The sequence below is a fragment of the Dicentrarchus labrax genome, unplaced genomic scaffold, assembly GCF_905237075.1.
Source record: "Dicentrarchus labrax unplaced genomic scaffold, dlabrax2021, whole genome shotgun sequence".
Classification (NCBI taxonomy): Eukaryota; Metazoa; Chordata; class Actinopteri; family Moronidae; genus Dicentrarchus; species Dicentrarchus labrax.
Genome location: NW_026136715.1, coordinates 21,044,273 through 21,620,988, shown reverse-complemented (window position 1 = coordinate 21,620,988; position 576,716 = coordinate 21,044,273). Strand labels below are relative to the sequence as shown.

General features: G+C 40.0%; 14 protein-coding genes and 3 long non-coding RNA genes across 34 annotated transcripts in view; 9 read left to right on the top strand and 8 right to left on the bottom strand.

Annotated features, from left to right (window-relative positions):
* nphp4 (nephronophthisis 4) overlaps window positions 1-109,412 on the bottom strand; it is a 156,701-nt gene extending 47,289 nt beyond the window's left edge. Inside the window, exons 1-15 of the mRNA XM_051424893.1 lie at window positions 109,370-109,412; window positions 109,099-109,278; window positions 108,285-108,422; window positions 86,958-87,127; window positions 86,475-86,539; window positions 74,799-74,948; window positions 71,864-72,000; window positions 56,302-56,486; window positions 52,060-52,195; window positions 28,056-28,274; window positions 27,302-27,455; window positions 22,697-22,746; window positions 11,761-11,898; window positions 2,908-3,065; window positions 262-453 (exon numbers count right to left, since the gene is read on the bottom strand). Coding sequence (XP_051280853.1) covers window positions 262-453; window positions 2,908-3,065; window positions 11,761-11,898; window positions 22,697-22,746; window positions 27,302-27,455; window positions 28,056-28,274; window positions 52,060-52,195; window positions 56,302-56,486; window positions 71,864-72,000; window positions 74,799-74,948; window positions 86,475-86,539; window positions 86,958-87,127; window positions 108,285-108,422; window positions 109,099-109,275 — 2,069 coding nt within the window. The 5' untranslated portion in view covers window positions 109,276-109,278; window positions 109,370-109,412. The remainder of the gene's footprint in view (window positions 1-261; window positions 454-2,907; window positions 3,066-11,760; window positions 11,899-22,696; window positions 22,747-27,301; window positions 27,456-28,055; window positions 28,275-52,059; window positions 52,196-56,301; window positions 56,487-71,863; window positions 72,001-74,798; window positions 74,949-86,474; window positions 86,540-86,957; window positions 87,128-108,284; window positions 108,423-109,098; window positions 109,279-109,369) is intronic.
* On the top strand, window positions 39,848-42,206 carry LOC127377208 (uncharacterized). 2 transcript variants are annotated; one of them, XR_007887652.1, is made up of 3 exons: window positions 39,848-40,176; window positions 40,768-41,042; window positions 41,940-42,206. It is a non-coding gene; the product is annotated as an uncharacterized LOC127377208 (long non-coding RNA). The 2 variants fall into 2 exon arrangements; XR_007887651.1 differs by lacking the exons at window positions 39,848-40,176; window positions 40,768-41,042 and adding an exon at window positions 41,057-41,423.
* A 1,259-nt stretch (window positions 109,413-110,671) lies between the features above and the next one.
* On the top strand, window positions 110,672-114,556 carry dffb (DNA fragmentation factor, beta polypeptide (caspase-activated DNase)). The gene is made up of 7 exons (XM_051424909.1): window positions 110,672-110,843; window positions 111,726-111,852; window positions 111,963-112,148; window positions 112,341-112,420; window positions 112,503-112,676; window positions 112,956-113,056; window positions 113,277-114,556. Exons 1-7 carry the CDS (start codon window positions 110,721-110,723, stop codon window positions 113,524-113,526), a joined length of 1,041 nt encoding a protein of 346 aa, XP_051280869.1. The 5' UTR covers window positions 110,672-110,720; the 3' UTR covers window positions 113,527-114,556.
* Window positions 113,767-121,438, bottom strand: cunh1orf174 (chromosome unknown C1orf174 homolog). The gene is made up of 4 exons (XM_051424917.1): window positions 121,142-121,438; window positions 116,178-116,249; window positions 115,722-116,093; window positions 113,767-115,537 (listed from the first exon to the last, which is right to left on the bottom strand). The coding sequence occupies exons 1-4, from the start codon at window positions 121,151-121,153 to the stop codon at window positions 115,397-115,399; spliced, it is 597 nt and encodes a 198-aa protein (XP_051280877.1). The 5' UTR covers window positions 121,154-121,438; the 3' UTR covers window positions 113,767-115,396.
* Window positions 121,439-123,372: 1,934 nt separating this feature from the next.
* b3gnt7l (UDP-GlcNAc:betaGal beta-1,3-N-acetylglucosaminyltransferase 7, like) lies at window positions 123,373-125,716 on the top strand. The gene has a single exon (XM_051424905.1). The coding sequence runs from the start codon at window positions 123,701-123,703 to the stop codon at window positions 124,934-124,936; it is 1,236 nt and encodes a 411-aa protein (XP_051280865.1). The 5' UTR covers window positions 123,373-123,700; the 3' UTR covers window positions 124,937-125,716.
* Window positions 125,717-125,822: 106 nt separating this feature from the next.
* On the bottom strand, window positions 125,823-160,319 carry cep104 (centrosomal protein 104). Of its 4 annotated transcripts, XM_051424894.1 has the most exons (23): window positions 160,242-160,319; window positions 158,934-159,060; window positions 158,631-158,804; window positions 157,921-158,059; window positions 156,696-156,758; window positions 153,705-153,781; window positions 153,079-153,247; window positions 149,302-149,457; window positions 148,945-149,172; window positions 147,960-148,175; window positions 147,178-147,345; window positions 146,165-146,338; window positions 141,847-142,023; window positions 138,945-139,139; window positions 137,754-137,849; window positions 137,411-137,495; window positions 136,840-136,893; window positions 136,524-136,596; window positions 136,240-136,348; window positions 135,989-136,127; window positions 133,780-133,847; window positions 131,484-131,571; window positions 125,823-128,046 (listed from the first exon to the last, which is right to left on the bottom strand). In XM_051424894.1, exons 2-23 carry the CDS (start codon window positions 159,044-159,046, stop codon window positions 127,910-127,912), a joined length of 2,898 nt encoding a protein of 965 aa, XP_051280854.1. In that variant the 5' UTR covers window positions 159,047-159,060; window positions 160,242-160,319; the 3' UTR covers window positions 125,823-127,909. The 4 variants fall into 4 exon arrangements, with proteins under 4 accessions (XP_051280854.1, XP_051280855.1, XP_051280856.1 ...); XM_051424895.1 differs by lacking the exon at window positions 136,840-136,893; XM_051424896.1 differs by lacking the exon at window positions 156,696-156,758.
* A 600-nt stretch (window positions 160,320-160,919) lies between these two features.
* lrrc47 (leucine rich repeat containing 47) lies at window positions 160,920-164,869 on the top strand. Its single transcript, XM_051424902.1, has 7 exons — window positions 160,920-161,523; window positions 161,978-162,433; window positions 162,524-162,640; window positions 162,822-162,937; window positions 163,371-163,473; window positions 163,707-163,796; window positions 164,133-164,869. The coding sequence occupies exons 1-7, from the start codon at window positions 160,954-160,956 to the stop codon at window positions 164,337-164,339; spliced, it is 1,659 nt and encodes a 552-aa protein (XP_051280862.1). The 5' UTR covers window positions 160,920-160,953; the 3' UTR covers window positions 164,340-164,869.
* A 7-nt stretch (window positions 164,870-164,876) lies between these two features.
* LOC127377258 (uncharacterized) lies at window positions 164,877-191,338 on the bottom strand. Its single transcript, XM_051424978.1, has 23 exons — window positions 190,858-191,338; window positions 187,480-187,614; window positions 187,006-187,137; window positions 186,665-186,802; window positions 185,685-185,843; window positions 180,602-180,650; window positions 173,711-173,742; window positions 173,274-173,306; window positions 173,136-173,195; window positions 172,654-172,789; window positions 170,450-170,559; window positions 169,976-170,020; window positions 169,730-169,862; window positions 169,500-169,603; window positions 168,317-168,475; window positions 167,039-167,071; window positions 166,896-166,958; window positions 166,305-166,440; window positions 165,948-166,057; window positions 165,806-165,850; window positions 165,503-165,635; window positions 165,186-165,289; window positions 164,877-165,052 (listed from the first exon to the last, which is right to left on the bottom strand). The coding sequence occupies exons 1-23, from the start codon at window positions 190,976-190,978 to the stop codon at window positions 165,012-165,014; spliced, it is 2,211 nt and encodes a 736-aa protein (XP_051280938.1). The 5' UTR covers window positions 190,979-191,338; the 3' UTR covers window positions 164,877-165,011.
* A 3,391-nt stretch (window positions 191,339-194,729) lies between these two features.
* LOC127377205 (uncharacterized) lies at window positions 194,730-202,574 on the top strand. The gene is made up of 2 exons (XR_007887648.1): window positions 194,730-195,281; window positions 202,235-202,574. It is a non-coding gene; the product is annotated as an uncharacterized LOC127377205 (long non-coding RNA).
* Window positions 201,913-206,107, bottom strand: LOC127377203 (L-rhamnose-binding lectin SML-like). 2 transcript variants are annotated; one of them, XM_051424914.1, is made up of 9 exons: window positions 205,957-206,107; window positions 205,711-205,743; window positions 205,509-205,568; window positions 205,147-205,282; window positions 204,465-204,574; window positions 204,132-204,176; window positions 203,900-204,032; window positions 203,679-203,782; window positions 201,913-202,354 (listed from the first exon to the last, which is right to left on the bottom strand). In XM_051424914.1, exons 1-9 carry the CDS (start codon window positions 205,979-205,981, stop codon window positions 202,281-202,283), a joined length of 720 nt encoding a protein of 239 aa, XP_051280874.1. In that variant the 5' UTR covers window positions 205,982-206,107; the 3' UTR covers window positions 201,913-202,280. The 2 variants fall into 2 exon arrangements, with proteins under 2 accessions (XP_051280874.1, XP_051280876.1); XM_051424916.1 differs by lacking the exon at window positions 201,913-202,354 and adding an exon at window positions 203,175-203,399 and having other exon boundaries at window positions 205,957-206,104.
* A 4,825-nt stretch (window positions 206,108-210,932) lies between these two features.
* Window positions 210,933-214,586, bottom strand: casp9 (caspase 9, apoptosis-related cysteine peptidase). Its single transcript, XM_051424904.1, has 10 exons — window positions 214,215-214,586; window positions 213,902-214,112; window positions 213,708-213,791; window positions 213,569-213,624; window positions 213,228-213,404; window positions 213,043-213,132; window positions 212,685-212,832; window positions 212,409-212,597; window positions 212,186-212,295; window positions 210,933-212,065 (listed from the first exon to the last, which is right to left on the bottom strand). Exons 1-10 carry the CDS (start codon window positions 214,344-214,346, stop codon window positions 211,955-211,957), a joined length of 1,308 nt encoding a protein of 435 aa, XP_051280864.1. The 5' UTR covers window positions 214,347-214,586; the 3' UTR covers window positions 210,933-211,954.
* On the top strand, window positions 214,005-221,452 carry dnajc16 (DnaJ (Hsp40) homolog, subfamily C, member 16). 3 transcript variants are annotated; one of them, XM_051424901.1, is made up of 15 exons: window positions 214,005-214,134; window positions 215,388-215,569; window positions 215,649-215,715; window positions 215,831-216,155; window positions 216,260-216,444; window positions 216,558-216,662; window positions 216,761-216,919; window positions 217,076-217,206; window positions 217,288-217,471; window positions 217,731-217,910; window positions 218,023-218,099; window positions 218,315-218,395; window positions 218,593-218,682; window positions 218,767-218,937; window positions 219,911-221,452. In XM_051424901.1, the coding sequence occupies exons 2-15, from the start codon at window positions 215,397-215,399 to the stop codon at window positions 220,356-220,358; spliced, it is 2,376 nt and encodes a 791-aa protein (XP_051280861.1). In that variant the 5' UTR covers window positions 214,005-214,134; window positions 215,388-215,396; the 3' UTR covers window positions 220,359-221,452. The 3 variants fall into 3 exon arrangements, with proteins under 3 accessions (XP_051280861.1, XP_051280860.1, XP_051280859.1); XM_051424900.1 differs by lacking the exon at window positions 214,005-214,134 and adding an exon at window positions 214,763-214,951; XM_051424899.1 differs by lacking the exon at window positions 214,005-214,134 and adding an exon at window positions 214,972-215,289.
* A 9,460-nt stretch (window positions 221,453-230,912) lies between these two features.
* Window positions 230,913-337,641, bottom strand: soga1 (suppressor of glucose, autophagy associated 1). Of its 2 annotated transcripts, none has more exons than XM_051424886.1 (24): window positions 336,386-337,641; window positions 331,657-331,758; window positions 331,210-331,332; window positions 310,646-310,795; window positions 269,261-269,323; window positions 265,031-265,198; window positions 264,284-264,437; window positions 263,266-263,839; window positions 262,414-262,714; window positions 260,778-261,011; window positions 258,098-258,235; window positions 252,942-253,064; window positions 252,084-252,314; window positions 251,577-251,693; window positions 251,313-251,480; window positions 244,940-245,092; window positions 244,529-244,645; window positions 241,219-241,283; window positions 240,859-241,006; window positions 239,545-240,147; window positions 239,062-239,329; window positions 238,677-238,895; window positions 237,340-237,725; window positions 230,913-237,090 (listed from the first exon to the last, which is right to left on the bottom strand). In XM_051424886.1, exons 1-24 carry the CDS (start codon window positions 337,361-337,363, stop codon window positions 236,947-236,949), a joined length of 5,727 nt encoding a protein of 1,908 aa, XP_051280846.1. In that variant the 5' UTR covers window positions 337,364-337,641; the 3' UTR covers window positions 230,913-236,946. The 2 variants fall into 2 exon arrangements, with proteins under 2 accessions (XP_051280846.1, XP_051280847.1); XM_051424887.1 differs by having other exon boundaries at window positions 258,098-258,232.
* On the top strand, window positions 337,217-341,212 carry LOC127377207 (uncharacterized). Its single transcript, XR_007887650.1, has 2 exons — window positions 337,217-337,318; window positions 337,640-341,212. It is a non-coding gene; the product is annotated as an uncharacterized LOC127377207 (long non-coding RNA).
* A 6,648-nt stretch (window positions 341,213-347,860) lies between these two features.
* Window positions 347,861-375,007, top strand: LOC127376797 (oxysterol-binding protein-related protein 2). 3 transcript variants are annotated; one of them, XM_051424065.1, is made up of 15 exons: window positions 347,867-347,948; window positions 352,083-352,159; window positions 360,558-360,927; window positions 363,892-364,018; window positions 365,381-365,456; window positions 365,946-366,080; window positions 366,357-366,454; window positions 366,570-366,752; window positions 366,875-366,982; window positions 368,450-368,539; window positions 368,846-368,966; window positions 369,570-369,695; window positions 369,945-370,068; window positions 370,448-370,538; window positions 370,677-375,007. In XM_051424065.1, exons 3-15 carry the CDS (start codon window positions 360,891-360,893, stop codon window positions 370,777-370,779), a joined length of 1,419 nt encoding a protein of 472 aa, XP_051280025.1. In that variant the 5' UTR covers window positions 347,867-347,948; window positions 352,083-352,159; window positions 360,558-360,890; the 3' UTR covers window positions 370,780-375,007. The 3 variants fall into 3 exon arrangements, with proteins under 3 accessions (XP_051280024.1, XP_051280025.1, XP_051280026.1); XM_051424064.1 differs by lacking the exon at window positions 352,083-352,159 and having other exon boundaries at window positions 347,861-347,948; XM_051424066.1 differs by lacking the exons at window positions 347,867-347,948; window positions 352,083-352,159 and adding an exon at window positions 354,819-354,953.
* A 676-nt stretch (window positions 375,008-375,683) lies between these two features.
* bsna (bassoon presynaptic cytomatrix protein a) lies at window positions 375,684-533,602 on the bottom strand. 8 transcript variants are annotated; one of them, XM_051424055.1, is made up of 17 exons: window positions 533,187-533,602; window positions 498,060-498,744; window positions 463,810-465,423; window positions 422,924-423,382; window positions 409,846-415,212; window positions 407,130-407,294; window positions 406,361-406,617; window positions 404,696-405,632; window positions 398,310-400,818; window positions 396,935-397,432; window positions 394,614-394,966; window positions 392,178-392,271; window positions 390,937-391,068; window positions 390,510-390,565; window positions 389,116-389,257; window positions 388,275-388,368; window positions 375,684-382,726 (listed from the first exon to the last, which is right to left on the bottom strand). In XM_051424055.1, exons 1-14 carry the CDS (start codon window positions 533,372-533,374, stop codon window positions 390,525-390,527), a joined length of 13,299 nt encoding a protein of 4,432 aa, XP_051280015.1. In that variant the 5' UTR covers window positions 533,375-533,602; the 3' UTR covers window positions 375,684-382,726; window positions 388,275-388,368; window positions 389,116-389,257; window positions 390,510-390,524. The 8 variants fall into 8 exon arrangements, with proteins under 8 accessions (XP_051280015.1, XP_051280016.1, XP_051280021.1 ...); XM_051424056.1 differs by having other exon boundaries at window positions 388,275-388,360; XM_051424061.1 differs by having other exon boundaries at window positions 396,935-397,495; window positions 399,150-400,818.
* Window positions 533,603-549,119: 15,517 nt separating this feature from the next.
* The window catches only part of LOC127377125 (helicase ARIP4), a 72,293-nt gene continuing 44,696 nt past the window's right edge, over window positions 549,120-576,716 (top strand). Inside the window, exons 1-2 of the mRNA XM_051424768.1 lie at window positions 549,120-549,285; window positions 568,276-568,432. Of these exons, the coding sequence (XP_051280728.1) occupies window positions 568,318-568,432 (115 nt within the window). The 5' untranslated portion in view covers window positions 549,120-549,285; window positions 568,276-568,317. The remainder of the gene's footprint in view (window positions 549,286-568,275; window positions 568,433-576,716) is intronic.

Here is a 576,716-nt window from a genome sequence, read left to right as displayed (position 1 = left end):
CAGAGCCTGACACTCAAGGCCACGCCCCCTAATGTCACTGTTCTTTGGAGTTCTCTAAAGAATTTTTTTAATTTGAGAGGAAGGGAGCTAGCAGAGCTGAAGGGTGTAGCTGCACTCTAAGGAGCATGTACTCACATATACTGTAAGCAATCACAGCATACAGGCTAAATCTATACTGATCTTTATGACAACAGCAAATACACTGTGCATTACATGAGCTGCTGCTATCCGTCATTAGCAACACAACACAGCAGGTCTCACCTGGTAAACGCCAGAAACTGCAACACCAGCAGGTTGCCCTGTAGAGGGTCAGTCTCTTCACGCTGGGGGTCAAAGGGCACGGGCTCTGTGGGGTCCAGGACTTCTGCCACCTGTCCACTACTGTCCACGATGTCAGGGAAGCCAGCGGAGTAGAGGTGGGCCAGTGAGCTCCTAGAGCTGACTGAGCTGGATCTGGAGGAGAAAACTTAAATTAGAGAAACATTCCAGAGTCATGACCGCACATCGATCATTCTGCAAGCTGAAGAGACTTCAGAGAATGCCGTGCACCGGCCTCCCTTGGGTGATTTGTGGTTGTAAATGAGGCAGAACAATTTTTGAGTGGATCTGAGTGGAATAATGTGGTGTTTTATCATTTCAGACCCAGCTCAGCATATCTTGGATCAGTTCCATTCTGACTCAAGATGTTTATCTTTAGGGAGATAACTTCAATTTACTCACTTCATCCTGTTAAGCTGAAACTGAATTTCAATACCTGGCTGGACTTAACAAAACCGCAGTGAAACAATGATTAGACAGCATGAGGATGTCAGCAATATCCGTCAAGCAGCGGCACCACGAGAACGGTTACAGGGGAGAGAGAACGGGTGCCAAAGCGCTCCCTCAGGAGTTTCAAGCATAATTGGCAGTTATCTCTAATCATGGTGGCCACCTGTTTTTCCACAACTATGGTAACATTCATACTTTATACTTTCAACGCTGACACCAAACACTCTGGGTATTATAAACACAGTGCACAGATGGCTGGCTAAAGTGCAAGCACAGGAAAATGAACGATAATGTTTGGGGCTTATCACAACAGTAACACTGCCGGTGTCCAGTTGGTAAACAGTTGAGCCCACAGTGTCGTATTTGTAAAAGAATGAAGCCTTGATCAAACTAATTAAGGCAATAACAGTGAAGAAGACAGCTGATTGGGTTTTCCTCTGCGGCTCTGTCAATTTCATGCTTTCCCTCTCTCTTCCCCATCGCTCAAAGTTATATCTTAATTTAGCCCCGGTGGATTAATATTCAAGCCATCATTTGTATTTCAAAAGGGACTCAATCAGATATGCAAAGCAACTTCAATTAAACTTCTTTAGACTTCATTGTTCTTCTCAGAGAAGTGGGTCATTCCATACTGAAAACAGTCAAAAAGATGTTTTGGCTCCGAGTGAAGATGCAGAGATGTTTCAGCCCACTGAACTGAACAGCATCGTGTCTGGATCCAAACTCTGGGATTGGGAAACTGTTTTGGTGCCAGCTGCTTATTTACAGACTCTCTGCACTAATGCAATGCCTTGTTTCCGAGTTACTGTGCCCATTATTTGCAGGATGTACTTTCTCATTCGATGTCCCACCTCAACAGACCTGGCTGCGATTATGATATCCTCTCCAAACTCTATTATTAGCTGCAAAGTAAACTGTGAGCTCAATTCATTGCATTCTGTAACTCTCAATCAACTTCAAAACCTCCTCCTTGCAGCTGGATATAATAATGAATTTTCACACTAACAAACAATGCTGAGACCATTACCCAAAGTGCGACGTAAAGGCTGACACAACGATTTCTTTAAATTGGCTCTGAGCTGAGTTATCCTACGCTTACTGACAACACCGCTATACCAAGCAGCGAGCACATGCTGCCAATTAGTGAGACAATCGATATTCCTCTGTAGACAGCAAGACAGTGTACTATGGTGGTAATGAAGGACTGTACTAGTGTTCACACTGAGATACCAGGCCAGATAAAACGGTAGCATGTTAAAAAGATCTTTAAAGTGGCTTCATTCAATAATGTCTCCTACCTCCTATGCTGCAATGAAGAGGTTATCCTCACCAGAAACTGTGGTGAGGTGCTCATCACAGAAAATACAACAAGGAGAAGAGGAATAAATATGTAACAAACTTGAGCGCCATGGTAATCCAGAGAGGCCAGGTGGGCAATCATACTAATGTCATATATCCGGAATACACTAGAACGACCTTTTCTTCACTCAAGTGCTGACCACCAAATTAATTCCATTAAAGTCAGTATACGGCTGCACATCATGAGTATCATTATACTGACAAGTGCTTACCGTTTCACAAATAACAGCTGGCCTCTTTATTGCGATTCATGTCACACAGCTGGTGTCAACAACAACATACGTGAAGAGGTATTCCCCTTCCCTCTCATAAAGGATCAGGGATTGCTTCAGGATTCAGAGAGCAGAATGGTCCTAGCTACTGGATTTAAGACCAGTTTATGCAAATAACTGACCTAGTAATGATGATTCGGGGGCAAAGAGGAAAGCATGAAAACGGATGTCACGAAATAACATGTTTAAGGAAATAATAATCCAGCATGTTTTATGAAGTCTGTCCTGTGTTACTCTTGGAGTAAAATACATTTATGAGAGCTGTATTACAATATAATATTCCTTTGGACATTTAGCTTCCCATTTCTTTTCAACTCTTTTAATGCAACTATCACTGAAAATCAAGTTACCTTGGGATATCCAACCATCTTTTTAACCTGATCATACAGTATTTCTTAATGGCGGTTTCAACAAAACTGTCATGGAGGCTTTTTGTAGAATAAAAACATTCAGATTTTCTCAAACAGATCATCGCCCACGCCTGAAGAACACAATAGACGGGGCTCACCTAGGCACATTCATCCCCAGCGTGATGACAGGGGCATGGACAGGGGTGAAGGGCAGCTCCTGAAGTTGGTCTCCTTCGTCTTGAGCTGAAGGCGACACATCCCCTTGTCGCTGAAGGTCCATTTCCAGGTGGGCGATGTTACTGACACCTGAGCAGGCCTGGACCAATGTGGGATGACACATACAAGAAATAATCAGCTGATAAATAAAGAGGTAATCTGAAAACTGCTATAGAAAACTCATTTTACTCAGGGTGGACAGTAGTAGTTAAAGTGTAAAAAGAGGTCAGGAAACCTCAAGTGAAGGTGTTTGCAGTTCAGGATGATGTTTCTGTTGACGGTGTGAGATGTACAGTGGCCGACAAGGGCAAACGCGCCGCAAACACGGGAATGACCAAAAAACCAAAAACACATAAAACAAATGCAACAGAAAAACGCAGCAAGAAAAAAATGCAGCAATCACAGAAACGAAGCAGAAGCACAAACTTACAAACCCACAGAACAAATGCCAAAGAAAAATGCTGCAAATACCAAAAACACACAAAACCCCAAAACAACTGCAAACTGCAAATTTGCTCCACAAAACGGAAGTGCGCATGGCCACTAGGGGGACCCGACCTGAGGGATGGACCAGTCCTGTGGGACCAGACCTGAAAGACATGAAGAAGAAGAAGAAGAAGAAGAAGAAGAAGAAGAAGAAGAAGAAAGTTGGCTAAATTTTGGAGAGGAGAGTGAAAAGGTATGTTTTCCTTTATGTCTTTTTTAAACACTTGGCCGTAATCTTTTATTATTTAATATTCTTCTATAATATTGTTGCGGGGTTTTGTGTGTGTTTGGTATTTGCAGCATTTTTCTTTGGCATTTGTTTTGTGGGTTTGTAAGTTTGTGCTTCTGCTTCGTTTCTGTGATTTCTGCATTTTTGTGTTGCTGCGTTTTTCTGTTGCATTTGTTTTGTGTTTGTGTGTTTTTGGTTTTGCATCATTCAGTGTTTGCAGCGTTTTGCCGTTTGTGGCCAATTGCCCTTGTCGGCCACCGTAGAGATGGACATAGTAAACTAAAAGCAACAAAAAAAGATTTACTGCAGAGAGGTCTCTTTCTTTTAAGTCTACACAAACCATTTAAAATCATGGTGCAGGATTTCTTCCTCACCTTCCTACTGTATAGCATATATTAAGGGGACAACCCTTTGAATCAGTATATCTGCAATAAAGAAGTTCATCATGATTTCTGTTACTTTACACCCACAGTCATTTTATTTCTGCCAGAAGTAGACTGGAAATAACAAGTTGATTTAATGTGTGGGACAACATGAAACAACTGCACTGTAGTTACAGGCAGAAAGGACTTCAGAACTTCACTAAACACTAAAAGGTGGCTGCTGGATGTATGGATGCAATGCACAGTGGCTATATGTGACAGGGGGCATAAAAAGCTTAACTGTGTGAATGCCTGATTCTGATTGCCCATTGTTAAGTAACATGGCATTAAATAGATGTGTTAATCATCATACAAACCTAAGTTTAGCCACTAGAATTCTCCTCTCAGTGGTATGCTCAGTGTGTCGGAGGATCGTCATAGCATTTTGCCAGGATGTGAGTCAGCGTTTAAAGCTGCAGGAGGCAACTTTTCTACATTATAATTTACTTGGAACCAACAACTGTAAATCAACATCTCTGGTAGCAAAAGATGAACAGGATGACGCATGAATCTCAGAAATGCTGCTATTCTTATTTGAATGCGTGGAAAACCAGGAGACGTCTGAGGCAGAAAGTGTGACTTTGTCTTATCAGTCACTCCCTACAAGCTGCCTTGTCAATTCTAAAATCATTATTTACAGTTGAGATTTCCTCCGGGATGTAACGTTTCTCTTGTGTGGAACTGTTTTACTACTGGATTTTATCTGTTTTCGTGTCCCTTTTTTATCCTCAAAGACCTCTATGACACACCTGTTTGTTAAAAATGCTCTATAAATAAACTTGACATAAAGACAATACATCACCAAGAGAAAGTGGTAAGGTGTGCCAATGCAATTGCTCAAGCTATCGAAGGGCAGAATATCTGGGATAGATTATAAAGAGATGAATCAGCTCAGATAGTATACCCTTAAGAACCAGGAATATAAGGTATGCTAGTCTCATTGGACTCATTGCATGCAGGACATTTTTAAAACTCCAGAGACCCGCTTTCACTCAATTTCTACCTAACATCTAAATCAGGCTTTTACATACAGCAGGAGCTTATGCCAGAATGCACATTACCGTGTTAAACTGCCCACTTCATTCTATAAAATTTGTAAGCAAATCCCATGAAAATACCAATACCAAAAATGGGTTAGTCCATCTGTCTACTTTTCCTTTTCCCTTCTCTACCTGTGGCCCCAAGGCCATTAGTTCCTAGTTAAGATGCAAATCTTTAAAAGTGGGTCAGACGTTCCTAGTTTTATTTCTAAAGAAAGCTCAGTTATTTCCCACAGCTGGTCGCTGTAGTTTTTGGAAAATGTTACTCAGGAGTAACTAGTGCATTTGTTGGGGACTATTAGTGAATTAATACACATTTTGTGCAAGTACTCACTGCAGCAGGACAATGTACAGTTGAAACCCAGTGTATGAAGTTTACATACACTCTATAAAAAGACACATACGCTTTTTTTTATCACTGTCTGACATGAAATGAGACAATCACTTTTCCTGTTTTAGGTCCGTTAGGATTACCAAAATTATTTCTATTTTCTAAATGCCAGAATAATGAGAGAAGGATTTTTTTTTAGACAATTTTTATTACTTCAGAGTCAGAAGTTTACATACACTAAGATTACTATGCCTTCAAACAATTTGGGAAAGCCCAGATGATGATGTCATGTCTTTGGAAGCTTCTGATAGGTTTATTGACAACATTTGAGTTAATTAGAGACACACCTGTGGATGTATTTTAAGGCACACCTGAAACACACTGCTTCATCAACATCATGGGAAAGTCAAAAGAAATCAGCCAAGATATCAGGAAGAGAATTGTGGACTTCTCAGGAGGAGACGGGTTCTGTGTCCCAGAGTTGAACGTGCTTTGGTCTGAAATGTGCATATCAACCCAAGAACAAAAGCAAAAGACCTTGTGAAGATGCTGGCTGAGCTGGTAAGAGTGTGTCATTATTCACAGTGAAACGAGTACTGTACCAACATGGGCTGAAAGGCCACTCTGCCAGGAAGAAGCCATTACTCCAAAAGAAACATAAAAAAGCCAGATTACAGTTTTCAAATGCACACAGGCACGTGCGAGCAAGGCGGCCTTGGCTCAGTTACACCAGTTCTGTCAGGAGGAATGGGCCAAAATTCCTGCCAACTATTGTAAGAAGCTTGTGGAAGGATATCCAAAACGTTTGACCCAAGTCATACAGTTTAAAGGCAACGGTACCAAATACTAATGAAATGTATGTAAACTTCTGACTTTCAAGAAAGTAAAAAAAACATTGTCTAAAAAATTCTCTCTCTCTCATTATTCTGGCAAATAGAAACAATTTTGGTAATCCCAATTGACCTAAAACAGGAAAAGTTTAATCTGATTTAATGTCAGACAGAGAGAAAAAAGAAAAAGTGTCTTTTTTTTATACAGTGTATGTAAACTTCTGGTTTCAACTGTATGTGGGATTGACTCCGAAGAAACTGGAGTGTGTGTTCATGGTAATAAAGGAGCATGTAACCCAGTGCAACAGTGTGGTTCACTGATGTGTCTTAATAGTTTTTAGACAACAGTGGAGCTCTATGGCACAGAGGATAGATGTGTCAGGCTTTGGACACACAGACAATACAAGGATCATCCCACTTTTGTTTTAGTCATGGGATTTGCTGACAAAAAGAAAAACATTATTTTGTATGTATTTGGTGGTTCATTTTACGGATCTGTAATTTCCTAGAGAGAACTATGTCATTTAGTACTAATTGTAGGATTCAGTTGCTATCAGTTTCAATGAATTAATTCAAACTGATAGCTAAGGGTTTAATCAGTGCACAGCAGATCAGTTGAACATTTAAATTTGTGACATTTGTCTACAGGCAGGAACACAGTTCAACAAATCTTGACAATAAAGTTTCCAACAACAAATTCAGACTGAATGAATATTTGCTTGGGTTTGGAAGTAGATTTTTTTTTTCATGGACATTCCAAATTAGTACCAAATTACTTCATTCTTTGCAGGAAAATGTCCACACATAACCTTTTTTGTTGTGTGAAGATTATGTATTTTTGTGTAACCCTAGAGTCACTTCCTGCTTACAGAATGAACACAACAGTGGTAACGTTTAATTTAAACCAAACTGCCGTCCTAAGTGATGAGTTAAAAGCCAAAAATGTATTGTTTATGTTTTGACTTTGAGGCAGTCTTTTATTCAATTTGCAATGCAGTTGCAGACATTTTTCTTCTTATTATCAATTTTTGCTTCTTTCTACTTCACAATATCAGTTATTTAGGAAAAGAACAAGAACTGTTAATGCCTGTGGATCAATTCAACATTTCGGATTTTTTTTGACAAACATTAATCCCCTCTTCATTGTCATTGACAGACACGTAGCTGGAGGGGCATTAGCACAGATAATTAGCTAAGGAGGGCTAATGGTGTCATTTTCCAGTCAAGTGTATTTTATTCTGGTCTTTGATACATGTGCATGGTTCAGTTGGCCTATCAGATGACATGCATGGCTGTGCATTATTGGCTTTTCCATCAAACATGCTGGTAATAACCTCGACCAAAGTCATTCTGCAACATACACATCCATGTTCCTCCTCTGATCAAACATCCTGCAACGTAATAACCTCAGAGGATGCAAAGGCATGGTGTAGACGCCTTAGCATGTTTAAAAGGCTCAAAGTAATAGCTTTATACTGTATCTGAACCTGCTGCCATCAAGCCTGTGCTGCGTGACGACATACGAGCAACAGCTTTTTATAGGTAGGTGTGTTCAGGTCATGGACAAGGACAAATGGAGGTTTAAACAATAAATTCTGCAAGCTGATTTGATGTCTCAATATATGCTAAGATAATCTGACAGAAACTCACTTACAGTATCATAACTGAAAACTAATGGCAGCCAGCGAACTAGAGATATAATGCATCATACTTATCCATGACTTTAATGTTGACGGTGTTTTTTCAATTTCCAACAGAGCATTGTACATTATCAGCAGCAGAGTATGAAACAAGCAACCGTAATCAAGAAACTGCCACCTGATTTAAGAGAAAATATTTAAAGCAGTGTCAAAAGTGTTGAAAGATGAGTTTATGGAAAGAAGAAATACAGCATTAATTTGTTTACTGAGGACAACTTGAATTCATAAGCAATGAAATACACCCATCCTCAAATCAATACACAGTATATACAGTTTTGTAGCTACAGGCTTACTTGCTAAATTGCAGTTTATGGAAGATGTTCCCAACCTGGGGGTCGACAAAGCTTCATGTGGGTCGCAATGCCTTCTTGATTTTAAGGGGTAAAAGAACAGTAGGCCAATATCTCAGCATTTTGTTTTCTGTGATTGTTTTGTTTTTTAATTGAAATTATTATTTAAGATATAAACTGAGTACAAACTACAAACTACACAGAGCTTCACTCTCTGATAAACAGTCTTGTCCTGCATTAGAAAATTATGCAATAGCAGAAGCCCATTAAGGATGTATGGCTGTTAAAAAACAAAAAAACAAAAACATTATACAGACAGAGAATAGTATAAAAAGTCGCTTAAATATCAGGAAAACTGATCTCTGATGCAATTTTCAAATTGCTCAAAATTCATACAAATCGCTCGTTTTACACAAACTCCATAAAATATGTCACTTAGTGAGGGGTCGTCAGTTTAGGCAATGCTAAAAAAGAGGTCCCTTAAAAAAAAGGTATGGGAACCACTGGTTTATGGTAACTAATACGAGCAAACTTAAGATACATATTATTTTAACTCAGATTACTGATTCAGTTTGTTTTATGACTTCCTCTATTAGCTGTTAATTTCTTGAGCTCCTGGGTTTATAATACCTATTATGTCCTAAAGGTCAAGTGTGTAACATTAAGGAGTATCTATTGGCAGAAATTAAATATAATATTCATAGATATGTCTTCATGATTGTATAATCACCTGGAAATTAGAATCGTTGTGTTTTCGTTACCTTAGAATATGTTTGTGAATATGTTGAATGTTTCTACAGTAGTACCATAGTTACTTCCACATGCTTGGAAAACAAGTTGTTCCTGGCTAACAGACAAGTAAATTGTTGAAATTTTAATCATCTGTTGGAATAAAACAGCCACGTGTGGGTTATTCCCACTAAATAAAACACACAAACCAATCTCATTTCACTTGTCATACTTCATGGCATAAAAAATGCACATTGCTTGAAATTCAACCAAAAATGCCAGTGATACATAGGAAATAGATAAGTTGTTCTGACAGTTCCACAGCACGACCTAGTCAGTCTTTCAAAACCAAATTCAATTGTGCCTTTTTTAGCCATATTGTGTGTCTGATTATATTGTTATCTCCAGTAAGCCTGATCCACGGTTCCTGGATTATTACTGCAATATGATTCATAGCTTAAGCTATATGGATTCTGAGCATGAAATATGGGAAAAAAACATTAAACCTACTGCTGTCTAGTTAGTATATGAGCAAAGTACGCCACAGCAAAATGCTGTGGTGTACAAGCAAATATCTAGACATCCCTGCACTAGCAGGCTCATGGACTTGAGAGGCCGAAGGCTGTTCAAATGCATCAGGTCTGCAAGGGGCCTCAAGCACACTTTCTGCTTACTTCCAGAGAGTCTATTCTATCATAGTAAAGAGAATGAAGAATGCAGGAAAAGCTCTCGATTTACTCGTCAATATACATTTCAAGCCTTGCCTATGGTCACAAGCTTTAGATGATAACCAATAGTATTAGATTGTGGTTGCAAGCAACAACATTTTTTTTTTCATCGCTGGGTGTCTGGGCTCACCCTTAGGAACACAGACAGACATTTTGAAGGAGTCTTGAGTAAAGTCGTTGCTCCTTTGAATCAAAAGGTGCCGGGTCGGGGCCTCTGAGAAAGATGGCCGCTGGACGCCTCACTGTGAAGGTATTTCAAGCACATCAAACTGGGACAAATATCTTTGGCAGACCAAGAAGACACTGGAGGGATTATGCATCTCATCTTGGAATATATCAGGAGGAGTTAGAGGAAGTGGAATACCTGTAGCTAGGCGTATGTTTTCAGAAAAGTGCTCAGAGATGGATTACAAGGTCAAGATATATCCACAGCATTGAATAATGTCTGAAGCCCTGTCTACTGAATTTTATCACCATCACAGTCCAGTGGCCTCACAGACCTGATGTGATGATAGTGAGCACAGTAGGTATGATCAAAATCCAGACTGCAAGTCCCCACATTTAGATTTACCTGAACAGGTAATTGACATGTTGGATGTTATGTTTTTCCCAAAGTTATCTGTTGTAAGTTCACAAATCCCTATACTTATCAAACAATAATTGCAGTTTTTTCTACATCAATACATAGTACATCATCACATAAGAAGGTGCAAACCTCTTTTTGATAAGCAGAAAAAGATTGAGTTAATCCCAGGATTACAGCATTATGATTTCTTCTCCATTCTGTGAGATTTTACCACTGTTACTATTGTGCAGTGTGCTGATTCCAAAATATATGCATCTTTGTGGGTGAACATGGTTTAAATTAGCAAAGACTGCCTGCTGATTCTCAGCAGCCCACACCTACAACTGGGGGTAACAGGTTTCTCTCACATCATTTCAGGAAATTATTCAGAGCTATTAAAATCAGCACAGTGTAGCTGACTTCCTCATTCCTGCTATCCCCTGGCTGCGATGATAGGACTTTGTTAAGATGCATAGAGCCTGTCAACCAGTCAGATATTTTCTCAGATATCATTTCCATTATCAGCCGCATGCTACTTCACTAGGATCTATGTGGCTTCAATTAGACAGAGCTGGGTTGAAACAGCATTTACTAAAGACTGTTCACACTGGGTTTGACCTCCTAAGAGTGCTGTGGTGATGTTTCCTAGAAATTAGAAAGCCTATTAAATTATTTAAAAATACTTTTAAAACTATGGTATTTCACCTACAGTAGGTCTGCAATTAAATACTACCACTGTGACCCCCACATAGGCCATGAATTCCGTTTCAGAATGGGAGTTGTTACCGAAAAGCTAAATGTGGGAAACAAAAACACTAAATTATTATTAAAAGTGGTCCTGAACAAGGCCAATGAAACATATTTTCCCAGAGGGCAAAACACAAGGTTATGCAGGATACTGGATACCTTAAGAAAATTGAAGTAGCCTTTGTAGAAAGATTTGAAAAGCTAAGTCAAAGAATAATGTTTCTTTTGATTATAAAGATGAAACGGAGTAGCTCCAGCACCTCCAGCAGCTCCAAAGACAAAGAGTGTGCAGGGCTGGAATTCAGTTTGGAGGTTGTATGTGTGCGTGTGTGTCTCTTTATGGGTATGAGGCTGAGAGCAGAGTGCAGTAAAGGTGAGTGTGTCTTTGAACTCTATTGAGTGACTGTCTGCATATCCTGGGGGATGTATAAAAGCTTACCATGTTGTGTATTGCTGTGCACATCGTGTGTAAAGAAATCTACGACACCCTTTTGTTAATGCTTGTGTATTTTCCTCAGCATGTACGTGTATGAGAACAAGACTGTGTGTGTGTGTGTGTGTGTGTGTGTGTGTGTGTGTGTGTGTGTGTGTGTATGTGTGTGTGTGTGTGTGTGTCTGTGTGTGTGTGTGTAGGTGTGTGTGAGAGTGAGAGTTTGTGTGTGAGAGAGAGAGAGAGTGTACGGGGGTGGAAATCTTACGACATGTGACAGCTGGTGGGCCGATGCCAACGGGGAAGGATGGAGCAGAGAAGGAAACGACTGTTGCCATGGCAACGCTGAGCTGGAGTGGCTGATGGTCGGGTAGCGTGAAGTAGCTGCCAGCTGAGACAGTGAGAGCTGCAAAGAAACAATGCAAATGATTCGCTGTTATTATTATGATTACGAACAACAGGGCTCAGGAATACACTTTCCGCCAGAGAGACACATGTGCCTTCTTAGACGACAAACACAGACCATTACACTGCTTTGGCACTCATAAGCCCTTCTCACTCCACCCACTTCTCCACCCACAATCTTTCAACACTGTCATCCCCCAGCAGGTCCAACCCAAAACTGTTTGCCTGCTCTCTTCTGGCTTCTGAGGACTTTTGACTGAAAACAAAAGAAAGTGTTGGGAATAATCTGAGTTGCTGCTGGTCCTTACAGTTGTCTCAAGGGTTATGAAAGGGTGGCAAAACAGACATAGCAATCACTACAGATAGTTAATAGGAAAATAATATCCAAAAACAGCTGGCCACAACAGGCCACTCCACTTTCACTCCACAGAAAATAAGATTAAGATTGTTCCAGCTTGAAGTGCAATGCTAGAGAAACTGGATGTAGAGTACAGGACATCTGTGTAACACATCAGGGACAGATGTACCATCACTTAGTAACCAGTTTAGTTTATCTCAACTACAGAGAGAACAAGACTTTTAAGACTATCGTCAAAGAAAACAGCATCAGTCTGCCCCAAAATGACTTTTTCAAGTGACTTGTGACGAAGGCCTGTAGCAGCCGTAGTAATTATGACAGGAGCAAAGGAAGAGGTCAGATGATGTTATTATAGTGAAAAGTTCAATTTACAGAGCTGGTCAGGGTGCATGGTTGGATCAATAAAACATCAGACTTAAACGTGGGAAACCACTGTTCTGTTCCTGTCTCAAACCAAAATTCCCAAATCTTTTTGCTTTTAAAGCATGACTTTGATTTTTAACCACATGTTAAAACATTAACATCGTAACCATGACAATCAAAGTCCCATAGCCTTAACGAAGTAGCCATTTTCCAAACCTTAATTTGTAACAGTTTTGGAAGGCATGGACAAACAATGTATTTTGTTGTTTAATATGGAGGACTTGTTGAGGCTTATATTAGAGACAGCATTTATTCAGATTTGTTCCGATTTTTTAAGTTCATTTACTTTGTATTTCATGGAGAAGCCTCCCTGTGTTCTGATCTGTTTCCATTTTAAGTAGCTGTTTATGGTGTTTGCCGTGTCCTCCATGTTAACCTGTTTAGATAAAATTGATATAATGTACATTTTCACTACTTCCATCATGCTCTAAGTTCCTCTTTTTAACTGAAACACTGTTCTCATTCAAAATTCTACTTTGCTGTTCCTCTTTTGATCTTTTGTTCTTTTGACTGCAGACGATTCACATTAAAAGCCTACCTCGAAAGGGAAGCATTATAGCGTTTGAGCTACTGGAAGGCTTGTAAGGTGAAACATCTGTGCAAGAAGTGTTTCATTGATGGTAGCTTAACAACAATTGAAAGAATGGCAGTAGAAGTAGAAGGGATTGGAATTAATTGAAATAAAACGGTTTCTTTTTTAAGGGGAAACTCGGAGCAGAGGAGTGGTGAGTATGACAGGACTGCTCTACTGATGGAATTACTGCTGTGGAAATGGATCATGCTGAGTCATTATAATGCAATTCCACCTGCCCTCAACAATTTTTACAGAGGCTTTAGTAATGACCGGCATAATATTTCAATACCAGCCATTACTTAGACCTGTATTTGAGAATTTACGATAGGAGCCTGCTGTCTACAACCCACACACATTACTTAAGCGCAGGAGCTTGTGGCACATTTACCCCCATTTTTAAGTATTAGGGCTAAAAAATGGTATGGTTTCAAACAAGAATATCAACAAATGAAGGTTATGGTTTACATATCTGAAGAGTATTGTTTGATGGACACCATAAGAGAGAAACAGCATTTGAATGCATTAAACATTAATTTCCACTGTTTAACATGGGAAACAAGTAAGTAAATTTGTAATATATATATTAAGTTCAGATTTTTTTTTCATTGTAGACATTGCAGAAATAAAATTAACTATGATTGTGCAACCACTTGGCTTTTTTATGTTAAGAACTGATGATGATAGTCAGCCATCCTGCTTTTCCAAAGAATGACAATATGCAACAAACATAAAGGTCAGCACAGGGCGCAGCGCTTTTGTCCAATCATCAATCACAGACATTCATTACTACTGAGTGCTAAGTGAGAGTTTTGGTAAAAACACTGCAAATGTTATTTCAATCCAGAATGCTTTGAAGTTAAAAAGTCAGGACTATTTACGTATATCCAGACACCTCGTAATGAATTATAACTTATCATGTTATGGCTTCAGAAAGCGAGCTCATGACTCAACGCTAGCTGTTAAAATGTGTCTGCCTAATGACCAGAATCACAAGTAAATTTTAATAAAAATGTCTCTCAACTTCCCTTTTTTCTGCTACTTATCTACTTTTTATTGGCAGAGGCAGCAAAGTAAGTAGAGGAGCTTAGGCGTCCTTTTCCTGGCTACCTCTAGATCCTCCTGGGGGATCCTGAGGCATTCCCAGCCTTGACAGGATATATTATACATCTGGCGTGAATCTGCTCCAAGGTTTCCTCCCAGATGGATGTCAACAGGGAGGTGTCTAGAAGATATCCTGATCAGATGCCCTAACCAAACCAACTGGCTCTTTATGCAAAAGAGCAGCAGTTCTGCTTTGTGTTCCTTCAGGATATCTGAGCTCTCCACTTTGTCCCTATATACCAAATCATAATCTTAACAGCCAAAAGCCCAATTCTCTCCTTTAATGTACTGTTAAGTAGCTTTAAGGTTGGAAAAATCATCTTATTCCACACTGTCTGACAGCATCATATACATTCTGTATCAGCTTGTTCCAAATCTCCATTGAAGATATATGATGTTTACTCCGGGTGAAATATTTAAGCAGAAGACTCCACGGTTTTGATGACTGCACTATTCCATCAAATGGAAATATTCTAGATGTCTTTTATGCACATTTACCCCTAAATTCACCCTGACAACTTGGTCTCCTTGGAAACGTTAGGATCTTGACTAGAATTAAAAAGTTTGTGGGTTTGAGAAATGTTTGGCTGCACAGCTTGTAATGACTAACCCCCCTGCAGGTCAGTGAGGTTGAAGAAGTAAAGCTGACCCTGATATTTGTATTACAATTTGCCACTCCTCAATAGGCAGAAAGAACACTAAACTGGCATATGCCATAAAATGTCAAAGTGAGTATGTTTATACCTTTCATTCCTCTGAAAATGTAGCACAGCAATACTGCTGTTGCCTCACAGTAAGAATGCCCTAGTCTCAGAGCCCACTAGGTTTGACTGGGGCCTTCCTGTGTGGAGTTTGCTTGTTCTCTTCTAATTTTTCTCGAGTTCCCTCTTACATAAACTCTTTATACTCCATATCTATATCTGACTTGAACAGTTTGTTTTTTATTTTAATGTCATGCCAAGCATCTGGTCCATCTCCCATAGGACTACAAGATCTGGCTATAGTGGAATCCATAGTAACTAAGTGAAGTCAGGCTGAACACAGCTGCTGTTCGCCCTCAACAACTTCTTACAGCTGCCTTTTAATTCTTTCTTTCGGTATTTAAACACTGACAAGATATCTTTTGGGTGGAGTATCCTTTTAAAAGGCCTGGTAAATGCTAAATGTCACTGGAATAGAGATTTTAAACCAAAGTGGTTTGACTCACTTACAGTACACATGGTTTTATAGTGGATATATTAATTTGAAACAATCGACAGTTTGCAGACTATGGTACTCTAGATGTAGGCGTGATACTAAAATGAGCTGTTTTGGCTGTTGTGATTGGTCAAAATGTCCTCACAATTCAAAATGTCCTAAAATGTCAAGACAAGTGGGCAGTCACAAGTCAGTCCTCACATGTATTGCTAAGCCGTATCACATTCTACACACAGACACACACACACACACGTATGTGATATCACATTGAGTCACCACGTTATGCACACAGAGGGTGTGAAAGACGCCACACTCACTCGCATGTGAGGATCTCTCTCTCTCTCTCTCGCTCACACACACACCACACACACACACACACACACACACACACACACACACACACACCAAGAGAATACACAGAGAAAGGCAATTAGTAGTGGCATTGCTGTGGCTGCCAATGTTCTGAACTCAGCCTGTTTGCCCTGACAGCCAAGCAGATCATCTGTTCACATTCTGGCTTTATGGGACCTGCATGTGTGTTTTTGTATGTGTGTGTGTGTGTGTGTGTGTGTGTGTGTGTGTGTGTGCATGTTTTTTTTGTGTGTGTGTGTATACGTACAATATGCAAATTTCACTTCTCTCCTTTCTGTGTGAGGTGTGTTCTAACCTGTGTTAATGACAAGGACCTTTGTGAATGTTTATTTGGGCATCTCTTGATGATCAGTATGTGTGTGTATGTGAGGGGGAGAGACTGTGACATGAGGTCAAGCTCATTCGGCGTCTCAAAGAACGAAAGTGAGACAATGGTGTGGTTTCAAAAGGGAGGAGGATTAAGAGTGAAAAAGATGGAGAGACAACTGGAATGAAATATTGAGAACAAGGGGTAGAGGACTCCAGCACACAAAGGAGGAAAATATTAGAGATGCGTGAGAAAAGGACCAAGTCAAAGTGTGAACAATGGGGGTTGGATGCAAGTTATGATGAGTGAGTACGCTCAGGATGGAGTGAAATGCTACAAGAAAGATATGATCAACTGGTAAGATTAATCTGCACTAAATGATAAGAAATAGCCAAGACAAAGAAAATTATTACAAATGGTGCAAGCAGGGATAATATAAACATGACAAACAACTATTGAAACATTTAAAGTGTGTCTGCAGGAGGTTGAAAATGAATGTTACTGTACCTGAAATTGAGTGGCTTGACAAGGCTACAAAAACCTGATTAAATAAGCCTATTCTAAAAATATGCTTAACGACAACAGAAGAACAGAAATAAATAAAATGTATTACATCAGAATATGCCGGTACCTGCTTACAGTATATCAATAACATTTTTGGGCTAGAGCTTCATAATATGAGGACATTGTGATTGGGATTAAAATTGCAATTATTTTGTATGAACTACCTTCAGGCCTGTATTTGTGGTCTAGGTAGTATTTCATGTAGGGAGATATGTTTTGTTCCAAATCACAAATCATTTGTTGGTATTTTTTTAACAGCAAAAAGATGTAACCCATGCTCTCTTGTTTTCAATTAAAAGAAAAAACTGTGTTTTTTAAATTTTTAAATAAGATTAAACGCCAATTTACAGCTGAGTAAGTTTGCCATTTACAGTCATCATTATTGCAGATTAAATCTGTCACAGCTTGTTAAGACACTGTTCATTATGTGAGTTATGATCAAAATCTTGGCTTCTGTGATTTAAAAGTGACACTTTTTTATTGCAATTTCAATGTCAACAAGATAATAGAAAGATATATGTAGACATTTTAGTGCTGTACTTTCACTTTTCCAATAAATTTATGTTGTCTAATTTTTTTAATTTTATTTAATAAATTTAGTTTTGGCTGAAGTTTTAATTTGTATAAAAATTTGCTGTCATTCTTGATACTACCACTCAATGGCACCAAAATATGACATACCCTATACTCGGTGCCTAAAAAAGACCAGTCTGTAGGATTCAGTGGTATCTAGCAGTGAAGTTGCAGACTGCAATCATTTGAATACAGCTCGGGATTCCAAGCATGTAGGAGAAATTACGGGGGCCCACGAAAAAAAAAAAAGCCTTCTCTAAAGCCAGGTTTGGTTTGTCAGTTCTAGGCTACTGTAGAAACATGGCGGGTCAACATGGCAGCCTCTGTGGAAGAGGACCCATTCCTTCTATAAAAACGGGTCATGCTAAAGTAATGAAAACACAACAATTTTCAGGTGATTACACTAATGAAAACATTACTGTAAATATTATATTCCATTTCTACCAATGGATCCTTCTAAATGTTACACACTGGACCTTTAAATATTAGTTGGCCTAAAAACAACCTCTCTGACACTGACAAAAACTAAACGTTATAAACTTCACAAAGGTAGAATGTAGGATTGTTAACATGTACTAATATATTAAAGTCATCACGTCCCTCTTAATGTTCGCATTTAAGATCAAAATGAATTGGATATTTTGCTTTTTCATATTACACAAACAGAAGTGCAATTACACCTTTTTATCCTGTGAAACCGTTATCTCAGTGTTCCAAACGATCTGGCAGCCTTCAAACGTAATACTATAGTTTCCATTCAGATTTTCCAAAACTAGACTACAAGGCCCCCACACTGGTATAAATATGCATAATATTCAGTTTACAGTTTATCTCATTTACAGCTAATGTGCCTTACCATCACAAATATCTGAGAAATGAGAGTTCAAGATGATCAATTATAAAAAATCCATCTCAACCAAACGAATGTTAAGCAGCAAATTGACGTTAGGTACTTTTCCTCCTGCAATAATTACTAGTGTAGCGTCACAAGGTTGAGCTGTAACCTCTAAGCTGTGATTATCATAAGACAAACACAAGCATTAACAGAAATCCATTGTAATTTCAGAGAAAACAATTTATGATTTGTTTAACACAAAAATCTATTTTTACTTAGCTCACATCGATATCACTTACCGTTTACTTTGTAGCATGAAAATGAGCTTGTGAGTGATCACTGTGTAGTGTTAAGGCAGAAGGATTCACAAACAGAAAGTACATACAGAGTCATACATCACTCAGAAATCTTGAATCCTATTCTGCTGAAAAAGCCATTTGATACAAGGATGAGGCACCAGCTACAACTATGTGAAAGAGAGCTGTAAAAATGAGGTCTGACTGAGCCACTACCAGCTGCCAATAAGCCCTCTGCCAGCAACAAACTGAAACATGGCCTCACCTCTAGCACATGGACTACAAGACCACCTGGGTCAATAGAACACGAGCACGACCCTGAAACATGACCGCAGCCTGATGCGAGAAATCATCATCAACACAGGCAAACAAACTCAGCTGCTCTCCCAAATGTTGGCTATAAATACCACAGGATCCTTAGCATTCTGCACCACGGCAAACCCAGAGTGTCAAGGATCAATAATTTATGCGAGCAAGAGAAAGTTGTCAGATCCAACAATGCCTACAGACAGAGCGGGAGCGTACGGCTTGTTTACAGAGCCATTTCAGAGAAGGATGCCATTGATTAATCAGGACTTGACAGTCATGTTGAGGAGGAAAGACATTTTTTGTTGAACAGGCAAAATCATTTTGGGATTGAAACAAGTGTATTTTTATAACAGTATCTTTGAAAGGGCAGGAGACAGGAGAGAGACTGTATTTGTGAATTTTGCTGCAACGCTAGAGTCGTGATGAATTGCAGGGTGACTGCCAACAGCAGTGGCATGGCTTCACACAGCGTTTTCTATTTCATTTCTTTATGCAGAACCCTGGACGGCCATCAGATAGATATCTATGCTGTGCAAACCGAGCAGGCATGGCACTAATGACTGCCCTTTTACCCCCTTATTTACTCATGAATATGTGTGTAAAGGAGAATCTGTGGGACATTATTTCCTTTGGCTACTTGGGAGTGGCGGAACAAACACAGGGCAACATTAGCATTCATTTATATTTGAATGTAAGTCAAATATTTACTCTCCTTTCCACTTTGGTTTGGACTCCACCAACTCCTGAGGAAAATATCTGGTTCTTAAGCTCCTGGATATTTGACCATCTACGCCAGCTAGTTGCTAACAACTTTGTCTGTCTGCAGCATATGGTGCCGGGTAGGTAGCGTACAGTGAGTTTACCAGAGCTATTTCATTACAAACAGCTGGCTGATGAGGAGTGGTATCCAAGACTGGAAAAACCAAGACAGTGAGTGACCAGAGGTTACTTATAAAAGAAAGACTATTAAACTTTTGAACAAAGAAATAGTCTCCTTAATGTTCACAAATTTTAAATAGAAACTACTGTGGAAATGGCAAAACATGTGGTGCATGTGCCTCTAGTCAGTCAGATCGTCTAATGATGATGTCTTTGAAATCAATGTGCTATTATGCTGTAATCTCCACTTATGGCCACACTGGCTGCTGTTCTGGAAAATTTCACATAAACAACTCATCAAAAGGTTTTTTCTATCTTACAATGTGTGCCTTACCTTTGGTGCAAAGTTAATTGCTCCTTTTGGGAAAATTGTGGATGAACTTTAACCCTTACAACTTGGAAATATGATATAAGCATCTACTAACTAGCAGTGGAAATACATGTTCATTAAAGACATAAAAACAAAAACACACAGTGGAAATAACACATTTTCCTTTCATTAATTCTGCCTATTTGATATACCAGATGTTTTTTCGAATTAAGAGTGGAAAAAAAGACTCCATACATGCAGAGTGGTATATCCAGTTAAGTACCACTGTCTTCTGGTGTCATCCCCTAAGAGCTGCCCAGTATGACCACAGTCGTCTCTTGTTACCCACTGGGGCTGCCCACTTGCAGGCTTCCACCGCCCTCGCTGCTTAATCAAAATGAAGGTCGATTTGTAGAGTTCATGGGTGCAGTGCTCCCACAGCTCCCAGCCCCTGTTGGTTCAATTTAAAATGAGTCGACAATACAGTCTCTGGCTCATTTTAGCCCAGAGAGCTAACACTGAAACAGAGCTGATCTCTCTCCTCCTACGCTCTGTGGCACTATGTTAGTGTGGTGAGTGTGTGTGTGTGTGTGTGTGTGTGTGTGTGTGTGTGTGTGTGTGTGTGTCCCTGGCCTCATCCTGAGAGAAAGCAGCATCCATCACAACTCCCAGTCTCCACTGGCACTTCCACTCAGGCTGAGGGATGATGGTAACGCCCCGTAGCTTAGCTCAGCCAGGACGAACAGACACACAAAACACACACAGCAGCACACACTGTTGGTATATGTTACATATGGTCGATGTGTGTTTGTCCATGTGTGGTATCTCACCAAGAATGGGATATGAGTCAGTCACTGTCGCCCACCTCAGATATGATGGATGGATGATTATGGTGCAGTTGCATTTATTATTGTAGAATTGATCAGTACTATATCAGATTCCTGTGGGAAGCCTCTAATATACACTGATGCTAATGTGACATTTAATCTGATTTGATGCAACTAGGCATGATTATCATCATCAGTATTACTTCTATTTCCCAGATTTCTGTGGTGATTTAAATGTTCTATGATTGACACAGAGATATTTTGTTTTCTTTCGCCAAGAATAACATTTCCAACAGACACACACCCACATACTTTCATTTTTCCTTTTTCAAAGCCAGCTGCATACATATTCAGTAACGCTCTGGCTGCAGGATATTTTCACAGACCCAATCTTTTTGGAATCTCATACAGGTAAGTCAAAAGATTAAAAGGAAAAACAACAACATAAAAAATACTTCTACTCATGCCTCTCTTTACTAATGCAGACTATGCCTCATAATCACATTGGTGTTGAGAGATCTGGGACAGATAATGCATTTTTTCTGACATTTTTAAAAATGTATAGGCTTGACCTGCAATTTCTGTAGACAAGCCAGACAGAGCATGACTGTGGGTTAGTCAAGATTTATGATCTTTGTCCAAAGAGCATGGAAGGGGAACTGCTAGAGGGGCTTCCTGGTTCTGCCATCCAGCAAGGAATCACTCCAGGTCAGTTGTTAACTAGAATCCATTTATATCGTTTTCCTTTGACAGGTACTGATCAGAGCCAGAATACTGGTTTATAATGTTTCTTCACAAAGACATATGTTTCCTCAAAAATCCTACTTTCTGTGTGCAGAATATGCAACATGTATGATTTTTCTTTCTGTTGCTGAACTTTGTACTGTAACAGTTCTGAGCATTCAGTAGCACCAGCTATTGAGAGCGGCTCTGGTAAGTGACATGCAAGAAACAATGTTAAAGCCTATCTATGTTTTTGCTCGGCAGCTCTACAAGACTCAACATTAACTTACGCTATTATGACCATAACTATAACATGTAAAAACACTAACTCATATGTGCAAGTAATGTTATGTTTGTAATATGATAATTAAAATAAGTTTCAGTTGCACTGGCACCAATGCTACTCAAAGATATAGCACTAGCTATCACTAATAGCTTGTTAACTGTATGAAGTTAATGCAACAAAGCGCACCATTATTTTCAGTGGTAACATGGAATACTTGTCATCATAGTAATAGATTATAAGATTGTGGTGTTTTTGCAACTTCAGCGTACAGGATTGCTATTATAACACAAACACAAAAATCTGCTGCCGTACCTTGGAAACACAACTATGCTGACTCAGCAAAGTCTCTTTTACCCAGATATGCTATTACTTGTGATGTGTAACCAGTCACATCGTCTTGTGGGTGGGACATTGAGCCAGAGCCCGACTACAGACATACTGTAAAAAAAAAGTTGCACATTTTTAAACTAACTTATCTTATTTTGCCCTGCCCAGCTTATAACACCGGACCAAAAATAAGACAGCGGCTAAACAGTCTGATATTTTTTGGACATCTAACCAGAGCAAAAAAGATGATAGTATGTCAAAATGATGTATTTTGGCCTAAGTGGTAAAAAAGCAAACAAACAAATCCATGAATGCAGCTTTAGATGACAGAGGATTAGAACAGGTGATCGTGCGTGGACCCACTGACAGCAGGATTTTATTCCTCTTGAAAGAAATCCAAGTTCAAAAGTCAGATTAAATTCCTGCGGTGTAGATTTGCTCTTATTGAGAAGGTAGGAACTTTTTGTCACAGCACTAGCTGTTTTAGGGCTTAGTGTTTAGTCGCCTGTACATTTGAGTAGGTGACAAGGTGTCTTACCCCGGGGCCTTGAGGAGATTCTGGAGAAGCTGGAGGAACGTATTTTTGACCTAGAAGACAAGGAAAACAAAAGCAGATAAAGAGAAAACACCTTGTAAAGTGTAAACAGTAACATTATGCATCCCTTTAATGTATTGGACTTGTTAATGTATTAATCTGCATATCGTTCAATGTTTAACAAGAGTAATTGACAACACTGTAAGTAATGTTGAGCGTACCTAGCAGCACTGTTATTTCTATAGTGTGGTTAGACTTTTACTGGAATATTAGCTTGTGAGAGGGAATGGAAGTGGACAGAAGTTTCGGATTGCTTTCTTGTGGATTGGATTTTCAGTCAGGTGGCATGCAGCAGTATAGAGAATAATACTGTGACGATGAGTACTGAATAACTTTGGCAAAGTAAATAACCAGAACTTCCAATCAGTAACAAATCTATCCAATTTCACACAGATCAGGAGGCAGAGTTAGATTTAGATGTCACGCTGAGTTTAAAGTCCAACAATACTTCCTGAGGTTTTTGGTTGGTAGCCATGGTAATACTGAAATGAAAGGCTTTCCAGCATCTCTTTGTCCTCCTCTCCCACTCTTTCTCGCTCTCTGTGCTGGGCTTGACTGGCCTTTTGGAAATTGCTTCAGTTGCCTGGGGTGTCTTACTGTAGCTCCCATCTGTTCAGACTACATGCACACAGAGTGGACACGGTGCAGGACTGGCTGGCTCTCTGTCACAAATACGTTCTGGCATCCCCCCCCCAAGCAGCCATTTTGTTTTTAGGGCTTTCAGTTTGCTCACTGTTTTACGTCTTGAGCCGTCGGAAAATGTGTTTCACCTCATTAGCTGGGCTGATTGGCCATTTATTCATGATCAATGAGAGGCCTTCTTGACAGCCGAGCAAACTAGCAGATGTACAAGAGGCAGATACAAGCACCTATATGTGCACAAGACACAGGGGGGAAATACATTTAAATATGTAAAGATGATGCATCATTAAAATTCATTAATGAGCATGTGCGTCAAAACAGCAAGATCGCCTCCATATTTTACTCCTCTCAGCTTATCATTAGAAGCAGAGAGTGATGTGTGATGGTCATGTAAACAAGGGATTCTGTAGCAAAATTATAGATTCATGAAAATGTATGGGCGAAAATTTCCACCCCTCTAACTGGAAGTCCTGTCTTATGTCCATCATGAATAACTCATCGGTTCATTCTGAGAATATGGGATAGGCAACGTGTCTTGTTTCTTTCTAACACAGTCAAAGGTTGTAAAAGGCAGTGAGCTCTTTCCACATTAATAAATATACATGCATCAAAGCCATGAATTACATATTTCAGATTGGCCATGAATTTCATATTCATCTAAATAAGCTATCTGCAATGGAAAGCAGCACACTTACGGGCAAGTCCATGCGCCCACACACACACACACACACACACACACACACACACACACACACACACACACACACACACACACACACACACACACACACACACACACACACACACACAATCTTGGGAAAACAAAGTCAAGGATGATTAAGGGGCTGAAATCAAAGAATGACAGAGATCCATGATATCATTCTCCTCTGAACACTGGCCCAAATCATTCGGGCTTCTTGGGCGATCCTCTGAGGACACTTGAGCACTGATTAAAATGTCATTAATAGACTTTGCCAAAAGCCTTCTTTACACACCCATGAAGTATGCCCTGATCAATGCTATTCTTCTCTCCCAAGATAAGTTAACAGCATCATTAGTGGGGGAATCAGCGAGTATACGACTGGGGTCCACTCGAGTTCTTTCTACTGTCACCGGGATTGAGAGGCTGTGTGTAGTGTTTACTACACTTTTAATCAATTCACTGACAGCCACAGAGCAAATCAGCAATGTAGGTTTCAATAAGAGATGCAGACAGTGGCACGTCATTTATCTTTGGCTGTGTGCAGGATGTGGAATATTTAATCAGAACTTTGTTTCAGTGGGAGGTCTCTTTAAAAGCTTGCGGTTCAGGAGTTATTTCTGGAGGGATATCATGGAACGGTCACACTTAATTGGGAACGACGGAATAAAAAAGCCTCTGTTAGAGAAATTCAGCAGCATACACTGATAACCCCCTTTAAAATCTGAAGAGGGAAAAAAAGCAGGTTTATTTTCACATTCTTAATCACTGCACTTATAGAAAGCAAAGAACAGCCAATATGCATGGTGACACAGTGGCTGATGTTTGATGCTACGGAAATGTTTTTTTTAAATTCACACTGAAGCTATTCTGCTGCAATAATCTCACTGATATGGAAAAACGGTGTATCATTTCCACTGGGAGTTATGTTATTGAGTTAGAGAAGGTATTTTGTTTAGAAATTTGCTGATTTTCCAGAACAGCAACACACAACGTTCATGGAAGTTTGGAGAATTGTGAGATAAAGCAGGATTATGACATTAGCTGGATAAATAAAACACAAAAGCCTTTCGACTTTGGATAAGGCTTCTTTTTAGTCCCAAATAGTTAAGATTTAGTCTAGACTTGTGTGCTGTAAGCTAAGTAATCATTCAAAATGTTAAAGGGCGGAAAACCCACTGTATTCCACCACTGGAATGCTGTTACATACATAAATTCTTATACACGAATCCATGGAGGTACCAGAAGTAAACACATTACTGCCATTACTGCGGTGGCGTCTCCCTACAGTATGAGTGAGTTTGTATGCCCTAAGAAGTGTACAATTTTCGACTTTTTCCTTTACTTTCTACATAGCATAATGAAATTGGGAGGAACCTGTGCAGTTATCAGCTGCTCCAAACCTCAACTTGAATGCGAAAAACAAAAGCCTTCACTTTTATGAAGAGTGCCCCTGTCTGAGACTTACATAGATTCCCTGGGCGTGCAGAGAACCAAGATGTTCGCATGAAATAATCTTGTATACCTGGTAAAAACATGAATTTGTTATTTTGTTATTTTTTTTTTTTACTAATATAAGTTGTCTATGATGACTAAATGCAACTCTTGGTTGATTATGCTAGCTAGCTAGTACAGTCATATTACACAGTACATCGTTTGAAATGTGGTGGAAGGTCAAGTGGTCAGTTTCTTTTTTGTCGTAAGAAGAATTTAATAACGCAAAGATTGCCATCCATATAAGATACCTTCATCAGTAACTGGAGGCCACTGTCTAACAATGTCAATCCAACTACCCATGCTACTGTCACTCAGCAGGCAGCAGCAGTCACAGAATCAATACGACTTGCCACCGCAGTAATGGCGGCAGCGTTAGATGGCAGAGCACATAAATCAATCACTGGATTCATGTATAAGGTTCATTTACAAGCCTTTTTTGAATGGAACAGACCGAAGTAAAGGTTATTTATGGGGGGTTATTCCCAAGGTTAAGAATGGCTGTAATAATGTTTGCTACTTCTATATTACATTAGAACCATATCTGAGAATACAAATTACTTTATGCTTTATGTGCCTAATCATTTGCTTTTCGCCAAGAGGCAGAAACAGAATTAGCTAAACAAAGGACTTAAAATAAGCAAAAGAGAAACAAATTAGCTATGGGCTGAGACCCATTCAATACATCTTGGAGCTTATATTTTTGAATAGATTCGGCTTTCCAATTGCTAGCTAAGTATTGGACTTAAAATAGAATAGAAATTTTGACCTCATGGTGGTGTTATATGATGAACCAGGGGATCACCAAAGTGATTATTCTGAGAGGGGGCATGAACGTGTGTACCACATTTCTTGGCAATCTATTCAACAGTTGTTTTATTTCAATCAAAACCACAAATGTCGACCTCGTGGTGGTACTAGAGTAAAAGTAAAGGATAAATTAAACTTTGACCTGCCGGTGGTGCTACAGAAAAGGTTAGAGGATAACCAAAGTAACTGTGATTCATCCCCTTGACACCCTCACTGATTTGTACCAAATGTCCTGCCGCTTGCATGGCTAAGAAACCTGAGCAGTCAGATGAACAGACAGGTTGTAAACAAACATCACTGAATAAACATAATAACACAAAAAATATCGGTATATGTATTTACCTTTAAAAGCACAATTTAGTCAGAATCCGAAGAGTGAGAATACTGGATGTGTGTGTTGTTGTCTATGTTCGGGCCAAAGTCCCCCTCTTAGAGCAGACATCAAGAGGCCCTAATGGACAGCCAACGTCTTCTCCTAGCACTTTGAGTTTATCCCTTTATTCCCCTCAGACCCCAATCATGAAGCATGCTAATCACGCGGAGAGCAGGTGGTGCAATTGAGATAACACTGCAGAGGTGGGCGCCGCATTATATGCAGAGGACAGACTAGTTTGATGCTTGTTGCTTAGAACTTTGGTTGATTACACCTGGGTGTTGCCGCACACTTGAGGTGCAACCACAAAACAATTTTCAGAAACAGACCCCCATTTTCTGGTCCAATACACAAACCTTTGTCGTTGAGAAAGAAAAAAATGTGGGTCCTTTTAAAGATGTGAGCAGTCAAGAGCTACTCGCCTCCTTTTTTGGATGAGAACTCTTCATATCAAATTATTGCTCCTATTCCATTCCAGGTAATTAAAATGTGCTTAAAAAGCCATTATGGATTATATGATGATATTTACCTTGTGAAGGTGATGAAGGAGATCTTCTCTGACGTGACACATCCTCCTGCTTTGTCCTCAGAGATGCCTTTGGGCTGGATGGCTTCCTTTCCAGACTGGATGACAGCCGAAAGGTTAGCTTATCCTTGGCCTCCAAGACCTTCGCGTAAGAACGCTTCAGACATTTCAGTAACACACACACACACACACACACACACACACACACACACACACACACACACACACACACACAAAGAAACAGATAAATAATAATAACAGTCTGAGAATAAACAGTTCAGATTCTGTATTGAAGAACACAACTGGAATGAATGAAATAGCAGACAGAAGGAGGTATATGGTGGTGATGTGTAGTTGTTTTAAAATACCTGAGCTGTGTGAAAATTCACAGCTAATGTGCAAAGAGTCATGACGACATTTGCACCCTTTGAACTTTTTGATACTGTCACTAAAAAGATGCACCTTGAATATGAAAGTGTGGTGTAAACTGTGATGATGATTTACAGTGCAGAGCTTTAAAGGCTGATGTAATCTGACCTTGTACAGGTACTGTATGTGTGACTACCAATGTCAAATATCTTGGTGCCCCTCATAATGCTAAAAAACAATTTAGATAATGTGAAAGTTTTTGTCTTCAGGGAAACATCTGTGTGAGTGCTGAAATGTGCTGAAATAAGCACCTTGTCTTAACACCTTTCAACACATTCTTTACATTTTTTTCCTTCGACAAAGACGCTCCTCTGTGCTGTTGTGTTACCTGAGCCGTGCCTGGAGCTGAGAGTGGCGCAGGGCTCTGAGTTTTGGCAGACATCTCTGTGCTGTAGACCATGACTCCGTGAGGGTTTGGCTTTGCACCTCCTTGCAGAACAAGCTGTATCTCTTCCCCCTTCCAGGCAGCTGGCTCTTGGAAGGGGCACCAAATCCCCCAGCGAACGCACTGCAAGAAGGCTGCTCGGGATGTGGAGGTGGCAGACAGCTGCGTGATGGAAAAAGACACATTAGAGGACATACAGACACTGATATGATTATGATTATTTTCATATATAGAAACAACCTTGATTAACCTTTTTGTGACTTCACAAAAACTTTACTCTTAACGTAAAGGTTGCTTTCAGCTCCTAGCCTTAATTCTGTTCCAGTATGTCGATGATGTTGGTCAGCCAGCCTTATTTTATGATTTTGTCAAAACAATCAATTTTTCATCCGTTTGCATGAGAAAGTATGGATTTAGGAGAACCTTTGCTTCGCAGAATTACCTGGTTAACTATTTACCTGTAGTATTAACCTAGCTAGGAGTAAGCAGGTAGTTATTAACCTTCATTATTATGTTGGGTTATAAGTTACTCTCTCTCTTTCTTACAATCATCATCTAACTTTTTGGTTTGTTTTTTCTTTTTGTTTTGCCTTCACAGCACCACACTCACATTCAACACTGACACCACCACTGATTTACGACCCCAGATTAATTTATTATGTTTATTATTCTTTTTGCTTAGTTTAAAATAAAATATTGTTTTAAATTACTTTGAATCCTGTCTGGTCTCACTCAACAAGCCGGGGCTGTGTCATACCAGGAACCCCGAAAATGCAAATGTTTCTCTTTTTGGGTTTGAGAAGTGTCTGGATGTTTAACATCCCTTTTGTTGCTATGACTTTAGGTCTTTACTGGAATTTATTATAAGTGTTGTCATGCACAAAACAAACTACAAACTTTTATTATTAGTATTTGATATTTAAAAGATTCAGCGGATTGAGCAATCACTTTTTCCATACCTTCCCCTTGAAACAGAAACACGGTTGGTCTAATAAAATCACTGTAGACAGTAGATTAGAATGGCTGCATTTCTAGGTTTTAGGCAGACATTGTACAGTTAAGGTTAAAGTGCAAAAAAACCCACAAAAAACCCTGATATAATACTGGTGTGCAACCCTAAATAATTAATTACAGCATTGCCATATTAACAAAATCACAAAGTCACTCAATCATTTGAATAATTTAGAAAGCAATATGAAAATAGGTCAACTTTATTACAAATCTTTGAACTACAGTGGGTTAACATACTACCACTGCTGACAATTCTATATGGTCAATACATTATAGGCCTAAATACCAGGTCACACATACAGTTTAGGAGCAGCTTTGTGATTTATAATCACTCTTATTGCACCTCTACTCAAGCCATCGCAGGGAAAGAAAAAAAAGGGAAAAAAAGCCTTTTGGTTTAAATCATCCACAGGGGATTTGGAGGTTTTGCTGAATCGATTAATAAACTGGTCAGCCACAGACTATTGTAATCAATCATAGGTAGGAGAGTACAGAATACAAAAGGAGCCTGCTTTTCAAGACAAAGTGGAGCATATAATGGTTCCCTCAATGCTTACAATTCCCCTGAGCACAGTTTTTACATGTAATACCATAATCCAATACTATAGATCATCACTCATATGAGTATCATCTTTATTGTAAATGTCATGCAGAGTCCACTGGGTGGTATTATGGTAAACAGGAACTGCATGCAGTCTTGAAGCAGATGTGGAGAAAATTACTTTGTAACACAGAGAGACCTTTGTAAAACCCTTAAAATGGATGTCCCAAGCAAAGTTATATGGTACGACAGTGTTTTCAAGCACTCGGCTTCCACATGATGGATTGTTCTGAAATGTATGTTTGTTGTTTTTTAACTCTGTCTCTACCCAGTTTTAGCAAGGAAAGCTGGGAGAAGGTCCTCAGTCTCCGAGCGAAGCGTTTAGTGACTGGCTTGTGAGTCTACCAGCCAACAGAAGTAGAACTTGTTTCACTCCAAACTCTGTTACAGCCGTCTGTTACAGAACCACCTGTTCTTTCAGGAGCGCAGCTGAGCAGCTGAAAGGACAGACGCCAGGAAAAAAAAGGCTTCACCAGGCTGAAAAATATCAAAAATTCAATGGACAAACAGATTTTCTGGTAAGCTCCATGAGGAGTACACGAGACGAAAACATTGTTTTATTTTGTTGACTTGTTTATTCTATTTCCCCCTGCCACCACAGCTCTATATGCCCACAGAAAGTGGACGGATCACTGTGATATACAGTAGTTCACCGGCAATGCTGTCGTTGTAGTTCCCCAGAGAGGAAAACTGGAGTGCTGCATGGCATTACATCGGGAAAACTACATTGGTGAAACAGCAAGGACCTTGGACATGAGACTGACAGAACACTATAAACAGACTACATCAGCTTTCTGTGAACATAAAATCAAAACCAGCCACAGCATCCACTGAGAAGAGGTCAAAGTCTTCAACAAGGAGTCAACAGACAGCTGGAGAAAGATCAGGGAGGCCATCCACATCCAAAGAGCATCTTTGAACAAATGGGTTACAATCTTCTCTGTGTGTATGACCAACTGTTATCATGTGATCAATATCCCATACTTAGGTCATGTGATAACAACTGAGCCACCTCCATGATAACTAAGCTAACTTCGTTCACTGAGGACAGTGAGTTGCAGTTAAAAGCTCCAGAAAAAGATATTTAGTGGTTCTCAGTGTATGTTTAAGTAGTTCACGTTCACAATTTTTTATTTATTTTTTTATTGCAAAATGTTTGATAGACTTTATGTTCTATGAATACCAATACTAAAAAGTGTTTTTGTGATGTTTTTATATGTTTTACTTAATAAACATTAGAGTTAAAGCTAGAACAGAGCTATAGAATATTATATCCCCCACTTCTTACCCTCAAGTGCGCATTAACTACTATTATGAAGTATCGGTCATCTCATTGGTATGAGGCCATGGGAGGTAATTAACAGTTTTGTACTGCCTGAAAAAAAAAAATAAATAAATAAAAAAAAAATATATATATATATATATATATATATATATATATATATATATAGTGTCTAGTATAATTGTGGTTTGGATTTTCAAACGTCTTTGGTTGAGATAAGGTAAAAAGAGTTGCCATGGTTAAAAGAAACCAATGTTGGCACAAAAACCTGAAATGAACTGCTGTATCTGGTGTTAAAGTCACATCCTTTGTCGACCCATCCACCCACCTCGTTCCCGTCCCTAAGCGGCCTCGCAGCCACTGCCTCTACCTCTGCCTTTACCTCTGACAGACGACAGTCATTATTCACACAGCCACAAGAGGTCCTTGTCAACTCAACAAATACATAGATCATTTTAGGCTGTTGAACAAGCAATGAAAAGGTGTATTTGTTTTTCGTGGGAGAGCAGTTTCAAAATGTCAGATTATTATGCATTATGCAAAGTAACCTGGCTATCCTGTTAGCTTGCTAACAAAGCCCAAAGTCAAGTGTTGAGATAGGTTAATGGAGCTGACATTTGGTACACTACAACTAATAGTGTACTGCAGCGAGGACTGAGAGTGCTAAAGGTGTAAAGGTTAAAGACATACCAGTCCCCTGTTTTACACTAACCTAACCAGAATATTCACTTTTTTCAAGTTCAAATCAACACATCTAAACCCAAAAATATTTTAAGCTTGCACTTCCCTTCAATTTTTTGGCCTAGTAATCTCTTAAGTCTCCAGAATGGCATTGGCCTTGCCTGTTCAATTTGTTCAACAGCTTTAAAGACTATATACATACAGACTGGTCAGTGATATACAGAATATCGCTGTTGCCTGGAACCAAACGGAGTACCTGGTCCTATCATTAAATGTCTGTTATGTACATCTAAGAAGACATCTTCAAAGCTTCACCCATTTCAAGCGGCCCCAGATGCAGATCAATACTCCATTCCTCTCAAGAGGTAGTTTGTTTCAGACAATAATTTTACTCCCAAGTAGCACAGACATTAACAGCTATTTCTTTGAATTGTAACTCCAGAAATATATGGCAGCCATAAAACAGACAGCAGTATATTCCCCCTTGAGGCATTGCCTGTTTTTCCATCTCATGGGGTTGAATTAATAAGATGCTTTATATGAAACATTCAATCAAACAAGTCTATTTTCAAAGTGATGATTTTGTAAAAATGATCCAACTAGAGAAAGATCATTTTATGGCACAGGGAGTAGCCAGCAAAAATTGTGAGGCAATTTATCTAATGTGTCTCTCTCTCTTTTTTTTTTTTTTAAAGCACTCTGTCTCTAACATGTCTGTGCTCCCACAGAACACGAGGGAAAGAACAAAATGAGTGTCTAGCACATGACCCAACACTCACTTCTTGTATTATTCAATGAATATATTCAGTTGCTGGGATGATTCGGGAGCAGAGATGCCGCCTGAGCTCTGAGAGAATGAGAGAGACAAAAGACCAATCAGGGGCCTCTTCCAAAGGGATGCCTACAGCCTAGGAAAAAGCTTTTATCTATCCGACACTCAATGCTTATCACACGGTTTCAGTCTTCCAATCATAGGAAACTAAGAATAACTCTATGTTCAAAATTGCACTGAGTAACTATGACAGAGGATAAAAAGGAAAAGAAAAACTGTGAGTCAAACAGACATCGAGACTTAAGATGTTTCACCATAACTACATATCTTCAGACATATGTGACGTGAACATCCAAGACTGGGAAATAAGTAATAACTTAATGGTCAAAATAAAGAAAAACTAGATTCTGCTATCACAACAATGGCACTAAAATATTCACAGCACAAAGTAAAAATTCCCTTTTAGAAGCAAAGCTGGTAGCGACATGAATCACTTTTAGGATTTCAGTGCAGTGGTTTTAAAGTGCTTCAGAACGAGGTGATCTACATATGAACTGCACAAAGCGCTGACAGCTTGGGCTGGCAAACAAAAGGATTGAAGGAATCTCAAAGAGACTCTTGTTGTTGTGGTTTGAGTAAACAAACATGGATAATAGTTTCATTTAAAGCCAGGCAGAAAATTCACATTATGCATGTAATCCTCGTACACAAACGGTCCACATTCGTTCGGAGGCATACATGAGCTTAAGAACAACAATGTGCAGTTTCTTGATTATATGACAGCGGAGATCAATGTTACATCAACATGCCGGTGTGGGCGGTTTAATGGCATTGTGGTAAGGACATGGTGCTGTAGGAGGTAGTTAGCTGATGTATGCATGTGCTGAATGCCTCCAGTAAGAAGAAAGTTACCTAGAGGGTCAGACGCATCGACTCATTCTGAGCACCACAGTAACTCAGTGAGTCTTAATCAATTGCAAAGCCTGCTGGTGACAGAAAAGAGACATCAAATCAATGACATAATATTTCAGTAGAAATAAAGTATGACTTTTTGCACTCGCACTGTTTTGAGCAGGAAACATTTAAATTAATCAGGGAATTTGCCATTTGAATTAAAAGTTGCTTTTAGAACTGTTTGCTGTGGTCATTATGTCGGACAAGGCAGGATGATCAATAGCCAATTTCCCCAAAGTGTGATTACACTGTTGATTTGAGTGTTAAAGGCTATATTTAAAATAAGAGTCATTAACTTTCGTACGGAGAGCAACCAAGCACTTGTTTCAATAGTGCAGTTTGGAGAAAAAACAGAAACGGTAGCCTGAGGCAAAAACAAGGAAGCAGCAAACTTTTTCATAAAGTTGTACTGAAAACAATAACAGGCGATGTCACTGCACACATAATTGCTCCAACTGGCAAAGCGTTTTCTAAGGGAAGAATCCATCAACCTTGTTTAGATGTATAAAATATAATGCTGCAGCATCTCCAGACAAATAAAAAGAAAGCAGTGTCTTTGTTTCAAACATACTACGGGGTGGAAACAAAGATCTAATGTCTGTAACCTGGGGCAAGAAAGGTAATCATCAAACTTGTGGGGGGACACTGTGGAGAAGTAAAAAAGTGGAAATTATCAAAAGGTTACAGCGAATTTTGCACATCAAAGAGAGCTGAGACCTCATTTTCCAGCAGACGAAAAGAACTGGAAGCAGAGACACAACCAGTCCAAATGAAAGGCCTCTTCGTATACATACAAGTAATTTTAGAAACAGCTACCAATTCAGAGCTGATATTGCTATGCTCATTAAAATGTTCCAAATATGTCCAGATATTAAAAAAATAAAATAAAAAAGTCAAGTTTGTGATAAGCTCAGATAAAGCAGCTTGCAGAGCATAGTTTTGGAGACTCTCAAAGAAAATGGCAAGACATTCAGCAAGTCAGGGCTTTCTGGAGTACAGCAGAAATTAATCCTAAATTAGGGGGATGTGAGCATTGATGGGAGACGGAGTCTGACAGTTATTACTATTACCTCAGTCTGTTGGGCTGTGCAAGTCATTATTTCAGCCAAGACCCTGTGACAGGCACCGGCCCACAGCTCCCGCTACTTATTCTCCACAATGAGATGCCCTGGAGGAAGTGAGGGAACATGCACCAAGATCATTAACTTAAGAGCACTAAACCACTCACATTTTCATCCATCTGCACATGTAGTGCAAATGAACCCAGCAGGCTACTGTGCTCTATTCAGCTCTCCAAGGCCAAATAGGGCTTGAGAAGAATTGCGCTCAGTCTTAGATCTAGCCTTCGTTGACAGCAAAACTTCAAGGAGATGTTCATGAAAGGCATGTTCACTGCTCAGGCCAATTTAATGCACATTTTTGATCAGCGGTTGGGTGCTCTTTTGCTAAAAAACCTGAGGACTAATACAGAAGATACACATAGCTAGGAGGGTGAAACCACAACAAATCATTGAATCTCTAATTCAGGATAAATACTTATTTCAATTTATTCTGCAACATTCTTCAAACAAGTCGTGCTGGAATATAGTCTTATTGAATGTTTTAAACCCACTGGCAGATTCTTTACTTGCTTTTAGGAAAAGGACCAAATAATTGCTCAGGATAGAGGTTTCTAGCCATGCTAGCAAGGTTTAATGGATTTTTATGCCGCTTGGTCAGCCCACCACTTTGGTTCAGAATGGAGTATCTTGACTAATGGATTGCCATGAAATGTGGTACAAATGTTCATGGATCCTGTGACTTTTCCTGTAGTGCCACCAGCAGGTTGACATTTCCAGTACAGAGTGAAATGCCATGAAATTTCACACAGACATCTGTTCCTTTCTCCTCAAGCACCATTATCAGGTCAAAATCGGAAGAGCTGTACTTTGTGTTCACTGCTGATAAGCAGGTCAAAAGATGTGAGTACGCTAAACACCTTAAACTAAGATCTTGAACAAAGGAAGCGCTACCTCCTAAACATGTTAACATGACAACCAGTACCGTTTTCCTTTTTTTCCTTTATTTCTCCACAACTGCTAAGGATCAAAAGCAAACTTCAACATTTATCCACTTTATAAATTGCTTTCTTTTAATAGGCATAACAGCCGCACAGTGTCACAAGAATGGCTAGACCCTTGAAGTCTTGTTTACTTTTTTACAGTGTAGAGAAAGGTACAACAAACTAAAAGAGAGCTTTAGACCTTTAGACATACACGTTATTAAAGTCTGGTTTGGGAAAACAGCATCAGTAGCTTCTTCATCAACAAGGGTGCATTTAACCGAGAACAGTAATATAAAGTACCACAGATGATTATCTCAGGTACTTGATGATTACCCTTAGATGAAAATTTAAATTACCTGAAGATAATGCTAATGCAAAAGATGACAAATCACTTGCTGCAAGTGAACGATATTAGGTGCACATGCAAGATTAGGCGCACACTATACAGCAATGACTGGCTTTTCCATAAAAATCCATCAACATAGCATCTTATCCATACAGACTCAAATTAACCTCGTGATATTTTCATCTTTCATGCATGAGTTTGTATAACACATCAAAGTTCTGTCAAACTCAAAGGCTGCAGGTATTTATCTGGTGGGCACGTGCGATCTGACTTGACATTTTGCAAACACATTAAGCAGCATCGGTAGCCAAGCATGTTTGGCTCCACCAGTTTAACGTGACATATATACAGTACTTTGTCAGAGAAAAATAAGAAGAAAGGTGAGTTACTAATGGAAGTAATACACATTCCTCTAAATGTGTATTCAACGTTATATATAAATGGGGTATTAAAGGTCTAAACTTAATGTTCAGGTATGTTGCCTTCAGATTTGAAATAAATCTGTTAAATAACACTATTTTCCAGGGACAAAGTGGATGGGCAAAAATGACTGCTGCATTACCAACATGCAAATGACAAAACTCTAATGACTTTGGGCACAGGAAGGAAAACAAATACACTAATGTTTTAGCCAAATGCCACTGTTGAGTTTCTAACAGTACACCATGAAGAAAGCATTACCACAATGATGGATACAACAATTCAACATTTTTGTCAGTTTATTATCCAAAAACTGGATTTTGTATCTGTATTACTGCAGTTGTAATTTGCATTGTGGAACAGTGGAAGGCTAAAACTGAATTTGCTGCAGCTGCTCGGGCCTCAAATGGCTCCAAAATACCACTGAGCACTTTACACAACTGCTGTTTTAAATGAAAATCATTCAAGTCTGGGCAGAAACTCCTATATATTTGAAGTAGGGCCTCTGTCTGAGGTGGCCATCCACATGGCAACCATTAGATGTGCAAACATCATTGCCACTGCCTCTCTGGCTGCTAGGGCGAGGCATGTCTGGAGAAGGATAGCACTGCTGGCAGGCACTGACAGGGTAAGACTCACTCTGGGCCTATCGCAGGGGGAGATTGATGCACTTCTCAGTGGGGGGAGAGCTGACATTCATTTTAATTAGGCGGGCAAAATATTGTCTCTGCGGCATGTAGCCTCCCTTGCCTTATCCTCAACTTCTCTTCTCATTGTGAGAAAGGAAAAGGGACCTCCAGGGAGGAATGACGTCCAGAATAGGCCACAAATCAGCTAAATATATCACATCCCAATCTCGATGATATTACTGTGCTTAAGATGTTTGATTAACATTTAATTAACATTTGTATGACATTTTAGATCAAAACCAAACAAGAATATAACTGGTTTCCTTGAGGATGAGGTCCACACCGATGGGAGGACTCAGTGTTCACATGTTATGTAATGTAAGTAGTCAAGGAAACTAAGACTAGGGGAGGGGTTGAGAAGTTGAGGGTATGGTGTCATTGTAAAGAGGGAATTTTAATGAGCATGTGATTGGGGAGAGTTTCACGAGATGCTTTTCATTCCACAAACATCATTAACTTCTGCAGGGACCCACAATAACCGTGCAAATAAACTGCACACAGAAACACACAAACAGCCACTTAAGGGAAGTCACAGTAAAAACACACAACAATCTATACAGCATGTACCTGTCGGTGAGCCAATTAAAATACAAACAAGAGTCTCTGTGGCACAGAGGAGAAGCGAACACCAAACACCTTTAATAAACCCAGCCGCTAGCCATGTCACTGCTTTCTGCTCCACATAGTGTTTATCTTCCATCCCCTGGCAGTGACATCTGAGACAGAGCAAGGAATAAATAGATAATCAAGAGAGTGGGATTTGTAATGTATCTTAACTAATGCAAAGCTTGTCTAATACCAAACACAACGCATGCTTGCATAACATTCTTCACAACTACTAAGCCATCGGTCGAGAGTCAATAATATGTATCTAGTGGATTCAATATTTACAGTAGATAATAACTGAAGGAGTAGTGGGGTTTTTTTTCAAATTCTAATCTAATTTTATCGGTTTACTCCTTCTAAATTAAACAGAGTGACTTCACCTGCTGCAAAGGTTCAGAGACAAGATGGAAACTGCAACCCTGACAGCCCAGCAGGCCTGTCAAGCTTTGGATTTCTCCACATGTTGACGCAGTGTGCATAGTGCTGTGGTGAGAGCGATACTCTCTATATGACGGGGTTGGATGGTGTTTGTTTTTTTAATCCTCTCCAAAACATCCCACAAAAATCGTGTGAAGAGCGGATTAACCAGTATGTTTTTCTGCTTAGCATGTCCAGCCTACTAGGTTAGTTACTACAGTAGTGCTCAGTGTTACTTTACCACTGAGCATTTCATACCACATTATTGTGAGGTTACAGGTTTCCCTACAGTGTGGGAGCCAGACTTGGATGCTACTATATCAGATTGTAGGCTTACAATAGCGCCCTGCCACTAAATGAAAGCATTAAAGTCAGCTAACTCATGAAGCTTAATTACCATGCAGTATGTTTTTGTCTACCACTGTCTAAAACAGTTGTTAAGAGGGCAGGGCAATGAATGAGTAAAAACAGAATCACATGTTACTGGCATGAACCATGTTGAGAAGGGTTGGAATAATCGGTGTGACTCAACTCCCCATAATGTACATTTCCACAGTACAAATTCATCAAAACAATAACAAGGTCTCATATTAGTCACCACTCTGCTTCTTTGAGTTTTAAATAAGGCTGATGGTATGAAGTTGAGTCACACAACGGTCCAAGCCACTATTTGTAAATCTAAGGAAAATAACAATATAAGCATCATTCATTAAAGGTTAACTGGAGTGCACAAAAATTACAATTACGAAAGGATTCCATTCGACATTGTATTTTTATCAGTTTCATTATAGGTCCAATAATAATGAGGGAATAATAGTCCAGTGATTTGCTTGATTTCAGATGGTGCCTTCCATGCATGCAGTCACTATTGGCTACGATTGCTTTCCAGCACTGATACAGTACACTGACACATGCCTGAACTTGATGCGTGCTATATGTAGCAGGATGTTCTCCGATGTTGGCAACTCTCTGTCTAGTCACACTTCAGAATGTGTGAAAATGCAGTGTCTCCATGCATCCAAGTATCCACTGAATTCTCATGAGACTCATGAGTTATATGGAATTATTCTCTGTCGCCACTGACAGCAGCTTAAATCAAACCAGACAGAAAATAAAACAACACTCATGAAAGCTGCCTAATTCTGTATAATGTCCTGGAGGTGACCACCACAACAAACAGCTTTAGCTTATTGATGATCGTGCTTTCTTTGAGCTGGAATGTTGCTTTATATAGCATATAAGAAATGGGCATGCTGCCAGATTCAGTCTTGCGTCTGCATATAACCAGATGAGAGCTCAGTAAAGGGCAAAACATTGAGTATGTTTAAAGGTCATGCATTAATGGTTAGGCTTCCTCAGACGCTCAGTAATCGATTGTGCCACTCACCAAGCCCAGTTAGGGTCAAAGGTGACACAACATGAACACACACACACACACACACACACACACACACACACACACACACACACACACACACACACACACACACACACACACACACACACACACACAGGACGCGGGTGAAACACTCATTACTGGTTTTGTGCTGGCCCAGTTACTCAAATGGAGAGCCCATTTCAGCACATGACACATATCACAACTGTCAACATCCTTTTTCAGCAAAACAAGTTTGCTGTAGTGTAACAGCTCAGGAGACTCGCCAATTACTGTTCCAAGGATGTGATTCGCATCTGACAGTCTCTCAGAAGCGTAACTGTGGTTAGTGAGAGGATCAAACCAAGTATCTCCTCTCTACATGTAGTATCTCTACCCTCCCTTCCCCTCTGTCTATCAGTCTATCTGCTTTGCTTCCATCCTTCTGAGACTGTGACCTATGAGCAGTCACTCATTCCCCGTGTCTGTGTTTTGGATGACTGCAGCTGTCACGCCTCCCGACAAATTGTTTCCTGGCAGAAGGACAAAGCAGTGAGGGCCAGCAGCGCCTCCTGCCTCTACTTCCCTTGGACCGGCCCCTCCATTAACGTTGAGCTAGTGCTTGTCAGCGGAAGAAGGCAGACAACAATAAGTCCTATCATCTTGCATTAAGCCGTATGCAACTATTACATGGCTCAGTTGATGAGCAAGCTGACGGTGGTTGAGGAGAGGCAGTGATCGGCGGGCAGGAGCAGGCCAGAGATGTCTCCGATGAAGTTACGGCTGGGATAAATTGGTGCTGACAGACCACAATTAGGAGAGCCGTCGTCGCCTGGCATCAGCTGTCTGACCTGAGTATTCACACAGTGAGTAAATCATGTACTGTGGAAGGCGTCCGCTTACACTTTTGAGTGGATAACTGAATGCATGATGTACTATGATGGATACCAGTTATTCACTTCTTAAAGGGGACATATTATGCAAAACCAACTTTTTAATTGTTTATGTACATTTGGGAATCTGGAGGGCCTATCAGCAGGCAAAGTGTGAAAATTCAGATGTTCAAAGTTTTTGACGTCATTTCGGCTCCATGTTGCCACCCGTCGCAGTTTACTTCCTGGTTGTGTAGCGGAGCTCCGCCATTGTTACAGAAAGAGCAAGCGAGCCCAGCCAGCAGCCTGCAGCCTGCCAGCCTAATGTCTGGGCAAAGGCTTCAGCAGACAAACTGTCCAGTCATTGGCTGCACAGCCCAACACAAAATGGAGTTTCATAACTAAGTTCGGGAACAGAGACCACGCCCCGAACTCTCCTCATTTCCGCTCAAAAAACCTACTTAAGCACACCTTTTCCGTTCACTCCCTCCTTGACTCATATTCTACATCCCTCCCTCCCTAACCCCATTTCTTCTTTTTTTTTAATCTTTCGTCATTGTCTCTCCTTTTCTTATCCAAACACAGGAACCACTGGGGCTCTTGAAGAGTTAAAGAGACGGCTCCCCCACTCAGCGTCTCAGCACCTCAGCACCCACTCTGTTCCATCCGACCAGTTCGACGAACTTCTCCCTCCATCGACCTACCTAACCAGTCTTCCTCCCTTTCTATCAATCCTCACCCATCCTTCCCATACCCCCTCATCCCTCGACCCCTTCTCCTCATCCCTCGACCCTTTATCCTCTCCACCCGTTAACCCTTTTCCTCCCACAGCAACGGTCTGTGGAGAGACAGCAGAGGAAGTAACTAAGTATTTTTAAGAATTTATTAGTGCTGTCAGTTTAATGCGTTATTAACGGCGTTAACGCAAACCCATTTTAACGGTGTCAATTTTTTATCGCAAGATTAACGCCTAGCACACTTTGTAGTTTTTTTCACATGCTGTTGCGACAACTAGTAATGTTAGAAAAACTACAACACCACACTGGATCTAGCTAGACCGGAAACAAAACAACTGGCACGCCACACACACTTGTTTAAGAGCAGCAGACATTATGTTTTGAGTGGATGGCGAGCGCGAGACGCCGAAATGGATGGATTCCTTGTTGTCTGAAAATGTCAACAGGCTTGTCTGTTTGAGTAACTGGCTCAAAGCAATGACGTAGTAGGCTTACCTTTTATAGGTAACCGTTACTGTTCATTCTTTCTGAAATAAGAGGCTGGGTTGTAGTGATGCGCGGGCCGACCCGTAAACTCGCGGGTTAGCTGCGGGCCGGGTCAAGAAATGTTAACTTTATTGGCGGGGTGGGTGGGGCGGGTCATTAAGGATTAAATATGTCTTACTTCTTAACAACACTGTTGGGTTGGCGGTTGTGCGGGGCGGGATAGAGCGGGTCAAATTATTAAATAAATGCGGGACCCGTGGGTTGGAAAAAACCCAGACCCGCGCATCACTACAGGAGGTAACGATAGAGCTACTGTGAGAGAGAAATAGTCAAACTGCAGGGATTCATTAGTTTAGTAATATTGTGTAACTACAACGCTCACTAGGCTGTTTTTTGCAGTCAAACACTTCTTTATTATTTTATTTTATAACTTAAGACTACTTTGAGCCACAATGAGCTGTTGTACTTGTATTATACTATACTGTATATTATATGCTGCCTTACAAGTAACACTGAATCTGCCTTGTTTTACAGGTGACCTGATGAAGCCCAGGTGTTCCTGGACCCATCAGAGGACAGAGACAGCTGCAGCATCAGGACAGTCTGGGTATCCAAAGGAAGACGCATCAAGATGAACACTGACAGCAGAGCTCCATTACCATCTCACACTTCAGTATACTAGAAACCATTTACCTTGATACATGATCTGTACAGTTTACATAAAAGTTATAGCTTTGTTACTTGCAACATGTGTAACTGGAATATGAATGAAACATAAATAAAGTGTTTTACTTTTAAGAAGACTTTCGGTCATTTTTAAATTCAGTACTAAGTGTGGTTTTATATAAATAACATGTTATTTCACAGAGGTTTTATGAAGATTTCCTGGATGTACAAGAGTTGAAAACCTGGTTTGTGTAACATCTATCAATATGAAAATGTGACATTTAAACCTGTAGTAAATGACTGTAAGCAACACAATACATTACTGTCACACATTCAAACTTTATTATGTTGGAAGATAAATGACATCACAATAAATAATATAAATGATAGAATATTCAGTATACACAGTATTTTTAATGGGGTTCAAACATAATTGCAGCTTTTACACATATCTGAAGGTTAACTTTGGTAATAATACTTTCAAATTAAAATATCAGACTATGAAATATGGATACAGAACAGTACAACTGGTTAATTAGCAGTTTTTAAACCACATAAACAAGTTACTTTGTTAGATGAGTAATTCCTTCAGTTATGTTGACATGTTGTACAGGATAAAGTATTGCAGGCATATAATATGTTTAACTTCACTGGGCTGTGTAGACTGTAGGTCACTGCTCACTGCTGTACCTGTAAAGACAGGCATAAAACACAGTGTTGGTTCTCATAGTTAAGGTATAAACACTAACATTATGTGATAGATAGAGGTTAATATATGTATATATATATCTATATATATATATATATATATATATATATATATATAGCAGTATTTACCTGAGGAACACGTCACAGAAAGCTGTAAGCCTGATTGTTGATGTTGTTCATTTCTCCGTGATTTCAGGTCTGGCTCCCGCTCTAATATGTCCGCTGGTGAAGTTTTTGGTTTAGAAGCAGTTATTGAATTAATATTGACGGTAGAAATGCAGCTAAACTTAATAGCAGTGAGGAGCTACCTGCTGAGGTGGAAGTGGGAGGGGCCGGAGCGTTATCCGTGTCATAATGCCAACCAATCAGAGCAGACTGGGCTTTTCGGGAGGGGGCCTTAAAGAGACGGGCTAAAACCGATCAATTCAGACAGAGGCTGAAAAGAGGCGCTCAGCTATAGGCAGCATGAGAAAAATAATGTCTTTTTGAACATTAAAACATCTAAACCTATTGTAGAAGAGCCACAAAATACAATTATGAACCTGAAAAGGGGCATAATATGTCTCCTTTAAAAAGATGAGTATGTCAAGGAGCTGAGAGAAGAGCGATTAAAACGGTCAAATTATTTTACAAGTATTTGCTCTATCGATGCTCTTGTGACTTAAATGAAGGGGGATAATTTCTGCACTGTTGGTATGGACAGGGACATATTGTAACACTGAAAGTCAACTATTATAGGGTTGGTTTACCCAAAATACAAAAAAAAAGTGTGTTCTTAACCTTGACATCTGCCTAACAACAGGTGGTTGTATGGGGGGGGGATTGTAACCCTTGTCTCTGTTTAAGGATGGTCTCTGGCATTGGATGTAGATGACCTTGATTTTTCTCCAGCTGTTCACCAACCAGTGGGGCCTGATACATAAAAATCTACGAAGGTTACTACACACAAAGATAGAAACATGCACATGCATTCTTTTCATCAGCCATGGTTGTGTTTCATATATCTCAATTACTGTGGAACTGGTTGCTCCCATAGTAGGACATGCCTTTAATCACCTGTTTGCATATCAGTACCTCTGCCTGCTCCTATAGTCTTCCAATGAAAAGGAACAGCAAATGGAAGGAGCCCATTTTCAACAATAGTGTCGCATTGTTCTTCCAGAGTTCTTCCAATACCAGAGCAACTGTAATTGCGCGACCATTACAAACAGCTGTGTCTATTTACAGCGTTATCATTATCTATCGCTTGTGTGTGCAAATCCTCTTTGGAGGTCATCAAATGCCAAACATCAGAAAGGCTGTAGGTGACTTAGATCAGAGTGTTAATATAAAAACAGAATTTACAGTGCTTCAAAATAAAGGATCAAATGAATGCTATATGACTAAAATAATCACACAAAAGAAATGAATGTACCTATAATGGATGATTTATAGATCACTGTGTGAGGTGAATGAAACTACTTTCTACTGAAGAAATACACCGATCAGACATAACATTATGAGCACTGACAGCTGAAGTGAATAACATTGATTATCTGGTTATCATGGCACCTGTCAGTGGGTGGGTTATATAAGGCAGCAAGGAAACATTTTGTCCTCAAGTTGATGTGTTAGAAGCAGGAAAAATGGGTAGCGTGAGGATTTGAGCAACTTTGACAAGGGCCAAATTATGATGGCTAGACGACTGGGTCAGAGTATCTCCAAACCTGCAGCTCTTGTGGGGTGTTCCCGGTCTGAAGTGGTCCAAGGAAGGAAAAGTGGTGGACCAGAGACAGGCTCATGGGGGGCCAAGGCTCATTGATGCATGTGGGGAGCGAAACCTGGTCCACATGGTCCGATCCAACAGACTGCTGAAAGGTTAATGCTGGTTCTGATAGAAAGGTGTCAGAACACACAGTGCATCACAGTTTGTTAGTATGGGGCTGCAGAACATTATGAACACCAGGGTCCACCAAGGATGTTAAAGCTGATCAGTGTAGTCCTTTATAAACCTATTGACAGTGTGAAATCAGAAATGCCATGTTTTTCCATTGCTGTGAGTACCAAAAAAATGGAAACAATTAAACTCCATTGTATTGGGCTGGAGGCTGAAATCTCAAGGCGTAATATCTGGACAAATAAAACCAAAACTATCTGCATGAATAGATTATAGACCTATTAGATCTACTATAGATCTTGGGTGTCCCGACCCTTTACATACACAGGAAGAACAGAGGGCTCTGTGCTCATTTGATAAATCCCTCATATGGATGGACTGAACTATCTGTATGTGTATAAGTCAAACTGTAATATATTATCATTTCCAATTAATTCCATGTTTCATACCATAAATCAATGCAGTACATAAACGAGCAATTACTGTAATAATATGCTAGAAGATGCAGGGAATTAAGGCTACCATCATCTTAATATTTTGGGGCGTTATAATCACTGAGCAAAGCAGTGAGCGGAGCAACTAATTGCAACTCTCGCACAGCCTTTCTTTTTCGTCTACAGCTTCTCTGGGTTTCTTCTTCAATGGGCAGCAGAGTAGTGTGGAAAAGTGTAGCCGGAGTGGACACGGGAGGGCAGAGTTCCCTTGTATGCAGCCCATCAAGGCATAAGCACTGAGAGGGATACTGGGTAATACAATGGAGCCCTTGATTGGGGGGGTAGAGACAGAGAATGCAAGAAGACAGGAAGTTGACATGATATATTTGGCTGAAAGAAAAGTTGATTATTTGAAGTTCATCGACCCCGGATGCCCTCTGAGAACAGCCTATCAGACAAATTCCCAGTTCCTCTCCTCTCCCCAGCCTCCTTAATTTAAATTGTTATCTCCATCCCTCTGACTGCTGCTAAGGAGCATGAAAGAAGTCCGCTCAAAGGCTCTGAGTGAGAGACAGAATGCGACAGAGAGACAAGACAGAAAGAGCAACCCAATCATAGCTAAAATCAAAAATACCAAAGAGGACAAATGACGACATAGCATGATCTTCTTTCTTCACAACAAAAGACAACGAGGGAAATGCAATTTTTTAAAAGGAGGCCATCCTCGTTCCTTGTCTTGCAGTGAGAAGCAGACTGGCTTTTAAACACGAGGATGAGGCATGTAGGCAGTCTCAGAGCACCGATTGCCTCTGGATTGCAGTTGTTATGTTTTAGGAGAGAAGGGATTCGACAAAATTGTTTTACTCTTTTCACCCACCTTAGCCCCCTCAGAATACATCAAAAGACATAATTCTATTTAATCAGAGGAAAGAACAACAATAAAGCAGGCAGCATGTTCCTGCCGTCCACACATCCAAGCACAGCCCTATAACAGAGGAGGCTCCCTAAAGTTGCACTACACAGCACCATCTAGTGGCAATGTTTAAAGTCAGAGGCAGCGCAGCATGAGAAATGATAGAAAACAGGAAATCTCACTAAGAGCATCAATGTATCCATAGGTCAGTTATGTGTGAATCCACACAGACAATAAGGCAGTGTTTTCTATTATCTCTAAATATATTTTTCAGATTTATCATATATAATATATGTGTATATGTACTATATGTATATTGCATTTTATGCAATTTTAGTTCCATTCATTGCAATTCTATTTTAAATGTCATTTTAACTTTAGTGCCACTTCAACTTCTTTCAGTGCTTCAACATCAGATACTTGAAAATATTCTTTAACTTCTTCAACTTCAGCTTTTAAGGCAGCGTCTTCCCATCTAGGATTTAGTGGCATCTAGCGGTGTAGTTGCTGATCGCAGCACCCTGGCCTCACCCATTTGAAGTGTGTAGGAGAAACTACGGTGGCTGCAAAACTTCCAAAAATGCAAAAGGCCCTATCTAGAACCAGTGTTTGGTTTTCAGGTGATTACACACTGATGAAAACATAACTATGATTATATTCCATTTCTGCCAATAGATCCTCCTAAATGTTACACACTGGACCTTGAAGACATTGAAACTATTTCAAATGTTTTAACTGCAAAATTTCAGCACGTAAATGTATTATTTTTTATAATTTTGTTAAATTATCTATTAAATGTATTCTTCGCCATCATATTGTTAAAAAAACTGCACTATTGGTTAAGTCTTTTTTTTGTATTATTATTATTTCTTTTATTTGAGCAGGGACAGTGCACAATAAAACATTAACCCTCCATATAACAAGGAGATGCATTGCACTGGGTTTTAGCAAGTTGCTATTTTCTACCCGTAGTCCCTGGGCAGGTAGATGGAACATACAATAAATTAAAAACAGTTCCTAACATATTTTATTGATGCACATATGCCATGTTTAGGTAAACTAGCCTAGGACATTGTGTATATGTGTATATGTATATGGCTCTGTTTGATTTATTGTATTCTCGTGATTTCAGTGTTAGTATTAGTCTACATCTTTGCAATTTGCATTAAAGGTGTAGTTCTTTTTTTTAGACTGCTGAACCTATTTTGTATCTTTATCTGGTCTGTTTTTTTGTGCTATGTAACACCTAATGTCCCTCTCTAGAATCAATACAGTGTTATCTTATCTCATCTTAACTTCTTTAATTCCACCTAACAATCCAGCCGTACAAAACAAATCGAGAGCATACAGACACGGCAGTCAATAGCCATTTTTAAAGTATTGACATGTTCTGTTTTTGACTGGATGGCCACTGACAGTACACAAGTTCAAAAGTCAAAGGTCAACGCCTCTGGTGCATTTACAAGAATATAACTGTAATGAAACTGCACTATATATATATTTTCTATTTAAAGCAACTTGGTTGATTTTTGCACGTTTAAGTAGCGGTACAGTTCCACATGGGCCTGAATGGTGCAATCAGACTCGAACCTTCACGTCTGTGGTTCACAAGTGGTGCGAAGTGCTGTGAAATGCTGTTGACAGTGTGCAGCTGCCTGCCCTGAAGGCACACCTCAGCTCAACACTGCTGTAACACCTCAAAAGCATCACATATCTGACAGCTGTGACACACTGTCCCATCAAGTCCTCCTTGGTAGCCTAAGATGCAGAGACTCAAGTTTTAGCACTCAGCTGATAATACAGAAGCCTTTTGCATCACACAGAGGGGGGTTGGTTGAGATTTAGGGTGTCATGGCTGCTGCTGTCTTCAGGAAGCAATATGTATCAAACCCTTATCAGTCAACACCCAAGACAGATCCGGCTCTGGATTAACACTCACAAATAACATATGCGCACATCAGGACATAAACACACGCACACTCCACTCCCACACACAGACAGAAATTACTCTCCCCCTGCTAAATATCTCTCACCTCATCAAACATTCATGCCAGAGAAGGCGAAAGTGGTGAAGTACAGTGAGGTAGGAGATCTTTTTTTTTGTCACCCACACAACAATTTTTGCCTAGCTATTCTGGGATGATGTAGACAGACATCAGTTGATGGTTTTATCAGGTTTATTAGAATGTCTCAACTTGAGGTAAGTTTTTTTCATTAAAAGCAAAGAAAGTTTATCACATTGGGAGCATGGATGTTCTCAATACAGTTCTCAGTGCAATCTGTCTTTTAGATTAGACCTGGTAGGCACGGAAGGAGAACTCATGAAGTGTCCAAAGAGGAAAGGGTTTATTCTGTGTTGATCATGAATGCACTCCTGACCTTGTTCCTTTTGAGTACATATCAGCCATTAGGACAAAAGTAGGAGGCTCTGTGCTCATTGTAAATTGTTCCCAATGTGTGCATGCAGTCATACGATTTTTAGCCACCTAGCAGCAGAGCTCTGGGGATTGCAATGTCAATTTCTCGGTCGGTCAGTCAGACTTTGGTGATCCACTGACATTTAATCTAGTGCAAAGAGCAAGTTGACATTTTGGTGTTTAAGTAAAACTGTTTGATGGACTGCCATACAATTTGGTTCATGCATCATTGTAGGCTGCAACACACAATTATTTTTAACATCAATTAATCTGTCGATTTGCTCAGAAATTATCAGAAAATGGTGAAAGCTCAAGATGACGTCATTAAACACATCTCCTTTCGTCCACCACCCAAAGATACTCAGTTTGCTGTCATTGAGGACTAAAGAAACCAGAAAATATTTGCATTTGATAATTCAGACATTTTTTTCTAAAAGAAATCAACAATTCATTGATTATCAATGCCTCTGGTGCATTTACAAGAATATAACTGTAATTAATCTGCACTAAGTTTAAAAAAAATAAATTAAATTTAAAAGGACCAAGGTGTAGGATTTAGTGGCATCTAGTGGGGAGATTGCAGGTTACAACCAACTAAATACTGCTGCCTTGTATAGGACAAACTATAGAGTCAAATAATAAATGCAAAAGGCCCTATCTAGAGCCAGTGTTCCGCTCTTCAATTCTGGGCTACTGTAGAAACATGGTGGTTCAACATGGCAGACTCTGTAGAAGAGGATCCTTTGCAGATAAAAACAGCTCATTCTAAGGTAACAAAAACACAACAATTCTTATTACATTCCATTTATGCCAATAGATCCTCCTAAATGTGACACACTGGACCTTAAATAGTTGACAACTAATGGACTGATCTTTACAGCTCTACCTCCGGGTCCTCCTCAGGATGAATTGGAATAATTTTAGTGATCTGACTTTTTATCTAGCACTGTCATCAGGTCAAAACATACATTGTTTGTAACCAAACAGATGCAAAATGAACGATATCTCAGCTGCTCACAGAGTCGCTAGCATGACTGTAGACTCTTAGTCTTATGTATTTTTTTCTGATTCCTTTTTTCTTAATCAAAGTAACAAACTATCATATAACATAGACATTTTAAGCATTTGAGCAAAATAAACCAGCACACCCCCAACAAGGACTTCTGTTGACTAGGTGTGTAGGAGATTGTTGGCAAAAACATTTGAAGCAATTTGAATAATTCTCTACATTTGTATGCTTCCCCGTATGCAGTGTTTACTGCCACTTTCAGATAACAGGCATATAGGTCCTTAGTTGTGAAAATTAGTCTTTGGTGATTATTCAGATCATGGTATGGTAACATAAGGATTTTTTCCTCCATAAAAGGATTGAACAGTGAAGCAGGGTTACATGGACACACTGCATATTGCAAAGAGGTTGAAGATTCTGAGCTACTCCTCACTTGAGCTGTCATATATTTCATACTCTGGAACAAGCTCTTCTGTAGAAACTGTTGTTTTTACCCTTAAAAATATCCATTATGTGTCAACAATAATTACTCTCATCCATGGGGGAATGTCCATTTACAACAGACTGATTGGCTGTCAAGTGGTTGCGGAGGTAAGAATGGGTGAATTAATACATAAATGCAAATGTACCATGGCGCTCCGATGACCAAGTGGCTGGTTGTTTTTCTGCGGCTTTTAATTGGTGATCTGGTGACCCCTGCTTGTATAAAGTACAACACACAGTAACACAATGAGAGCCCAGCCTTGGCATGCATTAAGTGTTGAAGGCTCACCCACACACATAATTACCACAGTCTTTCTGAGGTTTTCCATGCCATGGGCGGTTGTTAAGTGGTGCGGCTTGAATTTAGAAATGACTTCCCTGGGGATGTGTTGACTGTGCCGGGCTGTAACAGGTGCCAGCTACTGGTCTATGTAATTCATATGGACAGATGGGAGACATGACAGCACTTCAGATTAGGTTTCAATAAAATGACAACGTTTTATGGACAAAGGCTGCAGATCTGTTTGTGTTGAAATGTGACATGTCAACAGTGACAGCAGTATGGCTGCCAAAGCTTTTGACATGGCCCTGAAAGACCATTTATATCATCACATAGAGAATTTAAGTTGTGTTCTTCCAAAAAAATAAAATCTCAATGTGCTATGGACATGATATAACCTAAAACTCAATCTTCATCTTACCAACAATGATCAAATCAGCACTGAACAACAATGACTGACCATTATTCCATTTTGGTTCAAGCCAAATATCTTTCCATTACACCGACAAATCAACATAATGGGTCGGTCGACTTTCAGTGACAGGAAGACAAAGACAGTAATTACTGATTACTGTCAACTATTGCAGGCAGCTGCAAAGTGAAGAGGTATTATGTCTAAATTCTAGTCATTTTATGCAGATGGACTCCAACTGAAAGTTGACATGTCAAACAAAGAGACCTAAAAAAATCGTCCAGGTCAGAGTATTGAACCTCAGTGTCTTTTGAGTACTGATAAAGATTTATCTGCAAAACAGAGTCCTATAACTGTTAAGAACTGAGAATAGGCCTTTTTCACAGCAGCCATTTTGACATGAAATAGTACGGTAATCACAGGTGTTACCAATGATACTGATTAAGTAAAGATTTCCTAGTGAGCCAACATGCACAATAGCAGCACCATGACTCTGTTTGACCTGAATGGAACTGAACCTTAACAACTGGTAACACTTGTGTTTATGCTACCATTTCATCTCAAATTAGCTGCTGTGAAAAAGGTCTATTGGTATCGAATGTCTCCTTAGATTATTGTTTACGTATTCTTTGATCAGATATTTCCTAATTCAAATCATAACTTGTAACTATAGATTTTATCTAGACTTAAATGAAAAAACATTAAAAACTGACACATTTGAGAAGCTTTGCATATTTTGAAAAAAAAAAACCAAAAGGTTTTTACAGACAAGCATGTCTTTGTTTCGGAAGAATCAATTTTCTGTGTTGGTACTGAAACTTGAGTTTGAGTGGAGCCTGAAACTTACACAGACAGGTGCAGTAATATAAACATAACAAGAAAAGTCCACAGGAGTAGTATTTTAAATCAAAATAAAGTTAGGTATTGAAGACATAGCTTTTTGCTAAATTTTAAAGAGGGAGTCTGATAAGTTGTCTCAATGAAAGACCCAAAATGTAGGCACTGGTGAACCTCTGCATGACCAATTATGTGAATGAATAGTGAAGATAAGAATCAAGTGGGCAGCTTGGGTCAAATCATCATGACTGGATTTGTTTTTCTCACTATCATCCTTCTATCCCCACCTCTTTCAGTCTTGTCCATGTACAGAGGACTTATGGCCAAGGATGCCTTCAGTAATTTCCTCTGGGAGACACAGGCAAGAGATGGATGGAGTGATACTCCAAGGACAAGAGAGAGGTGGTGAGAGAACAAAGCCAGGATGAAGCGAGGGCAGTAGGGTATATGTGTCTGTGTGTGTGTGTGCAGGTGTCTTTAGAACTTCAGAGTTAGTGAAGAGGTCATTCTTTTTTTCATCAAAAGGTTGATTTCAGGCTAGGTCCTGGGTTGAGGTTTAACATTAGGTGAGGTTGAGGACTTAGTGTGTACTGTAGGTGTGTTCGTGCATCCCTCCTACCATTGTTTCTCGGCCAATTGGAGCAGAGAAGACAAACTCCAGCTGGAAGATGATTGCCAAAGCTGGATGATTGGACAGCCTGAGCTCCAAGCTGCTGCGAAGACCCAGCGTTTGAGGGAGGGATGATGTTAGGGAGCTGAGGAGCAAAAAGACACACAAACACATGTAGCGAAGGTGTGACGCGTGTGTTGAAAGACAGAGAGAGAGAGGCAAAGACAGATATGATGTGACACATGAAGATTACTTGTGACTTATGTGCTTTAAAGCCATTACTGAAGAAAACGACAATGCCTCGCTAAAATGCCGCTTATTTCTTTTAATACGATTTTATTTTTTATTAAAAGGAAAAGAAATCAATGTGCTGGAGGATTTACACTCGCTCACTAAATGTTCCCTGGCAAGCACTGGCCTCCTGTGTGAGCAGTGGAACAGCACTCTTGGTATTCGTCATTCACAGTTTGCATACACCATAGGCGGGAGCATACTGTGGAGCGCTGGCGTGTCACAAGGTGGGGCCGAGCGCCTTTTTCTTTTTTCGCTTCACGGACTCTCTGGAGAATGGAACAGGCGAGCACTTCAGATTCTTTTTTTTTCCTCTCTTTCTCTGCTGTCTGGAAGCACCAGGCATAACACAAGCAAGACAGACTGTCAGCTTTCACTGGCAGTGCCCAAAAAAACAGAAAACAGCAAACAAGCTAATTGCTCCCTACACTGGTGTTATCATACTAAAGCACTTTTACGCAAGCACTTTCTCCTTCAGAGAAAACAGCAAAGCATCCAAATAATGTTTGACATCATGTGGATGATGACAATTGTTGCTATACATATAATATAGCAATTGAGCACAGATTGATGGTTAGCTTGTGATTGTGTTGATTATGCATTTGCAATTATGCACACGTTCCCAATGCTTGTAAGACACACATATAATCATCCACATAATCATCACATCAGCTAGTGTCTCATTTGAAGTAGCAAACACAATACATTTTGATTCAGATACACACTGAAATAGGGGATCATCTCTCATTATGTGTGTCATCTGTGGAGATTTACATCATGTTTTTTGCCATTCTTGACTCAATTTAATGGACGATTCGAATATTAAACTCTTTTATAGTCTTATGAATCATTATATCGGCAAACTTACAGTGTGTGTGTGCACACAATTATGCTTCAATCAGTCATGTATTTTGCAGACAGTACTGGCAGCAAAAACATATTTCTTCACACCCCTTACAGTGGACACATTTAGTGCACAGAAAAGACAAAAAAATACGACTTTACAATATGAATATGGGAAATTTAAATTTCATTATTTTTCTCACAGCCCTAAATATCCCTAAATCTCAAACATTACTATGAGTCTGATACTCAATGAGAAAAAACACATCTTGCATCACAGCTACTCTTTAATGGTTTCTTGTGAGATTCTGTGAAGTGGTTTGGTAGTATTTTGCATATTATCTGTGGGGGAAAGGTGCTGTTGTGGCAGGATTTGCATATCCTTTCTTCATAACTTGCAGGAACAAAATGCTCAAGTTATAGGCATGATACACCTGCACAATGTCACTGAAATAGCTTTCTTTTTTTTTTTTAACCCAAAGCAGTTCTCCTCAATGGTTCACTGATGCTGTTGTTTACTTGCTGGTCAAAGGTTCAGTCGCTCACAACATTTATGCGAGAAAATACTTCCAGGGATTTAACGGGGTGCAATGGGGTATTTGTGACAGCTGGTGCTCCCAACGCACAATGAGCTACAAAACACAAAGTATCTGAAAGGATCTGTTTTTTTTGTTTGTTTTTTTGTTTACAGCCACTACTGATCCATTAACAAAGTGCAGTGACCAGCTCTGATCCTGAATCTGAAGACTGGAATTTGTGGATAGTTAAGTTTAAGTTGGTCTAAGCACAAACATGGAACTTTCTTTCATCCCTGGAATCAAAATTATATGTCCGGCTGTTGTACTGCACCTCTTCAGCTTTGTTCTACATCTCACATGCTAAAACCATTCAATCCAAGTGTTTTACTGCTGATTTAAGGCAGATGCTGGTGACCTTACATCAGCAGATCCACTTTGACAAGGTTAGCACTGAGTGTCATGGTGTCTCAATAAAAACCAGGGGCAAAGGCAGCAGGAGCCATATCTCCTTGATTGGTTATAAAGTGCTAACACGCGTTGGAACGGATTGAAAGGCTGTTTTATGGGGGTGGAAGCTTGTATGGCATGGAATAGTGTAAATTATGAGGCTGGGGTTGGGTCAGGACATGTAAGGCCCTATCAAGCATACAGTATTTGTTCTTTGAGCAAGGTCAATGGACTACTTCCACAGTCACATACAAAATATAAACATAATATATTACATAATAATATAATAAGATTAGGTTATATTCAAAATGTAACTGTGTTAACCTGCATCATTAATATCATTACTATTCTGTATATTACCAAATGTCAGTTGCCTTGAACCCTGCAGCAACCAATAAACTGTTAACATTATTATCATGTAGCTTTTTGGCCGTTTATGACAGATGACTGTAGGAACACTGACCTCATTAAGCAGATTGGATATCAGGCAGACATGACTGATTCACACTATAATTAAGGATTGATGTGTGTGGAATCAGTATTTGGACCCCCTTGAAAACAAGACATTACATTTCAAGGGGTTTATCCTGATATAATAAATTTGGTTTTGATTTGATTGGGGAGAAAACATCCGATATGTGTATCTCCAGATGATAGTAGAGAGTGACCGCAAATGTAGGAGAGAGAGGACAATCACCTGTGTCAAAGGAAAAGCACGAAAGTGCTCAAAAGTTTAATGTAGTGATATAGTGGTGGGCTGTGCCAGTTAGCAATACAAGTAAAAATAAAAATAAGGAATCAATCAGAGTACTTTGTGGCTTAGTAGCTTTTAGTAGTATGTGTTACTCAGATATTAGGTTGTTTCTGTTATCCAACTTACTGTAAAGGCACTCTGTAAATTAGTGGTCACTTATAAAACCCTTAAAAAAATGTTTAACAAACAACTCTGAATAGCCCCAACCAGGTTGAGATGTGGTTAATGTTTAGGTCATAGCAAGTGTGAACCAATTGTGACGTCACCCATTGGTTTATCGAGAACCTTGCGTTTGGCGTTTTGGCCGTCGCCATGACAGTAACACGGGTGCCAACAGAGGTGACGTACTGCAAGTTGAGTTATTGGCTGAGCAGTTTCAACTCTTTTACTCTATTTCACTCTAAATTGGACCATAATTTACTAAATGAACATCATAATGTATGGAAGAAGACTTAAAACTAGCGATTGAGACCATAAACTCATTAGCAAACTGTTTACTGAGCTCATAAATGAAGTGAGAAGTCGGCTCATTCTCCATTAGAGTGCTTGGAATCAGTGAGTTATTGCAGCCAATGGCGCTCCTCCTGCTGGCCTTTACATAGAATGCAGGTTTTAAGACACTTCCACAAATCCATTCCGACCCGGAATCTCTGTCCATTTCATATACTGTCAATGGGCCATTGCATATGACTCATATCATTTTCATACTCATCAAACCTTTTAGTGACCTCTGGTACCATGTATGCCAGCAGCTGTAGTCTCTATGTGTCTTCACTCACTTACTCAGGTTTTTCCTTTCATTTGTCACCCGCCTTTAGGTTTGTGTGTAAAATGAAAGCTCCTGAAAACAGGAGGGCTGTGTGTGGCATTTATAAACAGGGTCCTTTAGTCCATATCAAAGGACAACTATGTCCAACAATTAAACAACAAGAGTGTCTTTGCAATCCTCTCATATGGAAAAAGGGAATAAAATAACACCAGTGAATTATTATTGTTATCGAATCCACTGCATGTGATAAGGAAGGCAGAATGTGAAACACACCAAATATATACTGTAGATTTTGCAAAGTAGGAAAGTATGAAGCGAATGGACACCAGGGAAGAATAAGATACAAGTCTGCATGTTTAACTTTTTCCAGACATCTCCCAAATAATATAATGACATTTGCTTTTTCATAAATACAGTTTTTTGCTGACTTTACAGGATAAACTTTCAATCATTTGCCTCAGCAACAGGAGTGCCGAAAGAGGGTGATGAAATACAGTAAAAATAAGCACTCCTGAAAATATTTTGCACATCTGTGGATTTTGTCTGACAACAGAATTATGCTCCAGCGTCTCCTGTTACCTACAGTAACAGCTTCACTGTGGATATATATACATTTGTTTCCTCCTCACCTCTCCTTGACCAGGGTGCTCTGTTTGGAAGCACTGTCTGCTCGGCCTCTGGCCCCTGAGGCTATGGGCTCCAGAACCACCACTTGGGGCTTGTCGAGGAAACACCAGCCATTGTGGACCCCGACATGGAGCCTTCTTTCCTGGATGACAACCGTCCTCAGTGTACCCTCTGGTCCCGGCTGCTTCTGAGAATCAACGAGAAGAGCATTGGAATTAGGATTGTAGTACATAAAATTGAAATCTCAAGATACACATTATGCTACAAACAACATAGATAATGGCTTCTCCTCTATGGATCACTTATGAGGCAATTACAAGGACTCAAGGACACTACAAATTAAAAAGTGGCAGCCACTCAATACCTCTTACAAAATAAACAAATTGTGAAACACAAAGGTCCAAACACATGTGACCTTGTTGTGTGTACTATCATCATTAAAATCATTATAATAGTGCACATAACAAGGTCACACAACACTTAAGGGACATATAAAAGAGATGTAACACTGCCCAACCCCTGTACTGTACAGGGGTCCTATACAGCTGCTTGTGTTTAAACAACATTTAACCTTTCAGAAGCTCTTTAATTTTATATCAGCAATTGGTAAAATCACTGTTTGTAATGTGTTAAAAAAAAAAAGGTTTTCTTTATATTTCTCTACCAAAAACTATTGTTGAAGTCCTATATATCAAGTCAGCAATGGATAAATTGTACTCCCCAAGTTGATTTATGATATCTGGGAACACGACACATCTTTAAAAAGACGACTGACTGCAACAATCAGTGTTTTCTGTTTATCTATTTGTCTGATTGCTCGTGTTTCTGTGTACACAGACCTCAGCAATAAGTTTGGTGAGCACAATGTTATTATAAGTGATAGTAATGAAAGACAAGTTTAATGAACTGGAATTTTAGTTTAATAAAATAATTGTATGCCATATTTTAATGGACACCGTGGTTATTTTCTATTTCAAAAACTGTATGTGCTAATAAACAAATGTTTAAAAAACAAGTCAATGTGTCACCAGGTGCTGGTGGAGACTGTATTGCCACCCCATTGCTGCTGCCTCTAATAATGCACAGCTGACTGATGACTACTCAGTGATTGACAGTAAACTCTTCAACCCCAAAGTACAGAGCCACGCTGAGCTCTCCTCCCGTCCCACTCCCTCCCATTTGTTTCATTTCATTTCTTTTCCCTCGCTCCATCACATCTCTCACTCCCACTCTCCCTTTCTCTCCCTCTCCCTCTTGCTGCTTAAAACCTTCTCCATATCCACCCACACCTTCTCAATCAAATTAGCATATCAATTCAGCTTTGGGTTTTTCTTTTAAATCAGCAACAGCAGGAGCGGGAGCAGCCGGCCAGCCTTCCTGGCTACTGTACAGCCCACATACACCACAGCTCGCTGCGGCTCTCATATAACATCTCTGCATTGACGTGACTCCATCCCTCTCTCTGTCTGCCTGTTTACTATCTACCCTCCTCTTGTTATCATCGTTCATTCTCTCACTTACAAGCAGCGGCCGATATATGCTCAGCAGGGTACCATATTTTTCTTTTGGTGATAGGGATGGAAGATTGGGCTTCTGTTTATTACCTCAAGTGATTCCTTCCCTTCTCGGTTTCCTCTTAAAAATATCTCCTCTCGTCACAAGCGCCGTATCATATGGCAGGAAAGAGCTACGCTGGTACACGTTAGTACAATTCTGGCAATTTGAGAACAGAGGCAAGACAGGTAAAAGGAAAACCAAGTTGATATGATATGAAGTTTTTATAATGAATACCCACAAGGCCTTGTCTATTGGTCCACTGTGGCGTGTTTCGTTCAAGTTTACTTTTTATTCACCTATAAGAGGACGTGGTGACTCACTAATGCAATGCTCTATGTATAGCTTGTTTTGAAGCGTGTCAGCTCTCATTTGGCTTTGGGAGTGTTACATAACTGTCTTCCAGCTGGATCACATAGGCTAAGGCTCCATTCAATTAACGTTTGCCGTCTCAGTGCCAAGACTAAGATGTGCCCTCACAGAGGAGCGTACATCACACGTTTCAATCTGGGACTCAGCCGCATGCACCATGCATGCACTGTGACAAGCAGGATAATTGCTAATTACCAGTGAAAATGATGAAAAACAAACAACATACATCAAATTCCTGTGTGTGTGCACTATACAGTTATGGTGAGGTGCTGCAAGAAAAAAAAGAAGAAAAAAAGAAGACAACATCTATCTTGTTGACATATTATTGTGTTGAAAATAGACATAAACACAGTTTTAATGTCAGGCCATATTAAATGTATGTACTTATTTAATTACATTTTTTCAATTCAATTCAATTTTATTCGTATATTCATAACAGAAGTTATCCTCGACCAGCTGGGGGGGAGAGAGAGAGAGAGAGCGAGCAAGCAGAGGTAACGACAGAAGAACAGAGACAGAGACAAAGGTGCACAGCAACAACAGTAGCAACAACTACACTAATAGTAGTGACTAATGGTGATGATGATGATGAAAATGAAGAAGTAGATTATTTTACTTCTTTGTGTGACTGGATTCTCTTGTGAGGGTGCATATATATATATATATATGTAAAAGTCCTTAACTAATACTCAATAAGACTTTCAAATCATGTAGTAATTTAATCAGAATTCACTGTTGTATCTGTCCGTCAACGTCATGTTCTGTCAACAAATATTAAATATTGAACTTATTGTTGATTGAAGAAGTTTGAGTTGATCTCATCCACACTCGTCAACATTTTTATTTGGAATGGATTCTGGCTCCAGCACAGAAAAATGATATCCCCATCCTTAATTTCGACTACAAAGCTCTGATTGGATCAGTTGTTCCTTCATCCTCTTGTTGCTGTCACTTGGCCAGTCATCATTGTAAATGAGAATTGGTTCTCAAATTACTTATCTGGTCAAATCATGGAAAAACTAATACTAAAGGAAACCAAGGAAACAGCCGACAGTGAGCAAAACACCAGACGGTATTTGAGTTTGTGATAGGGCCGACTATCTGGCTTTTTGAGATAAGGAACATAACCAGGCCGATAAACAAAAAACGTCTTCAGACACCTTTCAGTGTGGCTGCTGCTGGAAGATGGTAGCACTCTCGTTTGTGAGTTTTGGGGAGGTGGTGAAAAAGCTGGTTGCAAGCTCTGTACTATATGCATCCTACTGTAAACATAAGCTTGAATTTCCTATAGAATGAAATAGAAGAGAATTAGATATGATTTCTCCTTGTTTTGATATCAGCCATTGGCCACCGTGCTCTCTAAATATTGGCATCACCCACTGAAAAACCCATATCAGTCGACCACTAATTTGAGTTAATCAAAAATTAGAGGTGTGTGTATGAAACCAGGCTACAAAACTATAATGGGATTAACACCATGCACCATAATACGTCGGCTTTGTTTGGACTACAAAGATACAGTTAATAAATTATTTCATAAATTATTTAGAATTCCGCTAGCATTACCATAGCCACCATAGCCACGTGCGCACCAGAGCCAATCACTGCAGAGCCCTAATGTGCAATGATTGAGATCCTGACCCACCAAACATCCTGGAAAGTGACAAAGTTACGTTTTTCACTCTAAATTACATAATTATACAAAATCACCAGCAGTAAACTGGACGCTGTCTGACTCCCTCACTCGCAAGACGGAGAATGTTTTCCGGTGGACAGTAAACTGATGTCTCGGTCCAGAGGGCTGGGGGTCGTGGTAATTTTTGATCACAAACACTCTGTGAGTTTTTCGCCGGTGACAGACGCTGTTTTTCGGGCAGAAATGTAACGGAAGAGTCGGTAGGACAGGCGGGAGGACTGACGCTTCTCCACGTACAGCTGTGGTATTTTTTTTCCTCATGTAAGTTTCCAAAGACAGTTACAGTTACTACGTTACTGTTGTTTGGACCTGTAACGTTGCTTTGTGGGACATTTCTCTGTATTAAGTTGAGTGAGAGACCTGGGCAGTTATCAGACTGTCTGACCGACACGCCCTCGCTCCGCGCCGTCGGCTTATCCGTTCACACTATTTTGGTTCAGATGTAGTTCACTTTGTTCTTTCAGAATTTGTATGCGCTGACCATGAGGTGTGGTACTTTCACATTAATGAAATGGGGTTCATCTCCCTACAGTGTCCTTGCTAAAAGACAAATTATATGAAAACACAATAGCTATCAATCTACACATTTCACAACAAACCTAAATGTCTCTGACGTCCCACCTTCAAACACAACCTCATTTGGCCATCCATGAAAAAGCTACTTAACCTCCCATTTTCTATAGCAATACATACTTCCTACGGGCACTGCACTAGTATATCTTAAAATCAACTGTTTGTTGCACCCCTTCATATGCATTTTGTGTTTTTCATTCAGCCTTTTATTTCTGCTTTTAACGTTTGTAACATAGATGCACCTTTCTGTGCATTTTTTTTCATAGTTATACATTAAAATACATGCATACATCTTTTTTCTTTTTACTCTTTACTACTTACGTATATAGTACATGTGCACAGTGCGTGTATTTATTCTACTATGTATACCAAGTATCTTGGACACAGAAATGTTCTCCAGGGTGAATACATCCCTATATCTTCACGTATCGTTGATCAAATCATTTTTGACAATGTGCATTTCATACAGCTGCTTTAAATAAGCTATGTATAGTCTTTGAACATTTTATTACATTGTCCTTAAATCAACCTATTCAACAAAAAAACGTGCTTTCGGCGAGTGGCAGCAAGCAGCACAAGCCTGACAAGATATCTGTAAATAATTGTTCTCAGTGACATCCAGATTATAATTATGATTGTGTCATTTCCTACACCGTCTGTCTGCTCTCGCCTTTTTCCTTCACTGCAGCCAGTGCTGGGGAAGATGACAGGGAAATGGCTTTGTCTCTTGTTGGACAGGTCTGCCATGAAGTGTTTCAGAGTGAAAATAAAAGAAAGACAGAGAGAAAGTTGTTTATAAGAGAACATCAGTTACAGTGCTGCCTCGGTTCTCTGCATCCCTCTTCTCACTCCCCTCCTCTGAGTTTCTCTTTCATTTATTTCGTCGCTCTTTTTCCTCACTCCGTCAGTTTCTCTCTCTCTCTCTCTCTCTCTCTCTCTCTCTCTCTCTCTCTCTCTCTCTCTCTCTCTCTCTACCTCTCTCTCTCTACCTCTCTTGCTCGCTATCCTCTTTCTTCTCCCTCTCGCCTCTGTCTGCTGCCGTCACAGATTTCTTCCTCCCTCGCCTGAAATATGAATATTTTAGAGCTAAGAAGCTTAAAGGGAACAATGAAATGGCCCCCAAGTTAAATTATACTCCATTTCCAGAGTCACAGAAGAGAGACTTTTCTGAGTGATGAGCGCACCGGTGGCACGTGGGTGCGTCTTTCTCTTTTTCACACACACACATAAGCTTGTTGTCTCCTGCTTTTATGTCATATTTGTGATATTCACACACAGCTCGCTTCAAGAATTGCTAAACCAGGCAGCGGCACTGTGACCGTTCAGCACGTTCCCTTCAGCGATCGTCATTGACACTTGACACCTGGGTTAGAAAAAGTGGAGGCAGTTTGTTTAGGAGCTTTGTTAACAGAGGAAACAAAGCAGTGTGTTGTAAGAGAAGAGTTTGTGTTGGTGTTTTTTTTGTCCCACAATTAGACTAGTCACCCCAGTGTGGGCCTTGTAAAAGGGAAACTAAACAGTCTGCTTAACCATCCATTTCCTGTTGGAAAAACAATCAACAAGAGAAAGTGCATTGAAGCCAGTGCATCCCTATTATCTGGGAGGATTACTGACATGGCTGTTAGTCTGCAGTTCATCAAGAGCAAGCCAAAGCTGACTTTATACCAATATGGCCTTGAGGGCTCAACAGAAAGGTTTCTTAAACCGCAAAACCCACATTTTAATGTGTCTGCAATCTCGGGGAAAAATGACCATATTTCTTTGAAATCTGTGTTGGGGATAAAGTGCTCACCAGCAAGTCATAGATAGCTCTGCTGGAAAAAACACATCTTATCTTGGAAAGAAAAACCCTAGAGAAGATACAGGCAATACATTTTTGTGGAGGATTGTAGTGCATAATACTTGCTGAAGAGGTTTGCATTTGACTCCAGTCCGTGTGAATTGTATGAACTCAGAAACACTTGTGTCTTTTTTTATTTTGCAGGGTGAGATTTTTTTCCTTCCCTCATTTGAATTTCAGTCCAAAATAAAATGACAACCAACTGGAGTACAGAAATGGAAGATTATTTCCTCACTTGAGTATTCACACCTAAAAATGGCAGTATTATTGTCAAATATGAACAACAAAAGATTCTTTTAGATTCAATTTACCAGTCCAACTTCTGGGAGAAGCAGTGGGAGACAGAGGGGTGAGGATGAAATATTAGTAAGCAAAATGGATTTAGTTGGGGACACTGTCATTTGAATAAAATGGAACTGCTGAAAAAGAAAGAAAGTCATTTAGAGCGAATTTAGAAATAATAGCAGTTGGAAGAGAAATGTAAAGCAGCCGGCAGCTGCCTCATTGTGCGAGTTTGAGGAAAATCAGTGTAGATTTTCAGAAGAGGATAAATTAGTTTCTGAAGGTTATTTCTTTGTGCTCAAAGGGCAGGAAATGAAGTGAAAGAGCAAGCTCACTTTAATAGCTCCAACTGGAAGACGCTCCAGACAGCAAATGGGTCTTGACCCTGTAATCACTGAGTAGGGATTTCATAAATGGCAGAGACGGGTCTTAGTAGCACTGATCAATAACAGGGTCAGAAGTCCCAATATTGGCTTCTGAAACCGGTCCCTACTACCAATATTGTAAAATCGGATGCCAATCCCATGCAACACCAAGGAGCTTCTTCAAACAGAAACAGGTGTTGAAATATTTTAGGGTTTGGACACTAGGCCGGACAAAACAATTTAAAGACAAACTGAACATTTGAAGTTGGATTATGGGACATTTTTCAGTATGTTTTTTAAAACATTTTCTAGACTAAACTTTAATTGATTCATCAAACAATGTTAAAAAGTTTGTGCCACATATCATGTGGCACAAACTTTGCTCACCTGGACAGTGGGTACGTGACACAACGTGTACAATTGCAATGACGGAAAATAGTGTGGGGGGGAGGGAATTTCCGAAGCTATTCTCACTTTGATTGGTGTTTACTCACTGATGCCCTAAAGCTGTGTACAAAATCACTCCCTATTTGCTACACTACTGTACATGTACTTTCTGCCATTTTTACTCTGTGTGAGATTTATGTAAATGCTCAAAAATCCCCAAAATAGAAGTCCATGCACTACTTTTAGCCAAAAATCCCACAATACAATGCTTCATGTGGCACTATACAGGGATTGAAAAAACATTTCAATGAAAATGGATTTGTCCGAAATCTAAATTCATTATTCAAAAAAATTATTTAAATTTAAATTTTGAACAAAATAAGTTGTCTATTGAAACCCATTCTAATAGATGCTTTACCAATTCTCTAAAGAAAAGAAAATAAACTCAAATAAGCATGGAGTCTTAACAAATTAAACTGCATGTGCCTGGACCGAACATGGATATCACAGCTATTACGTGTCATCATCGTCTCACTGAGAGGAAAAGGTCTTCATATTCATTTGAAAGAACAGCAAGAACCAAGCTTCCAAAGGAGAGTTCAGCTGAAATATATAATCAGCAAAATAACTTAAACGATTATGTGACTCATAGACTAATTACATCTTTTCTTACTTCTCTCTCTTATCTTGACAATATAATTAACAATGTTCCTTCTCATTTCTGATCACCCACATTATCTCACATTATATTTGATTATCTGTTTGCACCATCGTCTTCTATAGCTGCTTATTTGGGTGTGAGTGTGTTTATTTTATTGCACTTCTTTCTTTGGTTGAGCTTGCTTTATTGGTCTTAATGTCCCAAATAAACCCTTGTGTTCTGCTTGGAGTGCTGGACACTTTAGGTCCTCCTTAACAGCTCAGAAACACACTGAACTTAATTTCCCTAACTTCAGAAAGCATGCTCACACATAAAAAAACAATTTTTTTTTTTACTTGTTTCAGGAGTCCAGCAAAGAAAATTCAACATTAGTTTTTATGGTTGGGGTTCTGTGCATATCATAGATTCAGAGTTTACCTATTTTTGAAGTCTGTTATATCAGTCAATTGAGCCAAAACACAAGTTATGTCCCAGTCAGTGGAATTTGTTTCAGTACATTGTGGAAAAATGCATAGTAAACAGTGTCAGCTGCATTGCATATTAAATTTATATTGTACATGCATGTGAGCAATCAAAATACAGATGTTTGTTCATGGTTGTGACATATAAAACAGTAAACCTTTGCTTATTTGGTGTAGCAACAAGTCTTTACCAACTTTGCAAACCCAAATTGTGGGAAAGGTTATAACGTCAATACTGTTGCCTGTTAAAATGAGGCTTTTCCTTGCCACTGCCAACAAGTGCTTGGTGGGTCTCTGTAAATAATTGTATATGCCCAGAACTGACAAACCAAACAGGTTAGTTAGTCTACCGGCCACAGTAGTTTATTCTACATGCTTGGAAGCCTGAGCTGTATGCAAATGGTGATTGCAACCATTTGAACTTCACAGCTAGGTGCCACTGAATCCTACACACTAGTCCTTTAATGGTTAATTTAAGAATTATTACAGCTGCAGTATTGGGATCAAGGCAAACTCGAGAGAACACAAGAGTTGAAGTTGAAGTTGAAAGGTGATTCGTCACAGGCCAGTGTATGGACAGAGATGATCTTTGTCATGGTTTTTGACTGTACAGGAATTGCTAGTGTCTGTAAATATTTAATCCTGGTTAAATCTGACCACCTTTCAGTCACAAAAACAAAACAAGAACTGTCAATTGGCAAGTGTAGTGCTAATAGGCATAAAAGACTTGCTATAATAAAAGTTTAAAACATCTGGGTTTGACGCTTCATAGCTTTTTCAAAGTAGTTTTTTTTTTCTTTTCTGTATGCCGCCATTAAAAGCCATCATCTATTCGTCAGTAAGTTTTTGTGTCAGTACTTTGTGAATTCAATGTGTAGGCTGTGGTAAAAGGTAATAATAACTCTACAGATGGCAACTGTCATCTCAAGGGGTGTGTGTGAGTGTGTGAGAAAAAAGAGCAAGAGAGTGTGTGAGAGAGAGAAAGCAGGTAAAATTATGTCCCACATGAGTTTTGTATAAGCCAATTACCAAGTGAGTTACACAACTCTGGCATGTTTCTCTTACCTTTGAAAACGAGCAAACAAAAGAAAAACGCCTCTCTGAGTTTTTGGGATGATCACACATCTTTCACACAGTCATGGAGATGATGCTAGTTGGCTGTTAACTTGTCATATTCCATGTTCCATGTTTCAACCGATTGATAGCACAGCAGTCAGGACACTGACCTACACATGTGCGTGTGTGCGTGTATGTGTTGCTACCCACACAGTGGATGTTAGCTCCCCCATATTGAGGGTGAGTCATCCATGGCAAGAAACAGTGGCAGAATCATTAGCATGCCGCTCTCATCCTCCCACTCCCCTACTCCTTAACAGATTTTAACTGGCACAGCGCTTCCACCGATAAATCACTGTTGCCCTACTGCTGAAACACTTCCATAATTCACAACCAAAAATATTAAGGCAAACACACACTCATACTGCTGCCTTCCAATTTCCCTTCCTATTTCATACCACTTGTCCCTAAGCATAACATATCTCATGCCACTTTGATCGACTGCACATATTACACCACCATGAGCACATTATTGCCTCCACTTGGAGAGAAATCCCTAATGCTGGAACAGTCCATATGAGTACCAGCAGGACACACGGCTTCAGTATCTTAAAGGATGAGGTTGGTATTATCATATATATTTCTTATTGTCAATAAATTCCATGAAAAGACCAAAACAAACAATATGTCCATCTGTGAATACTTTCCGACTTCCTACTCTGTCTGCAGCACTCAGATCCAAGCCCATTTTATTCTTATTTAAGACTCTTTCAAACAGGTCACTAATATATAATTTAATTTGTAAAAAAGCTTTTCCTAAAACAGCTGGCCTCCAATAGTTATTAGCAAAAGTTACTCAAACAGGAAGAAATAGTGCATTTATTGGGGACTATTTTCAGCCAAGGATTAATGTGTATTACATACATATACATATACATTACCCACTGCTGCTGAGTATTTGGATGTTGCATGTGGAACTGACTCAAAATAAACTACAGTGTGTGTGTGTGTGTGTGTTTGTCTTCATGGTAATGAAGGAACATGTCACGCAGTGCAACATTGTGGCTCATTGATGTGTTTTTAATAGTTTTGGGAAAACACTGGAGCTCCATGGCACAGTGGAATAAGCTATAACAGGCTTTGGCTACACAAACAATACTTGTTATACGATCAATTCATGTTGGTTTTGGCCTCATCCTTAGCCTTAGTATCACTTATTTAACCTCAGAAAAATAGCTGCAAGACATAAAAATAGTGTGACACTGACGAGTTAATTAAGTTGACACTTTGGAACCTATCTATCTAAATCTGCTCACAAATCATCATGATTTCTTTCGAAAGCCACAGACATGAGACAGCACTATACAAACGATGATCAAAGATCCAGTCAAAGCATTTTTGTTTGGTCAGAAAAGGCCTGTATATCATTCAGAAGTCTCTGACAGTTTACCCAATTTGTTAGAAATGCTTTAGTTGCCTTTGTGCTTTGTTAGGCTAACTCCTCTATCAGTCCTTTTACGAGGATGCTCTCAACACCACTATAGGTAAGTTAACCACTGTAGTTAATCATGACTTTTAGATGTGACACATATCTGTTTCACACTGGATTATAAAGATCGAGTTACCTCTGTGCTCACCAAAATAGAAGGTAATAAAGGGGAATTTACACAGTGCAATTTACAAGCATGGCAAATTTACACAGATCATGATGATGATCTCTGCAAATATTAGGTCCCCAGAAAATATTAGTCCCACACAAGCAATGCTTTAATACAGAGAAGGCAATGATAGCATTCCTTTCTTCAACACTATATTAAACAGTGAGTATTAGGTGAGTAAGAGCAAAATTTATATTGTATTTGCAACTACAACGTCTGTATTGACAGTCCGTGGTGCAGAACTGATGGCACACAATCAAGTATGCTTAACTCTGGCATCTAAGTTTCTCTGTGTGGAATCAATATAGTTCATCTTGTCTAATTCTGTTGACAATCAAAAGGGCTGTGCCATAGGGACCAGATGAATTCCCAAACAGCTAATAGTTTTATTTGAGATGAGATGACAAAAACTTGCAACAGTTAAGATTGCACCAGTGATTGATGGCTCCTATCTCACAGTGTTCTTAAGTGTCTCCCGGAGGTCACTTAGTTCAGTTCGATCAGATTCTCCAAATACATTAATTCAACAGAGGAAAAAGGCTGTGCCTCTAAAACTTTTAAAGTTTATGAATCTACCTTTCCTGATTCAACCACTGTGCATTCTCTGTCTTGTCTGACTTATAGGGCCTATAACCGGTCGCAGTCTATTTCGTCTAATCATTGGATCGTCAATCATTACAAAGACCTGCATTTCATGAATATTTGATGTGAGCCAAGTGCATTAAACCCCACTCCTTTGCACTGCATCGGTTACAGTGGTTACAGGCCTAATTATGATAAGGAGAAGGCACTCTGCTTGCACATTTTGGAGGTGCAGCCAAACTCGGTGTCCTTAGAGAACAATGTGCGAGACGCCGTCTATTTCAGAAATGTTCAACCTCCTTATAGTATCAGATCCACAGGGGCAGTCGTACTTTGAGGGAGTTTTCTTCTTTTAGGACAAATGAAAAACTTCCTGGAGCTTTGTTGCCAGAGTCTTTCTCCATTCATTAAATCAGCCTACGGCGTTTTGTTCTGCCTGCGGCGTGGCATTGGTCCTCGTCTGATCCTTCTCCTCCTCTTGAGCGTCTTCTTTTCTCCCAAGTCTTTTGATCAGAAGCCAAGATGTTACATAATTTCTGACAAGATCTCAGGCCCTTTCATCAAGAGTGATAGATTTTTATTGAAGATGTAGGTGAACTGCTGCTACGGGTCATTTGAGGTGATGTAGCCTCTGGCTTCACTCAAACTTGGGGACGGCAGACATGTTCAAGCAACCCTGAAGATGAATAGGTTTTTTAACTGGAGGTCAGAGTGTTTGGAGAGGTTCAAGAGTACAGTTCAGATTAGCCTAGTGCTCCTTAAAGTGTCCTATGAAGCTGTGGAGAGCAGCTACAGTAGTTCACATGGAAAGCACATCAACTAGGCCACTGGCTGTATAATATATTGGAAAGTGGCCTGTAAAGAGAAGCTACACTGTGATAGTTTGTGGGGCTAAAAATAGCAATACTTATAGGGAGATTATGTGAGGAGCGTATGTCAGACCAGCAGCCAGTATAAAGGATTCGTCTCATGCTGCACTGTACATTCATCTGCCATTCCTCTTCATTTTAGTCACTCCATTTCTGCCTCGATACCAATTTAAGCACAGACACACTGGCATAATATGTCACTAACACACACACGCACATGCACACATTCACTCACACAATGGTAAAACGGAGTTGGCGGGTGAGGTGTCAGCATCACTTCAGAGACAGCTTGATGACAATCCAGCTGGAGTCACACTTTTAAAGGTCACACACAGATCACACACACTCTTTTTCTTTCTCTGTCTGTCTCTATAACACACACACATACACAAGCACACTTTAATTAAAAGCTGCAATCAAGCTGACTTCTGCATGTATTAACACCTCTCACAGACATGAGAATGTCGTCATACCACTGAAGTTATAAAAGTCTGGAACAGTTTACTAATCTACGCAATTTAGCCTGGTTGTGAAGACCTTCAAAGAACATTTCACAAAGGAGAAAACTGTGAACGCCAAAATGAGACAATGATTCACTAACCTCACTGTGGAAAAGTAAGACAAAGTTGTTGCTAACTTTCCATTGTTTGTATGTATTTAAACACAGTGTCATCTATTGTATATAATAAGCACAAGGGCTGCCACTAGCCCTGCCATTACTTATTTACCCAAGTGAATGTCCAGACAATTCAAATATCAAACATGTGGGTGAAAATTTCAACCACATTTAGCGTTCCATTTACCATCTAAATTCTAAACCTTGCTCATTGTCATAATGACCAAAATAATGAAAGACAATTACAAGAAAATTGCAGATACCTAGGTTCAAAAAGCCTTAGGTTCCTCGGGGGAGAGTTGGAGGTCACCAGGGCAAATGATGTCTGGTCCACTTTGCTAAGCCTAAAACTGTGGTGCAATATCTTCAAAATAATCCCAATGTGATTTTTCAGTCCATATTGTGCAGCCCTATACACTGTAGAGTAGTACTATGCAAAATCCTGGTCAAATAATAAAAAGTCCTTAGTCCAAGTATAGCAGCCCATAGAGGCTTTAATGGTAATTGTCCTGAGGGGGGTGCTGGTAGTGGGGTTTGTACCTTGGGAGTACAAAATGTGTCTCAGAAAATTTAATGGCAATCTGCCCATTAAATTAGGATTTTTCTGTGTGTCCATTTATTAATTAATGCATTCATTCCTCTCTCTCCCCTCCTTCTTTTTTTGGTCACATAATCTGCACTGGGCCCTTCCAGCTGGGACTCCCTGCACTGGTGCAGGGCAGTATAGAAAGTGAGGGAGGGCTGATTCTCCAGAAAGCCTCCCTTTAGACATTACTACATTTAAATAGGCTTGAAAGTCCCTAAAGAGCTGGCTCCCTCCTGAGGGTCTGTGGCCAGTTCTGGAAGGGAAGCAAAGTTGGACCCATGAAAGGTTAGCACCCTCCCATAAGGGTCTGAGGGTGGCCCAAAGCTGGGTCAAATTACACACTCAATAATATACTAAAGGGAACAGACGAAAAAGGAAAGAAAACGAAATCGGCTCCTAACCCCAGCACCCTCATTTTGTCCACTTTTTTGATTATACCCCTTTATGTGGTTATGTAAGCACTTTTATTCTGCTATTTTATTATTTATTTATTTATTTATTCAAAAGGTTCCCTGTGAAGTTTTAGAGCTCTAGTAGCACTATGGAGCAGTATTGTTTATTTAGAGGTCACAAATAGAGGTGCACACGGTGATGCGATACACAGTCCTGCCAATAATGTAACACAATTCTGCCGATCAACAAGTGGCAATAACAAGCCAAGATATGCATCAATGCCCCAGCAAAGTAAATATGGATATAAGCAATGCAACACTTCAAAATGGGCTTTGCAAATGTTTTAACCAGAATCAGAAATACTTTATGAGACTGGTATAAAAAAGTAGGCCAAATTATGTAAAATTATGGCTTTTTTTCATCAGTTTGCCTTTCAAATGTGGAAGAGCAGTTTGTGTGATTCTTCAGAGGTCATTTGGTATTGGTCATATTTTGTTTTGTACTTGTTCTTTAACACCTGTAATAAATAAATAGTTTTGAAATATGTTTGCATAAAAGAGTAGTCTATTTAATCTCAGGTCACAATGTCTGTGTTATTTCTGTTTTTAAAAGCGTGTACTGTGAATTCTAAATGGATTGCAATGATGACTGTAATGAGCTCAACCCCAAATTTGACATCACATGACCACAGTATTACAGCCCTAATAACTTATTTGGAGTACACACCTTTTTAAAAATAAATTACCACAATATTCACACTAGTATTTTTTTCACTCTACAGTGGCAAAGGCCTTTTAATGCTGATTGTTCACTCATGCATCAAAATAAGCACCTAAGCCCAAAACCACCTGCAGTTCCGTAAAACAAATGTTTAGGCAGTTATTCCATCTTAGGCACACTTACTATGAATTCACAAGGTAGAGGCACTAGTGCCTACCATTTGATCCACTTAATAAACTCTAAACACTCCCTCAATCCCCTGTGTTTGAGTTTGAGGATCTAGCACAGCAGTATCAAAGAGCAGTGGCAAAGAGATACAGAGTGACAGCGTTGTCATATCAATTCTCATCCGTACCAAAGACGCGTCTCACTTAGGCTGAAGTGAACAGATAGGGCCCGTGCAAAGCCACTGTACAAATAATTGCTAGTCCATAGTTGCACCTGTCAAATACGGTTAACCATCTGGGTTCCTGTAGACAAGAAAAAGGGAAGAGAATAGATACGCTCCATTTAGTTTGGGGTGTGATGTGCCTTAAATTGCAGTGGCAGCTGTAAAAGGGCTTGTGCTTGCACACTAAAGAAACAGAAAGTGAGATAAAGGAAAGCATGAGGCTGGAGAAAATAATCTTGGCAGAGGTGTGTCAAGGCCATCGTGGCCATCTTTAATTTGAGGAGTGTAGTGAACTGTTACCACAGTGGGAAATGTTATCAGAATTGTGTATGTATAAGGTGATGCGTTTTCCCTTGTTAGCAGACCATATACATTTAAAGGATGTAGGATGTACAAGGAAGAAGAGGCATGTTTGCTTTACGAGTGCGGTATACTTCGATATTTCCCTTCACCCTGTATCTGCAGTTGATACAGTTGTGTGTTATGGAAGCCTTGGCCTTACTGTGTTATGGCAGTCAGCATTGATCAGCTGCAGCAGCTGGCTCTCAAACTTCTCCAGGGACGGCTGGAGGGAGATGGTCAGTCTGTTCAGGGTGAAGGGCAGCATCTTGAGCAGCTGAGGCCTCAGCAGAGCATCTCCTGGTGACAGTACGAACATAGCATCAACATATCAACCATGCCATGACATTCACAAGATTATATCATATTTATAACACTTCTGGGTCTAAAATGAGATTTATCTTCCTCTGACTTGTTTTCACCTCAGCAAATTAGTTCTGTTGAGGTTGCTGTGGAGGGTAGACAACTGTAAACCACCATATATTGAAAAAATGGGTGAAATACATTGCAATTGATTCCTATATTTGTGACCCATTTGCAAAGTTCCCTGACATTCCCAAATTTATCATGGCATCCCAGAAGTTCTTGAAACCTACAAAAGGGAGGTCAAGTGGAAAATACATGGTTTGATACAGTATTATACCATACTGATTCTACTTATGTGTGTGCGTTATCTTAGAAACTGAATTTTCCATGTTACTTTATCAGTAGTGTCAACACAGTGCCTCTCTCTCTCTGTGTTTCTCTGCAGAGCATGTGCAATTGTCACTTTCCATACTAGACCATAAAGGAGGGGCCGAGTTAATCGATCACAGATACTTGTAGTGCTAGTGAGAGATGCTTTGCTGAAGCAATGGTGCAAAACACAATGTTAGCAAGTGCAAAAATATTTTTGGTTTATTATGAAACTGTGGCCAGCCACCAGAGTCATAGGTAATTAATGGGACACGCTGGGCAAAGCCAGTGCATGCATATGCAGCAGCTGGTAGCTCCTTCAAACTCCGCTTTTTGTCTTTTTTTTGAGCCTTATTACTGAAACACAGAAATAGCCTACAGTCATCAGAATAGGAGGCGAGGGGTTTGGATTAAAGAGTAGCTTTGATATGATCTACCCAGCCAGATTGGCTGGACTGGTCCATGGCAGATCACCCTAGGAGGAGAGGAAGAGATCAGGGATAGGAGCCCTGCTGGCCCAGCTCGGAGTTAAAGCTGCTCTTGGCTAATGTCTGGTCTGGGCGAAAAACTCTGGAAGCTGGAAATCAGAGACTAGTGTCCCCACATATTTTACAGGGACCTGCAATATTCCTAGAACTGTAGTGATATACGTAACTCTCGCTTTAACGACACCGATCTTTTACTGACCGACGTCTCCCACTTTCACTTTTGGCCAAGGTGGTGGTTCAGAGGTGTACTTGTTTGAACGGCTAATTTCATGAACTGTATGGAGAAATTTTCCCCTTTTTTGGCAGCAGATGTTTTCATAGTCAACAATCTCTTTGATTATGAATATATTTGATTAGAACTTTTCTAAGAAACAGTAGCTCCATCTAAATGACTGCTCCATTGATTTGTGGTAAGCTGCCTAATGTCAATCACTGGAATATTTATACCACAGAGAGAGATATCAGCGCTTGTGTCAAACAATCAAACAAAAACTGTTTCCATCTGGATACTTGGCGTAAATTGAATTAGAATAGATTGAAGAAAGCATCTCAGCCAATGGATGAAGCGGGAGAGCCTGTGAAGTCCACAATCACCCCTTTCAGACACAACAAAGAGCAAATAGCCAGCTTGATTGTAATCTCTTCAAGAGTAATGTAGCCATCAAGCGTTTCATTGCAGCCCTTGTCTCTGGAGCGCAGAGTTGGACTGTTCTGAATGTGGCGTGAATATCAAACTGGTGGCTGTGGTCTTAAAAGGCAGCTTAGGTCTCTGCTGCTCACAGCCCCAGAACATGAAGAGGATTAGCCAGCTACCATACCTCCCACTGACTCCCAATGATTATAGCTCTGCACTGTCAGACTTCATTACATTCCCCCTTAGAAACTTACTTTCTAAGTACTGCAGACATTTCAACTTCTGATGGAACTAAGTTTCTAGAAAAGGCCATTATTAACCACTATGATGAATGTCCTGTATGTTACTTTGACAGCTGGATAAAGGCAAGTGAGTAGTTGCTAAAATATCTTATGTAAGATTGCATCTGATATGTGTGTGATATGTGTAACCCATAGGTGTTGGGTTGAGACATGTCACATTTTGATTAATCTAGCTTGAATTTAGATAAGCTCTTTTTTCACTTCAACTTGTGATTAAACTGTTTTTGAGAGTTGAATAGGGACTAAACATAACCAAGAGTGTCTGTATAATATATGTAGTGTAAGAACCAAGGCAGCTACACTATTGATTACTGGATCTCATACCATTTTTTAATGAGCTGCACATATCTGCACAGTAAACACAGACTTCAGATATGAAGAGACACCCCACATATGTTTCCACCAACATTGATTTTTTTGGTCTCAAAGAAGCATATATTCAATAAATAAGTGAATACAAAGGACAACACACTGAACAACTGGTTGTCTGATTAGAATTCATAAGAAGAAGGCCCGAAATCCTGCGGAAACATGAAATCTGTGACTACCATAAACAGAAATGGACAGACATTAAATTAACTATAACAACTGCATAGAGAACTGGGGGTGAGTGAACTTAAGAGAGCAATAAACGTCAGAATAACGGGGCCACTATCTGATCAGAAGGCAAACAATTAGAATTTGTAGAAGTATGATTTTATCAACTTACCAAGAGTTTTCATCTTATACTTATCATTTAACCATCTATTTTTATTCCAGAGAAGATTAATGAGTATGTATGCTTTTTAACAACGACATACTGCTTCATATTCCTACAATTCCATATATTCCCATCTAGGAGTACCACAGCGCCACAACTCCCAGTTACTTCAGAGAAGGCCTTCCTCTGAAGTAACTGGGATTTAAGGATCTTAAATCGTCTTAAATAAGCACCTGTTACTGTAGGGGAGGATATTACTCATATTTTGACACACACCTTCCCAGTGATGTGAAGTTTACCTGTTGGAGAAGCTACAAGCCCGGGAACATTCTCATCTCCAGATACAAGGACATTCTCTGGAAGGAGGTGCATCATGGAAACCAGCACAGGGTGTTTTTTTAACGTGCAGTCCAAACATGCTCCATCAATAGTCTTCAGGAGACTGCTGTCTGCAAAGACATATAACAAATTTGTGTAGAATTGTTTTACATTTTTACATGCATTTCATGACAAACTCTGGTAAAACTCTGAATACAAATAAGTTAGATTTTCCACTCCACCATCATCCCAAACCCACCCAAAGAAACTTCATCCATCTCTTTGGTGCGTCAGAGTCTAATATTTCCCCAGGAGCAATGAGTCACCTGACAACATGACATCCACCACACAGACACTTCTATTTTTCAATATTCCATTTGGGAGTTGGTGACCTAGGTGCAATGTTCCATTACACTGCGAGCATCGTTTTCCAGGGCTAAACTGAAATGACAACCATTCAACTTGGAAAACGCGCTCCTCCAGAAAAGCACTGCAGCGTAGATGAGGCGCAAGGTGTGAGCAATGAGGTAGACATTGTCATCTTTCAAGGAGGTCATCCAATGACAAGCGACGACCCGCAATTCCTGCCATCAACACAAAGCACAGACCATTTGGAAGGTGAGCGAAGTGGTGTTTGATGCGCTGCATATGTTGGCTTCCTTCAAGCCTGAACAGCATCACAATCTTTCACTCTGACAGGGTTAATGATTGTACCTTTACCAGCATCAGTGACAATCAATACCGGAAGCTCCATTCACTCCCATAGGCTGTTTCAACAAGATGACAGTGAGCAATCTGTAGGTGAGTCATTATAGAAAGTGAAATGTTGGCGATGTCTCAGAGCATTTAAGTACTGGGATGTGTTGTGGCTCATAATTATCATGGTAAGAAAAGTGATAGGATGACGATAGTTTAGATAATAGCATGACAACAGTTTCAGGTATTCAAACTGAAACTTTGGATGGATTCATAACCTTTTCTACCTCATACACCTGTACAATTTAAAGCAATGTAATGCAATGGTTCTGCAATAAATACTACCTTTGTAAACCTTGTTATATTCCAACGTATTTGTGTTATGTTGTCTAACTAAACAGATATGGCAAGATAGTTCAAGTTTTTTCCACCACCGCTCATAACCACAGAAACCACAAAGAGGGAAACTATGTAGGAGCTAATATTACCGGTATCTGAGTTTTATAAATTATCAATACAACTCTTCATTAACAGTAAACAAACATACAAAGAAAAAAGCACACAAAGCAAACAAAAAGCTACAACCTGTCCTGCTCTATCACAGAACACTCAGGCTTAAGACTGATTTGGTGATAGATACGTAGATTGCTTGAAGGAGATGCAAGCAGCGTTAGAAGACACATGCAACAGAGGAATATTGTTCAAACTATCTTTATGGTTTCCAGACATGTAAGGAGGAGGTCACGACAGAAGGTTTAATTTTGCCACCACTGTTGGTAATTTTTTCCTAACCTCAATCAAGTAGTTTTAATTTCCTGAGCCTAGACAACCTTAAACATAGCGGTGGCAAATCCGAAAAATCTACATATCGATTATTTTGTAAAGTGAAATTAGTTTTGACAGTTTTAACAGTTTTGATAGGTGGTGTAAACAAGACCTGAACCAAAAAAAGATTGTTGCCCATTTCTGTTCATTCGTAGGTGTATGCTGAGGAAATAAATATAAATACTCAGTCTAAGCTTTCTGCCTACCACTAGACACATAATCAGATGTAGGAATCCGTGAATTGGGACATGCAGAGGATCATCTCCACATTCACCAAAGACAGCCACTATAGAAGCCCATCATCCTTCTGGCTTCACAAAACCAATAATTTCAAGCAGGACAATCGCCCTAAACACGCATCAAAGTGATGCCAGGTCTGTTTGAAGTCCAAGGAAGAGCAAGGATTGCAAGGCTTTCCCTCCCCTCCACAGTCACAATGCCTAAACCCCCAAACATGTTAGGGAAAATATGAAACGAGAAAAGATGAGACACACTTTAACATCACAAGACACTGTTGGGTCTTGTGAAAGGGGGCTGGAATAATGTGAATTTTCCATTTCTACAAACACTACAATCAATACCAGGGTTCAAGTTGTGATCAACATAAAACGATTGAAATGAACTCTGTTTTACTGCTAGTGTCAAATTGTACAATCTTGTCTTAGGAAAAAACCCAACAGATTTGTTTTGAAGTGTGTCATTATAACCATCAATGCTTTTTACACTACATTGGCTGACTATGTGCAAGTGCAGCCCAAAATGTATGGCAGCGCAACAGTTTTCCTCTCAATAAACTGTATTTATCAGCTTTTAAAACATCACTGCATTTATTCTAGTTCTGACTGCCTTCCAAACTTTGCCCAACAAAAAAAGTTACATAGAGTTCAGAAACAAAGTTACTTTTGGAAGGAAGAAATTGCTTCTCAGTTCAAAAAATTATTTAGGACATGAAGTACACTTCAAAACAAGTAAATCTATGACTAACATATTTATGTTACAATGTTATTTTTAGGAACCACAGAAGTAAAACATTTTTAATCTTTTTATCAAGAAAATAAAAGCAGCAAAATGACAAATGGATCGCTACGGAATCACATCAGTAGTGAGACTGAAAAGAAAATGATTTTATGTTACATTTATTTAAAATAAATTGTATCTTAGAGACTACTGGGAGAGGGATATTTCTGGTAATAAACGAGTTCTTTTTCAATCATATAAAACAAAAAAAAATATGGAAAGCGGATGAGTTCACAGGAAGTATGGGCAGAATGTCCATTTCTGCTGTAGACAGTTTCTCATCCATTTTCAGGACACAGCCAGTACCTTTATCTTTAAAGTCAATGAAAGGGGATTGAGAGTGAAAGAAGATGATGTAGTATATTGCCGTGTACTCTTCCTCTCCCTGTCCATGACTCAGCCAAACCCTCTACCGCTAACATATAACTTACTACAAAAAAAGTGCTTATGTCTAAAGCCAAAAAACAGAAGATGGAAAATGGTTTGAGGAAATCTCTGAGGTTTCAGCACAGCTTTATCTCTGTTATACAAACGATTTCACTGGTGAAAGCAGCATGGAAAAGGCGTTTTTACCATGAAACACTAAAAGTAGGATGGGTATGAAGGGAGAGAAAGGGAGGGAGAAATCAAACATAGAACTTTCTTGACACAGATGGTGCCCAGGTGTCTGCAACTTTTTCATCATTTATTTCTTGTTATTCATTATGCATCAAGCTTGGGTTTCAGTCAGATGCTGTGCATAGATTAGCAAACTACCCCAAAATGTCCTTACAGCAGTGGCGTGGTACCTCAGAGTCAGTTGAGCAGCAACTTGGCAAGAGATGTGAAACCAAGGAAGTGGGGGAAAAATAACCCAGAAAATGGCTCAGCATCAGACAAACAGAGGCAGTGGTTTTGGGAGATGGTTGAGTGGTAAAGAAGAAAGTAATAAAGATGAATACCGATGGGGTGATTGAGAGCAGGTTTTACTGACAACTTAGGTAAGAATGAAGGGATTTGAAGTGGTGACTTGCAAGATTCATTTGTTTTCTCTGCTTGGTACCAAGAAATTACTACTACATGCTTCTGCATGTCACTTCCCAGAGATCATCTGTCAAACAGTGAGGCCAATGTAATTACAATGTAATTTCTAGAACAATTTATTATTTGGGCTGAATTGATTGATTCATCAGTGAAGAAGAACCTGCCAAACATTCCCAGCTTCAACGTGAGTTTGCTGCTTTACTTTTTTTATACATAAATTAATAAATTGTTGGGTATGGTCAAACATATCAAGCAATCTGAAAAACGTGGTATGAGGGATTTTTGATAGAGATATTGATAGATATATGAGAAATACAGATATATGAGTTAATGTTTTATACACAATATATAGCTTAAACATGCATGTATTAAGAGCGACATTTACAGTTTTACATTTCTGGTGGGAAAAACATAAAATGGCATCTCTGTTTCTCAGTTATCTCAAACAAATATTTGGCTTTTTGTTTTACTGCCTTTACTTGTTTCTTATCAGTTGACATGCCGATAATAAAATATATCTGCAATAAGCTAATAACAATATATCAGCCAAGCCTGTTGTACTTTACAATTAACACCACCAAATGGCAATTAGGGGTAAACAATTTGTAGGTGGCTTAGATGAAGCCATGCTATAACAAGTGAGAAGGTGTTAATGCGAGACAGTCTGCAATGAGAATCATGACTACAATGACTCCAACTTGGAGGGTTACTGGTGTAAGGATAATTCCAGTCATTAAAATTGGGGTCTTTATTTCATAGCTTTGACCATCATTTGCATGAGTAACAATAACATTACATGCACCAAAGCAACCAAAACAGTTAAAACAGATTATCTAAACCACTTAATCTTGAGGTCAAACTGAGAATGAGCACACCCCAAATCCTTATTGCAAAGTCCTTTAGGTCAAAGTTGAACCAAGTAGTCTTTAGGCAATAACTTTGTTTTCTCTTCTAAATTAGTTTGCATAACCTGGGGGTTTGTTTTAAACCTTTCTGATTGCCTGACTGCTCAAGTTTCTTGACCTGCTGAATTTCTATTTACACTACAGTATATTCGGAGATCTTAACAATTAAATTGGTGAGAACATTTTCATCGTAAGAATAGGAACGTTGCCTCAAACTATGAAAACAAGGCCGAAGTTGTAGGAAACTGGAAGTATCCTGTCACAAAGTTAAACTTTCTGTTAATGTTGCCGTATTCCCTGCTTTCATTATCCATGAAAACACAAAAGAAGTGTTTAAACACTGTTGATATAGTTGCAAAGCAGAGTCGCCTTTTCACAATATGACCCTAAACATAAGCATGGGAAAGTGTTGCTTAAATTCATTATGTCTGGTGGAGGTTTGAAGTTCACCCAAACAGCAATAAAGCTTGGCGTAGGTGGTGAAAACAAACACTTATGTGGGATGCCTTAAGAGTTAGATATGCAGGTGAAAGCCCTTTGAAGGCACTAGCAAACCTCTTTATCTTAGCCACAGAGAGGCTTTTTGGTATATCAGTGACAAAATTTGTCATGGCACTACCTTTTTGTCCCCCTCACACAGACATACACAGAATAAATTGATGCATCGTGGTGTTGCTTCAAATTAAGATATGCTAATGTGAACACAATGTACCATCTGTTTGTCCTCTCATCACACTTAGAGGGCCCCAGAGCAGCCCTCCATCCTTCTCATTCCATTTTTTCTTCTCTCTACTTCCCCTTTTCTCCCAGTTGGTTGAGAAGTGAAGCTTAGATCAAGCCAATGAGCTTATTGCCTCCTTTCCTGCTTGTTTCCTCCTCCTTTTTTTGCCTCCCGTCCTTTAAGACTTTCAAAAGCCTGAAGGCAACTTCCTTTCGTCTCTCTATCTTCTCTCCTTTTCCCATTTCCTGCCTCTTGACCCTGACTCCAGTTCTTTTTTCCCTAGTTTCACTGATCCTTTATCGGTTTCAATTCAGACTGACTTGTCAGATTTATATTTCTGCATACATGTTTTCTCCACTGATCTTATACATTTTGTTCCAATTCGGTTAAAACTAAGTTCAACCTAAGGAGCAAGCTTGCTCTTATTTTCTGCTAGAAAGTAAAAATCCAAAAATCACCTAAACAGAGCCTTGAAAAGGCTGGTATTTTTTTGTTTTTAGTTGCACCACTTTGTATTCCTCTAATCAGCCCAGTGGTTGTATTTTTTCTGAAATCTAATCAAACCATCTAATTATATAATCTAGTGATATGAATTTAAAAACATGACTCATCATTATAATTAGAGTTATCAGAATGTATGCATCCCATCATCTTGCATTCCTCAAATTTCCACCAAGTCAGTCTTCTACTAGACAAACAGTTTCTACTTTCTTCCTTCCTTCTTCCTCTTCTTCATGTATCCATTTTTCTCTATCTAGTTCTATCCATTCATGAGCCTACCCCCAAGGGGGAAGTGTGTGTGTGTGTGTGTGTGTGTGTGTGTGTGTGTGTGTGTGTGTGTGTGTGTGTGTGTGTGTGTGTGTGTGTGTGATGTATGTATGTGTGTGTGTTACTCAGCCAGTGGCAGAGAGCCTGGCTAGGCAGTAGAACACAGAAACATGTAGTGTTTGGCAGGCATCTACAGCATATACCCCTGCCTGTCCATGCTAACACTCTGGCACCCAATTACACCCCCTGTACACACCACACTGCACTTGTATACAAAAACATGTACATACCCTGGCAGTGGCACTTCACTACAACATGTACATGTTTCCAAAAAGGTCTGTTGTCAAAGCTGGCATTATCATTCCAAACTATGCCTTTACGTGGAGATTTTTAACATACCTGTTTTAAAGTACAAGGTTGTTTTTTGTACATTTCTTCAGTCGGTCTCTTAATACTTTCCCTGTTCCCTACACTGTAGGGATGAGAATCTTTGGGAATCTCACAATTCGTTTTGAATCTAATTCCTGATGTCAAATTTGATTTAAAACCAATCCATATGCAGAAAAGGGGGCACTATTTTCTTACTCTTGTGTACTGTGTGCCAAACCTTCTTCTTCATCTAACATTGTGGTGAAGGTTTGTTTGACCCAACAGGAAAAGAAAATTGAATAAAAGAGTGCGTAGGAGTACACAGCTTTAGAAAAGTCTCCTGCCAGCGTGACAATAATGAAATGAAAGTGTAATTTACTGACCACAAACACTGGCTTAATGTCTAAGTTACTTTGAGTAGGAAGGAAAAGTGCTCTACTGTGCTGTTACTATTATGTATTATATTATTAACATCTCCAGCAGTAACACTAATTTAGTAACAGGGAAACCCATCGTTATCCACAATGCTGTACTGGTGCAGATCTTTTAAAATCAAAAGGACGGATTTTCATCACCTTACCAGAGTTGGCTAAAGTTTTGTAAAGTGAGCTCCAAGCCCCATTAGTCACAAACATATAGTTTAAAAAAGGCTCAGTAATTTCCTAAACAGCTGTGCACCATTAGTTCTAATGTTACTAAATAGTGTATTTGTTGGGAATGACTTTTAGCTGAGGTTAAATACATGTGTGAGTATTTCTGACACTTGAGTTGTGGGATCTAGTCAAAACAAACTACAGTGTGTGTTCATGGTAATGAAGGAAGAGAAGTTGTTACGCAACGACTCTATCGAACAGTGAAATAAGAAATATCAGACTTTTGCCACAAAGACAATACTTGTTAGTAGGATCAATTAATAGACCATTTTCATGGCAGCCATTTTGACATGAAATAATAGGGTAAACACAGGCTTCTGTTTCATTAAGTGCAGCAGAGCCTTTCCACTGAGCCAACATGCACAATGGCAGCACCCTGACTCTGGCTCTGACTTTCCTTCAGAGGCATTGGGAGGATTCCTGATGGCCTGGCCAGCTGACTGCTCTGTAGTTACTTAAACCACAAAATGAAATTGAATGGAACAGATACATTCACTCAGGACTGTAGACCATCAGCCCTTTTGCTTGCTTTTAACCTAATGGAATCTCTGCCTGTCATCACACACAACTGGCCTGACACACGTGTCTCATCAACACAACATTCAACCAGTCTGATGAAAAAATGGTCAAAGGTGGTGAAAGAGAGACGCATGAAGAAGAGAAAAGCCCCAGAAGAAATGCAGCTAAACATTCATTAGCAAAAATACAAGGTTAGTGTATAAAAAAAATAAAAACTTGCTGCCAGGGCCACACAAAATCATAATAACCATATATAAAAATGTCAAATTTTTGCTTTATGAACAAATGGTAAATGGACTGCACTTTTCTTCCTGAACGCACAGAGCACTTTAAAATTTGCCTTTTTATCAACGCAGGCATAAGAGCACTATCAGCAAAACAGTTACAATAAAAGTGATAGCATGTAGAGTAGCCTGGGTTGACATTCCAGGCTAAATTATTATCCCTGTCCAGTCCTGTTAAAGGCGGTGCTGGTTCACAAATCACAGGAATGTTTTGTTGATGTCCTTGTAAGCTCTTGAGTGCACCACAGACAGCTCAGGATCAGATGGTCAGTTATCCTGTAAGGCCTGTTGGTAACACACAATTGACCTGCAAAGGGCAACAGGTCAGATTTGGTTCTACCAGGTGAGCTACCAAGGCGGCCAGGAACGTATAAAACGTATAGAAATGTATTTTTTTTTAAACTGAAACTGGGCCCTAAGAGATGTCACAATTAATAGTCTATGGATTACCATGAGCTTCTGTACAGACATTTATGGTCACCAGAGGATTAATCCTAATAACTCTGGTAATCCCCTGAGTTTTCAAGAAACTATGTGGCCCACAATTTGCAGTGTAACTTTGATTGTTTCCTTAAATCTGAGTGACAATTGCAATAATTGAATCCACCGTCAGTATGGCGCATAACATATAACCACAATGTCCACAGTCCAGACCTGTCTGTCAGCCACTGTGTCACCAGGTACACACACAAGTACATTGATAGTAGTCTTTATGAGACGAACCGATTAAACACATATGCACAAATGCATCAAATGGATCTTTTGCTGCATGTTGTGATGCAGCAAACAATTCTCAGCGGAGTGTGAACACAAAAGACCACATTTTGCTTTGTGAACAGTATGCTGACCTACCTGTCTCCTGTGGATAGAATACAATTGCTGGCCTTGGAACGAAAGGCACCATTGTGTAAATGATAGGAATGAGATTTGTTTGCGCTTCTTAGACAACCATAACAGTATTTTTGATACAGTGTGTGTACACAGTATACATACACAGTGCTAAATACGTAATTGGTAGCACATAAAGGTTTAAGGCACTGAAGCAAGGGGACAAATGGTAGTTCACACTAGTCAATAGCCGGGCAGTCAATATGAGCCTCTTTCAACAAAATGCAAGCTTTTAACAATTAAAAAAATCCAAATCAAAGTTATTATGGCTAGGGATGTACAGTACATTCAACAAGAGGAAAAATCCAGATCTCATGTTTCTCACACAACCAAATCACAAAATAGAGCCACACAGAAGAGTCCTTCTGGCCTCAAGCCATACAGAGGAGGCTGCCTCAGGCAGGGCTGTGTAGATCATGTGTACACTAACATTTGCACTGCATAAAAAAAACACAGCCTCCATATTCAGTAAGACCAATGTGGGGACACAGTGGGGGTCCGAACGCAGGGGGCAGCCCACAATTTTATTCATTTATTTTTTATTTTTTAAAGCAGTTATCAACCAGAAGGTGGAACCTAGCTCAACTTGGGCTTCAATGCAATGCCGCCAACACAGTGCGTGGGCCAATTAAATATGGGCAAGCACAAATTCCTGGTGGATTACTTTGTAACATGAACAGAACTGACTATTGCAAATAAAGATTAATGACTGCCGCTGTGATAACTTTCCAAAATTTTAAAACCCTGTCTGAGACTGTTATACCCCTAAACACTATGTGTTGGGAAGCCAGGCTAATACATCCCAAACTGGACTTCCTGGTTCGTATTTTGTGTCCTTTCTAGTACCAGTAACAGCCCCAACGCACTCCCTTGTGTTTTGCACCGACGTTTTTTCATTTTCAGTCACATTCTCGGGGTGCCATTTGTCATTTCAAGGGGGGGGTATTTTATCAGTACTACCTATGTCAAGACAATCTGAACATCCGCCTAATTCATCGGTGCAGTTGAGTGGAAATGAAAAGAGGTGTGTTCTCTGTGACAAAAGGGCACAGTGTGCACCATCATCGCTCCAGTTGAGTGTGTGACTCTTGCTATCACTTTAATATGGCAGACATGTGGAAATGCATCGATTTATAGTTTTAATTCATTCACTTTAATTCAATTCAACTTTTAACCCCAACTTAATTTGCAACACACCAAGAAGTAATGAAGATATTATTCTTCTCTCCGGAGCTACAGTATTTTCAAAAACAAAGTCGGGGAAACTGAATAATGTGGAATTTGTAATGAATGAAGAATAAAAATAATGTCAGCCTCCAGGGTATGTTTTTTCATTATAATACTTTCACACAATCAGACATGAATGACCGTTATATGGAAATGTTCTTATTTCATTCCAGCACAAAACGGCTTCAGATACGTGTTTCACTCCGCAAATTCACCCTCAAAATTCTTCACATTAAGCAGTAGATACAGGGATATGTCCCTGTCACAGTGGATGAGAATAAAAGTGATATAAAGAAATGGAAAAGTGTTCTGACCATAAAAGAGCAACAGTGTGTGTAACAGTGTCAGCAATATGGCTCTTAAAACAAACTAGCAACGTTCCACTAAACAACAGGCATGTGGTTAATAATTCAGCCAGCATAAAAGGCCGTTTGACAGAAGGTTTTCTAATATTCATGTGACATGATAGCCAAGACAGGAACTCTGGCTCTCACTGGGTACGGTGTTATTCATACTGTGAGGCACTACAGTGTTTTGTAATTCATAGCTTTAGTATTTAGGCCAAGCAAGGACATATCTAGACCAACCCTGAGCTTCAGTAGCTAACTCAATAATTCAAGAAGATTTGTTCTCAACTGCTAACTGATGTTAGTCTAATATTCAGGGATAATCTATTCTATATATGTGTAATCTCCAAAACATCTCACACCTGAAGCTAGAAGAATAATAAATAAGTTATTCATTCCAGTAATAACCCACTGTATAGGCAAATGTAAGGTATTCTGGAGAGTGCAGGGGTATTTAAAATCACTTAGCTTTGGATACAACTTGCACATAGTCTCTTAAACAAAAATACAGCTAAAAAGACTAGAAAATTACCAAAAACTGGCCTTAAAAGAAAACATGGAGGATTTGATGATCAGTAATACCCTGGCCCCCTGGGAATACTTTCATTTCAAGTCAAATTCCGATTCTTTTAGACTGCTTTGTTAGACTGACGTTACATGGTAGTTTTCTGTGATGACACCTGGCAGGAAATTCAGATACTTGACAGAGAATCCATGTTTGTGTCATTTCATAATGTAGTAAATCCACAATCACTGCTTATTTTGTATCTTCTCACTAATTATGTTTTTCTGATCTTGTGTTTTCTTCTTTATATTTTATTGCCTGTTGCGATACACAGGGTAATCTCTTTTTGACTTTCCACAGGAATATAGTAGTAATTAGTTTTTTCCTCATAAGTTTTGTGCGGGGAGTTTTTAGAAAGGTTTTAGGATGGTGGAGCCAGTTGAGCTCTGTTAGATAAGTTAACTGTTTTGCTATTCGATCCACTTTACTTTACTTCACCATAGCATGTATCATTTTACCTTTTGAGTAGTTGTTACATCCATGCAGATTTATTCCCTGCCAGCCTTTATGGATTACAGTCTCCACAGGTTTCCCCTTCAGACTGTGTGAAGTGTAAGTGAATCATTGGTATATTACATTTGGGACAGCTAAGCTTGCTATAACATGCCAAAGAACAGAATTGAGAGGTTGCACTGCACCTTTTATTGTTTAAAGTGTCTTCATTTGTAGCTACAGATGGTGAGGTTGTCAAGGTTCTCACATCGAAAAACATAGCTTTACTGGCCTGAAAAGAACCCTGTTAAACCCCACATGTTCAGCTTTCCTGCTGCACTTCTCCAGGGACGAATACTTAAAGGGAACAAACTAAATAAATATTTGCAAAACATTGTATATAAAAAAAGGTCCTTACAATCAACAGTGTCCTTCAGCAGGGGGTGGAGGAGGCTTCGTGGTGATCCATGGTGTAGATTTAGCCTGGGAAAAAAAATTGAAAACAACCTGAATGACTTTAATCAATGGAGCTGCTACACATAACAAAAACGTGCCAACTGTGGTGCTAGCAACCTTTAATTCTAGTTTTTAAATCTAGTGTCACTCAACCATCTCCCTGACCATCCCCTCTAAAGCCTGACTGCTGACAACAGAGCAAATCCAAAACAGCGTGAAGTATAAGTTCTGCAAGCAAGCAGAAAAAAAGTAAATCACTACAGCTGAGCTACATTTTATAGCAGACGCTTAACAGGTATAAGTACACTAGACGAAACAAGCTGCCACTCCCTGGATGATATTCAAGAAGCAACCTCTTCACCACAACCATACCCGTCCTTCAACCATCTCCTCGTAGGAAACCTCATTAATGCCTGGATGGCGTAATTAAGAATGGGCTAATCACCTTCTGTCCCCTTCAGCAGGCTGAGAGCCTGTCCTGTTAGTAAAAAGCTCCAGGACAGTGAAGCCTCGCCCCAGGGCATGCTGGGCGCCGTCTGGCCTGGGTGTCAAGGACACCAGCTCCAGAACCACCAACGTGCTGGGCAACTGCAGAGACGTATGGAAGTACAGGACCTACAGAACCAAATAAAACATGAAGTGAAGAAAGACATTATCAATGCTACATCTCTGATTTGTTCAGAAAGCAGTTTGGATTTTATCTGATGCTAATTTCTGTGATCTAAACATTTTGTTAAATGAGACATGAACGTTGTATTATGCATCAAATTGTGGCATTTGTGGGTCATAGCAACCTTTAAACTAAGTTACACAGTACATATTTAAATATCATTATCACTTAAAACACATACCAACACTCCAACATCATACACTAAGATTACTCTCTAGCGTTTTGCATGTAGCCCATGTCTGCCCACATAAAGCAATACAAAGAATTTACCAAATATGAACTGGACTTACCTATTCAGGAAAATAAAACAAAAAATGTCAAATGAATTCATTTATCGATCATTTTATTTCATATTATTCACCCACTGTCACCTGGATCGGCACATTTCTGCAAACCCTGTCATACATCCCAAACTTCATTGTCACCTCACGGATCCAATAAGATTACATTTGGTTTGCTTAAGCCTCAAGACTGTGGGTGCTTTCACACCTGTGGTGTTGTGCATTTGGTCTGGACCAAGGGGAAAAAAATATACATTGTTGTATTTTAGTTCTGGTCCAGTTTGTGTTTACACTTGCGTTTTACAAACAAACCAAGTCATACAGACTTACAGTTAACTCATTGACTGGACAGTTTTGGCAACTGTCCTCCTGCATCATCAGCTCATCAAATTCTGGTGACTGGCAGCAGGTCATTCAGCACTTTAATGCTTCTAATGTGAATGATTTCTGGTGTCACAAAGAGCTCACAAAGAATGATGACAGACAGATGAAGGACGAAAAAGAGGTGTCTTGTATATAAATATTAGTGATGCACCGATGTGAAAAAACATACCGACAACCGATATTGATATTGCTGTTATGGCCGATATCGATATTTACCGATATCTCTGTATAGAAAACACATTTTTATGATAATCAAATAAAGAGCTATTTTCCAAAACGCATTTTTTTAACCATGCACCTAAAAGAAATATAGACAAGTGTATAAATATACATCTCTGGCAAATCATCAGGAAATTATTATTCAACATTTTATTCATGACACCAAATGAAATAAAATAACTGTTCATTCAATTATCTTTTTTACCCATTACAGGCCTATCACTGAATTTTAGACAAGACAGACTATTGAGACGCACCCATTACAGAATCTCATGACGGAGAAAAGACAGACAATTGAGATGCACCCATTGCCGTAGCGTTAGCAGCAGCTTTCTTCCGCTGCTTGTTAGCATTAACTAGTTTCTCATATTCTTTGTAGGCTTCGGGATGCTTGTTTTTTAAGTGGGTGATCAAATTGGTTGTATTGAACGATTTGACATGAACTCCACCCTCGCATCACCCGGCCCTCACAATCATTGCATACAGCATAGCGAGGATCTTCTTCAGACACTTTGTAGAACAACCCGACAGACAACATCGCTGCTCCCTCACCAAAGGCAAAGTCAAACAGACTTTTTTTGCCGCCTCCAACACCTGCTTCGGCACATTGTGTGACGTGTAAATTTATGCGCTCGTGCAAAAACAAACATCCCCGCCCCCACACTCACATCTAAGCCTACACACACGTCAAATACACAGGAATGATTCACATCGGCCCTATTTTGACATCGGAACGATACCGATGTGTAAAACAATGACGGCCGATATTATATCGGCGGCCGATATATCGTGCACCACTAATAAATATTCCAGGAGGTATTTCTGTGAGATCACTAAGTCATGAACTTTAAATGGAATTAATGAACTGCCGAAGTACATGGAGCAGGACCAGAGTCTGCTTGAAAATGAACCGAGAACCTCAATTTCAAGCGGTTCCTGGTCCGGTGGCATGGTCCGCACTGGAGTTCAATTGATAGCTTCCACACAAGGCCAAAAGATCCACAACGGGATAACGCACCAGCGTCTGTTTTAACTGGACCAAACAGTTTAGGTTTGAAAGCAACATAAAAGAAAGTGGAATTTTGCCTCAGTAAAAAATATTTGGCTATTTAATCATGTTATGTCTTGTTTCTTTGTATGCGCTCTTTAAAGTATAAAGTAAACATATGACAGAAAGAACTACAATCGAGAGGAGCTATTTGACATGTATTATAATATTGGCCAGTTTCAGCATGTTGAGAATCACTTCAGGTAAATTAATCTCCATACAGCAGGCCTCTAAAAGGAATGAGCCAAACATCCAGGGTTGACAAGAATACCTGACTGGTGAGGATGTGACAGCAGAAATTCAACAGTCAAGAGGCGGGTATGTGCTCCCCTGGTGAGGGGACTCTTTAGGATTATGTGGGGGGGGTTTGACCTCGCAATTTTTACGCAAGTTCAGAGAAAGACAGTCAAGCCTTTTGGGAGCCTGTTTATAGTCGGTGCCAGGTAGATGCAATTGTTTACCGACTCTGATGTGCCATTCAAAATGGAAATAATAGCCCACCTACAGCAGAGCCACACTGATTTACATGCACACAGGCCTGAATATGATAAAGAGACCCACAAATTCTCTGTGATCCATTGGTCCCCAAGCACAATAAAGCCTGTTATTTTCAAAACCATAAAGAAGAACATGACAGTGTTGGCAGAAAAAAAAAGTGGCTTAAGTAGACATGAGCTACCTTGAAATACAGAGTCAATTTCTCCCAGCCCACTGTGGCACTGTTCATCTTTAGACCCAGCTATCAGCCACCACAGAGGCGTATATTCAAATTCAAAACCTCGGAGGCATTCCTATTTCGGCCATATCAGTCTTTTATCTCTAGGCACGGTGAGTTTAAATTACCAAATACAAACACTACTGAATACAAATGGAAAACATGGGAGACAAAGACACTTGTCAAGCCATGGTTTGATGTACTTATTTGTTTGTTTGCTTGTTTTCTTATATTCATTGGACTTAGAGATTCACAAAGGAGCTAAAAAAATTGATGAGTCTGCTATGATGAAAGTGGTGGTGGTGGTGGTAGAGAATGGGATGAGTAACAATGACTGGTTATTGAACATAGATGCTCTGAAATTTTCTAAAATTTTAGAGAAAAGTACACATATTAGTATCTGATTTTTACTGTGCCATCTGACTCATTTCTCAATCATGGTAATAATGCACAGTACAACAAGTACTCAGCATTTATTCTGGGTTTGCTGAGCTAGAATTAAGACAGATATTCTAGCAGCAGCAAACATGGGCTGAGCTGAGAAAGTAAAAATATCCCCTATCCCAAGATGCACGTCATTCAGTATTCATGGACTGAAAACTTGACTTTCACTCAGTTTATTTATTTAATTCCCTACAACCGTAACTCTGAAATCAAAGCCTCATCTTTGAATGAACTTCTCTTGAACCTATCCCAAGCTGTACAAACAAGAGATTGGGAAGGGGGTCCATATTTTCTATCATGTTCACCCAATTTCCTCCCCCTGTAATAATGTGGAATTTGCATTGTGGTCAAAGACGTAGTCCCCAGCCTCAGAGCAATCCAAATGTGGACATTGTTTATGATGGATTTCCAATTCAAAGGTAGAATTCCTTTTTCATCTGCCTCACTGCTTTGATACACCTCCAAACTGATTCTGTTCCAATCTCAGGAAAAAATAAATAAATAACAATCTGTCCCCACAGAGCAAAAAATCTCCCACACTTAATTTGTAATCATTCAGATTTTCACAGGGTTTAGTGAATGCACAAGAAAAACAGCCATGGTTTTTCTCCACTGGTTGTGAATGTTTTGAAGAAAGCTTGACAAAGGATAAAATAATGTCAAGTGTTTTGAATAAACACTAAAGCTGATTTGTTCAGTTTTCCAGGGATGGTACAGCATGCTTTAGCTGCACCTGCTTATGCCTCACAAGGCCTTTTCATACCCTTTTCCAATACAAATTCACAGCTGGAGACTTCTCAGCTGACGAGTGCCGTTTAGATTCCGCTTCAGAGCAGGCCCAAGCCTGATGGTGCTTCGTCTTCAACCAACTGTATCGACTGAGTTGGTTGCCATAGTCAACGAACTGCCTCAAATGTGAAGTTATGCAAGTGGAAGGAAGACTGAAGGCATTATTATCTTCAGCTTCACATGGTTGTTAACTGCAATGTTTCTGTTCTTACTATTGATCTAATACAAAGAACCTCACTGTTCTCTCATCCACACAGCTTTGCCGTGATTTGTCATGTGTTGCTATGACAATTTCTTGTTCAACACTGCAGCTGTCACACAGGAAAAGCCTTCCAGTTTATGCCTTGTAAGTTAACACTAAATCCACTTTTTTATTATTATTTGGGGGGGGGGGCATTCTATGTCTGTATTCAACTGCCTGTCTTCATATTTGGTTAGATTCCATTTTAGTTTCTGGCTTGTAGACACAGTGTACTTCAATCCACAGTATATGTGGATTATTACAGTACATGCTATACATTTATTGATATTCATTGTGTATTGGTAAGTAATGCAAATAAGAAATGAATGTATTGTAACGTTTTGTACTAACAGAAAACTAGACAAGGCCTGTGCCAACAGATGAGAAAAAAATTGAGAAATTCTGAATTCAGATTTTTGTATACTTTTACACCATTAGCTATGGAAACATATTTGCTCTCACATTAAAATATTCAACACTGACACCTCTGTTTTCCAGAGCAAAGCTCCACATTTGTACTATTCAAGACAAACATAAAGCACTACACTTTTTCCCCAGAACTTTATGTTAAGGCAATGTTATGAGATCTTCCCAACACCACAGGAGCACTGGGAGATGTCATTGAGAAAACAGCTTGCATCGGCAGCAACGCCAGGCGCAGCATATGTTGGACCTAATGAGAGGTTATACTCCGCAGCGACTGTCAACAAAGCAGCAATCGATTCTCGCAGGGGTAAATATCCACCCTCCCACAACTTGAGTAAAGAGGGGCGAGCGGCAATGGGGTGACATTAAAACATCATCAGCACAGAGGCATGTAGCTTGAAGTCACTACCAACAACCAGCCTGTCTGCAGCTTCTGGAGGTTTTGCTGAGACCCCTTTGTGAGTGACAGAGAACTTAACTGTGACAGGAAAGAGAAAAATTCTAGCGTGAGAGAGAGAGCAATGTTGTGAGATGTAGAAAAGAGAGAGCGAGGGAGATAAAGAGAGAATATTGTGATGGCCACATTTTGTGATAAACTAAATGCACTGACATGTTGACTGGGTCCAGTGGACTGTCCACTGTCGAAACCCATTGACTGGACAGTTGCTGGATATTAGTATTGTACATGTACAGCTAAGCAAGTACAATACAGTCATTACACTGGATCCAATTGGATATACGGATATACATCTATATATATGTTCATGTACAGCTAAGCAAGTATATCAAATATGTAACAGCTTCATAGAGTCATATTACTGGCTGTTGGTGCTAAACAAGCAATTATGGACCTCTTATAGTCCTATCAGAGTGCAAAAGCTGAGGCTAATTCTTCCTGCTCTCTCTCGAGGTGGCCATTCAAATTCTCGACTTGTGGGCAACTAGGCAAGCACTGAAGGGGGGAATCACGGGCATTGCACAAAACAAAAGACGTTGCAAATGGGCACTGGTTTTGCATAGAGAGGTCCAGAGCAACTGGAGTGTAATTGACAGGGCCCTGTTGTTCGACCCCCAGAGGCTTCCCAAAAGAAAAGCAAACAGAGTATTTCCATTTAGCCAGCATGCTGGCTGGGAGGCTGGGAGCACTAGTGTCAGCTACCTGGGACTTAGATAATAGGCCAGCTCCACATGTCTGCATGCCTGTATTAACTATTCACATGTTGTGCATGTACCTGTATGAATGCATGTGATTGTGTGTGCATGTTCGTCTACGATAAATATAGGCTACCATCATGCAACATAGAAAAATAAGCACATGAATACACTATCTGGCTTTAATGCATTATATAAGTATACATATAACTGTGAGCTCTACTACATTTGTAGCATACCATGTGCCTACACCCTGGGACTTTGTTGTTAAAGGCAAAAACTCAAAGTCACAGCTCAGCTCATGAAGTCCTATGAAGCTAAGCTAAGCACATGCACTCAGGAAGATTCTTGGCTGTAATGCTTTGATACTAGTTTTGGCAGCATAGCCAACGCCTTGAGGTGGAGGGAAGAGAGAGGGGGAGAGGGAAAGAGAGAGGCACAGTAAGTCATTTGACAGGCACAGAACCAGCGGGTATCAGCATCACAAATCCTCTCGGTGTGAAATTCTATGACTGTCACCAGCATAGGAGAGATGAGAGATGGTGGTGTGGATGATAGAGAGGCAAAGCAAATGAGAGTGATGGAGGCTCCAGGCTTCCTTATGGTCAATAATGTCATTGGATCGCAGCTGGTTAGCTAGGACTGAGCATGCATATGTGTGAAAGTTGAATCAAATAGACTTTCACCAAGTTTCAACAAAATTGACCCAAACCAAACCCGTTCCAAAAAGACTGGAGGATAGTTAATCCCAAATACAGAGCAACACAGGCAGCCCCATCATGTGCCACCAATTAACAAACAGCCTAGCAATATATATAGGTCCCAATTAGTTTAAATTTGGACCCAGCCAAATTCAATACACAGAATCACTGCCACAATCTCCAATTTTTCCAGTGATTGAGATAGGTCTGCTGCTGTGTTCGACAGAGCTTTGTAAGTAGGATTAAGATTGGAAGCACCATTGTCCTGTGCCTGACCCAGAAAAATAGCAACAGATAAATTGCCACAAAAAATGGTGATGACAAGATAAAAAGAGCTGATTGGATTGACGCAGCCAAACTGCTTTCTTCGACCAACATGAAAGAAGGTAAACTAACTGCTCCATAGAGACAGCTTGTCAACTCAAAAAGACGTCAACGGGACAGACATGTCAGTCTCTACTGATTGGGTCAAAATAGCACCACCTCCCAAACAAAATGAAATGGAAATTAGTCTGATTATAGTGCCCAGTTAAGTCTCAATTTCCAGGAAGTAAGTGAATTTGTGAAGATCCCATTTTGGATTTATCATCTATGGTTTAATACACATTTTACTATATCTAAGGCACATAGATTCTCATTCACGTTATTAGCTATATTTATATGTCCACAGAAATGAGCTTACTTTATGCTAAGAAACATTTGTCTATAGTTGGTAAACTTGGATCTTAACATTACCATAATACACTCCTGAGCCTTTATGTACTGTATAAGAAGGGCCATTCTGTAGGATCAGAGATGTAGAAGTGAAGGAGGCAGCCAGGGACAACCTGATGCATGACAAGTGAAAAAAGAAGTGGCGGTGTAATGGAGCTAATTGAGAAGTTGAAGGTAGAAATGGTGTTCTTTTTTTTATCACCTGAGTGACTGGTGCGCAGAAAAAAGAGGTTTGGACGGCATTAATGGAGGCAGTGAATGCTGTGTCCCCTGAGGTGTTCAATGTGGCTGAAGTAAAAAAAAGTGGTTTGATATAAAAGTGTATGTCATAAGGACAAAACAGAGAAGGAAATAAAGAAAAAGAACAAGTGGACGACAGGGAAAAGCTGATTTATCAGCCAAAGATGAAAGGACTACAGCAATTACTGGAGAAACAGCCCAATTATGTGGAATCCCTCCAAGGAATGAGGGTGACAGTGATGCGATTCTATTCAGAAAGGACTTTCATCGAGAAATGATTCTCATTTTTCAAAAATCTCCATCTGAGGATATTTTAAATGACAGAATTTAAAACATTTAGAACTGACCAACCATTTATTCTCACTGTAGATTAGGATGTCTGGCCTATACAACTGAACCTCAATACCTTTGTGGTACAGACCAAAATGTGTCCATAGCTCCAAGAACTGAAAGGTTTCTGATATGAAGAAAAAAATGTATATGACAATCAGACCTAGTGGGTTGAGCCACTATTCAAACGTAAAGAAAAATAACATTATGCCAACCAATTAAGAAAATTTGTAGGTAGAAGAGTGCAACATAACAATCATCTTAGGTGAACATATTTAGTGGGCGGGGGTCCTTTACGTTTTTCTATGTAATTTCCCAGCATTTTGGACCATTATTATAACCATATCTGTGTACAAGAAGTTGGAAATGCTGGAGCAGATAATAAATAAAAAGTCTATCTTGCTACAGTGGCTCTATGTCCACTATCTTGCAACACTGACTCTATGACTAGTATCGTGGCTGACCATCTTGCTACACTGCAGCAGCATCAATTACTCATCAATGGCACATCAATGCCACACACTACTGTGCATTTAATTTACCTCTTGAGTCTCTTGCTTCCATTAGCTCACACAAAATTGACTCTAAATCACAAGCCACTCAGTGGCTTTGTAGCTTATAATTTTGGGTCCTCTCTCAATCAAGTCAAGCCAAGAAGCAACATTAAAGACAAGTCGAGGTCAAGTAGGAAAACTTTGTGACCGTTGCTGACCAGTAGAAAGTGTAAAATTCTGAAGCAGCAAAACCATGTTGAGTTTACATTAACAAACATTAACTACAACTCTAAGAACCTGGCTACCACTTAAGTTGCTTGATTGGTGACAGAGATTAGAGGGTAAAATTGACATTTTGGCCCCACGGTGGCACAAGAAAGCTCAGAGTGAGTGTCCAAAATGGAAAATGTTCACCATCTGACAATGTGACAGTGAAATGTTGACTGTTGGAAAATCTATTTCATGGCAATTTGTCTTTTAGAAATATTAACAGTAAAATACAGATAATATCATGGGTGATAATGCAATTAAAATGTTGGGGAATGGTCACCAGAATCTTCAGGTAACATCCTCTAAAGAATGTCCATAATAAATGTCATGCTAATCTGAGAGGTAGTTGTCCAAAGGGACAACTTTGGATCAAACTGATCATCCTCAGGTCCCACCACAAGTGCAGCAAAAGGTCACAAATCCATTGTGTATTTAAATCCAAAAGGCACTTGTCTGAAAACACATTGTAAACTGTCTCTCTAGATACAATATGGGAAAGACAGACACTGACAAAGATGGATAATGGCTCCAAACTGACTTGGGTATAATAGATGAAGTTCTAAACTGAGGGAATTTCAACTCTGAGTTACATGTGTCCTGACAGGTTATGTGCCCGGGATCATAGCCAAGGCTAGTCTGAAGCAGATGAGAAACTAACAAGCTGAAAGAACAGAAGCAGTGTAGTAACAGACATTTCCCTTATAGCGAACTTGCTTCAGTGACAGTTCAAACCTATTGCCAGCATCAACACCAACTCCAGTTTCCATAATACATGCCTGCACACGATGAAAACCTCATAATCAACACATAGCACTCCCATAACCTTTTCCCTGAGTCCCTGTTCCTCATTTTTTGTTTTCAGTGCCTCTGGTGTTCGCTGCCTTGTCCCTGACTCCAACAAAATCCAAAGATCCTGCATTCGACAACATCGCCAGCTTTGCCAACGACAGATCTCAGTGCTTGCTGGGTAAAGTCTTAGTTTGTCACCCAGGTTTTGTTCTCCTGACATTTTGTAAATCCTGTCTGAAATGCCTCACAGACAAACTGCGGGCACTGACTGTGAATGCTGGAGATGCATCACAATAAGGGAGGAATGCAGGAAATATACAATGATGAAAGGATTGGAGGAGCACTGCCAGACTTCAGATTCAAAAAGGTAAAGTTGGAATTGACATGTCAAAGCCTGGAACAACAAAGAACAAGACAGACAGAATCTCTTTCTTTCTCTGTCTCAGTGTCTCTCTTTCCCTCTCTCTACCCCACACACAGGCAATGAAGACCCCCAGGAGAGCTGATAACAGAATTATGGGGACGAGCTCACTCTGTGTGTGTTTGTGTGTGTGTGTGTGTGTGTGTGTGTGTGTGTGTGTGTGTGTGTGTTTGTGTGGAAGAAAAAAGGGAGTGACTGTAAGAGAAATGAGATAGGGATGGAGGAAGAAGACTCAAGTAAGAATCGAGTCAATATACACCACACACAGAAGAAATAAGTCCCACACATACACACACACCTAACACCTCCTCGAGGCTCTCATCTCTCCCTACTGCCACCTCGGCAGTAGCTCTTGTGGCCCTTGAATTCCCTCGATCACACACACACACACACACACACACACACACACACACACACACACACACACACACACACACACACACACACACACACACACACACACACACACACACACACACACACACACCCCGACAGTATATAGCTGTGTATTACGGGGTGTGCCACTCCAGTGTGTAAAGCTGTTAAGCAGCAGCTGCTCCGCTAGATGTTTGGTCCCCTTGGAACTGAAATATTGATCAGTTCTCAGGCAAGGCATCGGAGTCCGCTCCCCCACCATCCCCATGTATAATTGAAGTGTATATCTCTTAGTGTGGCATGCCAGTTGGGAGAAGGAATTAAGCCCCGAGGTAGGCTGAAGGCCTGTCTGTGCTGCCATAGCAGCTCCTTTGTCCATCAATCATATGGCTTTTCACACAGGCAGGTTTCATAGGCTCACTACATTTACTGTAGGAAGTGCCATGCCTTGTAAAAGAAAAAAGAGAATGGAAGACAGAACATAACAAGACTCAATATAGGTTCTTGTTTTACTGCTGGCCATTTATCTGAGCACTTAGCAGTTCAATGGAGGGGATACAAGATTCCTTTGGACCCTAGGGATAGTCATACAGGAGCACATTTCAACATGTTAAAGGACAAGGCTGGTGTTATGTTGTCAACAAATTTCATGAAGAGACCAAAATCAACAGTGGGTTACAATAGTTTGACTTTCCTACCCTGTCTGTCTGGTGGATACTGTGAGCCCTGAGCCCATGTGTTACTTCTGAAGAAGTTATTTTTAAGTTGCTTGATTGCTAAATAGGTGGGCACTAGTTGTTATACTAATACTAAATAGTCCATTAGTTGGGGACTATTTTCAGCTGCAGATTAATACACATGTTGCAGTAGTGAGCAGGACAATGTATGATAGACTCAAAATAAACTACAGCAGCCATATTCATGAAAGCGAAGGGACATTGTCACACAGTGTGGTTCATTGATGTGTTTTTAATAGTTTCTGGATAACAATGGAGCTCTGTGGCAAAATTAATTGTCCATAGTAAGAAAAATATAGAATTTTTTTTACAATTCTAGTTTCCTGTACTTCATATAAAAAGGTCTCAATCTAATCAAATTCATGTGGCAATGTACTCACGTTAATGGTAGAGATAAAATGAATGACGAATGAGAAATGTAGCACAAAATTCTGACAGAAGCTGAATGCTGAATACTTCCAAAGACTGATAATACTATCCCCACATCCAATCATACCGGTATGAAAAACACAATAATAGCACAGCAAATACAGCTGTGTATGATACACATTGCGCAGCAGAGCAGAAATTTGTATGCTGGTTCATATTAACATCACCGGCTGTTTAACACACAGCTCATGCAGGAATTGAAAAAACATTCTGTTTTAAATTTGACGGTTTACAGACAGATGCCATAATTACAGCTAGGCACTTTCAGACAGCCAACATTTTCAAACCAGGTGTGGTGCATAAATCTCAAATTAAACTGAGCACACACACAGTGAGGCAGCCCAGATTGCTCTCAATTTCTCTCTGTTGTGCATGAGTGTTTATGCCATGTCACCAACTTGAAAAACTCTATAGCCTTCCACATGCAAAGAACAGGCCTAATCGGGAAGTTATATAAATGTATAGCAACAGGTTGAAAAGCCCATAAGCTACAAAGTGTAAGCCATGAAGACGAAATAAAAGGTGATAATTGCACCATTACAGCAAAACACCACCCACACAGCTACACATCAATTTAGTTATCCTAATATCAGGTTAATTTAATAAAATAATAATGCACTGCCAAATTGATTAAAACAACCTGCTTAAAAGAAAAATGCCTAGTGTTTCAGGTTGTTTTCTAAATGATTGTGATAATGGCCTTCAGTACATTTTTAGGGATGACAATGACTCTTTCGGTACGCCAGTCTGTCCATCAGTCCACCACTTTGGTCCAGACTGAAATATCTCAACAGCTTTTAAATGTATTATCAAATGTATGGTCCCCAGAGGATAAATCTGTATGGTGGTGATCCTCTGACTTTTTCTCTAGCAAGGTTTAGCGAGGTTTACATTTGTGTTTTTTAGTGAAATAGCTCAACAACTATAGGATAAATTGCACTGAAATTTGGTACAGACTTTCATGTCCCCCTCCAGATAAACCATATTAGCTTTGGTGATCCCGACTTATCATCTAGGACCATCATGGGGTGTCCAATACTTTGGTGTTTGACTAAATACCTGCAATACTAATAACATCTCCATCAGCCTCATCTCTAACTAGGGTTTAGTGCCAATTACATACCTAATCACTAAACTAGGATGGTGAACATGTTAAAAATAAATAAATAAATACCTCCTGGACTTTTTTTACAGCAGCCATTTGACATGAAACAGTATGGTAAACACATGTGTTCCCAATGATACTAATAAAGCTTCCATTCCATTCAGGTCAAACAGAGACATGGTGCTGCTTTTGTGCATGTTGTACACTAAATGCAAAGGAACCTCAACTGTAATTATCGCTAACACCTGTGTTAAAATTTCATGATAAAATGGCCGCCGTGAGAGGCCAATTGCACCTCTGCTGAGGTCGATGTTGGGCAGAGATATGCTGGGAATGAGTCTCGTAACAGGTGCAGCTAGAGAGCGCGAGAGACGTCAATCAAGTGCTGAAAATAGGTCTAATCAGGAAAAGTGAAAACACCTGTGGGGGTGGATCACGAGGTGCTGGGCAATTAATATATCGCACATTTCCCCAACATCATTTCATACTGTAGCTATTCATTGTTTAAAATGGGATTACTGTTATGTTTTTCTATTATTAACACTTAACTACTTCTGGTGGCAGAGGGGATGGGCTGAATGCCATTCCAGAGCAGTCAGTGCCTCTATCTGTACACAAACACCATTCAATCAATTATTTAACAGTAGGGCTTTACAGAATGAACTGTTTCCCTACGTGTAGCCATCTGCTAATGATACGTTTGTAAGCATTGTGTCACCATATTGTGGGGTTGTTTATAATGTTATACCAAACCAGTTAAAATGTGTGGGCTAAAAGAGTAGGCTAACATCCACAAAGTGAATGAAAACCCAGCAAATGCTAAGCATGCATAACAGTGGCTGCACAAGGGTAACTGTTCGTTTCTTTCAGATAATGTCCCTCTTTTATTATTTATTGTACTAAAACATATTAAAAATAATTAAGCAGCACTAGTATAGATACAGAGATCAATAAAATTATATCTATACCTATCACTAGGTGACAGTGAGGAAGCACAACTAAACCCAACTAAATGCCATTAATTGGCATGTTAGTAGTACTATATATTCCAGCCCCAAAAATCTTTTTTTTTTACATTTAGTCACTTTCAGGACTCCATAACAAACATGTTCTATGTTTTTTTTAATGAAAAAAAACAAAACAATTATAACAAATATATTATATATTATATTTACTTACATTTTTGGGGGGGATCTTTTTGGCTATATTTCCACAGCTTTTCTCCACAAAGCAGATATCTGTATATGAATGCATCATATCGAGTTCAAGGGGTTAACACAGTGCTATGGTGTCCATAATCTAGAGGACAATCAGAGAAGCAGCATCATTTGCAAACCAGCAAAACTAAACAGACAGATAATTGAATCAGTGGGCCTCTTGCATAAGATGTTTGCTTGTATGCAGGACACCTACAAACGTACCAACAGGGAGGAACATCATTCGCTCTCTAATTGTTTATTCTTTTCTCGTGGAGTGAAATAAAGAGTAGACGTGAGAGTTAGATAATCTCACCTTTCCTCTAAACGCTGGAGAAAAGGGCAGAGCTTCTTCCTATGTGACAGCTGAATGGACACGCTTGAATAAATGTGAATCATGTGTGCAATCATACGTGATAGACTGCAAAACACTGTGTATATAGCACACAATAACAAATATACCCGAGTCAAAAGAGGAGGTTTTCTTCAGCTGAGCCAGCCTTTCTGGAGTGTACGTCTCCTTTTAGAGAGCAATGCAAAAATGGGAGAGGTGGAGGCTTTAACTGTAGCTTCGTTATAGCGCTGACAGCTTAAATTTGGAAACCCATCGTACGCTTTAAGGAAAAAACTTATGCTTTACAGGATGAATGTGACTACTGCCACACATTCATTACCCCAAGCCTAAGTTTGAACCATATGGGATTCTTCACTTTGAAACCAGTTTGCTCTTTAGAGAACAACTATTCAAGAAACAAAAGTGGAGGAACAGCATGACTGATGTTCAAATGTTTTCCCATCGGTGAAGCACTGTCTTCTGCTTTTTGGTGCTTTGAAGTCACGTAATAAGGCTGTGTGTGTTTGTGTGTATGGTGGTGAGAGGTATTCTTTTTATCACATTGTGGGGACCCAAGACATGACAGTCCACGGTGCTTTGCTCTGCTACTCCCTTTAGTTTAGGGTTAGCGGGTTAGAGGGTTAGCATAAGGGTTAGGGGTAAACATGTGGTTAAGGGTAGGAGAGGGGACAAAGGAATAAAGGGTAGAGATATAAAATATGCATGTCTGTGTGTGTGTGTGTGTGTGTGTGTGTGTGTGTGTGTGCTACTCCCACTTTATTCTGTGCAGTGCTACCTACGTCATCCCAAACAGCATTCGGAGACCTAAAACAACAGAGGTTGCACGGACAGGAACAAAACTTGGCCTTTTCTCCAAAGCCCAGCTGTCGGCCTGATGATGTTGCACATATGAGAAGAAACCACTGGCTCCCTGTGAAGGCAGGGAGTTCAAATGGAGTGATCACAGTGAGAGACAATGCAAAAAGATGCACATTTTTCTCTGCCTCCTCCAGTCTCTCAACTCCTCCATCTGCACTGTCCGTAGCACAACATTGCCCTCTGCTGCCCAAAGCTTTTGATGCTTTAGACTGAGTGTAGCAAGGGTTGCTACCAAGTAGAAAATATCCTAACAGCTGTCAAACAATCTGAGTCATGGTGTGAGAAAACCAGCAACCAGGGAGAAAGTGTGGGTGTAGTCTGGGTGATTTAGGACACACTTGACTTTGCACCACGATAAAAAGGTACACTAGTCCACAGGCTGTAGAATGACTTTGCTTCACAGGGGTATTTTTAAAAGCACATACGCAGAAGTCCATGACATGACAAAATGGCCTTGTTTTCCCTCTGTATCAAAAACCAGTCAAAATTAATGCACAATAATCTAAATTCCCCTTTGTGCATCCAAGCAAACTAAAGTTGTACATTTTCAGTTTGCTGCATCCCTTACATAAAAGCAGCTTTCACAAAATGTTAAAACCATTAAAGCATTGACAAACCTATCAAACCGTCCTCAAGTGTGCACTCTACTTTCAAAACAAAAGCGTAATAAGTCAGACTTGACAACTCAAAAACAGCCTAAAGTGGCAGACACAAAAAAGCAACCTACGTCGTCGCTGTCAAGACGTCTAGCCTCTGCTGGGGAAGAAAGAAATGCAGAGACAAAGCAAGAAAATAGATCTAGTAAGAGCTCTTGCTTTAATCACTTCGCATCTTTGCTTTTCACCCGATATTAAAACCAATCCATCATGGCTGACGGGGGGGGGGCCTTGCAATTTTCACTGAGCTTCTGTAACTCAGGAGAGGATACCCCCTCTGACATTATTTGGATATCAAACAGCAATTTGCCACTCATAAACACCAGCATGAATGCGAGTGCATCGGGCCAAATCCAATAAAAAAGCTGGTGCAGCTCTTGCGGCACGACACAGAGAGGGCCAGGCCCACTTTATCATCCTGATAGGATATGATGTGGTTTATATTATTACCCTGGATGGATAATGGGATTAGGACGCTTATTGGGATACCAAGTGGGTTTTTATACAGGCTATGACTATTATGGTGGATCAAAGTAAGGCCGTATACACTGTGAGAGATTGTTCGATCAAAAGAACATCAAGCAGAGGAAAGGACAGAAAACAGATGGTGACAAAACTGGAAATCAGAATGTGCCATAGCTGTGACTCATTGGTGTCTCTGTTAAAAGACTTATGCAACACTCTGCATTTATCAGCCAGCTACAGCTCACAGTATTATTTCCATTAAAAAGACTTTCACAAAACATCTTGTACAGCAGCTCACACTGTAAGCAGATCAGCCATCTTCAACATTGCAAGCTACAGAGGAGCTCAGCCGTGCTCTGACGCAATCATAAAACAGTGGGTGACTGGCCGCCAACCAGGATGTACAGAGACCTTCAGATATTTGATTGAGAGAGAACACAGATATCCAGCTGCTCCCCAGATATCTGTTAAGAAATAACAGGATGAGTTGGAAGAGATTGCGAACATGATGCTGGGAGTTGCTTGAAAATATCAAGAGATAAGACTACATAGAGGTACATTTTGTAGTTCACGACTGATGACCGTTTCATCAGAAACTCCTCTGGCAGGTAGACAGTTCGACTGCATCTTTCAACTGGTTCAAGGTTCGGGCCATGTGATAGCGGCAATGTTGAGCAAAGTGTTGAGTCTTGAGCAAGAGGAAAACCAAAAACTTTCCATCAGCAGGTCTGCTGTTCTGTGTTTAACCCAATCTTCCTGAAAGACACTCACTTCCAGGCTCAAAAACAGCTTTTAGCCCAAAGCTATCATTGAACTGAACTCTACAAAACACTGCCCCACCCCCAACATCATCCCAGCACTCCACACCACAGGACTGAGAACTATTTCCACACAATGACGTCTGTAAATGTCTGTATATAACATGTAACAATATCTCCGAGGCGCTGTAGTATTTCATAAAATGTACAATATGCCACTTCTTTTTGGGAGCTTTCCATTATTTTTGTTTATCTATAAGCAGGTGTGTGTATGTGGGTGGTGGGTGCATTTGAGGAATATTTAATGAAACCGTTTTTAGGAGCTGCACCCATATTATGTTGTACAATGACGATGCTTTTTTATTCTGGGTTCTGACCACGAAGGAGGTAAGATAATAGAGCAGATAAATTACTGCTGGACGTTGTCTTATCTCGAGCCTGAAGGGCAGATCCCCAAAAATGCCATAATGAAATTTAATTTATATATATGGAGTAAAAGCATTCCTTGTTCCCTTAGTCTTGTCCCCTTCCTGTTCCTGCACAGGTATAAAATGCTTGTTTCTAGCATGAAATTTATCCAATAATTCACCACAATAAGAGGCTGCAGTTGCAATTGCTCCAAATTACTTACCACAGAGAAAATGAGTATTGTTCCTCACTAAATTAACCGGCTCAAAAAGTTCCAATTATTCTAATGTGTCATTTAATAACTCTTCACTGTCATTTTAAAGCACTTTGTGTTGACTCCTTCAGAGGTCTCTGCCTTCATTTGTTAAATATAAGGAAAATGTGACATAATAACATCCTGTTATTGGTCGTGAGGGCTGTTCGGTTGCAACTTCAGTTGACTTCTTGCGCTTGTTTCCTGTTTCTTGAAGACCAAAAGAGCTCACTACTACCAGGTCCAGAAGTGCTCACTAGTTGTTTTATAGAGTAATTCATTACTGGGATGCTTTATAGGGTCGTTTTGCCCTGCTAAAGCAAGATTTATACCAGCACGACACATTAGAGTTCTCAGAATTCTGTTCTTAACCAACAGTGTTGTGCTGTGCATCTTTGGCTTGAGCCCTGCCAAAAACACACATTTTTATTTTTAATACTAGTGTGGTGCTACAGATTTGCTCAGGTAGAGCTCATCTCCTAACATCGGACTAGAAAAGCTCTGGTTGGTTGAAGCCATCAGTTTTAGCTTTACCTACTGTAGAGCAAACAAGCCACCAAAGAAGCATGAACATGACAGACTGGAGGAACAAAAGAAGGCCTTTCAAGTCGAATGGATACCATGACGATAATCTGATTTGTGGAATATTTCAATATCAGTGTTGTATATTTTGTCTTTTGTGTCTCAAGCCCTCCATAGCTACGAAATTCTCTTAAGCATTTTCAAGAAGTAATTGGAAATTTCATCATCAAAGCACATATTTCAAAGAGTATCACACAGTTTGACATCAAAAAATTGTTTCCTTGTTCACTTTATCTAATGATGATTACTGAACGGACTCAGAGTAAAGAAATTAAAAGTGCAGCAAAGTGAGACTGTAGACTTCTGCACAATGCAGCCCCATATTTGAATGAAACTGCCAGCTAACTTCATTCACACTGACTTACACAGTAAAGTACATTACACTTAAAATCCCAAGTCAATAAACCAGTAGTGTTTCTGCTTCTTCAGGGGAGCTCAACCGCAGCAGAAATATTACCACTCACGAAAGAGAGAAACACTACATGTAATTGCACCAAATTCTACCTCCCAACCAAACCAAAACGATTGTCTTAATGGTTGCAGTTATCTGTTTGCCTTGATAATGTAGACAATAAACACTGCTTTCAGCAATGCAATCTACATACAAACACTAACATGAAGCTGAAAGTGATGAGATGAGGGAACAAAACTAAAATCATCCCCACATCACAGAAAGAGCTGCGCTTCAGGCTCACAACAAGCAGCTGACTCCATTGTGATTTTGTCAGTGCATGGAGAAAATCAATGCAGATTTCAGATATTTTTTCAATTAATCAACTGATAAAATAGGCTATAAAATGTCAAACTAATTATGAACAATGTTTACCACAAGGTAGTTCAATGTGATGTCTTCAAATTAGGGTTTTGTCTGGCCAACAGTCCAAAATTAGTTTAATTTAAAGTGATAAAAGCAGCAAAGCCTTATTTCAGATGCAGTCTTTTTTACAGATACTGGATAATTGACTTAAAATTATTAACCAATAATCAAAACAGTAATTGATCAAATTTCTGTCAATTGAAACATTAATTAACCCACCAACCAATTCAGCATCACATGCGTAGCTCATCACTGATCAAGTATAAAAAGTTTCCAGTCTAGTTGATCATGCTACCTCATATACACCGTATACAAGCGTACTCATATAGACTTAAATTGCGAAGAAAGCTGAAAAGTGTAACACAAGCATCCTCTATGTAAAAAAAAAAGGTAAACAGATTAAAACAAACAAACTAACAGAAACGGCAATAACATTTAAAATCTAATATAAACTCCTAACTGTAATAAGACTGAACTCTAAACCCTGTCAACCTGGTCCTTGAGACCTTCACCACACGAGCATAAATGTGCTGAAAACTCTGTGTAAAATGTCTGTCCTGTAAAATGAACAAGTGGTACCGTGGTCGGGACCCTGCGTGGCTGCCTGCCTCAGTGTGCTGCAGTGTAATTCAGTCTAAAGCTAAATGCAGCTACAGTGAAAGGCTCCCCACAACTTAGTTGTGATGTTTAAGGTAATTGACAGATGCTGTTAAGCCAAATGGTCCATTATGAATTCACTGGGCTTCTCACAGGTTTTGTGTTTCTGCTGATACAAAACTGGCGCTGGTTCTTCGCAGGGCTGCTGAACCTGTCAAACGTGAGAGTTAAACCCATTATGACAGTGACAGCGAGATGGCAGAAGTGTTTGTTGTTGTTCGGTAGTGAGGACGAGCAGAGAACTAATGAGTTGAAACTGTGAACACATTAAAAGGAGGTAGAAATACTGCTATGGAAACCATTAGATATTGAATTCCTCTGCCCAGTACATGCAAACTGGAAATCAATCACATCTTTTCAATCACATCTGTTCAGTGGGAGCGAGAAAACTTAGAAGGATGATGATTGCCAGCATCTCACAATTAGTGACCACACAACAAGTTAAAGGCATGAACCAGATGGTTTTACCTGGTTCCTCAGCATATTACAAATGTAAAGCACTAGAGCACTTAGACCTCATTGAAAGGGATGGTCGCATTATACTGCCGTGCTAGGAATATTTGCTCTGTTTTCCAATTCACTGCTATTGAAGCTGGTGCGAAGGACGGATTCAAGCTTTGGTGCAAAAAGAAGTTTTTAACTGGTTATGAAATGGTGTCAAATTAATTCTGATGTCTCTACATGACATACATAAACAAATAAGGCCAACAGCAAGAAGACTAGCTATTTCAATGTAGTTATTCTTAATGCCTACACTAACGTTTTTGTCCACAGGGGGTGCTTGATTGACATCGGTCTGACTATCATATAAGTACTATTGCACTTGGTAGGCTCTCCCTAAAATATATCAGGGTGGATTGAGTCATTATGGGCAATTTTGCCAAACGGTGAGCAGGAATGCTGTATAGTAGTACTGGATGAATATTCTATCAATGTGATAACCTACATATATATTTTTTCAGGTATTTCCTTATCTGCATTAGTCAAAAATATTCACTCTCATTTCTGTATTAATCTCCTGTATATATCATCAGTGATAGATCACTGTCAACTAAATCTGATCAAACCCCACCCACACAGCCCTGATGAAGGAGTTTTCAAGTATTAAACTTCTGGATGTTATATTTCTCAACTTAAACTTTGTTATTGTGTCTTCATTACTGTCAATTTAAAGTTATGGAGAAATACATTTAAGCCAGGTTTTAAAGGCCTTTAAGAAGAAGTTCCTAAATTGCATAGTAGACATAATTGCATCGTTGTGTGATTAAGACCCATTTTAAATATATTAATCTCTTAACCTAGAAATCTAACTGGACTGGATAATCCCCTGTAATAACTGTCACAAGTTGTTACTTCACATTAAAATGTGCTCATCTTCAACTTGCAGGGTGGGAAAATGGACTGGATCATTTACAGTAAAACATGGGACTTGTTGGATGCAAGTGGAAACACTCATTGGCAATCAGGGAAGTTTGTAACTCGCTGTGTTTGGGCTGGCACCATCTCAAGAGCGTAGCAGAACACAGTCCAATCATCACTGCTACTTTAAAGCCTTGAGTGGTGGAGCTTCTGAGTTGCTTTTAATTCAATAATGGCTGTGCTAAATGAATGTTATTTATGCTTGAATGAGCATTGATTTTACCATATAATCATCAACCCACTGCGTATCAACACAACACGAGAGGGGTTTAAAATAGATTCTAAAAACCTAACAGCAGTAAGTTACAGCTGCATGACATCTCCAGTTGTCTGGCCTTACTTCCGTGGGGTGCAAGTGCATATTATAAATATACCTCATTGAAGGAGATCTTGGTGTTTTTCATCCTCTGAGGCCGGCTCTTCCATGTTTTCCCAAAGAAGTGCTGGTGCTTTCTATCAAACAGGGTCACTCGCAGCTGGTAGGTCACATTTTGGTCCCCATCTGATGTTTCCTGCCAGTGAAAACAGAAGACACCCATATGAGAGTTAATGCTCACCCTAAAAAAAAATGGATGTATGAGAAAGTAAAAAAAAAAAAAAAAAAACCTTCAAATCTTCCAATTTAACATTTACCCAACATCTCAGCAAACCTCCCCAAAGATCTTTGTACAATATCCAAACCTTAAATTCTGCATAGATGTAGCACAGCAGTTACCACAAGCATCTTTATTATCTCAGAGGTTTTAATAACAACCACTGCTTGCTGCCTCGGTGTGAGACCGTTATGGCTGGAAAGATTAACTGCACTAGTGTTTTGTGGATTATCTCTAAACCGAATTTACAAGAGCCCCAATAGCATGCGTACACTGGTATTCTGTACTGGTCAACGTACTGACTGATCAAATGCAATGTCACATTTAATTATAAAACTTTTTGGAGGGAGTTTCGCGAGTTCTCTTCAGACACACGGTGGCGTTTCATTAAGTAAAGTGATAGGGGTGAGATACTAATGGCCGTTATCATATTTTCGCTAATGACAGCCCAAAGACACAAGACTCTACTCCACAAATTAGCACAACATAAAGTTACACAGAATTTATGTGCGTTTGACCACCACCGCATATCTGCCATAAGCAGAACTGTTTCTACATCTCTACCAAGCATTTAGCGTTAGCTGTGAGCAGTCACCTGCGGGAGGTGCGGTGTGGTGAGCCGGCTGAGGCTGAGCTGGAAGCCCTGGGACTGGGTGAAGTGGCTTTCCACAGCCAGGCGAATAGTCTGGCTGGGCGGGGGTACCAACCGGCTTCTCTCAAACACTTCTCTCCAGCCGTCCGCCATGGCGGATACGTCTTCTGTTTTGACCATATCCTTTAGTTAATACAGAATGAGAGTGCCATTACAACAAATGTATAAATATAGCGCACAAACCGAGTTTTTAGTGTGATAATGATCTTTTCACCCGTTTAGATTTTCAAACCCGCGGCCGCCATATTGAAATCGGATTCTCCTACTAAGTGCAGAGGGGGTTATACCCGTACATCAAGGATTCCCTCAGGAGTATTCTCGAGTAATAAGAGTAATACAGGTAGTAGGAATTTAATGTACGAAGACGGTGCTCATGCAATTACACGTTTTACCCCTTCAGTAAACATCCAAACAGAAATCCGCAATTGTCTCGCAACCTCTTAACCTTTCATTTGGTATTTCCCATCGCGCTGCATCAGTTACTATGGTAATGTTCACGTTGCCATGCAGGGCTACAGTGCAGTGTACACTCTTCCATAAACTAAAAACGAAATTGTCAGGGCCTGTCATACTCCACATTTATTTAGTGCCATATGCAAATTATAATAAATATAACATTATTTAATGATTATAATAAATATGTTATGTTGTGTTTCATATTAGTAGTAGTCCTGGTAGTGTGTGACAGGAAACATAGTACATTACAAGCTCATTACAGTATATGGGAAAAAAGTTTGTGGCCCTTTTTATTGCAAATGTGAGATAATTTCTTGTGACTGGCTGCTAAAGTTTAGGAGCATAATGTTTAGACCTTGTTTGTCCTGATTCAGCTGATGGTCTGCCTTATCTGACTTCAGTGTGTCTGGGACAAGGGGGGTTCAATCACTTACTGTTTGACATGGCCGGCCTGGCTGCAACTGTATCCCTATTAGAGACAATATCCCAAAAATATCAGATACAGCCAAGGTAGGATGATACTTCAATGGAAGTAATGCTGTACAATGTTCAAAATAGACATTATAAATAATTCAGGAAAAGCCATTCAGACAGCCAAGAGGTTAAGTATGGTGAATTTAAAACGTTGAGCACATTAGGAAGAAGGCCACAACTTTGTCTTTATTGCTTTAGGTTCCTCTGGGTGCCAGATCTTATTTTTGACATGTCATGTAGTTCAGCACTTTCTTAAATGTAAACATCAGTTATCAATCTGCATTGACTCAAGTACCTGAGCCAATTTTGAGGTACCTGTACTTTTTACTAACTTCCCATTGACCAGCTACATCTGTTACCATATAATATAATACTTGTGTTGTATCATTATTATAGTAGATGGGCTTGATTGCAGAACTTTGACCAGTAATGGGGATTTTCTTTTTTAATGGTATAGCTATTTTAACTCAAGTAAAATACCTGAATACCTCCTCCATCATACTCAGAAGCTTCCTATCGAGCAAAGACAATACAGGAAGAGAAACACTGGAGGGCAGCAACACGCGACCGCTGCCTGTATCAGCCTCAGAGGAAGAAGAAGACGGAAGCGGTAGGTACAAACAGAAAACAGTGCAATGTTCGGACTCTTCGGGAAAAATAAAGCTGTTAAAATTAGGAACTGTGATCAGAACAGAAAGTACGGAGTTGCAGCAAAAGATGTGAAGGAGCTGCTTAAAAAAGGCTGCAAGATATTACAGGTGAGCCCGGATTTGTCTTCAGGTTTCTTTTCAACAAGTTATCGGTTCCGCTTTCTCTTCTTCGAGCCAAGGATATGTAAAAAAAAAAAAGAAAGAAAGAAAGAAAAAGTCAACACTGTTGGTAAACAAAAGGAACACAGCTGTTAGCTGCTACACAAGTTGTTGTTTCAGGGAGCTGCGGACACGTTATTTGAACTAGTTTAGGGTCATCTTCACCTAGAATAAGATTTGGGGAATCTCCAAACTGTTTATGTTCAGACGACTTTGAGCCACAAGAGACATGCTAACATGTTCCTGACACAGTTATCTGCATGTAAGATGAGACAAAAAACTTTATTTATACTCAGGAGCTCTGCAGACACACATATTGGAGACACAAGATACATTTAATCTGAACAGACTGTGTCATAGATAGGCCTGCAATGTGAGATCTCAAAGGAGTTGACAGAACTAGAAAGAAGAAATACATTTATCACTGTAGTATCACTGTAGTCTGTATAAGTTGTCTCCAGATTGTCTGCACATTCTGTAAAAACTGTAAGATATCTTTTAATAGGAATGTAGCTGACAGTAACACAAGCCTGTCCTCACTTCAGGGCAGCCTGTTCTTTTGTCCATGGATGGGTATCACAGGTCATAGTGTAACACAATGAGTGAGAGATAGTAAGTGTTAGTGAGCTTTCCCTTTTCAATATTGTGACAAAATCCATTTAAATAAATACATTCTACCCAAATAGGCTTTGTCTGACACAATTAAAATAAAATGAACATCTTTGGGGGGATAGAAAGAGAGAATATCTCTGTTCTACCTTTAACTTGAATGTGAACATCTTATATTATTATTCTCATAAGTGTATAATCTTATGTTGTCCTTATTTCCAGTTGCCGCTTTCTGGTGCACATGTTTGTTTGTATTCTGATGGGACAAAAGTGACGGAGGAATTCTTCCCGACTCTCCCGGACAACACTGAACTTGTTCTTCTCTCCAGAGATCAGACATGGAGCGGAGGTAGGTGAATCAACCTCAGACACAATTGGGGGGGGGAGAGACAAACTGTACGTTTAGAGCCACATAGTGTTGCTGTCTGACCCTTATAAACCCTGTGCTTCTGGTTTCAGTTGTGTGTGACATTGGTCAGTTACTGAGCCCAGGCCGGTACTCCGACGGCCTCATCGAAGCGGCAAAAGGGCTCCTGTCTGATGAGCAGTCTCCTAAGAGGCGTAAAATCCTGACTGACCTGCTGCTGAACCTGGAGGATAGATCTGAGCTGGAGAGCAGAGAGGAGGATGAAGACTGGTTCAAAGGTACAAAGTCCAGTGGAGACTCTGCAGCAACACTGACATTTTTCTGTGTTTGGTAACATTGGTCGTGAAGTGATTCATATTTTCTTCTGATTAGTATTAAATGAAAGCAGAAAGAACAAATAAAAAAGTGTCTGTGGACCATAAAAAAACACTTGAGGTTTAAGTTCGTTGTTAAGTGTGGTTTCGTTTCAGGTGTCGATGCTCGGTTCAAGACAAAGTCTGCATACATGAAGTACAACTGTGAAAGCAGGATACGAGGCTACGTGAAAGAGGTGGAACTCCTGATTCTATGAATGAAACTTCAGCCGTCTGGTATCATATCCTCACGGTTTGGTTTCCTGTCTCTGTCCGCAGGTCGATGATGCCACCAAAAGCATACAGAAGGCCAAAGTCAAGGCAGAGTTTCTGAAGGCGTCAAAGTGCCTGGTGGAGATGCTGAAGACTGCAAAGTACAATGGCTGCTACTTTGACAGGACTGAAAAGGAGCCAGATCGCCTCTGTACTCGGGAAGGATGGTTTACCTGCCAGGTATTAGCTGAATTATTAAGAAAATGTAATGCAGACTACATGACTTCCGCGCAGACTGGCATGCCCCAGACACATTTTTGAAATCTGAGACCAAAACCGACTGGCACTCTGGCATCTGCCTGTCACGAATCTCTCCAATTACAACCATTTTGTAATCACTACACCTCGTCTGAGGTCAGTTGTGTTACTTATGGACCCCAATGAAAACCAAAAAAATGTTTTGCAGTGTGATTTTGACCATTTTTACAGTTAAACTCTTCTTCTCTGCTGCCTCCTCAGGGATCATTTGACCAGGAAGTGTGCCAGTCTTTCCACTCCATCAACCCGTACGGCAGCAGAGAGAGCAGGATCATCTTCAGCACATGGAATCTAGACCACAGGTTGGACACTTAAGTGGAGTTAAAAAGCATTTCATTAGAAAAAGAAAAAAAAAAAAAACAAGCCCGACCACATGGTGGGGTAATTAAATACACTGTGAAGACATCAGCCTTTTGACCCCATTTCTTCCCGTTATTAAAATGCAGTCTGTACCTGCTGTATGAGCCTTACACAGCCTTTTCACTGCTGCGTTGAAACTTTTCTTCTTAATCTGGTGTGCAGGATTGAAAAGAAGAGGTCGGTCATTCCCGCTCTGGTGGAAGCTCTGCAGAAGCACAAGAGCGCCGACGTCAACCTGAACTACTTCTACCGCCTGCTGTTCACCAGGGAAAACCTGAAGCTGGTTCACATCGTGTGCCACAAGAAAGGAGCTCACAACCTGCTGTGTGACACCAAGAAGATTTTCAGACAAGCCAGTAACACAGACAAAGGAAAACAACAGGCCAAAGGGAAGAAGAGGCGCTTGGTGTGAATATTTTTAACTCTTACTTTTATGAAGATTTGTATTAATTTGTATGAACTGTGACCACATGGTGCATTATACTGATCAGTTCTGTGAATAATTATCTCAGGTCCACTTCCACAACAAGGTGACTGTCTTTTAACCTCACTTGTTGTTGGTTTTTTTTACGTATTTATGATGTTTCTAAACCAGCTTTTATACTTTTTGGCAGTTGTTTGTTAGGGACAAGCAATGACACTGGAACAAACCTTGAAATCATGAAAAACATTTATTTGTTCTTTGTGTTGGCACAATGATGTAAAAAGCATGAATAGATTACAATGACTGCTTGAGGCATTCACTCAGTCACAGAGTTGCATAGGAGAATATGAAAAGCATTTTTGCATAAATAAGGCAGTAAAAATATATAAAACATTTGACTGTGTGGTCAGAACAATCAATATATACAAAATACTACAAGATGGGAACAGCACTAGTGCAATTACTAGGTTTAAGGGTTTGTCAGTAACCTTAATGTTATTTTTTTTTATAATACAGCGTTCGTACATGATGTCATGTTTGCAAATATGAACCAATCCTGATCAGGGAAAATTATTAGCTGCATTGATATTTATTTTTGTACAGATGTGTTGTATGTTAAGCAGCTGCCAAAATAAATGAGCATATGTGAGCGTTCACACTGTGGGTGAAAGTGGCCTTTTTTGCTCTGATGTGACTCAGATCAGATTTTTTCATGACAGTGTGAACAGAGCAAATCACATGGAATCTTTTTTTTTTTTTTTTTTTGCAATGCGACCTCAATCTCAATCAGGATACATGTGACTTTGTTACTGTAGACAATTCAGGACTGTGACCTGTTCACGCTGGAATTTGATATGGGCCACATTTAAAAAATAATGACAGCTGCCAAAGAAAAATAATTGGAATAAAAAAATCGGAATTGAGCACTAAGGCTTGCAGTGTGAACGCAGGTTAGTGAACTATGGTTCTTTCATCCTAAAACACTGAATATGTGATATTAAAAGCTCTCATCATGAAACTGCTCTTTGGCGTGTGTACCCTCCTCCTTCACCACATTTATAGTCTGAAGCCAGCACATGATATCTATGAATATGCTGCTTTTATGTGACTTTTACACTGTACATTTTATAACTTGTCACTTGTAGATTTATTATTTTAATCCAGCAGTGTTTGCCATCTCTCATGGCTAATCTCAAGCTGCAAACTTGCTCTCAAATGATGAAGCACACTGTTATGTGGACTGATTTGTCTGAATAAAGTGCTGTGCCAACACACACTCCAGATACGACAAAACACAACTGAACTAGGGGTAGCGTGAGCAGATATTCAGCAATAAATAATTAAACAAGTGCTACTGTATGTATTCATCACAGGTGGCTATACGAACCCCATTAATGTAGCTACGCTAATTATCAAGTGAAAGATAATATTCAGGCATAAGGTCAAATGTTACGGGATGGAAACAATTTGGCATTTTTGTGCATTTGGACGGTCCTCAACAAGTTCAAAATCTAAAAATTCCAAGTTCGCCATCAAGAACTTGCTTTCAAACAGTTAAAGTCATGAATACCTGTGTAAAACTTATGTGATGCTCAAGGTTTTTTTTCAGCACACAGCGGGGTACTGAAAGCAGGATTAAGGCAAATACACCCTCATAATGTTGGCCTGTCTGTGAGCGATGGTCGGCTGACAGCTGCAGATTCAGCTTCACGCTGACCGTGCTCACATCGCAGTGACTGATGAGCATGGCCACACGTGGTATATTCGTTATGACTGATTAAACTTGATTAAATGCGTTTTTCCTAAGTGCTGAGTCCAACTTCGAGTTCACCACGGTTATGAGTTCAGTCACTCCTCATTAAGCGTCCCCTCTGCCGTCGTGCTGCATACTGCTGAGGCCCGCCTCCTCTTCATCGCTGTCCTCTCGTGCGTAGTAATGTCGTCTCCTGTTCTCCCTATGACCACGGGCAGAAGTCGCCGACGATCTTTGCGGAAAGTCCTGCAGAATAAAAAAAGTCGGTGTTGTGATTCATTCAGCATGGACGTCATCTTCACCAAAACAACACAAACTGTACACATTATTGCTCAAATGTAGCCTCAGAAATATCCCTGATATAACACACTTTACACTCCATAACACAGTCTGAGCTAATCAATCACGTGCAGTAGCCGTAATGCCTCACCTGCACAGTGTCCAGGTTTCCAAAGAACTGCTCCACAGGAAGAATCTGATTACTGTCGTCATCTGGGAAGATGTTTTTGCCGGTTTCTTCACACTCCATGTCCTCGGGCTCCTGTTTGTCCGAGGTGCCGTTCACTCTGCAGCCCTCCATATCCAGCCCCGTCCTCAGCTCGTTCTCTTTGCCCTCCTGTCCTTCGAGCTCTGGTGACGCCGAGCATCTCCTCCTGCCTGCAGACTGGTGGCATTCACAGCTGATGCGAGAGAGTCTCTCCAGGGGACCGTCTGCTTTACTGTAACCGCCGACCGCTGAACTGCTCTCTGCTGCCGAGTGCCTCTTCGGACTTCTCATACATCTCCTCCTTGTCGCAGAAGCCTGGTGACAGAATGTTAAAGACCGTGGTTAGGATGATACAGTTAAAGTGTGAACTTGTTCTCTCCTGTATTCAAGTTAACAAACCTTTCTGGAGCTTTTGACCTCAGCGCTGATCTTCCTCTTTCTGGGCTTCAAGCTGTCAAGTTGACCAGGCATCTGCAAAGCAACAGAATGAGGTTTGTTTAATCCCTTGAGGCAATGTTCTGTTATAGAAATGTGTTAATGATGGTTTCAGTCGACAGGGAGGCAGCTGTCATTATCCCAGCAGCTCCGGGGCTCCTGCTAAGACTATTTAAATGTTTTCACTGAGCTTCTCTAGCTTTAACAATATCACAAGCTGGGTAACTTTCCAAAACACAGGCATGTAAGAGTGGCTTAGCTTCATTTTATTGGGCTTTTTTTAATGCGAGCCAGGTTTAAAACCTCAATTTAAGAGCATCAGGATGTTGTAAAGATGTAAAGTCTATACCAGCGAACAGATAAAGCTGGCTATCTGAGGTACGTCTGTGAGCATTTGAAAAGGCTGCCTCAGATAATCACTATGTTGTTTGAGTTTAGCATGTTAATGATGTTATGCATGGTTTTAGTCAGCTCCCAGGAAACACAAAACAACAGCAGAAGACACATAAATCTGTTACACTGTAAAAGTGGATGTAGAAAAGAGGTGCTAGTTTAAGAGATCAGTGATTCGTTATTACATAAAAAGATGGCAGAAAAGCAGCCAGCTGACAGATGTGGCGTGTAGCATGACAGCGCAGATGGACAGTGGCCTGCAAGCTTTGCCTGATAACATCTTACATTAAGGATTGTTATTTTCAGCTTTAGGTGGTTTTCTGATGTGTTTACAATGTTGAGATGTTCTGTGTACATCTGAGACAAAGATGTATGGCTGTGTAGAAATGTTGATGCTTAATTTTTCTGTCCAACATTGATGACTGTGAAAGTCTGTGGGGTATTTTCATCCGGCAACGTCTCGATATTTGTGTCCTCCACTCACATATTGAGTGACAAATTACATTTTGGATTCAGATCACACAATGTTAAAGAGGAAACAGAAACACTTCACAATTTTATACATTGTTTAAACCATTGTTCACACTCTTTAAGAAATCATTTTCCAGGAGTTTTCTCTTGACAATACAGAACAGCTCTTGCTCACACACTGCCATATAATTTACCAGCAGACATAGTGTTGACACATTTATCTCCAGTTGTATTCCTCCCTTTATAATGATGCTGGGTTCATGTTGAAGTTTACTACAGTTTTTCTCTCACCGTGACATTAATTTGGCCACAGCCCATAAGTAACAGTTCAAAACAAGTAGAGTTTGTTTAAGAAAGTTTTCAGAAAATGTATCTTGTCGAAAGTGAAGGTGTTCGTTGAGACGTTAATTCTAGTGATGGCAGTGTGACACTGAAGCTTCGATACGTGCTTCGAACCCTGAACTACAACTCCATAGAACCACTGCTTCAAAGCTTGCTTTGGTCCGAAAAAAAATCACGTGACAAATGACGTCCGAAGCAGCAACTGTTTCGTTGCCTGAATGAATCAGCTGACTGGTTCGTGGTCCAATCAGGTGATTCACTGCCCCGATTCCGACAGGTGACAGGTTGAGACAGTTTTGACAGGTTGAAACAGTTTTGAATTTGAGCGCCATTAACACTTTATAAACGCTCTAAACAATGCACAATTTGTGGGTTGTTATCGTAGTTGGAGAGTTATTGCGTTTGTATTGATTCATTGCGTTTGTATTGATTCATTGCGTTTGTATTGATTCATTGCGTTTGTATTGATTCATTATGGAGCCAGCCAGGAAGAGAGGTCGTTCTAACATGTGGGAACACTTCAATTTGGTCGCTCCTGATAAGGTAGGTGTGCTGTTTAATATGTAAAGTAGTAAAAGTAAAGTTACATATACAACAGTAACTACCAGTACACTACTATAGCTATGGTCCATCTCAAGTTTATATTAAGTAGCAACACACTAAAATAATGTGTATGATTAGTGTAGCCATTAGGCTATAGCTGTATAGACATTTTTATTTACAAATTGCTTTCTCTACAGGTCCAATGGCAATACTTCCTCCATGATAAGGCACTTCACTGCCAAGCATGGAGCTGCTGTGAACCAGGGCAACACAAATCAAGGTATGTATTATATCATTATTAACTAGACACACTAACACAATATGATATGACTGTATTCCATGACTCATAGACCTGCTTCATAGAAATGCAATTTCACATAAATCCTTATTTTCTTTCTTTCTTTCTTTCTTTCTTTCTTTCTTTCTTTCTTTCTTAGTGGACCAAAAGCGAAAGCTAGATGAAGCTCTTGTCAATATGGTGGTGAAAGACTCGCAGCCTTTTTCCATCGTGGATGACTGTGGCTTCAAGGAGTTTGTGGCATTACTTGATCCCACATATAGTCTTCCATCCCGACGGGCTCTGAAGAACATGGTGGTTCAGAGGTATGAGGTGGAGAAAACAAAGGCCAAGGCTGTAATTCAGAGGGTAGAGGCTGTGAGCCTGACTGCGGATATGTGGACCTCCATTAATATGGACGCATATCTAGCAGTGACGTGCCATTATCTGGATGAGTCTGTGAAGCTGGCCACAGTGCTTTTGGGAGTGTTGCCTTTCCCTGAAGCCCATACAGCTGCCAACATTACTGCTGCAACGAGGTCTCTCATGGAAGAATGGAGCATTGAAGGCAAAGTAACATCAATTGCAGGACCTAACATGGTTGCCTCTGTCAGAAGCTTAAATTTAAGACATGCACTTTGCTTTGCTCATTCGCTTAATTTAGTGGTGAAGAAGTCTCTTGATGCGACTCCTGGCCTACAAGACCTTCGCACAAGGGCACGCAAAGTGGTCACACTTTTTAAAACCAGCACAACAGCAAGAGAAAAGCTCAAAGAAGTGCAGGAGCAGATGAACCGTCCTGTAATGAAGCTGATTCAGGAGGTGGACACACGCTGGAACAGCACCTTCCTAATGCTGCAACGTCTTTTTAAAGAGAGACAGTCAGTGGGGGCAGCTCTTGCAACGCTGAAAACAGATGTGAGACCTCTGTCCTCCGAGGAATATGAGACAGCTTCTGCATGCCTGCAATTGCTGGGCCCCTTTTACCAGGCAACAGTAGAGCTGTCAGAGGAGAAGAGGGTCTCAGGGTCAAAGGTCATCCCTATGATAAAGATGTTGATGCTGTACTTATATGACACAGTGGGAAACATAAGCCATGACACTGCAAAACAACTGGGACAGAACTTGGTGTCGGTGATGCTCAACAAATTTGACACAACAGAGAACCAAACTGCACTGAACCTGTCAACATTGCTGGACCCAAGATTTAAAACCCTAGGCTTTTACAACCAAGTACAAGCACAATCCTCAGTAAAACGCCTGACTGCACAGTGTTCCCAGGTAATAAGAGACACCCCTACTGAGGAACAGCCTTCCACATCAGATCAACCAGCAAATGTTGGAAATCCACCATCCACAGGTAATGTTATAATAGAGTAGTAAATAAGTATAAAGTAAATAAGTAGTTAAATTAGATAAAAATTGAAAGCTTTCAGTACTGATGACTGCCATCATGTTTGTCTTTCAGATATTAACCTTTGGGCAACTTTGGATAGAGATGCGTCTGAAGCCAGGAGGGCAAGGAATGCCACAGCTGATGCCACAGTAGAGGTGCAGCGGTACATGGTTGACCCACCACTGGAAAGATCTGAAGATCCACTAGATTACTGGTCCAAACATCGAAATGTGTACCCTCATTTGTATATATTGGCGAAACAATTTTTATGCACACCAGCATCAAGTGTTCCATGTGAGCGAGTATTCTCCAAATGTGGAGAAATCGTGAGCAAAAAAAGGAACCGGCTCAATCCAAAAACCGTTGAAAAAATAATGTACCTTAATAAAAATCTTTGACTGTTCCCAATCCCCTCCTGTCATAGTTACACAAGCACACCCCAACCTATTCAATATTTCCCCAGCATTCTCTCCTCAATAACATAATACACACATTCATCAATCTTTATTTGTAAATAGAACATGATATAGATAAGAATTTTCAAAGCAAATACACTTTAAATCCCTGGGTGATCAAAGCAAACATGCTTCAGAACAAGAGGTGTTTTCTACAAAAACACTGCTCGCTAGATGGGTGCGTGTGCGTGCATGCGAGTATGTAATTAAAAGCCTCATGTCCATCAACTAGCCTTCCTAATTTGACTGCAGCCTTGCACTTTGCCAGTAGAGGTCACTGTAACTGAAGCTTCAAGTAGTGAACCCATTTTTGAAACAATTGGCTCAAGTGGTTCAGTGCTTCACAAAAGCTTCATTTGCCCATCACTAGTTAATTCTACGTGCAACAAACACTTTTATTTTGTAGGAGATGAATTATGAACACAGTTAACATTGCTGTGCATGTAGGAGCTCTGAGTGAGGGGCTGAGATAAAACTACATTTTTCCAGGACAACATACATTATTTCCAGGATATTTGTTCACGTGTATCAATGTCCAGATGTTTCCATGACTGGAAACTACTCTCTAAATGTCCAAGATTTCCATGACGCGTGGGGACCCTGAATGTAACATCACACGACGACTCAGAAACCTCCAATAAATTAACTTTATTCCTTTAACGTTACATTTAACGTTAGTTCTAACCAGAATACGCAGAACTGAAGTTCGTACAATACATTTCCAGGCGCACAGTCGGTAAACAAGACATCATGGCGAGATAACTCAGGTCATGCATCATAAACAAACGAGTCACATGGCACAACAACGACTTCAGCGTCGTCTGAGGTTACAATGACACAAACTTGGATGTGATGGGAAACGTTAAGTTCTCACAGGAGTTAGTTGGGGTTAGTTATCAAAACCGCGTCTGATAATCGACCTCGATATATCAGCTACAACTTAGCTAATATAGTGCTAGCTGGAAAGCTATAAGCTGCCGCCGGCAACTCGTTCACAAGCATAGCAGCCGGTAACATATATATAATATATATAGTCTCGCTATACCCTTACCTTGTGCACCATTTGCCGGCGTAATGCTTCTGTATTTGAGCGACCCCGAGACTGAAGTTTCGACTCTCTTGTTGGTTGTTAGCTTTCAGAGCAGTCGAACTACCTAACCACAGTAATTGAACGATATGTGGAGTCGTATTTCCTGTTGCTGAGGTTCACGCAGAGGTCAGAGAGTCTCCGTCCATACTGCAGTGTTACCGTCTGCTCCAGCTGGCTCTGTGTTATATGTCTAAAGTTTCTGCTTGACTACTTTACGTAAATACATTATGTTGACATTTCTAAGACTTGATACACCCCCGCTATCCATCCTTACAAGATTTTCCATGGTTTTATTTTGAAGGCCAACTCGCCCGCTTCCGCTTTTCCGCCCTCTCACTCAATACTTGTACTGTTAGCTCATCATAAGGTGGACCTCCTTTCTACTCTGTGCTACATGTAAAGATATGTACACGATAAACCGTGTTTGTGTCGGTGTACATATGTGAGGAGACTGCTTTAGTTGACTCGGTTTACAGCGCTGGGTTTGGGTCGGTTTTGGTTTAAGTGGGTCATGTGAGGTGACTACTCGACAGGCAGGGTGGAAACAAAGTGTAACTCCAGAGACTGTCCACAAGAGGCTGCTAGAGGCTTTCTAAGTCCACCCTCTGTGCGGTAAATGCGTTTGGTGACATAATAACGACTTATTATTGGAGAATTGGTTCTTAAAAAACTGCGTCGTACTGTTTGACCACTTACTCCACTCCGATATCCAATATCTATTCCAATATCCACTCCAGTGACACCAAAATGCCATTTGATGGCATTATTTGGGGATATAAAGGACACTTGTAATGTTTAGTTTCTATGTTGTTGATGTAAAATTGCTGTTTCATTTTCTAATCACATACTGAGATAGAATAGTTGACCCTTGAAGTTGAAGTTTGTAGTTGCCCTTTAAATACCTGTTAACAGATTAGGTGAGAGAAGTCACATTTACTACCCAACAATACTACCCAGCTAAATCATTTGTTTTTCCTGTGTGAGTACATTTCTGAAACAACTGATCATCTGTTTTGTCCTTTTATCCACACTGGGAAGATTTTTTTTTTTTCTTAAAGGGACAGTGAAAGCAAATATTTTACAGGCTAATTCATCTTATTTTTAAATGGTCTTACTTGTAATTAAAATTAACTTTTGGGTAAAGTTTTCCAGTGCTTTATTTACTATATATTCAGTATGCCTTTGCTCTGCTCTCCGCTTGTTTTATTGTGCTCATCTATAGTATATTTAAAGTTGATAAAAGGTCATTGTTAAATTGTTTTTTATTATTTCCAAATAATCCCTGTTGTATTTTGTATGTGATTATTACCGGATGGGGCCAGATGTATAAGGATGTAGCTTCGCCTTTTCCCACAGAACTATTCCACCCTTCAGAGCAGTTTTCAAGAGACAGCGGAGGTTGAAACGATGAGGTGGACATACAAATAAAAGGGAGATGTAACCCCTAGAATAAAACATGGTTTATGGTTGTTATGTAGTTAGTCTACACAGGGTTCTGAAAAATGTTATTCAGAGGCGCATTTATCATGTTAATTTTTTTATTTATTTATGAGTGATGAATTTTAGCATTATTTCTGTTTACCTTAAGCCTTCCCTGTTAATGAAAATATCATTAACAAACATTTTCATTCACCCCTGAGCTGTGAAGCACTGTTTATGTCAGCATGAGCTCTGTAGAATAATCACTGATCATTGCTCTGATGTTCAGTAATGGTGATTGAGACTTCCCCAGGTTGATGGGTTGCAGGTACATGTGACAGATTATTGGTATGGGCGCGATGAATAACTCCAGCTGTGCGTAACGGTCGCGCGTAATGACAGCTCTGTTGGTCAACCTCGCTGAATAAACACAATCAGTTGTACCTTTTCTCATTGACAGGTCTACTGAGTGCTAATGATGAATGAGTAGTGGAGCTGGCACAAGTGTCTATATGCAAACGGATGATTGAGGGCGTATCTGTGTCCATAATTGTAAATGGAAAAGCAGTTGCACAATGATTGACATTTATAAATCAGACTCAGGCGTACGAACAGATGTATTAATCTGACGACGATTGAAATAATCATTATAAGTACAGAGAAAGAAAAGTTTTATTTATCTGTCCCTTTGTGAGTGTGAGGAATGGAAAACCTGCTGATCCCAGACCAGTGTGGCTCATTAGGGGGAGGAGATATTTAGAAGGAGGGGGGGGTTCTGAGAGAGGGAGAGAGAGGTCTCCTGCAGCAGGTCTCCAATCAGTTTGTGTAGAAACAGAGGACGGAGAAGAGGAAGCCCGGGGACATGCTGCGTATCCTTCATCATTCCCCCGCACCCAGAGGCGACGCATGACTCCTGAGTGCCGTCATGGGCAAAAGAGGCCCCGGGGCCAGTTCAGTGTCAGCGGTCTCACGTAGCCGAGGACGCGACCTCTGGTGTCCAAAAGAGCAGGGACGGCGGTGGTGGACTCCATCACAGTTGTGAAACACTATGAAGGCAAAAGGTACAGAGTGTGAGGGTCTCTGGGCGCCGCAGTGAGAGCCATGGATCACCTTTTCCGGAGGAAGCGGGTCGGTCTGCTGAAGCCCCTGCTGAGTCTGTCTCTAGTGTTCGCCTCTTTCCTCATGATCCACAAGCTGAAACTGGCAGAGAAGGACGGAGTGGGGGTTAAACACGCCAGGGAGACCGGCTGGTGCGGCTCGGAGTGTTTTTCATTCAAGAAGGGGGTCGTGAAAAATAGTTTGGGGAGCTCGGAGTCTCCGGCGCTAAGCAACGTTTTGGACGCGCATCGGGTCTCCAATGTGACCCCGGCTTCCTGGGACGCACAGGTTCTCAACTGCAGCGAGGACGCGTCGGTGAGGACCCAGGACTGGTTCCGGCGCCTGGACCCGAGATTTCACCAGTTCGTCCTGCACAGACACTGCAGGTACTTCCCCATGCTCATCAACCACCCGGAGAAATGCGCGGACGGAGAGGTGCACCTCCTCATGGTGGTCAAATCCGTTATCGAGCAGCACGACCGGCGGGAGGCGGTGCGCAAAACCTGGGGCAAAGAGCACACGGTGGATGGGAAGAAAATCAAAACTTTATTTCTTTTGGGGAGCCCGACGACCGGCAAAGACACCAAGAACCTCCAGAAACTGATCGAGTACGAGGACCGGATCTACGGGGACATCCTCCAGTGGGACTTTATGGACACTTTCTTCAACCTGACCCTGAAGGAGGTCAACTTTCTCAAGTGGTTTGACATCTACTGCTCCGGGGTGCAGTTCATATTCAAAGGAGATGATGATGTGTTTGTGAACACGCGCAACCTGCTGGAGCTCATCGGCTTCAAGGTGGACGAGCGCAAAGAAGCAGACCTGTTTGTGGGGGACACCATCTCCAAGGCGATCCCGATCCGAAACCGGCAGAGCAAATACTACATCCCCAAAGAGCTGTACGATAAGCCATATCCCCCTTACGTCGGAGGTGGGGGGTTTCTGATGTCCTCCCAGCTGGCCAGGAGGCTCTTCGTGGTCTCGGAGGACCTGGAGTTGTACCCGATTGACGACGTGTTTTTGGGGATGTGCCTGCAGAAGCTGCACTTGGCCCCTGAGTTGCACCCGGGCTTCAGGACCTTCGGCATCACCAGGCGCAGGGTGAGCCCCATGAACAGCGAGCCCTGCTTTTATAAAAACCTGATCGTGGTGCACAAGCTGAGCGCGCAGGAGCTGCTCAGGATGTGGAGCGTGGTGCACAACGCGGAACTGATATGCGCTCAGAAGACCTCCATATGATTGTTAATGAATCAATTCTCCTAAAGCCGAACTGGCAGCCGGGATACGTAGAAGACCATCATAGATCGTGATCTTTACTCAATCTGCTGATTTCTCATAGCAAACAGCTGTGATACAAAAATGTATGTTTTCATCAAAACTGTTTTTATTCAGTCAACATTTCAGTGTTCACTAATTTGAACTTTTTCTATATGTCAGATTAAAAAGGTTGGGTTTCCTCTCCACTAGTCCTCCTGATACTCCCTGTACTCATACTATTTTTTTCCATTTTGTGAAACCACTACCACACAACTCCACACTGTGCCAGAGTCCCAGGAAGGTTTGTAGGTTCCTGATTCTTGGTGCCATTTCAGCTTGGAGTTCATTAATGTTCATCTGTGATCAAGTGTTGATGTAAGATACATGGCTGTAATGGTTTTAGTGCGCGTTTGTGCAGGCATGAATAAGACTTGACTTGTTACATCCAGGTGTTCCTCTCAAACTGCTGATTTTATTGTCAATTTCTGATTTTAAGTTAATGATGTTGGACTCTCAGCACAAAACAAACAGCTGCCTTCATTGGGGAGTGATGACTTTGTAGGGTACTGACATTGTACAAATCAAATGATTTGATTTTTTGTAAGTTAATATATTATTTTATTCCACCTTTTATTTTTTAAGTGTTAGTTCATTTCTGTATAATTTCCAGAAGCAGGCCAAAAACTAAAGAAACTAAATGGCTGTAATACTGTAGATTTGTGTATGATAGTGTAAATAAAGTCTGTCGGCTTTGTAAATACAGACTTATGATCGGGACTTATGATTCATATCGATGTGTGCACACTTATTACTGGGGGAGGTTTGGAATAAGACTTTTTGATTGTCATGTGAAACCACACCTGCAATGTTGAGCTTCATGTAGCTTTATTTAAACAAATACAGAAAAAATAGCCATTTCATGCCAAAATTATTATTATTATTATTCAGAAAATACTGACTACTATGCACATAAAAAACACCATAAAATATCCACTGTTGCAATAGTCCTCAATACAGACGCATAATAAAGTCAACTTGACGTATTAGAAACCAAATATACTCTCTTATATACCAGCTATATGGATGTTGCTTCTCCACTGATACAACAGTTAGTGTTATCATACACATTAATGAAGAATTTGCCTTTCTAATGTTACAATTTGCCTCGGACGGAGTTTTAAGGATCTTTCAGTTCTTGGCTGCAGATGAATCACAGATATATTACAGTCAGCATCGTCATAACACTGTGTTGTACAAACAGAAGTAGCAACATTATATCGTTATCTATTCTTAAAGTTCTTAAAGAATGTGTGAAGTGCTTCAAAGTGTTTGCTGGGGTTAAAGTTATATTCAGCAGAAATCAAGTGGACTTGAAGAAAAACAGGCGCTACACAAATTCTACTGTATACAGTACATTAATCTCCATTTTATTTGAATAGTTCTGTTGGGTTAAAAGGTGTACGTTCTGTCACTAGTCTAGTAGAGCATATAAAACTGTGCTATCTACTCAAGATTGTCAGTAGGCAATAAGCAGGAAAATAAATTATGTCCATATTATACTGAAATATCAGCGCTAAAGCATCATCATCCCTTTGGCAAAGTGCTACTTCGTTCCCTCTATATAATCTATTTAAGACAAGAAATGAAAATGTAAACAGACAGCAAAGCTACACTCAGGTTGCCGACGGATTTAGTACTAAAGCTTCGTCTGCTGGAGGGTTGCCAAGTGAGGAAAAGACTTGTGCTTGTAACTAAAGCTCCTTCGTCCTCTCCTCTCTTCCCATTACGCCTCCTACGAGGAGTGTTGTTTGTCATCATCCTCTGATGAGATGTAGTGATTGATTACATATTTAATGATACTACACTGGTTATCCATGGGTTTTATGTATATCCTGGGTTTTACTGAAGGGTTGTGATGATTTGAAACAATACTGAAAGCCATTTTTTTTATGGAATAACTGTCAATTATTACCATCTTTTAATAAAATGTTCACATGTATAGCAGCGTTGGAGAGCTTGTGCAGCTTTAAAGAGAACCCTCACACATTTTTTACAGAAAAGGTTCATTTACTAGCCGGTGAGAACGGTTGTAGAATGTTTTCTGCGGCTCTGGAGGAGCTTTTTCAAGTCTGAGAAAATAACACTGAAGATGTCATAGTGATGTCATCAGGGTTACCTCAGCTTGGGCTCGGAAACAATCATTTATGAGAGAAAGCCTGCACTGTGTTGAATCTGTAAGATGTGGGTATTTACCAGACTCACAGGGTCTAACAAGAAGATGACATTAGCGACTAAAAGCCAGGATATGTCTTCCAGTGCGGCCTCCATTTTGACTGTTCTTTTAAAAATCTGTCTCTTTTGAGTCACTCAAACTTATGGAAGAACAATATTTTATCAATGGACGACCCCTTTAAAAACTGTCCCCACCACGGAGGCTCCAAACGGCAGTGAGCAATATGAAAAATACGCCTCAAACCTGGAAGGAGTAAAGTAAGGAGATCTCGACAGACAGCACACAGTGTGCTCATGTTCACTGGCCCGGCAGGTGTGTGACAGCAGAGGTTTAACATATAGACAAAAGAGGCAAGAGCTCTAATATTGGTCCAGCTGTCTCTATTCTGTGTGGACCTTCTGTCACTGACCATAACAGGACTAGAATGTAATTAGATTTAATACAGTGTCTCAATAAATGGATACAACACCACATTGTATTGCCAGTTTGTGCAGACGGGTATATTTTAGTCATTTTTTTATATGGCTTGAATGAAAAATCTGTATTGGCCTTTAAAATCTTATTGCAAATGTCAGTGAAAACATCTGAAACCTGTTCTCTGAAAGTGCTGTTATGCAGGAACGTGGGAGCGGGACATATGGGCGTGGGGTGGAATTACTACAGGGATGTTTGTTACTGTTGGGTTCCTCCTCCTGGTATCCACTGGGTGCTTAGAACCAGTTTCAGTGCTTTCCTGGTGTATATCCTTTGGCCAGAGGTGCCAGGGCTGGGATCCGACTGCCTCTGCCCATGGGTCTGGGTCTGGCTCTGGCCCCAACCGACCAGGACTGCTTCAGCTTGGCTCCACCAACAGCCCTGCCTGGACACACACACACACACACACACACACAATTACATTCTTACAGTAAATCTTTGTAAGAACTTTAACCCGAGGACACTCCTTGTGTACTATTTACCACTAAACAAAGCATTACCTGTGATATTAGTATAAACAGGGAGGTTTCACAATGTGGGCAGGGTGTGGTGATGTGGCGGCATCTACAGTCCTGCTCACCATTATTGGCACCCCTTCATTTTTTGCATAACCTCTACAATATCTTCAGAAATAAATAGAAATGTACCAAATTTATATCATCAGGACCTTTTAATTGGAGGTCCAAAGTAATTTAACAAAGAAAATTGTTTTTTCAACTTACATATTGTGATTTCAAAGAAGAAACAGAAAAAACAGCATGTGCAGCAATAATGGCACCCCTCTTCAATATTTGGTTGCACACCCGTTGGCAGTGATGACAGCCTCCAAACGTTTCTTGTAGCCATCTATAAGCTTCTTGCACTTCTCAGCTGGTATTTTCTACTAACTCTTTCTTTGCAAATTGTTCAAGCTTTTGAACTATTGCAGGTTTCTTTTCCCCAATGGCAGATTTCAGCTCATACCAAAGATTTTCAATCGGATTGAGATCAGGACTCATTGCTGGCCATTTTAAAACAGTCCATTTTTTCCTTTTCAACCATTCCTGCATGCTTTTGGATGTGTGCTTTGGGTCTTTGTCTTGCTGGAGGACCCATGATCTTCGACTCAAACCAAGTTTTCCTACACTGGGTAGGACATTTCGCTCTAAAATCTCTTGATAATTCTCTGATTTCATGATTCCTGTGATACGGTCAAGGCCTCCAGTACCAGATGCAGCAAAGCAGCCCCACAGCATTATGGATCCTCCACCATGCTTAACTGTTGGTAGGGTGTTCTTTTCCTTGTAGGCTTCATTGCACCGTCTGTAAACAAACTGTTGGTGTGCATTGCCAAAAAGCTCTATTTATTTAATCTGTCCACAGAACAGAAGGAATTGTGGTTTGTCCAGGTACTCTTTGGCAAAGATGAGTCGTTCCTTTTTATGTCTTTTCCTCAGCAATGGTGTCTTCCTTGGCCTTTGCCCATGAAGCCCTGTTTGGTTTAGTGTGCAGCGTATGATACTTGTTGAAACCATGACCCCAGACTGTTCCAGGTTGGCCTTCAGGTCTTTGGATGTTTGACGTGGTGTTTTGTCCACCATTCGCACCAACCTTCGAAGACTTCTCTCATCAATTTTTCTCTTCCCCCCCACGTCCAGGGAGGTTCTTGACAGTTCCATGCTTGGCAAACTTCTTAATAACATTATGCACTGTTCAAACAGGGATACCAAGGTCTTTGGAGATGGCCTTATACCCTTTGGAAGTCTTGTGTTTGCTTATTATCGCTCTTCTGATGTCCTCAGACAGCTCATTTGTCTTGTCTTGTGAAGGGGATAACGGATGGCTTTTTAAAACACGGAAGTCATCATTCATTGGCTAATTCATGTCACATGGGCACAGACAATTTATCACAGGTGATTCTCATTTGTGATTTACCACAGGTGAGTCACAATGTGTTTCCATACTGATTTACAGCAAAGGGTGCCAATACCAGTGACACAGCAAGCTTTAAGTTTTTCTATTTTGTCCTCCCATTGTTTATTGTTTTAAATTGTTGTTTATCATTTGCTCTTTTGTATCAAACACGAGTTCTCTATAGAACAGAAATGTTTCACTTGATTCATTTTTTTCAGAAGATATTCCACATTATATACTTAAACTTCATGGGTGCCAATAATGGTGAGCAGGACTGTATCAATATACAGTAAGCTACGTGTTCTGTCAGCCTATTAGTGGAATTAGAAAAATGTCAGATAGTTCACAGATTATTGACCTAATTAAAAGCAGGAAGCCTGTTATCTCTTAACCAAATAAATCAAGATACAGGATGTTTTCAGTTGCTTAGCACCTTTGATAAACTATTTCCTGGGGGAAAACCCTGAGAAGCATCCATTGGTGATCGATGGTCCCTTCAGAGTGTTAACTTGTGTAGTAAGGTAGCAAAGCACTCACAAGACGGATTGAATTGTTTGTAAAGTTTTCAGGGTCTGTATGTCAGTGGGGTCCTAATGATGCCTTGTGGCACTCCTGAAGTGAAGAACAGCAAGCAAGCAAACTTGTTTCAAGTTATAATCCTTAAGATTTCATTCCTGGTGGTTATTTGAGGTAACTGCTGTTGCGTTTTAATAACACAGCTTCCGGAGCTCATTTCAAAATGACACATATCAACCACTGGGGGCATCAAACACGCCTTGAGCTGTGACTCCTTCAGAAATGCAACAGAAGAAGAGGTTTACAGCCGTTCACAGCGCAGATGAACAAACCATACGCTGAGAGGCCTCATGGCACCATGTTGGTTTAATAAAGAGGACTACAGGAGACAGCCAACAATGCTGTGCAACAATGATACTCAGTTCATCAACTTTTGTAGTAGTAAGTACATGCTGTGAACCTCAGCTACATGGGCACACAACTCTACCAGTAACAATAAAAACTGCTATGTTTAGATGCAATTACAGAGTGCAAATACATTGATTAATTGTTGCTTGATGCCAACCATAAACAGTATCACAAATGTGGTGTAATATGATGACAACCTTAAGGATTATGACTTTAATATATCCAGCAGTGGTCCTCTAGTGTGAGTGAACTTCCAGTGAACTGCACATCCAGACTGGGACTGAATGCAGCGTCCTATGTCGACAAAGGACAGTTTGACAGCAGGAAATACGGTACCGAGGTGGGTATTTTTGCCAGTTTTGGGTTTTGGCAGCTAATGTTAGCTGCACAAGCAAACTAGCAAACAGGATCTAACATTACTGTTGGCGACACTTCACCATGTCCATCTGAAACTCTGTAAATCACCTCAGTACCACTGTCGTCAAACTGTCCTCTGTCTGTCTCTGAGGTTGTGTTCACAGGGAGGCTGCTGAGCACCGTTCGGTTGCACGGCAACAGCAGCTACAGCTTTCAGAGGGAAGATATCTTATAATATTTTCTCGATAAAATATGTTTCAGTTTCACCGAATCACTGATAAAGTTCTGTTTTTGTACAGTAGCGAGCCGTCCTGTTAGCTTGCTTGCTTACCAACTATTGAATCTTCATCTGAGGATGCAATCTTAAAGGGTAAAACATTTTCATTTCACCTGGACTTTAACAATCTGCTTACAACCACTACCATGATTGCGAAATATCGCTCAAAATGGATACACAAACACCCACTACACAAGGCTCCAAATTAAATCTGTCACTATTTTTATGTGCCTCATTCTCTGCTGAGGCAGGAAACCAGTAGTGGAAAAGCTGCAACATGAAATTTTTACCAACAAGCATGGACACTTTGTATAGCTCTCACAGTGAACGTTGGGGAGCTGGTGTAAGCAGAGGTAGTATGAATGCTTTACCTTGTGCCGGCTGGGTTCTCTGGGACACCGCAGTCCTGCGTGAGTTTTGTTTACAGCCCTCCCTGCCCATGAGGTGAGCCTTCCAGGCCTGGAACAGGGACAAAGTATCTCAGTTAGTCCATTCCTCTCCCAGGTACTCTCTCAATCAGGGTAACCACGGGTGACTGTAGGCCCAGTCAGGGCCCGTACGGCTGCCCTCCCTCCAACTAACACTGCAGTCTTTCATTGGGTCTATGCTCAGAGCTCTGGCAGCCAGAGTGTGACTTTCTGTGAGATTTTTTTTTTTCTTCATTAATTTTTAAGGGTGTGTGAGAGAGAGACTGCATGTTGTGAGTTTGAAGGAGAACAAAAATGAGTTACAACTAAAGGTTGAATAATGAGTTTCACTGCACATTTGGGCATAATCTCAGGATCTCTCATATTATTTGGACATTAAATGATTTGCAGGGAATAGAATGGTTAAAAGGTAATGCGTACCATGCTGTATAATCATTAATTATTTTGCCAAGACCAGCCACAGTGTTGACTTAACACTCTGATAAGCACGCTAACAAATGATAATAGGCATTTTTCACAGCAAATACTGCGTCATGGGAGGGAAAGGATCTTTCCAACTACAGGTGTCAGCTCCAGTATTGGGCATGCTGACATTGGAAATGGAACAGAGCCATCTTTAATGATATTAGTTACAACTGTGAGTCAAAATGTCTGCTGTGAAAGAGGCAGACTAAATTAAATAATGCGGGAAAATGCTGCTGCACTGCTCTGTATGGATTTAGACCTTTTAGCGTAATCTGGCCCCAACCTAATCAGTGATGTAACGACAGGTGTTTTCCATTAGCTGGCAATAAGAAAGCACCTGCTGAGACATCACTGATAGATGTAGACCTCTACGTCTTATAGTTTTGTTTATTCTAGCCCTTTCATATTTATTCCAAACCAACTGCTGCCACTTTTAGTATTACATTATTGTCATAAACTGTTTGGTATAAGTGGGCAAAAGAGAGTGGTGTAACAAAAAATTACTTATTATTATTATCATTACTACTTTTTTCTTATCAGATAGTTTACATGTTCCATCTGGATCAGCCAATCAGAAATCAGGAGCGACAGTATCAAATTCTGAGTTCTTGTATTCGAGTTCTGTCCAGGAGTTTCATTGCTGCGGGCTGGAACAGGCAGTGCGAGGACAGGAGCTGGTCAGACTGATTCTCGTAGCTCTTGTGGCTCCTTGAAAGACGACTTGCATGATTCATTAGACTCCACAATGACAGAAACGAAACGGAAGACAAATGCAAGGCGACACTGTTACATCTTTTAGTGGCCGGGGCAGAGAATCTTGTACATTGCATATACATTTTAAACTTCTCTATCACACCAAGAGTGGACTAAAGATTAGTAATGTATGAGCAGCTCCAAGGGTGCTGATTATGAGCACTGCTTACTTACGAGAGATCACTGAGGTTACATTTAGCAAATGCAAATGCTACTGTCTGAACTGGTCCGATTGTAAGAGAATGATTCATTTTTGTATTAGTATCAAAAGAACCCTAAACCACCCTAACTACAAAAAAAATTATATCAAAAATATATATTATACTATATATATATGTTTTATCTATAAACAGCTAATCAGGACATTTTGTCTTTACCTCTCCTTAACCTAGTAGGAATGTGAAGAATGTGATGGTATTCACTTCATCTGGAGACAAATGAAACAGCCCATTAAGAACAAAGGCTTCACCTGCTTTGAAGTCTTCAGAAGCCAACAATAGCGTGGTTTTACCTCAACACCTGTTTGCTCTTTAAGCCTAATATTAGAAGCTTTTTAGTTTCTGTGTTGATGTAAAAGAGGGAAAATAGAAAAGCACTCAGCGAGTGACGCTCAGGTCCAAGTTCTGTTAAAACCCTTATAGAACCGAGAGTTACCACATTCAGCTATTCTTTTTTTTCTCCTTCTCATAAAATGGAGTATTATATTATCTAGGAGCCAGCTCTGTACAAGTGACCTTGTTTTTCTTTTTTAGTTTAGAGAAAGAAAGAAACAAGTAGCATAATGTAGCATACCGCAACTGGTATGCACAAATTCTGCTTCAAAATTGACATTTTCCACCTAATGACGGGAGAGACAAACATGTTCCACTTCAGACGTTTCTGTCACTTGTGCCACATGCTGTACATCACCTTTCCTTTAATCGAGCACAGTCACAGAGTCACAGAGATGTCGGAGAAATGTGAGCGACACAGTTGGTACAGTTTAATCTCTTCTATGTGTAATGTGCATACAGAATCTCACCTCTTCTCCAGGCATGAAGTTGTTGTGACACAAAGGACAGTGGTTGGAGCCTTTACCCGATATGGGGGCTGAAATAGAAACATGACACCATTAAACCACCTGCACAATTACAGAAAAAGTCCCCCAACAACAAAAGAGAACCGCTTTAAATACAATACACCTTTGAAGAATGGGCTCATTAGGGTAAACACAATACATCCAAATTCACAATTCTAGTTTCTGTGGGGGTAAGAGACTTAAAATATATGGTAAAAGGCTCACTGGTGTCAATTATGTATGGAGACATATGGCTGGTGATAGAGATGTAGTGTAAGTCTTTGTTCAGGTTAGTACCTACAGTAACAGTATACTGGTATCCAACTGGACAAAAAACAAACAGAAGATCCTGTAAGAACAGCAGACCTCAGCTTTCAGACAGCATACTGGTAAGAGGCCTTGGTAGTTTACCAAAAATATACACAAGCACTATGGAAAAGTACTGACTTGATTTCCTTCCGTGAAACATACAGCATATTTGTTTTATTTTATTAAAGGTTTTACTGTGGCCACAGAAGCACTGTACCTGTCACTACTCAATAAACTGAGCATAATACATTAAAAGCTGCACTGGGTGCTTAATCAGTGTCGACCTATGATGTCCAGGCTGTGGAGAATCAAGTTAAAAACAAGGAAATACAAATACCCGAGCAGAAGTATGTTTATCTGCCCAAGGTTGGTGAATTAATGTTTCAGGAAATGTGTCTATGTGGAACAAATGTAATGGTTAATCTAAATGAGGATATTATGTTTTACGTGTCCTTTATGAGAGTGATGAGGTAAACGGTAAAAAAAGATCTAACATGTCCTGATGTAGATAAATGGAGGAAGCTTCCACCTTATCACACAGTCCACTTCTATCTAACTTTATAATTACTCTGCTCTACAAAAGAGAATACTTCCTTTGCATAAACTTGTTAGTTAGTTCACTGACCAGCCCCACAAGTAGTCACTTCACTATTCTTCATGGGATTCGTGGCCTTGAGCAATCCCCCAATTTAAGGACAATACAGCAGGACAAGGATCTTAACAATCATCGGTCATACAGCCAAAGTAACCAAATAGTTTTTTAGGCAAAACAGTGGAATCTTTTTAAATGGCCAAGTCAAGGACTTGACCTCAGTCCAACTGTGTTTCTTTTAAAGCAGACCACACTGAAGGCAAAACACCCCCTTAACAAGCAAGATGTGCAGCTGGCTGCAGTACAGACTTGAAAGAGCATCCCCAAGGAAGATACAGTTTCACCCAGTCATTTACTGTGAAATACCTACAACCAAATATTCAATATGATAAGCTTTATCTTTATTATGTTTATGCTAGATGATGTTGACTCATTCAATTAAATTATGTCCCATGAAATTGGGGAACTGTCTGTAAGAATTATGTAAACACCATCAAGTTACAACACTTTCATCTCATAGTTCTTGTTCCAGTTCACATATAATAAGCTAGAGCCAAACCAACAAAAACTGATCACAGGAGCATTGTCTGTGCTGTATCTGTTAATGTGACTGCATTGCATTTAGACTTAAATCCCAAACGCTGGATTGCTAAATGTTTCTAAATTCTCTTTTGGCAAATTGTGAAAGCAACAGTTATGGAAAACATGGATATGTAGAATTGCACATTTGCATAGATAAAGTAAGTGTTTGAGAGGAGTTTTTATCTATTTTATTTACTTAAAATTTGGACTAACTATGACACCACAGATTTTGGTACAAAAGATGACATGATGTCTTATGTAATGATTAAGGCTGCCTTGAGATATTGTAGTTAATATGTATATTCACAAAGCTGCAATACACTGCACCAGAGATTTCCTCCTTTGCCCAGCAAGGTGCAACAGTGAAGCAACATTTGTGGAATCTTCTTTTATTTACTTACTCTAACCCTAACCCTTTTGGTCATATTTAGCAGTTCTGGTTAAGTCATTTGTAATTCACATTGAAAATGAGTCAGTTTTCTGTCACTTTCACATCCTGGGTGTCACTGCACATGTGCAATGTCCACATGGGTCCTATATTTCATGTCATACCCCTATCTCTCTCCCCATTCTTCCTGTCTGTGTCTACACTGGCACCATCTAACAAAGACAAAAATTGCATGATTTTCATCACATAAATCATTTTCATTCATTTTCCAATGGCATTAAAGAGTGAGACTGAGAACTCACGGTTGCAGGCTGGATCCTGGACATGTTGAGTCAGATCTTCAGTGGCCACAGCCTCTGAGCAGCGTGGACACTGGCTGAACTTGGACCTGCTTTCACATTCACCCAGCAGGTGCTCTATGAGACTGGCTATCTCAACTACCTGTGAACAAAACATAGAGTCTTCGAGCTTCATTGCTTTATTAGGTGATTAAACAGCTGGGCAGATGTCTTACTAAAAATATGCCAACACTCTTGACAATATAACCGTGTACCTGTCTGCATTCATCGCAGCGTTTCAGCATAGGACAGTGTTTCCAGTAGTGAAGGTCCAATCCATCCTCCGTGAATGACTCATCCTTTTTACCGCAGAATATACACAGGCTGAAATATCAGATCAGGCTGCAGATCAGATTACATTCCTTCAAACTATTGGCCTGAGTAGTGGGGCACTAATCACATAAAAATAATACACAAAACAATTATTGAGTGTGTGAAAACTGCACAGAAAACACTAACCCTTTCTATTATTACAGTATTAGAGTTATGAGTCACTTACTTGTCCAGATAGTTGATGGATTGCTGGACGTCAATATTGTTGGTTACCTTGTTCTGGGGCACTTTTATGACTGCTGGAAATTAAGAAGACAGTGTTACTTGGCATGGCTGCACTAATTTGAGGCCACATTTCTGAGTCTCAACCAACTGAGATCCAGAACTCTATAACAGACAGAAATAAAAGGCCTTACAAAACTTCAACATGCTGTAAAGATGGAGCAGACCTATGCCACACTTGGCACTAAACTATCTACAAATCAAAATATTTCAGGAAGAAGGAATCAAAATTAAAGTTGTAATCAGCATAATGTTCTTACATTTTGTTGCCATGTTTGCTGTTACTTGGTTATTGATGTGCCGGATCTTTCTTTCTATAGGTTCATGGTAGAAATGACTGTTAGGGTCAGTGTCATGTCTTAGATACTGTTATATTGCCTTCAAATGGAGCTTTTGTTTCTGTTACTGACATGCTAACACAACTACCACACTGACAACAAAGTAGATGCTTTTTATGGTCAGTGATTTAGAGTTTTTTGCATTTTGATGTCATGTTGAAGACATAAAAAAAGAATGAGGACAAAAGTGACAAACTACCATGAGCTCTCACATTTGTCACAAGTCGTGACCTTGGAGCTATGTTCAGATTTTCCACTTGCATATGAACAGCTCACATTTGAAGGCGTGACCGCGTCAGTGCTAGTGCATCTCTTAAGACTATATCAGCACCATATTGGTGTATTGTGCCATAAAGCAATCTCCCTTTAAAGTAATCTATATCAGACCAGCTGGTGTACAGTACATAAGGATGTTTTAATATACTAAAAAATATATTTGGTGTGAGTAGGACCTGAGGTGCTTTTGTCTGCTTCTTTTTATTTAAACATGTACCTTTGCCAGCTTTTTGGGACTCTTTCTCAACTTTGGGAGCTTCTTTCTTGAGCATTTGTCCTTTGGAGCGTTCATCCCCCCTCTCCTTCACAAGCAAACAGAGAAGTGTAAATAGATGTCAGAAAGAAAACCAAAGAGAGATGCTATTAAACAGTGACTTCAGATATAGGTAGTTTCGGATAAATGGTGGAACTCCTCTTCTCAGGACTCTTAAGGAGATTTAAAGTACCAGTGTTATTATCTGACTTCCTAGAGAGTTAAAAGTCTGTGTGGAGTCATAACTAACAATTAGTAGCCATTACAAAAAGTGATGTAATCGCACTCTGGTGACAGCTCCACCTACTGTGATCTCTTTCAAGGCAGCCAGCTGCTCCTGAAGGGAGTGGATCTCCTCCTTTTCCTTTTGCCCATCCTGTTGACCACCTCCCTTCTTCAAAGTCTGGATGAAAAGTGACATGCCATCAGCTTCATAGCAGTTTTTCATTTTCCTGTTTGCTTTCCTATTTTTTCTCTGTCTTCAGTTAACAGAATTTAAGCATCGCAGATCTTCTTTGCTCACCACACCAGCTTATATTTCATTATTTTCTCCCTTTTAAAGTTGCAAGCCATACAGCTCTGCAGACTGTCAGGGCTGCAGTTACGTGGTGTGGTTGTTTTGGCAACGACGCACGCAGATGAGCGCATGATCAGACATTTTAGCAGTTGAGCTCTACTCAGCAGCATGGCCATTATGTCATGGGAAAGCTAGGTCTCTAATAATGCTAGTAAGAAATAAAGCTTGGTCACTGGGTGAGTCACAAACTTTACGGTAAAATGATATTGCACATTGCCAGCTTTGGAACACAAGCTGACTTGTTTACTGGCTGGATTTGTGGTTACACTAGTACACAACAACAAGGTTATCCTTTACAGTATTCTGTGTTGATCATACAGAAAATTCAGTCAGGTTTGTTGCTAGTGCAGTTTTACACAGTTCAGTTGACATGAAGGATTTGAAAGAAATTTAAGTTTTTTCTACATTATACCATGGATAGATACGCGCATGAATCCTGCGGTTTCTTAACCAAATGGGTAAAACACAGACAAAAGTGCCCATCCTGGCTTTGCCAAAAGAAACAGTGGAGCCAGTTAGCTTCCTCTGTAACATGAAACCCCACCTCCCACCTGTTACTCTACTAAAAAATAAAAAGACATGACGTCATGTAGTCTCAACTCTTGTGAGCTTGAGAGAGTGCTCCCATCTGCCATGTCTGACAGTTTCACTGTCCATCTACCAGATGCTCCTCGCTGAATACAATCTGTTTGAAATAAATGAACAGTTCAAACACACCCACTGTCCAGCAGTCTGATGCCAATAATTTCAACACAGGGAATGCACACACCCATATAAATGTTAGAAGTGTTAACATTTTAAGAAATGTTACATAGGAAAAGGAGTTTTCAGTTATTTCTAATATTCCTTATTTAAGTGAAGAAGATGTTAAGTAACAATGAGAGATTCATTTGCAGTGAAGAGCAAAGAAAAACTTCTTGCCTGAGTCTCCTTTCCGTCCATCTTGGCAAAGCCATCAAAGAGTGTTTTGTAGAGGAAGTTCTTCCGTGTGGTAGCATCGTTGGGTGGAAGGTAGCTGAGAACAGCAGCTCTGTGCTGCTGGTACATGGATAAGATAATGCGCACCGCCAGCTCTCGAACCGCTGATGCACTGTGCTCCAACGCCGCTGCACAGAACTGAAAGAGGAAAACAAGCTTTCTATTAACATTGTGAACATTAAGCAAGATTGACTTGATATTACTGTTCAATCATATGCATTTAGGCAAGTTTCAACTTGGCTCTGACCCACTGAACAGAGACAATTTCATTGAAAAAATATTGAAAGAAAATATGTTTGTTTTTGTTGACATGAAACGTATTTGGAACTACAAGTACAATTTAATTTTAAATGATAAATAATACAAAATGAAAAAAATGGCAAATCACCACCAGTACACGCACTTTGGGGTGTGGTCGGTTTTTGTCTATTACTTTATCAAAAATGTTTCATCTTTACTGTGTTTTTATATGTTATTCTAATGCCTTCCTTAGCCTTGTGTAAGGACATTTATTGCCTCTGTGTTTGAAAAGGTATTTTCAAAAAAATTGCCTCGTCTTTCTTGCTGTACGCTGGCTAAACAAGGCAGGCCACAGAACATATAAAGTGCCTGCTTTTTAACAGAAACAAGTTTTATGAAGCAATATTTGCTATATGTGCAATCTAGTTTCTCATTTTGTTTACATTGCTGAGAAAGTCCTTCAAACGAGTGCACATGATGATGTAAAAAGAGCCCAATATCCGACATAATGTCTGTGAAGAGAGTCGCGACATAATGGCGGTCACGCCAGTGGACAACATTACATTTAGAGGTAAACTGTGTACAAAGGCTGCCCATCCCTCAATCAACAGGCTCAGGAACAGTTTGCCATTATGCTCTGTTTTCTCTGCCGACCACTTCTCATCTTATTTACAGGAAATTCAATCACCCCAGTTTTTTACTCTGTCTCCCACCTCGGAGCAGATCACCCAGGTAACAGCAGAGGAAAAAGGAAAAATGTTCAAACCATGGCCAGGCTAACACTGTAGAGCTGTCAAGAGGGCTAGTCACATGAGCTGAAAGAGGCTGATAGCAGTACTGATTTAAGCTGTGAATTTTAAGGATTCATGTTTGTTATCAAGTTTCTTTAGTGTATTAAATTACTTACATTATATATAATACTTAGCTATAAACATATTAAAGATATGACCTGTGTACATTTTTATTTTTGTATTTGGAAAGGAAGTTTTAAATATAAAATCTGATGTTGAAGATTTATTGTAAGCTCCCCACCTACATCAACACCTTTAGTGGCACATGCTGATGCTAACATGTTTAGTGTATCCTTCTCCATGTAGTGCCTGATGGGCACCTTTTTCTCACAGGAATCAAGTAGACTTCTGTACTTTTTAATTAAAAGATATATTGCTTGGGGCCATGTAATAGTATCAAACAAGGTCTTTGTTAGCCTGGTTTCAGACATGCACAGTGAAAAAAATCAAGGACCCAAAACATGTTTTGGACCTAGGGAATATTTGTCCAGAGTGCAGATGGCTATTAAACCTCTGTTTCAGATGTTTGGTGGCTGATAAAGGCTTAAGGATATGCAAAGTTCCGGAAGTTTACAAGAAATGGTATTAGCTATAAGCCTGTAGGCAAACTAAAATCAAATCTGATTAGCACAGTGGCTTACTAGGTGTATCCACAGAACAACAGCACAAGGCAATTATTTCATAATCCATTCCTCCATAAAACAAAGTTTCCATTTTAAACCTGCCGTCTAGTACATGTTTCTCATCAAACTGTTTCATTTAACAGTCCGGAGGAAAGGCAAGCTGTGGAATAAAGCACAGTCCTCCTGTCACATCTCAATCAAGACTGGAAATGTTTTCCTAGCAAACATGGGAGGCAGCCAACACAAAGGGGACAGACGCTGAGCAAGCATGCACAAACATGCAAACACAGACTACCCAAAGCCACCTGTGTGGCTTTGGTTTCAGAAGGTAGAAAAACTCAGAGGACAAACCTAACAATTTGCTCTCACTGATAAAAGCTGTGTAAAGTCAGGAGGAGGGCTGAGTGGAGGGGGATGGGTGGAGGACCGCTCATAAACTAAAGAGGGGAGGACGGGATGGCTTATTGTCCCTGCCTGGCCTGGTCAACAGTTGGATGGTTTGCATGTAGATATTAGATCACTGCTGGAAACCAGAGCAGTGCAGGAGACGTAAAGTGGATGCCAATGGTGACAACATTGACTCAATTGACTGGAGCTTACTGAACGCCTGTGTGGGTGAACTGAATGACCACAGAAAGCCAGGGAGGGACTGGTCCCCTTTCAGTTAGTCTCACTGTAATTACTAAGTCAAATGTAGCAGAAAATCATCGTGATGGGTGCCATATTTTTAAAGTGGAATAATATAGGCATTATACTGAATGTATCTCTATACAGAACATGTGCTATCATGTTAAACAGGATATGTCGTAATTGCTATTTTCAGATTGGAGAGAATATGACCGGGGAGTTGACATTCAGTAGTTGTTGACAGCTTGGGCTTTAGTATAGAAATCTGTGATGTCCTGATTTTGACCTTCGATACCTACAGTGGCATCCTCAGAATATTTCTGACATGGAAGAAAAGCTTCAAAACCAAATTTAGACAGTGTGATCCAAAAAGTATGGAAGACGAGGAACGCTATGGTTGAAGTGTTGTTCTTGAGATAATGGATAATGGAAATTCTCTCATTATCCCAAAAGATTTTAAAAATAACAACTCGTCTAAAAAGATCATTGCAACCACGGCCACTCTCAGATTCCGTATCAGAGACTTAAAATAATTCAAATTATGATGCATGCATGATCCTTTACCCTCATGACATTGTCCAGGGTGAAGCCAGAGTTCTCTGTACCCAGTTCAGTAAGTAGCTTCTCGAGCAGCTCGGCCCGACTCTGAGCCAGACGAGAGGGGAAGTTGGATTTGAAGGGCTTCACCAGCTCACCGGGAATAACCTGCAGGGCCCGTACATCCTTCAAAACAGCAATTTCCTAAAACATGGACATGAGAAATAGACAATGACAATGACAATTGAAATTTACATTGTAAAAGTCGCGCCATGTCATTGTAGACTTACAGTACGTACCTTTAAATGATGTAATACGTGTACTACTAAGCCACTAAAAACACTCCTATGTGATGCTACACATGGTGATTTGTCATTCAACACAAGCATCTGTTAGAGAGACAAGTCATAACAGAGAATACAAGTGTGCAATTAAAGTGAGCCGGAAGAAAGCGCTAGGAAAAACTTCTCTCAGTTGTTTGCCATTTTAGCCTCATCAGGTGAGTGGAATGTATGTCGGAAATATGGGACAGACACATGTAAACATATAATTTGTCCTCAATGTACAAAGAGGCATTCAGTCATTGCTCTAACGGAGCTCTGAAAAGATCCAGAAGGGCCGGGCAATGATTTCAGAGGGCTGAGACACATGGTAACGGTTTGCACAGTTGTGGCCTGAGTTGAACTCATTGAAACAGAAACTACTGTAGCTCATAAAGACATCCTCCCAATCTTACTCAACAAACAAACTCCCATGCATGAGTACAGTGCAACAGATTCCACTAAGCAAATGTACATTACGTATCCAGTATATCACGGCAACGTGACATTTAAAGTTTTAAAATACATAAAATAACTTAAACACACTGCACACTCTATGTAATTGCAGTTAGTCAAATAGAGAGCACAGATGCGAGTGTGTGGAAGTTTGTTTCTGTATTTGCATGTAATTGTCCTTCCAACACCTAAAAAAGCCTCTAAGCCAGGTGAGTTGCTGACACTGAAGGAGAAAAAAAAACACTAACCAACCAAATCCAAGAGCTAGTGGCTAAGATGCAACAATGCCAAAACGGCATTGTTCATAGTTTAAATCCCGAAGGGGAATTTAAGCGCGCCCCCCCTCTCCCTCCACATTCTTGTCTGCCGCTCAAAGATATACTATAAATTAAAGCTAAGAATAATCTAAAGACAGGAATTTGCTCTGGGCAGTGCAAAGATATGTCCATGCACGTTGAAAATGTTTCAGCTTGAGCACCAAGGAGATTAAGGACAACTGGAGTTGTCACCCAAATGAGCTCAATCTACCTGGGGAGGCCCACAAGTCTCTCTTTCCATGTTTACAGGTTACATGCACTGTACCTTTTATTAAAAGACCACTGTGTAGGATTCAGTGACATCGCATCGCAGTGAAGTTGCAGACTGTAACCATTTGAATACAGCTCAGCCTTCCAAGCATGTAGAAGAAACTACGGTGACTGCAAAAAAAAGATCGAGAGCCAGTTTGGTTTGTCCATTCTTGGATACTGTAGAAACATGGCGGTTCAACATGGCGGCCTCCGTAGAAGAGGACCCGCTCCCTCTGTAGATAAAAATGGCTCATTCTAAGTAAGGAAAATACAATGATTCTTATTTTCAGGTGATTATACACTACTGAAAACATATTAATGAATGTTATTATTATTCCATTTCTGCCAATAGATACTCCTATATGTTATACACCGGACCTTTAAGTGGCTCATCTTTCTTGGAAGAATTATATAGTTTTGGAGAGATAAAGTAGTATATTCTGATAAAACCCCAAAATAAGGACACAAGGTATTTTCATTTTACAACGCAGGGTTGAAATTAACTTCAGTTTGTAGTTCCCTTCGCTAGTTGTTAAACAGAAAAAAAAAATTGTACAAAAATGATTTACAATGAAACTGATAATAAATTAATAACTTAAAAAAAATACTACTTTGCATGATGAAGTTCTGAGGATGAAGTACTTAATCTCACAGCTTGAAAGAGGAAGCCTTTAAGTCTAACGCGTTCTGTTAGAGAATGACAAAGAAAGTGCTTATCTCAGTGTAAAAACCTCCCTTCGCACATATGGGGTCTATAGGCTAGCCTAATAAAAGTACAAAGCATACAAAGGTAATCTTTTCCAGAAATGACCTTTGAAGGAAAGTTGGACTGAATTGTATACACGGTCATGCTGTTCTTTCTGTTTGCTTACTGTGGGGTGTGTAAATAAGGTGATTTTCTAGTCATCGTTTTGAATGCAGACTCGTGGGTGCTGGTCATAAGAGTGATTTGATTTGGAAGGAACAAAACGTGCCTTTATTTAACCGCAGCCGTAATCTGTGTTTACATGCACGTACAAACCCAGTTAAGCATACAAATCAGTTTGCCCTGCAGGTTGACTTATTGATAGTCACTGACTGTAATGTGTTGTATGTGCATTTATATACTGTGAATACAATTCATAGCTATGACACTGGTACTTCACTGACACCAATCTGTGTAATTGTTAAGGCACTTTTCCCATCATTGTATTGAAAGCATATGTAAATATCTTCATAGGTTTTCCAGCCTTTATCTATGTTCAAATGCACATAAGAAACGCAGAGTATAAATACATGTCAAAATAATCAGTTTCTCCTGCATGTAAATACTGTGGTTGCCGAGGAATTCAGTGAGTTTTATGTGTATATATCCTCTTTCAATACTAGTCATAGCACTTTTCAATATTACAGTACTGCCAGTAAGGCAGTTTGCTCAAACTTGTAAAATCAAGATCATTTTTGTAATTGCTTACATCAGGAATTCAGCCTCAGGACACAACAATATCTTTAGTAAACAGCACTCTTTGAAGGGAACAGGAAGCCAAAGGTATATCACACATTCAAAATCACCTAAAATTCAATGATGGTAAATCTCTGGCCCTCAATATGTATCAAGAATAAGACAGTGTTTCACTCTGAAAGATGAAATAACTTAGAAAAGCTCCTCCAAAGCCACAGAGGATACACAGTTAAACAGTGAAGTTACTGTTTTCATCAGTAAAAGTTAAACAGTTTGTCAAAGAAGATGAATTGCACAAATTATTTTGCCATTATGAATTAATCTCTCGTGCCCAAGGGCCATAAACAAACTGGCATAAGAACAAGTAGAGGAGTTCCCAAGACAAAACCCTCAGTTTTGATGAAATTGTGAACAAAAATGTAATACAGCTTACTTGGAAAAACTTCATAAGGAATTAATTGTGAAGTAATCAGTCAGCAGGTCTCAAAAAGCACATCAGTGTATTTTGAACACCAACTTTATATTAGAATATTTCCTTAATCTGCAGTATTTTCACTACAACAAAGAGTCTTTTATACAGAAATCCAAAATTTCAGACAATAGTCCTGTGACGCAGCCAATGTTGGGTAGTACTGCCCCAGGAGCAGGAGTGTTTACTCTGTACTAAAGAAAATCAGAAATCAAGTAGTATTGACATTATTGACATTATTTTTTTGAATTTCTGGAGCAGGAGCATGCTAAAAGCTCTGGTTTTGCTGGGGCTTTCTATGGCATATGGATAAGTGAGGTAGGACAATACTGGATCATTGTTCATCTTCTGTGAATGACTACTCTGTGAGCACACTGTAGTGGTTGTACTGTTATGTTTAATCTTTTTATACATGAATGGTGAGTGTCACTCCCAGAGAAAGCCAGTGTACTATAATTCTCACTCCTCTAAATCTAATATTGTAAATCCTCATTATTTAAAACTATTGTATGTATTTAAAGGTTTTTTTTATTGCTGCTAAGTTGATGTGTAATGTGTTTGGGCTTGCAGTCATGCTGTCTTTGTCAATGTCCCACTCTTGAGAGTTGCCTCATGGGATAGGGAGGTTACTAAAACTTGTTTGTGTTTATCAAAAGATGACAGGAATTCTACCCTGTTGGTATGTGTAGATATGTAATATCAAGAAAAGACCATAACTTCAATTAGACATATAATAAAAACAAGTGAGATAATGTGCACCTCGCACAACAAAAACAGCATCAGTAAATTTAACATTGCATGTTGACACTGTTTTTAATAAGGAATCTGCTGGCTTGCACAATAAGATGTTGTTCTGTGGAGTAAAAAAGGAGGAGAGAGAGAATTTCATGACAGACAAAAGCTTTCACAGAGCTCTACACAAGGGAAGACGGTCGAGGGATTGAAGGCAGATTGCAAAATCCTCTTCTCTTCAGTCAAAGCACAACTGCTAAGGATGCAGAGGGCAGGCAGACAAGAAGCAAATGGTTGATGGAAATCAACTGGTGCCACTGGTACCAGATAATCATGTCAGTCCAGTGTGTTACAGTACCTGTATAAAGCCAGTGGCTGTGGCCCGGAGGCGGCTGGCTGACTCTCCAGTCCTGGCCAGCAGGTTGGGCCAGGTCTGCTCCAGGCAGTGGGTCACTTCAGCCCGGCCCAGCCCCAGTCCTGGGATCAGCTGGCTCAGCAGTAGCCGCAGGAGCTTCAAGGAGGCGTGGAAAACCTAAGGAGGGAGCCAGTGGACATTTAGTGCCAAACTCAGTGGACTTTCCAAGAAAAGCTAACACTGGGGTGATGTCAATTAGCAGAGAGGCTAGACTTGGCAATGTTTAGTTTGAGTTGGTTAGAGTATGCAGATGGAGGGTGGCAGTGAGTAGCTATAATGTGTTTTTGTTTTTTTGTACTCGCTAGCAAGCCAACCAGACATATCAGACCGAAAAGCAAAGACGCCTGCTAACCTGCTTTTTTTTTACAGGTCATTTTAATTACCAGAGCATTGTCAATATTTGTGGAATTTTGTTTCTACTAAAAACATTTAGACCGGAATTACATATAACATACACCCAGGGCAGTCCCAGGATGTAATGCTTAGATCACCGAGTTCCCAGAGAAAGGTGTACTTAACATGAATACAACTGACATTTGTGGAGCAGCACACTAACCATCTTAATGGAGTATTCCGTGTATCAATGTAGCTAGGAAAATAAATCACTAGAATTATTGAGCCACTAGCCTTTTCATTACCATACAAGCCATAGATGACTGCCAGAGAGGGGTTACAAGGCCATCCTTGTCAAAACTGTTTTTTTAAGGAAGCCAGAACGGGAGAGAGAACTGGGGTTGCATTTGGTACAGGGGGAACATTGTTAAGAGTGTACATGTGAGAGTGTGTGAACTAACATGAACGTTATTTCTGTTTGCAACTGGAATCCAGAGAACATGATTAAAAGAAGACAAAGTAAACATATCCACCTTAATGAGGCTGCTTTACTGGCAGCAGTTTCTGTTCAGTTAACTTGGACATCCACACCAAGATCATTTTATTTAGAGGACATGACTCACAGATGACACTTTATCCAGGAGGGCCTTCTTGACCAGGAAGACTGCAGCTCTTATCGTGTTTTTTAGTTCCTCCCTGGGGGTAGTGGGTGAAAGCTCCAAAAGCTTCTTGTACACAGCCAGGAGAGCGTCTTCTCTGTAGGACCAGGTTTTAGAATATGCCCCAGCTACCTGGAAAAGAAGAGAGGACAATTAGCTAAGGGGTTGGGTTAGCACAAATATCACAGTTGTGTGGGTATTACAACAGATATGGATGGAGATTTGCAAATATGTTGTGTAATGTATATAGATCAAATATCTGCCAATGTTATATATAATGTGAAAAATGTCCTCTCTCAGCAGTTCCCAAGTTCTAGGGAGAGTGTTTTATCCCCATTTAGCAGATTACTTTTACTGATTTTCCAGCCCACAAATTCCACTCTCAGGGACCTATTTTCCAGCAGCTGCAGGCAATGGTTTTCATCAAAAAACTCAACCAAAAGAAACAGCACAATACCTGCCCAGCACCACACAGCAGACAGGAAGAAGTTACAACCTAGCCTCAAACATATCTTTGGCATTTCTGTATTGTCGTATCTTACTATTATATTACTTATCTGCTGACATACATGCCGATGCAAATGTATCTGGAGGAGCTAAAACAGGGCGATAGTACAAAGTACAGAATATTCTGAGGGGAGACCAAAAAGCAGTCCAGTAAAAGTACATATGTAGAAATAAAAACCCAAGACGCAGTAAAACCCTTGCTTAGCTAGCTATGTTTTTCCAGCGTTTTTTTTCCTTACCAGGCTTTCTCCGTAGACTTCTATTGGAAGACTAGCCTCTCTCTGGGCCTTCTCTGTCAGTGGCTCTGGCTCTCCGATCATTTCTGGACTGCGTGGAGTCCTTTGGGCATCAGGTCGGGGCGAGTGCTGCTCTGCAGGGCTCTGGACATCCTCAACAGGCACGTCTTTCCTCTGGAGGGTTGGCAGCGGCCTCTCATCATAAGGCACACTGGTAACCTGACAGGACAAGATAATAACATTGGTATTTGAACCCTGGAATATAATATGTACATACATATCCAACATACATTTGTTTTATTATATTTATAGGTGCTGCATAACACACAATATTATACATTTCCCAGCGATCCCTCAGTTCAAAGGCTCAAAGAAAACTAATCTATGCTTTCAAGCCAGAAAACGATGTCCACACTTTTGAAAAATTGATCACCTCTATCCTTGTTCTTTTCACTAACTTTCACCAGTATTTGATTACTCAATAGGTCGATCAGTCAACATCGCAATGACAATGAAAGTTTAACCCCATCTATACGAACGCAAGCTCCATCCAGTCAGCACTGTCTCCTGTACCCAAGTGCCAACTGGCACCCTGCTGCCTCGTACAAGGCTCAAAGCGCTGCCTTGAGGCCAGGTTGGCAGCCGCTGGAGTCAGCCAACTGTTGCACGCTTTTAATTAAATAGTGAAACCCAAACCTACAGTAGGGCTAGTCTCAGTAGGTGGTGAGTAAAGCATAAAAGCCCCTGCTGGTCATAATCTCCCTATGTTCCAACACTACAGAGGCTTAAGGCAGTAGATGTGTTCCCAAGGTGCTGCAGTGGTCTAGATAATTTTTTACAACAATACAGGAATTCATGAATGCAGAACAAGCAACAGGTACAGCTATCTACAATTAGATCACAGACCATCCATGCTCTTCAACAAATGAGTACTAGACAAGCTGTTATTGTTAAAGTGTCTGCAGGTGTTTGATAAAGTGGCACTTACGTCTATATTGGGTACAGCAGCAGGGGTGCACGATGTGTCAGTATGGCTGCTTGGTTTTGGCGCAACAGTTGCTGCGTCTGACTCTTGGTTCTGAGGAGCGTTTGGTTTTTTCTCCTTCCTGAACGTGTCTGTGGAAACAAGCAGCTTGGTGGGGACTGAACGGTGACCTGGAGAGGGCTGAAGTGAGGGAGGATCATAAGCTGGGGATGAATCTGCTGCCTTCATGATCTGGTGACATGATAAGAGGACATAGGTTTAGGCTCATCTTGTCTAACACCTTGGTCAGAAATATATCTTTTTTGTTATTTTTTTGTTACTACACAGGTAAAGCATCGCCGTCAGTGATTGGTGACTGACCATTTCCATGTCCAGCAGGTTGTGGACCTCCAGCTGCTGGTAGACGCTCCTCCTGTACTCCTCCATCAGCTCCTTCTTCTTCTTGGCCAGGTCGTAGTCTTCTTTTTCAATGGCACATCGCTTCTCCACATCATATCGAGCCAAACGCTCCCCAACCTGGAAGAGCCCGCGACAAAGAGAGGTTAAGACAGTCCTGTAGTCCCACAGTGAGCCTACACTGGATGGCCTCATGATGTGTGGATTCATGTCAGTTTATGCATTGATTAAAACTCTATTAGATGTTTACTATTTCTACCAAGCACTGCTGACAGTTTAAGCGATTATTGTCCACCATCTGTACTCATCTTGAAGATGAGAGAAGAGCTTCTGCTGTTATATCTACTGCATGTAGAAACATAAATCACTCTTCGGAAAGATAGAATCTGTACACTGTTTGGACTGTTTGGTCCTGGTCTTAAATACAATTCCATCTACTCTGGTCTAGTTCTTGGTGTGATGTTTTCTTAGAAGATCATTCAAGTTTATTACAATTTTGATCTTATTTTCATGCCTACTGGTATTAATAACATTGCACTCTCCAACTTAATTGCTGAGATCTGGGAATGCAGTGACATTACTAAAGAGGCCGGGGCAAGAAACATGAGCAGTCAGACAATCACACAGGTTCCAGAAAAACCCCAGGTTAGTCGAACTTACTTGGGAGAGAAAACAAAGGTGAACGTTAAAGTTACTACCCAATCTATGAGGTATAAACACCCACCACAGTTTACAGGTTGACTGGTTCAACTTTGACCTGCTGTACTTTATGCAGTTGGGCCGTTTTCCTGTGTAATGAGAGATTATTAACAACATTCCAGGTGCACTCACTTTCAGTTTTACCTCAGAATAAAGTGACTTAGTGACCGATAATGTGGCTAAATTGTCAGCTTGTATGCTTGTGTTTTTTTGTGGCCTCAGACCTCATTACACTGACCTCACTGTGCTTTCAGATCTCAGCAATTACTGTGGTGACAGCACAGTGTTATCATAACCAACAGAAACTTCCAAAAACTACATAAATAAGACCCAAGTTGTAATTAACCAGAATTATCCTTAAAACCTAACTGGAGCTGGTTTGGGGTTTGACACTGCTCTGCCCAATAATACAGCCCTGGTGCCCCATAACAGTAAGTGTGCCACATGGTGAATCATTAAGATTTACAGGCTGGAAATTTGACAACAACTTCCAGTAAGTCAAACACGTAATGTCTTTGTGAGGAAGTTCCATTAGGCTGAATCAAGTTGCTAACCAGGTGCCAAGCGACACAGTCTGAACATCAACGGCTAGTGATTCTTTATTCTCTTTTGGACAAAACCAAGTGGTGCTATAAACATGGTAGCTGTTTCTCCATTCATATTTAGGATCTCCAGCATGTAGTTATTTCTACTCGATAAGCCCCTCCGCTTCCTTCAAGCCGGAAGGCCAATTCTCTGTCTTCAGTCCTATTCTCTGTCTTCAGTCCTATTCTTTCTCTGTCATGTGTTTTCTGATATCGTGTAACATCAAAAACCACCCACTGACATCCTGAAGGTGCGATGACAAGGGATTTTCAGCATGACCACGTTTGCAACTGCTTTGTCCACAATGCTAATATGCCATGCTCACAAGATGCTAGTGTGTATGTGTGTTATCTAGTTACAGAAAGGCTTGCGGTTGGGAATGGGAGAGACACTACCGGAGGACAATCACCGCAGCTGTTGAGCTTATTAAGAATTCATGGTCAGCATGGTAACAATATATACAAAGGAGGTCAGTAACAGGAATCTGAACAATGTTTAACAACTACTGTTACAAACAGTGGTGAAATTGCAATGGATATCTGTTAAAAAAAGAAAACGAGCTACACAAAGTTGAGATTTGCAAGGAAGAAAAATGTATATTGGTAACAGTGGCAGTGGGCGGATGGTGATAGCTGGACCTGAATTATGTCCCTTAAATGTATGGCTTATTTTAGAAACACTACGTAAAGTATGAATATAACAGCCAGTTTCTGAAAGGAGTCCAGAACCGTAGTGGAAGATGTTTTCAGATCCTTTACTTAAGTAAAACATGGTCCCCACTCTTCTTAAGAAATCATTTTCCAGGATTTTTTCTGACAACACAGGACTGCACTCACTGACAGTCATATAATGTAAGGGTACGTCTACTATTAACGTGGAACTGCAGTTTTATTCCTCCTTGTTAAATGATGCAGGTTCACAATGAAGTGTCTCAGGTTCATTACAGGTAAGTGGTCAACACTCGCATCTGCTCGCTTTGGTGGTACACCTTGACAATTCTCACCACAGCTCATTTTTCTGCTGTAGTCTCAGTGGAGCTGAGCAACAGTCTCTTGTGAATTGACTACAGGTTACTAAAGTTTTAACCATAACACTGACTACTCTACGCTGAAAAGATCTCCACAGGTTTGTTACACTTCATGTATGTTAACCCGCTCTGAAGTGTCCTACCGACAGGATACACACCCAGGCTTACACAGACCATCTGAAAGAGGGGATAAAATAACATTTAAATTTTCCAGGACAAGGATATTTGGTCATTTTATTACATTTTCAAGTATTTCCATGACTTGAAAACTAGTCTCTAAATTTCCCAGGTTTTCCAGGGCGCGTGGGAACCCTGTAAGAGTTGCAATACCACAGTGTAAAAACTACCCCACCAGAAGTAAAGGCTCTGCAATCAAAATGTAAAAGTAGTGTCAGCTATATGTCCTTAATTCATCAAAAGTCCTCTTCAGTGTTTGTATTGATATTATATCAATATTATTATTATTATCTCTATTATTATATTTATATTGCATTATTATTATTGATATATTCATGTGTAAGAGAAGCATTTTAATATTGTAGCTGGCTGAGTAAACAGCTGTAAATCTTAATGTATCTTAATCTACAAAGTAACTATAACTGAGAAATGTAGTGGAGTAAAAAGGAAAATCTTCTGAAATGTAGTGGAGCAGAAAGTAAGTAGAAATTGTAAGAGTATTTGAGTAAATGTACTCTGTTACATTCCACCACTGGTACAGAATGAGGTTGAAATCTGGGAATAAAGATAAATATTTTTTTCCAAAATCTACTCCATTTAATCTATTCTACTGTAGAACTGTACATTCTTCCAGTACCCAGGGATATTTAGCATGGGTGTGCTAGTGTGTCTGTGTGTTGGCCGTACTTCGCGTTTGTACTGAAACAAAGACGCATTCTCCAAACCCCGTTAACATTGCAACTGTCGTGGCTAAATGCTGCAGTCCAACCTCAGATTATATTAATATAACTGGATCCACTGTTCAGCGGCAGCTCGTCCCTTTACTTTTCATGCAAAACTAACACTTTACAGTCCAGCAGTGTAGGAAAATGTTAAGTGTGAATGAAACAGAGTGCCAAATTTGCAAAACAAAATTTTTCAGGTAGAACTACAGCAGGTAGAGCTGGCCAGCTTAAGGGAGCATAAAAAAAAAAAAACGGGGGAAAACATCTAGTCTGGCACCTAACAATACATCTACCAACATCTGTAAAGCTCACTAATTAAAACGCTGTATTTGTTTTAATTGAGTACTTTTAAATCTTCTGTTGGCCCTATATATTTTTTTTCAGACTGTGATTCATTAAGACTCTTAAATGCTCTCACTGCAGAGAGAACACATCCTGGTATTTGTGGTGCATATTGCTCAAACATGAGCAAATATTTGGTGTCAGTGTATTGAAGCCACCCAGTCTGTCTCCCAGCAACCACAGCACCTTTTGCAGGTCTGCGATGGCCTGCTTCAGATTCTTGGCCTGCTCGTATTTCTCCTGCCGGACCATTTCCTGCTTCTTTTGGTCCAGGAGACGGATGATGTGTGCAACTTCGGGGTCCTGGTACATGTCGAAGGCCAGGTCGTCCAAGGGGGAGATGGATTCACATTTGCTGGGTGCAAGACAAGCACACAAAGAAACATTTGAAACATGAAATAAAGAGAAATATTAAAACACACTTGTTTTGTGAGGTCTGAGCTTGTTACACTATAGAAAACACAACAGCTGATTTAGTCCCTGAATTCATTAGAGATAATGCCAGTTTAAAATGTGTCATCATCCATTAAATGGGCTCAATATTGTGCAATTCCTGATGAAAGGGGGAAAAACACTGACTGACCCCCCAAGGAGTGAGACCCTGAGGTGAAACATCTCTTGGGGGTTGATATATTAAAAGAAAAAAACAATTTCGAAATGTGTTTTCCTCTTTTCATGGGCGGCCACCTGCATTGTCTTCAAATGCGAGTGACCTTGAATGCCTTATTGGTTGGCTTCCAGACGAAATGGCTTTGTTGAACAATGTTATTGTCACAAGACAAAGAAACCAGGGTTCAATGGCCTAGCCTCACCCCATGAAGGTCGTGTCCAAGGCTGCTTCCAGCTGGGTACTGTTGAGGTAGTGTTCGATCAGCTGCTCTCTGCTTGGCTGGGGGTAAACAGATGGACAAATTACACACACGTGCATATATACTCTTGTATTACTGTGCTCAGGAAGACCTGACCATTGTCTTCTAATCCCATTAGCTTTAAGGTGATCCTCAACTTCAACCCTCACCTTAAAACTGACCAAAACACTGCCAGAATGACTTCACCAAAACTCCCTGGCCCTTACAATTGTACACACACCCCAAAACCAATCGTTAATCAACACCTCCAAGGTAAAGCCAAATATGTAGACTTGTAATCCACTGCTCTCACCTGAAATGTGAAAAAGTGGCCAATCATTACGAGAACAGGACACTGTCTATTGATGACATCATTATTGCAGAACTTTATGAGCAACAGCATTCAATATGAAGCAGGACAAACTTCCTGGTAGAGCAGAGAACCACTTTCTGTTAGCCAGCAATAAGTAGGAACAAGGACAATATTGTACACTTTGATTATTATTATACAGCATGTAGTTATTCTCCTTGAAATGAGAAGCTAAATTACAGGCCCAATGTGTTTTGATGGATTGATATGTTACAAACCTATTTGAAAGTGTTAATGTTACACCATCTTTATTTGTCACTGACAGACAGAAATTCAGATAGTATTGGATTTAAATGTCTTGTCTCTTTCTGCCACCACCCCAATACAATAGAACTGATGGAATTTAGTTGGCACTGGTAATTGATTGTTTTCATTTTCAGTTAATCTGTTGATCATTTTCTGGATTAATCGATGAGTTGTTTGTCTCCATTAATTGTCAGAAAATGGTGAAAAATCTTGAGGCCCAATTGAAGTCCTCAAATGTCTTGTTTTGTCCGTAACCCAAGGATATTCAGTTTACTGTCATATAGGACTAAAGTAACAAGGAAATATTGTAAGCTAAAACCAGAGAATGCAGGCATTTTCTCTTAAAAAATGACTCACAAAGATTAATCAATTGTCAAAATGTTTGATGATTAATTAAATAGTTGACAACTAATTGGTTAATTGGCCAATTGTCCAATTGACTAGTTGTTACAGCTCTAACGAAACAGAATTTAAAAATTAGGTTTAAATTCTCAATTGAGAAACAATGTACCTTGTTGCTCTGGACAAATCCTCAGGTAGTGAACAGTTATCTGCTACTACTTTTCAACAAAGGAATAATCCCAATGAAAAAAGGTGACAGTGTGTTCTGTAAACTATTCAGAAGGACAGGGCATCTCCATGAAAGAGGCCGCTAGAAAACCCAGTGAAAGTCTGTCTGTGAGCAAAGAAAGCAGAAAAAAACAGTGGAGCTCAACAACCTATAATAAAACCAGAAAATAAATGTGTAAATAATAACAAAAACACGTCTGAGGATTATCTGTACAATTCAAGGGATCACAAATGACTTGTTTAATGAGAGTGGGAGAGCAGGAACACATTTTGACATGTCACAGTATGAAAAGCAAAGATGTAAACAATAAAATGAATGATGGCTGAGTGTAACTGCTTCAGTTTCAAGATCCTGGTATTGTGCATGCTTGCTCACTGTCAGACCGTCATGACTTACTGCGACACACAGAGTGTTAATACACATGTGCTGTTCCTATTACAAAAAGTCAAAATGTCTGCTGTGATTAATGCCTGTTACACTGCCATTTATGGTAGTAAAATGTAAATACCACAAAAATAAATAAAAAGTTAGAGCAGGCTCAAAAAAAGCTTGTGCTTTCTCAGCAGTGTAAAGTCCAGAGACATCTCAAAGACAGATCTCGCAAAACCTGGACAAACCCATGGCTGCTGCAGTAGCCATGGGTTTGAATCCAACCTGTGACCCTTTGCTGCGTGTCATCCCCTCTCTCTCCCCCCTTTCTTGTCACTCTTCAGCTGTCACTATTGATTAAAGACAATAAAAGCCTAAAAAAAATGTAAAAAACCCAAAACAATTTGAATGAACTGACGCTTGAATAATTCTCACTGTATCCACACCACAGTCTCCCTCCACAGGACAAACACAACTTCCACCCACGGAACACATATAAGAGAACAAGATCCAACCGACCCTCCAAGCAAGATCACCGCTGCGGTGGAGGTGCTCAGAGTCGGATTAATGGAGCAACAATGCACAGCCTGTTCATTGGAATCTGTGCGAGTGTGTGTCCATGTCTTTCCATGTCTCTGTGTCTGTGTGTGTTTTAAGGTGCTCCCTCTCTTCCAGGACCTGTCCATCTGCAGGACTATCTGATTACACTGGCAAACTAAAGGCCTCCTGTGTGATTACATACTGTCCCCCCTTTGTGTCTCATTACTACATTCCTGACACATATACACACACACCTACACACACACACTATTCGGGTTAACACGTGTGCATATAGACACACTTATACAGTATCTTTGGATCAGTGACTTTGTATAAATACTGCATATAACATCTATGCAATGTATCTATTACATAATATAGCTATGTAAGCCAGTATATCCTCTCCATGTCATTTTCTAATAATACAACACCATCAAATACTGCCTCAAAGGGTACAAATAAGTGAAATCAACAACTCTCTGACATAGTCTCAGCTAATTTTAAGCTTCACATTATTCAGGGCCATTGTACTCAATTTGCATTATATCATGTAGGTATTATTTTTGTGTACTCATATGGACAGGTAATAGAAATATATATATATATATATATATATATATATATATATATATGTAAACTGTATATGATATAAGATATGTGAGGAAGACTTTGACCTGCCAAAAGTTCAAACTGTCACAGTGCAACATCAGTGGATGGATGAGGAAATGTCAATCAGCCCTATTCTAAGTGACTGATGACAGAGCAATGTCTCACAAAATCACAGCGCAACATCGCCATCTACTGCTGTGCAGATGTAAGTTAAGTGATGGGTGACAGGTGAAGGAGAGTGCTCACTTACAATTGTGTTAAAAGCATTCCCATCCAAAGAATCTCCCAGAACATTAATGGCAACCAAAGAAACCTGAAATCACAAACAGATGGTTGGTGCGGTGGTTGAATGAAACATAACTGCGTGAGAAAATCAAAAATCAATGCATGTGATAAATGAGTGAGTGCTGGGTGGTAATAGCTGAACTATTTTACTGCAGTTTAATGCATAGAGCTGGTGATGTTCAATATCTGTATTTTCATCGTCAACAAATCATATGAAAAGACCAAAACTAACAACAAAGTAATGACTGTGTAGTCAAAGCTTAACTTTTTCCTCTGTGCCAGAGAGCTTCATTGTTGTCCAAAAATACCTAAATAAGCCACACTGTTGCACTAGGTGACACATTATTTTATTACCATGAACCCACACTTTATTCTTTATTCTGAGTTTATTCTGAGTCAATCCAACATAAACTTTCCTGTTACTGTAAATACTGAATAAAGCACCAAATGTGTATTCATCTTTGTCTGTAAGGAGTCCCTAACAAATCCACTATTTACTCCTGTTTGTTTAATGTGCCCAGCATTTTCAGAAAATTATTTTGCCTGATTAAAAATTAACCTATATATCTGTTACCTGTTTTTAAAGATTTAAATCTTCAGTAGGCACAAATGGAGCTTGGGGCAGAGTGTCATAGACAAGGGAGGGAAGTACTGAGAGATTTTCATGGTCTTTTCATGGGATTTGTAGGAAGAAAAAAATAAAGAATAAAATCAGTCTTATCCTAAAAAGAAGGTTTCAAAGACCTTGCTACCTGGAACTGAATTTGAAAACTCTAATTCAAGTTACAAATCTGTAAATAGAAACCTTTAAATGTTTAAAAAAAAGACCTGCACCTATTAAATCACATTCATTGCTGGTTATTTTAAAAGAAGCCACACAGTTTGAAGAACTATCTTCATGAGATATACTGTAATCCCTCTCAAATTACCCTAAAATTGTTCATTTTCAGCCACATTTACACTAGTCTTTAAAATGTAAACTTTAAATGATCTAAAAAACTAATGTTTAAAAGAACAGAAAACGCTGCATCTAGAACAGCTGTTAATGATCTGATGTCTTTTAAACAATGTAACCTAACTCGTCCACATAAACCAAGTGGCTCACAGTTTGGATCAATCTTCTGTACCAGGCAAAAGTTCTTGGTAGTGAAATGGTGGTGTAGGTGCGTCGCTCCAATCTAGCGGAGTACCTGATTGTAGTTATTGTAACGGTTGACATGGTTCCTGTGGAAGGTTATTCTCAGGTACGTTCCGATGGCGTCTACATGCACCGACTTCAGCTCCCGAGCTTTGAAGCCTGTCTTCTCGTTGTCCGACAAAGACACGTACCTGTGGTGAAAGTACAGTGTTGCTGACATACAGAAGACTAAAATGCATGATATACTGTACATTTTATTTATCTATATGGAGTGATTCATACTAGATGTTTCGTAGCAGTGAGCAGCACCTGTGCAGCACATGGGGACCTATTCCAGTTGTTAGTCAGTGCTTTGAGCAAGGGCAATGACATATCATTGCTAACGTGCACGTATTTTGGCCCGAGCACACTCCCCTCAGGGACCCTGCAACTTATGGCCTTAAGAACAGAAACCATCCCATCAACATCTGGTAAAATGCTAAAACTTCGACTATTGAATGCCCTTTGGAGATCCAATATGACTACCATAGAGCTTCCCTTCATGGTACGGTCAGTTAGACCCAAAATCAAAACCAGATCAAAGGAACAAAGCAGGGTGTCTAAGGAGCATCATTACCAGGTGCCTGTCCACACCAGATAAAAAACTGCTGACAGTACTGGTCACTTGAACACCTGAACAACAAAAACAACCTATGTTTATGTTTGTGCAGTTGTGTATAAAAAAAATGTCAAAACCAAGCCTGGCCGAGTCTGCAGTCTCACCCAAGTCTGCGAAGCTGCCCAGGGAACCCTGGGCTGCCGGTTTCAGGAAGGGTGTCTCCAATATGGAACTCCACCTTTGCTGGGATCAGGTACTGGTGGGCTAGCAGCTGCAGCTTCCTCACCCTACTTCTCTCCACCAGCTGGAGGGTGATGTGCTGAGGGTAGGAGCACAGCCTGCAGGAATATTTGATTCACACAACATTGAGTGTTTAAAGAAAACTGCCATTCATAAAATAATGATTTGCTTTTGCATAGCATAATGTTGCCATGAATGAAATGTGACATGCGTTTGTGTTAATGTACCTGCTGGATCTCCAGCCATTGACTGTGGGTGCATGGACCATGAGCTCCTTGGCACTGAAGTTGTCCTCATGACTTGAAGAGTTGACCACAATGAATCCTATCTTTCTGGGCATCCCTCTGATAGAAACTGATCACAAAGAACACATAGAAGACATTTTATTTTTCTCACATTTAATATTTGAAATAGCAGAAAGAAATTCAATTAGTGACTATGATAAATGTAAAGATGATGTTCAGGGTGATTCAACAATTTACTTATTTTACAGACCTGGACATAACGTGTCTATAAAGTACACCAAGTACATTCAGTGTGATATTTTCAGTCCAGTTTAATTACTTGTGATCAGATTGTTTCAGAATTAAATATAGCCAATTTTGGACTGCATTTTCTTTAAGCATTGCTCTTGTATGGGGGCTCCTATTCAACATTTGACAACTTTGACTTTTTTTTCTGAATTAAAAAATAGTCCTTACCTAAATAGTAGTTAATTCCTTAGTAGAAATAAATGTGTATATTTCTCAAGGTAAAGTAATTTAAAAAGAAGTATAGGTTAGGTATTACCACTAGTACTGAAAACTGCACCCAACCCAGAATAAACTCGAGAGGACTGCCAAAACACTTTGTCCATCTGTCCAGCTAAACCACTTACAACCCAACGCAATATTAATATAATAATACAGTCAGAACTGTTTAATGTCACTACACGTTTTGACCAAATGATGCTCAACAAACTTGTCAGCAATTAGGCAGTAATTACTAAAGAACAGAATAGGAACAACATATTTCATGAATTTAACAGAAACAGAATAACTTTCAGACTATTATTGTTCAGACTAAACAACCTTTGGCTATGTAGCAGTCAGTCTGGCCTTTATTCATCATTTATGTGTACTGAAGGTACGTCAGTAGCTGTAAGTACGGGTGCAAGAGGCTTAAAGATTTGCTGAGGGGTTTATCTCTGTCACATAAAACAGAAAAAATTAAAAGGCCAGTTTACAGCATGAAGTTTGGCGTGTGGTTCTCTTTAGGTAAAATAAACTATCCTCGATATGGCACCCCCCCCCTTGGGTAGGACAGTCATTCTTGCTGACTTGCACATGCTGCGCGGGGGGCATTAGCTAGCTAACTGTTAACTACTCAATCAGCCAACATGGCTAGTCTTACACTGGCTGTATTATAAAGGTATTTAGACCGGCTAAAATCCCACAAAGGTGCTGACAACTGTCATTCGTTATGTCCTACCTTCTGTTGTTATACATTTCAGAGTAAATATAAGTTTTCCTGCTTGTATTTCAAAGAAATCTTACCACAAACATCACCGTAATGTTGACAGCTCGTACTCCCATCGCATCTCCATAACCACCGCTGACAACAACCAGCGCGGACATGCGCAATGGCAGGAGTGTCGTCAGTCGCAATGGATTGTAGTCAATGTAGTTTTATACACTTGTAGCTCGTTTTTGACTTTAGCAGTTATTAGTTAAATCCAAATTTAACGGCTTTGGGTGTATTATGTATTCTGCCTAAGTCTTGAGACAAGTTAATATCGATAAACATTCAAAATACATTTTATAATGCGTTTCTAACTTCCTTCCGGTCATCGGGTGGAGCGGAGCATACGTCGACTTCAGGAAGTCAATCCTTTGGCTCCAAAATAAAAGCACGGTATAAAGCGGTAACATCAAACTCGTTAGCTCTTCTAATATTGCAGCATATATAATACTCGTGATATAAATGTTAGACTAAATAAATAAATAAAAAAATTACCACAAGTTAATAAGAGATGCACCGAGCTCACAATTCTTTAATACTTGAAGTTTTGAAAGAAATAATAATCCTTCTTAATACATGAGTTATTTAAGTCATGTTTTGATTATAATGATTCGGTATATTGACACAAAAATGCACATTTACCACGCAAAAATCCAAATGACCAGAATATTTCAATTTATTTTGAAATATTTAAACGGATATCGTGTACTTTATTGTCTCGGCTATTTTGACAAGAGTACTAGCAGCATGGATGACATGGAGAAATGGCCAGAAATAGAGAAAGCAGCGACAGGGAAGAGACGTGAACTGGTTTTACAGGGTCCAGCTGTCGACGAGAGAATCTCCTCTAATGGAGGTCTCTCCTCTGATATCTATTCCCTCACACTGCTGAATTATCTGGAGGTCAGCCAGTGCCCGAGTCTGACTGAGATCCACGAGGACATCCAGCATCTGACAAACCTCCAAAGCCTCATCCTGTGTAGGAACAAGCTAGCCTCCATCCCGAATGTCGTCGGCAACCTCAAGTCCCTGAAGGTCCTGGACCTTTCAGTCAACAACCTCAGGGTTTTGCCAGAGGGAATCACTCAGTTAAGGGAGCTTAACACTCTCAACGTGAGCTGTAACAGCCTGGAGGTCCTGCCAGAGGGACTGAGCCAGTGCACCAAGCTCTCCACCATCAACATCTCCAAGAACCGCATCACTGGTTTCCCCGCTGATTTCTACTCCGAGAAGCTAGATCTCCTCAGCTCACTGGTCGCCTCTGACAACTCCATCGACCAGCTGAGTGGAGATGTTCACAAGCTAGCTGCTCTCAAGGTGGGCCGAACCTCACTCCCAGATCTTTAACACATACATAACCAATACGACATCATTTATATAAATGTGTTTGAGTTGCTGGTCCACCCGTATAACTTACAATACATTCCATACCCCAAGCAGCTCTCTTATACATATCATGTCGTCTTGTGGTGGTGATTTTCTTTAATAAAAAATTCTTCTGGGTGGATCAAATGTGCTCCGAATTTAACTACTAACTATCACTAGTTTAGGTGTATATTTTAAATGATAGTAAACAAGGTTTACATTTGCTGATGGGGCATTGCATCACTAAAATGTCATGTTTTCAAACGGAGTTTGGTGGGTAACATCCACACAACCAGCTTAAATGCAATATCCTCTTTTCTGTTGTTGTTTTCCCCTTGCATAGCACTTGAAACTGGGCATAGCTGATGCTCTTTGCCATCTCATGCCCTTGGTTTTGTCTTCCCAGGTGCTGGATCTCTCCAACAACAAGCTGAATGAGATTCCCTCCGATCTGAGCGACTGCCCCAAGCTAAAAGAGATCAACTTCAAAGGCAACAAGTTGAACGACAAACGTCTGGAGAAGATGGTCAACGGCTGCCAGACCAAGTCCATCCTCGACTACCTCAGAGGAAAAGGGAAACAGGGAGAGGATGGAGGTAACGCGGAGGGGGGTCGCAATGCAGACAGGGGGAAAAGGCAGCAGCAGAGGAAGAAGAAGGAGAAGGTGGCAGACGAACAGGATGAGATGGAGGAGCTGAACAAGATAGTGGTGAGAGTTCTCCATGTTTCGGATGCCCCTACGGCACTGGAAGTCACAGTGAGTGCAGAGGTGAAAGATGTTCGGCCGTACTTGGTGTGCTGCGTGGTCCGAGGCATGAACCTAAATTCTGGGAATGCTCTCAAACGGTTCCTGGTGGCTCAGGTAAGGTCAATCCCCTCACAAGGTGGCATACATTGGTGCGCAAGTGTGTAGTTTTGTCACCGAAAAAGACTCACCTGTTTATTTTTCTAGACAAAGCTTCACGATGACTTGTGTGGTAAAAGGACCACCGCAACCATCGCAACTCATGATGTGCAGCTTCTCAAAGCTCCTCTGATTTATGATGTTAAACCACCTACCCAGCTGAAGGTATGCTAACGCAGAATGGTTGGCTCATTATTTTCAGATTTGAATCCACTTCTTAGGACAGCCAGGCATTAAAAATCTATCAATTGCATTAATCAAATCAAATAATAATGAAATTAAATCAGTTTTGTTATTTTTATGTTTGAAACGTCCGAATGTCACATAAGAACACAATGTTTGTCAGATTGTGCCACTGGGCCGGAAGGAGATGACGGCCATCGAGCTGATAAGACACCTTCAGCTGGAGGCTGACGAGCTGAGGAAGCAGAAGAAGAGGCAGAACGTCACTGGACTCCACAAGTAAGTACAACTCATGGCGCTTTGGAAAGATCCCCAGTAGTTATCTGCTGGACTTGCACAAGACATCTGCATAACCTGGTTGCTGTTAGGTTTGAACACATGAGGGCAGTATAAGTATGTTGGACCACAGTATCTGCAGGTACTTGTAATCAGAGCCTGACAAAAAGAAAATAGAATTTAAAGATCCATTTAAAGATTATTGATGTGTATTAATGGCATATTTAAATAGTTGATTATGATAATTGACATGATTGACTTATAAAATCATCAATACCACCAATGTTTTTTTCAATCTATGATTAATGCACAGATAAAACAACACACACCAAATGAAACTTACAATAATTTCAAGTTAACATCACCTGCTATGCATCTATTACACTTGCTTAAGCCTTTTATAATGTTGTCTCTCAACTATTCTATTATTTTACAGGTACCTGCAAATTCTGCAGGGAAAGGCCCTCTATCCCTGCCTAGTGGATGCAGAGGGACACGTGATCTCATTCCCACCTATAACCAACAGCGAGAAAACCAAGGTGTGCATGTCTATTTTCATCCTGGTAATCATAACTGTGTCCTCCCATAAGAGAGGATTTCATATTAAATGCTGTCATACGCTGGGCATTGATGCTGACAGAAGAAAAAAAACCCAATAACACACTGACATACATCTTATTGTTTGTGCCTCATTGTCTTATTGTAGCCCACACTTTGGGCTCTGTGTCTGGTCATGGGCAGAATTACATAATCAGCTGATTGTACTTTACAGATCAAGAAGACGACCAAAGAGTTGTTCTTGGAGGTGACGAGTGGAACCAGCCTGCAGACATGTAAAGATGTCATGGACGCTCTGATTGTAGTAAGTTTCACTTTTTCTCTCTCTTTTCTTTCTTTTTTTTTTTTTATACTAACTGCTAATGACGATTAGCATGCAATCCATACTGTATACAATTAGTATATAATCTTTATGTCCACTGCCTCCCTCTTTCTTCACCTCTGTTTTCCTGTTTTGGATTTGTTTGACCTTTTTGAGTGTTTATTTTGAAACCTCTGGAGTTTTCATCTAGGAGATAATTGGTAGATTATTTTCTTATATTGTAGATTTAGTGTCATAGTTTCTGTGTTGCAGTTGTACACAATCAGCAGTAACAAATCACACACAGGCATTTAAAGGGCATTTCCTGTTTCTTCACAGAAAATGGCAGAGTTGAACAAGTTCACCGCAGAGCATCAGGAGGAGGCGGGGTCAGATGGCGAAGGGGACGGCCCACAAGAGCCAACCGGCAGCGAACTGATCATCCAGCAGGTCCGAACATTGGACCAGGACGGGAACTTGAAGGTTGTCTACCCGTCAAAGACCGACCTCTCCAACGACGTCAGCAACTTGAACGTCATTTGGTAGTGGTGATGATGATGCGGATAACCTCTGATGTTTACACCCACTCACGTGCTACATGAAGTCATTTTAACAGATTCACATTGTGGGGCATTAAAGCTTTTGACAACACGCAACAAAATTACATCCCTTTACTTCAGGGAGCCCAGAAAATCTGATCCTGTCGGATTTTTTTGTGACTAAAACAAAATTCAGCAGACGCTTGATTTTTAGTGATAATTGTTGCCTGTTGACGAATGTTAACATTTCTGATTAATGTACAGCTTTTTGAACCACATGTAGTAATACTTTAATAAATCTCTTTGCCACTTCCTGACAGCATGATCAACATGGCATACTGTATGTGAAAAGATCCTTATTTTTGTATTATTTACAAACTTTCCTGTTGGTAAAATGAATTTTGTTTAACTGACATTAACTTAAACTTGGACTGGTCTACTTATCTGTACCACTGGATGATTTGTATGACTATTTATCAACTTAAAGTATTGGCATTTTTCCTTTAAGCAGCAGCAAATAATTATGAATTACACTTAGATTGACTCCTGTTTTCATTCATTTTATTTAATTCACACACAGGTGCTCAGAATATTCAGGCTGGTTCAGTATGTTTTACATTTCTCAAGCCAGTGGACAAATTGTAATTCAATGCATCTTTATTGTGATAGGACTGAAATATCAGCGTGCTGATAGAGAGTGCTTTGGAAGGGCCTCAGGATCTGCAAAAGAACAGAAAATATTCAGTTCAGACGAATAATTTAAGCAACTGGTAGCATAAGCATGATGGCTTTTAATCTTTTTAATGTGATAGCGACATGATGTGGACATATCTCTGCACCATGCCTCACTTACATATGCATGTGTAAGCCACCTCCAGGTACTTGTAAGTGCCGACACAGGGGTCTCCAAACACTGAGTTGCTTGCTTCAATAGTGCAGCTGTTTTTCCCATTACAGCTGTGGAGTCACATGAGTGAATACAGGCTTGAATGTGCCTCAGAGCATATTAAATATTATGTGATTGTAAAGAAGGTGAATTAACACTTTCCAGTCTGTGTTATAACTCTTTACTTTCTTCCTAATTTAATAATTTATCTGCAAATAATAGCAAATTGGTCTCTTGAAGTCTGGATTTATTCCTTATATTTAACAAACAGCATGTAACTGTACCTGTCAGCAACTTTGCTAGTGGGGTGTGAGCAGTAGACATTCTCAGTCTGAGAGGCAGGCCGTTTGTAAGAGCATGTGGTCTGGTCTCGACGTCCGTAGTCTGCACCATAGACAAATATAACCTGCCCTACATCTGACAGTCAGAGGAGCAAACATTGGCAACGCAGAGAGGACAAAAATGTAGCTGAAAGGCAGGTGTCCAAAAGGGCAACTAGTAAAACTGTTCAGGTGCAATGAAAATGTAATCATGCTCATGTTTATCACATTAATCCTCCATAAAAGCAAAAGAAAGAGTAATCTTACCACAAAACAAATGTGCCAAAGAGCGCTCACATGTAACCAGGCGAACTGTCAAAGTAACATGAATAAATTGAATTAGATAATCACACTATAAAAAACTTGCGGCTTTGTTTCACCAGCAGTGTCATGCAGATACGTGACTTACTTGCTGGGAAGCAGGTGTACTTGGTTTCCAGGTATTTGTAGATGCCAGGGCAGGGATTAGAGGTACGGACAACCTTTATGTTTATCTCACACACCTTCTTGCCATCACACCTGTAGGGAAACCATGAAAGGCATGTTTTTAGCACAAAGTAAAAGCACACTCAAACTAAAATGGTGTCAATTAAATACTATAGTAACTTGGACTAATATTAGAGACTTTACTATTTAATTATGAAACCTGGACTCAAGTGCGTGAATTACCACTTGTTTTAATGTACAGTATAATGTCATTGTTCATTTCCCTGCACTATGTAGTGTTCCGTTCTATGACTCTTAATATTACATATAATATATACACCTTTTCTTGAGGATGTCCACTGTACCCTCTAGAGAGCACTCTGTATTGGCAAGCTGCTGTTGAGGTCTGCCCTCACCGCAGGTCTCATTGTCTGCACGTCCATACAGTGCTGCCTGCACACTGATCACTCCCATATCTGATACACACCAAGGGGGAATTAAAAAATGAGACCATGGGAAAAGTGCTTTTTAGTAGACACTGTATTCTTTTTTTCTGATAGGCCATGTGGTGCAACCTGCCACGGTGTCTTTTCTGGTTGCTTAAGTTCAAATATGTTCAAACACGAGGGTGGTCAAACACCACAGAGAGTCAACAAACTGCAGTTTTTCATTACAGCCAAAGACTGCACCTGCTGACCGTCACTCCTGTAGGAGGAAGCGGGGGTGAACTAATAAATGACATCGCCTGCTGAGGTGACTGGTTGAAATGAAAACCTGCAGAATGTTGGTTCATCATTGGCCATCCCCTTAAAATGTGTAATCCCCAAAATGTTTTAATGCCTCAACACTGGTTGAGTCAGTTTATTAAGCTCTTCAAACTTAAATGGACCACTCATTATGGACACAAAGACTTAAGAGAGTTCAGACATACCGCAGCTCAAGTGCTGGACATTGGAGCTGCTGGCACAGGTGATGACTTTCTCTGTGGAAACAACTAAAATAACAGATATAAAAGTATAAGTTGGAGTGTGTTCAAGCCACATACATGCAGAAAATACATATTCGGACACTTACCTTCTCTCATGAGCAAACACGTTGCTGCTAGCACTGGAAAAGAAACATCACTGTCAGACTGTGTCAGCCAAACATAAGCGAAGTTTTGCTTTAAACCTTAAAAAAAAAAATCTTTGTATTGTATTCTGCTCTATTAAAGTAGAAAAGACATGTTTGAATGCAAAAGGTTTGACGTGAAAATATACAAAAAACTACCCAGAGTTGAAATTCCATGTTAGCAAGTGTGGTTTATTTTGTTACTCATCATTTAATTGTACATAAAATCATAAATAATCATAAGTCATACACTACTAAGTTGCAGCCCAGTCAATTTTCTTTATGATATAGTCAGTAAAGTGAATCAGGCATGACTCTCTAAAATAAAGATGGGAAAACATGTCATTGAGCTACTTGTTAAAACAACAACAGCTACAACCATAAAAAACAAGAAAACCTGGGTCTCATATAACAGTTTTAGGGAGCTTTCAGAATGAAAGTCTGGAACAATTTTCTCTCCGACTATACTGAGTAAAGGAATTCATTTAATCCAAATATATATATATATATATATATATATATATTTTAACTTCAGGGTAAAACCACAAAAGATAAATCGGAGTCCTGTAACCTAAATAGCTGAAACTAATTGTAAGATTCTATTAAGTCTGGTCTTTGTAAAATGTATGTGTTGTATGACCTTAAACTGTTCAAACTCAGCACTAGCATTAAAGGAACAGTCTTTGATCGTCTGTATCCCCTCATCCCTAAGCTCATCATATATTTCACAACCAATTTCCTTAGTAATAAGGCTAGAGGAGGTTTGCTGTGTAAACAGATGTATGAACTGTGATACATATAAAATTGAAATTTAGAAACAATAATAGAAATGTTGGATGGGTTATAGGTCAAACTGAAAAAAATATCATTTTAAATAAGCCCTTCTTTGACAAAAGAGAAAATACATCATCTAATTGAAGAGTTCAAATTGTTCTTATGGCAGATAGTAGTTAGATATCTGTTACTCCCAGGTCCCCCTTTATGTGTCTGACAATTCTAACCACATTTCTAGGAATAAAATTGTCGAAGAAGAATATATGCATTGTGTCGTCTTTAACAGCAGGGCAGACAAGTACATATTTGCTACTGCTAACCATCTCAGAAGAAGAAGTGACAGAACTATAGGGGCTATTTTTGGATCATATATAAAGTATATATTATTTATTATATATTACTTAATTTTCCTTTTTTTTCTGATCCCATATAATTATTGTTCTAGCTTCCCATCAGTTGTGTACTCACACAGTGTGGTGCTGAGTCGGAAGTGGAGCATGGTTTTTAGAAGATCCAGTCGGAGGTCAACAGTGGAAGTGATGTCAGGAACAAACACACCTGTATTTATACTACTGTGGTAAGAACTGTGTCTTGCACAATTCACCCAGTCTAGAAGGTGAACACACAATTAAAACAAGAATGTGTGACGCTGAAGAAAGGGAACAATGACTTATTACATGTTGACCACGATGATGAACAATGATGGTATTTACAAAGCGCATCACACGTTTGGTGATCTGTCATCCTCCTGTTCAGATCTTCCAGCCTGACAACAAATTCATGTCTTTGTGAAATCACCAGTCCTGTTTCTCACATTTCCTTCCTCGAAGAAGTGCTCCCTGCAAGTAAGGAAGTGTCTTTGAGATAGAAGACATACACTGCAGAATCTTGCTGTATTAGTTTTTTAGGTAATGCGGTTGCGTGACTTTTTGGTCTTCTTAATGTTTGTCTGTACCCTCCTCACAGCACCATATCCTCGGTTTGCAATTTAAGTCTTTGGAATAAAGCAGTGGCTCTCTTTATAAAGCAGATGGTGGAACTTCCTTGAGACATAACCGGTTCTCCAGTTGCTCTTTACAATACCATTGTCTGGGTGCCTAAAAACAAATGAGCAGAGCTGTTGCAATGTAGTTTTTATCTGTGGACTTCCTGGAACACGCACCTATTGTTGCTTTTTGTCTCTGGACTTTCCAGAAACACAAGACACTGAGAGTCACTGCAGTGGGGATTAACCAGAATCTGATCTCATGAACCTTTGCTGGTGCACATTTCTTCAGATTTTTGTTAAATAATTATCAACACGATAGCAAAATAACAAAAACTTGATGACAAACTGACAAGACACATGCTGCTGTTGTATTTCATTTAATGCATGCATGTTGTGATCTCATCGTGATTTCATTACACAGTGTCCTTTGGAGTGATCACGGGATCTGCAAAAACAGATGAATTCACTTTAGATTAATATTTAAGTTGTGTCAGTGCAGGATGAATAACAAATGCATTTGAAACTTCATCAGCATAGCTACTTAATAAAAAATAAAAACAATGTTACATTTGGGGATTTTTATCACTGCAAAGTTGTTTAAGCAGTTTGTTTGGACCACAGATTAGCTTCAGTAGGGAGAAACAGGGCCTTCAAGCTACTTACATTCACATGTGTAAGCCACCTCCAGGTACTTGTAAGTGCCAGCACAGGGGTCTCCAAACACTGAGTTGCTTGCTTTAACAATACAGCTGTTTTTCCCATTACAGCTGTGGAGACAGAGTAAAAGGACTGAATACAGGCTATATACAGGCTATAAAGTTAAATACACCATGATTTTGATTTCCACAGCCTTCAGCCTAAGGTACAAGTTGACAAAGAGTGGCCGACTGTACCTTTCAGAAACGTGGCTGGTTGGACTTGCACAGTCAGTGTTTTGGATTTGAGAGGCAGGCCGTTGGTAAGAGCATGTGGTCCGGTCACGGCGTCCGTAATCAGCGCCGTACACCCTTATAACCAGCCCTTCATCTGGCAGAAAGAGGACGAGGAGTTGGAAGCAGTGCTGCATAAGTGTCATGGAAATACAATAATGCACACACATCACATTGCACCTTACACACAAGAGAAAAATGTGATCTTACCACAATGCAGGTATGCCAGAGAGTCCTCACATGTCACTTGGTGAACTGTGAAAATAACAATCACATTAAACATCCATTTTTAACCCCTAACATCCAGTTGACACCTTTTGTGTCAAAAATCGCTAGTTATCTAGTTATTTCCTCTAGTTATTTTCTTCAAATCAGATCACACTACAAACAAAAAAAGAATTTAAGCGTGGCGTGTTTGAATCATTCAAAGCACCCAAAGCTTAAATCACATAAATCCTAAGTGATAAAAATAAACGAAAGGCTCAATACAATTTGACAGTAGTAAGTCACAGAATATCTCCACAATATATGAAGCCATGTTTTATATATTTCCTATGTGTTTGAAAACTTTGGACATACAGGCAAAAAAAAAAAACAACCTTTAAATGACATAAATGAAAACCCAGCAAAATCAGATTTGGGTTTTGCAGCTGTGCTTTAGTTTCATTCAGACTTGTGACTGACCTGCTGGGAAGCAGTTGTACTTGGTCTGCAGATATTTGTAGGTGCCCCTGCAAGGATCAGATGCTCCGAAGATATTTGAATTTAGTTCACACACTCTTTTTCCATCACACCTACAGGGAGAAGACAAAGAGCGTGATTCAAGCAGAATCACCACAAAACTTAAATACACACATCAGTCTCTTGCACTGGCCCAAGGTGACTTTTCTTTCCTTGTTTTGTGATAAATAAGTCTCCATTTTCATATCAAGGCTGAATAATAATAAAATTGTGTGTAATTTTTAATAATGCCTTTTATTTTTGACTAATGTTCGCATTTTGACGCAATACAAATTTCAGAAAAGGTTGACATTGAAGTGAAATGCAATGTAATCTCATCTGTTCTGTGACTCTTGAGAACGCTACATCCAAACAAAAGTAGAGATGTAGGATTAATCCTCTTGTATTCTTCAATCGGCTACCTAATACATTCAGAAAAAAAAGAGCTTCCCTGACACCTCGCATCAAATGTCCCATTTCAACTAGACATACAGTGGGTACGGAAAGTATTCAGACCCCTTTAAATTTTTCACTCTTTGTTTCATTGCAGCCATTTGCTAAAATCAAAAAAGTTTATTTTATTTCTCATTAATGTACACTCAGCACCCCATCTTGACAGAAAAAAACAGAAATGTAGAAATTTTTGCAAATTTATTAAAAAAGAAAAACTGAAATATCACATGGTCATAAGCATTCAGACCCTTTGCTCAGTATTGAGTAGAAGCACCCTTTTGAGCTACTACAGCCATGAGTCTTCTTGGGAATGATGCAACAAGTTTTTCACACCTGGATTTGGGGATCCTCTGCCATTCTTCCTTGCAGATCCTCTCCAGTTCTGTCAGGTTGGATGGTGAACGTTGGTGGACAGCCATTTTCAGATCTCTCCAGAGATGCTCAATTGGGTTTAGGTCAGGGCTCTGGCTGGGCCAGTCAAGAATGGTCACAGAGTTGTTCCGAAGCCACTCCTTTGTTATTTTAGCTGTGTGCTTAGGGTTATTGTCTTGTTGAAAGGTGAACCTTCGGCCCAGTCTGAGGTCCTGAGCACTCTGGAAGAGGTTTTCTTCCAGGATATCTCTGTACTTGGCCGCATTCATCTTTCCTTCAATGGCAACCAGTCGTCCTGTCCCTGCAGCTGAAAAACATCCCCATAGCCTGATGCTGCCACCACCATGTTTCACTGTTGGGATTGTATTGGGCAGGTGATGAGCAGTGCCTGGTTTTCTCCACACATACCGCTTAGAATTAACGCCAAAAGTTCAATCTTGGTCTCATCAGACCAGAGAATCTTATTTCTCATAGTCTGGGAGTCCTTCATGTGTTTTTTGGCAAACTCTATGCGGGCTTTCATATGTCTTGCACTGAGGAGAGGCTTCCGTCGGGCCACTCTGCCATAAAGCCCTGACTGGTGCAGGGCTGCAGTGATAGTTGACTTTGTGGAACTTTCTCCCATCTCCCTACTGCATCTCTGGAGCTCAGCCACAGTGATCTTTGTGTTCTTCTTTACCTCTCTCACCAAGGCTCTTCTCCCACGATTGCTCAGTTTGGCTGGACGGCCAGGTCTAGGAAGAGTTCTGGTCGTCCCAAACTTCTTCCATTTAAGGATTATGGAGGCCACTGTGCTCTTAGGAACCTTGAGTGCTGCAGAAATTCTTTTTGTAACATTGGCCAGATCTGTGCCTTGCCACAATTCTGTCTCTGAACTCCTTGGGCAGTTCCTTCGACCTCATGATTCTCATTTGCTCTGACATGCACTGTGAGCTGTAAGGTCTTATATAGACAGGTGTGTGCCTTTCCTAATCAAGTCCAATCAGTTTAATTAAACACAGCTAGACTCCAATGAAGGAGCAGGACCATCTCAAGGAGGATCAGAAGAAATGGACAGCATGTGAGTTAAATATGAGTGTCACAGCAAAGGGTCTGAATACTTATGACCATGTGATATTTCAGTTTTTCTTTTTTAATAAATTAGCAAAAATTTCTACATTTCTGTTTTTTCTGTCAAGATGGGGTGCTGAGTGTACATTAATGAGAAATAAAATGAACTTTTTTGATTTTAGCAAATGGCTGCAATGAAACAAAGAGTGAAAATTTTAAAGGGGTCTGAATACTTTCCGTACCCACTGTATATGGTCACATTAAAATAAAGCCAAATAATCACAAGTGTGTACCTTCTCTTGAGGACATCCTCAGTGTTGGTCAAAGAGCAGTCTGTATTAGAGATCTGTTGTTGAGGTTTTCCCTCACTGCAGGTCACACTGTCTGTACGTCCGTACAGTACCGTCTGAACACTGATCACTCCATTATCTGTTTCACAGAAAAGAGGGACGAAGAGGGAGTTGAAGAAATAAATTATACAGCAATCGCTTTTTTAAATTAGTATTTGTTTAAACAACCTAATATTTAGTAGCAGTGTTTTTTGTCAATTACTACCTTTGAATGGTACTGAAAAATGATTAATAATTACATTATCTAACTGACCAACTGATTGAAAATCAAAATGTCTTCATAAAATCCAGAAAAGAAAAGAGTCAGATGATAAAAGTACAAAAAACCCCCCCCAAAAAACCACAAAACAAACCAGCTCTTTAGTACCGCCAAAATAAAAGTAAGCACTGCTGTGGACAGAAAGTTTTAGGAAATAGAGTCATACCACAGCTCAGTCGATGGACATGGTTGCCTTCACAGGTGGTAACTGTCTCTGTGGGGACACCTAAAATATGGAGGCATTAGTTAGACACATTTTTTAAAAATGTATTCAAGCATCATCTTACCATACACAGATATTTACCTGCACTTGCAAGCAGAGATGTTGCTGCTAGCACTAAAAAGGAAACAGCACTGTTAGAGTGTTAACCATACTCAAAAACAGAACACTGAACAAGTTTTAAATGAATTATACTGTGCCCTGAAACCATGAAGAGATATAAACAGATGCGCTTCTTAAGCAAAAAAAAACAATTTCACAAAATAACAATCTAATATTTCCTCATTAATAACCACCTATCTTTGTATTAATATAAGTATACTCACAGAGTGTGGTGCTGAAGCAAAGCATGGTTTTTAGAAGACACTGTGGTATGTTACCAGTGAGACTGACGGTGGAAACCCACACACACTCAGTATTTAATCATTTCAGATCTAGGGCACTCTGTGTCTATTGTGCAAACCTGACTCCAGTGGCCTCTATTCAACTGGCTATGATTTCCGGAAAGAGAATAACATGACCCCAGGAGGGACGGCAGACATCAAAGCACAGGCTGAAAAGGCCAATTTGAAGTCTTTGGTTAACCAGGGAAAGCATACAGACACACACACAGGGAAACTGAAGAAGAACAACATTAACACAATTAAACACATTGAATACTTTATTGTAAGTGTTATAACTGACAAAGCTTCAATGTGTATCAGTAGCTATTATATCTGGCCACTATTAAGACCAGTTTCTATGTGTAATCAGAGCCTGTCTCCTACAAATTATGCTTATATCTTACTAAATGATTTTGCTGATGTGTATCTGGCTTAGTTTAGTGAGATTCTTGGCATAAGATTTCTGTCAAAGTTAAACTGGGAGTGCTGATGTAAAATCCCAATTTTGCTCTGCTGTGTTTGCTGTGTTTACAGTAACCACAGAAAACAATGAGATGCACTAAACACCCAAATTAATAAGAAATTACAAATGTATAAAGCTGGACATCATAGCACTCAGACAGATGGCATAGATCTGATGATCTATGTTGCATTGAAACCAGTGCTTTAATCAAAAAAACTTAAATGCATTCTTACCACAATCAGACTGTTTACATAGCTTTTTATGGAGTGAATATCATCATTGACAAAGAAAAAGGACTTGGTTTTAGAGATAGATGTGTGATTCAGAGGGACTGAAATATCCAAAGCAGGCTGGCAAGCAGTGTTTAAACAAATGACATGTTCTCCCTTCTGAGCTAAAAGGAACAAAATAAAGCACATTTATGATTTAAGCTGAAGTAGACTGCACAGAGAAGAGAGTCATCCAGAGAACTTGTTTTGGAAAATGGGGGGCTCAGTGGGAGTAGGGAAAACAGAAATCAGAATATTTTTTAGATGACTGGAGACAACTGGACCTAAAGTTGCAGTCAACAATGATCTGTTGGTGCCTGCATGTCTGGAGGCTAGGCAAGAGCAGTTGTCACTTGTTATGCAATGGTTTGTAAAAAAAAAAAAAAAGTCTGATGGACCAGGCATAACCTGATTGGGCCAGACGTGGGAGTGAAGTCCTGGTTGGCTCCACTGTAAAGTTTGTTGGCCAATAATAATATAACCAATAGGGATTTTTCTACTTGGGAAAGAAACAAAACTATTGCAGAAAACAGACTGAAAAATAAAATTTCAGACAGAAAATCATAGATCACAATGAGAAGGAAAGGAAGGAAGAAAAGAATACAAAATATTGATAGCCCAAACTACACTCACTACAGCAAAATATATTTTACATATATTTGATGAGTAAAAAAAAATTAATGGTATGAATTTTATTTGTACCATTGATTGGCCATTGAGTTCACCAATTGACATAACAATATTGTCATATTGGACAAATGTAGCATTAGAGGAAAGGTCAGCGATCGCTTAAGTCATTAGGTTTCATACTCCGGGCACCCTGGATTATATGTGCCATTATATATGTTCTGTTCCATTCAGGTCAAATTCAAGTCATTGTGCTGCTAATGTGCATGTTGGCTGACTAGAAAGTCTCTGCTACACTAAATTTAAAGGAACCTTAATATAATCGGTAACACCTGTGTTTACCCTCCTGTTGCATGTCAAAATGTCTCCTGTGAAAAAGTGTAGTCCATCTTTTAACCTGATATACTAGCAGGCAAGAGACAGTACGCTCTCGGTCTGTCATCACACACGATTGGTCGCACGCACATAGACATCAACACAGCATTCAGTCAGTGCATGGCAACGCACAGAGTGCAAGAGGCCAAGCAGTGCTGCACAATGGACAGCAACTCGTGTATAATTCTTAGGTTTATTGGTGAGACTGGAGTCTCTGTTAACGGTGACAAACAGCCTGACAGCTGTTTCTTTTCTTTTCTTTTTTTTTTTTTATTTTGGCAAATACATTCTTACACATCGTCTCACACAGTAACAGCTGTACTACTGATAAAGTCACACATCATATTTTTAAGACTGTCCATTCTTCAATTATCCAAATGTTGCCCTTCCAAAGTATTTTTTTAAACAATAGGGCATAGTTAACTATATATAGTCGAACATGGGAAGCTCTTCACTCCATGGTTCACCAGAGTTCTATGGTAAGGAATACAAACAACCCCATACACATGCATACACACATGTATATCTACCTATAAACCTACGCACACATATCTACATATATCCACATACATGCATACATAAAACAAGATCAAACAGAAACTTACATACACATCATTTCTTATTGATGTCCATACCTACATACCCATTGTGTCTAGTACATAAATCTGTTGATTATGTCAACATCTCTTCAAACATACTGTCAAGTCCATTTAAAATCTGATCTAACTGGTTTGATGTATTCAGTCCACTTGGTCCAAATCAGGTAAAATTTTTATTTTTGGATCTTGAGGGAAAATGATGATTATTCCATAATATAAATTTCATGTATTATTTCTATCCACTCTTCAATAGTTGGTGGGTCTGATTTTAGCCATCTCCTTGTGACAGCCTTTTTACTTGCTGCCAGAAGTATATGAACAAGTTTCTTGTCGTTAATATTCCATCTATCTAACTGGATATCACCCATGTAAATAGTATCACATATGAGAGGAATACTACTACCAAATGCATTGTTAACATGTTTATGTATCTTTGCCAGTAGGGGAGAAGGACCTGGCAGCTCCAGAATATGTGGAAATGGTTGGCATTGTTTTCCCCACAGAGCCTCCAACAACTGCTGCCATCTCCAAAATGTGCTTTTTGCTGTGGAGTATTAAAGAACCGTACAATATTTTTCCAGCAGAATTCACGCCGAGTGGACAAACTAGTTGAACTCCATTGTATTGCACACACTCTTTGCCAACTCTCCTCTGAGATGTTAAAATTAGCACAGAGACAGCTCTGGTTAAAGTTAATAATGACCTTTTGATTGCTTCAGACAATGGACTTGTCTCTGTACTTGTATTATTAGATCTTAGTGCTGCATTTGACACCATTGACCATAATATTCTTTTACAGAGACTTGAACATCAAATTGGCATTAAAGGAACCGCACTAAGCTGGCTCAAGTCATATTTATCAGATCGTTCGCAGTTTGTACATGTTAACGATGAATCTTCAATAAATACTACAGTTAGTCATGGAGTTCCACAAGGTTCTGTACTTGGACCAATACTATTTACTTTATATATGCTCCCTTTACGCAAAATTATTAGGAATCACTCCATTAACTTTCACTGTTATTCAGATGATACGCAGTTATATCTATCAATCAAGCCCGATGAAATTAATCAATTATCTAAATTACAAACATGTCTTAAGGACATAAAATCCTGGATGAGCAGCAATTTTCTGATGTTAAACTCAGAAAAAAACAAAAATTCTTGTACTTGGCCCCAAAAACCTTTGAGACTCACTGTCTAAAGATATAGTTACTCTAGATGGCATTACCTTGGCCTCTAGCACCACTGTCAGGAATCTTGGAGTTATCTTTGATCAGGATTTGTCATTTAATTCCCACATGAAGCAGATCTCTAGGACTGCCTTCTTTCATTTACGTAATATTACAAAAATTAGACACATCCTATCACAGACAGATGCAGAAAAACTAATCCATGCATTTGTTACTTCTAGGCTGGATTACTGCAACTCTTTATTATCAGGTTGCCCCAATAAATCCATTGAAACGCTCCAATTAATTCAAAATGCGGCAGTACTGACACAAACTAGAAAAAGAGAGAAAAAGAGATCACATCTCTCCTGTACAAGCTTCTCTGCACTGGCTCCCTGTAAAATGTAGAATAGAATTTAAAATCCTCCTCCTCACCTATAAAGCTCTTCATTGCCCCTTCATATCTTAAAGAGCTCATAGTACCCTATTACCCCACTAGAACACTACGTTCTCTGAATGCTGGGCTACTTGTGGTTCCTATAGTCTCTAAAAGTAGAACAGGAGCCAGAGCCTTCAGTTACCAAGCTCCTCTCCTGTGGAACCAGCTTCCAGTTGTGGTTCGGGAGGCAGACACCCTCACCACATTCAAGAGTAGGCTTAAGACATTCCTCTTTGATAAAGCTTATAGTTAGGGCTGGATCAGGTGAGTCCTGAACCATCCCTTAGTTATGCTGCTATAGGCCTAGACTATCGGAGGATTTCCCATGGTGCACTGAGCTCCTCCCTTCCTCTCTCTTTCTGCACTCTTTCATGTCCCATTAATGCAATGTTACTAACTTCACTTCTTCCCCAGAGTTCTTGTGCTTTCTCGTCTCGCAGGTTCTTATCGATCCTGGTGGAGCCTCCTGCCACGGTCCTGCTAGATTGCCATTACCAATACTGTTGTTGCTATGCGTCTGTCCGTCTCTGTCTCTCTCTCTCTCACCCCAACTGGTCGAGACAGACGACCACCCACCTATAGCCAAAGGATCTGTCCTAGGTTTCTGCCTTTAACCGGCAGTTTTTCCTTGCCCTTGTCGCCAAGTGCTTGCTCATGGTGGTACTGTTGGGTCTCTGTAAATAATGTTATAAAGACTTCGGTCTAGACCTGCTCTATTTGAAAAGTGTCCTGAGATAACTTCTGTTATGAATTGGCGCTATACAAATAAAATTGAATTGAGTCAAATTAAAATTACCCTCTTCTTTCTCCCATTTCTTTTCTATATAAAGTGAGTTATCTGATTTACATTGAAGAATACCTTTGTACATTTTGGAGATATTGCTGCAAGTCGTGGATTTAGATGCTGACAAAAATAGTTTTAGGATACCTGGTTCTTCCGTTTTCAAAGCTGTGTTCAAGTTCTGAATGAAATGGTGTCGAACTTGAAGGTACCTACAGAAATCCCTCTTTTTCAGGTCATGTTTTTCCTGTAGGGATCCAAAGTTTTGGAACGCCCCTTTGTGGACAAATGTGTAGTAGTTTTTTTTGTAGTTCCTCATCTATTAAAATTGCTTCTAGTGAGATCCCTTCCGCCAATAGATCTCCTTCCATCTTGCCGAGTATGTCTGAGTACATAAACAAAGTAAGGGCCTTACTTGAGCCGCATAATAATATATTTGTAAACATGGGAGGCCCATTCCACCATCCTTCTTTAATTGCAGAGTTTTATACTTGATTCTAGGTTTCTTCCCTTGCCACAAGTATCTGGATATCAAACTGTCCCACTCTATAAACTGTTTAGGTGGAACATTAATTGGCAGGGTCTGGAAAAGATAAAATAATCTTGGTAAAATGTTTATTCTGATGGATTCTACCCTAGCGCTTAAATTCAAAAATGGAATTACATTCCATCTTGATAAATCTAATTTTATTTTCGCATTTATTGGTCCATAGTTGAGATCATATAATTTTGATGTATCTTTAGGAAGATTGATACCCAGATACCTTATTGATTCAGAGACCCATTTCAATTTGTATCTACTTCTAATGTGTTTTGGTGGATCAGTTAAATACCATTATTTGAGTCTTTTGTATATTAAGTTTATAACCTGAGAGTGATTCATATTTATTGAGGATATTCATGAGTTTGGGAAGCGACTGTGTGGGTTGCACTTAGTAGATTAACAAGTCATCCGCAAATAGAGCCAATTTGCGCTCCCCTGTTGGCATGTCTATTCCTTTAATATCTCCATTTTGTCTGATATGTTGGCTTAAGGGTTCTATAAACAAAGCAAAGAGAAGGGGGGAAGCACAGCATCCTTGTCTTGTTCCACGTTCTAGAATAAAATAATTTGTTAGATCACAATTGATTTTTATCCTTGCAGATGGTCTCTCATATAGTGCTCTGAATGTTTACACAAGAAGGACCATTTGACAGAGTCAAATGACTTCTCTGCATCTAGACTTAGTATGGCAGACCCTGTGTTATGTTGTGTGACGTGTAACAATGTGTAAGGTCCTCCTAATGCTGCCTTGCGTTTGTCTTTGACGGACAAAACCTGTTTGTTCCAAGTGAACGAGTTCTGGTAGGACATTTTCAATTCTCTTGCTCAATAGTGACGTGAACAATTTATAGTAAACATTTAATACGCTGATGGGACGATAGTTACCGCATTCCATTTTGCCTTTTCCGGCTTTCGGTATGACCGAAATGGTCGCATCTCTCCAAGAGGGCGGGATTTATTTCTTCAGTGCGCTAGCAAAATTACTAAGTGAAACTGAAAATAACGGGATCAAATGTATACAATGTAATTAAACACGAACATTGGTTCGGACTTTTAGGTGTGAAAACGCCCTTAGTTGAGTGTTCCTGCCTGTGTGGCTGTGGTTGCAATGAAACCCATCAAATCTTTTCATCATAAAAGAATGCGCTTAATACAAAGGCCATGTTAACTCATTCATTCAGACTGGGCAGGGATACATTATACTTAGGACTGGGATAGACACTGCAATTAGCTGTGCTAATCACATTAGTGGCTCCCGTGGCCAATGGACTGCAGAATTCACACAGTATCCCCCCCCCATTGTCACAAAACGGGCCATACGGCCATGACAAAAGGAGGGAGACGCACACAAAGCCAATTAAAAAATGATTTATTAAGGAAAGAATACTTAAACTAAACTAACAGTAGTATGTGATATCAGTAAGATCAGTGGTGTAAGTGAGTGCATGAGTGGAGAAGTGTATGAGTGTTGTGTTGTAATAAGATGCAGACCCAAAAACCAGATAGCTGTCTCAGGGAGGAGAGAGAGAGCACTGAGCTCCCAGAGGGTTTTTAAAGGCGCAAGGCACACAGGCCTCAGGTGTGTCAGATTTGCTGACGACCCTCTGCCAGCCCACTCAAAGTACCTGCACAGAAAAACAAGACAGGCCACACAACCAGGAACAGGAAGACAAGGTGGAGGGAGTGGGTCGTCACCCCCCCCACAGGATCTTCGTCAACAACAAAAACACAAAAATGTTCTCAAGTAAATAACAACTTACGTCCTGTAAACTTCCGGTCCCAAAGCCATTCCCCCAGCAACCACTCTACCTGTAGGGAGCAAATTTAAGGGAATGCAGAAGAGGAATCATAGGAGATATTTAAAAAAAAAAAAAAAAAAAAAAACACAACACTCTAAAACTGGAGCCCGAGACAGTGCATCTGCAACTACATTATCACGGCCTTTAATGTGTCGAATGTCTAGATCATGAGACTGCAGGAACAGTGACCACCTAATCAGTCTCTGGTTAGGGCATCGCAGGGTGTGCACCACCACTGGTGTCCCCCCAGACCCCACATAGACTGCAAAATGCTGAAGGGCCCAGATCAATGCAATGATACCGATTTAATTTATTAGAAAAGAAACTTACTGCCCTGTCCCCTCCCTGCTCCTACATGGCTCGCATCTACCTGTAAGACAAAGGGATGGTCAAAACAGGGTGCAGCCAGCACTGGTGCTGAACACAAAAGAGACTTTGCATTATCAAAAGCTTCCTGGCACTTGGTTGAACACACAAACTGAGCCCTGGCCTTCAGCAAGTCAGTAAGTGGTGCCACCACTGTAGAAAATTCTTACAGAAACAGCGGTAATACCCCACCATCCCAAAAAATCTCATGAGCTCCTTTTTAGTGACAGGTTGTGGAAACTGCTCAACTGCCAACACTTTTGCATGCACCAGAGCCACACACCCCCTGTCCTACCACCCGTCCCAGATAAGTCACAGTTGCACAAGCAAACTCACTTTGCAAGATTTATTGTGAGCTTTGCCTCTGCCAAGCGGTCAAACAGCGCTCTGACCTGCTGCATGTGAGAAAACCATAAAATCACTGTAGACCACTAAATCATCTAAATAAACCGAGCAACCCACCAGTCCAGCTACAACACGATTCATTAGATGCTGAAAAGTTGCAGGTGCATTCCTTAAACCAAATGGCATCACTTTATACGAATACAACCCAGATGGAGTTATAAATGATGCTACTTCCGGTGCTCTTCTGGACAAGGGTACTTGCCAGTATCCCTTGAGAAGATCAAATTTGCTGACATATTTAGCAGCTCCAACCTGGTCTACGCAGTCCTCCATACGAGGCAATGGAAAAGAATCAGACTTTGTGACCTTGGTGACCTTTCAAAAATCTGAACAAAATCTAGGTGTGTTGTCACTTATAGGCACCAATAAACATGGAGAAGCCCAGCTTGATGAGGATGGCACTGCAATGTCATTTTCAACCATATATCCTACCTCAGCATCTAAATATTTACATTTCTCAAGAGAAACTCTATAAAAATGCTGATGGATAGGCTGTGCATCACCCACATCAATATTGTGCTCCACCCAGTTAGTGTGGGAAGGCACATCACCAAACAAACATGGATACCTGAAAATTAGCCTTTTCAATTCTATAGCCTGTGCTCCCGGCAAATGACCAAGCAATCCTTTTAACTTTGAGAGTCTCTGAATTTTCCAGCCAGCCAGACAATAGCCCCTCATCAGGCTCAAGAACAGCATCATCCACACTCACCTGAAACCACCCCTGCTGAAACAGCCACCAAGACAGGACTCACAGCTGCTGACTCACTGCCCTGAAAGACCAGTAACTTTGCTTGGAAAGGTGAACTAACTAGTGGACAAAGCTCTATCACCAGGATTAACTCACGTAACTCTGCCCTGCGGTCATAACTTTTTCCATCCTAGCCTGAGACAGAGCATAATATAGGTTTAACCCCCGCACATATAGACTATCCTAAACCCATTGACATAGCAAAGATTAGTGGTCTATCTACTTTAACATCCTTCAACTCCTGTTATTAATTTCCCAGCCTGTTAAACTGTTCCATGTGTAAATACTCCAAACCACCTTGACTTTGAGCGTGATAAGTGGATGACTGGTTATGTCTGATTCCTAGCAGTTTAAACACTTGGGCCATAAGGTGTGACGAAAAGTTAGATCCTAGCTGGAATCGGCTGCAGCAGAGCGGGTTCAATGACCTGATTGGGCTTACCAATTAGCTGACAATTACAACAGTTTTTAATATGCACAGAAACATCCTTCTTTAGTCTTGGCAAAAAACAAAATGCCGCAAAATCCTGTCATATGTTTTCCAGATTCTAAGTGCCCTGACCCATCATGAGCAAGCCCTAACACATGACTAATATTTGCATGGAACTACAACCTAAAAAATAGGATCCCAACAAAAACCTCACCATGGGGCACCCACTTCCTCACCAAAACGCCATGCTGAAGCAAACAGCCACTGGCAACATTCTCCACTTCATCAGCTGACAGCAAGTGCAGCAGGTTTTACACGACCACTTCCAGCATACTGCTTCTTAGCCCTGAGCATCGGGCATTCTGCCTTCCAGTGGCCTGACTCATGGCAGTAATTGCGCACTGTCCCCCTTTTCAGGTGCTCCATGGGACCCTTTAACTGAAAAGACCCCAAATCGACCAGGCAACCTACCACCACCATCCTTTCCTACCACAGGCTCCTGCAAACGCTCACTTGGTAGATGTTTGTGAATGAGTACGTACTAATCAGCCAATGCTGCAGCCTCAGCAACAGTTGTAACCTTACGTTCATTAAAATAAGTGGCAACCTGACTGGGCAGAGAGTTTTTAAACTGCTCTAAGAGGACCAAGTTACACAAACTATCAAAGTTATCCACCTCAGAAGCCATACACCAACAGTTGAAGTGATTAGTGAGCTCCCTTGAAACTCCATATGAGACTGACTAACCCTTTTTTCCCCCTCCCCAACATCATAAATTGCTGACGATATGCTTCTGGAATTAACTCATACGCCTTTAGTACAGCAGCCTTGACTGATTGAAAAGTGAGATTACTGTTACTTAACGACACATCCTGTGCTTTTCCTGGCAACACACACTGCAATAACAAAATCTGCTCAGAGTCTGACCAAGTTCTTGCTTCTGCAATCCGCTCAAACAGAGAAAAACACATCTGGATCCTGATCATTAAATTTAGGCAAGAGACGCAAATTACTAACAATATCTGGAGACCCTGACCGCAAACATGAACTTCCTTCCTGTCGCAACATATCCCCAGAAAGCTTACCATCTCTGACTAGTTCCAACTTCTGCTGCTCTGTCTCCTGTTTTAAACGCTCAATCGCCACTTGCTTTTCAGCCTCTAACTTATGCTTTTCTATTTCAATCTTTTGCTGTTCTAGTTCCAACCCCGATTTCTCTTTATCATGAGAAAACTGCAATAAAAGCAATTCTTTTCTCTGCTCAAAAGTTAAGTTGCCTGAAAAAAAGTGACTGTGCAGCTAGTGATGGAGCAGGCCCCTCTTGCTTAGCCACCAGCACCCCTTTCTCGACCAACTGTAACTTTACCATCTGCTTTACATTGTCTTTACGTCGTCTATCACCAATTTCACTCCGATCAAGGTCATATTGTTCAGCATCTTCAGAAGCTGATCCTTAGTACGATCTAAAAAACCCTCAGTCGGCGCAGCAACGAAATCTACTATCCCAGCCATACTAAAGCTGGACCCCAACAGAAGAAACACAAGAACCAACAGAAATCATTGCATAAGTCAACTAGTGAACAAACGAGACACTAATGGTGTCCCCAGAACTAATGTGGAAGTCCCCCTCTATCTAAACCGCCCAACCAAAAACTGAACCCTAGTCTTCATGAAGATTAGCGGTGGGCTATTTAATTCACCTGATAGCTATAGATGTGTCCCCGAGACAACTGCTCTGACTGCACACCACACAGAAAATAACAAACAAAAAAAATTTAATCAACAAGCCCAAATGGACTATGTTGCCAATACCTAAACAGGGAAACTCCACAGAAGTCAAAACATGCCACACTAGAGGCTCAAACAATCACTTCTGCTAGCTCCTAAGTGCCTACTCATGGCAACACCTGCTAACTGCAGGACCAAACTCCCCTCCCGACTGAAACATCAAATCAACCAAATGTTATCCAAAAAAAAAAAAAAAAAAATGCATCTCCCCAAACAAAGAATGTGCCAATTTTAACATATGCCTCAGCCAAAACCAATGCACTTGCAAACAAATAACCCTACATCAACAAGGGTACCAAATAATGGCCAAACATAAAACAAATTTGAACCGGCAAGCCCCCACTTGTCACAAACCGGGCCATATGGCCATGACAAAAGGAGGGAGACTCACAACAAAGCCAATAAACAAATTATTTATAAAGGAAAGAATACTTAAGCTAAACTAACAGCAGTACGTGAAATCAGTAGGATCAGTGGTGTAAGTGAGTGCATGAGTGGAGAAGTGTATGAGTGCTGTGTTGTAATAAGATGCAGCAACACAATCAAACCATCAAACCCAAAAACCAGATAGCTGTCTCAGGGAGGAGAGAGAGAGCGCACTGAGCTCCAAGAGGGTTTTTAAAGGCGCATGGCACACAGGCCTCAGGTGTGTCGGATTTGCTGACGACCCTCTGCCACGCCCACTCAAAGTACCTGCACAGAAAAATAAGACAGGCCACACAACCAGGAACAGGAAGACAAGGTGGAGTGGGTCGTCACACCATCCATTCATCTAGCCACATTAAGCTGAAAATGTTTGTTAAAACTACAGTGAATAGATCAGAGGGCTGCTTATTATTATTATTATTATTAATAAGGAGAAACATTAAACACAAGAATAAACATCTTTGAACATGCAATGCAGGAGTACAGCTCTTTGCATGACTTAAGCTTTAAGAACTGCAAGAGGACGGATTATCAGTGATTATGTCTTGTTTAAGTTTTCCATTTGAGTTCTTTATTTTCCCTGTGACATGACGATGATGTGTTTCTGTCTCACACCCAATAATCACTTCAAACCGCTTCAAGCACATTTCTCTCACCAACTTTCCCACGTTTTATTTCTCCCTCTTCATTTCCCTGTCGCCCGTCTCCCTTTCTCTCTCATGAGGTCATGATCATGAGTTACAAGACACGTATTTCTTACTTCAACACTTGGCACATCTTATCTCTCCCTCCCCACAGCATCTGTCTCTGGTATACATTCTTCTCTCCACACAGGGAGTGGGGGGGGGGCAAGAGACAGGGATATTATCACTTCTCACCCAGGCCAGTAGTGTGACGGGGAGCATGTCGATCACACTTCCACTCCCCTCGGCCTTTCCCTGTGCACAGACATTGGAGAGGGTGGCCTTCTGCACCTGTTTTGGTCCAGGTATCTCCAACACGGTAGGAGGACAAAGTATCCTTGTCGTTACAGCGATCTGGGAGAGAAGTGAATGAGAGGAATTCATTAGGAATAGATGGAAACTGTGAAACACACTTTAATGTGCAGCATGCATGTGTAAAAGTTTGCAGTGATTGGGCGGGGAATGATCCCTCCTGGCCACCAGCTGTGTCTATGTTTGTAATTTGTTACTTTGTTGATAACTTGATGAACTCACATATGACAACAATTTGTCGAACCCTGAAGCCTTGCATGTGACAACAAGCCAACAGGGAATAACATTCATTTTCATCCGTTACATCAGCCAGCATCATTAAGGATGTAAGTAATGGTTCTAATTAGAAACACGACTGGTAAACATTTCCTCCATAGCCTGTTAAAGTCATCCAACAAATCACAAGCTACTCTTTAATTTCTGCCAGTAAACCTAGATATGTGTGGCATTCGATGAGGATTAAGCTGATATGTGTATTGACACGTGTGAAAACAGAAGCATTTCAGCAGCAATTATTTTAATTTCCTGCTTGTGTAGCCCTCAATGATCCCCAGTGTTCCCTGACTTGTTTTTACCAGGTAGAGTTAATTTGTGTAGACGGACCTTAGAGGGCTTTACAATCCATACAGCGTACAAAACCGTCTGTCCTTAGACCCTTGATTCCTACAACTCCCCAAAAACTTTCACTTGACTTGGGTCAAGACATTTCTAATTTAGTCAGACCGATAGCTTAAAAACATAAGTGTATTTCTCTGTAAACTGGGTTATTCAAGGTGTTGCTGCTCTGTCCTATACAGATTAAGTACAGTGACACGGATGAGACGAATGGGGAAAATGGAAATCTATAAAAAATAGTTTCTTACTTCTGGAGGTGCATGTGATACGTCCACTTCCCTCTCCCAGACACGTGCAGTCCACTATCATCCATCCCTGGAACGGCTTCTCCCATGTCTCCCCAACACCGTAGGACGTTCCCGTCGGGTTTTCATAGCAACGCTCATCTGCAGGAAACAAACACATGAACTTACTAATCAAACTATGTGTACAAAAGACTATATATGTTTATTCATTAACTGATAATGAATCATACATAATAATGAGATCCATCATCCAAAAATGTTCTGGCAAACTTGCATGTAATTCATCCAGTTCAGACCAGGTAAATAAAGTAATCTGTTAGTCAGTTGCTGTCTGAATGACTCACCGACAGGTTTGCAAGTCCACTGTCCATTGCCGTTACCCAGACAGACACAGTCCAACATGTAGCCTTCTGTTTCATGGGGTTTCCTCCAGGTGTCTCCTATCTTATATGAAGCCCCATCCACATGACAGCGATCTGGGCAGACACAAGAAAAACGACTTAATTTCAGAGAGAGACATTTATACGCATGTGTATGTTTTCATAGAGAGAAAGCAAAGGGAAAGACACAAAGAAACACACACTAACATTTCTCCCATTATCTAACCACCGAGCTAACTGCTAAAGCTGCACAGCACCAGTTGGTAATTAGCTGTGGAGAATATGGAGATTAACCAGTTTACTGGCATCAGTCTGGGAAACCAAGATATACACAGAAACACATGAGCGTGGATGTGTGGTTTGGGGTTGGAACAGTTAATGGCAACAGGGCAGCTCCTTGCAGAATTTGTAGAAATACACACAAAAACACAAACTTACTGGCAATGGTGCAGCTGATCTTGCCAGTCCCAGATCCAATACAGGTACAATCCCAGATCATCCGGTCCTTTGGTCTCTCATAGGTTTCTCCCACAGCGTAGTACTGCTGGTTGATCCTATCAAGGCACCTTTCCACTGGTACAAGGAGAAAACCATGGAAAAGATGTGTATTGTATGTGTTTTATTAAAAGAAGAGTGAAATGAAGATGGGCCGGTGTGGGAAATGATGCAAAGATGGAAGATGAATACACAAAAACTTATCTTCAGGTTTGCTTTTGCACTTGATGCCAGCAACTCCATGGCAGGTACAGACCAGAATGCTGTTCAAATACGTCCGTTCCCACTGGTCATTAATGCCATAGAACTGGCCATTCTCTAAACTAGGGATGTGCATTTCAGGCAAAAGTACTATTCGATAATCGTGGGGTACTAATCGATTAATATTCGAATATTAATCTAATAATACCCCCCCCCGCTCAGAAAGAGATCCGCCGCGATTTTTCAGAACTCTGTCTTTTTATTTTGACAGTGATGCAATTCACAGCACAACATTATAGAACTGAACACATAGTGCGGTGACAACTGAACATACCTGAGAGACAGCATTGCTGACGTGAACATTTTTAACATGCCCGCCCGTCTTCATAATCCGAGCAATAGTTTACGACTGCAGCCTATTACATGTTTTTATTTAGAAAGATGAGCATGTCCACATGCTCGGGATGAAGACGGGAACGAAGTCTATTTACAATAAGTCCCGCCGTGGAAAACACCCTCTCCGATGGCACAGATGTGGCGGGCACACACAAGTATGCACTCGTTCATTTTGCCAGTTGAGGATATTTGTTTTCGTTTGTTTTCCACCAGTCCATGGGATCGATCTGCGGGGGTGGACATTTGTCCTGGCAGTAATGGTTCAGTTCAGTCTCGGTGTCTGTTGTTTCTTTGCAATAATCCTCGCCAAACAGGGCAGCAATGGAGTCAGACGCAGCATCACTTCGTGGTTTCTTGGCCCTCAGCTCAGTCTCCTCGGATTCAACTGCGACCGCCTCCACGCCCTCTGGCTCTGGCCTGCTCGAGAGGAGATCGCTCACCTTGGCCTGCACAGCAACTTTAACATCATCAGATGTGAACCTGAGGTGCTTGTGCCTCGGGTCCAAGAAGGAGGCGATGTACGCCACTTTGCCGGCGCTGCTGACATCTGCCGGTGCGAGTCGCCGCTCAAGTGAAGCAGACACGGAGCGCTTGAACTGAGACACTTTGGGAGATTCTCCCTCATTTTCTTTGAGGTGCTTTGATATAAGAGTTGCTGTAACCGGGTAAACCATGGAGATGGAGACTCCAGACTCTCCGCACAACGCAGTAGTAGCGTGTTTCAGTGAGTGTAACACAGGCATGAGCTCCAGCTGTCATCTGTCAACTTGAGGGTCCGTGCATCTGACAGTTCGGTGAAGGCTCTGTCCGACAAGACAGCAGATATTGTCCATCTTTGTTCAAGAAGTCGCTGGAACATATCGTGAATAGAATTCCACCTTGTACGGCAGTACTGGACTAACTTGTGCTCAGGTAAGTGCTGAAGTTGTTGTTTTTGTTTCAGCGCTTGTGTTGCTGTTGTACTGTGATGTAAATGTGAAACCAAACGACTGGCAGATGCAACCACATGGTTTATGTATTGAAGTTTGAATCCATCGTTTATGGCAAGTTGCAGTGAATGTGCGAAACAAGGCTGAGAGTCCCACTCTGCGTGCTCGGTGTTGGCTCGCACCATGTTGCTTGCGTTGTCATGGACACAGGCTATGACTTTACCGTTGATCCCCCAGTGGTCGGTAGCGGTGGAGAGCACAATGGCGATGTTTTCAGCCGTATGCCGCTCTGGCATTGCTCTAGTCTGCAGAACAGCACTCTGTATTTTCCAGTTTTGTATGTAATGACAAGTGATTGTAACATATGATTCCGCTGTCAGCGCAGTCCATGAATCAGTGGTCAAAGACAGTTTTTCAATATTCGTTAACAGAGTGCGCAGCTCACTTGTTTTATCATCAAAACGTTTCTCAAGTCTTGTTGTAATTGTTTTTCTTGATGGGACTGAGAACTCTGGCTCAACAAATTCCATCAAACTCCGAAAACCTTCACCTTCAACGAAGCTGATGGGGAGCATGTCTTTTACAATCATCTTTGAGATGATTGTAAAACGTCTGTCATCACACGTAACGTTACGTCTCGTAGTGGCCAAGCCGGCAATTTACTGTTGCTGTGACGACGGCCCGCCGCTTTCACCTTGTACCTCTGTGTCACTTGTTTTTTTTTAAATAGCTCCACATGGAACTTTTTGACGGTTGCTTCAGTGATCTCTCCATCATATCTTCTTCTCTGTTTGTTTCCTTCTACAGCCTGGCATCTAGCCCGCCACACTGTGTATCATCAAATGCTACGCTGCCCCCGTGCGGACGGCGCCAGTAATGCAACCTATTCTTTTTCCAGATACGATGAACTATTGGATTTTTTATGATTTAATGAAAAAAAAATAGACTTTGGTACAAGCTAGAATCAGACTGTAGGAGGTCAAATAAATAGCACCCCCCTCCCTTTGCTCCTACACCAAAACACATAAAGTTAAGGGAAAATGTGAGAGAGAGAGAAAAAAACACACTCCACCCTCGCACACCCACAAACATTGTACCTGCTTACTATGTGCTTTTTCAAAGCGGAAAGACAAACGCAGCCACTGGAAAATAGTCCAGCCCTGACCATAACTACAAATCACACAGACAAGTCTCATTGATTAAAAGACAAAAGGTTTTTTATACCAAAATAAGCAAACCCTAAATTGGAATAAACATTCTATTATGGGACCAGGCTTCACCGATGTCTGTGAAACTAACCCTGGATGTGTTAACTTTACTTCAAAGGCCCCCAAGGCTGAGTAATAAATCAGTTGCACAGAGGAGAGAATAATATTCTCTCTCTCTCTCTCTCTCTCTCTCTCTCTCTCTCTCTCTCTGAAGTTGAGGAGATCAGCAGAAATGTTGGAGTTGAGGTTATTCCAGTGACTCAAAGATTAGAGATTAACAAGTGTTGTCAACCCAATACACAAGACATTATCTAAACTATGGGGTTCCTAATTGATTTAATTGCATGGACGCTGGAGCAGATACACCCAAGAGACACAGGGACACGATTTGGAAAGATATGTCCTAAATATGACATACTGCTTTCTAACTCAACAACTAACAATGTCAAATGATGGAAATTAACTGTCATTTCATGCCTCAAACTCTCTTAAATCACCGTTGACAGTGACTTTTAGTGGACACCCGGATAGGGAGCTACTTTTAACTCAATGAAATCACCCTTCTATTATAAGTTATTATAACTTACCCTGAGCGCCTTCATGCTGCTGCCCTTGTCGCCGACTCCTGTGCTTCCCTCTGGGCAGGCAGTTCACCACGCTCCCGATACAGAGCGCAACAAGCACCCTGGCTATGGTGCCACCGGACATAGTTTTCAAAACGAGCACCTCGATTGTTGCAGAATGTGGTTACAGGTGCTCCCTGTGCAAAGTTTGATTTCACCAGGGACGGAGAGACGTCGTTTCCAGACAGTGCAGTTCTTATGTTGTGCCGCGCTCCAACCTCCCCTCTCCAGTCTGCGACCCCAGTGTGCAGGTTACCAGTCCGAGACTACCCACGTAGCACGTAGATAAGTGAGCTGGACAAACTTTTTAAAGGAACAAAGATGATTACGCAAATTTCATGACATAAACTCTTTTTTTCGAACTTTTTTCTTTTTTTTTTTTTCAAACTATGAGGTACAACAGCTGGTTAAATGTATTGGTTGTTTGTCTCCATGCAACCTGAAACACTGAAGTAAACAAGCTTTAAAATATCTTTGGAATCGTGATGCCAGAGCAGTGACCCTTTAGCAGATTTCAATTAGACCTAACCCCACCCGGTTGAAATGATGAAGTAGGGGCCTGGTCCCACAGGGGCGCAGCCTTTCTCTCCTCTACTTTTTTTTAATGAAATGTCAACTAGGGAGGAAAAGAAACTCCATCCTTGCCACAGGAGGTTGAAGCTATGCAGTGTATTGGCTTATAGGTTTTACACAGTCCTGGTGGTGATCTGCAGGAATTAGGTCAGTGTCTGGAAAGACTCCAGTAGTCTAAAGTTTCAATGTCTGGAAAGTGTTTATATGTCCAGGAGTTTTATTGAAATGATTCCTCTGTGATCTAAGCTAACTTATGCTTATGCTTCAATGTCATATAAAGCCAGATTCATCCCTCCCTGAATGCATTGTTTCATACTTCTTAGCATCTCTTACTGGGAAAAGTAAAACATTTTGCTACTGGAATATTAAGTTTGAGTTTCCCTTTTTGGTTGCATTTTCTGTTGTGCATAGTTACCACTTTGTCAATGGAAACCTACAGTAATGTTTCGATTTGCCTAATCACTCATTTGTTTCCCCTCTCCATGAGTCTAAACTTCCTGCCATGTCTTTAGTCACCCCTAGACAGTTTTGAGGTCGAAACACTGCATAGTGAGTCCCTCAATCGCTTTTCAATAATAGAAACTGTTGTTTTGGGAGTCTCTTGAGTCTTGGAATTAACGGACCCCTTAGTGAAGTTTAAAATAAATTTCCCCCGCATTTATGATTCAGACACTTCGGTCTTTGAATTCATTTTTTTAATGACGTGAAATATTATTCACATTTCATGGTTTTGCATTCAGTTTCAACAAAATCCTTTCACTGAATGGTCATGTGAGACTGGGTCCGTAATTTCATTATGCTGTAAACCTCGTACTTTATCTTTAACAGTGGATAATTACTGCTAACAAGCTTTATTAGTCCTGCAGATAAACAAGATTCTGTTCAAATCTATCTGTAAACTATTTTCATGTCATCAAAATTAATGGGAAAGGGAAAGAAAAAGCTCTAGCAGCTGAACACCTTATGATGATTTATATTTTGTCAATCAAAAGATGGTAGTATTAAAGATAACAAGATACTATGAGCAGCAGGAGGTTGGCATTTGAATCTATGAGACATTATATAGATAACTGAGATTTGAGAAACCCAAACCATAGATTCCTTTGAGGAAAAAGATTAATACACAGATTTTCGTTGACATTTGGTACTTTCAGAGTGATCCATTCCTGAGAAAAATTAAAAAACGTCACACTGGGTGTCATTATTTCCTCTGCAATGTCATGAGCTCAACTGTTACAGTGGTAAAATATATGAATTATTAGTCAGCTGCTAACTCTCATCAATCAAGCCATGGTGAAAAGAGAGGTCAGGCACTTTAACTAAGGCCATGTGGGTTATCTAATGTGTGTCAGGAAATCCACGGAGACACTTTTTCAAGGTGTTAGAGAGAGATTTTACGTTGGCATCATTTGGCTCTACCGTGACATTTGTCTTAACACTGGCGTTGATTGAGCATTTGCTCCACACCAGTAGACAATGATCCATTACGGAGGAATTTATTTTGATTCGCCATTGTAAGGATCCATCTGTCACACTTTGTCCAATGCATGGGGAATATGTCTGGTATTTTTTTTGTTCTTTGTGAGATATATAAGTGTGATAAAACTCAAAGACTCAACAACTTGAGTCATTTAAAGGGATGCACATGCAGGTTTCCTGATTGAAGCAGGCATTCACCTTTTGTGAGGTTAACATGTTTCACAAACAGTAAGAGAGGTTCAGCATGTGTTTTCACTTACAGACCTGGTATGGTATTAATGCTTGTCTATCAGTCTGCATACAATGAATCTTCCTATTGTAGTTATCCTCATTTTGAGGTCTTTCTTTCTGCCTTTCTTTCTCCCCCTTAGCCCTAAGAATACACTCATCCAGATATGGAGATGTTTACTGGATGGCGACGTCATGTAAAGGTGTAGAGGTGAAAAGGTCATCTGATATACTGCTGACAGCAATTTTTCAACCTGAGTGCGTTCCTCATTACCCATGGAGGAACTGACAATATTAGGTTTGTGTTGAACTTGAACTTAAAGCTTGTGACAACAGAAATTGCAAAGTTTGTACCGCAGTGAGACAATCAAATTCAGGCCACAAAGCAGAGGAGAGGAAAACAACGTTGCATCATGTTAATGATGTAATCCTAGTCATATCAATGTTATGTAGAAAGATGTTACATTAAAATGCAGTTATTCTTCATCTTTTTTGCCCCCTCACAAGACAGTAATCACTTCCCTGTGGTCACCATCTTTAAACCACTTCTGCTACTATGATGCTGGGATGAATGATGATGAAGCCAGAAATCCCAATTTAAAGCCATTATCTGATGGTTGTGCAAGTTAACTGCCTCCTGTGGCTTTGTTTGTAAATAAACAAACATTCTTATGGTTATAAAGACTGGTTTTAAGTGGTAATTTGCCATTAAAAGCAAATGACACCGGATGATCACAATGAAAATTGCGTCAATCTTTTCCAGTGCTTGGTTACATTGTTTACATGGACAATAATATCCCGTGCTAGGTCACAGCTGCAAAGTCTCTGCAGCTGCTGAGCATTTTTAAGCCAACTTTTTCTTTCTAAGCTCCTCTCCAACCCTTCTCAAAATGTTACTCTGAAAATCTTTTGGTGCTGTCTGGTCTTACCCCCTGTCTTTCTTTCTTTCTTCTCTCTTCCCTCTTTCTCACTGTGGTTTAACATCAGGAAGTGTCTTGTAATTGCTTTAAATAATTGTCCATTCCCCACATGTTATTGCAACATCTCAGAGGAGTCTCTGCTGGCTTGCTCTTCTAGTCTTTCCAGCCCTTCTTTCATATATTATTCACTTTTAAAATGTCTCACATTCCACCATATGTGTGTCTTCATGTTTAATGAACTCCTCTCTTCTCACCCTTTTATCTTTGTGCCCATTCCTTTCACTGTAAGCTTATTCACTAGTATGGTGTATGCTGTAGGGAACAAAGTGGAAAGTTTAAAGTTTCTGCAAAAAAGTTCCATTGTTTTGTAAAACGCATACAGAGTCAGTGCCATACACATAACCACAGCTGGTTTGTAGCTATATCCTTTCCTTTTCAGGGTATTAAGTCAACACCTGGGCTGGTTTCATGATGGAGATTGTATGGAAATCTATAAAATAGCTGATGATGCATTTCACTCAAAACCACAAATGTCATCAAACCTCATGGTGGCACTAGAGGAAAAATCGAGAGATCACCGAAGTCAGGATGCGTCATCCAGTGGTCATTAAGGTCTGTACAGACGTTGGTGTCATCATTCCTATAGAGATATTTCAGTCTGGACAACTTTTGTTTTGTTTCTGTTGCTTGATAAATAGAGTTGCTTGATAAATCCACTCATAAACTGTTCTGTTTTTCCCCTTATTTATTACATCCACTGCAGTTCTAAGGCAACTTCCAGGTAGTAAAAGTGGAAATATCAGAATTTATGAGATGATGCAGACCCCCAGAGTGCATGATCATTTTTGTTTCTGTAAGGCAAGGGATACGAGGAGGCGTGGGTTAAAGTTTCAGGAGGCCCCACGTCTACCTTGAAACTTCCTATGTTTAGTCGCGTAATCACCTTTTTTCTTTCATTACGGTTGTGTTTTTGAGTTTCCATCACTAATTTACAATATGAATTTCTTACACATGTCTTATGAGAACTTGAATTATACAAAAGGAACATTTCTAACCAGCATATCTTCTGTTTCCCTCCCCCCTTCTGTCCTATCTTCTTCCTCCTCCTCAAACCTCCCCTTCTCCAGGGATGAGGTCACCATGTCAGGAAAGATGGCGTGATTATGAGTCCACAATTTTCTTAGCTGGGTGAGTACTGGATATCTTCAGAAACATCTTAGTGCAGACTCTAAGCTCTTCTGTGAGTGTTGGCCTGTATCCAAATTAAGGGAAGAAATACCGACTCAGAGCTTACAAGGAAGCCTTTGAGTTTACAATATTGGCTAAAACTAGCATTCATGGTAACAGATGAATCAGTGTGACACTGTAGAGCAGACTAGGTAGACCAGGCAGGATCTGGACCTTTGGATTTGGTTTTGGTGACTGTGTACCAAAACTTTGGCAGAGACTAAAATACAGGGGGCTGGAACTTTTTAAGACATGGGTGGTCAAGTACCTGGGCGGTGGTTTGAGAATGGCTAGGCCTGGGGCTCAAGCTACTTAATTATTGTAATTTTAGATTCTCTTTACATATGTCAAAGTACTTGAAAGGTGTTATTTTATGATTGTGTTATCTTTTGACTGTAAAATAAACTTAACTCTGTTTTAAACACCATTTTGAAAACTGTGCACTATCTAATGCAAATGGAGAAATTCACAGGCTGTTTCAAGTCTGCCTAATAGTCTAAAGGGAATTTCAAAATTGAGAATAAAGATGGCAAATCCTGATTGCGACTAAATAGATTGTAATAGTATTTTTGGGACAGATTGCACACCCCTACAATGATGCATGTTTGGTCTAAAATCATTATCAAAAGGTGTATGATAAAATCAATATGAATGCAGTTCAAACTAATATTCCTTAGGGTTATCTATGGTCTGAATGTATTTGGCCTCAACTAAACCTTGTTTTAAGAAACTCCAGTCAATCTACATTTATCTCTTTAAAACCAAACAATACTTGTCATTTAATACAACACTGCTTAAATGACTCTGGAAGAGGACTTTTAAAATTTAACTGGCTGTTTGGACATTGCAGCCAACCGCAGAAGAAGCTTCAACAATTTCCTTCTGGTGAAAAAGATGTAGTATGCTAGGACTCCAACACCAGATTTGGTGCCATTTTTAGCCGAATTTGAGAAGTTTTTTTAATGCAAAATGGAAACCTCACCTCTGATTTTGAAGAGGGACTGATATACTTAGTAATTATGATAATGTTTGTCGATATTGTTGTTGCGGTGGAGAGAAAACAGTGAATCTAATAATGTAAATGGTGTAGTTTGCCCTGTACCCTGGATGTGCCCCCAGCTGGAGACGCTACCATCACAAGAACACATGGCAGACAGTAGATTAGCCTATCCAGAGGACTGCCACAGGTGGAGGAGAAGGAGCTCCAGACTATTACTGTTCTTTAAACGCCACCATTAACATCTCAAGTGCCATGTTTGTTTAGACAATTCCTGTGAAGTCTTTAATGTCAATGTCAAAGACCCCCTGCTGTTTTGACTGCTGGACTGAGTTTAACAAGGCAACCCACTCTGACAGTGGCTACAGGCCATGAATTTCCTCCTTAAATTTTGACAGGGTTGTTGTAATGTAATGACAGGGTGTCGGCCCAAAGATGGGTGCCAGAACTGAAGACATTCTGCAGAAATTTGAACTAAAACCTATTATCCCATCACTTCCTGTGCACTTTTTAACTTCATCATAAACATGGTTACAATTGTAGGCCGTCTACATGTGCCAACTCTAAACATCTGTACACAGCACAATCACTTGATCTCAGAGCAGAGTGAAGTTCTTATGAGATAAACTAAATCCAGTGCTCAATTTATCTCAAATTTCAAAGACTACTTTATCTCAGATATGTCAAGTAGATGTGTACCGTCTACATTTTACAGCCTGCTGTCTAACCGACTTTTCCATCTTAAATCTGTCTATTTTGAAGTTTACCAAAGACTACATTGATGTAGATAGAGTTTTTTTTTTTTTTTTTGGTGTTCAAATTAGAGATACCTTCTCACTTGTAGATAATGTTTTACAGTCTCACTACAACTGACTGTGCTTAGATCTTGCACATGCTAAATAGAAGCAATGCCTGAGATAAACTCACTGTTCCTCTACAATTTTGTTCAAATGGCATTAGCCAGCTTGGATCCCCCCTTTGAAGATATTCACAGCTGTACCAAAGACTTACAGTAGTTGTGACCACTCAGCTGTGTTTGTATAAATCAAAATAAACACAAAGTTTCTGCATTTAAGAACCACTGTAACCACACTAAAAACTGAATACTTTTGGATTATTAGAGCTTACATTTTTAGAGGATTTAGAGGATTTTTAGAGATTTAAAGATAGATATTTACATGTATATATCTCTGCATCATTGCTCTTCCCTTGAAACGTGGCCTTCAAGCTACTTACATTCACATGTGTAAGCCACCTCCAGGTACTTGTAAGTGCCAGCACAGGGGTCTCCAAACACTGAGTTGCTTGCTTTAACAATACAGCTGTTTTCCCCATTACAGCTGTGAAGGCAGAGTAACTAAGAGTGAATACAGGCATGGAGCATATAAAATCTGTGTTTTTTTCAACACAGGCGAAAGTGGATGGCATCACAAATTTGCAGCTACTACTGTACTGCAGTTAGTCTGAGGTACAAGTTGACAAAGAGTGGCTGACTGTACCTTTCAGAAACGTGGCTGGTTGAATAATAAATTTGTACTACTTGTTTTGTAGCCTGGTTCAATTTATCTTGCTTTATTTTTTACTAATGTTCGCCTCTCATCTGTTCCCTGTGACTCTTGAGAAGGCTACATCCAAAAAAAAGTGGAGATGTGTGACATCCTCAAAGAGAATCTCATCATTTTTATGAAAGTGATAAAAGATGTATTTCTCAAAACTGGTAAGATTAATCCTCTTGTACTCCCCTCAACTATGAGCTACCTAATACATTCAGCCCCAAAGAGTCTCCCTGACACCTCGCATCAAATGTCCCGTTTCCACTGGCCTGGTAGGCTATAGCACACTTGGGTGGGGATCACTGCATCCTGGGAACCTATGTCTCTACAGCATTGCACTAAACTGAACATATGTGGTCACACAGCTACCTGAGAAAAAAGCCCAATTTACAAAGGGTCTACCTTCTCTTGAGCAGAGCCAAAGTGTCTGTCAGAGAGCAGTCTGTTGTAGAAGTTTTGTATGAAGGTTGTCCTTCACTGCAGGTCACACTGTCTGCATGTCCGTACAGTGCTGTCTCAACACTAATCACTCCAATATCTGTTACATAAAGAGGGGCACATTAGGGAGAAAAAGACAGAGTTGAAGAAGAAATACATTTTTGAGGGACAAAAAGATTATCTTTATTTACAATCATCATTTATTTAACTACAGGAGCAACTCTAATGGATTTCATCAAAGTAACCCTTTCTCAAGTATTGCTGTTTTTGTCAATCACTACCTATTGTTCAAAAAAAAAAGCTATCTGATCAACTGATTCTGTAAACATACTGACTACATTTGTATTCCATAAAAAATTAGTTTTTGGTTTTCTCTTCCTGGTTGAGTCAGATGACAAAAACATTTACAACCAATCAGCTCTTTACTGTCGCCCAAATAAAAGTAAGCACTGCTGTGGACAGAAAGTTTTGGGAAATAGAGTCATACCACAGCTCAGTCGATGGACATGGTTGCCTTCACAGGTGGTAACTGTCTCTGTGGGGACACCTAAAAACAGATATTGAGGTATTAGTTTAAGCACATTATTTAAAAATGTATTCAAGCATCATCTTACCATACACACACACACACACACACACACACACACACACACACACACACACACACACACACACACACACACACACACACACACACACACACACACACACACACACACACACACACACACACACACACACACAGATATTTACCTGCACTTGCAAGCAGACATGTTGCTGCAAGCACTAAAAAAGAAACAGCACTGTTAGAGTGTTATCCAAACTCAAAAACAGAACACAGAACAAGTTTTAAATGAATTATACTGTGCCCTGAAACCATGAAGAGATATAAAGGGATGTGTTGGCTTGTTTATTAATATAAGTATACTCACAGAGTGTGATGCTGAAGCAAAGCATGGTTTTAAAAGACACTGTGGTATGTTACCAGTGACATACCACTGACGGTGGAAACATACACACACTCAGTATTTAATCATTTCAGATCTAGGGCAGTCTGTGTCTATTGTGCAAACCTGACTCCAGTGGCTTCTATGCAACTGGCTATAATTTCAAGAAAGAGAATAACATGACCCCAGGAGGGACGGCAGACATCAAAGCACAGGCTGAAAAGGCCAATTTGAAGTCTTTAGTTAACCAGGGAAAGCATACAGACACACACACAGGGAAACTGAAGAAGAACAACATTAATACAATTAAACACATTGAATACTTTATTGTAAGTGTTATAACTGACAAAGCTTAAATGTGTATCAGTAGCTATTATATCTGGCCACTTTTAAGACCAGTTTCTATGTGTAATCAGAGCCTGTCTCCTACAAATTATGCTTATATCATACTAAATGATTTTGCTGATGTGTTTAGATGATCTTTTTATATAATATAATTATCATCCTGCATCCAGTTTGTGGTTGGGTTTAGGCTACATAGACACTATGTTTAGTAAAAGATTGGCATTTTAGTTTTAATATGGCATAAGCAAACTTGTCGTCTTTGCCAACATTTAACTAAGACCATACCAACGGCTTTGAGTTTCCTAAACAGAGAGACGAAGGTGGTATCCTTAAAGTAGTACATATGTACTATTCATGATGATAACTGTTTGAGTTTAGTGAGATTCTTGGCATAAGATGTCTGTCAAAGTTAAACTGGGAGTGCTGATGTAAAATCCCAACTTTGCTTTGCTGTGTTTACAGTAACCACAGAAAACAATGAGATGCACTAAACACCCTAAATAATAAGAAATTACAAAAATTACAAATGCATAAAGCTGGACATCATAGCAATGATAAAATATGCAGCCAAAGGGAGGATGTAAAGGGAGAATAAGACAGGTCCTAGGACTGACCCTTGATGAACTCCATAGGATGGAGGCGCTCTCTCAGATGGCATAGATCTGATGATCTATGTTGCATTGAAACCAGTGCAAATCAAAACAACTAAAATGCAATCTTACCACAATCAGACTGTTTACTTAGCTTTTTATTGAGTGAATATCATCATTGACAAAGAAAAAGGACTTTTTTTTATATCCAAAGCAGGCTGGCAAGCAGTGTTTAAACAAATGACATGTTCTTTAAAATGCAATAGACTGTGGTGCCCTTCTGAGCTAAAAGGAACAAAATAAAGCACATTTATGATTTAAGCTGAAGTACACTGCACAGAGAGGAGAGTCATCCAGAGTACTTGTTTTGGAAAATGGGGGGCTCAGTGGGAGTAGGGAAAACAGAAATCAGAATATTTTTTAGATGACTGGAGACAACTGGACCTAAAGTTGCAGTCAACAATGATCTGTTGTTGCCTGCATGTCTGGAGGCTAGGCAAGAGCAGTTGTCACTTGTTATGCAATGGTTTGTAAAAAAAAAAAAGTCTGATGGACCAGGCATAACCTGATTGGGCCAGACGTGGGAGTGAAGTCCTGGTTGGCTCCACTGTAAAGTTTGTTGGCCAATAATAATATAATCAATAGGGATTTTTCTACTTGGGAAAGAAACAAAACTATTGCAGAAAACAGACTGAAAAATAAAATTTCAGACCGAAAATCACAGATCACAATGAGAAGGAAAGGAAGGAAGAAAAGAATACAAAATATTGATAGCCCAAACTACACTCACTACAGCGAAATATATTTTACTGTAATGATGAGTAAAACAAAAAAAATGGTATGAATTTTATTTGTACCATTGATTGGCCATTGAGTTCACCAATTGACATAACAATATTGTCATATTGGACAAATGTAGCATTAGAGGAAAGGTCAGCGATCGCTTAAGTCATTAGGTTTCATCCTCCGGGCACCCTGGATTATATGTGCCATTATATATGTTCTGTTCCATTCAGGTCAAATTCAAGTCATTGTGCTGCTAATGTGCATGTTGGCTGACTAGAAAGTCTCTGCTACACTAAATTTAAAGGAACCTTAATATAATCGGTAACACCTGTGTTTACCCTCCTGTTGCATGTCAAAATGTCTTCTGTGAAAAAGTGTAGTCCATCTTTTAACCTGATATACTAGCAGGCAAGAGACAGTACGCTCTCGGTCTGTCATCACACACGATTGGTCGCACGCACATAGACATCAACACAGCATTCAGTCAGTGCATGGCAACGCACAGAGTGCAAGAGGCCAAGCAGTGCTGCACAATGGACAGCAACTCTGTATAATTCTTAGGTTTATTGGTGAGACTGGAGTCTCTGTTAACGGTGACAGCAGTTTCATATGAACCTCATTTTAAGTCCTCCACAGGTTGAATGTGCATTAGTAGATCCACGTATATGCTCATCTCCTGTCTGTAATGGCAATCTCCTCACTGTCCTGCATTATTATAAACTATGATAACCCGGTTATCGCCTGCATCCATTCACTCCCTCTCTCTCTCTTCTTCTCCTTGTAGTTCTCATGGTGTATTAGTTGAGTGTTCCTGCCTGTGTGGCTGTGGTTGCACATAGAGTGTAGGTTTTCAAGTTTGCGGTCTGTTGTAGTGTAAAACATTCTAAAATTAGTGTAAAATGTTATTATTAGGAATGAATGACTGCAAAGACGATGGATTTTGCACAGCATTTAATGTCATTATATAGACTGACTTTCTCTCAGACCCCCAACTGTGATTGACTTGCTTGAAAAATAATGCCCCCTTAAATTTCCGCCTTTACTTCAGTTTTTTTCTCTAAATATTACGGCTAAGCTAAGTTATAGCTAAGTTCAGTGTTAAGCCCTTCTCACGCCAAGTCTGTATTTTTCATCCAATTGTTGAATGTTTCAAAGTAACTAGAGGCTCACATTGTTTTTACACAACAACTCAAAAACTTTTATCTATCAATAAAGGTTTCAGAACATGTTTGATTTTCTGTTGTTTTTTTCGCACGAGTCAGATGAGGACAGCACACAGACAGCAGGAGGAGAGGGGGGACAGCTCAGCCTCTTGTAGCTGCGGTGCAAAATGCAAGATGCAGCCAGACAGTAGCGACAGCCAGCAGAGGAACCTCCACTGGAGAGAAACGGGAGGAAATGAGAGAAGGTAGTGGAAGACAGAGTGACAACAGTGAGCAGAAAGCTCCTTTATCAGCAGGTGAGAGTCTCCTTCATCTTGACACCTTGGATCCAGTATTCCCTTTTTCTATGTTCAAGTGAGAGGACCACAAAATAATTTGCATTGATGACTACGTCTCGTATTGTGTATTTCATAACGAATAAAATAATAAGACACATTGGACCTGTGCAAGGTGTCTATGCGTAACGATTTTAATCAGAAGACAAATTCATCCAAAAAATGTGGCCTTGGTGTGCAAAGGCCTATGCCCCTTTTTTCTACCAGGCAAGCATAGCTACTAATTTCTCATTAGTAGTATGCTTGCTTTGATAATGTGAGTTGACCAAGAGCTAGCTCGCTGGCCAGCTAACGTAACCTTTGTAACAATAGCTACCATTGGAGACGTATGTAGTGGCGTAGTGACATCTGACAGCTCTGAACACCAACACCAACCTAGAACGAGCACTAGGTTCGCATTGGTGGATAGGGGTAGTGGGATCACTGAATTTATTTCTAATTTGCTTTGGACCAGGAACAACAACAGCATTTCAGTTTTTCAGTATTTAAGAAGTTAGATAACATCCACTGTTTTATTTCTAATAGGCATTCTTCTACCTTGACCAGCTGATGACAGGTGTCAGGCTTAATGGAGCTGTAAAGCTGAGTATCATCTGCATAGAATGAAAACCTTGTTTGTAATGTTTAATTAATGTACCAAGGGGCAAAATGTGAATAAAGACAAGAATAGGACCAAGCACAGATGTTTTACAAGACACAATTCCAGTAAGAAAGCTATTTATTATCTGTAGTAGTGGGCTCAGAATTCTGGAACAAACAGGATCTGATAGGAATTATCAAGCTTTTCTTGTGCATATTTCCTTATTCTACTTTTGTTGAATAATTATTATAAAAATTGCAATATAATAAAAACCTTATCACAAACTGACAAGGCACATGCTGCTGATGTATTCTATTTAATAAATTTATGTAGTGATCACAGGATCTGCAAAAAAATAGATACAAAATTTATTTCAGATAAATATTTAAGTTTTTTAAGTGTAAAATGTATTTTTTTTTTCTGTACAGCTCCTTAATTCAAATAAACACAAAGTTTCTGCATTTAAGAACCACTGTAACCACACTAAAAACTGAATACTTTTGGATTATTAGAGCCTACATTTTAGGATTTTTAGAGATAAAAGAGATTTAAAGATATATATTTACATGTATATATCTCTGCATCATTGCCTTTCTCTTGAAACGTGGCCTTCAAACTACTTACATTCACATGTGTAAGCCACCTCCAGGTACTTGTAAGTGCCAGCACAGGGGTCTCCAAACACTGAGTTGCTTGCTTTAACAATACAGCTGTTTTTCCCAGTACAGCTGTGAAGGCAGAGTAACTAAGAGTGAATACAGGCATGGAGCATATAAAATCTGTGTTTTTTTCTGTACTGTACTGTTAGCCTGAGGTACAAGTTGACAAAGAGTGGCCGACTGTACCTTTCAGAAACGTGGCTGGTTGGATGTGCACAGTCAGTGTTTCGGATTTTAGAGGGAGACCGTTGGTAAGAGCATGTGGTCTGGTCGTGGCGTCCATAATCAGCACTGTACACATTTATAACCAGCCCTTCATCTAGCAGAAAGAGGATGAGGAGTTGAAAGCAGTGCTGATGCATAAGTGTCATGAAAATATAATAATGCTGTTTTTACATACAAAATTTTTTTTTTTTACCACAATGCAGGTGTGCCAGAGAGTGCTCACATGTCACTTGGTGAGCTGTGAAAATAACATTAATCACATCAAACATGTATTTTTAACCCCTCACACCCAGTTGATGTATTTAAATAAGATCTGCAAATAAGATCACACTAAAATAAAACTTAAGTGTAGGTCCCTGTCTTTATCTAATGACTAATAGTAAACTAGGAACATTTCAGCCCTAAAATTGTGAGAGGAAAATCACACACAGAATGTCCAATCAATGTGAAACCATTAAAACCATTGGACAAACAGGCAGAAAAACAGAAGACAAATATCTGTAAAAAAGAAAAACTTGTGACTGACTTGCTGGGAAGCAGTTGTACTTGGTCTGCAGATATTTGTAGGTGCCCCTGCAGGGATCAGATGCTCCGAAACCATTTGGACTTAGTTCACACAGCCTTTTTCCATCACACCTACAGAGAGAAGATAAAGAGCATGATTCAAGCAGAATCACAACAAAGCTGAAATACACTGGCCTCGGTTAATGTATGAGACTAGATCTTTCCTCACTCCGTGATGAGTTAGTCGCCATTTTCATATCAAAGCTGAAGAATAATAAATTTGTACTACTTGTTTTGTAGCCTGGTTCAATTTATCTTGCTTTATTTTGGACTAATGTTCGCCTCTCATCTGTTTCCTGTGACTCTTGAGAAGGCTACATCCAAACAAAAGTGGAGATGTGTGACATCCTCAAAGAGAATCTCATCATTTTTATGAAAGTGATAAAAGATGTATTTCTCAAAACTGGTAAGATTAATCCTCTTGTATTCCCCTCAACTATGAGCTACCTAATACATTCAGCCCCAAAGAGTATCCCTGACACCTCGCATCAAATGTCCCGTTTCCACTGGCCTGGTAGGCTATAGCACACTTGGGTGGGGATCACTGCGTCCTGGGAACCTAAGTCTCTACGGCATTGCACTAAACTGAACATATGTGGTCACACAGCTACCTGAGAAAAAAGCCCAATTTACAAAGGGTCTACCTTCTCTTGAGCAGAGCCAAAGTGTCTGTCAGAGAGCAGTCTGTTGTAGAAGTTTTGTATGAAGGTTGTCCTTCACTGCAGGTCACACTGTCTGCACGTCCGTACAGTGCTGTCTCAACACTAATCACTCCAATATCTGTTACATAAAGAGGGGCACATTAGGGAGAAAAAGACAGAGTTGAAGAAGAAATACATTTTTGAGGGACAAAAAGATTATCTTTATTTACAATCATCATTTATTTAACTACAGGAGCAACTCTCTTCAGATGACAAAAACCTTTACAACCAATCAGCTCTTTACTGTCACCCAAATAAAAGTAAGCACCGCTGTGGACAGAAAGTTTTGGGAAATAGAGTCATACCACAGCTCAGTCGATGGACATGGTTGCCTTCACAGGTGGTAACTGTCTCTGTGGGGACACCTAAAAACAGATATTGAGGTATTAGTTTAAGCACATTATTTAAAAATATATTCAAGCATCATCTTACCATACACACACACACACACACACACACACACACACACACACACACACACACACACACATACACACAGATATTTACCTGCACTTGCAAGTAGACATGTTGCTGCAAGCACTAAAAAGGAAACAGCACTGTTAGAGTGTTATCCAAACTGACAGAACAGAAACAGAACAAGTTTTAAATGAATTATACTGTGCCCTGAAACCATGAAGAGATATAAAGGGATGCGTTGGCTTGTTTAGCAAGACAAATAATATTTGACAAAATAACATCCAATATTTCCTAAGTAATAACCACTTATCTTTGTATTAATATAAGTATACTCACAGAGTGTGATGCTGAAGCAAAGCATGATTTTAAAAGACGCTGTGGTATGTTACCAGTGAGACTGATGGTGGAAATACACACACACTCAGTATTTATTCATTTCAGATCTAGGGCAGTCTGTGTCTTTTATGCAAACCTGAGTCCAGTGGCCTCTATTCAACTGGCTATAATTTCCATAATGAGAATAACATGACAATTGTTAAAGGAAATTGTGTTATTTACATACAGCCTAATGTAAACGTGTTTATCTTAATCAAAGAAAGCATCATTGATTATGGCAACACATAAACATGGTGAGAGCCAAGGGCATTTTGTTGTGCAGAGCCTGGGAAGTTTGATGATAAACACGTTTTGTCACGGGGGAAGAGACAGTGAAAGTCTTTTTCCCAGGAGCTGTATCTATGTGTCCGGATCCTCCTGTCCTGCAGGTCAGGCAAACAGGTGTGTCACACATCAGCAGCTGTAATGGCACATGATCCTTGACTTTAAATCAGTCCATGAACTCTGGTTGTTGTTTGAACAAAGAGAGTGTCACTGTGAGCGAAAGGTAGGGAGTTTCTCATAGAACATCCTCATTCAGGGAAACGTTTGATTATTGATGAATCAAGGAATCCCATCCCCTCAGGAAGAGCATTTAGGCAAGGCGACTGTGAGGTTCGAAAGAAAAAGTGGGGAAACTGCTTTCTGAATTAAACCCTTCATATTCCAGATTTGTATTGTACTTTGTGCAATCCGAAGAATAAACCACATTGTACTGGAAGAAGTATGTTCATCTGTGTCTCAGTGTTAAAAAAAAAAAATCTATTCCTAGTTATTCCTAGGTATGGAAAAATAAAAAATAAGTACAAAATTAATACAATTTAGCACACTGAATTGGGGCTCCCTTGAAGGAATTCCTCAAGAAACATGTTGGGACTGAAAAGATTCCTCCAAAGTGGCAATGGTGAGGAACACTTTGGCTCTTCTGCTTCTAAGATTGCAGGCACTGATCTCCTTAATCAGTTTTAATCACTTAAAATATCTAAATTTAAAAGTTCCTCACCACAAAGCTGTATTTAGTTGTATTAGTTACTAGTTAGTGATCAAACTTTCTCCCCTTCACTGTTTGTGTAGAGCCTTGTTCTAACCACATTCCTTAATGACATTTCACCTTCATACAGGTCGTTACTATGGCAACGGCCAAAACAACTCAAATACAGCGTTATGGTGCCTCGGCTTGAGCAAAAGGCGCTGCGTGAGTGGCGGCCAGTTACAGCAGCTCTGAACTTAAAATAAAATAAAAAAATACGAGTGAATTTCCCCGTTGTGGGATGAATAAAGTATAATATAATCTAATGGTTCCGTTTAATTTGGTATATATTTAGTCCACCAGTCAGTACCTATTTTAGTGAGAAATCATTGTTGTTATGATATCCCAAAGATGAATGAATTAATAAAAGCTTTCATCACATTCAGAAATTCATGTAAGACAACATGTTATGTGTAGCATGGCATGGCATCCTTCACATATAGAGATATGAATATGAACATTATATTCAATTTCTGCCAATTGATCCTCCTAAATCTGGACCTTAAAATCTAACTGTAAATGCTAATTATAAATGTAAAGATAAAAGTGTAGAAAATATGCAAATAGAACGGGCCTCAAACAAGTGTGAATCTATTCTGGCATCTGTTCTGGTTCTGATAGCCATTGTTTTTTTGTTTTTTTTTACATTGTTTACAAACAGATAAACATAGACAGTACATGAGCAGAAAATGCCACGGGACGGACGTAAATCACAAATTAGTTAAATTGTACAAGTTAATAAACATAAAGTTTGGATTGCTTTCTTATTTTTACAATATGGGAGTAATGTTAATTGTTTTATTTATTAATGTTTATGGAATATGGAATTTTGCAAGAGGAAGGATCAAACTGATGATATAATACTGATTTCTTTTGGTAGAAGGGTAATAAAAAGCACATAATATATATAAAAGGCTCAAATCAGAAACAATGTAATGGCAAATAAAAGCACAAATATCTTTCCAAAAAGAACAACACAAAATAAATTACATAAAAATGAGCAGGTTACATCAATGTCCTTTTTATATCTTTACAAAAAATAATAAAGAAATAAAAGCAGTGAGTTATTTTAGAAGACACTTCCTTGACCTTATTTAAAAAAAATATTTAAACTGTAGACACCATATTTTCCTCCAGTCATCACAGGTTGACCAACAACAGTACCAACAGGATGCAGTGGCAGTACAGTCTGTTCAGATATAACTGAGTTTCTAAGAAGCGTTACGACACCAGAAGGAACTGCATCAAAAACTAAAGCATATTCCTTTGTTGGTATAGAAATACAATACGTCTAACAATGACATGACATTAACACACCACTATGAGCTGATTAACCTGGTAAAGTCCATGGCCAAACCTGTTCTCCAAGTATAATAAGTCTCTATTGTTCCAGAAGTAATATCTGTGAGGAGAAAAATGATGCTCCTAAAAAATAAAGACCAAGAAAGGATCATTTGTTTGAAAGTTTGACAATTTTAAATGGATTTTTTCAACATTAAAGCTGCAAAGTAAAATAAATGTAAGGCCTCTTAGTTGAAAGAACAAACTGAAGTTGGGTTTCTGATCCAATTTATCTTAAAAGTATTGTTAAGGGTAGAAAATTAAGTAAGTTCAGGCCATCATGTTCACAGGTGTTTGTTAATACTGATTTTCTAATATTGTGAGTTCTGTTTCTCCACACAAAGTTAAAAAGTATGTTATCAATAATGGAGAGGTTTGTTAACATCTAGATACAAGGCTGCATAACGAAGTCTCTGCTTTGGTAATTAAAATTCTTCCTCTAAGGGATAAATCTCTTTGAAACCTTAATATATTTTTTTTCTGTACCTTAAATATGATGGGGTCGAAATTCAAGGAGCATCCAGTGTCTTTGTTTTGTTAATAACTTGAAGGTAATTCCAAGGTAAGTTACTGAATCTTTCACAGGAATATTAGAAACAGAGGGCGAGCAGCTCACACTTACTGCTGTTAAATGGAGCCAAGAGGTGTTAGAAAATATCTTAATAATATCAATAGTGACTGAAACCTGAGAAACAGAGAAGTATCGTCAGCCAGCTGACTAATAAAGATCTCATTTTCAGCTATTCAAGCGGCACCTTTTATTCTTTTGCCAAAGATCTGAGCAAGGATTTTGTAATAAAAGAAGGCAAATTGGTTTATCAATGCAAATCAGATCTTTCTTTGGCTTTGGAATTAGGGTAAAAAGATTTTAAGATTTGAATTTATTGAAAAGATAGCCCCTTGAGATGCTGCATCTCATTTTCGAGGGGGTCCTGAAGACACAAATACAAAACAAAGCAGATATAAAGGAAGAGCAGCATTCACTGCAAATACAAAGATTCAGACAGCTTGCTCGCCCTTCCCACACACATTCCCATCCCATAAAAAAACAAAAGGTTAGAAACAATGACCTGGATAATAAATCAAAAGTACTGAAGGTTATTAAGTAAACAAAAATTAGAAACATAATCAAGTTGTTTTCAAATGAGGAAATGTCTTGAAACAACGGAAAGAGGTGATGGATCTCAAAGAAAGTGGAGGAATATTCCAGTCAGATGGAGCTTTACATTAAAATGAACTGCATTCAGCAGGATATTGCAAGTGTGTAACAACTGCTTCAGATAAATTTAAAATAAGACACATTTAAAAATAAATTGAGAAAAAGGTAGGAGGGAGAAAGTGCTTGCTTGAATATGTCTATGCCCCGTGGAGGAAGGGGGCTATAGTTGCTCTGCAAAGGTAATATAAAATTCAGAGGTTAAGCCGTCAACCCTCAGAGATTTATTCAGTTTTAGGTGATGAATGCCAAACATGACCTCATCTAAAGTTATCAGGCTATCACAAAAATCTTTTTGGTCCTAATTGACTTTGTTTTGGTGAGGTACCCTAAAAAGTTTGTTAGCTGCTTCCTCACTGTGTAGTCATTCATACACATTTCTGTAAAATGTGGAACAATAATTATCTTATGGGGATCATCAGAAGTAGCACCACTGATATTGAGTTTTTGAATAGAATTGGACTTTCTAATTGTGTATTGCTCGCCTTTTTCCAACCATTTTCTCCTTTAACTTTACAAAGGCTCCCTCCAGATTTATTTTGTATATTTTTAATTTCATTTATTTGGTCCTGTTTTTCATTTTCTGATAGACTTCCAGGTGTTATTTGGGTAAGTGTGTGTGTGTGTGTGTGTGTTGGTTGGTCATGTAAAAACATCCATTAATATATTTCTAACAGTATCCACTTTTTCCCACCCCCATCAATTTTGATTACAACATCATTAGCAAATCTTTTTTTTTTTTTTTTTTGCCTGCACGACTATTGGGTTTTACTGTGCTCACCGACATCAGGTTCAAAAGAGAGGAATAATTTTTCACACAGCTTCACATATGGATAAACTTACAACAATTCATTACAGTGACCAAAAACTACATACACACATTTACACCTTATTCCCCTCTTTAATTTGTCACTTCGCTACCTAATCTCATCCCTGTTTTCTCTCTTTTCTATCCTCCATCTACCTGGATATCTGTACCAAGTTTCACGGAAATACACTAATCCATCCAATAGTTGTTATATTATTGTTGGTTGTTATAAACCACAAATGTGAATCTCATGGTGGTGCAGAAAATGGATCACCAAAGTCAGTAGGATTTATCCTCTAGGAACCACAAATGTCTTTACAACATTGTGTGCCAGTCCTTCGAGTAGATGTTGAGATACTTCACAGAATAACAGAAAACATCGGCCTAGAGGAAAAGTCAGGGAATCAACAAAGTCAGCAGGCTTCATTCTCAGGGGACAGATATCACGGCCATCTATCCAATAATTGTTGATATATTTCCATCTTGTCCAACGTGGTGGACTGTCAGATTGACACAGCCATACTTAAAAAAAAAATTCAAAATTTTTTTAGAAGCTTTATTTTATTTAACATTTGTCATGTTCACAATTTATTTTTTCAGTAGGCCTTATAACATGATTACCACGTTAGACAATGGCTGAATCAATTAAAAATTTCCTGAGAGGCTAACTGAAGAATTAGAGCTTATATGGAGAAACTGACTGACTGCATCTTATAAAGGGACTCCCAGTAATCTCAAGTTAATTTTTCTCTGTTTCTCTGATATGAGAAACATCAGGTGATGTTTGTGTCTCATGACTTGTTTCAGAGTGTGTTAATTTTGTTGCTGTTAGAAATGAACCCACGTCTGACACAGCGTGTGAGGTGAACAAATGAGATGGAACCGTTTCTAATTGTATGGGGACCCCAGGTGGTAGTGGATGGAAATAAAACACTCACAGAAGGCATCTGTGAGATCTTGAGTCTTCTGTGACTCACCAACACCATCTACTGGTGTCTAGTAAATGTGCACTACTGTTTAACTTGCTGCTATCAGGCTCACATACTATTACTCTGTGGTAGCACATGCTGCAACACTAGCATGTTTATAAATGACACCAACAGATTCTATATTAATGCTAACAACATAATGTGATACATAATGTAAGCACAAATATCCCATTTTAACAGAATCAGTATATTAAGAGACTTAAAATAAGAGTCAGCAAAAGTATTTTACATTGATTGCCTTGAATCAATGACAGCTGCTATTTGTTGATAAGACACCAATGATATAAAAAAACTAATCTGAACCACATCATCACACTATGTTGATGTTTTCTTTCAGACATGACACTTACACCTAAAAAGTTCATTTAGAAAAATTGCCAACTATTAAAAATACAGCAAGACATGATAAACAGATAGAAATGTAGAGTAAGACATGGCTCTCGATAAAAGTACAACACAACTCAGCAGATTCATACACTCTGCACAATCTGCTGAGACATAATTTGAAGAAATTAAAGTCATGCCTTATAGCGCTAAAGTAGGCTAACATTCCCGGAAAGTGAAGCTGTGAGGTGTTAAGATGAACTTTGGCTTTGAAAGTAGAGAAGTTTGCGGAGGAAGTTAAAGGAACCAGGCATCTGCTTGTAGAGCCCTTTTGCAGAGTTTTGGGAGACTTCGTTGTTAACCTGCAAATGAGCACAGTCAACAATCACATGTGTGTATGTTTAAATTAAAAAACTCTAAATGGTCAAAGTGGGTTCAACAGAGTCTCGGCTAATTCTGCTAATACACTAAGAGAAGCTCACCATCATCAACATTGTGACCAAGTCATGGGTAACCGCATTTTCCTCAAGAATACGGTCTAGTATCTCGACGTACCAGGAGCCCGACTGGGTGTCCCTCCAAGAGACGTAACCTGTTTTTGTGTCACATGGTCAAAGCGGCATTAGGAAGACTCACACAGCAGGCCTATGTGTGTGTGCTATTGATCAAAATAAACACAGATGCATGAACGCAACACAAACACACCGGGAAAAGTAGAGTAGGACACCAGAATGTCACTCGGGGTGGGCAGTGAGGCTCTGGCGTCCAGTTCATCGGACGTGCTCAGAGAGTCGCTGCTGGAGGACGTGGGAATGGCATCCGTCTGATCGTCTGCTCCACCGATGGATGGTTCAACCTCATCGGGGGACACCTCAAAACCATGGTCTTTTTCATCTAAAGGACAAACACAAATGTTTCCCTATGAGAACCCGTCAAAGGTTGCTTTTTACAGTCAAATTTTAATAGTTCAGAGTTAGCTACCTCCTCCACAAGCCTGGATGAAGAAAAGTTTGGGTTTGCCCTGTAACGATGGACAATGCTGGCCATTGAGGTAGTTTGTGATGTGCTGAACCTGGACATACTGTCCGTCCACACCGAACACAGCACCAGGGAAGCGGTTGTGACTCACCTATAAACATAAATATGAGCATACATACGGTCATAAGTCATCTGGATCTGAACTTGAGTAGGTCAGAGAGAAAGGTGTGATGGCATTTATTATGTGTCAGCAGATGGAATACATCCGTTTAATGAGTTTGTATACATCAGACACATACACTGAATACATCTATTATTGTGAATTGTTCTCAGGAAAAAATAAATGCAGGACATGTCTTACCTCAGTCCCATGGGACAGCATGATGACCACGCAGCAGTCATACTGTGAATGGTCCTTCTTAGATAAAGCTGACAGCTCGTGTTTGATTTGCTGAAATGCAGAGATAATTGTTTACAACCTCAAACTCAATGGTTTAAGTATGGTTTCAGCACACAGAAGTAGAAAAAAAATGACTCATTTCTTACTTTTTGTTTCAGGTTTGTCTTAACCTCCACAATGAAGTTGAGCGCCTTGAACCTGCGCTCCAGCTTGTCACAGTCTATGTTGGACCCTTTGCGATTGCTCAGCTCGCTCTGAGGAGCAAACTCCACGTTGTTTATGATGAGGCAATGTCCGCACGGGCTGCAGTCCATTTTATAGGTCTGGCACACACACACACACACACACACACACACACACACACACACACACACACACACACAGAAAAGGGAAGCACAGAAGGAGATTTAACGAAGATAATGTGCTTCTACATAAAGCATTATCTTTCTGTTGGCTATAAAGCACACAATCTATAGAAGGTGCTCACCTGGATGCTATCTCGTCGAGTCCTGCCTTGTGGTCTCATGTACTCCCTTTCAGGTGCTGTGACAGAAGCATCCATATGTGTTAAACATCAAGGAACTTACCAGACTGTTACCAATATGTGAATTAACCTTATAGCTTACATGGAGTGGGAGTAGTACTGTGTATCTGTTTTGGATAAACTGGGACCTCATCTTTTTTTCGCTTGTCCACATCCATTGGAGAGGCTGTTGGAGACACGAAGAGCACGTATATGAGCAGTTAATGTTTTGTAATCATTTGCCTATCTTTAAGGACAGTACTTGGGGAATATAATAGCACAGATTCCCACACTTACACACTGGGAGAGGGTGGAGCACAGGGCGAACAACCTGAGTGGGGGTTGCAGGCTGTAGTTGAACAGCTGGAGCTTCATTCTGTAGGAGCTCTGCCAGACTCTGCTGACCTGTCTCCTGAAGGCACTCCACGAATAATGGAAAGGCTCGCCTCCCACGGGTCTCCAAGTCCCGGACTAGCTGGCTGGCCTGCTCACGCCTGGTCCCAGAGCTCTGAGAGGAGACACAGTCACAGGTGTGTTAGGTTACCAAAGCGTTTCTCTGAGCGTCCACCAACCACCCCGCCCCACAGACAACTGACGGTTAACCTGATACCTTTATTTCATCGATCATGTCCTGGGTGAAAACTCCTTTTTCAAGAAGGCCATCGTAGAGCTTTGATGGGTCCAAGTCTCTCACGAGATTGGTCCTGTTGCGCTGAAGAATCTTCCTGTATCTGTCCTCCATTTAATACTAACGACCGCCAATGAGGAAGACGGAGAAATACCGTAAAAGCTTGTAACTAACTAATTTTGTTACAATTACAGAGTCAGTCGGTATCCTGAAACAACCCCACTCGTTTGTGGAAGGGAACTAAAACCTTGTTCCTGTACCAATATAACAAGTGTCCTTTTCATTTCTCTTATTTGTGCTCGGTTGCATTCGCCGTTTCCTTGTTTACATCACCGCTGCCTGTGATTGGTCCAGAGAGAGAAAAAACAGGGTGCGTTTGATTTTAGTCACCGCGCGCCGCTGCCACACAGCCGGCGCGCCACAGTACAATCACCCGAACAATAGCAGCGCGACTAACGATAAAACAAACACACACAAACGAAGTGTAAAGTGTCACCATAGACTCAATCTCCCAAAATCACTTTCGACGCTGGGCACCTCCCCCCTCTCTCTACTCCTGCTTCCCAGCAGCAGGTTGTCAGCTCGCCCTGGAGGCAGGAGCTGTGGGATGCTGATGAACACACCCTGCATTTCGCTGTATTTTCACATCAGCTAGCCAAAGAACATCAAAACCTTCACCAAATATGTGGCGTAGTACCGGCTGACCGCGTCTACTTGAGGTGACTGTGAATGTAGAGCTGTTGCGTTCAGACAGACAGACAGACAGACAGACAGAGAGACAGACAGACAGACAGCTAGCTACTGTAGCAACGCAACTAACCCCTAAGGGGGAAAAAACTGCGTGACCGTCGATGAATATCGTTAATATGACACCCACTGACACGTCAACAGGACTATGATACTGTAATGTCTGTTGCTGTAGCTGACATATAACACCTAGCTCGTCTAGCTTCTTCAGTTAGCATGCTGTAATGCCACCCAGTGTAGCTTCCCGGTTGTCTTCATGGTTGTGCATCATTACAGGGCTAACGTCAATATGGAGGAAAAGCTGTCTCAGGTTTGCGAGTCAGCTAAAAGGCTGTGTCGTGATTTAAAGGTGTGAACATGCCCACATTGAATCCACCTGATGGTGATGGCTCTTCCGATGTGTTGCAGGTAACTGTGATGGCGCGGTCAAAGATGTCTGTTCCGCTGGTTGTGGTGGTGGTCCTCTCAGTGCTGCTGACAGGAGCAACCCATGCCGGGCCTGAGATGGACCCATACAAAATCCTGGGAGTAACCAGGAGTGCAAGCCAGGCTGAGATCAAGAAGGTCTATAAGCGTCTTGCAAAAGAATGGTAAAAGCTTTCACATGAAACTGAGCTTGTTTTTATCGACCCAGTTGAGTTCTCAGCTAATGAGCATCTTCTTCTTAAGGCATCCGGACAAAAACAAGAATCCAGGTGCTGAGGACATGTTTATCAAGATTACCAAATCATATGAGGTAAGTCACCTTTTAAAATAGAATTCATCAAAACCACAATATGTTATAAAGCCAGTAATACATACAGGAGAGGAAGGTGTCTGCCGTATTGATATCTGTTCTACCCCAAATCTAGATCCTGTCCAATGAGGACAAACGTGCCAATTATGACCGTTACGGGCAGACAGATGACACTCAGCCATACAGCGGCAACCGCTACGGTCAACGCCACGACAGCTTTTACTTTGATGAGTCCTTCTTCAACTTTCCCTTCAACAGCAAGAACCACAGAGACTTTGCGGACAGCAAATACATATTGCACTTTAACCAGTATGTGAGCGACGTGGTGCCCGACAGCTACAAGAGACCATACCTGATAAAGATCACCTCTGACTGGTGCTTCAGCTGCATCCACATCGAGCCTGTCTGGAAGGAGGTGGTGCAGGAGATGGAGGCCCTAGGTTTGGAATGAACCCATAAATCTTCCAGTATTATCCAGCAGCCCTGCCGTCTTTGAAATTACATTGAAGAGGTTGATGTTTGTATGTTTGTTGACATCCTGCAGGTGTCGGAATAGGTGTGGTGGATGTTGGCTATGAGAGGCGGTTGGCCAATCACCTCGGTGCTCATCGCACTCCATCAATACTCGGAGTCATCAATGGCAAGGTGACGTTTTTTCATTACGCTGTAGCAAAGGAGCACCTGAGGCAGTTTGTAGAAGACCTTCTTCCTCAGAGACTTGTGGAGCGGGTAAATATCCGACTGTCTTCTGATAAACATGAGGTGAACAGATTTATAAACGACATTCAGCAGATGGATTGGTGGGACAAAGTCAAACATGTTGTGTTTTTTTAATATTTCAGGTCACCGACAAGAATGACCTGCAGTTCTTGAACAGCTGGCATGAGCTCAACAAGCCACATGTGCTTTTGTTCGACCAAGTGCCTGTCGTTCCTCTACTATTCAAAGTAGGTTATTGCCTTGCACTTATTTCATGTGAAATGCACTTCAGGTGCCACTGACAGTAACACAAACATGTCAATCATTTATCTCTGCATCTCCATAGCTGACAGCGTTTGCTTATAAGGACTACTTGCAGTTCGGCTATGTGGACCAGGGTCTTTCAGAGACCGCCAATCTGCAGAAACAGTTCAATATCAACACTTACGCTCCAACCATGCTGGTCTTCAAAGAAAACATTGACAAGCCTGCTGACATTATACAGGTAAATCACAGCAATCGCAGGAAGCTCGCGGACAGAAAGTAGTTCCACTTTGTTTTCCTAGTCACTGTTTTCTATATCTACAGAGCTGGTTGCACTTGTGTTCACTGAAATGCCACCTCACGTTTTTGTCTATGTGGTTGTGTTTAATCTGCGCAGGCTAAAGGAATGAAAAAGCAAATTATCGATGAGTTCATGTCAAACAACAAATTTCTCCTCGTGCCACGGCTGGTCAATCAGAAGCTCTTCGATGAGCTCTGTCCTGTCAAACAGTTCCATAGACGCAGAAAGTAAGAGAACCTCACATCTGTTCACACAGCTTGTTTATGTTTGTGTTTGCGAAGTTCCTCTAACGTCTTTCCTCCCCTCAGATACTGTGTCCTGCTGATCACTGGTGATGAAGAGACCTTTTCTTTCGGGAACCAGGCGTTCCTCTCCTTTGCCTCCACCAATGCCAAGGAGGTTGTTAGATATGCTTACGTGTACCAACGGCTACAGCAGCCTCTTTGTGACATCCTTATGCAGAACAAGGACAGCGCGCAATCACCAACACAGGTAGACTCATACATATATATTAATTCAGCATATTGTTTTGATAATCAGTAATGAATATAATGTGTTAGTTTACCGAATTCAGACGAATTATTACAAGGGTTGTAGCTCAGTTACACCTTAAAAATAAAATAAAACAGGACCCTCAAGTTTATTTTATTTTCTAAAGTGGTCCTGGGAATAGACATTTAACTAAATAACTCAAGGTCCCATAAAAAGTGTATTTTTCAAGATTCATATTGTCAGACTTTTTCTTACTCAGGTGGTGATCCTGGAGAGGCGTAACGCTGCAGGCAAGGCCTTATTCAAGCCAGTGACAGCCTGGAATGGCAGTGAGGAAGACAAGCAGCGTCTTCTGGAGGAGCTGGAGCGACTTCAAAAGGACCCGTCCATCCTCATCCATGACGCAATGCTGCCTGAGCTCAACAACGAGTTTGCCTCTGTAGGTTCCCTAAGAGTAAAAATAGTGGGTTTGAACAATGCTTGTCTGTGCCGCCAGTATTCTTATAACCGCCAGTCCTGCTACTAAATGTACAAATACTCTCACTCAACAGATGTTTGTAATCCGATGGATCTATGCATCTTACGATTACCTCTCTGAAGTCATCGATGATATTCTCCATAACAACTGGTAGGTAAAGATCTTTAACTGTCTAACTGAAGTTTAATTTGAGATTCAGTTAAACAGTTTCATGTGTATGTAAGAATTTGATGTTAAAGATTAAACATTTGGAAGTGTGAAAATTGCACTACAACAGTATGTCATTTTATGTTATGTAATAACATACGATGATGCCAACACAGATGTAAATAGAGTGTCTTGTTGACATCTATGATGATTTGCAGGCGTGAGATGATGCCTCTCCTGTCCCTCATCTTCTCTGCTTTGTTCATCTTGTTTGGAACTGTGGTCATCCAGGCCTTCAGGTTAGTTGTGTTACCATATCAGAAAAACTGTCACTATGGCAACATCACCTTCTCATGGGATTATTGTGAAAACACAGTACACAGAGAGCTAGACAGACAAGCCAAAGAAACCAAAGTAATAACGCTATTCACTTTGCTCTTCTACGCCTGCCTATTACCTTTGGGAAAATGTTATTTGTGTGTGTTTTATTTTTCAGTGACTCAAGTGATGATAAACAGACTAAACCAAAGGCGAAAGATGGAACAAAAGCAGAGAATGGGTCACCGGGGACCGGTGGTACTTCAAGGCAAGAGTACATTTATAATTTAGATATTTTATATAGAGCAGGATTTATCATCAGGCTTTTAATGTTCTTTATTTTTGATTTTAGTCGGCCTCCCAAGAAGAATTTTGTGGAGGTGACGGAGCTGACAGATATCACTTACATGAGCAACCTGGTGAAGCTGAGACCGGGACACATGAACATAGTGCTTGTGCTCACCGACGCCTCCAAGAACATCCTGCTCAGCAAGTTTGCCAAAGAGGTCTACTCCTTCACAGGGTAAACTAAACATTGACTTTTCCTCATGTGGAACTGAAATCTCCATTATGTTATGTTATTAACAGCTAGCACACTTTGTAGTTTTTTTCACATGCTGTTGCAACAACTAGTAACGTTCGAAAAACTACAACACCACACTGGATCTAGCTAGACCGGAAACAAAACAACAGGCACGCTGCACACACTTGTTTAAGAGCAGCAGACGTTACGTTTTGAGTGGATAGCGAGTGAGAGACGCTGAAATGGATGGATTCCTTGTTGTCTGAAAATGTCGACAGGCTTGTCTGTTTGAGTAACTGGCTCAAAGCAAAGAAATAGTAGGCTTACCTTTTATTGGTAACCGTTACTGTTCATTCTTTCTGAAATAAGAGGCTGGATTGAGCCTCTGGTGAATAAAGAGCAGTAGCCTGACTGTTATGTTCAAAGCAAACTTGAGAAAAGTATTAAGCCATGGTTTAACTGCACTATATGCTGAGTCCTGGTTTACCTTACATGTGCACTTTGTAATTTTATTTTGTATCGCCCTGTTTCGATCCGTTAGAAAGGGCTGTTGAAGGGGCTGTTTGTGTGACAAAGTACTTTTTTCACCCTTTTATTGATGGACAGTGTTACATTGTGTGAGAGATTATTGGCTCCAAGTGAGAATCTTAGTGTGAAATTGAACACTACAGTATATGCCAATGTTGTTTTCAATAAAAACAACATTTGCACAAAGCAAGCCGATCCACCTTTCCATGTTAATAAGAGCATTAAAATAAGAAAAAATAATGGGACAAAAAGAAATCAAGGGACATTTAGAATAGATAAAAATGTGCGATTAATTGCGAGTTAACTATGACATTAATGCGATTAATCGTGATTAAATATTTTAATCGTTTGACAGAATCGTTTGAAAAAAACACATTTAGGATGTGTATTAAACTATCGTGTTTATAGCCACTTCGTTACATTAAGTCTTTCAACTCTCTCCTAGGAGCCTGACGCTGCATTTCTCCTTCCTGAATATTGACAAGCACAGCCATTGGATGAACACTCTGCTGGAATACGCACAGGACGCCACGCAGATCGATGCAGAGGAGGATGACAGCGGAAACCACAAGATAGACTACACCGGCTACGTGCTGGCACTTAACGGCCACAAGAAGTATCTTTGTCTGTTCAAGCCCGTCTACACTGGGGAAGACCTTGACAATAAGTCATCTGAGGATGAAGGGGGCGCTTCGGGGGGGAGGTCGAGATCCAGTTCCCGTGATGACCACCCACCGCGCAAATCCAACCGATCCCGCAGCATATCCACCCTGCAGATCCACCACAAACTGGACCGCCTGGGGTTGTGGATGGAAAGGCTCATGGAAGGCACGTTGCCTCGCTACTACATCCCCGCCTGGCCAGGACTGGACAAGATCACCCCCGTTAAATAGATGGAGGCGAGTTAGAACTTGGTATTTATCTGCTGTCACACTCCTCTCATGTTAGGCTAGAGCTGCCTTCCTTGCACCTGAGATATTTAATAGTTACAGTCGATTAAATTTGGCTAAAGTTGCAACTACTGTGGGACAGGTCCTTTAACATACCCAATTCATTGCATGTTGTTTTATATATTTTGTTCAGGCAACTGCTGCTGCTAAAGCCTTGTGAACAGAAAACAAAATCACTGTGGCTACCTGTACTCTCCTGTCTTCACAACCATTAGTCATATTCACATACACTACTACAGGAGGCAGGGTAACTACCTTCATCTTCATTGATGAATACTGTGAATAGAGATGCATGTCTCCAACACTAAATGTCTTTTTTTTTATGCATCTCAGCCATTTTTTTTTCTATTATAGATTATCTCCTGAATGCTGGCTCGCTTGTGCAATATAGCATACTGCTGTAATGACAATGCCTTTTACCTTGGACCTCAAGAGTTTCTCCATGTTCTTCCCTCTGCATAAAATACTACTAGAAAATACTTGTTTTGTTACATGGAAACTGTTGGGGTTGTGGTTTAAAATGTGCTTCACTACAAGCAAAAGTTATTTAGCAGCCTTGGTTGAACAACCTCAGTTAGCCAGTAGCTTTATGTAGCAAACACAATAAACAGGCTGTCCATTTCATTTTCTGAATGTTTTCCACCTGGCCATGATTGACTGATACTTTCTCATTATGTCATTTTGAATTATGTAGACATGAAAGCAAAACTTGGTGTGTGCTTGCTTGGTTTATTAATTTGTGTTGTCAACATTAAGTGTAAAAATGTCATTAATATAATTTTTGTTGGTACTATGTAAATATTGTACATACTCATGTTATCTATAGGACCTGTATTTTAAAGAATGTGTAACTTGAAAGTTTAGGTGAATGTTTTCCATGGATTTATCAGAATGCTGTAGTTTGTTTTTCTTTAATCAAAGTTAGTGTGATGATGTCTGCTACTGTCAGATGTTTCAGTTGGTCAGTAGTTCATTTATCTTATTGTTGGTTGTAATAAAATGCTTTATGTTTGTTAAATAAAACACAAAATTGTTAATTTTTGAAGAATTTGCCTTTTCTCGCCGGCTCATTCAACTGGACAGCTTGGTCATTGGGCATTCAACAAGATGACACGAAATAACGTGCCAAGTAACTGTGATATCACTGATTAAATAGATAACATCAGACATCTCAATTTCCTAAATCTAATGAAGATAACAAAAGTCATTACTATTACTATTGATATAGCAGAGGAGACTGAATCAATACATGTGTGTTGTGTTGGGGGGAAAAAAAATAATTTCTAATTTTGAATGTATCATTTGGACAAACACTGTCCATTTCAATGGCATCACTCACAGGCACTCTCATTCCTCTGCTGACATTTGCCTCCTAACTGTATATGGGGATGTGTGGAATTGGTGGACTGAGTTCTTTGCACAGCTTGCAATGTGACAAAGTTGTATCATCAGATCTTTAAAAAAATCATAAGGATAAAGGTACTGGAAACTCAAATTTGTGAATGTCTAGCTAAATGATAGTTGTGTGTAATAATTGTGTTTGTGTTCAGCTCTTATATAGTCATTTGCAGTTAAATCTGCAGAAGGAAACTTAAACAAAACAAAACCTTTTTGTCTTCTTTGCTGAAACTATCCTGACAGTAATACATGAGACACATAATCTGCTCCTATAATGGCATTTGTAAGAATCCACTGGGCCTGAACAAAAACAAATTTAGAGCAGAGAAAGATAGTTGAGTGTTGAGTCTTATTCCCCGGTTGTCAAATGCCAACACTTTAGCTTGGTGGCTTGAAGCTTAGATCAGATAATCATCAATACATCATCAATACATCATCAATACAGACGCTTTCAGTTCCAAGCTGCCACCGGAGTTTCTCCTACACACTTTACAGCCTGTTCTCATTCCCAGGTTGTCAAATACAGGTGCCAGCGGTGTTCAGTTAGTTGCAATCTGAAACTTCACCACTAGATGCCACTAAATCCTTCACACAAGTCCTTTACCAACTTACAATTTTAATGTGTAAACAGGGTTTTTTTTTTTAAGACGTACAAAAACCGCCTTTAAATCAGACTGAAACCCTACTATTTTTAAGTTCAAATGCAGATGTATGTGTGCCAAGTGTGAATCTGTAATTTTATGTCATGGACACACAAACAAGCTGCACTGTTTGCAGTCTGAAAATAGATGAGCCGTTCTCATGCAGAGCTGAAGTCTTCTTAATGGATAATTTCCTTCAAGAAATCGTCTGTTGCTTCAGAGACCAAATCCTAGCTGAGGAATGTCAGCTTTGCAAAATAATTAAGTAGCCTGAACGCTCTAAGCACTTCTACGATTCATGTGTGAATACATCACACACATCTCATCATCACCAGTTCTAATGACCAACTAGTGTACACCAGCACCAATAGGAGCACCAGCAGTGACACGCAGTGGGAAAACACCCAAATAACAGATTGTTCAGTCACAATGACAATACTGAGAATTTTTGGCATCATTTATTTACAAGTTGTAGTGAGGCTAAGGGAGAAATGTTTATTATTGTAGTTTTCAGCCAATATATGCAGAGCATATAGCAGATCTGACCGTTACCTTGGTTCAGCATGTAGGCCTACTTTCCCCTCCCTTGTAGTTTGAAAACTGAACAGTTACCTCCTCTGTTAACCTGCTGCACTTGGATTCACCCACAAAACAAGTATACATTTTTTATGAAATAAAAAAATTAAATAAATAAAAAGGAATTACAATGATTTATCGTCAAACACTAACCTACAACACTCAGTCTTCTTAGAGTTCTCCTTTGCCTAAAATCACTTACTAATTAGCTTGGGAATATGGACTAGTAAATTAGAATATACTGAAACTGAGAAGGGAATACTTGAGACCTATTTACCCATTTTTGAGATCCTGTCTTGAAGAAGGGTGCTGTGTCAAAAAGCTTGTTATACCTTAATTATTTAAGTTTAAATTGTGCTTACAGAATGCCTTTCCCCATTTAAATCTGATTATTTAATGGCGGTAGTGTGGAGTGTCAATAAGGGCCCACAGACCCTGGAACCCCAAGTGGGTTAGACATGGCTTTGAATACAGTAGGACAAAGAGATACAGTATAAAATGTATTGCTTATTTTTAAACCTCTCACTACAGGACTAGATTTAATAAAAATATTATTTAATACCTTCTGTATGTGGCAGCTCAACCTCCTCACTTTCTAAATCCAAATGTAGCTTCAGTATCCTATCTGCTCCCTCATTCCTCTTAGATCCTAGAGTGGAATCAAAAGTACCTGACTCTGCACCTCTACCGTTTTAACCTTTAAAGCTCTGTCATAATTTACCCCCTTAGGTGTGATCCTGCAACCGCCCTCTCAGCTTTAGAGAAGCTGCTCAATTGGAGCATATAATTACATCACTAAGAACCACTTATATCACAGTGTCAACTGTAAAGCTGCCCGAGGTTCAGTCCTCTCTCATAATTAATGCAGGTATGCAACAGTGCCTAGGTGTTCATGGAAGCTACAGAGTTGCTATTCTAAAGGCTTATATTAATCGCTAATATCAATAGCACATTGCCATATTTAAATACTAATATTTGTTAAACTCCATGCTGTTTCTGCTGTCACAATCTGTTTCCCTCTCTTCCATCCTACTACAATCTGTAAGGAATCTGTGGAAGAATATCATGCCGGACCAATACAGGCAGTCTGTTGATATTCCTCACCACCTACTCCTGCAATCAAGTAAGAAGTCATGGAGTTATTTTAGTGCCAGCACAAATTGATCTGAAATTCTGTTCCTGCATAGGAATTTCTGAATTCACCAATTACAAGTCACCTGACGCCTGCCCACAATGGATATGACTGGGTGATTTAACCAACACTTTCTCACTCCCAACTTGTCAAAAACAGCAGCTTGGTCAGGATGCTGTTAGTACCCTCTAGCATTAATTTTGGACCTAGTTGCTAGTTACAACAATGAATATGCTTTATTAATTGTATTACTCCACAGTTCCTGTTTATGCACCTTTTTACTGTCATATGATTCCAACTGTCATACTGCATGATTAATCAACAAATCCTTCGAGCTCAGTTGTGCCATGTACAGTATTTGTTTTAAAGTAAATGTGTTGTATATTGTTTTATATATCTTCTACAATATCCTGTCGTAGTTCTGCCACAAGATGGCACTTTAGCTTCAGGAGTAAGATTGAGCTGTCCAAGCAGTGTTGAAGTTTTCCTTCATCTCTGTTTATCCAGTTGTTGCATTGCTTATGTAATCACTTACAGATATGATTCCTGTTTCTTTTATGTTGGTCTAACCCAGGGGTACTCAAATATAAATCAAAGCGGACTGCTTGCAAATTGTCTACGGTGTCTTTAATCTATATGTGTCAGTTAACAAGCAACAACTTGAAAGAGCCCAGGGAAATCTGCATATAATGATAATAACACTCTGTCCTGTTTTTTCCCCTGAAACATCCACTAGAGTATAAGATACACTGATGCATTAGCGGAAGGATGTATTCACAACAGCTCTATTTAGATTAGTGTATTTTAATTTGAGACTTACTAAGAATATAAATACAGTCCTTGCCTTCCTTAAAGTCAATGCAATATACTAAAAAACTGTATATAAATAGTATAAACCATTGCTGTCATACTACAGTTACTAAATGATAGTAGTACAGTACTATATGAAATATACATAAATAAAATAGAATAAAATGATGGTATCATTCAAAATGTTCCAAATTATAAACAAATTCAAGGACCAAGTCAATTTGTTTTGCAGTGGTTGTATGTTGAATATTAGTTCAGGCAGAGCCTCATTGTAAACATTTGGATTAGAGCATTAATTTACATATGTGTCAGCTGGCTCCAACCACCAATGTCTCCATCAGGATCAGATGAGGGACTGGTGACAGATTCTTGTGTGCTTATGCCTGTGCTTATTTAGCCTTTTCCCATTTCCAGTCCAGTATCCACAGAAGTCAACCAATGGCTCACTCAATTGCAGTAGCGATACTACTACTGTTTCAGGAGTCAAGCAGAAACAGCCACTTCTCCTGACCCTGTGGTTACATTTTGGACCCTACACACACAGATCTCACCCACTGTGCCCAGCAGGTTCTTTTATATCATATAATATCCCCATTTAGGTGATAGGAGTTACGCTTTGGGTGCGAGAAGCATAATCGTGAGAGATGTGCTCTTTGAAATGAAGTCGCTGACCCAGGAATCACTAAGCAGATACCATCACTTTTCAGTCCCATTCATAGTAATTTGATTCTTTCCCACTTTCCAACTAGAATAGGGCGTACTCCTTTAACTCTTTCATACAAATTAAAGCAGGCTATTCAGTATGGCATCAGCTTTCCAACAAATCTTTGAATGTTCCACCTTATTTTTTATTATTATTCAACTTTTATAGCTAGCAATTCAGTTTAGTGTAAGCAGAGTAAGTGGCCAAGTAATTGAGGCTATGTAATGAGTAATTGACTGGTGAAATTGAGTAAATCACTTGGTAAGTAATTGACTAAATACCTTGGTAATAACTATAGTTGAGTAAGGAGGTGAAGGTGGTCCCGTAGTCAGAAGGGGCTTCCCAGGGCAGTCACTCTGGAGAGCACTGGGTATCCTTGGGGTTAGAGGGCCAGTCTGCTAGACATTCGTCACAGACATCACCAGGCACACAGAGACAGCATCCAGATGGCTCTGGCTGAAAAGGAGTGAGAAATGGTGCAACCAGGCTGGCAGAGGAGAGGGAGGGCAGACCTGGCGAGTGGTAAGTGGTAAGACCTGAGGGATGGAGGGGGTGGTTCTACTTGGAAACCCAAAGGTTGCAACTATAAGGCTTAAAATAGTCGATTTTAAGAGGTAAATATACCAGTTATTAGCCAGCAAATGTAGCACAAATTCAACTCAAGTTCCAGAGTATTACATAGAGCAAAAATAAATTCTTGTGTTCTATCCATCCACTATTATTCGGGGAATATTAGAAGGCGAGTTCTTCCTTTCTTGCACCCACTGACCCCAACACAGACTTCAAGGGCTCTCATATAATGGTTTGATCATCTGCAAAATAAATAACGAGAGGGGACATACAATAGAGTGAGGAAAGGTCAGATAGGAGTGGACGTAAATGCCTTCTTGCTGTTGAGGAGTTGATATTGGATATGTTTTTGTTATTGCTGCAGAAATCCATAGTTACCTGAACTGTCATTTGTTATGAGGGCCTGGGTTTTTATTTGAGGTAAAAGTGACCTGACAATGTTCAGGCAGTGTTTGTGAAAGGAAAGTTACTCCCTTCTCTCAGAATAGATTTGACTCTTGGCAAACATTTAACGGAATGTGTGAGAGAGATAGAGAGTGTGTGTGTGTGTGTCTGTGTGTGTGTGTGTGTGTGTGTGTGTGTGCGCGCATTTAGTCTCAAGTGAAGAGCTGGAGTTCCTCTCTGTGCATTCAGTTTTAATTACTGGAGCCTCATTGGCTGTATCCTGTATTTGTACCTGTGTTCCTGTGTGTGTGTGTGTGTGTGTGTGTGTGTGTGTGTGTGTGTGTGTGTGTGTGTGTGTGTGTGTGTGTGTGTGTCCAGCTTTATTATGTAAGATAGATGTACAGATAGGACCAAACCATTAGTCACACACATATTTCATTAGTTTTATTTCTGTTAAAATTTACATGCCTAGTACATACTAGCAGATCCCAGAACTTTCCAGTTGGACAGGGATGGGAATAAATCCCTTTGTCCTTTGCTTTCACCTCTTTTCCAGTTCTTTTAAACCAGTCTGTTGTGATAAACTGACAAATATGAAGGTATTTTTGTTGTTAAAGTACTACTATGTAGGATTTTGTGGCATCTAGTTGTGTAGTTGCTACTCCCTCACTACACCCTCCCCTTCCAAGTGTGAAGGCTGAAACTACCGTGACTCGATCTAGAAAAACGTGAAAATGTTAGTTTGTCCATTCTGGGTTACTGTAGAAACATGGTGGTTCAACATGGCAGCTTTCATGGAAGGCGATCCTCTGTGGATAAAAACTGCTCATTCTAAGGTAACAAAAATATAACAATTCTTATTTTCAGGTGATTATACACTAACGAAACATACTCCTGAATGTTACACACTGCACCTTTAAATAATCAATTAAGTTACACTACTGTGCCTGTGTCTCTCATAATAGGGATACACATCACCCTATTTCACCAACCCGCAAGCCATCCGATATTAATAAGACAGTTAATGTTTATGACTGGCCTGCCCATTCTGCGGATTATCACTCTCACAACAGTCATATAACTGCGATACGCACATCAAGTGGGCTTGGGTACTCCGCCAACCCATTTCCAGAGATAGATGGACAGATAAGTGAGTACTTTGACATAAGACCTCCTCAAGTTTCCCACAATACGCAAGGTTATAAATATATATTTCAGCAAGGTTAAGACTGTGCGCGCACACACACAGACACACACACAGATCTATATCTTTTACCTCAGTGCCTGCTGAGTCTGACTGCAGTTAGCATGGCATCCTGTGCTTTCAGACTTCAGTGAAATCCATTCATTACCTCACTGTGGGATTTAAATCTCCAAGCAGGGTAAGGTTTTGAAGCAGAAGCCTAGAAAAGATAAAAGCAAGTAAAAGTTACAACAAAGTTAGAGGTATGTTTGCATAATGTTCTTTAGTTTTACACCTCCTTTAATCCCACATTCTGAGTTGGTTCAACAGGGAAGCAGCCCTGGAGTTAAAGCTATACCTATACCCATATACCTTTGACTCCTGAAGTGGGATTCAAAATCAGTTAAATTGCCCCTAACTGAAGCTGTAAGTTGAGGAACAAGTAAATCTATTCTTGTTGGAATATTAATGTGCCCTGATTACCCTTTTCAGTTTGATTAGTAGACACTAGCAATTAGGTTTAGAATTGGAAATTGATTTGTGTAAGAAAGAACTTTGATCTTCAGCAAGCTGTATGTGTAAGTACTCAATGTACCAAAAAAATACTCTACATTACTATACATTGGACAGTTTAGTGACTAAACAACAATGCAAACTAACAAGCAGGATGCACTATTTAAATTCAGGGGAGCAGAAATCCTGTTGCATTTTGGGCATTTGGAAATACCTTAATCGATACCTTATCAAACCATATACTTAAAAAAAAAACTTTTGTAGATGTCATGACAACAATAATATAATAATCATTTATGTATAGTAGGTCCAGGTCTAAAAATGAAAAGAATAGCCTCTAACAAGAATCATCAACCAACTTATAATGTAGCTTTGAGGAACCAGTCCCCAAAATACTCAAACTACCCAGCATTACCGTTCCTTCTCTTAGGTTTTAGTTCAGTCAAAACAGGAAGTTATCCCTTTGTTTTCAAATGTTGCTATGGTGAGGTCACTTCCTGTCTGTCCATCAGGGCTGCTGGCATCCTTCTCTAGCTTGTTTTTACTCCCATAAGTAGGGCATGTAGAGGTAGAAGGAGAGGGCGGGAATAAATCAAACAGTGAGAAGAGAAGCACAGAAGACAAAAGTGCCAAAGAAAGCAAGAGACTGAAGCAGTAAAAGGTGGAGGCAGTAAGAAAAAAGAGGCCAACAGAAATAGGAAAGAGAGCATAAAGACAAATTGAGAAAGGGATCAAAACAGATTAAGTATTGCAAATAAGGGAGAACAGAAACAGCTCTGATTTAGATCTGATTTAATTAGAAACACAGATTCTGCTATAGGAAGGAAGTGGAACCAAAGGGATTTGACCTGCATCCCTTCAAAATGTCCCATTCTATAATAAGTCCCTATCTTGCATCTGCATAGCTGCAACAAAATTGTGATGATAACATGGTCTTCACATAAAAAGAAATAGTGTCCATCCAGTTTGACTGCTAAGGCACTGAGTCCGCCTCCTCTCGTCCTGCGCTCTGTCGACAGCACCCGATGTTGATGGGTTGGTCCCATCCGGTCGTTTGACAGGGTGGATCGTCTTCAAGGTCCACTGCTCTTTAATTCAAAGCCGCTTTCTTTTCCGATGACTACAGGCCGTTTCTTTCTACCCACAGTGAAACACCACTGTGGGCGAGGCTGAGCTCCTGGTCAAAGGCGAGACAGAGAGCGATGGAGAGCCCGCCACTGCAAGTGCAACAAAACCACTGCGAACAAAAAGCAAGTAATGAATGTAATCTATGCAAAACATGTACAGGCAAGGAAAATAAACAACTCAACAAGTAACTCAGGTTGGCCACACTGGAGCAGGATACTTTTATTAATATTAATAAATTATCTATAAAAACATGAAGGAACAGCTTGGTTGCAGGCAATTTTTTCCTTAATGCAATGCAGAGCTATTCACCTGTATTATTAAGGAAAATACAAGTATTGTATTGGGACTCAATATTAAATGGGGATTGGAGGGAAAACATTTTTTACTATGGTATTGAATTGGTATCGAGAATCCTGGAATTTCACTAGTACTACTATACTAAATTTCTGGTATTGTGATATCCCTATTTTGTTGTACAGACAGCAACTGCTGTATTGTTGCACTCACTTGTCCCTATTCCTTCCATCGAAATGTTTTTCAGCTCAGTTTAATTTTCTCTGGCCTCTATCCCATTTACATTTCACTTTATTTCTTGTTTCCCTCCCACCAGATTTGTTGCCATTTGGAGCCATTTGGGGATTCAAGACAAACAAAAGGATGAAATGAATATAGCTTCACAGATAATCAAATAATGCGTTTATTTAGTCTACAGTTTTGGCAGCTTTACAGGGAACAGGCAGTTACCGGAGCCTAATTACTTTCTCTGTATAATTCTATCTTTCATATTATGAGTGTTCTCTAAATGTTGTCCCAAAAAAATACCATCTGTCCATTCCACCTAATGGGTTAGGATTATCCTAAGCTCTCCTGTATTCCTAGAGATAATATGGACTTTCACAGCTCAGGCAAGTTAATGACATCATTTTATTCCCATCTGTGGGCATTTCTGGGGCAGAAAGTGAAGATAGTAAAGTTCTAAATAAACAAGGTAAAGTATTGTATTGTTAGAAAAATGGCCATTAATAATGCAGTGTATTCTATTTTTATGTATTTAATTTAATTTAGGGCCTTATACTGATATTGAGGGTATTTACTATCCCCATAAAAAACACTGAATGTTTTTGAGCCTGCCTTGTTTTTCTTCTTTGACCCAACAAAGTATCAGACAAACTAAAAATCTGACCCAGTGTGGGTGCTAAATGAAACTTAACCACATTGGGGCAGAAACATTTCTGTAACAAATGACCTAATTTGTCATTTAGGTATGAGGAATGTGGTAAACTTTATTCTTCCTCTCCTTATAGTCTTTATTTTATGATTCAATGATACTTTTGTTAACTTCACTATAGTCATGCTTGGTGTTTTATTACTTTAACTGTGCAATGAATGTTTGACAACTAGAAGGGAAGGACGATCATTTTACCCAAAATGTACAAAATGACGAGAAAACAAACCATGCTAAATACCAACAAACATTTATTTGTGAATTCTATGACAAACAGGAGGCAGTTATAATATCTCGTTACAGGCTACATTGGTCGGAAAAAACTAAAATCCCCAACCCTTTAAAAATCCACTTTGATCAAATGTTCTCATTTTACTTAGTTAATGTTTGCTGCCTTTTTTTTGTTTTTCATCCGCTTCAAAATGCACCTATGTACAGAAGAAATGCTCAAGTGTGGTCTATAAAGGGAGAGAGCTACATACTTCCACAGCGACCTGGTTCAGATCAGCTGTTGACATTCAGCTTTTCTCAAAGAAACAAATGGACAGAGTACAAACCTTTCCTTTCTTTTCTAGTTGCAATTACACAGGGACAAATTTACTTACTGCGTACTCATTTTATTTGTCTTTCATTGCATTCTCCGTTTATTCAAGAATCAAGCGTTATTAAAAAAGACAAGAGTAGGATATATAAAGCGAATATACAAGCAGGCAGTCTCTCTAGGTAATAGTTAAGCTAACATTATGAACAGCTTAGAATTCATGTACATATTGCCAGGATGTAATAATCATATGAATGGTATGGAAACATTTAAAAAGGCTGGAAAGATTCATGTAGATTTTCTGACAGGTTTACGGACACACACAGGGAACAATGAGACTCGTGGTTTATGACATGCAACCTGTAAGAACTCATCAGTCATTGGCTGGTGATGCTGTGTGACCTGTAAAACTGTCTGTCATTGGCTGCAACGCCTAGTACTTATAACCTGAGGGGGAGGAGCAAATATAACACCTGACAGGCAGGTGGAAAGGCTGGAGAGGCAGAGACAGAACTGACCGATGACATCAGAGTTGGAGAGAGATTTGAGTGTTATGCTGACTGCGCCATTTCAGATTTTGACAGTAAATGCAAGAAAATGTGTTGCAGTAAAATACCAGTAGGAGCTGTGAGATGCATTTCCAGCAATGATGTCACATATGGTTTTTTGTTAAATCAATATTAAATAATTACTATATTGCTAATTACTATTACTTGTGTTTTAAAGTGATACCAACCAATTATTTTATGTGTTCAAATCAGTTAAAAACATGAAACATTTACCCAAAACGTAACCTTGGTCCAAATTTCCCACCATTTGCAGGTCTGGTCACACAAAAGTGAAGCAAAACTCATTTCTAAGGCATAATGTACCCTTGAAACCTTGACACTGAGGTCCCTTATTGGCTTTTAACACGTATTGTCCGTCAGAATGTATGTAGTAGAGCAACCGCTGAGGATGAATGTAAACACAAATAAGTCTACACCTACGATATTTAATCTTAACTCCCGATGAAATTCATCTGGATCATCATAGTTTAGAGCCAAATGTTTGCAGGAAAATAAATGTTTTAACTAAACTGAGACATCTTTGTAGAGGAAAGGCACAAAGTGACCTTCTCATTGACAGCAAGACTAAATGACAATAGGACTAAGGCCCTGGTACACAGGCATCAAATATGTTCAGAAGATGCACAATTACACTAAAGACACATTATGTTTGGTGTTAGTTAATGACGTGTCTCAGAGTATATGATATAAATGTAAGAGGTAGAACAAAATATTTGTACGGATATTCTGAATGATTAAAGTTACTTTCTGTTTTGTACATTATACCAAAATCTCTTTTCAAAATTACCTTCAACCGTCCATTTTTTTTAAAGTAGATTAGTTTCAGGTTTGTGCTTTTATTTTACAATTTTTAAAACAAAAATACCATTGATTGTTTGGACCTGTTATTGGTATCTGTTGCAGTTTTACATGTGGTCATGTTTGGATTTCAAATGTGATGCAAAGAGTTTAGGAATGAATCCAAGATTAATGGCTTATCATGACCCATTCTGTAGTTTTGCTGTGTATCCAAAAAGCAGAAATGATGCCAAACCTAATATTAGGGCATGATAAATGTTCCTTTGTTATTTGAGACTATTCATCCTGGTGTGTGGTGGGAGAGACTGTGGTATGACTGAGTCATTATTGGACTGTGGTTGCTGCAGACAGGACTTCTGCCAACCTGCAGTTAGCTCTTCCTGCTGTTACACTGTGTACTGTCTACCAACATACTGTCAGTGCTACCAACGCAGGCTCTTTTTACACTATACAGAGATGTTTAGACGTAATGGAGACACCAAGCTTATGGGGCACAGTGAATGGAAAAAACTAATTAAGTTGTTTTTTTATTTCTCTCTTACCATGACAATACTAATGAGTCTGAACTATTTTGAGTGTAGACAATAACATGTTGGCTAGCAAGTGAGCTAGCCTGCGGTAATTTGTTCACTAACATAAGAAGCAACCATTAGTGGCTGCTATTTCTCAAAAGTGGGAAGTGTATCATTATCAACCTTGATTCTTTGAACCTCTTGGTTGGAATAAACATGGGCGACTTTAATATGTTGGTATGCTGAAATGCAAACTAGACTAAATGTGGCAGCCGAGGTCATTGATGTATATTTGTACTGAGGTTTGATAAAATATGCCTCCTACTCCACTGAAAACCTTAATTTTAAAGAGACAACATTCGCATACCTTTGTGCAACAAATGCAAACAGCTAACCATGCTATTAATGTTATATAACTGTTGGAAACAAGTCCTGATGTACTATTGTAGCTGCTTTGCTAAATGAACGTGTTAGCTTTGTTGTCAAAACTCAAGTAACTAAAGACTGTGTCTTGGTATGCTTGGAAATCGGGCTTTCTTATCTGCACCAGTACAGGACCAACAGCACCAGTATAATCTGTTACATTATACATACTGTAATCTGTATTAGCAGGTTAGTTTTCTTCAGTGACAGTAGTGTCTATTTAAAAACTCAAAAGCTTTAAAAGACGAAAATATAATGTAACATGTACTCAACCTTATTAGCTGCGCTTTTAGGGCAAGAGTTTATATGAGTTTTTTAAAAATCTTTTCAATCAGACTGGCTTGACTAAAACTACCTGTTGTTGTATAATTGTGGTCAAAAAAATAAGCCGGCCTATTCCTATGGCAATCAGACCAGTAGCTTTTGAAGCGGTGGTTCCAGACGGCTGGTTTTTACCAGCAGTGAGGGCTGGAGTGGAGACAGACAGCAGCATTTAGACTGTGGGTTTTCCTCACTGTGTTATTTAAATACATGCACTGTTACTGTAATGCCCTATTTTAAACTGCTGAGTCATTAAATGGTGTGCAAAGATGGAGAAATGCTCAACTGCTGCTCATACAGAGACAGAGGAAGAGACACATTTAAATAGAGAGATGGGTAGATGCCTTGTTGAAGGAGGCGAGCCCATAGCAGACTTTACATTAAGTAGCACCATGATAACTAAATAGAATAGAAACAACAGGGTAATATATCAGCAAAAACGTCCATATAAAATAAACAAAACAAAAATAATTTACTTTCCAGAAATACAATAACCCTTGGTATAAAAAAAAGTTAATATATACTACATCCTACTATACCTGTAAACCATTTTGTCCTTCCTCCCCTGTGGTACAGTACTTTACTGTAGCTTTACTACAGCCTGATCGCAATTACATGCATAAAAACAATCTTACCCATTTTAAAAAAAGGCCTGCTGGGTTTGTTTGTGTGTTTTTATATGGAGTCCAGTTTTGGTGTGAGCTGACTAATAGGAAATCTGACAGGCACTTTAAATATCTGTTGATTGATTAGAAAAAGAACAAGATGGCAAACAAAAGGAGAGGAGGAGTAAATGGAATAAATACCCTTTCCAAATATGATTGGTTTTAGTTTGCCGTGTTTTTTCTATGTTTATAATTCCCTAGTAAGACTCGACAGCATTTGTGTCAGTAGTAAATATTTTGTGTTCAGACATCTTAAAAACATTTGATGTCGTCAGAACTGCCACGCAGGTAAAAAAAAAAACGATACCCATTTTTAATTTAGGAAAACAACTTTGACTAGTTTGTAGATATCAAATTAAGTAAATTAAACATTTCATGAATGTATTTCTTAAAAAGTAAAAACCCTCAGTGCTTTAACTACTCTTAACTTGTTGCTTTCCAAGATTAACATTATAATGCTACATTTCTAAAATGCGTATAGGGTTCGTACAGTAGCAACGCCGTTGGCATGGTACCACAACATGAGGACAGTTGTGTGTGAGAGAAAGGAGGAAGTAAAAGGCGAGTATTTTAAAACTATCCCCTCCACACACGTACAGTACACATCCGGGAAAGACGCTAATAAAAGGAATGCATTGACTGAGTTCTCCTTGGATTTAGAGTTAGTGAGTGTTTCTGGTTGATGGCAGATGAGCACACACATCATATTTGATGCCATGAAGCGAAGAGGATAGGGATGCACCGATAAAGCTGATGGGCATCAAGTCAATATCATTATTGTTATTAAAGCATTTCTTAATTATGTAAATCCCAAAAGTCACAGGTGACATGAAAATCCGAACCACCTTCATTTTCTGTACTTTTTCAACAGAATGAAGCTAAATGGAATACATTTCATGTGTTGGTTTTGGTTTCAGTAGCATGATCCCAAACTAGTGCTTGAGGTGCTCTGAAGAACTGGTAAAACAAGTGAAAAAATGGTATCAATGCATCTCTATCCAATACCAAACAAAATCTGAGGATGGGGTTTTAGGTTAACCTTGCAAGCAATCAGAAATGGTCCCCAATCAGTGTAACCAACTGAAAAAGCTTCAGGACAGTGTGCTGTGGGACTGTGCACCACATGTCTTCATGAGATCATCAACGATCGTCGGAGGTTTACATGTGAATCAGTGAAGAAATATCTCAGAAATATGAAAACCAACAGGCACTTTCTGCCTGCTGTAACAGGTTCAAACCAAAACTGCAATTTTCCAATCAGACTCCGGAGAGTGACAACTTTTGAAGTAGGTTTTCTTACATCTACAAGGTATAAGTCATGGCTACAATGCCACAAAACATCCTCATATTTGTGGCTGAAGTCCGTCTGGGAACACAGTTACATCTAAATAAGTCTGGAGAGCTTTTTGTTGTTTAGGTTTGCAACTAAACAACAATGCAAGGAGGTCCACTCAGATCAGTTTTATGGTCTCATTTATAGAGCTCACAAGTCATTCAACAGTGGAGTCCAAGTCTGGTCATGCTGGGGGTATGTTGTCCAGTAGTCCTTATGTTCTTCCTTTAGTGATCTATTTCAATAGGAAGAACACTGAAAACTAGTCTGCGATCAAAGCAGATGTGTCATCAAGATGACTTTTTCATATCCATGTTGGAGACACTTGCTCAGGCGTTACTGTGCTAATCCATCAAGAAGGCTTTCCCAGCACGTGTGTGTCAGAAAAAACATCATACGTCTCCTCTCCAGCTTTACACTGTAGCTCCCAAAGTAACATATTTCAATGCATATTCAGACAGGGACTACGTTCTTTCTTTCTCCTTGCTTATCTGTAAATCCAACATGGCTGCTGGTCCAACAGCATGGTGTCATCAAGGTGGATTTTCCACTTCAAAACTGACCATATGTTGTACCTGTTGTTCTGTAAAGTAGGGTGGGGGAGGGTTTGTTAGGTCCAGTCCTGACATCGTAGTTTTACTTGTTAATTTCTCTTCAGTTTGCAGTTTGTTGTTTGTTTTTTTAGTTAAGTGTGTAAGATCATGTGTGTGTTTATGTTTATGCCCTGCTGGTAGTTGTGATGGTTAGATCTGTTGCTTGGTTGTAGTTTCAGTCCTCCCTGTCCTTGGCATTAGAATGGTCTAGTCCAAGACAAGTGTAATATTGCCTGGGTTGTGTGTGTGTGTTTTAATGAATGTGTGCATGTGGCAGTGGGTTTGTGGGGCAGTCTGTGCAGTGTGCTAGCGGTGTGTGTGTGTGTGTGTGTGTGTGTGTGTGTGTGTGTTATGTGTTTGGCAGTGTGCCTGCTTGGCAGGTTGTAGGTGTGTATGTACATTTGGTGATGTGAGAAGTGTGCGAAATTGTGTTTTTATGGCAGTGGTGTACAGTGTTTGTGAGGAATCAGTATTGCTTTGTGTGTGTGTGTGTTGCATGTGGCAGTAGTCTCATCACTCGTTGCAGGCGTCGCCCTTCTCCTCGGTTGCCAGAGACTCTTGTGGGCGGTGCTTGCACTGGCCGAGCGAATGGCGAGTTGCTGCCCTTGATGGTCGCGCAAGGCAGGAAGACTGGGCAGCACAGTCACAGGGTGCATCCTGGGAAATGGAAAGATGTCTTATTTACTAAAACATGCAGGTGTGAATATCTTTTCATATTATACATGAATATTTTTGATATTTTTGAATGAGTTTTAAAAATAAAATTCAAAGACCATACTAGTGCAAGAAGATAGCTTCTTAACTACAAATGATATTTATTACATTTTCATCTAAATCGGCTAAAACAAGCAAAACCACAGACATTTAATTAAGTTTAAAATAAAAACGCATTTGCAATGGCCGCACCTCGGTCCCAGATCCTGCAGCTCCTGCGTTGCTCGTCGTTTCTTTCCCTCCTCCCATGATACTGACCATCTCCTCCCCAGCTGTCTGTCTCATAAACCTCTTATTGACAATTCTGGTCACGTTGTCGTTGCTTCCACCCAACCCAACCAGCGCTCCAACCCCTTCTGGCTTGGGCTCATCCATGCCACCCAAGACACCCATACTTTGTGCTCTCTCCACAGGCAGAGCGACTCCTGCCTGGGCACGGCTTGTGCAGACGTTCTTGAAGAACTCCTGAACCAGGCCTCCGTACCGCTGAGAGCTGGGGTCAGATCCACAGAGTGCCGTACAGGAAGGTTTCCCTGCAGCATGAGGCTGCCGTGCTGGACTGGCACCCTGGCTGGCTCCTAATGGCAAACAGGGTTCAAAGACGGGTATTATAATTATTTCCATGAATCGTGGTTGACAGATAATTTATTTGAATCCTGGAGGGACTTGCACTGTGAAGTCACTGACATTAACAGTAATGGAGACTTTGACTGTCAAAGCAAGATGAACTGAACGTTTCCAGACTAATTAGCATTTGTGAATTAGTCTGCTGATACCAGGCTAAGAAAAACAGGTCTTTGGGGAAATATCAGAATTGCTCCTCTTTGTCTCAGCGGTCTGCGGCCTGAGAGGCATGTCTTTGTCTGGCAGGAGAATGAGTAAACAAACTGCACTGTGGCATACATGTCATAGGCAGACATGTTGTTAGCAGTGGTATGGGAGAATAGCACCATAGCACCATAAGGACCACACCAGTATCTAAACAGACCAAATTTGCAGTTAGGTTTACATAATGTTTAATGTGCTGCAGCTGATGAACTATTTAGCTATCTAGCCTGCAAACAAGCCTTGTGAATGTCGCTTGTTCATCAAACTAAGGTGCTGGACAAGATGTATGTTCATGTTTGTAATTGTTAGATCAGAAGGAGAGGAGAGAGGAAAAGCTGTGCACTGTTGTTCAAATTCTTTGGCTCTGGTGTTGTCTAGCACAGTGGTTAAATAATAATCTAAACTTTAAAAATAACTATTATATTTGTAGTCTTTACATAAATGAACTAAATATTGAGATATAAGCCTCCTGTGTATATTTTTTAAGTTTTCTTACACCGCTTAAAATCAAGAAAGTCTTGCGACCCCACATGAAGCTTTGGTGACCCTTAGTGGGGGTCCCGGCACCACCACTGGTGTAGCAGGCTGTCTCTGAATGAGACGTTACTGCTTTATGCAAATATGGTTAAAAATGTCTTCCATGAAAAAGGTTTTATTTCAATAAAACCTGACTGGTCAAACCCTCGTTCATAAAGTCTTACCTCCGTCACCCCTCCAGAGCGACTCTGTGCTTCCAGAGTGTTCCACCACACTGAAGAGGCTGGAGAGGCCGTCTGTGAGGCCGTTCAGGACGGGGCTGTCCCTGGTGGTGGTGGAGCGAGCCCAGGCTGAGCCTCCTCCACCACTGATGGATCTTTGCTGGAGGCTCCACAGGCTCCGGTCTCTGGAGGAAGACGTCCCATCCAATCTGGAAGTGGAGCCTAAAAACAGAACAGTTGGATATGTCGTTGTTCCAAAAAATAGTGCTTACATTGAAGATCTGCGAAGCACATCAATGGAGCTATTTTAACAATCACAGACAACTATCCCAAATTGGCTTGAAAATATGTCTTGGACTCCAAGGATGTTAAAACAAAGCGCAATTACCAGATGACACTCTGCGTTGTAGTTTCGGTGATCCGTACTTGGGCGAACAGCATGGCCTCTCGATGCGGCTGTGAACTTTATCCAGTGATGTCGATATCTGCCGGGTTCGAGCTGATGCCAGCGAGGAGGTGGTCGTTGGAGAGGGGCGAGGAGACCAGGCTTTGGAGTGTAACCCCATCCCTCTGCTGTTTGGAAGGTTGTCGGTTTGAAGCCCGATGCTGACGTACGATGAAGCAGTCTGCGTGGACCTGGTGGACATACCAACCGCCTGGGTAGAGAAATGAAAGTGATGGAGAATGTTTAGTGTCTTTGGAGAAGGAGAAAATGCAATGATGAGTAATTGTAACAGCTACTGAAGTTGTCTGATGAAGTACTGTGGCCACAACATCTTTTTTTAAATAAAGCTATGTTTTACGACCAATAGTTGGACCATAAAATCAGACAATATAAACCTTTTTGGCTATTCACTTAAAAAGAAACTACCTGACTTCCTGGTTCCTTGGTGGATTTCCTCTCCAGAGAGGAAGAGCGTATGGCCTGGCGGACACAGTTAGTCATCTCCTTCATGTCATCACTTAAATTGGCTGAAATCTCCCCGATCTCAAGGCCGTGGAAAGCTGACGAGGGCGTCATCCCATCAACCAAACTGTTAGCTGAGCCACTGATGCCGTTGTTGACGACAATGGGGATCGAACTGGCGATGCAGCCACTTCTGCTCTCCAGCAGCTCCCTGTGCTGCTTGGACAGTGAGCACAGCCACTGCTCATATGAGGAAGAAAAGGAGGATGGAGGCTGTTGCTGCTCAACTTCCAGGGTTCCCACCGCAGCCACGCCCCCGTTTGAGCCACTCAGCCCCGGGGAAGAGCTCCCGTTCTGGGCCTGCTGCGGCTCTCTGGCGTCCTGGTTCTGTCTTCGGTGCTCCATACGTCGTACAGAAGGAGGACTGTAGTAGATCCGGATGCCAGTGCGGTCTGGAGCAGTATAGCTCCTCTGGACGGACTCCAAATCCAGCTCTGATCCCACTAAGCTGCTGTAGGAGCCGGTGGGGCCGTCCCATGTTTTACAGGTGTCCCCAACCTCTGGTGTCTGTGAGGAGACGAGAGCGTGGAGAGAAACCAGAATACAATTATTATCAGTACACATTTTACCTGCTGTCCTCAGTTTCAGTAGCTGTAAGGCGGGAAAAGAGAACAGAAATAATAATTATCATATAAATCAAATATATCTGCTAACTTTAGTCCCCCATAAAATATGTTTTTCTTCTTGTTCCTACAGTTTGATGTTTGAGCTTCACTGTGCAGAATGATGTATGTGCAGAGTTTAACACTAGAAGGGTGTTTCCACATTCATCTGCTGAAAGTGGAACGTTTCTCTGTGCTCACTGAAAAAGATTTTAGGGGCTTTACAGTGAATTAGGAGACATCTTGTGTCCAGCAGCAAAAACTTTAGAAATGAACAAAATGTGCATATTCATAGATTCTTTTTAATGAGGTAGAAGGAGTAGTTGCCTTTTTAAGGATTTTAATGTGAAAATTATACTTTTTTTTTGCAGACAGACATTATTGTTCGAAGCAGACTATTTGAACATGTCGTAATACATTTCTGGAGGGGATCTTTAATGTCTCAATCACAGAGATGAATATAGGAATTAGAAAAGAAACATCTCTGTTATTATAAAGAAATAAATCCAGCCTTTGTCTCACGAGTCTTCCCAAAGATAAGTCAAGATATAAAAGTTAAGGAATCACAATAAACTGCAGAATTTAAACCAATAAATGTATAAAGTAACTTATTCACCTCATTGGTCAGGTAGGTCCAGTTCTTCCTGGTGAGGTCACCCAGTTCTGGGCGAATCAAAAGGGACTGGACAGCAAACTGGATCTTCTCCTCCTGATTGGCTGTCCCGTTAACCTCTGGGCCATCCAGCTCCGATGTAGATCTGGTTCTGTTCATTGATATAAGATGGAGGAGTTGATGAGAAAGGAGAAGAGATGCCATGCGCTGCTTTCAAGATTATAAATTTACACTTGTTCATGAAGCCATTTTGAACATTTTGCCTATAAAAACCCAACAGTCCTAAACTCTAGAGTTTAAGAAATGTTCTGATTTCTCCACAAAGAATTCAATTCAGTGCAAGTTGTTGTTTTTAAACATTACCTCGGTGATACAGTTCCATTAGCAACCACTGTGTCTGCAGAGGACTCGCCACCTAATGACTTCGACTGTGAGAAGAGAGAAGACCCAGACTGTTAGTGAAAAGAAAATCTCTGAAAAAAACTTTTACAGCTTATTTGCATTTAAATGACCTGCATCATTTGTTTAAATCGCTCCTGTAGCATTCTTCATTTCTACACCTTTTTTTCACACCCTGGAAGACATCCACTGTAGACACATTCCCTTTATTGCCATCCACTTCCTCTGGAGCTGTTTTCACAGAAGGAAGTGGAGACTGACTAGTATAATCTATCTGTGGCAGACAGCGTGCAAACACACACACACACACACACACACACACACACACACACACACACAGACAAAGACAAAGACACACACACACACACAGACAAGGACAAAGACAAAGACACACACACACACACACACACACACACACAGACACAGAAGGTGATGCTGAGTCAGTGTGTTTCACACTTGCGAGAGGTGATCTCACACTCTGGAGCCATTTCCCCTCAGAGGAAAGAGACGAATGAGAGAGACATTGGGAGAAGGGAAAAGGACATCTGCATAATGTGCTTAGTTGTGAAGATGTACTGATAGACTTTCACCTGCAACTCACTGAACTGCAGACCAGGCTGCCTGGATGTGTACAGTATACTGACAGAAAGCGAAAAATACACTAGTTCAGTGATTCCTGCAGTTGCCAGAGGGTACATGGAAAGATTGTGGAGTAGCTCAATTTTTCATCCACATACTGAGTGAGCTGTAACACTTGGACACAGGCCCGCCCACAGAAATGGCTCAGGCCCTGAAAAGGTCCAGTGAACGGGCCCTCCTCAAGTCTGCTTCACTCATATGAACGCATGCGTGCCTTCTCTCTCCTACACAAACACATACAAACTGAGAGAGACTTACTCAATACAATGGCTATAGGCATAGGCACACACAGGTGGTGGCACTGGTGGCTCCTTTACTGACACTAGCAGCCTATTGGCTAGTAACGTTAGCTTGTAACGTTAGCCTCCTGGATATCATTTGCCTCTTCAGCTTGCCTGGGAGCTGAGTGAAAAAAGCTGGTCATTACATTATTATTTGGGTCTAATTATTATTATTATACGGTGGTGCCATGTGCCTTGTACCGTACAAAATGGTATCCCTTCACTACTTTTCCCACGCTCCAGTAAATGTATTTACTGTATGTTTTCTTTTAAAATCTAGTTTCACTAGAAAATAAATCCCAATTTAATTAAAATTATAATTTTCATGTATTTTGGTCCCATTTTTCAAAAACATGCATTCTGTACTGGAAGTTAGACATTCAATACTTACCAATAAACCAATAAAACCACAATAACATAAAATACTTTTTTTTTTCTCTCCCTGGGTAACAGTCCACCTCAATATCCCATTTAAATTGGAAATGCATAAAAAAAAATTAAAATAACCGACACAAATAAAATAGATTCATGAGTAAACATAAGATTTGTAACTCAAAAAATCCAGCAAGCTTTCCACTAACTAGCCTGATGGGGGCACTATGATCAAATGTCAGAAGTCTCTGAAAGGCCCAACAGTGTACTACAAGTAGAATAGATAAGATTTGTGGGTGACAGAGCATGACACAGATACAGTCAGAGAGACTGAGACAGAGTGAATTAAACTATGACAGGCTTTGGCCTCCTGCCAAGTTTCGAATGCGGGACACGGCCACTTAATGGAAGGAGTGAGATGGGATCACACTCCACAGATAGGCGTGAGGAAGAAAGAGGAAGGAGATGGAAGAGAGGGGCAAAGAAAAGAATGATTGGAAAGGAAAGAGGGTGAGAAAGGGAGGACAAAGACGCCCTCAGACTGAAAACCTAAAAGGAAGCAGACAGAGGAGGGATGATGGAGGAGCACTGACCTACTAACTGTGTGTCTTAGTCTTTTTTTCTGTGTGTATGTGTGGGGAGAAAACCTAACTAATGACTACTTTAAACAATGATGCAATCCCTCTTCACCCCTCCCTGACATGTTGCAGCAGCTTGGCAGTGACTGTGCTGCTGTATAATCAGCAGATCACACTGACCATGTTTTTCCTGGTGAGCTCAACTTAACATTAAACTGCAGCTCGACCTCAGTCAGAGAATGCTCCATACTCACATTATGGCATTAACAGCTGTGTGCTTACTGTCAGCATCAACAAAGTATTCTGAGAGAAAAATACAATCCTAAAGACGGATGGATTTTTGGTGGATACAGTGAAGTGTTGTACTGCTACTGCTATTTTGCAAAACAACGTCTAACCATCTTCTAGTACATAAAAGAGTTTGAAAAAGCTGTGTTCAGACCAAAAATAGCACTGCATTAAAAACACACACGCAGCTGCGTTGGTGCGTTGCTACAGGTAAAGGTGAGAAGATGAAATACGATCCAGGACGTCCAGTTTGAGTAACAGATCAACAGGTTTGACCATAACAATGATTGAGCAGGCCAAAATGCTGCTCAGTCATTTTATGTTTCACAAAAATATCTATATTCAGTGTCATACTGAATGTGGGCAAGTTGTCTAGACATACTGTGCTTATGGTAAACAGCTGTGGTTCAACATTTACATAAACTTATAAAGAACATGTATATCACAGCAGTCTTGAGTTCCAATGACTTCAACAGCTACAGTGGCTACAGCAATTAAACTAAATTCATTTGAACATATTGCATGATTTTCTTTAAAAACTGGAGGTTGTGTATATAATGGAAGGAGACCCAGATGAACATATTCTTGGTTTGAAATGTCGGTGATAAACAAAAAAAAGTTATATAGCTGCATTGCATCATAGTTACAAAATGGAGCCAATTGTAATGGAAGGAGGTCCAGATGAGAACTCTCCCTGCATTTCAATTCAACTGAGTTATGACTCTGGTGGTCTGACAAAGAATGTGAGTAAGGTTCAACTTATTTTCAGTGGTCCCAGTGAAATGAATGAAGAGGCTTGGTTTTTTTGGTGTAATGCTAATGTCAGTCTGAACGCAGCTTATTGCGACAGCTATGGCTCTCCAACGCTGAGTTTTTACATTTTTTTATATTAAATTTAAGAGAAACCTGGGAAATCATCGGATGAGATGGAATGCACTGGGACAAGCGTGCCAGGAAATAACACATCTGATCCGATGACTCGATACACTTGAGATGTCCTCATACACCCTCATCCTCTCAGATTCCATCATCCCAAGATACAGTCGCTTTTTATCTCCTCATCTTTGACATCTCTCTCTCTCTGTCACACACTCAAACACACTCAGCCCATCATACCTTCCCCTGTTGTGCAGTGGCCTCTCTCAGTCTCTGCTCCCACTGAGCTCTCTCCTGGCTGAACCTTTCCAGCAGCTCAAGCTTCTCCCTGCCCCAGTTTCTCTCTCCGATCTGAATCTGATTGGTCCGCAGGTCGGTCACAGCAGAGAGACGGGAAGAGGCAAACATCAGAGGAGGAAATAAGATGTATGTAGAGTACACCGAAATATGACTTTGAATTTAAACACCACAACGATGTGGAGTTTTTAGAACTTGAAATTGAATCTGAAAACCCTTATTAGCTATTAAAACCCTGCAAGCTCTTATATTTTTACGGTTTGCAAATGACACACTTTGTTCTTTCTGTGCAAACAAGGTCACAGATTTTGCCAACCAAACTTGCTGCACACTCACATTTACACACACATTTACCTGTTTAGTCAGGTCCATCACCGCTGCATAGGAATCGGCCAGGAGGTGCTGGTGTTCTTCGCGCTCCCTCTTGAGCGCCACCTTCAGGTCTGGAGGTTCCAGCTCAGTGGCGGACAGAGCTGCTGCTGCTGCTTTGCCTCCTTTGGTCTCAAGCTGGAGAAAGGCAAAAAGTCATCATGGTAAATATCCAGATTTTAATCCTAAGTAAGTGGGGATCTTTCGTTTGTTGGGTATAAATCGCTGCTGTTAGATAAGCATGAAAATGGACAATTATTGATACCATAATTTGATTTACTTCTCATTTTCTCAGTAACAGTGCGGGTTGATTTATTTGTTTTGCCTCTCAAAACAGCAGAGGCCAGTCTCTTCCAATCTCTTTGCTCCAAGTAAACAGAGAAAACACAGATTTGTAACGGGAAGTCCCAGCGTCTCCTTGTGTTTCATCCTATAAATGATCTCATGGGCGATTTCCGGAGGCAAAGCAAAGCCTCCACACAGATGAGATCCTCCTGAAAGCTTAATGCTGCTCATTGAATGATGTTCATGTTGTGGTGAGGGCATGATAAAGTATGGACAGAGTGGAAAGAAACCACAATCTAGGGAATTGTCTCATTTTTTCCCTCTACTCTGTTGCTATCTTTCCACTCTGAAGATCTCTTATTCTTACCTTCTCCCTCTGTACTTCTAACCCTTTCTCACCCTCTCTCCATCCTTCTCACCCCTCTCTACAGCTTTCTCACCTTCTATTTCCAGCTCTCTCACCCCATTTTTTGCTCTCCATAAATCTGGCCTGTTGTCACAGAGCCTGTAGGTGGGATTGCTTTAAATTTTTATGAGCAGCTCTGCTTTCTCTTCTCTTCAGTCTGAGCCTCATAGTTCACACAGCCGACACTACCGGGCCCCATCAATTTGACAAACAAGCACGCACGCACACACACGCACACACACACACACACACCAGACCCATCAATCCTCTCTCTGCCTCTCTCTGTCTGGCTCTGTGGGACTGGCGTCCGTATACGGTGCTAATGGAACTGTCTGGCAGCCAATCACAGTGCAGCGCACGCACACTTAGTCCAGCTCCCGTCTCCTATGGCAACTGAGTGTTTCTCGTTGATGATGAACGCTGCTTAACGAGCCCCAGATCTTAACGAGGTTTACTGCTGAGGCGTTCAAAGGAAGGCGATTTTACTGGATGACTGGCGTTTATTGGTGGATGAGAGACGTCTGGTTCACGACTCGCTACTCACCGTTTAGCAAGTTCAATTACTTTATATTTATTCAACTAAAACACTGAATATCAAGTTGAGATCTATTAATTATGTTTTACTTGAATAATCCCAACAGAAGTCTCCAGGGCCTGATTAGTGAAAATCCTTCTTACTATAAAATAACACTCAGTGATTACATTTTTGTCTTCACATTTGTCTCCTGCATCGTGTGGCTTTCCAGCTGTTTTCCTCAAGTATCTGCCCGGAAGCAATTTTTCAGACATGGAAGTTTTTGTAGAAACACAGAGCAAGGAACTGCTATCAGCATTGTGGCAACAAACACCAATTAAACCCACGGGGGCTTTTAAATTGTGAGGGGGAGGCCAAGAGGAATAAGTTAATATCACTATCATTAGATCCATTGTTATTATTATTATACCAATTACAGAACATATACAATTACTCCTCCAGCTACATGATTTAGTCCCTGTGATCTTCCTGTAGAATGTTTTATTAAATAACAAGGAATAATAGGAACTAGGAATCATTTTCAGTACAAAAACTTAAATTTATAGTAACAAAATCAATCATGTATGTGAATATTACTGTAAACGTTGGAGATAATAAGATATACACTGTGCTATACAGTGCTTTTAAAAAGGGATCCACCCTGCTAGATTTGCTATTCACTTTGGCATTTAAGCCTTTTTCTTTTTTAATCACTGTCAAAAGAGTACAATCACTGTAAACATCAATGCTGTGCAGTAGTATACTGTTTCAGCAAAGGGTCTATTATTGACAACAATAACAATGTTTAGTGTAACAGCAACCACAGTGTATTATGTGCTATTATTATGCAGCATATTATTTGCCTGCAGCCGATATTTGCTTCAAGACAACAACAAAGTTGATGTTATCTCTTAATGTTATCAGTGCTGCATACCAGCCTTCAGCTGTTAATGCTACGGCAGCCACAACACTCCTGAGAGACAAAATGTGTGCCAGGTTTATAAATAAAAACATCGCCTAGATATTATATAATGCATACAGATGATACAGATGTTAAATATAGCAGTGTGACTAGCTGACTGTTTTGCATGTTGTGGATTTAAACTGAAGCTCTGAAGCCCCATCTCAACCTCAATCTTGACTTTTCCTGTCAGTCAGTGGCTATTAATACATGTTTTCTAATATGTGTAAACAAACACAAAAGAACACATAAATTATAAAATAAATAGCACTTGGCCTACAGAAGATTTTATTATTTTGCTAATCAGAGTTTTACTTCTGTAGTGGGGACCTCTCATAGGGTCGACTCTTTTTGATACTCTATATGTGTAGTAAAAATACATTAAGAAATTCTGAAATATAATACTACGTTTTAATCTAAAACTAAAACCTATACATTTATGAGGCAGCTTTGAACACAGAAAATTATAAACCAGATTTTCAGCCGAGTTTAAGATTAAAAGAATCTAAATCAAACTGATCTTTCACTCCAGTTAAAAAGTTGCTTATAATATAGTGTCACTGCATCATGGTTTGTATTGTAAGTACAGTCATTTCTTTGACTGGCTTTAGAAGTTGCATTCATGGGCTGACACTGTCTACACCAGAGAAACAAGCATTTGTGATAACCTGGTTTTATTTCTTATTAAACCATATTAATGCCTTGCTCTGCCTTGTGGTTGTCCAAAAAAAACCCAACAATGTTGGGTAGTTGGAAGCATGAGTTAAGATACAACATGTTAATCAGAGAGCTTTAGCGGTGCTGTTAGGTGGATTTAGTTTTTAACCTTTGGACTGATCTGATCCAAGCTAAGCTAACTGTCATATTTAGCACACAGACATGAAAGGGGTATTGATTTTCTTATCTAACTCTCGGCAAGAAAGCAAATAAGTCTAACTTTTTCTTTAACCAAGTAGGTTAAACTTAAATTGAACTAGATATCAGCTGCAGAGGCAGCAGATCAGAATGCACTCATACGAGTCACTGTGGAGGAAACAAACATCCTAGTTTTACATTCGACGGCTCATCTAGCATTGTGTTACATCTGCGTTTAACCTGCACACTGACGTCTCTGTTGTCTGAAAAGACAAAAAAAAAAGTATTTTCCCGTCCGCCTTCTTTATCTTCATCCTCCCTTCATGAGTGAAGTGGATTCAACAGATGTGATGAACAAGCAATCAGAGCTTCCAGCTGCTCACTGTGTGTCATTCACAGGGACAGCAGGTGTTCCTAACATGTCCTACAGTCAGGATGGATGACTGATTAAGACACACAAAAAAAGGGAGGAGGCGTGTGTTGTACTGCATGCTTTCAGGGCTCTGGATATCGTTTTCTACTTCACTGACGGTGTTTGTTTATCAGGCTGAACAGCGAAGATAATTTCCTGTCAAGCAGTTTGACAGGTAGGAAAGTGTTGGAAATTGAGTTGACTTGTTGGACAAAGCAACAGCTGGAGGAGCTGCTGCCAGGTCGCCTTGGCACCGATGTGATTGGGTTGTACACGTACACACACACACACACACACACACGCAAACACACATACCAGCAGGGCAAATTGATGGCATACTTTACAGTGTGCGTTGTTGGCAGGGAAGAGATTGGTTCCAGCTGTGGCATCTAGGCCAGAGTAACACACACACATGCACACACACACAGTCTGGTAGGATAGTTTACAGGTCAGAAAAGAGAATAATGGCACTAAAATGTTGCACAGATGTGTGTTTGTGTTTCACAATTTGTGATGAAATGCAGGCAAAAATATTCAAATATAAAAGTCATATCTGTGTGTGCTTCAACATCCGGCATGATGAATTGATTTCACCCAACACTGAAAAGCACAGTCGGGGTGACTCAATCTTTGATTGAGCCACAAAGGTTTGTCTGGGAATCTCATAAAAACCTGCAGCTACGTCACATTTTAGGAAAAGCAGAGCGTGTTATCGCTTTGTAGCGCTGCTCTTGTCTCCTATTGGCTGTTGGAGGAGCTGCCAAACCAATCAGAAGACAAATGATCTCACTGCAGCGCGAGGGCAGAATCTCTCTGATCACGACGAAGATTAATGACCACGTCAGTGTGTGTGCATCTGTGTGTATTCTTATGTTTTGGTTCCTTCACAGTGGGGACACTTACTACTTTATAAAGGGGCTTTTTTGTATTAGAATTTGGATTTAAGATTAGGATTACAATTAGGCTAAAGTAATCAGGTTAGATTATGGTTAATGATTAATTAATCTACCCATATGGTTTACAGTATTGAAAATCATCACTTTGCATTGAACATTTTTTTTTTTTTTTTTACTTATTTACTTTTTTAAAATATATTCTGATTTGAATTTAGATCAATTATTTCATGTCTAATTGTGTTTTATGTGTATCTGATATGTCCCCCCCTCCTGTATATGTGATATGTTTACTTCCCCACTTCCTGCTTCTACTTAAGTCAGTGGCCTCCTATACATTTCCCAGACTTCCTCTCAACAAAGCCAATGGAACAGGAGTGAACTTGTTATATTCAGTAAAAGGAAAACAATGCGACAAAACTTTTCTTAATGCTGCATTGCATTCTGGTCTATTTCTGGGTACTGTGGGTGTGACTTTTTCCCTGCATCTTGCCTTGTGATTCTGAGGAACTATCACCAAATCATGGCCTGTTTTCACATGAAACAGGATGTTTCTGTAATGCTGGAAGGGAATCTGACAGACTATTTGTCAAATAATGACAATGCATGTATAATTTCAAGCTACCTTGACAAGAACCAAAACTCTTGGGCAAATGGAAGATATGCTTTTGCTAAATGACGGCCTCCAACTTGTGTTAATGCTTCTAGGGCTGCTTATCCTAAGGATGAAGTTCACATTTTATCTATATGATCTTTCTATATAGATCTGTCAGAGTAGGCTTTACAGGAAAGGATAAGGGTGGAGTATTGATTGGAAATGTATATTAAACATGCTGTTTTGACAGATATATGGTACATAATGATAGACAGTAGAATCACATACTCAAGGACAAGAGGTAAGAACACATGAAAAGGTTTTTTTAATTGCCCAACTTCAGACTTCTCCTTTCTCTCTCTTTTATCTCTCTCTCTGTTTCAGTTCCTAGCTGGTAACACACGGGCTGTGTTATATCTCAGAGGCTGTTAATTAACACTTACACAATTACCGCCTCTGCTGCTGTTATGAGACAGAGAGAGACAACTAGGGAGGAGAGGAGAGAAAAAAACCATTAAATCCATTACTCCGTCTGTAGACTAGACAGACAGACAGACAGAGAAGGGATAAAAGGCTCGGGTGGACAAATATAAGCTACTTGACAGATTTGGAAATAGAAACTAACCACCTCAGATGTCATCAATTTTAAAGTCTGTTAGTGAAAATAAATACCACAAGTACAAATGATTCTATTTTGGTCTGTCTGCTGCCCAACAGTTGTACTATAACCGTTCCATTTACATCCAAGTAAGGAGCACAGACTTTCAAGCAAAAGTCACCTGGATTTACACGTAGCTTTTCTATTTTGACTTGTCGGTTGCAACCTTTGCTGTAGTTAATGGACGATGTGCTCCTGCACTGATTTGCAGAGGAGGCCACCTTCCTTAATCTCCCCGATGCCTTCGTGTTTCTCCGGTCCTGAATTCATTTAGCTCTGCCTGACTTTCTCAGCTCGAGTATCTGATGGCTTTTAAATGTCAACATCTTTCTCCCGATTCTGTCACCTGGCCTGGCAACATGTGCAAACAACCCAACAACTGTCATCAGATTCTGCTTTAAACACTGCAGAATCCTGATTGGTGCACAGGAATATGTGGTATCACCTCTTTCCCACTGTCCTGCCCACATTAAACCAGTGAGTAGCAAAAACAGCACAAGTGTAGAAGCAAATTTCTTAAAGTAACAACGAGGAACTTTTATTTTGTGTTGATTCTGGCGGCCCCCGTGGACAAAAGCGGTAGTGTTTCCGCCGCCTCCTTTTATTAATTTCAAGGGGAATCTCACTGAATCCGACCCGGTGACAGTCATTAAGAATAAGTGTATAGAAATAGCTTCTCACTGATGGTTGGTTTATGTAGGTTATATAGAGGCATCAATATTAAACTGTAGTAGTACATTAAAAAAAAAAACGCTTCCCGTCACAGTAATACTTCTTACCTGTGTGATGAGGCTCTTCAGTTCGGTCCTCTCTACTTCCCACGATGCCTTGGCCTTTGCGAACTGCTGGGTGAGTTCCTGGGAGCCTTGTCTCTCCTGTCGCAACTCTCCACTCAGATCCTGCAGGGCCACCTTCAGGTCTGCCAAGGTGCTAGTCACAGCGCTGGACTAGAGGGGAAGAGAGGCACAGAGGTTTGTGTGTGTTTGTGTGTGTGTGTGTGTGTGTGTGTGTGTGTGTGTGTGTGTGTGTGTCACTCCACCTACCTTGATAGTTGGGCTGAGAGGTTGTTCGTCTGCAGCGGCCCTCTTGTCCGTCTGGTGGGCGGGGCTCGTCAGGTTCTCCTCCTCCAAGAGTAGGTAGAGGTCTTTAAGGCTGTTCATCTAAAAAAACAATCAGAAAGCAGCGTCATTCATCTCGGGCTCTGATATTATGTAACACACACTTGATCTTGATCTCTTTCATGATTTTTTTCCATCTAGCTGCAATATTTAAAACATTTATATCACATTTTAAGTGACACTAAGTGATTTGTTCCGATAGTAAGATAAATAAGTTTTTCTGTATAGAACCAGTTTCAACCTGAGATCACATCAGTTTGAGCACAAATGGAGATATACAATACAGACTTTAGATACACAGCCTGGCTGCAAAATAAATTACTATTTCAGGTCAAAATAAGGACATATGTCAACAGTGCTGACAGTCAGCTATTGACTCTGACAAAAGATAAAACATAGCTGTGGGCCATTTTCCTGTGTGTCCCCTTATACCTCCAAGATGTCTTTCGACTCTGTGTCCTTCTTGCAGCCCAGCCTCCACTGTTTGAGGAAGCAGCGCAGTTTGAGGCTGAGCAGTAACAGGGCCTGTTTGAGGTGCTGAGACTCCTGGACCAGCAGAGTCCTCTCCTGGCTCCACAGCTTCTGCTGAAGCCGAGCCTGAAGACCCAAACTCTGCAGCTGGAAGTCCCGGCGGAGCAGAGCCTTCCGGTGCTCCTCCTGCAGCTGAGAGGGAAAGACAGTTTGAGACAGGAAACCATTTATGTGCTTCTAATGCGAGACATGAATGAAGTGTGTGATTTAGTGAGTGTCCTCACAAATATGCACGTTAAAGGAAGATTTCCATGTTTTCACAATGCAAGGAATTCAAGAAACAAGTCACCAAAAGCCTATTCATTCTCTAAAACCAAATAATAATGAATGTTGTTAAGCACAGATAGACCATGGATGCTAAACTTTGCTTTACTTTTAGCTGCAGTTGTTGAGCCTTTTCAGATTTTATTAAAACCTTTTACAAAGAAAACTGGAAATCCAATCAGAAATGTCAACAGAACATAGGGAATTTACCAAAAAATCATATTTTTAGACCTTCAAAACCAAATTTAGGATTTAAAATACTTCAATAACAGCATCCAATGCCTTAAGTTTAACAGCATCATTTTCAGGACATTTCAAGACTTAACATACCAATGAACAACAGCACTTACTCTACAAAAACAACAACAGAGGGTAATTCTAGCCTGACTGCAAAATAAGTGGGTTCTTGTCTGTGTCTGCGTTTGAGGGTGTTTTGTTTACAAGTTTAGTTTATTAGTTTGTGTGTCTTGACAGTATTCAGTGCTGGAAACTGACCTGTGTGAGTTTCAGAGTGGTTTCTCTCCGAGCCAGCCTCTCATTCTCCAACTCCTCATGAGGCCCGAGAGCCGACTCCTCCACTTCAGACAGCCGAGCCTGGAGGTCACTGGACTGGACCGGCTGGAGGAGAGAACAGGGGAGATGAGGAAAGGATGAGTGGGGAGAAAAAGATAAGGAAGGAGAGGTGGATGGAGTGAAAGAAAAAATAAGATTTGAACGAGAGAAAGAAAGAAACGGAAAAAAAGCAGTGGATTGAGAAACATACAAGATGGGGAGGGTGGAGGATGAAGAAGAAAAAGAATAAAAGTAGCAATGGAAGGAAAAGTGGCCATGGAAGAGAGAGTTGGAAGGAAATGAAAAAGGGAGAAACAGCCGAGTGTGAGAAGCACATAACATGGCAGTTTTGTGCTACAACACCCTTTAAATCACACCTCAACCGTGGCACGCTACTGTATGTCCACACACACAAGCCTCATCTCATGCACGCTCCCCACGCCTCATTTGGCTGCTGAGTGAGTGCGATCCATCGACCCACCACTATACCATTATTGTCCTCTTTCACCCTCCACTGGACTCAGCCTCTGCCCTCCATCACCCTCCACCCAGAACGCCACCCCGGCCCCTCACAGCTTCCCCTGTCAGCCAGAAAAACTACTCTGACTGCTGTTCCAAAATAACACACGAGTTGTGAAAAAGTGGCAGCTGCTTGTGCAAGATATAAACGATATGAATATAAATATAATACTCTAATAAGACAGTTTAAGAATAACTCAATTAGCACACTCTAAGATCACTGGGTGGTGATTTCATGCCATAAAGTTACTATACGCGATCCCTCGTGGTGACGACAATATTCCAGGAAGTCAGAGAGAAATAGTTGCAGCACTCCAAGCCTGGCTAACTGTTTCTCTCTGCTTCCTGGCTGTTGCTTCATGTTTAACAGACAGATATGAGATTGGTAACTTTACACAAAAAAGCCAATAAGCATATTTGCCAAAATGTCTCAGTATACCTCTTTTTTTTTTTTTTTTTTTAAACTGTTCGACATAGTTTAATAAGCAACTCTGATATTGTAATTTGTCATTCTATTGAATAATGCCTCTATGGATCTGTAATTGCACATACCCCGGAACAAACTCAGTATTGAGTATTTATCTAGACTATACAGATATGGAAATGTGTGTAACAAAAACACATATATACTGTAGTAACATCCATACAATCCTAAACACTGTACCAGATACAAGAAACAGCTATTTTTCATTGATTGTACAGTTTTCAGGTAGAAAATCACATTTTCGTATTTCGTAACCTTCAGCTGTGACTTGAATGAAAAACCTTAAATATGATCATGAAGGCAACAACAGTGAAATAAAAATAGAAAATGGCACTCAAATTTGGCACTAGATACAAAAAGTACATCTGAACTTGAAATGCAACTGACATAAATACAAACTCACCATGAGTTATTGTGTTTAGTGAAAATGTACAGCCTATGCAGTAAATGTTTTTTACAATATTTTAGTACAAGAATGTGACCATAAATGTGTATTCATAGTGAGCTAGATGATGGCAAGGAGGCTTTTAAAACCTTTGCAATATATTATCTCCATAAACCTGAGAAGTATATAATATTATTTTATTTTTTTAAGATTTCACCTTCTGGAAGAAGAAAAAGAAATCCACTGTAATGCAGAATGCTGACTTTGAGAGAAAAAAGTACACTTCTAATTGTGCTGGAAACATCATACCTCTTATGGACTCAGCTCGTGGTTAGCTTATCTTAGCATTAAGACAGGAAGCAGTGGCTAACTGCTTTCCTGGCTCCATCCAAAGTTAAAATGTATACATCAACCAGCACTATTAAAGCTGACTAATTAACACTTCATATCTTGTTTGTTTAATCTGTGCACAAACATGTATAAAGGACAATCTGCAGCTTTAGGCGCCGTTACGTGCTGTAACTACCTCTGGTGAGCTGGGTGCAGTGACTGTGCGAGTCTTGTCATCCCAGTGATGTTGCCAGGTTTGGTACCATTTTGTGCCTGTGAGACCAAAATCAAGACCTGTGGTCGATGACTGTATTTAGCAACTCGCACTCTAGCTGCAGACGCTGCACAGAAGTACTGGGTGGATGGATGGATGGATGACGATGATGTCCAGAAATAGCGTTGAGCTGTAATACAAACTACATTTGCTGGGTATGAGTTACAGTACCATGCTGAATACTGAGTGTGTATAAACACTGGGTGTATGTGCTGCTGTGTCACTGCTCCGTTTGTCGCAGCTACAAAAACAACTGTCTGACTTTCTCTCTTGTTATCTGTCTCTCTTTCTCACATTCACCCTCTCAGGCTTGGATAAAGATGCAGACACATACACCCCGGTTACCATGGAGACACACCAGCTAAAGGTCAACCAAACAAAGGTCTTCCTGTCGGGCCCACATCTGAGGGTGAAGTCACTGTTTATGTTTGTTTATAAAACTGTGTTGCTAACATGAGTTGCCACCACTGTACCACATCAGTTACTGCAAGCGAGTGTGTGTGTGTGTGTGTGTGTGTGTGTGTGTGTGTGTGTGTGTATACACACCGCAGACACATGTATTAGAGGCCAATTTTCATAATTAGGGTTTGTATTTGATTCAGTAACATAAATATCAATACTAAGCATAAAAATTTAATTCTTGACATTGGAAACTAGGTCCCATGATGAGAACTGAGCAAACTCCTTGGCTAAGGAAGACCATGAGATGCAGTTGAAAACCTCCTATACCTACAATATTTAAATTATATCATAACAAAAATTCCCTGACTGATACTGGATGTTTGAGGCAGTATTTGATATCTGAGATTTTAAAAAATCATATGATGATTTATCGGCCGATAGTAATTTTTCATAAACACAAACACATGGCATCTTGATACGGATCCCTATCTTTATTGTGACCAAGATACTGAGTGGGACGTTTTACTCTTCTAAAAATCTACTTGTCAGTGCTCTCTGGTGGAAAAAAACAATGTAATAGAGACACTAGACAAACTCTCTTAATAACCTCAATGGAATGTCTGTACTGCAATTTCTTGTAACTTATCAGCTGACATATACACCAACACTCATTTATCTGTGATAAATAATATTAGGTGATATATAGTGCTGGTTGATTTACCAATGTTTAATTTAACTGTTGTTGTGTCTCATAATTTCAAGCGGTGAGTTAGTTTTGATTTATTAAGCAGCTGCTTGTTGATTCATCATTATGATTATCTTAGGGTGAGAGGATTTAAAGGAATATTTTGATTGTTTGGGAAATATGCTTCTTTCTTTTCTTGCCACTATTACAGAAATGGCTAGCCTAGCTCTGTCAAGTAAAAATCAGCCTAAGAACATCTCTAGAGCTCGCTAATTAAATAAATTATATCTTGGGTGTTTCATCTGTACACAGATAGAAATGTGTAAACTACAAGTTTTTTAGTAAACTACATGTTTTTTATGGCGAGTTGCGTAAAATCATGCCTTTTGGATATAGCTTCAAGAGAGTTGTTACAATATTCTTATCTAATTTTCTAACTACTATCAACTACCCAAGATAGAGAAATGTCCATTATAAACATAAAACTATGATTGACAAATATTCACATTTCTGAATAATAGTTATTTTTCAGGAAATTAAAGGATAATAAAGGCATTTTGGGACATTTTTAAGCTTTATATACAGCAGATTTGGATTCAGAACCCCTTAATACCCCTAGAAATGTTGTACAATATAAATAATCACAAAATGCCTTCAGGGTTCTGATTTTGTGAAAACTGACCCTGTCACAGAAACAGACAGAAAACAAAAACTATGATTCAAAGTTATGTGAATGTGATACACCATGATTGAGACCTCGTCTCATCCTGTCAAGCACAAGAGTCCATTCACTTCTGCTGGATTGATGACCATTTGTTGCAACGGTTTCCAAATTTTCAGGAAGATGTTGTTCTTATTGGCAAGGTTATATAAGGGCGGCTTTGAATGGTCGGAAGACTAGAAAGGCCCTATACAGTACAGGTCCATTTACCATTTAGATCAAAGTCCAAGCTTCCTCAGCCATTGGTGGACTTCCATTGTTGTAGAATGGGGAGCTTCACTAGCAGTGAGAGAGTGAGGTGGCCTGGGCAATGGCATTATCCACGGGCAACCCAAACAGGGTGAGAGAAGGGTCAGGTGTCAAGCCTTTGATATACTCCAATCAGCCATAACATTATGACAACCTGTACACCCTGACTGGTCTGCAGCTATGCAGCCCCATACCAACAAACTGTGATGCATGCATGTGCCTTTGCTCCCCACGTGCGTCAGTGAGCCTTGGCCCCCCATGACCCTGTCTCTGGTTCACCGCTTTTCCTTCCTTGGACCACTTTTGATAGGTGCTGACCCCTGCAGTCCGGGAACACCCCACAAGAGCTGCAGGTTTGGAGATGCTGTTATCCAGTCGTCTAGCCATCATAATTTGGCCCTTGTCAAAGTCTCTAAAATCCTCACGCTGCCCATTTTTCCTGCTTCTAACACATCACCTTGAGGACAAAATGTTCACTTGCTGCCTAATATATCCCATCCACTGACAGGTGCCATGATAACCAGATAATCACTGTTATTCACTTCAGCTGTCAGTGCTCATAATGTTATTACTGATCGGTGTAGAGTCAAATGTAAGAGACAGAAAGGGTAAAGCTTAGGGACACAGCTGATGGCCAAGCATGACTGTGTGCTGTTTGAACTTGTCGCACCTCATGTAACTCTTGGCAAGAAAGCACACAAATATATTTTTGAGAGATATTCTATTTTTGTTGTCGTTTTTGTCATTTCCAGTCAGTTTACTTAGTTACTTCATCATAAGGGTCTGGCTAATACAGCAACAGACTAGACCTTTTGTTTTTTACCTTGAAGGCTGAACCCTTACTGTTTGTGTGTCTGTGTGTACAAGAGAAAGTGAGAGAAATTTGACATTATAACTCTGGCTTCAGGCTCAACTCGGGTTCTTTCTGAAAATATTTCTCGCTGTCAGCCGTGAGACGCACCAGGGCTGAAATTTCAGGCCCCTGCAGTTCTCTAATGTGTATGTTTGTGCCTGTCGTGATGTGAATGATTGAGATTTTGAGCGACTCACCAGTGCATCATCTGCCTCCTTCTCTCCCTGTTCCAGCTGGCTGCTTTCCTGCTTTTGAGTCTCATTGATGTCTGATTGGCTGTTCTCCTCAGTTTGACCTTCCACCTCCGGTTCTGATTGGTCCCTATAATCAGGCTGCTGCATGCGTGCATGGGCAAGTTAATGAAGGAAAAAAAACAAACGAAAAAAAAAGAAATTCATAGAGGAGAGAGAGAGGGACAGGGGAGGAGGAGTTGTGGAACAAACAAAAAAGGAGGGGAGTGATAGAAATGAAAGGAAAACAAGACACACAAACACAACAATAAGAATAAAAACAATACAACCAAAATGGCGTTCATCCATATGACAACATTGAGAAAAATGAAAAACAAAACAGAACTAGTTGAGTATGGATCTCACAAGACGAAGAAAAGGATGTAGAGGAAAAAGAGCTTGGTCACAGAGGAGAAGGAGAGAGTGGAGAAAAGAAAGAAAAGGAGGATGGAGGGTAGAATGAACGGCTGAGGGTGGAGGAGAGAAAAAGGAAACAGAAGAGGACATAGAGGAGTGGGTAGAAAGGAGAGACGGGGAGGGGAAACAGCAATGGGAGGTAGAGGAGGGACAGGAGGAGGCAAGAGGGGGAGAGAAAAAAGACGAATGGGAGGGCAAGAGAAGGAGTAAGGCGGTTAGAATGAAAGGTCAGAGCGAAGGAGCGACGGAGCAACAAGGTGAAAGAGAAGAGGGAGTGGGAAGGAGGGATGTGAGGTGAGCGAAAGGGAAAAGAGGGAGGCAGTTAGGGAAATGACGAAGAGGAGGAGGCGTGGTGAGTGGGAGAAAGGGGGTTTAAAAGGAGGGAAAGTGGGACGTGGAAGTGAAGTGCAGAAACCGACGGTTATGGTGCCCGTGCAGAGGGAAAGAGGGAAGGAGGAAGGGACGAAGGGAAGGAGAGAGAAAAAGGAAAAGGGAGGAGAGATCGGAGGGGTGTTGGGACTCAGAATTGGCCTCTAATGGAGTCTAAACATTTTATAATGTATTCTCTCAAAACTTTTTCACCACAGACTTCTCCAAACAGGCAAATCAGATTAGATTAGAATATAAAACAGTGTTTTACTAGTAACAAGTTTCTCTCGCTGTAAAGTCAGTAAACCAAATTGCAAAAATATCCATCTGAACAAGTCAATTTAGTAAAACTGTTCCTAAAAAAAAACTGATGGATCCTCAACAAATTGAATGTTTTATTTAAACATGTCCCTGACAATCAAAGGCGAGAGGAACATATGCCATCAGGTGTCTCTGCTGAGTCCAATGTAGGTTTTTATAACTTTGTAGATCTTAGGCTGAATTTTAGGTGGAACATTATATAGCTGAAAATACAGTAGATGTTCAGACTAAACCAATAAATAATAGATCACTGACAATCAGCTGCAATCCAAGAATTTCTCAGAGGAGCATTTCAGACTGAAAATGTGAGTTATGAAGTATGATTGGAAATCTAGCTCGAGCTCACTGTCTCATCTGCTGCTTTAAGAAAACTGTGTGAACAACTCTTTCAATTTTATTCCCAACTGAATATTTTTTCTTTGCATAGAAATGATGGCTTTTATAACTTTGGTTTTGTAGTCTTGTGTTTCTACCAATTTTACTCTTATTATAAACACCAAACTGTCATTTTAAAAGACTGGCTTGTCCAATCTGTTCATAGTACAGCCCTCACTATCTGGTGTCAGTGGCAGCTAAAACAGATGGACACCAAACACTACACTTTTACTCATTTTATAAACAAAATATTCAAACTAAAACAGTGTCAGATACTGCTTTTATACTATGGTTATAGTTAATTATTTGCTATAAATAAAAAATGTGATAATGCTATAAATGTAAATAAATCTATGGATATAAATGTAACTATTGCTCAACCACTCTAGCTGTAAACCCAGACTGTGTGTTGAATTAGTTTTATGATATGCTGATGAAAATATATACTCTGTATAACCTCACTATGTCGCAACAAATGGCTCCATTTGAGGCCTAAACAGCATCTAAATACCAGGTGAGGAGGCAATTTAACAGCATGCAGAGGACATGGGTGGCATCGCATGGAGAGGTTTACACCAGCAGCTCAAATCTGAATTCATTTAATACAGCAAAGGCAATGTTTTTCCACAATTTCCCATTTACTGGTACGTTTGTCACTAGTGAGCTTTGCGTCCATTCTCAACACCGTTGAAGCACGTCGGGTTAATTAAGACTAAGAACAGGAGAGACAAAAGGATTTATGTCATGCCTACTATGGCGGCCATTTTCAGATCCCCAGCACTTCAGTAACTGCTAAAAAGCAGCTTTTTTTCTCTCTTTTCAACAGATCTGAATGAATCTCAATCAACATTTAGTCTTCAATCATCTCACATTGCCTTATATGTTTGTTTCTTCCTGTTGCTGGTGGTACATCAGATTTGAGCGTCTTGTGTAAATCCATTCTCCAGTGTGATGAGTAACTAAAGCAGTATGTTTAGATGGGATTGGAAGTGTTATTCAGCCAAACTAATGGTTAAGCACTGGATCAAACACAAAACTGAAGAACAGAAAAACAAACTAGTGACAACAGAAAAGAAAAATCCAACAAAAGTAGAAGCTGATAATAAATGAAAGAGACAGAGTGACGAGGAGTGAAAAGGATGAGTGTGTTTCTTGTTTCTTGTACCTTCTCCTCAGCAGTGTTCAGTCCATCCTGGCCGTCTCCAGAGCAGGGCAGGGAGGCGCAAGGTGAGGCCAGAGGAGACGCTCCTTCCACCTGAGGGTCTCTCCCACCTGCTGGGGGTTTACCCAGGTTGTCTACCCGCTCCACAAAGGCCTGTAGCTGGGTGTGTAGGGCCTGCAGCCTGCTGGTCAGAGCACCAACCAGAGGCCGGTCCGACAGGTCAGACAGCTCTGAAATCTGGGGAGCAAACAAATAACAGAATTTGTCACACTGTCAGTTATTATTGGCTGTGTGAGGGAACGGCTCAGGCTGATAAATGATAAGTTGGTGGCTTAAAACTCAGGGCAACAAAAAATGCGAGAGCAGAAGATAAAAAACATTTGTCACTGAGGCTGTGTTGTTCACTCTGGTGGTTTCTCCTCTTTTATGAACAATCTTTCAATATTATCTTTTAATGTAAACATAATTCATTGATAATGAATGAACCAAGACATGGACTGACTCATTCATTAAACACTGGTGACTTCTCGTCCTGAATCATCAGAAAATCTGTTTATTTCTGGTGACAAACACTAAAGCGGCAGAATCCACCGAGCCTGAACAAAAAACAACCAGTCAGGTCATCAAATACTGACGCTTTGGGTTGGTGGATTTAAGATAGTTGATGGTTGAGTCCCCCAAAGCACCTGTATTTGACGACCTGGTAATGAGGCTCAACCATCAACTTTCATTCTAGGCTCTGAATGGTTGTTTACGTTCAGGCTCGGTGGATTCTTGCAAATACCATTAGGAGCACTAGGAGGACTGTACTACTGTCAGGATATCATTTTTCAACAAATACTACAAAATGTTAATAAAAAGTTTATAAAAGTTACCTACTGCAGCTTTTAGTCCAAGTAATTGAAACATTCTACTTCTCTTATTTAACTTATTTATTCTCTCTTAACTGTACTGGACTTATCCGTTATAGAATATAAAATGAAGGAGAACACATGTCCTGTAGAGCAACATGAAGGAAGGAAATGGCAGAAAATTCTGGTTAATTTGTTTGTTAATTCAGACAGAAATACCTCCGAAATCATTAGTTGAAACAATGTTGATAATCGACTTTTTGTTTAGTTGCTGAAAGTGATTCATCAAGTAAAAAGCCAAATGTTCTCTGGTTGCAGCTTCTCAGATGTGAAGATTTGCTGCTTTTCTCTATTCAATATCAGTGTAAGATGAATATATTTGGGTATATTTGGACTGTTGTAAGACATAAACTTGGGCTTTGAAATTATAATGATAATTTTTTCACTATTTTCTAACTTCTTACGAACAAAACTTTTGCTCTGTCAATCAAAACAAATAATCAACAGATCAATCAGTGAGGAAAATAATCATTAGGAATATAGACCATTACCAACAGTTTCTAGTAAACTCATTACTCAACAGGGATGTTTCTGCATCTCAAGGGCATTTCTATTATCAGCCCATAAAGTTTATCATACAATATCTTAAAAGTGCACTGGACTAAGTGGATGTTACATCTAAAGGGGTTTCAGTGGATTGTGAGAAAAGGATTTAAAAAGGACCACACGGTTAATATTTTGGTTTTTTAACTCTTTGATCTGACAGTATCGTGGAAGAGGACGTGTACCTGGCTGTGAGGCTGAGGTTTCTCCAGGTCACACGGCTCTGCTGCGTCGTTGCTGCAGACCTTGTGATATATGGATGGGGAGGAGGAGAGGCAGTTAGACTCGGGGGAGGTCAGGAGCTGTATCGCCGTGGAAACCAAGCGAGCCTGGTCCCTCATGGCCAGCAAGGCATCATGGTCCTTCTGCCCCAGGCACCCAGGGAGCGAGGTTGTTGCGTCAGCGTTGTCCTCGATCTTCTTTTTCCGTTCCTTGATCTCCAGGGCGTCATTCTCACCCCCTACTGGCTCTTTGCGGTGGGGCGGGCTGATGAAAAAAACAGAAAGAGCACGTTCAGGCCTTCTCATCCTGAAAGACCTTAAAGTTCTCAGAGAAGTGGAAATTTGAACATCTATAACTGTGATAACTGGGTAAACTTGATCTGCTGAAGATCATCCTGTGATACCATCAATAGCTCCAGACGAGCTACTAAATGGACCTTGGGGTGAGACTGTTCTGTTGACTGCTGTTTTAAGAATTAACTTTCAATAGTCTGGGTTGCTTGTCTGAACAACCCTGTGTGGTTTATGTAATGTGGTTGATGCACTGTAATCTTAGACAGCCATGGGTTCTTCTAATCTCTCATTAAGTTCATGGATGAAATCTATTTTAAATTTGGATCTTAAAATAGAGCTGTGATGAAAATATATAATATGTGGCACAATAGAATTCAAAATAATCAAAAATATACTGTCTTTATTTAAGTGCATTTTTGTCTATTGGGGAGATTTACACCCAATTAAAAATCAACAACTTTGCCTCGAATGCCTTGAATGATCAGATGGAACCACATTCCACCCACAAAAATACGGTACTACCTGGTGGGGAGGCACTCAGCTGAGTCTCCGGCCTCTGCGTCAGTCTCCAAAGCCAGTCGTAGTGAGGAGGAAGAGGAGGAGGAGGAGGAAGGAGCATGGTAGGAGGCCAGATCACAGCGCTGCAGGTTGGACAGAAGCACTCGGTTCTCGTACTGCAGCTTCTTTACCTTCCCGCTCAGTTCTCCAATCTGAAGCCTCGCCAATCTGATCTCCTCCTCCTGGGCCGGGGCGTCTGTGCTGATAAGCACCGCCCCTTCCTGTATGGAGTGCACCGGGCTGTCGTTGAGCAGCCCGTCCGTCAGCGACGTTAGTGAGTTGGACGACAGCGTGGACGTTGGCGGTGGGAGTTCAGATTTAAAGCGGTTAATCTCATTCATCAGGAGTTTGTTCTGTTCCTCCATCTCGATTAGAGATCTCCTCAGTAGCTCCGCCTCTTCCTCCACAAACTGGAGGTGTCTCTGGAGCTCCATGACGTTTTCAGATGAAGCCCCTCCCCCGAGTACCATGGCCCCTCCTCCTAGACTAAGACCTGCCCCGAGACCACCACCAACCCCAGTAATTTCTTGAAGACCATCTAGGGACAAAAAAAAATGAGAGGTCAAGCAATTGAGAAAGCAACATTAATATGTATGAAATAATAATTGCAGAATCTTATAAATATATATATAAACATGCTGTTCTTTCTTGTTTCCTGTCTTTGTGCTAAGCTAAGTGGCTAACTGGCTGCTGGCTTCAGATTTGACATTCAAATCTCAGAAGTCAGATAAAAGGTCAAATGTAGCTATATAGCTGATAAACCTTTGCAAACTTTTCAAGCTATCTAAATTAGCTAGTTAGCCTATCTTAGCTTCAAAGTTTGAACTAGTTATATAGGAGTGTAGTCAGTCATTATTTAATGAAAAGCCAGTGACAGCCTCAGTGTGTTTTATGACTTTCTCTTGGCCAGGAGCTTTCCATGTCTCTGAGAAATCAATTAAAGAAATGTATAATTGACCAACGAGATGAGTTTAAAAACTACCTTGGGGTCCCTTCATATCGTCCATCTCAGCTCGGAGCCCCCTGTTCTCCACCTCCAGCTCCACGATGCGTCGACTCAGCAGGTTGGCCTCCTCCTCCACCAGCTTCAGGTGGACTCTGATCTCCGCCTCACGGGTGTGGGGGGAGTCAGCAACCTGGCAAAAGGAAAGGAGAACCACTTCCTTACTCACCTGTTCATTCACACTCTTCTAGTTTGAGTGCTTCAATTGTAATAACTGATCATATTTAAGAAAAATACGTGACTCCATTCTGTTTGTTAATGTTTACTTTTCAGTATTAGAAACGGCTCAAAAGTGAGTTTGATTTAATGAGTTTTTGGAGTGTTTTGGCCGTAGAGTTTTCCCAGACGTTTTTGGCCAACGGGGAAATAGTAACATTTGGGTTTTATATGGGTACAAAGGGAGGAGATACTTCACAAACCATGACCACCATAACAGCCAAGAGGCACTGTTTTGCAGCTTTCAGGCAAACATTAAGAGATGCAGAGCTAAACGCTAAGAAAAGATTGAAAATTATGAAATTAAAACCCTTCTCCTTCACCCTCCTCCGTTCTCTACACAGTGAACTCTGCTTGACCAGCTCCTGTTTCATGGCCTTGTTCAATAACCACTAATTTGCCCATTAATAACTATTTGACAATGTCAAAGTAAAAACTGACTAACTTCTTGCTTCTGCATGAAACGGCCCTAAAGCTAAAATCTAAGCATTCAGTCTTCCTCATCCTCACCTCCTCCACGGTTAGCGAGGCGTTGACATCTCCGTACAGCGACCTGTACTTCGCCAGCTCCTCCTTCATGGCCTCACTGTCCTTCACCAGCTTTGTCAGCTTCTTGCACATCAGGGCTGATTCCTCTTTGGCAAAGTGGAGCTGACACTTCAGGTCTGAACTGTCCTCCTGCAGTGACGGAGCAGAAAGAGAAGAGAGCAATGAGGTGACATCGATACAAAAAAAAACTGCTGTATCACAGTGAGGCTGACATACAGACAGATCTGTTATCATGCAAAGTTTTGTTGCCATTTTAGACCCCTAACTAGATTGAATGATGAGTCACAAAAATTGGCTTTAATAATTTATCTTTTAAGGTAATTCACTTAATAAAAAAGCCAAACATTTGTAGGTTCCAGCTTCTGTCAATTGCAATAGTTGAGCAATCAATCCTTTTGGATTTTTAAAAACTAAAATTAACAAGTGAAAGAAAATAAATGATTAAACAATATCCCTTTTGTCCAATTGGCTATAATTCAGAGTAAAAGGATAGAAAATGATCAGAGACAAAGATGCACACGACTTTCCCCTCAACTTGGATGGAGAGTAGATATGATGTGCCAAATCTGAACTGTCATCTTACAGTTAAGACAACAGACACACAAAGAAGAGAGGACACTTCAATTAGTCTACCCTGAGAAAGAGGTTATATATAGATGGACAGGGAACCTGACAAGCACAGAAAGTAAAAGCTGCAGACAGATGGATAAATGCATGGGAACAGGGCAGACACACATTCAAACACACACAACAAGCTGACCAGTCAGATCACTTCATGCAGGAGTGAACTGCTCGACTTAGAATCTGCAACCTTTAAGTCAATCCGGACTGATGTTTGGGCATCATCTCTGGCAATTATAGGATGCACTGAAGTTTGTGCTTTCTGTCAGCTGAACACAAGCCACAGCCCATTATAGCACTGCAACTCAACTGGGATGAATCGGCTTTTCATTCTATTTAAAATCGCCTTCAACTTGAACTTGAACGATAATGACAAAGAGCTATTTGACTAACTTGCGGCTTTCAGCCACCAAATGGTGAGGTGAGAGTCATGCTGCGTTTGTTCCTCACGATGCTTTTGCAAAAAATGCAATGGAAACAGAAACTCCAGAAAACTTTCATTCTGCCTCAGATGTCATCTAGAATCTGAAATGAATATTTACTAACTCACTCAAATCTAAAATAAAGAGCAAATTAGTTATACTACTTAGAGTAGTTGAAGCAGTATTATACTGTTGTACTTTAAATGTCCCATAAGCGAAATTAAGCTTTATAGCTGGACTATGGCACAAATTATGTTAGTTACACAGCTAACCATAAGTTATAGGGATACCAAGTAAGTAATGTATCAATTTTATACATTGCTACTGCCTTACTTGGTATCCCTAGAGCTTATGGTGCAATGGTATATATTATTGCTTATGTTACTATTGCTTTTAGTTTGTAAAATAGAAAATGTGTTAGTTATTTTATTAGAAGTAACATATAGTTTATACATACTCTAAACACTGAATCAAATGACTCTGTTGTCAAGGGGGTCAGACAGACAAAGTTAGCGATTAGCTGGTGAACAGAATGCGACATTTAGCAGCTGAAGAGCAATATATTTTTCTCTGCAGTTGGTGGAGAACAAAACAGAGTGAAAAGGAGAGTGAATATTGGACTTATGCTCATTCAAATAAATGCTGATGTGGCTCCGTGTCTGCTAGATTTGCAAGTAGGCACCTGCCCCCTAGTGGCCAAAAAACAGTTGATGCAGCATTAAACCTGAAAATATATAGACACTGTCCAACGGGGATGATTTGCTGCTCCCTTTTTAGGAGCTGTTCAAGGCTCACAAGATAACCATATATAACTTAACTGCAGTATCATGTCCTAATTTAATAGATTCAATCGATTTTTATTGTTGTTGTTGACAAAGGGTATTGTATGTATGTATCTCTCTCTCTCTCTCTCTCTCTTTCTCTCTCTGCTGACCTGATATAACCCTGTGCACCCATTCCTCAGAAGCAGCTCTGTGGCTGTATTTGTTTTACAGCCTGTGGAGCATTTCCAACCACATTAAGGAAGGCAAGAGCCAACGATTTACAGCCATTTATGGTATGCAGCTTGGAGAGGAAGCCTGGGCCTCGTGTAGCCCGGCAGCCGAGAGAGAATTACCTTCACCGCAAACACCTTCTGTGGTGATAAGTCTTGTAGGTTTTTAATCTGCATCTCTACTTTGTTCTTCTGTAAAACCTGAACTCATACACCTCCATCTCCTGTAGTGCCTTTTTCACAGAGGGAGAAAAAGTTATTTCAGCAGTGTCTGCACTACTTTAGTGACGTGGAAAAATAAAGAAGGGAGGGAGACTTAGAAAGAGTTAGTTAAGGAAAAAGTAGTTATTTTTTTCAAACTCCACTTTTTCGGTGTCTCTGGAGGAAGGGAGGCAGAATGAAGAGTGGGTAGAGATTTAAATTGTGATGTTGAGACCTGAGCTGTAATCCGAACACGAACACAAACTGGGTACGCAGGGATTACATTAAGTACAAACACCTGCGGGACAAGACGGAGGGCAGCAAAGACACAGAGATGATGTGGAGGAGAGGGTGAATGCAGGAACTGCTGATCTATCAGCTTCAAACTGCTTGTTTGGAAGTATGGCGTGATCCCCAGAGGAAATAGGTCACAGAGAGACACACAGGCAGCACAATCATGAGCTGTGAGGCAGGAACACACTGAAAGGATCAAACATGCAAGGTGACAACATGACATTTGAGGTTGGTGACCCTGGCAACGTTAACGTGTGGAGTTTGATCTCAATCTGTGTTTGAAGCAGGAATTAAAAGAATAAAAGAAGCAGCAGGTTTGCTACAGTGTTAATTGACATGTTAATTATATTTGAATGACATTTTCCTGTCTGCTCCATATACACATCTACTGGACCACAATGAAAATAAATAGATTAGATATTTTTTTCCTCACTCATTATTTAAATTGTTTTGGTTCTGCTAAGACTCCTGATTCTGGTTCTTGTCATAAATGAAAAGGTATTCTGTGACTACTAAAATTTAAATTTGTTTTTAATTGAACAAAATGCTGTAGCTGATTGTAAAACATTATAATGGGGTCATAAAAACACATAATTCTTTTCACAAACTGATTACATTTCACTTTATCTCAACTGTACCTACCATATCTATTGATGAAGAAATAAACTGTCCTTGCAGGAGCTGACTGGAGGAAGGATTCAGCAGGTTTCTAAATGACTCTGATTCTTAAAATTTGGAGGCAAGTCTGTTCTCTGTTTTACTCAATGTTGAAACATGTAGTAGGAAGTAAAAGTTCCTGTGGTCTGCCACCTATGGTACATGCAACTATATTTCTGGAGAGATGACAGCTGCTTCGGGCGATGCTGACACCAAAAAAAGTTACACCAAATACATGATGGTACTTGTTATCTACATTTCATCTTTTTAGCTGTTATCTTTCAACATTGCTGTTGTTTATGTAACTGAAATGTGTAACTGTGTAACGTATTTGATCTAATAATAAAGAATATATTGAATAATGAATATACTGTTACATAAAGCAGAACGGCACAATCATCTTTAATAATGAGGAGAAACTTGTGGTGGATAAATGGATTTACAGCTTAAGAACGGCAATAAATATTAAGAATTTAAACTAGCATCTATTTGGGTAACAGAAAAAACACTCAGTGGTTTCATTGGTGATTTATTTGGTACTGCAATATTGATGTCAGTCAATTTCTGTACATCTCTCCCTTCATCCCGTCTTCTTCTTTTTCAAACTCACTCATCTTCTTCTTCTCCAATTCCAAATCCCTCTCTGTCTTCATTAACTTTCAGTCTCTTCTTTTCTTCTTCTTCCCTCCATCATGTACTGCAGATGTTTCAACTCAACACACTTAACTATTTGTTATTCATGATTGTGTTACATCCTTCTGTGTGTGTGTGTGTGTGTGTGTGTGTGTGTGTGTGTGTGTGTGTGTGTGTGTGTGGTGTGTTAAATAAAAGTCCCTCTTGTTAAGTTGAAACTACACTTTGCTTTTCTTATTGATTTTTTGGTCCATCTGGGGGAAAACATAGCAGCGTGTGTGTGTGTGTGTGTGTGTGTGTGTGTGTGTGTGTGTGTGTGTGTGTGTGTGTGTGTGTGTGTGTGTGTGTGTGTGTGTGTGTGTGTGTTACCTGTGGACCAAGCTTCTTGTCAGGTTTGTTGTTGGGTCGTGCTCCTCTTTTCTTCTGGGAGTTCTGCAACACAGACACACATAGAGTCTCATTAGTAAGATGTGACACCACATCGACTGTGAGCTGTTTCACTGAGATGAAAAATGAAGCAGAACAGAGGGAGTGACCTGCAGGGGGAAAGAAAGGTGGGATTTAAACCTAAATCACAATATACACTCAAAACCTTCATATATGTGTGCAGACATTTAAAACTAAAATACATTTTTAAATCTGGAATATGTAAAGTGTCTTTCATTAAAATGTCGAAAACTGTTTTTGTTTTCATACACTGACTCACGAGATGTTCAAGGGCACTCACCATTACAAGTTGTTTCAAGTGTTACAAAACAAAACTGACCACTAACCACCATATGACTTCACCTTTATCTCATCTCTGAGTCATTATCTCAACCGCCAGCTGCTGGCCGACATCGGACAATAATGCATTTGGGTGCCTGTTCAAACAGGTAAAACAGTTCCAGTGCAATTAAGGAAACGTTGTCACTTTTCAGGATGTTGAAGGCAACGCTATGCATGGGAGTCTTGACAGCTCAAACTGGTTTATTTACAAAGAATGCCTTTTGTTATACCTCTTTAAAGGAAAAGTTTGACATTTAGGAAAATCTGCTTATTTGAGAGTTAGATGAGAAGATCAATGGATTGAAGATTGAACTCGTATGTCTATCTGTTAAAATATGAAGCTACAGCCAGGAAATGTGAAATCAGTTTCTAAAACAAATACTGATTTAGTGACTTTCTGGAGTCTTGTCATCACCCTGAGGTGACTCTAAGTCAAGCTGACGGTCTTCTGACCCTAGCTTCCTATTTAATGGATATACGGCAGATATGAGAGCAGTATCCATCTTCTCATCTTGCTCTCAGCATGAAACTAAATTAGCCTATTTTTCCAAAATAAATTTCCCCAACATTTTTTTTCAAACTCCTCCTTCGAGGACGGCTTGTTTATGTTTATTTTAACCGGTTTAGTATGATTGTCATATGATACAGTCCCTCTCCCTCTTGTGTTGAGCACCAGGTGTAATTGCTATGGTGATGTTGATCATTCCTACAATTCTGATCACCACGGCGACACTGATAAGAGTGTGGAATTACAGGTATGAGGAGGAGGTACAGTTCAAGTGTAAGAACAGAGAGAGAGAGAGATATCTCATCTCATTAAGCTGGATTATTGTTGACGCTGTGGCAATATTTCACCTGACATTCATGCCAATAAAGCATATTGAATTGAAATTGAATTGAAATGATAAAGAGAAGGAGAAAGAGACGGAGAGAGAGAAAAAAGCATACATATGAGAAATAATGACATGGACCAAAGACTGGGTTGCATTGCTAATAAGCACTCCGCTCACACACATACTCAAACACACACTGTTCATCCGAGTGTCTGCCCAGTGCATTAGACTCACATAAATCATCATCCTTCCTTCTCTTTAGAGCCAAGACCAATCTCTCTCTCACACACACACACACACACACACACACACACACACACACACACACACACACACACACACACACACACACACACACACACACACACACAGAGTCAGGACAGACGCTGCAGTGCAAGTAGCTCAGCTCATCTGGCTCAGTCCGTTACCATGGAAACAGGCTACTCTCTCTGCAACGAACCACTGACAACAAAAGAAAAAAATGGAGGGATGGAAGGAAAGAAAAGGCGAGAAAGGAGGGCAGATGACATATTTGAAGTGAATTGTTCAAATACTGTAACCTTCCAGCAATGATGACTTTTCTAAATAATTCCTCTCATGTCCAGGCGGAGTCAACATGAAGGGTATTTGCTTATTTTGATTTCCACAAGTCAGTCAGTCCCCCATCCATCCATCCCTGCCTCCCTCACCTCACCTCTTTCTGTCCCTTCATCCTCTCTGCCCTCCCTCCCTCTCACTCCTGTTTCCTGACCTTTTCATTTTTTCATCGCCCGCTGTCCTTCCCTCTCTCTTCTCTCCTCGCTCTCTCCCTAAATCCCTACCTCCCTCCCTCCCCCAGTCTCCTAACCCACTTTAACATCAGTTTATCGGGATGCAAACAGTCTATTAATGGCTCGAAACCCCACTGATCAATCGGCCTGTCTGATAATGGAACCATTGATTCTGGCTGGAGGCTGAACAGATGTTGGGACTATTGGATCAGGCTTTTAGCTGAGCAGCGTTCAGTTGCATTTTTCCATTTGATGGAGAAAGATGGAAATTAATTCATGCTAGACTGTTGAGAGGGAGCTCATAACACTGAATATCACACCTCATTTCATTTGCACGAGTGATTCCTGAACTGCCAGAAAGAGGAAACGTTGTCTGATTTGCCAAACAAGTTTGCAACACAAAAGCCTTTTGTAGGATAAAAATAGACTTGTGTTAAAGTGTAATTACACTCACTTTTCAGCCTATGGAGATTGTGACTCTGGGAGGCTAAGTGATGTAATAATTCAAAAAGATACTCTTATATCCCTAATTAGGGCAGAGACAGCGTACCTGTGTTTTCACGTGTATAATCTTGTTTTCATGCAGTTACATGGGAATTTTTGGACAGAATTTAACAATAACAACAACAAAATATCCTTATTAATCTGGGACAGTTACTAGTTTTTGGTCCATATTACAGAAAGAAATGTGCACTAAATTTGGATGGAACTTACTGTAATGACTTGGTACACCTGAATATAATAGAGCCATTGTTAATGTTCTTAGTAACACTTAGTAACACTGTTTTTGCTTTTAGTCATATATTAGTCATCTATAAGTCAAAATGTCTGCTGTGTAAAAGTTCCATTCAGGTGTTTGTCTTAGTTGCCTAAACTTCACTAAACTACACAATTTGCCTGGGTTGTCCGTCTGCTGTCTGAACCGCCACTGACTCGCCCTGACTGATTACAGTTACTGTAAAGTACCAAATAGCAGCATAAAACAGCAATTAGATACCTGAACAGCATGACCCACAAAATGCTGAGTCAGTTCGTCAAACACTTGCCTAAACTGATAATCATCAGCCTGAAATGTGTCTGAGTTGCCTCCAATTACAAGTTGCAGTAGCCAGCAAACAGCATCCACAACTGTCAGTTTAACAAACTGGGGAAGCACTGCCTGAGGCTGGGAAAAAAGTATTCGTCTGGCTAATATTTTATACCAAAGTTTGACTCGTTGAATACTGCGCATCTATAAATATATTTTCCTTCAGATCAAGGGTCTGTGAAACACACGTCTTTTCCTCACATGGGTTAGTTCTATTTCTAGGAAGCAACTTTATTGTTCTTTACTTTACTGTGCACCCTTAATTCTTAATTTTACAAAAGTACACACACACACACACACACACACACACACACACACACACACACACACACACACACACACACACACACACACACACACCATGACCAGAGCCTGGTTCTCATGTTTCTGAGCCTGCAGGTCTACAGTTACACTGCAGATAAGATAACAGGTCCCATGTTATCTGATAACATATTTAACAGCTTCTGGCTGTGTCCTCTGCGTTTCCAGCAGCAGCAGCACAGTTTTTTTCAGGTAACATTTCTATATATTCCACAGTAATCCTGACTGAACTGGTGGATGGAAAAAAATCCTGATCAGGGTGGAAAGGGGGAAAAAGGAAGAGATGGTCGAGTGATGGCATTGCGAGAAAAAAGGAAGAGTGAAAGAGAGATGTTGTCATTCCTCCGTCATGGATGAGGAAGCACAGCAGTGTCAACTCTCCTCCTTCTGATTCAATCTGATCTGCAGCTCAACCAGCCGTGATACCGGGACTACAGAGCAGGGTGGGATCAAACACACCCAGAGACCTGATGAAACTTCACAGGGAACATTAGGAAAGTTTGAAAGAGGGGAGGGAAAAATGTTGACACTGTGGCAAGAGAAGGACAGGAAAATGTACGCAACATGACCAAACTTATGTTGAAACTCTGGCTATGGAAATAATCTGACCTCTGCAAGGCTACAGGGAGCAACTGAGGACTTAAATACACTGAAAACAGTGTGGAAATAAAGACATCACCAGTCATTCTAACGGCTGAAAATAGACACAGAGGGATGAAAACTATGTCCTGCCACCACAAGAGTTAGTGATACATTAACAAATATATTCAAAACTGCTGGATTGAGACGTCACCACTGCTGTCTGCGTGACGGACCGGAGCAAAGTACCAGACAGTTTTCACAGTGTGCTGATATGGTTTCCTGAATTGAAATGGTTTTAACAGCCTAGTCAGGTTACATAACGCCAAGAGTAGACAGGCCGGTACTGTCTTTTTATTTTTACATTTACAAGCTGAGGAACTTATTGTATTATTTACTGGTCTTATTATCTGGTTTATCATCTTCTGAATCACTGTGTGAGTTCCTATTTATGATAGAGTTTTAAGCTGACTGTTTGTTCTTCTGTAGCTGCTGCGTGGCTCAAACAGTTCATGGAACAGGTCGACATTTAGGGAAATACTTTTATTCACTTTTCTTTCCGAGGGTTAGATGAGACAACTTAAGGAAAAATAGCATCTAAAGATACTGGTTAGTAAGTAGTTGGGGTACTTTATTTTTATGCCTTTATTTGATAGGACAGGTGAAGATAGACAGGAAAGGGGAGAGGGGGGATGACATGCAGCGAATTGGAATCGAACCCAGGCTGCTGCGGTAAGGCCAGGCCTCTATTAACACACTGCAATGTCAAACTTTTAGGTCACACGGTTTTTATTTAATTTTTTTTTAAAGAGGGACTTTTTTAGGTGCTATAATACTAGAACATTCTATGTTTTTCCTCTGAGGGCAAAAATTAGATCAGATTGCCACAGAGAAAGTGTGTGTGCACATGAAGAGAGTGTGGGTGTCTGGGAAGAAAATTGACTTATTTGAAGTGCATGCAGCAACAGAGACACACATACACACACACTTTTGCAAGCAAGGGGGCCAGCCAGGCAGAAAGAACAGGACACTCCCATCTCTACAGCATCACAACCACACACAGCAGAACAAAGAGTCTACACAACGCAACACACAATGGGTTGCATAACCAGGGTGTGTGTGCGTGTGTGTGATAAGGATGCAAGCAGAGAGAAAGACAAGGGTGACAGAGGGAAATTTTTTCTGCTCAAATATGGCTATTCACCAGTTAAAAACAATCAAATACCACAAAATAAACGGATGCTTCTAATGTTGTGAGACGATTCTAACATCATATTTATTCTTAGTCACACTTGATAACGGCTTTTACTGCATTCCTAGCCCATAAATGCAGCGTTAAGCAGCTCTCTCCGGTTGTCTGCTGCAGAGGAAAGAAGCTCAGAGCACAACGGAGCAAAGCAGATAAGACGAAAGCAACACCAGCGATTCCCAAATCCCCAGTCTGCTCAGCTCATTACTACACACACACGCTGTTTCCACACTCTGCAGTGTCTTTCACACTTAAACACACATTTTGTGAAAACATTATAACACCCTGCTAGCGCTGAATTAGGAAATAAACAACCCATTCACTGTCAGCGCTTTAAACATAAAGCCTCTTTGTCTGCTGCAATGTTGTTGATAAAGCCTGCATTGGGGATAAGAAATGATATTAATCTGACTCTTTGCCCCCCAGTTGTTCATTAAGCACTAATACCAGTGGTGTTGCATGTTTTATTCCATTTACTACGAATCACACTCGACCTCACTTTAACCATTCTGCAAACAATGCTGCTGTGTTTTAGATATTTGGACATTTTGCTTTACTGTTCCATGCAGCCATTACATTGTTTCCATTCATTTTGATGAAGTGATTTGAAGCTCTCTTTATCATACTCTACACATTACATTATCATTATGAGGTATGCAGCGCAGACAATATTGTAACACAAATAAAAAAAGAACACAAACTTAATGTTCACGGCTTACACATCTCAGGTTTCCAGTCTGCTAATTGATTTTTGTACCACAAACAGGAGAAAACTTACATGAAAAACTACAAAACACACATATGAAACTAGCCCACAAAACCAAGATTATTTTGAGTTAGTTGATATAAAAGACATCATTAGACTACAAGAAGAAAACAGCAAACACCCTTGGTGAGGTACCAACTGTTTACTACTTCGTTTTTGCTTTCACGATAAGCAAGATACTAAAGAGAAGCTGTGAGATGCTAAAATGTAGCGCAACTATAGTGCAAGTAAGAGTAAGAGTCATAAAGACAACAAACTGATTCAGTAATGTTAGAGACAGAGTAATATTAATTTAAAGTTTAAACAAAAACCCTGAGAGTATTGGACTGAGAAATGGCTGTCTCACTGCTTATGAATTAACTTCTCACTTGCAAGAGGAGGTTTGTGTTATTTCTTCTTTCATACATGTTACACGGTGTCACTTTAATATATTTTGATGAAGATAACAGTGGTACACCACTAGGATACTGACTCAAATGAGCTTTAAATGCACAGTACAGGCCAAGACTTTAGTATATCATCATGTCCAAAACATTTATCATCCATTGGAATGTTGTATTTAGACCTCCAATGTTTCACCCTGTAAGGGGATTTTCACACTCTCAGAAGAACATAAAACATCGAAAATCTGTAAAAAGGGAGACTAAAGAGGCACCTCTCTAAAACCATCAAACTGTTGGGCTCATTAACACTAGAAAGACAGATGGTCCAAATGAATGGATGGTCCAAATGAAGGCCAACACACTGTCCCATTAGAGGTGTAAATATGATTTAAACTGTCATTTCAACATTGCCTTATTCAATATATGGGTCAAGGAAAAAAAAACATGAAAAGAAAATCTGGAACACTGAGTCCTTTTAAATTTTGCTTGGACTGCTTTCTGGTCAAATGCAAAACAAAGCTGTCTTTCTCTCTTTCACACACACACATGCACTCACAGTTACTGTATGTCCTCTCTGCAGCGTCTCCCTGTGTACACATTACTGCAGGGAACCCTGGCAGGTCAGAAAGTGTAGCATCACAGTGAGGGAGGAATAAACAAGTGACTTCATCATGCACAGACACACAGGGAGGAGCAGATATGCTGACTGAAAAATATTAATCTAACCGCTTGTCTCCGGTGCCTCGGGTTGTCGGGGAGACAAGGTCACACCCTGACACACTGAGAGACACAGAATGATACAATGATGCATCCTCACAATGTCTCACAAGGGAAACCCATCATGTCGGTATTGATTATGTCGGGATTAGCTCAAGACTCTCTTGTACCCAGGTATAGTATTTCTAGTGTCATTTTGTGTTAGAGCTTCTTTTTTGTTTTGATTTTAATGCTGCACAATAATACAATGCTGAAAATGTTACTCTATAGGACAATAATATAAACATTAAAGCTGCAGTGGGTAACTTTTATGAAAAAAATAAACTTTCACTATATCATGACAGTAGTACATGACAAATCATCTGCGAAAAAATCTGCCTCCTCCTAGTGCTCCGGATGGCATTTGCAAGAATCCACTGCGCCTCAACGAAAACAGCCAATCAGAGCCGAGAAAGTTAGCTGATTCTCGTTCAGTCTCATTCCCCGTCAACAAAGACAGACGCTTTGGGACCTGCAGCTTTAAATGTTTCCTTGGATAACAACAAACAAAACTGTATTGTAAACATAAAATAAGATAACACTCAGTGAATTTCAATCATTGTTTAAATTTTGCTAACCTGTATCGTTCTGACTCCCCCTAATCTGTCAGTGAATTTTAAAACAACAACAAAACAATCACATTGTGAGTATTGTGCTTATTAAACTAAATGTAAAGTTAATTATCTTGCTGTGCAGAACACAATGGGAAACACTGACTGCATGGAAGACAGAAAATCAACCTGAAACTTATGACATGCAACTTGTAGCAAAAGCAGTAAAATATCATGACGAGTATTGTCTATGACCTCCTCAGAAAGTTAGAGAAAAAAATGAAACATGGATTCTGTGCATGCAGTTTTCCATCACTAACTCTACCGGCACTTCACGAAAACTTTTTTCAGTTTGTTTTATTACCACAACTGAATACGCACACCTTTTCATCACCTCTCCTGAGATGGATTTTCCTGTCAAAAATAGGTGTTAATCAATGCGCCGTCGGTTAAATGAGAATTCTATGCTGCCTGACATCAATGATCCCACCCAGCTGTGAATTAGCCGCCGTTTTCTGGCAAATCACCTGAAGCTAAACCGATGTTTTCCCAGCAGACACGCGTTACACTCCTGCAGTATCACACATCATCTGAGCCTCTTTAAATGTTCCCACCATGTCCGCTGATGTATTCTCGGTTGTGCAGATGAACGCTGACGTGATGTAACACAACAGTGATTCAGCTCAAATCCGTTTCTGTGCATCAGTGCAGTTAAAGCCAGCGGAGTGAATGGTCAATTAGCATCGCATTAGCATAGCATTAGTAGAGCAACAAAGCAATGCGAGTCTGATAGGGGATGGATGTGACACTAAATCGGCAGAGAGGCAACACACGCAAGTGTATCTGTCTGTCTGTCCTGCTCTGACTTCCTCTTTTCCTCCTTCCACTCTAAATCTCTATTTTTCCTCCTCTTTCTCCCCTCCAATAAGTACTCATGGCAACAACAGGCTGTATTTGAGACTGACAATACCAGTCTCCTCCTCCTCTCCTGTTTACTTTGGCTCTTCATGTACAAACACGCACACAAACACAAACACAAACACACAATTGGTAATAAGCAAACAAAGGATCAAGAAAGAGAGGGATGGAAAAAAGATGGAAGGAGGAGAGGAGAGGAGGGGAAGGAGGGGCAGGGGAAGGAGGATTTGCAGTTCTTTGTTACCAGAACCAGCGCTCACTTCCAGCCACTTCCATTAGAGAAAAGCTTGTGTGTAGGTCTGCCAATGTGTGTGTGTGTGTGTGTGTGTGTGTGTGTCTCCAGACACTCTGCTTATTAAGGCAGTGTGTTAGTAGGTGACCTTGTGCAAATGAACACCCCTTCAAGTACAACCTGAATGCTTTGTATTGATCTGAATTATTCATGTGTGTATGGTGTGTATATTGTTTGTGTTTAGCTGTGCGCTTGGTGTGTGTAGTATATATACATATTTGTGTGTTTTTACGTGTGTGCCCGGCTGTGTTGGAAGCTGAACAGAGCTACGTCTGCAAGAACGGACTGAGAGGAAGACGTGTGTGTGTGTGTGTGTGTGTGTGTGTGTGTGTGTGTGTGTGTGTGTGTGTGTGTGTGTGTGGCAGACATCAACCCTCAACGCCAAATGCCTCTCTCACCTCATTCCTCCCCTCACCCCAAACCCCCCCCCAATCCCTCCTCAGGGTCCTACTGCCCCTGAGCGTTCATTAAAAAGCTAATCGTCTCATTTTATGTACACACCAGCTAATGTGTGTTTGGTTTACAGAATTCTGTAGATCATGGCTGCAATAAATGATTAATAATTGAATATACAATAATTTCGGATGATTGGATATTTTGCATCAACTTGATGAATTAATGAATTGTTTCAGCTGTACAGTGCAGCTGTTTTCTTCACTGTTTGTTTTGCTTTTACCTCATAATGACCCTATGACAAGGACCTGATGTAGGAGACATTAGGATACTTAGGCTAGACATCAGTGTAATGAAGCAATCTAAAGACACTGTGTATACATGAGGGGAGGTGAGGAGAGGGGGATGGGAAAAGGGAAAACAGGTGGATGGACTGAGAGAGACAAAGGAGGAGCTTGGCGTCTGGAGAATTTAATATTTGATTGCCTGACCTCCTCTACTCCGAGGAGTAGAGGCTCCAGCACGCAAAGGATACAGCATCCATTTACATCCCCCCACCTCCCAACAAAACGCCTCAACAACCACAGACCAGATATGTTGCCGTGGCGACGGCTTTTGCAGCCTGTCGCCAAGGCACCCCGTTGGCAGCGCATTAATGAAAAGACAGAAAGAGGAAGAGGAGGAAGGAAGGGAGGAGAAATAAAAATGGGGGGGAGCACAGATGGAAGGATGAATGATAAGAGGGTCAGAGGTGGTGAGGAGGAGAGAAAGTTAGAAAGGGATACTGAAGGAGGTGGAGGAGGAGGAGAGGAAGGAAGGTGGATGGATGGAGTGAGAAACAAATCAAAAACAAAGAAAGTACAGGAAGCACAGACCCTTAAAACGCTCTTGACATGAGGCAGCCTCACCTCTTCAAAACCAAACAATACAATCTCTAGTCCTCCTCTTTATTTGCTCTTGTTTTTAAATGTTCTTTGTTAATGAGAACCGAGAATGAAATAATCTGCACGCTGCCTGTAAGCAGAATCAGGCCAACCCAATTTACACAAATATCATCAACAACAATCTGTGTATATTTGAAAATGATGTTTGGTTGTAAAAACAGTAATAAGACATAATGATGCTGGACTGTAGACAGTGGCTGTAAGATAGGCAGAGATCATGGGCACACTTATGCATCCTCATAAAATGTACAGGTTTAATAACAATATGATGTTGTTTGACATTTCTCACTAAACTGTAGCTCTGCAACAGCAATAATGGCTAAAGGAAAATAACACAAAATGATGAGAATTTTATAGCAGGCAGTACAATGGTTTCATACATTGCTTCTTTTCTCGCATTCATTTTTCTTTTCTTGCTTTCTCTGTGCAGAAGAAAAAACCCTCTTGCGTGTATTTGGAAATTCTGTTTCTAATGCAAAGCAATGTGAATCCATCATCAACATGACGTATTGTTTAGAATCTCTGCATATTTTGTAAACAAGGAAAAAGCTCTCCTCCCCACTGGTGCTCCTTGTTATTATTTTTGAAAATATGAGCAGAGCAAAAAGACTGCATAGATGATTCATGAGCCTGTGAGTCTCGTTTAACTTTCCCAGTAAAACAATTATAGTGTGGACGTGTCTGATAACAAAAGAAAATTTCTTTTCTGGAAACAAAAATTACCTCAACTTTAAAAATAATTGGGTCACAAAGGTCGCAAGCCATTAGCTAAAGTCTTGCTAGTGTGAAGGCTATGTTTATACAAAGGCATCTTTAGCAATGTCATAGGGTACTAGGGTGTTGCAAGGTGGATGCTTTGGTTTTACTGGTGGCTGCAAGTCAGTGATTGGTGGTCGCTAGGCTGCTAGGCTATTTCTGGGGAATTTGGTATGGTTGCTAGGGTGTTTGTTAGGGTGTTGCTCTGTGCGTAGTTGTTCTTTTAGGGTATTAAGGGTGGATGGTGTGGTTATACTAGTTGGTTGTTGAGGTGTTTTGTGTCACTGTTTTAGTGGTTCTTTGTGGTTTTTAGGGCATTCTAGGGCGAGGTCGTGATCCTATTACATATATATAGTGTTGATGGTTGCTGCCATTGGGTACTTCATGGTTGATACGATGAATGGGTCCATGAGTCTGATCATGTTAAAGAAATAATAGGTGTGATTGTGTGTGTGACAAAATGGATCACAAAATGGTGATCGGGGGTTTATTATTTGTCAGCCCTCACCCTTCCCACTACCCACAAAACCCATTAACTGATCACCAAGCCACAGTAAAACTGCCCTGACACTGAATCTAAACTTCCCCTCATAGTAAGTCCACAACATCACACCCAGTGATTTCATCATCGATCTCAACAAAAGGCTAATAGCACAGACGACCCTGCTGGCTTCCAGCAGCCAAGACCTGTTCCTGTTATCTGCTGCTCATAAAGGATTAAAGCTGCACTCAGTGAGTTTAGCTGCGGCTCTGCCTTAAATCTAGTTCATTATTTCCTTCATGCTCTTCCTTCTTTAATAAAATGGACACCATAGAGACTGAATATTATCTCTGATAATCATCACAGTGAATAGTGGACACAATATTCCCCCTCGTCAAGTAAAGACATACTGCCATTAGAGAATAATTTCAGATCTCTGGCCCCTTTGTTGAGGTCTGTTGAATTGAATCTTTTTTTTCTGCAATTATTTTTAGATAAGAGGTTTTCCAAAGATGCAGTCCTGTTTTTCTGGACAAAGGGGGAGTAAGTGTAATCAGTTCTTTTGGAGGTGCATTAAAGAAGTGTGACACAGGCTATTTTTTGTTCAAATGTTGATTTTCTTCTGGGTCTGCCAGTACAGTTTTCTATATTCTTCCTTCAACATGTTTTCTTGTCTTGCGACTGGTCATTGCCTAAAGTTATACCTCTTTTAAAAACATCCAACAATCCAAAATATGTATGTGCATTAGTAGCAATATTTTCTGAATGGATGCCATTTTTGTGATTGAGATCTGTTGTAAGTACATTTTGTGTTTGTTCCCATAACCATAATGTGTAAATTTGTCACATTGCTGCGATAAACAAGGGTTAAACCTCATCTTCCACTCCCTCCCTCCCTCCCTCTTTTCTCACTTGCAGGCACCTGAGCTGCCAGCAACTGTTACCACAGAGTCACAGAGAGGAACCATATGTGAACGAGAACACAGAGACACGCACACAACACAAGCTTCTTAACCAACACAGAGAGCATCCATCTGGTGTGTGTGACAGAGGGTGTCCCAGTAAACCACAACACAGCACCCCGTTATATCCTATAAATAGAGAGCATTATCTGCAGTAACACCTCCCCGCTCTCCCGTGGACTGTCTCACTGTACAGTTTAGATTTTAGACAAGGTGGCCTCTAATGAGGTGCAACCTGAAATCAACCTTCAGTTCATAATTGCCACAATTAGAGGGGGTCAGACAGCAGGAAGGAAGTGAACTCAAAGCTTGAGAATTAATTGTCTGCTTTGTATGTTTTTTAAGGGTAAAAAGAATAATAAACCTTCTTTTGTAGCATCAATAGGATTATTATATTGAAACAAGCTTTGTTTTTGTAGTGCACTTATTGTCCTGCTTGTATTTGTAGATACAGGGTAGAGATGGTATCACATGATACAGTATGATTTACAATTCAATAAAATATTATACCAATTACTCCTCAAGCAACTGTGCTTGACATTACCATTTCTCTATTTATTAGTGTATTAGTTTCTCAAACTTGTGTTAACAGATTAAAAAAATAACTTTCTGAACAAACAAAACCTGCTAATTAAAAAGACATCAACCACAACTGAATTAAGGTGGACATTTTATTATGCAAATGAAAAACTTCTTGACCTCTCCACTCAGAAGCTATCAGAAGCTATCACACACACACACACACACACACACACACACACACACACACACACACACACACCACACACAAATGCACACGCGTCCATACAACCTCCATGTGGCATGTGGCTTCTTGATAAACGTGGTTCACATCCTTAATTAGTCCGGATGTCTTGTCATATGTGGTTTCACACCAGACACACACACACACACACATACACACACCACACACACACACACACACACACACACACACACACACACACACACACACACACACACACACACACACACACACACACACACACACACACACACACACACAGAGCAGCGATAGCCAGTAGCAGAGTGAAGTGGAGCGTGTATGACAGGTTGACTGGGTTGTCTGGTAATTTGCAATGTGAGCTGCATCAGTTATGTGAAAGTGTGTGTGTGTGTGTGTGTGTATTAAATACTGAAAAGTATGTACATTATGTGTGTGTGAGCATAGGATAGCATTAATTTAAAGTATGTTAAAAATATGAATAATTATAACAAATAAATAAATAACTCTATGTGGATCATTCAAACGTTATTCCCAGTGCCACAGTAGAAGTCCAGAGGAAACCGCAGTGTGTTTCATAAAAGCAGAAGCCCTTTGTGCTTTGAATAATAATAACAGCAGCCTGTTTGAGCTCTCTGACAGCAGAACAAAGTCCGGCTCTGATGGACATGTCAGGGCTCTGGTGACCTTTAGGTGTGTCTGACAGTCCAAACAAATGGTCAAAGATCAAAAACACAGACATAAAGGTGATATGGATAACTGTCTGACATTAGGGAATCAGCTCAGCAATCAGTTTGAGACAGTATGATTACACTGCTGAGATTACTGACAACCTTAGGTGACTCCTACACCACAACTTGTGTTTTCAGTGGTTACTGATGTTCACTCATCTTTAAAGGAATAGCTTGACCTTTTTGGGTAATAGAGTGTTTTGAGAGGATGGATGCCACTCTCATTTATAGGCCCAGCAGGCACAAAAGCTTAGCAAAAAAGACTGGGGGTGAACAGCTAGTCGGGCTTTATCTAAAAAACACAAAATAAGCAAGTAAAAGCACCTCTAAAGTAAAGTAAAGCAAGAGTGCATTTCCATAAATGTATTCCAATATATAGTGAATAACATAAATTAATAAATAAAATAAAATAATGATCCCTGTGCACTTGCACTTTCAGCCACTGAGTCAAATTTGTAAGTAAATACAATGCATTGCTTTATAGCAGAGAATGGGAAAAAGTTGCTGTTCTTCAATAGAAAACTCAGTTAAAGCCACAGGATTTATTGAGAAACAAAAGAGTTTGTTCTTTCCTACTTTGTCTTTAGAAAATAAATATAAATGTAGACTTTTCCTGCTCAGGTTTTGCCGTATTTAGAGTTATTCAACCTAATATTTCCTTAAGTCCTGAGTCCTATTCCTCTCATGGAAATAACATACAGCCCAAGCTGTTATCAACTTATTGATTTTATTAGAGTCAAATAATATCCTTTAAAGTAAGAAAAAAATAAAATCAACATTGTTAAGTATTGTTTGTCTGATTTCATGCAATTTGAGGGGGATCAAAGTATCTTTAATAATCATGCAGTATCTCTGGTATAAATCTTTTCAAGGATGGTGAAGGCATTCAAAGTCTAACAGAGGAAAACAAGGTTTTTCCTCCTTAGTAAAGACAAAACAGGGGGAAGAACGGGAAACAACCTCATTACTGTGGCATTTATGGGAAATTAGGGTCTTTGTTTTGAGAAACATTGCTACATACTTTACACATACTATTAATTACAGAAAGGCAACATAATGCATTTGTGGTTGTTTCACTGATGTTGAACACTGCTGTTACATGACAAGGCTTATATTTAATGCGTTTTTTTAACTGTATTCCTACTGTGACAAATGTATGCACCTGATGTGAGACAACATTCATTATTATCAGCCTTAATATTTGGTGTTGCTCCAGTGTAGCCATCATGAATGTACACATATACTCATATGCTGTCATACCAGCTGAGGCATATCCTCTCTAAAGTGTCAGGGATTTCTAGTGTTTGTCGACAGGCATTATACACACTGTTCGTCTCACAGCCGGCCCCCTCCATTTCAGTTCCATCAGAGTCCCGTAATCCTGGCAATCAGCCCCTCTGACAGGAAATCAAACAGGATATGACACACTGATTGGGGCCCTAACCTCGCTCTCTGAGGAGGAAGACATTGTGACCTTGTCTAGTCCCCAATAATAAGTCTGCTTATGGGGGCAAAAACTGCTCTTCTTGGTGGGACTTAATGTAATGTGAATACACTGCATGTTTTGCATTGAATAAATTAATTTTAAAGTCAATGTGTTTTCTTCTTCTTCCCATAATATATTAGCTATATATTCAAAAGGCTATATTGTATGTAATATGTATAATGTAATTTATTGCTTTTGGTGCTGCAATCCAAATCTTTCTTAATCACAATGAACAGCTTTTTATTGTTACTTTTGCTATTATTGCTCTTTATAAATAAATTCAACAAGTCATAATACAGTATTTAATCTAATGTATATTCCTGTTGCTATCAGTTTCCCAAAACCACCCATTTCTGTTGTTTTTGTCCTTTTACTTTCGACTTTCTTCTTTTCTTTCTCCTTTCTGACCCCTCCTTTCTCCTTCCTACTATGTGCTCCCACACTATTATTGGCTGTTAAAGATTTGAATTTTTAAAGAAGGACCAACCCCCTTTTCGTTCCCCTGTTAACATATACAGTCTATGACACACACGCGCACACACGCACAGGATGCACACTAATCTTCTCATTCTGCTCACTGACTTCACTCATCTTCTCCCCTACTTCAGACACAGAATCCCAGACAGAAATTGTCTCAACTATCCCGCAGTGAATTAGTGATGATGTTTGACGTGGCGTTGGTAATTACATCACGAACAGGAGTGGAAACTGAGGAAAACAAATGTTCTCCACATGGCACAGTTTGACCTGATCTGACCCAGTTACAAGCTGCTGTGGCCTGATTATTGTGGCTAAAGTGACTCACACAGATGCTAATCCAGCCACAGAAGCACACACAAATGAACACAGGCATGAATGTGTTCATATATTAGCTCAGGGATGAGCTTAATGTGCTTTTAACAGGCCAGTTTATCGACCTGCTGCCTGGCTGAAGTTATTGCGAGGGAGTGGGAGACGCTGAGAACCGACCCCCATCACAGATAAACAACTCTAATCAACAAGAAGATCATGTGGTGCTGTTGTATTTTTATTGTGTGGCTGGTACTGTTTGCAAAAGCAGATTTTTCCCTTGGGACAATAAAGTTAAGAGCTGCATGAATGACAAGCAGAGGAGGAGGAGGAGACATGAAAGGAGAGGAAATGAAAGACGGGGAGGAAGGAGAGAAAGGAAAAGAAAAGGACAGACTGGGAGGTAAACAGTGGAGAGTAGATCAAATAATGACCAACTCCAAAAGCAAAAGCAAAACAAGGTGGTTAAACAAACCTATTCCTCAGGTTAGGTCTGAAAGTACTTAGAGGCGTATCGCCAGATTCTTGCCAGTACACAGCCCTATTAATCAAAGCTCTTCCACTGAAAACAGCAGGTTGATTATAGCGTTAAGCGTGAACTCCAACAGGAAAGTTGCAGCCTTAAAACTAAACAACAACCAAACCAATCACAGGCGGGATTGAGTAGGAGACATGAAATTCCTGTAAAGCTATACAAAAACAAGCAAAAAAGACCCTGATGCAGCTGCAGGTGTTGTAAATGTTGCAAATATCAACTGCTCCTAACGTATGCTACATGGCAGCCTCCGTGTTGCTGCCAATGGATATTTATTAGGCCAAACAGCATTAACACAATTTAAGACTGAACAATTAAATTAAACTAAATGTCAAGTCAAACTCACGTCAAATCAGTGAGGAGAGCACAGCCTAAACAAAAACACAACTCAACAGTTTCCCATGTGAATTAGCACTGGTTCTAAATCCCATTATTTACAGCAAGGAGCTGGTAAAGAAAACAGGTTTTTATTGCCTTTAAATAAAGTAAAAAACACACATTCAATCTCACACCAGTGATAGTCTTAACAGCAGAACTAGTTATTTTTAAAGGGCAGTGTGTCTCTCTCTGTCTCTGTTGCAATAAATTACTCTGGTGAGGCCTCTAGCAGAGATTCAGGCCCTTGGAAGCAACACACGCACACACACAGACACACACACACACACACACACACACACACACACACACACACACACACACACACACACACACACACACTAGACAACTTCGCTCTGCTCCACTGCTCAGATCAAATCAGCGCTGGGACAACAAGAAGGTAGCCATTAATTTTTGACCTCAGTTTGACAGAAAAACATGAGCTCGCTTTACTGAACCCTCTGAGAACTGGGGAGGGAATCACCAGAGTGCCCAAAGATAACTCAGGGAGGGAAATTACCACCAAATGCTTGCAAATCTTCACTCCAGCTGGCTTGTCCACACTTAACAGCCAATTTGACAGACAGACAACTATCATTCAGCATCCTATTTGTTCAATAAACCTCAAATGGCTTGTAAAAATGTGTAATTTGAAGGTGAATTTGGGGATTCACTAGCTGTCAACGAACAGCAATATATATATATATATATATATATATATATATATATATATATATATAAAACTGTATATAGTTACTATCAATCATAAGCTTCATTCTGTAAATACTTTTTGAACAAATATAGCAACTTCTAAACATCCCACGTCAACATCAGGCTTAAATGAACACCCCCTCGCCTGGTTTAAGGCCTGCCCATGTCGAGTACGGATACGAACAGAGATAATTAAGTTGGTTGAACAGACAGAGATACAGGTAATAGTGTACTCGCTCATCCCCAACCATAACATCATTTTTGAACCCAGCGCAGAGCAGTCCTCAGTCTGACAGCAGGAGATAGCTGTCAGAATTAAGTAACATTTAAGGGGCCTCATTACCCAAAAGTCCAGTTTTTGCAATGGTTTCTGCAGGATTACATTTCTTGCAACCCAACTTGCTAGCTACAATTGTATTTCACTCTTAACGCCACCGGTACAATTCATCCCATGTTTTAGTGATATATTTGGTTTTAGAGGCTTGATGACATAGTGACTCCTCACAGGGCTGGTTGGTGAACCTCTGTGGCTGCCGGGCTATTTATTCAAAAGATGCATTTGCTTGTCTCGTAACTGCAAACCAATTGTGGAGCATTTTATACTCCAACAGAGGAGGGTTGAATACATGTGGAAGGTGGAACACAGCTAACACGCTACAACAGCTTCCTTCATTTTGAACTTTTTGGCTCTCAGTAGCATCAAAGGTCAGCACTGTCAAGACAAACTCGCTATTTGTCAGCAGTGTAAATTCATGGGTAAAAGTTCACCAAAGTCTCGAGTGAACCTTTAAGTTTGGTTTTGTCACTCCATGTTCATCAAAAATTACTTTCCTCCGGTAACTCTGGAGTTCGCCATATTTACTGACTTAGCTTGATTTAATTTTAGTTGGTTCAAAGATATTTTTAGGACATTTTTCAACCCTTTTTGTTGTCAATTTAAATTTTTATTAGAATCTCCACTGTGAAACACATTTGTCTCTGCTGTGTCGTGCAGCTCGAAATCCCAACAGAAACAGTAGTTAACACCGTGAGGAAGCTACCACAGTGGGTGTGTAATAGTAGAGTTTTTTCTAATTATGATCACATATGGTTTAAGTCCAGGCTTGCACTGCTGCCGTGGGCAATGTTTGTGCTAATTATGAGAAATCCTATTTAAGGGAACATCCAGACAGGACATTTATAATCAGTCTGAGATAATTAATAAGCGAGTGATTCATAAATTTTCCCACAGGTTTTAGTCGGTTTTTCCATATTTTAATAGAAGCATTTGAACACAGCTGCCTCCTCTGACTTTACTCTCTTACAATAACAGCCTTAGACAGTGACAGTGCTTCAGCAGTGCAGCACACTCAGAACATGAACAAGTTAATGATCTGTAACAGTGTGGATATTGACCATTTAACCAGTGATGGTCTGGCCTTGTGCACTGCAGTAATGTTATAATTCCCGCCATTATCCAACCTAACTGCTAACCCTGATGACAGTGCACTGAGGGTACAGAACATTCAGTGAAAGCAGCTGAATCCAGGTGTCCATGAAGGGTAGATGTACTGTAATTAGAGAGGACAAACCTTCAGCAAACTGACCTTGACGACAGGACACATTCAAAGAGTTTTTTTTTACATTTAAAGCTGCAGCGGGGAATTTCACATCCGGCAGACAACGCAGCTTTGAAACTGTTTAACAATGGTCCAGGTTTTATTCTTATGGTTCAAAGTAAGTCTGTACTCTGCCACTAGTTTCTGCATGTTTCAGACCATCAACTTCAAACTGAGTCTATTTATGTTAGTCCATTTTCCGTTTTAGTTAGATTCCTACATTTCAGGCAGCTAACGTGTTTCTGTTCATTTCAGTATGAGAATTGCACTGCATACTTGAAAAAATTAATTCACAGTCAATGTTGGTTCCTTTACGTTTTTGTTACTGTATCATGGTAATGAAGTTGCAAGCAAGGTCGTTGTTGTTTTCAACTCAAGGACAACATCATGTCATCATCAAGTCAGCTCCTTCCTTTTGTTGTTGTTTGTCTTCTGTCTTTGATTTTCTTAAAACACACAGCTTGCAATACTTAGAAAGGGGACACTTTGCTGTGGATGGACATATTCATACATACACTGAATAAAAAATGTATGCAAGTTGAGCGCTCACTGTGCCTCTTGAATTTGTTGAGAAAAACTTCTAATAGGATAATACCATGTATTGAAACATACAATACATAAAGGTCCAGTGTGTAATATTTAGGCAGATCTATGGAGTATGGAGAACTATAGGTATGTTTTCATTAGTGTTAAATCACCTGACATTAAAGTGTCTCTGTTTCCTTCAAATGGAGGCGCTATGTGGCCCAGAATGGACAAGCCAAACACTGGTCCTTTAAATGTTACAGGGTTTAGCCAATGTGTGTCCATTAATGTAATGTAACCACCCATTCATACTTCATTAATTACTTAGATTTAGAGTATAAAACCTCACAGAGTGTCTTTATCTGTCAACAGATTCTTCTGTCAGCTTAAACCTACAGTGTGGTTGTTGTCTCCTGTTGAAATTGAGCTCTCTATAATGGTCCACTGGTGTCCTCTCCCATCATTCAAAAGGACAGAGATAAATCTCTCTTACTGTAGGATTACAGAGTCATCCACTCCACTGAGCATGTCCGTCCGCCACACCTCACACAGCCCTCTCTCTTCTTTCTTACTGTATATTCCATCTTATATATTTCCATCACCATATTTTATCTTTTCATTTTCTTCTCAACCCTTCAAGTCCATCTATTTGTCTTTCCATACTCATACAGCCTTCATCCTGTGTTCTTCAAGCTCGCTCCGTCTCCACATTTTCACTTATCATTTCACTTCCCCTGTTCACCTGTCTCATTTTATTTTCTCTCTACGTCTTCATTCTGCAGCGCCCAGCCTCTTATTTTGTTTCAATTCAGCTCAAATATTGGCATGAGAATAATGAAATCAATGCTGTGAAAGCATTAGCATTCTTCAGCTGATTTAACATTATAGATATTAGTGGGAAGGAATCAAAGATGCAGCGTGCATCATTGCGCTATTATTAAACTGTGATAGACAATAAGACCACTCGTAAGAAATGTTTTCTTTTTACTCTGCTGTTTTGAAAAGTTCAGTTGGTTTTGCTGGATTAATATGTGTAACACAGAGCTGTGAATATACAGATATGCTTCAGATGCTTCGATTGTGGGGAACAATCAACATTCAAAGGCACGACAAGGACAATGTGGGTCATTAAATAAAGGTCCAGATGGAAAATGATTGTTCAGAAATTGTGAACTGGATTTGATTTTAAGAAAATTTTGTCCAGGTCCATTTGCACTGTTAAAAATGGGCTTTTATGTTCATCGGAACCTATGACCAAGTCAAAGCAATACTGTTGTATGCTTCTGTGTGCTGTGGATTGGGATCAAATCTTATTTGATCCAAGCGCTCTCTGCAAAGTCAAGTCATGTGAGACAGTTATTTTCTTCTATCCTCTTCTTAGATTTTCTGTCTCTTTACCTCTTACCCCCCCCCCACAGTTGTTAACAGAGGGACCCTTGAAGACACTTTTCTCTTCAGGCAGTTACACAATCAGTCCCACCACCACTGAGGCCTCCACATAATAATCCCTCTATTTCTATCTATTCCAAACCAGTCAGTCAGTGTGTGATTACATTAGAGCTTCTCTTCTCTGCTCAGTCGAGCTCCAGATACCCACAGCTCCATTCTGCCCCATTAACCAGCAAGTGATTGTTTCTGCGCTGGATGACTGGTTAAGGCTCACTGCCGTGCTACAAATGAATTATCACAACCTCTGGCGGAGATGCCAGAAAGCTAGTATTATGAAACAATAATACTAGCTGTCTGGTAATGTGAAAATTAATCAAATGTAAAATGAGACAATGATTATAGTACTAGGAATGTTAAATACACTTACTACAATAATGGATTTAAATATAAGCTGCAATCGTTTCAAAGCCAAGAAAGAAAATTCGTGTTAAATTATTGGTTTTATGTAGAATCTTCTGTCTGCGTGGAAATTTTCTGTGACCAATTTCATAATGTCAAACCTAGCATTGCAGGTTAAAGACGCACCTAACACAAACTACAAGCTTGTGATAATGTTTGTGAAGCGAAGTGTGTCTGAAGAATGATTTTCTTTAAGGAAACCTCCATTTCATCCTGTGGAAGTCAGATGAGCGACAGGTAAAACAGAAAAACTGATAACAAAAATGGATTTGAGGACTCATATGTGCCTTCACAGATTATCTGGGGTATTTTCCTAGCCGGTGGAGATCATTTGTAATAATTAAAGCCATCCATCGATATTATTCTTTAATCTGTTAGAGAAATGTCAATGTTATACAAGCTTTAATACGTTCTCTTCTGCAGCGGTACCTTATTTAAAACGTATTCAGATGAAAATTAAATAACTTCAACTGAATGCCTATTTAATAGGGAGTGTAAAATTAGGTACAATTTCAATAGAGTATATTTGGACATACAGTTTAATTTAAGTATTAAGTAAAAATGTAAGATCTTTGGCCCATTAATGAGACGGTAAAATGTCTTTGCATAATCCTGAAAGTTTTAGTCTGAAATCCAGTGAAAGTGAGATAAGATGTTGCAGAATTTCTTTAACTTTTAATCCCTTTATTATTATTTCTAAAAAGAGGTTAATATTTTCAGTCCGAGCTATTGCAGACAGGCAATCTGAAGCCAACAAAGAGGTTGAAGGTGTTGATAAATGTCTTTTGATTTAATCAGTATTGATCTAAATCCTGCTGAGATTTAAACTCACTTTTCAAACCAAACTTGACACTCTGGATGTCAGCTCTTCCTGATCCGAGCAGTAAAGACTGTCGCAACCGCTCAGTATCTTTTACATAACCTGGTCATCAGTGTGATCAAAGAGCACAGAGAGAAAGAGGAGGGCAGAGAGACAATGTGCTTTTGTTCCTCTCTTTCCATCCCAGTTACATACAGCAGATAGGTGGTAATAGAAATAGAGCAAGAATAGCTGCTTCTGCTCACACTACATGTGATTCAGGCTGCATTCAGGTTCAACTTTGTGCATGGAAACGTCTCTGTATAGAGACAGTAATACTCTCTCTGTAATACTTCGAAAATATATTATTATTCTTACAGTAAAAATATGAAATGTTTTGCAAAATTTTGAAGAAATCAAAGTTTAACATTACCAAGTTTTGCACAGATGCATAATTATTGCACAACAAAAGTCAGTTTCAATATATCTTAAGACTGACAAATCAATGCAGGCAGCAACTATGTCAAAATACTTTCTAGTTTAAAAGAAGATTACTGTGCCATGCTTTTACTGGTATCAGAATTCATCCATCTAAAAGGAAATGTGAGTCAGAGTGAGCAGCAAACATGTCAGAGCAGTACTGATGTTTCCATGACACAGTAACCTGTTTAAATATGGCAGCAGTCCAGGAATTATTCATACTTTTTTCTGAATCAGATTTTGAGGTCAACTAGGTTGTTCTACACTGGTTAACCGAGAACCAGGTTGCATGTGAAATTGAGCTAAAGACAGAAGTTTAAATGCATGGTAGTAAAAGATGAACAGCTCTTTTGTGTTTTAACTTCAAATGAGGGAGTAGCTTTAAGGGCTGGCTCTGTGGAGCACCTTCAGGAACCACTGGAGAGAAATCAAACTGCAAAACACATTAAATATAAACTAGACTTTTCTTTTGATATCGCTGGGAGAGGATTAGAGCTGGAGGCCAAATATCCTAGTGAGTTGAAGAGTTTATTCTTCTTTTCCACAGCAGAAATAAACAATATTTGCTTATCAACAGCTTCCCCTGTGGATCTGTTGTTCATTACAGATTGATTATACTATAACAAATCACTTCACCACGTCTGGACGACACAGACAGACGGATAAAAATACTGATCCTGCTACCTGTGGAACCTGTGAACATAAAATCAATATTCTTCCTGAGACTGTCTGTAGTTGCCACCTAACCTTACGTGTGAAACCGTGATGTGAATATTTTTATGATATCAGGTTGAAACTGAAGTTGAACCTGCCTTCCTACTCCCTACTATTGAGAGCAACGTCCTGATCTTGAAGTCAGAGAAAAGAAAAACAGCGAGAGGTGGAGATGTGAGCAAGGTGCAGGCGAGGAAAAAGAAGAAAGGTGGCAGAAAGAAAGGGAAGGAAGAACTGAACAGAGCGAGAGAGGAGAGTGAGAGTCGACACAGCAGCACTGATCCATCCTAATGAGCAACAACACAATGGAAGTACGGGACTGTGAATTATGCAACACAGGCTTACAACTATGAAACAGTGAACTACTACGAAGAGACATGTTGGGAGATCATCTTCATCATGATAAAACTCTTCCATTTACAATAGGCCTGGGGCACTGGCTTAAGCGTTTCTGAATCAAGAAGTCACTGATGGGTACATAAAGGAAGGAGGAGAGAAATGTAAAGCCAGAGAAGCAGTTCAGTAATAATAATGAAGTAGAGTAGTATAATAACAGTACCATAGAGGCCGTTTGAACCTTCCAACTATTACTCCATCCATACTATATCATACACTCCCAGATTCAGCTTCTTTTACAGTGAAACTAAGTGAATATTACATGGATATTATTGATGTATTCCTGTTCTACTTCTGTTGTATCAGAAATTAGTTTTCAACTGACAGGATAATATTCACATACTGTATAAGTGTACTATTAGTCAAAGTCCTTCCAAAATCTTTTTTATCTTGTGTTCAGGCAACTTTTTTCCCCTTCGGCACTTGTTCCTAATAAAATGTTGATGTTTACAAAACTAAAAGACATAGAAGATATAATAATATAGTTCTATAAAGTCTTAAAGTAGACTTTAACTGCAAGTTAAGAGAATACTGAAGAGCAATACAGGCAAATTCCACTGTGTTTCTAATGCTTGTATTTGCCTGCTAGAAATTTGAATATCCAAATTTTGGATTACTTAGGAAGCTTTCACATCAGGGACCTGGGCCTGGACCCAAGCACGTTTATTTAGTGTGAACACTGTAAATAGTACCTGTGCACTTGAGTACGGTTCGCATCAGGAGTGGACTTCTGTTTAGGATTTCATAACTATTCTGTCTTGTAATTGCATATCAATCAATTTAAAAGTCCAATCTTTTCATTGTGTAATCTGATTTCAGAGCATAATCTTTCTCCTCCACTACACAGTCAATCAGTTTACAGTACAGAGCTTGACTCTCTTTTCCCCTGCAGCTGCTGTGGGACATCACAGTAGCAGGGTAACCATGGCAACACACCACACCGGCAATGTAGCCATAGTAACAGCGGTGCAGCCAGACTAGCATCAGCGGGAGGTGCCAGCTACTCATTTTCCACGTCTTCACTTCCACATCACAACAAGAGCCAGCAGCACGGTGATGATGTCACACAGCCTCATTTTGGGGACCAGGAAGAGGGCGATGGAAAAGAAGGAAACAGGAGGAGGAGACGAAAGGAAGGGAAAGAAAGGAGAGAAATAGGGAGGAAGGGAGGGAAGAAGAGAGAGGTTGGAGGAAGGATGAAGTGTGTTTTAAATGACCTGCCTGCTGCAGCCCGTGTTTATCTCCTCGCAGTGGTTTCATGCAGCCAAGAGCAGAGCTCACATTCATCATCCATCAACAGTAAAACTCCAAATCCATCATCCATCATTAGCACATAAACCTCTCACCCACTGGCAATAAACACTAACAGGGTCAGTCGTCTCATGGGGAAACTGATCCTGTTACATGAAAAATCTCAGCTTGTTTTTTGAAATCTTTATGTTTAAGATTCTTGCAGTGATCTTTCCATAATCTCTTTCTGTACTGCATTCACTGGAGAGCAGCTGTCAATCAAGCAGTATGGTTGGGACTAAGAAGTCTTGGCTAAAAAGGTTTCTGATAAAGCTACACAAGTTCCACAAAAGCTGGTGTGAATGCTCATTCTTGTCCTTTTGACAAAATATCGATTCTATTCACCATTCACAACCAAAGCCTCAAACCCGTCTCTGAACATGGAAACCCCATATATGTCAACCTGTTATCTGTTTAGAGCTCAGCATTTATCAGCACATTAGCTCATTGCAGATATATTGGTATCTGTGTATATATCGGCTAGTAAGAAATGTCAGCACAGAAACATTGTTTGAGGTCATTTAGAAAACATCCCATAGTTTATCCACCATAGAAAAGTAGAACTTTGTACTGTAAAATGTCCTGCTCACTTTGTTTTTCGTTGAGAAAAAGAAAGATTGTTGTTTACGTTATATATTTGTTTAAAAAAACATATGGCTCCCAAATACTGATATCTGTATCAGCCTAAAAAACATCCAGTATCGGTCAGGCTACACTTTGGTTATGTGATGAAAACTGAGCAAACAAAGTGTAAAAAGTTGTAATGTAATCCCATTGTTTGTAACCCTGAAAAAAGACAGTAAGCTGACCTTGGGATACAATCACTTTGTCAAGCATCATTTCCTGCATGTGTGCCAGAAGACTTTTACCTTAAAAGAACTGTCATAAAATAAATGGTAGAGACAGCAAATATAAACAGAAAATAGTCATAACAGACTACAGAAGAATCAGTAGGCGGAGATTTGAGCCTTTGTAGAATATTTGGCCTCCAGTTATAATTATCTCCCAATATCAAAAGACAAATCTAGTTCATATTTGATATGTTGTGCAGATTTTCTCCAGTGTTTTCTGGAAGTGTTTCACACAGCCAGGAGTTGCAGCATTTCTCTCATTTGAAGTTAAAACATGAAAATCCTCCCAATTGGCCTTTTCAAGGTTTTCAAAGCACATTTTCATTAGACCAGACAGAAAGGAAACATTGGGATTCTGTGCATCGCACATATACACAGTTAATACCTTACACCTGTAATGTAGTTAGAGCTGCTGGTACAGCGTGGGAATATCAATGAATGGCCACATCCAGGCTACTTCATCTATCATCCGCACAGCATAAAACTCTCTGCGCCATAAATCACTGAAATGTCTGTCTTGTGTCTCGTCTAATTGCAAAGACAAGGTCAACTGCGCTGTTTTAATGAGGAAATAAAAGCAAGACCACCAGAAACTTCTACAACCTGGTTGAAAGTTCAGCTCGCATTCAAGTCTGATCCTGAAAAGTTTTTTGACTTGAACACTGGGGATTTAATTGATTTTATTAGCGTATAAATGCAACAGGAGCTCAAGGTAGAACTTTACTTACACCAAAAGTGCCAGAAGCCCAAAAGGAACACATTGAAAGCTGCTGACTGATGATGTTCAGGTTTTGTTCCCATAGCTCCCTACCAGAGGGGCTCATTGGAAGTTGTGGTATCTTCACTTAGCAAAGTGTGAAGCCATTAAATTCAAAGGCACTCAAACCTTTTAAAAATTTAAATGCCTATATTGATTTGGCTCCGGGAGAAGCTGGCTGCCACCAGACTCCTCGGTTTTTCTGCTCGACTGTGAGAAACCAGCAGTGAAAACACAGACAGGCTGAAGCTGCTGCACTGTCTGCTGAGCAGATTAACAATTATCCAGGGAGGTTTCATTCATGTGACACTGGGAAAATTCAGAAATGTCACAGTGAGACGGGGTTGATGTTTGTACTAAAATCCATTACTGTACAGAATGAAATTAAACAAACATACAATCAGAAGAATAATCTTGCTATTTAGGATTTAGTAACATTTGTGTGACGTTTTCTACGTGTCTCAAATGTGAATAAAATCAGTCCCACTGCCTGTACGTTTATATTGTTGTAACACATAAAGTTCAATGTGCAACCAATCATGAGTGACCAGGGAGTAAACCTTTATATTATGCTCCTTGATCACAGAGATCATTTTGAAGAACAGAGACTGCTGTGAGCTACATGATCTACACGATTTCTTGTTTTTTCATAGCCACACTGGACCCTCCACTACTAAGATATCTCAACAACTACTGGATGGATTGGCATGAAATTTGGCACAGGTGTTCATCGTCCTCAGATAAGGAATCCTACTGACTTTGGTAATCAACTGAGTTTTCATCTTTCCACCGTGAGGTCAAAATTCTACCATCAGTTACCATACTAACATGTTAGGCTAATATGATGAACATGGTAAACTGCGTAAACACAAATGCTAGCAACGTTAGCTTTGTCATTGTGAGAATGTCTGCTGTGGCCAAACAGCGTAACTGCACTGCCAACGTAGCAGTAGACTCTTCGCCTTGTTACATTATATTTACATTCTGCTTGTCAAAAATTGGCCTTTTTCACAGCAAACACTTTGACTAGCCATAGTTGGAAAAGCACAGGAGTTACTAATAACATTAACAACGGCTCTGTCCTATTCAAGTGTCAAAGTAAGCCATGACAGTGTGACAGTGAGTCAGCATGCCCTGAAACTGAAGCAACTAAATGGAATTCAGCCATCATTAATCGTATTATGTACACCTGTGCTTTTCCTTCTGTGACATATCAAATGAAAACCTTTGTAGAAAAACCAAAACCACAGCTCTAAGAAATAATGTATACAGATTCCCGCTAGAGTTCTGTAGTGGCACTGTGATTGTTCTCAGACAGCAGAGCCCGGGTACAGTAACAGTATAAATGGTCTACTGAGCAGATTACCACTGACATCAGGATGCATACATCATGTTTAATTCATGAGCTGCTCAGCATCGGAGCAACACACAATCAGTAGGCTAACACACACACACAATTATACTTTTATATAAATGAGAAAAAAATGCTTTAAAACAAACACACACATACACACACACACACACACACACACACACACACACACACACAAACATAAACACATACACAAAGGAAAGTGTAGCATGTAATGCAATCTCAAGGGAGCAACATTGGATCTATATGGTCCATATATAAGACAATCAATAGATCGTCACACAAACACTTTGAGCACACATACTCACATATAATAGGATACACACAGTATGTGTATGTATCCAGTGTGTGTATTTTATCTCCCAACACAATCCCAACAGAGACTAAGTGGAACCTTTTTAGAAAACCCCAATTTGTCCCTCACAGGTGAGATAATCTGCACTTTAGCCAGCTTTTAATGGTTGAGAGAGAGAGAGAGAGAGAGAGAGAGAGAGAGAGAGAGAGAGAGAGAGAGAGAGCATCCCCCCTCCCCTCCGTAATCCATCTGCTCGTGTACAGTATTGTGCTCCACCAGCAGACTCTAAGGTGTCTGCTCACCCGCTGTGTTCTTTTCTTTCTTTATCCCCCCCTCCATTTCATTCAGCCAGTCCTGTTTGGACGCCTAAAGCTTCCTTTCCATCACAGAGTGTATCTACTCTCCATCTAACCTCCATCCATCTCCCCTTTAAATCTATCCTCAACATGCATGTAGATACAGTGGAAAGGGAAATGCTGAGCTGTTTCTAATTCTCAAGCAGGAATTTGGTTTGAAGTTGCCATGGTAATGCCATTCCTGCTCGGGTTAATCAAATCTTGATTATAGGACAGTTTTTTCATTTCATACTGTGCTTATGAAAAATGTTTCATATGGAAAACCAAAAAACTAACTACTATAACAGACTGTACACCTACACTTGCTCCTTTTCCAGTGTATTCTGTGGGTGTTTGATTGGCGGCTTTGAGGTTCCTGGAAATAAATTTAACTTGTAAAAGATTTTGACAAATAAAAGAGCCTATTTGAAAACACTGTTAAGTCATAATTAAGTTACATACTGTCTTTGTTTTGTGGGGTGCACAATACAATAATGTACATCAGTCTGCTTATGAGTTAGGTCATGCACAATTAGCCTTAATAAGACTATATATATATATTTAGTGAAAATGACTGTACTGCTAATTGAAAGGAGCACATTTCAACCTTTTGACATTCACAGCCACTCAGGGAAAAAGTGTAACAGTCTGCATCTGCAGGGGAACTTTTCATGTTCCACCCGCTGCAGAGAAAATGTAGGAACAATTATGTTTGACATTCTCAAAATTTGAGTTATTCTGCTAGTTTGTGCTTGTGTCCTTGAGTGACTGTAAAAAAAAAGTCAACACATGGTAAAGTTAAGTCTCAATGGAAAGCTTTTCTGTGGGGGGAAATTCTGCATATCTGTGTTGTACAAGAAACCTTTTTCTGAACTAGTTGAACAAAATTCAAACCTGCGAGCACTCTTCCTCTCAGCTCCCAATGAGGTGACATTTCAGAGATATGAGGTTTACGCGTGACAAGAGCAACGCAGTGGCTGTTAGATGTCATTTTCTGGTAATGCATTAGCATTCAAATGAAGTGTCCTGCAGTTAAAGGTGAGCATTTATTGGCTATTTTATAACGGCTTTTAATGGCACTCAGCCAGTAAGAACTACGGGTCAGACAACTGTCTTTTTATGTCTACAAGCTTCCTTACCTGTGTCTCTCTTTTTTCTGTTCTTATTTCTGAGCAGTCTCCAAACTATCAGACCATCCTCCCATTCCTCCCAACTCAGTCTTGAGTCTCAGTTCTGACAACAACTGATTCACTGAAGTCATTTATTGACCAAAAACACCAAACATTGTCTGTTTCAAGCATCTCAAAAGTGAAGATTTTCTCAGTTTTATATGTTTTCTAAATTAAATAAATTTGGGGTTTGGACTGTTGGTCAGACAAAACAAGCTGTGTGAAGACATCATCTTAGGCGCTATGTCTGAATAAAACCAATTTAAGTGTTAGACACAGTGAGTGGACAAAAGAAAAAAATACTGTTTGTGTTTTTCTCCTCCAGCTGGATCTCCTCCCTGCGAGGTTTCTATCACTAAATGATGTCTGCACGTTCATCCCTCCCTCTCTCAATCCTTCCATTAATCCATTCTCCCTCCATCCCTCTACCCCCAGTCCTCTCTTCTCTCCCTTCTCTTCTTGTGTTTTTACAGTGTTATTACTCCCCAGTCACCTCCCAGTGTCTCCATCAGTGATTCGAGCAGTTCAGGGCCCTTCAGTACGTGGGGCATCTCAGACACACTCATGTTCCAGCTACTGAGGCATGAAATTACCTCTGCACCCCCTCTGGGCTCCTAAAAGATGCTCGACTGTTGAAAAATTTAACACAAATATTGGCAGTAAGGAAACTGAACATGAGGCGGAGGCAAACACATGCTAATCAATGTGTATAAAAGCATCATACTGAAGAAGTGTTATGTTAGCTCTGTTCTTCCTCTAGGCTCTTAAGAGATTGCTGAAAAATGAATTGCAAATATATTTGATGTTGGGGAGAAGAGGGGCTCCACAGTTAAAAAGGGTGTATAAATCTGATGGTGTGTTTTTTGTTACTGAATATGAGAGGCAGCAGTACAGACTGAGCCCATGCTTTGTGTTCGGTTGAGGCCTGTCCTGTACATGGAAACAGCAACGATGGTTGTTTGTTCAAACAGCTTTGTTGGTTTATTTCCCATCTCCCACCAAGAGTTCATTCCAGACAGAACAGATTTTCTTGGCCACTTTGGGACAGCAGAAACAAGTTGCGAGCACAACACTGAGTTGATATTGTGAACTAAGCAAACAGTTCCTTATTTTCATGACCAGAAGTTATGGAGCAACATTATTATTCAGTTGGAGTTGTGTTTCTGGTCACATGATGAATGTCCAATATTCATTTAGTTCTGTTTTTTGGTTTCTACCAACTCCTGAGGGAAATATCCGGCTCTGTAGCTGCTAAATGCTACACTGCATTCACCAGTTCGTCTTTAACTGCTCTTTGGGGCTGAGCAGATATAGTGCACAGTGATAGAGCTTTTACACTGCCTGCTTCAGCCAAAAACAACAGTTATAAGAGCAATGAGGGTGAACTAAAACGGTAAAATGGCAGGTCACAAAAACCAAAACAATAAAACAATGAGCTGAAAGATGCTATAAAGGTCCACAGTAAACATACAATTAAGGTATGGATGATGTAGTTTGTGTCTAATATCTAGTCTACCCTCATTGATGGGGTCAATGCTAGACAAAATACTGTAAACACATTGCATAGTATGTCTCTGTTAAGCTGGACATTTTTTTTTAAATGCATCTTTATCTTTCTGTTTACAAAAGCTAAAAGGAACTAATTAGATTGAACTGTTTTCTATTTTAAATCTTTAATCATTCAGTGAGAATAACAGCAGCTGTAGGTGTCTGTGTGCTTTGTTTAACATAAAGGGAGGAGCAGAGTGCTCTGCTTTGGTTTGCCTTTGTACTGATCTGTGTGTGTGTGTGTGTGTGTGTGTGTGTGTGTGTGTGTGTGTGTGTGTGTGTGTGTGTGTGTGCTATAAGGCCTTGTCTTCCCCAAAGGACTCTCTGCTCTCATACACATTACAGTATGTAATGTATGTCCTACAGTATGAGCGCACATATCATATGAACAAGTAGCCTACAAGTGCACATCTGTGTGTGTGTGTGTGTGTGTGTGTGTGTGTGTGTGTGTGTGTGTGTGTGTGTGTGTGTGTGTGTGTGTGTGTGTGTGACCTCTGTCCGTCCCACTGGACCAGTGAAACTCCAGTCGACCCAGAAATGCTATCGGCAAAATTCCCTTTGTCTTTTCCATGCCCATCCTCGTGCACTTTTCTTTTTGGTGTTTCCCTCCCTACTTTTCTCCATGTGCTCACAAGCTGCCCCTAAAACTTCTCTTGGTTTCATCATCTCATGTTTTTTTTCATTTAATATATCACTGTGTCATTGCCAAACAGCAGCCTGTGTCTCCCCTTCACTCAAAACCTATTCCTTCTTTTCTTCTCTTCATCTTTCCTCATTTTCACACCGTAGTCTTCCCTGTATCTGTTGTTTTCACTCTCCATATCGCTCCCCTTTATGCTCAATCTCTCTGATATTCCCTCTCCTCTCTTGCTTATCCGCTCACCAAAGTTTTCCTTTCATCATTTCTCTCTCTATCTATCCTTTCCATCTCCCGTCTTTTCTGTTGACAAAGTAGAATCCTGCTTGTTTCCCGTCTCTCTTTGCTTCTATCTATATCTCTCTCAATCTGAATGAAACCTCTGGAAACCAGGTTCTCTCACTCTTTTGAGATTGCCATCATCTCTCCTGCTCTCTTCTCCACCAATATTCCCTCATCCTCTCTGTTCTTCCTCTCAAAATCCCAAAACAGAAATGACTTTTCTTCATCAGATTGCCCTCTTCTCTATCACTCTGTCTCCGGTGTGGAGTGGGGATCTTATGTGGCTGATTTCCCTTTCTGTTCTTCTAAGACCATCTTCACTCTAATCAATCACTCTGACCCACATAAAGCTAAGTTTAAACCCAAGCTGCTTTGATGCTCTGACCCATTTAACAACACTTGTGTCCCTGCAGACAACACACCGCTTTCATTGTGTCCCGTCGGCCCGAGACAGCCTTCAGGGAAATAACACGGGTATCATGACCTGCACACTGCAGTAAAGTTGATATGGAGGGAAACCAGGGGCTGTATGATTGATACTCTGCTGTTTGTCTGAATTACATCACTAGGATGAAGTTAAGATGGTATTACTCCTCTTTTTATCCACTTTGAGCTTGATCACAGCATCAGAGCAGTCTGCAGCATTTTGGCCACTATTTTGTTTTTGCAATGAGATGCTGTAACATTCCCACAATACCTGTCTGTATAACATATATCTGTATTTAGTATTTCTTTAGTAAGCATCCTTGCTCATGGAATTTGTAAAGATGGGAATGGGATGTATGGAAAATAAAGGAATTCATTTGTTAAGGGAATTAAGTCCATCTATTAAATATACAGCAGGCTCGAGCTGCAGCAGTTAATAGATCAGTCCATCGACAGAAAAGTAATAACGTAAGTAAGTTGGATAATCAATTGATCGTTTCATTTTTCAAGCAAAGAGGCAAAAATTATCTGGTTTTAGCTTCTCAAAAGCAAGGAATTCTTCCTTGTCTGTGTGTGTGTTACAGTAAAATAATACTTTTTTTTTTTAATATACTATTCGTTTAGAGAGGAACCGATAATGAATAACTATTTCTAGCTAAGACATGCAGTGGCTATTCTAAGCTTATAAATAAAGGAAGTGAAAACCAAGCAAAAGCAGCCACAGGTTCAACGGGTTAATTGAGGCATTAAATATAAACACCCTGGTTTTACCCTCAAATTATCACAATAACTTTACAGCTTAACCGACCTTCCATTAACCCTGAATCTATCTCTTGCTCTCTCTCTCTCCTCTAGTCCGCTGTGCTGAAGGACGTCACACTGGCATGTACATAAAATACACCCATGCTGCAAGCTTTGCATACATGCATGCAGGAACAAACATAAAAGCTCAACGTAGGGATTAACATTAACACACATTGCAGGATAACCCACGTGTGAGTGAACGCCCTGTCGTTGCTTTCAGAAAGTCCTAACACACACACACACACACACACACACACACACACACACACACACACACACACACACACACACGACACAAATGCACACTGCAAAGTCTCCAGCTACCCTTGCCCCACATCCCTCAACTTGCTCCAAACAATAGGCAGCACTTCCTGAAAGTCAGAAATAACAGGGAACAGTTTCCTTCAGCAGTAACGGGGGAATAAGAGCGAGAGAAAGAGAGGGAGCATTTAAAAGTCTACTGTATATACCAGTGACAGAGAGAGAAAGGTACTATGTCCAAAATCACTCCCTTACGTAATATTCCCTTAATACTCAAATGTTTGATCTATAGAGCTGTAAGTTGAAATGTGGGACACTTATGAATCACCATTTCACACAAATTTTCGTATCATAACAGGTGAAGCATTGCTATGTGGGATTTTTACCAAATAGAAGTATACATGCTACTACCACAGCTTTTTTCCCGTCCACTGTGGGAATTTCAATTGCATTTCAATTCACATTAAATGGTGCACAAAAAACCTGAGTGGGAATGCTGGAAATATATTGTATATCACCAAAAAAGGTTTTCATGTTTTAGGATAGAGTTTGTGTATAGATAAAAAGCAAAAACAGACTTAACAAATGAATGCTTGTGTTGTGTGGCCTACTGTCCTCTGAAAACCATGCATCTCCAAAATATCTACTTTTCTTGAGCTAAGAAAAACTGTTCTTTTTTCCAGCTTTGTGACAATAGTTAAATGGTTTATTCAGCTGAAGAAGTAGGAAATTGTTCTTACTCCATAAAGTACCCTTCCGACAACATGCGCATTAGGGTCTGTTTTCTTGAACCCAACGGCTTGACTTTACACTGAAATGAGGTCACACACATAAAAATAGTTTTTCTAGGCTCTGAGAAAGTTTTTCAAATGTTAAACTTCATAAAACGATCACGATAAAATCACGATATACACGTTGTGCTTACTTCACAGACCTGCAATTAATGTTCACATTTTTGTAACATTGACAACAATCTGAGTGGACGTTGACAGGGTTTTGGTAGGGTCGTCGAATATCAACGCGCTTTCCTGGCGAGAGCGTCGGCCGCACTGAATCCAGCTTTCATGAGTCAAGTGCACTTGACAGGTGCGTTATAGGGAAGACGTGTGTGAAAGACGGAGAAAGAAAGCGAGCGTAAAAACGTCTTATATATGTATATGCGCCTGTGCAGACAGAGTGACCTTATCATCCTCAATGGACTAACTCTAAATCACCATGCTCTCAAACACACACACACACACACACAGAAAGGGAGAAAGAAACCTCTTCAATGACCTTCAAGGGTAACATGGGAATTAAACACATGCAGAGAGGAGGACAGAGAGGGAGTGTATATATATCTACTAGTGAGAGAAACAAAGAACAAGAGGCTGAAAATTTGAAAAAAAATCAGAGAAAGGAAACAGACATTGAAAGAAAAGGAGAGACAAAATGAGGAAAGAGAATCAGTGAGTGACATGCTGCATTTTTCCTTTCACCCTGCAGCCACTGAGGATTTTTTTCCAATTAAGGCTGTTATCTCCTCGACTGCCAGCCCTCCTACCAAGACCCCACATGGTACAGTCCCCCTCTTTTTCTCTCTCTCCCTCAGCCCTATGATTTCCTCCTTTCTCCTCTCAGTGTCTCTCTTTTTTTCTCTCTCCTTGGCTTAATTTGGTTGTTTTCTGCCTGTTTCTTTCTCAGTGGAACACTTCAGGTTCAACCAACCAACCAACCAACCTGCTTTGTATCAGTCCATTTCACATGCCTCCATCTGTCTACCTCTCCATCTCTGTGTTACTCCTTTGTGTTTTGGTCACCTTGAGGCAGTGTGGCCACAGCTGGAATAAAAGCCTTTTTGGTCAACTTCATGCAGTCTGTGAACAAAGGCTGCTAGCACAACGGCAACATACAATGGATGTTTTGCTCGCCACATTGTGAGCACCTAAAACTGAGTGTGTACTTTCTGCCTGCAGGAGCATAATAGTGATGTGAATGAGACTGATGGGGGGTTAAAGCTAATATTAGCCGGGTAACAAAAATACAAAACACTGACGTTTAATTGTGTAGTTTACAGGGTCAAACCAGGAGGGAGACATGTGTACTGCACAATACTTCCTGATAAACATTAAGCAGCATAAAAAGTATACAATAACGTGGCAACTTCTATTTTATTTCATAATAGTAATGTTTTTGTCTTGTTGCACCAAAAAATGACAATGTGGTCTGTGCTTTGTTATTTTAAAACCGCCAAAAACTTAAAATTTTGAGTTTTCCTCAATTAACATCACATATGACTAAATAAGAAAGAATCAAAATTCAGAAAATGCTTCTTTCAGTTGAACAGTCAACAGAACTAATCTGCTTCATTAGGACTGTGTGGGTTTGATCAGATTTAATTGACAGTACTGTTTTTTAATACATATACGCACATACAGAATGTATGTATTTATATGTATTAGTTATAAGAAAATGTGTTTCTCTATACCCTCATAGTAAGACCCTGGTTTAGAAAATAGGTTTTGAGGGCCTTTATATTAAGCTAAGCTAAACTAAGCTAACTGAAGTCAGCTTAATGCACTTGTTATACCGTCAACGTTCATAAAATATGCACATTTACGAGGAATTGATTATTTTAAATTAATTTGCAATGTGTGGAACATTGAATTAAGATTCATGTTCATCAATTCACTTCATGGTTTAAAAACTCATAATACAGAGTGAAAAGAGGAAAGTTGAATGAATGGTTGTGTAGCACATGTAAGGTGTAAAACATTGAACTGAGATAAACATTCAGCAAAATAAGATGGTTATATCATCATCTGTCAACATGCAGACATATGCAGTGAGCAACACAAAAAAATTATATTATATGGCTAATAGCAGCTGGACCACATTGAATGTAATTCCATCCTTCTATCCATCCTTACAAGGTCCAAGTCCTTCATTCACCCAGCTGAATAACACGCGTCACCCAACCCTCTTTATTCTCCCCTTTTGTCCCACCATTCCTCCACCTATCCTATCCATCACATATTCATTCATGAAACAAAGGGACACAAACAAACAACAGTACAGTCCAACCTGTATGAAAAAAATTCAGCGACACACACTTTGCGGCCGGTATTGTTATTCTATTTACACGGCACACTGTGAATCACACAGCCACAACCAAGAGAGAGCAGAAATGGCGGAACCCAAGAAAAAACTAAAATAATAGCAGCAGTAAAACAAATAAAACTTCAGAAGCCAGTTTACTCTTTTGGCTGATGAAAAAAAATTGTTAACAAAGGCAGTGTGAAGGAAAGGAGATGCTTTGTTTTGTCTGCAAATGATTCTCTCTTTTCATCCCAGACTACTGAAAATTCCTCCAACCCGTCAATCAACCCTTCCCTGATGCCAAAACACCTGGATAAGATGCAACCTATCCATCCTTCCCTCCATTTCACATAAAGCCAGAGGGAGAGTCTCTCCCTCCTCCTATACTTCCTAACCTACATCCCTCTGTAACGCTAACCCACTCCCCCTACCCTCCATCAAACCCGACCTTGCCTCAAAGGTCAAACAGCTGGAATGGATCGATGGTTTTGGAGAGGGAAGGGAAGACTGCAGCAGAGGAGAAGAGAGAGACGAGAGGAGGGGGGACTTTTGATGTGGAGGAGGGACAGGGCCATGAGAGGGGGAGGACAAGAGTAGAAGACGGACAGAGAAGAAATTTTGAAAGAGAGGAGGGAGACGGGATTAAGAAAACCCTGCATCAGCATTCCTCTGGGTTTCTATGGGAGCAGCAGGAGAGGAGGGAGGAAGGGAGGGAGGTAGGGAGAATGGAAGGTGAGTGAGGGAGGGATGGAGCAGGAGGAGTTGGTCTGTGAGGGAGGAATGGGATAAAAGGAGAATAGGACAGAGAAAACTAAGAAGAGAAGGAACACCTCCTTTCTCCTTGTTCCACTTAATTGCGCTAATTGTTTCTTTACCCTTCTTTGTGTGTGTGTGTGTGTGTGTGTGTGTGTGTGTTGGTCTAACTGTGCTAAATACACAAGTACTCTGGCTGATAATGTGTTAATATAACAGAGTATAATACAGTAGCTTCACAGATAGCTGACATTACGTATGTTCATTTTCTACGACCTTTGAGGGATCCCCAGGGGAAGCTATGATATTAGCATTGTCGCACCATCCAATCTCACATATCCGTGCTCTGCTGGGGTATAACCTGCTCAGTCCGAGACCGGAGAATATGATACAAATATGTTGAATTTACTGCATTAACTTACTCTCTTGTTAGGGACCACAAGTAGCACCCATGCTAATTACTTTGGCTGTTGTTGTTTTCTGGTCTGACCGGGCCCCACAGCTTCTAAAAGTTCAGCTAATAATTAATATAAATGTTTGTATTGTTAGGTTTGTATCCTTCAGTTTGCATTAAACACTGGAACTAGTAAATAAGTGTTAAAATGCAGCTAATAGCATACAGATACAAATGTCCAGAAGTAGCTAACACAGTGCTAATCATGTGCTAACAGGCAGCCTACAACAGCAGCTACAGTTTAGAGGTGACGATATGATAATGTAAAGGATATACTCATATGTGTAAATAGATATGATTTAAAACTGTATTTTTCACTACAGAATTAGCTCCATAGAGAAGTGGATACATTCCTGGATAAAATGTAGCTGCTTTTGTTTGTGGTTTTTTTTAATTGAGATTATTGGAACTACTTTCTGTATTGGTGCATAAAGCATTGACAGTGTTAGGTTTGCAGAAAGTAATCCCTATCCAGTTTGCAGTACAATATCGACGGCCTACAGCAGCACAGTAAAGGTCTAACCAGCACACCGCATAGCTCTGCTTTGTAAAGAATATCGATATCAGTACAGACTGGAGCCTGCAGCCGCCACCAGAACACAATCAATAATTCACAAACCTCCTTTACACCTGTGAATCACCAAAGCCTGCATTGTCTGTCGGTTCTTCTGTCTCTGTGGTTAAATGCCCTTTTGTCCAGTTTGTGTAACCTTTTTACGCACATTTCTTTTTATCATGTGTATGTATATGTCTTTGTAGCTTGATGTCTCTCTCTAAAAGTCTGTTTCTTATCCTCTTATTTTCAGTCTCTGGGCCGGATTTGACACAGATGAGTGAGACATTCCTGGGTGAGCGCACACACACACACACACACACACACACACATAGTTCCCTGAGTCATATCAGCTATGTGAAGAATTCCCATCACTGAAGGGTTAGCATAACTCAACATAGTAGACCCTAACACAGCTTATGAAACCATGTTAGTGAGACTGCAGACAACTAGAAAACCCCTGAGCATGGCAGTCATCTGGTAAATCAATGCCAGGTGGAAAATAACTAAATACATAAACTTGTGTTGATCACATACAGTCATACATCTAATGTATTGACTGTTTGGAGAATAGATTTACAAAATGGGAATAAGGGTTCCAGGGTGCTTCACATTAAAGTCCTGTTAGTTTTCTTTATAGCCAATATTAGGTGTAGTGATTCAAGTCTTGGATTGACATTGAATCATAAGGACAAAAGATGAACAACTGTGTTCGAAAATATCTGGATCTTCGATCAAAAAGTCACAGCAAGCCCTTGTACACAAAAACTTGAGGAGAAAAGTCAATTACAAATTCCAAGGAGCATTTTCTTAAGAAATATCAAAGCGCCGCGCTTAAAATTCTGTTGCACCTACTGATGACAGTTCATTAAGCAATTTAAATCCCAACTATAATGCCAATGTACTTGGTTGCCACTGATTCATGGGTTCTTCTCTTCTGCCCTGGCAGGGATCTGATGATTATGATAGTATTCAGGGCCGTCCATACCAAACTGACAGAAAACAGAAACAAAGCTGAAATAATCAACACTGATTGACGAAACAGTATATAGTACTGCTAAATTATCCAGAAGTTTGCAATGTTTTGGATTTCATGTACACTTGAACTAGCAATCCAAATGCAAAAGATATGGTACAGTCAACTAGCCGATAATAGCAGAATTTCAACCACTTACAACATTAAGAAGTTTAATGCAATTACCTAACTTTAATGAAAAGAGGATTCTTTGCAATGAGCATGAGATAGAGCTATCAGTTCAACATGGTTGAAGGAGGAAGTGAAGTATCTGCTGGTATCTGCAATCCCATTTACTCAGTCACTACCCAAAGCCCATTTTACAATCATTAGTGAGAAAGACAACAAAGTGCGTAGGGTGTTTTCACCCCACACTCCACTCATCCAGTCTGCTTACGCAAATAAACTGCCTGTCCACTGCTGCAACACTGAGCGTTCCTCCTAGTCATCTTCCCATCTTCCCAGTCATCCACAAACAGCAAACTGGCAATTGTATCGAGAGAACACACAGTCCAGCCAGACCGGAGCAGACAGACCCAGATCCCGTGCCAGCAACCCAGCCATCCATCCAACCCTGACCCACATCAGGGGCCTGGTCCTGGGCCAAGGCCGTGAGCATCGGCCCATCAGACAGTGAGGAAAACAGACAATGAGCAGAAACAAGAGAGAGAGAGAACCAAACAGGTGGAAAGATGGGGCCTCATTTAATGCTTTTCACTCAGATTAGACGGCTCAGAAGGAAGCCTTCGGGGGCAGTGGAGAGGTCAAGCTTAACTCCAACATCAATTTATTTTTATTTATTTACCTTTCAAAGGAGTGCAACGCCAACTCTGTGTGGTTTATTTTCACTTCAGCTGGCCCTGGCATCAAAATGTATTCCTCCTTTTCATTGCAGCACTTTATTGGCTACACTTGGTATAACAAAAAAGTCCCTGGAGTGGCAGCAGAGTGGCAGAAGGGAAGTCAACGCTAGATGAGAACAGAGATGGGCTCTCCTGAGGCTCTCAGGCAAACTCAGCACAGGAAACATTGTTTTCTTCAAAGGGCCAAAAGGACAACAGGCTAAATAAAGATCTGCCTGAACCTCAATGTTGAGCAAAAATTTCCAGTTTGGTCCAAACTCAAATATGCACTTTAATCTGAAATTAGACCATAGTAATTTTCTTCAACAAAAAAGGGTTCACTAAACAGCCCAGCAGTGAGCAGCCTTCTACTGCTGCACTGGCTCACAGAAAACAGCATTTATCCCATTCCGTAAGCCAACTAGCCCTGCCTGCCCCAGTATTCTCCTCCTGGTCGGGCTCCATACAACACAGTTATGATATTGTGATCCTACCTTGTCAATCTCCTGCTGCAGGACCTGTTTGGCAACCTCCAGGTCCTGCAGTCGAACCCTCAGTTCCTCATTCTCCTGCTCCAGACGGCTCCTCTTCTTTTCCACACTGTCCAGCTGGCTGTGGAGACGGATGGACACGTCCTTCGCCACCTGGGAGGGGGAAGAAGGAGGGATGGAGGAAGAGGAGTTTAGCTCAGTTGTGCATTGTTTAAATGTGTTTATACTTTACAGAACATCAGCCACCTGCATACGTACTGTACTGATGTTGCTATAGGACACTGTTTATATATTAACAATATTTTTTCCATGCCATACATAACTAACCCACCCCACTCCATCTGGGTCTAACTACTTAAAATGGCCATAATATTCAGCTGTCATATAAAGCTCCTTTCAGACATGCACTCTATATGTTAATCTGACAGCAATTTAACATGTTGGTCTCATGTCCAAATAAGCACCCAAGTAATTATAACATAAACTGATGAAAGCAACTGAGTAACATTTCTGTATCACATCCAACAGTGGACAAGTCTGAACTGAATGTCATCAGATTGATTTAAAGGCTGCAGCAGCACAAGGTAAAACATGCACAGAGAGATTAAATGCACGTCTTGTCCCGCCTTTGAAGATCCCTCAATCATCATCTCTTTTGCACAATATCAGTTAAATAGAACTATGAGACACTGTGAAAGAGACCATTTTAAGGCGTTGAAGAGATCAATCATCTCGTATCAGATTCTCCACTTGTGGTGGGACCGAAGCAAAAGAGATTAACAACTCTCTTAATATTTTCTGACCAGTAGCCATATATTTCCAATGTTCATTCGTCTTTCATCCCGTCTTCAGCTGAGAGCAGGGACACTTAAATAAACAAATAAAAGAACAAGCATTCAAGGATCCAAGAAATGCACTCTCATATGTATTAAAAGGCCACCATCATGAAAAACTTGTCACGGCTACTTTTCTTGTCAGCATGTATTGCTCAGTGTTACATACATAAAGTTATAAAACAGCAGAAACCTTCCTATTCCCACTGTGTGTACATGACTTAGATATTCCCCCATAATAACACACACAAGGTGAACTAAGTCTCTTGCAGTAATCTTCATTTGCCAGTGCTGATTACAATAACCTTTAAAATGTCATCATGGGATATTGCTCAGGAGATTACTTTTTATGTTTCTAATCTCTGCTCAGGTAAGAGAGATAGAACCTTGCCTCTATTTTATTTAATTTCCAAGCGTCAGATATGTTCTAGGATTGCTGCCAGTGCAAACAGGAGCAGTTCAGTGCTGGTCATTTTAGCTGAGGCTACAAAATGTGTCATCTCTATCTTAATCTAATAAAGCCAAAAAGATTATTGATACCACTGTGCCAGGAACTGATCTTTCATACATAATGCGATCACGTGATCTAATGAAAGTCTGATTGTGTCCCCCTGAGGGAATGTATTCATTAAAAGTTTCTAATGTCAAAGAGTCAAACTAGGACAAAGTCAACTCCCTAATGTCTGATATGAAAACAGCACAACAGGACGCAAAAGCAACAGTGAAAATGTTCCCTCTGATAACTGCGCTATGGTTTAACTCATCTAATGATTATGTTCTAATATTTAAAATTGCAGCGACTTTATTATGAGGCACGTACACTCTGCCTTGGAAGCAGTAATGAGAGTTATTTTAAACAGAAACTTAATGAGATTGTTTGCATCATTTATTATTGGCTTGAATTTCAAGTCCTCCAATTGAATTAAATATCAAAGGACTGTTTTGTTGTCTAAATAGCATACAGTGGGCTACTATACTGGTATATAAAGTCAAACCTGTTCTCTGCTGTGTTTTGGGGAAACAAAGCACACACTGAGAGCCAATATTAATAAATTACACATTTTAGATGGGGGTTTTGTTCTAGAAATACTTCTTAAAGACTTGGGCTGCAAGCTAGGCAGCAATAACACAACATAAAATCTGATATTCAGAGCCATAGTGATGCCATTTCATGCTGCAATATACAAACTTACACTGGTATCTGGTAACTCTGTTTTTTATGGTGAATTCAGCCGTATCGTTTGATCGTTTTCCATAACAACAAACTATTTTGTTATTAGTGTGCAATGGAAATACAGTTAGACATCATTTGATTTAAGTTAAGGCTGAAAGACTCCCATGGAAATCGGCAGTACTTTTGAAATCTTTTCTTTATGCCTTTACAGAGCCAGGCTAGCTGTTTCCCTCTGCCTTATGCTAAGCTAAGCTAACAGGCTGCTGACAATAGCTTAATATTCACACTATGATTTGTGAAAACTGCAGTCATATCTCAGTCATATTCTTAAATAGAAAATATTTCTTGACATTGCCGTAAAAATCAGTTTTGGTATGATTTTAAATGTTTCAGGAGACTTCAGATAAGAAAAAATATGTCAAAAACACAACACTGTTAACTTGAAACAACATAATAACAGTCCGACAGTAAAACCAAAAAAATCAATTTTTGCACAGATTGTATCACACTCAATTTGTATAATAATCTTTTGGTTATTAGAAATTATGAATATAAAAAGGATTTAAAAAGTACAGATAAAAAAGGTCAATAGCTTTAATAAATGTCCATTTTGACTTCATAATGATTGCTTAGGCTCAATTGAAACTAAATATGAGGGCTTTTATTCTAAAAGGCTGTATTAGATTTGATGAAATGAAACTTTAATGATTCCCGTCGGGAGCTGAGTAAATGGATATATCCAGTTTTAGAGAAAAATGCTTGTGTTAAATCAATCACTCAGTAGCTCATAAATGTACTTAGACCCCATTAACCTCAATACTGATTTAATCTAGTGGGAGATGGTCTTTGGTATCTGATGATTTAAGAGTTTTGTGGTAGATAGATTTTACTTTTACACTAACAATTAGTGAGAGTAGGCCTTATTTATGTATTATTCACAATCATTTTACTCAATAAAAACTGTACACTGTCTGCTTCAGTTGCACCTGAAAAGGGATAAGGTGACAACATTATCATTCTGTAGTACTGCTTTGCACAAATGGCCTGCCAGCTGCTTTCATTTGATTATATGGAAACAAGGTGAAAGGTTGCTCCATTCAAAGCACAGCAAAAACTGGTGATAATATGGCTTGGTAATTTATGTGCCCAATTTATGGTGCTATAAATGGTTTTATATTTTATGTTGTTTTTTTTTTATTTAATTGAAATTTGAAAAACAACAGTTGATTATTCCTCAATTTAGTGTTGACAGCAAAAAATCATTCTTTTAACACATACAACATACATAACTTGAGCATATAAAGATCAAGTTTGCATCTATATTTGTTTAATGTGTGTTATTATATTAAAATCTTACTTTTAATATATATGTATCATACAGTATATATATATCTGTGGTGAAGAAGGAAGTCTGACTGGTAACTGCAGCTCTGATGTGATGAGAGAAGATTTATCTAATTGTGCCTCAGCATAATTAATACCTTTACAATGTGCAATTATATCTGTGTGTGTGTGTGTGTGTGTGTGTGTGTGTGTGTGTGTGTCTGTTTGAACCAGTGCCAGTGTGCAGCTGAGTCCCACAATGCCCCTCTGTATTGCCCACTCTCACTCTACCCAATGGCTCCCTGAGCTCCACCACGCTCCAATTCATGTTTTTGTGTGTGTGTGTGTATTATTCTTTCCTCTGTACACCTTCTCTATTTCTGTCCAGAAGTAGTTCCTAATAGTTCTCCTTGTACTACCCAAAATTTTGGTTACAGTCCTATTTCTCTATTCTTTTTTTTAAATCATTTTTACGCCCTAATTCTTTCCATATAATTCTCAATTCTTCTTCTGATATACATATCACATACAGGTGGTCATTATACCTATATAATTATAATTATATTATAATTCAGGTAACAATCCTCAGAAAGGCCACCACACTAATGATTGTTCAGTTTAACGTTTCTTGTGAAAATAGTAAACACATCTTAAGCCACCTTCCTTCATAGATAGTTAGCTACCTAGCAACAGAAACACAGCAACAGAAAAAAGTCTACCCAAACATGACATATGCTATGTTAACATTCAAGTGACAAAGACTTCTAGCAACAGTTCAATCACGCCTCTTGACTGTTGGGATCAAAGGAGGAAATAGTCTCATATTGTTATACAGACAAAATCTGCAGAGGAAGGAGGTCAGGTCTTTTTACGGGTCAACAAAAAGTGAGATGTTGACATGGGAACCCCCGTTTGTTTCATTTATCTATGACCACCGTCCCTAACCCAAATCATGATATTTCCTTAACCAAGTTTTTTGGGGCCAAAACATGACCTAATATTATACTTGTTGCAGTGTCAATTCAGAAAACGTTTTTATTTTTTAAACATATTTTTCAACGTCAGATCAGAATACATGTGTCTCTCTCTCTGGAGGGTAATTACCACTGTGTATTTTGTCGTTTCATTTAGAGGAATTGTTGGAATAGGTTTCGGTAAATACATGGAACATAGCTTTCACCAACAGACATGAAAAGAAGATGTCGTCACAGTCCCACAATGTCTGATTGGTAGGCAATCTCTAGAAGGAGCGGTGCAGAAACACGACAGCAATGAGAACTGAGTAGAAAATATGGGGATGAAATTTCATTTTTATTTGTATAGTGCCAAATCATAACAAAGATTATTTCAGGACACTGACACTTACTAACAACAACAGACATATTTGTCATGTAAAGTTGCTACCTCTGTCTCTTTAAACCAGAACGACACGACACTTCAACATCAGTGTTTGTGTATGAAAACAAAAGATGAGTTCTGAACGTGCGTTGGTTGGAAGCTCCTGGAGCTTGATTGAATTGGACAGGAAAGGTGACTGATTAACACAGGCATTGGTGCATCAATATTTGAAGAATAACAGCTTTTATTAATGGGATGCTTTCACTACTGCAGGTTTATGGGTCTTCATCTCCTTCTCCTCTACACTCTTTTCCTCCTCCTCCTCCTCCTCTCCTCAATTTTATAATGTCCTCCTCCTCAACATTCCTTTGTCAGCCGTTGACTCCCAATAAATGCTGTATTGTTCTTCTATGTTAAAGGGAAACGTGAAGGAATTTAACACCATTGAAGCTGTGGTTTTACCCAGCAACAGAGCTATAGGATGTAATTAACATTCAGTGAGGGTGCTGCCGAGCTGGGTGAGAAAGAGCATGTGTGAATGTGTGTGTGTGTGTGTGTGTGTGTGTGTGGTGTGTGTGTGTGAATGCTTTACAGAGTGTGTGTGTGTTGTGTGACAGAGAACGTATGGAACCAGGAGAATAGGGAAAAACATCAAACCTCTTGGAGCAGAGAGAACGAGGGTTTCTTGTACTCGACTGTTCCTTTACTCACACACAACAAAAAACACAATACACACAATGCACACAATACACACGGACACACACACACACACACACACACACACACACACACACACACACACACACACACGGCCACAGGGCAACAGCAATATCATTCAACAAGTGGCAGTTAGTCATCAAATGGATCTCTTTCATGTACACTGTGTGTGGTTCTGTGTCTGATTGCGTTCAACAACCAGATTCTTGTTCCTCTTGTTAAACAGCCTGCACTTCAGCTGCACACACACACACACACACACACAATGCACACAATACACACGGACGCACACACACACACACACACACACACACACACACACACACACACACACACACACACACACACACACACAGGCTGCATGTAACACTCTGATAAAATCTATAGGGAGGGAAGTCGTTAGAGAGATGACCGTTATGGAAACACCACAGCTGTGTGTGTGTGTGTGTGTGTGTGTGTGTGTGTGTGTGTGTGTGTGTGTGTGTGTGTGTGTGTCAAATTGAGTTTTGAAAGAGGACATTTTGTCTGGTCCCCACTTCCTCACAAGGCTGTTTTAGGATGAAGGTTAGAAGTTAATGTTACGGTATAGGTTGGGGTTAGACATGCACCTGTGGTGGTTATATAGGGAAAGTAGTGTAAATGAAGGTCCTCACAAGTAGATAGAAATACAAACGCATGTGTTTATGCTGAGGAAGATGATGAAATAGCAAATTATAAAAATCCAAGAAAACAACATTAAAACACAGGAAAATATATTTAGGCCATGCCTTCACTTCCAACCCTGAAGAATCCTGATGATTTAATTTACTGAATAACAGAAGGGATTTAGTCAAAGCTATGATGTAATATGGTGAAATTTTAAATGTTTTTTTAATTAATTTAAAAATATTCAAAAACTGACAAATTACAAATTTACATTTAATTAAGGCATACACTGACATTTGAGAAATACACTTCTTTAGCCTGTTTACCAGCCACTTGCTAGTTGTATCTGCCAGATAAATGTCAGTTTCACTTCTGTGCCTACAGGTTCTTTCAGTGTGTGAGATGCTACTGCTGAGTTGCTGCCCAGTAACTTCGATGATCTGTATTCTGGGTGGGCAGGAGCAGGGAAAAACTCAAAAGCCACGTCTAGTGGCTACATCCGATCTACGCAATGACCTGGAGGTTGCTGCTAACCACCTCTAACCTCCTCACTTAGCTTCATAGAATGTATTGTTGCTTACAATTAAAGGAAAGGTTAGTTACATGACATTGACATAGCAACCATAGCTGTTTATTGAACCAAACTGAGAAGTCCCTTCCTCTTTCCTGCTGCCACCAACCTCTGTGCCCTTGTATTTACATTTGTAACAACACTGGCTTTAAGCCTTACAGAGCACAGAGGTAATGCTGCCATGTGTTAAGCTTAGCTTAGCACAAACTCTGGAAGAAGACGGAAACAGTACTTGTACTCAAGAACAATGTTGAGATCTTGTAAGGTGAATATATTTTTCCCCTTGCTCCCTGGTTCCTGCATGTGCTAAGCTAGGCCAAACACATATTTGACCACTCTCTCTACTAAATGAGGTGAAACTGAATGATTTCTTTATCCAGCACTTGGCTAACAAACAAACAGACATGTTTCCATCAGAGCTTTACTTTAAAGCATAGGCTACACTTTGTTCTTCCACTTTTTGTTCCCATAAAGAAAGTTTTCCTCTAGATTCAACCTTTTCTGTTTTTCCCAGGAGCAGTGGGCAGTAACAGTAGAGCACCTCGGGACAACTCCAAACTTGCCCCAGAGCAATGACAGAAGAACTGCTAACACCTACTGAAACATTCATGTCTTTTGGTGTGGGTGGAAACCCAAGAAAGGCTCCAGTCAGCCCTGATGGGGTTTGACTGTTTTGCTATGAGGCGACAGTAACTAACACAGAGCCACTCTGCTTAAACTTAATTTAATACACCACTTTGGCTTTGCCCAAAAAAAAAAAAAAGCTCAGCAGTCAAGTCCTTTGTTGTTTTAAAATGTAATTTGAGGCTGAATGCATTTAGAGTGGTATTGTTTTTCAAAGTTAGAACATTAACATTTTTATTGTTGACTACATGTTGGAACCACAATTTTATTTATGGTTGCTCTTTCACTTTTTGTCTGTCTCAGAGTATTTTAGCTTCCTGCAGTGGTTTAGCCATTCTGTTGTCAAGTAAAATAAGAGCATAACCATTTATACTGATGACAGAAACACTCTCTCAATCCTTAGTTTCATTTACCTCAGCACTTTAGTCCTGTATGTTGTTTATTACATTACAGACTGTGGCTTCATGTTGGGAAACGATGACTGCACTGAAAGCATCTGAGGTCTAACAGTCAACCTTGAAGGTGACTATATTGTTTTTTTAATGAGCTCTAAAATATGGTTACAAAGTGCAGTTCTCTGTAGAATTATTGACTGCCTACTGTTTAGCTGAACCCCTCAGTTCATCAATGAGGAGAGTACTGCAGAATCAGCTTGTAGCTGCGCAGACAGATAAGGAGCGTTGTTAAAAAAACTATCTTTCACAATCACACCAATGGTTTTTAAACAGCTGACAAACCAAAATAGACCTCCATTTCCATCTGGTTTTATTACAAATCAGGCATGTTTCGTTGCACTTGCTGTTGCAACACATTGGACGCAATCAATAACAAATTAACAAATAACAAAGTCATATTTCACAAAAGAAAGAACCAATAACTTCTGTGCAGCTGTGAAATAAGTATTGATATATTTTATTTAAAGCAGCAACAAGGAAATTTAATTTTGTGTTGATTTTGGCGACCCCTGTGGACAAAAGTGGTAGTGTTTCTCTGCTGTGTTTCATTGATTTCAAAGGGGATCTGACCAATCCGACCAGGACAGACATTAAGAATAAATATATAGAAATAGCCAATCTGGTTGCTGATGGTCTGCTCTGCTTATGTAGGTCAGATAGTGGCATCAGTATTAAACTGACAATGTTTAATAACCAGTTGAAAAATACTCCTTGTAGTAGTAGTTTTAATTAAATAAAAAAATACTAAATTACAAATAAAGGTAAAAGAAATGCAATGGGGTAAATCTCTATGGCTACTCTCCACCTCTGCTCCTGTAACATCCCTCTTCCTTCTCTATCACATCATTAGCTTCTGATGTGCTTGGCAGACAGTAGTGGTTTACTAAAGAGATACATGACACAACTTTATTCTACTTATAAAATAGTTAATGACAACCTGGAAGAGAAATGTAGTTTTTACTCTCTATTTGTTATCTCGCTCAGTGTGCATCTACACTGTCGATTTCCAGCAAAAGCCTCATATTGCATCAGTCCTGCTGTTTTTGTGTGACCACTGTCATAATTTCACATCAAGAACCCCGCCACAATACCTAGAACTTATCACAGTGTGTATGCGCTACAAACTTAAATTCCATATCACTAATGTAGCTGCTGGCTTGCTCACAATGTATGATTTGTGCTTTCCACATATGAAGATTGTCGGTTGTAAAATACTGCATAAAATGGGACAACAGTTCAACATTAAAGTCTGCTCACAACAAGACTCTAAGGTAGCCCTGATGTTAAGTGTTGATGCTGCTGACCTTTTTGACATTCGTCCAACATCTCTCAGCACCCATTTAGAGGATGTTACATCACAAGTAATCTGCTTCGGGTCTAAATATAAAACCATAATGTGTGAGAGGGAGAGAGAGAGCCACTGGCATGACAGCTGTTCCAGTACAGACTGTGTCTCTCTTTATCTTTGAAAAAGAGAGGACAGAAAAAGAGAGAGAGGGAGGGACAGAGGGAAGTGAGAGAGGGTGATGGAATGTGATGAACTCCCACAATCCTTGCCGTGTCATTTGGCAGTTGGAAAAGTGTGATCTCACCTCCAGTATCACCGACCATCATCCCGTCCATCCGTTCATGCATACATGCAGGCATCTATGCCAGAGTGTGCTTGATATCACAGTAGTTAGTATTAGTAGTTGCAGTAGTACTTGATAAGGTTGCAAATAATGATTACTTTAATGATCGATTCGTCTCTCAATTATCTAAGTGACAGAAAAAAGTGAAAAATGGCCTCCCAGGTGATGTGGTGATGACTTCATATCTTCAAATTTGTCAACAAACAGTCCAAAACAAAAAAATATTCAATATTGAATTATATAAAACAGATAAAAGCAGAAAATGATCAGAAGCTGGAACCAATGATGTTTGGCATTTTTGTTTGATTGATAATTCATTGACAGATCAATTTTCTGTGGTTCGACCAATCCATTAATCAGCTCGTCATTTCAGCACAATTTATTGTTCTCTAAATCTCACCCCCGAACAGTGATTGTCCAATCAGAGCTTAGCATGCTGTGGATTTCTCCCTCCTTATGATACAGTGTGCATTGTGCTCTTATGAGATACTGTATGAGTTCAGTGGGTGGCCCCAGTCACCATCACCCCATAACCAGGAGGTCCCCAATCCCGTTCAGAGCCCTTTAATATTGGGTATCTCTGACTGAAATGTATGTATACTTGAATGTTGATTAAATGTGTATCTGACACCTGAAATAAGCTGCAGCCTTCTAAATTTGGCATATTGTATTTTTAACAAACTATTTGATCCAAATACTGTCGTCCTGGTTCCTGCTGGCCTCCGGCAACGTCTGTCATTCTAACTGGTGAGAACAACGGTCAGCATCAGCTAAACATGAGAAACTGTAAGCTTAGCGAATTTTTCCAACCTGGGTGTCAAAACAGAGTCAATCACCTGTGCAACAATTTTTCACTTTCTCGCACTCTAATTTTCACTCTCATATGGAGTGAAGTGCTGCACCGTAGAGCCTGGCTGTCATAAATGAGAGCAGCGCTGCAACAATAGCAGGCTGAGGTGGACAACACTCACTGAAGTACAGGAAGGGAAGGATTTTTGATCAGTTGTATTTTCACTCATACTGATTCATTAAAATATGTCTGGATAGGTCTCAATACCAATACTTCTTCGTCTCGTCTCTTTTGGGTGGTGTCAAAACCAAAAAGTTCAGTGGTGTAAGGAATGGATTAAACAGTGTCTTTGTCTGCTCTAAAGTAAAGTAAAGCTGTAAACTTTAGCCTGCCTGGCGAACTACCTACAGTAGCACATATAACATTTTAATTACATTTTTACTTATAATACTGTACTAAAGCTAATGCTGGGGATAACTGTGTCCAATAAACAGTAACTTACTAGTTCTACAGTGCTGGCAAGACCAGTGGAAACTATTATAGTAGAAATTATCAGTACCTGTAGCAGTAGAAATAAAGAAGAAATAATTACAAATATGTTCCTACAGTGTGTGCATGACACATGGTGCCAGTGTGTGGGGTTGGGATGTGTGTGTGTGTGTGTGTGTGTGTGTGTGTGTGACAGAGAGAGAGAGAGGGTAACACTTCACTGGAGCTCATGAAGTATACAACCACTAAACTGAATCCAATCTTAGCTCTCTCTCTCTCTCTCTCACAAACACACACACACACACACACACACACACACACACACACACACACACACACACACACACACACACACACACACAACATAACAAATGGAGATGAGGCTGGGAGCTGGCCCTGTTTAGATAAATGTACCGGATACTGCTGCTTCCAAGCTCTAATCTAATGAATGTGTGTTTCTGCTCTTGTGCTTCTATCTTTGTGAGGACCACTTTGCATTCAAGACCATGAGAGTGGGGATATTTTTCAGAAAGTGAGGACATTTTGTCTGATCCTCACTTCAGTGCTATTGCCTTTTTTAGTGTGAAGACTAATGATTATACATGTGTGGTTGTGAAGGTTAGACACTAGTGAATGTATGTTCTGTTAATTAGGGTCCTCACAACTACTGCAATATAAACTACCAGGTAGGAATCAAAAAAATATCTCAATATTTTTGGGATTTTGGCGAAACGATAATCAGCCGATATCCTTAAAATGTGATTAGAATTGTCTGAGCTGCACTTGTGCCACCAAACGCACAGCGCGAGAGAGCCAAAACCATTTTCCGAGCGCCCAGCGGTGTAAAAGTTGAACAGATTCAACTTGAAGCGCAAAAAAAACCACCCGCGACATCTTTTACCGCTGAAGGCGCTTAGCGCTCGAACGCGAAGCCCATAGGACCCACGCCTCGGCACTAAATCATCTGAAGTACCGGTAGCTTCAGGGACTGAGGTGCTGCATTTTCTCTCACCATCGCAACACGCTACTAAACTGTTGCAAGGAGGATGCAGCGAGAGGTCACGGATCACGTCATGATCACGTAGGCCCACTAGTCGTGTGACTGAATCCTGCCATGCTGTAGAGACGCTGCTGCACCGTATTAATGGATGAGGAGTTTCCGCGGCGTTTCATTGTTTTTGTCGAAGTAATTTAAATACTGATAATGGAAATTTGCACATCGTCAAAACAACAATGACGATATTATCGCAACGATATATATCGCCCACCCCTACTACCAGGTACGGCTGGTATATATGGGCTAACAGGGCTAAGCCCCCCCTATCTTTTACAGTAAAGATACAAAACTATTATTAAAAACCTTAGAACATATTGTTTTGAATTTTGGTAGAACCTAGAGGATATATGTGTGCTTGGGCTAAATGTATTTAGCCCAAGCACAGTAGCATAAGCTTCCACTGACTTTTGATTGACAGGTGTCCTGACACGCCCCCTTCATATGCTGCCCATTTGGGCTAAATTCATTCAGCCCAAAGGCGGACCTTCAGCCAATCACAGCGCAGTAGCTACAGTACAGTGACCTTCGACCAATCACAGCGCAGTAGCTACAGTACAGTGACCTTCGACCAATCACAGCGCAGTAGCTACAGTACAGTGAGGCTAGTTCGTAGTATGGCGGGTGTTGGCATGAACATGAACGAGGTGGATTATTTACTTTCTAATCAATTTTCTTTAAAGTTTTTGGAGGAAAAATCGTAATTTTGTGTTACGTGGTTTCAGCCAACGGACTGGCTAACGGCAAGTGTAGCTAGGAATTTTCTGTTTCCCATGTTCGCTGTTTGGAGGAGGCACGGCTTGGACCCAACAAGGAATTGTGGATTTAAAACATTTATCCGACAAAATTAGGAAACATGAATGCAGCATGAGCCACATTGGAAATAGCGTAAAGTTGTCATTGCTGGGTAAAGTGAACATTGCCTGTCAGCTTAATGAGGGTCACCGCATCGCTGTACAGATATACAACAAGCTGGTAAAGAAAACCAGGCATTCACTATCACGGATTGTTGACTGTATTACATTTTGTGGGGACACAAGCTCGCCCTGCGGCGTCTGATTAATCTCCCACTTCACTCCAGCGGCGTCCAGTTCTCTTTTCTAGACAGTCAATTAGCCGATCACCTGTCAAACACACAGGTTGCAACGCCGCGCAGGATGCGGGGCTCTGATAATGTGTCAGTAGCCGCACAGTACACTTTGAGAAAGCCAGGCACTTGTTGTCTTTGCATGTGCACATTACCCAATGATCTGCAGGGAGACACTGAAAGATGAGCTGATGGTGAGGTACAGCAGGGTGGAGTTTGACATGGTGATTAACCTGTTTGCGTCATAGAAAGGCCGTCGATGTGAGCTGCGTTTTAAATAAGGTATGCCAAAGCTCTGAAACAACTCTCTCTTCTACAAATAATTATTTTTGCTTTGGTTTTGTATATTTATTTCTGGTACATGGTGTTGCAAATTGTTGCTGGTACTTTTCTATAATGTAGTTGTAGCGCAATTGGCATGTGCTGATGTGTACAAATGAGAGAGAGATTGTTTTTGGCATCAGGTCATTCTTTTGGGTTTGTCTCCCCAGTGTTGCCGTAGAGCCCTTGCTATAACAAAGTATGCAATGTTGTTGCTGTAACTTGATGTGATGCTACTGTTGCTGCTGCGTGACGTATTCATGAGTGTAATGCATTTGTTAGCCCACCCACCCAAAATCTCCACCAGTCGTCACTGTATACTATAGTATATGTCTGTGAGGGAGTGAGGAAGCACACACACACACACACAAACTCTGCAGTAGCAACGTATGATGTATCTATAGTACAGAGATGACATGTATACAGTATATATGATATACAGATCATATCCTATAGGAGGTAGTACTGTGAAAAACTGAATGAATGAAAGAGGTGAGAAAGAAAAGGAAGAGGATATCAACATAAATGAGGGTAAAACTGAACAAGAGACAATTTTAAGAGAAATTGACAATACTAATAATTAGATTTACTGTACTGTACTTTACTGTTTATATTACAAATGGCACAGACTCCACACTGGTGCCATATGTAGCACAAATATTATACATAGCAACATAAAGCTGACTGCTTTAAAGTCACTGCTGTTCTGGTCCGAGCTCTCTCCTTATTTGGGCAACCAGCAACCAGAACGAGGACTCCAGGTCCACACTACTTTCAGTCTTTGCTAAGCTACGCTGGTGTGTATTTCTCATCTAACACCTGGTAGACAAGTACCTAAGACAAAAACAAGCATATTTTCCCCCTTTAAGCAAACTGTTCACTCAAATTACAAACAAACCTTTTTTCTCACTTTTAAGACCTGATTGAGAACGTAAGTGTCAGATATTTTATAGTTGGCCCTTCAAGGCAGAACAGCTCATTCTCTCTGGAAATATGCTGTGTTGACATCATGAGAATCAACTATCAACTATTTCCTCTGTGTGTGTGTGTGTGTGTGTGTGTGTGTGTGTGTGTGTGTGTGTGTGTGTGTGTGTGTGTGTGTGTGTGCGTGTGTGTGTGTGTATGTACATGTGTCCAGATGTCTGTAGCCTGTGGGAATGAGAGCAGTGTGTGAGTGGGACAGGAAATGATGCCAGATATTCTCATGGAGATTCTGACAGTCATACAACTGCTGAATCCCTGTAAAACAAACACACACACACACACACACACACACACACACACAACACACAAGCCAACACACACAAAATATCTTAAACAACACAAATAAGAGCATGTGATGTACACAAGGAGATGTTTTTGACACAAAATATTCATGTGACTAACACATTTTCACAATCTTCCTATTTTTCTATTTCCCTGAGTTCTCGTGTGTCTTTCTTCCATCTGTCTTTATCACTCTCACCAGCCCCCATATTCTCCCTCGAGGAGTGCTAAAGGCAAGATGAACAGAAATACAGAAAAGTTTGAGTGAGTGAAAACAGGGTGTGTGAGAGTTCATGTGTGGGTTTTAGTCTGTGTGTGTGCGCATAAGTGTGTGTGTGTGTGTACACACACACGCACACATGTGAGTGAGTCATCAAATCAGGGCCTAAAGCATCAAAAGTAGTTAAGCCAATTTTGTGTAAAGCAGCTCAGTGCTGAGCAGCTCAACAAGTCATGGTCAAGTTGGGCCGTGGAGTTCAACACAGGTGGCACTTAACCTTCCAACGGTGAGAAAAAATCTCTGAAACATCATGTATTTGTCATAAAAATAACGACCACATTTGTCTAATATAATATAGGCATTGTTTTTCACTTACTCAGAGGGTAACACCGCTGGCTTAAAGGTCCAGTGTGTAACATTTAGGAGGATATATTGTCAGAAATGGAATATAATATACATAGGTATGTGTTTTCATTAGTGTATAACTACCTGAAATTAAGAATTGTTGTGTTTTTGTTACTGAAGAATGAGACATTTTATAGATCCTCTTCCATCCTCTTCCACCATATTGAACCAGCATGTTTCTACAGTAGCCCAGAATGGACTAAACAAACACTGGCTCAAGATGAGGCATAACACGTTTTTGGCTGTCATTGTAGTTTCACTTTTGAGCTTGGTGAGTTAAAGGTGTTCCAGTTGGTTGCAATCTGCAGTCTTATCACTAAATGCCACTGAATCTTACACACTGGTCCTATACCTATCTTAGGGCGAACAATGTGATAGCTGCTGAACTGCTGTCTCTTTTCAACCTGTACTAGTGTAATTGTTTTTAACTAGGTGCCCTTTAAGTTGTATGTCTGTATTAGCTTAAGTTAAGTGTAATGTCTTGTTTGTGTTAGGTTAATTAGGGACCGAGCCAGAATCCACTGGGAGGTCCCTTTTGTTCTTGATAGAATTCTTATTATTTTTCAGAACGTTGACTGCATTTGTGACCCCCTGAATATATACGAAAGCTCAATTTTATTTGGCAAAGTGGCCAGGCCTGGTGAAAAAATGTTATATTCTATGCGTCGCTTTTGGGTCGGCTACTAGGTGGCGCTACTATTAAGAAAAGTGTTTTTGGCTAATAACTCCTGCATCGTTTCTTGCACATTCAAAAACCTTATATCCACGCGTTCGGTAGGGCTGCTCAATTATGGAAAAAAATCATAATCACGATTATTTGGGTCAAAATTGAAATCACGATTATTCAAACGATTATTAGTGGCGCGGATACCACCTTGAAACACAGCTTGCACATCACATGTTTTTGGTTTTCATCATTTTCTTCAAAACCAAAGTGTTCCCACACAATAGAGCTTGTTCTACCTTTCTTGTCAACCAAACTGCGCTGTAATCCCTCTCTGTCATGTTCCATTCAGACAAGCGTAGCTGGCCGCGTTACCTGTTCCAACGAAAACAACGTGACTGACTCATGTGCAGTGCATGCTGTGGGGGAGGGACGGAAATACGCATGAGCGAAATACGCAGGCTGTGGCTGTGTCCCTGAATTGGGACACAGCTTTTTTCTATACAACGTTGCTATACAACAATTGTTTCCCCCCAATTTTATTAGTTTTGAGATCTTTGGCCCCAAAATCGTAATCATGATCAAATTTTGATTAGTTGAGCAGCCTTAGCGTTCGGTGAATGGAGCTGCATCTCCCTATATAGGCCACGCCCATTTCAGGCTAGAATTTCTTTTTGCTAGAGCGCAAAATGTCCATAAACTACTTTTTTGTGTTCCTCCTATACGCTTTGTCCGATTCGCACAAAACTTTTCACGTAGAATCTGGGGACCGTCCTGGTAAAAAAAGTAATTTTAATATTTAAAAAAATAAGCACGTTATAAAAATAGCACTTCCTGTAGATTTTTTGTCAAAACAGGAAGTGGGACATTTCTCCACATTGGTATGTCCGATTGACACCAAGCTTGGCCCCATAGTTCCCCATGTCTTCCTTAGGCATTGTGCACAATTTAAGGCCATCGCCACAGGGTGGCGCTCTTTAAAATGAAGAAGTTTATATCACCACATCGGCATGTGTGATTAAAACGAAACTTGGTACGATGATTGCCCATGGCTTCCTGAGGCTCGCTAAAAAATATGTCAACAATCCGCCACTAGGTGGCACTCTGGTGGCAGGGTAAATCACTCTGCGGAGACCGTAATAGTTATGAATATGAAATTCACAGGGCACATGTAGACTGGTGCCTGTAGCTCACATACCAGAAATCGTGTTTGTCGTGTTTGTAGCGACAAAAACCCTACAGTATTTCAACAAAGCAGCCCCGGCACCACTCGGTAGGCACTGTAACATGCCGAGACCTACAGAAAAGCCTCTTGGACCCATTCCCCAAACCCCACAGGAAGTCAGCCATTTTGATTTTCATTTTCACTTTCAGCAACTTTTTTCGCGTTGTATTTGAACAAACTCCTCATAGGGGACTTATCAGATCTACTTCAAACTTGGACAGTACAGTCAAAAAACATTGCTGATTAAAATTTGTGCTATTTGTGCATGTACGTTGAACGGCGTGTCCGTGGCGGGGCGTGGCGTCAAACTTTGATGTACCGCCAGAAGACACAAATTTGCTATAACTTGAGTGTACATTGTCCACTCGACAACAAGCTTGGGTCCATAGTTCCCCAAGTCTTCCTTAGGCATCGCGCACAATTTGAGGCCATCGCTGCAAGGTGGCGCTCTTTAAAATAACTGTAGATGAAAAGTTGTGCCATTTGTGACTATACGTCGAACCGCGTCCCCATGCCGTTGGTCGAATTCTGCCGATTCGCCATAAGACAGATAGCACTCATAACTTCAGTGTACAATTTCCAATGTCCACTAAACTTCACATATTTTGTAACAGTCCCACCCTGAACACGTCCTCACAACTTCAGTGTACATTATCTGATCTCATTGAAACTTCACGTTTGATAAGAGTCCCGCCCTGAACACGTCTACATGACAATATTCAGATATAGTGATAGCGTCACCGACTGGCAACAGGAAGTAAGCGCTGCATGGTGATTTTCATCTGTTTTATGTGAAATTTTCATGTTGTGGTCTGGCACGTGACGCGGCTGCAACACACCCCGAGTTGCGTGGAGTGCGAGGTCCCGCCTAATGCTTCTTGCAGCTTTAATATTTTTGGTTTGGTTTATTTGGTGGCTCAGGCAACAGTTTAGCATGCAGATTAGCTTAACGTAATGTGGTAAACGGGAGGGTATTTTTTTGTGATCAAGTTTTTATTTTTCAATAGTGGACGTTAGATTAACAGAGAATTGGCTGTCTTTACATAATAGGATAATATATGAGTCATTTTAGCTGATAATGGTAGCTGTGGAACAAAAGTGAATATAACCTGCTACGGTGGGTTGTGTCGAGTGTGTGGGTGCAGGTAAAGATGGTTCTGGGACGCTGGAACACACTGTTGAGCCTTCTGGCATTTAGTACCATAACAAATAGTACGTTGGAGACAGATGGAAGATTTTGATGTCCGTTTTTATCATTTAATAGCAAAGCTAGAAAATTTCCCACAACCTTTACAGCTGCTACTTTTAGTATTTATACTATGGACATTCGTTGTTATAATTTTTTTTACTTCTGCTTAAGTTATTTTCCAGTAGAGATGAATCAGTGCTGAGTCATAAAGGCAGGAGCGAGTGTCTGCTTTTATAAAGCTAATGATAAAGCTACCAGAATAAACAGAGGAGTGACTGTGGGAGGCTGGCAAAAGAGAAGCTTAACATGGGCTTAATGCATGCACACACACACACACACACACACACACACACAAAAACACACACCGCATGGTGTAACTTGACCTGCCGTCTGAGTCTGTGGCCCTGGCGGCAAGAGGACACAATCAGCCATGTGTTGTGAGAGAGGTCAGGTTTGTCTCGCTGCAGTGTCTCTTTTTTTTTATTCGGTGTTTATGATTCCCCGTCACTAATGCAGCCAACAGATGCAGACTTCACTGGTGTTTTCCCTCAGGCTTTTTTCTCCATAATGTCTGACCTCACTCTCTCACTCCTTATCCCAACACTACCATTGGCTAAAGATTTAAATTCAAGTCAGACCTCCATTCAGATCAACTAATCCTTCTTGAATACTTGAACACCTTGTCTTCCCCTCCTCCATTTTTGTTTCTGGATCTTTGATATTTGTTAGTTTGTCTCTCTTTTTTTGCATTTCTCTCTGCAAGTCTTTTTTTTTCTTTTCCTCCCCGCCTCATCCTCCCACAATGATTGGTTGATTTGAATTTTCAAACAGTGACCAATCCCCCTTTTTCCTTTCAGACTCAACACACACACACACACACACACACACACACACACACACACACACACACAACACACACACACACACACACACAAACAAACAAACAAATGCTCAGAGACACAGGATGTAGGCTCATCTTTTTTCCTTCCTTCCTTCCTTTCCTCTTCCAAAAAACAACCAGATGGTGAGACAGGAGCTGAGAGACAGACAGCAACAGCCGGTGGAAAGCCCTTAGAGAGTGACATCACAGTCTCACTCTCACACACACACACACACACACACACACACACACACACACACACACACACACACACACACCCCATCTCTCTCTCTCTCTTACAGGGTATAAAGGCCTCATTGTATCCTCTATCACATGGAAAATGTTGGAGGAACGCTGTGAATTTGACAAAGTGTATCCATAGTCCAGGGTCAGCGTGACAAAAAACACACTCAGTGTGTTTGTGTATAACTGGTCTTTATCAGGGATTCCTGAAGTGACTGGGATGACTGGTGTGTATGCGTTCATTGAAGGAAGATTGTAAAAGAGTGTTGTCTATATGTACATTTACTGTATCTGTGTGTGTGTTGGTGTGTGAAATTGGTATGACTGGTCTGTGTGTGTTAACCTATAATGTCCTAATGTGGCGTTCAGTGTGACGATTAGTCTATATATACACTACTCACAAAAAGTTAGGGATATTCCACTTTCGGGTGAAATTTAATGAAAATGTAAAAAGTTGATGCTACAGTGATATTATATCATGAAAGTAGGGCATTTAAGTAGAGAAGTTCAAATTAAGATCACCTGGAAAGGTTATAGTGCATTTTATGTACATTCTGAAATTTCATCCGAAAGCCGAATATCCCTAACTTTTTGTGAGTAGTGTATTCTAAACAGGGAAATTCCTTAAACATACTAGAGGAAGCCTAACCTCACCACAGTCTCGTGACTTCAACAGTGTGAAGAAAATGGGTCATAAGAACTGTCTCGAAATACATAACAAAAACACAGCATGTGGCATATTTAAGGTCCTTCAATCTTGGGTAATAGCTTTTTTTTCTCTGTTGTTTGTGACTTAAGTCTGTATGTCAGCATCAAAACATTCCTAACTACGACTGTGACACTGCACTAAGCTCACAGTTGGGAATGATAAAAAAGGTAACGTTCACGGTTTGATACACACAATGAAAAAAAACTGTGACTCCACAAAATTAGGTGTGCAATGTTTAATTAGGTTTTCAGTTTAAGTGGGTTTTGTGCAAAATTGGAACAATCTCTTAAATTAAAAATCAAGCTTTTACACAAGCGGATATTCATCTACATAAACTAAACTGAAGAATAAAAATGGTGTGTTGAGAGTGGCCTTATAAAGATTAGAGACTTAAATTAAAAATTATTAATCTGAATTAGCTGGTGGGTTAATAGTTTTTTTGTTTGTTGTTACCTAAGAGCTCAGAGCGTTTTGGAGTACAGACCATGTGCTTTAACATCAACAAATTAGCCTACAGCCACACTATGGCCTCTTATTCCTGATATCTCACTTTCTCTGTACTGCCATATAATTATTATTCATATAATATACTGTATCTATAGCATGAACTCAGCTAATCTCAAGCTATGACTCAACTTCAGAACCTCTTCATACTGCACACAGAGCTCCATTTAGCCATTACAGTCAGTCTCACTCAAACACACGAACACTTACTTTGACATCTTGCTCCAGCGTTCGTATCAGTTCTCCATCCACCTGCCCTGTTTGGGCCACGCGGAGAGAGCGCCGCTCTGCCTTCCTCAGCCGGTACTGCAGGATGCGGCAGGTCTTATTTGCCTGAGGTACAGAAAGCAGTGTGAGTAGTTGATGCTATGTGTCATCTGTTTAAACCATCTTTGTTACTCGGCTGTTATTGTGCCTTGCAGCCATTAATGTGACACATAAGACATGCAGTACAAAAACAAGTGAAACAGTAGGGCAAGGCATTTGTTGCTTTTTACTGAAAAAAACATTCAAAATGAATTTTAAAGAGTCATTTTGAATGTCCATGATGCACCTGGCTTTGTCTGTTTTACACATTTAAATTCCAAAACCAAGATTTCACAGGAAATCAGAGCACAGATTCAATGTGTGAGTCAGTCTGTCCGCCCACACTCGTACCTGGTCCAGCTGTTGCCGTAGTTCCTGCAGCTGGTAGACATCTTCCTCCATGTACATGTCCCTCATCTCCAGCATCTCAGACCTCAGCTCCTCCATCTCATCCTGGACACAGTGAAGAAGAGACAGTGTGTGAGTGCTCTGAATGTAACTCAAAGTGCCGACAGCATTATGTGCACACAAGTTGGTCATAAAGGGATTCCTTTAATGTTTAATAGGAGCCATTATAGCTTAGCATCTTTGTCATAAATGCAAAACAACATCTTCCATTAATTACAATTGTAATCCATCCCATCAGTCACTGTTCACTGTCATTAGCCCCCACATCTTTGTCTTCATCATCCTCATTATCAGGATCACCATTAAAACATTAGTGCCTTCTTAAAATGAACTGCTATGTAATATTCTCTAAAGTCAGATAAAAGGGGTCATCAGAGACAGAGATCTACATGTTGTAAGTAGCAGAAATGTGCACTGAGTAATTTAATACGACACTGTATTGATTCTCCTTTCTCTCCCATCCAGGAGGTAGTACAAAGGAGGACAAAGGTCAGGGTCGGGTTATTAGATTACCTTAGAGGAGACTCTTAACAGTCCCTGCAGGGAAACTAAGAGGAAAGGAAATTCCTACACTCAAAAAATAAGGAGTAAAAATATCTGAATAAAAGTTTTCAAAAAGAATTGAATAGTTTTGAAATACCACTCAAAAGTAAGCCAGTCCATATGATTAATTTACAGTAGTGTTGTTATCCACCTCTCTTATAGACTTAGAGAGATGAATTATTCCTTTCAGCCTTACAGCATGAGTTGCATCATCCCTCTGAACTGTATTTAAGGTGCAGCTCTTGTATTAGTGTGTGTGTGTGTGTGTGTGTGTGTGTGTGTGTGTGTGTGTGTGTGTGTGTGTGTGGTGTGTGTGTGTGCACTGAAATCAACCACACCCCACTAGAAGAAGTCTAGGGCTTCATGGGACAGCAAGCATGGTGTTACACAACAGTGTGCTTCCAAAGTTTGTAATGTGTGCATGATGTGTAAGCATAATAAGCAAAAGGAGTGCGAGCGGCTGTAGTAGTAGTGCTGTCATCATTTACTACAGTGGAGAATGTGGGTCAGCCTCTGCAGAGCTCTAAGTGTAGCAACAATGAGCTCTGGGGATGTGTGTGTGTGTGTGTGTGTGTGTGTGTGTGTGTGTGTGTGTGTGTGTGTGTGTGTGTGGTAGGTGTGTGTCTGTGTAAAAAGACACCAAGAAAGGGAGTGAGTGTGTGTGTGTTTGTGTGTGTATGCTGCTACCACCTAAATTATAAACAATTTGTGTAGAGTATGTGTTGTAAAGATGATAATAACTAAAGTAACATGATTTAGTATGCAGCAAACTGTGTGTGTGTGTGTGTGTGTGTGTGTGTGTGTGTGTGTGTGTGTGTGTGTGTGTGTGTGTGTATGATCTCGTGAAAGATATTTGTCGATCAAGCTAAAACAGATTGCAGTAAGAAGCATCTGAATGACACTGACCACTGTGCCACACATCTGCAATACAGAGGAGAAAGGGGGAAGGAAGGAAATGAAAGAAATAAAAAGGAAAGTCGGAAAGATAAAGAAAGAGATTGAAAGGCCAAAAGGAAAGGAAAGAAAAAGAGGAGAAAGGTGAAGAAAGATAAGAAAATTAAAAGAAAAGAACCCAACAAAGAAATTAAAGGAAAAACAAAGAAACACCAGGGAAGTCAAAGGGAGGAAAGGAAGGATGTGAAAATAGAAAGAAAGAAAGAAAGAAAGAAAGAAAGAAAGAAAGAATGAAAGAAAGAAAGGACAGAAAATGGAGCAAGGGAAATTGAAGCAACAGAAAGGGGAAGGGGAAGAGAGAAAAAACAAGGATGGGAAAAACAGAGCATGAAAGAAATGTAGACGGGGAGGGAGATAAAACACGATGGCAGGGAGTGAGAATGTGAGGACACGAAACGAGGGAATCACAAGTTAATGTGGCGAGAGAGTAAGAGGGAGAGGTGGTCCACTGACCTGCTTTTCACAGCTAACTAAAGAAGAAGACGGTTTCTGTCATGCGAGCAGCCAGCCAGTCAGAAGAATGAATCGAAGCCAATCAGATGTCAGATTTTAGTGAGCGGGACTGATTGATGTTAGAAATTAGAGCTCAGGCACATCTGCTGTGATAACGGCCCTCACTACCTGCTGTAGGACTGGGTGAAATATCAACATCTTTGTATCTTCACGCCATGTTTCTAGTGCTATGAACCTGACTCCTGTAATTCCTCCATAGCCATGACTGTGCACTTCATTGTTGTATAAATGAGTAGCAATGGTTGCTGAACATTTGTATTTTGTATATTATAGTTGCAGTGCTGTGCTGCTTTTTAGCCAGAACCTATTGACTGGTTGATTATTTTGACTCTGAAATGATTGAGAAGTACTAATGATGTTCAGTGACAGAAATATGCTTTTATTTGGTCTGAAGCTCACTAATTAACATTGATTATTACCTTTGGAGTCAGGCTAGCTGTTCATATTCACCATACGGAGTCAATCTTCATGTCTAACTCTTGGCAAACAAATCCAAACAAAGTGTACAGTATATATGTATATATACACTATAACATACGGTCACATCTTTGTCACTACATCTTCAACAAACGTGTATTTTTATAATAGAAAGAAAAACAGCCTTAAATTCAGGGTGGTCATAATGCATTTACTTGAAGTTCAGCAAATAGGTCTTTAAAAGTCATATTACCTCAAGATTCAGACATTTGCTTCTATTCAATGCACTGAAAAAAGCATCACAAAGATTCAGTGCCATAGTGACAGTTTAATCAGAGGATACTGGGCAGGTTAACCTTCTGCCTGTACTACCAAAGCAAGTCTTTGCCATGTAAAATGATGTGAATAATAAGAGCTGGCTAACAGTCCTCTATACAAGCTGAGCCTGCACAGATGCTCAACTATTAACTTTAATTTTAGTCACAGGACAGACATTCCTAAAACTTAAAGTCAGAAAGCCCTGTCTTTGTGTCTCTGCCAGGTTCAGCTGCAACATGAGGCCAGCAATAAAGACCCACGTGTTCCTGCTGAGCGAGAGCTGCCCCAACAAGGTGTGTGGATGGTAGCATCAGACAGACAAACAAACCGGTGTCGTCAGATAGCAATTAGTATGTTCAAGCTGTAGCTGTGATGTGTATAAAGATAAAGATTGTACACACTGGAATATAAGAGGTAGTTGTCTTAATCTCTGATTTACCAGTAGCTGCATCAACTTAGAGTGAGCATATTAATATAGACTACATAAAGCTATATAGTTGAAGATAGATAGGCCATGGTGTAAAATATGTGCTAAAAGAGAAAAAGGTTGAACATAACAGGGGTAGGAATAGAAAAACAGAACTGACGAGTGTAAATTAGACTGCAGGGGAGTCTGAAACCTCAGCAGCATGTTGTTCTGATCTTCGTATTACTAACCAGGTGTTCCTCACAGCTGCAACAACAGACACAAGCGGACACACTTCACTGCCAGGCCTCCCATGAGGCTTTAGGGTGGTCCAGTAGGGTAGCTACATGCTGTCCTATAAATTCGGGCACCTCAGCTGTGTGAAGCCATCTACGAGGTAAGTATCAAAACACTGTCGCAGAGGGAAGATGGGGTGGTTCCTCCTGTTTAGCCAAGTGCTGTTGATCAATCACCCTTCCCAATCAATCTCTGACAATTATTGGCTTGTCTGGTAACTGCCAGTTAGTGCTTAGGGACATGCTAATGTAATCGACCAGTCCCCTGATCAATCACTCTCAAGGCAGGATGCACATATATTACATTTCACTGCCTGCACACCTGTGAGAGCTCTGTGAGAGATGCCTTTACTATGAAAATCTGCTCACATACAATCCTACTGTGAGCCCAGCTACTAGTGATGATGCAGTGATAGTCTGGTTTCAATAGCGACGTTTGTACCACAGAATTTTGGTACCGATGTTGCCACTGGTCCGATTTTGTTAATGCATGTTTTTGTCCCTTTCATGTAAAGAAAAAGGGTCTCAATACAAAAAAATACATGAATTTGGAGTCCATGTTGAGTGTTTGACCACACTGTTAAACCACTGCTAATCAAACACCTTGGTAAATTATCAGCATTTCAGTGCAGGCTTTAGAGACTGACATCTATTGGCTTCTGTTGACTACAACGGCATTCTGACCTCCATCATGCAAGCTAGAGGAAACACAGCTGACAACACAGACAAGATCCAAAATGCTACATCCACACTGACACTCTACATGGCACCAGCAGATATTCCATATGAAACATGACAACAATAGGCAACAAGGATGCATGTTTTGCTCATGTGCTACTGAGACTGCAGACTCTATTCATAACATCATCATCCTTGTAGTGAGTAGCCTTGGATGGCATCCAAAGGCATCTCTACACACAGGGATGTCAGAGTGAACTGGTAAACAAACCCAACAGACTTTATAATAAAAACAGACAGCAGGAGGATTTGTTGGTGCATCTTGGTCTAAAGCAAAATGACAATGGCAGTGATTATTAAATATATTTTGTGTATGCTGCCTGTCATTAAATGAAAAACATTTCCCATGGAATCCCTGATGCAGAACCTGCTCTGTCTGTCTGAAACAAAAACAAACCAAAACAGCTTGGGAAGAACTAACACAAGCAATTTCCAAGACATTTAAATCCACATAGTTGCTACAGAAACTATAGGCAACTGGACTTACTTTGAGGTAATCATTCTCGGATCTCAGCTCTTCTATTTCCCGGACAAACTCCTCATGCATGCCGTCCATAAACTCCTCTGTGAGGTCTGAGAAAGCCAGGGATGTGCTGGCAGGCACCCTGCTGTCAAACGAGGTGACCGAGCGCTCATCGCCGGGGGATATGCTCCCTTCCCCGGTCTCCACGGCCAGGGAGAGCCGGTCCTTGTAGTCCCTCTCCGCGGAGGAGCAGCTGGTCTTGGCGGCAGCTTGTTGGCTAGCTCTGTCCGCCAATGCGCCGTCCCTGGGCGGCTTGTCTCCGTCCGGCCCACCGCCCCGGCTGCTCCTCGATTCGGCGTCGCTGCTCACAGCGTCCGTGGAGAGCTTGTTTTCCTCAGAGGCGCAGTCCGATAGCTCGGAGCTGCTGTCGGTCGGGGAGAGCTTCCCTGTGGCGCAGCCTGAGTCCTTGGATAAATCGTCGGATCCGATGCTGGCGTCCGACACCTTCCTCCGCCCTCCGGTGCTTTTGCCCGCTTTGGCCGCCGAGTTCTTGGACAACCCTCCGGCGGAGAAGGAGGACTTGCCCGCCGGTTTGCCTCCACCGCTCCTCTCTGCTTTACCGTCCTTCCCGGCCAGACTCCCCACGGGGCTGCGCCTGGAAATTCGGCTGCCCAGGTGGATGGCTCCCGGTTTGACGCTCAGGGTAGGGGTCCCAATCCCTCCGCGGATCTTCGTGAGCGACCATCCGGGTACATCCTTCGGTCTGGCCGGAGACGGAGCCCGGTTTATTTTCTTCTTCTCGCCGGGAGGCTGAGCGGGCAGCGTCGCCGGGAGCTCCGCGTTTTCAGTCCGGGGGTTGTGCTGCTGCTGCCCGCTGTCCGAGCCCTCCGTCCCGCCTCCGCTTTCCATCTTCTGTCGGAGATGGAGTCTCCGTTCCTTGGGCGAGGCGAAGAAGAGGTGAGTCGGAGAGTTATGGACATCAACCTCCTTTGTTTTTGTCATTCATTCCGTTTAGGCCGAAACAAGAAAAACAGAAATGAAACCTCCTATTTTGGGGAAACAGGGGGCAGAAGTTGGTGTGAATGAACAACTGCAGAGCAACACAAAAGGAGGGGACCCTCACTCCCACCACAATGAGAGCTCCTGTAGAGCAAGAAGCAGGAAACAGTCCAAAAATAGCAAAAAATCCAAAATATAATCCCGTTTTCCACTGTGTGTGCAGCAAAATGTGCAAATGATTCCGCTTTGTTCTGATAAATCCTCCCCTCCTCTCTTCAGGATGGCTGTCTATGACATTAACTAGCCGGTTCCTGCTCCGAGGACTTGTGGGTGAGAAACAAGAGAGGCAGTGTGGTCTCTCCCTTCCTCCCTCCCTCTCTCTCTCTCTCTCTCTCTCTCTCTCTCTCTCTCTCTCTCCCCGCCCAGATAACGGGATGTAGCCCTGGAGGAGAGAGAGAGAGAGAAGAATCTCCTTTCTGCAGCTCTCTGCCGCCACCATTGCAGGATACTGGAAGGACACAAGGAGGAGGCAGAAGAAAACCAGGTAGCCTGCGGATGCTCTGAGTGATGGATGGAGAGCAGGATTCACCATGGCTCGCTATGCATCACTTGGAAGCTCAATAAAGATAAAATGGGAGCTATTGCATTGAAAATACACTTTAAGAGTTTAACGTAGCCTATACGCTGCGGTTCAGTGTTTTGCAGCCCCAAAATGACATGACATGACCATCTTGCTGCTGTCTGCACACTGTCAACATTAATTGTTTATGTTTACTTTGATGGATAGATATTTACATGTTTTGTACATGTCATAGCACAGTTTTTGGAGCCCCAGCTGCAACTTGTGTCCCCAGAGAAGCTTTTCTACCTATTTTTTTGGCGCAATGCCTTCTTGCACTGTATGAAATTAAATCATCAACACAACTTTTTTTAATTGCTGTAAGGACAACAGCATGTAGCAGCTTCCCAACCTGGTCAACAGATGCACACACAATAGACAAAAGAGAGAAAACACGACTAAAAAGAAGGTTGACAAAAAAATCGACTTAAAAACTATATGTGGAATACATGAATACCGTCAATAATACATGAAATACAATACAGTTTTCACAGAATCAGATATACATCACAGTGAACATGAAACCCATAATTAGGTTTGGCAAAAGTGTGTGTCTCATGATTAAATTCTAATAATCCTGTTATGTATTCCTCGAATTTGAGACTGAAAAAGAAATGATAATAAGTGGGGTACTGACACATTTTATTGGCTGATTGCTGATGGGTTGTAGTGAGTACAGTCTTAAATAGCCACAAATCTGTAAATTGTCGCAATATGTCATAATGTCATTTACAGATTTGTGGATATTATTTAATATCCAAATAAATCAAATTACCTTTTGATGCAGGGTTATTTTAATGGTATGTCTGTATACTGACACACAGTTGCTCCCATCATTATTAATTCACCTCCTTTCTGTTGTGGGAGGTCAGAGGGTCACCTGACTCCATGAGGGACCCCATGGTAACACAGTACAGTAAGTCTCAGGTTACCTCTCTCTCAATTCAATTCAGTTCAAAGGGACATTATTGGCATGGGAAACAGACGTATATTGCCAAAGCAAGTGTGAAATAATAACAAAAAGATGTACATTAATAGATTAGAAGACATAACTTAGTGTAAAATTGAGAAATGCTGGCTTGCAGTCAGACAAATGTAAAAACATATAAGTGAGAACTATATAAACACTGTAACTTTAAAATAAATATTTGTTCTGTATGTGTGTACAGTGTGTCTATGTACAGAGATCAATGGTTGTCCTCCAGTGGATGCCCTTCTCCTGTCTTTGTTTTTGTTATTAGCCATATTTTAGTCTACATAGGTGGTTGGACTCTCTCTTTTTCTTTTTCTCTCGTCAGATATCAGCTAGAAAGAAAAGAAGGCCAACAGTATTATTAAAACCAGATACTAAACATGCCTGGCTGATCAATCAGAAGTGTGTCTAAAATGGGGATATCAGTCTCTCACCAGCAGTGGCTGAGTGGGAGGGTGGCTTTAAACTATGAAGTTTAGCTATTAATATACTTATAAGTATAGTAAGAGTTATTGTTTACATTAGACATGAAGCTATAAGGTTTTGGTAGGTATGAGTGAGGTTTAGTGTGTAGGCAGGAATCCAGTACTGATCCTAAAGCCCAACAACCCTCAAAATACAAGACAATATTGTAATGTAACAGAAAAAAAGTCTACAGCTGCTCTGTGAGGCTGTACGTAGGCACCATATGGAACCCTTTATTAATGCTGAGAGGTAATCTAAATGATTTATATTATGTCTAATAGGTTAAAAAAAAAAACATCTGGTCCGTTCTTAGCTTGTAACATCTTTAAGGTTAGGTTGCAGGTTAGGCCTTTAGTATGTGAAGGACTTAACACATTTATTTTATTTGAATGCAACGTTTCCAACTCCCACACTATACAGTAAGAATAAAGGAAGCTTAAGCTTCCACAGTTCTTATGGTCTTGTGTGACAGTCGCCTTCCACTGGCTTAACCAGTTATAATTAGTTTCCCAGTCTTTGTTGTAGCTGTATTTCCCTGGTTTCTTCACAGCCATTGTATAAAAGCCATGTGTTAGAAAAAGCATCTGTCCTGCAGTGATTTGACTTTTGAAAACTAGAGCCAATCGAAATGTGGGGGATCGTCTCAATATGTGGGGGATCATGAATGTCAGAATTTTCTGGAAATCCATCTAATGTGCAGACATTCCTCTAAAAGCCAAAAATGTCCTGCAATATAGAAACCATTAACTTTTTATTACCTCTTTGTTAGACTATGCAAGAAGTTGTGACATCATGAAGTAGCCTACTGTTTAGTTATTAATTCATGAAATGCTTTATTACATTCCCTTATACAACATCTTTCTTGGTACATATGTATACTGAGCAAGTATAGGAAGGATGAAGTTGATGGGTAAAAATGTATTTCTGCTGTATTTTCCACAAGTGAATGTCATCTCCAGCTATTAACAGATGGTTTGTTTTATTATTAAGAAGCAGAGTGGGTCCTCCTCTGATCCCACCTATTCCCTATCTCTAATAATAACCTCTCCATGTGCTGTGTCTCCTCAATAGTATGACTGCATATATAAGCTCTTACACACTATCACATTCCATTATAACTTCCAATATAAATGTAACAGCATAGATTTTCATGTTTACTCTCTGTTCTTGATCTTTTGTTTCAGTTGTGGCTGTTTGTGAAACTGTGATCATCATAAGATCAAAGTCTCATCATCAAAAAGCCAATGCAAGATGTCGATACAGTCTGCGGTGGCAGAATCACCCTCTGTGAATCATTTATGAGCAGAAACACTAGACCAGCAAACACAGAATTAGAGCAGCTAGAATAGAGTTCAGCACTGGTCACTGGCCATTTGTTGTTTACCAGACAATAAAGTGGGTCTTGTTTGATGTGATTGTACTGTGACGATAACCAGACTAATGCATGACTCAAAGACAAAACTGATTATGGTGCCATTATGCTCTCGGTCCACGTTAGGCAGTCATGTATCATTGCCAGGTTTCAACTGGTTGTTTTAACTTGAGAGATCACATGGTTCTGTATGAACAGAGAAAACGATTCCTATACATGTATAGTCTACATCTCAACAGCATAGTGCCATTAGTGCTACAATAACCATTGTCATTGATATATATGGAGCATTATGAGGTCAGAAAATCACCTTTGGCTCAGTTGATCAAAGAACAATTTATATACTGGCTCTATCCTGAATCCAATCTGTGCTGGAGCCTTTCTCTCACACTAAACTGTATTAAAGAAAGAAAAATCTTTAAAGATGATGATGGGTTGTATTATTTTTCACCAAACATTCAATTCTATTCACCCTCTCTCAGTCCTGTGACATTTCTAAATCCCCTGGCAGTGATCTTACAAGATGCTGTTATGGACAGGAGGGGTGAATTCATAATCAGTCTGTAAATCATTCATGGCCAATGATCCTGCAGTGGCAGCCACAGAATTACATCTGATAGACTGTACCTCTCCATTCTCACCGGAAATGCTGAATGCCTGCCAATAACAGGCTCACAATGCATTGAGCAAATCACAGATATCCAATGGAAACTGATTCACTGTACTAATTTACTGCAGCCCATAATCAGCTGGAAAAGTTGAGAAGTCCTCTTGTGTAGGCGAGTTTTATATCTCTAGTTTGTTTTGCTGATAAGAAAAAAATAAGAGGCTTTGTGCAGTTAGCATATAAGCAACTTGGCTAAATGGTGACAGAATCAAACTGACAGTAAGGTAAAATATGTCACAGCACTGTCTACACTGGGTGGTATCTCCCCTCTCCTCTTGTTTTCTCCCCCTTTTCCTCCCCCCCTACAAGTAATTTCCCCACAGGGATTATTAAAGTATTTCTGATTTCTGATTTGGAGAAAAATCTAATTAAAAATACAATTATTGTTAAGCAACAACAATGTTGTAATGCAACATTCATATACATGTGACACTTCTATGAGTTGTCAAAGCAGGAATAGCATGTTTTACTAATAAAGTTAATGATGGCTGTGTTCTATACAAGTGTCCCAGTATGACAGTGAGCCTCCCTGAAACTGAAGCAGCTAAATGGAATTCAGCCATCATTCATTTTATTATTTACACCTGTGTTTTCCTTACTGTCGTGTCAAAATGTCTTCAGTGAAAAGTGAGTTTTGGTCAAATCTTTCATATTGTGCAAACCAGAAGACATTTACATGATCTATGTCATACCGACTATTTTGTTACCCTTCTGAGCATTGCAATTCTATACTCAGATTATACACTTATTAAGTCTCCAATTCAACATGAAATTTTTAATCTGGAATGCTAGAATAGATCTTTGAATCATTAATGAACATGCAGGCCATCAATTGCTGCATATAAGGATATGGTAAAAGGCATTCATTAAATAATTAAGTGCTACACAAACAGCACCCATGTTGGCCCTCACAAAGCCCTACATCAAGTCCTTCCATAACAGCCCTGGAAAAAACACAAGGTAGTTTTTAGCCAATTCACAATACAGTGAAATAACTGCATCAGCAACATTACAACCATCCCATCAATGTTAATGCGGTTTGCTTGTCACTGGCAGCTCTTTGTAAAATGCAAAGTAACATTAATTAGGCCCACTGTCACGAGGACACGGAAACATCTAACACACAGTAATACCTGGATTTTTTAATTTTATTCAACCCTGTCAGCAGAACATGGTGTATATATATATATATATATATATATATATATATATATAGCCATTCCCTCAGAATTCTAGCAATAGCAGCAAGCACATGTGTGGTTTGAACACGCTAAACTCATGTTAGCTTACCGGTAAAATCACTTCAGTAAGAAATACCAATCCAGTAAGCACAAATGTTCCAAATTGAAATTCATGCTTTAAAATATACAAGATTACATGTGCTCTGCAGTCTGCTTGTCTGGGCGTAGAGGCGCTACCAGCCAGTGTGCCACTGTGGCTTTGACACAATGGGTGAATTTGCTAAAACTAGTTTCCAGGTTATTTAGCAAAGCAGATTCTTTTTCATGTATTAATCCAACCTTAGTGACAGGTCTGTAACAAGAGTATTTACAGGATTGATGTTTTAATTCCGCTTCATTACTTGCTTCCTTGATGCCAGTCACTGAAACAACCAGTCATCCGACCTCTCATCAAGAATATGAGTGTAAATGAGGCGATGAGCACCATACAGTCACCATGATGCCCCAAACCACCCCACTGTTGTTTAGGCCTCAGTGGAAGACCAGAGGGAGGAAACCCAGCCGACCAACCAGCAAATACTCGTTAACAATGAGCATATTTTACTAATTATCTGTGAAAACACACCCTGATGTGCCTTTCATTGCTGTCCAATCTGGGTATTAGAGTGTATGATTTCCATTCTGCTTTGCTGAGAGGAAAAAAGGCGATAATAGAAACTTGCTGTCCTTGCAAGTTATCTTCAGTCCAGTAATTAGAAAGCAGTTGGTGTGTGTTGGTGGTTATAAAGATGAGCTGCATCAGCAGTGCCACTGCCACATTCTGCCTGCTGACAGGAGGAGACAGATACATTTGTACTATATCTGCTCTCCTTTTATTTACTTGTTGCTGTATGTTTTGCACTTTCTAAACTAAGAAACATCTAATATAATATATAACATATAATTACCAGCCATTTAATTAATAATAATAATAATAATAATAATAATAATAATAATAATAATAATATGATCAAAACACCTTGCCTACTTGCTCAGAGTAGTAAGGAGATGCTAAGCAGGTGATAAAATGTCTATACCAGGATGGGATAGTATGTTTGCTGCCCGTTTGTGTCTGTTTCTCTAATTTTCTTGGACAAAAATGTTCAAAGAAATTCCCAGTGTGTAACATTTACGAGGATCTATTGGCACAAATGGAATTTACAGTAGCCTAGAATGAACAAATAAAACACTGGTTCTAGATAGGGCCTTTCGCAGTTTTGTGACCACCTTAGTTTCTCCTTCGTAATTAAATGACTGAGCTGTGTTTAGTTGGTTGCAACTGGTTAGTTGGTTGTTTGACATTTTGAAAAATATTTGTTTTACGGTCAAACAGAGCCCAGCTAGCAGGTTCTGCCTGTTTCTGTTAAGTTAAGCTAATGGCTGCTTGCAGTAGCCTTATTTAGATTTTCTGCACCTACATGAGAGCGATATTGATCTTCTCACAGCAAGACATAAACCTATTTCCCAAAATGTCAAACTATCGATTCAAATGTGTCTTTATTTTCTTCAGTTTTCAACACACTTCATGTCTTCACACTATTATTTTTAGCACCATAAAAAAGTTTCCCAATCATCATTACTGCATATTTCTAATCACTTCCACGTGTTTTATCACAGTTTTACCGAACTGGAGTAATGCTGTGTGGGTGTTTCCCTTCTGCAGCAGGGTTGTCAGGCTCAACTGATTATTTTGAACCCCCCTGTGAGAGTCAGAGAGGAATTTTTTTCTCCTGCAAGTAAAATGAGTCTCATGTGGCTCGCTTTATCTGGAATAACAAGTTTCTCCTCAGCTCTCCCTCCCTACTGGGTACAGTAGATGGCCTATATATGATGATATCAAATCACAGACCTCTTGCTGACACTGCTGGATCTCGCCTGGGGTTTTTCAAAAGTGTGCAGTGTGTATATGTGTGTGTCTGAGTGGTCCCATACTCTTATCATTGTTTAAGACCATAAAATAAGGAAAAAAATTAATATCATCATCATCTTGACTTTAAAAAGCCTCATTATTGGATTTAAAATTCAGATTGGCATTTATCAGTTCTGTATCCTGGTTCCTGACCTCATCTTAACTATTTAAAATATAATCCTGTAATCAGAGGAAGATTGAAAGATTTAAGAATATTAATTTCCCTCCCATAATCAGGCTTGAACATTTCCAGAAAACTAAATTGACTGAAATTCTAAATAAACAAATAAATAAGATACAAAAACAAACCATTGACACATGTTCTTGTCCTCCTGTACCCAGTATCTTACAGTGGTGGAAAGTAACTAAGTACATTTACTTTACAGTAACCTGCACATTAGTGGCCTCCACTCAAGGACTACAGATGACTAGCTCTGTCTGGTTCAATACATGTGCTGTGCATTGTCCCTGCTAAATAAACACAAAAATAAATAAGTAGGTTTTGAGGTACACTTTACTTCTCTACTACAACATTCCAGAGGGAAATACTCCACCATATTTACCTGACAGTTTAAGGTAATTGTTTTGATTAAATAATTAATGCAAAATCTAATAAACAAATAAATGATTATACATTATTGTAGATTAAGCTACGCAGCAGTGTAGTTAAAATTAGCCCGACCTTTACCAGCTGCAACAGAGTGATAAACACATTAGTGTAATAATCCAGTAAAATAATATATATTATTCTGAAATGGGACATTCTGCATTATGAGTACTTTTGGCACTTTGATGATTTGATACTTGTACTTTTATTTAAGAAAACCTTTAAATGCAGAACTTTTACTTGAAACAGATCATTTTTTATACTGAGTACTTCTTCCACCACTGGTATCTTGACTATCTAATAGTAATTTTATATATCATGAAAAAGCTTTTATTTCACTAAATACTAGTTTACTTGCTCAGATGTAACGTATACTTCCACATCACACTGGGAAGTTATATAATTTATTCCTCAATTTTACTATAATTTACCTTGTTTATGTTCTATAAAGTTTATTTCCATTATTGTTCCACAATTGAATACAGTACACATGCTTTTATTTATATTCCATTATTAATATTATGTTTGTGGGTTAGCTTTTTCAAAGTGTTTGGTTACTTTATTGTATCAAAACTAATTTAAAATAGCAAGGATTATGAATGCCCAGCTATTAGAGGACATTAAAAAATAATCAGTTATCCAGATTCAGTTCCACATAGAGGGCAGAGTTGATCAATCTTCTACCTCCATCTAGTGGTGAGCAGAGTAACGTACAGTGGCAGACAGAGACCACAGTGTACTGTAGGGGAACAGTTTGGATGATAAAGATCAAAGCATTTGCTTGACCAAAAGTGTTTTTATGTTGGGAGGCAATTTGGCAAAGCAAACAGGAAGCAAACTATTAAAATGTTTACTCTGGTGCAGAGATTGATAAGAACAGATGCAATGAAAAGCAGATAAACTAAAGTTTGCATGCCATTTTCTTTCTGTCATCAAGAAATTGAGATTGTTATTTTCACTTCAGGAATGATGAGTGAGGAATGAGGAAGTGTCATTTACATTACACTTTTTCTTACTCACTAAACAGTACGTGGAAAATGGCCGTTATGCTCAATCTCTGTTTAGTCCGGTGGAATACTTTTTTAAATGCAGCATCACTATTAACACATTCCTTGTGTGTTTGTTTATGTATTATGTATGCTTGTGTGACCATCTATATGTACAGTGCAAGACTGTGTCTTTGTGTGTACGTGTGTGGTTGTGTTCAAGCAGGACTCTGTGTGCCATTGTGAGCCTGAATGGGGACCATTTTCTGCTCCACTGTTCTCTGCCTGTTCCCTCCTACTTGTTCTCATCCCATTCTCTTTTCTTTTCCTCTCATCACACCATCATGGTTGTTATGTAACGGTGGGAAAAGAAACACACACTGCTCGTCTGTCTGATGCTGCCCACAAGAGCAAATTATTATTCCTTTTCTGTGTGCAGTCATGTATAGAGTTCAGTCCTAACAGCAAGAAAAACTGGCACTTCTTTTCTTCTTCTAAGCCCTTGTTGTGCTTCATTGAGATCAATCAACAGTCAATCAAACAGTGAGGGCTGTTCTGTGACACATTTGTCTTTAGTCCATGTGATTTAGCTTATAATCAGCTTCATGAAGGTTGTCACACAAATATAAAAATCTATATTTTTATTATCTAACGATGATGAGGGTCAAAAATGAACATCTGTTCATCCTGACTAATTTACTTACAAACATGTAGGCCCCACATGTGTACTCAGAAAGACTGTCAACGTGGACCATACGCGTAATTCTTCGTCATGCTTGTGTTACTCTCTAAACAGGCAGCCAGCTAGCCAGCTGTATCAAACATATCAATGACTGACTACATAATTGATGAGAGACATAACATACTAGCTTAGCTGATGTCTCATAAACAGGGCTTGAAATGAACACCAGATATCCAAAGGCCAAATGTTATACAGAGAGAACCGTGGAGCAGAACATAACATTTTCTTTGACAAAGTTGACAACTGTGCGCTATCAGAAATTATTTCTTGATGTGTTCAGACTGCCAGAAAAAGCCCAGGTTAGGATATAATGATGCAGATTGTTTAAAAGAATCATATATTCTCCATCATTTTTAGCAATCTTAAGTTCACCAACATTTCACCACCGTCAGCTTCTGACATCCACAGAGCGAAGTGCAAAGATGTGAATTCCAGTCATTCTCATCATGTTCAGTTGATCTTGTTTAAGAGATAATAAAGGGACATCTGGAATGTCACCAGGGTGTGGTGTGCAGTGGCTACCCATGTTACATAGTCCACCTGACTTTGTTGGCCCCACAAATGTTCAGTCATCATTGAAACAAACACAGTTTCAAAATAATAGTAAGATCAAAAAATTATAACTAAGATATGTGACCCATGTCATGCTTACCTTTAGATTTACCTCAGGAATATACACATTTTTAATTCAGTAATTAATAATAATAAAACAATATGAGCAAAACATATGTGGTAATGTATCATATTACGTCTCAGATTGAAAAGATCCATTACATAAAAAACAAGAAACCATTTCAAACAACACGGGTAGTATTACATATTGGCTCCAACATCCACTCAACGTGTACTGTTATTGGCCAAGTCATCCAGGCGCTACACCTGATTGGCTGCGTACCATGCCTGTCATCCATCTAGCCACGCCCCCAAAGCCAGCGACTTCCGCTTCTGTGTCAATCCCAGGCTACACACTAAAGTCCTGCTCGTATCTCTGGACCTGTCAAAACACCCACTGTGCGCGTACCGCCGAGGTAAGACGACAGACATTGAACTACTCTGTGTATGGTCTCCTGTTGTGTTTTCAAGGACGTACATTTTGCTTCGCCTTTTGTGTACAAAGCAGGTGGCTAACTACGCTAGTTAGCCACCTTTTTTTTATTTTATTTTTTAGCCCGCCCGCTAACATCAATGCTAGCTGTCAAAAAGCTCCCTGACGTCCTGCCAGAGTTGGAGCTGCCAGCTTGCTGTGTGTTGATGAGGACAAGCAGTACCACATATGCGTATTAAATTAAATAGTTTGCATTCAAAATGGTTCGCTGAAGTTAATTAAGTTTTAATATGGCACGCTAGACCAATTGCTAATGTTAGCAAGCAAACAGTTATCGGTAGCATATAGCATTTGGGATGCGTTCTCCTAGGCACTCAAGTTTGTTAAGTTGTCAGTGAAGATATCATTATCCACACACAGCTCGGCTTAAGTGAAATATAAATGACTAATACTGTTAGTCATCGGTCTCATTCTCGTGTATTAGCGGGAGCAGAGTGCTGTGTGAAACCCCTCAGAGTCCCAGAAGATTTGTAAAGAAGCAACTGGGTCCCCAGCAGAAAGGCGTAGGTTAAAGGACCCTCCTATCGCGTTTTACTGTCTCAGCAAACAGTGGGAATGTCCCAGCGCCTGTTTGGCTTCTCACTGCCTCCATCTGCATCTAGATCTGACTCACAGGACAGACTCAACAAAGCTTTGTCTTCTAATGCTGGTCCACTGTAGGTCAGTGTCAGATGCATTGACACAGCAGGCTGTTTGTCTGCTCGTCCTGATAGACATCCCTCAGAGGCAGAGCTTGTACTGCTGCATCAGCTGACCTCTGATGGTGTTGATGCTGGGAAAAGTGCTTCCACTAAGTCTGTTTAGATACATGCTGATATCCCGTTATTTAGTATATTGAAAATATTTTGATTGCCACTAGGGAACATTGCATTACAATAACTGATAAATGTGCAGACGCATTTATGATACACGTATAAGATATGAGGCGAAGTTACACACTTACACACATTTAGAGGACATTGAATATTGATCTTTTGTAGATATTTCAGCAGCAGTTGTTGCCAGACTGACAATGCGTTGAGTGCCTCAATTATTTTATGGACTGTTCTTAGTATATTTTTTCACATTTATAAGTTTTAGTCCAAAACAAATCCAAGCAGCAGTAGATTGACTGAAAGATAATTGATGACAATTTCATAGGCATTATTTGAATAGAACAGCTTCGATAAAACAACATTGAGGGTAAGATAAATTAAGTATTGGTAAACTTTTTTTTGTCATCTTTTAGTTTTGATATTTTGTTGGATAAATTATTTATTGATTCAATAGAAAAAAAAATTATTTGCGCACCTTGATAGTATACGTGAAATCTCAGAGAAAATGTATGGGATGCTGTATTCTACTTGAAAAACTGATAAACTATTTTATATATGATACGAAACATCTTTTCAATAACATTTAAAGATCTATTGATGGATATGTTTTTTTTTTCAGTCCTAGAGAAATACTTCATTAACATGTTTCATTGTAGTTTGAAATGATGTGCTGTCCACAGTAATGCACACCTGCTGATTTTATAGCTACATTACACAAGACACCAGACAATTCTCTCTGGAATTACAGCTGTTGTCATTTTGTTATGTCTTCCTCCCTAAGGTGCCTTAATTACCTGCTCAGTTAGTTGCTATGGCGATGGTCTCCATTTGAGAGGAGAGCATCACACTGTACAAATGGACTGCCTCCCACCCCCCAGAGCAGGCGGTTATGAGCGATTTCTGTGTTTGTGGATTTAGTGGTTGCCTAGTTAAGTGTTTGCTGTGAACTCCTTAAGAGCTATTTCAATTATGTAATATGTCTTTCAGTTCTGTGGTCAAATTAAAGGGAACAGGAAAGAGATTTTGCAAGGCATGTCCTAAAAGCCAGGTTTCAACACTGAGAGGAATGTTGCAGTGATGGCAGCACCAACACACTCTAAAGCAGCAGAAGACCAGTAGAAACATTCATTATGTTGGCACCCAGGTTGCAGTTTTGAGAAGTTCATTTTATTTTGGGTCCTTTCAGGATTTCATTCTTCATTTTCTTTGTGTGCGTCTTATACCTGCAGTCTGTTGCCACATGGGGATAAGGCAACGTTTGTGCTAACACTAATCTAGGCAACTATCCAGGCAACAGAGAAACAATACTGTGTGTATAATTTATGATAGAGCAGGGTAAGCGGTAGCCAATCAGTAGCCTGTCTGATGCACAGCCTTTGTATTGTTTTGCTCTGTTTTGATTGGCTAATGGTCACAGGGAGTGCATGTTTATCAGCAGGGAGAAACTGTAAGAACTAGCTGTCATTACTGACATTACAATATTGCTGATAATAAGTAGCATACAGATATTTATCTGTTATTAATGTATTTCTCATTGTGCAATCAGCACTTAAATTATCCCTAATCACTGTGGTAATAAGGTCACTACATTGTTTATAACTACTTGCCAGGGCGTCTTGTTTACTGATAGGGAAGATAATGTCAACAAACACTACTCATTTTGCAGAAGGGCTCAGTAATGTTCTCCTTTTTTGGTATGCAGTATTTTGTTATCAGCCAAGGTTGCACTGCTGCATGAGCACAATTATTATGGTAGATACCTATGAAGAGAAAGTCTCTCATCCTGATACCCTCGACACAGAAGCAAAAATCCAGCTAAACCAGATTTTCCCAGCTGAACCAGTCACACACACAGTACAGTCGCAAACAGTGTTTATCGCAGAGTGTGCCTTTGTTCGCTTGGTTTATATGCAGTCAGTTAGGAGTGTCGTGGTGTTTGCGTTAAAGGGTGGACTCATTAAAGAAGTTTCGAGGCAAAATGCTGAGCTGGCTTTCTATTACCTGTGTGAAAGTAGGACTCATCCTAGCAGGTTTTACCTCCCAGCAGGTATCGCTGGAACGTGCTGACTCATACTAGGCTGAATGGTGGTTTGTGTGTGTGTGTGTGTGTGTGTGTGTGTGTGTGTGTGTGTGTGTGTGAGTGTGAGAGTGTGAGTGAGAGACTGTGTGCTCAGCATCCTGCTCAGAATGAGACAGTTTTGTGTCCCAAGAGGATTTACATTGAGTTCTAACAGGAGGAACATGAGGAGGGCAGACTCATCTCTTCAGTCAGGGGCAGAGACACAAAGGAACTCTGGGAACAGAAGATACTTTAGCCTTTAGCTTTTGACTCTGTCCTTAGCCTTGAACTATTTGTTTTCGTTTATCTATAATGGATTTTCATACAGTCCTTCAAAATCTGGGTTGATCATTGTGGAGTTAAAACTGGAAATTATTTGCATTGCAAAATTATTCTAATCATCTTAGGGCTGTGTTTGAGTGGGACAGTGTCTTTTTTGTGATTTTCTTCCTGGACTGATGTCCTCATTCAAGGCTGAATAACTGCTGCAATCTAGACCAGTCTCTCTCTCTCTCTCTCTCTCTCTCTCTCTCTCTCTCTCTCTCTCTCTCTCTCTCTCTCTCACTGCATTAGGTGGACATGTTTTAGAGATTATAAAAAATGTTTCTGTTATCTTCATTTTGTCCCTCACAATCTCATCATGTCGCCCTTCTGCCTGTTTTTTTGTTTGTTTGTGGGGAAGAGAAACAAGAGATGCAAAGAGGTGAAAAGATTTTCATCACAATTAACCATTTAACAATGGTGCATTTTCAGCCTCTGTTAAGGTGTCCAGTTTGCATGCCTCACTTGCTTCTCATAAGTTTTGTAGTTACCTCACACATTCTCATTTATCTTTTTTTTCATCTGCACCAGTGTGCGATTTAAGCTGATTAGGTACATTATATTGCTGTTGCACCTGTTGAGTTTTATTTCCATTCTGCTGAGCAGTCGTTAATGTAGCCAGCAGTGCAAGTCCTCCCTCCGCATACCAGGATGGATGTTGGTGACGTTAGCACTTACTGTTTCCAAATCGCTCCAGTCAGTGGATGTACTCCGACAAGGTTAGTCTTGTGATTGAGGTCGAGTGAATTTGATTTCATACTCGCGGTCGCACTCTAATAAAAAGCCGTTTGTAGGCTGTTGACATTTAAACTCTCCCATGGTAATGGTCTTGTGATATGTTCTTTTATTTCCCCTCCCTCAGGCAGCAGCGATGCATCCTACTACAGATTATATACAGTAGATGGTGTTTTAAAAGGATCAGCATGAGCAGCATGAAAGGTGGGGGATGAAATTGACCTTATTTCTGTGATATAGTATGGTTGTTTTTTTTCCTCACATTGTCAGAATGTTTGTTAGGTCTTTTTAATGTTTCCTTTTCCTACTTTCTGATGTGGTTTTTGTGGACAGACAGCAGACAAATGCTGCTCTGTGTTGGACATGGTGACCTCTCCATGCTTCTTGTTCCTAATGTTGCCTCTCAGGCTGCATCACATCCCACCTTCTCTGGAATTGACAGATCAAACCAATTCCCTTCAGCCTAACCTTACTCTTTCTAGTTATGACCTAAAGCACTTGTTTAGTGACAAAGTTTCCAATATAGAGCATAGTGAATTTACCTGAATTATTCTCCTCATCTCATTATTTAGTTTGTTTTCTAAAATGTTTGTGAGACAAAAAAACTAAGTGCAAGTATGTTGGTCAACAAAGAGCAGCAGCTGATGTTGTTCTTTGTAATTTACTGTAGGGGCCTCTGTTCTGTTTAACTCTTGTAACTCTGAATTTCAGAAAATACACTGATCATATAAGCAGAATGTTTTCATGGCGTAAAATATTTACCCCTATGTAAGTGAGCGCAGGCCAGAGCAAGCTTGATATTGTCGAAAGCAAGAAGTTCTACAAAGAGCTGTCTCTACACCTGTACATCGTGGCCTGCAAAACAGCTCTGTCCCCACGCAACCAAATTAGTTTGAAAGCAAAGGCAGCAAGGAAGTTTCTCTGTCCAGTGTTTGTTGCTTCATTGCAGCCTTTGCCTGAGTTACCTGAATGAACTGTAGCCTTTTCTGTTGAGTGTATTTTTGTCGTCTGTACATCTTTTGCTACACATGCAATGGTGTGTTGAGTGTGGCTGGGTCCACTCTTTACTGCTGTCTCTCCTCTGAGCACCTACTCTCACACACGCACACGGAGATCAGCAGAGTGGATGAAAGAGACAGTGGAGAGAGTTGATGATGGCTGCACTGTGCATAAAAACATCTGTGTGACAGCTGATGTAAAACAACAGAATGAATTGGATCAGTGAAGCTCAATATCACCAATACTGATCAGTTTAAAAAAATGCCTTGATTGGCCCCGCTACTTATCTGGACATTCCTGGTTTAATAACTTTATTTCAGTAACTTGCATCACTTAATTTAGGGATGTACTGATTACCAATTTTTCATACCAAATTCAAGTACAATTATGCACTTCGGCTGTTACATCGGTTTGTAAAAGATCTACAAAGAGAGGGAGACAATAAAGCGAACTATTTAAATATTTACAAGCTCAAATCAACTATTTGCATATAGGCTAAACTATAGGAACACCCTAATCCAAAGATCCTGAAAGAAAAAGTGAGAAAGAAGGTAAAATTGACTATTTACATATTTACAAACCGTAAGAACACCATAATTCAGAGATCCGGAGAGAAAGAGTGAGAGAGAAGCTCAAACGTGCCCCATACGCCACACCTACTGACTGCCTGTGAATGGCGTAAGAGGAGAGGGAGAGACCCTGGCGTTGTTAGCAGAAGAGGCGTAAGATGTTTGTGAAAGAACTGCAAACAAAAACTCAGACAACACAAATGAGAGAGCTGGCAGCATAAGCGACAGTGAAGGCAAAAGTCTGATCAGTGAGAAAGAAGCATAAGGAACTGTAAACCACAGGACAAAAAAGACCAACTGTTTACATTATTACACAAATATTTGTTAGAGAGGTATAACTTTTACTTTTGAGATGACATTTTTTTCCTTTATTGAGTTTTATTCTCTCAAATTCTTATTTTTAATTTATTATATTTAGAGTTGTTCTGATTCCGATACCAGTATCGGAAATGCCTCCGATACTGCCGAAAATGCTGCCATCGGTATCGGCGAGTCCAGGCACCGATCCGATACCATGTAATTTATAAGAAATAGGAATCTATTTACTTGTTAGCTCTGTTAGCTCTGACACAGTTCTCTAAGACGGCAACATGTGCAAAGAAGCAATTTTAAAAAGAATAATTATTCCTATATTTATTTAGTTAAGTTGCTGTTGCACTACTGTTTTATATTGTTCTATTTAAAAGTAAATTTAAAAATAAATGGCTTCCATTTGCTGTATTCATTCATGTTTTACAAAGGGTTTAACCTGAGCCAGGCCTTACCACAATGATAACCATATAACAGTCATGCAGGCGTAGTATGATTTCTTCTTTTTTTTTTAAACACACTGTTATCGCTATCGGTACTCGGTAACGGCCGATACCCACAGCACGAGTATCGGAATGGGTATCGGGAGGAAAAAATGGTATCGGAACATCTCTAGTTATATTGACACAAATCTGATGTCTTAAAGGACCAGTTCCATTCTGAGAAGCCACTGGTCTGGTCAGGCAGGATTTCATTCAGATGATACACCACCAATCCTACATTTAATTTCAACTTGAATTGAACTGCTTCCCTATCTACATATTACATGCTTCTAATTTATTCAAAAGTTGTGTGTTTTAGAATGTGTATCTATGTGTGTGAAATTGACCTGTGGTATGTGTTTCACAGAGGTGTGTTACCTATTGAGCTAGGTGTGTGTGTAAAGAGAAAGGAAGAGGTGTGTGTGTATGTGCTGTATCATTACTGAGTACTGGGCTCCGTCTCGCATGGCAACAGCTCTCGTCTCTTAATTTTTCGTCTCTCTCTCCGTCTGTATCTGGTCCTCTCTCTCTTTGTCCCTGCGGCTTTGGATGTTTTTGTCATCCCTCAGAGGACAGCACAGAGACATGTTGCTAGGCTAGTATCTGTACACTGGACTTATGAATGGAACAGCCACATCGGTAGGTTTGTCTTTAAGGTTTTGAATGATGAGCTTATTTGCCATTTGGAAAGTTTGACAGTGGGGTTGCTACAGTAAGAAGCTATGGTATATCCTGTTTGTTAAGAGAGGGCGGAATTAAAATGTAAGGTCACTGGGGTCAGTATAACATTGTTTATGATTATCTGGACCAGAAGTAATACATTGGATTGCTTAGACAAATTGTCACTAGGTACTGGTATTGTTAATTGTGTCCCTGTGTAAGGGATAATGTTCAGTGAGCTGTTGTGATGCAAGTCCCTGATGCAAGGCATCACCCTGTCAGGGTTTATTTCTCAACAATGGCCCGCTCGCTGTTGAGGGTTGCAATGGTATGAGGATTTTCACTGTACGATATCACGGTCTCAGGGTATAATGGTATATGGTGTAATTATTATCATTAGCAGTTGAAATTACCTTTAAAGGATTCTTTTTGGGTTGAAGAAACGCTTTATTATAATTTCACAAGATTAGATATTTGAATTTTAAGGGTAAAACTAATAGGGTAAAATTCTTAAGACTTTTAATAACACTATGATAGAATTCAATACCGTAGATACGTAAATACACATGGTATGACAACCATCAGGAATTCATACCATAGTATTGCTATACAAAATTGGTATTTAAAATGTGCCCCCCCCTTTTTGAATTAGTCTGTCATCTCCTCATTTACGATATTACTGTTTTGCATTGAAATGTATTGTTTAGAGTTGTCTCTTTGTCTTGAGGAATATCAATAGCTGTCAGCAGGAAATAAATCTAAACCAACCAAAATTCAGTTGTTCAATTATTCCATTTGAAATGTGTTATTTCAGAATATTTTGTGTTATTTTGGATTGAACTCAAACTACGATATTGGGTCTATCTTCTGAATTAAACAATAATGGAAAAACTCTTCTGATTATTATGCCCTTATATTGTATGAGAGTAGCTTCATAATTATAAGCATCTTTTTTTCATTGTGGTCTGAATATTTACAGCTAATGTTTCTGATGGGTCAAAAGTCATCATTTTACTTATACTTTCTTCTGGTGAAAAAAATAAGTTAAACCAGCACAAGATGAACTCTAAGCTTGTAGTCAGCAACTTTGTGGTAAATGCTTTATGTGCAGGAAACTCTAAGATAAAAGAAGTTAGTATTACCAAGGTGAGGCTGCCTTCACCTTCTGCTATAAAACTTTATCTCTACAGCCATCATGTCAAACACTTGTGTTTCTCTGTATTTGTGTCTCCAATGGAACAAGAGAGCCTTAGATTAAGGTTACTTGTGATAAGCCATTGTCCAAGTATGGAGGAGTGTGTTTGTGGTGTGTGTATGGTGCCATGTCTGTCATGGTTACGTAACAGCTCACAGTCAGGACAGAGCAAGCGTTATAGTCTGAGAGCTTATTACAGCCAATCAGAGAGCGTGTGTGTGTGTGTGTGTGTGTGTGTGTGTGTGTGTGTGTGTGTGTGTGTGTGTGTGTGTGTGTGTGTGTGTGTGTGTGTGTGTGTGTGTGTGTGTGTGTGTGTGTGTGTGTGTGTGTGTGTGTTAGTTAGAGAGAATTTGTGTAATTTATGTGCACAGTTATGGAATAGTTGATAATCAATAAGTTATTAAAAACATTTACTTTCATCTGTAGTTTCTCATGCTGCTTTGAGATGTAAGGAAATATTACTACAAATCCCAAAAGAGAAATAATGTAACTTAATAATCAAGTCCACAGCATTCATGAGAGCAGTCGAGAATAACATCTAGACCTAGATTCATTCCCAGATATTGCACTTATTTTCAATTTCCGTTTGTTATCAAACATGCAAACCTAATTATTAAGTCCCTCCTGAAACTTTACTTCAGAAACACTTAAAGGAGTTGTATGTGTTAAACATTTTATAGCCTGAGGGTAGTTGCAGTTGTAGTCCAACCAGTGGTTGTACTTTTTCTCAAATGTCGCCACATAAAAAGAACTGTCTTATGATCCGGCCCACACAGAAGCTGCACCCGCACAATTCTGACAGCAACTCAACAGATTTTCTGCAGCTTTTACACTAATAGAAATGCTGCCTGTAAAACTGAATGTTAACACATCTCCACCCCTTGAGCATGTTGTGACAGTTGTATGTCGTTTTTGAGATGACATCATTGATGATTGTTTTCAACTGTAGCTCATGAAATAAAATGTCAAATTCTACTCAAATCGACTAAATATTTCTTTCACCCTGATTGATGTAATATATCAGCAATTTGCGGTTTTTGGGCTGATGGTGGCCAGCTGGAAATTTTTAACAAATTGCCCAACCATAATAGCTTGTATGCACAACACCCTTAAAAATAGTTCTTCTTTATTGGGTTGTAGACGTAAGATCTAAAACAGGAGCTTGGAGTTTGTTCACTGAAGGGACTTCAGAAACTGTTGGAAACATAATGCTTCCTTTTACCTAACACAAAATAAGAACTGTGTGGTGACCTCCAGGCGTGGTTTTTGCTCATGGATGATGAGGGGTTCCCACTTAGAGACTTGGTGAATTGTAGCCAGTAAATAGAGCTTTACGGCTAAAGTAGGCTACCATACTAGGACGTGTTGGACAAATTATCGCTTCTTAAAAAGTGACAAGGAACGTTCAGCAAAGCATCATTATTCTTGGTATGAATGGATCATACTGTTCACCTGCAGTAGTGTTGTAAAACTCATGCAAATCACAGTTTCAGCCATGTTTGCTTTAGTTACAGACATAGCGGTAGGTATCACTTGCTTTTTGTCCTACAGTGCTGTTGCTTCATAGAAAAGTTAGCAATGTGTTTCCAAGATGACTAAACCATTTTGTCTAACATTTAGTGACTAGAAGTCAGTACTCCATCGCTTACCATTTTTGTACAGAAGATGTAGTGTGGTCAAATGGTCAAATGTGGTCATTTAGGTCGTTCCTAAAGGGATTTTTCTGAATGCCCTAAAGGACATGAGATTTAAAAAAAGAGAGATTTTCATGATTTTCAGTCAAATTTCTGTGTTGGCCTAATGTTTTACATTACCCTGATTTTAAAACAACATAGGGGATAGGGGATATCACAATTGTGCTCCTTCGAAGCTGGCAGTAGTTTGAGAAAGCTGTCTTTGTATTTTCATCTTGTCATATTTCCTCCAATCTGGGTTTTAAAAAGCACTGTTGAACTCTTGAGATTTTTGGGAGTGCCCTGGTTTATGGGATTATGAGTCCACATATCAGGCTTGTTGTTTATATCTCTTATATCAATTTGATTGTTGTTTAAATGGGGTAGTAAGGACTTGTGACAAAGTAACAGAAATAGAAAAAAGAGAGGTTGGACAATTAGCTTTTAGAACAATTTAATACCAGTTTTTCATCCATTCTCTCCACCTCATCGATCGTGGACGCCAAGGCCAAAGTTCATTTGTGTGTTAAAGGCGTTACCTGGCAAAGGTAAAATCTTTCCACTGTGTAGAAAAAGGCAGAGTAAGAGGAGGGGAAGGAGAGAACAAGCACTGCTTTCCCTCAGATTCATGAATTAATAAGTATACAAAAATGATTTATCTCATCTGGGATTTAATTGCACTGGAGGTATGTGTAAAGATGTTGTAATTCTGATAACCTTATCAAATCAATCTTGGGAAAATATAGAATGATAATCCACTGTTTCTGTGTTATCCAGAAGTAACTAGCAGCAGCCTTTCAATTAAATTTGATTCATTTAAGGTTTTTTCCTGATTTGTATACAATTATTCAGTAGCTTCTGATGCTCAACACTACTAACACTACTCGGTGCTACGGACACATTTTGGTTGGTAAAAAGTATTCAATATCAAACTCTAGTCCTAATGTTTAGAGCCACGTGTAACTTAAGATTAAGCATTTAGCTTTCCCTGTGTGTTAGAAAAGAAAGAGACCCCTGCGGTGTGTCTAACCTGCTGCTGAGCTTCTGCTACAAACGATGAATCAGTGTAAGTCAACATTTGTAGTGTTTGCCATGTGGGCTGTGTCATTGTGACCAAAATGTTTCCTTGTACTGTTACTAAGGTCAGGCATGCTGGTTATAGTGGTAAGAAAAACAAGTGGATTAATTATGTGTCACTATGGATCATATTCTGTGTCACTGTGAAGAATGTGGTGAAGTGGGCAGTGATACCAAAGTGGTAGAAATTACATATTATTTTTATTATTAGAACAGTGTGATCTGCTGCTAGCACAGTGAAGTATTTCCTTCTGAATGCTATTTGATTTTTAAGGGTGACTAATTGACATACTTATTAACCTGTTGGCGTCACTTCGCTTTGTATAATGTGGTGTACTTATTATCTGATTGAACTGGAATTACTGCCTGTTGGTTGGTTTACTCATTGACATTCAACAGGATAAAGAGAGGTTCCTTTATCTATAGCACAGTGACAAACATGGTTAGGGCCAGTTGAATCAAATGTTTTTTTTAATGTTTTTAAAGCTAATTTGGCTAAATGAATGCACCTTTTTTCAAAAATGAGACAACGGTTGTGATCAACATTTGATCAACACGAAACAAGCAGCCAGTCAGCAACCTGTTCCATTCACAGCCATTGTCCTGCTTTAAAGCGATGAGCTCACATGTAGAAAGAGATAGTACAGTCCAAACAGGGACGTCTGAAAACAAGAGTTGGTGTCAGATATTGAAGCCATGTGTTGCTCAATAGTTCAATAAATTTCATATAAAGTGTAATTGAGATTCAAAGTGATCGTTTATTATGCTGATTGGTCTCATAAAGAACATTTTACAACCGTGTTGACTATGTTTAACTTGTTATTTTGGAATTTGAAAATCAAAGGCCATTTGGGGTCATCAGTATAAACGATGGAGAGCCAATGTACCAAACAGAAGGCAACAAAGACCCAGAATGCCAGTGACAGTGGTGTCCCGATTATGTGACCACTGGACTAGAAAACTCTCTGTTTGCACTCAGTGGGCCATGATAGGCAATCTTGTTGCTCAGCCAGACTAAACAGATTTTCTGCTGGTAGCCTAGATAGGTGGGAATGAACCTTAACTGCTATTTATACTGACCCTCCAAAGGAAGCAGTCAGACGTTTTCTGTCCTCTCAGCAAGTTGCTTTCATTAGAAAGTTCTCACTCCAGCGTTGCTACATAACTGATAACAGAAAATGTCTTTGTTAACCAATTAAAATTAATTGATCAGAATATAAAATAACACTTGGGGTTATGACTAGTCGCTGTGAGAGCAAGTTCTCTTGGTCCAGCCAAATAAAACTCCTCCTGGAAATGTGGACTAATAAATAATATTAGGTTTCCTCATTGGGTATTTCTTTGTTAAAAGGAGGAGGATTACAGAAGTTTAGTGCAAAATCACATCTCTGGGGTGAAGATATTATAGTTTCTCACAATGCTCCTTAAAAGACAGCCTTCATTTAGACAAAATAACAGTAATACTCACACTATATTGTAGTTTCGAGGCACTAAGGTGAGACTGATGTCTTGACTTAGTCTTATTGTTAGTCCTGACTCCTGACTTTGGCTCTTGTTAACACAGTTCTTATGGTTTACATTCATTAACCGTGGATAAACTCTTATCTTAACTTATGTGTTGTTTTTTTGTCTCTACAGGTTACTGATTTTCTTCTGTCAGCACAAACTGAACTCTGAAGGTACATCAGCTGTTCAGCTGCTGTCTGAAACAGAAGATTAATCTGATCAACATCTCCTGGTGTAGTTCTCCTTTGGTCAAACCATCTGCCAGAAATCAACATTATACCGAGTTTGGGACATTCCCCACCTACATATTAAACGAACATTGCGCTGTTGCCGTGGTGACACTCTAGAGGGACCTTGATCGACAGGCCTCCCTCCAGAGGAACTCTGAGGGGCCGCCATCAAAAGGAGCATGTGCTAGAAGTTGTACATCTGTCCTGAACGACTGGTCGGCTTTGACTCTAGAAGATGAGCAATGAGGATGAGTTCTACGACGCCGTCACAGGTGGGTGGGTGTGTCTGTGTGTGTGTTTTCACATGGTCTAACAGTCTTTCTCAAAGAAAAGACACTTACACTTACTCAGTAGTCAGTATTGATGCTTTTTGTTATTTTTCTGACTAGTTCAAAAATGGAAAGTTCTTCCTCAGAGAGACAATTCACTAATGCTGTTAGCCGACCAAATGCCTAAAGTAATGCCGGAAAAATTTTCTCTCTGTGGATTTTAACATGATTATAAAGTCTTAATAGAGTTTAAGTTTAGTCTAATTTCATAAACCCAATATATATGTATTGATTATTTTTATTAGGATCTAATTTTGTCTTCAATGATTTTGATACTGTTTTTGCTGAAAGGGACTGTCAGTCCTAGTTAGATTTTGTCTCTATTATAGAAGCATAATACCATCCAATGCAACCTAACCTGCCTTAGTCTGATGATTAGTTCAATAATTCATAAGTCTGCTGTCTTGTGATCATGATCAGTAATGTTACTAACACCCTGGATTCTGGGGATGTTTATGGTTGTCGTTATGTCTGTATGTTTTTGTATTTTCAAAAATGAAGAAATAGACTGAAAAAAAGTGGTTAGTTTTTTAGAAGTGCTCAGTTACAGTGTGCAATTAATCTTTTATTTTATTCAGCAGAGGCAGAAAAGGTACAGAGTCAGGGTAGTGACGGCCCAAAATCAGCACTTAAACCTCTTTATCTGATATCCCGTCTTAAGGAAGGCAGTTAAATGAATTTCCTAAAACCCTGTGACTTTTATTTCTGATTTCTCTGAAGTGGTTTCACATTCAGATAGTCCTCCAAGTCAACAGCCATGGGATGTCATGCATGCTAATGTTACAGTTGCCTTGACGGCTCTGATATCCATGCATTAGCTAATTACAAAATACATTTGACGAGAACGAATCCGGATAGAGATGACTCATGAGGATGTTGTGTCCCTCTAGTGAGTATTTAATCCTTCTCTTGGTTTTGGAATTTGCTTCCACACCCTGAATTTGAAGGGGCTTCACTCATTCTGAGAAATACTGACGGGATGTTTGTAAATGTTATGCCGTGCTGTGAACCATTGCTGAAGAATTGAAGGGCAGAACAAAGCAGGGTGTTGTTCTTTGTCAACAATTATTAGCATTTGTACCTTTACTCCCAGTTGTGTTCTCGTGATATAGCTACGTCCAATTTAATGCAGTCATTGTGGTGTCACTACTATTATGTCTAATGCAGGTTAATTCCATGCAGACAAAGATAAAAGATTGTGTGTGTGTGTCTGTGTGTCTGTGTGTGTGTGTGTCTGTGTGTGTGTCTGTGTGTCTGTGTGTATGTGTGTGTGTGTGTCGGCCTGTCTTTGTGTCACTATTATGATCATCTTACTAGTCTGAGACAGATGCAGACCAGGGCATCATGTATTATTCATTAGTGCGTGTGCACAGGGTTAGCTGTGATCGGCATCAGGTGGGTGCCAGCTTGGCTGTATTATCTTTTTCTGAATTAATATTTATCTACACATTGTATCAGTCCGTAAGGTGAGTTGTAGAAAGCAAGACTTAATTAGCTATTTATCAAAGAGGTCTGCTCCTAGGTTGCTGCATGGCAGCTACAGAGGCATGGAAGACATTGTCAAATTATTGTGCATAATAGAATTATATGGAGATTTTCTGGGCTTGTAGTACTCATTGGTTGATGTTGAATTTTAATGAATGAATGGGAATAGGTTGGTTTCTGTCTATCTTATATTTGGTTATTTTTTTGCCCATAAAATACACGGTCATGCTGCTGAGTCCATGTCCCTCTCTCATTGACACCTGATGAAGCCTCTTTCTAATCTGGTCTGGTGTTCAGTAATATTTTGTTCCTCTTTCCATATTATATATTCATGTGAGAGGCTTTTGCGTTCCAGTTATATCTGAAATGGCTTACCTGATATGGTAAGAGTACACACCTATTAACTTGACGTACTGCTGGCAAATGAGTAGGTGTGTTTACTCAATGATAATACACCATTTGGTCTATTTTAACCTGTTGTTAAGGCCCCATCTCGAGTTCACCACAACTCCACCCTGCAGCGATTAATTCTCACATAGCATGTCCATGTCCTGGCTGCCACCCAGGTTAAGGTCAACACCAGCATGTATTCCTATAAACAATTACTGTTGATTGATATAAGTCACATTCAGACTTAATGTTGCTGTCAGGCCGAGTAATGCAGCTTTATTTACAACAAATATGAAGTAGGCAGACATCAACAGAAATAAATATGTAAACACCACACTGAGCCCTTCCATACTGTAGGTGTTGTCTTATTATGACTGGTGTGGTTTTGCAGTGAGGAAATCAGGTCAATATTTCAATGTAACAATATAATCGCGCTCTAAGTTGTTATTATTATGTTTGTTTATGTGTTTTGTTGTCTAATTCTTGTTCATTACCGTCATCTTTTACATTTTGTTTTACATTATTATTGCATTGAATGTTTTTTTCCACACTGTATGATAATGTCCAGTATACAGTGTATTTTATAAGATTCCAGGGTTTCATATGGCTGCACCGTGACAATTTGTATGCATTTTAGCATAATTTAACCTGGCATATATTTTCTCTTAAACATTTAGAATTATGACCTTGAAATTAAAGAATATACAGGAGTTTTTTAAAGTGAGCCACCCTTGTGTCAGTGAAGAGGTAAGTCAGTGTGAACAGTTTCAGGCAATCAAAAAAAATTTGCCAGTCAAACACTGGCAAGAAGTTCCTGATGCAAAATAGTATGCACATTTACTGCACTGTGAGCAAACAAAATATTCATATTTGACCTAAAAATCAACTGCCAGCAATATCATAGAGCCCAGTGTGTTTCTATTTAATCTAAAGACTCCTACTTTACCTGTTGCTTTTCATTATACTGGGGCATGAGCAGGTATTCTACACAGATCTGCTACACCAACCTATGCCACATTTTATCTCCCGCAGGCCTGGATTCGGACGAGTCATATGAGGGAGTGTCAGAGGCCAGTTTCAAAGATGCACTGGTGTTTGACGGCAGCAGTCAAAAAAACAACGGATCAGTGCCACAGGAGAATGGCATCAAGAAACACAGGTACTGTTGCATTCCTCCACCTCACTCCACCTGCAGTGTGTAATTGTATTTTTTAGCTGTCCAAAAACTATTTTAAGCATCCTATTGAAACCAGTTTGATGTGCTGGGCAGGGTCAAAAATCTTACTCATTAGGGTTTGATCCTTGTTTTGATGAACTCCTCTGCAGCTGCTGATCTTTTGTTTATTTATTATTTTTAAATTGTATTCTTTTCTCCACTTTTATTATCATAACTGCATTTGAAATGCGTATTTCACTTAAGTCGCAGTTACATTAATGTGGTTTGGAATACAGCTTTGTTACAGTACTAATCTTCAGCACATGCAAAGAAAGACACACTGACACTGCGAGTCCAAGGTTCTCAGGGAAAGGGAGTGAATGTTGGCAAGAAATCATGCTAAATACCAAGACTTTTTATTTCCAGGCTTCATCACCTAAGTGTTCCTCTGCTTGTGCAATGTTCTAGATGTCAAAAATTAATTATTTCTCTACAAAAGTAGCATGAAAGAAAAAAAGGAGCTGCTTTTGTTGCTGTCAGTGGGGGACTGGCTTTGTTGACTCATACATAAAAGTAATTTTGCAGCATGCTTTTGTATAATGATATGCACAAGTGAAATTTTCCACTTCTCCATTCACCTCAATTAGAGCCACTATAGGAAAGAAAGCCTTGGCTTTATTCGCACCTATTCTGGTCAGTCTCTGTTTGTCCTCATATCGTCATAATTTGATGTTAGACTCAGGGGTGAATTCTTTCTTTCTCTGTGGAACATTTAACATTTCTTTCCTATCTACATGTTCTATATCTTCAGGCCGGCAAACAGACCTGACAGACCACATGCTCAGCTTATCTCCAGTGTTTGTTTGTGACCAGTTTGTTAGATCAGATACTGTTTAGTACTGATGCACATGACAATGATACTGACAGCAGGCATGAGAGAACAAAATGGTTTGCCTCTCTTTTTTACTCTCTCTCCCTCTCTCTGTGTGTCTGTGTTTCTATATCATCATCATCATCTCAGAAAATGTTTTTGTTTGGATGCTAAAGAAACTCTGGCAACACAACTGAGACCTCTTAAAAAAAAAAAAAAAAAAAAGCTTAAATATGAACTGAAAAATTACAGATGGTGGAAGACTGGGGGGCTTGTTGTTTTTGTAAAAAAGATGAGATGAGAACAGATATTTTCTCCTTCAAAAATATATAATGTACGAAGTGAGAAATATCACACAAGGTGTGTGTGTGTGTGTGTGTGTGTGTGTGTGTGTGTGTGTGTGTGTGTGTGTGTGTGTGTGTGTGTGTGTGTGTGTGTGTGTGTGTGTCTTATTTATTCATGCCCCAGTCATTTCTTGTTTTCTTTCATTTCAGGACGTCCCTACCTGCGCCCATGTTCTCCAGAAACAATGTCAGTATCTGGAGCATCCTGAAGAAATGCATCGGACTGGTAAGGACCTACAGATCTCCAGACTTAAATCAAATGCCACTTCACATACAATAAATTAATGACAGCATCCATATAATAATAATAATAATAATAATAACTATAATACTTTGTACAGACCAGGCTAATTAATTATTTTGGCCCATTATATCCCTGATTAATAAAAACATTTGCAATAGGTTTTCAGTGACTGCATGTCATTCTGGGGCAATGTAAACATTGATGAAGCAGTACATCACATATGTATAAAATTTAATTATTATTTTTTTTAACTGTTATATGTCAAAAATGATTGTGTAATGTATGTAATGATTGAGTAACATTAGGCAGCAATTGTTTCATTGTCAGTCTGTAGATATTAGTGGTTTTGTCTTGCATTGGTTGGATTCAATGGGACCAACAGGGAGAGCATGTAAGAAATGATCACACAACACATTCTGGTAAAACCAAGTGTGTATTTTACGTCTGATCTTGGCTGTGTGCTTTTCACAGGAACTGTCAAAGATCACGATGCCCATCGTCTTCAACGAGCCTCTAAGCTTCCTGCAGAGAATCACAGAATACATGGAACACACTTACCTCATCAACAAAGCCTGCTCGCTGCCCGACTCCATAGAACGCATGCAGGTCAGACACACACACACACACACACACACACACACACACACACACACACACACACACACACACACACACACACACACACACACACACACACACCAAAATCTGGCATCAGTAGAGTTCAATCAATCTACCTACCACACACAAACACACACACACTCATTTACCAAGCCCACCTCTAAAGAATTAATGTGAGAACATGCAACACACGTGCGAATAAAAACACATACATTTTCATGTCACACACACTCGCTAATGCGATCTATAATTGTTTGTCTTCAGGCAGTAGCTGCTTTTGCTGTGTCAGCAGTTGCTTCTCAATGGGACAGAACTGGAAAACCCTTCAACCCTCTGCTGGGAGAGACCTATGAACTCACCAGGTACACACACACACACACACACACACACACACACACACACACACACACACACACACACACACACTTAACACTGAGCAGTTTCTTTACCCTCTTTCTTCTCCACCGCCATCTACAGAGAGGAGCTGGGTTTCCGGCTGGTTTCAGAACAGGTATCACATCATCCCCCGGTCAGTGCCTTCCATGCAGAGAGCCTGGTCGGGGACTTTGTCTTCCACGGCTCCATCTACCCCAAACTCAAGTTCTGGGGCAAAAGCGTTGAGGCTGAGCCTAAAGGGACCATCACACTAGAGCTACTCAAGTGAGTCCAAAAGAGTAGAAACTGTGTGTGTGTTCATATCACAGCCGTTTGAATCAATATCAGTTCCTCTTTTATCCCCTCTATCATTTTTTTTCACGTTGTTTTCTTCTCCTTTCCTCCAGGCACAATGAGGCGTACACATGGAGTAACCCTTACTGCTGTGTACACAACATCATCCTGGGCAAACTATGGATAGAGCAGTATGGCACAGTGGAAATAGTCAACCACAGGTAATCTATACATGGGAGTTGTGGTCTTTGATTGTGCTTGATTTTTTTCTCTTTTACAGCCATCATTTGTAGCCGTAGGTGCAGTTTGTTTTTAACTTAACTGACATGGTGACGCAAACACAGTATTTTATAATTAGACAAATATGAATGAATGAAAAAACATCAGAGGGAACAATACACAGTAAAACCGGGCTGCAGCCAACAAGTCTTTTTATTGATTAACTTGATGTTTGTTTTTTAAATTAATCCATAAGTTAATAAAATGTCGGAAAGTAGTGCAAAATTACACAATTTCCCAAAGACTTGTTTTTACTGACAATTATATAAATATAATGATAGAAAAGTAAATGTTTGACTTTTTGTTTGACTTTTAAACAACGATTAATTATTACTTTTGTTGGGATTCTTTTCGTTCATTCTAATATACAACTACGGTAATAAGTCATCCATAGAGTTAATTGTCCTATATTGGTGCTCAAGAGGAAGTACAACATCAACACACACACACACACACACACACACACACACACACACACACACACACACACACACACACACACACACACACACCATGACTGTCCAGAGTTTTTGACTCAGTTTTGAAACAAATTCAAATAAAGCAAAGTAAAACTGACAGTATGATACCTGTGGCTCACAGAGCTGTTCAGCATTCCTGCCCGGCATCTTCATTTACCTTGTCACAGTGTGTACTCTGATACTTTAGACTGCAGCTTGTTTACTCTGTGTGTCTTGTCAGGCAAACAATCCCTGGATCACTTTTTGAAACAATAATTTATCCAGGGAACCTCTGCAAAGCTTGTATTGTTCTTTTTTCTCTCACGCTCTGTGTCACGTTCACACAGTTACACAGATTGTTATGAAACCATCAGATCTCCGTCTTGCACAGTTTGCAGGCACTGAGCTGAGCTGGTGCACTGATTGGATACAGTTTTTTTATATGATTTTCTTGGTCCGCGCCCATCGTAGAGTTGAGTACACCAGGTCTCTTGTTTGAACTGATTGGATAAGTGCCTTGCATGGAAAATGGGAAAAGTTGATTGAAAATAAATGCAGAAAAAAAGAAATGTCAGTCATTCTGGGTTCAGACTGGCAACCTTTTGCCAGACCACACTTCTAAATCCTTTTACCTTTAAATGTTCAGTGTGTAGCACTTAGGAGATCTTTTCATTAGTGTATAATCACCTTAAAATAAGAATCGTCACTGGTCCTTCACTGTTGGCAGTTGTCATCGTTTGAACTGAACCTAATAAAATGAAGTGATGTAAGTTGAATTCAATGAAACAGTTATCTAATGTTTTTTTTTGCGTAATCTTTATTAAAGCAAAAACAAAAAGTCCCAATATGCCAGTATGGAGGAATTATTTAATTTCACTTTTTATGGTCACCATTATTCTGAAATACAAAGCTAGTGAAGATCTGTTAACTGGTTCCTCTTTCCTCCTGCAGCACTGGAGACAAGTGTGTGTTGAATTTCAAGCCCTGTGGGATGTTTGGCAAAGAGCTGCACAAAGTGGAGGGATACATCCAGGATAAGAGGTTAGACTTCACTCTTTTATTGCTCCGACACATAAATATAGCATATATAGCATTGGAAGTTTAGAAGTTTAGAACTTTTAGTCTAATTTGGTTCTTCCCTTTCCTTCTCTAATTGGTCCTCTTCTTCCTCATTTCCTCTTTTTCTTCTCCATACTTCTTCTTCTTCTTCTTCTTTTTCTTGTCGATTCTTTTTCTTCTTCTTTCTATTCCACTTTCTGTCTTCTCGTGCCATTCTCCTCTCGTTTCCTTATCTTTCCCCATCTTCCTCCCATTATTTTACTTCCTCTTCCTCCTTCCTGTGTCCAGTAAAAAGAAGCACTGCGTTATCTATGGGAAGTGGACCGAGTGCATGTGGAGTGTGGACCCTCAGGCGTACGAGGCGCACAAGAAGTCAGAGAGGAAAGGAGACAACAAGAAGCACAAAAATGTGAGAACAAGTTAGAAAAAGTGTGTCGCCTGTCCCTTCCTTAATCCGAGACTGCTGCTTGTATTTATTTTCAGTATTGTATTCTTCTGTAGCATTGTGTGATAAAAGCGAGTTCAGAATTTCTGTGTTTGGTATTTTTATTGCAAATATAAAATGCTTAAAGACATTATTGTATTGCCTTTATTTTACCCAGATTCAGAATATTATTTAACTTCTTGTTTTCTACAATTATTGTCTCATGATTTTGGTGTTAGTCCGATTTGTTTGTTTTCTTTTTCCTCTTGATTTCCTGTTGGTGTCCACAGCTTTCTGTGTGGTCTTATAAAGGTAAACAGGCTTTTGTAGGTTGGTGTTATTCAGCTCTAGTCTGCTTGGTCATTTGTAGTGAAGCATCATAGCTGCAAAATGTTTGACTTTCCCTTCCTGCTGGGAAACGGCTCCATCAGATCGTGACAGAAAGTGTGATATAGATGGTAACTGTATGTAGATAGAGCATAAATAAAGTCATTTTATAATGTAATGCAAGATGTAATTTGCCCCGGAACATTTTGACTGCATCTTTTCAGAGTAAAGGCAGTTACAATAAATAGTTATTATTTCCAGGATGAGCTGGATGGAGCAGACAACGATGATGCAGACGACATGCCCGAAGTCCAGGAGACGGTTTCTGTCGTACCAGGAAGCACTCTGCTGTGGAGGATAGACTCCAGACCAGCACACTCTGCCTCGGTATTCAAATAAAAACACACGCACAGACATTTTTGGACACTTAAAAGGTCCGATGGACTGACAAACACACAAGCCACAAAACTAAAATTTAGTAAATGAGCTGTTTTAATCAACAGATTTTTAACAAACAGTGTTGTTACTGTTTGTCATATTATGAGCAAATATTAAGCAATACAACATAAGAGTGTTTCTAGTGACTGCATTTACAAAGACACTTTATATCCCTAATTCCTTCTCTTCCTTCCCCAGATGTACAATTTTACCAACTTTGCAATGTCTCTCAATGAGCTGGAGCCTGGCATGGAAGCCATCTTGGCCCCCACAGACTGTCGCTTCAGGCCTGATATCAGAGCCATGGAGAATGGCAACATGGGTAATTTAATTTAAAAGTTCCTTATCAGTTTATTGGAGCTCTGTTTGCCTGAACATAGTGACTTGTTTGGCAGCAGTGCCCTGCAGAAACCTCAGTCTTTTCAAAATAAAAGTATTATCAGAAGTTACAGCAGACATTTAGATTATTCTCTCAGTATAATTTCTGCAGGCGATTACTACATCTGAAAGTACGACGTCTTCTCATGGGATACAAAGAATAGACGATAAGACAATGCTGCCACCTGCTGGGTGTCTGTGTGTCCGTCTCAGGTCATCTTGTTGATCTGAGGGATTAAAGAACTGCATAAAGTAAACTTTGTTACCTTGAATATTCCAGCTCAAGTCTCGTCATACACTGTGTGTGTGTTTTTCTTGTGCAGACGAGGCCAGTAAGGAGAAGGAGAGATTGGAGGAGAAACAGAGAGCTTCTAGAAAGGAGAGAGCCAAGTACGAGGAGGAGTGGTCTACAAGGTGGGAAACTAACTTTTATTGCAATTAAACATACAGACGGTACAAACATAACAAATCTAAACTGTGAGATTGTCACAGCATTGTGTGATGCATTATGGTCAATTCTGCAGACATCTAATCTGTTTGTGTGTCCTCCAGGTGGTTCCAGATGGGCACCAACCCGTACACCGGCGCCCAGGGCTGGCTCTACACCGGTGGCTACTTCAATAGGAACTACCAAGACCTGCCCAATATCTACTGATCTACCTGCTAGCCTTCATCCTCATCCTCCTCTTCTTTAACCTGCAATGATCTGCCTGTCATGAAATGGAGAAAAATGTTAAGAATCCACATACCTGTCTTTATCTCACTGCCTCCATCATCGGACACAGCCAGCATAAATTGGAAAGACTTATAAAGAAGCCAAATGCCTGTCACTTCCCTCAAACAGCGGCCTGCTTGATGTCTGCTGAGTCTTCAGGTCTTTTTTTTTCTTCATGTAAAAGATTTTACATCGTCTTCACTTCCGTCGTATTCTTATCATCTTGTGTGATTTCGTCACGTTAGGACCAGCAAGCATTTCTCATCTCTCTGCCCCGGCATCGTTTAGAGCACAAGGTTATATTCCCAACCAGTCGCAGCGGCAGAGAGTTGGTACGTGTGAAACAACGGTTAACGGCCCACAAACTCACAGATACAATTTTGAATGTTTAACGCCTTTACAATCAAACTCTCACCTGCCAAACCTCCAGACGGCGTCACGTGTCATTAATGAGCAAATCTGAGTAACAACATGAAGTAAGACATAATCACAGCGATGGATTTACGGGCCGATACCTAGTCAACGGGGAAATCAGGGATGTGAATGCTCCTTTGACTGAAGACGGATCTCGAGGATGCCTTTTTTTGTTTTTGGAAACCACTCAGAAAATAAATATAGGTGACATTGTACTCTTTAAGGAGCGACATTATAAGCAAATACTGTTGGTTTGATTGGTCAAGATAAATCGAATGCAAACATGAGCTCATTACTGTCCATGTGTCATAACCATAAAACATTTAGTATGGACTGTTAGTCGCCCATTACCGTTCCACTTAAGGTTTATGCATCGAAATAAATCAAGACAACTACTAGAAAACGGTTCCTCGACAGCGGAGTGGAATGTGCAGCTCGAGCGGGACGAGACCTGGGATCAGTACAGAAACCACACGCAACCTGATGTTCTCCTGCATGGGAACAGATGAATGAATAGAGCGCGGGTTCGGTGGCACGCCTGAGCTGTTTGCACCCTCAAAATGTAACTCTGTTGTCTTAACACTTGGCCTGTACTTCTGTAAGAATAGTTGTTGGTTTTACTTGCAGACAGTTGAAATGTAAAGTATGATTAACAGTCCACTGTGCTCGCTCATTACGTGAATTCACTCTGTGTGGGTTGATAAAATACGACAGAGCAGCTGGAGTTCAGAGCCAGAGTTTAAGGAACACTGAACAGAATGTTAATCTTGGATAGCTGGCTAACTGTGCTGGCTGCTAAGTCATAGCTGAAGATTACCGGCATTCAAAACAGGCTTCACAGAAAATCTTTCCTTCTACATTTCTTTCAGAATCTGATGGTCAGTGCCTGCATGTGCATGTAAATCTAAACCTGGAAGAGAAATTCACTCCCTCAGAGTTAAATCTCACACTCTATAAAATGATATTGACATTCTAAGTGGATATTTAATTCCCAGATTAGACAGTGACAGTAATGAAATCTAATGTAATACTGAGTAAAGGAACAATAACAGTACATGCACATTCATTGTGTGAGTGAGTATATGAATATGTACAGACACCTAAAGCCATATTAACTACAAGAGAGAGTGGATTTGCTGTGTGAATGACGGGAATTTGACTATGTCAGCCCTTAAAATTTACATTATTATTAACCTCACTGTCATCATAGCATGATTAATAAAGAAAGCATTATTCATGTCAGTGTAATGTAATGTAACATGCACCGTTAGATATTCTGCTGTCACGCTGGATTGGATTCTAGAGAATGGATGGATTACTGAACAGGCCCAAAGGGTCACCACCAAAAGAAAGAAGTACTGTCAAAAAGACAAAGATGAAAAACCACAGACTGCAGACACACAATGACTATAGATACGTAAAACGACTACAAAGAGACTCATAACAACAACAGAGATGTAAAATCAACAGTTCTTTTGTGTCTCTTGCTGTTTTGGTGTCTTGCTCCTATATCAGAGGGACGAGGGGCCTTAACATATCTGCCCAGGGGCCTGTTCTGCCATCCGGTGATTTTTTTGTCTTCTGATATTGATTGTCGTTAAAAAAAAGAGGCTTGCAACGTCAAGAGTTTAATTCTCAAAATTGAAAAAAACAAACTAGTTTAATGAATGTTGGCACACACAAAAACAGTAGAGAGAGAGAGATGGCACTCCTGAGAAAGACTGTCGAGTCCAACACAGCAAGATGGCTATCAAGTATTTGAGAGCTTAATGTACAGAAACTCTTGACTCGAGACATCCTGTGCACGGTGCGTCTTTCTTCTGCACGTTTTGAATCACGTTAAGCCTAGCGACTCGACTCAGACACGAGATACCACATCATGTTGCACAGAGCAAATATTTTGGACTTCAGCTGCTCTGAAGCTTTTTTGTAATGTTACAGATTCCTATTGATATTTCGATAGCTCACTCAGTATTTTGCCTTCCATTCCAGCTGAGCAGAACTCACATTTCCATTCAGACTGGGCGCTGAAATCCAAATGCAGATGTAGGATCTGAATTCTGTTAATAGGACATCAGGAAAAATATCAGATGGGAATGGATTGGGCAGATTTTACTTTCAGTTTATATATTTTTAATATGTATGCTGAAATTATATTACAGATTAAAAAAACATGTTTATCAGAGCTCCATTCTCCTGAGCTTCAGATAAAATTAACATTAAATACAACTTAAATAGCCTTTATCTTGTTGTTTTGATCTTGTTGAAGAACAGTCAAAGGTTGTGTTTTAGATTTGAGTTGTATAATGAGGTTACAACCCTCAGCTCTCCAGGTTATCACCACACCATAATACTCTCCACATTACCTGCCGACCTGTTTGCACTGGTGAGAAAGAGTGTATAAGATAGAGTGAGATAACCTTCTGTACGTGATCTTCAGAAATCTTTATTTTGGATATGTTATTCACCAGGTTGCAGATGTATAAAAGTCATGTTTTCATCAGTGCATTCAGGAGCTATGACGTATTTCACGATACCAACTCTATGCAACTCCTCAACATAAACAGTACACGTCTGGTCTGTTATTGTACAGTAGCTTTACATTCCCCTCAACCCCAGCAGCACACATCTTCAGCTTGGACGGGCTGATGTGTCTCAAAATGAAGACTTCTTAGTTTAATATATAATAATTGGAAATGAATAGAACTTGTTGAACTACTTGGCACTACAACCAGCCTCGTACCGCATCTTGGACCAATTTAACTTTTCTGTTTTTAAAATGTATTTCCATGTCTTGCTTAGTTCCTGGATTTGTTTACCTTTTTTCCCATTACCATTTTTTTTTTAACTTATGTGTATTATTTATGATGTTTGATGTTTTATGAAAAGGATTCTGTTGTCAGTTGTTTTTTTCTGCTTATGTAGCTAATCCAAAACAGCTCTTAATTTCTCTTTCTTCACTTGAACACAAATCTGAGCTGTTTTATAGAGGAGCAGAGTGTCTAAATCGGGCTTGAAGTGAACATCATTCACTAGTTTAACATTTTGCTGTGACCGTTAATCTGTCAGATGTAGGTAGACAGTCACTCTTTCCTGTTCGAATGTCTTTTGGCTGCTAAAATTCACATGGAATAACCCAAACACGGTTATTTTCATGCCTAGAAGATCACTTTTTTTTTTTCAACTTGTCATTAAAAAGTCATTAAAACTCACAGAAACACTACTTGAGTCACAGAAAATGTGAACTGAGCACTGGTCAAATGCTGCAGTAGTAAATGAGTCCAAACAGGAACACCAGCCTCTGTTCATAAGTAGCTTTTGACTCTAATGTAAAAAGAGTGGGTAAAATAGTCCCAGCAGCCAGTAAACATATGGAACGGTCACATTCATGAGTGCTGATTCGGGCTCTACCAGTCACAAGACTAATGCTCTGTCACTGAACTAGATCTAGGTTGTTATTTTGCTTTGAGTGTTGGTTCTTTCTATAAAAATGTGTCCTTCTCTTGGACTGTATCACGGGGTTGTCTATGTTATATATGTGTACAAGTGCTGCACAGAGGTAATCACAAGCAAAATGGCATATTATTTTGTGCAATTGATTTATTTTTATAGTATTTAAACTGTTTTTGGTGAGAACATTGTACCAGATGTTTTATTTTGAGGTGGGGGATTGTAAGGGGTCGTATCCAATCTGTGGACAGCTTGGTAGATTAATGAACGGGGGAAAATGTCTACTAATAAAATCCTAATTTCAGTTTTTGATCGTGTCGCCTTATTTTTTAGAATATAATGAATATTAAGGAATACATTGGCATTAGTCTTGAAACAGTAAATATCAACCAGTATTCATCAGTCCTTCTGTACCTGCAGCCATTTATTGACTCAATGTGGCTATTAAACGCTATTAAAAAGAGGAAAATAAACAACGAAATATAGTTTCATAAAGAGAATGGCCTAAGCTCCTAGAGGGAGCTCAAATGTTCACATTTTAAAGCAGTTTGAAGCAAATCTGATTTCTGGGCAATATAAATAAAACTGGATCCACGTTACCCAGATGTACAGATGAATCAGACTTAAGCTGTGTGGATTCAGAAGAAGTAGGATGAATGTGCTGAGTATTCTGTGTAAATTAAAACGTATTTTTTTGCACAGACTGCCTAGACTAACAGCAGCAGGGTTAGCACAGACGAGCATGTGCAGTTCATGTGCAGTTGGTCATCCCAAACTGGGGAGAAAAAAAAGTCAAAATCAGTGGAGTTTTTCAGATTTTGAAGGGGGGTCGTGCCCGAAATCATTAGTGAACCAGTGGGATACCACTGGGGGTGTAGGAACAAACTTTTTGTTAATCCACAACAGTTTTTAAAAAATGACTTAAACCCAGGATGCAGTTAGAGAAACATCAAAAGCTAAAGTAAGAGCGCACACAACAGTTTATTGTTTTTATGTATTTGTCTTTTATTTATTTTTCCTGATTGAAATGTATTGTAAGGTCATAATTTGTCATTCATCACATTACATGGCATGATGCACCAGGTCTACTACACCCATTTACAGGAGGAATACACGGAAACATACACAAGGTTTTACAATGGGGAAACAGGAAGTTTAGCTCATTGCACTTACAACAGTGAATGGAACACTTTGTAGTCATTTTTAGGCTCTCGACCTTTTTCTGTATTTTATTTTCACCCTCTTTTCTTCATTCAATTGGGTTATTTTGTGATTTTTTTTTTCTTCACACATTTCCATTGTCCAATTCACTCTTTTCATCTCCATCTTTCCCAAATAATTATCTGTCCACCCCAAAAATTACATGGAAGCCAGAATATTTTTCCCTTTTTTTGTTTTTCATGTCATCTCATTTTACAAACACAACATGTATAGAAACTCTACACAGACCAATATGTTTTTATATTTTTTCTTTTATCCGAATACAACTTTTTAATGAGTTTTAAACAGTCCGCACGAGCCGGCCACATACGTACACTATGGATTTTTTGTCATTTGTTATTCAAATCAACAACTGCTCATGTTTGTTATGTAGGTTTTGTTGGTTTTATACACACAAAGCACAAGTTTGGGCAGGGAGGTTCAGGCTTGCATACGCTCCAGCTTGTGTTGCTGTGTGCAAAGGCCTCTCTCATGCCTGTGTGTGCATGTGTGTGTGTGTGTGTGTGTGTGTGTGTGTGTGTGTGTGTGTGTGTAGTGGTGTGTTAGCATGTTTGAGATTTACATGTTGTACAGGACATGTCCTTCATGGCATTTACATGTTGTTGTTTGTTCAAAGCGGACTGGTCGGTTCACGTCTGGTATGTACACTGGAAAAAATATGGCAGCCCGTGAGGTGGGAGGTCAAAGGTCGAAGAGGTTCATAAGGTCAAGGGACTGGTTGGGTGGGGGAGGTGTCCAGGTCATGCACTTGTAAGTTTTACTTCGATGATTCATTACAGGTGAAAGATGAATAAACGCTCCCTGATGGTTTTACAGTGAAAGATGGACGTTTTCCCTCATGGTTTAGTTTGTTTCAGCATTCTTGTTCTATTTTTACAACCTCTCACCTATGAAACGTTTACTTTTTATATATTTATATATATATTTTTGTGTGTTTTAAAGTCTTTCTCTGGTCCTGCTATACACCGACTGTATGTGCGACCGACTGCAGTGGTGACAGTTACTACATTACGAACTGTACAAGCACTGTATGCTACCTTTTTGGTTAAGAACACACACACACACACACACACACACAGTCCGGGTTTCCCAAAAGCATTCCAAACTTTAAATACATTTAAATACAGTCGACTCAAACTCTTTTCAGCTCTCTGTGGCGCTCAAAGTTTGTCATTTGTCTTTTTCATGGCTGTACAGTCAGGAAAATACCTAGTTCTGATACCAGATCGGTGCCACAAAGGGTCAAAAATCAGATTCTCTGACTGTCTGTGAATACAACCTTATTGCTGAGACTCAAGATTCAAAGACGAGTTGGACTTTTGAGATGTCTGTAAATCGGACCCTTTGTGTTCTTGCAAACTAATAAAAACAAGAGTTTTGTTCCAAAACATACTTTGAAAGAATATGTGTGAATCTCAGCTCCTAATAGTTAGAAAAAAATGACGATTTTGCGCTCATAAAAACTAGTTTTGCTGTTTGTTTGTTGTTGTTGGTTTTTTTTGGGGGGGCTTGAAGAAGCTATTCCACTGCAGATTTCAATTCAAATTACTTTGTCCTGATTTGGAACACAACTCAAAGATTGATCTTTTGTGCTTTAAACACCTCTGAAAAACCAGGCTGTGGCTTGGTGGTTTTGCCCACTGGGGATTGCTGTGGTCTGAACTGAAGTCTGCTGCCTTCCTGGATATAGACAGACACCATGCAGAGTATACACAGAGACCACGATTGGCTAGAGGGCAGTAACAAGATGGCTTTCTTCAGTGACCAGTATTGTAGTATAAAAGCCCTTGCTGCTATGCATATTTAAATTCACCTTCAGTGGTTGTATTCACACAGGAACAAAAAATGTGACATTTTTTACAAATTTTGACAAAGATGCCGTTATTTATGTCTTCATGGCTGTGTCATACTGTGTTCCTCTAGTTAACAGCAGCAATGGGAAGATCACATCTGTGTCATAAAGTGTTAAAAATCAGATTTATTGAGCCTGCATAAATCCATCAATTATTTTCTACTGTCTATTGAACATCTCGTTTGCGATGCTGCATTTAGTGTGTGCTTTCCTGAGGCAAAAGTGATTGAGGAACATTTTATTGAACATTTTATTTTTTTACAAACTTCCAAAAACATAAGACATACAATAGAGGAAGTTGGTAATAATTTGGGTAACTTTAAACTCTCTCTCATATTATTTGTTCTACTTTAACACGTGTTGTCTAATTTTAAGCTTCTGTGGTAAAGTCACTGATCTGGTGGCAGTGTACCTGTAAGGTGATCTCTCCGGGCTCGGTGCTGTTTGTCAGATGAACCTGATGTGAAGGACCAGATCCAAACAGAACCAGAATAATCAGACTCTTAATCCAGCAACTTAATTTAACTCTACAGATTAAATTTGAACAAGCATTACAACCTGTAACCTTGTACATAAAGTAGGCAAATAGGAAAATTATGGAAGTATGTTTGAAAACAACTAATCAATTGACAGCACACTGGCAAAGATTATCTGATTACTGTGGTTGTGCATAAATCCAGCTATAGATAACTTCTGCATAAACATAATCTCTCACTCTATAGATTTCAAACTTAAATCTCTTTTCTTTCTTCTTTCCCAGCCAGCTTTCTATCCCCTCTCAATATGATAAAATAAATTCTTACATAGATAAATCATCTCATAAAATGTTTCACAAAAAAATATATATACTAACTTCTTTTAATGATTTGTTAGGCCATGCTCAAATAAAGTGTAGGAGTAGTAAAGGAGTTGGGAGTTAAGGGATGTTTTCATACTGCATAAACCGTCTCTTTTCAAATCTGTATTTTAATAAATAGCTTCTATGTATAATTACCTCGTCACAGCAGACTGTGGTAGTAAATTTGCAGATAACTCTTTGTGTCTGAGGTACAGAAATGTCCGTTCCACAGTGTATTTATAGCTTATAGATCTAAGTGTGTCGTGGCAGTGCATCTTAAACACTCAAACACACACACACACACACACACACACACACACACACACACACACACACACACACACACACACACACACACACACACACACACACACACTCACTCTCACCACTTAATTTAATTTAGGAATGCCTTGAATAGTGTTTCATTTGTTGCCTACAGTCAAATATAATCTATAAACTGTATATTATTATCTGTAATATGTATATATATATTTGTATTTGAACTGGCTTTGTGTTTCATCTAAATATTCTTTAAATGCAACTTTCTCTGCAAAACAATAAGTGCACATTCAGGTAGCCTGAACCTAGTAGGAATTTTGGGCCATGGTCATAAAAAAAAAAAAAAAAAAAAAAAAGGAGCTTTTATTCTTCACCCCTGAGCAGACACAAACATATTAGGGAATATATTGAAATCTTTGTTTATATATATTATTTATATTTGTGTGTATTCTATATTTATATAAATCTTCATTTTTATCTATATAAATCTCTGGACAACTTCTCTGTAAACTAATAATGCTCTGTAGTTAACCTCTGCTTGAAGATAAACAAAACAGTTGTTCGGATTTGTTCATGTCAACTGGGATCATTTGGTGCGTCTGCTAACTGCCCAGTTCCTCTGTTAGCCCAAAACAAGCTGCTGTTGCGAAAGCAAACAGTTTCTCTATATTTGCATTTTGAAGAATTTCTACATCATGAAGTATTTGAACTGAAAACAGTAGTTTATCTCTGCCATTTCCTTACTCATCCCGTCAGTTCTAACTGCCATTTCCCAGCTGTCATGAACACATCTTTAGAGAGAGACCCTTTGGCAGAGACTCCCAGTTGGGGAGGAGAGGGGACCCTGACCATGCCAGGTCAACATAAGTAATACAAAGACCTTTCTTGTTATTTCCTAACTTACTGGTGACCTATAGTAATAGTAACAAATTCACAGAATATCCTTATTTTGATCTATGAGGAATGCAAAAACAATTGAATCTTGGCATTAGAAGAACTCAAATGTGATTAACAATGATTTTGTGACTTTTCACGTCCTTTTTCCTCTTCATGTGTCTGTTTTTTCCAAATATGATTCATTGCATAGAAGGACTGGAGATGAGAGGTCGCCTCTTCTGCCCACCATATTTGTTGTGGTTGAACTCGTGTTTGTCTTGTTTTCCTTTCTTTTCCACATTAGATGATGGTCGTTAAATACACGCATACAGACCCCCACACACATACATACAAACATTAGGAACAGAACAATATAGAAGTGACTTTGAGGTTTTCTGAGCCGGGCGGCATGCGAAGGTTCCCAGCAAGCGTTCACACAGACAATATACAGCAGAAGTTGGTTGGTTCGTTGGTTTTGCTAAAGGCCTCGCAATGTTTGGCCCGACAGAGTACATTTTGAGTACCAAACCGCAGATCCCACAATGCACTGCAGGAGCAACAGCAGGGAGAACACTGACCTGAGAAGTTTCCATGACAACTGACAGTCTGAGAGAGAGGTTTTCGGGGGTTGGGTTACAGGTCTGGACGCCACCACGATAGAAAATGAAAAGTAAAAAAAAGGCGAGTGACTTTGTGACACAACCAAGTGTGTTGTTTTTGGTTCCTCAGTCACATGAGTGCTGATTTTTTACTCTCTTTTTGACACCTTTTTTCAAGTGTGTGTTTTCATGTGCGCAGTGCACATCTGACAGAGTGAAGACACATGCTGATACACACTGATGTGTAAGGAAGTCGGCGGGGCTTTTTGCAAACTCCCAATAAACGTCCATCTTGGAGGGTCAGAAGAATCACATCGAAACCCAAACCCCCGCAGGTGACGATGTCAAGTCCAGTTCTGCCGCGATGTGTGACTGGTCTGCTTTTCAGTGCCTCTCTGCTGCCCTGCAGTGCTTTCAGATCAGACTCCAGCTGGCTAATACAAGCAGCGTATCACTCCGATCCACTGACTGGCTGATTGAAGACATGATGTCTCACTGTTGGTTGGAGGAGAAGATCTGGGTGGTATCAAACTCTTGTTTATATGTGAGCTCCTGCTCTCTGATGTATTAGTACAGCAGTAGTACAACATTGGAGTACATTTTGTGGTACGTTTAAGTCAGACTTGAGCGGTACATCAGTGGTAAGTTAAACAGACGGAGGCAACACGTTTCTGTTCCACCAACTTTTAAAATGACACAAGATTGTGCTCTTTACTTTCTTACCTCTTACTCTATTGCTTTTATAAGTATTGATAATAAATAAGAGTCAGAAAATTGACAAGGGGCTCGATGAAGGTAACAAACATTACAAAACATAAATAAAAGAAAAATAATATCACAAACAACTATCAAAAACAAAGTTAATTTAAAAAATATAAATTAATCTCACTGTGGCCAGTGTTCCAGCTGATATAACTACATAAAAAAGGGTGTGATGAAAATATGTGTTTACAGGGTGTAATAAAAAATATGTCACTTTTACATCAAAACAAAATATTTAAAAATGATTAAGGCGATATTGGTAACCTGCAACATAAAAACCAGGCAAATAAAACTAAATTAGAAAAAATGAAAACACAAGAAATGAACCACCTATAACAACATGAGAAATATCTGAAAGCCAAATGTTATGGAGCAGTTGGAGAAACCCCATCACCACAAGCACTGCAGGTAAATGTTGTCTTAATGGCTTTGTAATGGCTGAAAAACAACCCAACCACATACGGCTTTCACTCCGAACACCAACTGATTTTTTTTTCCCCTTATAAAACACAAAAGGCTCCCTTTCTTCCCGTGGCCCGATTCCTGTGTGTTGCTCCGGAAATCTCTCTTCTTTGTTATTATTTACGTCGTCTAGCAAAGATGTGTTTCCCAGTGTCTTTATGGCCTCTGTTAAGTAATGATGAACAGTGTAAGGTCTTGGATATAAAGTTCCATGCATTCCAAATTCCTACTTTTTTTTTTTTAATCCACTATACACTTCTTCTTCAAAGACATGGCAAGTTGAGGATCGTTGGGCGGGGATTAGAAAGAAAGAAGAATCAGCATTCAAGAAACGCAGAGAAGTGAGGAAGAGGGGAGCAAAAGGTTTTAACAGTTCCAATCTGGAATGTAGATAGAAACAGAGCAAATCGTGGAAAAAAAAAAAAAACACACACACCGACACACTCGTTCTCTGTGTGTCGGCTATGTTATTTTTATTGTCTTAATCATTCATTGTGACATTTCCATTAATTTCCCTCCCGAAGGGTGATGTAACTAGAGGTCTTTAGTACCAGAAAAGCCTGCAATGCTTCAGCAAGTTCTATTCCATTTTCCCCATTTTTTTTTTTACTTTGAGAAGAGATAGAAAAGAGGAGAGAGGCTGGTTTCTTGCTGTTACTCCTTGTTTGAGCACAGGACTGTGAAACCAAGGATCCTAGCATGCCACCATGCCATGGTAAAGCGACCATTTCCTGTTAGTAGGAAAAAGCCGCTCTCATATAAACGGTTAAGTCGTCAGTATATAGGAGTAGAATTACACCACTCTTTTATTTCCTTCCATTGAAGCTTCATTGTTAAATCCACATGGAGGGCTGAGGTGGTAGACGGCTTCCATTGGTTCAACTAGACTTCAACGGCTGTGTAGATCTCTGGCGATGTAAGTAGAGATCCCTCTACTGGCATGGAAGAGCAGCAAAAACAAAAACCTGTTTCTTTTAATTTTGCAGTAATTTTTGGCTGCCAGTTTCTCTTTTGTAAGGAAAGGACGGAGATGTGTTAAACTGCTACAGGTTTGTAGTTTGGTGGAGTCTAAATCTTTGGCTGGGGACACTGGATTGGGGATAGTCCTGAAGATGGATGTAGGCTTGGAATGATCTGTGAAAAATCACAAAAAGGTAATTTAGTCAAATTATTGAACACAACCCTATATCAATATGTTCATAAAGGTCTTTGGAGATTCAGATTCAGTTTACTGCTACATAGGACTAAAGAAACCACAAAATATTAACAGCTGAGAAGCTGAAATCAGAGAATTTGGATATTCAAAATGATTGCAGATTCATTTAATAGTTGATAACTAATTGTCTGGGACAGCAACTTATAGAATATATTATGTCTTCTGTGACACAAGCTCAATTTCTGGGTGCAAAAACTATGCATTAGATGCACAAGGAACCTCTTTACCCAAGTGAAGGTGATTGCTGTATAGAGTTGTAATGATGTAAAAATGAACTTAGCCACTAGATGGTGGGCAAGTATAGGAAATGCATTGCTGATCTACAGTATACTGTACATGGTTCTCGTCATCCAGCTAAAGAGATTAGTCAGTCAAAGGCAACTAACTTCTGCTCCCTATAATAAAGCTTGATCTTGATTTTTACCGTAAATAAAAATGTGAGACATATCCTGAGTTAAAAATGGCAATGAAAATGCCTTGTTTCTGCATTTATCTGTTTAACACTGGTACAATTTATATAAATTATTTATATTAATATTTTTATTTACCACTGCATTTACAGCATATTAGTACAGCGAAGGGTTCTCAAACAAAGCCAAAGTCATTTAGGATCCTTGTCAAATCAAAATGTTTCATGTTTAATAAAATCATAATTTTTGTGCTTAGAAATCCCCGAAACTTGCTGCTGGTATTTGTCTTCGTCAAACATGTCATACATTGGGGTGTCCTATAGCTCAGCGCTGGTGAGCTAGCCCCCCATGTACCAAAGGCTGAGTCTTTGCTGCAGCAGCCTTAGGTTCGAATCTGACCTGTGGCCATTTGCTGTGTGTCATCCCCTCTCTCTCCCCCCTTTCTTGTTAACCTTCAGCTGTCCTATGTAATAAAGGCAACCCCCCCCCCAAAAAAAAAGAATGTCATCCATCTTTGTACGTCAGCATCTGGTCAGTGTATTTTATTTATTAATTTCCTTAAAAGTCTACCCCCCAGATCTTTGTACATCTAGCTGCAAAGAAAAATAATGATAGCGAAAGTAGGAGGGGCAAGAGGGAAAAGTGTATGGATATCCTGTGGCAGCAAACAACAAAACTGAAAAATGAACAGTACTTCAGCAAAAGCCACATTTTATTTAACATTGTTCACAGTAAGTATTTCCAGCATGGACCAGCTGTACAAGGCAGAATGAGAAGAATGAGGCCAGAGATTTTTCTAACATCCCCAGACACCATGTCAGCCTGTGCTGACACAGCACCTGTCAACATAATGGGAAGGGCGCATGTTACGTTACTGCCTGAAATAACATAGGAGGGAAATCACTTGTGGCACTTCAAATTTGCTGCACGGCTCTGAGATAAAGCCCTTTCATTGTGCAAACTAATAATGTTTAGTGTGCTTTTTCTTATTATTTTTTGTAATGTATTTCTACCTTTGCAAACTGGGATCTTTTTTTAATTTGTTTTGCTCATAAACCGTCTCCCTGCTTCAGGCTAACAGGGCGAGAGCACTCTAGTGCATATGTAGACACTGCAGTAATTAGCCCCAATGCAAAACATCTGTGTACCCTAGCTTCACCTGTGGCCACTAGTGTCTCTACAGTGTATTTCAACCCTGTGTCCTACAAATTTACATTTAAATGCAAATGTTCTGCATTTAGGTTCAGTGTCCATTGCCAAAATTGCCATTGCAGGAAGTAGTTTTATTTGCCTGAACCTGTGAAACCTGCTGTTACAGAAATAGCATATGAGAATTATGCAACTAACATAACGTCAAGATGCACTATTTATTTATTCTTCTTCTCCAAATAGGGTATTAGACTGTAGAAGCTATGGGAGTTTATAATCACAATTACAGGTTGCCTTTACCCCATTCATGAACTCTTATTTTCTGGTAGGTCAAGTAGCAATATGTTTCCCCAAAGACTATATATGCATCCTTTTAGAATCACTTCCTTCTGGTTTTGCTTCCCACTGTGTCTGACCCAGATTAACTGCTCCAAACATGCTGTATATTTATATGTACCCAGCACCAGACTTAATCTGTTCCAGTGAACACAGGCCCCCAAAGGGCTGGTACACAACACACACACATACACACAAACACACAGGCAGAATGACGCACACAAAGATGTATGAATACAAGCACGGACACATGCACACACACTCTAGCTGACTCACTGGACAGAGGGAGGAAGGCAGTGAAAAAAGACAACATGCATACAGTATATGAACACAACTCACTAATGCTTTTGTTGCCGAATGGGAGATAATCCCTGCAACCGGGTTCAAAAATATTTTCTATGGCCTCCCAGAGGAGCGGAAGCTCTTCTAACAATATATTAATACCTTCTTGGCCATATAGTGTACCAAATCGCATGGGTGAGAGAGCAACGAGGGACAGCACAAGCAAGAAAGAGACAGAATGGAGTTGAAAGAGCAACATTTTTCTCTTCATGGGTGGGGGGATGAAAGAAAAAAAGGCAGAGACGGAGAACAAAAATGGGGAGATCCTTACAGAAATAGAAGGAACGAGACGAGACATGCAAAAAGAGAAAACGAAGGATAATGTGGGAATCTTGACAGAGAGAGCGAGGAACGACAGCAAAAAAGTGAGAAAGTGAGAAAGCGAGAGCAAAAGAAGAGAAAAAAGCAGTGATGTTTGACAACGGGAGTAGAGTGTGGGAGGAGAGACAGAGTTCTCTTTGCAGCAGTCACATGAGGCAGTTAGTCAGTGCACGGCTGCACAGCACACAAACACACAGTCCAGGCTCAGTACATTATCTTTTATGGCACAACAGCAACATCAATGCCTGCTCATCCCCCCATGGTGCATCAAAAGCTTCAAAACCCACTGCACCGAGGCAAAAGACTGTACTTGGAATGAAAAAAAAAGAAGCATGTAATAGATTTTCCTATTGCTGTTTCTATCTTTACTGCCCCAACATATATATATATATATATATATATATATATATATATACACTTTAGCAGAACTGCATGTCATAAAATGTCTCCTGAAAATTACAATCATAAATAACTAAATTGCATTGGCGTTTTGTATGACCTAATGCAGGTTTATGTTGAACCACAGACTGTATAATAAATTGCTCCTGGCTAATCCAAAAATGGACAAAACCGCGTAGAGCGTGGGTGGAGCCGAGGTGGACCGAACGAGGCGTGGTTGCTAAAATCAGCCACCATTGATGGCTCCCACCTGTCACTCAAAGGGGGCACATCCTTAATTATTCATAACCAAGCCTCAATATAATTTAAACCGAACCAAAAAAATCACCAATCGTACAGTTGTCATCAATAGGGAATTTGGCTACAGAGACCAAAACTGTTGTGTATATATAATAATAAAACATGTTTGTTTCTGTTTATTTCTGGCATTGTAATACGGAGGTTTATGGAGATTGACTCGCTTTTGGAGCCAGCCTTAAGTGGCCATTCGAGGAACTGCAGCTCTTCTTCCAGGTTGGCTTCATTAAACAGCCATGGAGGTTGCCACTTGTGTTGAACATATCTGCAAAATATTTACTGTCAAACTATTGTATTTACTTCCCTACAAACTACACTCGTGGCAAATAATGCGTGATCCATTTCTATAGTTATGTTTATATGTGAATATGTTGGACCAAACAATGTTGCAAAAGGAAGGCAGTGTAGTAATTTGAATGCAGTTCACACCATCAGAGGATTCTGTCAAGTCAAAGAGTTGATAGAAGAATAGATACTGTTGATACTGAGTGTTCTTTAGATTAGTTGACGTGGCACTATTTACCAAGTTTACTAATTTTGCTTGCAAAATGTGCTAGCTTCCGAGACTTGAACAGTTCACTGTAATCACACTAGGATATCACAACACATCTTTTTCTGGTGATGTACGAATTATATATATGTGATAAATGCTTAACCTGTACATACTGACTCCGGACCTTTATGTAACATACTGTATTTGTAACACACTATAAAGAGATGCAGTTAATTCATGTGCACAGCAAATTATAGCCCATATTCGGACACGGCAAGTTGGCATGGAATTGTAGAACCATTTCGGAAGAGTTTAATAGTGTCAAACACACCTCTCAGTCTGTATTTCCAGTTTTGTGTTTAATAATTACAAAAAGACTTTATTTGTATAGTACCTTTCATACAAACACAATGTAACATAAAGTGCTGTACTTTTGGACATTTTCACTTTGAATTGCACTGCACTAGTTTAAATTTAGGTTTTGAGGTCTTTAGGTGTTGTCACACCTCAGAAATAACTCTGACTTCTGAAGTTGTGAAGATAAATAAACCCCAAAATATACTTTTAATAATGTGCAATGACATCATTGTCAGTGACAAAAATCAGCTGCTCTGAGAGACGGCTCAGCGTCTCACATTTAATGGTGATTAAAGGAAAACAATGTTGCCAGTTTGTTTCACTTCTCAGCAGCATTTCACTTTGGTTCTTTGTTCAACAAGAGACTAAATGAGCTACAAGCCTGATTCTAATCCTATTTGGAGTTTGATGTTCTTATTGTCACTTTTCTCTAAAAGGTTAAAATCAGCTCTTGGAATAAGAAAGACTGATTTGTTTCTGGCCGAGCTGACTGCAGGCTTTTAGACTCACACAACCCAGATGCCAGTGATTTTCAGTTGCAGGCCACAATACAACAGCTGCAAAACTGGCTTCAGGCTGTGCTGGAGGAACGAGCAACACAGGCAGCTTGTATCCACATGACAAACATTGAGATATTGAGATGGAGAATTACAGATGTACAAATGACCTGAAGACAAACTGATAAGTAAATTGAAATGTACTTTTGTACTCAGATGTGTTTCTTTAGGGTTATATTAATGGTGCTTTGTTTTTAAAGAGGTCCTGTGGAGTTTTCTTGTAAATCAACAAAAGTTATGTTTACATTCAGTGTTACTCACCAAAGTGCATTGTGGGTATCCTTTAGCTCTAGCAAATATTTTAAAAGTATTTCCTTCCTCATAAAACATTTGCAAAGCCTATTTTAAATTTAGTAAATTAAATTTTGCATTGTTTATATCCATGTTTACTAGCTTGCAGTCTTCTTCTGTGCCTTTGCTGGTGCATTGCTGCAAATCTTGGCGTGTTACCACCAAAAAATGTGTACTATGTCAACCATGTGTACATGAACTGGCATATTCATCTTCATACGCTTCCACAGACTAACAAAACTAAGACCCACTCATAGAAAACAGCTCCATAGCGCTACTAGAGGTAAAAAACTCCACAGGGAAACTTTAGAGAAAATAGTTGGCCAAAATATTATACGTCAACCAACCATGTGGTAGACTTTTCTCTGTGATCCAAGCTATAAAAAAAGTGTGTAACAGTGTGGTATACAGCAATACGTGTGAAATAAAATCATTACTATTAAAACAGGTAACTACAGCTACTACAGTAGTAGTTCTCAGTGGGATCAGTTAGGAAAAGTTAAAGGTAACTTACTGTCTGGCCTGCCAGAGAGAGCAGCGTGTTCTCTCTGCCAGTGTGTGCTCAGGCCTGAGACATGAAGTATCCGGAGGATTCCAGTCCTAGTTGGCTGCAACAGGAAGCAGCAGCATTTTAGACAAGATATTTATAGAAAGAATAGAAACATTCACCCACTGATACATAGTCTAACATGACTGGATCACATTTGCAGACATTTAACACAAGTTAAACTTGGGCATTGTAAATCTTACCACAGTTCACCAATGTATTTATTGTACACATTGTTAAAAAATAATTTAAAAACCTCTTGTTGAAAAAGATGCTTTTTTTAACATGTTAATGAGGGTCAGCAGAATGCACCATTAGTTTTGGTCTCTGTAAGGTTATCCTATGTTCATTTTATATCAGTAACGGTAATTAACACTTTGTGATTTGTTTCATTTCAAGATCCAAGTTGTAATTACAACTGGGAAATAGGAAAATTGATTTTACTGAAAGCTCTGATACATCTGACTTGAAGCGTAATGATACAGAAGTGCCTGAAAACCAAACAAAAATGGATGCCTCATGTCAGCCAAAGCTGTCGTTTAAGGTTATTAAATCAAAATTAAACGCATATAGTGTTACACTGTCAATGCACTCATTTTTAAAACAAGCATATGGCATGATCGTGCTATTGAACTTGTTTTTTGAGCTTCCAAACCAAACACGCAGTTCAACCACTGCAGGTGATTTTAATAACCAGCTCCTCCTGGTTGATGGGGAGTTAATTAGTAAAAAAAACAGCTGGTGAATGAAGACCAGCCACAGTTTTTGTCCTGAAACTTTAGTGTGCTGGTTAAATTTAAATACTCACCAGTATGCTCAGCTCTCCTCTCTGTTCCCCTCTCTCTCTCCTTCCTCTCTCTCTCTCTCTTAGTAAAACAAAAGCAGGGGGAACTTCACAGGTTTTTCTGGTACGAGGCCTCGTAACTTCGTCATTTGACATTTACATAGTCCTGCAAAATACATGGATACATTTAGTCCGGTTATTTAATATTCTATTTTATCTCAGGTTAGACAAGACAGCATGTGAAGACTTCCTCAGCCAAAGCAGTGGACCTCAAAAGACACAGCAAGCAGGTTACCACAGCCCCACTGGAAGAAGTCTTAGGTAATTTTAGACAAAATGTTCAAACAAGCAAAATCCAAGTCAGGCTGCAAATCGACCCCTTTAATGCACAGGCCCAAAAATTCATTCTTTTTTTTATTTTATTATAAAATGTCAAAACTTGAGACTTGTTTTTGATTTCATGTCTTTGGGAAGTCCAGTCTCAAAGCAGTCCAAGTCCACAGCTCAAGTGGTGGTGTGTACAGTATATGTACATATATAATACAACATGATTTGATGCCACAACTTCACAGCGCTGTGACAACCTGCTCTGTAAACACGCATCCTGTTTGATCCAGACAATGCATCATGGTAGGAACAAGTTGTGATTGTCATTGTCAGTGTTAAATCTTCACCCTGCACATGTAGAGCAGCCAGAGGACCAAAAAATGATAAACACAGACAGAGAAGAAAACACAAACACTCAGACACACTGCTTTAGGAACACACTGTCTGTTCTGAGTAAACGACTTTAAGCCGCTCGCTGCCTACAAGAGTCAACACGCTGTAGCTATCTGTCGACATCCCAGCAGACTTTGAACCAGCGGCATCTCAGAGATTTATTTTTCCACCTAATGTTGAGATGCACTTGTTCACTGAAGAAAATACTAAATATTTCCAGTTCTTTGTACATGAATCATTGACCAAATCTACCAACCATTACCGTGTATTATTTGAGAAACAGAGAAGAGGGCCTTTTTCTCCCTCTTCAGATCTTCATGCTATTGGCTACATTTTATGAACCGTGTTATGACTTTTATTTAAGAGATCAATGCACTTGCTCTACATAAAAGACCTACGTGGAGTTCATAAATAATGAACATAATCTTCAGCTCAGGTAAAAACCGGACAATAAATTAAAATGAGTTGAACTGCAAACTGCTCTTTTCGAACTGCTTGAGGGAAGTTGTTTTTAATGTGAGAACCTCAGCTACGACCATTCCCAGAAAATAAGTCCCAGTGGAAAATAAATGACCTTCCAGGTTCCTATTCTGTTTTCAGTGATGCTTATTTTATGAATAATATGGCTTCTGCAGCTCTGACTTTGCACATTACTTACTGGAATACACAGGAGAAAGGCATTAAAAGTAAATACGTACCATAATCTTAGCACCTCAGAACAAAGAGGTGAACTTCTTGCCAAAACCAGAGATAGCTAGAGGAGAGTGAACAACAAAGAGAGGTTAAAAAGATGTTAACTGAGGGGAGAGAACTTGAAAAAAGATACAGTACATGCACTACATTGTAAGATGAGGCTTTTTTTTTTTGGTTTGGTTGATGTGTAACTCTAATGAGTTACTATAACTGACTTTGCAATGCACTGCACATGGTTATTGTCTCTTTGTTGCAATTTTGTGTCTCTCATGTTGCATCTCTTTGTAGTTGTTTGATTTCTTAAACAATTATTAGACTATTTACATGGTGATGATCAATAGTAGGTGTTTTCAACATGACTGATGTCTTTCATTATATCATGGCCAAATCACTTGTTTAAAGAGTGCTGCTATAGTGATTTGTTTGTTGTACCATCTCCCAGTTTGCCGGCCTGCTCTGCAGCTCCTCCAGGCAGGATCTTGGACAACATGCCTTCTCCATCCATGCCAGGCTGACCTGCGGCTGCACTTCCAATACCTCCTGGCCTAGGAGCTGCCTTGGAGCCTGGACACAGATAAGATGACAGGGTATAAGAGAGAGAAAAAGGAGATGGAAGGAAAAGACCGAGAAGGATTCAGAGGACAAAAGGAGTATCTGTGCAGGTCTAATATGAGGTACCAATGTACATATTTTTTATTTTGGTGAAGTGCTTATTGCTGTCTTCAGTGTCACTAGTTGCCCTTGTTGATTTTTTCTGTCCTGCCAGTCTACTCATATTTAATTTAGCAAATGAGCAACAAGGTATTCAGAATATTCAGAAGAATCCTGCAAATACTCATGTGAGTTGTTTGAACCAGTGATTTTGTTTGCATTTTTGCTTAAAAATTATTTAAACAATAACAATTTGTCAAAATTGTTAAATTTATTGTTTCAGTTATAGAAAGACCATTGTTATGGAGCCTTTACTGTAGTTGTGAGTTGTGTAACTGTATCTCATTCCATGTGTGTGTTCAGATTTATCCATATACACATTTACAGATTTGTCCACACATTTGCAAATCTGAATACAAATTTGTAGATTTTTTTTTACACATTTACAAATCTGATCACACACACAGGACTTCAGATACAGTTACACTCCACTCACATTTGTAAATAGTGTTGCTACAATAATGGCTCCATACATTGTCGTGGTATAATATACCAACAAGAAAAACAACCCATTAACAATTAGGCTACTCTTTGTAAAACAGGACGTAAGATCCATCCATTTACCTACCACACTGCATAAAAGACAAACTACATCAGCAATGAATTTTCCAAATATGAACGTATTTCATCTGGAAAATTAATAAGTACTTTCACACTTTCACACCTACCTACAGACTAAATGACTGCATACCTACTCAACAAATTAACTGAATTCCTAATATCAGCTAACTAACAAATTAACTAACTAATGCACTGTGTAGTAACTTGGCACAGTCAAGCTGATCTGCTGCCATGAAGTGAAACTCCCTCCTGTGGGTTTTCCACTGTGGGATTATCTGCAGATTAAGCTCAGATAAGATGAGACAGCACACATCGGTTACATAATACAGACACAGTAGGCAACAGCTGGTTGAGACATGGGAGTGGTGGGAGCCTGTGTGTGTGTGATCATTATACTGTACCTATGCCTGTAAGTGGGGGTTGGGCGGCTTTTGTGGCCATGACGGGCGCTGCCTTTGCTCCAATAGCTGTTGCTGGAGGTGTGTCTATCTTGGCCTGTGGAGAGAAGCACCATAGAGGGGAAGCACAAAGCTCGTCATTTAGTAACACAAACATCTCATCAGAGATCTCAGAGAAAATGGGATTCATCTCTATTTATTCAAACAAAACCTGAATGAGAGAGTGAGACAGAGAGATATATGGGGACACAGTACGAAAAGAGAGAAAAAAGAGATGGAGCGACTGACAGGGCATGATAGAGAAAGCTCCCCTATTGTGTTGTGTTGTGACAGCTCACTAAATGACATGAATGATGAGTTTCAACATCGTCAACACAGTCAACTGCCAATCTGAGGATCCTTGTTGAAAAAAGATCAGTTAGGTCCATTCCGATTTTATGATTAAAGAAAAACTAGCTTTTGTTGTTTCTTGTCAAGGCAAAGGACATTTTAGAGAAAAATCTCCTGTCAGGGGCCAAATATTTAATCACTGTATTTATATTGTCTTGACAGCTCCTAGACACAGTTAACATAGGCCATTAGACGTTGGCACTACACACTTTAAATATGAACTGGTCATGCAGAAACAGTTGTGACATTCCCAGTCAACTGATTTTGCAAATAAATGCCACAATTTATGTACAGATGAAGCCTGACCTGAGATAGACTGAAACTTTGAAACTCCAAACTATATAAATGTTCACTTGTATTATTCATTATTTCTTTGTATTGAGTTCTGCTGCTGCTGTCAGTCAATTTTTCTTTCAAGCACTTTAAAAATTGTACCAACCTGATGAAAGGTGTTATTTGAATAATGTAACTGATTGGTGTTTTTTTTTTACTTCCCTTTGTCAAAGTCCCACATTTTCCTCACCTCATCTCTTTGTCTGAGTGGACTAGTTTTGGAAATCCTGCTGAGTCATTGTGAGCTTTTTGATTGTGTTTGAAAGCTTTTGTGTTGTGGTGTTTCTCTCCAGCTCTGCCCTCAACATTAAAGGACTAAACTACAGCAGCTGCTGCACTATCACATAGTAGCTACATAGCTTCAAGATGCAGACCAGACCTTTTCTGATATCCATCAGTTGGTTTCTGAACACAGGAAATATGGCCCAGTGTTTGCTCGGGTTTGATCTCTCTCATTATGTTCTTACTTGGTGTCCTCTGTTTTCAGTAAAACTCTTCATCCCACTCTTGTTTAAAAACACTGCTTAAATTAACTTGACAGACATTGAACTGATGCCATATAATCACATAATATTCTGTATTTGTTTCCACCGACTCCAGTTTAGCTGCCGCAAAGCAGAGGTGATGCATTATGATGCACCATGCAGCATAATGCATTTCATTATTTACAGCCACTTAATCAATGCTTTTAATTACACAATGGACCAAACATAGGAGTATAAGTGAATGAGTTTGCAGACGGAATAATAATCATATGGCAAATTCTATTTACTGTTTATGGCTTCCTGTCAGAGCTATTCCACAGCCGAGCTTTCAGAATAATTTCGAAGACAAATTCATGCATAATGTGATATCAGACCAAATGAATTATTTCACTTTGCTTTCCTGCTGATAGTACCACAATGCAGCAATATGAAAATCATGAGCGCCTTTCAGGAGTGAAAGCACATCATGAATAATTTGAGGATATTTATAATCGACATGGTGACAGTGGGTTTGTGAACTTCATTGGCAACACATTCATATATTTATTAAAGAAAGATTGAATTCAGGAAGAGAATCATTACATTTATCTGAATTTTCATGTTAAAAGTCATAATCAGATTTTTAGACTCCAATAGCAAATAGATTTATATGGATTTATGATTATGGAGTAAATGCAGGGTATAATAGATTTTGCAGGGAGACATTTTGAGTGCCAATTTCTTGAGTGTCTAGCAGACAGTGAATCAGCTACATTCAGTTATCAGCTGCCTCTGTGTTAATCACAGTGTTAGATAAGGCCTGCCAACCGAGGCACAGCAGAATATAAATAAACCATCTGAACTGGGAGGAGATGGACCAGTTCTTATCTCTGGGAGCATGGAGGGACACATGAGGATTGTGTAAAATTTTAAATAAAGTTTATTAAAAAAAAAAAAAAAAAAAAAGGCTGAGGGTGAAGACTGGCTGAAAACTAGGAAAAGGTGAAAGTGGAGGTAAGAGAAAAGGTAGGAGGGGGTGCAAAAAATGAAAAGACTGGGAGGAAGAGGAGGATGGAGAGAGAGAAATAAAGGTGAATGAGTATAAGCTGAAGGTGGGAAAGATGCAGGAGGAAGAACTAGCTAGCTAGCTGGATGTTGTTATCATACCATCTCTTTATCATATCAACTGGAAACAACCACGGCAAATCTTGTTATAATTCTCATTTTCTCTCTACTAGTCTTCCCTACTCACCATGGTGGGTGGCGTGGTTCCTGTTGGACCTGTCTGCCTGGCCTGCCCCATGGGTCCACCTGCTGGTCCCATCTGCCCTGGCTTGGCCTGCCCCTGCCCCTGCCCCATGCCCATGCCCATCCCCATGCCCATGCCTTGGCCCTGGACTGGGGGCTGCTGCTGAGGGCCGGTGACCGCTGTGGCACCGGGCTGCCCAGGCCTGGCGGCTGATGTCTGGGCTTGTTGCTGGAGCTGGGTCCTCTGTCCTGGAGCCCCGTCTGTCTGGGCACCTGGACCACTCTGTCTCCCTGATCCTGTAGGCCCACCAGTGGGGCCCTGAGCACGGGCAGAGCTGCTGCCAGACCTAGAGGAGCCTGAATGGAGGAAGGGAGCATGACATTGTTGTTAAGGAACAGTATGCACTCATTGTTCCAAAATTGTCTCAACTTACGTCAAGAACTAGAAACAGGTAAAATAATTGACAACAATTCGGAGGTCAGCTTTTACAACAGAAACTATAAAACAAGATAAAAATGTACTCTGAACCTCACAGGCCTTCACCTGATGTTTAAATGCAAGGAAAGGTTTGACAGGTCACAGTAATAATGTCTGCCAATATGATTCAGGCGATACATCTGTGAACTTTGCATCATTTGTTCCTTGTCTTATGTGAACAGGTCCTAGTTAGAAAACTTCGACTAAAAAGATCCAGTCAGTCAGGTCAAATTAATCTGATCAGATTATTTCTGCCTCCAGGAAAGTTGCTTTTGTAGTGCTAAAAATCTAATCTGCAGATTAAGGAACTGCAGTGTTTATTTTACAGTGTGTTTTTCTATTATAATGGCATTCCATTTTTCCACAATTGCCAAGTGAAGCAGGAATGAAAGACAGGATGATGCAACAAATATTGTGACCAAAGATCAAACCAGCGATTTAATGAGTACACTGCTAAGAACATAGCCACGTGCTGCCTTAGGAGAAAACATTTCCTCAGAAAAATTAAGCTTGATATAGTTAATTAAAAACTGTTGATCCCTGAGGGGACAGTTGATTGTAAAAGAGCATCAAACTCAGTCTGAACAACAGGGTATATGAAATATTTTTGCCTCAGAACTAAATATGAAAGTCATAGGGGTCTATCCAAAATATGGATAATATTGTTCCAGTGATAATCTGAGGGTGTACCATAGGAAACTTAGTTTAGATCTAATAAAGATAAATTATCAATTCATTCAGTCAATATGGTTAATGGTCTTATTTATCCAGGGTGACTCAACGATATGATTTAGTACGATTTAGCTCACTTATAAGTAAAAATAAGAAACTTTTAAAAACCCTTTTTCCATTTGTTCCTCTAACTCTCAATGAATCTATTAAGCCTGGTACTTAATAGTCCATGTTTGTCCTGCTGACGATATTGTAAAACACTGTGCCCCATAAGCACAGCTGTGTGCCTCTCTCTTTCCCCTCTACCTATTTTCTCTAGTCCTTTTAATAACAGTACTTTTACTTGAGTAGGATATTGTAGTACGCTTTCCAACCCTGGGAACACAACTGTTACATTTTGGCACCACTCTTCATTCTGGACAGGCTGCAGAGTTCCTAGACTGGGCAAAATCTGAATGAGATTGCTCTAGACATAAAATGTAATGAGTTAATGCCTTTCTTCACTATCTTTTACTACTTCTTTAACAAATTCCAAATGCCCAAATAACCTTATAATGCAGGTCGATTCAACTGGTGGCACATCCGGCCCAGAAGCCACCTCCAAGACATAAGTCTAATATATGACAAAATAAGTAAACTACATACATACTGTATGCCTAATGTATAGAAGTAGCTAATGAATTCTGTTGAGAATGGGAATTGAGAATTGCATTTGTGGACTACTGATAGGGCAGAGTGTTTATGGATGTAGTGACACTGCCAATTCTTTCACAAATCAAAACAAAAGTTTTTTCATGTTATGACCATGCTTACTAAAAAATGTGTTTCTGTCAACCCTGAAATGTAAAACTGACAATATAAGCTATAAGTTTAACCCTGCTTGTACTGGCAAATGCTTGCTTGTACCACCTTGACACCACCTTGAGAAACACATAACTTTCTGGACAAGCAAAACAAAGGTTTTAAATAGGCTCCTGAATGTGAAAGATGACATTGGCCCATCTACATCTCCTGGTTTTAAAATCTGGCCCAATTGAATTTGTAATTTAAAAGGCCTGTTGTAATGTATAATATAATAAGTAGTTAAGATGCAAAGTCATGAAAGTGCAAATGTAAAGCTATGTCTGCTGCGGCTGACAAAGAATGCTATTCAATGTCAGGTGCCCTGTATGTACCTGGGGGTTGGCTCTGCATGTCCACTGGCTGCTGGGACTTGCTGCGTGAAGAACGGTGTGGGTCCCCCTGTCTGGAGGAGCGCTGGCCATGGTGGTGCCCAGACGGATCCCGGGAGTAGTCTGAAGAGTGGTATCCTCCAGACCTTGAATCGCCACGCCTTCCTGAGGATGAGGATCGTCCTGAAGGGTCATGGCGCATTGACGGGTCTTTGGGGTGCCCCTTAGATGACCTTGAGGCCCTTGGCTCATCTGAATGACGTGACGCGGATGAATGCCGGCTAGAGCTGCCATGATGCCGGTGGTCGCGGGATGAAGAGTGTCGCCCTCCTTGGCCGTACTCATCCTGGGGCCACAGGTCCTCCTCAGGAGGCTCATCATAATCATGGTAGGTGTGTTTAACGCCGTGCCGGCTCCTTCCAGTCGAGTGGCTGCCGTAGTGTCGAGAACTGGAACGGGGCTTCTCAAACCAGTCAGTTTCTTCTTGGCCCAGATGGTAGGCTTTGGAAACCGAGAGCAGATCACAGTCAATCTCCATGTCGTTTGGAGACAGCGGCATGCAGGCTGAGAGAAGGAAGGAGGCAGGAAGAAGAAGACCAACCGCATGCAAAAGAAAAGAATAGATGGGAGAAAGACACAGAAAGAAAAGCAGAAAATAAAAATAAAAGTTTTACATACATGCAGAAAATACACTTCACGTCGCCTTCACACATTACAAGACAATATAAACAGGATAAAACAAACACTGCAAAACTGTCCACTTTTGGCAGCTGTTTTAGTGCTTAAATGTTTCAGCTTCAAATTTAAGCCAATATGGAAGAAAATGTATGCTGCACAAACAGCTCTCTTCCTGTTAGATTCTTGCAGCACTAATACTGGCCATTTTTTGAAAGATAAGGTTGAAATACAGAACTGATTGTGAGGACTGTATTGCAGTGTAGACAAATAATTCATAAATCAAAACACATGTAAACAAAACATCAATGCCAAAGACATAATTAAAGATAAAACCCTGTAAAGAAAACACGATGCCTCTGTGTCGTGCAAAGAAGACCTTTCAAGTGAATCAGAGTGTAGCGAACGAGGAAAACGACCACGCCGAAGAACCATGCGAGAATTGGACAGACAGACGACTGGACGAACAGGCGGAAGGACGGACAGGCAGGCAGACAGACAGACAGCAGTCCACTGATAAGAGAGCTCCAAGTGACTCTCAGGAAGAAGAAAACATCAGCATGCAACGGCTATCTCTGTCTTTCTTTTTCTTTCTCTTTTTCTTTGCTAAGCCTAGCCTTTGGGTGGGTGGGGGACGTTTAGATAAACGGTGGGGGCAGTATTAGGTAGTGAGACTGTTTGGGCATTCAGCTCCCACAATTACCTTCGCTGTCTGACACAGCGCAATGATAATCGTCTATTATGTATGTATCATCCGATTTGTAGACATGTGTCCGGGGAAGGTCCCGTATGTGGTCTTGTACATCTGGCAGCGAGTGGCTGGAACCATATTGGCCATAATAGTACTGATATCTACTGCTGCGACTGTCGTATGGGTCTGGACCTAAGCTTGATGATCGCCCAGAACCCATGAATCTCCCCAGGGGGCTGAGTGGGCTCTCCTCTTCAGAGTACTGCCGGGTTGGGTGGCGCCCCCTGCTGTATCCAGATCGGTAGGAACGGTCGTCCCTCTCATAGGATCGGCTGCGATACCCAGGGTAGTCCCTGGCTGAGATCTTGTCCATGCCATAGCCGGTGGAACGGGAACGGCCGGTGGAGGTGTAATAGATCCGATCGTCCTCCCCTTCTGTAGAACCGTAGTATCGACTACCTTGAGTTGTGCCACTGCCGGCGTCATAAGCACTCCTCTTAAAGCCGTAATCCTCGATCAGCTGGCGCCCTCGAATGTGAGAGGAGGAGTAAGCCCCACCTGTCGCTGAGGAATAGGAGGCCAGGTCTGCCTCCACATCCCGAGCCTCCTCGATGGGGGAAAACTTGGAGATTTTTTGCTCCATACTCCCCAGTTTCCTGTGCTTGCTGCGCTTGGAGGACATGACAGCAGGAGCCAGAAGGCTTCTGGAGGACAACGAAGGTTTCTGTACCCCGGAGCGGATGCTGCCATGTTTGTAGTCGTAGTCATAGTAATAGGGGGATCCCCCACCCATGCTAGCGCTCACGCTGCTGCTGCTGCCCCCTAGAGGTCCGTGCCTGTAGCTGCTCTTACCCCTGCCGTGGTGGTCGTACAGCTCTTCCTGCATCGCTGCTTCCTCTTCAGGTGCCCTGCCGTACGAGGAGCTGCCAGTTCCCCCACGCGTCGTGCTGCCAATGGTGCTGCTGTGGCCGTGGAGGTCACCCGGGTAACGCCCACTGCCGCCATGATGCATCATGTCCCCTGTTGTCGTGCCCAGCCCGTCTTTTGCCGTCAGCTCACTTACATCGTCAATCATCATGTAGTTCCTTGGGATGTTTTGCTCTAAACCAGGAGCCCCATACATCCCATCTGCAGTGCTGTAGGTGGAGGGACTGTCTACAGAGTGCCCATAGGCATTGGAAACTGTAGAAGTGTACTGTCCATAAGAGCTGGCTGTGGTGGCGGTGTAGCCATAAGTATTAGCAGTGGTTGTGGTGTACTGGCCATATGAACTAGCTGAGGTTGAAGTATACTGGCCATAAGTGCTGGGTGGCATGGTAGAGTACCCACCATAGCTGCTGGACACTGGTGCTGAGCCATAAGGCCCATAGGAGCTGGCCATGGTTGTCGACCCAGTGTACTGACCATAAGAGGGGGCTGCACTGGAATAGGCAGCATCCTGGGCTGTGGTGGTGACCACAACTGTGGGGTTGCTGATCGTCTCATAGTTGGTGGGCATCTTGTGTTCCAGATCAGCTAGCGAAGTCTGCCTTGGTCTTCCTGGGTGGACTGTCAGGATATCTACTTGAGGCTGCCCAGGGTATGGGGTGGTCTGGCTGGGGTAGGAGGACACAGCGCTGGGATAGGGTGAGCTGTGGGTGGGGTATGGGGGCTGACCAGGCGGTGCAGGCCCGAATCCTGTATGCCCTGGCTGGGGCTGAGGCTGAGGTGCAGCTGGTAACCCCATGTCTGTCTGGGGGTATGGGGGCTGAGTTTGGGGGTAGGAGTGGGAAGGGTAGGAGGTTTGAGATTGATAAGAAGGTCCAGGAGGGGGGACATGGCTCTGGAGGGGTGTGGGCTGTGGCAGTGCCTGGGACTGAGACACTGTTGGATAGGGAGGCTGGTTGAATGTCGAAGACTGGTATGGCAGACTTGATTGCTGAGTTGGTGCTGCCGGTTGGCTCTGGGGGTACTGACAGGGGAGGAAGGATGAAGTGGGTGGGTACTGGGCTGCTGTGTTGAGATCACTGGTGAACTGGCTGAGAGGGGCGGTGCTTGGCCTTGTTGACAATAGCCCATTGGTCTCATGTGATGCAGCTGCAGCTGCTAATCGTAGGTTATTTAACTCACTATCAGACATGTAGTCCCTAGTGTCTCCCATACACCTCAGGTAGGCAATATCCCTCCTCTCTCTCTCCTTGACCAGTGTCTCTTTCCTTTGATGGATCCCCAACTCTAGGTATCTAAGTTTAGCATCAATCTCTTTCTCTTCCTCCTCCAGTTCAGCTTGCTGCTTTCTCAGCTTAGTCGACTCTTGCTCCACGGCCTTCAGCTCGTGGGTGAGGTCTTTGAGGAGGCTGGCTTTGGCAGCCAGGCCAGACCTGGAGCTGGGCTTGAGGCTGGGCACGGAGGGCAGGTAGACCTGTTGGAGGGCAGGTGTCATCATGGGCAGGTGAGCTGATGTGGTAGTCTCGTCCGGAGGAGGGCTAGGCAGGGTTCGCTTGACCTTACGGAGCAGTGAGCTCTGCTGTAGGGCTGCCAGCTGGAGAGAGAGAGAGAGGGATGGGAGAGCAGGAGAATATAGGGAGACAAAGACACATAGAAAGAAATGGATCGGAGAGGGAAAACAGAAGACAGGAGTGTAGAGAGAGATCAATGGGATAGGACAATGAGCAAGTTAAATGGAGAGGTATAGGAGATGGGACATATGTGGAAATGAAATGTGAAAATGAGATGGACAGGGACATGGGAGGGTAAGGGACAATGAAGGCAGATAAATAAAGAAGGGGACAGGATTAAAGAGAATAGAGAAACGAGAGAAGAAGGAAAAAGTGGAAGAAAAATAGGGAAGACAGAGAAGAAAGAGAGCCAACGTAGATTGAGCAGGGGGTAGGGAACAATGTAGGGAACAGGTTGAAGAGAAAAAAAGGAGAAAGGAGAAATGAGTAGAAAAAAGGAGAGGTTGTACAGGGAGATCCATACAGAGGGATCACAGGGGAGGAGAAAGTTGAAAGAGGTGGGAAGACAGGCGATGGGCACAAAAGATGAATAGAACAGGAGGAAGAGGAGGGAGGAAAACTCAAAAAGAGAAAAAGGTCAAGGAACAGAAGAAACAAGGGAGGACGCAACAACAGGGATATACAAGGGAGACAAAGGAGACACATAGAGACAAGGAGACAAGGACAACAGGAAACAAGAGTGGAGCTTGTGTTAGAGGACATACAAAAACATTAAAATTGATGTAAATTATGGTGCAGTATTCCATTAATTGATTTGATGCAAACCATTCATCATTTTGAGTAAGATATTGTTTTATAATTAGAAGGAATGCACTGGAATGACCCTCACTAAGATGGTCTGAAAATGTGGGTCCACTTCATATTGAACCCCATTGCAGTTACTTTGTAACTCTGTACTTTGGATGAATATAAAAGCTTAGCTAAATAATTTTTTGGAATCGCCTTGCAACTTTCAAGGAGCAAATGTCCCTTCAGTTATAGATTGGGAAATTGGCAGCATGAATTTATGGCCGATATACAGTAAATAGACCTAAACCCATAAGGGATGCTTCCAACACCTTGTTGAACAGTAATGGGGTTCTACTACTTAAGGTAAGTATACAGAATAAAGCAGCCACAGATGTTGTTTTGTACATTTTCCTGTTGTTTCTTCTCTTTGCAAATGACTTATGGATTGCTTCTGATAGCCTCATGCTTGTTTCCAAGGGCTATTGTGAGCTTTTAACTTCAAATCTTCAGACCAAGCCTACTGCACCATGTGTTCCACTGTAAACCCCAAGAAAAACACAAAGAACAAAAGACAAGAATTTTAGTGTATTTGATTTTCATTTTTGTTGTATATTGTGATTGCACAATATGGAACTAATAAAATACTAAATATGTGTGAGCTGCCTATTCTCCTGTCAAAATCCAGCCAAGCAAATGTATCTTGTTCAGATGAGTCAATGTTTTACTGTAGCTTATCAATATCATGAATGACAAGAATGTTAGAATGAATAGGTTCATCTTTGTTTTGTTTTTAAATGTGTGTAAATACTGTATCTTCCCTTATCCTACCAAAATGCAGTTATTTTGAATTTGTAAATAGATCACATCATGTGTCATGTGTTGTTTGGCATGTCAGTCTGTGTGGGGGTGACGAGATAAAAAAACAATATTAATCATCTAATCTTAGGTGGGCAGTAAATACATACTCCCAACATCTCAAATAATTAGGAGAGAAAATACTGTACACTGAAAAAATCTATACATAACAAAGGGGTTGTTCTAAAGAGATAAAGAAAATCTTTTCATATACTTCAGTCACTTTGGATTGTGAATAGCGGTGATTTGACAATGCAACAGCCAATAATGTGGAGGTGGATTACTTTTTAATAATTTGAGGACCTTTTTAAATCAACTGACTCGAATCAAATGCATGTTGCATCTTACACCAGCTGGAGGCTTGCACAGGCTGACAAGACGTAACAAGTATCATTGGACATAAACTACTACACTATAACACAGAGATGGTGTTTAACCTCTCCATCACTCAATATTAGGTAACACAGCACCTGACAAATCTAATTAATTCCTGAAAGTCTCTTTTGCAGTCAGGGCCCTTGATTTAAAAAAACAAACAAACTTTAACTTGTCACTTTATTCCTTTGGTTATGTAGACAGACTTTTTTATATAACTGGAATCGGTTTATATTTTTTGTCTCCTAAAAGTTTCCCATAGATTTTATTTTATTATTTGTTGATTTCAATTTTGGCACTTTTTTTTGGGGGGGGGGCTTTTTGTTGCCTTTACTTGATAGGGACAGCCGAAGATAGACAGGAAAGGGGGGCAGAGAGAGGGGATGACACGCAGCAAAGGGCCGCAGGTCGGATTCGAACCCTGGGCCACTGCAGCAAGGACGCAGCCTCAGTACATGGGTCGCCAGCTCTACCAACTGAGATAACCGGGCGCCCCACTTTGTTGCACTTTTTAACTTCAGTTTTGAAAATTGCTCCATAAATCAATATCATTCTTGTTATCATGTATTCATTTCTCTAGTTATTAATATAATGATTCTCATTAATTGGTCTTAAGAAATGAAGCCTTTCACTATTGTGAGAGCAGTTTAGCCCACCATGTATGCTGTAATAAGAGCCAACCATACAGGTTTTATTGCTCTGGTTTGTAAATATAATGATATTCAATAGTTAATTAATGCACAGAATTATGACAGTTTTTGTTTTCTTTAAGAATTGTATAGATGCCCAAATAATTTTTAAACAGAGATATTAAATAAACCCACAATAACTACCTTGTTTAGAAATCAAATTGAGTTATGCCTTCACCAGACGTTTCTATAATAAAGGCCTAAAATACCTCATGAATGCTCAACAGTGGATTTCACTGACATGGCAGCTATTGCTTCATAATAGTAGGTGTCACTTCAAATTGGTGATGGGGTACTCTATACGCCCTAAAGGACGTGGAAGACAAAACAATAGTAACATCTGAAAATCCACAACAAAGGGAATTAGTCATCATAGCATTCATATAAAACATTCATAACACTCACAAAATAAAAACAGGGGCAAAGTGGAGTTAAAGGAATGGTTTTGATCAAAAAATGACATAGAGGCCATTGAGATTTAATGCCCGATTCCACAGAATAACATTGAAGTGAGTCAAACTATTGACTAAAGCAAAGATAATGACTGTGAGAACTTGTGCTGGGGCCCTGTCCCTGGTTTTAAACAGTTTTGAATCATTTTCATCTTTTTATATTGGTTAATCAAATATACATTGCTGATTTTTACCAATATTTTGTCACAAGAGTTAATGCAGGAAGCCCTGAAGAGGAATTACCACGAACATATGGAATAACGGCAAACCCTCCAAACCGACTGGTAGGTCAAAACTCCGAGCCACACTACCAAAATGTGTTCAATATCTGCAGTGGTTGTGTAGAGTTGTGATGACAGTCTTTTTGACTTAATTTTCAGTTCATAAAGGTGTATCTGTTTAAATCATAGACAAGGTATTAACAGGTCTAACCACCTTAGGTATTATTGATGCTGTTTTAGCCTTTTGCTGCAGAATAATAACTAAATAATAATTGTTGTTGTAGGTTGACACTGGACCTCATCTATTGGTTACATACAGTAAGGTATCATCTATTGTATATTGACAGCTGGCCTACAACTGAATTAGCTTCCCAGGTAGTCAATAACATAAGAATGTAGTGTGTAAAACATGTTTTTGTACTATATGCTACTTGAGTAGAGTGCTTTTTAACATGAGGCAATACTTTATAAGAAACAGCAAATACAACAGAAATAGACTTAAGCTATTTTATCTAGATTGCATCCTGAATTGATTTTAATTGCTTCTTTGACATTTAACTTTTAATGTGCTAACTTTACCTGGCTCTGCAGTGCTTGTTGTTGATAGAGGGACAGCCTGGCCTTGGTATGCTCATCTGTTGTGGGGCTGAGGGGCTTGGGGTCTGACATGGATCTTTGCGTGCTCTTGATGGGTCGGGGCACAGAGGGGTGTCGCTGGGGGGACTCGGCTGTGTAGGACTTCTGCTGAGGTGTGACATGGGCCTTGTTCAGCCTTTCACTGGACAGAGAACTCTCCAGCAGGCGGTGAGGGGACACCGGGGACACAGGAGAGTAGAGGACTTGTGGGGATTTGGGGGCTGTCTGCTGCTGCCGGATAATGCTGGAGATGGACTCGTTGTGGAGGTGGTTGTGAGGCTGGTAGTTGATGTCGAGGGGGTCGGGGCGTCGTCGTTCAAACTTGGCTGCGTTTGCTGCAATATGCTGCTGCTGGCGCTGCTGGGTCAGAAGGTCGACAGAACCAGATTGTTGTGTTCCAGTACTGGTAGAAGAAGAATATGGACTGACTGTGGTTGGTACACTGAGCTGGGGAGCTACAACACCCTGTGACTGGGCTTCCGGGTCAGTCTGGCATGCTAGAGACTGTCCTTTTTGGGTCCGCTCAGGTCCAGAGATGTAATGCACAATCTCTACTTTATTTGGGTCTGGTACTGTCACGTGGATTGCTGGGGAGACTCTTCCTAGGTGCTCCACTTCTGTCTGGCAAGACATTTCCCTGATGGTCTGGATGGCAATGCTGGAGGATACCATCTTGGGAGTGTCGGTTTTGGTGTCAGTAGATGCGGTGGTCGTGGCTGCAGTGCCAGTGCCAGTGGAATTGGACTCAGAGTGCCGGGAAAAACGTGAACGTCTTCGTCGGACTGGCTGCTCCATCTCAGCCTTGTCCTCGTCATCGTCTGTCTGGACGGAGCAGTCAACACTGCGTCCACGCCTTCTGGTGCGATGACGCATCATGTACCTGGTGATGTCGAGACGATAACAATAAGGAAAGAAATAATAATGCAATATATTACAGCGTACAAGTTACATTAAAATGTGTACATACCAGTAAAGCACCTGCCAGTACAAGTTTGTACAACAATCACTAACATTGTTAATTGTCTATTTTTTAGATTATTGGGTAATTACGCGCTACAGTAATACTATTACTCTGTAACAAAACAAGGAGTGTTGGCAAAACAGGTTAAAGATACTGATATGCTAAGGAACATTGGTAGTTTTAGTATTAGCCCATTTGTAGGCTGTATTATAAAGTGCAAACATCGATACATATATATATAAGTTTCAACATTTACTAATACCGGATGTAGTTTCATCTTTTTGTGTTGCACAATGCTTCTTGCCTTTGAAACTCTCAGAGATGTGACATCTTTATTCTCTGTAAAATTGTTTATAAATTATTCATAATGCCTGCATCTACATCTCTGCTTGTGCCTTGTTTTTTAATTACAGAAAGATGTGAAGTAAATAGGAAGACTATCGAGGTAATCCTTGTCTAATAAACACACACACACACACACACACACATTCTTTCATCTACATCTGCACCCACATCCACCTACACCCACTAACGAAACATTTCTATGTATCTGTCCACACACTCATTCCACTCACCAACACACACACACACACACACACACACACACACACACACACACACACACACACACACACACACATCTCTACCTTTCCTCCCCATCTTCATCATCTGTCTGCACACAACTGTCCACGATCCTGCGGGGGGAGCCATAAAACACAACGCCATCTCCATCCAAGCTGTCCCTACTCAGCCTGGTCATGGAGCTGTGTTTCCTCATGTTGTTCCTGGTCTCCATGTGCTCCTCCTGGCTCCTCAGACACATTTCGGACGAGGAGTTGGGGAGGGAACGGGAGCCAATCTGAGAATCAGTATAGGGGTGCAGGGGTTGTCCGTTTACATCGAGCTGAAGAAAAAAGGATTGTTGTAGTTTTACCCCCTCACCCACCATTGATTCAGTGCAATAGCAAAGACTGAGTTGTAAGTTGTAGCTTGAGAAGTTAACAGTTGATGATTTTCAAATTTACAGATACAAAATTTTCTTTGCCAGCCCAGTTAATTTGTGTCAGATTATTTGATGGCTTAATGAACCCTGAGATCAATTATGCCTTCGAAAATATAACAAGAATAAAGAGAAGTGTCAAGGGTCAAGGGTCAAGGTTCAAGGGTATCTTTGCCTGGAAGGAAAATAATAGGAATAGGAAATAAAACATTCTGCACAGATAGGTAGGCATGTATATGGCAGGCCAAAAGTTATTTATAACTATAATTAGTGAGTGTTTCTCACGGCATGTTTTTTCTGTATTTTCACTCTCTATGTCAAAAATTTCTAAAAGTGCTTATGCCTTCAACATCAATGCTATGTATGCATGTCACAACTCTTATAAGCCAGCTGCCAGTGTTCCTCACTCCCCTCACCTGCACGCTATGAGATGCTGTTTTCTGTCTCTTCTGCTCTACAAGCTGCTGCTGGAGCTGGTGCTGTAAAGACTGGATCTGGTCTAGCTGGGACTTCTGTTGGGCTAGCTGCTCCCTCTGGAGAACAAGTTGTTTCTCACGTTCATGTTGCTGCTGCTGTAGAACCTAAAAAATGTTGGTGGAAAGGGGAACAGAAAGAAGTACACGTCGGCAAAAACAGAGAGAAAGGACAAGAAAGTATGGAGAAGCATGGCATAAGAAAGAAGTGAGAGTGAATGAGTTGGGAGAAGAAAAGAAATGATCAAAATAGAAAGATAAATGATGGATGATGGAAAAAAGACAAGATGAAAAGTGATAGAAATGGAGAGAGAGAGAGACAGTAAAGACAGAAGAGGACAAGGTTGTTGACTTATGGCACATCTGGTTGAATAAAAGATGATCAAATTTCAAAAATGCAAACCAAATCACAAGACTCCTGAAACTGAACGTGACATGGAGTTATTCTTGTGCTGATGGATTAGTTTTGAAAATGGTTCCAAGTTAGTCAAAATTCACATACATTGTAAAAACCAAGAATGGAAGCGCAAAATAAATGTGCAGCATGTGCTGGTAATTGCTGTTGCCAGTCATACAATGCTCATAAGAAAATATTTAATGCATTTTCTTTGTTGCATAAATGGCAGGCCGGTGCAAATAAGGAGACAGGGTTTTTGCTTATACTGTAGGTTATGAGATGCATATTAAACATTCCATCTCTAGCTCATTCTCATTAAGGAAGGCTTCCACACCTGTTTAACAGAGTTAACTTGAAAGATTTTCAACTGCTTGTTCTATCAAAAAAGAAGAAAATTGTCATGTTAGCCCTTCTGTTGCTGTAAAACATCTTAACAAGGCTATTAGAAGCTGGGAAAAGCAATATATTCAAATGTGTACTTGATATTGATTATTAAATGTTTACAACATAATGAGATCCATTTTTCTTTTACAAATCAGACCAGCAAATGGAATATGACACTGCTTTCCATTTTCTTCTGAATATGACTCAGACCAACAAATGGAACATGAAACCACTTTACAAACAAAATTGGAGCATCATCAGTTTCGATCACACATACATACTACAAGCATGTTCATGCACACTTCTAATACAGGAAATGTACAGTAAAGTGTACAACATTGCATGCATACTTTAGAACTGTTTTGTAACGCAGGCTGGATGCAAACATTCCTTTGAACAAAAAATGCCTTCATCATTACCAGCACGTTCTCACCCCAGGTGGTCAAATACCAACACTGCCTTGTCACGTCCCTCAGCGTTTTATAAGCACAAGGTACACTTCAGCATCTGTTTGAGATGCCTTTTTAATACGTGATTAATGTTGTTAAATGGCTGCAGTTTGGTTAGGTCTAGGCAACAAAACCACTTGGTTAGATTTAGGTTAAGATTGCGATTTGGATTCAAATCAAAGAAGCTCCATAACAAAAGATGACGCATTACAAACCGATGCTCCAATGGTATGAAATGGTCCACCTCCTGTCTCCTAAACACTACCTTGTTTGGAAGTATTGTGAACAAAAGAAACAATAAGAAACACAAGTTTTATTTCAGTTGTAACTTTTAATTCATGGTTTCACATATCAGTCCCTTTAAATTTGTATTTATCTGGTTGGAAACCAACAGAGAGAAGAGATATCTGTGTTGCCAGATCTCACAAGAGTGTGTTGCTGAGACACAGAGACATCTCGAACAAAATTAATTTTAACCTGATTTGTATGTCTGAATGTTTGGAAGATATGTGGCTTTTGAAAAATGGGTCCAATATTTACATTGGTGACTATGAAACAAATTAATTTGTCATAATCTGTGCACACATTAATTTCCCCATTGGACTTGCTGCTAGTCTCCTAAAGGGGTGGGACAGCGGTAAAAGCCACGTGACACAGATACAGGAAATAACTCTAATTGCGCCATCTCTTTCTAGTTAAAATAAGATGCAAGTCACATACATAACTTTATGTAACTTAAAACTTAAAACTCAAGATTGAATTTTGGTTTCATAATGGACACGAACCACAGCCTCCTAGGTGAAAGTTTCATGTTTGAACGATCAATCCACCACATTCCCATCCCTATTTGGACTTCACTCTTTACACTACATTTCCTGATGTGGATGGGTTACACTGGACTTAGTTGAATGCTGGTTGCGTCTCATACAGACACTGAAGGGTACCTGGTGGGTCTGTATGAGACACAGAGGGTCGTGACATACTGTTGACATTTGACAACCTGGGAATGAGAACTGGCTGTCATTACATGAAAAACCACATTCTGAATGGATATTTAATCGTCTCTCTGGCCAAAAATGTCAATGAAACTGTCACAGATTGTTACTACTACTACTTAATACCTTTTTGAGAAATTGATAGGAGAAATGCATTGAAAGACATGCATATACTATATAATGTAAATAGAATTTGTTTGTTTTTTGGCATGTTTTTGGAAATTATTCCACTTACTGGTTGCAAATCAATGATGTGACATTAAAAGAACAAAAGCAATTTAAATAATATAAACGGATAATAACTTAATAACACCACAAGTAGGACCACCACAAAACAAAAAACACAATATCCTAAGCAAAACCAACAACCACAACACATCAAACAAGACACCAAACATCTAACTCTCAATTCCACCTCCCGTTTCTCCCTCTACCTGTTCCTTGATGTTCTGCAGTTCCTGTAACTCTCTCTGCACCAGCATCTGCTCTTTCTCCCTGTGCAGCTTTAGCTCTATCCTTTCACGCTCCAGCTCCTCCTGCAGGCGTAGTTGCCGGAGTTTCTCTAACTCCACCCGCTCCCTCTCCATCTGCAGGAGCTGTTCTTGCTGCCGGTGCAGCCTCTCTGCCTCGGTTTCACCCTCTTTATGTATGGCACCTGGTGGAGGGAAGGGAGGAAGTCCCCCTGGAATGGGTAAGCCACTGGGGGGGGCAGAGGGGCCCACTGCAGGTTGGGTGTAGCCGTGAGTGTGTGAAGGAGCTGAGGGTGGGTAGGCATGGGCTGCTGGAGGAGGCTGTTGTGGTTGCTGAGCAGTTGTCACCTGTTGCTGCTGTTGCTGACTGTTTAGGTGTGCTTGGGACAGGTTTATTGGCTGCTGCTGTGGCTCCATTGGTATGGCAACTGTTCCTTGTACTGACGTGACCTCTACTGATGAGGCACCTTTACCCAGGTAAACCGGTTCATCTTGGACTGTAGAGATAGTAGTTGTCATGGAAACAGACACTGGGGCAACTGCTGGTGCTGAAGTTGTTAAAGCAGCAGCAGTAGTGGCAGTAGTTGAAGTTGTTTGGAGAAGACCTGGTGCTGTGTAACGGACTGGAGCTGGTCCAGATAGGGGCATTCTGGGACTCATTGGTAGTCTGGTAAGACTAGATAGGGGCACAGGTGTCATGTTGGCAGAAGGATATGGTCTGTAGACCCCCCTCAGTAGAGGGCGTAGAACAGAGGCAGGCTGTGTTGTGATGGGAAGTGTCGAAGCAATAGGGGTCTGAATGGTGGAGTAGATCATCCCATCAGCGGACCTTATAGCAGCAGGGTACATGGCTCTGAGACTGGCCTGTCTGGCATTGATAAGGTTGGTTAGCGCCTGACTGTGGGAAATTGGCTTCCCATCTAGTCCAAAGAGGAGGTTTTGTCTCAAGCCGAGACCTGCTGCAAGTCTGGAGGTCCCAGGCCCGGTTCCTCTCCCCAAACTGCTAAACTGCATCAAATCTGGGTTGCTGCTATAACGATCGATGGAATTGAGTGCTGCACACATTCGGCTGATTTCCCTGGCAGTTGTAGCACTGTACTGAGCCAAGTTAGCTTCTTGAAAGTTAGCAATGTCACGAGCAGAGTAGCCATAGTCTGAACTGATGTTAGACAATGAATTATATCTCCTTATAGGCAGTGTTTGGACTGTGATGTCTCCTCCATGCCGTAAATCTGTGTAGGAGCCATACTGCATCCCCATATATCCTCCATAGCCCTGTTTCATAGCCGTTAGATCTACAGCAAGTTCTCCCGAAGGTTGAAGCTGTGGTTCTAGTTTAGAATGATAGGACTGTAACCCAGCATCAGCTAGGTTTGTATCCGACATTGAAGGCTGAAGCCTACCAGGAAAAGGTAATGTGTAGGCCTTACGACCATCTATTGAATAATCCTGGTAACTTCCAGGTTGTCTTTCTTGGTCAGACTCGTAGGTGAGAGGTGGGGCAGATGGAGGTCTTATGCCCTCTTTCTCAGAACCACCAACACAGCTTCCGCCAAATGGAAGTCGGTAAACAACGTCGCAGCATGCAGGTTGGTTGTCAGGTTTAATTTGGCCTCCTGTTAGATCCATAGCATCCTGTCCTTCTTCTACCTTTACCAGCTGAGTCACTGCCCTGGCCTGCTCTAGCCCTCCATCCATCTGTACTACCATGCTATGTGGTGATTTACCGCCTGACATCAAACCAGGAGGACTTGGTTTTCCTTTCAGCTCAATGGGACCAGTGCCATACATCTCAGGGTTAATGACTGGTGATACAGCACTGACCACAGCTGAGGCAGTGCTAGTCTGGCTGACTAGCAAGTCTTTTTTCAGTAAAGGTGAGATTTGACCAGTAAGACTGTACCTGGCCAAAGCAGATGCCTGTTGCTGCTGGTGTTGCATCTGATGATGTTGGTGCAACTGCTGTTCAAGGAGCTCTTGTTGCTTCTGCAGCTTCTCTTGTTGTTTTTGTAGCTCTCTCTGTTGGACACTGAGATCTTCAAGTTTGGCATCAATTTTTGGTATTGATGGGTCAGTTGGAGGTGAAATTGGTTTGTTCTGGGAAAGACACACGGCTGAACCCATGCCCTGACCCAGATCCACTCGATTTTGATGGGGATCACCATAGACTGTTGGCTGTTTGGGCTGGGTCATGAACATGGAAGCAGCCACAGTGACACTCACAGTGGTTGGTGTGGTGGTCTCCTGGGTGTTTAGGTTCATAATCAGTGGCTGTACAATCGTTGAATGTCTGCTACCCTCTGATCCACCATGGTATTTCCTGCTTTCAGTGGCCAAGGAGGTGAGATCCATTCCCTGGTCAGTCATGATAATAGGAGCTGGTTTGGTGGCTGTTCTGAGGTCAACAACACTTCCACCTTGGATCATATGGCCCTGCTCTACTCTAGAAGTACCTGGGACTGTAGATATCCGACAAAGCGAGATGTTGTCCATTGACATGGACCCTCTGGTGTAAGTGCTGACTGTGGTGACCATACTTGTTCCCACATTTACCTTCTCCACTCTTTGTGTTCGGTAGAAGCTGTGTGTGGGAGACTGTTGGTAAGGTGGAGTGTCTGGAGGGCTGCCACATGGGGAGTAAGCATCAAAAGTTGATTGGCGACTAAATCGGGTAGGCGAAGACAGGGGAGAAGTAGCAGTATTGACTGTCGTTGGTCTAGCTGGGCTTGGGGGTGGGGAGTATGGGGCATCCTGGGAAGACTGCTGTCGATAGAGACGTGGGGAAACTGATCGCTGTGATGTTTGGGTTCCCTGAGCCATCACTGGAGATGAAGGCCCAGAGCCAGCTGACTCCATTCGTAATGCTGAACTGAAAGTCTGTGTAGAGAACTCAGCTGTAGCTCTTCTGGAAGGTGAACGAGTGGGACTCTGTGTTGGTGGCGATGGAGAAAGAGGAGGACTGGTGCTCCTGTAATAAGTAGTATACTTGGGAGAACGTGGCTCAATAATTCTCTCAGTAGAAGATGTTGAACTGTCTCTCACTTGGACACCCCTAGTCTCCCCTACCCTTCTGGTGATCACTTCCCTTTGACTGTAGGCCTGAGTAATCTCTGCAATCTTGCTGCATACACTTGAAACTGTAGCTGAGGATGTAGCAGGACTTCCTGTGTGTCGGCCATATATAACAGCCTGAGTAGACGTCACGGTATGGCTTGTACTAGTCTGAGAAATAGTCACTGCATCTCTGGCATAAACTCCATAAGCTGCAATAGTGGTGGCAGCCACTGCTGGAGTTATTCCATTCTTTCCTGCTTGGCTTTTGATCCTGTCTTTGTGTCCATCCTTTGCAGAAAAGTGCTGTGTTACTCGGACATCAGGAATCCGTCCTCCAGTCTCAGCAAAGGAGACAGGAGCTGAGATCTGGGTGGGGCTGGTCCCTGGAGTAAGGAGAGCATTGCTTTGCTCCAGTAGTTTAGCAAAGGCGGAGCCTGTGTCTAGGAGCTGTTTGTCTGGGTAGGAGCTCTCAATCTCAATCTCTACTTGCTCATCAGTGGCCTGCTGCATCTTAGTGATGTTCTGAGATGTTTGTCGGATCTCCTCATAAATATCAGTTTCTGTCTCTACTGCTTCATTGTCATATCCTGTTTGATCTTGTTCATATTCATATTCATCATCATAACCTTGTCCATTAACGTCCTCCTCGTAGTACTGGCCATGTCTTCCATGTTGTTGCTGCTGTTGCTGCTGTTGTTTCTGTTGTTTTTGAAGCATCTCTGCCTTCCTCATCATCTCCTCATAAACCTCCTCAGCACTCTTCAGTGGTTTGGAAGTTGAAGATGGAGCTGTTGTGGTTGTTGTAGTTGATGATTTCTCTACTGGTGAGTAGAGAGACATAAAGGTAGGCAGGTTGTACTCGCTGCCTGACTTGTAAAGTTTGGACTCGTATCCCTCTGCCTCTGAGTCAAGACTCTGAGGAGAATATTCAGAAGCAGAAGAACGATGGAGCTCTTCCATTTCTGCAGCTTGTCTCAGCTCTTCTGTTGGAGAAGCATCTTCAATAGGTGAGAGATTGCTAGGTGGTGTCTTGGACCGCTCTCTGCGCCTCTGAGCCCTCAGCTCCTCCTTATCCCTCTTAGTCTTCCGTGCTGTGCTCCTTATTCTCTGTTGTTCCACCTCCCTCATCTTCTCCTGTTCTCTCAGAAGTTCCTCTTCCTCTCTCAGCTCATCTTCTTCTGAAGAGTCTTCAATGGTGGGAAGGAGAGGGCCGTGGGAGCGGTGCCGTGCTTTCCTCTGCTGTTTGGCCTCTTCCAGCCTTTGTCTCCTGCTGGGGCTACTGTCACTGTCCTCCTCCATTGATGAGATGGATGTAGGAGATTGGCCTGAGCCATATGAGGATGAAGTGGCTGGCAGAGTGGAGGAGTAGTCACCCCGAGAACGCTCCTCAGGAGACCCTGTCAAGCTCTCCATCTCTAGCTCTGGTTCCCGGTCAAGGCTCAAGTCATTTTCATTGCTCAGTTCCATGTCTCGGCTATAGCTATTGGTGTTATTGAGTTCAATAGTTTTGAAGCGCCTCAGGCCTCCTTGTGAGGCCATCACATCTTCCTCACCCTCCTCCACTGAGCCTTTATAAACATCGGTTGAGCTCTTAGTTTCCTCCTCAAAACTGCTGGAGTGGTGCTGAAGACGTCGCTTCTCTTTCCCTGAGTCAGAGAGCTTATGGTGGCTTTTCTTGGGTTTCTGGTAGCCATATCCTTCATCTTCCTCATCTTCCTCTTCCTCCATCTCTTCCTCCTCCTCCTCCTCATTTTCTTCATCAGCGCTCATCTCCATTATTTGTCTTCTCATATACTCCTCATCTGTCATCTCTGTGGGCTCTGCATCTTTTTCCTTCTTTTTCTTCTCCTTCTTCTCTTCCTTCACTTCCTTCCGTTTACCCTCCCAGTCCCCTACATCCTCCTCTTCCTCCAGTATATCCTCTAGTTCCTCATCAGAGTCGTATGCATCTGGTGGGATTGACAGGGAGCGTGGGCGCTGCTTTCCTCTGTCATCCAAGTCTCTGTCTCTGTGCTTCCTTCCCCTTCTGTCCACCTTCTCTTCAGAAAGACTCTTCTCCAGCAAAGGCCTCATGGAGCTTTCTAACTTGGTGATTTCAGAAGGGCTTAGGGGGGAGCCCCTCCCACTGATCCCCCTTTCACTCAGCTTCATCTCCTCTTCTTGGATTAGACCTGTGATTTCACTGTGGGAGCTGGAGATGCCATCAGAGGAGTAGCCAGTGTCACTGAGGCTCTGAGGGCTGCGTGACAAGTCATGGGTGCTGTTGTTTTTTGTATCCTATAGAGAGAAAAGGAAAGAAAGAAAAATGCATTAAATCTGGGGAAACTAGGGTTTTTAATTGAAGTAATAATTTAGTGTTGATTCTGGATAAGCACATCAGTGCATACAATTTAAGCCCACATCTATTTAGATTCTGATTGTCTCAGGACTATGAAAACAGGACCTAGATGCATTGATTAATACAGCAACTAAAATCATTGATTACATTTGTCAGATAACAAGACAGTTCAAAAGTGTTTTTAAAATATGCCATCATTCTGCTAGAACAGCAATGCTAAAACTGATGTTCTCAGCTTTTAATAAAAAGGTAGTGGTTGTAAATATATAATTTGACAAGATTCTGGTCTAAGCATTTTTAGAAAGTGCTCTTAAACTTTAGATCTAAAAATATCTTCATAAATACAAACTACAGTGTCTGAACCCATTCAAGTAGCGTTTTAGGAGGTTAACAAGCATTTGGTGATTTTAATAGGTTTTTAATGGCATATGATTAATGAAAATGATTTGTTATTTTTGGAACATTAGCTACTAGTAATGAAGTACTATATATACTCCATTTTAAACAAGAATGCAATAAATGAAGGGGTTCTCTTCATTAGGTCTGAAAATTTGAAGGTCTATAAAAAATATTTCTTTCCACACTGTTATAAAATTATCTTTAGATCCACTGAGTAACAAAGTCTGTACCTTAAAACATTGACTTGACAGCACACAGCAATATTCAGTAAAAACATCACATCTAAAATGTGTGGGCCAAAATTGAGTGTTTACAATTTACCTCGTAAAAAGTTTGCTAAATTGAGAAAGAACAAAGAAAAAGTGATAAAACTGAATTCACAGAGTACATGTAAGAGAATAGGCTTGAGGTTGTTATTCTTTTACACCATGGATAGAGGAAAACACTGAAGACTTACATGTTACAGATTTACCCTTCCTACTTCCAAAACAGATATCAGCCCTATGAACAAACCTAAATAAATACCTTTTTCATTACAATGTAGTTACAATTCAGATATATAACAGAGATAAAGTATTACACTACAATACAATATTAAAAGCATGGTCTGATTTTATTAAGACGTAAATCTCAATAATATAATGAATGCCCACATTAAGAAAAATAAAATAATTATACTGTTATAGTTGTTAGGTCTGTTAACATTTTTGAGCCATTGGAAAGAGGTTAATCAAATTGTCTTTTTTAGGAATGAGAGGAATTCAGTAATTAAAGGAAGATTGTGCAGTTATCCTGACTGGAACATAAAATAAAAAAAAATTAAAACTCATTCATCAATGGCTCTGTCTCTGATGTCTGTTAATAACATGCCAAATAATAATCTCAAAGGGACTAACCTGGTAAATGAAAGGGGGATGGAGGAAAGAATACAAAATAGATACAAATTATGGAAATCTTTTCTAGAAAACCTCTTACAATGGTTACAATACTTCAGAGGGGACTTTACTTTGAGCTCTCTGCACTTTAAATTCCCAGCAGCTTCACAAATGAGGAAGGTCTGCTCAGCCTTTGAAAAGGCCTGAAGCAGCCAATCTTTATAAATATTTCAGCAGGAGTGATGGCTGCCGCTGAGTAAGAAGAGGCATTATTTCACTCCCTCTGTGTTTCTCTCTCTCTCTCTCTCTCTCTCTCTCTCTCTCTCTCTCTCTCTCCCTCCAAGGTAGTCCATGAATACCTTGCTGCCACTTGCAGCCTCAGCATTCTGTTAGGAGGGAATCAGTGACATGCAACAGCCATGGATGTCCAACAATAAAGGAGGAAGTAATTGGTTCAACTTATAATTTTAAATAACTAGACTTGATTAAAAGTCTTAGTGTCCTGTCATACCACAACTCTCTGTGACTGCGTTATTTTCGCAAAAAAAAATCATCATTTTCACTTTGTAGTATAATAAATAATAAACTGGTTGTTATCAGCAAACTTAATATAAATATAGTTCACATGACATATTTAGGGCATTTTTACACAAAGAGGCATTTTGTACAAGAAGTGAAAGAAAAAAACAATAAATTAGGAGGTAAGGAGTTCAAGAGTGAGAGGCCTGAGCAAAGTGATTATGGAAACAAGAAATGTTATGGAGAAAAAAATATAATGGAACTGACATTATCCTTTTTTCAGTGAAAAGATACACATAGCGGGACAAAATATGGACAGGTCTAATAAAATGCATCTAGACATTGTTTCCTAAATTTGGTTACACTGTATGTCATTAAACTCAAAACCATTCCATTGGAAATAAATGGGCGCTCCCAGTGCCACTATAAACCTTAAGGTATCTCACTTATCACTGTAATTCTGATTTTGTTCTTTTGATCTTAAAACAGTGTTAAATGTAACTGAAAATAAAACAGATAAACAAAGGCATAAGGGTGGCACATTGTATTCCATTTTTTGTTTTGTCTTAGCTGACAAAACTATCAGCTAAGAAACATGCAGGAAAAGATCTAAAATATTTATAAGAAAATAATGGGAGATTTGTGTTGTGTGTACAGTTAAAAAAATACTTTAATTTAAAATGTACTTTACCAGAAAAAAAGGGAGTCCAGCAAGAACTGTTTTAAAACATTGTCATAAAAATGGAATGGTTGTTGTATTTACTGACTGTGTTGTGAGAAACAGAGATATTTAGAAGATAGGTCAAACTAATCTGAACTCACCGATCTGCTCAAAGTGACCTTTATGAACTTTTACAAGTGTTTATATGTGAGCTCAAGTCAAATATGAAATATAGGCTGTATTCACAGTAGCACGGATGGCCTTTTTTTTGCCACTTTTATTCACTTACTTACATCTGGAGTCTAAACACAACCTTCAAAACCTTGAAGGAGACGTTGGAGGAAATCTAATGTGGCAACAGGCAGCTGGTCGATGGCAGGATGTCATACAGCGATTTAAAACATTTCTCTGGTGTCAATCAACACAATCTTTTCCAGTCACACAGTCACATGGTCCATGCATCACATGCATCACCTTTTCTAAAGCGTAGGTTTGATTCTGCTCGGGTCACTGATGTTTGCCATTTTTAAAATGTACAAGTGGGCTTCTGCCCCCTCTCCTATATAGATTTAGCATTATTCCAGACCTTTAGAATTTCCGCCCACATCTTCAATTTCAGCGATTCCAGTGGGTCTGGTGTTGTGCGTGTAATGGCTGTTGCCACCGGTTGGAGAAACAAATCCCCAGTCAGAATTTAGTAGGTGGGATTAAGATTAGGGACACAATCTTCCTACATTACATCCCCCAAACATATGTAAACGTATTCAATTGTGATGTTTCCATGGCTGGAAATGCAGTAACACAGTGAATGTTAATAATCTGGTCCCTGTCAATCAGTCAGGTTCCATATCCAACTACCTTCTGACTCTGTGGTGTTTATGTTTGTGTTGTGGAAGGTCTCAAATAATAACTTTTCTGCCAAGATTTCATATTATCAAATAATTTCTTAGTGCTAACTGAGACTTGGTTGAGGTGATTGTGTTGTATTCAATAAAACCTGTCCTTCAAGTTTTAATTATTTTCACCCGCCACAAAAAAAGGACCTGCATCCATAAACATCCAATGGTATACAAGTTCATGGATATGTATTTAGATCTGTATATCATATCATATCATGCCATATGATATGAAAATAAAATTAAAATCTGTCAAAAATCCAGTCTGTAATCTTCTGCATACTGTCTCCTTTACAAATACAAACATATCACAACCTTGGATAGTACTATGTTTTTGTGCATTTATTCCAGTGACAGTGTCTATGTTTCCTTACAGCTTTCATAAGGCCTTCACTAGTGCACCTACAAATAGCAATAACCCACAGTTGTACTTAATTTCAATCAGATATTGATCAGTCGATCAGATATGGAAAAAAGACAGTCTGGTGGTGTCTTATGAAATTCTGAAATAGCAAATGCCCACTTATCAAAAAGCAGTAAAAGGCTGCCCGGAGGGGTGCCCTTTATCCCCATTTTTATTTAATTTGGCTATTGAACCACTCGCAGAAGCCATACGGGCTAATGAAGAGATAGTTGGTATCAATATCGGAAAAACAAAGAACAAAATTTCACTATATGCTGATGATATAATCCTATACTTAACCAGCCCCGAGAGATTAATCCCAGCAGTATTAGACCTTATCACTAAATTTGGAACAATATCAGGCTATAAAATCAATCTGACAAAATCCAATGCTTTATTAATTAATTCATCAGTTTCTAATAGACTCAGGACCATCTCACCGTTCACCTGGGCTCAGAACAGCTTTAAATATCTTGGGGTGAATGTGGCTCTAAAACTTAAAGATCTTTACCTCATAAATTACATTCCATTGCTTAAAACGGTTAAGGAAGAATTAGAACATTGGAAAATGCTCCCCGTCTCATTTCTCGGACGAATTAATGTAATTAATTAGTTATTTATTTCAGTCACTGCCCTGTTATTCGGATAAAACATTATTTAAATCTATAAAGAAAATGTTAACCTCTTTTATGTCAAAAAATTCCTTACCAAGAATAGCTTTTAAAACTTTAACAAAATCTAGAGAGAAGGGGGACTGGCATTACCAGACATAGAAATAGAAGAAGAACTTTGTACGTATTTCTACAACCTTGCTACCATTCATTAACAATATAAATACACTACATCAAATAACAAAAACATATGTAGTTTACAACACTCTTCGGGCTTGGCAAGATATAAATAAGTTTTGTGGGAATTTTGGCAAAATCTCTAGGCTTTCCCTCTTATCATTAAACCAAGATCTGCCACCATCTATTGATAGTTCCTTGTTTGCAAAGTGGAGAGAAAATGGTATACATCAATTCCAACATTTGTTTGATGAGGATACACTCAAGTCCTTTGCAGACTTAATGTGAATGAATATGAAATTCCGAAACAGGACCTTTAGAAATACTTACAAGTTTGCCCTAAAAGGGGAAAAACGCCTGTCTTTGGGGCTGACAAATCTCGAGGAGATTTTGGTGAAATCCACATCATTAAAAGGAAAAATCTCTGTAATTTATAGTGCTTTGTTGGACCATTACAGCTCTTCCTTGACCCCACTTAGGAACATATGGCAGAAGGATATGGGACGTGCTTTTGATGAAGATCAGTGGGATACTATATGTCAGAATGTTTTTTCCTCACTGTCCTGTAATAAAATAATTGAACAAAATTATAAATTCATGCACAAGATGTACCTTACTCCGCTAGGCTTAAGTAAAATGTTTCCTAACTCATCCGCCAGATGTCATCGTTGTAAAACATATAAAGGGTCAATTATGCATGTTTTTTGGGAATGCAGGAAATTAAAACATTTCCGGAAGGCGCTACATCTAACTGTTAAGGTTGTGGAAACCCCGCTGGACATTACACCAACACTGTACCTCTTTGGTATGGAATTGGACAAGACACTGGACACCACATGCAGGAAGAGGATTATCATAATGTCCTATATAGCAAAGAAATGCATCTTGCTCAGTTGGAATCAACAAAGACCCCCATCATTTAATCTGTTCAAACAAATCTTAAATTAAACTTTAACACTGGAACGACACACATACGCCCTAAAGAATAATGCCTTCCAAAGGATATGGGAACCGCTTATGGACCTCTGACACTACCATATCATAATAGGGTTTGGCATGTTTACATAACATTCACAAAGGATGAACTGTGAACTGTGACCATGGACTGATTTGATTTAATTTGCTGTATTTTTGTTTTTGTTTTCGTTTGTTTCTTGTTGTTGTTTGTTTCTTGTTTTGTACTAGGTTTTTTTGTTTGTTTGTTTGTTTGTTTTTTCTTTGCTCATTTCCTTGATTGTCTGTTATGTTACTGAAATGTTAAAAATAAATAAAAAGATAATTGAAAAAAAAAAAAAAAAAGCAGTAAAAGAAGCCAGGTCCTCCTGTTTCCCAAATGTCGTTGTAACCACCATAACTTCAGAGTTCTTTTCAAAATCATCAAATCCATAAATAACCTTCCTTCTAGTCAACAAACTAAAGTCTTAGCCATTAACAATCAGTCATTTATCTACTTCTTCTTTTATAAAAAGAAAAATAAAGAAAATAACTAAAACTCCAGATTGGCACCCACAAACATAGCCTTGACCCATATCTAAATTGCCTTTTTTATCAATAGCTTTAGAGAAGATTGTTTACTTAGAGTCCATTTATTTTATGAATAAACATATATCTTGTATCTATCTCTAACAAATATCTTTGATGAAGTTCAGGTATAATAATAAATCAGGTTTGTGTTTACGTCACAGAACCCCATAGAACCTGTGATGTTCCTCAAGGCTCCATTCTTGGATCTCTGTTGTTCCGTATTTTCTTGCTGCCACTGGGACATATCACACATAAACACAAAATCAGATGCCACTGTTTTGCGGGTGACACACAAATTAATTTCCCATTAAAAACCAACGAAGAAGTACATTTTTACCAGTTATTATCTTGTCCGTCAGAAATAAAGTGCTGAATGTCCCAAAACATCTTGGCTCTGTGGCTACCTCCACATTCACACCACACCAATCCTCTGCTTTCAAGAAATACTAGAAGACAAGATCATATCAGTCCTGTTTAAGCCTCTCTTCACTGGTTACCTTTAAAGCACTTTATGGTTTAGCTCCCAGTTGTGTTACTAAATTGCTGCTCCCCTATGCTGTTTAAATAAAGTTATTATTATAATTACATAGCGAGCAAGCTACTTAGCTATCTTGATGAAAATAGCAACAGAAATATGGATGAGTATGCATCAAGTATGGATGAGATTAACACAGCTATATTATGTGTAAGCAAACTTACAGAAGTAACAACATTTAAATCAAAATTTTTCTTTGATCAAAGGTAAAACACATTAAGTAGAACAAGATGGCAGTTCACACATTATCAAGCTACACAACATTACAACACTAAACAACATTTAGAGGAGTTGTCTATGAGAAAGCCTGTTGAGTCAGAATAGCTTGGGAAAAAGATGCTAGCAAGGAAGGGGAGCAGAACCTTGGAACTCTAAAGGAAGCCATCACATTAGATCCTGCCTTTGACCAGCCACGTGCACAATGCCTGGTCAGATTATTGTTTAGGTTTAACAGCGAGTTACATATATATTGGGGCTGTTCACACAGTAAGTATACATTTGAACACAGGTACAAATGTGTGGGGCAGTCCCAAAGGACCAGATGCTGCACTCACTCCAATATCTGTTTGTGTAATAGTTTGCTTGCTTCACTATGTGCTTTCTCCCTGTCGTGTAGTTTACATATTGTGTGTAATCTGGATCACAGCCATATCGCGGCTGTAAAGACTGTGAGGTATTGTGAGGTGCAACATGGGAAAGATCTACACAGATCTGGTGCTGAACAAGAGCAAGAGTTTCCATTAAGCTCATCAAGCTTGATGGAAAAACTATATGAATGTGAAGCAGGACCACACTGAAACAGCCATGCATACTCACTTAACCTGCATACATATTCTAAAAATAGCCATTTTTGGTACATTGGCCTGTATGTTACTCTATGGTTTCCACAGAATATTCACTGAAAATCGGCCTAATTTTTTGTATTTTTATTTTTTCAATGCATCTCTGCTAGTGCATTATCTATTTGGTTCACTTTTGGTACTTTTCCATAGCTTAACATACAGAGTAGTACACTGGACTAAAGCAATATTACTAAAAAATCCAACTTACATCATAGTGCCTGGACTTCTTAATATCCTTGATCGGTGTGATCTGCTCTCCTTTCTTCTGGGAGGGTTTGGTCTCTTTGGCAGTTTGGTTCTCAGGCTCGGTCTTGGGTTTCTCCTCTGTGGGTTTCGGCTGTTTCTGGGTTTCTGTGGTTGGTACTGGAGCCGTAGCTGGTGTTGTGGTCTTGGTGTCGGTTGGCTGTTTGGCAGCAGTGGGCGCAAACGGTCCGGTACCGACAGTTCCAGCATGTGGTTTCTGCGTCTGGGACTGGACTGGCTTGGGACCCTGCTGAGTGGTGGGTTTGTGGAGGGGGCTTTGCTGACTGGTTGGTGCCTGGTGACGTGGCGAGCCCATTGGCTGGTGCTTGGGGGACGGATGAGGAACAGGAAGCGGAGGATCGTCGAGACCACCTCCTGACATCAGTCGCTGGGTCTGGCAATTGAGACATAACCACTCCTTTTTCTGAAACACAAACAGGACAAAAACAAAGACGGTTAATGATAACCAGCCTGTTTTCCACAATAGTACAGAAATGTTTTGTTTTAATATCATTGCTTTTATATGGTTGATAAAATGTATTTGAAGACGCACTCCTTGATTTAATTATAGCTTTCCAAATTCCTTCTAGCTCATTGTTAATGCTTTTAAGAGGCTGTTTTAAAGTTGCAACACTTTAACACTAACCTGGAGGAAAGGCAATGTAGAAAAATCAGGGCCTGTATACAGTAAAAAAAATCTAATAAAGTGATATTTTGAACGAAATGTTGCTGGCTTGAATTCAAGACAACAGGAAAAAGAAAAAGTCAACAAGAAGGTTATTACTGTTCAACAGCATCACTGGGTAGCTCCCAGGTAAATGTGTGTTTCTGTGTGTGTGTGTGTGTGTGTGTGTGTGTGTGTGTGTGTGTGTGTGTGTGTGACTTAAATGGCATTTAACTCTCCTTCCTCCCTGCTAAAATGATGTGATGTGCTCTCATTCAACTTCTCGGGTTAAATAAGATTGACGGTTAAACGGGATGATTAATATTCTTAACATTAAATGTGTCGATTCCACTTAAACAGCGGACTTCAGAGACAGCTGCACACACACACACGCACACACACACACACACACACACACACATATACTGTATATACTCCGTAAATCTTATTTCCAGACTGAGCTGTCAGAGTTGCAGCAGGCTAAGCTAAGCTGACGTACTTTCTAAAAGGCAGTCTCACTGACAGCTACACCCTACTTTCATCACATCAGCTCCACTTCACACACTGTGAGTCTGACTGATGAAAAATGTAACTGGGATGCACACATATATTGTACATAATCTATCTTTTGCCGTGACTCCAACTTTTTTCCATGTGCTGATGATGAACAGAGTTTCACCTAAGCCTTAAAACAAAAGGAGCTGAAGCAGACGACTGCATGAACATCGATAGCCACCATGACTGAAAAGACTAAGAAAAGAGCTCTGTATTTCAGAAATTTCACAAAATGTAGCAGTCCCGCCCACACTGTTTGATTGACAGGCGATCTCTGGGAAGTGAAAACCACAGGAGTGAGCTCAACAACATAGTGACAGAAAAAGAGAGTTATTGGTTTATTTAAAAACTAGAAAAACTCTCCAGTTATCCATCATTTTATATACGTAATATTGAAATTTACTTATCTCTCCACAGTATCTCGCCAGTATCTGTTCTCCGTCTCTCTCCCTCTCTATCCAGGAGAATAACTAATGTTGTTTTGGGATGAAATGTAATAAATAATTGACAGATACAGCCCTCTACTCATCTCTCATCTCCCACCTCTATTCTTTTAGATTCTCTCATCAAATCCACTCTCTTTCTCTCTCTGCACAAAACTCACCAAACCTCTCCTATCTCTCCTCCTTATTGAGCCTCCTTTATCTATCTCTTTCAGTGAGTCCCTTTGAGACTTTATCTGTTAATAGGTGTCATTCAAAAGACTCCATCCACAGTGACAAATGCTGCTTTGGGTTGATTGGTGCACACTCTAGTACTTATTCCTTATAGACAGTCACGTTAAAGACCATTAAAATCTTTGTAATGATACACAGAATTATTACAGCATTAACAAAAACTAAAGAAAAAGTTCCCTCTTGATTTTTTCTCTTGTGAAACTAGAAAATGTCACCAAGAAATGAATTGTTTAGGAATATTTCTGTATGCATATAAAGCTGTTAACCTTGCTCTGCATCACTCTGTGTTAAGGCCTCATTTCGAGACTGTCCAAATGTTTTAATGACCCATAGATGTTCTGCTTATTTATCGCCAGCAGAGTTTACATCCTGATGTGGTTTTTACATCTAACAACTTAATGTAAATTCTTACACATACAACATACATTTTTCTAGGGGTCTTTGGTCTGCGGTTTATTAATTAAGATTATAAAAGAGCCCTCTATAGTACAGAATGTACTGTAAGATGCTGACCCTTTATGTGTATGCGTGTGTAGCTATCTCCAAAGAAGTAGCACACTTTCATCTGTGTATGTATGAGCACATTTTGTGTGTGTATGTGTGACATCACTCAACCACTTAGCCTACACAGCACAATGAAGCCTCCACTCATCATACATCACACATTGAAGTGAAACAAGTCACAACTATTCCTTTACCTATCAAACAATACTTTGTGTGTGTGTGTGTGTGTGTGTGTGTGTGTGTGTGTGTGTGTGTGTGTGTGTGTGTGCATCCCCTAAAGCAGCACACTGTACAGTAGCTTGTGAGGCTGTTGAATCATTTTTAGACTAAAGTGAACTCATTCCCTCCTTTTGCCAGACCGAGTACATTCAGTCCTACAGATGACGTCATGAGTATGTGTGTGTGTGTGTGTGTGTGTGTGTGTCTGCTCTGTCCCGCAGAGTACCCCATCGCTGCACCACTTAACCTACATAGAGCACAAACAATCTGGTTCTTTCTCCTCCTGTCAATAACGTTCACTAAAATGCTCCATCAGTCCTAATTCTGCAGTCAGACTGTGTTGTCCACTCTCCTTTTAACATTTCTTTTCATGTCGTTTTTATATTTCATAATGGACCCGCATTTTGTTTATCCATTGTGCTCCATATCTCTTCCGTCCACTGGATTTGACTGATGACAAAACTGTGTAAATAACTGACCTCTGTGATCAACCCCCATGTTACCCTCAGCCAAAGAGAGGCTTTACAATTACTCATCAATGGATGAGACATATTTGTCATATCTGTCCCCGAGGGAATCTACATAATCTGTGAGGTGTGAGTCAGGAAAACAAAAAAATATGATTTAATGATCTACCCACTGGCACTAATAATGCCAGGATCTGTTCTCAGCTCAGGTTCATGCTCAGCTGCTAGAGAACTCAGTTGATACAGACATGACAGACACAGATGTCTACACTGATGCAGATGATCAGAAACCTGGATTTCCAACTGTCAGGGGAAATGTGTCGTCTCAGTTTCATCATATCATATTATACATACTGTTCGCAAAATTCTGAGGGGCACATCAATGTCTGTGCCAGATTTGTTGCTGATATATTTCACTCAAAGCCACAAACGCTCTCTGGTGGCACCAGAGGAAAGGTCAGTAGGATTCATCGCCTAGGAAGCATGAACGTCTGTACAAAAATGAGTGCCAATCCATCTGGTAGATGAGATATTTTAATGTATAAGTAAAAGCTGTGAACTGTTGTTGGGGCTAGGGTAAACATTTTAGAAGCTTGTAGGATTTATGTCTGTACAAAATGTCTTGGCAGTCCATCCAATAGTTGCTGAGATATCTCAGTCTGAACCAAAGAAATGGACTGATTGACTGACATTGCCATGTCCTCGAGTCATGCCACTAGTTCTGCTAATAAAATGTGTAAATAAGGTTTTGGTTTGACATGTTTATTGAATTGAATTTTTATCCAATACATATAGATTTATATTGGAAAAATGTTCATATTAATATAATGTTTGTAGTCAAGTCACCCAGTCCCAGTCAACATAAACATCATATCCCAAATATAATCTAATATTAAATATGATTAGACTCATAATGATGGCACTATTGTCACTCACTCCCTCCATTTAAAATACTCAGTAGAATACTTCTCTCTACTTCTCTCTACAGTTCACTTCTAGTCTGAGTCATTCTCATCCTCTTTGAGTTTTGCTTTTCACACATTTGCACCTGCAGTTTCTCTCTCTTCTCTCTCTTCACTACATGATCACTAAACTTCTATCTTTCCCCTTCCTCTCAGCTCTCACCCTCCCTCTCTTCTCTCCTCCCGTCACTCTCCGTCTCCTTTTCTCTCCCTCCAACAGAGCGAGGGCTATTTTTACCCAGAATGCCATTGTTCTGCTCGAGCGCACACTTCCCTAGCACTGGCTGCTGCTTTAGGCTGCACTCTACTGCACCATGCATACACTCGTACTTACACACACACACACACACACACACACACACACACACACACACACAGTCACACGGTTCACATCAATGCAAAATGGAGGAGGCGTGTGTAGCTGAAGGCTAACCACAAGGAGAGAGAGATGACAAGCAGAAGGAGGAAGAGGAGGAGGGAATGGGGAGAAGAGAAGCCCACTGGGTGGAGGAGAGGAGAAATGGGCAAAGTGAGTGACACCACACGTGCACATGAGTGCATGCGCACACACAGTCACTCAGCTCGGCCTCTAACATGCCTCCCTGCTGGGTCTGATGTAACTGGCTTGAAGTGGAAGCAGAGAAGAGAGGAGAAGGACAAAAAAGAGAGGAAGAACCAGGGGAGGTGGACAAGAGACAGGTGCCGCTGCTGATGATGGATTGCACTAAAAATGTTTTTGCCAAATATGTGTTGGTGGAAACGTAACATAGGTCCTGTATTCTTGTACGGCACAGAAGCCAGATTACCGGGAATTCAGATTCAGGCTGCGACAACACTTTGTCAGCGTTAGGAAAAGTTTGTGGTTTTGATTTGATGTATAAAAAGTCCTGTGTCATGTCATTAACTGTCATCTTTTTGGGTGTCAAGGACCCCCAGATACCCTACATATCAGGCCACAGACCTGTATTTGATAGGATGTAGTCTCAGGTCTCCCTGTCTGATAATATTTAACTGTTCCATAACTGTATAGACTTCAGATTGGCAGATTAACAGTGAACAGTGAAGAGTGGGCCCTTGGTCCCTAGGTTTAGAACTACTGGGCTAAACATAAGTATGAAAATAAATAATTCTTTATGGTGCTCATAGAAGGAAAGTTAATAGTGTAAGGAAAAGTTAATACCTCAAAACTAATGTGGTAATAGTTCATTGAGGTAAAGCAACACACAGGACCTTTAGTGTTCAGCCAATATTCCACGTATCACCACAATATGGGAGTTAGCCGAGACTGTGCTACACAAAAAGTGACACAAAGCCATGCATTTTCTGAATCATCATCACCACGACAACCTCACAGTAAATCATATGAAACTTTCCCGCAGCAATACCTCTCAGCCCGAGGTCAAACACTCTGATGAGCCAATCAGGGTGCAGACGGATTATGACTGATGGCTCAATTTGCTCAAAACTCAGCCACAGCATTTGCTGACCTGTGCACTTCCTCTGAAAATATAGCACTGCCAAATACAGGAGAGCACACATGAAAGAATGTGTAATGATAGGGAATACACAGCTTCCTATAACAGCCTGCAATGATGAAACATACAATTGTTCTTTTTTAGAAAGTCTTATTCCTACCAAACACTGAGTGCTTTTATATATACTTTCCTTTGAACAAATCACCATGTTCGACTCTCTTCCATCCTCCCTTTGTTGCGTCCTGGTTTCCTGACATGCTAATTATTTTTTACACCAACAGTTTTGAACCCAAACAACACTGCGTGAGTTTTGTGGCGAGTTTCACAGCTCGGTTAGCAGGTTGCATCAGTTCTGTCATCATACGTGAGGGGACTCACTTATATATGACAACAAAGAGCAGATTTTATAGGAGCCCTCCCACATGAACTATTTTTCCTCACCCTATTTTCAGAACTACTGACTTGTTCACTGTCTCCATCTTAATTCCTGCCTCTTGAGCTCGGTCTCCTCTTTACAGTTTTGTTTCCTCTCTCTAATTTTGTCCATTAGGTTACAGTTTGTTTTTTTGACTGCTTTCTCTTTCTACTCTCTTCTTATATTTCTCTCTGACTCATCCTCCTCTCCTCTTTCGCTTTGTGCTGGCCAATCATCAATGTTTTGTGTCTGGGAAATACTGAACACAAGATGGATGTAAGAAGAACAGAGGTGAGGTGAGAGAATCTGTAACAGAAATTATTACCCAGGTAGCAGTGGCACTGTACTTAAATACTTTTGAGAGCCTTGTACTTTAATTACGTATTTTAATTTTATGCTACTTTATATTTGTACTAATATTATACTTTTTATTTGACAACTATAGTTATTACTTATTTTTCAGATGAAGATTTTACAGTAAAAACCTATAATAAGCTTATAAATAAAATGTACAGTTAAACATCAAACCAGTGGCTCCCAACATTTTTTGCTTGTGGCAATACAATACAAATTTGTGTAGTAGAACTTTTCTTTTCTGTAGAACATTTTTTCTTGTTTCCTCCCCCATCAATTATCCACTGGACTGAATTACAATTCATAGAGTAATTAAAATGTCTAAAAATATATCTTCACAGGGGCCATTTTTTCTTCAGAGCAAGTAATTTGGCTTTTTCTGGAAAATAAAATATTTTTCTGATAATATGTTTTCAATATAGAGGTTTACAATTATTGTAATTGATTATTTCTATATTGCCGTATTAGTACTTCCACTTCCACCCCGTGACTAGGTAAACACATGTCCCTCCTTGTTTAATGTATTGTGTTTGTAGTAGACTATAGTACATATACTGTAAATGACTGATACAATGTATACAGTGTATAATGTAATCCGACAGTGGTCGCAAAACACACAAAAAGAAGAACAGTCGTATCAGTCAGCTTGTGTTTCGTTTGTCTGTTCTAGGCTACTGAAACCTTGTGGTTCAACAAGTCGGACAAACGGATACAAACGGCTCATTCTATGGTAGCAAAAACACAATGACTCCTATATTCATACACCAATATACACCAATGAACTGCCAATATAGCCTCCTAAATGTTACACACTGGACCTTTAATAAGTCAGATATCTTTAATCAGATTTTCTGTCATACCAGTCAGGGAAAATAATCTAAAGTGAACCAAACTGAAATAAGAAGTAAGAAATCATGAAGGAGAAAGTTGAAAATAAAATTATTTCTGAGATCAGAAAATCTTGTCAAACAAAATCCTCAAAACTAAACAATTTTGTTTAATAATTGAATTATTAAATTGGACATGCATTGCATTTAACTATGTAATTTAGCTTTGGAAATGATACGGTACCCTAATATGATTTGATTTGATTTGATTTGATTTGATTTGATTTGATCTGATCTGATCTGAGAGAGGGTGAGTGAGCAATTTTAACTGCATTTACTAGATGAAATCTTGGCCTGTGAACATAAACATATACAGCAATATATGAAAACACAATGCCACACATGAGAAGGGTAAGAAGGTAAGAAGGTAGTGATGTGTGGAAAGAAAACAGACAAAATCTGTTCACACACACACACACACACACACACACACACACACACACACACACACACAAGCACTGTTAGAAGGAAGAGAGGCAGGGACAGAGAGAATATGAGAAGGAGAAGGAAATAAAATGAAGGAGAGGACGCAATAAAAGCAGGAGAGAGAATATTAGAGAAAGGAGAAGAATTTAGAGGAGAGCAACAACAGTAGGAGAGGAAGGGGGAGGGGAGAATAAAGAAGAGAAAGGATGAGAAGGAGGGGATGAATTAAAGGTGGAGGTGGAGATGAACGAAATAGAGAAATAAATTAGAGAAAGGGAGGAAGTAAAGAGAGGGAGGAGGAAAGACGCTAGGGGAGGAGAGATAGGAGGGGATGAATTATAGGAGTGGAAAACCAGTGAAGGAGAGAATAAGCAAGAAATAAATTAGAGGTGGAGAGGAAGAAAGGTTTAAGAGAGAAACAAGTGGAAGAAAAAAGGGGGGATAAATTACAGGAGAAGAAAAAAGGAGCAGACAGAAGACAGAGTATGTAAGGAGAGGAGAGAGGAGAAGAGGAGAAGAGGAGAAGAGGCTTATACAACCCAAACAGGTTTCGATATTTTAAAAATCTCCTCTTCTCATTGATCGTCACAGTGGAGCCTCTTTAATTATGTAACCTTGTTGTGAGAGGCAGTCGTGGGCACCAGGCTGTATACAGTATGTGTGTGTGTTTGTGTTAATGTTTACACATTATGTTTTATTGCCCACATTACACCGTCACCTCTTTCACTTCCTACCTATTTTCTGTCTCCGGCCGGCCGACCAGCCATTCTTCACAGAGAGGCGATATAAAACCCAGATGAGGCTGATCTGCCCACCTATTTCCTCTGCTGGAGCTATGTGTAGGAGGAGCGCATCAGCATATGTTGTGAATTTAAAACTGCCGTGATGATGAATTTTGACGTAGCTGAAAACTATTTCTGTGAGCTTTTTAATCTGATTTCAGTTTAACCCTTCAAAGGAGCACTTTCAAATGCTACCGTACGCCTTAAAGGTCCAGTGTGTAGGATTCAGTGGCATCTAGCGGAGAAGCTGCAGATTGTAACCAACTGAATACAGCTTGTACTTCTAAGTGTGTAGGAGAAACAACGGTGGCTGCAATTTCATCTGTGTGTGTTCAGGAGAAAGACTGATTTAAGAATTGCTTAGCATAGCAAAGCAGACACAAGCAGGGAAACAGAGAACCTATGTAGTTTCATCAAAGATGTTGTCCAACAACTTAAAAGCTGTCTTAGTTGTTAAACGTATCTTGTGTACTACATGAAATGAAAAAGGATATTCTGCTTGCAGTTAGTTTACACATTGAAGCTATTTACTAACCAAATTCACGTATTCACTAAAGATCGTCTCCTACTTTTGGCTCTTGAGCTGCTCCACTGCAGTGGATAGAGGTTAAGTGCTATGTTCAGTGCTATTCTGAAGGAGGGTTTTCCTGCCTGGATTCACCCAGACAGATATCAGGGATTTGAACCGACAACCTGACTGTGACAAGCCGGCTTAGAGGCAGAAGCCTTTGTGGTTGAGAGACGTAAACAGACCAAAGGCGTGCCATGGTTGTTTAAGAGTATGACCCACAAATCTGTCATAAGAGCTAATTTTAACAACTCATTGGGACTTACTGCCTGACACATACAGATGCAAATGGACACGCATGCACATCAATTTACACGTCTGACGCACAGTGAGAAGCAGAACAATCTTTGCAGTCCAAGTGTGTGTATTCCTGCAAGAGTTTGTGCACGCATTTGTGTGTGTTATGTTTGTGTGAGCGTATGGACTGCAGGGATCAGAGGATTTTGACTCCTGCAGTAATAGGATGGCAGCTAGCCAGCAGCAAAACAGGGCAGAGCTACAGTGGGCCTGTCTATCTCAGCACAGGGTCAACAGGGAACATGAAGACAAACAAGTCAACTAACTTCTACAACTGCTTTATCATACATATGGTTACTGGTCACTGAAACAAACTCATCATTGTTATTTTCTGTATAAGCAACAAACCAAATTACAATGTGTAATGTGAATGGGGTTGCTGAGAGTTACCAACTGCTTTGCATGTACCGTTTTTTAGCCTCTTTTAGCTCATTCTTTTGGTTTTACAGCACATTTACAAAGTTCAGTGCATGCTACCTACCCAGCACAATGGCAAAGTTAACGTCCCAGCTGGCACATTTAGCAGCTGAAGAACCAGGGAGGAGTTGATTTAGACGAAGAACTAAAAGGAGAATGAGTGCTGGACTTCATCCGGTGGATAGAACCTGAGACTGTTAATGTTGCTCTGTGTCTGATGGTGGTGGAAGTGGGCAGCTGTTTGCTAGACAAGTACCAACTTCTTGCAGAAATATGCTTGGTGTGAAGCTACATCATAAAATATACATTAAGTTTGCCGAGTTTGTGTAGGAGGACCGCATTAGCATATGTTCTCTCACTGTCAGAGTTACTTTATTTTGCTGCTATTTTGCTTTGAAAATTGTACTTACACTAAGTTTGGCAACGTGTTCTTGCCAAAAATTTCAAAAGTTGCACTTACGTCCTATTTTTCCTGTTTTTATCTGCAGAGCTGGAAAAGAAATTACCTCTTTGGGAACACAAGAGTTTACAAAGTGGAAGTTCTTTCCTCACTGTGTACCCAGATTTGAACCTCATCCTCAGTGGTGGTGGGGTGGTGGGGGCTGCTGGGTATTATTAGGATTTAATTGATCTGGCCTTGGTTTTAGTATGAGAGAGACTGCAGCCTTTGAAGTGCTGAAGTGTGTACTTTGAAGTGCAGGAGACAGTCCTCACTTGGACAGGAGCATTATGGGTAGGGGAGATTGCTGGCTCATCCCGTAGGGCGAAGAAAAAGACATGATCAGACAGATGCTAGAAAGGAAGTTAGAGGAACAAATCTTGAGGAAAGTTTAGCCGAGAGCTCTAAGCTCTCAGGGAGAGGAGAGGAGAGGAGAGGAGAGGGAAAGTCTTCCAGTGTGAGATGACTGAGTGAGATGGATTGGGAGGGCTAAGGAGGCTGAGAAATGGAAAATAAGTATGGGTGGGGGTGGACATGATAAAGGATGGAGTGTTGCAGGGATAGAAAAACATGGAAAACAGAGAGAGAGTGATTGGTAAATTAGAGGGTGTTGAGGGTGAAATGAGAGGGAAAGGGAACAAAGAACCTCTCTCAGCTCTGATTTCCTCCTGTTTTTTCCCAGCAAACTATAAATTAGTCAATACGGGCACAATACAAACTATAGTGGAAATCCAGCAGAGATTAGGAACAGGTCACTTCTTTTGATGAGCGCACACACACACACACACACACACACACACACACACACACACACACACACACACACAGATTTATTTTCATTTTCAAACATCTTTCTCCACATATGCAATTGTACTCCCCAAGACCTACAAACAGACTTTGATGTGTAAAAACCTTGGCACTTCCCCTTAAACCAAAAGGATTACACCTTAACAGAACCCTAAAGAATAGACCCAAAACGTAACGGAGAAGGTCTTTCTAATTTGACTGTACACAGAGTTAGCCTCAACTAGACCAGCCCCTGTTTTAAGAAACGGGGAGTGAGAGCGATAAAAAAAGGATAAAAAATAGGACGGCCTGTGCAAACACTGGACAGTCAATAACATTTTAAGCACTAGAATGAAAGTTTATAAGAGAGATGTCAAAATCACAACCCTGTATCTTTCTAAAATTTTCTAAAATCTTTTTTTCCCCCCAGAACCGTTTAGTTTCCTTTTCTATTATATGAGGTTTTGTGCCAGTTTCAGTAGCTGTCAAACTGCATGTCACTGTCCATCGAATGCTCGCAGGAAGGGAAAGAAGAGATTGGAGGTAGCACAAGGAGGGCATAGGGACATAAAATGGGTTTGAAAGAGAGAAAAAGTGAGGAGAGTATGAGGATGTATGAGGAGGTTGGTAAAATGGAGGAAGACAGAGCAGAGAAGGAGAGGAGGAGGGAGAAGAGAATAAGGGGAAAAAGAAGAAATCAGAGTTAACAGAGATGCAGGCAAAATGTCAGAGTAAAAGAGGGAGGCAGAGGGAGAGGATAAGGATATTAGCGAATTAGAAAGAGAGATGAGAGGAGGATGAGGGGAGAGAAGAAAAGAGAGGAGAGGAGGAGGAGAGAAAAGAGAGGCGGATTCCAAAAATGTACAGTGAATTAGTTCTGCCTCATGAAACTGGCAGTTCTGGCTGAGAAATGCTTTGGGGGCAGGATTTTTGTGTGTGTGTGTGCATCCCTGTTTCCACGTTAGTGTACTTGCATGAAGTGTGTGCTGGTGTGTTTGTATAATTTTTGTGTATGTCGTGTGTTCTTCCAATCTTCGCTCCTTTTGTGTGTGCATGTGTCTTTGTGTGCAAAGAGCATCACTGCCTCCCCAGAACAGAGCTGATGCCGTGTTGACATTTAGACGAAAACACAAGCTTCGTCTTTTAAAAGAGCAACTCTGAGAGTGAAGCTCACAGAGAGCTGACAGGGTCAGATATGACTGCTCCTGCTGCTGAGTACAAAACCGAAAAAACCCCAACATAAACTGTACCTGTCACGTCATAACACGTCATTTAATCATAAACTAGTCCTTAAAGCGACTCGAGCAAGATTTTTAATGGAAAAACAGCTGTTGGCTCCAATCTGAAACTGGGGCTAAATTCTGGTGGCGATTAACTGAAATGTAATTATATAATTACGTTTCTCTGTAGTGAGTTATTGGTTTAACCAGAAACGCTAAGAAGAAAATCTAAAGAGAAAAATGTGTGGTTTACCTGCTAATATAGGTCTACAACCTTTTCACAAACATAATTTGAAGGATTTTCATATGCTCACAATATTGACCGTTGACTCAATCATGAAAACAAAATAAAAACAAAAAAGAATGTACACAAACTCTATTTACTATAATTCATTAGTTTTTATTGTCTTTATTATCATTATTATAATTCTAATTATTATTGTATTACTTTATTGTATGTATATATTATATTGATATATAATATGTATTGGCTTTTATTATTATATCCCATCTTAAACTGCCGTTTAATAGTTAATAACATAAATAATAAATAAAGGCAGTACAAAAATGGTTTCATTATTACATTTGAGAGTGGAAAATAAAAATGTACTTGAGTTTAATGTGTCCTCACATGACTAAAAGGTTGACTCTTTTGCAGAGATCCACCTGGTTCCCAGCTGTTTATATGAACACACACGCAGACGGGAACAGTGTGTAAAGGTCAGTGTCGTCTGTCCTTCACTGTCGATCTCACCTCCTCTGTGTGTGTGTGTGTGTGTGTGTGTGTGTGTGTGTGTGTGTGTGTGTGTGTGTGTGTGCGCGCGTGTGTGTTTTGACCCTGACTTACAGTGTGCTGAGTCAGCCTCTAAAATCACACACACTTTTTTTGTTTGCGCACAAACAATATCTGGGTCAGTCTGCACTCTACCATTGATAGGATTCAGTGGGTTGCTCAAGGACACTTCAACAGCTTCAGCTCCATAAGAGAAGGCCTAATAGCTGTTAGCACAGACAAGACACATGGTGCTCAGAAACTGGCCCCATCAAACTGGAAGAAAAATAAATGAAAAAGGTAAAGTGAGTGACCTCAGTCAAGTGTCATGCTGCTTTAAAGCCCTTGAGTCCACATAAGAGACCACAACCTCGGTCTGATGGTGACTGTACACAGCAGGCATCCATCGTGTGTATCCTTGTGCAGCTGCAGGGCGATGTTAGTACAGCATCTGACATCAACTCCCCTGACATTACTAATAATACACCGCAGAACGCATTCCAACACCTGCAAACACACAATCCCGCACACAGTATACACGCACATGCACAGAGATGCGCTCACAAAGCAGAGACCTTTACCTTCCCATCCAATCAGATCTCTCTGTAGGAGCGTGCTCACACTGTGCCGTGGAATTATCCACCTGCTCTGAGAGACAGGGGCTCCAGATTAATCACACTGCTGCAGCTGTTTGTCTATTTTTTGTCCCTTTTATTTTCTTTTTACCATCAATGTCTCTTGAATTGTTTTTTTGGCTGTCTATTCTCTTTCTATCACTCCCTTTACTCTCTTTCTCTTTCCTGCACCAGCGTATTTTATTCTTCAAATGTCTCTTTACCCATTTGTCAGAATATATTTTTCCATGTAACCATTCTTATATTCAAAATAAACATAAAAAAACATGCACACATGACATAAAAATGTGTATATGTATATATATGTATAATGTTGATTAGGTGTCAGTGTTGATGCTTTGCCTCCATCATTAGTTACATACATACATATAAAATGAAAATGAGTTCAATTTAGCTTTTTTTGACACACTAGGAACAAACCCTGGCTTTAGTTGTGTTGTGTGTTAATGTATGCACATTTTACATATGTAAATGTAAGAGGGAGAGAATGAGAAAGAAAGAAAGAAGGCAGCAAAAGAGATTTTAAGTAGAAGAGCTTTATAAACGCAAACTGTTTCAAATACTAATGCTAATAATATTTAATGCTGTTTATTTTATTAAAAAGTATCTTCTCCTCCTGCACATTGGTCTGTTAGTCCATGTGTGTGAGCGTGTATAAAGTGCCCTGTTGTTGGAGGATCTGTAGTTGCTGCAGGGACAACACGATCGCTACATGGTGATTATTTGTCATCACTGGGCAGTGATGACACGCTGCCTGTCTGTCGCTGCAGCTCAGATGGGCATTGATTAGGTGTCAGTGTCAATGCTCTGCCTCCATCATTTGTTCATTTTACACGAAGCAGGACAGAGAAACCAGAAACTACTGTCCCTCTGCTGCGAGGGCAACCAAACGTGAAGACAGAAATAAAAGACAGAGTGAAAGGCAGAGACATTCATTTTGAAATATCTCATAATATAATTCCAGTTTATTACAACTTTGGTCTTATTTTCACCATCAACCAGATAATCTGACTGTAAACAAGCTGTTAGTTTAGATTACCTGAATTTAGAAGGTTTACAAAAGGATTTTATTGGCAAGGTATTTGGATATTGTGAAGGTGGGTTTATGTAACACTTGGTCTATTTGTATTTCGCTTTGATCTAAAGAACTGAAGTGAAGAGGAAGCGGCTGTTCGCAGATCAATAACCAATAACCATTCATTCACACACATGGCTAGCAAGAACCCTGACAGTACAATCAATAGGAAGAAAATGGGAAGGGACACATGGGAGCAGCATCCACTGATCTGAAATTACACACTGAGGAGAAGCAAACATGTAGAGTGTCTTTCCCTGGTTTCATACAGATAGTTGCATACGTTATCCATAAATCGAAAGAGTTTGGTCCAGGATGTGTTAGAGCAAATACTGAAAATAAGTGAAACTTGCATTGGCTTTGCTGCATAAACTAACTGCTTGTTGAATCCATCCTAAATCTCACGCTGCTTCAATTTTGGCAGTATTATTTGCACAACAAGAGGTCATTAGTTTCTATGTTACTGTAACACTTGTATCTGTTTTGTACCCTTTCTTTGTACATTCCCTCTGTTAACTGACTATAAACGCTATAAAAGAAGAGCCAACGGTAGAAAGATTTATAACTTTCCTAGAGTTTGCTGAGGACAAAGACATGCAGAAATCCTTCAGAGGCTTAATGTGAAAATGATACAAAATTGGACAGACATTGTTCATTATGTAAACATTAAGTGGTCACAAGATTCAGCTGAGCCAGCACAGGGAAGTCACCCTGAAGTCCCTGCAGCCTGTTTTCATGTAGTACATAATGATTCATGAGTGACAGCACAGCTGTAAAATGCAGTGAGGAGTCAAAGGTGGGATGAAGTAAACAAAGAAGTGTGGATGATAGCAGAGGGGGAGGGGTGGAGGAATAGATGGAAAGAGGGAGGGAAAGGAGTGGTGTTCTGGTTGGATGATTTTTAAGAAAATTAAAAAGTGGAGTAAGAGGAGGGTGTTTGGATTTAGGCTTCAGTACTAGTATTTGTTCATGTTTTGAAAGGCAGGAATACTGAGGGACAAAACGGAACTGAATGGAGGGAAAGTCAAGAAAGATGGAAGGCGAACAGCTCTTATGTAATCATGTAGGCTACATTCATGTCAGCAAAACCGCAAACACAACCTGCACTTATATAGATTTAAAAAACGGACTACTCCATTTACAGGCACGCACGTCTGTGTTTCCTTGTGAGGACCTTCATTGTCATACCACATAACCCTCACAACTGCACGTCTAACCCCAAGCTGTCTAAACATAACCTGAACCCCAGCCTTAAAGGAATAGTAGTAGTGAGGACTTTTTTTTACATCTTTAATAAGCTGTTTAAGGGTTACAGGAATCTTTGAGACATAGGCTTATTCGCTTTCTTCTCAACAGTTAGATGAGAAGATCAATACCACTCAATACACAGAAGGTCGGGATGATTGGCTTGGCTTAGTAAATAACTGGAAACAGCTAGTTGGAGTCTCCACTGGTTCCAAGAAATCACTGGCCAGGCCAAGAAACAGTTCCAGCATGAAGCTCAAAGTAAAAAACTAGTTTTCACACTTCAGTTTGATAGATATGTATCAATCTTTTCAGCTAAAAACGCAAAGCCAGTGTTTGGTTTGTCTGTTCTGGGCTATTGTAGAAACATGGCGGCCTCCATGGAAGGCGACCCGCGGCGTGTATTAGGTAACAAAAACAAAAAAAATTCCTATATTCTAGTGATTATACATTAATAAAAACACATACCTATGAATATTATATTCCATTTCTGCCAATAGATCCTTCTAAATGTTACACACTGGACCTTTAAGCATTCCCTTAAAGATGTAGAAAACGGCCTCTGCTCACTTTAAAAAAATGTCCAGATAGAAGTAAAAGGATACACACACACACAAATACACACAAAAAATCTGATGTTGGCAGTCCATTCAATTCCCTCAACTGAATCAGTCAATCAGCAGAATAGAATTTGTTCCATACCTGTCAAGGATAGAATAGATCATTAGAGACAAATCTGCAAAGCAGCTATTGGCAGATCACAAGCCCTATGTTTTACTGTTATTGACGACATACAGTCGCATGCCACCACAGTACACATACACACACACTGCACTACACTACACTGTTATTTCTCTGCGTCCCTTGGGACAACTTAGTGTTAAAGCCACCTTCAACCCTACAGGAAATTTACTGCCTTTCAACACTACAGCACACATGCACAAACACACACACATGCACTCCAGTACAGGAAAGTTTATTGATTAGTACCCAAGAAAGCCCATTGGTCAGTTACATGGCAGAATCTACTGTCATTGGATTCAGAGAAGCCTGGACTGTAATTTGAAGCGCCAAAGTGCTCCAGGGGGTGTTTTCTAATTGTTTTATGCTTTTGTGCACAGGAGTAAGTGTGCATGTGTGTGAGTGTTTATGTGCGTGTGTGTTTGTGTTTGCTGAGGAGGAAAGATCTATTTACCCTCCTCTCCCAAGGGAGTCACAGAGATAGTACACCTGCTCTTCTCTCTCCCTCGCGTTCTGTTTGCCATAAAACTCTCTCTGCCTTTCTGCTTCATTTTCATACTCCTGCCTTATCACAACTCTAGAATTTTAATTTTAATTAATTGGTGCACATGCATTTATTGTAGGGGTGTGCAACTCTCCCATCTAAGACGACGATCTGATACGCATCTAGATACATGGGATACGATACGATTCAGGGACGATGCATTTTAATATGGAACAGTTCGGTTCAACTCGATACGATACGAGGCAATCTGATACAGTTCTTAACATTTGTTTAATGTAGACATTTATTTTGGGGCGACAGAGCCTTCTCTGTAGCTGCCCCCTCCCTCTGGAACTCTCTCCCCAAACACATCCGTGACTGCACCGACTTTCCAACATTCAAATCTCGGACAAAAAACTCACCTTTTTAAAATTGCTTTTAATGTTTAGCTTAGTCTGATGTGTTTTTAGTGTTTTACTATTTGACATCGTTTTGCTGCTTTTATGCTTTTATATAAAGTGTCTTTGAGTATTTAGAAAAGCGCTTATAAATAAAATGTATTATTGTATTATTATTATTATTATTATTTTCCATCTTAATATAATATTGTAAATTGTGTTGGCCTTGTTTGTTTATGTACCGACCGAGTGTGAACAAGCCACGCTACATTAACACTACTCTCGTTGCTCTTGACCCTCATGTTGACCTTTTACGTTTCATGAGAGTGTAGATGTTGTTAGCAGCAAAGCTTCATTCAGCTGATATACAACTTCAGAATCAGACTGGTTCATAGTATATTTAGATAATTGCAGGGGTCCGCGTAGCGATGTAATTGTATCTATAATGTTAAAAATGATGTCTGACTCGTATTGGTCAATCTTTACACTCCTAATATATTGCATTCATTTCATTATATGTAAATGTAAACAAAGGGAAAATACACAAAAGCACTTATATTTCACCCCCCTTAAATTATATAGTAATGTACTGAGTTACTATGGCAGAGAAAAGAATTATGAAATCATTCCATCCATGTAATAACTGTACATTGCTGGTTATTGTGGTGAATGCAGTCATATACTAATATGTCTCATTCCATTTATTTTATCTAGACCTATGTGGGGTTTTTTTTCTTCCTCTGCAGCCTTTTCAATGGAAATTGCAGGCTTTTTAGACATTTAAAAAGGTCCAGTTTAGACGGTTATTCAACATCCATTATACTTCAGAAAAAAAGACATCCCCTGGCTACCGACACTATTAACATAATAAAGTGCAGTATCTATTTGTGAAGATGGTAATTTAAGCTGTAGACAAGGAGAGATGTGAAGCTGACAGTCTACCAAAGAGATGTGTCACTAAATATATATATATAAATATAGTGATTCATATTAAATATGAAACAGCAGCGAGAGTTTGACAGCAGCACAGGAGCTCCTGCTGAGATACAGTTCTCACTCTCACCATCTTTTTCTTTCATCTCTTTCTCTGTTTCTGTTTTCTGCTGTCTCTCCCTCTTTCTTTATTTCCCCGTCACTGTCGCCTCTTTTATTTCACAGAGTATTTGAAACCAACAAACAGACTGAGAGTCAGTAGATTGAGTGACGGTGATTTGCCAACATTTATTTAGCTTGTGCTGTGTAATTCAGACATGTTTAAAGGTATTTTTTGGACAGAGCAAGTCAAGTTTCAAGTCCTTGGCAGCAAGTTAAAGTTGACTTAAAAGTCCATAGAGCAGACTACAAGTTAAGATGTGTCGTGTATATAAATATGTAAGGTCTACATGTCACTATTTTATTTCTTTTTTTTCCTTCTACAGCTCCAACAACAAAACTTTCCAATCGGTGCTTAAGTCTTCTTTTTTGTGACAGAAGACTTAAATCTAATTCTCGAGTCTACAGCTCTGTTAAAAAAAGGCAACTTGGACCAAAGCCACTGCCGATTGTGACATTTAATGGAAGTGGATGGTGACTAACTGTGGCTTCTTTCATTATCCTTTCAAAGGGTGGACTGTCCCTCCACAGAACACCTCTCACACAGCTATCCTCCATCTTTTCCTTACCACCACCATCACAGAATTATCCTTAAAAGTCACATGAATGCTAGTTGCTGACAGGTCAACGTCCACATGTGAATTGAAAATCTGTTTGTTTTATTAAGTTTTATTTAAAAATGTATCATAGCAAGTGTAGAGAAGGTGCTGTGTGACAGTCCTGTTTGCTTGTGATAATTATACATTTTGTCATAATACATTTTGTAATGTGTTATTGATGATAAATCGCTCAAGGGATCTTATCAATAGCGAGAACATGATACTAGGTAGTAATTCAGTCCAGAAACAGCTGATATCAGCACCATGGACAGAGGGAACATTCAAGTGCAATAACCACAACTCACCAGCAGGGGGACAGGCAGCTACCATTAATATGAGAGCTGTGTTTCTTATTTCCTGTAGCCTGCATAATGGAACATACTACACACAGTAATGGAGTACTAGTCAGACTGTCAGAGAGGGAAAGGGGGAGTAAATTAGCCTTTCAAAATTACAAAAATATCAAGATAGAGAAAGTGGAATGGAAGTGAGGGAGAGAGTGAAACAGAGAAAGGGAAGAATAAGAGGAGGCAGAGAGAGAGAGAGATACTGTAGAGAGGGAGCGAGCAGCAGTAGAATACAAACCACTGAGCTGCTGGTTGCAGCTGGATTTTTCTAGTTCCACACACACCACACTCACACACACACACACACACACACACACACACACACACACACACACACACACACACACACACTATAGAGGCTATGGAGTCTAAGGCTGGAAAGCACCAATCAGAGGAAACCATTCCACCACTCTGGTCTCTGGCCAGGGTTTGCATGTTTGTGGTGGTGCATTTTACCCAGTGGGATGTTATCTCTCCCCTATTGGTTTTGATGGTTGGCTCAAAAGAGAATCCTGCCATTATGAAAATGTCCATTTTATTTTCATTGGAAATAAACTAAAATCATTCAAATGTAAAAGTCAATTTAGCAACTGCACTTCCAAGTTAAGGTTGCACACTGTAAGCCATGAAAGTTTCCATCCAATGACTCCATTTCACATATTCGTCAGTGGAGTTTCAATGTTCATTTTGGCATTAATTATGCATTTTCAACCACAAAAAGTGCAATTTGTGTAAGCAAATGGAAAATTCATTTTCAAACAGAATTTTTTCAACTTGATATTGGCAGCCCTTGACTTCTATAACACAAACTGAAACACATTGATTCAATTCTGTCTTTTTCGTGTGTTCTCAGTCCCTGCCTTTTCTTTCTCTACCCTTTCTCACCCCCACTCTGCACCATGGTATAGTCTGATCCTAACCTTTTGGCTTATTTCCATCTCACTCGCCTTTAGCCATCCATCACTTTCTCTCTCTTTCCCTCTCTATGTGTTTCAAGCTCACTCTCACATGGTGTTCGTGAGGACCATTATTGCTCAGATTTGTCACCATGAATGCAGTAACAGTGTAGGGGTGTGTGGGTTTGTATGCAGCCATGTTAGGTTGTGTATGTGCTTTGCATATGTGCTAACTTGTTTCTCTCTCACTCTTTTCATCTTTCCACTTCGCTCTCTAGAGAGAGTGAGAGCCATTATTGCTGAGATTTGTCACCGTGTACAGATAAAGTCAGTGTGTGTATTTACTGTGTGTCTGTGTTCTGATTGGTGGCTTCAAACCATCATGAGACACTGTATACATACATAGGGACACACAAACACACACACATACACACAGGTCCTTCCACACCACAATTAGTCGTCATGTCTCCCACTGAGCGGAGCAGATGAAACAACATGCTAGTGACAGAGCTAATTCAACAACCCACGCCAAATTACACAAGGACAGAATTTATCTGAGAATGTGCATATGTGAGTGTGTGTGTGTGTGTGTGTGTGTTGTTCTGAGTGGGGCTTGAAATGTAATGCACTGAGATCAAAACAGAACTGTAATAGCTGCTCAGTAATCTGAAATCACTCTCCATTTGCTTCTTTCTGCCTTCTGCTTCTTAGCATGTACACTATAAATAACCTGTTCTCAATTTTAGCACTGTTCTGTATCATATTAGATGCTGGTTATTATACACTTTTTTAATGTACAAGTTCAAAGCAAAGACAGCAATTCATTGTTTGCAAAGATACTTGTATATAAGCAATTGTCAAGGTGTCCAGATATAGAAAAAAGGAGGGGCTGTGTTCAAAATGGGACCAAGTTTGTAAGTTAGTCAGATTCCGCTCCTGTGCAGTGTTATTTCACTGCAGTGTATTTGATTGAAACGTAGACTGCACAAGTTTTTCCAGCATGTTACTGCCAGAAAGGAAAAATTTTATTCTATTACCACAATTTAACCAGCACACATCTTGATGTTTGTTCACATTCTTCAGATTCTTGAGAGGAAGATGAAGCAATTTCAAGAATACTGTTCTGTGTGACCACAGAACTGGACCACAGTCATCAACAAAGATCTGGGTTTTGACTGTACAAGCAAAAGTGTGAAGACCAGTGCAAAAAACAGCAGGGACCCTTATATCTTATTTAGAATAGTACATCTGCCAGCCAATCACAAAGGAGTACTTTCTCTCACCAAGGTATATAATAATGTATCCATTGACAAATGGATATTAAACATTGTCACTGACCTACATGGCTAGAATCAAACAGAATAAAAGATATTTTGTAATAAAGGCGATGGAAATCAAGGTTAAACACTGAAATATTTTCTAATATACTGAACTGATATTGGGGCAATAAATGTTGTCCAATCTCCAATAGGCTGGAGCTTCCCTGACCAAGGCTGCATAATGTGCTATCATTGTTATTTGTATTTCAAAAAGATCGGACAAACCTTTGCAGTGTTGTGTGGGAGGGTTTTACTCATAACAGCTTGAGGGGTGCCAGTCTGTAAAAACTGGCTCACACCGTCTTAAAAAACCTTCCAGAAAGAGTTTAATTTGTCCAAATGTCAATAGAGTGTTGTAATGTCCCAAGAAATTCTCAGTTTTTTAACTGACTCCTTACAGCTACGAGTAATGGGTGTCATAGATAATAGGTGGATGGATGAATGGGTATGGAAGTTCTGCTATATTTTAAGACATCTCCCTGTTTTCTGATCCACTTCTATTTTCATTTACTTTTGATGCTGTTAATACAAACTCAGCGCTTCTACAATGTTTACCTAATTTCTTGATAAATGTAGTATTTCCACACCACCAGACTCATTAGTACAATAATATATTCACACCACATCCATCACACAAAAGAAATGCTGTATTCATTCAGTGTTTACCTCATCACTTCTACTTTGCAGTTTTTTCCCTCGCTTTTAAGCAACATAAAACTCAACACTTCCTGCAATGATGTTACAGATTTAAATCCTTCCAGTGGCTCAGTGGACATTCTCCCTCTCCTTCCTGGTAGGCTTTTAATGTGAAATATTTGCAGAAAGTGTTCCACTGACAGTAGCTTATCATTAATAAAAACAGCAAAGCTAAAGTGACTGAATTATTGATAGGCTTTTATTTGTTTGTGCCGCCGCACTCTTGCTCATGCTCCTACCAGCTTTTATTTGAGAGTTTATGGTAACTGGTTACGCTCGCCTCACTTACAGACATGTAATTTAATACAGGCTTCAACCTCTTCATGAAATCTTTGTACAGTGTTTCACCAATCTCTGGTGTCTGGTGGAGTTATGTGTTGGACGTTAACCAATTTCTTGAAATAATCTACATTTTCAGTCCAAAAGTATCCATATCAGCATGCATAATCCCATGAATTGTAATGCCAATAAAGCAACAGAACATAGAGGCAGAGGGGGAGAAGAGGAGACAGAAGGAGAGAAAGTCTGAGTGGGTAGAGGAGAACAGCTGGAAGGAAGGAGGGAGGGATGAACGGAGGAGGTAATGGAGCAGAAACACATCAAGCTTCAGTCTCGGGGGCAGGACTGCCAGCAGAGAAGAAAAAAACACCCCCACAAACACCAACAGAATGGCACAGCCCGCCTGGGAATCATCCATTCAGTAAGCGTCACAGGATACTGGAGGAAAACACAGTAAATGTATCTGGCTGGGTATAGCCTCTAATTTCTCTCTCTCTCTCTCTCCCCTCTCTCTCATGAGATCCTTCCGTCTCTCGCTCAGTATCGTGACCTCTGACCACTTCTCCCTCTCTGGTTAATTCTCTTGCTCGCTCTGTCAGATTTGCTCTCTGTTTCACGGCTGAGTCATCATCTAAGTCATTTCTCTCTTCTCTCAATCCTTCGCTTTCAACCCCAAAGTATCTATCTATCTATCTATCTATCTATCCATCTATCTATCTATCTATCTATCTATCTATCTATCTATCTATCTATCTATCTATCTATCTAGCTGTCTAGCTATCTATCTATCTATCCTCTCTTCTCATCTCCCCTCTTGGGTGTCTGGTGTGTTTCCTCTTTTCTCTCAGTCCTTTCTTTTCCTTATCTATCTTGCTTTCACTCTCAAACATAATTATTAAAGTAAAATACTGACTCACACTGCTTGACAGAGCAACAAACTTGGTTGGTTTTACTCCATATATTATCTGTGTATGTTAGTTGCCTGTATGCATGTGTGTATGTGCATCAGGGTTGTAAATGGATGTACATTTAAATGTGTGTGTTTGCATGTAAATGTGAGCCTGTCTGCATATGTACACAGCTAACACGTCTAGTGTGCACACGTTAATCTGTATCTACATACACATATGCTTGAGTGATGAATTGTTTATATTTGCATGCGCACGTCTCTTTATCTGTGTGTGTGTGTGTGTGTGTGTGTGTGTGTGTGTGTGTGTGTGTGTGTGTGTGTGTGTGTGTGTGTGTGTGTGTGTGTGTGTGTGTGTGTGTCTGTCACATCTTGGTAGCTGTCAGTGTCAGCGACGGGCAGCCACACACACAGGATATGACAGCTGATTGGCAGACGGACCACCAACATTTGTCATGGCAACCACAGAGGACATTGTCAGGCTGTCAAGGGGAGTTTATACTGAATACTGGAGTTATTAAGGTTTGTTTATTAGATGGACTCACATTTGCACATGAGCCTGCCGCTGGTGAACAATTAAAAAAGAGCGTTTTATATGAGCTGTGTGATTCAAATAATAACAAGGATGGGCTTTACTCCATCAGGAGACATCTACATTACTATGGGGGCAAATCAGTACAGTGTGAATTTCTCATTTAATTTAGTATTGGAAATAAAACACTAACTCAGCTTTGTATGGTATTATAGTCAGAAGACAGAACCCCCTGTGAACTGTGGCGCCTGTGACACCAAGCATCTGCCCTGCTGATGTGTCTTTAAGCAAGACAATGAATCCCTACCAGCTAGTGACCCTGTGTGCTGCAACAACATTCATGTGTTCTTTGTACCACTGAATGATTAAGATTGCCCCTGCTGCAAGTGGAAACATAAATGATTTCTGCAATGATAGGTACCATTTCCCTCAGAGTAACCTGTGAAGGATCTATTTAATCATTCAGCCCCTCCAGCTTTTGGATCTCAACCTATTTTATGACAAAGGGGTCCATAGCTGGTCACAAGTGTCATTTTGTGAGCCTGATAATGTGACATTTCTCTACTGTTGCTTTTCTTAGTATTTGCTCATGGCCTTACTACAGTGGGTAATAAATAATATATAGGGGTCAGTGCAACTTATTTATTTGGTTAAAAAGCTTCAATGTTTTATTATGTCAGGTGGTTGCAAATTCGATCCGTAGAGGCTGCTAATATGGATCTTTTTGGTGACTTCTCAGTCAGTATTCTCAGCAGTTCCCATTCTACTTCCAGCTGTTTAGATTCACACTTTTAACATTTAACACTACTTCCTGTAGATTTCTCTGATTCAGTCCTAACACATAAAATTAATCGTAAAAAAAAATAAAAATAAAAATAAAATTGTGAATGGACCCTGGTGGAGAGCGGAGAGAGGTCTGAAACAGCCATTCATCTGCTCAGCTTCCCTCCGAATATACAGACAGGAAGTGGGTGAATGAAAAAGTCGTGAATCAATGTTCTCCCAGTCTGTCACGACCCAAAAACGCACAACTCCATCTCTTATCTTTCACACACACACACACACACAGGCACACATGCATATAGTGTAGGAGTATAAACGGTGCATTTAATGAACAAATGAGAGTGGTGGAACCATGAAAGAAAAAATGAAGAAAGAAAGACACAAAAAAAGACAGTGTGTCTGACTCATTCACCCTTTACACTCAATAATCGATGTGAGTCATAACAGTGTGTGTGTGTGTGTGTGTGTGTGTGTGTGTGTGTGAGAGAGAGAGAGAGAGAGAGAGAGAGAGAGAGAGAGAGAGAGAGAGAAAGTGTGTGTACTAGGTTTCCTTTAAAAAGTAGATTTCCTTTTTATGTTGTAAAGCATTATGTGTGTTATTGTGTGATCTTTCTTTAACACAAAGAGAAACACACACAAACAAAAACAGACACACGCAGAAATCAGCTCATGAGTCACTAATTTTGCAGGCCTAAAAATGGTGTGTAAGAGAGAGATAACATGTATAAGAAAGGGAGATCAACGTGTTTGTCTTTGATATGAAAACATCACAACCCCAGAGAGAAGCAGAAAGAGTCGTGGGGGCAGAGAGACATGAAGAGACATTGCTTTTTACTTAAGTCCATATACCCACGCGATACGGTAAGTCTCTTTAAGTTAGAGCGGTTGCCAAGTTTCCTGCTGTCAGCGCTTATATGTTGATCCAGTAAAATTCATGCTGTGTTCAGAGATCCTGGGAAATTCTGACAGGAAAATAAGGACAATATTTTTAACCTAAACAAAAAAAGAGGAAACTAGCCAAATTGTTTTCACCATTGTCTCATTGCGTTGTCAGTTATTCCTTTTTTTTGTGTCCAAGTCCGTAGAGTAACACATCCTTCAGTTCCCATCTGCCACCATCCAGGTGCCTCGACCCACCAGGGCTCTTTGCACCTGAGCCCTGCATCCTGTGACAAAGACTACTGGCTTATGCAGATATTTGGCTGGGCAACGCATGACAATAAAATATTTAAGGACTGCCATGAACATTATCTCATCCATTTAAGTTTTAAACTAAAATAATTAAAGTGAGGATCCCCCAACGGCCTGACGCTCCACATTTTGTCAACTAGTCAAGTTTGTCTTTCTTTCTTTTTTGTCTTCTGGACCATCTGTCTATCATGGACGAACTTCAACCGATGAGCTCAACAAAACATATAATGTAGTCAAACTTTTACAAAAGTCAGCCGGGAGAGGAGCGAAAACATATTTTCCATCCAAAAAAAGCCTACAGTGCCAGTTTTTGCTCTTTTTTCAGTGAAGAAATACTCTCCAGTTCTTATATAACTGCTCACTCCAGTCGCTCCCAGTACTTCCTCAAAGGACGCCAATTGGTCCAGTACCACTGTAGTTGGGCCACAAACACAAAGTGAAGCCTGGGAAGATGGATTCTCACGTGATCTCATGATTTTATTATCTTGCAAGTCCAGCTGCCTCACAAAGACATCAAAGAAACTATGAAATTACTGAACATGGACAAAGTCACAGTCAGCTCAAACTCGAAAAATAGCCCCATCCAATTAGATTGCTAGAAAACTTCAGCAAGAATCATTATGCAGGATATTGGCATAAATCCTTTTTGAGATTGCACTACATTCAGAATAAGAATCAGAATCAGACACACTTTAATAATCCCGTGGGGAAATGATAAATAATACATTGCAAAAAATTGCAATGTATTATAAATAAATGTGGGCACCTGCTAAATTTAAGTAAGTTTAAGTAAAAATGTCCTTGATAGCAGTGTATTCTTGTTGTAGATGCTAGTCGCAACAACAACACAACATGAGCTGCTAAATGCAGTAGCATGTTTCACAGGGGAAAATAAATGTTCAAGGAGATTTTTCTGCGCTAGAGCCTCCTTGTGGCTATAATGACCAACTGTCAGCGGTCAATTCTGACTTTCTACTTTGAAAAACGCAACATCAAATCACATTTCCTCGAGTCAGCCACCACAGCTAAAGATCCAGTTTAAAGTCGACATATTTCTCATACAGAAACCTGAGATCTGGCTCTGCTGCAACCTCTATATGCATAACAAGCTCCATGTCACTTTAAGACACTATTACTCCAGTCAGCCATAATGACTCAAGAAGATCAAGCGTCTACTCTGCATATTGCTCAAAGAGAATCCTTCATTATGGCTCAGCAGCAGACTCAGTTCCAGTAATAGTATTTTTTTTTTCTTCATCTCATCTGTGCCCTCAGGCTTAGTCTTGCTAAAACAGTGCTCATCTTGTTTTCCATCACTGGCAATTGGCAAAGCAGTTACTGAGGTTCAGTATCACAGCCACTCTGGTTCTCCATTACGCCACTTCTTCAGTGGTTGTGATGTGTGCCGAGCCTCACTTTGGCTCTCTGATCCCTTTGGATATCTGCTGCCTCATTTTGTCTTAAATCTACCTCCCTCCACCATCACAGCTCTGGGCCCACAGTGTAGGTTGCACATTGTAGAGTTTTCCATTTAGTTTTTTTTCCATTTAGTTTTAAATTTTAGATATGAATTTATATTATGTTATTCCGTTTTCCTAGGCATACTGGCTTTGTACAGTTTTTTCATGCTTTCACATATGTTTGCGACCTTCCAGACAACCGTTGGTCAATGCAGATTTATTTAAAATGTCAAACAAATATGTAACTTTTACAATATGAATAAATAAATTAATAAATAAATACAAACCTGGTGTTCAGTGTGATGGACAACGCAACTCAAGTTTTAAGAATCTGCTAATAGATTTTCATATTGTGCAAAAATGAAATGAAAGAAATGGCTTTCCCAGTTTGGTGTGGAAGAACTTGACTGGGCCGCACAGAGCCGTGACCTCAACCACATCTTACACTTTTGGAATGAACTGGAACGTCGATTGTGAACCATGCCTTGTCAACCAACCTTGGTGTTCTACCTCAATAGTGCACTTGTGGCTGAATGGGAGTAAATCCCTGCTGCCTGTTTCCCAGAATTTCCATTTGAGTGGAGGCCGTTTTAGCAGCAGATTGATGCTCATGGTTTTAGAATTACATGTTTAACACTCGCATAATGTCCAGTTGTCTACATATGCATTTGTGGTCATGTATCTCTATATCTTCACAGAATCTGGGGCGACAGAGCCTTCTCTGTAGCTGCCCCCTCCCCTGGAACTCTCTCCCCAAACAAATCCGTGACTGCACCGACCTTCCAACATTCAAATCTCTGACAAAAACTCACCTTTTTAAAATTGCTTTTAATGTTTAGCTTAGTCCTATGTGTTTTTAGTGCTTTTACTATTTTATATTGTTTTTGCTGCTTTTATGTTGTTTTTATGTAAAGTGTCTTTGAGTATCCAGAAAAGCACTCACAAATAAAATGTATTATTATTATTATTATAACCTATACTTTTTAGTTGCAGACGTATTAAAGCCTCAGTTTTGGTCAAATTACAGCCAATTTCATCTTATTTAGCTGTGAAACTCTCGTTTTCTCTGTTATAATTAATCCTTCTGGTTCGACACTAACATATTTAAGTCAACTGAATCCTTCTTCGCCCCAGTGAGGGAATTCCCATCTTGTCTTCCGCAGTATCGTCCATACACCTTTGAGTTTTAACTTGTTCAGACTCACACATTGTGCTTCTGTGGGAGTCTCTCTTTGTGCGTGCGTGTGTGTGTGTGTGTGTGTGTGTGTGTGTGTGTGTGTGTGTGTGAGGGGTGCTGTTAATCAGCTGTGTAGCCCAAGGGAGGGAACAGCTCTCCTCACTGACCCACTTAAAGGCAACATGGTGAACAGAATAGTGAAAGTAGGACAGGACAAATACAAAACTTAAAAGTACTGCCTTTGCCTCTGTAAGCCTCTACAGGCTGACAACACACACCTATCTCCTCCACTCCCTTGAGATCTGTTGTTTTTGTAGCGAAGATGAACATATTGATCTGTCTCTCAATGTCCTTATCCCTGCACGTTATACCTTTATGTCAAACGTGTCTACACATAAGTGCATTACCACCCTCAAGAGTTCCCTTTCTCTTGTAAAGAGGAGATTTTGTTCCCAAATACCCCCCATTGTGGACAGAAGTAGTCCTGTACACCCCTGTGTGTGATGCTTTCTGAAGGAAGGATGGTCCCCAGGAGGGCAGTTCTTACAGCTTCCACTTCAAAATAGTCTCACACACATGTAGGGGGAAATACTCAAACATGAGACAAGAAAATACTCTCATAAGATTTCTTTTGTGACACTCTCAATCTGGAGCTGTAACAAAAAGCACAATTACTGCTGGTGATGAAGGATTATTTTCATAGATAATTACCTATCTAGACCTATTTATAGAGGATGTCCTCCTGCACTCCTGAAATATTTAGCAGGACACATTTTGGAACAGTATGTTTCCTTGCAAACATCCCCAGCCGCTCCTCTGTGGTTATAAAGAGGGAATGAACTCACTGCTCTCCTTCCCATCCTCTTCTCCTGCCTTGGCTGTCTATCTTTATGAGTTTATCTGTTGCAAGAGCACGTAAACAAAACACTCTGACAAAGTAAGTCAGTATAGCACATTTTAGACATCGCTGCGACCCACAATACCTTTAAATTAGGGGTAAAACTCTCTCTTTGCTGCTGCTTTTAATGTATGTTCTTTGCATTTCCTTTTGTTCTGCTCTGTAAATCTTGTTCTTTAATGCCATTCTATTTTATTATACGCACTGTTGTTGGTATACCTGTGTAAATGGCACACAGTTTTGCACATCTTCAAAATTATTTAACTGACTGACCTCATGAAAGAGTTATCTGCTGCAGTTTGGAGGAGATCAGTATGATGAAATGAGTGGAACCTTTACCTTATTTGATAAAACAGTCTTTTAAGAAATAATCTTCTAGTTAATTTGCTGTCATAAAAGGTAGTAGCAATAGTAATATTTTTTGTTCATGGGGGGCAAAACTAAAGAGATAAATATAAAAGATCTATTTTGGTGTGTGTGTGTGTGTGTGTGTGTGTGTGTGTGTGTGTGTGTGTGTGTGTGTGTGTGTGTGTGTGTGTGTGTGTGTGTGTGTGTGTGATTTAGAGCAAGTCTTTTGTTTCCAGCAGGGAGCTTTACGTTCACACAAACAGATAGAAAGAACAGGACCAGAGAGAGCTGACTGTGAGAAAACAAGTTAGATGGAGAATGAAGAAAAGTGACTGAGATGGAGCTATAACTCATTCACACAACAAGAAAGTAATGAGGAAGAGAGAAGGCAAATATAGGGGAGAGGGATGGAGAGATAAGAGGATGAAAGAGGATGAAGCGGAGACAGATTGAGGGGTGGAGGCAGACTGAAGAGGGAGGACAGAAGGATGAACAAGAGCAGAAGAAGAAAGGGAAAGATGCAGGAGTGGGACAAGTGAGGGGGTGGAGGGTGATATGGAGGAGGTAGAGGAGGGGGAAAAAGGTAGCATAGACCTGCAGTGAAGTGGATGGACTGAGGAGGACGAGGAAAAACTGTGGAGTGGAAAATAACTGAAGACATTAGAGATGGAGGGATGAAATAAGAGGAGGAGGAGGAGGAGGAGGAGGAGGAGGAGGAGGAGGAGGAGGAGAGGGTTGAGAAAGAGGAGTGAATGAAGGTGAAGACAGAGGAGGACGTTGAGGTGACTAAGAGAGAGAGAAGCAACGCGAGGTGAGGTGGAAAACATCACAAAACAAATAAAGACAGGAGTGTGTTTGTGTTTGAAAGAGAAGATTCATGAGGGTGCATAAATGAAGCAACCTCAAAAGACCTCAGACTGGGGACGCTTGATTTATGCCACAATGGAGGTTAAAGAATTAGTTTAAAGTCTTTTCTGCACGTTCAGTATCTTAGGAACAATAAAATAACAATGACAACCACTGAATAACAGGTCTTCATTGGTTTTCAGTCTCATCACACTAACAGAAACATCTTAAAATGACACTGGCACCTCCCGCCTGACTAAACTAAGTGAGACAAAACTAGTGTGCCTCAGTATACGTCATCCGCTGGTATTTAAAGAACTGACTGTGAAAAGTAAAGTTAGCACGCGATGGCATAGACATCACCCTAAAAGGAAGGGGGGAAAAAAAGAGTCTGAATGGAGCTTAAAAAAGATTTTGGCGAGGATTCAAGAGAATATACAGTACATATGGTTTGAGAGAGGTGAGTCACCCTCAGGTGAAACAGTCAGTTTAAGATATTTAAAGGACTCAAGACTTAGTTTGTACTGTTCAAGATAGATTCACATATTAAAGGCGTTCCTAATGTGGGCATCAAATTGAATTGGTTTAGTCTCCATGGAGCCCATTACAGGGTAGGGTAATGTTTAATACTAGAGAAAGTATATTTGAAAATCCAGATATTGAACCATCAACTTTCGCTAAAGCTGTTTTGTGCTAGAACTAGAACTACTAGTACTAGAATTAAAAGTACGGAAACTAACCATGACAGGTGTTTGAAAGACAGGTCTGCCAGTGGTTGAAGAGGTTATGATGGCGTACATAGGCATGATGATGTTGTATCATTGAACGGTCACCAAGCTTCGGCAGACTGCTGTGCAGTTTGTGAGACAAAAAGATTTGTGTGATTTGTTTGTAAAAATGAAATGAATCCATTGGAAATGGAGATACGATGTCCAACCATAAAAACATTAAATAACCATTTTACATATCTACTTCAACGAGGAGAATTTACAGTTAAAAGACTACCGGATGGTTATTTTTTTCATGACTGTGTCGTGATTTCAATGACTACTTTGATAAGCAGCTGGCTGAGAAAAAAAAAAAGAACACATGCAGAAAAAGTAACTTGCCTTGCAGATTTCTCAATGCATATTGTATGAATACAATAAGTGAGAGGAGTTAGGTGTGCTGAAGTCTGAGAGAGAGAGAGAGAAAGAGAGACTGAGAGAGAGCCCAGTGGAAGCATTAAGAAAAGAGTAAATGGAAGAGAGGCTGAAAGATGTGAGAACAAAAGAGGACAAAGAAAGACAATTTGTGGAAAAACAGAGGTTTCAGAAAATAGAAATAAAAGGAGAAATGTAAGAGATAGAGGAGAAGGAGAAAAAGAGTAGAGATGTAGAAAGTAGAAGGCTATATTTACACCCAAAGCAGGACAGTGATCAGAAAGTTGCCAGTTTGAATCCCACCTGGGAAAATCTTGGTGGGAGAGAAAGGATGAAAAAAAGGAGGCAGAGAGGACGAGATGAAAGGAACAGATGGAGAGGAGGTGGGTGGACAGAGGCGGCAGGAGGAAGAAGAGAAGAGAAGAGGAGAGGAGGAGAAGAAGGAGGAGAGGATGGCGAGCCGTTGTATTATTAATTGTACTGAGATGTCCTGAAGTGCAGGAGCGAACCGTCCGTCCATTAGGAGCTCTGCGGTCCCTGCTGCTGCTCTCCTCTTTTCTCGCTCTGATTTCTTTCTAAATAGAGAAGCATGAGTCACTCCATCCTTATTTCCTACCTTTGACTCCTCTATCCTTGTCACCTCTCCTTGTATCTGGCCCTTAGGTACTTAGGACTTTTTTTTAGTGCACAGCAGTAGTTTTGGACTGATATGAGTTTATGAAGGCCAATGATACCTTTATTCTTAAAATCTTGGACCATTTTCACAGACACAAACGCAGTCGTTACCCATTTCACCATTAAGCAATATAATCAGCCTCCCTGGAAAGACTCATGAATGTTCATGAGGGAGGTAGTCATTTCTATTGATTGGTGGTTTAATATTTTTTTCATTTTTGCATCTCTTTGATTCGAACAGTAACACTCATCTTTAGGGAAAATTACTAAATTGGGAGCCAGATTTAAAGCACACCCAATCAACAATGAGGGAGAAGCAGTGAACACAATTAGAAGACAAAGACAGATATAGGAGAGAAAACAAGTTAACTAATAGTACAGTACTACTACTACTAATTATAATAAAGATACATTTAATTTATAAAGCACAATTCTACACATTTTCAATACTGTTTCTAACCACAACATACTGTATATCATAACCTATAGGAAATATCTGACATACACTGACACACACACACACACAAACAGATGAAGGGCAGTGTTTTTGTGTATGTGTGTTTTTGTGTATGTGTGAGCTTATGAGGTTGAAGGGGGGTCTTGCACAATGTGACATCTGCTCCTTTCTTTCTGTCTGTACTATTTTCGGATGCTGACCAGCACAGCTGAACAGACTGTAGAAATTGTTCTGACACACGCGCACACACACACACACACACACACACACACACACACACACACACACACACACAAGCGTCACAGTCACAAGGTGATTATGAGGATGGCTAGAATCAATTTAGTCACACACACTTGGTCATCGTCTTTCTGGTGCGGATGTTTCGTTTATGGCATTTATTTTTTTGGTGTTGACTAAATGTCACACAGTTTATGGAACATTATGCACCTCCTGTCTTTTGTTAAATTTTTCTCCTTGCTGTTTCCTCGCTCAATTAGTTTGTGCCTCTCTCTGTGTTCACTGCTCAATAATTTACAGATGGTTATTATTTTATTTACTTTTCACAGTTTGAATAGAAATCAGGGGAAACAAAAGTGAACTTAATAGAGAGCATCTAGATGAAGGGGAAAGGTAAAGGAAAGATTAGAATAATGAAATATGTTAGATAAAATAAACATAAACTAACTCTACTCCATTAGCTCTGATGACCCCCATAGTGCTGACATCACGTTTATAATGACCAATCAGGGCTGTGGGAACTTCTCACACATCTACACACATAATTAAAGACATACACACAGAGAAACTCATTCAATTACACAAAGTTAACCTTTTGGCTGTTGTGGCATTTTCCTGAGGCAGAGCAGTGTGTCTGACTGTGTGAGTCTGAGTGAGAATAAGATGGTAACTATAGCAGCAAGCAATGAGTCTAATGTAGAAAAAACTGATCTTAACTATGTGAGCAAACCGTGGAAGCTGCTCTATATTTTACTCCTGTGGTTACTGGGGGGTAACATGTGCACTACTCTGTCAGAAATGCTAGAGAACAAGAGAAGCCGGTGCATCTGTTTACAGTGCAGCCTCATGTTGTTTCATCAAAGAAGTCAGTCAATATTCAACTCTTTTCCATCACGCCATGAGCGAACGCGATCTGATTTCATGATGTGCACACGGTGTGAGTTGTTTTCCACAGAACAGCAGGGCACAGTAAAAGGAGTCAGTGACAAATACATTGTATTGCATGTCATCGCCCTAAAGACATTGGATTGTTCTGTAATGCAGGTTTTTTTTAACTCTAATTATTTCCACCCAGATTTAGAAACAAAAGCTGAGAGAAAGCGAGTCCTCAATCTCTACTGGGCGAAGCGTTTAGAGACTGGTTTGTAAGACTTCCTCCGTTGAAAATCCCTAAAGATTACCAAATAAAGTAACATTGGACATAAATCATTTAAAAATGCTTCTCATAAATAAACACAGATAGTATCCCCCTGGATAACCACATATGGATCCAGACCCGGGTAAACATGGCAGCTAACTAGAAAAGCAAAAAACCATAGTTTCTTGTGTCAATATTTGCCGTTTTGTGGCTGTAAAACATTTTTGTACTAGTTCACTTTATGATGACTGTTGACAAGAAGCACCTGAACGCACAAGCAACTTTGGGCTCTACAAGGTTAGACTGTCTCGTTTGGGGAGGAGGGCCAGTTTTCAGAATGGCCTTCTGGTCCGTTGAAGGACACATCTTCATGGGCTGCGTCCGTCGCAGAATCCAGCCTCTCAGCTGGAACACAGCTTATGTGTCTTTCTCATATAATGTTAACCAGACACAAACTCAGGCACGGACATAACAACACACACAAACACACCAATGCAGATTAAATGTCACACTCCTTAATCAGTTTCCTTCAGACACAAAACACAAAATCAAACTCACGCACGCACACACCTTTAGACACATATCCAGGTGGACTGGGTGCAGTAATCCTTATAATTGTTCCGACAGCAGTGATGACAGCTGTGAACGCCTGAATGACAGACTGGACAGAGAAATGGCCTCATTCACTCATTCACTAACACCTGCTTATACAGTGAATTACAGTGTGAGTGTATGTGTGTGTGTGTGTGTGTGTGTGTGTGTGTGTGTGTGTGTGTGTGTGTGTGTGTGTGTGTGGTTGTGGTGAGTCATCATTCAGACTTTAGTGAGGAGTTATTCTGTTTAATATGTTTTCATGTTGAATTCTGACTGATGAATAAAAATATACATGTGCATATTTTTGAAAATACACACCACCCAAACACTCCCTGTCCCTTTAAAGCTGCATTTGATCTATTTTAATGTCCAGTGTGTAACATTTATGAGTATTTAATATAAAAAACAAGAATATAATATATATGGGTATCTTTTTATAAGTGTATAATCACCTAAAAAGGGGAATTGTTGTGTTTTCGTTATCTTAGAATGAGCCGTTTTATGCACATAGGGATGTTTGTGTTGTTCATGAGTTTCACAGCCACCACAGGCTTGAAAAGTTGAGCAATATTCAGTTGGTTGCAATCTACAGCTTCACCAGTAGATGCCACTAAGCCCTATACACTGATCCAGCCAGAAAAAAACAGACTACAGGAGAAAGAAAAATGTTATTAGGAAAAGAAAAGGAAAGAAGGGATGACGGAAACAACTATGGGAGGCAAGAATTAAGTAGAGAAGCAGAGAGGACAGAGGGGGCAGGATAAACCTAGTGACTTTTTACTTTTCTGTTCCAGGAGACATTGCCTGCCCCTTGCATATTTCATCTCTCCCGCTATTTTTATTTTTTTTAAAAACCTTCGCTAAATTATTGATAAATCAAGCGAGCGCTACCCTCCATGTTTCTCTATCACACAGCGTTCCTGTCTTTCTCAAACACAAACTCTCATCTGCACCGCCTTGTTAGACACATTCATTTTTCAGTAAAGACACAAGGTTGTATTCTGCCACAGTGTATATTCTAGTGTGAAGAGAGGAGTGTTCATAAAAATACTTTACATTACTGAAAGTATTACATATAACATGAAGAAGAGTCTTGCTAACATGCTGATGTTAAGCAGGTATAATGTTTATCATGTTTATTGTAGCATGTTGGCATGCTATCGTTTGTTAAATAGCACTAACTTCAAAGTACAGCTGAGGCTAATGGGAATGTCATTAGGTATGTAGGTATTTAAAGCAAGCATGAGCAATAGCCCATTTGCTGTCTTTGGCTGAACTGCCCCTCTGGAGTGTTGTGGCTGCAGAAATACGAGTAACCCATAATTGCTCAAGTCAGACCAAATTAAACTGCCATATGATCCAACCTTTCTTCAACAGGCATGCCTGCAGGACATTGAGATAGAGCGGACCGGAGCCATTTAAAAAAATATTTTAAAAAAGTGAAGCATAATGGTGCACTATGCACCCTGTCATGTGACAATGTAGCACCAAAACTTGTTATTGTTACCGCTATGTGAGGGCTCTAGCTGAGTCTTCAGAAGAGTTGGAAACGATTAACAGTGAATGGTAAAACCAATGGGATGCCTTGTCCCTTTTCCCAAAAAGTCAGACTGAGGACAATTCAAATCCAGTTGTGTCTGTTAAAATCAAAGTAATGTGAATATTTGCTGCTGAAGGTAAGTGTTTCTATGTTCCAAACTAGTTTCCTCCACGATTACACAAAGGAATCCCAGGATGTGATTGGATTGTTGGATTTCAAATTAGTAGGAGGTTGCCTACAAAAGTAATAGTGCAACTAATCATTTAGGAGGAGAGTAAATGTAATATTATTACAGAAATGTATTTGTAATTAGTTACACGACTAGTTGAAAGTAATGCTAATACTGTAATATTATTACTTGTATTAATTACTGCCCAACACTGGTCCCCGATTTAAAGTGACGAGTATCACCAAAACGTATTACAGTTCATCCTGAGGGGAATGGCAATATATGTACCAAATTTCACAGCAAGACAATACAAAAATGTCCACTTCAACTTCATAGTGTCACTAATTGCAAAGTTAGGGGATCACCAAAGTCAGCAGGATTCATCCTCCAGGAAACATGAATGCCTGTACAAAATGCAGTCCATCTACTGGCTGCTGAGATATTTAGGTCACGATCAAAGTGGTGGATCAACTGACTGACATCACCATCTCTAGAGCCACAACACTAACGTGCTAAAAAAAAGTACTTCTATAATTTTGGGAAAAAACTCTTTTAATAATCAAGACCTTTAGAACTCGGATGAACAAATTTAGCTTAACCGCTCTCCATCAGTCAAACCTCCTCAGCAGGAACTGCACTTCTGTGATCTCACCGCTCCTTTGTCGTCATCTTTCTCTCCCCCTTCTTACTTCACTCACTTGATCTTTTTTTTAAATCTTTTTCCCTACTGGTCTACTTACTGTCTTTTGTGTGAGTGTGCAAGTGTGTGTGTGTGTGTGTGTGTTAGTGCCTGACTTCCCTCTGGACCAAAGGCTGCACGTGATTTAGCTCTACATGTCTGGTTTTCCCTCAGCCTCTATCCAGTTCTCTTTCCATCTGTTTCCACCGAACCTTCGCTCTTCATCTCACAGACAAATATGTGTCTTTTTACTCATCTGTTTCTCTTAATGTCTCTTCATCCATGTTAATGTCATTGTGAGTTCATCCTCGTCACTTTCTGAGACCTTTTCTCTCTTCATTTTTTATCGTCTCTTTATTCCCAACACTCCTTTTTCTATACGTCTCTATTAATCCCTTCTCCGTCATCTTTATGTAAAGTCTCCATCTTTTCAGGTCCTAATCATCTTTTTTTCTGGCTTTAATTCAAACATTACTTAACAAATACATTGTGTCATCACTGTTTCTCTAATTGACTGAAATAAAGAATTTTATTAATTTTATTTATTTATTTAATTTTTTATCAGGCGGTCATTATGTTCATTTTTTAATCCCTCTGACATTCCTCTCTCCCTCATGTCTTCCTTCTGTCTATTTTCTCTTTCTTTCTGTTTCATTCATTTCTTCTGGAGAGCCACAGGCCTTAACCCACATTGCATGCATACACACTCTTTATACAGTATATGTATTCTTTTGATCTGCATGTGTGTGACAGTTTTAATGGAATGGATTTCTCACGGTCCAGATAACGTTTTGATTTTATCACTGTCCTGTAAACAGTAGTAGTACTTATATATAACCCTGCATATTATCTCTAGGTCTATCTTAAGGCAGTGACAGTCCATTACAGTACAGTACTGTGAACAACCGTACTCCCTAAAGACCCTGAAGGCGTCATGCTGCCTCAAAGTAAATACAACACGAGTCATTCTCAATCTGCCTGACTGACTGACTTACACGCATCTTTGCTTCTTTCTGTCTTTTCTTTATCTGTTTCTTCCCTCAATTCTTCTTCCTTCTGCACCTCTTTCCTGCTTTTTATCTGTCCGTACACACTAGTTTCCTTGCTTTTTCATACCCATAATTCCTTCTTATTCCTTCCTTTTGATTTCCTTCATGGGCCTTTTTTCCCTCATGTAGTCCCTCTCTGCCCTGTATTCTTATATATCTTCTTGACATTCTCCTGTGTTTTGACTTCCCTCTTTAAAACCTCCCTTCATCCTTCCTCACGTACGTCCCTCCCTTCCACCCTACATACCTAATGTTATGCAGAATTCCTCAATTACATACTCCCTGAATTATTTTCTGTCCTCTTCCCTTTTTAACCTCCTTACTTCCTTCACTTATGTGATTTCCTTTCTTTCCTTTTCCATTGCTTTCTCCCTTCCTTCTTTTCACCTCTAAGCCTGCGTCTAGATCGATGAAGGGGAGGTGAGAGAGCAGTCGGCCTTTACACTCGTTTCATTGTGGCATGAGCAGAATCACTTTAGAGGAAAGAAAGAAAGCATAACCGAAAGCGATGTCTGTGTTTTGTGATTCTGCTTCTCTTGAAGCTTTCACTCTCTCCCATTCTTTGCCTTTTTGCCCTTGCTTGATCTATATTCTTTATTTTCATTTTTTTTATCTTCCTTCTGTCTATTGCCTGTTCTTAACCTTCCACTCTCATGCTTTCTTCCCCTCTTCTATCTCCATTTTTTGCTCATTGTATGTCCAGCTCTAAATATTTGTATCACCCTTCATATTTCCTTCTTGCTATCCTATGAACCAAGTATCATTGAAAAAGGCCTGTTTGGTCTCTGTTTCACTCATTTAACAGCTAATGGACTGTTGGAGGCCACGTTACATTGGTTTCAAAGTGAAATGGTGACTTTGTGAATGTAAGTCTGTCTTTTGGAATAATAAGAAATAAGAACCTAGTGAACATTATGGCACTGAGAAAATGTTTGTCTATCTTAAAGGTCCAGTGTGTAACATTTAGGGGGCACTTTGGGCAGAAATGGGATAATTGTTTGCTTCGTAACTTATAGCGAAGCTCTTAATGTTTCCCAGTTTCAGTGGTTGCTATTGCATTTTTTTATTGGCATGTTTACTGGGAAACAGTTTGTTAGCAGTTAGCATATAGCATGTGTTTGACAAAGCAAGTTGGAAGAAGCACTTTTGTCATGTTTTGTTGCTTGTGCCACAGAGGAATGCAACATAAACTCCTGTGTTGTTAAAGTTCTCACCAGGTATTTCTTTTGAATCTATGCTCCAATAAGTAGCATAAGGAATCTATTTTGTGGACATGTGTGTCAAGTACAGGCCTGAAATACTGCACCTGTTGATTGCATCATTATTTATATCACGTAATTTATTCAAGTTACTAAATGTGCAGCATAAACTAGGGTACTTTTTGTCAGGAATTTAAAGCAATGGCATAACAAATGTATATTTAATAACAGAGCTCAAAGTGATGGCAGAGGAGAGAGTAGGCAATGGTCTTGCATTTCCTTCTAGTCACATAAGAATAAATAAATGACTTACCCCCGTCAGATATGTTGTGCATGTTTGTTTGTTTGTGAGAGATTTTAAATAACTTTTTCCTTACATGTTTCCGGCCATTTAAGTAAAGAATAAGTTATACAAAATGAATCAAATTTCAATTTTGTAATAAGTGTTTGCTTTCTTTTCCATATTATGAAGACGAATATGAGCCGATAATTAATGTTTAATGAGTTAAAAATGAATTAAATTAATGAATGCAAAACCTATTTTAATGAAATTACAAATTAAATTACTATTGTAAATAAATGGAATGAAACTAAATCAAGCTCAGGTACAGAGATGTATATGAACGTATGAAGCATAATACCCACAGAAAAAAACAGCTTTGTGAATAAAAGCAGGATTTAATAGGAGGACAGATGGCGTAGGAGGTATGGAGGGGGCAGAGGTAGTGCTATCACAGACAGAAAGAATTTTTTTTTTGTAAAAGAGCAAAAAAGAAAAAAATCTGAAATTAAACATAGGCCTATAAACACAGATTATGACAAAAGAGTAAGAACTGAGAATAGAGAGTGAATTCTTCAGAGGAAAGAGAAAGATGAGAGCTCCAGGTCTAAATGCATCCACACAGTAAAGAAGAAGTAATCCAACAGTGGAGTGAATAGTATTTTATATTTGTGCTGACTGGTATCGATTGTCTGGGAGGAGCTGATTCTGAATTTGTCTGTGTGTGAGTACAGTTGTTGTTCTTAAATGTATGTTGTTAAACACGTTTTGCTTGCTGAAATACATACACGCGTGTATCTGTGTGTGTGAGACTTTGTGTGTACACTGTGCTGCATGTATGTGTAACACTCCTCTTACCTCCACCAGATGTGGCGTGGGGTTGAAGCCACACAGGTTACACACTTGGCTGTGACACTGCGTACAGGTGTTGTAGTTGGGCGGGTCGGTGCTGCCGATGTTCAGCTCCGTTTTACAAAGAGGACAGTTCACTTTAGGCTTCACAGGCTCTGGAGCAGGTACAGGAGCCACCACGGGCACTTTCTGCAGATGAGCAGGGCTTTGCTGATGCTGTTGTCCTTGCAGCCCTTTTTGATGATGCGCGGGTGACTGCTGCTGGGGCATTCCTTGTTGCTGGGGCGTGGTCTGCTGCTTCTGCCCACCCATTTGGGGACCTCCCATTTGGCTCGGCGCGTGAGGACCCCCCATTTGGCTCGGTGGATAAGGCCCTCCCATTTGGCTTGGTGCATGAGGGCCTCCCATTTGACTCGGCGCGTGAGGACCCCCCATTTGACTCGGCACGTGAGGACCCCCCATTTGGCTTGGTGGATAAGGGCCTCCAATTTGACTCGGCGCATGAGGACCCCCCATTTGACTCGGCGCATGAGGACCCCCCATTTGACTCGGTGCATGAGGACCCCCCATTTGACTCGGCGCATGACGACCCCCCATTTGAGTTGGAGCATGAGGACCCCCCATTTGAGTTGGAGCGTGAGGGCCCCCCATACTGAATGGTTTGGTGCCAGGGGCCCCTTGTTGTTGCTGCCTGTTGTCAGGGGTTACATTACTGAACACTACCTTGCCTCGTGCAGGGCTTGGCTGGGTGGAGGCAGTGGGTAGAGGGTCAACATTTATCAGGGTACTAGCCTGATTGAGCAGCGATGCCCCAAAGCCAAACAGTTTGGTCAGGCCGTCCTGGGCAGGTGGAGGGGCCTGACTCTGAGGTCTGTGGGCCGGGGAGGAGCCAGCACTTCTGGTCTGGTCATGGTGCCGCGCCATAGACTGGTGCATTGGAGAACCGCGACCCAAATCAGGCTGGGAGGGAGCCTTGGTCAAGCCAGGGAGGGGCACAGCACCAGGATGGGGAATCCGTGGACCACCAGGCTGGTTGGGGCCTCCTACAGGACCTCCAACAGCTCCTGGAGCTCCGGGACCTCTCTGGGAGTACGGGTCGGACCTCATGCCCTGCTGAAAGGGCCCCGTCTGAGTCTGGGGGCCGCCAGGACCTGGGTGTCTCTGCAAGCCTGGGGAGGTATGAGGCTGACTCTGGGGCCCTTGCTGGGACGCAGGATACGACTGGAGCTGAGACTGGGAGTAGGGTTGCGACTGGGAGTAGGGTTGCGACTGGGAGTAGGGTTGAGACTGGGAGTAAGGTGGAGTCTGGCCGTAGGATTGAGACTGGGAGTAGGGTGGAGTCTGGCCATAGGGCTGAGACTGAGGCTGCTGCTGCTGCTGCTTCTGCTGCTGCTGCTGCTGCCGCTGGGTTGGCTGACTCTGCGCCAAAGGTTTGGGCTGTGCTGCTGCTGCCGGTTGTGTTGGCTGTGTTGGCTGAGGTGCAGGCTGCTGAGGCTGGACGATGGGTTTGGCTTGGTGGGACGGAGAGTGAATCTGCTGTTGGCTCTTAGAGCGAGGCGTGGTCATATCAATGCCAAGAGCTCTCTGCATCTGACAATTCAGACATAGCCACTCCTGGACCTGCAGACAGAAAACACACAGGTTTAATGTTATTTTAACCTCTTTTGGTACTTCCAGTTTTCACACATATATCCTGTATCAACTTATTCCAACTCTACATTAAAAGGTACAGTATATGTTTACAGTGAGCGTTTTTATGACTGTACCAATACATCAAATGGAACAGCCTGACATATCTTGTATCTTTGGGATCTTCACTAGATTTTAAGCTTCTGTTGGTTTGAGCAATGCTTGGCAGCACAACATGTGTTTGTACTGAGTGAGTCCATGAGGTTAAAGAGGTTATGACTGTTGTAAGTTTGCTTTATCGATGTAAGAAAAGTCTGAAACCAGTTAGAGGAAACAAATGAAAAGAAACAAAAAGGAGGAAAAGAAGGAATAAATTTCTGTAAAGATAGAGAACAGTAAATATATAAAACCACACTATGATTTATTAATTTTCTCTTTCAAAGCAGATTGCTATTGATTACTTGAAATATCATTGCTGACTCAGACAGGATGCACAAGCGTCTCTATTCATCTAAACCACATGGACACTGTATTCATTCGGCCAACTTCAAAGCTGCCGATGAGAGAGAGAGTGCATTTAGATGGCTACACATAGAATATGGTCCATCTTTCTTCCCATGGAAAACAGAAGCGTAGAGAGAATAGTTGTAATCAACCAGAAATAGAAGGAGAGAGAGGTAAATCAACCACAAATTGACTGCAGCGCTGAGTGATTGCTGAGCCGAAACCGCAACCTGAGTGAAAAGCATTACATCTCTCACAGACACACACACATATAAATCCAAGCGGGTACACAGGTATGCACACACATCGAAATCAAGTGGAGACACAAGCTAGACACATACAGACACACAAAGTCAAATGAAATGATTCTGAAATACGCCTCAGCATCTAAAAATAAAAATAAAACATCACCCCTCCTCCTCCTCCTCTTCTCCTGTCTTCCTCCTTCTTTCTCTTCTTCCTCCAGATGAGAGCTGATACTCCCTTGTGTCCGGACCTTGCTTGGCTCTCTAATTTCTTCCGACTGGAAAAAACACACAGCTCATATCTGAACTGTGTCAACCTGCTCTCGTCCTGTCTGTCCTGCTGTAGCTTTGCATCCACCACAGCGACTCAGCTGCCATAAATAGGTCTATTTTAGCTCCTCTGCAACCAGAGCAAAGCTAGTAAATCTCTGCACGTTCCGTTTCTCCCATCCCCTTTCCTTCCCATAATGCAATGCGCATACGTACTGTATCACCCCACCCGCTATCCACTGAAACCCCCCCGGATTTTTTTTTTTGCTACAGGACAAGGTGGCTCCTTGAATTTGAGAGAAGATGTGGAAAGCACAGGGAGAGGAAAGGAGAAAAAAATGCCTGCATCAGTCACGTACCCTAACTAAGCAGTTCCTCCCACTGTGCTGTCCCAGCCTGCTTTGCTGTCTGGCATTTTCTAGCTTGACAGCATCACTGATCCCATGTTCTGTTAACTCAGCTGCTACAGCCACTGCTACAGCCTGACATCCCCCTTTCCTCCTTAACATATTCTCTTTGTAGCTGTCTTTCCTCTTCTCTCTCCTTCTCCTATCCCTATTTTTTTCTCCCCCTCACATCCACTCTCTTTTCCCCGCTATATTTCCCTGCTCTCTTGGTTTCGGTCTTTACCCCCATTTTTCTGTTCTCTCGCTCTGATCACGTTGAAAATGTAGGTCTCATTCCTTGAATAGCTGAAGCGGAAGGAGATTTGAAAGTATAATTTTGCTGTGCAGGCTCCTCCCACGTTGTGCTGCCATAATTACAGCTGATGAAGATGGCGAGAGGGAGATGAAGGGAGGTAGATAGGGAGAAGGAGAAAGGGGGAGCTGATTTAATGAGTCCCTGTCTATCCTTCTACTTTATAAGCAACATCACAAGAGACACTCAAAGGAATGAGGGATAGAGCAAGGGATGGAGGGATAGGAAAGAGCAGCGAGGAGATGGAGAGGGAGCGAACAATGGAGGGAAAAGAGTCAGCAGTTTTTTAATCCAGGCAGCTCCTCAGCTCTCATCATGTCAAGCTTAATCAACAGCATAGCGGCACAGAATATCCACTTCTGCTTCACTGTGGTTAAAACCAGCAAATCCTTCACACACCTGAGTCCTGTGCTAACAGGTGAGGAATACTCACATTGCTAAGGGTTTGTTCCATGAGTCAACTCACCAAGTTATGAAAAAATAGATTTTTCTCAATTACCTCGGGCAGTATCTAACCATACAGATAGTTTTTGTTTGTTTTTTTGTCCAGGTTGTGACATGTCAGTCTCTGATGTTTATGCCCAAGTACAGTGGAGGTAAATGGAATCTCATTTGTGTTGCTTACAGCATTGAAATATTATATTCAGTCCTCAAAATTCAATAGCAACTTACCTTTCCAGTACCACATACTAATCTGCAAACAGTTTTCATAGGGACTACTTTTTTGGTAAAAAGTGTTTCCAGAAGTATTCAGATTTATTGGAGTGGCAGTGGTAGAAATCTCTAAACATGGACAAATAAAACCAGCACTATCTGCATGGCTGGATACTACAAGATCAAGTAAGATTTGTATTTATGTATCTATTTTTAATTATTTGGGTGATCTGACTCTAAACTATTAACCCTAAAATTATAAACCTATGTGCTTTGTTTGCCTGTAATACTGCACCTGAAGTTTGCATCCAATTTAACCCCTTTTTTTTTTTTTTTTTACCAAAAACTTAAAATAATGTCATAACAAATGTATAATATATATTAAAATAGTAGGTCATTATACCTTAGACTCTGTAGTTATATATCTGAACTGTATGCTGGTTATTGAGAGTTAAAAGTGTACACGCATTTATGGTGCAGCATGTATGACATTAGGCTCATAAGTCGTAAGAGCCATGACATAATACAATCAGGTGATATAATATGTGGACTCACACAGAGCTACAGCACAAAGCCAAACTTACAGTAGATCAACAGTTATTTCTCACTTAACCTTTAACCAAGGCGTCTAGCTGTGATGAAAAGTGCCTTTTACAAGAGAAAGTTGGCGTGTAGCAACTGAAAATGTAACAACTGCCAGTTAATGCAACACCTAACCCTGGAGGACAGTGCTACAAGTGAGTGGGTGAGGATGAAAGACATCTCAACTGCAAAGGTTACACAAACTTGCTCTAAAGACCAAAACACAAAGCAGTCAATATTTAGCCTCTCTCACATGAGTTTAACATTAAAATGTGTCTTTACTACAGCAGACATTTTGACTTGTCATGCTATAAAAAAAACAGGTGTCACTAATAATCTTAATGATGGCTTAGTTCTATTCAAGTGCCCCAGTAAGCTATAACAGTGTGACAGTGAGCTAACATTAACAGTGACATGACCCAAACAGAATTTAGCTTACGGTACATTCAGCTGCTAAAACATAAAATACATTTCTGTTTGAAGATGGAGCTCAATTAAGATCACATAATTATACACCAGCCTGCAGCCTGAGAAAAAAATCCAGACAGACAACATCCAACCTTGTTTATGAGCAATCACCATCACCTGACCCTCCAAAAACAGCCTCAGGCCCATTGCAGCACCTTGACCCAGATGTTCAAAACCACAGCTCTGACAGAGACTGATAAGCCTGTCACAGGGCGTCTTTGACAGGTGTCTTATGTACCTTAAAGCTTTAGAGCACAGGTGTCACCTCAAGTTATAACCCATTTACTACTCTGTGTGTATGGATCACAAGCCAGTCAGTTGGTGTGTCGGCTGTCGGCCAGGCTCAGGCAATTTTCAGGCCTGTGGAAGTTATTACAAGAACAAATGGCTGCAAATATCTTTTCTGAAAGGAGGAAAATGAGCCCTGACATTCTCCACTGATGCTGACTCTGCACTCTCCAGCAGGAAGAAATGTAAAAGAGAGGGAAACCAGTGCCCCATTTTCAGTAGTAGAAGTAGAAAAAAGTTTTCAGAAAAACTAATTTCTACAGAAGCAAATTTATGCCTGTTTTTGTATAAGTGTATTCAAAGATTCATAATGATTTAGGCTTAAATCACAAAACCATGGTTAATTGCTTCAAATAAAGAGGAAATGTGTACCATTAAATGTCACAACTGGAATTGCAAAAAATCCGGCTGAGACCAAAAAACTATATTTCTGAAACTTCCCCCAAATGCATTCCTCTTAATAATAAAACAAATGACAGTAAAATCAAAAAACACATTAACATTCCTTTTTACTGCAAAAGGGATGGCTACATGTTATTTCAGTTAGACACACAAACACACACACACACTGCAGACCATGACTGTCGCCTCTCACTTCCAGCTTATCCTAAGTAGCTCAGCTCTCCTCAAACCTGCAGGACTCTGATTTCCTCGATCACATTTCAGTTTGTTCTTTGTCGCTGTCACTCTACACACACACTCGCACAGACACAGTCAACCACCCAATCTAACACACACACACACACACACACACACACACATAAACACACAGGTCTGAGCATGTTCTTCTAACAATCATTGACTTGGAGGTCAAGTCTATCTATTCAAGAGGCAGAACTCTGTCGTTATTGTATGTCTCTATCACACACACACACACACACAGTAATTAATCAAAAGTGCACTTTTAGAGTTTCATGGTTCAAAGTTAGTGAGTTTTAATACAAACTAAAATAAAGTCATAAAGTCAGTGCAAGAAGAGTGACCAGACAAAGAAAGTCCATTTAAAAGATGCAGTGTTTTAACAGATTAGCAGAGTGGAGAGTTAAACAGTTACGCCAACTGCAAAATCTTTGAAAATAGTTCAAATATGACAGCCCATATCATGTAGTTTTACTTTTGAGTAGTAAAGGCGAGTGGACATTGCATGGAGCAGAGTTCACTGTGACTCTAATCTAATTGGTCATTAATTAGCGTGGACACACAGAGAAAGGAGCGGAGAGGAAGCGGGGGAACCAAGATCCAATAAAAGAGCTAAAACAGCAAAGAGAAGGAAATCTATGAGGTCTCCCTTCCTTCCATCTCACTATCCCTGCTGGTTTTTAAGCTACTCTCGACCAAGGAAGGAAGCAGCTAACTGAGCAAACCGATCGAACACAGCACCTGATTATCCTGTGTTCAATGGCTTAAATTACACAGGATCCAATAGAACAAAACAGTGATATTAAACAAACAAAAACAACATAAAGATAAAGAATATGGCAAGTCATTCCCTGTTGTGGTCCTATATTGTTGTGCAGGTGGATAATCATCTTTACGCTTTCTGTTTTGACTGGTGGTTTTATCTCACTCATTCACACACACACACACTCACACACACACACATACACTAACCTTTGAAAAGAAGCCACCGTTCTGTCATCAGGAGAGAAAAAGAGGAAGTCTGACACTTTAGGCTTCGATGACAGGACGAGCTATTTCCTGTGGCTGTAGCACGCAAGCTGTGACATGGATACAAACCCAGTCGCACTCAAAAACACACACACATACAGCACACTCACACACACACACACACACACACACACTCACGTGTGTGCGGCTACCAGCTGTCAACATAAAATATTCACGTCACAGATCTCCAAACAGTACGAGTGCTGAACAGGTGTTAGCGCTGTTTCATGGAGAAAATTCGAGGTGTGAGTCACAACATTGTCTGCAGCAACATCGGCAGACATTTCACCTTTGCATTTCACTGAACACAGTGAAAGCAACTTCCAATAACACTCTCTATTTATATTTAATTTTGAAAATGCCTCTATTTCCAGGAAGTTGTTCAGCATGCTGCGACACAATCATACATAACCTGGAGACTGTGGAGTGCAACCAGCTACGTTCCTGTACTGCTGGCAGCTCCACTAGACCATTTGGGTAATAAATGCCTCATTCAAGGGCACCTCAACAGATTCCAGACATAGAGACGCCCCATCTTCCTGAAGCATCTTACAGTGGTTTATCCTTTAATTTAACCACCTTTGTGTTGCAAAGAGGCTTAAGTCTCACTACATTAGTACTGCAAATGCATAGTTTCTATGTGCTTCAAGCTGCAGGAGTGATTATTGCCCCTATAGGATTGGACCGTATACACTAGTGGGGATGAAACAGAGGGCCCCAGCCTGCATATCACAGGGTTCATCAAAGTTCATTATTTTATACATTTGAACATCTGTTTGTTGGAGAGTCCCAGCAGCTGACCTGGTAGAGCACTGCGCCCCATGTACTAAGGGTTAGTCCGCAGCAGCTCGGGTTAGATTCCAGTCTGTGGCCCTTTGCTAGTCTCATCACCTCCCCCCCCTTTCCAGACTACCCCTTGCTGTCACTATCCATTAAAAGTCCATAGAAAAGCCAGAAAAGTGTTCCTGTGGTTACCTGCGGTTACCTTGTACACTGATTTCATCAATATTCCTCTGACGTACACTCATATTGGACAATACACCTAAAATGTACATCCAGTTCCAACACAGGAAGTAGTAGTATTAATGTACAGACATGGACTGAGGGGTTAGCAAGTCCCATTTTCAATAAAAACTATATTTTCTCAACCCATAACCAAACCATAATTGGCATACTTTTATCTAGTTCACCTACCACAATATTGAATTATAATTTAAGAAATATTGATGGTTTTTAACTTAAAATTCCATGAGTCATCTTTATTTGTATATGTTGCCTTTAGTTACAAAAACAAAAGTTTGTGCCCACATGACACATCCGATATATATACGCTTATAGAAGTGAAATATAGTGAATACTATATATATGAACTATTTTCTAAAAATCACTGCACAGTGTGATTTCTAAATTCAAGTTCTTGTCTTTGTGACAGCATCATCAGAATTGTATCTCTCTACACCAGCTCTGGTAAACAGTGGGGGAGTGAAACAGCCCACTGAGTAGAAGCTGAGTGTAACAGCTGCTTCTAAAAAGCACAGTAGCTGAGATTTTTCACTCAACAGTTTAACTTGCTATGGAGAAACAATGTGAGGTCTATTATAGAAATACAGGTATAACGTGGTTGCAGGTGCCTTTATTACATCAAAACAAGCTTGAATTAACTTGCCATGAGCTGTAATTGGCTTAGAGTGGCTGGAAATGTCACATATAATGTAAAGTAAATGAAGCCCACCGCGGGCATCAGAAGCTGTTTGTGGTTTGGTGTTGTGGTCTGGGCTGAGCTGCTTACTTACTCTGTCATGGGAACAGGCCACACACACATTCATGCATATACTGTACACACACACACACACACACACACACACACACACACACACACACACACACACTATAAATATACACACGCAAATACCCACATTTAGTGCATCACACAGCCTCTCATGCTCCTGCAGAATCCATATGCACCTCCACACAGGGACATGGTACACAGCTTTTAATAGACCTGTCTATCAACACGGTGTGCAGCCTTTCAGGGCAAAGTGGAATAGCGAAGGAGGCAGGGAAAGAGGGCAAACACTTAACAGTGAGTGTTTGGAGGAAAGCAGGTCGAGGATGTGCATAAGATGAATGTAGAGTGTTGAGATAACAAGAAAAAAAACAGATGCTCAGATTACCATTTTCCAGGATCTTCCCAGCAGTTTTTCTTGACAATACAGGACAGCACTTGCTCACAAACCATCCTAAAAATGTACCAGCAGGCCTAGTAGTGACACTTTTAACCCCAGTTTTATTCCTCCTTCTTAATGATGCAGGGTTCATGGTGAAGTGTCTTAGGTTCATTCAGCCACAGCCCGTAAGTAGCAATTCAGATCAGGCAGAATGTATTACGTGTTACAGAAACCTCATCTTCTCATGTTTTAGTGAAAGTGTTTGTTTCATGCACAAATAACATTGCTGCGCATGTATTTATCAACCACAACAACAAATGTAAATTTGATTTAATAGGCTGTATCCGTGTAGATATCACAGTCTACAGCATTTCCACAGGGCTTCTCTGAGAATTCCACTCACAGCTCAGGAAAAAATAGGGTCCATGCCAAAAAGGTCGCTTCATATCTGGTGTGAGCAGCTGGACTGACCCACTTTGTGTCTAGTAAACCGACTTCGAAGTGTCATTATTCTACCAAACAAAATACGCAGGTGGTTACGTAGGTGATGTCACTGAGGGGCTAAAACACATTTAAACATTTCCAGGTGTTTCCATGACTGGTCTCTAATTTTCCAGCTTTCCAGTTGTCTCTGTTCTTAATCCCACCTACAAGGCTCTGATTGGTTGATTGTATCTCTAACCTACAACAACAGATCTACAGTATGAATTGTTAAACAAATAACAGATGATTTGAAGGTCCTGGAACCTGGCTAGGTCTTACTTTACTTGGGCTTTACATGCATTGAACAATATGTTTTACTTTCCATTGTGGGAATTTTGATTAGGCAAATCTTTGTGATGCCCTGAGGAATCTAGGATAAGCAAAGGAATTGGATTTGGACACAGATAAATCCGGATCATGCAGAAATATACAAATGATGCATGCACAGGCTGTGTGAGGAAGGCCGATATATGAAATGTAACATCAACGTGTCTACAGCTGGCACACGCGGGCTCACTGTATGTTTCACATTTACCTTGACTTTTAGTCATTGAGCGGAGACTCTTATGCAGAGTGACTCCAGTGAGTGAACAGTTCGTCTGGCTGCTCACAGTCATGGCAGCAGACTAATGTACTGATCAATATTCCACACAGCGAGAGGACGTTCCAGGAAGTATTCCCATGATGAAGGACTGAGATTCTACAGCTAATTATGGAAACATTCCAACACACACACACACATACATACACACACACACACACACACACATATTTTATTATTTCTTCGATGTATATACTTGTGAGCACACCTGTTGGCATAATGCATTCTCTAGGCCTTAAATGTCTACCCTAACCTTAATCTTAAAATGACTGACATAAGAAATAATGCTAAAACTAAAGGTTAAAAACATAAAAAAGATAGGTAAACTGAACTGAACTAACAATAACAATACAATAATCAATAATGGCTTCAGTTAAGGGTCACTACAATACATACTGATGTTGTAGTATTGGAAATATCACTTATTAAGATTTATGCTGCCATTAAAAGGTGGGTAAAGTAGCTGTTTAGCGACAAAAAGATTGATGGCATCAAAATAAATAGCAAACTCTGGAGTCATGTACGTCTTTTCCTTTGACAGAATTAGAACACTTTGACGGATTAGATGCTCATGATTTTAATGATACTCGATTTAAATAAAAGTGAATACATAATGAAATTGATGAACTGACACAGCATTTTGAAAACTTAGTGTGTCATCACACTTAATGATTAATTTACTGTTAATCTGTAGAATCTGATTTTGTTGGCCTTTACAGTAGTTTCTCACTGTTCAATTACAAGTGAAGCTGGCTGTTTGTTAGCAGGGGATTGGAACCTGGGTCATTCATATTCATATGTGACTTAGAAGACATTGTGGAACATTTATCAGCAGCAGAAAGTTCAACTAAATCTGATTCCAGTTCCTGTAACTTTGTCTGCACTTCTCTGGTGTTCATACCACAAAGGAAACAGTATAAATAATAGTCTCAGTGGTTTTCATATTGAGTTCCTATTGTCATACTCATGTTTCCAAATGGGAGGAAATTGGGTATCACCGTCAACAAGTCAACAGCCATGTTCTTATACCACTGAAATCTTTGTCAGGTTGTTTTCTGTAGTTAGTTTAGACAACTGTAATTTCATAATGATTCACATCCACTGATACTGGACCGGTACACATATATATACAATTACTGACTCTCGTAAGCCAACTGAGTAAATACTCAGTTTAAATTGAACTGCTAAACCAGGCTCTTCATTTATGAGTCTGAACCTTGAAATGTAACATCTAAAGACTCAGAGAAAGACTCTTCCTTCATTCAAGACCTAATAGCACTGCAGCTGACAGTTCATTCTCTGCTTTGTCCTGATGAATGGACTACACACACACACACACACACACACACACACAAAGGTCTATCTCAGCATGATTACCATCAGCAAGCTCCTGGCCAAAAGAAAGTCATAAAACACAATCACCTCTCACTTCTGAGGCTGTGCACCAACACACACACACACACACACACACACACACACACACACACACACACTCCAACGTCTGTTCCAATTTCATAAATCCTATTCTTATCATGCCATCTCAGTCCACACTCTGTTGCCACAGTCTCACACATAAACACACACTCCTGCCCATCCTCAGTGTCATCTACACACACACACACACACACACGAAAAAACCCACCACACCCCCTGTGCCATTTACTCTTTGCCTCCCTTCACTGAATAACCTCAAGTGGTCGATTGTATTGACCACCATCACACTATAATGCATGTTTCTTAATTAAAATCTACCTCAGCACTTTGAGCTCAGTCCAATATGATCACAGCCTCTATGTGAACCAGATAGATAGATAGATAGATAGATAGATAGATAGATAGATAGATAGATAGATAGATAGATAGATAGATAGAATAGTGTGTGTGTGTGTGTGTGTGTGTGTGTGTGTGTGTGTGTGTGTGTGTGTGTGTGTGTGCGTGTGTGTGTGCGCACAACTTGTGATTAAAAGCTGTTAGATCAATAGTAGTTTTGAGTCAGACTGAAAAACAATACCATGAGGTAGTGCAATGGATGTACAGATGGATAGAGTGAGCAAAGGAAGAAATTGAATAGGAGGAAGAGAAAAGGGGGAGGAAAAGGACAAGAAAGTAGGAAAGGGAGTAGAAACGGGAGACTAGAGGTAAGAATCACAGAGGAAGAGATGAAGAAGACACAGTCAGGGTGGATTGTGGGATTTTTTTCATCATTTCATGTGAACATGTATGTGTGTGTGTGTGTCTACTTTCCTGTTACACACACACACACACATCCTGTTTTCTCTTCAGGAATGAGTTTTAATCATTGCAGCTTCTATGCACCGGTAATTTGTGAACGTGTTGTCTAACCTAGAAAACTGGAAATGGATCCATCCACTCCTTGACTTTTTAAGGCTAGCTATATAACATCAATGGATAATAAGTGATAAGTGATCATACGAAACAGGCTGTTAATATTTTACACATTTTTGCTGCAAAAAATTTATATTAAATAAGACGCAAAAAAAGAGGGACAAAACAGGAAGACTTCTTATTTTGGTTAGTCACAAAAGCTGCCCAAAGATGGCAAAACAACTGAAACACACACTCAACTGTCCCTTCTTAACTAAAACCGAAAAAGCACTTTTGACAAAGGAGGAAAAATGGGAGAGGAAGAAGAGGAGGAGAGTGCACAAACAAGCCGTGTTATTATTATTATAAAGTATTATTATAGCTACGGTTACTGTTGTTGCTGTTGTCACTGCTCATTGTCCCCCATCGTTGCTGTTGTCATGTTCATCATCATCAGTCACTACTATTAGTGTAGTTGTTGCTACTGTTGTTGCTGTGCACCTGTCTGTCTATCTGTCTCTCTCTCTCTCCCTCTCTCTGTCTCTCTCTCTCTCTCTCTTTCACCCCAACTGGACGACCACCTACCTTGAGCCAAAGGATCTGTCCTAGGTTTCTGCCTTTTAACAGGCAGTTTTTCCTTGCCCTTGTCGCCAAGTGCTTGCTCATGGTGGTACTGTTGGGTCTCTGTAAATAATGTTACAAAGACTTCGGTCTAGACCTGCTCTATTTGGAAAGTGTCCTGAGATAACTTCTGTTATGAATTGGCGCTATACAAATAAAATTGAATTGAATTGAATTGAATTGAAAATTCAGAGAAGATGCACTGAAGAGACATCCCAAAACGTAAAGAAAGAGGCAAAGGAGAGGGAAAGAAGGGTGTTGGTGGTGGTATCATATGTACAATTACATGCTCTCTAATGTGCTGCAGCTGAGCAGCTAATTAGCTATATAGCCTGCAAACTGATGTTAGCAGTGCATTTTTCCTTGGTGAATGTCTGTTCATGTCTGTTTGGTCACTCGTTCTACAAGCTAATGTACATGATGAAATGTGTGTCTATGTTTGTGAATTATATAATAAGAAGACCGTATGTCTGTGTAATGTGTAATGTAATGTAGGTTGTTGTCTGTCGCTCTGCTGCTGTGTAGCAGGTCCCTCTTGTTGAGATGATCTGCGGGGAGAGGCTTCTCTCCTGCCTGCCTCTCACTTTGTTTAGACACAACTGACAAATATATAAGTACATAATTTAACACAATCACAAACAGAGAAAAAACTGAACAGGGTTTATATTTCAGCATTTTTTCAGAATCAGATCATTTATATCGTTATAATAGATCATCAGTGGGCTTTCTTGCCAGATTTGCTCGCGGTTCACATAAAAAATAGAACAGGCGATCATGGAGCTCTGCGCCACGCCACGCGCTGTGTGACCAACACAATTGGTTAACATTGGCACTGAAAGAAAACAGGCAGCTCATGTGTCCCTGGCACTTGTTTCAGATTTTTTTTCAAAGGAGAACACAGGACAAGTGACTTACAGGGCAGATATGTATGCTGTAGAAGACATAAAAAAATGTCAGTTGGACTTAAACTGTGAAAAGCTGAATTTTAAGTTTCAGCATTTCCAGTACCTGCTGCTTATCAGCTCAACATCATACCTGCCATCTCATGTGCTGACTGCGCACTATTTAAGCAAGTTTCTTGCCCCCCAACGTCTTATACCCACAAGTTATTTTTGGGTGTGTTAGAGGTAAAGATTAAAAGAAATGTGGAAAGTTAGACACACTTTAGTTTTTCAGATTTTTCTCAGAGGGAAAGAGTGACCTGCTAAATAAGTTTGATGAATTGATTCAACATTTTAATTTTCTGCTTTGATTAGATTCCTTTGATGACTTGAACAACCCCATGAGGCAGATATGATATTGAGGACATTGCACCAAAGGGTGTCTGCAGTCTTCAAGAGAGAGAAACCGATAAGACATCTATGCACCCCGGAAGCCAGGCAGACAGTGCCGACCTCTTTGCAGAGGTATAAGAGTGTGAATGAGTCGCATCACCTCCACCTCAAACAGTCTTATCACGCAGGGACAGCAGCCAGTCAGCCTTTAAAAAAAACCTCCGAAGGCCAGTCTCTCCCTCTCCATCAACCACCGCTCTCCTCTTGTCCCTTTATCTCCAACATATTCCTCCCCTTCAGTGTGTGCGTGCGTGATAGGAGCGGACATCAGTGACATCCGTGTGAGTTTGAGTCCGTGGCGGAGAGGGAGGATGAACAAATATGTGTGTAAGACATTAGTGACACTGAACGGAGAAGAAGTGTCAGTGGGTGTGGCTGTGTCCTTAAACAACTTCTCTCAGCTCACAGGTCTGACGTGATGAGCAGCATCAGTCATTTCAGCAAATACCCCAAAAAGGCACCTGTTCACGTTAAAGCGCTGATGTCCTCTAGAGGCTGTAGAAGGTATGACTTGTATTAAATACAGACTTAGAGCACTGTTTGTTTCTTATTTCCTTACATTTTAACAGTCAGTGTTGTTTTGGGTTTTTTTTTTATAACCATGATCGTCCCCTTACCTTAAGCACAAGGTTAACAACAACGGTAACTTCAACCCAAAACACTGCTCTTTCGGTAAGAACATTCATTCAGTTAAAACATTTTCAGTGTTGTTTTCTTAGTGTTAAGCTAGCTATGTGTCTACACAGACACAGTTACACTGGCACTTAGTGAGTGCCTCACCAGTATTGCTATATGCAGGGTTTTAGAAATACAGAGGTCCAAAAATTGAACTTGTCAGGGAAGTTTGGGGGTATGCATCAAAGCCCCAAAGTACTTTAGTTATTTTTAGCCAATTATTACACTGCTTTTATTTCATACCCCTTGGAAAACATACCAAGGCCTCTGTGACCTCAGTGGTGTGTATGGCTATGCTCACTAGAGGTGGCAGTATGCAATAAGAAGTAAGGGTACTCATGTGGACAAAAATCAGTACCGGTACTCCTTACCTGCCTATTTCAGGCCCTGGTTAGAACACACCGGAAACGGAAAAAGTTGTAAATAGTAATAAGTCAACACAGTGCATCGTTCCTTTTCAGCAACAGTTTGCATTATAAGTCCAAATGGCACCTGAAGCCTCAAACAGAAAATAACTCATTTGTACATTAATTATTTAACTCTTAAAATCTCTTTGTTTCTGAGAGAGTCACATATACACAGCTACTTTATAATGTATGAAAAGCTTCTCATTCAGTTCATGAAATCCCTGTAGCATCTGAAAGCAGCAAGATTACTGTCTGTGTTTACCTTTATTAATTAAATCGCCTGAAAATGACAGCAGGCTGCTACAGTGTAACCGCCCACCTCTGCACACATCAGACTGGTCGGTTTTAACTTGATATTCTGCTTTTTTATGAAGAAGCCATTTACCATTGCTCATCATAGCCTCTTTTCCAACTTTCTTTTTAGCAAAAGTAGTGATGTGTGTTCATGTCACAGCACTCTGAACCATGCAGACATTTCCTAAGGTAAAGTTTTCTGTTTGGCACAGCTGTTTCAGAGCTATAAGAGCAGTGATGATGAGATGCTCACACAGTGCGTGTGCCCTACCAACCTGCGCTAGGCATGTATTATTCAAATTTTAACTGAGAGAGCAAAATATTACACTGAGGGTGCAATTCCTTGGTAGAACCAGGCCTGGCTGTTCTACAGACAAATGTAAATGTAAAGCACAGGTAACCTTCCAGTTGACACATCTCTTCCATTTTTCACTACTATTAATGGAAGATAAAAGTAGTAAATTCTTCAGCTTATATTAATTATGGATGGATGGATCATGGATCAAGTAGTCACACAGGAAAAAAATAAATCATATTATAAATAATAAATCATATAGAAGCTTATAATCGCATTGTAGCCCTCTGTATCGAGGATGTGCGTAGAGATTCCCACCCCTATTGCGTATGACCTACCTACAGGCAAGAATGAAAGAAAAAACACTTCTAAAATGTGTGTGTATTGTTCTAAATGAAGCCAAAAAGCTAAAGCCACTTTTCCACCAGTGACGTTTGGGGGAAAACAGAAACATCAACTTAAACATCATTTAATGTTGAGAAACTGTATGATAAACACGCCAGAGGCTATCAACTAATGATAGCCAATTTTCGTTCTCATTGTGTCTCAACCGATCTCATTTTTTATGGTAATTATAAAAAGGAATAATTAAAGACGCATCGCACAGTATTTGTTACACTGAAGAAAATGACTCTAGGTTATGTGAAATGGTCAATCTATCTCTTCTCTATACTCCTTTTTCTTCAGTTAGTCTTTCTCAGTGTAGGTCCTGTCTGTCTGTCTGTCTGTCTGTCTGTCTGTCTGTCTGTCTGTCTGTCTGTCTGTCTGCAGGCATCTGTGAGTGCCAGCAAAAGCCATTAATCATTTAAAGCAACTCATTATAAATTCTTGAACTCCTGGGCTTGCAGCTGCACTTGTGCATGTGTGCGCGTGCAAGTGCACACCCGTGTATCAATGTTAGCGCATGTGTATGTGAGTGGACTAAAGTATATGTGTCTGTATGCTTGCATGTTTTGTTTTTGTGTTGTGTGTCTGTGTGTGTGTGTGTGTGTGTGTGTGTGTGTGTGTGTGTGTGTGTGTTAATGCAGATGTGTAGAATATGCGTGTGTGTCCAGGTGTGTGCTGCTTGCCTGGGGCTTCTCTCTCTCCAGCTCTCGCCTGGCTGGAGCCTCTCTGCTGCTCTGTTCTCATGGTTAATGCATGTGGAGAGAGAATCCTCATCCCTCCAGTTTTCTCCCCTTCTCCCTCCCCCATACCACCCTAAATCCACAGAATAGACCTCAACATACTCCAAGAAAGATAACCCCATTTCTGGTGCACACCTCGGAGGACGAGTTACAAAAGCGTAGAGAGGGAGAGAAAAAGGGAAAGAGGGAGAAAGAGGGTGAGAAAGAGAGGGCAGGAAGATAAGAAATGGGGAAAAGGGGAGGAGGGGGTGATAAGGAGACATGTATTAAAGGAAAGGTGAGGAGAGGGAGAAAAGGAGTCACAACAGGGGGGCGAAAAGCCTTCTTTGAAAAAGACTGCAGAGAAACCCCTCTTCCATCCCTGTATCCGTTTAGAATAGCGTGTGTACATGTATACATATCTGATCAACAATTACAATGACAAATACTGTGATACAATGATTGTCTGAGTAAAATTATATACATTTTCAACCCATATCATTTAGTTTACAGCTGAAAAAACACGTTTAAGTGTGGAGTATCTCTTTAATTTTAATTGGGATCTATAATATTGAAGGTTTTGTTTTCTTGCTCTATTTCTGTCTCTCCGGTAGCTTCCTCTGCCAAGACCGCTCAGCTTTAACCAGTGCCAGGTTAGAGATGCAGAACAAACACACACACACACACACACATACATACACACATATAGGGCAGCTATCACTATGATACTTCCGCTGGGCTATATTAAGATATAATTCTGAACTGGCCTTGAGACACACACACTGACACCGTTTCCATATCTGCTGTTTAGTATTCAATGTATTCAACTACAACAGAGAGGGCTGCAAGCAGGTGTGTTGGTGTTTGCTGTATTGTTTCCCTCGCTGGCACTAAATATCCAAAAGCATAAAACATGCCATTTGGCAGATGCTTCTCTCCAAAGCATCTCACTCTTCTCTCACTCAGCTTTTGTGAAAGCCGTTTGACGTGATTTTTAAATCATAGCCCTAAAGGCCCACTAAATAATCTCATTTGAAAAGAATACAAGGAAATAGAACAAATGCAGATCCGATTTCTATCATTAAAGTCCCCATTTACACTTGTAATTTCAAATGTATCATATTTATACTTTCAGCCACATATATGACAGTCTGTTGGCCAGATCACAAACCTGATTGCAATCCGTCTAGCTTTTACCGCCTTACAAATCATAATACTCCAGTCCAGAAGGAGGAGGAGCTTATGAATTATGAGTGGGACAAACGTTTTATTGTCTTCACAGGGTCTCACTCATGCCATTCCCTCACCCCTACAGATCGATGCTCACTTACCCACAAAGATCATTCAGTGGTTGAACTAATCAGAGATCAGATAAATGCTACAGCAACTCGGTGCACCTTGTATGTATGTGTATGTGGTCGGGCGCCCGGTTAGCTCAGTGGGTAGAGCTGGCGACCCCTGTACCAAGGCTGAGTCCTTGCTGCAGTGGCCCAGGGTTAGAATCCGACCTGCGGCCCTTTGCTGTGTGTCATCCCCTCTCTCTGTCCCCCTCTCCTTTCCATCTTCAGCTGTCACTATCATAAAGGCAATAAAAAGCCACAAAAAATACTTAAAAAATATAATCTCCCTTAGCGCCTCTAGTGAGCCAATTGAGTGTGAGTTTCGTCTAGTAAAAGGAACATGCAGGGAAATAAAGACGGATAAGTAGTAGTAGGAAGGTCTTCCAAACTATACATGAAGTCTTTATATAGATATTAAAACCCATACACACAGATAGTAAAAACCACAAATGTCATGCTAACTGTCTGCAATTGAAGGTGACATTTGGCTTCACACATCCCATTACGTTAAAAACCACACCTTCTATGTAAGATTTTGCTCACTAGCCGACCATAAATAGGTGCATTAAGTCACATTTTACAAGTTGTTAGCTATTAGCTAACCACATACAAAGTGACTTGAAGGGCCTGGTGCCATGCTAGCTATTAGCCTACCACACTGTAAATTAAATTTGTCTGTTGCGGCAACAACCACAGTTAGGTTGCGTCCTGTAGAAATCAGTTGTTTGAGAAGCATGTGCCACCATTGCCTGAAACAGAAACTCCTTGTGTAGGTAGAATTGTTCATATTGATGCAAAACATGTGAATAAGGGCCTGCATTTGATGTTGGGACACTCTCCACTAAAACCAATATGTTTATTGATCACTTAAAAAAGAAAAGGTATTCCTGGAAATAGGAACAGTTCATTCATATGCGTAATACCCTGAAACAACAGACTCGATGACTTGAAACAATACGGAGCGCAAGCTATTAGTGAGCTCTGTGAAGACAGAAAAATAAGAGATCAAAGACACAGAAAACAGACAGAAGGTAAATGTTCTTGTCATTTAGCTTTCGTGCATTAGTCATGTTGTGCGGGTTGAGTGTATTTTGTGTCTGATTTTGTATCACAGTACGTGGATGTTTGTCTGTGTTTGCGTGTACAGTAAGTGTCCCCTGGTGGCCCTGATATTGCTGTTGCCATCACAGTCCCTCCCAGCTGGTTTCTCCACCTTGACGTTCCAGCATGCCCACAGAGCCTCACACATGGAAACATACAGTAATACTCGCCATCTCAGCATACACACACACACTCAAACCCGCATTATAGATACAGTGACCTTCACCGTGGATGACCAGGTTTCCATGGTGACAGTCGTGTTCCCCTGTAAAGGTGTGAAATCTATGAACAGCCAGGAGTGAGACGAGTAGAGGGAAAGGATAAAGGTGTCAGGAAGGAATGACAGGAAGAAAAATAAGAGGAAACAAGATAGCAAAGAAGAAGGTGAGAGCTCAGAGTGAGGCTGGGAGGACAAAGGGGAAATAGAAGAATGTCAAGTGGAGTGGAATTTTTTTTTAAGAAAGTGATCTTCTGTCTCACTAATTGGAAAGAACAGGCCAGTAACACAGGCAGGGTTAGAGGTGTTATTCCTACTGGGGCCACTCAGAAGGTGTCTGGTAAAGATAAACGTGTCCTATATAATTGTGTAAAGACTGTTTAAATTGGGATATGTAGCATGCATTTGTCATTCCCTCACTCACTGATATATCAGAATACCCTGTTAATTCAACCTATTGGCCGGTCCTGAAGTCTTGTACATTTACTATTCTAAAGGTAAGTCCGTTTTGAAGACGGCCCTGTGGTCCACAAGGAGTGATATATTTTACGTCTGTGACTGTGAAAGACTGAAAAAATATTAACTGTGTTAGCAATAAAGCATTTATCATTACAGTTTTAAATTGGAATTGATCCATACAGCATGTGAAAAGACTGGAAGAAAAAAAGTTGGCATGGTGAAAATGATAGTAAAGAGAATTTAAAAATTTTTTGTTTGGCAAAAAGAATAAAAAATCATAGACTGTACATACACAACATAATCACAACAGCATCATAACAGAAGTTGGTTAGTGCATCGGCCAATGTTTGTGAGCTAGGTAGCTAAGCTAACTGATCTGCTGGTGCTCCAACCCTGAGTAAGCTTTCTCATGATTTATAGCGATTTCTCACAAGACATTTAACTACAGATTTATCATGATAATGAGGGAACATAGGAGGGCTAGAAAGGAGCAGAATTGTTAACAAATAATGGTATTATGTAGATTCCTAGTCACAACCAGGCTGTCTTAATCATAGACTGTATGATTTAAAAATTAATGTGGTCTCCATGACGTAACCAACAGGTTTCTGAAGAGCCGTTTGTGAAGCTCAGTGTGGTCGACTCTGACCAACGCCATCCTGGCAATCCTGACTCTGCCGGCTCCCATAAAATCCAAAAATGGGCAAATATTCAGAGTATGGATGGGGCTGAGGCGGGCTTAAAGCCGGGTTACTGAAACCAGACGCCTGTGACGGCACCAGCCTGTCAAATAAAGTGGCCATGCTCTTAATTATGCATACCTTTAAACCTTAATATCATTTAAACAGGTGACTTATATATAGAAATAAACCGGGGAACAGGGAATTTAGCTATAGAGACCAAAACCGTTGTTTGCACTTACCTTTTTTGTATATATCTGCTGTAAAGTAAATTTTAAAGTGTAACTACAGCCTTCAGTTCTGCTAGTTCTCTCCCTCTCAGCTAATTTTAAAAAATGCATCAGAGACCTGCGAAGGACAGTGACTTTAGGGGGTGTGGCCTAGACACCGACCGGCGTGATTGACAGACTGACGGCAGTGTAACAGCAAGCCGTTGAGCAGCTGCTGTCACACTCCCTGTGTCTGCGCTGGAAGCACAGAGAGTCCGCTGGAGATCTTATAGTCACTCGAAGCACATTGACGGTCGTTTGTAAAAGTTTCTGTGTGGTGGCTGAGCTAGTTTTCTAAGCTTGCGGCTCAGAAAAACCGGTATGTGTGTGTGTGTGTCTGTGAGGGGACTGTTTGGGTGTGGGATCACATTGCAGTCCAATGGTGTTTCTACAGCCATCTTAAGAATAGGTCCGAACTACTGATACTAAGTAAACTCCTGTGAATGATGCGTTTGCGGAGGCTGAGGGAGGTGGGCTGCCCTTCTCTGACTAGAGGGCATTAACACTATTCTCTTTATAGAAATGTTGTGACGTAGAGTCGTCCCAAATGGTTGACTCTATCTCAGCAGTGGTCTTAAAACGTAAAGGGTGAGTTTCAACAGTACACCCACAAAATGCAGATTTTCAGAAATTTGCCAATAATGTCAATTTCAACACCAACATTGACGTGTTACATCACAGTATAGTCATAATATTCTGTTTACAGCTCAGAAAACACATTTAAGGGTGGAGTTAGTATGGGGCCTTATGGAGATTGACTCATTACTGGAGCTAGCCTCAAGTGGCCGTTCAAGGAACTGCAGTTTTTGTTACTTGTGGCTTCATTTGACAGCCATAGAGGTTGCCACTTAATTAGCTCATGTAAGCTAATACTGAACAATAAATTCACCTTTCTTAAACCCTTTTCAGACATAGAGTACGTAACATTGTTGGCTTCATCTATGAGTTAATGTTCTTTGCAGCTTCATCCAGACATAACATTATTTATATTTCATTTATGGAAAGAGTCCCAATGCTTGCCCGATATTTGTCACCTGCTGTGCAAGAGGGAGCAGAAAGAGAGAGAGAGCAGAGAGAGAGAGAGAAGCAGAGAGTTTAAACATGCTATGATTAGGAGGAGTGTATTCTGTTACTACACAGGCTGAATCACTGATTTTAATGTTGAAGTTTTGATTAATGAGCATTGTGAACGCTGTGGTTGCATGCTGTTTTAGAACAGATTTAGAAAAACTGCCACAAAAGAAACTACACCAGACCATGTGTAAATTGCTTGGCAAAATGTGAGATACTGTATGGTTGGTCAAGGTCAGGGAATAAATGTCCGTTCTCCATTTTGTATGCATTGTCATATAATATACATAAAATGATCATGATACCTTAGTGGACAACACAACAGGTGACAGGTGAAAGAAGAGATTAAAGAAAATACTATCAGTAAGGAGCTGAATACTGGTGTGGCCTTTTTAAATGGATCGACTTTGGAGAGATGCCAAAGTTCCTTGTTTTTTTTGCCGGAATGGTAATTAACCAAATTAATCACTTTGAACTAAGTAACCAAATTAATCTTTTCATTGAACCGTTCTCTGTCAGTACAGAACAATGACATATCGGTTGGGGTTGCGGTGAGGAAGAATCATCATGGAAAATCTGGTTAGTACTCCGTTAAAGCAAACGTCCATACAAACTGTATACTGTACATGCATTCTGCCATGTGCTGATACTATATGTGAGCATGTGTCAATGTGCACATATGGGAATTTACATACAGCATGCACACATTTCTCCTCTCAACCAGATTTGTTCATATGTATGCTGTATATTTGTCTCCATATATGTGTGTGTGTTTGTGTGTGTGTGTGTGTGTGTGTGTGTGTGTGTGTGTGTGTGTGTGTTGTCCGCTGTCAGTGCAACTGGAGGTTTTCAAATAGGATTTCTGCTGCTTGGCGGAGGTTTATGCCGACGCTGGGGCTTTTGATTCGCCGCTCACTCACGGACAACCATGCATGACAGACTGCTTCCTCTACCGCAGAGAAGGAGAGAGGGAAAGAGGGGAGAGACAAACTGAAGACGAGCAGATGGAGGAAGTGAGCGGCAGACAGAAAGGAGAGAGGTGGATGAAAAGGGGTGGGTGTTGGAGGAGGAAGGAAGACATGTGGACCTAACATGCCAAGAATGAAGGAAGATAAGAGAGATGGAGAGATGGAGAGATGGAGAGAGGGCGACGGGTGCAAAGGAGAGAAGCCTCTGGTCTGCAGTTAGTTTGGAGAAGAGGGGATATTTCCAACACAGCTTGGAAAATGCTTTACCCACATTTCAGTGAAGTTGAAAGGTGGTGTTTGCGACGTGATTACTTTCACCACTTTAAATGAAACTTAATTGCATGTCAGGATTCAGGCAATCGCTTTAAATTCTCACTGGCAGCGACACCCCACTAATGACTAATATAAATTATTTGCGACTGCTTTTTTGGTGCTGCTGTATGATTTCACCTAAGCCACTGTTTCTGCATCTCAATTAGGATTACAGTTATTGGTGGTAAAGCTTTCAGACGGTTCAAACTATGTGAAAGAGTTTGCCAATAATGATTTTGCAGTGGTACAGACTAGCTCCTTCTTCAAACTGTAATACATTTGGCTTGGTTTCAGCTAAAGCAAGCTATACTGAAGCCATTCAGTTAGTAACTTAGAATAAGATGAGCGTATTTTTGTGAAAAAATCTTCAATAAAAAAAGAAACTAATTTCTGTAGAACACAAGCAAAGATGGTGGTTTGGTTAAATGTTGAAAAAATTAACATTGTTCTTCAGTATCTAATATCAATGTGCTGTGGAGCCTTTTATATAAAGATAAGTTTGTTCTGAAACATTACATAAAGACTTGGCAGCAGTTGGTACTCAAACAACAGAAGAAAAAGTGAGAGACAATGGAGCAGTGATGAGCTGACACCAGCCACTATATTTAACTCCATTCTAGGTGTCGTCTGAATTATAATCATTATCCTGCGTCTGCGGTGATGAAAATACATCCTCTCGTTTAGGTCGGCACGGTCATGTCCGTCATTACAGAGAAAAACGTCATTGTTTTTGGTCCTCATTAGAGACTGGTTTCATTCCTCTAGGAGGAAACTGCCATTAGAGTGATAAATATATAATGTTGTCAGCGAGAAATGTAAGAGGTAATTACCAAATGTCATTCCTGTGTCATTAATGTTATTATTGTTATTATCATCAGCAGGACTGCTATCAGGAATAGGAGCCACACACACTATTGAGATGGTTGCAAGTACTCATCATGTTGTGGGTTTGAGTCTCAGCCCAGCTGGCAGTTCATCTCTTTACACTGTATACTAAATTAGATATAAACAGTACATGATGGTTGAACAACGGATAATTATTTTCACAAGACTTTTATCTCTGTGGTAAGAAGTCCTTTACTGTGTACAGAAAAGTAGATCATTTTACTGCTGATTATTTTTTGGTTTGAGAATGGAAGTTCATCCACTCACTAGATTTTTAAGAGCTTTCATCTCACAGACTTCATCAGCACTCAGATGTCATCACGACATCATGACTTACAGTAAGTGTGGCATGATACACAATCACTTGTCTTCACATGACTGATGTCCACACATAGGTCGAGCACCTGAGCCAGTTATATTGACAGATGAAAACTGTAAGATGTGGTTGATAGCTTCAAAAAAGCTAGTAAGTAGAACTGAGCATTTTAACGTTATTGTGTCGCACATATTTTTGGGTATATTTGCCTTCATGAGGTTAGATGTGTTGATATACAATATCCTCAATGGATATTCTTATGTGTGTGTGTGTGTGTGTGTGTGTGTGTGTGAGTGAGAGAGAGAGAGAGAGAGAGAGAGAGAGAGAGAGACCTACAACTGTGAGGTTTAATTAGCCATGATAAGGAAGTGCAATTGCTCATATCATCTGTGTATATCCATGTAACTGCCTATTTTCTAAACCTCGTTCCATCACTTTCTTCCTCTTATTTTCTCTGCCTTCTGCTGATTTGGTCTCTCACTTCCTCTCTCTTGCAGTAACTTTCTCTGTCTACTTGTGTGTCTCTGCCTATTTCTCGCACTGAAACACCTTTTCTCTCTTTGTTACTTATTTGCACATAGTTTGAGATGTCACAGTGCAAAACAAAGAGTGAGAGACTGAAGGGGAGAACCGTGCTTACCCTAAGTCATATCACGAGCCTAACAAACTGGATGATATTCATTAACGGTCTTCAACTGTTCAGTAACAATGGATTTCATGTGGTTTCTCAATCCACTCATAGCAACTAATGCCTGATTTACATATTTATGGTTGTATTTATGCCATCAAAGCACCAGGTTAGGGTTAGGGAAAGATTGTGGTCTTGAAAAAGGAGCATGTTGTTTCAGCAAATGCCCAAGAACAATATTAGTTCACATTCAAGTGAGAAAACCTTCTAGCAGCCATTGGAATCATGTGTGTCCAGAGCAAAGGAGTAAATCATGTGACATTATTAAAGAGCGACAAAGTCCAAAGAGGGAGCGGGTCAAAATGGATGCTGCTGTATTTTGCTGTTAATTTCAAGGACCTGCGGAAAAGGCAGCTGTGGCTATGGAGCATCTGTCTCATTTCTTCAGCTGATTGCACCAGAAGCAGGTAGGGAGGGATGGATAGAGAGGAGGTGGGAAGGAGGAGGTGCAGGAGATAAGTGGATCGATGGATTGGTTCGTCACCCCCGTCACCTTTTTTGTGCTTCCTCTGCTTCAACATGTTGTGAAGCTCAAAGGATAAAGTGAGGGATCTGTAAGTCCTGACTGTGAGTAAATCCTTCCATATGCAGGTAATCCAAACTCATTCCTTCACAGAAGTTAACACTCTTACATTCTACTCGTGCTTTATTGTTGGCATCATGTCAGATATAAAACCTAATATTTACATACAGTCTCCCTAAAAACCAGCGATCAAAGTCAAACTATTCAAATATTAAACTATTTTGCCTCTTATGTCAAATATCTTTAAAAGTACACAACTAGAAATCTTAATATAATAGCCTGAATGTTTTTCCTTAATGGTTGGTCTGTTTATTGCATATTCTGTAAATTCTGTAAATACATGAGCGAATAATTAAATTCTATTATTGTATCCTAATTATATGATAGTTAGAAAACAATAAATAAAATATACTATAAATCATACGTATGTAGTAACAAAATTGTAATGTTTATTTGCTCCAATCAAATTTCAAATTTTAAAGGGCTTATGTTAACAGTGTTAATGAGTAGTCACAGGAAAACAATACTGTGTGTGAACGTTACTGATTACTGAACACAATGAAGTCACTCGCACGCGCACACACACACACACACACACACACACACACACACACACACACACACAAATATATATAGAAAGTGTGACAGGCAGGTGCTAAGATGTGAGAGGAGGGAACAGAAAAGCACAATCTGCAGATTTCTCCGGAAGCTAATTAATCCAGCACACACACACACACACACACACACACACACACGTTTCTATTAGCATCCCTACGTGCACGCTGAGTCTAAAATTAGTACGCAGTCTGTTGAACAACAAAGAGGCTACAGGGAGGAAGACGTGCTGCCAAAACGCTTAGATGACAAACGGCTGAGAGACAATAGAGAGATGGATGTAGGTAGTCAGTGTTGACAACAGCGGCTATTTTTTTTTTTTTTTTTTGCTTTTGTTGTTTTGTTTATTTTGTTCACTGGCAGTAACAAAACAAAAAAACCTCTGGTCAAGGCAGCTGGGGTTCATCTGCAACAGTCACACTGACTGCTGTGGTTTAAAGGGTCATTTCCTGAGAGTTAGTACAGGGTATCACCATGAGATGCAAAGAAACTGATAACTATAAGCACTCCATTTTCATATAATAAAATGTCTATTTTACCACTTTCTCCACTTTATTGCTATGATGGTACACAGGAAGGGATGCGTTCAATTGTGGCAGTTGAAAATCTAGTCTTTGTGGAATAAAAGGCATCATTAGTTTGTTTAGTTTGTATTCTTCAAGTAAATCAATTCTGTACAATGTACAATAAACAATGTAAACAGTAGAAAAGATTACCATAACGGCACACTGAATTCAAGAATCATTTACAATTGTTTCTTCTCTCATATCAGCCTTGTTTCTTGTTACTTTGTTGTCATAAGACAGACAGAGTTAAAGTTTCCATTTCCACTGGGCCGCCCACTCAAGGCAATTTGGATAAAAGCTTCCACAAAATTGCATGCATTACATTCCTCTCATTAATGGCTCACAGAGTTGCTTTTATCAACATATTCGCATCAAGGTTCACACTTCTGCATGTTTCTCTGTAGCTTTGATTGCTTAAAAAAAATAAAATAATAAAAAACAGTACAATCAATGCTTCAGTTTGCACGACCACAGGCTGCTAATGTATTTTCCATCTCTGAGAGTGAGAGCAGTTGAATCTCAGTTCACACAAATTACGTAATTTCTAATTTAGACCACAATTTACATTTGAAACTTATTTTGTTAAAATGTAAATATTGGGGGGGGGGGGTGTATCGTAAAAAGAATAACTCTAGTATTGTACTGGCACTATTAAAATGTTCAAATTAAACTGCAGTGTTAAAGATACTGCATCTATGTTTTTGCACCTTTTTTTTATTTTGATGGCTCCATCTGAGTGAACATTAAGTTTCACTTAATGATTGAAGCTAATTAAAATGTTCAAAATGCTATGTTCAGATGCCCCATTCCTTCCTTGCCTATATTCTTTACCTTGAAACACAGGACCATTATTTGCTATAGCAATATACATCACTTCAATCAATTGTATGTAACATTTAGGAGATGCTGATGGTAGAAATGGAATCTAATATTCAAATGTTTGATATTACAATCACCCTAATATATATAATTGTTATGTTTTTGTTTAGATTGAACCTTTTAATTCTACAGATGCTGTGGGTCGCCTCTTCATGGAGTTCGCCATGTTGAACCGCTATGTTTCTATTGATGCCCAGAACGGGCAAACCAAACACTGGCCGTGTATAGGGGTGTTGGAATGGGAGGGTGAGGGAGTTGCAATCTGCAACTACACTGCTAGATGCCATTAAACCCTACATACTGGTATTTTAATATAACATTGGGCTGAATCAAAGAAACCAAATAGGGGGTAGCTAATTATATGACGCTATAGTTACCCTGTTGACCATCAATATCTTAATATCTGGATAACAGAGGAAGATATCACTGTATCTTTATTCATTTATATTGGCTCAAGGATCAAATTCTGCCTTTAACATTTAAAAGATATTGTCCAGGACTCTGCCCTCTAAGGCTGAGATCAATCAATGAGATTATTTCAGTCTCCAGAGCTGATCTGCCACTTAGACATCAGTAATGCTCTGCAAATGAGGGAAATTGAGCAAATGGTTTCTGGTTTTCCAGCCCTGAGTGTGTGACTGTAGAGTGGGTGGTATTATTGAGCAGCTGTGGTGCACAACACAATTAAAGGCCATAGTTCATTGTTGAAATTGTTTTCTCAGTTCCAGAACATCTGGAAATGTTGACAGCCTGCAACCCTTCCAGACATAATTTTTACGCCCTGTATTCAGCTATGAGCCGCCACAGTGAGGGGTTTTCAGCATCTTTCCCAGGTGTACTTTTTCAGGGATTGAATAACTCATACAAATGAGGTGCAAATACATGGTATGTGGGTGTTTCAATATCCCTCATCCATATTCATGAGAGCTGCAACACTCAGGGTTGATCCTTTTAAGGTGCTAAACTGACAACGCCACCACACAGCACACATCACACACAAAAATATCAAATGAAAGGGGGGTTCATCTGGTTCATTCCAAGATGCTACTTATCCATTTTGTAAAGAAAAATGCTACCTGTAATTTTGCAGTAGACATTTCTAAAACAGATAATTCTAGTCTCAAAAACAGAAAATGACTCAATATTTGAACTGCTAATGGGCTTCATAATGGCGATGGAAATTATCTTTTAAGGACAGTGACAGCATTTTCTTTTTATAACGCTTTGGGATCAAACCTATGATCTCTACTTAAAGGCAACTCTCAAATATGTGTCCAGTAACAACACTCAACATCCATCTTAGCAGTTCTGAGGCTGTACTTACTCTACAGTGGCGTTTCGTGTTATATGCTAATACCGGCCTGCTACCATAATCACAATGACAATGCTAGTTAAGTAGGTATATTGTTTTTACCATGTTCATCATCTAAGTTTAGAATTAGCTAAATACCAATAAAGACAAAGTACAGCTGAATTTCATTAGTTATGCAGGTAACACAACATCTAGAGCCATGCTGCATGACTAAAAACCCTTCCTAAATGCAGATTGGTAATTTAATTTGTTAAGAATTTTTACTACTGTGCAATGAAGATCCGTCTTTTGATATATTTGTGATTTGGAGTTAGTGTGCAGGTGGTACTCTTTTCATGAATGCTGATTTCCAATCTCTGTACACCAATATGTGATGTGTGTATAATTATGTTATTTCCAATGTCTAGAGGCTCTGCAACAGATTGAGAAGATCCCCTCCATATATAGATAAAAATAAGTTATAAAGGTATTAAGTTTAATTTCCACATTAACATCCTTAAGTCATCTACTCCTTCTACCTCATTAAAAAGTCCAGAATCTATGAATATGCAAATTCTGTTCATTTCTAAGGTTTTCTTGCTGGACACTAGATTTCTCGTACTTCACTGTAAAGTCCATTCTCAGCGTGAATCAGATATGTCGACTATAATCTCTCTGTGATCCCCCTCTTTGCCCTGATAATTGGCGTCACTCTCCTGGTTTAGTCTTCTAAATGTTATCTGATGCAAAAGGCGTCAGAACGTAACAAGATATGGATGCTGGCAGTGCTTATTAGATTACCAGGACAGAGAGTACATTGATTGAGTACAATAATGACAGAGGAAGCTGAGTTAAAGTATTAATCTGTAATTCTAGACAGAACAGGCGTTTGACCCTCAACACACAGCTATAAAGGAAATAGAGAAATTGTGTCCTTTTAGGATAACATTTTAATTGAGAAAATGGCTCATCTTTATGGATCTTATTTAGATTTGTTTTTCTCTCAAGAGGCATTTTTCCTTCAATGAAATCAACATTGTTTAAACATGAAGAGGGCATGAGAGGACTATGTGTTGCTTAGTGCTTGTTGTCATAATGAAACATACCTGACCTGTTAATATAAAATAATCTCTTTGGCTTGCCTGGCTAAGTCTGCTAAATGTTATCTGATGCAAATGGAATCAGAGCGTAGTACGACGGATATGGAGCCCGGCACTGCTTATTAGATTACCAGGACACACAGCACATTGATTAGCTGTGATAATAATGGATAATGTTCGGTTTAAGTATTAATCCATAGCTGCAGACACAACAGGGCTGGAGCTCTGCCACACACAGCTGAGGGAAGGGTTATTTATGTTTGCCTAAAAATATTTACTGTATGCAAGGATAGTTTGTGACATTTCAAATAAAGTTTTTAAATGAGTTTGAATATTTTAAAGCATCCCAGGGAACTTATTGCACATTCCCATGACATTGTGACCACTGTAAACATGAACTTGTCAAATTGGGTAGATGAAGTCCATGATGCTCCTATACATTTAGATTGATCGTGTGCAATGCACTCAAAGATTAATTTATATTTCATTCATCCTATGCAGATGTATAGGAGGAATACAATTAACTAAGGTGCTGGATTTGATGCTGTTGTGTTGCATTTCATGTCATGTTTTCCATTTTGCCCTCCAGGCAATCCCAGTGGGTTCCTTCAATTAATTAACATCACAATTTACTGCACAGGCTTCTTGCATGAATTATGTGGAGCGAAATGGGGGTGACTATATGCGTGCTCTGTGTGGGTGTCTAAATATCTGCACTTGTGATAGATTGTGTGCGTGTGTGCATGTCGGTTTGTGTGTATCTGTGTGTAATTTTGTGTGTGTTAATCTATCACAAGTGCAGTCCAAATCCCCAAGTCAGAGGCTTATCAACTCTGCACTCCTTCCACTTCATTTGCATTATCCACCATTATTAACCTGTAGTACTCACTCTGCCTCTCTCTCTCTCTCTCTCCCTCCTTCTCTCTCTCACTCACTCACTCACCACTCACTCACTCACACACTCACTCACACACTCACACACTCACACACTCACTCACACACCACACACACACACACACACACACACACACACACACACACACACACACACACACACACACAGGGCCATGTGTACAAGGAGGTGCACCTGAGCAGCGACCAAAGCTTTGTCTTAAAGATAATCCCACAAGAGCCGGTCAGGAGCTGATGTACTGTAAATACAGTAGGCAAATTTTAAATCACAACCAATAAAACCTTCATGACATACTGTGCCAGCAATGACTAAGTCTTGTGTAAAGGTTGTTGTGTGGCTGCTGGTTGTTCAATGTTTTTTGGAAAAGTCAGTTGCTAGATGCCAACATTGCATAACGTATATTAAGAGAGCAACCTGTGGAAGTAGTAGTAGTAGTAGTAAGAAGAAGATTAAAAGCACTAAACCTTGAGTAATTTTTTTTTTTTCCATTGTATAAAAATCACAGGTTTCCAAAGTAAAGTAAAGTATTGGCACTCTGTGTGAAGTCCAGGGTGATGTCTTTAAATGACTTGTTTTGTGAGTCCAAAACCAAAAGATATTCAGTTTATTATCATATAAAAGCCTGAAAAGCAGTAAATTTCCATATTTGAGATTCTGGAAACCATTTTTCTCTTAAAAATTACTTGAACAATTAACCAGTTACCACAATAGTTGCAGCCATAAAATCAAGTGCTCCCGTTTGAGAGGTAGACTGTCTGACGAATCACTTGGTCATATACAGTTGCACTGAAGGAGAGCAGTTTTGCTGCATTGGCAACCTTCAAGGATCCTTCACATTTTTTACTGCATTTTGTGTGTAGGTCTGAATTATTATTTTTAGGCTATTAAATAAAAATAAAGTTCAGTCTTAAAGAGGGACTAATGTATATTAAAATAATTAAAATCATTTTAAAATGCATAAATCTGTAAAATGCCATTAATCACAACAAAACAGAAAGGAGATTTCTAATTGCCAGTACTGAATAACAGTGTTATTATTAATGGTATTAGTCATTTACTATTGCTCAGCAGTGGATGCACATTTGTTAGCATGGAGCATCAGGGTGAATGATGTACCAGGTACACATGGACGGTTCTGGTGCCAATATTCTCCCCCACAAATGATGCAGCAAATGAAAAATGAGACACAACAACACAACCACAGTTGTTTGTTTAATCCAGCAGAGTGTTTATCGCGCTGTCTGCCAATGACATGCCCCGGGACCTGACATCAGTGGGAATCAATGGGCGCCAGCATGGCTAATATATCAGATATAGCCTTGTGCTTCTGCACTTTTCGCGGTTGTGTTCTCTGTCTGAAGTCTTTCCTGTCTGCCCAGGGAGGCTGAGATTTTCATATCTGTCACCAGACGCTGACACGGGGCTGATAGTTTGAACCCATCACCAAAGGCAAGCGTCAACCTCCTCTCAATCAAAGAGAGCCTCTTAACCTCCTCTCTCCTTCTCAGCGCTCCATTCATCGCTGAATAACTTTACAGTCGCATTAATCTGTCCATTCTCTCTTTACTTCTCCGTCCGTCCCCCCTCCCTATCTCTCTCTGAATGCCAAATAATGTAGTGTTTGGCTTCCTGTCTTTACATCACACCTGAGTACAAGCAACTTTCGCACACACACACACACACACACACACACACACACACACACACACACACACACACACACACATTGTCACGACCCATGTGTCTTGCCTCAGAACATTAATGGAGATTCTGTCAGCGCCTCAGGAAGGAATTACTGCCACTTGCTGAGTCTTTACACTCACTGTCTATCACAAATACACACAAAGACGTACAGTACAAAGTCACACACACACACACACACACAGCTTCTACTTTCATGGTCTCATTCCTTTGCTCATACATGCGTTTTATATTTCTTCAGTGATTTACTCTTTAAATGACATACATAAATATACACAAAGTTAAACCTTGCCATAATCTTTTTTCCCTCCAGAAATAGAAAGATTTTTTAGCAGATTTGTTTAAACTAGTTTTTACTCATGCTCTCTCTCTCTCAGTCTCTCTCTCTCTCTCTCTCTCTCTCTCTCTCTCTCTCTCTCTCTCTCTCTCTCCCTGACCTAATTTTTCTCCCTCGCCTGAAACCATCTTTTTAACTTCTTTCATCATTTTCTCCGCACTGACACGTTCACTTCATTCAGTCATTTCACTTCAATCTCATTCAAGTCAAAGGTGCGATTTTTGGCACGAAAAACAAAAGTAGCTACTGACAGAGCCAAAAACATCTCTCTCTCTGCTCCCTCGCTCATTCTAGCAACAGGCCAGACTAAATCTTTATCCTGTGTGTTTCTGCTGGTTCTGTTTCCAGACTCAAACTTTAGCTGTGTGCCTCCTGTTGTTTATCATCTAAACCTGAAACATTAATCAACAGTGACTTTTGTCCGCCTACAGGATTAAATTATATTCATACCCAAACACTTAACCCCTCACTATAAATCAGCATTATTTGATTATTGATTCCATTTATGTAGCCACAAAACCTCAACAATCTTTTCTTGTTGCACAAATTTAAAGCGGCAAAGTAAAGATAGACATGGGAAAAAAAAGAAACAAGTTAAACCATTCTGCATACACACACACACACACACACACACACACACACACACACACACACACACACACAGATAAACAGATAAACACACACAGACTCCTTGACAAACCTATCTTACCTCAGTGAGGTGAGGGTTGGGGTTGAATCCGCACTGGTTACAGACGGTGGCCTTACACTGGGTGCAGGTGTTGTAGTTGGGTACAGCCGGTGGGTTGGACAGCTCTGTGGTGGTACACACTGGGCACACTTTGCTGCTCGGCATTGGTGCGATCTGCGGCACCGAGTAGGGTGAGGTGGGTGTCACGCCGCGGTCAGGAGACACAGAAGGAGAACGGCCTGTCCTGGAGCCTCCCGAACCACTGAAGTCAACTTGGAGGTTTCGACGGGAGGCGTGCTGACCAGGACCTCCATGGCCTCCCATGCTGGACACGGCTGGACCGTGACCCATCCCGTGTCCAGACCCTGGGCCCTGCCCCATGCCGTGCCCCTGGCTGGACTGCATGTGTCGGGGGGAAACTGGACTCTCGTGAGTGGCCAGGCGGTAGGGCTCGGCAGCTCTGGACCCTATTCCTCCACCAGTGCCCATGCCTGCTCCTATTCCGCCTCCACCCATTCCCCCAATCCCTCCTCCTCCTATTCCTCCCATCCCTCCTCCTATTCCTCCCATACCACCTCCTCCTATTCCTCCCATTCCACTGCCTCCTATTCCCCCCATTCCACCTCCTCCTATTCCTCCCATTCCAACTCCATGGCCTCCTTGTTGCATGCCAGGCTTGGGGCTACCCATTGGACCCATCGGACCCCTGGAAGAGAGAGAGACAAAGAAAAAGAAAAAGAGATTAACATCAAATCAGATTACAACTTTCCAGTTGCTGGTAAATTCCATAAAATTATGTTAATTAATAAAAGGTCAGGTCAGATTTCTTCTGTCACCCCAATACAAGGAACTTAACACAGCAAGATCACCTGTCAAGCGTAACCAGGACATTGTGTAGTAATATATATATATATATATATATATATATATATATATATATATATATATATATATATATATATATATATATATATATATATATATATCATGTAGCTTCAAATGCATATCCCATATATCCCTTATAGATTCAAAGACATTAGCTTTGACCCATTGTTTATATTTTTTCAATTTGTAAATCCACCACTGTTGTCACTGTAAACTAGTGTACAAGAACAGACACCTTGACTGGCGTAGCAGCAGCAGCAACTATGAGGGGCAACTGTCATATGTTAATCTATTCAGAATAAAGATCCTATTAGACCAAAACACATTAATTCCTCATGACTAAGACAGATTGACAAACTGAATTCTCTGACCTGAAAATCTCTTTCAGAACGGTTTGTGTCAGTGTTCATTTAAATGGTATATAAGATTATAGTATTGTTAATTTTTTTATGCTGCAGGGCCTAAATTTAATATCTAAAAAAAAATTTATATTTTATTTAATGCATTATTAAATGAATGAGCACTACAGGAGAACTCAGCCTGGTAATTGTCACTATATTCAAACAAATTCAATTATCTTCTCACGGCTAAAGAAACAGCAGCAGAAAGAACTTTAAAAACCAGCAAAATAATTACTGATTCATTCATTGGTAGCTGCTGAAAGCTGTGGAAGGACCTCCGAAACATCCACAGGCAACAACAAATTAAAGTGGAACATAACAGGCTGTGGCAAGACAAACCACGTACACACACACACACACACACACACACACACACATATTTCTACTGTGTCAAAGGCGACATGCACTCATACACCTCAGGCAGAAAATAATACACACCCAGAACACATTCATTCAGTGCACACCTCAGGCAGGACACAAACACACACACACACACACACACCTGAAGGGAAGTAAATCAGTGCAAAACTCAGCCTGAGGACACTTCTAAATTATTAAAAGAGTTGATGTTAACAATGAAACATTCTTCAAAGTTATTTCCTCTTTTTTTGCACTTTACTTATTTACGGAGTAATGTGACAAACACAAATGTGTGTGTGGACTGCACTTCAGTTTTTGTTTTTTTTCCCTTTTAGATTTAGAACGTATGAAACCTGTTGCTGTAAATTCATACACAATCATTGTGCATGTTTGTCTGCTAGGAATATTTTAAATCTTAGTTTTGAGAATAGTGACTACATGAACATGCACAAAATATTCTAGTTATTCTGAAAAAGACAATATTCCTAGTAATCTGTTTAGATGGCTAATGAAAATTAATATTCCATATAATATTCTCGTTTACAAGCAGCTTCGGATATTCTGATTAACATAATGGAAAAATTAAACAGCTGGCACTGTGATATATACAGAGGCAGATCCCTCTGTTCTGGTTGCATAAATAAGATTTCCTAAAATTAGATTCAAAGAAAAAAAATCCCAATATATGACCTTGCTTACAGTAGCGCAATATATCACAATATATTGAATCCTAACCTTTGTATCGTGAGGTGTATCATATCAGATTCTTGCTAATACACGCTCAGAAAAAAAAATAATAATAATATTGGCATGTCCCACGTCTTAATCAGAAAATGCTACATTCGGAATAATTCAAAATATCTAAAAATACTGGAAAATGACTGTGAATAAACATAGTCACTGACACAACCTGCAAATATTCAATGCAACATAAAATCTGATTCCAATCTGAATCATGATTTAAACTTACTTAAATTTGTGTATGTAATAGTACTTCTGCAACTTCTACAACACACACCATTACATTTAAAGGAAACTAAACTCAATCATGCATAATAACGGCAAAACTTTTCCCTGAAGCATCAGCTGAAACTATTTTACTTTCAATCTTCAGGCTCAGATGAAACTAGCTCAGTACCCAATTTTCCCTGTGATTGAGAGTTAACATTGCCACCTCTATACAGGAAATGTTTTTGGCCCTGCTGCCAAGCTAACTGCACCACTAAAACAGAAAAATAACACTTGATAACTGTAATCAGATGACGCCCAGATGAGACAACCTTCTATGCTGTTCTTGTCTTTGAGAGGAAAAGAAGAGGGAAAACCTGATTCTTCTGACTGCTGGTGTGACTTTCGGAACTGAAATATCTCGGCATGTACATGTCGACAGACTTTTTTTTAAAATCATGCAACAATGTTTGTTACAGTTTTAGGTTCCTTGTTTATCCGTTAAATATCTGTAATGATACTCGTGCATCCCAAGATGGAATAGGATGCGTAGGCAAGAAACTATTGTATTCAATTGCCTGCATTGACTGATTGAGTCCAGGCTCGGTGTGTTACCAACTTTAAATGGTTAGAAAATTGGAAATGTTGATTTACTGAGCTCCTGTGTCACAATGTTCCAGTCTGCTTCCCCTTTCACTTAAAGTAATTCTTCTTGTGGACAGTCTGGCCATGACAAAATCTCTCTCTGTGACTTTTTCTCCTATTTGTTTTTCTCCATTGCAGTCTTTGTCTCTACAAACATTTTGTTTTTCTCAATCACATCCCCCTCTCTTTGCACAGTTGTCCTTCTCTTTATTGCCTGTCTATCGCTTACTCTCCATTATCTTTTCAGTTGGCACTGACCATGGCCTCGCTACCGCAATGTTTTCTTTTCTCCTTTGTTGAATCTCTTTCCTTTTCAACATTTTTATTTCCACTCTCGAAAGGGAAGTCAACCTTAGGCGATCCTGTTTGTCCTTCTTACACAGAGTCTACCTACAAAGAAACGCTCTCTCACTACTGAACTGGCAGAAACTTCATATTTGATCTTGCAGTATTTTTCCAAGTTTCACTATAGTCAGAGCCTTGATTAAAATCAAAGACCGTGAAACTTCATCCGTGTACGAATGCTGTATTTTCTCACAGACTTCAAAAATATTTCTCAAATTCCTTCAGCGTTTATTACAGTGTTATCAGTCATTTTGGTTGAAAAACTTCACCTGCAGCTACAGTATATTAAAGGATAACAGTTGGCTTTGTAGGGCCAGAGTGATGTTTATGAAACAAACAAGGAGAACTGATTTTACTGACTGTACACTAAATCTGTCTGCACCAATGTACGGTACACATTTTCAGAGCAACACAGAGGGCTAAACGAATCCAAAACGCAATCACTGTGCACAAGCACTACAACACACACAGCAGTACAGGAGTCATGCTGTGCGTCGATAGCTGAAAGCGTGTGTGTGTGTGTGTGTGTGTGTGTGTGTGTGTGTGTGTGTGTGTGTGTGTGTGTGTGTGTGTGTGTTTGGAGGGGAATGGGGTGACTCAACAAAAACCTCAAAGCTTGACTGATTCACCCAGCAGAGACATTGAAGAAGAAGGCATAAGAGACGTAAAGCTGACAGGGAAACTGATGATGGGAAAGGAAGAAGAAAGAGAAAAACAGAGGCAAAAGAACTTGAGCTACAGTACACTCGGAGTGAAATCGGCTCTATATTTTGCCAAAAAACAATTCTGTTTGTATATTCTACCACCGACACCCAGTTTCAGGTGAGTGTTGTACCACCACCGGCACGATTCCTATAACATTGTTACATCCACCATTTTGTCAGATCTGTAACAAACACTGACAAGCATATTTCATCTATTCCTCAAATACCCTTGTTGAAACGTTATCTGTAGTTACTCTTTTTATATTTCGCATCAGCAGCACGTTATCATGCCCCTAGTACCAAGGCGGCATCCCCTTTTGGGGGACAGAATAGCGCTTTCACAGAGAGAAACTACAATGAAACTAGAAACAACTGTATTAATAACCAAAGCTTTTACCGTGTGAGGCACATATGGTACATGGATTAGGAACTTTATCTCTCAGTGTGGTAAATAGCTAAATGATGCTTGTGACAGTAACTACTGATGGATACTTAAGGCCAACACTATAATACAGAGAGGAATATGAGAAAGGAAAAAATGAATAGAAAGGAGAATGTAAAAACTATAGAGGGGGTAGGAGATAAGAGGAAGACACCCAACAATGAGAGAGCTGGGATACTCGTTTTCATTTTCAGGAGGACACCATCACTAATTGTTGCGAGAAACTGAGGCTGACGTAGGTGACAAGCCAAATAATAGGAACAGTCCTTCTCTCTCTGTGTTTACACACTTTGCCTCTGCGTTGCACTGGGGACATTTATCACTGTCGTACCCAGCCTTTAATGACCCAATACACATGCTTGTTCAGTCAAAGTGATTTCACCCACTCCCATTATAACCCTCAATTTAGTGTCTGACTGTGGGAGAGAGGGATAAAGCTTGTCTGCCAATCATATGTAAGTGACAAAGACAGATGAATAGAGACGGGAGGAAGAGAGATACCTGGGGTGAGCATGTCACATTGTCTTACCCAGGTCTCCACAGTAAGGCACTGTTAACCTCAGAGGGACTTTTTCATTGACTGCTTTAAATAATTTCTAAGTGAGGCTTCACTATGGTGGCCGTAATAGGACGTCTCAGACTCAGCTGTCATCAGAATAAACTAGTTCAGCATCCATTCAAACTCCATTAAAATGAGGCTAAAAATGAAATATTAAAATAAAAAAGTATATGTAAGTAGAGATTTTTAAAAATGTCCTCCAAACACTCACAGTAATACTCAGAGTAATATGGTGCAGATTTTGCCATATTCTCTACAACTATGGCAGACTTGATGGCTATCATTTTACAAATGACAATTTTGCTTTAGGGAAACCTTAAGTTATCATTTAAATGACAACACTTTGAGATAATGCTCATATATTATATATTGAATGTCATATACTGTAGCTGATGGGTTGACCAGTGAACCAGTTTTAAAAATATGGTTGATTAGATAAATTCTCATGCTGAGGTGGGAGGAGAGAGGGGGCGGACTGCAGTCGGCTGCCTGACTGTAGTTATTCATCTGCAATCCCAGAAAACTCCCAGAGGAGGTGGTTTCACTTGTTATTGATGTTAGCTTTGGTATCCTTCTCTTCCAGCTGATACTCAGAGCAAACAGAGGTTTGGGTAGGATTTACCTGATCTTGTTCCCCCTTGCCGGGTACATTCCTTATCCCTCCTCTAGACCTGCAGCAAAACAAGTCTATTTAGGTTATTGGTGGACCCAAACTAAACATCTATTTCCCCCTCCTCTTCTATTCCTCCTCTGCCTCCATTTCTTCCCACTCAGGGCTGTTGACAGAATTGCTTTTGTACGGCCCATTTATTTCCATCTGCCTCCTCTTCTCTCCCTCCTTTCTCTGCACTTCACCTCCCATTATTTTCTGTCCTCTCCTCGTCACCTCTGTTTCCTCATTTTTCCCTTTCTTTATTCCCTGTCCCTCAGTTCTCGAGAGTTACCGTATGCAAATTGTTAATTTTTTCGGGAGCACAGATTTGGTCATTAATCTGAATTAATTAGTTATTTTTTTATTTTAGCATTCCTCTCCTAGCTAGCCAACAACAGATAGTTACAGGGTTCCCGCGGGGTCTTAAAAAGTCTCAAAAGCATTGAATTTATGAATTTGGAAATAATACCTTAAAAAGTCTTGAAAAAGTCTTGAATTTTGATATCTGGGTCTTAAATTCTGTGCTGTATGTAACATTTTTCGTCAAAAGTTTCATTTGTCAACCACTATTATTTTGATCAAATAACGTAAATAAAGAGCAGAGGAACCATAGAGTGTATGGGCAGAACCAATAATTGCGAACGCAACGCAGCCCCGGAGAAATTGCTCAGAACACGTCACTGAAGACCCCCCCCCCCCCCCCCCCCCCCCCCCCCACCCCCAAAACAAAAAAAAAAAATTTTTTTTTTATTATTTTTTTTTTTTTTTTTTTTTTGTGGTATTGGGGGATATTATTTATTTAATGAGGGTTGTTTAAATATTTTTTTTTTTTTTTTTTTTTAAATTTTTTGTTAAAAATGTTTTTTGGACGCTTCCGCGGGGGGGGGGAGGGGAATTTTATTCAAGGAGGAAGGGGGGGGGGGGTTGGGTTTTTTCTCCAAAACCCCCCCAACAAAATATTTTTTTTGGAGGGAAAAAAAAACTTCTTTTCCCCCCCCCCCCTTTTCCCTCCCCCCCGCCGGCCAATGGAGGGGGGGAAGACACCCCCCCCCCCCCTTTATAACCCCATTTTTTTTTTTTTTTTTTTTTTTTTTTTTTTTTTTTAATTTAAAATTTATTTATCTTTTTTTTTTTGTTTTTTTTGTTTTTTTTTTTTTTTTTTTAATAAAAACCTTTTAAAATTTTAATTTTTTTTTTTTTTTTCCCGGCGGGGGGGTGGAAAGGGAAGAAAAATATTTTTTTTTTTTTTTTTTTTTTTTTTTAAAATTTTTTTTTTTTTTTTTTTTTTTTTTTTTTTTTTATTTTAAAAAAAATGTAGGAGCCCTGTGGTTTTCCGTTTTTTTTTTGTTTTTTTATTTTAATTTTTTTATTTTAAAAATTTTTTTTTTTTTTTTTTTTTTGGTTTTTTTTTTAAATTACAAAATTTTACTCTTTCCCCCCCTAACCAAAAAAAGGGTTTTTTTTTTTTTGGGTTTTTTTCCTCCCCCCGGTTCCCCCCCCCCCCCCCCCCCCCCCCTTAGGTTGAACTCGGAGGGTCAACTTTGACTAATTAACCATTTGTGTAGCATGTTGCTAGGTAGCATTGTGCTAGGCTGTGACATTAGCTACCACAACTTTCCTCTGGGTTTAACATTTTTAGGCAGGAAAAGTGTGGCTCTTTGATTTCACCACAAATTAGATTCATTCCTGCTATTCCACAGTGGCTCATATACTGTATTCTCTTCCCTACCGTCAGCTGGTTGCGGGACTGAGTCTCTGCTAACCTTCAGTAACCTTACCACAGCGGAGTCACTCCTCAGCTCAGGCAGGAAACTCACCATCTGAACAAATTCATCAGGAGGTCACTTTCTGAATCATATCTCTGCTCACTCAGACTGTTCTTACCTCTTTTCCTCAGTTCTTCACTCTGTGGTCACATGAATATTTCCTCTTGTATTTCCTTTTGGTGATTATTTGTCATGTTAGTGATGTTATAAAGCAATGTAGCTCGTGTAAGTATCTTTCAGGTAGTCCTACCAGTTAAATACATACATGATTAAAACATGTGGAGGCAGCCTGTCATCACCGTTTACTGGTTTCACCCGGCCCAGAGAGCTGATAGACTTGGCAGCCGGTGCTCTTTTCTCCTCCTCGCTCCTCTAACAGATGATTCAACACAACACACCCTGCTAATATCTGTTACTATGGGCACCAGGTCTATTGGGTGCATGCAAACATATACTGAATACATGCACAAGTGGAAGCAATGTATGCACATATTTTGAGTGAGAAATAAGGCTTTATTGATTCCCATAGGGAAACTGGGCCCCTGCAGCAGGCAATTATAACAGGAAAACTAGATTTATGGAATTGGGAATGAGGAGCAGTGGAAGTTGACAAAGAAAATACACACATGCCCACACACACACACACACATATTCTCACTTGTGCCTTTCACTGTTTTAAGGAGTGAGTGGGCAGCTCAGCGGGCTATTTTCTGTGTAACAAGACAGAGTAAGTATACAGTGTATTACACCACACCATGTGTTTTCTGGTGTTTTGCCATACATTCAAAATATAGAGGAAGAGAAGAAAAAGGAGCTTGTCATTCAGAGGATGTTATTGTGGAGCTGCAGGGCTTGAAATTTCTTTTTTAAATCAAACCATAGACTGCAACAGGTTATTTTTCGATTTACACCATCAAAGAGGAAATAATAAATTAAATCAGGCTCTTGTTGGAGTGAAAATGTATTATCTGGGTTCTCTGTGGCACAATTTGACACATCTAATCTGTCATGTACAAGGTGATAATGCCCTCCTACTTTCTCTCCTCGCAGGGATGTTTGATACCACTCTCAATACAGCTTCTTTTTTAATTAAGAACTGTAAAATGTACTTTAATGGTAGAAAATACAATAAAAATGACCAATTAATAAGTCAAACCAACTACCTGACAAGCTTAATCAAGTAAAAACACTGAACACCAAATATCAGTACGACAACATATTAAATGTTACAGAGATACTGTGAGATCAGGCATGTCAGTTTGGTGTTTGATTCATCTTGCTTAAGCTAACATTATATAACAGCTGTGTCTGTTCCACACACTCAAGCACAACAGTACATAATCTCTTCTTTTACAGTTGGTGATGATAATGCAGTGGCACAGGAATGTGTTTTTAAATGGAAAAACAGAGGAGGAAGAAGATCTAAGATTGACCCACCCTTACAAAAGACAAGATGTAGCTTTGATGTTGCTGTTACAGCCCTATTTATGGTATATGAAACAGTTTGGAGCTTAACCATATTTAAGATCTCAAATTCTGGCTAAAAAGTAGGGAAAGCTTTGGATGATAGTATCCATCAGATGATGAACTGAGAAGAAAAAAGGCCAAAAGAAATAAAGCTAAATCAACTTGCAAGAGTATTCTGCTATGGATTATTACTGTATGTAAGCACTTGAAAAGACCAAGTTGTTATGTAATCTGTGAGCTGTGCTATGCACTGCAACACATTTACACCAACACACACTACCTGGAGGCATGCGTCTACCCCCATGTATAGAGTACATATTTATGCATACAAAAATTCACATCTACTTCAGAACATACACAACCACACACACACTGTCTGTGGCAGTTTATGTAAGACAGTGCAGTGTAAGAGGCTTTGCCGCAAATGACTCTGTAATGATCCCACATGGCGCTGAGTAAAGGCCACAAACACGGACCTGGATTTAAATGGCTAAATTATGAAATTTCCTCCCAAAAACTGACACCTACTCTCTCTAAATGGCTTTAAGCGCAAATAAAGAATAGATTAGAGTAGAACAGAATAGGGGTTTTGCAAGGAGAGAAAATGCCTTCAGTGCCACCACAGCCACAATAAAATTTCTCATTTAAATCTCATTCAGTGTGATGCTGTGTAGGCCCATCACACCAGGTGCTTGATGGTTGCTGTTTGATTTAGAGCCAGAGAGACTGGAGACCAACACTTAGAGCACTAACTGTATTCTCCGATACCCAGGTGCCTGTCTGCGCTCGTGCACGTGTACACACACACCTCCACGAACACGCACACTTACTGTTTTCTGCAGTAGTGATACTCTCTGTCAGCCAGACGTCTATTAAACTTCTCCATCTATTTATGTCTTTAGCCCATATCTTTCTAACCTTCTGATGCATTATCAGCAGATGGCCGCTATAAATGATGACTACTCTCAACTCTTTCGTCCCCCTGGCCATCAGAGTGTACAACAGCTCCTCGTCAAGGCAGGGAGGACAATAGACAATAGGACAATTTCTCTATTTGCACTGTTTACTTCCATTTGCACTCCATCTGTACTGTTTACTGTTTTGCACTGTTTACTGAGGCTACTGTGTTATAAGTCAATTTTATTTTAATTTTTATTTCATTTTAATATAGGTTTAATGTATGTATGTGTTGTACACTGGATACTTGAATTTCCCTCAGGATAAATAAAGTATCTATCTATCTATCTATCTATCTATCTATCTATCTATCTATCTATCTATCTATCTATCTATCTATCTATCTATCTATCTATATGCAGATATGCAGAATGTAGACAGTGTTTGTGCATTGCTTTTATTGATATTTACATTTATGCAGAGTGTGTACACTGTTTGTGTGTGCCCTGGCTATTGTCATGTATGCATGTACTATATGTTCCTCTCTGTGCTAAATCTGTCTCCAGCAGATGTGCTGTTCCACATGAACAGTGTGATAAAATTACAGTAACCCACACACACACACCTGCGTACGTTTACCTCACTGTGAGAACGGGCTCAGTGTTTTCAGCAGTTAGAGATGTCATCAACTCCCCAGTGCGTAACAGGCTGTTCATTATGAGCCATACAAACACACACACACACACACACACACAGCTGTATGCACATATGCCTAGAGCTTGCAATCACATACAGTAGGACTATATACAAATTTAGGCACATGAACAACCTCCTTTCTCTATCTCTCTCTCTCTCTCTCTCTCTCTCTCTCTCTCTCTCTCTATCACACACACACACACACACACACACAGACAGACAGACAGACACGCAGCAGCAGACACTGATTGAGATGTATAATGCCTCATCAACTCTCCTCCCAGTCAAATCAAGTCCCCAAAAAAGAAGATGCTAAAACAGAAATTGGATTTTGAAAATGATATCTGTCTGTCTGACTGACTGACTGTCTGGCTGCCTGTCTGACAGAATTACTTGTTAGCATACTGTCTCTCTGACCATCTAACTAGCTGCCTACATGACTCACTAACCTGCTGGTTAATGGGCTTAGTATGCTGTATTTGACTGATCTTGAATGGCTGTCTACTGTCTGATTGGCCAAGTTGGTGCTAGCAGAATGACTCAGCTATAGCTTAGTTAGTTAGTATCCATTGGCTAAATGGGCTAACTAGTATAGCTAACTAGACTGAGTAACTAGCATTACAGCTGACTCTATGAAATGCTGACAGACTGGTCACTTGACAGTTAAGCTAAGCTAACTCACTTATTGTCTGACTGACCACCTTGCAGCTGACTAGCTTACAACGTAACTAGCTAAAAAGACTATCTAAAGTGTAACTGCTTGTGTCTGCCTTGATAAATGACTGAATAAATTATCCCTGTTTCTATCCAGGGGATAAGTGTAGACACTATAGCGGACTACAAGTACTTTGCAGTTCACATCGACAATAAACTGGACTGGGCTAACAACACTCAAGCCCTCTACAGGAAGGGCCAGTGCCGTCTCTATTTTCTGAGCAGGCTGAGGTGCTTCAACATCTGCCGGACAATGCTGAGGATGTGTTATGAGTCTGTGGTGGCCAGTGCCATCGTGTTTGCTGTTGTCTGCTGGGGCAGCAGGGTGGGGGTAGCGGACGCTAACAGACTCAACAAACTGATCTACAAGGCCAGTGACATTTTGGGGGGGTGGAGCTGGCCTTTTTGACAGCAGTGTCAGAGGGAAGGGTGCTGTCCAAGCTACATGCAAGACCACCGAGATGCACCACAGACCACCACAGGAAGTCATTCCTGCCTGTGGCCATCAAACTCTACAACTCCTCCCTCAAAGTGTCAGACACTCAGAGTCATTAGTCATTTAACTGGCGCTTGAAATGTTCTCTGGTTAATGTGCAATAATCGGATTAAGGTGCAAAACTCGGGTCAGTGTGAAATACACTGGCTTATTACGTCATTCTTTGTAATACGTTGTAACTTATGTAATACTGCAATCTTTAAAACTCACTACTATTACTCATTTCATTTCTGTCGGTCACATACTGTGGCATACATTTACTTCTGTCTATATTGTCATATATTGTATATATTGTATTGTAAAGGTACATACTTAGTCTCTTATTATATTTCTATTACTATTTTGTATTTTTACTTATATGTATATACCTATGTGCTTAGATTTTAACTCATGTGAAGTATCTTTGAGTTTCTTGAAAAGTGCTCTATAAATTTAATTATTATTATTTAATATTATAAACATTTTATATTTCTATATATGTTGTGTTAGATATTGTAATATAATTACTATTTCTGTTCTAGAATAAGGTCTCCATAAACAAGTTCATCATTTCACACACATACTGTATCATACACTGGAGGTGCCATATACATGAGATAGAACAAGTACTCGAGGCGTTGGCAAATAGGCAACTCGTCTTTATTACTTTTATATAATTTGCAACAGCAACTTACAAGCAGTACATAAATGTAATGAAAATTATTGCCAGGAAAGGCTGTAGGCTAGTAGACATATACAAACATAATTTCTGGGAGACGGTTTAAATAGTGCTGTAGGCCATTATGAGATAAGACACCGTCTTTCATAGAAAACAAAAGGTGACAGTTTGGTAGGTTTTCACATTAGATGGACCTTCCCTTTGTTTCCAGTTTTTGTGCTTGGCTAAGCTAAACTTATACCAGACCTATCTCTGTACTGGACTATGAAAGAGATAAACTGGGATGGGTAAGATGGCAAACAAATGTGTTTCCCAAAATGTCCAACTGTTCCTTTAACTGACAAATAGGCTATCAGGGCAGCTGATCAATTATCTGACCAACTGAGTACACTGAACTGATGAGTTTCTAACTGACCGTCCTAAGCCTGTGACTGATTAACCTATAGCCTACTGAAGCCAAGTTACTGACTGATGATTTACAGTAGAGGCTGGATGAGTACTTTCCCTTAATGACTGGCTGCCTGTCTGAGTGAACCTACCTGTCTACCTGACTGGCTGTCTCAGTACCGGGTTGGCTGACTGACTACAGGCGCCGCCTTGGTCGGCTCAGACACTGAAATGAAAGAAGCCAAATTCTGACAAATGGAGGGTGGTGTGAAAATGATCAAAGGGAAAAGTAGTGAGATGTAGGAGAGAGGGAAAGAGAGAGGGAAGGTCTCAGAGAATTACCCTGCTTAGCATGCTGCTCCACACTTGGAAACATATCCCTCACTCTCTATTTCTTTCTCTCTCCTTACATCCTCACAGCCCCACATTTATACATATGTATACACACACACACACACACACACACACACACACACACACACAAATGGAAATCCATATCAAGGTGATTCCCCTCCTGCTGTACTTTCTCGCTGAATTCAGTCCGACTCTAGGACATAATGAAGCAACATCTACTTCATCAGTATTTGAGGTAACTATGTTTATGTCAGGACAGATGTTAGTCCCTTATACACTTAGATCTGTGTAATCTGTCATCTATGATGCCTAATAGAAGTAGGACATCAAAATTAAATGTGAAAATGAAACAGTACATATCAAACGTAGAGAATACTTTTTAACACGCTACATGTTCTGCATTTAGAAGAGTCCAGAGCATCAGCGGGGGATTGAGGTACTTTCCCACTCACTGCAGACTGAACTTTTTGAAACCCCCCTCGACATCTCCTCTGCACTTTAATTGAAATTCCTATCAGTTGTGTGTCGCTTCGGGAGGAGAGGCAAACAAATGCATTAAACGGGAGAGAGAGAAAAATGAACAGAGAGGATGGACCATGCAAGTGTAAACACAGAGGAATAAGAAAGTGTGGAGATGCATGAAAAAGAAATAAACAGGCAACCATTTTGCTGTCAGTTTGAACTGAATAGACGCTGAAAGTGAAATATACATGGAAATATATGCATTGAGAAGATGAGTCATCATTGTAACATTTTACGGGAAGATAAAAAAAAAAACACAACAAAATGAATGAAATTATAAAATGTAAATTGCTCTGGCCTTGGCATTTAATAAGAGATAACGGAACAATTGACACAGGGACCCAAAGTTAGAACTAACGGGGGGAGGGGTGTATTCATGGTTAGGTTTAGTGCCTGGGGAAAGCATTTGGTCAATGAGGGTCCTCAAAACATAATAACAACAACCTTCACATAGCATATGACATGGCATATAAACGAGGTTCACAGCAGTTCCAATATGCAATTATCAAACAAAAATATAGCATCATTTATGAAAGCCTAAAAAAGAAAAAAAACATGTATGTTTAGTTCACAAATATAGAGCAACAAAAATGTGTGTGTTAAAGACTAGAAGTCAGTTGGTCGTTTCTCTTTGGCGTCCACTAATGACTTAAAGGACCAGTGTGTAGGATTTAGTGGGATCTAGCAGTGAAGTTGCACATTGCAAAAAACTGAATACTACTTGCCTTCCAAGCATGTAGGAGAAACTGTGGTGGCCGTGAAACTGGCGAAAAAACACCAAAGGCCCTATTTGGAGCCAGTGTATTTTATTTCTGCCAATAGATCCTCCTACATGTTACACACTGGCCCTTTATTACTGACTGGTGGAATCTTTAATAAACTCTTCCTTTCAATTCAACTCCAGCTCAGATTGATGTATTTTATCAGTAGGAAACAGGAAGACAAAACTACTAAACATCGAGACACAAGAACAATATTTGCCAATAAAACCTCTCTTATATATGAGTGTGTATGAATGTACGGCCCACTATTTTTTTCTCTACACCTCTCTTTCTCTTTCACTCTCATTTCCCCATGTTGAACAAACCCTACTTTCTCCTTAATCCCTTTACTGTTTGTGCCCTTTGCCCAGTCTCTCCTCTCCTCTCTCTCCCTCTATGATCTTTGTTTACAGAGCAGCCTGTTTAGCCTTAATAAGAGTCATTTCATAATTACTCTCATTAAGTCAACCAACAGGCCCACGAGGGGATCAACAAAAACAAAGGCAGCACTGTATTGTGGGTAAGTGAGAAAAAAGCAGGAATAACTTATTTTCAACCCACAAAATCAGAGACGCACCTGAGTGGAAGAACGGTGAAGGTTTGATCTCCTCAAAGCTTCACAGCAAAACTCTTTATACCTTAACAAAGACAGAAAAGCTCAAACTAGAAAAGAAAAACTAACTCCAAAGGCCAAACAAATTATAGATGAATATGACAAAAATTCCTTTTTCTAAGGGTGTGATTATACAGAGAGAAAAATTGGCTGGATAATTTGAACTGACAATTTCAGCTTGACATCTGATCTCTGTAACTATTTCAAAACTATAACTAATCACTAATCAACCAAGGTCATAAGGCAATATTGGTGAATGTTACCAAAAATCTAGCAATTACCATTTTTATATGTGACTTTCCAACTGACTCAAGGCCGAGTCCAAGTAAAAAAAAAGTTTTAAAAAAAGTAGTTCCCCATAGTTGGTGGAACCATTGGTCTCAAAAGTCACAATGTTAATAAGGAACACAGAAAATACTGAAACATAAATCAACAAACCAGTTTAAAGGAATATAACCTGGTAAATGTTCCTAGACTCCCATACAGTTTTTACTTTAAGAAGCCCATATTTTCTGGACAGCACCTCACATGAAACCCCCCAGGCGAGGACTAACCACTGATCACTGACTGTGTGTGTATGTGCCTATGAGTTTGCAGTATAACTAAATATAACCAGTGCCCAGTGTCTCTTAGTGGGTAGTTTTATCCCCCAGGACATTTCTGCCATCCTGTGACTTTTCTTAATCACTGACAGTGAAAGTAGAAGGTACTCTGAGCTGACCATGATATCATGTTTATAATAGAAATAGGAAGAAAAATGTACATTTTCACATCAAGGAGATATCAGTAGAAACAGGAAATACTTTGCTGATATAGAAGTGATGCAGCAAATTGAACTACAGAAGCTTAATTTTCAACTTTATTAAACAAATTATTGTCTCTTTTAAATTTGTGGTCATATCACACTTTGTGTCTTCAAGCTAAGTGCTAACGCAAGCATGCTCACATGACAATGTTAAGACTATGTTCAGTGGTATGTTAGCATGATAACATTTGTTAACTAACAAACACAAGTACAGTTGAGGCTCATTAGTTTTTCAGGTATTTGGTCATAAATCAAAGTATTGGGGACGCTACATTTCATGGCAACGCATCCAATAGTTGTTGATATACTGACATTGCTATTCATAGAGCTACAAAAAAGAATAGCCAGTGGTTTGAGATTAGAACAGTAAATGTAAGGTTCAGCTATGTCTAACTATACTAATTAGTTCTCTATCACACACAAGGAACGCCATATATGCTAAAAAAAAAAAAAAAACAAACCATGACGTTCATCCCTCTGCATCTTTGAGAAAGGTTGATAGGAAATAGAAAATCAGGTGATATTGAGAATTAATTTTTTGGATTAAGTTTTTGGAGTAATTTCTTCTAACTAATTATGTACTGATCATAATTACTAATGTAATTTAATTTAGAGTAACTCTGGAGGTCATTTTTAATGTAGTACTTTGGAATGCTCTGGAAGCTGGCTGTTTCTATGGCAACCCAACCCTCCTTTTTTTAATTTAATTTTACCTCTTTGTAATACTTTTTAAAGGTTACACTTTCCGGGAACGCATTTTGTTTTTTGTTTTTTTACATCTGAAAAAAACATTATACATCTCTGTCTTATTCTCTCTTCCCTCTTCAGTTTTAAATATAATTTCCCCCAACCAGCCATATTTTTTCTCACCAGCAGCAGCAGCAGGCTATTTCATGCTGCGTGTGTAATAAAAGGATTAATTTGTGCTGCTCAGACTCAGAATGGGCAGTAAATGGGACAGAGGGATATAAATAGAGACTACCTCACTCAACACTTTCTATTTCCTGACACAGATTGCAGCAAAAAAAAAATTAGCAAAATTATTTCTCCACAATAATCATCATTATCTCTATTGTTCCTATCATGCATCTTTATTATGATTTGGCCTTGAGGGTTTCTCTGTTTACTGTGTCTGTAACTGTGTCTGTGTCTTCTTGCTGTGAGTGTGTAAATCTGAACACAGCAGAATAATAACTGCGTGAAGACATGTTGACTGATGTAGTAACACGATGACTAAATACTGACTCAGCATGATACAAGGACAGCAGGTCGAGAGGAGAGTGTGAAACTTACAATATGACGCAAACACTTTGAAGTGAAATACAATTTTGAAGTTAACTAGAGTTCCACTTACCAGCTGTTAAGGGAGCTTACCACCACATTTCTTGATCTTTTTAAGTTTGTGCAGTGAAAGTTTTGTAAAAAGAGCATAAGTGGACCTTTGGTTAAGATTATTTTGTCAAACTACTATGTTCAAGGTCAAGAATAAACTTTCCAGATCATTAATTTGATTGATTAGCGATACCTTGTGAAGTTTACTACTAGCAGTGCTATAGAGCAGTGTTTTTACAAGTAGGTCCCTGTTTTGTTTGTATTGTGTACGCGCACGAAAACACCTCTACACACACTAGAGCACATGGATAGCATGATTCATATTCCTACCGCTATACCACTGATTGACACTTGGCCGCAGTTATTTAATATAAACATAATACACGGTTTAAAATAGTTTTTTTTAAAAACGCCTTTGGCTTCAGGAATACACACAGTGTGTTTTTGTAGGAAACCCCGAATGAAAACTCCTCTGGCACCAGACTAGTTACCCTCTTCAACTGGGGAGCAGTCAAAGTCACTGAACAGGAATCACCTATGACAACTGAGTGAGTTCAGAAGGAAGCTCTGAAAAAGTGGAGTTACGTTTTATTTTGTCACAAGGAAGGAAAATTGTGTCTTTGTATTTTTACTTATTCATGAATTGATCTTAGCTGTCTTGATGAGGTGCAGCAGTAAAATTAGCATCACAGGTCATTTTTAGCCTGGGCACTGTTTTTCTATCATTTTCCGTCTGAATGATTCTACTGAAGTGTTTTTCTGGAGTTAGTTGCCTGAATGGCTGCAGTACAGTCCTAACAGGCTGGTAGATTAAATTAGGAAAAAAAAACTTGCTCTACAGAAACAGATGGGAAAAATTTGTGCCAGGCTGAAAATGGTGCCATTAGGCTTTAGGTTGTGGACGTGAAGTATTTACTGCTGATTTGATTTTATTACATTACTAGCCAAGAGGCTCACAGCTGGCAAAGCACAAATTAGCACTGAGCTAATTTCACTTGTAATCAAAGTTGCTGGTTAAAGTCTGCGGTGAAACATTGATCATGTGTTGGATTTAATGCATCAACCATGTCTGAAACAAGATCCTGGGTTTCTAATTGGGCTGCGGAGGCCTGAAGGTCATGAAACTCAGTGAGCACACAGAGGACTCTGTCACTTCTCAATACCGGGAGAATGCAATCAATGAGGGCGAGACTGGAGTTACGAGGTTGCTGTGTGACGGCAAGGATACGCAGCCTGTCCTTGGCAAAACCCAACAGAACTGCTGAGCCACAACATGTCCTACTGGATTTACCTATCTCTCTCTCTCTCTCTCTCTCTCTCTCTCTCTCTCTCTCTCTCTCTCTCTCTCTCTCTCTTTCTCTCTTTATTCTGCTCATTAACTGTCATACAAGACTGTCAAACAGAATCAGAGACAATCGGGCAGACTGCTCAGCGAGGCCTTCAGAAACATAGAGGTGTTGTACCAAAAGTGAAGTAGTGCTGCAGGGCTTGTAGACAGCTGCTCACTTCACAGCAGAAACACGCCTCACATTTGTCACTTGTAATTTTTATTGTGTTTGATTCATGGCCTTCACTTACAAGCTGGGTGTTTTTTCCATTTCTCTCTTTATTTTTTAACACCATGTATTCCTTTGGTTAAAACTAGTGCTGTCAGTTTAACACGTTATTAACGGCGTAAACGCAAACCCATTTTAACAGCGTCAATTTTTTTATTGCAAGATTAACGCCTAGCACACTTTGTAGTTTTTTTTCACATGCTGTTGCAACAACTAGTAACGTTAGAAAAACTACACCACCACACTGGATCTAGCTGGACCGGAAACAAAACAACAGGCACGCCGCACACACTTGTTTAAGAGCAGCAGACGTTACGTTTTGAGTGGATGGCGAGCGCGAGACGCTGAAATGGATGGATTCCTTGTTGTCTGAAAATGTCGACAGGCTTGTCTGTTTGAGTAACTAGCTAAAAGCAAAGAAGTAGTAGGCTTACCTTTTATTGGTAACTGTTACTGTTCATTCTTTCTGAAATAAGAGGCTGGATTGAGCCTCTGGTGAATAAAGAGCAGTAGCCTGACTGCTATGCAAAACTTGAGAAAAGTATTAAGCCATGGTTTAACTGCACTATAGGCTGAGTCCTGGTTTACCTTACATGTGCACTTTGTAATTTTATTTTGTATCGCCCTGTTTCGATCCGTTAGAAAGGGCTGTTGAAGGGGCTGTTTGTGTGACAAAGTACTTTTTTCACCCTTTTATTGATGGACAGTGTTACATTGTGTGAGAGATTATTGGCTCCAAGTGAGAATGTTAGTGTGAAATTGAACACTACAGTATATGCTAATGTTGTTTTCAATAAAAATAACATTTGCATAAATCAAGCCGATCCACTTTTCCATGTTAATAAGAGCATTAAAATGAGAAAAAATAAAGGGACAAAAAGAAATCAAGGGACATTTAGAATAGATAAAAATGTGCGATTTAATTGCGAGTTAACTATGACATTAATGCGATTAATCGCGATTAAATATTTTAATCGTTTGACAGCACTAGTTAAAACCACACAGTGGGCTCTTTGAACTTTTTGGCTGAAAACAGCTGCCTGCTGGAAATTATGCTGACAGAGAACCAAAACCAAAACTACTGTGTGAGCTGAAGGTCACTAAAATGCTCAGTAGAAATGAGGGGAACTTAAGTATACAAGTGACCACTTTTGCATACAGGTAGCCATTGTTAATATAGAAATCATTATCAGTTATAATCTTCCAGATTTGTTTCAGAGACATCTTTTTTTGTCCATAGATTTATCATGAGGAATCTAAACTGTACCAAAGCCTTAGCAACTGTTGCTATGGTGAAGACACAGCCAGAATCAGACCTGTGGCAAGTTCCAGTCAGAAACAAAGGCTGCTAAATTCATTATAGTGAATTGTTTTAAACTGCTGAATGTTTTAATAAAGTGTAGGATTTAGCTGTAGCTCACCGTTAACAGAGCACGTCCGCAGACTTGTGCCTTAGACTTTTTATCAAAGATTTACAGCTGCTCATCTTCTCTTCTGCTGATTAAGTTTCATGTCCTTTGAAGTCTTGGAAGTGCTCGAGCTATACACTGTGCATGTACAAAAAGAAATAGGTTTTTATTTCTGGTCCCCATGACATGTTTCTGTTAATAACAGCATAACACTGTTAACCTCTGATTACTGCAATCTACTCTCAGATCAGGCACGGCTTATTGAATTTAATAATATTCTAATAGTACAATTCTTGGTTTGAAGACCTAATACACATTGTGTATTAGTGAAGCTTTAGTAACTTTGAGTAAGTCAGTAGCAGACAGAGATTTTCGGAAAATACCATCAAACAAGTAATTCACAGCTTCTGGAAGATATAACACACACATTGGTGACAGGTACGAGCTGCATTCAGGAGGAGAAATATAGACTGTTTCAGCTCAGAGACCGAAACATCTTTGTCTTTTTGTGACAGACAATAAACTTTGTATTGGACCGACTCCCAACTGAAACTCACGTCTCTCTGAAATCCAGTCTCTCATCTTGCTTCTGTTTTTTTCTATTCCCTCTCTTCCTCCAGCTCTCTCTGTATTTTCAGCTCCATTTACTTACTTTATTGTGTATGAAAATGAATATTGCCAGCCAAGTCAAAATCAACTGTTGACAGCATGCTGTATCTTTATCTTATGGTGACATATTTAAAATGTTTCTAAAAGTGGAGAGTTTGAGAGTTTTTGTTTACCCATACTGGAACAGGATTGGTTCGTTACTGGATTCATGTATAAAATCAGACAACGTCGGCACGATAACAGGAAGAGACGATGCAGCTCCTTTTGAAGCTGCTGGAAAACTGCTCGCAAACCTTTGAACATATCAAGCAAAGTGACCTAAATTCAGAAATCCCATTTTTTCATTTCATGCTGATAACAAAAACATCCTATTTGAGTGTCTTTCACTGTGCCAAACCCCCCACTGAGTCCAAATGACTGTAGGAGCAGAAATGTGTGTAAAATTAAACTGTAGCATCCAGAAGAAAACTGACACTCTACTCTCGGCTTTGTCAGTGAACAGACACAAAGTAAATCTTGCTTAAACTTCATGAAACTCTGTATGTTTTCATCTTTTACTCACATAAAACCACTGATCTAGAATCACAGGTTGGTGTTTATGAGCAGGATTGTTTTAAGGGTCTGTGGAGTGCTGAGTTTTGTAGTTTCTTTGGGCTTCCAGCAAGGAAAACAGCCCTTGTTTCTTTGTTACCATCTTTATAAACCACAGTGAAGGATACAGGAGAGAACAGTAAATCAGTTTAATGCTCCGCAACAAACAAATAGGAAAGGTTGAAACTTATTGACTATGAAAGAACACCCATTTATCAATAGGCTTCACAATACAGGGGGAAAACAACACAAACAGCGTGCTGCTGTAGTTTGTTCCAGGTGGTGCTGTGTCTGTACTTCTTGGCGTTAACAAACACACGCACACACATACAGTACATGCACACAAACCATATTCAGCCACAGCATCAATACAGGTAACATTTACTGTCAGGTGGCGACAACATAATGAGAAAACACGGCTTGACCTTCGCTAGTGCAGCGGGGGGAAAATGGCAGAGCACAGCATAATATTCTCTGACAAACAAATGAAAGTCAGAGGAAATGTATCCCCAGCTGAACGAAACAAACAGCAAATGTATGGTGCCATTTACCCACAGGCACCATCACAGTATGGAAATATAATAAAAGTCATAAAAAAATATACCTGATGTTTTTTTTGCCAAGAATATTCCAATAAATAAATCTCAACATGTGCAACTATTTATTTGTTTGTTTACCTGTATGTATGTTGTTTTTTAATTGCAGTTTAATTGAAACCTTAATGGTAACTTTGCAGAAACAGCTGGAAGATCACAAAATCATGCAAGAATCCATCTTGCTAGAAAGCTATGTGCCTATGTCCAACCACAGAAGTAACGGAACAATAAGATAAGATAAGATATATACTTTATTAATCCCCTATTGGGGAAATTCTTCTTTTCACTCTCTTTTATTCTAACACACACACACACACACACAGGCTGAAATACACACTTCATGCACTTGTGGACATGCAACAGGGAGAAAGATGGTGGAGTGATGGGCTCGCCACGTTAGCGGCGCCCATGAGCAGTTTCTTGGGGTTAGGTTGCCTTGCTCAAGGGCACCTCGGCAGTGCACAGGAGGTGAAACTGGCACCTCTCCAGCTACCAGTCCACACTCCATATTGTAGTCTGTGGGATTTGAACCCCTGAACACTGTGACAATGTGTGTGAGAATATTTCTTTATTTAAAGAAGAGCAAAGAACAGCACTGAAGGCTTTTTCTTGATGGAACATTTTTTTTACTCTCCTGACTGGCACATATCAGCTAAATTACAATCTAACACCCTGGAGTCTGTAAATGAATTAATTGCCTCAGGGATCAATATATATTAGTTTTTGAAGTCAGATATTTTAAGTTGATATCTTTTGCCAGTATTCATTATCATTTCCTACCAAAGTATTCAGTGCTTGCAGTGGATTTTTATTTCTGTGAATGCCAAAAGGCCTTCAAACCAGCATCTAGACAAAAAACATTAACTGTGGCCAAAAGTAATTAAACTATTCAAGTGTTGAAAGTGTTTTTTTTCCACGCAGGGTGACCACTACACCCACTGTATTCAGTGGTGAGGAATCACTTTTAAATTAACTGCCACACCCTTTTAAATCAGAGGTCTCAAACTCAAATTGGAGGTTTTGCATACATTTGTGCCAAACTAAATACATTTTTCAAAATAGTTATAATTGTATATGGAGAGTTTGTTGTTTCATAAACTGATATGAAACAACTAGGGAACCGTAAAAAGGCAGACGGCCACTAGACAGTTTGAAATCCCTGCTTTAAATTAACTGGTAAGCTACGAAAAGTGTGACACTCAACATAATCATCCATGATTGCAAGTGCAACACTATTCACTCATTCACACAAACACACACACACACACACACACACACACACACACACACACACACACACACACACACACACACCAATGGCACAGCCTTCTGGGGTTCAGTATCATGCCCAAGGACATTTTGACACGCGGATCGAACTGCCGTCCTTCCAATTAGAGGACAACCTGCTCTAGCTTTGAGTCACAGAGCCGCCCCATACTTATGTATGAGTGTGCTCTTTACAACACAGGGGTGAAGTGGAGGCCAGACGTCCTGGTTCAGACACAAACAGTGTCGTCTGGCAGACGTATTACCTGACCTACAAAACAGACACAACCAGATATACTGAGGACAGTTTCTCTCTTGAATCTGTCATTGTGCACTGATTGTATTGTTATATATTTCTGCTCTGTGCAGAGCAATCATTCCTGTACCCGTTGTGGTAAAATAGCTCAATGCTTACTGTTGGCTTATTTGTTAATAGTTGTCTATGGCAGGTTTACATGGATTAAGCCTCTTCAATCCAAGCCTGCATTGTTCCTCATGGCAAATCCAAGCCAAAGGTAGACTGAGCACCTGTAGCCAGGTAAATGTCAGGGCAGGCTTATGTATGTCAGTCTCAGTGTCTGGAGAATTTACCCTGACCAGAGCTGGTTTATTAATCGTCCCTTGTCGTGTTGCTTTCTGGCAGAGACAGAGGAGCTGTGGAGTTGGGTTGTTGACCCTGCAGATGTTCACGGTGCGTCAGGTCACAGCGCTGATCAATTTGTTAATACCAGAGCTTCGCCCAGAAAGGTTTTCTTGGCAGGATGAGCAGACCTCTCAACCCGCAGTTAGATCACATGACACGGAAACGCTCCGTGTGACACCAATAGTTGTGACATTTGTCCAGGGAGAGTGCAAATTTATGTAAAACTACACTTAATTATTATTATATAATAATATTATTATATTATTATATCATTCTAAATGCCTTCCAAAAATGACTAATACAAAGCTCCATTATAAGGCAAACCTCAGCTCTGTCTGTAGCATGAAAATACATTTTTGTCACTTTGCCAACTCAACTTCTAAAAGTGTCCCTTTGTGCATTTAGTCTGTATTTTGATGAACAGGAGAACTCTTAATTCTAGTCCCACTAATTAGCACAGTGAAAAACATGTCTAATGTTTCTCTTGTATCCTCTGACTGCTGGAATGAGAGAGAAAAAAACTTGATCCCAATCCCACCGATTGATAAGAAATCACAGCAGCAGTTAAGCCAACACACAATAGAGACTTTTTAGTCTCAGTGTGCTCACTGCCGCCCTTTGGCAGCAAATTTAAGCAAACTGTGTTCTGTTAATATGGACACAGTCCTGACGTCCAATAGGCAATGACAGATTGGTGATTTACAGGCCAAAAGGTATCTAGACGTCAAGTATCACTGACGGTAAAGTTTGGTTAATAAGTTAGAGTTTTCAAGACATCTAGGTTGTAGTCTGTAGCATTTCAATGGCTTTACTTCTTTACTTCTACATGGGCCAACTTCAAAATATTCAATCAGTGCCTATTGGGAGGTTTTTTACAACAAGTATCTGTATGTTCATTTAAGAAATGTAAAATAAGTACATTTAAATACTTTTATATAATCAAAAGATGATTATGAACTGATGATCTCAAATCCTAACTCTAATTTCAGACACATCAAAAGTAATATATGTCTATTTTAGCCAATAGCTCAGCAAACAAATGGTCTCTGATGGGTAGATAGAATCTTAATTATGTGGTTTGAGGGGTTATTAAGGAACATGAATGATGATTAAGCTTTGAATAGCCCTTTTCTGGCCTTGAAGGGCTAATCAGTAAGCTCTGGTTAGCAGAGATTTTCTCTGTTGTGTAATGGCCCGAAGAGAGAAACAGGAAGTAAGTAAACTATTTCCTTACATAAAAAAGGAGCAATGTTTTGTAAGCTCCATTTGGTATATAGTGGAGACTAATAGTGTCTGAGTCCTTGAAAGCCCTATTTGACCCTGTGGTAGACACAGGACTAATACTGTTTAAGGTGTGAATACCCCACCTTGGCATCACTGTGGAAACTTTCAGTTCTGGCTGAGGTGTTTCAGGCAGTGCTGCATTTTGCTCACTACATGAGGTCAGGACCGACTAGGCTGGTGTCTGTTACAAATCCTCACTGAGCCCTGGAAAAGGGACTGACAGCCAAAACCAGGAAGCCTCCATAATCTGGACTTTTGATCCTTCATTCGCAGAGATTTCAAGGGTGTGACAAGCTCCAACACGTCTCGGATATGAGCTACAAAAGTTTCATAGATTCAAATTCATAGCTAAAATGCTGTGCAACATTTTTTTTTCCTCCTCTGTCCATTAATTGAATTTTGTAACATTGTGAGCCATGAACCATGTTTCAAAGTGATATTCCACCCCAAGACTTTTGAGTATTAAACACCAAATAGAAGCAAACTGGTTCGCTAACAAAAGAGTTCTTATTTGTTCTATATTTATTCATTTACAGTGTAGAAGAACACGCGGACATGTTTTGTCTTTCTTATTATGCAGTATCAAAAAAATTGTTTGCTATTATGGGTTCTTTTTGTTTTGCCCTTACCAACATGAATACATGAAAAGTGTATGGTCTGACGCTTTTGTGTTTGACATTCAGGTAATTTTCCAAAGTCGAAGTTTGTCACTACTGTTGGAGCAGCTGGTAACTGCACAGGTTCTTCCCAATACCGATGTAAAAAAGGTTACATAGAAAGGGGGGAAAGGGAAAAGTAGAAAATTGTACACTTCTTAAAACAGCTTGCATTCAAACACGTGTATATTGTATTGAGCAGCCACGGCAGTAATGGTGACTTGTTTACAGCTGCTGTAGGGTTTGGGTTAAGCCCCAAATATTTACAGCATCTGCTTCTACCCCTGGTCTGGAACCATCCTAGCTAAATATGCTGCTTCAGTCTCTCTCCGTTCTCATGCCTGGCTTCAGGTTTGTCATATAGGATATAGTAAAGGCAGGAAATAGGCAGGAATAGTTTGTAATGTTCACCCGCTCTGTCTACGTACACCAGGACTCACTTTGCATTCACTTTGCAATTGCAGTTTTGTCTGTTTTTTCGATCTTCTGGTTAAAGAATCCGACAGATAATCCATTATCCGCCAGTGTCTTCCCTGTGATTCCACAGATTTCACCCCTCATCCTGCTCAGGTAGCCGTATCGTTTCTTTTCAATCTATTTCTGGGTTTTGCTCATAAACTCCGGCGACAGCATCTATTTGCTGAAAACTAATACTGTCTTGGGCAGTGATATTGTGCTTATTGCCATCTTATCTTCCGATGCAGCCACCCAAACACATTTAGTACTTGGAGGCTGCCGCAAACATGGCCTTCTGATAACAGGGCGTGTAAATATATAGAGAGCCTCTGTCTGTCTCTCGCCCACTCTCTCGCACATTCACAAACACACAATCCGTAAAGATCTCACTTCTCAAGCTCACACACTAACGCACCACCAGATAGAATTGCAGTCTCCTCCATTTTTGTTCACAATGGGTCTCTAACACATCCATTATAACTTTTGGAGGTCATTATGAGGATGAGGTCAGCGAACCTTCATGTGATTAAAGATGGTGATTAAGAATCTTCTCAGCTTCTGGGTAAGAGTCAGAAAGTGGATGTACAATCTCAGCCCAGTGTTTTGCAGCTATATGGTGTAAACTTTCACACTGAATGACTGAAAGAGAAAGAATTTACAGTGATGAAATTCCATAAGTCAGTGACAGCTTGAGACAAAAAACAGTTTAGTAAGGCAGAACCTAACCTGCTGCTGTGTTTTTTTTCTGATTCTGATTTCTCATTTGTTGTCTCAGCAGGAGTCTCTGTGACCATTTTCAGCCACATATAATGTATATAGAGCATTTTTATTTCCCTGTCATCTAATTCTTTGTGTTTCTCTGGGCACTGCAAAGCACTTTGGATCAACTCTGTTGTGTTTAAAGTCCTATTTAAATGAAAAAAATATTTCCGTATTGGTGCATTCATGTAAGCTCTGACGTATAGCCTTTAATATAAGAAATGACCAAATTCAAATTAGTATGTATTAGTTTGTATATTGCTTGAATTGTTTCTGGGGTTTGATTTCTCCAAAAACAATTGTGAGGCCTTAAATCAGCTGAAATTTGATCTCAGATGTCCAACTGCCCTTGAATAAATTAAACCATTTTTAACCCCAACAATAAACATACAGTATCTTATCTATTATGTAACTTAACCTTCCAAAAACAAACAAGCTGACTGCTAAAAAGATAAAAGGCAAAGTCCGCAGTCTTGAGTGCAACTCAGTGCTTCAGGGTCCAAAGTTATTTTAGGTACAATATGTAGCCACCAGTGGAATCCAGCTGTTTACTGCAAGTCACAGATCTTTCCCCCGAGAGGAAGTAAACAGAATATTCAAATTTTGTTTTTGCTTAAGCTGTCACTTAGTGTCACATGTCCTCTGTGGATTGATTGAGCTCATTAACTCTCTTAAAATGTGGATATTAAAAATTGAAAACTTTGGCTTTTTTTCCTGCTGCTCTTACAAATAATACTGACATTCAAAATATAAAAAAATATCGATACTGAATGAAATCAATGTGTAATATGCTTGTGTTATCACCCAACTCTGCAGCTCTACAGAGCTTTTCAGCTTCCTTTAGCTCATTTTATTTGGTTATGGCCACATTTACTGCACAGTATAGTCTCAGTGCCAATTCAACCTCTTATCCAGCCGCAGGCATCAACTATGTGTGTGTGTGGGGGGGGGGGGGTTGTGTGTGTCCTTGTATCAAAAGACCTGTTGATCAATTTGACAGTGAAGTTCCAGCCCTGTGTTTTCAATTTTAGAGGTATTGGTGATGGTGTAAGTTAGTTTGGATGTTAGATAAAAATAAACAGACTCACAGCTGTGGTATTAACTGTACATTGCCAACAATGCATCTGTTCAAATTGAAATGTTGGTCAGCCTACATCTATAAGCTTCACACCCAATGATTTTCATCCTCACCATCGATTTCAACAACAAAAGGCTAAAAGACGGCCCGTAATCAGCCCACTCAGCACATCAGAAACTGAATTGTATCAGCGTTTGTTCCTCTGCTGATGTGAGGGGAAAAAAATCACGTCACTCTTGACAGGACTGTCAGCAAAAAGCCTCGATAACAAACTCAGTTGCCCTGTACATTCACACTGAACACAGCAGTGACAGGCTGCTGCTTTTCTGCAGGAGGTGAAAAAACAAAGTCACACTTAAACACACGCACACACACACACACACACACACACACACACACACACACAAAACACACACACACGTCCTACATGCAAACCTCCCTGGAAAGTGAAAATTGGTCTCAAGTGTGCAGCATGTTAGAGAAAGAAAAAGATACAACCACAAACTGTATGTTCACACACTCTTTATCTCTCTCCAGCATACTCCCATATTCACACTCTCCTACACTCTCTCTCTTACACACAGCTTGATAAGTGTGTATAGGGAATAAATTAATAAGTAAGTCATCGAGCAGCTCTTCATAGTCACTGATCATATACACAAAACAGTGAAGTAGTCATGCATAACACACACATTCACACAAATGTATACAAATACACACCATCGCCTATATGTGACAAATAGGCCTGCAAACGTGTGCGTGAGTTGAGTCAGATGTAAAGTGAACATGTGATGCAGCGAGGGAATGGTGCTCCATATGTGCCATAGATCCAAGGTTCTCTCCCTCTCTCTCTCTCTCTCTCTCGCTCTCTCTCTGCTTTGCTATCACTCCTTTCTAACTCCTTTTTCTTTGGCCATCTGGATATCAATACTCTCCATCACCCTCTTCTCTTTCTCTCGCCATTTCTCACCTCATAATCTTACCACATTCCTTGAGTTCTCTTTTTATTTTGTGTTTTTCCTCCCTTTATCTGTGCACTCTAGCTCATTATCCCTCTCTCTCTCTCTTTGGTGTAAATTAGGCTCCATCTGTACATCAAATGCCCTCCCTGTGTAATTCTTCTATGAAATCTTTGCTCGTTCCATCTTCCAGCTTCCTCGTTATTCTTTATTCTGCTCAAAATTAATCTACTTTACTTGTATGGCTTTATTTAAATACTGTTTACAAAAGAAAAACAATAAAAACTAATTCTAAATAACACTAAATTTATGATGCAATGCACCAGAAAACACATCACACCAACAACATATGTTTTCTTGATTTCTCGTGGCCATGTGAATACTGAGTTTTGTCAAATCAGGAACAACGGCAGAAGTTGTGTGACGTTGTTATAGCACCCAAGGACTTCATAAGGCGGTGGGAGTTGGTTGATGTGTCAACAAAGCATGTGAACCACAGCCCATCACTATTGACACAAAAGATTGGATGTTAAAAGGGAAAGTCTTCAGAGTTTACACATCGGGTTTACAGGTCTTGGGGAATACTAATATATTATGTAAAAAAAAAGTTATTTTTAGTTAGATATTTAGTATAGAGCTGTTTTTGGCTCCAGAGGAAGTGAGACGAGTTGAAAGAAGTGAGCTTACCAGACCTCTTTAGCTCTCTCCTCATCTCTGCTTGACTCTAGTAGCTCCAGGCTACATTAGGTGCTACTGGCATAATGCGCCTGAATCTCCAACAAACTGTCGGCAGGCAAGTTACATTGTGGCTAATGTACAGTAGTCAGTACATTTTAACAAGGAAGAAGAATGTATGGAATTTGATACTTTTTTAACAGTCTATTGTGAGTTTGACAATGTTTCTGTGGAGAACTCTTTTAACCGAGTAGTTTGATCCTTTCAGAAGAGAATGACAAACAACCTGTTTTGTCATTTAGGTTGGAGGACAGTTTTTTATGACCACTGCCAATATTTTTTTAAATCCTTGTTTTCTACAATATCTGCACAGTGTTCTATGGTTAAGTTTAGGGAAAGATTGTGATTAAGGCAAATAAACCATGGTTAGGGTATGATCAGCCAACTAAAAGATGTGGGACAGGTTAATGGAAATCAGTTACTATTAATAAAAAAAACCCAAGTCTGTGTTAGGAAGGAAACTCTACCACAAGTCAGTTGCCACCCCAAACTGCACACCCTTAGAGGGCGTTCAGACAGAAATCTGCATTAAAGCAACACAGGGGCGGACTGGCCTCATTCACATAAATGATGACACTGTGTTTTTTCATGCAGGGCTAAAGCTGTTCTGAACACAGCCTGATTTTTTTGCCTTGCTACAAAAACACTGCTTTAAACTGAAAATGGCACATAAATCGTGAGGTGTGGAATCATCCTATACAAATGTAATTCCTAGGGATACAGGGCTGCACCGGGGATGGGGTTGCACTGGAACTAGTGTGCCTAAACACGTTGCATCAATTGTTTATATGGAGGGACAGAAATTCGAAATCACTGATGAACCATCCAATTTAGTCTGATGGTAATCTTAAGTAGGATCAAGACTGTAGTTTTCCTGACAATATAATGTGCTTTTGTTTATATTGCTGGTTGTTCTTGGATGTACACCTTTTGATTTATCACTCCCCCCTTCACTCCCTTCCCCCTTCCTGTAGCCCATTAGGGTTTGTCCTATTGTACAGCAGGCTACACTTGATCTATTTCTACCAGCCTCTGTTCTTCCTTCACTTCACCTCCTTCAGCTCTCTCTCTATCTTCCACTTTCCCTTACTCTCAGTATCTCTCCTTTTCTCTCTCTCCTTATCTGTACTCACATACCCTATAGCACTAAGGTTGTATCTCATTGTAAAGGCAGAGCCATTTATAGGCTGCTGGCTATTAGTCTAAAAGGGGGTGGGGGGAGAGAGAGATAGAGGGGGAGGGATTTTCACAGGAACAGCAAATGTGCAGTATAGTTGCAGAAACTGTGCTCTCAAGAAGTGTGATGGCTTTAGTTGTTTCAGCAAGTGCCCCAAAACAGCATGTCTTTGAGTTAAAGTGACAAAGCCCTCTAGTGGCAGTAGCACTTATGATGTGAGCAAAGGAGGAAGTCAGGTGACATTATTATAGAGCAACAATGTCTGTGTAAGGAGGAGGTCGAGCAAACCATCAGACTTCAACATGAGAGACCGCTGTTTGTTTCTTGTTTTACAGAAGTACAGTTCAGATTTTTGGGGTTTTTTGAAAAAATATTTTTATTGATTTTTATTGCCTTTGATTGATAGTTACAGCTGAAGAGTGACAGGAAAGGGAGGACAAGGGATGACATGCAGAAAATGGCCACAGGTTGGAATCAAACCCATGGCCGCTGCAGCAAGAACTCTACCAAGTTACCAAGCTACCTGGGTGCCACGTTTTTGTTCCATAAACTTAACTACGTAAGTACTTATTTAAACCGAAACCACAACCTTGCCCAAAACTTAGCCTAACCCAAACCAAAACCTTGCCCAATGTTCACACATCATGAAACTTGTTTATTTTTCACAGTGATTTGTTATAGCTTTGGAAGGCACAGACAATATCATTGCTTCTGTGTGTCATACATGGACAAACTATGGATTGGTTCATTTGATTTGGAGGACTTGGTTCTATTTGAAGGTGGACACTGACATGAAGGCAAATAAACAGAACTGTTCTACATTGCATATAACTTATCATTGTAAAGACCACAAATAGCTTACATGTACTGCATGTTAAAACCTATTGCTGGCAATATTCTGCATTTTTCTTATTGTCAACAAATTCCTTTACAGAACCAAAGCCAGCAATGAATTGAGCCTACAAACACGTATTGTCAGTGTAACCAAACCTCATCTAGTTTATTCCTCTGTGCCACTGTACTCTTAAAAAGCATCAATGTTCCTTCATTACCATGAACATAGCTCATTTTGAGTCAATCCCACATGTCTTGGTGCCTAAAATATACTAAAGAGCACAATAGTCCAATTATTTACTCCTGTTTGAGCAACATTTGCTAACAACTACTGTGCCCCGGTGCTTTAGAAATTTACTGAGCCTTTTTAAACAAAACAGTTTATTTGTAGGGCATATGTTCAGTAGGAATCAATAGGCTTGGGGCTGAGTGCCACAGACACGGAAGGACAATCAGAAAGCACTGAGAGACAGACTAACGCAATGTTGATTTGGTCTTTCTATTAGGTTTATGGCGGTCTTATGTGTTAAAGAAAAACAAGCATACCTTTGCCATGCTGCTTTACATTATCAGCATAAATAGGACAAAATCACAACTGAGTGGTGTGGTAATTTAGAGGAAGAGGGGAAGAGCGAGAACGACGTCCTTTCTCCTATATTAAGTAGTGTGCAAAGGATGTAGAGACAGAGAAAAAAAGAGGGAGAGAGAAGCAAAAGAGGGCGGCAAAGCATGCGAGTGTGCAGAGGAGATGGAGCGAGGGAGTGGGAGAGAGAGAGTGATAGGAGCAGGCAGTCAGGCAGAGCAGTGCAGAAGAGGGAGGGCTGGTGTGTGTGAGAGTAAGAGAGGGGAGGAGCAAACACGCTCTGCACGTGATTCAGTCTGTTCACATGGCCTTGTATTACGCTGTTTCTAATACTCAGTTTGATGCACTGCATGCTGCAATCCCCAACCCACCCCCCAAAAAATAAATAAAACTGTTTTATTCCGAATGAATTTGAAAAGTGAACTAAAGCAGAAGACTACATCACAGCAATTCCCCTAAACAGAGTAATGCAGCTGAAGCTGTCATCTGCTTTCTGAGTCCCTGTGTTATATAATGATGGATAGGCCTGTGCTGCTCTGCTCTTCTCTCCTACAAAGGCATGAATCAAACCTGGGATGTGTCCTAAATAAAACCCACACACACAGACCCTGGAGTGTGTAGGCCAGCTGTAGCCCTACTCCAGCATTATTTCCATTACAAGTCAACCTGATTAGGTCTCCGCACAGCAGCCTGGCTGCAGGAGGGTTTCATGGATCATGAGGTGGTACAGTAAATTGGGATTCCTGAAAGACAAGAGAGTGTGTAGCATCTGCATTAGCTGAGCCGAGCTAAAGGCGAGTGGAGCTGTAGGTGTGGTGCTGCATGGGAGCAAGCTGTATGTGGTAGGATTTGTGTAAACTGTACAGCTATTGTGCAGATGTTATGTCAGGTCATGATAAGTTACATTAGGGAATATAGCTTTTATGCAGAGTTATGTCATCAGATGGTATGGTGAAAGAACCTCTAACCAGGGTACAAAAAAATGATATTTCATATGATTGTCCTTGAAAAATGCTGACAGTCATATTACAGTGAGAACAGGGTTGCACATATTTTGATTAGAAAAATAAAACGTGCTCAAATTGGTGGATGATTTTTCATATATACAGATGTTAAAAATTACATTTTCCTATGAGATCTGGTTGTGTGTGTGCATGGAATAGCAAGATGTATATGGCATATGGTGTATGTCATAGTGCTGTTTATGTCATGGCATAGTATGGTTATTTTATAGCCTGTTTTTGCATGCAGTAGATGTTGCACTGGGAGACGCTGTACATTGGTAATATCAGTATTGTGAGATGAGATCAGAAATTGGATTTTGCTGTTTTCAATTCATCATACACACTGAGGTAGCTTTAAAAAAGAAATAGTAGGCTTAGGAGGTAATTCTGTCTGAATACCTCTGCCATAAGGCACAGTAGTTGGCTTTGATTTGGCTGAGATTTACAGTGTGGTGTGGGCTGGACTGGTATGGTATATGGTATATGGTATATGATATATGGTATTATATATAGTATGGTATATGGTGTATGGTGTGGTATATATGGTATATGGTATGTTATATAGTATGTTATATGGTATATAGTATAGTATATAATATGGTATATATGGTATGTCGGTAAGCACCGTATGTCTGTCGCTTCTACGTCATTAACGGGAAACGTTGGCGTTGCTGATAGTACCAGTACTACACACACACACATCATCAAACACACGCCTACAGAGCCAGGCAAGCCCCTTCACGTACGAACACACACACACGCGCACACACGCACGCACACACACGCACGCACGCACACACACACACACACACACACACATTGAGCAACCCCCCCCCCCTCGCCCATGCGGAAACAAGCGAGAGTATTAAGACGCTTCAAGCATCCACCTGCATCACAAACCACAAAAACGTCCCCTGGTCACGTTTCATAAACGACACCCTCAAACATCTCAGCTGGAAATCACCTCCGAGATAGAAACGAGCGCTCAGTTGTGTATTTTTTTCATTTGTTTTTTTTGAGTACGTGTCTAACGCAACACACTACGACAAAGCACAGCCCGAGCTGAAGGAAGGAGGAAATACTATTACAGCACATGACACCAGCGGAGTAAAAAAAAATATCACACAACCGATGACAGCCGTAGCACGGATCACACGGGCACTGTGGTGGTTGTAAGCCACCTTAATATGCAATGTCAAACCTATTTTGGGAAACATGTTCAAATGAGCCACCGGGGCTCCGCGCTGCAGCGTGTAGCGCTTCAGCACCGCGGACAGCTCCCGGGTTTCTCATCCCAGCGTCCGGAGACTGCCGCGGGAGGATGTCACTCCTCTCCTGCTTACAACACCCCATCATATGTCCTCCTTACAGAGGGGAGCACTTTGTAACACCCGGTTAATCCCATCCCTGTGTAATCTGAACCAAACTACATCTGTTGTCGTGTTATCCACCAACCGTTTCCGTGTTAAAACACACACACACTGGGATGTACCCAGTTCACCCAGCCCATTCACCCGAAACACCTCTACCGCTGCTGCTCCTACCTCGTCATTCCCATCCCGGGCCCTCCGACTCCCATTCCTCCCCCGGCAGCGGTTCCGTTGACCGGCTTCATGTGCTGTCCTGCTCCCGGTCCCGTTGCGGGTCCGCCGGGCATCACCGACCCCATCATCCCGGTGGTTCCCGGCTCACCGGGCTGCCCGCCGCCCTCCATGCTCGCTTCGTTCCCCATCTCGGTCTCGGCTCAGGAGACGGGAGGGAGGTGGAGAGAGGTATCAGGTCAAATCGGCGTGTCGCTTTTGTATCACTATGTTGTGTTGTCTTTTAATAATCAAAAGAATGAATGGAAAAAAGGGGAGAGAAAACTGGGAGAGCGAACTCAGCGTTGCTCCTCCATCACCGCCATCATCATCATCATCCTCCTCGTCAGCTTCAGGACCAGCGGGCTGCCTCCCGACGCGATGACGGGAGCGCGCCGAGCTGCGCGGCCACGGCGACGGTGAGAGGAAATAAAAAAGCGTGAGAGGCGAGAGAAAGCGAGATTAGATTAGATTAGATCAAAGTTAAAAGAGCCCCGTGGGGCAAATGGGGTCGCGGCAGCAGATATTTGGATACAACGAGCAATGCGGAGATAAATGAAAAGAAGGGTACACTCTGACCTCCAGTTGGCGGCCATCATAAGGAAAACAGACACAAATAGAAAAAAAATTCAATTATCTGTCTCAGAGAGGTATTCAGGTGGTTTTATCCCCGAACATTACCTTCCCCCTGTTCATAACTCGTATCAGTTTGTTTTTATTGACTCATATGAATTCACCACATTCATGTTTATGAGATCATATAAAATAGGTAAACGGATTTTAGGCTCCTCATCCCTGAATGTAGCAATACAGTTAAACAAAATGACCAATCTACCAGGAAACAAACAGATGTTTACAAAGAAATAACAATACATTATGTGCATCTTCAGCCTGTTTGTCTTTAATGTTTATTTGAAATGTGGAAATAAGCATCACTATCCATCAATATATCTATATCTATATCTATATCTATCTATAGTTATGTCTGCATTTGACCAAAAATGGTTCCCATGATCAAATGACTGAATTTACAAACAGCTATCTGAAGTGCAAGAGTACGCAACTACAGACGCGGGCACGCGCTCTCTGGCTGAGAAGTGGAGGGTGAAGGAAGAGAGGGAGGGAGGTACAGTGTGTGGGCGCGTTCACACGACACTTTCTCACTTAAAGAAGGGCATGAGGAGCGACGTGAACGCGCCGAGGCGTCAGAATCGACTGCACCGGCGCATCACGTGTCCAAAAACACTCCATGGTGTTACACACCTGCTGGATACTCACTATTACAGGGAATGATGTCTTCCTGGTAGTGCATATTAGTGCTCTGGAAAACATTTATTTGTTGAATTACATCTGGACAGGCTCCTATAGGCTTTCTGTGTATTGTAAAAGAGGAGTTAATACAGGAAATGTGAGTTCAAAGAGAAATCCAAATAACACATTGGATGAAAGCTATGCCAATATATTAAAATATCAGTTCAAACTGTCAAAAGTACATTTGACCGTGATACGTGTTACCACGTGTTAGTGAACAATATTGCATATTATATGCAGTATGTCAAATATCATAGGTTTGGATCCAGATTATTATTTATTTTTTTAAAACCAGTTTTTAACCTTATGATATTTTAAATCTCTAAAGTACTGCGTTCTTAGTTTGGGAAAAATGGCATTTGTATGTTTTATGATTATCTGCCACCAAGGCTGGATTACTGACCAGGCAAATTAGCCAACCGTCAGGGGCCACTTTTGGTTTTGTCATTTGATGAATTGTTTGGGAATAAGCCAAAGCACTCAATCAATTGATCAAGATCATAAGCACACTTTATGTATTCATTCAACCGTTAAGCCGTATTTTCTGTCAATTTTATCTCCCTACATTTTGTCTTGGTGTGTCATGGCCATGGTCGTGCCTTATATTGTCTGTCTGCATCTGTGTGTCTGTGTGTTGGTGTGTGGGCATGGTCTCCTTCCTCACTCTGGCTCCTGGCTCTGCTCTCTCTTCACACCAACCTGCCATCAAGCAATCACCACTGCCTTCAAGAACTCAATTTACAGTCCCTGCTGGATTATAGGTCACCGTTCGTTCATATGTTGTGCTTCCTGCTCACAAACTAGTTCATTTTGTTTGTTTGTTTGTTTGCCTGCCTGCCAGTGTGTCTTCCACCTGTTTCCCCTGGTCAGGATTACCTGCCTGTCTGCCCATCTCTCCATCTCAAGCCTGTCAACCAGCTCTCATCCCTGGAATTCCCTCCACTCGGATTCCTTCCCCCTCAATTCAGCCCCAAACTCCAGCCAGACACCATCCCTCTTACCCTGCCTGTATGACAATAAAAGACTTGTTTTCACCTCACCTGCTTGTCTAGTGTCTGCATTTAGGTTTAGCTTAAACATGTGACACCATGCCAGGTATGTAATGCCGATAGAGAATTTCCCTTCATTTTTCACACAATCTATTTACTTTCTGCATCAACCCAATCAATTTATATACACAACATGTGTAATATCTGTGAAATTGTAGAATGTGAAGTCCTTGTTATAATGCCAAAATCCAACAGTATTACGTACACAATCTGATAACTACATCCCTGCCTGTCGCAAAATGTACATAGTCCAGACTTCAAAAAAATTTGTTTAACCACAAACAAGGGGCCAGCAGGGTCCCACAGCTCATTTTTGGTTCTTACATTCCTTGGATCTGTCTGCCACTATGTTCATCATTGTAGGACAGCACTTGAAGCCACTCCAGTGGGTAGTTAAAGCAACTGAATAACAAGCCAAGAACTATAAAAAGGCAAATGGTAGTCAACACCATTATGCAGCTTAAATATTTTCTGTTCAGTTCTCTAGATTCAGCATCACATTTTATTTGACTTGAACCTCCCCTGGATCAATATCATCAACAGCAGTGGGGACAAAACATTAACACCAACAGTAGCAAATATGTAACTGTTAAAAAGGCACATTTAAGAGAGAGGGCGTTTGAGAAACACAAAGTGAAAAATGGGGTATTAAATCCATCCCAGCAACAATAACAACAAAGTCGGTCAGATAACTGCCTCCAAGCAGTGTGTCCCACCCTGAGCCACTGGGAAAAGGTCCACTCTCTGTTCCAGTGCCAAGTGTCTCCCTCTAAGGCCAGACTTTATAGAGATGAATAAAGCCTGCCAAATAACTTCAGCACTGCATGTATACTGTGCTGTATCTTTCTCAGCATAGAGGAAAGAGACAACGTGCTGCTTCTGCTGCTGCTGCTGCTGCAGCTACAAAAGACAGAGAAAAAAACAATTCTCCTCTAAGCTTCTTTCACATTTCACAAATAATGCTATTAGTTTTCATTTTAGACTTTTTTTTCCCTCTCTTTTGGTCACACTCTTTGTTAGTCCAGGACCAAAAAACGGGCATGACCTTGTTTCCCTTTTTGAAAGATGTCAAGTGATTGTGTTTTTAACATTAACAACTTATAACAAGGTTGCACCAGGAGCAACTAACAAGTAGACAACAAAACAAATTAGTAGAAAAAATGGGAAAGAAGAGAAAGAATAAAACTCTCCAACAAGAAATTACAGAGTTAAAGAGAGAACTGAGGCACTTAAATGTAACAATACTGAATTCATTTAAAGGATGCAAAAGGCAAGTGAGCGCTCCTCAGGGGCAACCCAGCTAAGTGCCAAACTTAGTCAGTTTTTTGGCTTTGTACCAGCATAGGCATAAAATAACTGTGAGCTCTCCCTGCTCTGAGTTACTAAGTGCTATTGAGAGATGTTTGTTAGATCATACCTGTCGGTTGGCAACACCAGTGCTGTCTAAATGAAACTTCACTAAATATTATATATACATATTTTCACATTGGTAAAGTGACAAAATGATAAGGTGACAATATGTAAATGGGCCTATAGGTGCTCTGCCATCTTTAGTTTTGTGTGTAAGATTTGTAAACTGTTGCAGATTTGTACTTTAAAAACACATAAATCACAAAACCGGTCATGCAGATAGTTTTGGCAGGGGGGTTGGTGCGAGCCAAAAGTCCAGGGCCATTTTTCATTCTCAGTCTGTTGCAGTTTGACAGAGAGATCTGAGCATTATGGCAAGTGACTAGGACATTTGAGAATGGATATTCATTGTTGTCCTTTGGGAACATGATACTGTGAAGAGAATCTAAGCACAAAGGTCAATTTACTTGCTTCAAAGCTTTCACTTGAAAAAGTGGCCACTTGGGCGGCGGCAGAGACCGGCTGTAAACAGCACTGACATATTATCACCTTTTAGAGTCGATATAGCAAACTTGTTAGCAAACAGTTGCTTATTTACACACCCAGCAGATACATTCATTTAGAGTGGTGTTGCTGGCCACCTGACGGATGTAAGTTAAATATTCACCCTCTCTCTCTTGTTCAGTTGTGAGCTCCACATACTCCAGAGGGAAATATCTGGCTCTCTATCTGGCTAAAAGCTCCACTATGTTGATAAGAGTGACAAGAGTGACCCAAAGCAGCGGGCCATAAAACCAAAACAGTTCATATACTGTGTAGAGCTGAGGGGATCTACTGAAATTACTCTCTGTGGAACACCGTCAGATCGACTGTTAATATAAACACACTAATTTAAAGATGCAGCATGAAACTTTCAGAGCAAGTAAGTAGATCTTTGCTCCTTATATTCTCTTTATCATAACTGGGACATTGCTTCTGTTAAATAGATGTTCCTTTTTTTAATTCTTTGAACAGTAATCTTGACATATGATTACATAAAACTAGCAAAGTAAGTGATACCTCTGGGGCAAGTGGAAATTGTATAAAGATCACGCAACTGTGCAGGAGTAATGAAAGGGCTTTGAATGTAACACCTCATTTAATGTGTAGCCTCGCTCTGACTGGTCAAAGACTCTAATCACCTGCAAAAAGATTTTGGCCTATTGGCTTCAAACACAGCCTGTTGAGTCTTGGCTGACCAGAGTAAGCAAAAAAATTTAGAAATGGGCTTCGGGCGGCTATCAAAAAAACCCAACTACATTTGTCATTTCTACAGTAGCAGATTGTAATGGCAGGAGTCCAAGCGCTCTCTTTTCAATCTGCTATCATGAAGTGGCTGATGAATTGTGGAATCCAGTTTCTCATCCAGTGTATTGTTTCCTGCTCCAGCAGAAAGTCCAGGTCGCTCAGGAAACCTGCAACACCGGAATCGATCACTTTGACAAACTGACTCATTGACGCTACTGTGGGGGCAAATACTTAAGGAGATTAAAATGAGCAACGTGCCAGCACTCCACTTCACTCCAAGCAACAAGCCAAGGCAGGGAAACCCTATTGGTCAGTTGTGAATGGTTGATTGAATGATTGATAGGCGGGGTAGACCTCAATCAGCACTTTCACCGCCCAAGTCCAGAGGTAGCAACAGAGCAGACTGTTCTGTGACTCTTGTCATTTATCTCCTTCCAGGTTGTCTGACCTTCCTTTGACTTCACCTCTTCTCCCCAGACAAGTCAGGAAAGAGGCACTTATAGCATTTTCCAGGACTATACCAGTGTTTTGGCCCTTTCCCTGTATATCATATACAGTAGTTTAACATTTCAAAATGTCGAGTTTTTGACATTTAATAGTGTTTACCCAATGAGTTCCATTCATTCCCTTTACAGTAAAAAAATCTTGCAGAGATAAAAAGGTATATGCACATTTAGTATGCCTTTATCTTGATCTGTTACAGTTGCATGCAGTTGTAAGTTGTTTTTTTATGTATAGTGAAATGAATGGAAGCCAATGGCTGCAAGACAGATAACACATTCAAACATGTGAAACACTTTTGTATAGAATCCATTAATAAATTCATGGCAAACCATTTTTTTGCCATCATGCAAAAACACTAAGATGACATTGCAGTTGCTGCTTCTTTTTGACACTGTACTTACAATTTAGTGAGAAACACTGGCTTGTGCTTTGCTGTGGATCTTCATCATTCTCAGTGGCAGGGAGACTGCAGTGATCAGACTGCAGTTGACAGTTTACGGCAGTTAAGGATTGCACTGAAAATAGGAATAATGAATATAAAATGTGGTTTATCAAACTTACATTTACATTTTTATTCAACTTATAATAGCATAAAACTTTTAGAAATCATGTATGTTGGATATTTCTTAAATTAACATTTTGTTTAGATCTCAAGTACCTGCTGCAGTACTCCAAAGTACTTCTAGGGGTATGTTTACCCCCATTTGAGAAACCCTGCATTGGAAAATGGTTGTCAGTGTGTTATATGCACCGATCAGCCATAATATTATAACCACTGACAGGTGAAGTGAATAACACTGATTATGTCGTTCGAAGACATCCTCATCAGTACATCTAAACTTAGCTCAAAAGAGTTCTAAAAAGTTTCAACAGCCCACTTCATAATCATGTATGATATAGTAGAAATAAGCCTGTTAGCACTGCTGCAAACGAATGTATGGATGAGGATCTTGGTGATAAACAAAATCAATTCAAGTTGTAGCAACAAAGGCATCAGGATGGGAATAACATTCTGTGTAAATCACTGATGTGCTTGAAAACTAGAAGTCTTAAAATACTCAGGTCAGGAGAGGGTTAAATTCAGCTACTGCGCATCATCTACTCCATCTTATTCACCCTTTAATCGATTTCTCTCTTTCCATCACAAAAGAGTCAGATGAGGAAATTTTCTCTTTCCCCCAATAGGAAATTAAGCCAATATAATGCCACGACATAAATAGTATTTTCACTGTGAAATTATTTAAATGAAGCTGTCAGTGAACAAGGTTATTTGTTGGTTCTTCTGGCTACTTGCAGAGAGAACTATGTCCGTTCTTTCATGTACATACTTTCCTACCTTCCTTTATTACTTCTTTTTTCCTTCTTTTCCTTCCTTTTTTTCCTTCGAGTTTTGATTTACAATTAATCACAACATTCAAAACGTACAAAATAATAACAGACATGTCTAACTATGTAGCTGTCTCAAGGTGATCATTATGACTTATATGGATATGATTCTGTTCCATTTAGGTTGGTTAAAGTCTTTGGCAAACTACCCCTAGGTCACGACATTTTGACTTGTGGCAGGAAAAGCAAAGATACTACTGACATAATGGCTTTGTTCTATTCAGTAAGCCATGCAGAATACCAGGACCATAAAACTGAAGCAGCCAAATTGAATTCAGCCTTCATTAATTTTTTTATTTACTCCTGTCACATGTTCTTTCATGAAAAAACTCTATTGTCTGACCCAGTAGCCTCCCAGATGGCTATGCACAATTTTAGGTTAGCTTGGTAATGGCTAACCAACTAGCGACTGTAATAATACTGACATCATCAGCCTTGTGACAGCCAAAATTAGCAGCTAATGATATATTTTATCATTTTAGATTAACATTAGTCTTGTGCTGGCCTTGTTCACAGCTGTCGTTGCGGACTCATTTTACATTAGCTTTAGCCTTGTGATGGACAAAGTTAGCAGCTAATAATAACGCTACTGACACTGTGTAAGTTTAGGTGGACACTGGCCTTTTGATGTGAGTAATAGCATTTAATATTAGTAAGAATATATAATTGTACCACCGTTTCTGATGGCCACAGTTACGGCTAGTACCCACTTTTTCTGATTGAGTAGGGTGACCAGCTAATGTTGTTGACATTTCGTATTCTTAGGTGAACATTGGCCTTGTGATAGCCAAAGTTAGCTATAATATTACTTATATTGTATAGTTTTGTTAATATTCTTTCCTTGTTCTAGGCTAAGCTAATTCAATTAATGTCCTTTTGGAGTTATCATAATTACGATTTTCCCACTTGTAAATAGCGCTCAGATCAACGTTCAAGTCGTAGGCTATTTACGACTGAGAAACAATGACCAAAGACCGTTGTTCAGTGTAACTAAACTCTGATATTTAGGAGGATCTATTGGCAGAAATGGAATATAATATTTATAGGTATGTTTTGTCAAATACAGATGCCAGTGACGTTCAGTTAGTTGCAATCTGAAACTTCACCACTAGATGACGCTAAATCCCACCCACTGATCTTTTAATGGTGATGGCGTTACATTGCCAAAGCACAGTATAGCAGCGAATACATGTCACTGACACTTAACTAGCCTGCTTGTGTTTTACCTTAAGGTTAGCCTCGCAACGACCAAAGTTAGCCTAAAAACAAAGGAAGGATGGCGAGCTAGAGAACAGTCATGGATTTTATGTTTTGTCATCACAATCAGGCCATTGTTTCTTTTTTCTGTATGTGAAATGAATTAACTGTATATACACAAGATTAATATGTGTTAGCAGATCAATAACGTCTTTCTGTCTCTCAGTAAATTGAGGGGTTCTAAGCAGCAATCTTTGTTTTATATCAAAAATCATGTAAATCACTTGTCAGTCATGTAAAATAAAAGTCAATGTGTCATGCATTTGGAAGTTTTTCTTTCCAGCACAGGAGACACCCATTAAACAGTTAAATCCCCAGAACAAGTGAAAAGCAAACAAACACATTCATTTCCATGTGATGCTGCAGCTTTGCCACTGACGGGACAAGTGGATTCAAAGGTTGTTTACCTTCCCCACAACACATGCTGGGTTTTAAAATGATGCTTTAAGAGAGAAAGTCTGGGTTTTTTTTGCCGTGTTTGTACCTCAGAGCCTTGGAGCCAAGTCCTAATGAGAAGAAGGGAATAACAGTTGTTGTTTTTCTTCTTTCCTTCCCTCATTTATGGAGAGACCGATCAAAGCTTTTATTCAAAATCATTTAGGGGGGGTGGAAGAAATATGTGCACTGTTAAATGTGATTTCTCTTATGTGACTGCTTCATAAATACAGAGAGCATAATGCAGCTATTCACTACGATAATAAATAATGATACACTACAGGGAGCATAAGGAGAGGCTGTATTCGCTTCTCTTTCTGCTTTTATTCATTCTCTTTCTTCTCTGTCGCTTTTGCCCCGTGGAAGTCATAACAGAAAGAATCAAACAGCCCTTTCAACTCATCTGAATGTAAACTTGAAACATGAAATGAATAATTTATTTAATTTAAAGCTAAAGAATTGAGTTTATATGTCTGATCCTGTAGAATTTGTGGCCAACATTCAAAAGGCTGAGAGCAAGAGAGAGACCAGTCACTGACTCATTTTTCTCCAACTATCTATGCCTCACAAAAGAGTTGCACCACCCTTTTCATCCTCTGAATGCAGAGTTAATTACTGTAATGTGTGTGATGGGAAAGATTCGGCCCGTGTCAGCATTCTGTCTGGGCGGCGTCCCAGCATATCCTGCAGCAGAGCGGACTGAGAGAAATCAGTGATGAGGACCTTGAAGAGAAGGTTAATCTGAATGTTGGTTTTAATCTGCACTATAACCTGTTTTTCAATTGTAAGACTGAAGGTTATAAATTGGTTACCTTTTTACCTTTTTGTGTGCTTTCTTACCTTATGGTGAAACATTTTGATTCTTAATGCAAACATATTTTGGGCACAAAGTGAAAGAAAATGAAGGTAAAAGATAGTTAATTAAAATCAGGGTTTGAATCCGACCTGCGGCCCTTTGCTGTGTGTCATCCCTCTCTCTGCCCCCCTTTCCTGTCTATCTTCAGCTATCTCTATCATAAAGGCAATAAAAGCCCCCCCAAAAAATACTAATTGAAGATTGTATTGCATGTTGTCTCAAATGTTGAAAATAAGTTTTTCACATATTTGTTTTTCAAAGTTGATTGAAGTGAACACATTTTTCCCTGATCAGCTCCTTTTACCTTGGACAGCTCCCCAGGAAACTGTCCAGCCATCTGAAGAGTTTGGAAGTTTAATATAAATATAGAATCTGTGCCAGAGCAATCTTCTCTAAAGAGGTCTGCTGTGCGAAAATCACTCACGGTTCCCACGACTTACTAAAGGAAGTGTTGGCAGGCAGAATTTTCCCTCCAGGCAGAATATAAAATTACACCTATTAATGTAAATTTAGGTCACTATTATAACAGCATATATATTTGTGTCATTTCAAATGGTTCATATCAGATCTACAGGCTGCATTTGTGTAGACAGGTAGACAGGAGTCTGCAGAGCTGTTTCATTTTAAGCTGGGTCAGACGATAATGCAGTCCTGTCCCATTATATCCCAACCAACCGGAGGAAGCTAGGCTGATGGCTGACAATGAAAGAATGAAGGTTGCCAATGAAAGAAGACAGGAAAACAATACAACAAAAGAAAAGAACTGAAAAGGAAATCATCAAAAAACACTGATACCATACAGAAGCGTGTAAACTAAGAGACCAGAGACAAGGACGGATCTGGAGAAACATTCATAGGGTGGCCAGAGGGTGGCAGAAATATATGTTGATTTAATCGCTCAAATCACATAATCAATATTTGCTTTGAAAAGACCCCCAAATGACAATATTTTAACGCAAGGTTTTATAACTCTAAATTGTTTTATTTCCAAATCTTGACAAATTATCCCAAATACATGTCTTTTTTCTGTCTTTTGAAGCCCATCACTTATCATTAAATTAATTTCCATTTTTTTAACATGTAAATTCAAACAAATCTAAATCAATGTGTTTTGACAGCATATAACAATAAATATGGGGTGGCCACCCTTCTGGATCTGCCCCTGACTAGAGAGAACAGGGTAGCTTCACACAGTGAGAACACAGTTACTGTACCTCACTGCAGACACCAGAACAGCAACATGCACCTGCAGCTTTGCCTTGTTGCTCGCATGGTGCTGTGTTAACAGATAGGGGGTCAGGGTATGTGAGGACATGATGCTTTACAGACAGTGAAGACACTCTCTATAAAGCATATCGTGCACAGCAATTGTAATAAATCTACAAGTTGTTTATGCATACTGTGTTGAGGTTGAGGCTGAAGTAAAAGTACCCTTATGGAGAAAACTGATTCACTGTAGTTTTATCAGTTTATTGCTCGTATTAGATCTGACATAAGGCCTCTCAACAAGACTCTGCTTTTACATAAAGCAGCATATGGCAGAGCTGATAAGTGAGCACTCGACACGTGATTTCCTCTCTGCTGCACCCCACACACACACACACACACACACACAAACACTGGGGAGGAGAATAAGAACAGCAAGCATAGACCTTGAAACAATTGATGATACTGATGGTGAGATAATAAACACACAATTCAAGTTCAAAGTGGAGTTAATAAACTTTTGTTGCAGCAGACATTTTGAGTTGTTTTAGCATGAGGTGAAACCAATTTTGTTGAATGATGGCTGAGTTCCATTAAATGTCCCAGTAAGCCATGACAGTGAGAGCTTGGAAGCAGCTCTCCTAAATGGAATGCGTTCCTTCTTTATGTTATTAATTACACCAGTGCTTGTTTTTACCATATTCCATATGTAGTTATAAACTGCAGTGTTAGATGTTTGGACCACTGAGATCACCATCATCCTGTTATAACATAAACAAGTACACAATGTGCTGGTTAGAACTCCACTGTCATCTGTTTTAATGTCACAGCTGTGCATTGTGGGTTATTCCCTTGAGCAAAAGTATGCAGAGTTGTAGATTTAAGGAAAGTGTGCATGAAAGGTTCAAAAGTCAGTTGGACGGCCTTTGAGCCCTCGCCTAGCTTCACAGTGGGAAAGCTCTGAGCCCTTGAACACTCCTCTGTTGCTCATGATTTGCATTGTGGGACAATAGAGTCAATTAACAGAACACTGAACAATCAGACATATTCTGTGCTCATACTAACATCAACCTGCTTTAGAAATGAAAAAGATCAGGGCAGTACAGCATTACATGGGAAGTGGCTCCATCTAGTGTACATATGAAGTCAACACAGGTGAAGCTTCAAACGTCTCTGTGCCTGATTGCCTTTTTGTCTCTCTGATTGCGTTTGATTGCAGTCACCATCTTGAGCTGTCTGATAAAATTAACAAGTTGTAACCACAGGGATCTTTCCTGTCGCTACTGATCATTCCACATGATGTGAATGCAGCACGACTGCCATTGCAGTGTGTGCATTTCGTAGACTGTATAATTAAAAAGTGCATTTGCATGTTTAGAGGGCTTTAGACCCAACTGGGTCCTTAAGACCTTGAACATTTGTTTCTATAATCATCAGCTATGCTACAAGATGAAGATGCCATGTTTTTTACCTTGGTGCAGATTTTGGTTTTCAGAAAATCTGGACAATATAATAAATTTAAATCATATGACTTGTAATTGTGTTTTAAACTATCTCAAATCTATTTTGAGGTTTGTGCATTTACAGTTGATGAGCAATCTCCACTAAATTACTTTATTAAGTAAATCTCAATTAAATAAAGTGTTAAACTTGTCTGAATAAAGTATCACTATTCATTAAATTAATAAAAGCAGCTTAAAAATTATATCAACAAATGAATATAAATGTAGGCCATCTGTGCTGATAACTCCCCTTGAATTTCAAATGCGATGTATTATTAAGTTCCTCGTAATCAGTCAAGAATAAATACTGATATCATTGATTTTGCAGAACCAAATGTATTTTGACTGCATCGCATATAAATTAAAGCATTGCACTCCTGCACTGCAGCTTGTTTACTGGGTTTGTGGGTATTCCTGCCTGTTTGCTAGCCTGCAGAGGTGTGTGTGTATGGGGTTGGATTGGCTTTTTTCAAGGTCTCAGAGCCATGGGTGAGGAAAGATCGCCTGAAACTGACTTGAGACAATTTTCTTAGCAGCCAGTAGCGTCCATCTTCCCCTGTCATTCCACAGACATCTAACATCAATCACATACACATGCACAAACACCTTTATCACATTAATCCTGACGTTTATTCTATTTTCTGCTCCTCCTTAGACTACTGCTGCACAGACACCAACATCAACAAATGGAAGGGGAGGAGTTGATGGAAATGTAATCGAGGAGAGAAAATCAAAAAGAAGAGAAGCTTGCACACTATTTAGACAGAAAAAAAGCAAGTTGCACAGAGTCATGGAGACAGAGAAAATGGAGAGGAGGAAAGGGAGGAGAGGAAATTCAGAAGAAGGGAAGGGTAGAGTGGAGAAGCATAAATAAATGAGAAGCCTGAAAGTGAAAAACGAATGAGAGCGAAAAAGAACTAACAGAGGCTCTGCTTGGCCTTTCAGTGCAAGTGCAGCTGATCAATGCGTCTTGTAAAGAGAACTGCCTGTTAATATGTACCGACATCACCAAGACAGGTTCTTCCCTCCCTCCCTTCTTCCCTTCCTGGTTCTGAAATAATGATAATGCTTCTCCTGTTATTCCACTAACAGAAACTCTTCACATCCCAATGCAATATACCAGCTTCTGTTTAACTGGAGCTTGCTCAGCTGATCATTAGGGCAACATGCAGGTATGCTAGCTTGAGTCTTGTAATTAGATTTTCTGCGCTGGTCACTTTCTAGTACTGTTTGTCATCCAGTGGAGGTGATTTTTGTAATAAGTGGGATTAATAGGTATGTGCTATATCGCTCCTGTGTGCAGGTACTCTTCTTCTCTACTCAAATCAATCAAAGAGAAAATTTAAGGAGGACGTCTCAATGCCCTCAGTCTCGCCCAAGTTGTATAATCCGGTGTTATGCAAGGCAGTGTGGACCAGTGGCCAGTAGGGGGAACTGTGTGAATGTGAGAAAGAGAAGGCACGGTGCAGTGCAAGGAGGTTAGATAAAGAATGATACTATATGTTTAGTCTTCAGGCTAGAAAGGTGTGCAGCAGTCCACCAGCTCGGTTACATAACACCATGTCTCAGGTCAGTTTAATGGCATATTAAGAAAACACCTCATTGAAAATTCATTATAACATTTTAAAACATTTAAAAATTACAGTATAATGAAGCAGACATATATTGCTTACATGCATAATTGAGTAAGTATTAGAGTCCGTTTGTGGCATTGTTTTCAGCCTGTCATTGTTTTCATGTGAATCCCAGCATCACTTTTAGTCCTACTGAAGTGATCATACATATCATCACCATGAAAACATCTCCCTCAGTCCTTAATCTGAAAAACAGACAGTGACAGTGATGACACAAATCTCTGGTATGTTCCTTTGGGCAACAACAAGAACATCAGCTGGATATGATGTATGTATATATGTTATAAGCCTGGAGCTAAATATTTAGTCAGAATAAGGATTTCCTTGTTTTATTCTTAAGGAGAGATCAAACTAAAACAACAGACATATCAAATACATCACAGCAAGGGGATCATTTATGCTTGAAGCCCCTAAGTGAAAGTTTAGAGAACAAACATTGTTTAAATAATTTATAAGAGAAACAAAAATATGGTATCACCGTTGTTTGTCCATGCTTCTCTTTTCTACAGAACGTTGGCGGGTAAAAGCAGGTAAGAAAGGTTTTTTTGTGTGATTCTAACATGGACTGAACTGAACTTACTGTCCTCCCTTACATCTGAACCAAAGGCTGGGGTTTTTATTTCAACTTGAGGCAGAAAAAAACACACTAAAACTCTAAAATACAAAATCTACACACATTCAAAAAAAAACTATGATTTTCATGTGATTCATCACGGCCATCTTGTTTGTGGAGAACAATCACCACTTTATGCTTCAGATTAAAAGCAATTTGGTTGCTGATAACTGGTTGAAGTGGTGTAATTTGGCCATGAGTAAGTTTTGTTTGATTACTATGACAATTATTTTATTAAAAGGCAGGATTAACTTTAACCAGTGAAAAAGTTACAACCCTATATCTTAGCAGCTTGCACTGATGATGGATAGGTTACTATAGCCCAACAAGTGGTTCACTTGAATGGAATACTATTTATTATTAGTCACACCTGTGTTTGACAAGTTACATTGTCCCCCATGAGATAGGTCTGACTGCAGCATCAAGTAGCAGGTAGATCAAGTTATCAAACTACTTACAGAACAGTAGAAGTGAAACTAAGGAGAGTGAGTAATGTCCGTCTTCATGCACCTGGACAGTGTACAGTGCAGAGTGGATGTCAGTTCAACTACTGTCACACATCATATCAGGGGTTACTTTAGGGTATCTGGATAATGTCTTGTTATTTTTCTTTTTTTTAATTAGACTTCCTCTCAGAACCCTTTGGGGCGTGTTCAGACTGTGGTTGGTTGACATCTGCCTCACTTGGATAACCATTCTTATGAGCACACAGACACTGGTGGTTTAACCCGAACTCTACCCAACTTGAGGGAGACTCCTTTCAACTGTATGTTTTTATTTGCTACAAAATAAAATGATTTAGATTATTACTTATCAAATGAATTATATTTGTCATGCTTACATTTTTTGGGGGTTGCTTTTTCTGTCAATACAACATATACAATGGACACCCTAAAAGGCAGGCTTTTACCAGTCAGTGGTGGAATATATGAACTTTACTCAAGTGCTGTTTGACAATTTTGACATACTTGTACTTTACTTTAATATTCAATACTAAACTACCCTGTAGTATACGTACAATTGGCTCCACATTAACATTAAAATGCTCTTACGTGTACTCAGAACAGTATAAGATTATGTAACAATATAACACTTTGAAAAGAGCCATTCTGCATATTGGGTACTATCAGCTTAGTACATTTAGCTGATAATACTTCTGTACTTTTACTCAAGTAACATTATGAATTCAGGACTTGTAATGGAGTATTTCTACTTTTACTTCAGTAAAGGATCTGAGTTCTTCGTCCTCCACTGTAAATAGTAGCCTATGTGAATATTAGGCCTACCAAAAACAAACAAAACAAACAACAAAAATTGCTAAAGGTGAAAAAGTGTATAATAAGTATTAACAATTTTTTTTTTATAATAGTGTAAGTTATTAAAGACGTGATGCATTTAATGACAACGTGCAGTCTCTCTCTCCTGCCGTTATGTGTGCAGCTTTTGTGTCTTTGGTAACCCCCAACAGTTTGGATGCTCGTGCACTTCCGGAACTTTCGTAATGCCTCCTTTTGTGCAGAGCGCGTGCAGGGACCAACAGGACCGACCCTCCTCTTTTAGCAAGAAAACTGATGAATGAGTGAAAGCGGCCGAGCCTGCCCTGCATCCCCTTACCACTTCACAAATAAAAGCTTTCCACTTGGAGGGATTCACCGCACAAACGTGGACGGAAGGTGAGAGACACATACCGGCTTTTCCGTCCGCTTGAACACGGTTTCTTTAAGTTAAACCTTTTCTTTCTGTTTGCTTTGTTTGCTTTGTTTGTTTGTTTGTTTGTTTGTTTTGGTGCGCAGCGTCAATTAGGCTCCAGACAATAGAGGAGCACGCTGCACTTGTGCACCTCCGTTTCTTCCTCCTGTCTGCATTGCTGTTGCAGCCTCCTTCTTCCGTGTTATGAAACGAGCGAGCACGCTGCTTTCTCTTTTTTCTTTTTTCTGTCTTTCTTTCTTTCCATAACGAGCTCTCGGAACGAGCCGTGACCGCGGCCGAGATGAAACCGGCGGGACACGCGAACAGCAGACAGAGCTGACACATCTGCGTCGGGGTTAAATAGCCTCGCTGACATGAATGAGCTCCCAATCTGTGGCTCTGTTACCTAACAGCCAGTTAGGCTATGAGGGCAAACCATACAGGAAGTGGCTTATGTAAAGAGTTATGTAAATCCAGGCTTAAATGTCAACTTAGGTGCTTTATGTTTACATACTCACTTAAGTCAGTTAGGATCTGTTATGTGCAGTCTGCAGTTGAAACCCCTAAAGTTGTTTTCAGTATCTAGAATAATTTAGTGAGCTCTTTGTGCAAAGGGACAGCTGAATGAAGCAGGGGGGTCGCGGTTAAGAGGTTAAAGAGCAGACTCAGGGTGACTCTTGGCTTAAAAATGTGCCTTTTAAGCAGCAGCAGCCGCTAGCCTCAAGCAGAGACTAGGAGGAAGCTACAGAGGTCTGATGGGTGAGCTTACCAGACCAGAGACGTAGACCTAGTCTTCAGCCAACGCTGACTCAAGTGACATCACTTGAGGTGGTTAATAAGCCTTCATGGGGCTTCCTCTGGAGCCACAACAGACTTCATACACCCTTTGTCACATACGCAGTAGTATCTACTCCCAAACACCTGTAAACAGACTTGGATGTGTAAAATTGTTGGAGTTCCCCTTTAAAAACAGACTTGTAGGGTGTGAAAACACATGTCATTTAACGGTTATTCTGCTTGTTTTCAAACTGGTGGCGTCGGTGTCTTAATTGTTTATTTAATTCATTCATTTGTTTTATTGTACCAGTTGAACGAACTGAGTTGGGTGTTTGTATTGTATTTTGGGGGGAATCAGAAGTTAAAAAGCAACAAGAGTTACTTTCCCATAAACACGGAGGGCTGACTCTGTTGACATAATGCCGTTACACATTAGTGTCTTATTTACACCTTTTTACAAGGTTATTTTGGCAGCAGGGAAAGCACAGGTGTAACTAATAACCTTAATTTTGTCCGCATTCCATTTATGTGCCAGTACCGCAGCCTTTTGTATTGTGTCGGCTGGCTCACTGTCATGGCTTACTGGGACACTTACTGTAAATGACAGTAAGTCATTCTTATTGATATTAGTATCAGCTGGGCTTTACCTGCTGATGAGCCAGAACATCTGCTGTGAAAAAGCTGAAAATTAGCTCAATATTTCTTGCAAGATTTCAGGTAGAACTCCCCAGTTTGATCCAACATGGGATCCGAATTCCTCTAGCTTTTCCCTCTGCGATGCACTTCAGTGATTTTCCTTCTTTTCCCACAGTCTCTCTTTACAGCCTACAGAGAAAAGGGTGTGAGCTTGTTTTGTGCTGGAGGACAGAGCTGAGGAGTCGTTCCCTGAAATCAATACCCAACATGTCTTCTAGTTGCAGTGCATTCTGGTCACTTGAGGTGATCTAAACTGTGGGTGTCACCTTCACTATGGATTTCTGTCTGTATGACTGTTGAATGTGTGTGTAAAAGAGCAGGTATGGACAGAGGCCATTGTTGGATTTTTCAGGTTTACTTTTCCTGCTGCAAAGGAAACGTTTCATCTGTTATCTTTGGTCCGTTATTAATGAGAATACACTGTTAATCAACACGATGAACCTCCTGTGCAAAAGCAAGGTGCATCATGTTATCTCTTAAAAGTCCTTTTGATGTGTTTTCCTTTTATTTACTGCCTGTGGTCAAGCTGTATCAAATATTAAAGCTTTCACTGTTGCACAGTTTGGGGAGTTTTGTAACGCTGATTGGGCATTTTGTTTCCAAGTCACATACTGTACCCGGTTGAGCGTCCCGTGGCAGGAAGATCATGTTCTCATAGTCTGATTCTCAGGCTTTTCTGTCAGTGTTGATTCATAGACTTTGTTCTTTTGATCTGACCTTGGATCCGGTATCCAGCCACTTCAGCCAGACTCAACCGAGCTAATGAAACTCTCTCGCTTTTCTCTTTCTTTTTTTTTTGATGAAAAGATGAAGAAAGATGTTAGTAAAGTGTAGAATGTGTTTGTCACAGGGTTGTTTGTGCTGGTGTACCTTCTTTAAACTCTGTCTGTAAAAATCTTAAGCCTGCAGTTAACTGGGGGTCAACAGACCCAACTCGTCATGGTGGTGGAGATATGTGTTGGTGTGAAGGTTGCAGCGCGTGCTTGCTTACGTTTGAATGCTTTGAACTTGTGATATGTTAGACCTATTGCAGACACTGCTCAGAGACCATGTGTGTCTAGTTTAGAGATTTACATAAGGCTGCCACATTTAATAATTATTTCATGGCGCAAACTCCCAAATCCAAGCAGAAGTTGTCATTTATGATTATATTTATGTTCCATTGCAAAATGATCTCTCAGTTGGTAATCTGTGTACCATCCAATTTTCTGTATTCCCCGAAATGATAATTTAGTTAAGAGTGTTGAAGACAGTTATAACGTTTGCAGAGTTAACAGGCTCATTCGAACACTAGTCTAGGTTAATTTCTTTGATTTTGTTCCCTTTTGGACCCACGTTTTCTGTTTTAATTTCGAAAAGATCTGGGGCGCTTCTCCTTTTCATCCCTTCCTTCATCCTTGCATCACTGCTTCAGCCTGTTCCTGTTTCTGAGCTCAGCGGGCGGCTGAGTACAGGAACAGAGCGCTCAAAGCAGCACCGGAGTGATGGAGGGAGCGAGGACAGGGGGAAGGGTGGCTACTGCCGGCCCTCTTGACGGCTATGCACATTAATGGCAGTTGAACATCAGATGAGATTTCATGTTTGTCTATGAGAGGGGAAGAACTGCGTGTGCAGAGCTTCACAGCATGGTTGGTAAGTAGTGTGTAAATGACGACAATATTACGTTTTCAGCAAAGAAAGCTTTTTATTTCTAATTTGCCTTTAAATGGAAGATAAAGAGAACAATTTAATTAATTGACAAAATCATGGAGGGAAGTACAGCTCACTTTATCTTTGCTCAGTTTAAATAAGTGATGGCAGCAATTATGTATGTGCACAAAAACATAACATGAAGTAGAATATGTGGATTCTAAATAATCTTTTGAGCGATACTGTCAAAAAGTGAGGTAGATCCGCCATAGTCTCCCTGACCCTGAATCCTACAACAGTGGGGGAGAAATGGTAGCACCAGTGTCTCTATCGACCTAAACTGCAAGGGAGGGCGTGATGGAGGCTGGCCAGAGCAGTATGTCTGACCTCCGCTGCTCATTTTCAAAGGAGACTGACGCATGACAGCAGGCAGTGTGGATCTAAGTAGAGATTTAGCAACAGTTTTAACTTCTCTCCTTATGGCCAGGGAGTTTAAACCACTGCAGAAGAAAGGGAGGGAGGAATGAGCATAGCTGAGTCTGAGACTCTGACCTCCGCAGCTTCCCATGTTTTAGTAATTCCTAAAGACATGTAGGGAGTGGATTGGAACGCTGTGTGGATGATAGTTTGCTACTATAGTCACTATAGCTCTTAAATCTTTAATGGCAGAGGAATGTCCCTGGTCTGCACCTTTTAGTTTTCCCGCCACATAAGCTTTCCGCTCTCATCCAGAGAGGTGAGAAAATTTAGGAAGATAGAAGCCTTGTCTCTCTGATTCTTGTCATAGTCGTAAAACTGTAAAGGAGAAAGGAATAGATGCAGCAAGGGACCACTGTCCTGGTTACAGCATTTAACCTGCTGTACATTATACATTACTATACAGTCATTTTCTAGCCTGTATATGGCTAAAACTGGAGTTGGAAGGATATATCTATCTAAGCAATGAAGGGGAAGGGGATGTAAGCAATCACAGCAGCAGGGAGGCTCAGTTGTCGGAGGAACGGTCTCATAGCTGAAAGGTCACAGACTCAGTTCATGTTCCTGACAAACTGTCTTTAACTGTGACATTTGGTTTGTTCTTTATTAGAAACACCTCCAACTACGGCCTCAAACATTAGGGAAATCAACTCCCGTAACACAAACACACATCTTCATAAATAGGATTTATTACAGGGTCTACATCTTCACTAGCATTTTTCATGTTGGGTAATTTTTTTAAACTCACAGTTACCGTTAATGTTGATATCAGGGCTTCTACTGATTTATATTGTCATGAGTAATAGTTTTCCTATATCAGTTCTGCATTTTTGCTATCAGTTCCATCATCCACAGTTTATCTGAACTTAATATGATGTTAATCAAATCAAGCGGGGTTCATCCAAAGTTACCATCTTTTCATATGAAATACCCTCTTTGTGTTTCCGGGACAGAACAAAATCTGCACAAATCTTTAAGCGTCAAGTTCAGTTTTGACTGACATGCAAATTCGTGCTGTTGACCAATAGCAAGCCATCATGACAGTGCATACCTTTCGAGTGAATGGAGAGTCCAAAACAGAGGAAGCTATCATAGCTTATGAGCTGTGTTGCACTATTCACTTTAACGTAACCACCTCTGTTTGAATATAAACTACTCCACAAAAGTGGAACGGTTTACTGCCGGTTATTTTGGTAGAGGTTGTGTTCACTGAGCTTGTCTGCGCTGATGATGATGATAGTTGTGACACTCAATAATATAAAAGTCCAGGCTAAACAAGTTGAAAGATGCATAGAGCCTCAGATGTTTTGTGGGTGAAGCTCATTAACAATCTTTCCAAATTACCACAAACATTGTAACAATTCAAACAAAGGTTCTTTATTTTTCTGTTGATAGGAATCTATTAGTTAACAGATAATGAAGTCATAGTTGTATGATCAACCAGCCTTTTTTTGAAAGCATTAAATGCAGTTATCAAGTGTTGTGTTGTGTGTGTGTGTGTGTGTGTGTGTGTGTGTGTGTGTGTGTGTGTGTGTGTGTGTGCGCGCAGCTCATTTAGCAACAGTAGAATAAAGACATTTGTATGTTCTGAGAACACAGACTGTATTCACAGACGAGTGTTACACCTCAAGGCTGTGTGTGGGCTGTTAGCTGAAAGTAAGGTAAATGACTGAGCATATGGTTGCCTTTCTTGCCTTAAGACTATTTTTTCTTTTTTATGGAAAAACTCTTAACAAGCCGGTGTTGTGGAAAATAGGCTCCCTTCAGGGCCTCATACTGCACGGAATATGTAAACTTAAAATGATTTAAAGTTGTCTTTCTCAATATGTGCTCGCTCATAAGTCTTCCTCCCAGAGTCGAGGTTTTTAATTGATGAGTGCAAGCATGTTTGGATTTGTCCGATTTTTAGTGCTCAAATCTCTCTGAGAAGAAGGACTATGTGTTTCTTTCTCTGGGCTTTCATGGACCTCCTTTGCTCTTGTACTTCTATCTTTGTGAGGGTCAATAGAGTTGTAACATGGGTGGTTGAATTATTTTACCACTCTAAATTAAGGTTGTCAAAATGATCGATACATTTTCGATACTACGTGCTTAAAACAAATTCAGGCTCCATTAATTATACATTGCATACTATTGAAATTACCAAAGCAATAAAAAGAAAACAGTCCTCTTAATCAGATTTTCAACCCAACATTACACAGAGGAAATAACGGGGAGAAAATCAACTGGTCTTCGATGTTTTCAGTGAGTTTTTCTGACCCAGCACTGTGTGCAGGTTCTTTATTTAAAAAAAAAAAAAAAGAAAAAACATGTCCTATTTTGTGTGACTAGAAGTTTAACATTCTGGTGTTGTGAGCTGACTCTAAATTCCCATTTAACCTCAACATAGAAACACAGCATTTATACTACAAAAAGGACACATTATTATCAAAGTTGCTGATTCATTTGCTATTGATTTGAATATATTAATTAACCAATTTGGTTTGAACATGCCTTGTGTGTTTGGGTATGAGGGTCCTCTTCAATATAGGAGGGCAATGGTGTGAGTCTTCCACTTAACCTGATCCTTCTTTTAGTCTTTAGGAGCATACGTTACTATGGAGCAGCTCCGTCTGTGTGAAGGTTGCATAACTTGTGTGTGTGTGTGTGTGTGTGTGTGTGTGTCTGTGTCTAGATTACAGCAGTTGATAGTGTTGATGTTACATTTGTTGACCAGTAACCTCTGATAAGCCAGGCTCTCTCTTCTTACATAGGTATTTGTGTGTGTGTGTGTGTGTGTGTGTGTGTGTGTGTGTGTGTGTGTGTGTGTGTGTGTGTGTGTGTGTGTGTGTGTGTGTGTGTGTGTGTGTGTGTGTGTGTGTGTCTGGGTATGTTTGCCTGTGTAGATGCACCTGCTATTGTTGACATTAGTCATTTGTTGGTGTCCAAGGCTACACCTCGTGCTCGTCTGTCATCTTGTTTATCTTCATCTCTGTGTCCATGTTGTTGTTGTTGTTGTTGTTCCAGTTTGAACTCATTTGTTGGTCAGTAGAGTCTGTTCAGAGTGAGTGAGTGCCATGTTTGTCCCTGTTTAAATAACTGCATGTGTGTTTGGTGAGGGTCACTCAGTTGCGCCTCAGAAAGACAAGCTTCTATCTAACATGTGAAACTTCAAGTCAGTGTGTGCAGCTGTATACTGTCAGTAGATCCACCAAAACAGAAAACACTAATGTATATTTGCCCTTGTTGGGATGATTCAACTAATCAACCTGGATACTGTTGCTTCACATTAACTAATATGATTGAGTTGTCGTGGTGATAATCGTGTAATAGCAGGCGGGTGAAATGTGAACTCATCTGTCCTGAACACAATTGTAACAAATAGATTTTTTGCTTCTTACTCGCATCAACAAGTAACTCAGATAACTGCTGCGTCTTAGTTATTTATCAGACTATTTTTGTCCCATTAATGATTAAGCTCAGGGGTCAGAAAAGGTCGGTGCAGATGCACAAAACCTGATTTCAGTAATGCATTTCATTTTGCAGCTGTTGGTTTTGCATGGTAAAGTGAGCTCAACACTCTTTTAATATAACGTGATTGAATATAATGTTCAATAGAAATGACTGTGTTTTATCATAATTATCATTATCAATTAATCTGGAACTAATTGGTCAATAAAATGCCAGAAAATCATTTTGCCTGAGCTTCCCAGCTTACGTCAAATTTATTGTTTTTGTCCAAACAACGGTTCAAAACCCAAAGAAATGTAGTTTAAACTTATACAACACAGACAAAAGCAACACATCTTTATGTCTGAGAAGCAGTAAGTAGTAGTATATTTGGCCTTTTTTAAATAAATTACATAAACAATCAAATTATTCTGAGAAAAAAGGTTGTCGATTAAGATCCACTTATCAATTAATCATTTCAGAACTATGTAAAAGAGACAGTAGACAGAGGACATAAGACCAAAGGGACTCTTGGCTAATGAAAACTTCAGCTCAGTTGTAAACAAATGTACCTTATAACTCAACTGCAGACCCATTTTACATCAAGTGATTGATCGCATTTTGCCTTTTTTGGTTCAACAATCAATACTTTTGACATAATCTATTCTACACAATATTTTTGATGAACAACTGCTGGTTCACACATTCCCTTTTTTAGATTTTAGTATGTCGGATAAACCTGAGAGAGGAGATACAAGTTGGCAGAGATGGATGACAAAATATAGGATTGGATTTCTTTTGATAAACATTTGCTGGCTTGCCAACATAGTTTAAAAAAAGAATCTGTCTTTGATCTTGATAGTGGAAGGAAATTGATTCCTGTAGAGAAAAATTTTAGTAACTTGTGCCCATGACTCAGAATAGAGCATTTAATTGATCGCTGGTAAAGTTTCGGAGTACTCTTAAGATGAAGGGCGCAAATACTTGTCCGTGTGTTTACCACTTGACAGAATATTGGCTAAACTATGTTTATATTTATTATTAAAAATGTATTATTTTTTTCAAACCAATTTTTATCACCATCAGGGGAAAGGTGAATTAAACTGTTTTTGTTTTTCCTTTTATGTCACTTATGAACTTAACTCTTCAGTGCCCGTCCAGTCAAACAGTTTTCAAAAGCAGTTTTGTATCAGCAGTCGGCAGAATAAGCCGCCTCCCGTTGTGGCTGAGGTTTAGATAGGTTAAGCAGAGGAGACCCTTCCCCACCAGCGTCCCCATATGAACCCTAAACAACCCAATGAACCCACTAAACCCTCACTGATTGGCTGGAGAGTTGCCAGCAGCGTCCAATTGGAGATCATCTTGGCGCAATGATTTCTGATCCCTCCCTCGCTGCTTCAACCCTTCTCAGTTCAACTACATGGACTCAAAGTATTGATTGCAGTAAGTGTGTGAGCTCCTGCATTACTTAGCTGCTAATTCTCTTCATTTGATGCTGTGCAGACGTCAGGACAAAAATTAACAGTGTTTTTACTTCAATTGTCAATAACTTAAATAATTTAGGAGAAATTCACTTGTATCTTCGCTGTCTGGCTACTAGAAGCTCTGCAACAAGAGCTACTATGATTGGTGGGTGTGTTTTCTTCTTGTTTCCTTTGTTAAATTGTGCTGGGATGCTGCAGGCCAAAGGAAGCGCAGCTGGGTGGGGATAACATATTACATCCAGGTGGGATTGGTCCGGGGGTTTACCTGTTTAAAAATATCCTCTGAAGCAGTCAGTGCAGGTCAGCATTGTTCACTGATCCAGGTCACTAATTTGTGTCGGTGTGTGACCTCTAGGCCAAAGCATTAAATGTGGGCTAATCCTGAATAAACTTGTACGTGTTGTAGGCATTTATAGGTTCAGAGACAGATTTAGAAAAACAGTTTGTGTCCAAATTAGAATCAGCAGGCCGCAGGTGTTGAAGGAATTTGTTACAGGTCAGATACTTTTAGCTTGTCTGTGGTCAAATTTAGATGTACTGACATAGTTATTTCACTGTCTTCCTTAATATTATGCATCAAAGGAAATACTATACAAGAAATATGAAAAAAAAAAAATTTCTGGTCGGCAGTTATTGCTGAAATGAATAATAAATGTGTTGATCAATAAGGACTGATTGTTAGATCAGGAAACAAGACTTTAAGCTGTGTCCCACTTCACACTAATTGTAGGCAGGTTTTCAGTATGTGTGTGTCCACACTGGAAAAGTGACATGTAATCTGCATTCTCAATAGAGTCCATTTTGGAGTGTGCTGTTGATGCACGCTATTCTCCCACAATACAGTGCACAAAGGAAAATGGAGGAGGTGCTCACACCTGGAAAAAATGTAAGTGAAAAAATGGTAGTGATCAAACGGCACCAACAAAATCTAGGAAGAAAAAAAAAATGGGTGTTAAATCTTTGGAAACATATTTTGATGCGTTTTTGTGAAGTTTAAGGTGCAGTAGCTTCCCAAAGTGGCAGTTAGTGGCAGGTCACATTACCTAAAGGGTTAAAGTGTGGTTTTTTTTTTTTTTTTTTTTTTCAGCCTATAACTAAAACAGTAAGCAATGCCAAGTATGGATTTTAGATACAGTCAATACAGATACAGCCACACTGGAGCTCTGCTCGGTCTTTGAACTGCGTATTTGAACTAAATGTCAACATTCATAGACCAACATTCTCACAATGACAATGCTAAAAGTTGCAGCAGATGCTGTTGGGAATTTGGGCATGTCATTAGTTTTGCATTTATTTAGTTATAACCAAAGTGTTGGACCAGCATTGACAGACCAGCATTGCCATCTCGACCGCTGTGCCGCTGGCATGGCTAAAAAACTATTCTGCACTCGTACTGCAGCAGTAAACACGCTCTTAGTTGTTTGTTTGGGTTTCTAGTTCTATCTAGTTTTTGATGATATCGGTTTCTTATTCTGAGTTTGAATAATGTAATGTAATCTTTTCATATTTTATCATCAGACAACTAATTGGAAAAAGAAACATTTTTATACACTTAACCATATATTAATTTATTGATTTAAAATAATCATCAATTCTGCCAATCTGGTCCCTCCCCTTCAAGATGACTTTATTTCAGATTCTGATATTGACCTCAACAATATCAGAATCAGAAATACATTTTTTTCCTTCAATTAATTAAAAAGACTATTAAAAAACTTTAAATCTGAAAAATAAAACTACTGCTGCACTGACACTGATGGATGATTTTGCAAATGAAGCGTGTACGTAACTGTGTGTGTTTTGTTGCCTATGATTGAAAGCAACCTGACTTGATGGGTTAACCCCCCCCCACCGCCATTATCAGGCTTCGGTATTGTGTAATTCTGTTACACAAGCAAGGGGATGTGATGCAGATCTTCTAAGTCTGTAAGCCAGTCCAATACAAAAGGAAGGTGTTATACAATATCCATTTCAGAGCCATAAACTGGAGCGGTGTAGTGCATCATCAGTCTGTTGGACTGTTCAAAGGAGGAGACATGTCTGTTGTTAGTGGTTGTGAAATTAAAGGAAACTGTCTCCGTCTCAAGCAAATTGATTTGAATTTGTGTTTTCTCCCAATCACATCTATTTTAGAACTTCAAGGTCCAGTGTGTAGGATTTAGTGGCAGATCGAAACTCCCTTGTTTCACCATCTCCTCGAAGGAGAAACTACAGTGGCCGCACAATGGTTTGTCCTTTTTAGGCTACTGTAGAAACATGGCGGTCCAACATGGTGTACAACATGGTGTTATATTCCAGTCCTGCCAATAGAGTCTCATAAATGTTACACACTGGACCTTTTAATGAGAATTTGACATGTTCAGCAGTGGTTATCTATTTCTTTTTGATGTGAAAGTAAGGTACAAGGGAAAGACTAATTAAAATTGTAAACCGTTCAGTATTTATTCTGTCATTTTTTTCAAAGCTCATTTTAAAAATATCCCTGAATTCTAAAGATGTTTTGATGAAATTAATCTCAGATTTGCTTGAACTTGAAATTTTGCGGTTCATGTTCATTTTCTTGGTTCTTTACCCCCCAACCCTCCACCCCCCATCCCTCCCTTGTTTAAATCTGCCTTGAGCTCTTGCAGGGTTTATAATGAGGGCCTGGTACACACTGCTCAACACTGCTGACGTATTAACCCAGGGTACGAGTCTGTTGTGTTTGTTTGTGTGCGTGTTGGCCCTTTTATTTATATCTCTTTGAGAACCATTTTAAACCAGGTTAAGGTGACGAGCAAGGGAATGCATTATGTCGGCGAGGTTAGTGTAGGGGTAAAAATGTGTGTGTAATGGTGCTGAATAAGTAAATATGGTGATTGGAGGGAAAAGTGTGGCTATCTTGGCTTACATCTTGTATAACTTTTTATTCTATTAGGCTGAACAGTGGCATTATTAGCTAGATCTTATGTAAGGCAGCTTATGCAAGCAGCTGTCTTCTCACTGCCCTCCTCTTTTATCATTCGTCTTCATTTCTCTCCCTCTCTCTCTCACTTTTTTTTTGTCTTTCTTTTTCTTTCTGGGCCTTTCAAGAGGTAATTACATGGTGTCTGTGGGTGCATATGTGAAGTGGAATGTTTCCTGCATTTTATCCATTAAACCCTCACTAGGAAACATTTTATGTGTTCTCAACCTTAATGATAAACTTGTGCTGTGAAAGCATAGAGCCTGTATGTTTGCATTAAAATGTACCACAAGGTGGTCCAAGGTGTGTGTTAATGATGATATATTATTATTTCTGAGACAAGAATACACAATTTTGGAGAAAAGAAAGGCAGTTACGCTCTCATCACTCTCATCAGACGACAAAACAATCTTAAACAACATCAAATGAAAGACAAAAATGTTAAAAACACATTGATTTCAGATTTCACACTTTTTAAGCCTTGTATTTTTGTTTCCAACTGTTATTTGATATTAAAATCAGAGTTTTGATGAATGCAATATTCAGATACAGGTGGGGAATGCTATGAACAAATAATTATGAAAAGCATAAATCACACATCAGTCTAACTATATAATCATTACAATCATCCTCCACAGTCTCCCTGTGGCTACTAGTATCCGGTTAAGACCCTGATGTTAGACTACAAAGCTCAGAATGTACTGGGACCTGTCTACCTGTAGCAAGACCCATCTCCTCTCCGGTTTCTCACCTGGAGCCACCTTTTCACAAAGCGACCTCAAAGTATTCATCATTCATGCAAACTAAACAAGAAGGAAAAAATAAATGGGCCACACAACTTTTTGCTTCCAAAAGCGAAATCAAGTTAGTCGATCAACAGAAAATTAATCTGTCAATCATTATGGTTGTTTAACCACATACAAATATTAATCTCAAATGTGAACATTTGCTTTGTTTTATTGAAGATGACATCTTGAGTGCTGGCATTTTCTACGATTGTTTTTTTTAATATTTAGACATAACTGTTGATTATGACGGTAATCAAGAAAAGTTAGAAAAGAAGAAAGGGTTTTACTTTAATGATGAACTCCAGCTGTCATTGTGTCCATGTGCTTTGAGATATTGGTGGATTATTCTGGGAGCAGATTCCACATGTATGTATGATCTCATGCTGGTTCAGGCTACAGTGTTGTCCTATTTTTTACCAGAGAATTTAGGTTGTCTCACCCCCTCCCCCCTTGGTCATGGGGGTATTTTTTAGGACACCAGACAGACCAGACTGCTCCCCTCCCCCCTGCCTCTCCATACACACACACACCCCCCGTCTCCCACATCTCCTCCTGTCTTTGTCCATCTCTCCCATTATCCCTCATGCCTCCCTCTTTTATTTTTACTCCCCATTACTGTGATTTTTATATTTTGCCCTCATCAGCATCCTGTTTCCATATTCACTGAATTTAAATTGCTCCTCACTCTGTCTGGCCCAAAACAACTAAGTAATACTGTACTTCACAATGCAATGTTGGCTGAATCAGACGAGCTTGGACCGCCTCCTAGACCCACTGTGTGAGGTTATGTAAGGTAAGATGGTGTATAGGGGGTAAAACGTGTTTTCTTCTTATTTTCTTTATATGCAAGTCTAAACCGTTGTTTTTGTAAGTTTAGGGTAGTTGCTTTCAGTTTCTGTGGGAAGTTTCGGTAAAAATCTATTCATTAATTGCATGAATGTTTGTTGTGAGTCTTTTGTAGATTTATCTCATTCCTCCAGGTGGTACAGCATCAGGTTACAATGAAACTGTAAACTGGTCAGTGGTTATGGAATGCTATTTTAAGTTTTAATTAAACCCGTTTTCACAGTTAGTGTGTTTTTAATAGTACAGGTCCCACAGTTCTAGTCTTTGGATGTCTGAAGATAAATGGATACCATGCCTAGGCATGATACGATATAAAAATTTGAGGACACAATTTTCCTGATCAAAATAATTGCCATTGATGATATTATCAATAATCAAAACTCTTAAAGTGTCACTAAAACATACTGGCATAACTTTACCATACATTTAGTTAAGAAAACTGTTTTTATTGCATAGGACACTTCAGATAGGACCCTCATCTCCCTGTCGTTCGGAAGTTTGGAATCCATAGTATTTCCACACGTTTTTGAGGGGATACAATGGGCAAGCCAGCCCTTAGGATTTTGGTTTCCCCTTATTCAAAATAAGTTGGGGAAATAAACACATTAGTGAGCTAGACATCTTTTATTTTGATACGTGATGAAATTGTATGTTGTCCCATCCCTAACCTCACCCTGTTCATAACAATGAAAAATGAGAGTCCTCCTCCAGGCTTTCCAGTTTTTATTTTGAAATACGTATTTTTCTGGTTAACAATGTGACGTGTGAGATGATTCAATTGCTTTGTTTTAATAAATTGACAAAGATAATGATACTAAACTAATGAGTAAATGTCATTTTCCATATTACGTGAAATGTGTGCATGCAAGAATTTTCCTTTTTTCTATTGACTCGAGGTGTGAATGGTCAAGTGAATGCTTTGTTAAATTTGTAAGGTGCCCCACTGCCTTTGTTGTTATTGTTGTATTGTGAACAATAGTTGCATTTAAATTCAGAAAGTGCCCAGGTTCTGTCTTCAAGGTGCAGAATATCAATTCTGCCAACCGCTTTAGCAAAGCTCTTTTGCCATTTAAGTGCTCCTCTCGTTTAATTTTACTTTTCACTGAACCATCTGTAAACTGTCTTGTTCATTGTCAAAACAAGATTTGCCTGTGATGCACCATGCGGACACCTGCACAGAGCAGCATAATGCAATCCATTGCAACAGCCCTGCAATAAATCCTACCTTTCTGAAGCTTCTTTTGAAACTGTGTCAAGGATAAACACTCACCTCTGCGGTTATATGTGAGGCTGTAAATTTTGATGGATGAGGTCATTACATGTCAGTTTGTTCGTACAATTTTGTACACCCAGTGAACATCATTCATAGAACTTAAACAATACTTAGCTGAAGAAGTTGAAACATAAGTTTCACAATGTTATTGCAGGCCTGTGTCATTGGATTGCATTATACTGTACAGATGTGCATATGTCATGTCCACCTCCAGGTTGTTAAAAAGGTCATGTCAGGTAAGAAGAAATATAAAAACTAGAGCCCAACCTACATGCTGAACCAACATTGAGCTGCTCAGAGAAGCAAACATATAGTGTGTGTTATGTAACCGTTATTTTACAGCCTGAAGGCCCAGCATGAACAGAACAGTTTGGCCTGCTTTCGACTGGTATATTAAGTTACATAAAGTTTGATGGCAATGAATCAAGTGGTTTTTGGCTGGATGTAGGGTAATAACAAGCTGTATGTCTGCGGGAGTTTCATGTGACCTACGTTTGAATGTGTTTAAGTTAAGTCAGGTTGTTTTTAGGGAATGCTATTTTTTAACAAGACAGATTCTTTAGTGTTGTGGAAGTTGCCCTTTTTTCAACATATATCGTCATGTACCCTGCACTACAACAACAAATTGTTTTCTGCGCATTTACAACGTAAAATAGTTGTAAGTAGAGTTCAAGTTTTTATAGCCAATTGAATTTACTGCTAATGTAGCTGCTAAAAGTAGATTGTACTTTTGAACCAGTAATATTTTTGGCAGTGTGACCTCTTGATGACCGTTTTTTCCATTTTAGTACTTGTTACTCTGTTTGGCTTTGAATGGCAGTCCTAGACATAGATGCACAAACAGTATGTTCACACACACCAGTAATAGGCACAAATAAAGACCAGACCTCCCAGCCAAAATCTGCAGCCAATACTTCTCTGGCATGTAATGTTACATAAGAATGTCCCTGATCCAAGCACTGTATGTGCTTGTTTCCAATTTACTGTAGTGTGCTCTCCCAACAGTGGTTTGTCTGTTACAGTGTCATGGTTTCTGGATAGCTAGTTTTCAGAGAGTGCGAGATTGAGCACCCCTCCCTACTGAAGTGTCCTTGTGCAACACACAGAAATCCTATTCCAGGCAAGAGGGTTGTTTTGCAGCCGATTAGGGTTACAGCATGGCTCTGTGGCATGGGTCATAAACCTTTACTATCAAAAGAGACATTTTTTAGCCAAAAGACTGAAGCTGCAAAACATATTTGAGCCTTAATGCTAATTTCTCACAGCAGATCAAGCATCCTGCAGCGTTGGTGGTGAAAGCAAACTAATCTGTCCATGCACTATTTTATTTATCAATTTTCGTCTGAGACCTTTCCTTTTTTGTGATTTGGAATCCATAGCTAGCCTAGCTGGGGAGACTTAAGACCAGTAGCCACCACTACTATATTTAAAATATATAAAGGAAAGGAGCCAGGTCAGGATGAAACATTTTACGGACATCTTAGTTTACAGAGCATGGCTTTATGCTCACATGAACTTTTAAGAAGTCTTTTGCATCCTAGTACAAGTCCCTCAATTGTAGGGTCTTTTAAAGGGAAAAAATAAGACATATTTATTAGTGCTCGTTTGTGATGTACATGATTACTTGGTCAGTTTGCCCACCATTGTGAAGACAAAAACAAACAGCATGCATTGAAATGCTTTTAGGGTTCAAATTAGCTCTTACAGTCATGTGATGAAGGACTACCCTCTCCAGGAAATAACAGCATTGGTCATTTTCTGAAGGAGCTCATGTTTGACATGGCTGACCACAAAAAAGTCCTTGGGATGATGTTTGTGGGATGTTTGTGGGATGTTTGGGTAACTGAAACCATGAATCACGTCCTGTCATCTACCAGCGACCATTTCTTTCAACCGTAGGGGTTATCTTTCCATAACCCATGGCAGGAAACCGGATCAGTGCTGCAGCAGTGATTGCCAGTGCATTGTAAGGGGGCTCTCCATACAGTCCTTGAGCTGATTTGAGGAGGTTTCACAGGAATCCGAGCGCTAGTTTTATTTCACTCCTTTGAACATGAGTGGAATAAAATGAGAGCTTGATGATTATTTCGCTCTCAAACATACTGCTATCATCTCAACTGCACTACAGAATTCTAGTTACACAATCCTGTACAAGGTCAAGTAAGAAGTCTGCAAGCTTCCCTTTTGAGATGTTTTTTTTAAAAATAGTGCAGTGCCTGTTTAAAACCTATCTGTTCAGTTCCTCAGGTCCTCAGCAGTACACCCACCAAGTGTGAAGACGGTTGTCAAGAAAATCGAAAAACAGAGATTCCTTCCATTTTAGTTGGACGGGAAAAATCTAAAATCCACTGAAATAAGTTCTGTGGTTTGGTATTAGTGTTTTTGGAAAAGAAAACAGAGTAAAAGTGAGTTCACCAGGTCCTTGGTTACTGGTTTTCAGCCCAGCTAAAGTCCATGAAGTCTAGCTTGGTTGGATTTATGAGGCATGTAAAAACACCCCGACGGACCAATAAGTCTGTTATGTTATGTAATCTGCTGTGTACCGTTATAGAAGGTGAGCTGGCAGGTGATCAAAAGTAAACCTTGTTGTGATATCACTGTGTGTCTGGGCTCATCTGAGGGGGGAGTGCGTGATATTCAAAACCTTTGTTTATAACAACTACAACTAATGCGACGCTTCCTCACGGTGGTTGATGTAGGCCAAGGAAGTGCTTCACTATAAATCCTCAGAGGCCTTGGTGAATTATGTGATTTTCTATGTTTGTATAAATGACCTGAGAAAGTTTGTTTTCTAAATTGCTCAGTGGTCTCAAGGTTTGTCTAATACTGCTGTGGATTACGACATTGGTAATGATATTTTTGTAATTGCTTTGAACAGACAAATATAAATAATGATTATGAGTCTTTTTGTACATAACAGAATTCTAGTGCTATAAAACAAAGAAGGAACAAAACTTTCCTTTTTCTGAACCACATCTGATAATGAAGGGCACGGCTGTAGTCTGTGGTTTTAGTTTATGATTGTTTCACTCTGGCACAGAGAAAAGCCTCTGAGTAATATGAGTGTAATTTTCCTGTTGCTGAGAGATGGAGCTTTAAAAGCATCCGAGAAACTCTTGAGAGCTCTTCACCTCTCTCATTGTCTGTCTTTCTCTGCTGTACATTTCCCTCTGTCCATCTGCTCTAGCTCTGTCTTTCATCTGCAGGTCATGACCTTCGTTACGCAAAAGAATCTAATCCATTACTTTTCCTCAGGACTTCACAATGCCGATTGCCGCTATAATACAATCTTCTTTTTGATGTTTGCTCTACATGTCGCTGATAGTTTGGATGCAAGTAACTGCACTTGTGCAGTGTGGCAGCAGTTCTGTTGTTCTAAAATGAAAAAAAAAAATCACATATCTATTTAATAGGGCATATGCCTCTTTAGGATTAGATTAGATCTCATCTTTAACTGCTGTCTTATGTCACAGCATAAATTGTGTATATTGCACAAAGAACTCCATCCTTGATTTTTAATGAAAATACATTTCAGGAATTCAATCTGTCCTTGTGCGTATCTGTAGCTGGGAAGTGTTGCCATTTTTGCCAGACAGAAAAGTGAAAGTTGCAGACTGAACTAGTCCAAATTTTTCTTACCCTGTATGAATACATGGCGGATTGGGACATAAAGGCGAGAGGAGTTCTTATCCTGCGATATTTCCCAAATGCAAATTAAATTCCAGTTGCAAGAGTTTTCTCGTTCTGTCCTAAATATGGGGTATAAATAATGATGGTATAAAGACATGGGAGCATGTGTACCTGTAATTATGATGGGGGCAAAAATCCGACCATGCAGATACTTTGATGGGGACTCGATGTTTCATCAGGGGACAAGAGGTGGCATCGCTCCCAGAATGTTAACATTTATTTTAAGGTTCGGATTTAGTTTTAGAGTTATGTTTAGAATTATAATTTGTTTAAAGTCAGGATGAGTGTTGGGAAGTAGTCAGTATAGGTTTCAGGGAAGAGTTTTAAAGGTCTAGTGTGTAGGATTGAATGGCATCTAGCGGGGAAGTTGCAGTTTGCAGCGAAGTGAACACTGCTCGCGTCTGTATTTGATGAATTAGGATTGAAAACGGGCTGTGACGTGTGTAGGAGAAACTACAGTGGCCATGAAACTCATGAACAGCCCTCTCTAGAGCCAGTGTTTGGTTTGTCCTTTCTAGACTACTGTAGAAACATGGCAGTTCAACATGGCAGACTCTGTGGAAGGCGACTTGCAGTGTCTGTAGATAAAAAAAAAAACGTCCGGACCTTTAAGTCTTTGCAAAACCAACTGTGAGCGGCTCATTACTTTTGACGCATAGATTCTACCATAAGCCCTCTTAAAGTAACATTAAGTAGGATTTGGTATTTGTTGCCTCCAAATTCAGTCTGTTTGAGGTAGGCAAAATCATCAGTGTGTAGAGTGCTTTGGAGAGCGCAGAACTCTTCTCATTGAGTTTCCCCCTTCCTGTTGTCTTTCCTCTGATGAGAAAAGCTTCAAACTGTCTGTGCTGAGAGACGCATTATTTACTGTGCATCAAAAATGGATTGAGTGTGTCTGTGCTTGTTCATCCATTCATTCATGCCCGTACTCTTTGTTTCAGTTGTGTAGTGTGGCCATGCTGAGGTAGCAGCAGTAGGTCAGGATGTCTGATGAAGAGGAGGAGCGGCTGAGTAGGAGGAAGGGGGAGGGAGAGATCTGCTATGTCACTGATGAAGACGAAGACAACGACGGAGATGTTGAAGATGAGGGGATGCCTGGTGAGTCAAAATGGTAGATTATGACTGTTGTTGACAATGTTCCTGTTAAGTTAACCAATACCAGAAACTAGAACTAGAAAGCACCGTACAAAGTTTCAAGTGAGTCAGAGCGATGAGTTATGATCACTTTGTTTTCATATGATCAATAAATCAATAAATCATACTGTTGTAAAACTACATTCAAAATACCACAAGATGTTGCTGGATCCACTTCAGTTTTAACTTTAAGGATAATGGAAAGTTGTCTTGCAGCCAAGTGAAACATATTCCAGAACACACACAGACTTAATATAGCCTACATAAAAACACATCATATGAATGTAAAACATATGCTCAGACCTACTTCATAAGCTCACATAAAATGCAGTGTACATGAAGCATAGCCTGAAACCTGCTGTACATTCAGCCAACAAAAAAAAACAACATCCACCTCCTGTGTAACTAGATCGTCGTCAGCGGCTACATCACCTGGAGTTGCTTATTACAGGATTTTGGAAAATTATAATATAATATAAAATCATAGGAAATTATATTGTAACAGCAAAATATAGGAATATTGTATGTTATATTAAACTAACGCAACATTTTCTGGCTTATCCAAATATTTTTCCAAATTTGGTGATGACTGCATGAAATTTGTTAGTTCATTGATTTTAAACTTAATTTCTGTGCCTCACACGTCACGATGTACAAGCAGTGTTAAGACTGGCAATATACTTTTCACAGAATTTCCTTGCATTTTATAAATATCCAGCACAGAACATACAGTACAACCACATCTTATAATTTCTCATCTGCCTGATGTATGAAATTGCATTTAGAGACACATTTTTTTTTTTTAAACAGAGCTGTCAGAACAAACAGAACCAGCGGCTGTACTGTCCACATGTGTGACCAGACAAGCTCTCCACATCAGCCTTTGGCCTTCTGTCCTCTCAAAGGAAACAAACTCCTCTAAACTCTCTCGTCTCCTCCTCTCCTCTCATCTCTTCTGTTGCCAGTATGTGTTACATAACCCAATGAATCATCTATTAGTTCTATTAGATGCCGAGTGTGTGTGTGTGTGTGTGTGTGTGTGTGTGTGTGTGTGTGTGTGTGTGTGTGTGTGTGTGTGTGTGTGTGTGTGTGTGTGTGTGTGTGTGTGTGTGTGTGTGTGTGTGTGTGTGTGTGTGTGTGTGTGTGTGTGTGTGTGTGTGTGTGTGTGTGTGTGTGTGTGTGTGTGTGTGTGTGTGTGTGTGTGTGTGTGTGTGTGTGGGGGAGGTAAGATTTAAACTTTGGATGGATAACTTAAATGGCATCAGTCTTTGGATGACTTTGACCTCATTACAGAAAGAAAACAGCCTGCGGTTTTTAGTATTTACAGTTTTGAGGATTTAAAATGAAAAAAGGAGGGAGGAGGGGCAGCACCATCAAAAAAAAGAACCTTGTTAACTTGTCGTTTTCCATTTCATAAACATAATGTATCATAGTAACGTTTCTCCCACGCGTGGACTTAATTTGCAGTAAAAAATAAACATCGAGGTTCAACTAAATGAGAGAGACAAAGAGTCAGAGATTGAATGCAGGAATAACTCATTTACTTTTACTTCTCTACTCATAGCTGTGTGTGTTCTCTTGTACTTCTGTCTTTGTGAAAACCAAAAAGGAGAGGACATTTTGTCCAGGCTTCTGGGAAATATAATTATCATTATGTAAAAAAGGGTCCTCGCATGTAGAATAGACAATGTGCGTGATTTACCGTGCCCCCGTAGTTTTTTGGTCTGGCGCTCTGACGTGCAGTGAAAGGTTACACAAGCAGAAAAGCTCACCCACCCTGAACACACACACAAACACTGTATCTGTGTGCTTCTTTTCTAGAATGTCTCCACTCTTTTTCTGTCTTTATCACTTCATGTCCTCTTTCTGTGTCTTTCTTTGAAACATAAAACTCTTTACTGACACCAGCTGAAATGCTATTCTGCAAGCTAGCGACGTAGCATCTGTTTAAAATAACAGGGTTTTTTTTGGCTTTTTGGAAAATTCACTTATTTCCTTTTAAAGAGTCACAGGATTTATTTAAATGTAATCTCTGCGTGTGTTTTGTACAGATAATAGCTCTGTGATGATGTGACACAACATCAGATGCGACATCTATTGCATGTTTCTCCGTCTTGCGAGAGGGATCCCTCCTCTTCCTCGTGAGGAGTTTTTCCTTATCTGAATCAAGGGTGTAAGGACAGGGGGAGTTGTATGCTGCACAAATTGTGATTTGTGATTCTGGGCTAAATAAATAATATTTGACTTGATTTGACATGTCTTGTACAAAGACTTGAAGCAAGGGGTTAAAACTGCAACACTTAAATATTCCTGCTTCTTAATTGTCTTTTTTACATATCTACATATCATATCATTTAATTAGAGATACTGAGAAGTGTTGGTAGGCGTCACTTAAACCCTTAGACAGAGCCAGACTTGCTGGGCTAATAGCTTACTAACTAAGCTGGGATAACAGCCTCCTGATTTTGAGCTACTTTACAGAGTTACTGATGTGGCATATAAGACTAGTGTTAGCTCAGAGGTTTGCTATATAATATAGATAACCTGGCATCATTAGCGAGCTAGTAAGCGTTCCTAACTCAAAACATATTTAATCATGCACAGCAAGAGAGTTAACACTTACCAATGGAGAGCAAAAGACGCCATGTCGAGGTTGACCTTAACAGAGGCTTGTTGCACTTAACACCATTAGCACTTTTGGTCGTGCCGAGTCAAACCATGTCACGCTGATTTGCATTTCCATTGCATTTAACACGCTGAGTTAGCTGCGCCTGAGATGGACCTGGAGTAGGGCCCGACCCGCCTCCAAGCGGTTCCGACCGCTGCCAACCTGTGACGACGTCCCCTTCAAAATACATGTGAGACTCAGACATATATGCATGTACAGCAGACGGCTCTCTGCCTTTAAAGACCCAGCAACAAGTAGGTAGCCCGGTTGCTGGTGTGCCAAGCCAAGCCAGCACCATGTGTATGGAAAAATGCCATTATTGGTGGTCAGTAACTTGTGTGTTGTTCAACTACACATAGCAATAAACAGCAGCTTCTTAGGAATCAAACACACAGTGAAAACAGACAAACTGAACAAAAAACTTTCAGCTAAGCTCAGAGTGCCCTAGTAATGTTTTTCCAGTTTGATATATTTTTTTAATGTTGTAATGATTTTGTTACCTCCAGCGAATTTTGTTCTTACTTCAAGGTTTCTTGTTAACAGTTTTACAGATGTCTCTTTCACAGTTGCAGTATTGCAATGCTCCAGTTTTTTAGCATCTTAATAAATCCATGCATTTAACCAATGCTTTCAAGCCTATAGAGGGCTGTCAGTGGGCTCCTCATCACTATGAGTCAGTGTTGGATAACCCTTTAATGTGGCAGATTGCATGTTATGTTTGGTCCTAGGCAGCAGAGACCTGTGAACCTGTGAAGAACTCTTAACAAGCACGACACACACGCTCACTCTCTATTTCTGACTGTACATGTTGTCCTAATTACAGCACAAGTCTCGCCGATGCCATATAGCTTTGATGATAGGTAGACTTCCAAAGTGTGTCTGTGTGTTTATGTGTGAGAGGGAGAGATGATGTGATTAATCATCCAGCAAAAAAGGGGTTCAGGTCCTTGTGCCTTCCTGCTTCCTGCTTGGGCTTATAAAACATTTTTTATCACAACAGTTGTGCAACACTTTGTATAACTGACCCGGCGTAGCAGTGGAGGTGACAGAAACCTAAAGGCTACAGAAGTAGGTTTCAGGCTGTGAGGTTACCGGTGGGATTGCCTTAGGAGGTGAAAAAGTTACTTACATCAACTCGCGAATACTTCACGCCTCTCATGCCTCTCATGCCTCTCATGCCTCTCCTGTCCATGCCTGAACCCACTGTGTCTTGGTCCTTTCTAGAGTCAGAGTCCTAGTCAGAGCTGCTGTGAGTCACCTCCCCTACGTAGGCCTCTGAGGTTTCATGCTTGCCCGGTTTCAGTTCTCGTTCTCATTCTCCTATGCTATCTCCTATCCTAGCAGTGTAAACAAACCTGGCCCTGTCCTTCAAGGTCCCAGTCCAGGTAGATACTGTGTTACAAGAACTAAGGTCTGTATTGCAACAATCTCCAGGTAAAGAATTTCTCCAATGGGGGATTAATAAAGTAAATCTTAATCTTAATCTTAATACCTTAGTCTCTGTGACAAGCTACTTTACTTTTTTTTCTGCGATTGTTGGACTATTCAACTAATGAAAAATGCTTCGACTAAGACTATCGACTATAGTCCCCTCTATAGCTGGCCCTTATGTCCTATGGCTGTACTTTTTAAACCACTGGGTCAGATTTTACGGGAAAGTCTATGATTTACAGCACATCAAGAGGGAGACTGTTCTTTTTTTATATCACAAAGGTATCATGGCCGGTAGCTCGCCTGGTACCATGTACTAAGGTCAAGTCCTTATCCCCGGGTTCAATTCCAACCTCGGTCCTTTGCTGCATGTCATCCTCTCTTTCTCCCCCTTTCCTTCTATTCTTTGGCTTCTATTCCTATCCAATAGTTTTTTGAAAACATAATGTTTAAATGATTTTTTAAAGATCTGAAGCTCTCAGAATTTGGCAAGGTGGCGGAAGGAGTGAAGGGTTTGATAGAGAAAAAAACACATTACATGTTTATCTGCCTCTCTTTGCAAGTCTATTTTGCTCTTGTGACATCATCACCCCCTGCCGTCTCCTGCGTCTGTCCCACGGTTGCCATAACAACTGTCACCAGGACGCCAGCCCCCTCAGAGTTGTGACAGGTTCCTCCTCCAGGTTCAACATCCCCTTTTCTTTCTCTTTCTCCCCCATTTCCCCTTTTCTTTCCTTTATACCTTTCTCCTCCTCTGATCTTCATTGATTTACCTCCAACCGTAAATAAATTTAAGAAGACTGCGTGTTTCAGCAGTGTATAGAGTTGACAAAGGTAGGATAGGAGAACAAAAGAAGTAATAATAAAGTCAGTGGGAGTGAGAAGCAAGTAGAAAATGTATAAATAGAAATGTGTAGTATGTGAATCATGGATTGATGATTACCAAAAATAACAGTATCAACAGCTAAGAAAATTACAGTTTCGTTGACGATAATGAGAAAACTAATTGTAAAAATATTATTACAGATTACAATACAGAATTAATAGTGCTACGATCATGCATTATATTTTATAAGTTAATCATTCTTAATCTGTTTTAGGAAAGTTTTCACATTTGTCACCTAAACTGGTACCTCAGTCCTCTTTAGAAATTCTCTATTGCACAGGAAATTAAACTTTTTATATGTTTGGTTGGATTTTGTTAATTACAGATTTAAAGTACATTTCTAAAACTTTGAATCACTACTTTGCTCATTAGTATTACAGTTTTCTCTCAGGAGAGGTTTGAGGTTGTCATGGTGATCACTGGCTTTACATTCAACACCCCTACATACACAACACACATACATGTGTATGTAGGAAATGACTCACTCTGTTGCTGTTTGTATTTTTAGAAAATGTGCATTTGGGAAAAAGGGTTGTGTTCATATGTCAGTGCTGGGAGCCATGTGCATGTGTTTTTTATGTTACTGTTTTGCTCTCAGTTTCCCCTCGTTTAAACGGGATGAATGCACAAATAAGATGATGCAATAGAAATGGAGATCTTTTCCATAATAAACTAAAGAGAGGCAGACAAGCAGCATATAGTATTTGGATGTATTAAGGTCATTGCAATCAATGACCAGGACTGATTTATGGCAGTATTTTTGCATTAATAAGAAGTAACTTATATTTTAGGTATTTGATTAACTGGATTAGCATATAAACATAAGATCTCAAACATTAAAGGAAATTGTATATAGGCTTTTTGATTTAAAAATTTGTTTTAGGGAGTGATTTAGAGGAAGATAACGACCTGCCTGAGCTGCACAATTGGGAACTGAAACATAATTTGGAGTCAGGCCATAAAGAGCCAATGAAGAATCAATAACATCTTCACACCAGTCTAGTGATGTCAAAAAACAGAGTGATATGTTTCTGGTTTTAGTATTTATATGTCTTTTTCACACCTGTTAAAAGATAATTTAAGGCAACAAAGGCATGTATGACAACTTCTGCATCTTTAACATTCAGAACCGGTCAAATCAGAAATGGACGAGTTTGCAGAAATTTAATTTTGGTTAGAATAATAAATAAAAAAACTCTGTTTTTCAACACAGGTAGCAATGAAATGCATTTAAATGTAACACCATGACTGCATATGATGTAACAGGGATTACACATGAAGTCCTAGAATTGAACCCTGGGGCACTCCATATGTTGTGTTGGTTGAAAAGGAGACAATGATTGGAACAACTCTGCAAGGCTGTATCAGATATACCAACCTACTGATGAAGTCTCTGAATATTTTGTAATATACATTGATCATGATTTAAGTGTACTTGTGTAGATTTATCCATATCATCTATTGTGAGTTGTTCTTGTCGCTAGAGGACCCTGTTGACAGCAGTAAACAGTGTTTTTACAGAAAACAAAACATCTTTGATGCGTGGGCTATTGAAGATCTGTTTAATAAATGACTTTTAATCTGTATTATTCTTAAAAACATCTGGGGATTTTTCTGTTCAAAAGTGATTATAAAAAAACAAATGAGCCTTAGGCTGTTGGAAAGAACCTTTTGATGGAAAACACAAACAGACCCAGAAAAATCCAGAACATGTGCACACTTCACCCTAGAAAAAAGTCAGGATAAGTGTATCGTGTGTGCGTGTGCCATAGGAAGCGAGGCCATTCGTCAAAAAGTGACATTGAGAAATGAACTTGGGGAGGTGGGACTATTCTCCTAAAATAAAATCATCCTCCTCAGCAACACGGTGCTGCTGGGATGTCTGTTCTGGGTCAGGTGTGTGGGTGTGTGGGTGTGTGAACAGATCGAGGGGTGCGTGCTTCATGTTATTGGCTCTTTGCAGCTCAGATGAGGCTGTCATGAGGTTTAGTCACATCTTTCATAAGACACACACACGCACACAGACACACGCACACATTGGCACACACACACACACAGACTCCAGAGAGCAGGAGAGTAATAGTCTGTTAATTAGCCTGTTGCTCCCCTGCCTGTGTGTAGGCGTCGGTAAGCAGAGTATACGCTCACACTCTCGAGTTCAAACTGAAGAAAAACAAGTAAACATGTTTCCTCCCACGAATGTTACAGACACCTGGTGCTTTAATCAGTGACAAGATGCACCACCTTGCCAACATACATCAAAACCGGACCGGTGGAACACCAGGTAGTTCCTTTTTAAAAAGGCTGATTGTTAATGTCTTTACGTCCGACTTCTAACATCCAACCATAAATGAACAAAAGTAATGGAGAACTAACAGTTTAACAGTGGAGGAGCATTGTGGTCGCCAGTGGTGTGAAGAATTCAGAGTATTTGAATCAACCAACTCTACAGCTCTTTTTATCTTGTTTTGGTTTGATAGCACATTTATTTTTTGATGCATGCTCTGCAATCTCATCAACTTTGACACCAGCAACAGGAAGCTAAAGAGACTCTAATAAACCCCTGTACGGTACATACTCAGCATCAAACTGCAGCTAGGGGAACAAAGTGGAGCATTTAGCAGCTAAAGACACAGAAATGCTTCCTAGGTGTTGGAGACTGAACCAGAGCTGAAAGAAGAGTAAATAGTGAACTTACATTCATCAAATAAAAGATAGTCCAAATGAATACTCGCGTTTTGTGTCAGCTGGATGTATAAATAAGCAACTTTTTGCTAACAAAGTAGCCGTCAAAACACTCTTTTAGATTTAGATTGTTGAAATTAACAGGCTATCCCCATGATTACAGCAGAGTCTCTTCTGATCCGATACTTATATTAGCCTGAATGTTGATCAAATATGTATCTGTCAAATGACAACTGTCGCCTACTAAATCTGAAACACCTTATTTTTCATGAGACCTGTATACCGGAGGTCCTGGTTCAAAGGCTTATGAGCTTAATTTGATATCATATGAATTAACATTTCACTGAGGGAATGTGCATACTGAATTTGATGTGACGGGGTCAGTTGAGTCACTCCGTTGAATTTGTTTGAACTACAGTAACACTTGTCGAGTGGTTACTCTTGGAATTAACATTGATTAGCAAAAGTTGATATGAACTGCCTCCAACGGCATTTTAGTGCAAAAGTGACAATTTGGAGAATCTTTGTATTTGAATCAACCTGTGTCAGAACTCAGTGACTCACTTTTTTAACATTCA

Coding starts and splice junctions, on each gene's coding strand:
- dffb (XM_051424909.1), top strand. CDS start 110,721: ATGTTCGGACTCTTCGGGAAAAATAAAGCTGTTAAAATTAGGAACTGT. Junction 111,853..111,962: donor AGATCAGACATGGAGCGGAG/GTAGGTGAATCA, acceptor TTCTGGTTTCAG/TTGTGTGTGACATTGGTCAG. Junction 112,421..112,502: donor TACGAGGCTACGTGAAAGAG/GTGGAACTCCTG, acceptor CTCTGTCCGCAG/GTCGATGATGCCACCAAAAG.
- casp9 (XM_051424904.1), bottom strand. CDS start 214,346: ATGGAGGACAGATACAGGAAGATTCTTCAGCGCAACAGGACCAATCTC. Junction 213,133..213,227: donor AGACAAACCTGAAACAAAAA/GTAAGAAATGAG, acceptor TCTGCATTTCAG/CAAATCAAACACGAGCTGTC. Junction 212,833..213,042: donor TGCTGTCCCATGGGACTGAG/GTAAGACATGTC, acceptor TTATGTTTATAG/GTGAGTCACAACCGCTTCCC.
- cunh1orf174 (XM_051424917.1), bottom strand. Junction 116,094..116,177: donor AGGTCAAAAGCTCCAGAAAG/GTTTGTTAACTT, acceptor TTCTGTCACCAG/GCTTCTGCGACAAGGAGGAG. Junction 115,538..115,721: donor GAAACCTGGACACTGTGCAG/GTGAGGCATTAC, acceptor TTTATTCTGCAG/GACTTTCCGCAAAGATCGTC.
- bsna (XM_051424055.1), bottom strand. CDS start 533,374: ATGGGGAACGAAGCGAGCATGGAGGGCGGCGGGCAGCCCGGTGAGCCG. Junction 406,618..407,129: donor CAGCATCTCATAGCGTGCAG/GTGAGGGGAGTG, acceptor TTTTTTCTTCAG/CTCGATGTAAACGGACAACC. Junction 405,633..406,360: donor GATGAAGATGGGGAGGAAAG/GTAGAGATGTGT, acceptor CGACATCACCAG/GTACATGATGCGTCATCGCA.
- LOC127377258 (XM_051424978.1), bottom strand. CDS start 190,978: ATGTCCGGTGGCACCATAGCCAGGGTGCTTGTTGCGCTCTGTATCGGG. Junction 170,021..170,449: donor GTACAACTGCTTCCCAGCAG/GTCAGTCACAAG, acceptor TTATTTTCACAG/TTCACCAAGTGACATGTGAG. Junction 166,441..166,895: donor TGTCCAGCACTTGAGCTGCG/GTATGTCTGAAC, acceptor GGTGTGTATCAG/ATATGGGAGTGATCAGTGTG.
- lrrc47 (XM_051424902.1), top strand. CDS start 160,954: ATGGATGACATGGAGAAATGGCCAGAAATAGAGAAAGCAGCGACAGGG. Junction 162,641..162,821: donor AACCACCTACCCAGCTGAAG/GTATGCTAACGC, acceptor AATGTTTGTCAG/ATTGTGCCACTGGGCCGGAA. Junction 163,797..164,132: donor TCATGGACGCTCTGATTGTA/GTAAGTTTCACT, acceptor GTTTCTTCACAG/AAAATGGCAGAGTTGAACAA.
- b3gnt7l (XM_051424905.1), top strand. CDS start 123,701: ATGGATCACCTTTTCCGGAGGAAGCGGGTCGGTCTGCTGAAGCCCCTG.
- soga1 (XM_051424886.1), bottom strand. CDS start 337,363: ATGACAAAAACAAAGGAGGTTGATGTCCATAACTCTCCGACTCACCTC. Junction 269,324..310,645: donor TGCAGCAGGAGATTGACAAG/GTAGGATCACAA, acceptor TCTGTGTTGCAG/AACTCCCAGAAGAAAAGAGG. Junction 264,438..265,030: donor CCTCGCTAACCGTGGAGGAG/GTGAGGATGAGG, acceptor TCCTTTTGCCAG/GTTGCTGACTCCCCCCACAC.
- cep104 (XM_051424894.1), bottom strand. CDS start 159,046: ATGCCCAGAAAGATAGGATTCATTGTGGTCAACTCTTCAAGTCATGAG. Junction 149,458..153,078: donor CCATCGCAGACCTGCAAAAG/GTGCTGTGGTTG, acceptor GGGCTCTTCCAG/GTTGGGGAGCGTTTGGCTCG. Junction 136,597..136,839: donor AGCAAACATGGCAACAAAAT/GTAAGAACATTA, acceptor CTTAATTTCCAG/CAGTCATAAAAGTGCCCCAG.
- dnajc16 (XM_051424899.1), top strand. CDS start 215,236: ATGGTTGTGCATCATTACAGGGCTAACGTCAATATGGAGGAAAAGCTG. Junction 215,290..215,387: donor TGGAGGAAAAGCTGTCTCAG/GTTTGCGAGTCA, acceptor GATGTGTTGCAG/GTAACTGTGATGGCGCGGTC. Junction 216,445..216,557: donor CTCAGAGACTTGTGGAGCGG/GTAAATATCCGA, acceptor TTAATATTTCAG/GTCACCGACAAGAATGACCT.
- LOC127377203 (XM_051424914.1), bottom strand. CDS start 205,981: ATGCTTTGCTTCAGCATCACACTCT. Junction 205,744..205,956: donor TTGCTTCAGCATCACACTCT/GTGAGTATACTT, acceptor TTTCCTTTTTAG/TGCTTGCAGCAACATGTCTA. Junction 202,355..203,678: donor GGTGGCTTACACATGTGAAT/GTAAGTAGTTTG, acceptor GTTTCTCTCCAG/TGGAGGTTCCTCTGCTGGCT.
- LOC127376797 (XM_051424064.1), top strand. CDS start 360,891: ATGAGCAATGAGGATGAGTTCTACGACGCCGTCACAG. Junction 366,081..366,356: donor ACTCCATAGAACGCATGCAG/GTCAGACACACA, acceptor GTTTGTCTTCAG/GCAGTAGCTGCTTTTGCTGT. Junction 370,069..370,447: donor CATGGAGAATGGCAACATGG/GTAATTTAATTT, acceptor TTTCTTGTGCAG/ACGAGGCCAGTAAGGAGAAG.